We start from the raw sequence: 442500 nt of genomic DNA, 5'->3' as shown, positions 1-442500 counted from the left end.
ATCCATCATCAACTTATCTGGGAGCAGTGGGGTTCTTCACAATCAGGCAAACCAAGAATTCTTCATCCCAAAGGCAGCTCATATTCAGAAGAGAGTGAAAGAGATGGAGATGAGGTGTCATGAATAAATCACTTAGTATCAGTTCAGTCTCCTGAGTGAGGCTAAAACCTCGATGCTCAAGCTGGTGGCATCTCACCTCGGCCAATGAGCTGGATAATTGATGGAACTCGAAATGATTTCATGTAATATCAAACTCCTACGCTCACACGCACAGTCGCCCCTTCCCAAGGCCTCTGAGGACCGGCGCTTTCATTCTTGCAATGGTGTAATTTTCTCTGTAATGCACTGATCGAGCAGCTGACCCAGCTGTAACAAACACTTCTCTGGATTTAAATCAGAATGTGTATTGCACGTCTCAGGGATGTAAAGCTTCGGCACTATGCTCACCTGACTCTCTGTGGCAAATACATAAAAAGCATACGCGCAGTCTCCATAGAACCCAGATGGCTGACAAATAGGGAATCATACGAGCCACACAGATAAACAGAAGAGGGAAAGACAGAGATGGAAGCTACGCACAATAACAAGAGCCGTTTTCTCAGCGGTTGTGTTTACCCTCGCTCAGTCCTCCAGGGGTAATTTGGGGAGAGGAAGAGAGACAGAAAGTTAGACAGAGCACAGAGAGACCAAAACTAGCAAATAACTGTCAGGAGGCAGCTTGTCTCCTTCAATGTTAGGTGTTTGTGCTGACAAACACACAAAAGCAAGTACACAGCGGCACACTGATACATCACTGCACGCAATACTTTTATACTTTCTCTTTCCAGACACGCAATCTCACAGAACAGAAGCTGAGCTTTACGGTATATGAGCACGAGGATTGCTTTGTAGTAGTCGCTTGGCAAAGAGCAGTTAACGATGCACCTTTAAATTTAAGCATCAGTGACAATGTCTCGCTCCCATCCATCTCTCACTGCTGGCTCACAGAACTGAGAACAGATTCTCACCCTCTCCTGGCCTGTTCTTAACCAGCGGGAGGATGAGAAAATACCCAGACCAGGGTCGGCTGCTGGGTCAAGATTCTGTAGCCAACTCGGTCCTATCCCATGTGTGAGCGAGTCAAGGTGACAAGCAGGGGGGAGGTGCTTGTTCTTCGTTTCGACAGAGAGACATTGAGCCCAGGGTCAATATTGACTGTCAACCATCCGTGAACTTGGCTGGACATCGCTTGACTTTTCAGACTTCAGTTCATTAGTTTAACACGGGGAGGAAAAGTCAGGGGAGGCGACTCCAGCGGGGAATAAAACCAGGCTTAAAAGCACACTCACACTGATACACTCTTATACATGCACATGCACAAGGCTCAATCTGCCATCTGGAGAAGACAGGCAGGTATGAGGAGGCTTCATGGTGAACTGTGTGGGAGTTGCAGTGGTTTGGGCAGAGTGACAGATAAGGTGACAGAGAGAGGGAGAAAAGTGAGAGGGAAAAAGAGTGTTGGAAGGGGAGAGGAGGCGGAGGAGGAGGACGAGGAGGAGGAAGAGGAGGAGGAGTAGGGGCAGTGAGATGTAAAATGGGATTATAACAGCATCACTGAGGCCTCTTATATTTGTTTTAACTGGACACGGTCAAACCATCTTGGCTGCCAGTTTGTCTTTTAGGGCGACTTTTAAGCCTGACCTGGCACACATGCACACACACGCACACACACCTACACACACACACACACACACACACACACACACACACACACACACACACACACACACGCACGTGCAAGCACACACGCACACGCACACACACATACACAGCTGAGCAGAGTACTTTCCCCACAGTGTTGTAGTCGGAGCTGAAACCTCTGCGATATGGCCCGTGCTGCTCTCCTCTCACTGGTAGAAAGACAGATGGAGCAGTTCTGGGCCAATAACAACACTACATGAAAACACTAAAGACACCACCTAAAACCAACGCCACTCAAGGGGAACTATGCTATGGCTGCACTGGAATAAAACTGATGAAAGCAAACTGGGGGATTTATAACAAAAACGGACACGGCAACTGGACATCCGCAGCTCTGACCAGAGGGCTTTTCATAAAAGTTGTGGCAGCTCAGACTAAACAAGTGGTCTGCCGACAGCTGATGTGAAGAGTCTCGTGAACTAAAGGCAGAAAGGGATGAAGTCTCATGTCTGGATGATAATCCCTGATTTGCAAACTCTCGCGAGTCGAAGTTAGGCGTTGACCTCGAGTGGTTAAGGTGAGGCAAGATCGTTGGGCAGCAAGTCTCACGAGGGTTTTCACACCTTTTCGCAAATCTAGGTTAACCAGATGAAGCACATGAAGATGAAACAGATGCTACCAGATTGCGTCATTCATGCGCACGTTGCCGTTGAAAAAGGGCCAGAATATCCAGTGTCAAGCTGGTTCCCACAGCTTAATAAACTCCCGTCAAGGCCCTCATGTCTCGTTCATCGCTTTATACCATTTATGAAAGTTGAGTGTGAAGAAAAACAGAAAAAGATAGACGACAGAGAAGGAGGGAGAGTAAGTGGATGATGGAGGATGAGGAGTTACGATCATCTTGGAGAGACTGCTCCTTTGTTCTGTTGCATTAATCTGCTTTTTTCCCCGTTCCCCTGCTCGTTCTTTTGATCCGCTGTTGGATCATCCCCTTGATGATTCACTAACAGCAAAAGAAATTAAATACATCGGATTGACGACCAGCTCCCCCCGTCCCCTCCCTGGCTCGCTCCTCTCTTCGCCGCCACTACCGCCCTCCCTCATCTCCTTCCTCCCCTCTTCTCCCTGAGGCCCTCATTTCTTCAATAGATAAGCAGCGGATCCGTTCTTTATCGCTTCACTCTCCATCTCTATCCTTTTCCCTTCTTTCCCGTCTTCCTCCTTTTCTGTTTTTTCCTCTGCGCTGTGTTTAATCCCAGCCTTGCGGTGGATGCATGTCAGAGATGTAATTCCATTGTTTAACATGCTCCTCTGAGCCCCCACCCCACCCTAAACTCAGTCACTCCTGGGGCCACATGCATATTCATCAGTTATCAAAAACAAAAGGCAGATCACACTGTTTGTCGCGTACCGCAACCGGCGCTATTCAGTTCTCTCCCTTCTTTGCTGCTTCTGGCGGATTAGTGCATGTTAAACATATCTCAGACACACAAATCCTAAGTACTAACATATAGACATTCAATCAGAGAACGATAGACTGTAGTTTTCTTAACATGCAGGCCAAAGCTCCTTAAAGATTCTCTTACGTGAATGTACTGGGAAGTCTGGGAAGAGTGTGGCGCGCAGTGATAGTTGGAGGCAGTAGATGACAAAAGCAAGAAGATCTCAGAGCAATGTAAGAAAACGGGGTCAATTATCCAAAGGGACATGCATGGCTCTGTGAGACTGTAGGCCATTCATCGGGGCATTCCTGCACAGTTGGAGCCGGAGTGAGAGTTGGTCCCCGGGTCCTGCTACAGTCTTCTGGGCGATGTCCAGGCTGCACCGGCGCACAGCTCCTGGTTCCAGGCTCCAGGGCCAGACAGATGTAAACACGGCCTGACCGCACACAGAGGCGCAGTGCCAGCCTGCCCTCACCTTGCACATAAACAGCCAAGGAGGCCACACTGTGGGCCAGGGGACAGACAGCGCTGAACTTGGCTGGAGGGAAAGGGAAGAGAGAGAGAGAGAGAGGAGAGGGGGGGATGGAGCATGGAACAGGGAAGGCAAGAGAGCGAGAGGCAAAGATGTTATGCTTGTTAAAGCAGTTCACTTTTCACAGGGGGGGGAGGGGGGGGGAACTGCGGCATCTCGGCTTACTTGTCTTAACATTGTAAACATTCTATTATTATTATTTGCCATTCCTAATTGCAGTTCATGCCACCAGCGGTGTGTGCATTCGGGTTGATCTGCTTAGATATTTTCTATGACGCCCTGCCTTGACAGATGCGCTGGGCTTCTCAGCGCCTGTTTGATTCATGCGTCAGGACAAATATGGGTCAAAATGAAACATCCAACACGGTGGCTTCTTCTTGCTTGTTCTTCTCTCTTCTTTTTCATTCCCTTTGCACTTTCTTCTTTTCAAAGCTCGGCTCAGCGGGACTGTGTGTCTCTGCTGCACCACTGCCAGGTTGTGTGCGTCTGTGTGTGTGTGTGTGTATGTGTGCGTGTGTGTGTGTGTGTACACGTTTGTGTGATGAGACGTGACAAGCGCCTTCATCCTCCCCTCAGACGCCGCATTCCACAACGCTCCGCCACTCGCTTCGTGTGGCGGGCTTTTCATCTTTCCCCTACCCGCTCCCACCTTATTCTTCTCCTCCTCTCCTTGCTCTTCCTTTCCTCGCTCTCACAGGTGTAAGAAAGGCGCATGGAGGAATGAAAGGGACAAGATTCTAATTAGAGGAGGAGGCTGAGACAAAAGCAGGGGGATAACGAAGGGAAGCAACGATAACACATGTAAAACACAAAGCCTTAATCTTAGAGAGCGTTTGGAGGGATCGCTCATTTCTCTCCCTCCGCAGTGAAGCGAGGCAGGGGGGTTGTGTGCACGGGAACGCGAGGGGATATGATGTGATTATGAGCACAGAGCTGACAGACAGAGAGATTGGCGTGTGTGTGTGTGTGTGTGTGTGTGTGTGTGTGTGTGTGTGTGTGTGTGTGTGTGTGTGTGTGTGTGTGTGTATCCCCACAGGGCCTTTGGTTCCCTCTCTTCATAAGGACCAACTTAAAAAAAAAAACACACAGCCCCAAAACAGCAGGCAGTTGTACTTTTAGCATTGTTTACTTATTTGGAGAAAAGTGCAACAAAGTACCAATTTATTTAACTCCATCTTGATTCAACAAGTTATGTTGCTCTGCTTTATCTACTCTATAAGGTTATTCAAAAAAAAAGGGCAGTAAGGACAAGACATCAAGTCCACAATCCCGATTTTACATTTCATCGCCACCTCCGCTTGGCCAGAAAGAACGGATGGCTGCTTCTCAAACTCTCTCCATCCTTCCAGTTTTGCTCACTGTGCATGTGGATTCTGTCTATTTACTTGTTTCAGTCGCCTCTGAGCTTCTCTGACATGCCGCTGCACCTCCAGGGTCCTTGGGTGATTTTTATAGGGCTCGGGGACTTTGGTTTCCTTGCCACTGCTGTGAAACTCCATTCAGATGATGAAACTGCGGCTCACGGTGGGATGCTGGTGTCTTTGTCGCTCTCTGTGAGGCAAATTCTCACTGATGAAAGAGCTTGCAAATGTGCTCTTTAGCCCGGGCCCATACATCTTCTCGCTGAAAAACCACTGTGACTGTCATCTGCCTCTGTGTGTGTGTGTGTGTGTGTGTGTGTGTGTGTGTGTGTGTGTGTATTTATAACGACTCAAAAGTACACACCGTTCTCTTAAGAGCTTCTATAACTGCGTCACACACAAGTAGCCATTGGTGTTCGGACGCACGTGCACATGGTTAATTCATGTGTGTAGGCATTAGAGTGGAGAACCAGGCTGAACAGTTTGTTAAATTATGTTTCAGTGTACAAGGCACACATGACAGACAGGTGTAGAAAATATTTGTTTGTATCTTTCAAATCGTACCACAAAGTTTGGATCTCGTGAGTCACGGAGAGACTGAAAATAACACAGAAAAGACCTGGCAAAGCACATTTCCAGCCAGTCTTCCCTGAGGTGATGCAAGACTTTAGACAAATGTCTTGTTTGTTCACCACTGAATGGCCATCTTTCATGGGGTGGCATGCCAGCGCACACACACACAGATTTACAGACGGGAGCAGATCATTTTTCTCCCTCATGAAGTAGGTAGAGAGAATATTAGAAATCAAAATCATAATGCATTGCCGGAGGCCAGAGGTCGAACGGCGAGATGCAGCTGTGTAACAGACAGACACACCGACAGGGTATATATGTGCGTGTGTGTGTGTGCGCGTGTGTGTGTGTGTGTGTGTGTGTGTGTGTGTGTGTGTGTGCGCGCGTGCATGTGTGTGTGTGTGTGTGTGTGTGAAAGAGTGACAGCAAAGAGCCTTATCCTCCATTAATAACAGCCACTAATCCCCTGATGTGATTATCCCCCCCCTCCCTTCTACTTTACCCCCTCTCCCTCCATCCCTCCTCACTCTTTCTCCCATTCAACAGCGCCAGCCACTTGTCTTCCATGGCAGAGCTCAGCTGGTCCAATCCCCTGAACAGATCCAAGACTTCCACTGTGTTCAGCTGCCAGGACGATGGAGGTCTTCCAATTTGACGCCTCTCCGTACGAGAACTCGCCTCTGGGCAGGTGTCTAAAAAAGCAAAAGTCAGTGGTGTGGTGCAGAGAAGGAAGCACATTTAAACAGATTAAGACCCGTGCCTCTGTTCAAAGCTCTGACACTTAATGCTGCCTGAATGAGAGGTGACGTGTGATATGAATCGTACAAGATATGGTTTGGGATGTTCAAACGTTTATGGAAATGTCTGTAAGCATTAAGGATTATGGGTGTGCAAAGGGAGGCAACAAGCATGTCACTATAGCTATTTCTGTCCTCAATGACTGGCTGCCAAATTATTTTTTTCAGCATTTGATAAACTGGCTACATCAATACAAAGTCTAGTGTGTTTCTATGGAAACTTAGACCTCCGAGAAGGTTGAAATTTGCCACTTCGCTCAAGATATGCTCAGTAGTAACGTGCTATAACTGCACAATGTTGGAAATAAGATTATATATGCATCATATAAAGACAAATATTGTACAACTTTATGCATCCACAAACATGTTTGTTATAATACCAACAGCAGTCAGTTTAAAGGATAAAAGATGTAGTTTATTACTACATTCATCTTCTTTTCATCTGTTAGACACAAGCCAATGTCAGTTGGATTCTTTTCAGACAACTTTAAAAAGTATTTTGTTCAAAAGTTTTTTAAAGTTTCGTCATGCTGTAATTCTTTATTTAATTTATGAATAATTTCTCCACTTAAAGACTTGAGAGCGGTAAGAAATAATCAGAAAATGAATCTTAATGCCTGTAGATGCTTTAAAAGCACACTACAGAGTGGTAATTGAAAATGACAAATGCTCTTATACTGGACACAAATGAACACACACACACATACACACAGACACACACACACACACACACACACACACACACACACACACACACATGGACTGATGTAGGTCCCTCGGGGGGAGCGACAGTGCAGTACAACATGTACTTGGTGTACTTGGTCTACTTGGTGATGTCTCCATGGTAACTGTTATGTCTGACCTTCAACCGTGTGCGCTGCCGTCCATCTGCTCAGGTCGGCGAATCAGATCACATCAACACACACACAAACGCACCGTCACATCTCATCTTGAATGGAGAGAATATTCGAGTGATTTTTGAGCGTTCTCAACAAGCTTCTTCGCCGTCCCTGTGATATCAGATCTCCCTTCCCAGTTCGTCCGAAACTTGCGGATCCGATTTAAGGATCGCTACTTTGTTTTCCTCCTGACAGGCGTGCTGCAGCTCCAACAAGATGAAAAGTTCCCTTTGAGCTGCAGTAGTTTGGGGTTCGGAAAAGATTTGATTCAATTAGTGTGTCTTTCATCCGCATATGGGCCTTACCCCATAGCGCACGTTCACAAACTGCCCCTTTCATTTCTGTTCAGTTCTATACTCTCATCCGCGCTGCTGTTCACAAATTCATAAGGCCCTCCAGAAGGGCCAACATCTGGCAGCTCCTTAGGCCCAGAACCATGCATCCGTTCTGGAGCGACGAGGCCTGCAGACCAGCCCCTCCTGTTGAGCTCAGCCTTTGGTGTGTGTGGTACCATTCAGGATCTCCACTTCCTGAGTGCTGGTGCCTTGATGTGGCCAGAACCATAGTGCATGATTTATTACAGTACTAACTCTGTCCCCAATGCTAATACTGCCATTATTATGACCATGCACTCCCCCCTTCTTCCTCAATCTCCCACCTGCAGACTCACACTGAAGTCTTTACCAGATCCAGCTGACACAGCTGTGGCTAATGGCTTATATACGGAGCGCAGTTTTGTTGCCTTGATGGATGTTTGGTCTCAGAGGATGTTTGAAAAAGGCCGGGAGGCAGCCACGCTGTGAACAAGGTGACCAAATTGTTGGTCCGATGACACATTGTCAAGCAAGATCAGCCGTTTCCATTTGTCTCCCAACTTGTTGTATTGACTACTGGTTTGTTGCCTTGTGTGGTTTACGGTTGGCCAGCATGGTCCAAGAGAAGTGGGGGTGGAGGTAAACTGGTTTTTGGCCGTGTGGCCAATCAAAGTGACCTCATCAAAGTCACCTAACCATTGCTTCCCACAACCTTCCTTGCCTCTTTTCCTCCGTTAATGCAAGTTCTACACAGTGTAATCAGCAGGGCTTAACCAGACAGGAAGATGGATGAAAGGAGAAGAAGGTGGAGAGATGGAGGAAAGCAGCCAAACAGAAAGGCACCGGTGTTTGTGTTAGCAAAGCCCGAGTGAGGAGGCAAGAAGGGAGAAGGACAGGGGACAGCGGAAGTGAGGCGACCAGAGAGGAGGGATGTGGTGGAGTTTTGTTTACAGGCCACGGTCTCACAGCGCGCTGCGACTTTGTGCGTCAGCAAATTAGAGTTTGTGATGGCTTACCACTGCAAAAGAATAAATCAAGTCATATTTACAACGCTGTAGACAATTAGTCAATTCCTCAGGAAGTGTGACACTTTAGCATGTGAATGCAAAAGCAACAGTTCTTTCATCAGTCGCTTAGTCGTAGGCTTTCTTTAGAAAGAGATATAAACAAGTAGAAAAGCAAGCGGAAGCTCTTTTTCAACATTCATTCATATATACATCAATTCGTCCAGATCCCTATTGTGCCATGTAGTCCCCACTGAGACACAAGCTTGGGTATCCCCCTTATGATCCTCCATTAGTAAGAGACTCCCTCGCAGGCAGCTGCCTCAGAGCCCCACAGAGGTATCGGATCTCCTCCTCTTCCTCATCTCCTTAATTAGGACAATTAAGAGATTTACAGGACAGATGGATGGAAATCCAGCTGGCTGCCGTTCCTGTCTCGGAGGACGAGTCTGCCGCTGATGAGGTGAGATCTCAGAGATCTGAGTGAGCCTGGAGAGTATTCGATCAGCTCACGGGTGGGGCTGTGGCTCCCTCTTGTGGTTATAACTGGGTACTGGTGGACAGTGGTTGTGGGAGTTGTGGGGTTGAAACGGCTGCTTTCATTATTTATCAGACATTGGGGTTTTGTCAAATAACAAGCAGTTTAGTGTTTGGGTTTAAATGAAAGAACAGATTGGTGAACAACGTTAGTTTCTCAGTATTTGTAATATGCAAGTGTGCTGAGTGAAAATTGGACAATATGTTAGTCGTGAAAGGAATTTGTTTTATTTTATTACATATGAAGTCACATCAAAATATTACAAGTGATGTAATGACCTGTTAGCGGTGATTATAATGTAAACTGATACATATTGTTAGAAAGAGAGAAAACAACAACAAAATGACAAACTAACAACAATTGCTGCAACATACAAATATTGGAAATAAAGACAGCTTCTTTACTGGGTGTATACGGGAACAGATTAGTTTTCCTTTTGATTAGTTTGATCAACTCAACACACAGTTCAAGTTTCTTTCCTCAATGACATAACAAACAGAAATATATATGTATAACCTTATTTAGCAAATTATGTAAAATGTAATCCAGCCTTGTACTTATTTCTCTTGTCCTCGACTGAAATGTAACTCATAGTTTTACAGCTCTTGCAGTGACTCGGCGCCTCTGTAACGTAGAACTTCATTGGTCAGCCACCTGCGTGCGAGAAATGTGTTGTTCAATCAAGCAGAGGCAATAACGGTTCTATTTAAATGACTTCTCTATACATGAGTGACAAAAACAACTCACATGTTCAGGTTGCCTTTCTTCTGTTTTATTCCTTTATGAACAGAGAGATTAAAGATCAAATGAAATCCCTTTTCAGACTTGTTGTGTTCAAAACGTCAGTATACTCACGTCGGAGCTGCCACGTGATTACAATGGCAACAACCGTCACCAGCAGCAGCACAGGCACCACGATGGCTGCCAGGTGTCCGCTCTGACTCTCCTCAGTGCTCGCCTAGCAGAGAAGATTCACCAAGTTCAGCAGTGACATATGGTTGCCACTCGAGGGCAGATTACCAAAGCGAGCAGATAAACAGCCTGAAAGTCACCAGATACTGTTGTCTTTTGGCAAATGAGTTATTAAGTAGCGAAAGGAGCATATGATTTAATGTAGAGTCAAATGTCTGGTCATCTCATGAAAGTAATTCCAATATTCCACCTCCTTTAAAACATTGTTAGGCTCTGCATGAGATAAAACGCTCAATGCTCAACTATGTTCAGCAGATAGCTTTGTGGTTCATCACAGCTCTTTTAGAGCAGCTGCCTACAGGGGGTGATGTGCAAAGAAACTATTACTTCTAAAGTACATTTAATCAAGTATACAATTTCAGAGTGAGATTTTTACTTTTACTTGAGTACTTCTTCCACCACTGATGATGAGCGAACCCTCTAACCTTAACTTGCATATGGTTTATTTTTGAAGTCATTGTTTTCATACTTACAGCAGCATGCGTGTCAATAGGTACGGTGGTACGGAAATCAACTCTCTGATGACCTGTCAGACACCCACAAAGGAAAGTAGCTTAGAGGAAGTTTTCAAAGTGTTGCTTCTCAGAAAACTGCTCACGATGCAAAAATATATATGTACAGTACGTTTATGAAAATAACAAATGGGATCACTTGAGGTGTACTTTCTGTTGCCAGAGGAACTGAAATTGTGTTATGAAAGAAGTGGGGTTCATTTGTATTTATGGCTTCCTGGTAAGTGTGAACAAGGGCCACTTCAACTAACGAGCCACATCATCGCAGCAACACTGAAGAGTGCAGCGACAGACATCACTAGTCCTGTTCGGCCTGATGTGCCACAGTTAAAAACAACAGAGACCATGAGAAGAAAAGCAAAGGGACAACAGTAAGAAACACAACACCTGCTTCTCCACTGGTGAAGGTGATGATATTGCTGGCTTTACTGACGCCCACTCTGTTCTTGGCAAACATGCGGATGTTGTACGTTGAGGGATTTATCTCTATTATTGTGGCCTCTGTCTGGTTGGGGCTGAAATCAACAACTGTCTTTGTGTATTCCCACGAGGCTGTGGAGGAGAAGAAAGAGGAAAGAAATGTTAGTTACATTATAGCACCAGATGCCAGACGGATTCCCAATGTCAACGTAATGTCAGCAGTTGAGGTACAGTAAAGTGGCAATCATTTAATTACTCCATTGAAGATGTCTCATACCGTTCACTGCTTTACTCTCCAGGTAATAGCCAGTGATGGGGCTGTCCCCTTCAAACCCAGGAGTCCATGAAAGGGAGATTGTATTGTCTTTGACCTCCTTTAACTCAATCACTGGTGGGTCCGGGAACACTGGAAGACACAGGTCAAAGACATTCAGCAGAGAAAAACATATCTCTGTTTCATTTTGTGATTTTGAACATGTTTTGAACATGCCCAGCAGAAAGACAGATTGTGATGATTATGACAAACTAGAGCTGTGAACAATTCATCTACTTTTACGGGACACTGTCACAGCACAAGTGATCCAACATTTTACGATTCACAGAGACTGTGGAAGATCTGTATTGAAATAAAGTTTATGCTGATGTAAAGTCTAAAATGTTAATTCATGTACCTGATTTGATACTTGCGGTGCTTTCTGCCCAAACAGTGGCAGCAGTAACAGTCTTGATGGTGGTTGTGTGAGCTTGGGACAGGATGCAAAACAAAAAAATAAATATATATACACATTTCCAGTAAAATTGTATCCCTATAGTTCTCAATATGTTAATAAATTATCAGAAATATGATTAATCGACACAGTAGCACATACCGGAAGTTAAACTTGTAGTGCCTCGTATCCAAATTGAGGCCGCAGAGGAAGAAGACTTGAAAGTGGAAGCTGTTGACGTTGTGTGAACTTGAAACAGAAAAAAATCCAACTTCTGTAATTAAATAACAAAATTGAAACTAATGTTTTTCTCATATTTTGCTCATCTTACCCTCATCCAGAGTGGAGCAGAGAGGTGCAGTTGAGGCCGGTCCTACGCCTGCATTAGTTTTGGCCTGTATGATCACGCCGTATTTGGCCGAAGGCTTCAGGTTGTTCAGGATGACGCTCTCCAGTTCCCGCGTGGCCGTCACACTCGCGTGCTGCCACCTTTTGAACTGTCTGCCTGCAGAGTCATACTCTCTGTAGCTAATGCTGTAACTCCGGAGAACCCCATTTCTGTGCTCCAGCTTTGGAGGCTGGTCCAGAGAAAAGACACTCTTATTTGAAAGTATTTGACACTCTTTTTTTCTTGTGAGATATATCATAGAGGATGAACTCCAGACTCAAGGCCAGAATTAAAAAAAAGTGCAATCCATAGCTTTATTTAATATATAATTAAAAAAAAGAATGAGTCTGCAAATTAAGCTTCACAATACTTTACCTTCCAAGTGACTTTGATGCTATGAGAAGTGAGCGCCTCCAGCTGCATATCCAGGGGTGGACCCTCTGGTGCTGCAAGGAAAACACATCTCAATGAAGCCACCCCTCGAAAAATAATGTTCTGCACAGTTCTAATCATTTCCACAACTGTAAACAATGAGGGACAGTACCTGCTTCTTTAGTTGTGACTGTCACAACATTGCTGGCCTCGCTCATGCCCACGCTGTTGATAGCAAACATGCGAATGTTGTAGGGCTTGGCCGGACGCAGATCCACCAAAGTCAGCTGAGTCAGTTCAGGATTTGAGATTTCGGTACTCACTGCAGTATCCCAGAATGCTGTGCAAAAAGGGTGCGTAGATAAGGGCTATACATCATTCTCCAAGTACATTTCAAAATATATAATAAGCTGCCAAATATCCTAATTCTATTGAGATTATTAGGCCAATAATCTACTGTTTACCTTGTTTGTTTTTTAGATCAATCCTGAAGGCTGTAATGGGATTGCCACCGTCGAACACAGGAGTCCAGCGAACAGTGACAGTTCTTTCCTTCACCTCTTTCATCTCAACCTTCAGAGGATTAGGGCGTACTAAAAGAAGAAGAAAAGCTAAGTTAAGTCCTTGATAGTATTGAAACAATTCATCAATTAATAAATCAACAGATAAAACCATGTGCAAATCAAACGTGTGCTTGTTCCAGCATCTCAAATGTAAGAATTTTCAGACATAGTGTTAATTTTTGTCACTGAAAGTGATTACTTTAACTCCTTTTGTTATCAATCTCACCTGCCACTACCGTCAGCGTCAGCTGCTGCTTGTAATCATTGAACAAGCCCGGTATTTCCACACGGCAGCCATACGTCCCAGAGTCTCCCTCCTCGGCCTGCCTGATGGTCAGCGACACATCTCCCACACCAACATCCCCCCTGAGCAGGTACCGCTCCGACACTCTGTTGATCACTGATGTCCCGTCTGACCTGATCACCTCATTGGCACAGCCACTGTTGGGGACGGCTCCCCGACCCCAGCATGCAGCAAGCTTGCCATAGTACTGAGCATCATATTTGCATATCAAAGTAACATCTTCTCCCACTGTGGCTATGATGCTTTCTGCAGACACACCACCTGAAAAGATAGCAAGTCCCGATGGCAAAGGAATATTCAGTACGGTATAATAAATCAAAGCTTTTAAATAGTATTTAAAACATGAAGCAAATCGCATGACTATCTTACCGAGGAGAAGACAAAAGAGGAGATTGCAACCCAGAAGGAGGCGTCTTAGAAAAATCATTTTTCTCTTGTCTCAGGATCAATCAGGATTTCGTCCACCTGCTCAGCGACTCTGAACTAAACCGCAGCGTGGTTTCAGCTTTGGACTCCTTCCAAATCACATGATGCTGTCCTTGATATGCTCACACAAACAACTTATGCTGGCAGAAGTGGAATGTCGAAAAGAGACGTTTCCTTTTCTGTGGTTTTGGTTCCTTATCCTAGAAGTGACACACATGTTGCATTTTGGAGATTAGACAGACAGAATCAAGGTTATCCATACTGCCTTTACCCCTGTTGTTTGTTCTCAGTCCTTGTAGTGACTGAAGGAACTTTGAAAATATCACGCATTGAAACTCTTAACTTTATTCTTGGATGAGGTGCTTTGCATCCACAGAAATTCTGCAGTAAATTGTGTTGCTTTTTTTTTTTAACTGAGCACACACGCTGTGAAATGATTTGTTAAAATATTCAGAATAACTTTAAAAAGACTTTAAAAAACTGGCTGACGGTCACTTAATTTATAACATTTACTGTCAGCATGTGAGCGCAAACATAAGATGGTTGTAGATATAATCTTTATATTCATTTCCAAAAACATGAACTCAATATGTCCTGAAATATACGCTGATAAAAATAGAAAGTCGGGTTTACTCAAGGGCCATAGACTTCTGTGTGTTTCTGCTGAGTAAGCATGTGGGTCTGATGGATGTTTAGCAACCGGCACAGAACTTCCTCTCTGATCACGCCACAAACATGTAGCTGGTACAGCTACTATACTATTATTCATGATTACAACGTTGTCAATGTGTTGTATTGAATGCACTTTAACTTTTGCATTGACAAAATGAGATGACCAACACCCTGGTGGAACACAAAATAAATAAAAGAGAAACAGCAACAATGAGAAAACATATAGACTTTCCGCAATCCAGATGATTTTCTCCCATCTGCAACGTAATCCCTGTAAACACTGTCACAGCCACATGGAGATCATTTCCCTCACTGACTCAGAAAGGACGCCTTCCTCCTGCCTACCAATTCAAATCAGTATTTATGTGAAAAATAGATCAAAATCAAATTTGATTAAAAACAAGAACTGGAACAGAAGCTGTGAAGACATGTGTCTTCAGTGTGAGAACATGGAGTACAATTCTGCATAACAGCTTTCACAGTGAGCTCTAAATGACAAAAAAAACATTAATATTGTTTGTTTAGAACGTTTGAATTGAAAACATGTCCAATAAATCAATTTTGATCATAAACAAAGAGGTGAAAATGGGATTTGCATTGAGCACAACAACAATTCATCATCCATACAGAAAAATGCATAGAAGGAACTGTGGAAATTGATCAGTGTGCACTCCACTCAGAGTCTATTACATTGAAAATCATGTGTGTTGAAAACAGACATGGAAATCCTCATTAGAAAAACACAAAGAAAAACAATGTAAACTGCAGCTGATAATGTAATACCTATACCATATTTATTTAAAAGATTAGAGTTCAAAAGGTTATTAATGAAGTCCTGACAGACGTGTCTTCATTCAGGTGATCTTCACCCTGGACTCATAACTGTTCTCAGCCTGTGACAGGATACTTTCCCCACAGATATTTTCAGACAGAGGCCATTTCTATTGGCTGTTCTCCAAATACAGATGTTTGTACACGTTCCTTCAGTGAAAGCCTAAATTAAAGATGGAAGGTCCTGCAGAAGGAGATGCCGTTCCTGCATTGACAACAGCAGCCTCCACTTCAAAGCAGCCATCACAAGAAACGGCTTATAAGCAACAGAAAAAGTTGTTTATAGCTGAGCCTTCTGTTAACAGTAGTCAAAAGGTCACGGCAGCTCACGGCTATGGTTATCTGAAGGCTAAGCTATCAACAAGATTGTATTCCTGTCTCTGGAGCACTTGGCCGATATCATAGCTCCTTAAATCAGAGGCCTTTGCAGGCTCTCAAGGCTCTCATGTCTGCAATTGACGCAAGCTGTATCGGTATCAAGATCACAATAACGATTGGGGTTAGAATGATGTTTGAAATAAAAGAGCAGTAATTGTAATCATACTCATATGCCCGTGTTTGTCTGGTGGGAGGGGCGTAGGGCAGAGATAGCTGGCATATGTTTGCTCTTTCCAGAAAACTGTCCATCACGGGGTACCACTTGAATTATGCTGAAAGGTTATTACCGATTTTTTGCCAGATACCGGCAAAAATAAAGTGCCTCCTCCAGATTTATGGACACAGTTTTGACTGTTCAATGCCAGCTGTTTATATATTGTTACAAAGTCTTTGTTTATAAATAGGTGAAATATTGAAGTTATGGTAAAATGATGATATATGATTAGCCTGCACTAAAACACTTGGCTATGGTTAGGGGAAGGTTGTGGTTCTTGTAAATGTAGTAAAAAGTCAAAAGAGTACTTGCAATAATCTGATGAAATTACATAGTGCCCTCCACTCAACCATGCCCACTAATGTTGGCATTGGATGTAAATTAAACTGCAGATTCGTCCACTATGTCCTGTGTTCCTAAAATAGATGAAAGAAGGAAGGCCCACGATCTTTTAATGTGTAAAACTAATCTGAACGGCGCATGATTCACAAACTATAATTCATTCCACCCTAATGGAAAATAAGGATGAGGATTATGGTGAAGAAGAAAATAGCTGCCACCCTGTCAATGTTAAAACTTCCAGGCCACTCCTGCAATGAAAATGAACCTTATCAAAAGTCTTATATTTGTGCCATGAATATGTAATATATTCAAATATACATCGTATGTTGAAAACTGTCATATTGCTCTGCACTCTATTTCTTGCTTTTCACATTTACATTAAATAGATCAATTATTTAAAGAGTTGGGAAATCTCTTTTTATCCCAGTGTGAAAGGAAAGCTCAGTGTTTTGGCACTCTTGCCCTTCAGGAAACTGTTGACGGAAGGACAGATGGAATGCCATAAATATATTGAAATAGATGTATACAAAATGTACTATAACTCCTCTAGCCTTAACTCAGCCAGTGGGAGGCCAAGTGGTTTGAGCAAGTCCTTCAACCAGAACGTTGGCTTCAACTGTTTGTCAAGTGTCCTTGAGCGAGACGTTGAACCCCAAGTGCTTCACAGCAGCCCACTGCTCCCATCTGCTTAAGATGGGTTGAAAGCAGAGGCCAATTTGTATTAATGTCTATGATGAGGGTAATAAAGTTAAAAAGAAATGTTGCCAACACGTTTGTTGGTCATTAAAAATTTGTTCTTAATTAATGACTCGCCTGACTAAATAAAGGGTACACTGTTAAAACGTTTATTTAATAACCACACAATGTTGATGATAGATTTCAAAAATAAGAAGAAGACGTTTTAGAAACACAACACAGGAATCAACTGAGATAAGCCCCTTGTTTTTTCAAAAAAGTAAAATGTTTTGTATAAAAGTTTTAAAAATATGCTTAAAACATTAAAGAAAATGAACTCTGTGAGAGCTTAACATCATAATTTTGGCTCGAACACTACGAGTGTTACCAGAACTGTATCCATTATATCCAGACACTGATGTGTCTGCACAAAGTCCAGAGGGTAATGTATGTTTCTTAAAATGCTGAGTAAACATTTGGGTCCAATAGATGTTTAGTAACCCAGCACAGAAACTGACCTCCAAAAACTGGAACGATACGAGTGTTTGAGTGACGTAATATTAAAAATCCTCATGATGACGAGGTCTAAACGGAAAAACAAAATCTCATTCCCCTCAGTAGCAGAGTTTTAATCCAGCGTTTAACTGTGACAGTGAGGCATCGATCATTTTCAGCATTAAATAAATGGACATAAATGTGCTCAAAATGTAATTTTGAGCACATTTATGTCCATTTATGTAATCATATAACAGAACACAAACTGTGTTTTGTAGGTTATTTTTAATTTTACTCTTTGCGGGCCAGTTTTTCAATATATAGTTCCTTTCATCTTTTTTCAAAACAGAGTATATAGACATTGTATTGCTTCACACACAGTGCAGAATGTATTTCATGGTAGAATCTTTTCTAATATTTTGATAATGATACATTAAGTCCAATAGGTGGCATTGTGTCCACAAGTATAAACCATGTACCAGCTTTTAAGGCCTGTGAGATCCATTTCGCTATGAAAAACAGCAAAACAATTAATCTGCAGGATATTTTTGCATCTTTTCATCCGCGTGACACACATTTGCCTTTTTTCAGCGCAATCAGATAGTACAGCCCAGTGAGGTGCTTAAAAAAAGGCTCAAAAGGTTTCCCTCTAAAGCTGCATTGGTGCATCAAGTCAGCAATGGCAAGCAGACACATTCGACAAGCAGTTCCTTATTGATTCTCTTATTCTCATAATGTTGGGACCCTTCATAATTCTTCATAAATGTTTTCAGCAGTCGAGGTGTGGTGATGTTGAAGTGTCTTCTTCAGTAGAAATCTTCTCCCTGTTTTAAAGAAATGCATCAAATGATGTTCTCAGTCTATAAAAGGAAGACGCACTCAGTGAACGCCCACTTTGAATGTTTAAAATTAATTTGAATGATGCTTGAGTCACGAATTATAATCCATTCCACACTTACGGAAAACAAAGATGAGGATTATGATCATGGCGGAGAACAATACAGCTGCCGCCCTACCAATGTTCCCCACTTCAAGGAAGGCTTTGAATTTTTCCTGCAATGAAAATTAATCTTATCATGAGGTACTGGGTCAATTATAAATAGCACATAGTTTGTAATATATGCCATAAATATACATACAAATACATTTTCAATATACTGTATATTCATAGCAATAGTACAACACTGTAATATGTCAGGGTATTATTTCTCAATTCTTAGTCACACACATGCAAAGCAGAGCACCTAAAAAAATCATTATTTTTCAATAAATAATGACATGGGGAAAGCCACACACTTAGAATTGTAATATGTTTCTAGTTATGATTCCAATCATTATTGTTACAAAATGTTCCTGAAGGCCAGATGTGCTTTACTATTGGTTACATACAAATATTGCATGAGAGTTATGAGTGTGCAGCTTTCTTCTTCTGTATTTTAAACTATCATTGTAGACAAATACTACATCTTCCTTCAGTTCTTCATGTGTTTAAGTAAAACAGCTCAGACACTTAATACAATAGGTTTTCAATTAGAAACATTCTTTTTGCATTGTAAAAAGTGTAATTATATGCATACACATTTTTCTAAACAACATATTACATTTCCTCACTTTAGAAAAAAATAAAGTACAATACCGGAGTTCTAACTGCAAACATGTCCAATGTTGGGTCACTAACTTCGACATTATTAGTCACGGGTGTTGTCAATATTTCTGGAAGTTGAAACCATAAGTTATTACCACATGTCAAATAAAGTTTAACCGTAAAAATGAAATAGAATGAACAGTATGTTTTATCAATGAACACAAAACATTGCTAATTGCTTCAAATCAACTTTGATCCACCATTATTCAACATGGCTGCTCACCCTGTCCTGCAGCAAGTGTCCAGTTCTGGGTCACGGGTAATTCAACAGGAGCTGGAAAAACAAAATACCTTCAGGCTGGATCACAAAATTATTATTCAACCTGGGTGATTTTCATGAGTTTCACCTTCCTCCATGACTAGGTGTGTGTTGATCTTCTCATCATTGAACCACCCTGGGATCTCCAGCCTGCAGCCGTACACGCCGGCATCACTCCACTGGGCGTCCAGGATGGTCAGCGACACATCCCCGTCAGTCACGCTGCCCAGCAGCTGGTACCTAAGTGACTCCTCATGGAGCACAGCCCCATCCTGTGAGGAGACGATGGTGTCGGAGCATTTGGACCGGGGCACCATCCCCCGGCCCCAACAGAAACTGAGGACACCGTGAGTTTGGGTGTCATACTTACAGGGCAAAGTGACATTGTGCCCAAAGAAGCCAATGACTTTGAGGTTGCTGCAAGACACTGTGGAGCACAGTAGTCGATTAAACTGGATGGTATGATGCAGATTGTAATTAATAAATGTGAAGCCCACAAACGCATCCACACAGGCACGCACACACATCAGCACGCTCACACCCACAAGCACCCTACAAACACAAGGAAACCAAAAAAGCGCTGAATATTGACTCACCTTGGGTCAGGATTGAGAGGCAAAAATAACAAAGACCACGCATCTGTGTAGGCTATTGTATAACAATGTCCTGAAGTGAGGAGAAGATGAATTTCTCCCCACACACACAAACTCCAGGATGGATGGTGTCATGCATTGAAGTTTCAACTTCTCTTTTATGGAAATCAGGAAGGAAATCAATACTAGTCATGTCTACATTGAAACTTGAAGTCTTGTGATATGCAATGAGCTCACGTCGTATCTGTTGTTATAGACCTCATCTGAGACTATTGTGTCCATCGAAACATCAGCTCTCACCAATCACAAGATAAGGGAGATTCAAACTTTCAACATGCAATCCCACATGTATTCATTGGAGGAGACATTTTCAGGTCATCAGCATGTTTCTTGCAGGATATTTCACACAAAATGTCTCAGTGCAGGAGTTTTATGGCCCTGTCTGGTAGAGTTTTCCCAGCTTCCAGCTTCTATTTTACTAAACCCCATCTGACCCCGTCTTTCATCCATTGTTTAAAAAACCCATTTGCTATCCTTTATGAGTGAACACAATACCCTTAGCCAAATCCTATTAGGTTTAAGAGATTCTACAAAGTGACTAATAAAGTTGAAATGATCCATTTTATTAGTTTAGATCTATAAGATACTGTAGACCACCTTGTTTCCTCTTGTTCTTGTATTTTAGAATGAAGCTCTTTGCCGGTCAGTTTATTTCTAATGGAACTTGGGTTAACACTCTGTGAACAGGCGTAGTTTTGATCTCTGGTTTACTCTACGTTCCCATTTTGATAGAATATGTTTTTCCCAAACTTGATATGATTGTTTACAGCAATACCGATACACTTCACATAAATCAAGTCACGAATCAGTCAACTTTTCAATGTACGGTCAGATAAATAAATCACCATTGAGGGTTCGGGTCTTTGTGTATATGCATGTGTAGACGTATGTGTGAATACTCAAAGGCCATTGTTAAATCACCATTTCTACAGTTAGTATGAAGACTGCAGCCTAAGAAAAACATTTGGTCTTTGCCTGCCTTTATCTGCCCTATGTACACCTCAAACAAGTCCATCTCCACCTCCACTTGTCGACACTGTCAGCCACTATTGAGCCGCTATCGTGCTCCATAGATCACTGCCCTCCCTCAATAATGTGTTCTGTCACTTCTCTCTCGTTTATTTTTGCTGTGACTCGATTCTCAAATTGTCCCAGACTTAGAACTAACATAAAGTAACTAAAACTGTTCAATAGACAGGTGAGATAATACAGAGAAAGAGCTGACTCTTGTTTAAATTAAACAGTAGATATGATAAAAAGCAGTTAAGTGAACCCATAAAACAACTCATTAATATTATTCTCTATTCATTTTTCTTAAGTTACTAAACAACTATACACCACTGTGCCTGCACTATAGCTAGGTCTTGAGGACCACAACTCCCTCCATGAAACTTCTAGCTGCTTGCTCAACTTTGCAATAGGAGTCTTGTTTACTTTGATTTCCTGTTTGGGTTCAGATTCGAGTCATCGTCAATCTTCCGACAGATAAAGGTTTAAAAATTGCCTTTAACATTAAATTACTGGTCTGGTTCAAAGCAAAAAAAAAGAGCCAACACTGAGAAATCTCCGGCTGGACAACCTGCTGATGTCTGATAAAACCATTGGACAAAGAGAAAAGGAGAAGTGAAACGACGGAGGTCAGAGTCTCGGCAGATTTAGACACTGTGAAGGAGGCTGGTCGTTGCTGCATGGTCAGCTTTATTTCTGGAGGAACTGAAGCACAGAACGATTGAGCTTGCCATGTAAAATAAGTGAAGAATTATAGGGGCACTAATTCAATACACACATTGCTTCATTCTTTGTCCACTTGTGGTTTTCTTAAGCGATTCATCATCGCAAGCTTTGATTTGCAATACTGACATCAGAGGATCCATTGGTACCTTTGGAACAAAGATGCTGAGCTGTCAAACAGCTCGATGGTCCGTCGGATGACCTCTACTCCCTAAATAGACAACAACAAGATGTAGGACAACAGCATGCTTGAAGATGCTTTGGCCAATACTGCCCCCTATTATTTTAGTACACCCCCTCACAGAAATTGAACATGTGTTTGTCACGCTGCGTATCAAGGTAACACAACAGGTGTTTAATGTCACTCCTCGGGTATGCATGTGATGGCTGTACCACTTAGTATACATACATGTACCATACATACCGTAAAAAGGTTGTCGATATATGAGTATTACTAACAGAAAAGAACCAAAAAGGTAAATATTTTGACTTAAAATAATGGCAATAGAGGTTGCACTGCAAAAGTCAGCGCAAAATCTATTTATTCATTTACTCGACATTTGATGCCCAGATGAAGACCTTGTGATCGCCATGTTGAACAAATATTGTGGTATGACAGCTAGTCTCTGCCCTCTGCCCGCCTCTAGTGACAGCTTGTTTTTAACTCTACTTGTCAACTCCATCAGTGATAAGATAAAATAAAGAGGCCACAAAGATCACCACTGAGCTCCGAGAGTAAATATGACTTAATATTGTAGGGAGCTTCGCAATATTGAGGTGAGGCCCTTTTGAACACTTCCCCTCTCGGCAATCTTAAAGTGTACTTATAGTTTATAGTGAGTGACTGGGGTCATGGCGTAGCTTTGGATCCTAAGTGTACAAGTGACAAAGCTCTTTAGTTGTGGTTGTAATTATATTGAGAGCTAAAGGAAGAATCTGGTATGAGAATTAAAGAGCAACCAAGTGCATGTATAGAGGGTTGGGATGGATGAGTCAACAGGTCAACAAAACATCAAACTTTTTTCACAGGAGACGGCTGTTTCTTCTCTGTTTCAAACCCACAGTCAACATTGCACCACAATCGTCCCCTCACTTTCACGTATACCGAGACCAACAGTCCAGACACTTTGAATTTTTTGTGCGGGACTCTCTGAGTCAACGGTACGTGGAAATAAAAACACACTATGATAAGAAAGAGAAAAAACTATACATACGTTATAGTGTTTTCATGACTGACCAGAATAGTGACATATTTAGGAAAGAGACACGACTCTGTTGGTACACAGAAGTTAGAGCGTCTTCATCTGCTGTTACCGTTAAAGACGTTTAAAGACTCATCCTGCACACTCAGACTTGGGGTGATATAAGTGGGGATAAACATTTACATTCAGTAAACAATGCTGCACTGAGAAAGGCCGGGCTCTCCTTGTATACATTAACTCAGGGGTATCAAACATACGGCCTGCTAGATATCTGTTGAAATAATTAAAAAAACAAATCAATAAAGTGATAGAATTTTTGCCAACAATGGCCTAAAGAAGAATACTGTGCCGGATAGGATTTCCGATCTTTCAGCATATTAGGATAGCCAAAAGTAGCATAAGGTAAATAAATTTGTATCATTTTTAGTTGGAACCGATGAGAGCAGTGACATTACTAAAGATGTTGCTCCACCGGCCGTATTCATTCGTGGTTTTGAGGAGGGTTTGGCAGTCACCGAGGAGTTCCTGCTGTTGATACCCATGACAGACACCACTGCAGCGGATTACATTTTTAGCACTCTCGTAGAAGCGTTAGACCGGATCAGAGTGGACTGGACCTTTACTGTCAGTGGGGCTACAGACGGTGCACCATCAATAATCGGGAGGAAAACAAATTCAGGGAGAAATTATAAGCTGCAAAAGGAGGACAACGTTTTTGGAGATTTCACTGTATTTTTCGTTACAAAGCGAAGCAATCTGCAGAGGAGAACCCAGGCAGATAAACAGTGCGTTGATGTCTGAATTTTTCGTGTTAATGTTACTAGTTTATTGTAGAAAGACCTTAAAATAGCAATTATCATCCAAAAACCTTCACCAATGATTTTAATATATTATAAATATTGTCATTATTTATGCGTTATTATGCTGTGATTTTACTGGTCTGGCCCACTTGAGATCAAAATGGGCAGCATGTGGCCCCTTCACTAAAATGAGTTTGACACCCCTGCATTAAGTGCAGTCACAGTTCCAGTTGAAAATAAACAAAGTGTCCAATAAATCTCTCATTCGTCCTTCTCCTGACAAGAGCGCAGGTGTGTGTGGAGCCAACAATCCTCCCTAGCTCCGGAGGTTTCTTTGTCCAATATCACGTTATATCATAAATCACGTTTCCTCTGTCGTTTTATTCCTTACTTCAGCTTCAAGAACAAACTCAAATCTGTGTGTGTTTATCTGTGCGCGTGGAATTCATGATGGATTTATGGCCGCCGGTCCCGGCAACTGAAGAGCCATAGCCCTTTCCCCACTTCTTATTTCCCACCCTCAGACCTCCTGGGAGCGTGTCACAATGCCCCCTCCCCTTCTCTTCCCTATTAATATCCCACTAGGGAGACCAGAGCTCATGCAGAGTTTGGGAGCGGAAACGCCTCCAAGCACTCCTGGAAGACACAAAGCCGGGTGAGGGCGAGGAAAACACGGAGCAACACAGATAAAGGCGAGCGAGGAGACAATTTCTGTCTGAATGTGTGACAGAGGATTAGAAAGCATGAGTGAGGAGAGGAAACAGGATGGAAGTGAGAGAAAGAGATGAATTAAGAATTAGCAAGTTGGCAAAGGACAGGAAGTGGAGATCTGTCCCAGATAGAAATACACCTGACAATCACCAGCACAGTTGCCTGTAGGTTTTGTCAGTAAAATAATTAGCATTCACACCATCTTCTTTTAAAAGGACACCGTAATCACTGTAATTTTACATTGAACATTCACAGTGCTCGTTTTCTTCTCTTTTTCCTCCCACCCACAATGTGCTGGGACGCTGCCATGAATCTAGTTCTGTTACTCATTGCAGAATTGTTATGGGATACAGTTGCAAACAGGGTTTCCCACAAATAATCTTTTATTGTGACTTATCAGTGACTTATCACTTGAAGAGCCTTGTCATCAGTATTGTGTAGCAGATAGTGGCCTAAAAATGGACATGAGAAAGGTAGGATGCTGAGATTGTGCCTCCACGGAGACACAGCGTGAGGGAGCGAACCACTGCAGGATATGAGGATACTTAGCCAACAGCATTCTCATGAGTTCAGTCTCCTTCGGCACAATCGAAGAGGAAATATGTGCAAACATAAACATGCCCTTAAAGGAAAGATGATTAGGGATGTACAGAAGAGAAGAAGTTCTCCTGACCCGAGGCTCCAACTCTTTTGCTCCGCTGGGAAACAAAGTCCTCTTTTCATTTCTCACATGGCCTGGCCACCCCTGCAACTAACACAGGACAGGAGGATGCTGAGAAAAGCATTCAAGGACATGAGCAGGGGACCAGTATGGGAAAGATTATCCTAGAGCACAAAGTCCCCTAGTGGTAGCAATCTGAAATGTTTGGAATTTCTTTTCTTTTTTTTAAAGTTTGAAATAGCTAAATCTACAAATTAAAGTTTTTTTAAAGGTCTTCAGTCCACCCCTTCAAGCCATGTCCAAGCTCAAAACAGCGATACAAACTCACATAGGGACCATGTTGTGACACAAGTGCAAGTTAGAGGTTTTGTCAGCTTCTATCAGATTGTTTTTGCCTGTTTTTTTCATCTGAGCAGACAGGACCTGACTCAATACTGTGAATCAACCCAGGACCAAGATTCCTCAGCACTAAGCACAGCAAGAGTCAAGGGTCATGAGAACATTTGTGTTCCATCTCTGTGCAAGTGTTCACGCACACACATTCTTCTTTGCTGTTGTAATAAGATGTAATGTTCAATAATAATAATAATAATAATAATAATAATAATAATAATAATAGTATCATTCTGTTATAGGTTATCATACAATATGATACACCAATATTAAACTGTAATGCTAGCTTGCAGAATCAAAAATGTTCAGTTATCAGTAAGCTTGCTTGCAGTTACCTTGTTAGCAGGTTGCTAGGTCGCTAGCAGATAGTTTGTTGGTATTGCTCAAGATGTTCAGTGCATGTACAAACAAATCTTCGACATCCAATGTTCAAACTGAACGGACCACTTTGTAGTGGCTGAACGTTGATATAATCTCGTAGCTTATAAACTGAACCGGACAAAACTATTTGAATCAGCAAAGTGACCCCCGCTTTGCAAGTCGTAGAAGTCCCTCAAGAGTCACAAAAGAATTTCTACATCATGGTGTCCAGACATAAATATCTTTCCTTTACTTGTCAAATACAATTCAGTTTTGTTTTTTTTTACAATTCACACACAACCATTAGCTAAAATAGAAGCAAACAACAACATCCAAATCAATAGTTACATGACTAAGAGAGATTGCTTCTTTTTTTTTTTCCCAGTTCTCAAATCATTCAGACCAGACCCGTGGGAGTAATTGAGCCATTGTTGAAGACAAAGGGTGGGCTGATTTATTTTAGTATTTCTTTTCCATGTCAGACTTATATGGATGGAAGGTTACTAACAATATCTGCCAGAAGCATAAATCAGCAGGGCCAAAAAGTACCAAGTCCAACTTTACGGTGGGAGACTTTGAAAGAGCTACAGGACACAATTTACTTGCACGTCTTGTCAAAGGTTAAATCCAACCTCAATCCAAAAAATATACAGAAAGTTGTGTTTTTGTGGGATATTTTTAGAGTAAATATTATGATATAAAATATCTCTGATTGAAATGCCTCTCAAACATTGCCACTATTGTTTGTTATGCATATTCTCACATCCCAGATGGTGGTTCCGGCTGCAAAAGAGACGGAATCTGTACTCGGAACAAATGTACCTCCTCGAGGCATTTCAGGAATTTTCACCCTCCCATTTGTTCTTCCTAAAGTTGTCTTGTGAACATCATCCATCTTCAGCAAAAAATCTCTGTTTATTAAATACATACGGGAGAACCGACACAAAGACAGGAAGGAAACACACCGTCTGCATGGGCGGACACAATAGGGAGCTGGGGCAGAGGGCACCGAGTCAGTCGGGAAAAAGTTCACCTGAGGGCAAAGGTGACATTTCCGGCATCAAAGAGAGGATATAGTTTAAAAAAGATGTAAAGATGTTAATGTTATTTCCGGAAAATTTCATTTTGGGGGATTTTGGCGTACACCGCTGTGGAAGAGGTGGAAACTGCTTGGGCATGAAATGTTATATAAGCCACGTTTTTGCAACTGATAAATAGAAATGAACAAAGGAACAGTATGTACGTTTTACTGGCAACTAATAGTTTGTGGCAGGTTGCATCCAAGTAAACCCCTCAGCTCAGCCCCTCCCTTTCCAAGCATGTTGAAAAACGGCATCGGTGTTCAGTTTAGCAGAGTTATCCTTATGATTTTAGTAAGAGCTACTCTTATCAATACTCTGCTCTTCTACATGATTAAATCCTTGTTTTTAAACAAGATATAGATCATTTAAAAAATGATGAATAGAATTAGAAGTTATTCATAATTTTGATATAACTACATATTGTTTTCTACAGCAGCAACATTTATGTTTACAACAACAGAGACAGTATGTAGAGTAATATTGCGCGGCATGTACAGTCACAAGCGTTAACTTCAGTATAAGTATCGTCACCTGCGGTCTATTAGCGTGCGTGCGTGTTTGTGTAGTTGTGTGTATGTAGGTGGAGGAGCTCAGCCCGACTGAAACAGCAGCGCAAATGCTCGCGCAAAAGGCTCTTGCTAGAGCATGTGTTTCTTCTGGTCTGCTGTGAAAACAAGGCGACTCTGTGGAAGATGACCTGCTCCCCGGGTAAATATAAAAAAATGTTTTTTTAAGCTAAGGAAAGGATAATAATTTTCAGATTAAAACATAGTTGTGAATATTATATTCAATATCTTCAGCTCCCAAAACGGTCTTTCAGAGGCTCAGTTTAAAGCTGCAGAGTGAACATATTGGTATCTCGTGGAACTTGATGACCTAAGGCCTGCATTGTTATGATGTCACGCTAGCTTGTTGAGAGGGGTTTGGAAGTTAAGCTAGAAAATAGCAATGGAAAACATGACATGGTCATTTTCAATGGGATCCCTTGACTTCGTAACTCAAGATATCTGAATGAAAATAGGTTCTACGGGTACCCATAAGTCTCCTCTTTACAGACATGGACATTTTGGTGTGAAGTTTGCGGATGACGCCAACGGCATCATCAGATTACAAACCACAACCAGACTTCACAGAGAAAGGATATCAACAATCTTGCAGAGTGGTGATCAGAGAATGACCTAAAGCTCAACGTTAGTAAAACCAAGGAGCGTAAAAGAAAAAAGGAGATAAAGACAAGCTGGCATGGTCGTCACACATCTTTATCCTGGGGAAAAAAACTCACTAAAAGGTTGTTTTCCTTAAAGAAACAACGAAAAAGACAAAATTCCTCTTCCTTTACATTGGAGTGATAGAAATCATCCTGACTTAAAACGTTACAAGCTGTTATGTGATGTTCACGGCTCTACAGCATCTTTGGGACCGATCTACCAAGAATTAGGGATATTGTTGAGAAGAAGCGCCTGAGATGAGCTCAAAGGATATTGAAGGACAAAACGCAACTCAGCCACATCCTGTTCCCCCTGCTGCCTGCCTTCTGGCAAGAGATACATTAAAATCAGTGGCAGTACCACCAGACTACAGAGCAGCTTCTTTCTTTAGGCTGTAAGACTTCGTAATTCTTCCTCCACATATAAAATATTTTTGTTTGTTAGTTTTTCTTCGCAAAATAGGACTAAAATTGTACATTTTTGTACAATTGAAAACAAATTAACCCTGATGCTCATCCAATTCAGTTTGTAGCAAAAACAATAGTTTGTATGCATGCAGTACAACCCTAAACAGTCTTGGAATTGCATGGGTTGAGTATGACTATAAAACCGAGACTCATAGATCTTATGAGCGCTTCTAGTCCCCATTGTGGCCATTTCCATTCAGATAAATTGAAAAGGCTGCTGTATATGAATACAACATGAAAATCAAATTTAAAATGACTTTACATGTTTACATTTCTGTTTACCATAAAATAAAATAGCATGCAACTATTCATACATCTCTGAACCTCTGGAGACTTAAATATTGATCAATTTATTTAGTTACACAATGAGATTCAAAACGTAGTCAAAAGTTAAGGCTACATTGATAAGAGTTTCTAACACTCCATCAGCGCGCGCACACACACACACACACACACACACACACAGTTTCTGCTTCATGTGTTTCTTGTAAAATGTATCAGCATTAGGCCAGACACCAAAAGCCGACGAAAAAGTTACACAATCAACCTCGCGGCTCCCCTGCATTGTGCTGCACCCAGCAGATGGGTTAAAAACATGAAGGCACTTCTTCATAGTCACACTGCAATCACCTTGGAAACACTCTAGCTGCAACTATGCAGCTCCCTTGGCCTCGGGTCTGATGGGAGTTTCTCACAGACGCCTGTGGCATTTCAATTAGGCTATAAAAAATGCTTCTTTTAAAAGCACATTGGCAACTATTTAACACAAAAACAACTGAGTTTCTTGTTTGAGACAGGAAAGTGAGACTTTTTTTCACAGACACAAATGCATTTAGTTTCTTCTCCAACATAAGAACCAAAAGAGAGAGAGCATCACATCACAGTACAAATCTGAATGACGTATCCCTGTAAAGTATCCAGGTTTACTCCACACTCTCCGTTTATGGCTTCACATATTTACAAGTCATTACAAGAAAAGAGATTTGGACACGTTGATGGCCTCTCCTTAACAATTGTATTTTTCTTAGAAGCACAATATCATATTGTGCTAACCATTACTTACATCTATGCTCTTTTTCACCTCCGTTCTCATAATAAACTGCTGCCAATAGGAGCCGAGGGGCAGCGACTGCAAATGAGCGATGATGTTGAATGAGCTTCTATTGTATTGCTGTTTGTTCTGGCAAACGTCTGTGGATTTCAAAAGACAGTTTGTACAAAGAGTCTGCAGTATGTCTGACTCTTTCATCAATGGGGACCATAAACACAGGTCTTATGGTAACATGGTGTATTTCTGCGCGGAACATTTTTGACTCCAGAGTCGACTTAATCGAAAAGCTCTGGAACGTTCTTATGAATAAAAGATTGTACAAAATATCCATTTCACCAGATGGCTTGATAACAAAAAAGGGGTGATGCTTTTTGCATTTTTTACCGGCTTTTATTTTGGTGAAAAATTGTGTAACACTATATATGGCTTTACACAATATCACACAATATAAAATGATTCAGAAACTATTATAAATGTTTAAAAAGTACACTCGTCTGTGCTCATGTTAAAATTATGTATTATAAAAGGACTCATATTTTGAGGGTTGTTTTCGATTAAATACATCAACTATGATCCGATGACCAATGGCCACAAAAATGTACTTTGTTGCCACTTAAAAAGTCCTTTTGTCTGCCACCATCAGCATTAATAAAAGGATAACAAATCATGAAACACCAACTGCAATTTGCTCTGTATAATTGAAGGTAACCCATGCACACAACAAATAGGAAGCCCTAATGTGAAAGCAGTCACATTTTATCTCATTAAAAGATCATCAGAGCTGGAGGCCACTTTACCCAGGAGAGGATTGACGGAAACGTCGATAATGTTGACGCTGAAAATCTGTTTGATATTTTTCTATCACCAACTGGTCTCAAAATCTGGCGTTCCCGAAGTACACCACAGTGTGAAACATGGCTCATGAATCACACAGCTGAGTTGCTGCTGAACAGCTGTCATTTATCTATTTAAAATAGTCTTTTCATGAGATCAGACAGAACATGAAGAAACAATTACATAAAAGACTTCACCAGTGCCATCTATATATGATTTTTGACCATTTAAATTGTCCTAATATGTGTAGTCGTTAATCTTCTACAATTACAGACAATAGACAAGGTTGATTTTTAAAGGCATATTTTGATAGTCATGTATGAAATAGTGTGAAATGAAATTGCCAGTCCGCCTTATTAAGTGAGCCTGCATGGGCCGAAGTTGATAGTTTTCGGGGCTAACCTCCTTCACTTCAAATCAGCAGGCGGCCGCTAGCAAGACATGGGAACTTGGTCTGGGTCTTGAAGAATTGCATCATGTACTCACCGGGAAATATCCCAAACTGTACACACACTGCACTGCTACATTTAGAGCTACAGTACAATGTTACTGCTAACCTTACGCACACAGTTACTCCTTTGAAAGCTTTACTTGTATAAAACATTTAACCAAGCTTGCGTTACGGAAACCCATATGATAGATACCTGTGTTGATAATTAATATATTTCTTTGTCTTTTCTTTTTTCGACAGATTTCATCGGATGCTAATTTTTCTGGCAAACTGCGCCAAAATACTCCCGTGGTTACGGCTACCAAATAACCCCATTTGGTTTGATTGTTGCATGTCCCGCCCTTCTCTCACCTCCTGCCACCTGGAGACCTCTGTACCATCAACTGTCTAATAGACGTGAAAAACTCTTTAAAAGTGATCTCGTAGACAGTTGAGACTGATAATAATATGCTTTTAAAATCAGCCATCAAAATGAGTGATGCGCCAACGGAAAAATAACTGACCAGCTTCAAAATGTGACAAGCCAGCGTAGGCTGTGAAAGCAGCTCCACTGCTTTGAACGCTGGATCTAATCTTCTTGAGAGTACGCTCATGTACACAACTTTCTGGGAAATGACAAAATGTAAAATGTTTGACATTTTTCTTGCTGACAAGCCCTAATGTTTTAAAGCAGATATAGTCCGACTGTGATAACATAATGCTGCAAATCTATGGCCCTATTGCTGTCAAGGCATTGCTCAAAAGTCCTGAATGTGACTGATGATTCAGTGAGGCGCCCAGGCCTGGGAACAGCTTCCCTGAATGCTGTTTTCTGAGGGAAAGAAGTAAAGTGGGAAAAAACAAACGCTTGTCTGCACTCTTTCCTGTAATGACAGTAATTAAAACACAGAGAAGATAGCAGCTCTCTGCTCCCAAATGGCATGCTGGCACATCTGAATGTCCAGTGTGTGTGTGTGTGTGTGTGTGTGTGTGTGTGTGTGTGTGTGTGTGTGTGTGTGTGATGAGTTCCTAATGCAAGGAAGAAAGTAATCGTCCTGAGGTGTTAATTGCTTTGGGATGCAGTGTGAGGACTGTCTGACAAACGAAGAGCAGAAAAATCCCCAAAACAGAATGGTTTCTTTGTCAGTCATTCACACGCACATTTTCTCACCAAAAAATGGGTTTAAAATTTTAAGATCTAATGAAAAACAATCCACAGTTCATTACCCACTAATGTTTCCTCCTAATTTGTTCTATTAAGCACTTCTTTGTGGCGAGCTCATACTCAAGCTCTTGTTGTGCTGTGGACATGGAGATATTTTCCATTATATATTTGTTTGGATGCTGCATTGATTTCACAATAAAAATGAATTCATATAATTGCGTCCGTTGACTTGCTCACTCTTTATGTGGTGAGTGGCCACTTCAGTCAAGAGGATCTGGAAACAGCCCAGCTCATTACATATCAGCCACTCCCATTGGAAATCTGCCATTTCTTTGCTCCCACTTTATTATTAGAGTGTACACATTAGTTTTTAAATTATGATAATAGCCACTAAGCTCCTCAAGCTCTTAACAATGTTTTTGTTTAATTCCATGTTCATATGGAACAGCTATCAGTCACGCACTGACATTCTTGATGGCGTCCGTCATCAGTTTTATTGTGACAACAGAGCTCTTGCCTCTAATGTCTAATATGAAGAATAAATCTATTTGAATGAAGAATTCATTAAACAAAACAGTGTGGACACCCTTAAATCATTGCTAATAATAAGTTTTAGATGATTTTGTACAATTATTTTACTTAACTTTCTTCGACAACATGGTTTATCCTTTCCCCTTTTCTCACACAGCTTTTTAAATCCCGGTACAGGAAGGGACATTTTGTATTTAGTCAAGTAATAATTAGGCCTGTTACCATTACTAATTTTATTGAATTATATATTGTCCTATACATATATATATATATATATATATATATATATATATATATATATATATATATATATATATATATATATATATATATATATATATATATATATATATATATATATATAGCATATAATACCACAAAGACCAACAGGCACATACAAGTGTATAGTGCTGAACCACTACTCCGGAGAAATAAACACACATAGACCAGCAGGTCCATCCTCTCTCCTCTCCTCAGGAAGTACGTTACCTTGTGTAGTCATTTTTACTTCGAGATATTCCGTATCTAATACACAGTATCTGTTTGCGATGCTGTAGTAGAGATGCAAGCCTAAAAGAAAACAGAATAGTGCATGTAAACGTAGTGAGTGATTTTTTTTTAGCCCACATTACTCTCAGTATTTACACGATCAAGTTCACTCCCCTAAAGCTAAATGTGGGCAGAATCAGACAAGACTTGTATAGAACAGGACCAGCTCGGTGTTATGGGTGGCCCCCTGAGGCCCACCCGCCCACTGAGCTGCCGTGCCCACCCAAAGAGTCAGAAGCTTGTGGTGTGCGATTTTGTGCTCTGCAAACTATCAAAATTAGCAGGGAGAGGGCATGTGGCAAGTCTCTCTCTCTCTCTCTCTCTCTCTCTCTCTCTCTCTCTCTCTCTCTCTCTCTCTCTCTCTCTCTCTCTCTCTCTCTCTCTCGTTGGCTGTCCCTTCACTCCCCTAAAGTTCTCTTGTTTTATAAAAGTTCTATTGATAACCAGGAAAAGCAAGCACGCTTGTGCAGCAAAGCTCGCGCGGAGCTGCAGAGATGATTTGTAGAGCTTGCAGTGAAGCACATCCTGAAAAATGTACGTGCCGGGCACCGTGGACGCCGGAGAGGTTTGATTGGACATCAGAGCCGGGAGATGGGTTTTCCTGACAAGTAATTCACATCCGGTTACCACAACAACGACCACCAATACTCATCATTCAACTCTTCCATAGTTTATTTCACAACAATGTAGGCCTGTGTGGTACCTGAAATACAACTAAAAAGGCATTTTTGGTTCAAATTTCAACGATTTTTGTAAACTGTACAATTCATACAAATACCTGCACAGAAAGATAATAGAAGGGTGGTTATGAAGAGCAAAGGAAAAGTGACCTTTTGCACTACATTTAACAATATTGTTCCTTTTTACATTCCAACTCCCTTTTTATTAGTCTTCTAACAATACATTCTTATTTTGGTTTGCTTTAAACATTTGTGTATCAAATAACTTTTCAAAGGAGCTCAGAGAATGGTGTTGATGTCCAAACATAATTTGTCTATTTCAATTGAATTATGTACAACTTTGTATAATTAGCTTTACATTAGTTGTACAGTCACTGTTGAGTTTACATAAAAACAAGAAAAATGTACTGACAAAGGAATTAATCATTTTGTTTAAAAATAGCAAAGTCATGTCTGGAATTTCCCTTTAATCGTTTGTCAACATGGAGTGTTTTTTTTCTGTAAGTTGTGTACATGGTATATCATAGATGGTCTAAATCTCTGACAAGTTTTACTGTCGGTACGCCAAGTAAAACTTAACCTTTGGTGATCTTGGATGACCCTCTGCTCTTAGCAATCCAAAAAAACATAAAGCTTGCATCTTCCTCTTTTAACAGCATCCTTCAGCCCACTGAGTTACTGGTAACGTTAAAGCGTTCTGCTGTATTGATTGGGTGCCTTCCTCAATGCACACAAGACGGTTTATCACATCAACGACAAATGCTGTTTACTCAAAAGGCGCACTCAGTTTGCAACAATATCACTTGAATTGCAACGAAAATGATAAATCTGAATATATATTTTGTTTTATATCTGATCTTCATCTGTATGTTTCTGTGTGCTGGCTGTGCACACAAATATCCCAGTGCGACAAATAAATTGAATCCGATAGACAAACAGTTGGTCTGGAGTATGATGTGCTGTATTACTTCCCACGAATAATAAAACTACACTGATCAGCAAAGAATATAAATACTCACATTTTGAGCCACGTTAATGTTTAGTTATCTTCCTGGAATATATTGTGACTTTACGATATTCTTTTTATATCTTAAACTGTATTTTTCATCCTCAGTTGGCCTCTGTGGAATCTGATGAAGATGGAGGCGTTGTCTTTTATTCACCGTTCACAAGCTTAACTCGGACCGACCAAACTCAGAGCTTCTGATCAGCTCTTCTGAAAGCGAGTTCAGAGTTAGGCTCAGAGTTTTTTAAACTAGCTTTCTGGAACAGGACACCGGATCTACTAAGTCAGTGTTGTCTGTTAATATGAAGGATTCCTAAGGATTATGGCAGCCGCACAAGATGGTAACGACAAATTGATTAAGACAGCTGTGGAAAATCCTGTTTACCGACTTCAAAGATATACTGTAATGACTCAGTTCTTGCTTCAAAGTCTAAGTTTAAACCTCTCTTTGCAGGTACATTCATCACCTCCTCCATTTGTAGTGCAACATAACAACTACAACACAAGAACATGCAGAAGGCGCAAACCAGTGAGTTTGATAGTGTGATGGTAGAAGTTTGTTTCCAGGATTACAAGCTGCAGACATGAAAAACACATTCCAGTGTAGCAAATAAATATACCACATGCTGTGTTATTCTGTGAGAAATGTGCACTGCTGAAACACTGCCTGGCTGTTTAGAAACATTATGATAAATACATATATATATATATAAACATATATACATATATATTGATACACAAACTCTTCTGCATTGTTAGCGAGCAAGACAAACAGAAAAAGCATCAACATTTCACAATCACAATTAACAGGAGAAAAGGCAAAGGTACATAATTACCCGATATTAATCATCAACAAAAATGTTTGATTGTCCTGCTTCACTGGACATAATGAAGTAAATAAATACTGAAAGCTCAGCATTGTTATCTATTGGGAAATACAGTGCTTGACAGTGTGCAAAATACCCAGTGGCAATCAGGGTGTTCCCCTAGCCTAGTGCTCCAGTGTATGCTGAAGTCCACACAGACTCATTGCGCAACAAGATGTGTCAGAGTCAAGCCAAGATAATCAACTAGGCTATCAAGTGTGTTCACAATGAGTCCACTCACACAACTACACAACTACGCTGCAACAGAATCCACACAGCACACTAGGCTGACTCTCTCTCTCTCACACACACACACACACACGAACACGACACACAGACCTTGGCTCGGCTTCCTATCGTTGCCGTCCTGTTTTCCAAGACGAGGAGAGACAACGTCTTGCTCAAATACAGATTTGCACGAGCGGCATTGGATCAAGTGTGTCCTACAGGGTCCGTTTAGGTCCACGCACTGAAGGGAAGACTGGCTCTCTTCGCACAACCCTTTTGCAGCAATGGCTCTTTGTGTCATTTACTATGGAAACTTCTCTGCCACACACACCTTTTGTGAATGCATGTTTTGTAAATTAAATACTGAATACTTCTGGATACAAGTTATCTTTTAAATAAGTGCACATGGCTAATACTTAAAAAAAAAAAATTTAGAGAGTGAATATATTCAGATTATATATTTGGCTAATATATTTGGCAATGAGATTGATTCTCTACTATCCAGTGTAGCTATAGGTTTTGAGCTCTTGAGCAAGAGTGATGTCTCCAGACTCAGAGCCTGGGGAGCTTCAAGCTAACAATTCAGTGACCTTGGTATGCAGACATTTCTGTTTCTGAGATGTATACTTTCACCTCAATACAATGATGGAGATCAGTGGACTTTTGTGTGTGGTGCTCATTGCATTGAAAAACAACATTAAAAAAATCAAGCTCTCTTTGAGGCATCAACATCAGTTTCCATGTTTCTCTGATTAATACACATAAATGTAAAGAGATTAGGTAAAATTACTTTTGGTTCCTTACTGGGGCACTGATGTTGGTCACTTGTCTGTTTCTTAAATATAGTGTGTCAATGCTGTGTACACTACATATCGAATTTCACTCACATTCATTGTATTTGTAAAAGTGAAAAGAGAAACCTAACCCAAATATTACTTTTTTCCAAAGACGGTATACAAATTGAGCTATAATGTATCGGATTTGAATCTAGCTGCATTATGTTTTTAACCAATCGGTGATAAGCCCCGTTCACACCTGGCTTCAGTCTGTGGACAGCTCGTTGTGTGTCACTACAAACCTGGCACTGCAATGTGTCTCCATGTGCGTCTCGAGTGACCACTCAACTCCCCGATCAATAAGTAAACACATGGATCCTTTCCTTTTTATAAAAGGTTGCGGTTTTTAACCCAATTGTGTTTTGATTTATTTGATTTACTGAAGTTCCGAGAGAATGAAACCGTTAGCTTGCTGTGCTACTCGAAGACAACCGACAACTTTTAGTCCTGGAGCGTCTTCAACTTAAAACAGATTGTTGGAGCGGTGTAGTTACAAGAGCGATGTAATTCAGATAAGTGGTCCTGCTCCCCCTGTGTGTGTGTGTGTGTGTGTGTGTGTGTGTGTGTGTGTGTGTGTGTGTGTTCGTGTGTTCGTGTGTGTGTGTCAGACTAACACCAGTTGAGTAGGCGATCCTTTAATGTGGCCAAAAACATATTTGCATACAAGCTAATGTTGCCATATGCGGCCCAGACCAATATTTTTGATGATATGTTTTCCACATTACCTTAAGTTTGAGACAATAGTCTATAGTCTCCAGTAGATTTATGCAGCAGTGATGTGAAACACTTACGACAGAGATTCATGTGGTAGCTGTTTTAAACGTAAAGCTGTCAACACATGAGTTACTATTTGAGATCCTTAGCTCTATGGGAGAGTAGCTGATATGAATTCCCAACTACAGAGGCCCTTGTTGTCTCCTCTGGGCAATAAACTGTGAGAATTTTGTTTTCTAAAAATATGAACGATCTAAAAGAGTGTTATTAGAAGGCTCTCACAATATACAGCTAAACCCACTAGCTTAAATTTGAACTTTGTTGTAAATCAGTTCTTCCAAACCAACCTGAAAAACCACAAAGCTCTTAACTTTCCCCTACATTTGATTAACAGCAACACAGTAACGCTGCACTCAGATAGTAAAAGAGATTAGTGATAAACACACTGTATGGTAATGTCTCCCAAAACAAAAAGGTTTTCCTTCCTGAATGTTTCAACATGGAACCGAAGGGTCAACGCTACATTGTCTGTAGGCCACACACAGTTCTGCATGTTGGTTTAGTTTTGTTGGCCCACATTAATCACTCTTTATGTACGTCCAGCGCACTCTGAGGCGGCCAGGAAACAAAAAACGCCTCCTGCTGTGCTTTGTCCTGATTTCACACAGTTGGTGCCGATGCTCAAAGGTTATATTTCAGCTGGGAGTCGGTGATGGTCAACTGTGATGGCCTCTCTTCAGACCACAAAGCTACACGTGGAGATTACAATGACTGTTGTTCTGCCATCGTTATTGTGACCAACAGCAAAAATAAACCAAAAGAAATCTCTACATAAGTTGTAATTAATGGCTTAATTAATTGTTAATGACTTAGCTTGTAATGCTTTATTGTATATATAGTTATAACCTTTCAATAACAACTGTTTGCCTGATGTTATGTCTGTATTTGCTCTTTATGTCCTCAAAAAGACCCTCCAATGAACAGTTTGACCACTTACATTCTCGTAAAAGCATCGACCTGACAAATTGACTACTCCCTAAAAGTTACTATTGGCAGGCCTCTCAAGGGCCAGGTTACAAGCTTCAATACTTTTATAGCACCGACCAAATTGCTTTAATAAATACAACATTAAAAAATGCTTGGGTTTCAATACCAAACTTCAACAACTAAGGTGTGAATCTCATGACTCAGCATGCTTGAACCAAGATGTGCCAGTGCTGGTGACTGTTTGTTTTACATTACACAGGTGTGAAGGAGGAACACCACGTTAGGCTTAGAGACGGGGCTCACGTGTGTGTTGGTGTTTAAGAACCTTGTCTATAGTTTGTGTCATATATGTGGAAAGGAATGTCTTAAATATGGTTTAAAGTGTGGCTCTATTTCATCAGGTTCAATGCTAATGGTAAAAGACACTGTTGCCAAAAACAGCAACTGAACTTGGACTAAAAAAGCAAAAGGTTGCTCAGTGTTTGATTGCGAGTAGAAGAACAGAGCGCAGTTCCCTTCCGCTCAGCTTTCCAAGGCCGCCAAACGTTTTCAGAGCCTCTTCCAAAATCTCCACCACCCGGAATTCCCCCTCATCCGAGGTAACCGACCAGCACTTGACGTGTAGCAAACAAAAATCCTGCCAACTGGTATAGTTACTGTAATAGTTGTACATTGTGTGTATAATTTCACACGGCAGTAGAAAAAAGCAGAGGTCTCATTAGGCTGAAATTACTAAATTGTTGCTGGCATATTTCCTTAGCTGAAGCTAAATGGCCAAGTTAAAGTTAGCTCCATGAGGTGGTCGAAAACGCTATAACCAGCTGACTTATTTCAAAGCAAAGGCAAGAAGCCAACATCCTTACCAGTTGATGATCCATTTAAAAGGAATAATTGAGCTCGCTAAATAAACACAGAATTTAATTGGATTGAGTCTGTGTTAAATTGTGTGGCAAATGTGGACTAGAGCATTAGGTCAAATTGCAAAATTGTGTAATTGTCTGGTCTTCCCTGTGTTCAAAGTAGTTGTTGCCTTGCCATTTTCCCCACCTAAAAAACACCAGTAGTAGAGCATGGCCTTCTTGGCAAGCCCAGTCAGTTTTCATTTCAGAAGAAAGGGAGAGACAGGAAGCCACAAATGAAAACAGAAGCCGTTTATATGGCCTTGTGCATACCAGACTGTCCATGGACATGCTTGGATTAATCTCAGGGCAAGTGGTCAGATGCCCCAGGGTCATGCACATGTTGTACATGTAAACACAATTCCAAATAATGCACAGACAGCAACCCTGTGTACTCCCAGCAGGTGAAATTAAACTTTGTGGCCTCACAGTACATTTTTACCCAGGGATCCTTCACAGTTTAATCCGCCTGTGTAGTTGTGAAGAAGAAAACGCTCCTGAGTGGCTGACAAAAACATTGGTGGTTCGTTTAAGGGATGAACAGGCTCATGCTGCTGAATGCTTATCTCCTCAAGTATCATGCTGAGGAAACATTATAGTGTGGCAGGGAGTATCTGAGGTGACACTGTTATCTAATCTTCCCTCTCTAAAGCAACATTTTTGTTTTAGAGAGGACAGATTGGTTGTAAACGCTAATCAGTCAAAGCCAAAGAGCATCTTTTATGGCTTAACATACTATTCCCCTGTGATGTGAAGCGTTGCATGCAGCACACGAAGAAGAACACAGAGCTCGCTGCAGTTTTAGGCAGGAGGATGCATTTCTGATTTCTCAGCCTTAGCTGTGAAAAACAAATCAGTTTCATAACGAGAACACAGATGCTTAACAAGCTTAAGAATTTCCGTAGTTTGAGGCCGGATGCTATTCCAGTATATCTTGCTCCTGAGGGAAACCAAGCTGATATATCCCTTGGGGCTGTGCAGCAGCCAAAGAGGTTTAAAGGCCGTTTAAAGTATCTCTGTAAAAATGTACTTCTTGGTGTGGACAGCAACGGATAAAACAGACCAAAACAAGAAAATGTTTAAGATCGTCCCAAAACTCTTGAAAGTTAAAGGGTGGTGAGATAAGAGCCTCCTCTGATGGATCAAGGCCAAAGACATGTGCTGAGATTACGATCCAGTCGGCTAACCTTTAGTAAACTTTAACAAAACAAGCAGAGGATGAAAACCCCAAACAACGAGTCTCAGTGCAGCAGCTGCCATGTCTGGCGAGTTCAGTCCACCGCAGTGGCTGTGGTCTGGAAACAATTACTGCTGGCTCAGACTGACACTGAAATTACAACTATTACTACACTTTGGTCTCGCATAGGGGATATTGAAGGCAATTAAGGTTGCTCGTTTTGATTCATTGAGACCAATTTCAGAAATAAAAGGCAGAGAAGTGACATATTAAGTGTGTATGAACAATCATACAGTCCCCATTACTTATATTTATGTTTTGAATATTGCAAGGCCCCGTGCATTAGAAAACCCTCAAAATACTCACTAATGATATTCGCCAATATAGAAGCTGTTCTCAAGTTCATACAAAGTGTCCAGAAGATGAACTTGGTTCCTCCAAAATAAATATTCTCTCATTTGGCGTATTGATGAGGGTGTTGAAGACAACAACAAATCTCACATATTATATGTTCAGTAAGGTTGAGAGCTGGTGGCAGAAAAATGCAACAGGACAACAAAACAAGCCGTGCCACACATAATATTTAATTTACGTTTTTTTGAATAAAGGCTCAAGGCAAGCGTGTCGCTTTTTTGTTAAATGACTTTTGGTTCAACTCTTCTCTCCTTCCTATCTTGTTCAAGAGCAGGCAAGGAAAGGAATTGAAAATATATAAAATGGGAAAATAAATAGGAAAGGCCCCAGGGAAGACTAATGGAGAGAGAGGGAGCATGTTCTGCACTGAAGAAGATGTCAAGGATGACATGTTTTTTATGCTTAACTTATTATGATGCGTGAATGTAAATGCAATGGGCACAGAATAATACAAATATCAACATATGGTTCTCTTTAAACTTCGCTTTCCTAATGCAACCGCCTGCATCCGGGTACAATCTCCCGGGTAAATGTAGCGTAAGTGGAGGACAGCGAACCCACCAAAGTACCTGCGGAAAACAAAATGCAGTGTGTCCTAGGACAATTTTACTTTTTGTTGTATTCATTAGCCATATCAATGAACGCTATTCCAATACCTCAAGACGTTTCTACAAAGTCTAAAATGAAGCAATATGCAATTAATCCTTTTTCGTTCAAAAATTCATCACTTACACAACGTTAATGAAAATAAATTTCCAGTTATTCAAGCTCACACTGCCAGCTCTCCAAAAACCAATGTTCCTTGAAATTAGCTGTTTGTCATTGCCATCATCCAGGGCATTGATTCATTACCTGAGCTCAAATTGAACACCATTTTTTAACTGTAATTATGAAACAGCTTCATAAACACACATCTGCCGAATGGCAGAAACAGACAATAGAAAAGTAAAGGTGGGGTGCAACTAAGAGAGCGGGAACAGCACAACAAAGAGTGCGGAATGGAAATAAAAATGTCTGAAAGCTCTTTTGTACTCAGGCGTCCATCAAGCAAATATAATTAATTGCTTTTTCTGCATCAATACCTCAAAGTGACTTTTTAACAAGGTATAGAAGAAGTGCTGGCAATAAGTGTGTCCAATATATGTTTTCTTCTAATTTTTTCAAGCCGAAGTTCAATCACGTTTTCGCGACAGAATCTGACCTTTTCCTCAATATATATGTGCTGCATTCAGGTTCACATCCCAAAGTTGATATTTGTTTTTATTGGGTTACACTAATGATGATGTCCTCAAAGGGAAGATGTATCGATTTGTGTGTGAGGAAATGAATGCCTGAATCGGGGATTAAGAATAAATGAATCATGGCCCAAGCACTTTTCCTCACCCCTCACTCCCGGGATGAGGAACAAATCGCAATGAAAGTGATGAATGACTCTAAACCAACCGTGGTTGAGATTTACGTGTGATCACTGGCAAGGAAAAGCACCTGAAGTGAGTTTCCAGTGGGAGCAGAGTTTGGAAACTTTGCTGAATGTCTCACAATTAGGAATCCAGCACACAATGGTCATCCATCTCTGAGCTCTCAGTGGCTTTGAATGGGTCCAGACCTATTTTTTGCTCATCAACAGAAATACTCCAAGTCCCTGGTCCTCCTCGCAGACCGAGGATCTCATGGTCCTCAACCATTCTCAGGATGAAAATATCCCCCTCCTCACAGAGGTTTGGCCATGGCCAATGTCAAGAGAGCTATCTGTTTGGCATTATTTTGGGGCTTATTTACAAACTTCCTCGACAAGTTTATTTTGACTCATGTACTTTTTTTCCCCTTTGGCAAGGCCTCGGAAGAGATTCTGAGATGATCACAATGTCTCACACAAACATGTTTTCTCCTCATGTTGTGTGTTCACATGTCTCTTATATTGTGTAAACTTTTGCGAGCAGTAACGTAGTTACGCAGAAATTATATTTTCCACAGTTTATTGGAACAGATACAAATCACTCACATTATCATCTCAGCTCATGATTACTCTCAGCAGCAAATCCATGCAATCTATTGTCGGTTATCGACTCTGCTGTGAGGAAGCACTTCATCCCGGGAGCAGAGATTTATAAAAGCAGCAAAAACATATGACCCTATAAATATACGTCTACCTTTGGGAATGATAAGTCTTTCCAGCTAGGAGAACATCTCTCTTCTCAGACGTGATGTGATGAGGTCTTCCAGCTGGCGGTTAGCGCACAGCGCAGCGCAGCCTCTTTGCAACAATTCAAGCCTCAAATAATGCTTCCAAAAGATGGACCAGAGCATCCAAGCAACATTTAGAAAGATACTGATTGCCTGAAGGTTATTCACTCAACATGTGAATCATGCTTTCAAACCAGATAATCAATTAAAGGAAAATGATAGTATTTTTTCAACCTAGGTCTTACTCTTTGACCCGGATATAACTCCGGTAATCCTGAACTGTATATCGGGGTCAAGTAAGCTAAATATGATTTAGCTTAAGGCTGTTGGAGCTCTTCGACGGATTGGCTCGGCATGAAACTCTTCTGGTTAGCCATAGAAACTGAGGCTAGGGTTCATGAGGCTAAGGTTCTTGCAGTATTTAGAGGAGACGACAAACGTTATTCCTCAGACACAAAATACTTTGCTGGATTGCGATTGCAGTTGTTGTTTCCAGGCAAAGCTAAGGATCCCCAAAACAAACATTACTCCAAAACGAGCGTATTTCATGTCTGAAGATGGCAAAAAGTCAACATTAACCATCGACACTTTTCAAACTATTAAACACGGCTATTTTTTAATCATGAATTGTTTTTACTTAAACTACCTACTTCCAGGTAAAGAAACATCTGAAAAATGTCCAGAATGGCATACAACAACTTGTTCCTTGTTGATTGTTCCTTTATAGAAAGCATGATTTTAATCTCAACCGTCACTAATTTAACAGCACGCGTCCTACAGTTCAGTTTCTGCTTCTTGGGATGTAAAACTGCTTTAAGAGCAACATCCTTTAACTCAAGTTGAGCCACAGCTGTGTTGTAGATATTTCTCAAAACAATGAAGCCAGCAGCAGCTTTGAAGGGAATCATGTTTGATGAGGAAAAGCACGTTTTATATCGACCTTTTTCCTTTCTACTCAGGGAGCCTGGGGTGACCTCAGTGGCCCCCATACCATTTCATCAGAAACCTCTTGCTGCTTTCAAAGACCCCTTCAAATGCCAGATGTGCCGACTAACCAACTTAACCTTTACTATGAGAACTAGAATCTCTTATAGAAAATGTATCTTCTAATGTTTTCTTTACATGAAAGATCCCAGAGAGAATTATAGCATGTCTTGTTTTTGCTTTTAATTATAATGCTTACATTCCTTTTAAATATATAAAGACATGTCTCTAAGGACCAGGACACTGATGATGTGTTTTAGCATCTCAAAATGAACCAATTCTCCTGAGAAAAGAAAAATGAGTGTGGGAGGAACTCAGTGCACCTAGACCTGAAGAAGGACGATGTGTTCATTCTCTTCACTGAAGAAAATCAATTTTAATAGACATCTTCAGCAGGTCATTGCTCATCTTTATTTACCTCCCTCCCTGCTTCCACAGCAGCCGTTGCTACACTTGTTTGGCTTCATATAGCACTGGCCCAGAGCTGCATTCACTAGTTTTTACAGGATGTTCTTAGCAACTAAGAGCCATTGGCAGAGGCTGACTCACCATCACTTTACACAAGTTCAATAGGTTTTCATTAAGGCCTCAAAGCTGAGGTCATGTGACCCATCTTGGCTCCGTTTTCTTTTGGAGCAATGCACGGAAATGGGTCCGCTCATTTTACTTTGCTAAACAAGTGAAGCTTCACAGCCACTGATGGTATGCATCAACTATACTCACAATATGTGTTTTCACCTTTTTTGCCTGTAAAGAAAACATTGCAAAGGACAAACCTTCCTAGAGGAATTTAAGAGTAACCTATGTCACTCTTACTGGGTAAAACTAATGATGAACAAAGTTTACTTTGCAAATCATTTCCAAAGTGTCCATTTCTGTCTTGCACAATGCTTGACTCTTAATGCATAATCATTGCTTGTGACTTATTTGGTAACAAAGCCCATCACGAGGCATCATGAGTCTTTTCAAACAGTATTACAGATAAGAAGCGGACTGTTGAAAAATTTATACTCAATCCAACGGAGTCAGCCAATTTCTACAAAGATTTATGGCACACATTGGAAGCAGATTACTCTGAAAATGTTGTCCGTCTCAGCCAAAAGCACATCGAGAACATGCCAAACCCTAATACATTTGCTGAAACAGTCGACCATTACAAACCGAAACCCTACAAGCAAACTGCGATCCTGATATTTGCTTATACTCATCTTTTTTATTTAATTTTCATCACCTCAGTTTAGTGTGTTAGCATGCTAACATTTCAGTTTTTAGTGGAAAGACCAGCAGACCAACAGACGTCACGTCGCTAGTGTGGCGAAAAATGCAGAAAAAATACGCACATCGTAAATTTTCATTAATCCATAATATATAACTTGTCAACAATGTATGACTCCATCTTTGTCTTTCTCTTCCTTACTTAACCTCAAGTCTTTTCATGACACTTTGTCTTCACAAGACAAGCGGGACAGCATGAGCATTTCCTTGATATATTGTGAGTGAATAATTTGAATGAGTGGCTTATTCAATTAATTTACCTCAGAAGGCCCTGCGCCAAGTTTAAATTTAGATTGTGGCACAACTTATCATCAACCCATCGATTCAGAAAGGTCTTCATCTTCATTTCTTTTTTCAACCTTTGAATTTGCCAGAGAAACCAGCTGAAGCCGAATATAAGCATCAGATCTGACTGTAACTGTTTGAGTCATATTAAAGATCTAAATGTGTTTTTGTCATAATTTTGATTTGAACGGCATCTGCTTAAGGTTTAGTGTCAAAGAAAGATGAACAAAGAAAGATGGAACACTATAATTTATTGGATTTGTTCTGATTGACAAGTCAAGATTAGTTTGTCAGCTTCATTTGTTCAACCAAGTACCTCTGACAAAAAGCACACACACACACACACACACACACACACACACACACACACCAAAGTACGTGCCACGCACTCCCTAATCACAACCTGTGCCAAAGTGACAATCAATCTTAAGTTATGAGGACACGAGGAGGCACACTCCCTTCTTTGAATGTAGAGAAAAGAATCCTTCTCCAAGCACAAAATACGATATACTTCCAGGTGCAATAAGATGGCATTAAAACAGATTGCTAGTATTCAAATGAGATGATGTGCAGCTCATAGGCTTATCTGTAGAGCCGGAGGTAACTTTCTATTTAAAAACAAAACAATCATGAAGTATCTGCAGAGCTAACGGTCTGTCATTGGGGGTGAAATGATACGTTTTAAGACTGGAAACTCTTTTCTTTGATATTATACGGCAGTCATGTTGCAATTTCATTTACATGCCATCAACCAAACCATCCCCTGAAAGCTTCTCTCGTCTGAGAACACAGCACTATTGGCATTTATAGCACAGTGGTCAGAAAACATGAAGAGTACAGTTTTATGAAGTTCCAAGGATGTTCTGGTGGATCAAAGACTTCATCGGGATCTTGCGGGGGGGGAAAGATTTAACATGACAAGTCCCACTCTTCTCACAAAACCTAAGAGGCAATCACCTAATGGTTGGGGATCACCGCACCGTTGAAGTGTCCACTCAGCAGCACTCTGTATAGAGCCGGGCCTCCTGCCAGGCCGTTTCCTGCTTCAAGCATCATCGGCCAAGAATCTCCTCCGATGAATGCATCTCGTACGACGCACAGTAGAGGTCCAACCACCTCATGCAAAAAAAAAACCTGCCCGGGTCCTGTTTCTTTCTTTGTCCAACCACCTGCACCAACACACTGTTTTTGCTGTCATGGGCGTTTCTGATGGGTTCAGCCGAGGACTATACCAGTCCTTTATCAAATTTAAGTGATGCGGCTCTCCCTTCTGTCAAATAGAAATAGTGCTTATGAAAGTGCTGGACTTGCAGTTTTCTCACTGAGGAGGAAATCACTGCTTTGCCCGCCGTGCGTTTTTCAGCAGTGCAGGTAGCATATAAATGTGTGACGGTAAATGTCCCATTGCATGGTGGGTATAAAGAGCAGTCACTGGGACTGTGTGTGCAGGTATGATACTTCTTCTTGGACGGCGAGTAATGTCGGCAGAATAATGGAGGGAGGGAGAGTTGGGGGCAGACCAAGTGAAAGCCACAGAGAAGCTGAGCTAAAAGATAGTTTAAGAGATAAACTTAAACATGCCGCAGGCTCTTTACAGGCATGAGAAAAGACAATTCATCTTCTGTTTCGGGAAGCCAAACCAGTTTGATCTCATCTGGCAGCTGAGCGGCATTGAGGAAATTTATTCTCTTTTCTTTTCATTACTTTTTAGTGACTGATTTCTGCTGCCGAGCCGCCCCGCAGCTGTGATGTAACCACCAGGATCTTGTTGTCCATAAATTATTGTGCTGCACTGGTCCAAGATCCACAAGTACAAGTATCAAATAGTTTAAGCTACTCCAATTGACATGAGACGAAACGAAATGAACGGATCCGATCAGACCGATAACAGTCATTGTGTCAACAGTCTCGCTGCTGTGGATTTTAAAGTCATAATTACAAAGCAAGTAAGTTCACATTACAATGTTATCAACACAAAACAATAACCAACTGCCAGCCGTAATAGGGCAAACTAATGCTAATGGACATTCATACTGCGTGTCATTATAATAATAATTAATTATTTTAAACGTCGGGGCGTGAAAGGAAAATGAGCCATGGAAGTATATGCAGGATCCTCCTCCTCCTGTGGTTGAGAGCAGTTCCATTTAAAAAACACTCGGGTCTAATGTAAGTATAGTTTATCAACGAGTGACCTGAACGTAATTATTCAACTCACGATTATGATCAGAAAACTCACTCTCATGCTAACGTTTAAAATAATCCATTCTTATCCTCATCATTACTTTCTACCAGCCTTTAACTGATGTTGCAGACGAATCCCAGAAACTGTGAAAATGTAAAAAGTGTGATTTTCCGGTTGCCTGGTTGGTTGCGGTTAACACACATTCCAATATGAATCGTCATGTTTTCTCTTACTATGTCTCTGGTTTGCACTTTTCTGTATGCTGCTGTAATCCTGTAAATGTCCCCGCTGCAGGACGAATAAAGGAACATCTTATCTTATCTTATGAGGTATGCTGGGAAGGTGTAATGCACACATTGTAAAGTCTATTAAATGATAGCTAGTCACGGCTGTGTTATAATATCCATCATCTCTACAGGTATTTCCATTTGCCGCACAGTGCATTTGCAAAGCAGCATAAGCAGATCTGCATTCATAAAACATTAGCAAACTGCTAAAATCAGCAGTTTGACTAATGGGGAGCGAGGGGAGGGACGGTTTCTATTCGTCTCTTCTACATTTGAGCTGAAAAGGGCTTCTTTTACAGCAATCTAGCATTGCTATAGTCGTACCAATGACTCAGTGGTGTGAACCGTCAGGAAGACAGGAAGATAAAGATAAATATATCTGCAAGACTGAAAATAACAACATATAAAAGGTCCTGGATGTTGTGGTTTGATACAAAAGACACCAGAAAGTGAAGTCTGTAAGTGCTCAGTTTTTCTAAATAGTTTTCTGAGATGTCGCCATAATTATACTTCACTGCCTGTCAAATTCATTCCCAGCAAATTCCTGAATAACACTTTGGCTTCACTTCCCATTTCCAGTGACAATCTTTGGAGAATTTGATAGATATGTGGATTTCTTTTCCAAAATATTTCTTATTGTCCCAAATAAGAAATATTCAGCAGCAGCTCCAGATGTCGGTTGTCAGGAAAACCAAAAAATGAAGTCAACTTCTGGCCCTGGTCAGGTTTCTAGGTTGTTATTGGTTTTGGGAAATATGCAACCAGGTGACTCTGCCTGTCACATCCATGAGCTGAAGTGTGAAACCAGATCTCCCTTCCTTCGTCAAGGGACGATAAGATATTGAAAGACAGAAAGAAATGTTATTGTTCAGTCACTGTATGGAGCAACAGAAAATGCAGTGTCAAATTCCTTGTATGCGTACACATACATGGTCAATAAAGTGGATTCTGATTCTGATTCTAATAAGAAATATGACTTGTAATTTAAGATTGTTTCTCTGGTATTCAGGGTTCCTAAAGGAAGACGATAGAAACCAAAATGTATGTTGTGAAATATGTGTAGACCGATGAAAGATTTGTTTTCTTATTTTAATATACATATTTATAAATGCTGAAATAAAACTTCCTCAGTGATAGAGACAAGCTTGTGTTCTTTCATGACTCAGAGCGTCCTGTTATGACTTTGAAGGGCCAAAAATTCACTCCGATAGAGAAAAAAAAAAGTGAGAAAAGTGGAAGCGCTAATCATCTTCTCTATGTTTAAGTCTATTTATGGTCTTTCCAAAATTGTATAACTGATATCACAAAACAGTTATACAACATAAAGTATTTTCTGGGTCTGTGCATATTACACAATGTTACCCATATATGGTGTGGGAAAGACTATACACGGCCAGGCAGCATGAGCCCACTCACTCAGGTGGGCCGCTATAGATTAGCTCTGTGTGTGGGCTTCACTGCCAGCTGGCATCTATCTGCCGACCAATGGGATACAAACATCAAAACAGCTATAAGAGGATTTTGGCCAAAAATAAGAAACTTTGAGTTATATTCAATTTTGCTGATGGTGAACCACTTCCAGACTTATCTTGCTCCTTTGAGTGGTCGGAAGACAAGAAAAGCCTGAAGTCTATTTACCATTTACCGTTGACATTGATGCTAGACGTGTTGTCAGTCAGCAGTCGGTCAACAGCTATGAAAAATAATCATTATTTGACTGTTCAAATAAAGTCTCTATACTTCTTTTGGGTATGTCACAGTACTTAAGTAAAATATTGGGGTACTTTTACTTCTAATCTTCTACATTTCAATATCATACTTTTTACTTTTATCTGTGACAGTTGTAGTTACTTTTCTGATTTAAATATTTAAAATACTTTTGTTACCTCAATAAAGCAGAATCTAGTTGGAGCCTCTTGTCACATGTACAAGTTGTTTCCACCAAAAAGACATTTCACCTCCTTTGAAATCGCTGAAATTGGAATCTCTACCAATAATTAGCCACAGAGTAGTTTTCCTTTAAGTGCATTATGCTGATAATACTTCTATACTTGTAGGACTTTGAGTGCAGGACTTTAAATTGTAATAGAGTATGTCCATGTAAATTTATTGCTACTTTTACTTAAAAATGCGCAGTGTGTATAGGATTTAGTGGCATCTCGTGGTAAAAACACTAAAGGGCCTTTTGAAAGCCAGTGTTTGGTTTGTCCGTTTCAGGCCGCTGTAGAAACATGGCGGTGCAACGTGGCGGACTCAAGAGCCACTAATTCTGTAATAAAGCTAAGCTAATGAAAATGAATGATTCTTTGTTTCAGGTGACTTTACAGCAATGAAAACAGTCCTACACACTAGTTGAGGATTAAATGCAACACTGTTTTGTCATCATCTGTCTCAGACCTCTGACAAGCGTGAACCTGTCTTACTGTTGAACCATTTCTTCTGCACAGTTCATCACAGTGGTCCTAAATCAGTCGTCTGAGATGTAAGGATGTTTGTCTCATGGTGAACTAAACAATGCTCAACTTGTGGCTTCAGGGGCAAAGCGGCTGTGAACAGAGCGGTTTAAACAGAAGCGCAACATCAAACAGAGACGCCAACCTCTCATTTATTCACAGCAGGAAAAGCATTCAACTAAAATCGTTGAACCTGAAAGTGTACTGATAAAAGAACTGTCCAGAAATAAAATTAACTATCATCCCATGTCAAAATAGAAAACTCCTTCAGTCTCCCAAGTTTGACAGAAACCCTTAAAATAGGAATGTTTCAACAGAATAAATAAATCTCTGACATGAAAAAACAAACTATTCTAAATGTGGAAATGTCTTTATCTGCAGTCTAGACAAAACATCTCAGAATCTTAATCTCATTTGATTAATGTGATGGATTGAAATAATGACTAATTACTGTGTAAAACTAGGAGCCATGTTTGTAAAAAGAAATCAAATGCCCCATGTCTTATGTAATTTAAGATTGTGTTTGCCCTGCCAAGAAGAAAAGTTGATCCTCTTGAACGGCAAATCCTCACCACTGAAGCACACAGAAAGAAGGAGGCTGCTCTGGTTGCATGTCAGAGATTTGAATCTTTCTCTCACCCGGAGCTCTTGGCGGCATGTTAAGCAGCAGAAGCTTTTATGTCATGTGAAAGCTCAGTGTATTCAATCAAGTGGAATGGGCAGTTATAAGCACTTTATCCCAGAGCAAAAAGCCGGTTTTAGATATGTAATGATCTAATTCCAAGTGATTCATCTTTTAAGAAAGACAGACGCTAATGATACCAAGGACTCTGGTGTCTGTTGACAGGTTGAAAGGCTGTGTGTTGATGCCTGATCCTCTCTACAGGAAGGCCGGCCCACACTGTATACATGTAGGGGTCCCTTAAGGATTGGGTTATATTTGTTATAGTCTGCTGTGTTTAAATGACTTAAATAACTTAAAACATAATAATAATAATAATAATAATAATAATAATAATAATAATAATAATAATAATAATAATAATAATAATAATAATAATAATAATACATTTTGTTTGTAAGGCACTCTTCATTCGAGAATCTCAGAGTGCCACATAGTTAAAATCAAAGTCATAAAAATTAAGGTCATAAAAGTCATAAAAGTCAACTCAAAGTAAAAACGCCTTCTTGAATAAAAAGGTTTTTAGGCCAGTCTTAAAAGAGTCCAGGGTCTGTCTCTTCACATGAACATGACACCAAGAAGGATAACATGGCATCACTTTGCATTTTAATCACACAAAGATTCTGTAATTTCCGACAGAATCCCTGAAAGTGACAGCGCTTTTATTAGGAGCTGACTTTGACATGAATATTGGAAGAAAAAAAACATGTCTATCCTCTTTTAATGATAGAGCTAATCTACAGCGGGTAGAAGAGTAAAAGAACTGCTGTAAGGAGTAAATGTACTCAGAAGAGTGATGTTGAGTCTAGTAAACTAGGGGGATGATAATGTTAAGATCTATTTTTTTTTATACCACATGTCCTTGTTTACAATAGTGGAACCACATCAAACCACAGAGCAATCTTATCCAAACCAACAATAAACAAACCTGTAAACAAACAACTTTCACAGTGCAGCCATACAAGAAATAACAAGACAAGAAACAAGACACAAACCAAAATGACCGACAATAAACAAAAACAGCTGAGGACACCACGGCTGGTGCAACAAGGTGCCTCGAGCCACATAAATTAATGAATCTGACACTTCTTGTATAATCAACAGAAGAATAAAACATTGCCAAAGCAGAAACACACAGTGCAACTTTAACTTAACCACAGACACACAGGAGAGTTCCACAGCTTCTGCACGACGCGTAGGCGACTGACAAAACACACACACACACACACAACGTCACGTGTCCAGGCAACACGGTGGTTGTTAAAGCAGTGACAGTGAGTTACATTCATGAATCGACTTGTTTTTGCACTCACTTGTCCAAATAGATAGATAAATGTGTACTTTATTTATCCCCAAGGGGAAATTACTTTGTCACAGTAGCAAGCGACTTACAGAGAAGACACAAAAAAGATTCAATACATACAACAAAAAAGTAGAACATATTAGTTCAGGAAATTAAACAATATAGAAAGTACAGAAATGCAAAGTATATGCAGTGTGTATGAAGTGTATATAAGTATGTACAGTGACTAAGACCACAAAAACGGTGCCAGGGCGAGTGATGTTGATGTTGAGTCAATTAATGTAAGATCTGGCCATAAATGAATGTCATTGTCATGTTAGAATGTCAGAAGGTCAGAAGGTCATTCTGGGACTCGTGTGCACCGTGAAGTCCTCCTTAACCTGCTGCAGACTCACCTCTGAGCTGCCTGGTGCCAAACGTGACCTGTGCGCTCAGACTCTCTGGTCCAGCAGCAGAAAAGACGCATACACTGGAGAGTGAGCGTTTAGCTAGTGGGCTAGTTCTGCGGGCTACCTATGAAAGGCCACATCCTGGGTTTGATACCGGTCTCTGTGGCGAGTTCGTCAGTGATGGACAAGATGTGACCACCTTTTTGAAGCCTCGCATTTCTAGCAAATCATAGACTGAGGTCATGCTGAACTAATTCAATCTTGAATATTGGATACATTAATGCAGAATGTGTCGTGACGTCCTGTTCCACACCATTAGTCACAGTGACATTTAATCAATTACATAATGGTATTTGACAGTAACATCATTAATTGACATGTGAACAAATTAGTTGGAATCCAGTTCAAGTTTGTTTCTGACCCGTGCATTTGCTCAGGACAATTGATGTCAAACTGGTCATTAAACATCCACAAATGCCACAACATTAATTGTTAATGGAGGATTTAAATTAGGATATTTGTATATTGTGTAGAGACCAAAAGGATGCGCTGCAACCAAAATCCTCTAGCTGGTGGAAAATTAGTGGAAATGGACTGGAGTGGACTGGAAAAAAAAAGCTTGATAACTCTATGAGAATAGTGAGCAATGCTGTTAAGTCCTCTGAATATGAGGTGGAAGCATTCAAGTTAGAGCTTAGTCGTGAAAGAGCTATTCATGTTCAATTTGATGGCAAACCATCTTTTATTATCCTCTATCATAAGCCACAAGTAGGCACATCTCAAACAACAGCACATGAAGGTGTCATGTGTTTTGCTTCTCTTTAATTTATACCTGGCTAAAGTAGAAACTGAAATTCTGTGAAAGACTATCCAAAGAAACTTTTTTCAATGTGTCCTCCACTGTTACATCATGAGAAGGGAAAACGATCTCAAACAGGAAGAACCTCCGTTTCAGGAATGTGCTTGTGTCTGAACTCTGCCCATTAAATCAGTCACTTCTCACTAACTGCACTCAGATCCAAAGTGAGGTTACTTTCAGGAACTCCTGCGTTTGACCAAAATAGGAAACTTTTTCCAAGACATGTCAGTTACGGCAGGGGAAATATGTGATTTTAGTAACTACTTTTGAACAATTTGATCTCTAAGGCTTAACCTTTAAAGTAGCCTCCCGGAGCATCCTAATGAATTCTCCTGCAAAACAAACTGAGTACATGTTATTCTACTGGTCATTACGAGACACGCTCAAGCAATAAGACTGTATAATAAATCACCCCTGGCCAAATCCTCCATCAATTGAATCATCAACATCAACTCTCAATACACCACTTTCACCGGATATATTATATTTATTTACACACTTCATATACTTTGTATTTTTTATTTAAACAATTAATTTGTTATCTAACTAAGTAACTAAACCAACTAATAGACGAGATCAAGGTTAGGGGGGTTTTGGCACAAATGTATTTCGTTGGTAATTGTCAAGTTAAGCACCCTCCCACGGAGGAAAAACTTCAAGGCAACAAGACACCAAAGTGTCGTCTCTCCCAAAACGCTCACCGGTGATGATGCAAACGTCACCTGTGTTTTGCGTGTTCTGTGCATTACCAGTTCTTCCTGCGATCACGCGCGCTTAAAGGCTCGTGTTTGGGTATATTTGGCCAGGCCTGCATGGGAGCGCTGTGTGTGGTGCAGAGGAGGCAGGGGATCACTGCTGCCCCCCTCACTTCTCCACTGAGCCCGCAGGAGAGCGGAGGGAGGTCTGCATGGGGACTGCGCGCTGCACAGTTAGCGGGTTTTCTCTGAGAAACACCTCAGCAGTGATTGGGAAACAGCATTACAAATACGCGGCGAAGCCATGCAGATTTAGGACATTTGGGCAAGTTGTTGTATGTTCTGTAAAGCTCTTTCGTGAGTTGCCGTTACAAGTGATCTGAAGACTGCTATGGAGGACCTCTTGAGTCAATATGAATCTGAGCACTGACAATGTCACAAACTTGTGGAAAAATGGTTCCTCGGAACTCGGCGGGATTCCGAACGCGTCCTCCCCGATCAACTTCATCAACAGCTCCGGGGGGAATCATACGGAGGTGGACCTCACACGAGCCATCCCGCTCGGCTTGGTGCTGGGGGCTTTCATCGTGTTCGCCATCGCGGGTAATATTCTCGTCATCCTCTCGGTGGTGTGCAACAGGCACCTGCGGACACCGACAAACTACTTCATCATCAACCTGGCCATCGCCGACCTGCTGCTGGGCACTACGGTGCTGCCAGTGTCCGCCACGCTGGAGATCTTAGACTACTGGGTCTTTGGCAGGATCTTCTGTGACATTTGGGCTGCGGTGGACGTGCTCTGCTGCACCGCGTCCATCATGAGTCTGTGCGTAATATCCATCGACCGCTACATCGGAGTGAGTCATCCGCTCCAGTACCCGAGCATCGTGACAGAGAAGCGGGCTCTGCTAGCCATGCTGGGTGTGTGGGTGCTCTCGGTGGTCATCTCCATCGGACCCTTGCTCGGGTGGAAGCAGCCGCCGTCGCCGGACGACACGGTCTGCCCCATCACCGAGGAGCCCTTTTACGCGCTCTTCTCCTCGCTCGGCTCCTTCTACATCCCCCTCATTGTTATTCTGGTCATGTACTGCCGGGTGTATATAGTCGCCAAACGCACCACGAAGAACCTGGAAGCCGGTGTGATGCGCGAGAGGATGAACTCCGGTGAGCTGACCCTCAGGATCCACAAGGGTTCACAGGTGCACGAGGAGCCCATCAATTCAGGCATCGGCAAGGGCCGCGCGAACCAAGCGAGAAGTTCCCTCACCTTAAAACTTCTGAAATTCTCCCGGGAGAAGAAAGCGGCAAAAACGTTGGGAGTTGTGGTCGGCATGTTTACGCTTTGTTGGCTGCCCTTCTTCCTCGCCTTGCCCATAGGTAGGTCCAATAGGTCAATGTGGTCTGTTATAATGGCTACTGTCATGAATGAAACATGTTCCTCACAAACCAATTCAATGAACAAAACACGTTGATTCATTTAATTAATGAGATTTGCAGAAAAGATATTACATGCATCAAAATATCTGTATGCTAAACTGAAGGCTACAGGCCTTGCAAATCACAAAGCTGGTCTCCCTTACTGTCACCAAACCTAAGCATGTTTTGATATACTGTAGAGGTCCTACTGGAATAAGAACATATTACCCTTATATATTATTGAGGCATTCAAGACACTGCAGTGGATCTATAGATATTTCATTACAATGCATCTTATTTTATGATACAGACTTTGAATTGGGGCCACCTTTAAAATTGTCCAACTCTCTATTGCCAAAGCCAACACTGATGTTGCGATTTCTAAACTCAGGGCCTATAATGTGTGATAAAAGATGTTTTTCATAGACTAAGAAGGAATTCATCACAAGCTTATGGAAACATTATTAGTGTAACCCTCACATTACTCCCCGAGTCTCAGTTAATCAGCTGGTGCAACAAATACCTCAAGTGTGTCAAGTGAGGAGTATGTGGCCTCGCTCTGCTCTGGTTGCTGTATCTAAAGGCCTGTGGGCCCTGCAACGGCTCCCTGAGGAGTAGCAAGCATGCAGCACCCTTCTATCATGGCAGTTAATGGACCTGCGGAGAAAATTAAGCAATATGTATTTTGGTGAAATGCTTATGTGGCGGTAGAGTGCCAAAGTAATTAAAACCGTATTTTGTTTAGTGATGGAGGCGCGCTAAATAAGCATGACTGTTGCATTTCGATGAATCCTATATGCCACTTGTTGTATTGCAATGAGCCTGCACATGAACACATTTGCTGTAGTCATAGGGGAACAGGTTTATGCCCCCGGCTTCAAGCTGTGGGTTATCACCTCCTCACATGGAAACAGACATACAGGGAAGACTTGGCCTCGGGAGGTTCTTAGTGAGCATACCAAAAGCCTATAACGTATGTCATTTTCTAGAGTTTGTATTTTCAGATCAGATAGGCTGCAGAGGGCAGATTATGGATGGGGCCTGTTCATGTGCATTAATCAACAAACTGCCAAAAAACCTCCCCAAGGTTCTAGGTTTCCCTATATAGAGGCTGGCGTAGCATACTGATAGAATGTGACATAGGACCATACGGCCTGATGTCGAGCTCCTTTTGAACTGGCCTCACAGATGCATCAAAGAAATCATACAAACAAGTCCATCAGTCTTCTGGTGGGGAGTTCCACACAATGCATATATATATATATATATATATATATATATATATATATATATATATATATATATATATATATATATATATATATATATATATACATATTGTATAATTATAGAGTTAGAGTGGACTTATCTATCCACTATGTCAAGGTTTGAAACTGCATCCTCCGTTTCCTAAAGTGGATTGTGGATTGTGTGTGCCCCTGCTCTATTGTGTGACTCTCGTCTGAACTTAAATGCTTAAAGTGCGATAGGGCCGCGTCTGTCATCATGTTGCGCCCTGAGTATTAATTGCCCTCCACCCACAGATTGGGATTTCCTGCCTCACACTTGTTATTCCCTGAGCTGCTCCTTCCTCTGAATACCGCCATTGATATTTTTGAGGCGGTATGGTTGGTGCTGTATACGCGCTGGCATCAGCAAATGGCATGTGTGTTTTGTTTATGTGTGTGGAGGAATTTTGAAACTGGTATGTGTGTTAATGTGTAACTTTGCCCATGTGTGTTGTGGGGGACTGTGCGAGTAGTGTTGCTGCAGATTCTGAAAAGCCAGTAAAGGTCAAATTAAGGCTGAAAGTTACCAGCGAGACCACTGTGACCTCTGACCCTGATGTCTCAAATTCAGAACATGTGCGGCTTAAGGAAATATGTGAACTATCACCTTCACAACTGATCTGAACTATCTGATCCAAATCCTGTAAACACATTGTTTTTTGTTTTTGCACATAAATGGCAAACAGGCAGCTCCCAGAGTCCTTCCTTTTTCAGGTTCTGAATTATTGTTTCCTTTTCACGCCTTTTACTTAGCGCAAAGTAAGGTGAACAAACTTCAAGAGTATAAACATTACATCAAAGTTTTTATGGAACTGTTGCTTCTGGCAAGTTTCCTTGGACAAAAGGCAGCTCCAAATTACACATATGTCCACTGAGCGCTGTCTAACTTGAAGTGTATGTCAGTAAGGGAGACATATCTCAACTTTTAGAACATATTATTGTATTACATTATTGAAAAAAATGACACTGTAGGTATTTAATTTCACAGCAATAAGCAGAGACTATAGTGCAGAAATGTACCAAAAATGTGGAGGGCCAGACATAACAAAAGCAGCTAAAGTTTCACAAAAAAGCTTGTAGACCTTCTATATCACATTTTTCCAACGCAGATATATTTATTTAACATGTATTTAACATTTCAAGCATGAATACAGATTAGGTTAAGAATACTTCATGTGAACACAACATTGCTGCAAAGAAACAATAAAAAAAGCATGCAACAAGTAAAATAAAAATAAAAATCTGAGTTCGGAGAAAACAGATTTATAGAAAGATACATGCATAGAGTAAACATACAGCTGGAGCTGCTTCTATCTCATTCTTATTGTTCAGTACTTTGCCAGTTGTTTTCTCCATTCATTCATTAATGGTTTGGTGTACAAAATGTCAGGAAATATTTTTTTTAAAGTTTTTTTTTTGTTTGATAAAAGCTGAGGAAAAGAAGCAATCTCGCGTGGAAAATTACAATTGATTGACGATTGATTTATTATCAAAATCATTTCCAACTAATTTTCTGTCGACTGACGAGTCAATTGACTACATACAGGTAAACAAAGACGACAAAGCTAAACCAACGTCAGGAAACATCAGCATGTAAGCATTGAAGACTTTCTATAAAGAGTAAAAACTTCTAAAATATTAAGATTCAGCGGTGGGACTCGGCTACATTCTGGCTGTTTCAATAGGCTGTTTCCTCTTGTTCTCATCTTAGCCGGATAAAAAAACTTCAGTGGATACGTGTTTTATTTTATCACACACATTGTCCCACGGCTCTTTAACACCCAGTGCAGGCACTAATGTGCTGTGAAGGCCTCGCATTGAGCAAACTGTGCAAGCAGTGGGCCCATGTGTGAGCGAAACTAACACTTGGAGGTGTTAACTAATTGTTTCCATGTCGTGTTTTTTGGAAGAGATGCTGTGCATGTGTGCATCTCACACAAACGTGTGTGTGTGTGTGTGTTTGTTGCATGAGCTGGCCAGCCCTTGCACTCAGCCTCTGGGGTAATTGAAAGGGTTTTTGAAGGGGAAAAATAATGAGAGTGCAAAGCGACAAAACATCGGCGTAAGGGGTTGTCAGATCTGAGCTGGAGGGGCCACAGGGCAGCAGGAGGGGGGGGGGGGTGAAAGTCAGGGTCCCTGGGGTGTCAACTCAATTTTCCAAAAATAGCTTCATGCTATGGTTCCATTGAAAGCAATATGCGGGGCAATAACTTCTGTCCTTTCAGATCAAGACATATTAATCACATTTATGGGTGTGTTATGAAACAGGATGTGTGAGTTTTTAGCGGGCAGAGTGAGTGTGTGTGTGTTTCTGCTCAATGTGGCACAGAATAGGCATCACTTCTTCCAATTAGTGAGAATAACAGGATGCCTTGTTTTGTTAACATGTTCCTGTGTTTCATAGTGAGATGTGCTCGTGTGTGTACGTGCCTGTTCTCAGGAAGGAGGTGCAAACATGTCTCTTAACTGAAGAGCCAGCACCAACAAAAAACGTCCCACAGTTATCTCTCTACCATTGTCTCGCATCCTTTGTTGTTTACACCACAGCCTTTCAACATAAACACATTCAAGCTACAAAAATTGAATACCTTTGACCACCAGATTTATTCCAGGGTTTCCGACACTTTCATTCTGCACTTTTGTAGAAAGGAGGCACAGCGTCCCACCTTTTGGTTTCTGCTGTGGCCTCCCAGCTGTGTTTGCCTGTGCAGATGAAACTGTTGTAGCACATATGAGAGGCTTATCAATGAAACGCAGTATGTTTCCTTCTCTTAACTATTGACTAAACCAAGAGAGCCACAAACATTGCTACAGTTCTGCCTTCCCATTTCAAAAACATACATGTTAATCAGTCTGTGATGAAAAAGGGGGGGGGGTGGAAAAAGGTAACCTCAGGTTTTGTAATGTAAAATATATTTAATTCATTGATTCAATAGAAAATGAATCAACTATTTTGATAACTTAATAATCACATCAGTCAATTTGCAAGTAACAAATGCCAAAATATTCTCAGACGAACTCTGGCTCACCCAGGGGAGCGAGAGCCCCATGTGGATGAGGCCCTTTGCTGGATATCATCCCTCTCTCTCCTCCCTTTGCTGTCATTCTCCAGCTGTACTAATAAAGGCAATAAACGGCCATAACCAAACTAAATCTCCACTGTGAAAAGTCATTTTGGGGTTGACTAAATCTTCCCTATTTTTAAACAATACATTGTGAAAAGAACTGTCTGATGAACGTATAATGGGAAAAATACTTAGTTTTAGTTTCCGTGCTAGAACAGAGCCCATACATATTTAATTTTGAGTTAACAAACTGATAGAAAAGACAAGTTGGAACATTTGGGATCTTAGTTTGCTATCATCACACAGATTTCTACTCACAAGCATTGCCATTACAATTACAATTTATTATTCCATAGTAATAGTTGATTAGTTGGTCAATCAATACAATAAGCTTAATGGACTGATGAGTTTAACAATGTTTTAATCATTTATGTAAAAACATAAAACATTTGATGATTATTGCCTTACAAATGTAAACGATTAGCTTGTTTCTTTCATTCTGTACTTGTGATCTGCTCAACCATAATAGAAAATATGTGCAGCCTACTACTTTCAGAGAGAGATAAACAAAGGGAGAGGAGAGAAAACCGGGGAGAGAAATAACAGAAAGACCAAGTTTTAATTCTCATAACTCACATGATTATGTAATGACATTTAAGTGGCTGTCCAGAATCCAAAATAGCATGTGAAATGTGCAGCCACTGAAAAGAGATTCATTCATCTGAAGAACAGGAGGCCAAGACACATTCAGATATCCGTCTCTAGTTTATCCTCACAATCTGGCAACCGGGACACACATATTGTCGTGCTGCCATTTAGGAGCCATAATGAAAGTTTGAAGTGACATTTCCTCATGTTGTTGCACTCATTGCTTTCTTCCAGGGTAACAAATAAACTGGAGCAGGTGTGTGAGTGTGTGTGTGTGTGTGTGTGTGTGTGTGTGTGTGTGTGTGTGTGTGTGTGTGTGTGTGTGTGTGTGTGTGTGTGTGTGTGTGTGTGTGTGTGTGTGTGTCTGTTTGTGTGTGTGTGTGTGCGCGCGCTCATGGGTGTTTTTTTTTAGAGATTTTCAACTTACAAAGTCTGCGCTATCAACTTTAGTTGCACATTTGTGCAGAGGTTTCTGTGGCATCAAACCAAAAACAATGGTGGATTTCTTATTGGTATTTTTAACTCATAAAGTGGAGACAAGCTTTAGGTTTTCAATCATCGCAACCAGTAATATATATGACCCGTTAACTGTGTATTATACATATTTGACCCGTTAACTATGTAATATATAATGTACATTGTACTGCTTAATTCATGAAGAAGCAAGCTGGGGTATCTTACCAGAGCTAATTTCACATTTGAAAGCCTCAGATTATAGTGCATCATTATAGTGCGTCTTCAGTCTCTCCAGGAATGTGATATTAATTTAAAAATGTGGGCTGGTGTAAAGAAACACAATCCACCCACACACAAAGTCTTTGTCTTCTCACACTTGCTGTGTTGTTTATCTTCAGGCTTCCCCCTCTCACCTCATTAGCTTTCTAAGGTAAATCAATGCAACATTGCACAGGACAAATATCATGAGAAAACGTGATGAGCCGGCTTTAGAATATTCTGTATAATTGACCTTTCCATCATTAGGATTGCCGCTCCCTCAAGGAAATGTCTTGTTGAGTCTTACAGAAGGCACACCCCCCCCAAATGCACACTCTCAGAGGAAAAGTGCCATTTAATTTCAACTGGCAGCCCTTTGCTCAAAGCAACGCCAGTCTCCCACAGTGTATTTATCTAAAAGGGGATTCAGGGTCATCTCACTCTCTTTCTTTATCCTTATGAAGGTTCTCCACATGAAGTACAGAGTGGCTGCATTGGTTTTTAAAAAGGGAGCACTTTATCTGTCTCTGAAAGCTTTCATATACAAGGTCTTTCTTTACTGATAAACAACATGTGGAATTGACAGTACTCATTGGTCCTTCACATCCTGTCTGCAGGCGGTGTCCTAATCACTGCTGCCACCTGCTGGGGAAAACACAAACTGCAAGACTCATTGTCAATGTATTATGAGCGAGGATGCGCTGAGCCGATACAGCTCTGATTAAACAGATCAGATAGATCCTTGGATACTTTTAGGTAGCTGTAAGGTTTGCAAAAAACTTTCCAATGAAGTAAACAATAAGATGAGACGCTCGCCATGTGTTTATGGCTGCATCATTCCATCAGTTTAAAACATGTCTCGAAAAGAATTGATCAAAATGTTGCTACATTGTGACAGATACATAGAGGTAGGTGACTTAACCTGTTTCCAACTGAGCCCTGCCTGCAATCAGTTGAAAAACCTCAGATTAAAGCAACAAAAAAAGGTTTCTGTGACCTTCATGAGGTTCATTTGAGGTTTCTGTACAAAGTTATTGAGCCCTAATGAGAGCGTTTCCATTTTCTCTTTCTGTTCACTTCCAGGGTCTTTTAATGTGAACTTGCGCCCACCTGATGTCCTCTTCAAAGTGATCTTCTGGCTGGGCTACTTCAACAGCTGCCTGAACCCCATCATCTACCCCTGCTACAACCGCGAGTTCAAGCTGGCCTTCATCCGCATCCTCCGATGCCAGTGTCACCAGCGTAAGCATCCCGGCTGGAGAGCATACAATTACCGCTCCTCCAACTTCAGCTCCTCCGGACACTCGCGCAAAGGCTCGGCGGATCACAACTCCAGCTGCTTGAACGGCAGCCAGCGTACTCTGCCTTCCTCAGCCAGCCCGAGCCCCAGCTACCTGAGCAAGGGTCTCCCATCTTGCCCTGAAGGGGAAACATTATACATCTGGGGCGGCACTACCCCAACTCCCTCCACACCCAACCTGCTGCCGGGCAGCCCCGCAGACTGCCAGCTAGGAGCTCTGAGAGGGGAGGTAAGAGGAGGAAAACCAGCTGAGGAGACCACTGGTGGTATTTTCTCTTTCTCGTTTGGGAAGAATAGAGACAAGAGAGGGACCAACAAAGACAGCATGGTGCCTGATGACATGGCGTGACTGCTGAGTGTCGCTGAGATGTAACTCCTTCACTCCTAATATTGATTGAAGTCACAGAGCGTGGATGTCTGATTCGACAGGTTTGCTGCCTTCACTGTACATGTTCATTCATCAGTGGATTGTCGCTGTTATTAGTGCTCATTGTAAGGTGATGGTTACTGAGTATTGTCTATGCTGCTGTATCAGAGGTGTTTGTCCGATGAAACTGTGTATGTGGTTGACATAGACAGGAGGGTGTAACGGGTTCAAGACAGTGGATCAAAATCACTGCGTATACCTTTTGGGGCGGAAAGACAGCAGTGCATGCCTTTTGGTCAAACAAACATACATTTTAAGTAAAAAGGAAACATTTTTAGAAACCCAGCAGTCTTCTCTCAGTTAAAGCCCCACATCTGCCCTGTAAAAAGACTGACTATGCTGACTCATGTAAAATGTGTGACAAGACAAATGATCACCTTTCTGTTGCAGTCACTTAATATCTTCATGGATGTTGTGAAAATAAAGTATAACCTGGTTTATCTGCTGTGCGCACAATGATGAGATATAATTGTTTGTATGTTTGATGTTCAAAATGTTCTGAATATCGATATGAGAAATGTGAGTGATACATGAATAAACATAGAATGTTGATCAAATGTTGCTTTGTAGTAAACTCTGTAACTTGCACTCATATCATCATAGATTTATGAAATACTATTTAGAACTACTAGTGTTATAGGAAATATGTATTAAATTAGATTGTAAAATGTAGTTACTGCAACAAACTGTAATTCAAGTAATTGTGAGTGAATGTAATTAGAGATGAAGTCAGCTGGTATATTGATTACCTTCAAAATCAAATAAGTGATTCATTTTCATTGACAATCAAAGAAATTAATCCTACATATTTACACTTCAGTTGTTTCTTTTTACCTGAATTTGTCTTTACCGTCACCTATTATCTAGCTTTTGCTGCTAGATGCTCCACCAGTTAGATGACATCCTTGTCAACCTGCGTTTTGGAAACTGGAGCAGCTGAGAATGTATGCGGAGTAGGTTGACCGCTTTCACGTCATTTCATCCATTGTTAATACAAACTACTTAGTGCAGCTTAGAGCTGATAAAACAACAAAAACATGAATCATGTCTATCTCCTGATATGGCAGTGTGTAATGACTCAGGACACAATGTGTCCGCAATGTAACAATGTGCATAAAAGATTCAAAATAAGTGATATGGTGGAAAAATAGTTTATATAAAAGTAACACACAAAACAATTTACATGTACACAAATACACATTTTACAGGTTATTGGCAACATGCCAGTCATTGTAACAATCACGACCGGCGACAAAGCACAAAGCCTCGTCACAGGAGGAGCACTTCACTGGTGTCTTCTGATGGCAATGCCTGCACCTCAGCCGACCAGCGGTGCTGTCCCCACTGATATGCACCGGCCTGTGATGTGCTCCACGTGGAGCACGAGGCGGATTGGGTTTGGTTGTAGAGGGAGAACCCACCGCTGCCAGCTCCTCAGCGAGGGCCTCTCTGAAAGCCTTATGAGTCATAGGTACCTGTCCTTTACCTTTTGCAAGGTCTTTGTGCAGCAAGTAGGCGTTCACAATCGCAATGTCCATGAAGTGATAAAAGAATGTCTTGTACCACCTCATGGTCTTGTGGAGGACTGTATAGTACCCTATCAGTGCGTCAGAGAGGTCCACTCCACCCATGCACCTAAATGCAGAGACAAAACAGTGAAAAAAATATACCAAAACATAAATATATCAAGCAAATGTTTTCATTTCAAAGGGTATAAAACAGTTGAATCTATAGTACATACCGGTTGTATTCTATCACCGCTGGTGGAACTGGGACGTCCTTAAATGTCCATTGCCCATCGGCACCTTTGACTCTCCTTTGCGTGGTTTCCAGCCCATGGGCCGTGTGGAGTGTTGAACACATGAAGACGTCCCTCGTGTCTCGCCACTGGACAAAGAGAAGGGAGTCCTTCCTGATCCAGCGAATGCTGCCACGGGGGGATTTTGAGACAAGAAGGTTTCTATTTGTTTTCGGGAAACTGCTTGAGTTTGCGCGCAGCGTTCCACATGCCCAGATCCTCTTCTCAAGGAGCATGCGGAAAAGGGTGGCACTTGTATAAAAATTGTCAACAAAGAGCTTGTAGCCAGTGCCTAGCAACTGTGGTTGGATGAGGTCCATCACCGAATCGTAACCAAGTCCATTGCCACTATTTCCCTTGGACTTTCCCTCGTAGACAGAAAAGTCCCACGTATAACCGTTGCTGGAGTCCGCCAGAACGAAGAGTTTGTATCCCCAGCGAACGGGCTTATTTTTCATGTATTGTTTGATTCCAATGCGGGATTTGGTAGCAACCATTCGTTCGTCGATCGAAATTTCTTGGCCGGGGTGATAGTTCCTTTTGCAGGCTTCCTTAATCTCCTCGTACAGCGGTTTGATTTTGGCGAGTTTATCGAAGGCTGCTGTGCCTCTCTTCAGCTCGTTAGCAGCATCCGCCACCATGCTATTGAGGTGAAGAGATCGGACAATCTTGAAGAACTTTTTACCACTCATTACATGTTTTGGAAAGCTCATGCTGTACAGTTTACCCCCTCTCCAGTAATCAGTAAATGAGCGGCATTTTACTATACCAAAGTAGACAACCAAGGACATGAATGAAAACATGTCCTGCAATGTCAAATTAATCCACGGGGCGTAAGGTTTTGAGTGAGCGGAGCCAAAGTCATTTGTGTTTTTAATTATCGTCTGTAAAGTAGAGTTAGTAAAATAGAGTTGGAAAAGCTGCAGGGCTGTGTACGTAGTTGTACATATGAGCTTGGGTCCTGGTGGGTGGGTGGGTCTGAAGGTGGGCAATGGTGGCATTATGTCTTGAACGTCAATATCGTTCCAACTCTCTTCAGTTGTGCTGGTTAACAACCTGGCTTCACTACTTCTCATCCCTCTCCATCCCCGTCCTCTGCCTCTTGGTCTTCTGCTGCTGGCAGAGCCTCTCTGGGTCGTTGGGGGATGGGGCTCCTCTTCTGAAGAGGTATTGTCCTGCTGCTCCGCTCCACGTGGCCTCTTGGTATCCGGCTCCCAATCCTGATCTGAATATGCATCAGATGATATGCTATTATGTGAAAATAAAGAAATGACAGTTAGTCATTTACAAAACGTTCCCATCGTCTCTGCGTTCTACTTTTTGTCCCCATTTTTTTTACCCGCAGGTCAGCAGTTCACACAGAGGGAGAGATGGAAATCTACCAAACGCGTGTTCATAATGCAAAGTGAACCTTTATGTAGAAATACAGCCATTTACAAGTTATATAATATAATGCAATACTTACTAGGAATCAATGGACATTTCGCTATCTTCCTCTGATATTTCGTCTCGAGACATGTCGCTTTCGCGCCGAAGAGACACTATGCCTTCTTCGGTCGAACGTGTTGTTTTCCTCGACGGTTTTCCCATTACTTTGTAGATGCCTTCTGAAGACTGCAGTCGAATAGTAAAACAATGACCTTCTAACGTCTAACTTAGACACTTTTTCTTGACCTGTGTGGAAAACGTCACGGTTTCAATGAAAGACGGCAAAGAGAATGTACGAGGAGTTAAGAAAAGACCACTGTGGTGTTTAGCAAATTCGACTCTACTTTCTAAGTCGCGTAATTATTAGGCCACGGCAGGCGCATGTTAGTGACGTCAGTGTGCGGCGGTAAAATTCCAAGCAAAAAAAAGCACTTTAGATACTTCGTCCTTATTCTTACAGTATTTATTTCATGCAGACGACATGAACAACCCGATTTAAAGTATTACTTTATTAACGAGGCTGGAATAGAAATGGAAATATATATAAAAGTGAAATCATGGGATTGTCACAGCTGAGTACAAAGTTACTATCCTGTCTCATTGTTCAGTTTCAGACATGCTGAATTAAATACGTTATCACACAGAATGTCTCATATCCCTTTATGTTGATCATTGTCTGGTTTATTTTCTGCCATGATCCTACAGGCAGAAATTTGGACTACTAAAGCCAAGCTGGAGCTACAGTCCTGCTTTGCTTCCACGGATTGGAGTGCTTTTTATGATGCTACTATAGACCTGGATGAGCTCAGCTCCCTGACACTGTGACATTGTACATCAGTTTTTGTGAGGAAATGTGTGTGCCAAATAAAACCTTCTGCACATACAACAACAATAAAGCCTGGTTCACTGCAATTTCAGGCAGCTTTGCTGGGCTACAGAGGAGGCCTACAAAGGTGGGAGATCAAGGTAGCTAAGAAGAGCTACACTGAAAAGCTGGAAAAAAAAGATTTCAGCCAACGACCCCTCGTCAGTTTGGAGAGGCCTGGAAGTACTCACGGACCACAGGAGACCATTGTGGAACTATTCCTCTCATATTGAGATTTCTCTGTGTCCATTTATCTTTGTCTGTCTCTCCACAAATGTAATCTCAGTCCTGAATCAACTAGTGCTAACGTCATGACTTTTTTCATTCACCAAGGGAATATTGTTTTAATTCAAACTCTTCCAGATGAAAGAAAGGCAGCTCTCCTGAAAAGGTCAAATGTTGATCCAGCTGGAATTACTTTATTGTTTCATCTAACACCTTTCACACACATGGTCTTCCTTCGTGTCCTTACTTGCACATTTCCGGAGTGAAACTGATTGTGCAATACTGTATATATTTCTGTGCATTATTTTATCTTATACTATTATTATTGTAGCAATGTTTTTTGTTTTCCTAAATCTTAATTTTAATTTTTTTTTTACCTAGAGTTTTGTACGTTATCATTATGAATCATTGCAGAACTTCAAGTAAAGAAGATAAAGAGAATATATGTAAAGCTGAAGTGCACACATGACCTCTTGGTAACATGTATAAGGACAGTGACTTTTTTGTTCTGAGCTTATTCAATGCACCATTACATGTTCAAACTTGCAGTGCTGGGAAAAAAACAGGAGCATATGGACACATGGTGAGGAATGATTGGAGAGGAAGAGGGTGTTATGGCAGTGGTTCAAGAAGAACAGAAAGTCTGTTTAACGGGCCACTCCTTTTTCACTCCTTCCTCATTCGTCTCCTCTCTTCACCACCATGGCTTTTGCAGGGAAATATGAGCTGGAGAGTCAAGACAACTACGAGGATTTTCTGGAAGCAATTGGTAGCAAGGATTTTTTTTAAATGATACATAAGTCACACATACATGGGAGTAGTCATTCATGTACAGTTCTGTATTTTGAATTTTGCCTGCTCTGTCACAGGGCTTCTGCATGCCAAGACAGACCACAAGGTGGTAACGGAGGTGGTTCAGGATGGGAACAACTTCACCTGGACGCAGACCATACCCAACTGGACCTGGGCCAATAAATTCATCGCTGGTCAGCAGTGTGAGCTGGTCACAATGAAGGGCGTCAAATTCACGGTGAGTTAATACCAGGTACTGGAGAAAGTTGCAGTTAAATGATGAACTGCAAATCTTTCACATGTTCACAACTTGTCATGAAGCTGTCATGAAATCAGACTCATTGGACGTTTACCTATGTGACCTTTTGTGACCTATAGGCTCCTGTCACTATGGAAGGAGGCAAGATTTCAATTCCGTTTCCTCAGTACCACTTCACAGCAGAGCTCATTGAGGAAAAGCTAGTAATGGTAAGAGAAGTAACCACTTCACATGTGCTAAAGTAATCAAAACCACTACTCACTGACAAAAGTTATTTTCATCTATTTTTCAACAACCTGTATGGAAATTGCAGTTAGTTATATTTTTGTCCCGGATCATCTTTATCTTTTTGTGTCCTCTAGAATTGCACAACTCCAGGAGAGAAGGGTGTAACATTCAAAAGAATTAGCAAAAGGATCTAATGCTGCCAGATTCAACATGCTTTATTGGAAGAGTCTGGAGGAAAAGCCTGCGGGAAGAAATGTCATGAAAGTGCTCGCAACAATTACTGAAGCAAAAAGAATGAAGTAACCAGAAGCAAGCAGATCTCTTGGCTTTACAGCATTGTATTCAGTTGTTTTAACTTCAGAACTAACCTATTAAAATTGGTGAAACTATGTACAAGTATGCAATAATGTGCCATGATTGATCCAATATAAATCACTGAACATGGCATGATTTGCCGAGCAATAATGGGATTTTTTTTTTAACTGTATCACACTATTGATGTTGTGTTAATAGTCTCTGACAATCTGAGTCTAAAATCAATGTTCTGTGTAACTTGTACACACATTCACCGCAAAGACAAAAAGGTATGTTTATATGTGTATTGTCCTGGGCATTAGATGTATTAAATGGTTAAAGTTTGAATTAATGTGTAGGAAAATAACTGATATTGGTCTATTATTGTTTTTTCCTACATTCTAAAGTTAGTCTGAAGATACGTCCTTTCAGGATTTTTTTTTGACCCACAAAATGTGTGCAGAAGGTGTAAGTTTGAGATGTGGCAACAAGCCACATGTAAACAAACTTGTCATCATACACCTCAGCTGTGTAAACATATTTAGGAAACTAAATATTGAGTTCACCTCCTTCCAAAGTGACCCTGGTCCCCAAATGAAGATGGCAGAACAAGCTGAAAAAAAAGGAAATTACCTTGAATGTCTCACCATCCAAAGTTTTCGGTTCACTCTCCTTCCTAATGAGGAGAGTGTTGCAGGTCTTGTCGATCATAATTTTGTCAACCTGAATTTGTCATTCTGATAGATGTCTGTCATGATGTCTTGGGGTCTTGAATTTCAGCACTAATCAACCCATTTTAATCTAATACTGACATATCTATGTAAGTAAGCAAATGTTTCTTACTGAGAATGAATTCATTGCATTTCTCCTGGCTCCCCAAAACATATTTCCCTGTAAATATTTAAAGAAACCCATCTCTAATTATGAGTCTGCTGTCAGTTTCTTTCCTAGGATACAGTTTCATATGCAAATTGAGTTTCAGCACATAAATCATAGAACACTTGCGTATTCCTGCAGAGAGCAGGATATGTTGAGCTCACGATTAAGATCAGTGTCTTTCCAACATATTCAACACCAAACGCCGCAGTGAAGTATAGAAACGCTGAATCGCAGCTCAGTAATAAGCTCGACTGACTGTCACAGCACAAACAGAACGATCAGCAGCTGCAACTCTAGAGGCCAGAAGCTGTTGGTAGACTCTTGATTAGACGCAGGTCAATTCCTGCTGATACCGGTCACCGAATAGGAAGAGGGAAGCCAAGCCCTACTTGGTCAACACTGGCAGAATTTTACCCATTACATAATATTATCAAAGTATTTAGTAGACACAGTGGGAAATGCAGCTTCTCCTTTTCCTCTACAGTATGAGCATTAGGCTGATTCATTTTTCTGTTTGGTCCCAGGACGTTCAGAGGGAAACAGCACTTAAACTTTGGAATATTTATCCCAAAACTGTTTAAAGGAATTGGATTTTGTTTTAGTTAGTTTAATATAACTATGTAATTAATTAATGTTTATGGTAGAGTCGATTACATAGATTTTACTTGAGCTAGAGAGTTTAGACTTGCTTTCTCTTTCTTTCCTGTATTATATCATTGCTTGAACTCAAAGGAGGCCTTTTTTTTTTAGTTTGTTATGTATCTAGTCTCATTGTTTCCTTTCTCTTGTTGTTTGTCTATCTGATTATGTCAAATGCAAACAAACTAAATTAAACTAAATATCTGCTGGGAATGTCAGTTCCTATATCTAACCAGAAACAAAAATGAACCGCTGCAGGCTCAGGAGCTGAGCACGGCCGGGTCTCAGCTCGGCTCAGGTGGTAGAATTTATTTTAATAGATATTTAAATCATGTCAACTGCCCCTCAGGAGGTGTCTGGTGTTATACACACAATATCACCAACACCTATGCAAACCAATTCAATGCCAGAAAATGATTGCAACCAAATGACTTTGGTGTGGGAGGTTTTTGGAGTATTGACTGCATTGGCAGGCTAAAACCAAATTCACTTTTGATTGTGTCATACAGTCTTATAAAAAGCCATCTGCTTAAGAGCTGAGGTCTCTTTCTGTGGAACTTTCAGCTTCCCTGTCCATGTTGTCAGAAGCAAAGTCATAAATTTCACTTCAGGCATCAGACAAAACAGAGTGTTTCGGGACACCTGCCAAGGAGCGAAAATGTTAATATGTCATTTTTCCAGGTATACTGCACAACAGGCATACTGTAATACCGGTCAAACTAAGTTTTGATTACTAATATATTATGTTCAAGTGAGATTTTCATTGACAAAAAAGCTTGCAAAAATGCTAACTAAATTGCTAGCTTGAATGCTCGCGTCAAAATGGCATCTTGAAAAGCTTGTAAAATTGCCTAAGTCACATTATCTTTTGACTTAGATAAGATAAAATGGCCTGGGTAACATTGTCTTTTGACTTAGGTAAGATAAGATGGCCTGAATCACTTTCTTGACATAGGCTGTTGTACTATAGGGTTGAATCACATGATCTGTTTAACTAAGGATGGAAGCGATTTTATCAGCCGTGGCCAGTATCATGAGGAGATGATTTAGGCAAGAAAATAATGTTTGCCACAAAATGACTTAGGACATTCTTTTAGGTTATTGAAGGTGCAAAAGGATGCAATGACAAACACATAACTGCTTTTTCTCTTTATTTTCGAGACCTGCATACGTCTATCTCCATGACTCTACAGCTGCTGATACTGATATGCATAACAAGTGTTCCAATCAGCTATGTAGTCACATATTATTGCTGTTAAGCATTTCTGACATTGAAGCTGCTCCTAGTGAGGAGCTGCACTTTTACACTGTCTCCACTAAGTGGCGCCCTCATTCCTTAATAAAACACCAGAGGGAGTTAAAAAAAAATAATGGGTTTCTACTTCTTGCAAAATAATTAAAAGATGTTATAAAATAAACAGCCAGACTACATTCACATTTGGAAATTTTTCATTAACTTTGATTGCTAATAATAATCCTATTCCTCTGTTCTACCATAATTTGGGGATACAAATCTTCAATTTCTACTTGTTTAGTAGTCTTTTAATGAAGAAATGCTGTTGCATGGTGGCAGAATGAAGGACACAAAGTCTCCATTTATCAACGTAAGTTGTGTGAAAATAGTAACAGATAGTCTTGTTGATATTCACCCATTCATTTAATATGCTGCATTTCATCATTAAAAAGATCAAATGGAGAAGTTGCTCATCAAAGAATCTCTGGCTTTGCAGCTATTCTATGGCAAAAACCTTCTTATGTTATCATATCACAAGGTTTCAGGTACACGTGTGACATTACACATTGAATGGGAATTTTAGGGGATAAAACTGGATTTGAACTATACGGACCGGATGTTTTCTAAACTGAAAGTCAGAGACCTGTTTTTACTTTGTCACTATCACTGAACCAGAGAGGGGACGGATAAAATAAATGATATATTTACCGAGAATAAAAGAAACATCACCTAAACCATAGAAAGAATTGTGTATCCACTTCAAACAAATTCTACCTCATATAGTATGATGGCCGTTTTCGTCGGACATCAATCTAAATTAAATACATTTTTATTACTGATACTTTGCATAATTATAATCTCTCTATAGCAACAATAAATAAAGATTCATTTTGATCATAGAGCATACACCAAGATTTACTTTAGCATGGAAAGTTTACAGTTTATGAAGTGTCACGGAAACATTGTATTTAGCAAACTTAAGACCACTGTGTTAAAGCAAGGCTGGATAAACCTCCCTAAAGAGCTTTGGGTCTGAAATAAACTGCTCGGTCCCTTTAAACCACCTCCTCTCCTGACTTGCATCTTCAGCCCCCAATAGCTTACAGGAGACTGTGAGAATGCTCCATTATCAACCCGACAGCCCCCTCGGCTCCGCTCCTCCACCTCTCCTTACAGATGGGCCACTTAGCATAAGAGATCTGGAAAGATTCTCTGAAATCTCAACAACACACCAGATGTAAAATACACAAATCATAGAAAGTGTGCCCAATACTGAGTACTCTTTAATCTGTTTGCCAAGTTAATGTTTTGATCGGGCTTATGTGGAGGAACATTGGACATTTTTTCTTTTTTTAATCTTTTGTCAATGTAATGCTAATTAAAGATCTGTGAAATGATGTGATTACGCATTTGGACATGGTTATGTTCCAGACTTGTGACTCAGGCAAAAAACAACAAACTAACTCCTCAATTTTAAGATAAAGAAAAATATTGTTCTGTGTTCTGTGTTTGTGAACGGAGCTGCAGCTAAAAAATGTCCCCAGCCCACTGTGCTGTGTCCAATACAAGGGAGACACTCAATTTGCAAGCATTATTATGGAGTATAATGTCTTGTGTGTGAGACAGACCCATCATTGAATAGATTTCTATAAATCAAAATGCCATAAAACATAGAACGCTCTGAGAGCGCTGTGGAGGCGGAGGTAAGAGGCAGAAGAGACGCTGAACTTGTTTCTCAAATACTATGTAACTACTGTCTGAAGTTGGAAAAGCTGTGCTGCTTATGGATATACGATTCCACTCATGGTTCCCATGAGTTAGGGAATGAGAGATTAAATTATTTGATTTAGTTTTGCCTTCAAATACAAAGTGTGCTTTAGCCAGTGGGGGGTGAAGTATGAACATCTTTGAGTCCAGTAAACATTGCATACAATAACAATAATGCAGGACAAGTAAATGTCCTGCATTCAAAACTTTAGTAAAAGCAGTTATACAAAAAATACACGTTTAAGAGGATACAAATTAAAAGTTGTTTAGTCTTGAGAGAATACTTTTTTTATGTTAAATTTAATCTGAAAACTAACACTACTGTCAGGCTGGGGGCATAAAGAGTATAACATTCTCTTTGAGATGTAGCGGGGAATATGGAAATGGAAGAAAATGGCGACACTTAACACTTGTTTCTTTAAATGAGCTTGAGTAAATGTACTTAGTTACAGTTCACCACTGCTGTCGTGTGGTTTATTGAGACACTATTTAAAGGAATAATGTGTTGCATTGACAGCATGCAGTCCCAGCTGGAGGTTTGTGTGTAAAGCCTGCAGCGCTTATCACTGGAGCTGCTGCATTGTCTTCCCCTTGAAGCACTTGCAGCAATGCAGCGGAACGCGTCACTTTCCTACAAGCTGCAGGCACTTTGGTAACGTTTCCTCAGAAGAAACACGCCCCTCACAAACTCAGTTCACTTGTGTTTATTTGTCCGTGGCACATTATGATAAAATAATTCCTTCCATCATTCGGTGTCACATAAACCAAGACTAGAAATTGGTACAAAAAAATATAAAAATATAAATTGGAAGTTTGTGGTTTCATTACTATCACATTAGACAAGTGTTGTTTGGTGCGAGTGACATCAGCACCTTTCACTGGAGGGAAAAATGCATCTTCTCTAGCTATAAGACAAAAGCATTCAGTAATATCTATCACTCAAAGGTGGTGGCTGCAATATGCAACATATTAATTGTGTTCAGAGCCCACTGCCCTCTAGAGGAGCTCAAGCTACAGCAAGTCAAATCACACAATTGTCAAAAATAAGTTACAAGAGATGAACCAGTGGTGTACACAAGACAGTGATGGCTGTGGTCAGTTTAAACAGAAAAAACAACGTATTGCACCTTTGACACCTCAGTGAGAAGTTGCTCATGAATTATGAGGAAAAGAGCAAGATGAACTCGATAAACAAAAATCTAGTTCACGCCAACGGCATTCATCGGGAGAATCACAAAAAGCTTTCAACTAAAATACACTGAAAAGGAATGTAAAAAATATAACACAACTGTACACAAAAAGTTAAAACAAAAGCATAGTATCTTCGTCCAGATCACTGGAAGGAAAGCAAATGATCATGTCCTCTTCACCGGAGGGAAAAACAAACAGATGTTCCCGCTGTAAAAGGCTTGATGTGATTATAATGGTCTGAGTGTTGCAGGTTCAGAAGGCTTCATGTAGTGTTGACAGAAAAAAAAGTACATTTTACTCTGAATATAAGGTTCACAACTGCTTAGACAAGGCATGACATGGTATCTCTAATGTCCAGAGCAAAAAAGTTTGAAATTTGTCATTATCCCAATTTGGCGTCCACATTAGCGCTGTAAGGATTAGCACTTTTTGATTAGACAATGAGAGAAAAGTGATCAATTTGGTAAAAAAAAAAAAGCTTCAAATTCTCTGGTTCCAGCTACTCACATGTACATTTTTTCTTCATCATAAGTTAAAGTAAACCGAATATTGTTTGGGGGTTTTGGACAGCTAGTTGGATAAAACAATCCTTTTGAATACACTATATTGCGCTTTGGGACCTAGAACAGCCATTTTAAAAAGTATCTTTTTTTCACAAATCAATCAATTCGCAAGATTAAGCAGTAATGAAAATAATTAGTTTTTATGCAATTTAGTCAACATCTTCTCAAAACCTGTGGTCCAGGGTTATTCAAGGCCTCACCATGCTAACCAGTGGGCAACCCATGTGACCGACCCTGGGAATCTGGATGTGTTTAAACGTTAACAGGAAGTGAAAGATTGGAAACTGCAGCTTTAGAAATCTGGGAAGCAATTACCTTTGACTGCCCACAGATGTGTGAAACCAGTGACCACAAGGTTGTTCCACCATGATGCAAACATACGCTTTCATGCCTTCAGTTACTGACTTGTCAGCAGAGCATAGTCCAGTGATGAAGAAGGGAATATTCCAGCCCCATAGATACTGCAATAGCATCCACTTTAAAGCATAATAGCACAGAATAATGGGAAGGCTGCTAGTTTCAGCCTTAAAACCTGAGCCTGAATAAACAGTTTATATCGACGGGTACAAAGAAAACTATAATTAATCAATGGTGTGTTTCTAAGTTGGTATAAAAAGCTATACTATATCAAACAAAAGTGAAAAAAAAAGAAAAAGAAATGAGTCATCATAAATAAAAGCTATGGCATGTTTCAATGGCATCATATTCAAGTAATCTTGTTCAAGTCCCTGATACTTAGTGGTTCATGTAAACATTGGAGTCCTTTACACAGACACAGAACCAACAGTTTATAAGAAGGCAGCAGCAATTTATATGTACAACACACTAATAACATCCACGTCTCCTTCACCATGCTGGTCCAGTTTGTGGTCAATTCTTTGAGTGGTGCTGGAGACACTGAAATTAAAACTTTAAGGAGGACAAAGCCTGCAGCTGCTGGAGAGACAGATTTTCACCCGAGTGGGAGAAGGCTCCGCCACAGGGCTCGACTTTGGAGATGGAAGAGAAGAGATGACGAGGACCGAGAGAGGAGGAAAGAAAAACAACAGCTGCAGACTTTACCTGCTGTGCTCAAAGTTATGAATTCTCCGTCCCTTCTGAGGGTTTACGTGCCGAGGGATCCCCGGAGTGGCCATTAGCTCCAACCCAAACTACAGGAGTTAGATCAATGTTCACTGACACAAACGAGAGTCAGCGACAAGCCTCTATTTCTTCTTCTTTCTCTCTCTCTCTCTCTCTCTCTCAATGGTCGCTCAAGAAAAAACACCTGCCATTTTTTTCCTCTCTAAAATGTTTTTAAATTTTTGGGATTAGAAAGTTAAAAAAATAATTTAAAAAATCATGTCAAGCAGCAAGATATCTGTATCACAGATACTTTGCATTCTGTGTACTTCTAAAATTGGCTCAGCTATCACACGACTGAGAACAGGCACTGAATGAGGTGGGTGTTGGATCACACTGCTGCTTTCATCTCATTCACAGTAATGACAGTCTCATAATAACAGATCTATAAAACCATTTCAGAATGTAGCAATAACATTTTTGCAATGCCGCAGTATTTCAAGGTGGTGGGACATTTGTCACGTCAGTGTGATCACTTCCACTGGGTCTGTCTTGCCTTTAGACCTCTGCTTGCGTTTGAGGCGTCTCTGTGTGAGGGACGGGGGAGTTGGACAAGCTAAAGGTGTCGCGGAGCTGACGGAGAGAGAGAGGAGGTCTGCAAAAGGATATTTTGGGGTAGGGAAGTGAGTCGGGAACATCGCAGTGCAATCCCGCTGAGGTTTGTGCTCCCTCTCCGTCTCCTGGCGTCACCTGTCAAAGCAGCCCGCTGTGAACGAGTGATGAGCCCCCAGGTACCCCCCGCTGTAGGCCATGCTCAGACAGTGGCGCGGCTCTCCAGCGAGCGCCATCTGCACGGAAATGGGACCCTGGAGCGGCAGCGCGCGAGCCCCCGGTTGGAGACCAGAGGTCAAGCTTGGGTAGGAGGGGAACCCAACCCCAGGAGTCATGGAAGCAGCCCCAGTTAGAAGACTCATCCTGTGGCTCTGAAGGAAGTCCTGAGACATGTTCACCACAGACCCCAAAGCCTGGGAGTCAGCTAGAGCCTGCAGCTGAGACAGAGACGGGGAATGCTGGGACAGGTGTGGGAAGCCGTCAGGCTGGAAGAGCAGCTGTGGTGTGGAGGAGGTGGAGGAGGAGGAAGAGGCTGGTCTCTGGATGGCTGAGACTGGAGACAGGTGGGAGGTCTGTGGATGGGACTGCAGAGAGGGCCGGTGAGGAGGAGTGGATTTGGTCTTGTTGGCCTCCTTAACGTCATTGTCATGAGCACTGTGGAGAGGAAAGGTGCACAGGTGAGAAATGATTCAACAAACATGCAGACAATTGAATTAGAGCAAAAATTATGATTGTATTGCAGGGTAGGAGCAAAGTCTGTGCATACCTGAGAGAAAATATTTTTATTACCCCAGAATTAGTGTGAACTATGTAAACAATTACATTAAAAAAAATGCAAACAAATAAAACATACACAGAAATGTAAAATTTAATTACAGAAAATACAGAAAAAAAATTATACATCCTTAGCTAAGATAATGAGATAGACTTTGTCAGATGATACGCACAGCATTAAAAGCCTCGACTGGTTCAAGCAACAGGCATAATGTAATCCAAAACCATGGCAACCAAAAAATATAGAGCAATGAGGGCTTCAATGTCATCTACCTTGAGCAGCCCACTACACTTTAAGAGGCTTGTGTTCCAGCCTCGCTTTCTGTTAAGACCCTGTTTCTCTGTCTGTGCGTGTGTGTGTGCGTGCATGCGTGCGCGTGTGTCTCTTACAGCAGCATGAGCTCAATGCACTGGGTGAGGTGCTCCCAGGTGTAGCCTGTGAGCAGATGCAGAGCGGTCGTCCAGCTCGGGGAAATCTGAAGGCAAATACGAGATGCTGCCACACATGCAGCAGCAACCTGGGACGGTCGGAAACTTAGGAAAGCGTGATCTAGAAGAACCCGGAGACAATAATGTTATCAAATTTTTAATCAAACTTTCCCCAGGAGCTGATGAATTCATATTCAACACTTCTGGAACAAAGTAAACAAAGTCCAGTTCACCTTCTTCCTCATAACCCACCTTGCAGTGAGACTTCCAGGAAGTAGTGAGTGTATTTGTCCATGAACGCCTTGGTCTTGGAGAGGGAAGAAAGGGGCCAGCCGTTGTATAGGTCGCCCTCCTGCACCGAGGCATGAAGGTAGTAGTCAATAAAGTGGGCCGGTGTGGGCATGCACAGATTCCAGCCAAATGTCTCAAGCAGCAGGAGCTCCATTTTGATCAGATCCTTCTTGTTGAGAACCAGGTTCAGGCTGCACATAAAGCCCAGAGAGTTCAGCTGCTCCAGTTTGGGAACCCGGTCCTCCTTTTCCTCAAATTTACCTGGAAAGAAAGGTTGAGATGCAATGAGGTCACCTAACACTGTGTTGTGGAATACATACAGTCTGACAAGATGAGTCACCTCTTATACATAAGCCGACACATACCCATGAACATGTATTTTGCAAAGCGAAAACAATCCAAAAGAAAGATCAGAAAAATAAATACTTGGCTAAAAAAAAGGAAGAAAAAAGTAAAAAGGAACATTTCAAGATGAAATGGCTTCTTGTTCAGAGCCGAAGTTAGAGCCAGTCATCTTGTGAACTGAAGATAATAGAGCTTTCCTTCCTTTCAGTATTACAATGAAAATGATCCTCTGTTGCCACATGGAGCAGCTTTATGGTCACCCATAATGAGTCTTACTCCAGCGTCCACAAAACCTAACAAGTGCCTGCAAAGCATTAGCAATTAAGCTGACTATTACTGCACATCTGGCTATAAAGCTATTGCACTCACAGTGAAACATCACTATAGGCTCGCAGAGTGAGGGGCACTTACTGTAGATTATAGCAGCCTAACACTTTCTATGAAAAAACAGTCAGCTTGATATTTCTGTGCCTCTCTCACTCCAGATCTTAGAAGACATTACAGCGGCATTACGGCGAGCCCCCTCCCAATCCCAACACATCCTCACTTCCATGGCAACAGCACTGAGGCCTCAGGGGTCTGTGTGACCAATGGAGAGGGGTGACTCTGCCTTTAATCCAAGGATCCAACAGGCCTCCTCTGCTCAAATGTAAAGAATGAGGGCGAGGAGGTGTCAGGTTACTTTGATACAGGCTTCCCTCTAAGCATGTGAGAGCTACACAGCTTGAATTGTAGAATTATAGGAAAGATGAAAATTGTAGCTCAGCCATTACTGGATTTTTTTTTAGGCTTATATCAATATTTGAGATGATATTAAGCCAGATGTGCATTTTGTTTTTAGATGAAAACACATCATGATTTTTGACTAGTCAACACTTTAAGTACCTCAATTCAGCATTTAAGTATATAAACATTTAATAAATGATTTATGAAAACATAAAGTAGCAGTAAAGAAATATTATACCACATAATAGTAAAGATGAACTGTGATTTATGTTAAAGACTGTACATCAATAACACAATTTAAAAAAATCACATATCTGCTTAAACCTATCTTTTAGTGTGTTATAAACCATTTCTTCAATAATATTTATTGTTTATGAATTATAATTAGAAGGTAATAAGGTAAAGTGTTAACTTTGACAAAGCTCCATATTTTTAATGATTTTTTATGTTGAGAGTAAATTACCTGAAACATCTTTGTTATTTCTGTGGAGCTACTTCTTGTTATTTATCAGACAATTCATACGCCAATACTCATTTATCTGCAATAAGCAGGTATGACTGATTTAACTATGATTTGTCTAGTTTGAGTGTTTTGTGGAAAGCATTGATGCATAAGTCCAAGTGCTTAAGAAGTTAATTATACTACTCAACCCATATAAACCAGATTACAAAAATACAGCAGAAATGTAGATCCTTCACAATTCATATAAATATATACACACTAGTGTCTACTATTACTTAGTAGCTGTTGCAGAATTAGTTGTCATTATATCCACTTACACAAATTAAAAAATGATGTATTTGTATCCAGTTGGGAATTACAACAACCCTTCTCTGTTGGGGGTAAATCTGAAAACATGGCAACTAAACATTAAAAATAGGGACTTTACTGACTTTTCCTCACTGTAGTAAAAATGCAGATACGTCAGATTTTCCACGCAACAATTGTCTGCAGTGCCTTTCATAAAGACATCATTTACCACTCTATGCCCACGTCTCAGTCAGCGGGACGTCTTCCTACCATAGTGCGAGTTTTACCACTGATGTTGCGACCCGCCATTAAGCAGGGCATCAGAGAAGAAAGAAGGAATGGTTGAGAGAGTATTAGGGGAGGGGTGCGGGGAATCTGCAGCACAACAAGCCAGAGGGGTAATTAGCAGAGAGGCAATAATAGGATATCTCCACCAGAACAGGAAGCATCGTGAAACAGGGCTGATTACACCCACCAGGGCCCGTTACACAGCCCAGTCCACACTTGCCCCATTCTCTTACCCTCATATCCTCTGGATCAGGGCTCTGTCTGCTGCTAGACGGCTATGTCCACACAGACGGGGCCATAAAAAGCCATCAATGCTCCCAATCTCCACACAACTCCAGCCTCTTTGATCTTAAGAGACACAGTACAAGTCAATCTCCTCATTGTGCTGTGATTACTTCTTTGGTTTACTACTGTGGGTGACCGGGCACATGAGACACACGGGATGCCCAAAAGCTTTAATAACAAAAACCCAAAGCAACTTCAGAGGCCTATACAGAAGTACATTATACTTAGAGGCACGAACCGGTTTGACTCCTGCGTGCATCCCAGCCTGGATGACTAAACAGTGTTCTCATTCATTTCAATGAGTTGGCACAGCAGGAGCGCAGCGACAGAGCGCAAAAAAACAAGTCGACTCTGGTTCCACTTCATCTGCAGCACACCCCGACATTAGATACACATGATAATTAGGGCTTTACAACTATTACAAAAGTAATAAGTTAATTATTAAAAGTTTTGCTGATTCATGTTCTATAAATCAACTAAACGACTAATTGTTTCATCTTGTGCCCTTACCTTTAGGTTCCAATAGCCAAATGTTACTGTTCAATACTTGTCTTTACCAAACAGACATTTTAGAAACATGTTGTATATCATGTGACATTGTATGTCATCTTCTTACTGACACCTTGAAGCAACACCACCAATGCAGCCCCTTGTCTAGTTTTAATGTTGTCAGTTTGAATGTGGCCTGAGAGAGATGGTGCATTCCTTTCCTGAGACTTTATCCAACCTGGAATGCAAGCAACTAAATGATCCTATCTTAAGTCAGCAAGCAAAGATGCACTGCAGCAGAAAAAGCAAAAACAGCCTTCCTTTTTATTGACACAACTACCTTTTTTATACATTGCAACTTCATGGCACATATCCCTTCTCATGGCACCCACAGGTGCTGGTGATGTTGAGGCCAAGTCAGCAGGGTGAAGTTAGAGGTCAAGGGTTAGGGGGAGGTAAAGTCCAGATGCAGGGCCTACTTACTCCCAGGTGTGCTGTTTGGGTAGGAGGTTGAGATGGGAGCTGGGAGGGGTTTGAGTGATAGGGGCTGTTGGAAACCTGAGAGCTGTATTCTCACGAAGACAAAGGCCTCCGTTTCTGTTTCTTTTGGCAGACGTCATGCAATTCTGGTCCATTTTAATCAAACCTCAAAATAGTTAAGTTGCGCTAAAAGAAATATAAGGAAACCTCAATAATGTAGATATTTTCATAGTGTTAATTAGCACCCAAAAACACAGGAAATGTTCTCAATGGAAAAACTGACATATATTGACTACAAAATGCACAACTGGAGAAAAAAGTATATCATACAATATTCAAAACAAATCAATCGAATGTGGCAAAAATAAAAGTGATGTATTTTTTAAATGAAAGTGTATTTGATATCCACTGCTCGTATAATATATGTATGTACATATACTGGATTTATGTAGCTATAAAAAGGCTCATCAAGGTGTTGAAAACAACTATTCCTAGTTTAAGGTGATTACAAACTGATGAAAATAGATCTCTCTAAATGCTACACAATGGGCCTTAAATTGAAAAAAACACAAACACTTCAATCTTTTCATTTACTTCCTTCCATATTCTCAACTTCTTTTTCTCCTCGGCTTGACAGCCATGGAGGAATTTCCTCTGCCGTTTAAACTCCTTTTATTTGCTGGTTCATCTTTCATTGAGAGTGTGAAATTGGTCACAGCTCTATCACAGAATCTCCATGTTGCCACCCTTGGCCCCGGCGGCTCTCACAATGTAGACCAGGGCCGACCCTTAACCCCTGATGCTAATGCCTGGGTGACCAAGGAGAATCTTAGAAACCCAGCCTGTGTATTTATGCGTTTGGTGTGTTTTTGGGTGATGAGGGTTGGCAGAGTGTGGACAAACAGAAATGAATAATAATTTAATTCTGACATTGGTATTATAGTGTGTGGATTACAACTACACACAAGAACTCTTATGCACACAAAAGGTAAACTGGTGCTTTGGCAGCATTTGATGGTAATAAATATTTACTTTTTCAAACCCATCTGAATATCTTTACATAATTTCTTTAATTATGATAACCCCAAATGACAATAGTCAAATCAGAATTATTGTCAAACCTGTGACAGGGGGTAAAGGGGGAAATGGGTTCCCTATTAATCTACATTTCAGGGCACCCTGCTGGGTGGTTCAGTTCTAACATGTCCCATTTTGCAGGCCACCACCTCTCCCTCCCTTTCTACCCTGTTTAACATCAACAGCCGACCTGCCTTTGAAGTACCGCTCCACTCGTTTCCCAACCCCCCAGGGATGTGGGGCTGCTTTTAATGGCCGCCCTATCCCAGGCCTCGTTTGCTTAGCCTGTCCCTGACAAGGTGAGTGAACGAAGAGGAAACAGAGCCAGCAGCGAAAAGGTAAAAGGACACCACCAGAGCCCAGTCGGTTAAATGGTCATGTGGCAGTAAAGCTCTAACCTCTTCAATGGGAAATTCACTAACGGATTAAAATTGAATGTGAATCTTTATTAGATTGCAAAAAAATTCATAGGTTCATCACAAGATTGCCGCAGCGACCATCTCCTCATTTAGCAATGTTAGCTTACAGCAAATCTCTACCACACACACACACACACACACACACACACACACACACACACACACACACACACCTCGACCTAGCAGCCTCGGCTCCCCTCCCCCTCTCTGGAAGGGGTCTGGCTGCCTGGCTGGCTGTCCTGCTTGCATTGACTAGCTTTTGTTTGAGGCCTGACTCGGAGAGCATATGGCAGGTGCCCCTCAGCACACAGTTCCTCCCCACCCTCGGGCTGCGAGGCCCATCTTAAGTGCACTGTGTTGTCAATACGACTGAGCTTCTTGTGCGATCCACAAGATGCTCTTTTTGTTGTTGTTAAGAGACCCTTCATTGAATTAGGTTCACTCTGCGAAAATACAATAAATAGTATCAACAATAGAGTATCAACAATAACTTGGTGTAGAAAAATAATAAGTACCCACCGATTATAATCTTGAGCCAAACAAAATTAAACAAAATGTGTAAATAAAGAGTAAGACATTGTGACAACGTATACTAGCTGGCAGCAAAAAGACACGTCTATGATGTCATTTACCATAACAAATAGATGCAATATGCAGAGCTCTGACTTCAGGGACCGGATCTGCCAGAAAGACGGATGTGATCACTGCAGGACTTCAGGGAACACAACACAATAGAAACCTAAGTTTGGGGATGTGGGCTGATTTTAAATGGAAATTTGCAGTGCATTCAAATAGTGAATACTGAAATTTACATTAAATTCCCTTAAGATTTTGGTTTCTTGCAAAAATTCTCTGGAATGAGGTGAGGTCTCTAAATAAGCTCCCAACAGTCAATAAAACTGAAATACTGACCGCAATCTCACTACTGCAAATGAAGAAGAGCTTATCCATGAACAAACACATCCACAAAATACACACAATAGAGTAACAGGATTAAGCATCAACTGCTGAGAGGCACAAAAGAGGTAGCGATTAATTAACAGAGTGCGGAAGCCAGAACATTTTAAAGAAAGACAATGTATGTGCCTGTCAAAGGCAGGCAGTGGGACCTGGGGAGGCCGTTCAATAACTAGGCCAGATTCCAAAGCACCTCAGGACACATAAAAACCCAAGACAACTTTGAATCAAACGCCCTTTCAAGCCTTCATCAATCATGGCTGGGACTCCCTTGAGTCCTGGAGGAGTCAGAGGCAAGAGAGCAGAGAGAAGAGAGCCTGACTAACCGAGAGCCACAATCAAAAGATGCAATAGAAAACCAGATTAATCTATTAGAGAATAGAAGAAACACATTTGTCCAGGTTGGCTTGATAATATTGATATCGCTCCATGCATAAACTCTCAAAAGCTATTCTTGGATTCTCATGAGATTGCTTTTAAATAAAACCTCTTTCAAGTCATATTCAAATTTATCCCCGCACAGAGACTACGCTGATTGCAAAGATGGCCTGTGAGCGACTACTACACACACACGCACACACAGCCCTCCCAAGTGAGCGGGCCCTATTCCAGACTCCCACTTTGACGGCATCATTAGTCTAATTAACCATGATGCCAAAGGCTGCACTAATGTACAGAAAACCTCACAGTCTGTTAATCACAAGACAGACACAGAGACACTAATAACTATCACACAACCTGCACCATGCATCATCAGCAGGGTGGAATGATTACCTGCTTTATACAAAACACATCAGTTTATATTTTCCAGTATATTAGTTACCATTTATCATCCCTGCAGAAACACACAAAAGCAAAGAATATCAACAAGTCATCAGTCTAGGCATATTTAGGAATTTAAATCTAACGCTTTAACTTGATTGCTTTAAATCTGCACAGTGTAATCACCAAGTATGTATTCAGTCACACAGCAATTGAAGGGATAAGGCTGGTAATATATGTTTTCATCCAACCTCATTTCTTTAGTTTGTCTCTAAATAGAATTAACGAAAGACAGTTGCGTGAGTGAGTCCGAATAAACTACAGAGCTTAAACATATTCATCAAAACGACAAAACATGTCGATCAGTAAAATGGTGTGCTGTGGTTACACAGGACATAGGAGTAGGATCAATTCATTTTAGGGTAAAATGATAATCCAACAACTAATACCTAATATCCCGCAAGTCTGAAAAGAGGCTGATTGGGGAGAAGTGCACAGACAAAACAGATTTGTATGAGGATTGTGGGTCTGAAATCCTCTGCAACTAATCGCATGTTTTCAATAATAAGGGGGAAAAAAACAGGAAAAACAAACTGGAGGACGTTTTGACCTTGGCAGGTGTGATACTAGTTCATCACAAACTGACTGGATGGGACTTAAGTAACAGCAGCAGCTCCAGACATGTTATTGAAGCTAGGAACAAGGAAGTTCTGCAGACACAAGCATATTCGCCAACAGTGAACAGTAAAACAGTGACACACTCCTTTCACAACAGAAACCGTGTTGTTTTTTCCAAACCGACATTGTAGCAAATTGTCGACACAGACTATCAGATATGTCTGAAAAGTGGAGTTGGAAGAAGAATACACCAATGGTCTCTAGGGCATAACTCAAATTAGCCTTGTTGCAGGAAGTGTTTCACCTTGTGCCATCTGTGCATAAACTGTACCAGCCTTAATCTTAGCACAGGTTTACAATATAGCGCTTCTGCATTGACAGAAAAAGTCACAGCAAAATGATAAATAAAGTACCTCGGTAGTAGACTGAGGTTGAGATTAAATAGAAAAGAGGGGACATATATTTAATAACCAACTTTTTATCTCGTCAAACTAAAAAACTTTGTGGATAGATATAAGTGACAACATGGAAGGCTGAAAATAGACTTACTGGCTAGGAGCAGACATGACAGGGCAATGACATAGAGCTGCTTGACGGCCACATCATAGTGGTCCATGAACAGGTCCAGCAGGTAGACGGCAAGGTGACGCGCTGTAGGACATAGCTGGTAGCGATTGCTCAGGATGGCCAACAAGTCAGCGAAGTACCGCCGCATGCCAATCTGTGGAGAGTGGGCTCGGTAGACCGGTAGCTTCAGCTCCTGGAGAGGAAGAAGAGAGAAGAAATGAAGAGGTACCAAAACAACATTGGGGAGGAGGTGGGGAGGGGAGGGCGACAACACAGGGGTTGTGAAAAAAAATATGCATAATAGTGAGCCATGTATGTCCCCTGCTGACTGGGTTTAACTACTGTCAGGAGAGCTGCTGTGTCTAAATTACTCAAAGAAAATCTTGATTATGATTCAACCTCGTTTCAATTTAATTTCATTCACCATCGCTGCAGAGAAGAACAGCTAATTTGGGTCATTGCAGGGGTCTCCGAGTAATGGAGGGTGGTCGTGTGAGTGTGTGTGCCTATGGTTGTGGGGGTGGGAGGCACGGCACTTGTAGTAGAGGTTGAGTTGAAGATAGGATTAGGTTTCACCTCTAGCACATCTCCTATTCATGTTCAATTAGCTGCATGTGTTTCAAAGTGGAAGGAAGATACTCAAATGCATTAGCATTCAATCAGCCTCAGGTATCTTTTCAATCAGCGACAGACAACAGGAGAGCAAAAGGCTCCAGTTTCAGAATCTGCCTCAGAGAAGAAACAAACATTTAGTACTGGATGTACAAATTCACATACTTTCCATGTATTTAAGCTCCTTATGTGAACTTGTTTGTGTTTTCTTTCTTCGTTTGCCCTTTGTGAATCCGAATAAAAACGAGGGCTTTTGATTTGGATTTAATAAGAGATTTAGGATTGCTAGATTAATCTTCTTACATTCTAACAGTCTGGGGTCCTAACAGGAGGAGATATACAGAAAACATCTACATCATATCAAAGCTTTTGTTTAGAAACATCTCTGCCTTGAGGATGGCGCAGACAGTCCAAAAGTGGCTTTAGAGCTTCTTATTTTTAAAAGAAAATGCACGCCAGCCAATCCTTAAAATAATACAGTTTACTGTAAGAAACCAACACTGTTATGGTTACGCAATAAGTCAATTATTTATTTTAAGCTGAACTAAGACAACAGTGACTGACACTTGAATGGAATTTAAAAATAAAGAGCACCCCCTCCCAAATCCACATATAGCCACTCAACCCCGGTACCACAACCAACCATACCACCCAAACTCTCCTCCCAGAGTTTCAGCCTCTGGTCCATCTGTCTGTCTGGGGGTACAAGGGCAGCAGGAGAATGGGGGTGGATGTTAAGGGTGGGGGCCTGCTGGAGTCTGGAGAGGCTCCGGGGGGGTCTGTGTGGGGTGGAGAAGGTGCCTTTGTGGGGGACCCGCACCATAATTAAGGATTCCACAGCTGCCTTTGCCTGATTTGCATGTCTGATAATTTGCCACATGCTACACACCACAGCTATCTCCCACATCAGGGCATTACCACTGCAGCAAACGTCATTAAGGCAGGATGAGACTGTGGGGGAGCAGGCGCCACGCAAGAAATCTGAACACTGTGTGAGGGCCTTTAAACACACAGCTCTGATACTCATTTCACCATTCCTTTCACTTGCAAATGTGATAGTGCTTCCAGTTTAACCACATCTGAAAACATCGAGCCATCACAACTTTGTGAAACCTATAAAGCATAATCATCAAAATGTAAAGCAATCTGGTACATTTTGATTAGAGGATGGAAAAACTGACGTTTACATTTTCAATTAATTAGTTCGATGTTTAAATAAATATATTATCTACAAAGTCATCGGAAATTAAAATAATCAGTTACAGAGCAACCAATAAACCAATACCCAGACGTAACAACAATTTACAGTCTTGTAGATGATAGAAATGAAGTAAATATTCTCATTTATGTTCACTTCATAAATACCTCAGTGTTCACTTGCAGGACAATCTGCTGTTATGATGATAAATAAATGTACACTCACTGTTGAGAAAAATCTAGCTTTTTTTCCACTGAGGCGTGAAATGTATCTTGAATACATCGAGTTCCAACAATGAATCAGGAGCATAATGGGCAGATTTATTGATAATGGATATAACGGTTAGTAGCAGCCCCAATCGTAAGTTAGACAATCAAAATATATTGAGTAACTACAAAAAAAAATCATAGTTCTTAAATGGTCTGAAAGAACATCTGAGTTAAAACACAAATGTACACTATGTTGTTTGCTTTGGCGCCCAAAGTAAAAGATATCAACTATTCTTTTAAGTCTCAAGCATTTCTCAATTCATTATATGTAACTTTGCAGTATTGACAATGTGGGCATTGCATGTATATACTGTGGTGAGCCTGTTGCCTGGGATTTCACGAAAATGCTGATATAGGGCAATTTAGACCCAACATTAGACTGACTATCTCTCTCTCATTATAGTATGGGAGCAAAGAGTGGGTGTGTTGTTTAGTTTCCAGCTCTGCGTGCAGATTCTCAGTCTGATTGATGTCTCACTCTGACTCAGACTGTCCGGCATGAGTAAACTGAGAGTAAATGACTGACTCATATATTGTATATAGGGCTCACCAACAATGGATGCCCAATCTGATACACTGCCAATCTCACTCCGCACATGAATACAATATGCGGTACGTTCAGGCACCTGATATCTAAAACCTGATCTGCATTCATCTCCCTAAGCGTGAAGCTGGCAGCAGAGTTCCAGCCCAAAGATGCCAGTCGAGTGACAGATGTCTCTATTAAAGTGACACATGGGAAGAAATATGATCATGCTTCGAGGTTAATTAAGCGATTTTCACTTAATGAGCCTTAAATCCTCCATGTAATCTAATTTAGATCATGTATAAATATACAACAGGACCATGTAATTATAATTTCTTCCAAACTTTCAATACATTGGGAGGTGTATAACATGCTAAAATGCAGTTGTAGTGGAATGTAAACACAGGCCTGCTGGTTTAGCCTGCAAAAAAATATCTTCAATAACCTTTCCAGTTAATTTTCTCAATCAATAATTGTATCCCCTGAAAGTCAGAAAATAGCGTATTTTAGTAATAAATAAATTTGCTGCAAAAACGTTGCAACTATAAATCATTTTAATTATTGACGAATGTACCGATTATATTATTGATTAATCGTTTGGTACTTAAAATGCAATTTTACCCAAATAAACAATTAATCTTTTATAAACATGTTTGCTGATTTATTTTTCTGTTGATAGACGAATAGAAAAGATAGACGTCATGGTGTTGATGTTCTTCAAATTAAATACCAGGATGTTTAAAAATAATAATAAAGTCCCAATGAGACCATGTTTTGCTCAGGAAATTAAAACATTCCCTTCAAAACACGGCTGTGTTCAATAAAAGCTCACCTTGATGCGGAGCGACTGATGGATGTCGGCAGCTAGCTGTCCTTTCCACCATTGCAACTCCCTCTCCATCTTTCCCATCCAGAGGACACTTCAAGAATCAAGTTTTACCTGCTGAGACACGACACGAAACAGAGGTCAAACACTTGTGAGTGGCGACGATATCGTTTTTAAAACCGGATATTTACTGAGAAAACTATCTGGCAAGAAGTTACGTTACATTCTACATTTTCTTATCAAACGGATAACGTGATTCAAATCAACTAGCTGGATGTTTGTACTAAGAGCTAAACTCGTTTCAAAATACAGTGTCGTTGATAAAGTTGTACACCTTGCTAATCCCACACCAGAGATCTATCTCCCCGCATAGGCCATTTTCTCTGCTCGGGCATTTAAATGGCTCAGTTAAATGCCCGCTGGACCACGTTGTCGGTCCTTTGAAGCACAGCAGCGTTTCACTAAAGCAATTCAAGACCTTCATTGACACGGTTGTTCACTTCCAGCAACAAAATAACTCACAAATCTCACTCTTTTGGTTATCGTTAAAGACGCGTCGGCACCACGAGACAGCGGCCAAACAGTGAGGCTACACAAGTTAACTGGCCATCGAGCTCGCGGATACTCGCCTCGTTAACAAAATAAAATATTTTTTAAAAATACACACGCACACAATGCGATACGAGACGTCTCCTCGCGATCACGGTGCGTTTCTGCAGCACGGCATCAAACCGGTGAACTTTTAATGTCGGTGGTTATTACATGTGCCACTCACCGCTCCGACGGGAATGCCCCCCAGACCCCTTTGTCTCAGTCCGACATCCTGAACCAGAGAACTCCTCTTCGGCTCAACTTTGAGAAAGACCTCTTTTTTATCGGCGAAACGACAACGTTCAAATCCGCTGGCAAGTTCATTAAATTGCTGCCGCCGACAAATCCCAGCAACAGGCGCTCCGTTGCGCCGTTTTCCCCTCAACTGTGTGCACTTTTTTCCGAGGTTTCGCTACACCGTTTTCTCCGGTAGCTTCGCTGTAACAAAGTAACGTTCGCCTCGGCTGCACCAGCTGCTGCTGTTGCGGTGCGAGGCTCGTGCGCTCGACGTGCAGGGCCCTCCTCCAGCCTGGGAGTTGTAGTCCTTTAGCCTAGAGGTCAGTGTCGGAACTACAACCCCTCACACGTTGCCGTAACTGTGCTTTTTTTCTTTTTCTTTAATCTTATATTAAAATAAATGGCTGCAGGAAAAAACATTGTGTTCCACAAATATCGTATTTTCATGAATTACTACTAAAATTATACTGCATTGTTGGTATTCTACATGTTGGATGCTGTTTCTGTTGTATGTTTTTTGTTGCTGCCGTTTTTTGATTAAATGCAACATGGAGTAGTTATCACATAACACATACATCATCGTACTTTGATTTACAATTGAAAAACATGGTTAGAGGTGGTCAAAATAAATGTTCCTGACAAAAACATGCTAGCATAAATGTATATTTCAAGACGTAATTCAAAAATGCAATAATGAAGTCCTTGATAATGTAACTATTATCTGATTACACATTTTTTTAAATGTAATCTGAGTTGATGAGTTACTCATTTTTGTATTTTGATTACGTAATATCAAATACATATAATCTGTGACTACCCAACCCTGGCTGAGGTAGTATAATAACCAACGACATTAAGATAATAACAATTAAGACTTGTAAATTATAAACTATCCAAATTATACAAATATCAAAGAAAACATAATATTCAATTTATTCAATGTATTTTAATGAATTGAATGTGTCTGTCATGCAATGCTTCTATAACCATCATTATTATCTAATGAATTTCTAAATAGTTGATACGTCTAATAAGAAAACATTTAAAGCCCCTCTTCACTCAAATATGTTTTGCATATTGTCGAATGTTTGAGTGTAATAACCATGCTGAATGGTGTATGTGTGTTTCACTCTAACATTAATAATGTGGCAATCTTGGAGCTCATTTAAGATGAATAACGAACCATAGGAATGATGATAATTATTATGATTATGGTATATCTAACACATATTTTGTCAGCAAACAAATGGTAATGCAGATAAAACAAGGGGCGTTTGAATGTTAAACAAGTGGTCCCCAACTGTGGTTGGCTTTTCTTTCCTTGTGTGCCCCCTGGTGTCCGATTCTGGTATCAAAAGATTTTGATAAGAAATCCCCCAATATTTAAATATAATAAGATGTTATCAGGATTAACCACCTTCCTGAACATTAGCTTTTCTATCAGCCTTATTTACATAGTTCTGGTCAGCATAGATAAGAAAGCCAGTGAAGGTGCTGTCTGTCCAGAAAGGGTCAAAGAAGAGTCCATTCTGGTCCGAGTAGAAGATCTGCAGCCAGACCTGGTCTGCCTGCTGCAGGTGGAGAACAGTAGAACCAGACGCCACATCATGGTTCCCTGTGTTTGCATCAAATGTCTTGATCTTGTACTGTCCATTGTGGACCAGCCCGATGGCCAGGTGTTTGTTTGCCAGAGTGATATCATATGTGAAATAGTAGACCCCGGGGACAGTGCAGACAAACTTCCCACTGCTGGCGTTGTAGTGGTCTCCCTCATTCAGCAGAATCCGGCTGAAGCGGATGGGCAGTCGCTCTTTAGGGTAGCTCCTTGTCACCGCCACAGAGAAGGCTGATCGGGCCGCACTGCCACAATTACATCCCCCTGGAGCTCCTTGCTGGCCGACATCACCCAGTTCTCCTTTCTGTCCCCGTTTGCCGGCCACCCCTAGTGTTCCTCGTGGTCCCTTCAGTCCTCGAGGTCCAGCCTTGCCGATGACACCTTCACGTCCTTTGACACCTGGCTTACCTGGGTTCCCTGTCCTCCCTGGATCACCTGACAATTCAAGACAGAGCTGTGAAGAGCCTAAAGGAGCTTACTAATCTGATTGTATATCTCAGTTTATCCTTTGTCCAAAAGGATACATAGACTTTATAACTGTCTCTAATCATCAGAATTTATAGTGTTTGAAACTGAGATACAATTCCCAAAAATATACTCCATTCAGGATATATGTTAACATAATACTAATAATAATATAAAATATATAAAAATGTATATAAAATGACATTATAAATTTCATAAACACAAACTTGAAAGACAAGGTAGGCGACACATCAAAATAATATATTTCTTATTTTTCTATAACTCAGGAACTGCAGTTAAATCTTGAAGGGTTCAAAAGGTGGACAAAGAAATTGTCTTTATGGATGTGAAATATCCCTTTTCTTGTTTGTTTTCATAGTATAATATTACATCCATGGCTTCTAACTTAATTGGATGATATGTTTGAATAATAAAAGATTGAATCCTAATGTGTAATTCATAAAATAGATGGTAAGTTGTTTCTTTTGTTATTGAAAACCCAAAATTTTCAGAGATATTTATTTGTGGGAACAGTAATTATACTTCTGTTAACCTTCGTTGTGACGTTTTTTTAAATATTTGGTCACCAGAGAGGTCGAACAATTGACATCCTATTAACAAATAGTTCTAAAACTCCGATAACAGAAATTCAGAAACCTGATAGATTTAGAACAGATGCTAAAAACTACTGTGCACACTAGTCATATTTGTAGAGCATAATGATAATCAATTGTATGTATTGTGTTACAACTGGCGTTTCTAAAAGCCCAAACAGAAGCAATGTGTCGCTGTAGCAGACTCCTAAATATGGCATCAGTTTAAAGCAATTCTCAATAAAAAAATATGTTGTTGCTGTTGCACATTGGGTTGGGATAACCAAAGAAGAGAGTCGATTAATAATTACCTTGGTCTCCCTTTTCTCCCTTCTCTCCATCCATCCCATCTGGGCCATCCTTTCCTGGGGGCCCCATGGGGCCTATGGCCCCTGGTGATCCTGGGGCTCCGGGGTTTCCGCCGGGCCCCGCTGGGCCAGGCAGACTGCAGGCCAGCTGGGAGGAATGGATGGTGATGTTGCGTCCTCTCTTGGACGAAGAATGTGTAGTTTGGGAGAGGACAAGTAACAGCAAACACAACATCTGGAGCATGATGGTCACTGTGGAGCCACAAGACGACAAGGGAAAGTAAATGTTTACAACAATAAATGTATTTTAGTTTTGAGAGTTAGTTGCAATTAGATGACTTTTCACAAAAACATTGCATCTGCCCAAAAGGCTGAAATGGAGAGCGTGTGAGACGAGAGAACAGTGACAATCTTAATGTTGTCGTCAGGTTAATGCCATGACCCATTGCTTAATAAGAAATATGATACATAAAGCTACACTTACAGCATGTTTTTGCAAAGGGAATCACGTCCGACATTTCCAAAACAGAGAGAACTCACCCGTGGAGAAGTTGTGACCCATGGACATTATTCAGTTGGGTCCGAGTGCTTTTTCTGCACGAGATATCACAAGCATGACTTTCCAGTAATCAAGTGAGATAGCATTCTTCAAGAGAAGAGCTGCAGAGAAATGAGAAGTCCACCGAATCATGGTGCACAACATCCGCCCTGTTCAGCAAGTAGGCCGACGCTGCCAACGAATACTTTTACCATGATGTCATTAATTTCAAGTCAGTGCAGCCGAAGTGCACAGCTGAAGTGGTGACGCATCGATTGTTCAGACTCAAAACTGTGGGAAAATAGTTTGTTATACAACACACATTATACAATGCAGAGCAAAGACGTCTAGGTTTTGTATAAAATGTGAATATTACCAGATGTGTGTGTGTGTGTTTATTGCTGTGCTGCAGAACCAAGAGACCAATAAAACATCCCAGCTGCTGGTTGAAGCAGTGCTTTGTGTTTGAGATCTCCTGTTTTCACCATTAACTGGAAGCATGGGAACTGAAATTGTATAATAGGTTAAGTGTTGCAGGTTTCAATGAGATACTATTAGCAATAACAAAAACAGATGATCACAAAACAGCTCATAACACAAAGTACTGGAATCTAGACTTGTGTTCATCTTTATCTATGATAGAATAACTAAAAATAATGTTGGAATGATACTTAAATTGTGTGAATCCATACAACTCACAAGTCAAAGCAAGACATAACTTATAATACAATTATATTATGTTATAATGTAACTATACTTTTTCATATACTTGCCAAATGACCAGTGAAGAGATGAGAAATACTCCATATGGCTTGATGTTTATCAATGTGCATGGACAAATCTTAAACTCTATCCACAAGACAAAGTATTCAGACAAATAAAATGTATGTTTTATTATAAAAACGATGCATTAATCCCACTAAAAGGTAATAACATTGAGGGTATGGGAGGATCCATTTTTTTTTCACATGAACCCAAAAAAAAGTATAGATCATCATTTTCCTACGGCCTATCAACCTGTGGCATGTGTTCAAATTAACAAAAAATGGGTCAAAATTAACAATACACTGTACACAGTTTCATGTTTATAACCAAACAAAAAACTCCTGCTGTAAAATCATAAGACAAAAGTTGAGTTTTATGAGTCTTGGTGATGTTTTTTTTCCACCGAGCAGCAGCTCTGGTAAGAGTCCTTGAGGAGACTTTAGGGGAGCCAGCAGGTTACTGTCCGAGGAAGGAAGCCATGGGGTCATCTTCCCGGCAGCGTTTCATACGGAAGGCCTCCATCTCCTCCTCAGTGGGTGCCTTCACTTCCCCTAAACTGTTGTACGGCCGTTTTCTCTCTTCCACCAGCATTATTGCGTCGATGTGCTTCACCCGCTTGTCTTCGGCTTCTAGTGCCTGGGAGGAAGAAACAGGTTGGAGGTCGGTCTCACACATATCAGGTAAACCACAGATACAAAGAGCTGTTCACAGAACCACCTGTTGCCATCTAAAACAAATATAACTACCTTTCTCAGCTTCTCCTTCTTCTTCTCTTCATCCTCTGAATCACTGTCGTCAGAGCCATGCTTCTTGTTCTTCTTATTCTTCTTTTTCTTCTTCTTGTCTTTCATCATCTTATCTCGATGCATCTGGGAATTAAAACATTGACACAATTAACAATCTACATCTGACAAAAAAAACACTCACATGAGCATTAACGGCCACTGTTACAATATTAACTCTCCAGCGTCACTCACTTCCAGCAGAGTCTTGGGCTCTTCTTCCTCCTCTGGCTCCATCAGTCCCTCTTCAAATGGAACGCATTCTGAGTTGTTCTTCAGGTTACGAAGACAACAAAAACAGAACGTGAGTCACAAAATAAAGCCTATGTATAAAACCTGGTTTGAAACCTTGTAACGCATCGACTTACTATTCCAATTCCACTCTCTCCTGTGCAGTAACTCTGTTTGACCATGGAGTGACAACACTTGTATCCCCAGTGGCCATCTATCCAGAAGGAGCCCCAAATACACTGAACACAAGAGATTTGGTTTTAGTAGAGAAAAAAAACCCGACAAAAATACAGCAAAAATATTTTTCCCAAAGGGTGTTCTGCCATCCTTACAGGGTGGTTATTGATGAGCACATCCTCCTCATACTTGGAGCGAGCCACAGCCTTCTCAAGTCCCTTCAGTACAGCACCGTGACGAGAGTACTCCACGTAGTCTTCTGTCTGGGCCAAGAGCAGCTCCCGTGGCGGTGCATCCAAGTGCTCTTCACCTCCATACTGATTGTCACACACACAAAAACACAAACATCTGTAAACTCTTAAGCCATAAAGACTACTTAAGCCCCATTACACATACAGAGATACTGTAGTGTGATTTAACACAATTTAGGAACAAAAGAAATATAATTCTTGAAGAAAATTGTTACCATCTCAAAACCATTCCCAAACACATTTGGTAGTTGGTTGACATTTCAAAAGTGAATCAATTCATAAACACAAAAGTACAATGTCCCACAGTCAAAACAAAGTCAGCCGGCCATTTACCTTCTCCAGGATGCCGTCCCTCAATTTCTCTTTAAAGTCCTCCTTCTTGACTTTGAAGGACCGATGGAGCAGCTCCAGCTTGGTGGGGTCGGCTTGCAGATGCACCTCTGAGCCTCTCTCATAGGCCTCCCAGGCAAACACTGTCACAAAGGGAAGCATTGGTGATTATGTACAAAATACAGTACAAGTTTGAGAGGAATGTAATGCAAGTGTGTGATGTCTTGTCTTATTTCTTGCACGTTGAAGTAATTACGGGATTTAACTTTAACAATGTAAAAGTAGTAACCACCGGTTGGAGCATGCTTAACCTGAGATATCACTGTAGCCTTCAATCTAAACGTTGCTGATATTACAGTACGTCACTTCAGTTGTTTATAGTCATGACCAATATTTCCTTCTTGATCTCGCTCTAATCAGTTTGGGTGGCAATGTGACTAAAGCATGAGTGGTAGGAGGTGAACACACCCACGTTGAAGAAGCTCCGACAGTAAAAGAACAGGTGATGAAAAATAGTTTTTTCAACATTTTGACTTAGTAGTGAGGTCTTTTCAAGATTACTTTCCTTCACAATGTGACTAAAGCACACAACTGCAACCAAAAAAACACTTGGTTTTCAAGCTAATGTGAAAATGCCACATTGCTAGACAGCACATTTTAATTCAATAGCAGGGAATTTGATGCGACAAGCAGTGCTTTCACATCACCGATGAACCAATAATCGCAGCAGAAACTATACACGTTTGCAATATCATGAAATTATAAAACAGAGTAGAGGGGGTGATGGGCTGACGAGAGATGGAAAATATCTTGGTGACTTACACTGTGTTTGGGCCATGGTGACGGTTGCACCACTATAGCGAGCAAAATTGTCTCCAGCATACCCCACCCTGTCGGACAAAAGAGTTTACAAATCACTTCAATGTAAGCCAATGAGAATGTTTGCCCCATTAAGAAATACAATGACAACTTACTCGTCGGGGTTCATGCCAGTGTTCGAGTACGGGTTCTCTCTCATAGCTCGGGTCTTTGGATCATAGTATGCTGAATCTGGATCTAAATTCCTCAGGTACTGTGAGAAACAGACATGAGAAATTCAGATTATTGGTTGCTCTGCTTTAGTAACATTACCTCACCTCTCACTTAAATCCACAGCTTTTACATTGAACTCGAGAGGCAACCAAACATAGTCCAAGTAACATCTCAGTGAGAAAGCTAAGAGTGAGATAGTAGTTCAGCTTTATGTAATTGAACTGCATTTCCAGATATGTTGCTTACTTTTGCCGTGTCTTCTCTGATACGCAGATTCCTAACAGTGATTCGTCTCTTGGAGTCAAAGTTCTGTCCCGGCATGTCGATATCATCTGCATATTTATCTTCATCCTCATCCTCACTGTCGTGTTCCCGCTCCTGATCCAGTTTTCCAGAGGCCAACTCATCCTGAAGTTTCTGTGCTTTCAGTGTCCTTTTGGCCTGAGAGGCAGAAATAAATACAAAGTTTGATTAATGTAGTGAAAGAAAGTAGACGACAAAGATAAAATGACTTTTTTCATATGGGCAGAGATTTCATGGTGCCACCAAAGTTTGTTTTTCTTCGTCTCAACAAACCAAACAAACACCCCAGAGTTAAACAAAGTTAAATTATCCACTGCTTACCACATCTACTTTGGCGTATTCTTCCACGATGCGATGGTGTTCCTCAGGGTCGTACCCATTCCAGCGATCTCGCTTCCCATCATAGTCCAAGTCGAGCAGTACTTGACTGTGTTCATCTGGAGCTATGCCGTTACCCGTAAACCTCGCTCCGACTCTTCTGGGTCGCTGGTGAGACAAAAGTGAAGTTCAGGTACATTTTATACCAGATATCACATTCTTTTACGACACAGGATTAGAAAAGAAGGGAAAGGTGTTCTCGACTTGATGAAAGATGAGTTATCCATTTTACCTCCAAGCAGTCTTTCTTCTTGTGTGTTATGGCACCACAGTTTTCACAAGCCCCCTTACGAAATTTAGTGTTGACAGAATTCTATTTGGTAAAGAAAAAAAGATTTTTTAACTTCAAAAGTGCATTTGTAATGACAACATAAAAGTAATTCATTGATTCACCCTTACCTCTTGCACTCCTCTTTTGTACCACTCTCCAACAGATGAGTACGGCAATTCAGTCTCTTCCTGTGGTCTCTGATGCTTTAGTGTGGGCCTTTTAGATGGGTCGATGTACCACGGCACCGATGAAATATACTGTGGGATGTGAGGGTTTATGTCCCTGGGAAAAGAAGGAAGCATCACAAGTTGGTCACATTAATATAACAACAGTAGCATCATTGAAATTGTGTCAATAAAAGGGATGTGGTTGTTTTATGTTTTTTGTGCCTTTGTCTGAGAAAATAATGTTAAGCCTTTTAAAATATAAGTTTGTAGTCTCCAAGTTGAGGCTGAGATAATCCTGTGTTACAAATCAGGGTCTTGTGGGCATTCAATTTCCGACAACAGACTTTGGCTTAAACGTTTGTTTCGTTTTTAAACACTTCCATGTTGTGTTATTCAGAACACTATTGATCTAGCCTTAGTCGGACACTGTAAATAACATAAATTCAATGTGACATAAAAGTGCCATTTACCATGCAAGATCTAAAGCAATATACGATCAAATTAAAAGCAATATTCAACCAGTGTTTCATGCAATTCGCACACATTAGGAAGTCAAGTCAGAATATCTCAGAATCTGCTGCACTGATGTTGACCATTGTATTTTTTAAAGTTGTTATTTTAGTTTCAAAACTTTTTGGAAGTGTAATAAAAAAAATCAATCGCTGAGAAAACGTTTATGAAATTGTCTTATTTCTCTTTGCCAACGCTAGTTAGTTTCAAATAGCCAGATGTTAACATGTTGTCAGCTTCTGGACTTACTTCCCCTCCTCGTCCACCTCAGCTGGAGCGTTTCCCAGCTTCCTCTGCTCCTCCAGCTCCTTCTTCTTCCTCCAGTCCTCCCTGGTCATCTTCTTGGGCTCATCCAGGCCCACGATGCCATCCGAGCTGACAACGGTAGACTCCTCCGCCATGGCTGAACCTGCTTTAAGTGTTTGATAGAAATACGTACGTCCTTAATATACTCCGAGACATCCTCTTGATAAAGCTCACCCAGCAGTGAGTGTGTTTTATTCAACATAAAACAACTTCACACAGGTTAACCCAGAAGCTGTCGTCCTTGTAACGTTAGCTGGCTTCACGTTAGTAGCTGTTTACTAGCCGAGTGAATTGAAAGTAAAATAAGTATTTTTGTCTCTTGGGAATTGACTTAACTCGTAACTTTGTTACCTTGTTAGGATCTAACACAGTAGTCGATAGTACACCGTCAATAGCCGGTAGTTTCCTCCGTACACTGCTCTGGGTTTTTGGCTAACAGACGATCGACGCCATTTTACAGCAACAGCAGCTACGTCACGTCGTTTCTTCTTCTGTGGTGTTCAAATCACCGCGATAATGGGACTGCGGGAAAGAGCGACGTCAAGTGGACACGGCTGCTGGCGCTAAGCTTCATCACGTCAAGCCTCTGACCTGCAGTCTGTGCTTCAGCCCCGTGTGGCCTCTGGTCTGGTAATTTATTAAACATCACATATGCCTCACCAAGGCCAAGGTCAACAGTCTTCCCAGACTTGCTAAATATTTCTTTAAATTGTGTATGATGCAAAGTTTATAATGATGAACTATGATGTGCATGTGAGCAGGAGAAAATATATTATAATTAGACCCCCAACTTCAAGTCACAGTAACTATAATCAATAGTCAGCCACACGTAATGTGAATATTCAAGCCCTTTTAGAAATTTAGAAGGAGAAACGTAAAGTGCTCCATCTGCCGACTGCTGATTTTGTTTTGTTTTTACCAATCAAACATGTAAACTTACAAAATCTTTGAGGATGCAGTAACAAACATAAATACAGTCTTGTGATATATTGACTCTTGATTTGATTTGCCAGATGTGACTAAGGGAACAAAATATTGGATACCAAGTGAATACATACTTAGATTAAATTTTCTAACCTGGAGAATTGGACAGAAGTGATGGATGCAAAACAAGCGTTAGTTATATCTTTGATTAATTCATTTAGAAGTTGTTGGGTGTCATGGCGTTACTCTATTTCTGATATTGGACCCAACTATTGATAACAACTGTAAAACACTAAATGAACAGGCTGTTTTTGTAGTGAGAAGAATCATCTAAAGTCTTGATGACTCCAGTGGGTTTATTTTTGCACTCCTCAGAAGCACCAAGCAGGCAATGTTGTGCCCAACTCTAACATGGACCAGTGAGAGCTCTATTTTGATCACTCTTGTAATTAGAAATACAAGGTTAAGACAGTAACAGCAACATAAGATGCCCTTATAATGACAGTTTGGTCAGGTGAGACTTCTCACCTTTTTCTTATATTCCAAACATAAAAAAGGGCAAAACATGTAAACAATGTTGAAAGAACAAACAAAAGAACATAACAGCACCAGACACAAACATATCGACACAAGTATAAAGAGACGGACCGAGTCAGTTCTCGAGACTTAGCACCAGTACGCGTCCCCACTGTTAGTCCAGCAGTCCGGGGACAAGAAGGCAACGTGGTACCAAAGTGAAGGCAGTGTTGCGTTCAAGTAGGTACCAAAATATCAAACTCTCACAGGCTTTTCCTAACTTTTTTTGTCCTTCAAATGTCAGTTGAAAGTTTTTGCTGAGTTGTCATGAAGGAACGGGTGCACTGAGTCATTTGTCATCATCGTCGACATCGTCCTCCACTCTCCCCCACTCCTCTCCCTCCACTTCTCCATCATCATCATCATCATAATCATAATCATCATCGTCCTCAGCATCATCCTCCACATAATCACCCCAAGTGTCATACACGTCCCCTCCTTCTTCCTCCTCTTCGTCGTCATCGCCTTCCTTCAGCAGATCATCTCCATACAGCGGCTCATCCTCCTCGTCTTCCACAATCTCCATCTCCTCCATGTCATCCTCTTCCTCCTCTGCTTCTTCTTCATCTTCATCATCATCATCCTCCTCCTCTTCCTCCTCCTCCTCCATGTCCTCCATGTCTAACCCACACACCTCCCCGTCCTCCACCTCCCCATCCTCCCTTTCGTCCTTGGAGGAGGTGGGAGTGGAAAACCCTTCAGTCCTGAAAGACCTGCTGGAGGGGATGAAGCTTGAGGTAGCAGTCTTTGTGTTGATATAGAGACGGGGAGGAGGCCCCTGCCCGGCCGATGCAACCTGGCCAGGAGGGGAAGTGTTGGGAGCAGAACTGTCTCCTGTGGAGTCTGGGCCCAGCGAGAGCATGACAGGCTCAGACACGGCCCCCGGCCTCATGGAGGTCATGTTGGGCACATATTCACGGATCTCCCCAGGCTCCAGTGGGTCAGGTCCACAGGGGTCGTGTTCACTGCAGGACAGCTTGCCGTCTAGTTTGGAGATGAAGAGCATGCCCTCACGATGCTCCTTACAGTAAGAGCTGGGACACATCTCACAGAACGAAGCCGCCTCTTTACCACAGATGTCACACTGGTGCCATGGACACTCCCATCGCCCTGGAGACAAGAGCACTGTTATTACCAACTGAGGAAAATATGGATTTTTTCAAGGCAAGGTAATAAATCACTATACATTGCACAGCACCAGCTGTCTAATAAAGCTCATAAAGGTATGATCATAATCTTCATTTGAATGACACCAATGACACTCTACCGGATACAACACACTGACCAATCACATGCATGTAAATCCCATCACGTGACGCTACTCGGCCTATCAAATATGCGTAATCGGGTCAGTGTCGCGGCTTGAATGAGAGACAGGAGAGACAGACGAGAGGCGGAACAGTCGATAAAGTTTGCGAGTGAGAAAAAGTTACTTTACATGGCGCTCTCCAAAAAGAGATATGTGGACAGCGAGACCAGTCTTTAACCAGAGTCTTTAACCAGACTCTTCTATGTTCATTCTTCTTAAAGGCAGTTCAAAACTTATATGTCTGATGTGTTGTGGCGATTATTAAAAGCTCAATGTGAAGCTTTGCAGACAAAGCACAACACAAGAATCTAAGAGCCAATATGATCAGAAACAAGTGGTTTAATAACATATATAGTCCCTCACACACATTTTATAAGAGAATAATATAATGTTGTGGCTTTTTTGGTTGGCATCACTAGACACCTGAATTAACTGAATTTAAAGCTACAAGGCAAAGACAATTAAGCTACATTTTGAGTCTTATAATCAGTATATAGCTATATGTAGATTGCGTCCCTGTACTTTGAAATGTTCGAAAAAAGTACCGGTTACAGAAAAAAAAAGTAAATTATTTTAAGATTATTTTTTTTAAACCTTTCAGTAATGTTGTTAAATCCGGACCTTTTTTGCATTTGACATGAGAAGAATACTTAATTTTTATTATAGAGTATTTATAATTCATCCAGTTAAATTTGAAAACTGATAATACATATTGTTGAGATAATATTCCTTTTTTGTTCTTTATTTGATTTTACAGTCAGTTGTTGGCTTCATACAGATGTTGAAAGAACTGCTGGCTACTTCAACACACATGAGACTAAATCATAGCGCAAGTTGGACATTATTGTGATGTACCGGACCTTTGCATGAGGACATTTTCTCAAACTGGACCTTGTTGAACATTAGTTGAATACCCCTGCTTTAGACTATATAGTGTCCCTCTCGTGGAGTGATACGGGCTCCTCATGTAGAAGTCGCAGCCCTCCATCGCTACTTGCCTGCAGGCCTCTTGGCCAGATTGAGACAGTCGGCGTGATAGACCTTCGGGCAACCCGGCTTCTTACAGGACACGATCTGGCCCCCGTCACCACAGCTGAAGCACTCGTCTTCTCTCTCCTTGGTCACTTCTTGCTTCTTCTTCTTCTTCATGGGCATCTTCCGCTTACCTTCCTTCAGTTTCTCAGCTGATGGCTGGTTCTGATCAAGATAAAAAAAGAGCCATTTCAAGGCAGCTCTTCTTTGAAGTTGTCAATTTTGGAAGGGATGTTTTTGTTTTTAAATAAAAGCTTTTACCTTTGGCCTGACCCCCAGGAAACCACTGCAGTTGGGTGCTCCACATTTACAAGCAGTTTTGCCATTGCCGAGACACTCCAGGTTGTAGTTGAAGTTCAGCTCCACACCTAAAGTACACAAGGTCTTAGATCTCCGCTGCGCTTGGACGTGCGGATTGTACATTGACATAATCTGCAGTCTTAATCCTACACAATACAAAACACAAGTGAGAAGCAGGCTGTCACTCAAACCTTTTGGGATGTCTTGTAGAGCAAATAGCCCCACCCTGGTGTCCCCATTCACAGTCCACTTCTGAGTCTCACAGTTTGGCTGGCAGCAGTGGTTCATGAAGCGAGCTTGGTTCCCTTTGGGCCCAGCATCAATGATCCGGTCCTTGAACAACAAAATATCAACTGGTTTGCTAAAAGCATCAGGTCCACATTATGCATCGAGTATTTAGTTGGGCAGTATCACATATACAGGGTTGTGTTTGTGATCAATGGGCCCACAATCACCTTGTTCAGTGTAAGCATGTAGAAGTTACAGATGTCGTTCTCCTGGGCGTGTTTGATCCTGGCTCGGCATTCTTCTTCATCAATCACCTCTCCCACATATTCACTCACAAAGGCCCCCTGAGAAGAAACAGAAAAAGAACGACACAGGTAATGAGTAACAGAGAGATAAATGTATCACAGCCACACACATTGGTTGTTTTCTGCTGACGTACCTTCTTGATGTCCGACAAACCAACTAAACCCCAGCCGCGGGACAGTGTTCTGAAAATCTCCACAGGACTGTACTCGCGCTTTGTGAAGGCCTGGTTCTGACATCGCTCCCCTGCTGCGCACACCTGAGGGTGGCACTCATACATCAGCATGCGGTTAATGCACTCGGAGTCGATGCCGCATGGGTTCTCGTCAGACGCTTTACAGTTGCACCGTGGGATCTCAGATAGGTCAGCCGTAAAGATCTGCACCTTACCAATTGGCCGGTTGACCTAAAAGACAGACACAGGGGAGTGATGGTTTTTTTTTTCCGTATGTCTTAGTGAGCTGCTCTTTAGTCAGGATGGAGAAGTACAAATGAGCATGCAGTACCTTAATGTGTCGGTATGGAGGAGGTTTCTTGTCATTCTTTTTGTCCTCCTGAAGCTGCTTCATCTCCTTTTCTGCCTGGACCTCTTTGAACCGCTCTGCTGCTTCAATCAGGGCTTTAAGAACAAGAAAGTACCCCAACAATTAAAACACAATCTAAATATAAGAAATAACGCTGCATTTTCTTCCTCACAAAAGCAGGAACATATATATATAATATAAAATACAATAATGGCCACAAGTACATACCCTTTTTGTACACGGCATCAGTTCCCTTTCCCATTGTCTCTATGTTGTGAGTGTCCCCCTCCATGTAGGGGAAGACTCTGGCTTGGTACGTCCACACAAAATCTTTGGAGCCAAAGAATAGCACTGGAAACTCTCCCACCTCATGTTTCAACCTCAAGATGTTGTTTGGGACATCTTTGGCCAGACAGACTTCTGCAGGCCACCACCTGAAGAATGAGATCAGGTTTCAGAAACATCCACACAGGTACTTCTAGCTGTTGCTGAGAGACACTGTGTGTATGGGGTAGGCAATGTTGGGACCATACCTGTACCGCCCCCATTTGACCCACAGTATGTCCTTAATACGAGGCCTCTTTCCAGATTTGCAGTCATTGCAGAACCAGCTGCCCTGTGGCATCTCGATTTTTAAACATTCCTGATGGAAAGCAGCAGGACAGGCCTCACAGCACAGCAGACTGCCCCCTACAAAACCACAGCAAAACACTCTGATACGGTTCAGCAACACATTGTCACCGCTTATTGTATTTAATAAACACTCTAAAAACCCAAAGGTCTCCAATTTGTAACATTATGAAACAAACGTGGGAACTTAAGCAAATGTATGTATGAGGCGTAGCCAGTAACTAAATAAGAGTTTTATCTATTATCACACAAGGAGATATGGCAGGGAAATGAAATTAACTCCACTGGGATTGTGCCAATTGTACTTAATCTGTGTTATTAAAGATGGTGTTAAACTCAAAACATGTGCTAATGTAAATAAATATATTCCTTTAAAAGCAGCACTTTGCCAAGAGGGAGCATTTAATTGCCTGATAGGATGGGGCACACACATTAATTTACAGCATATTATGATGTCCTGAAGGAGAATGAGCAATGCATTTTCAAAAGCAGACACTTATGGTTCTCATTAATATTTGACAAATGGAAACAATGAGACGGTTTTCACGTCTCACCACATATTATAATGCGTTCATGATCACGGTAGTAAAGAGGTTTTGATGACAGGTTAAAATGACCATGAAACCAGACTTACCCTCAGAGCACACAAAGCACCAGCTCACGTTGATGTGTTCGTGGTTCTTGCAGCCCTTGCGGGGAGTAAAGTGGTTTGGACAGAGGAAGCTATTGTTTGCCAGCACCAGGCTACCTGCTGCCATACAGTTGTCATTGGCATGATAGGCAACAGGGCAGCGAAGACATCGAGCCAACCGACCTACAATAAAAACACCGAGGAGCAAAGGCATCTTAGTCCATGCACATCTGGACATTTAACTGCAGCTTTGCGACAATACAAGACACATGGCTCTCAGTCAGCTGAACGGAGCGACCGATGCCGAGAGCACTCCATAGTTAAACGTTTCTGAAGACTAAATCCTGTGCAGCAAGTGTTTTATGGTGCCATTTCTAATGACACACGAGGAAATGCGCCTCAGAGTTATCACTTACAGCCACTATATTTTCAAGTACAGCAGCTTTGTTCAACAGCTCACTGCTTTAGACAGTGAGTCACTCATAAAAAATGATTTAATCACCAGAACAATCATGATAGCTATCGTCCGAAAGCTAAAAAGCAATTCAACAGTTAGAAGAGAAGTTTAGAAGAGAAGCTCAATGCTTATCCAAAACATTGAGCACATTAGAGCAACAAAATTAATTGATGGGCTCCAGGAAAGTCAGAGAAGAAGACAGAGATGAAGCCAATTGGCGCATGAACCCTAACAACAGTACACCGTTGCCTCCAGTTCTTCGCTAATAAAGTGTGTAATGTATGACGCTGTGAAATCAGCACGGCTTCAAATCATTTCTAACAAGTCGCATCATGTGGATTAAATCCATAAACAAGAGGGGAACTTACCTTTCGTGCTACAGATGTTGTGAGGGTTGGTGATGTGGCAGGACAGACACACATGCAGAGGGCAGCGGACGCCTTTGTTATGAGGCTGTGTGGCTGTGTATGGCAATATACAGTCGGTGTGGTAGAACTTCCCACACAAGGGTATGATGCAGCGCTTTACCCCGTCACCAGACTTCTTACACACGAAGCACGTGTGGACACCTGAAAGCAACCGCAAAAATGAAAGTGTTTGAGGACACACATTTTATCATCACATTGTAGGATTTGGTCAGACACAAGTACCCACCAGTGTTGCATTCACGGCAGAGGAATTTCCCCTTGGGAGCCACTGACAGGCCGATACACTGCGCGTGAAAGGCTCCATAACAGTGGCCATCACACACCAGCAGGTCGCCTGTCCTCTCACACACCTGCACAAACATCAACACAGATGCACAATAAGGACCATATGGTCATGTGTCAGGAGCAAGGCCGTACAAAGTAAAAGAAGATCTACTGTACTGTCTGGTAGATCATCTCACCTGACAGACATTCTCCTTTAAGGATGTCGCTCCTATTTTTCCTTTTACATCCACTTGAGACGAGAGGCTGTCATTCAAACTAACAGATAGCAGCAGCTAGTGAAATGAGGACAGAGATACTGTTAACACTCATGGATTCAGGGCTGCACATTATGTTCCTCTCCGATTGATGACCAGTGTCCTATTAGCTGATCAATACAACGTGCACACCTCAGGTTTGGCAGTTAGTGTTCCAGTGTGTGCGTTGTGTTTCTCCTCAGTGCTGTAGGCTTCCACCTCGGCCTCCTGCTGGGGCGTCTTGGATCCCTGAGGGCTGGGAGGCCGGTTTTCAGTGAGGACCACGGGGAGGTCTGTGCTTTCTGACTGCTGGGGGGCAGCAGCAGGAGCAGAGGATGCACCGGGTGAAGGTTTCTCTTTCTTCACAGATCCAACCTATCAAATGTGAGATGTCATTGTGTTTAGGATGGTCACCTTTTCATTTATTTATTATTATACTGTTTGGTGGTGTAATAGGATAATTATTACTTTAGAGTTGTGCTTTTGTACCTGAGTTTTCTTGACTAAGTTTTCTTGTCGCTTTGGCTCCTAGACAACAAAGATTGTAAAAATCATTTCACATTTTCTTGTCCAAAACACTAACTATGATACTAACCCCCTACTGCCATCTAAATCCTCACATACCTTCTTCTTTGTATGAGCAACAGACACTTCTTCTATGGTACATTCTAGCACCTTGTGAGACAGCTTTCTTGGCCTCTTTCTGTCTTGCACCAATAACCTTGTATCTAAAGTTAAAAAACAAAAATGCATTATCTATTTTATAAAGAACATTAAATACAAATAAAAAAATCACACAACCAACAACGTTAAATCACAAATCGATAGATTTTAAATAGTGTCTCCAGCAACAGTAGACCATTGAACATCACACAACAAAACTGTGGATTAGACATCATATTGAAAGTGAAACTAATTTACCAGATTCAGGAGGTAGATCAGTTTCTTCTGCTGTCTCTGCGAGGGAGGGTTGTGTTGTAGCTGGAGATAGTGGGGATGCTACGGGAGAAAGCTCATCCGCAAATGGACTCTGTTCCAGCTCTGCCGAAGCCTCGCTGGCCTCAACAGAAGACGAGGCTGAGGTAATTATTCCCTGTGTGGTGCTGAGATCATGGAGTGCCGTCATCCCTGATGTCTGCTGCGTACACAAATGCAAAGTAAGCATCAAGTCCCAATGCTTTTTGATGTTTTCCTGAGATTAAAAGTCTACCAAGTTGCTATTTCTTTTTGCAAAGATCAATTGATAACCGAGCAAGAAGACTTTAAAAGATGCAACGATATGTCTATTAGAGTCTTGTAGTGAGTAATTAAATCAATTATCCCATAAAAATGTATACTTCGGAACAATGAACAATTTACTTCACACTAAAGTTGACACACCGAAAATTCAAGAACCAAGTCAATAAAATAAACTTCATAAATACATCAGTTTGTACATCCAATTGTCAGGTAAGGAAACTCACCGCTGTGGAAGATTCTGAGGTGTGCTTCTTTGATTTCTTTTTTGGGGCAAATATCTGTTCATACTCCTCAGTTGACTCCAGGAGCCTTTTAGTTGGTTTCCGGAGACGCTTGTTCTCTGACTGCCCTGTGTGGACAAACATAAAATACATGTCCATTTACACATTTATTCATTCACTTGGTTGATGCTTTTGTCCAAAGTGAAGAACAAATGAGGTCTAATCCAAGCCAAAGCAGTTTAAGGAGAAGTCTTCTAGAAAATGAGTCTCAACACAACAGGTATAACATGTTCCTACTCCTTTTAGTGAACAAATTAAACAGCAGCAGTTTGCGTCTTACCTGCTGTGCCGCTCGTCTCTGAGAAGACTTCCAGATCAAGATCCGGTGACGCTCTCATGCCGTAAGACCCATTCATCGCAGTGGACGCCTCACTTCTAACTTCACCCCTATTCTCAGCGGCCCCCTCAACCATCTGCCAGCGCTTTTTTGGAGCTACTGTGCACCCTGAGTTCTTATCGAGGTAGCTGGCCGAGGGATCAGCGGCGGCAGGGTGACAAAACCCGGGATCAGCTAAGTCAGCGTGGCCACTAACGAACTCCCTGCCGTAAGCCAGGTCAGCCAAGTCCGAAGAAAGCCCAGGTATGCTGAGATTTAGTTTGGCAGGTAGTTTTTGTTTTCTACGCTGCTTGTCCGAGTTCCCAATCTGAGGGACAATAGGAAAGAGTCCACAATGGTAGGTGTCAGCGGTCATGATAGCTTTAGTCCTATTCTTGCTTCTCCCCGCTGTGCTTTTGGCTGTTGTGGATTTCCCTGACCTCCCATTCTCCGTTTTGATCCCTCTGGTTTTACCATCACAAGAACCCTTCAGGTCTCTTCCTGTAGACGTAGGGATGACCAGGGGTTCCTCCTTGATCACGACTGGCAACGGCGGGAGAGTCAGAGGTTTACCTTCTTGCTCTCTGGTATCATGCATGTCTTTCAGGAGCATCAGGAAGGTGCTGAATTTATAATTGGAATCAGCCTGAAATGCGTTCTGCTCAGAGTCACTGTTGTCCTCCTTCACAAGAGATTTAAACATGAGTTCCTTGACATCCTGGAAAGCATCCATTGGCGACAGCGATGAGGATGGGGAAGTAGAAAATGACAGATCTGGGTTTTCTGTCTTGACCTGAACTGGGTGCACAGTGGGTACACCCGAGTCAACGCACATAGACTTTATCAATGAGCCATTACGAATTTGTTTCTTATCAGGCTTCCTCGCACGCCTTTTTGGAGAACTGTGATTTGTCGAAGGTAAAGCATTGCAGGGCAATTCCCAGTTTGGAGACCTTTCAGTTTTGATGGGTGCATCGGTGAGTGTGTTGTCAAGACAATCATCAGTGTGGACGTCTGTCAAGTTTTGGTTTGTGGTCAGTGCATCTTTGAGATCGGTCTCTTCCTCTGCTCTCAGAGCCCTTGTCATCAGACGACTACTGGCAGGGAGATTCATCGAGTGCTTTTCGGTTGAACTGTACGACAGTTCAGGACAGCTGCCCAAACTCTGTTCAGAATGTGTGTCTTTAGATGGCAATCCTTTTGTTAAAATGCTAGAGGAATCACAGGGATCTGTAGAAGGGTTCACTTTTTCTGTCAACTTTGTCTTAGCTTTTGTTGAACCCTGTTCTTTTCTGACCAATCTGTCTATATTGTGTAATGACGAAACTAAAGTGTGTTTCGGACGATGCAGTATTGGAACTGACTCCAGGTCTGCATAAGGTGAGTCCTTTGGCTCATCTTTCAGTGTGTGAGTTGTTGAATAAAACTGTTCCGCCACGTCTGTGATAGCAGATGAGTCCTTTGATCCACCGACTATATGACCAAATATGTCTGACAAGCATTTCTTTTTCTTCTTACAAGCTTTGCTCTTATTGTATTGAACTGGAGGATACTTTTTGACAAGCTCATGCTCATTTCCATTGGAGGCCACATTGGGTGATGGTGGCCGACCAGTATCCACAGGAACAGAGGCTGCGGCGTCTTGTGGCTTTTCAGTCGGGAGTGGGCTGGGCACACGCTCCTCTTTTCCACGGTCAGATACTGAAAGCACGCTCTCAGTGTTCCTTTGTCGATCTGGGAGCCGACCCTCAGCTTCTTCCACACTGACTTTCCACGCAGTCAGTAGACTTTTGGGTATCTGTCGAGAAACCAAATAACATTAATAAATAAAGTTTACAATAACAATGCATTATATTTCTCAAGTTACGTCATGAATTTACCGTATACTTGTAGTCTTTCTCCTTCTGCTTCCCTCTCCGTCTAAGCACAGGTAGGTCTGCAAACTGATGGCCTCCCTCAAAAGGAAGAATGGCAGTTGCAGGCACCCAAGCAGATTCTGCAATCTCCCCAATCGTTTCCAGGTAATACATCCGACAAGGACGGGGATGGGGAACTGAAACAAAGTAAATCATGTTTAAATGACTCCTTACCTTACGCGCACACAGTGTAATTCCTTTGGTTGGTGTTAACCTGTCAAGTAAAGGTTGAGTTGCGGGAAACAATTTGATTGTTAAATGCATAATCAGATCAAACTTCCGCTCCTTCACTATTTGTTTGAGTGAAACCTCACCTTTCATCTTTGTGTGGATCCCGAGGCCCGGGTCACAGTTAATGTGGCAGGGCCACCAGGGGCGTCTGTTGAATTTAGCCCACACCAAGTCCCCTTTCAGGTATTTCACTACAGGAAGAGGTTTCTTCTTTGGGCTGTTGGACTGACCAGGACAATGAAAATAGTTACAGCAAACATTGGTATTTCATGTCATAATTAAAATGTCAGACATTTTTGAGTAATAACAGATTAAGAGATTAGAGACTCATCCTGTGCATTAATTACCTTTACGTCCTCACATAATATATACAAAGTTTATAATCTGTATTGTGTTAGCACTGATTTTTTAAACTATTTTCTGTTGTTTTGTGTTCATATTTAAAAAATGTTGCTCCCTACACGTACACAAAATATTTATAATTTCTGAAACATCAACTAAATCATACATAGGATGGCATGTTTACAGGGAAAGTGTTTCAGGTAAAATTACATTATACTTAATTAACACTTCAACACAAGAGCATTCTTACTAACTTTCTCAGTGGAATTACGTAACAGAGAAAAGCTTTTACATCCGGTTGGTTGTACAGAGGTACAGACAAAGTAAGTATCCCAAGTGTGTCAGACTCACGTTCGAGTTGGTGCCAGCTGGTGAAATAAGTCTCGGGTCAACAGGGGATGCAAGTTCACCATCACTGTCCGATTCCTCATCGAAGCTCCACCCGTCTCTCATAGTGATTTCTGGCAGTGCGCTGGGGCTTAGTGTAGGGTTGAGTTCAGATATAGTTTTGGACATCAAGTTAAAGACAGTAGGTTTGTATGCTCTTTTATCCACCCCTGAGCTGCTGGTGGTCTTACTGTCAGCCACAGTTCGATCGTGACTCAACCTTGGGGTGTGGTGAAAAGGTGCCATGTCCTCACTACCACTGTCCTCCCCCTCTTCCTTGATGTCACTGCTGTCAAACAGCGTGGATTCAAAATGCAGGTAGCCGTTGGGGATGGGAGAACAGCGCTCCATGCTGTCTGGACTGTGATGGGAGAAGTCCTTTCTGTTCACGTCCTGCAGAGTCTCAAAGGGCTCCATATCATCGTTGCCCGGAGAAGGAGGCAGCTGGACTGATGCTGCCTCAAACTCATCATCATCAACATTATCATCCTCATCATCATCACTGATTGGGCTTGCACAGTGCAAGTGGTTCCTCGGATGGAGGTCCCTCTCTAGGTCAGGCCTGTTGACCACAGTGTTCAGGTCCTGCAGCCTCTTCAGCGGGTTGTAGCAGTGAGATCGGTCTGGCTGGTTGTAGCCCAGTGCAGCTGGCTGTTTGAGGCTGGAGGATGGCAGTTGCACGGCTGATGTTTGGTCGGACCCACGTCTCGCAATGCCGCATTGGTTTCTATAGGAAGTACCCACAAGACCATTGCGGGGCCTCGGCTCTGGCTGGCCAGAGCCAAACACTGAGCCCACCCTAACAGCCGGCCTGTATGACTGGTTCATGTTGTCATGGCTATATCCTGTCAAAGAAAAGAAGAAGAGACAGGTTAGACGAGGGAAATGTACCATTTTAATTTGTCCTTTTACTATAATCTGTGGAGGTTAACAAGCTTTGTATACTGTACATTCAATAAAGCATGCCAACAGAAACATACCGAAAGCGGAAATAGAGCGACAAACACGTAAAGTAAACAGAAACCTATAAAGGAACATATCTGCCACGAATTGTCACTTTGCCCGCACGCGCACACAAACACACAGACGCACACCAATAAGCCGACATTGCGTGGCCTCCATACTAGAGGCCGGTCGGACTGCACAAGACAAAACACAGAGCACCACCGCTGGCCCTCTCCTTTCACACATTTCATTCACAAACTATCAGAAGACAGTCGCCTACCGCTTTGTCTGATGGTTGCGGGTCATGGCGATCGCTGACTAGTACAGTCAATGGAGGAGCGCTGAGGCTGTAGTAGAGGTGGTGACACTGAACCATCACAGGGACACAGTGAGTGGCTCACACAAACAAGCTACAGCCACACACCGACATAGGAAGCTACTATAAACACTCACACACATACACACACGCACAAAAAGGCTGATCGGCACTAAGTTCACAACACTATCAACACGTGGAAAAACGCGAAAAACTCACCATTTGGAGGTCGGTCAACGTGAAGCCACCAGCGGGTGTTGGGTAATGTGGCACGAAGCGAGTATTTTTCTCGGTTTGTGAAAGCGGATCTGCACAATCCCAGCTGCAGCGGCACTAGCAGTAGGCCAAGGCACAGCTCTCATTCTCTGCACTTCATCGCCTGATCGGCGACGGGGCCCCCTACAAAAAAAACTGTCATTTCGTCTACAAAATAACAAGTAAATGTCCAATGCGCTGCAACCTCACACAGCGGCGAAATTCAGTGTGCCCCAACCAGTCCCCGAGCAGCCACAGCAGCTTATTTACTACATGGTTTGTGCCTGCTGTCGAAGTGCCCCCGGTTATGTTAAAACAAGCCCAGACTGACTGTGATGGTGAGCAGCAACCAATCGGCAATGCTACCCAACCCCCCGTCTGCATAGGGCCGTGACACTCACCCTCCTAACACGCACACGCGCGCGCGCGCACATACACGCACGCACGCACACACACGTAAACGTGCGCGCATGCACGTCCAGGTAAAGTTTATAATAGGCATTGGTAGTAAAGCCTTTATTATATGACATAATAATCACTAATGAATGTTTGAGCCATTTGTTCTCGTCGACCCCATTGTTTCCGAGCCAAGAGGCTGACAGGCCTGCGTGCGGCGGAGGGAGATCGAGAATAGAGAAATGATTGCACTGCGCAAACAGTCACACGGCCTCTCCGGTCAAACCAACTCCGCGCGCCATGTTGCCTTTCCACACAGTGCTCTGACATGAGGAAACAGGCCGCTAGGCGCTCAGGAAACGACGACGAAGGAGTCAGTGGGGCAGTACGCGTGCATTAAATCTGGTTCTGCTCCGATATAAAACTCCGAGGATCGCCTCTCTCGGCGTGCCCTGACATAACCCGTATAATCATTTGGTGCGCTCGTGGCAGATCAAACTGATACATATCCATAAACACGGAGACGCAAAGAGCACAATAGGCTCCCAGTCCTTAAAGATCAAACAAAGAGCATTCAGTGTATGCCGACTTGACAGCAGAGGTGCTTAACGTTACCTGTGTGCTGATTTTCTTCTTTTTCTTTTTTTAAACACTGGACTTATAAGGGTCGTTCATTCAAATCGTTGGGTGGTTCATTTCCTTAACCTGTCGAGTGAATGACTCAGTAGAAGCAGCAGATAGATTCGAGATGTAACTTATTCACCCACAATAATGGATCAGCTGTCTGGCGTTTACATTAAAACACGGCCAATTGTCTTTTTAACCAATTCTACGAGCACACTATGGGACAAGACGCCCTAAAAGTAAGACCATGGGTGTCATTACGCCATAATTTAGTGTAATAAGGGATACATTAAGGTGTTATTACAAGGTGAATATATTGTCTGGGTACACGGGCCCTCTGGTGTCCGCAGGGGAGAATTACATGCTTTACATTTGACAGGAAATAGTTGTGTGTAAAAGACCATTTCTTTTATTTTGGTTTCACATATAGCACATTATCATGTATTACTTATATCACAAAGCAGAAAATGTTTTATGGAGACATTTCTTTCCTAATCAACAGCAATAACGACACACATGTAATTCTGGAAGTGGCTATCAAGTGAGTTCGGGGACAAAAACAGGCCGTCACAATACATAGTAAAAACTATACTCACAAAATGCAGAGAATACTGTGTTAAAAGGTTATTATGTAGGCTAAAGATGCAGTGTTCCCATTTTAGGTATGATAATATCACAAAATAAAACACATTGAACTGGACAACACAAAGGACAACTATACATCCACATTTATGCCCAGGAAAAAGCTGATTTTTAACTAAATTTGTAAAAATGAAAAAAAAGTCACAAGAAACCAGCCATAGAAGTGTAAAAGCAGAGAAAAATAATGTCACACATAGGTACAATATGCTTGAGGGGAAAAAAAAAAGTGTCACGCTCTAGTGAAGTTTGAACCACAAACTGCTAAATTTATTATTCTTGACAATACTGATTGGTGTGATTAATTCATATGCATGCATCTCTGCCAAACTGGAATAACTCACTTTTAACTGTAATTTATTGTGAGAGAGGATGAAGACATTGTGAAACACTGTACAAACACTCGTTCAGTAATTTCTAGATGTCAAAAAGTTATTTTCGCCAACATTTGTGAGAAATGTTTTTCCGCATCTTGTTGCTCATACACTGTCAAATGTTTTGAAAGCAATTGCAGATCTATTCGCTGGGTTCATCCACTTTGCCACTGGACTCACAGAGGGGTCTCTTCTCCATCATCGCGTATGGAAAAGTCGGAACACCACAGCCAGTGAAGTCCAGTTTCTTGGGAACACTGCAGGTGTTAAAGTCCAGTTTCTTGGCGCCGTCACAACCAAACTCCAGCTTCTTGAGCCGAGCTAGACTCTTGATGCTGCCGGGTGGCCTTCCAGGACTGACCTTATATCCTGCTGCTTTGGTGGTACCAAGGGGCCTCCCCGGGCTGGTTTTGAACCCAGCTGCTCTAGTTGTCCCAAGTGGACGTCCAGTACTCGTACGATAACCAGCTACCTTTGTGGTCCCTGATGGCCTCCCTCTGCGCCCCGATTTCACTATGCCCTTCTTCTTCTTGGGGCCATCGGACCCTGCAGCCTCACTGCCCCTGATTCTCACTGTCTGAGGCTGGAAGTCGTTCTGGGTGTCTTGGATTTGACATACCATGGTTTTGTGCATGCCCTGTGGTAAAGGGGCTAAGCCGGCAAGGGACAGCTGCAAACCAGGGGTTGTCGGAGAGGGGTAGAATTTGCTGGATTGTGTGCTACATAAATCAAAGTGGCTGGCTGGGTGGCAGTCCTCTGCCAGTCCACTCATACAATAGTCACTGTTGTTGCTAGTCACTTGATGCATCATTTTCTGTTGGGAGGACAGATACATATGCAAATTAGAGAGACAAACTACACGTGTACCCACACAAACACAAAGAACCAACCAAAAGAAGCTTTTTAGTTTACTTTTGGTGGCGCCAACAGGCCTTTTAGCGATGCAACACAACACATAAGTGATGGCAAGACAAAGCGAGCTAAACTCGGCCTACAGTTGGCAACAACAACAACAACAAAAGATTGCATGTGCAAAAATACATTTTATTCAACGCCAATGCTTGCCTATTTCGAGAAGGTAAAATCAATAGTTCGTACCTTTTTTGTTGGTGGATGTTAGATGGAAAGGGTTAATTTCGGATCGCATACATTGTCCTTCTCAACATCTTCGTGAAGACGCCGAACAAACTACGTCCTGGCGTCCATGGCTGTTGCCTCGACGCGGGACCACGATTTCAGTCTCGTATTTAATTTATTTCACGCTCATATAATCCTTAAGCAGAGGTTTAGATCTGAGAGGCAGCCATTTTCGCCTGGAAAAAAAAATTAATAAAACAGGATGCGCCGTACACGCATGCGCACAAAGGCATCCAGGAAACGCTGAGGCCGATCTGTTTTACCCAACGTGGTTTTTCAAACAAAGACGCATCTAAAACGTGGGCCTCTTTTTACAAGCTAAAAATAATAACTTAACCCTACTCCAAAATCTATTGAATTACTGCATTGCCCAGAATATATTTTTTACTGTAAATAAACCATGTGTAAAGATAATCACTGGTAACAGACAGGAAATATGAGCATGCATGTGCAGTATAAACAACAATAATGACAACAAAGACCATTCTCCATTGTTTTGTACGTTTTATTAACATCCATATCAACTTAAGTTTAGAAACTGGATTTTATGTAGCAACTGCAATGCCAGAACAGATAGCAATATACATGAATCAGCGTTTCCCCCCAACGGTCACCTTCGATCTTTCGCTAAATTAAGTCCACAGGACTTAAGTTTCCTTAATGAGCTTAGTCAGCTTCTGAATCTTGGTTTTAGTGGACATGTCCACATACTTGTCTCCGATACTGACAATCATGCCACCCAGGATGGCAGGATCCGACTGTGAAGACAGTTGAAATTACATATTATTCAAAATGATTAGTCAGAGTAGTTTATAAATCCTCTTTTCTTACATATTCAAAAAAAGTCACACCAACTACAAAATGGTTAATTTGTATCATTTTGGCATCATGCATTACTGTACCTTTGTTTGCAGCTTGATAGTTTCACCCTTCTGAAGAAAGCCCTTGAGGGCTACTTTCAGGTCAGCAAGATCAACTTCAGCCAGAGGCTAAAATAGATAAATATGAACTGGTATGAATAGTTAAATATATACAGTTTAAAGAATGCAATTAATTACTTTGAATTGCTTGCTAAAACAAATGGACTGTTATATTTGAGATGACAAGTTCTCTAGTGTAGAAAACCGAACAATGTTGTGGTGAAAGTCCATCCATTTTATACCTGAGCAGTGGTGACAGAGCAGAGGACCTCTCCACGGTGTGCACTCATCATTTTGCCAAAGGCAACGATAACGTCACCAGTTAGAGGCAGACGACCATTGTCAGACAAAACATCTGCAAAACAAAAAGCAGGATATGTTTGAGCCAAGTTGAATACTTTGTTTCTCTGTAGTATCAACTGCCTTAAGGTGCAATGTGTAATGCAAACCTGCTCCAAAGAAATAAAGGGGGGCATTTTACCTCTACTACTGGGTCCACACAATCTAAATTTAGACACCAATTATGATTTTTTTTTTTTTTAATTCAAAGCCAACTACGAGCAGTAGAGCAATAATACATAAAATACAACCAAATTGCAAAAAAAAAAAAAAAAAAAAAAAGTAAAGGTAACACTGCTATTTTATAATATTTTCATGTGTCATAGGCCTATAGATTACAATAGCCAGCTGTTAAGTTTGTACCAATAATCAGGGTTTGTACAGTCTGTGTGCACATTCATGGTTTATTTGACTAAATCCAAAGTGGCAGAAATTAGAAAATGATCAGCATCCTTCATCTAGTTTATCTACACCATACCCAATATATGACTCTGATGTGGACCAAACCATAGGGATTGTGGAGCTTGTAACTGGCCTGAAAAGCCATTTTTATCTCATAATTTGTAGATACATATACTCCTCAGAGCAGAGAAAGACCACCGCTGTAGAATAGTCACAAGGTCTGTGACCTCTATAAAAGGTCAAAGATTTTATTTACATTTTAGTTGGTTCTTTACCCTGTGTCTTCTAACTTTAGAAGACACAAGAGGAAAGGGCTTGTATACACAATATTTAAAAAAATTAAAATGCATATTAAAGTGTACTTGACTTCTGAGACAGAACAAGACTGTATTATGCAATTTGCATGTTGGTTCCTGTTAGCACATTTAATGAAATAAAAATGTGTAAAATATTTACATAACTTTGGTTTCTTTGTAATATTACATCTGGTGTGTGCTGGTGGACTAATTTTATTATTTATGTCACCTCTAATGACTTAAAGAAATAGGCTCACACTTATTTAGTTTTTACTATGATGTATACACAAACACATACATTCAAAGAGTGGACCTAACGTCTACTTCGCTATGATTAGGATGATGCCATGCTTAACTACATGGCAGCGATCAGTGATCACTCACTTATCAGGTTGACAGTGATGGATGAAACCTTGGCCTTTGTAAGAGCATCATTGAAAGTCTTCTGCTTGATGCTGCGCTTAACATGAGGATTCATTACAATAGTGGAAACATTGGGGTCCTTGATCAGGGCCTAAAAAAATAACACACAGTAATTACATGTATGCGCTTGAGTTGGAACAGTATGAATTACTAAACATTGAAAATCATTATCCCAAGGCTTCATTCCTCAGTTATTCGGCACACTTGACTTACAGACAGTTTTCCCATCTCCTGCTCCACTTGGTCCAATTTGTTCTCCTTACTGGCTGCTGAGAACAGAGCCGTGGCATAGCGGCCCTCCACCCCATAGACCTGGATGGGAGACTGCGAGGACATAAACACTGATTAACAAGACAGAACGTTGCGCCTACTAAACGAGCAGTTATGCTTCGTGCAGCCTGACGTTATTTACCTTCATCAGTTTTGATCTGATCACAGACGTGCTGAACTGGCGGACCTAGAAAAGAAAGAATGCACGATGTCAGTACAGAGGAACCAGAAAATTAACTGATTTAACTTTCAGCACGCGTTGTACCATTTACGTTAGTGACAGCTAGCTGGTAAGCTAACACGTTAGCAGTCATTCAAGTGCAATTGCCTGTGTGGATTAGTTGGACATTTAGCGTTAGTTCATGATCTCCAGAAGGAATACACTACAACAGGGGATTATTTTAAGCATAACTATGTCGGTCAACGGTAGCATAAAATGATTAAAATCACCAAAAAGGGTTGAATGTCTTACCTGCTGCCCTAACATGAGTGCTGCCATTTTCTCCTACAGCTGTCCAGAGTAGAACAAGTGACTGCGCATGCGCTCTTCAGAGGGAGGCGTCTAACGAAGCTTGTGGTCAATGTAGTCTTTAAAATGTGGCGCAATCTGATAGGGGGCAAAGGCCTATCGAAATGGAGAATGTTTTATTTATTCAAATATACTCATTCTGTTGAATGGGGAAATTATATAAGGTATATTTAATTTGAAAGCACATGCTTTGTAGCATATAGCATTGAGGTTGTTTAATCTGACCTTTAGAAGATGTGTTTGTCTTTTTATAGTCCGGGTAACTAGACAAATACTTTCATAAAACCTGGTTGAAGGGTATAACATGGGCCAAGGAAGAACCTGTTACATTGTGGAGCAGATTGGCATTGGCAAAGGTCTGCACTTTCCGAATGACCTTCAAGTTCTATATAAAGCATAGTTATACAACTGGTAGTTCATTAGGAATCTCCTACCTTAAAGTATTCACATTTCTGAAAAGCAAATTGATGTTCCTTACAGACTCCAATTGCTCATTTGAGCAGTTTACAGAGTATAACATATTTTGTTTTTTTGTGGAAGATAAGTACACAAATAAAGTATTTAACAAAAAACTGAATTTTAGACATGCACATGTAACTATATTCATTACAAGATATTGACAGTTTTTGTGCTTACACAATTTGAACCACATCAAATGAAACCTCATTCAGATGTAAGTGTACCCTTAGATTGATGTGTGGTAGGCTACCTTAAGACTATCAAGCTAACTTCAAAGACCTAAATTAAGATGACTAACTCACTGAAAAAAAGTAATGTGTCTCTATTACTACAATGTCCCAAAGGAAATAGTTGTGCAGCAGTTGTAGCACAAAGTAGGAAAGTGTGCTTTTCCTCTTAATCTTCCACTAAGCTAGTTAACTAGCTAGTCTTAACAATCTGACTAGTAAGGTCACTAGCTAGTGTTACATAACTGACTAATTTGTTACCAATGTTAGTTATCAAACTTGTTAGTTAACTAGTTGAACCTCCTACTAGCCTTACTTATCGGACTAGTTAGCTAACTATATGTTACCTATCAGACTAGTTGGCTAGTTAACTAGTTAGTGCTCACTATTTGCCTAGTTAGTTAATAAGTTTGTGTTACCTATCTATTGTTTCCTTTCTGCCTACTGATTATTTAGCTAACTAACAAATGTTACATGTATGACTAGTTAGTTTTCTAACTAATGTTTCCTATCTGATTAGTTTGCTAACTAACAAATGTTACCTTTCTACATACTTAGTTAGTTACCTAGTTAGTGCTCACCATTTGACTAGTTAGCTAACAAGTTTATGTTACCTATCTAGTTACCTTTCTGCCTACTTAGTTAGCTAACTAGTTAGTGTTCACTATCTGACTAGTTAGTTAACAAGTTTATGTTACCTATAGTGTTCACTATCTGACTAGTTAGTTTAATTTAAAACTTCCAGACCACAAGCAATAAAATGGTAAATAGCGTAAACAAAATGTTCTCATGGGTTAAACCGTTACATTATCTATTATCTAAAATAAATATAAAATAGGTAACTGCGTGAGTTCAACCGGTTCCCGTTTCCGTCAAGCGGAGGGTAACGTTAGATTAACTGGCAATGTAGTTACATTTCTAAATAACCGATAACCACAAATCCCCGACTCATCGAGAAAAAAAAGAAATAAAAATAAACCCATTAAATTTCAAATAAACGAGACTTTTAAAAATGTTGCATCTCGAGGGACGCGATGACGTAAAGATACTGTGTTGCTCAGCCTCGCTGGACCTGGACCAGTGCAGGGTTGGGTCTACGCGTACTAATATGTCCTAATAGGTTTCTGTATGACCTTGATCGTTTAACAAGGAGACGTCATTGCTGAATGTCATGTGAACGAGACACTTTTCGTCCCCACCAAACTGCAGGGACGCAGAGCCGTTGACGCATTCGTTTTTGCGGAGCGCACACACACACACACACACACACACACACACACACACACACACACACACACACACACACACACACGAGCGCGCGCGAACATACACACATGCGAGCTGCGAATGACCAGAGAGCTTGCTAAGGACGTAGCGTAGCGGGGCCACAAACACCTAATAACGAAACAGCGAGGTGTTTTCAGTAGACATTGTAAAGCTGGTCGGCTCGCTAGCTGACGGCCAACCATGGACGACAAGTCTTTCACCAAGGAGTTGGACGGATGGATTGAACAACTGAACGAGTGTAAACAGCTGAGTGAGAATCAGGTCAAAGTCCTATGTGAAAAGGTAAGGTTTGCGCAGGGAGACAGGCTATTAATACCTGTCATTAGCTTTCTGTTAGCGGACCATTAGCTGTTCGCGTTGCATCTCCGGAATCGTCGCGCTCATAAACATGTTTTGGCGGAACTAACAGCAGCTAATGCATGTGGCCTTGCTCTGGAGCACCATTTGACTGCAGCTGCATGCAGTACATTGCTCAGGGAAGCAACTCGCCAAGAAGATGGAGGAGGATGTCCGCAAATATGTTCCCTCTAGCTACGCCCACTCCTGGTTCTTCACTGGAGTGCACTGGCACTACCACAACAAACTATAATAATATTCTGTATCTTTTACAATATGAAGATTAATGCACATTTTGTGTGACAGAGTAATGATTAGGCTTGTGCAACACACACGTTCATTGTGGACTCCTACATTGCACCATTCTCTGTGTTACCTGTTAATCAGCATCATCTTGTGTTTTTTTGGTCCTCCATTTAAGGCAAAGGAGATCCTTACGAAGGAGTCCAATGTGCAGGAGGTCAGATGTCCGGTGACAGTCTGCGGAGATGTCCATGGTCAGTTTCATGACCTTATGGAGCTGTTTAAGATTGGGGGGAAGTCTCCTGACACCAACTATCTATTCATGGGAGACTATGTTGACAGAGGCTACTATTCTGTCGAGACAGTTTCTCTTCTGGTTTCTCTTAAGGTAATAAATAAATACATAAAATGACACTGATGCTATGCTGAATATGAATTTGGAACTGGGGCAATGGTAATGTTTTATTCTTGCATTTTGATATAAAAACATTTGTCTTTGTAGGTAAGGTTCCGCGAACGAATCACAATCCTCAGAGGGAACCATGAGAGCAGACAGATCACTCAAGTGTACGGCTTCTATGACGAGTGCTTAAGGAAATATGGAAATGCCAATGTTTGGAAGTACTTCACAGATCTGTTTGACTATCTGCCTCTCACTGCGCTGGTAGATAACCAGGTAAGGTTGTGGCGTCAGATGTAGCACGTGACACACAGCAAAGATACAGGGACTCATCATTTATTTTCTGTCTCTTCTTTAAGATTTTCTGCCTCCATGGAGGATTGTCCCCTTCAATAGACACACTGGAACACATCAGAGCGCTGGATCGCTTGCAGGAGGTTCCTCATGAGGTAACTTTGAGGAAACCCTTCTAGATTATGTATTTTTCTGTCATTTACGGTTATAACAGAATGCTACAACATGCATTTTGAGGAGTACGACGGTGCATGTAGAAGCAAGGATGCTCCGTCAATCATATATATATTGCACATACATCACATTTAAATTCAAATTAAGCTGAAACAATTAGATTATCCAACATTCATCAATCCATAGAAAATAAATCAGCAACAATTTGAATTATTTTGTAATAATTTACATGTTGTTAGCAAAACTTCACTGGTTCTGCCTTATTAAATGTGAAATGTGTTGACAATGTTTAAATCAAGCAATAACTAAAGAAAATATTATTGTAGATAATTCATTTTGTTTTAGGTTTAGCCCTCACAAAAGTTTATAGCTTGACACTACCCTACAACTTCAAGACATTGGATGGATTTTGTACTTGCATGTGCAAGAGAAAACCACTCTGATGTTTCCTCCATTTTTCAGGGTCCAATGTGTGACTTGTTATGGTCCGACCCAGATGACCGTGGTGGCTGGGGCATCTCCCCTCGAGGTGCTGGTTACACCTTCGGGCAGGACATATCCGAGACCTTCAACCATGCAAATGGCCTAACTTTGGTCTCAAGAGCCCACCAGCTGGTGATGGAGGTACTTTAAATTTGTTTATCTGCTAAAAGCAATTCTGTTTTTTTCAGTTGGAGAAACTGCAGATGCAGCTTTGATTTCACATCTTGTGGATATAAAAAATATATAACATGCAAGTAATATTGTGATTCAGGGTTACAATTGGTGCCACGACCGCAATGTAGTGACGATCTTCAGTGCACCAAACTATTGTTATCGTTGTGGAAACCAGGCAGCAATCATGGAACTTGATGACACATTGAAATACTCCTTGTAAGTACATTTTGTTACATACATGTGTATTTTTTGTACAAACTGTTGGCCCTTCTTAGAAATTAATTATTATAGACTAATCTTGCCTTTTCTTTGCTTCAGCCTACAGTTCGATCCGGCACCACGCAGAGGGGAGCCCCATGTGACGCGGCGTACGCCAGACTATTTTCTGTAAAGATCCCTGGCGAGGATGGCAAGAGATTACACAGAGAACAGGAAGCATTCTTAACTCATGGACCAAAAAAAAAAGTGTGCCATAATCACAATGAAATGGAAACTATCACATCTAGTTAAAGCCCACCATCCTTTCAACCTTTTCCTCTCTGTGCATGACGTTTTTATTGCTAGAAATGATTGCTACTATGAACAATAAAATCAAAATACCTGCTGGTTTGTCGGGAAACATGAAATGAACTGATGCAGAGAATAACAAGTAAATGTAAGTAATGTTTGTGTTGATAATGAGCAGAGTGTTTCCATATAAAGTATGTAAAGCCGCATCTAACACTTGGCATGGCCTCAAATCAAAAGTTGCAGTAAATATAATGTCAACTCTTTCTTTTTGTAACTGAAGCGCAACAGTTTATTTTGTGAAGTGAAATGATAGGGTTAGACGTCGGAAATGAGTATGTTCTCTTTGCACTTTTGTATTTGATTTTTATCACATGGCACTGACAGACTTTCTTTTTTTATACCCTGTCATAGTGTAAGTAGCCCTCTTTCTGCCCTGCTGTCTCCTATGGGAGTTAATGTAATTCATTTAAGTAGGCAATAGTGGTACCGATTACATCAGTTGTAAAAAAAAATAATAACTCAATGTTTTGCAGCCACCACTATACTAAATAAAGACCGAAGTTGCTTCGTCATGTACTTGATTTAAGCACAGCTTGTGGCATTATTCCCTCCCACCATTCACCACTAGATGGAAACAGACTCCAAGGGAGCTGCTGATGACCGACTGATCATAGTGGTTATCAAGTTTACTGAGAATGTGTGCAGGACATTGGGTACTTATTATGTCTTTATGTATTCTTGGTGTGTGTTATCTGATGATTGTGAAATATGAAAGGGATAAGGCTGCTGGTGTATCACAGAGGACTATTTCAGCGTTTCATTTTGTTTGATGTTTTCCTTGTATTTAAAAGTATATATGAACGAAATACTAATTTGTCTGTTTTCTGGGAATCCTTTCACAAGACTTTAGTGTCGGCCACCAATGTCAGGCTGCTGTAGAGTCGTATGTGGAAATCCAAAGTTTTACCAGTTATTAATTATTTACCGCCTGCGAATCAAGGTCGCGAAAATGTCAGCACTTTACCGGATGTGGTGCTCAGCTCTCTGCTGAAAATAAAAGCCTCATTCAAATGACGACGTGAAATGAAACCTACTTTTCCCACTTGAAGTGTTTATCTGAAACGGTTATACTTTTGCAGAAGAATAGAAAATCACAGTGCATTTTCAAGACTCTGTTGTGTTCTTTCTGTCGTCATTAAGTGTTACGTTTTCCAGTGTGTTTGGATTTTGCCGCTGTGAGGCGGGACCTTTACTTTGTCAGCGCGGGGCTGGCGGCGGGGGGGATGCGCCTCCGTGCGCTCCGAAGCAGAACTGACGCTGCTACACACACACACACACACACACACACACACACACACACAATTAGCTGGCTGCAGTCTTTCAGGGACACCTCTTGCGGACCGCCGGAGCCCACAGTGCAGTAAGTAACCTGTCCGTATTTTTTTGTAAATGGCTCCATCAGGACGTCAGCATCGAAGAGCCTTGCGTGCACATTGTGTCCGAGGTCGGGGGAGACTGTCATGAGACGCGCGGGGCTCCTCGAGCAGCCCGCTGGATGTGTGGATGTGGCAGGCTGATACTAGTTGAATCTGGGGCACACAGCTGGACGGTTATCACGCTGGACAGATGCCGTGGCTAATTAGCCTTTTTAAAATGATGATGATGATACTGTCATTTTTTTTGTTGTTGAAATTTTTGTGCTGGTCTAGTAAAGTCCTGGTCGCTTTGCTCTGATGCAGAAGCACCTCCAGTCGCAGTCCAGATTGGACTGGTCTCCGTCGGGTTTAACAATTAACCGTATCCCGTCACAGACAACGATTACCCTGCGAGCACAGACACGAAGCAGCTATTACAGTGGAATATATGCACAAGCACACGCGAGATGAAGGGTCCACTGTCTGCCATGGGATGCTCTGTCCAGTGATTACATATTTCATTGTAATGTGTGCGAATTGTTAATGTGTAGCCACGCAGGCCGCCGTTGATTGGTTGAGTGTGAGGGCAGAGGCAGCTGAGGGGTTTACAGATCAAAGGCCGTGTCAGTCCAAAGTTCAGTCCTGTGTTACCACCTCCATCAACGGGTCATAAATGAATAATAGTTATGCTATTATCGGGGCCCTGACAGACGGAATTGCTCTGCAACTATTGTTCAAACCAACTCATACAGCGATTGGGTGTTTCATTGGACAATCTGAGAGTGGGGGTGTTTTGTTGTCATCTCGTGAGAATCTCATGCAGTTTAATTCAATTTAAAGAGACAGCACGTCTCCTGTACGCCACAGCCGCCAGCAAACAAGAGTTCTCTGTTTTATTATCAGTCAAGCAGCCATCTTTGGTGCAATTTCAGGTGGAGTTTCATCACGCTGCTGCCCGGTGGCTGCTGCATGTTCTTGCGTGGACTCGCTGCACTTCGGCGTGTCCTTGGTCTCCCAGCAGTTTAGCTGGAGAATGGCACAACTGGTTAAGAACCAGATCAAACTGGGTTATCTGGACACGCACACACTGGGTAGAAGGAGCATGCTGCATGCACATCCACAAAGCTGATGTTTTTGATAGTGCAGGGTCTATTCAATGCCGACCAGTCTGATCTGGTTTTGAATTATAAAATGATGCATGCAATAAACTTACTAAGGTGTTGATTCAAATAATTGCCTAACATATTGCTCTTCGCTTAATTGGCCGTGTTTCAATTTGTACTGATAACAAACAAAAAAATGTGTGCAGCCAATCACAGTTGTTTACAATGCACATGGAGAAAGCTTTGGCACTTTCCAAGGGCGGCTTTTCAGCCACAGTTTGGGGGTTGGTGTGCACCCATAATAGGGCTTTGCGATTTAGTGCTTCACAACCCTTGTGTCAGGTCAGCCATCACCATAGCAACATTATGCTGAATAAGCAGCATGACAATCCAGAGAGGAGCATTATTTTCAGGAGTCCTCTCTCACTGACTTGTGTCTGCAAAGAAAAACACGACGTGAGGGACTGTAACTCGTGGGGTCAGTGCTGGGGCAGGGCCCTGACATCCTGGAACAAGAGCAGTGAACTTCAGCCAAATACGATGCAGTTATGAAACCAAGTTATTCTCGATAACTAATCACCAGACATTGTTGCTGTGCAGATAACTCACTTTCCCCCCCTTCTTTCTGCTATGATCTATTTACTCCAGAAGACTGAACACCCTTGAACCTTGAAGTATCATTCCTGCATACCTTTGTGCCCTACAAATACCAGATATCATTATGGAAACTTTTGTCTTTCTCCAGATAAACATGGCAGCAGAGCTATCCACCTCCATAAACATCAAGGAGCCCCGGTGGGACCAGAGCACGTTTGTAGGTCGGGCGAAGCATTTCTTCACTGTCACGGACCCCAGGAACATTCTCCTCACCAACGAACAACTGGCACATTCACACAAAGTCATCACTGACTACAGGTAAACCAGGTCACAGCTGCAAGAACAGTAGTAGCAGTGCAACTCATTGGAACTTCTTTTAAGACTAAGATAAGCTTCACAAATGTAAGACAATACATATAAAGGATGTGCTCCTCCGAATTGGTTTGCTTTGAATGTGTTTTTTACTGCCTACCAGGAAAGGTATTGTCTCCGAAGGACTGACAGAAGATGAACTCTGGAAAGCGAAATATGTTTTTGATTCGGCTTTCCATCCCGATACCGGGGAGAAGATGATCCTGATTGGCCGCATGTCAGCGCAGGTTCCAATGAACATGACGATCACTGGATGCATGATGACATTTTACAAGTAAGAACATGTAGGATTTTAGATAGATAGATAGATAGATATATAGATAGATAGATAGATAGATAGATAGATAGATAGATAGATAGATAGATAGATAGATAGATAGATAGATAGATAGATAGATAGATAGATATACAAAAAGGTATTGATACGTATAACTTTGCTCTTTGTACATGTACAAAAGATGAATATAAAAGACAAAAAAAGACATTAAGAAAACAGTGAACAGTGGTCCAGGAAGTGCAGATAGTACAGGTGGAAGTGTCTGGTTAATTGTTCAATTGTTCATCAGACTGACGGCCAGATACTTTATTAATCCAGCGTTTATATGTAGACACAAATAAAGCAATGTAACATATAAAAAATGCACAATATATACAAAAAAAAGTTAACTAACAAAACAAAAATACAAAGTACTGTCTGGCTGTGACTGTCAACACCCTGGCTTATAGATTTAAATATCTCACTGACACTTTTCCAGCTCTGTTGCAATGTTACAGGCCTTTTTGAAAGAACACATTGTTTGGTTGGTCATGGTTTAGTGGGACACTAGACCAGAACGGAGAAATACTGTTATTAGTAGCCTGTGTTTTTCCTACTATGACAAGTTGACTTGTTCCTGAATTCAATTACTTCAAATATGATCACTCGGTTCTTTTTCCATACAACTTGCTATTTCTTTGACTGTTTTCAATCTTGCAGGACAACTCCAGCGGTGTTGCTCTGGCAGTGGATCAATCAGTCTTTCAACGCAATAGTCAATTACACCAACAGGAGCGGTGATGCTCCAATCACGGTCAGGTAAGAAAGAGGCATTTTAGCACTGATAACCGGCTCACATTAACCCTTTAATTCAACGGGGTGGACTTTGTGGACAGCTTTTTGTGTGATGTGACTGGTGACTCTTCTGTTTGCAGTCAGCTTGGCACGGCTTATGTGTCTGCCACCACAGGGGCAGTTGCCACCGCTCTCGGACTAAATGCACTAACAAAGGTACCAGTTCATCTAACACCCGCTACACATCTCATTTTAACGTATCGACCTCAGCTGCATGGGTGTGCTGACATGAGTTAGGCACACACAAACAGTCTCTCTGTCATAGAAGAGCTATATCTTTTACAGGGTCATGGTACCAGAATGTTTTCCTGCCAACTTTTAAAAGTGACATACAGACCCTGATTGATATTATTATTATTATTAGGGTTGAAAAGTACATGTACAGCATCTGGAACATACGCTGCAATTACTTGTACTGGTCTGAAAGGTTGAGCTGACCGTGCTGGCAGAGTACAGCAGAGCCAAATGATTCATTTCCTGATTGTATGCCTCCTCTCTGCTGTAGCACATCTCACCTCTGATTGGACGGTTTGTTCCATTTGCTGCTGTTGCTGCTGCTAACTGTATCAACATCCCTCTGATGAGACAAAGGTAAAGAGGACACACAACATTCAGCAAAGTACCTCACGGTTTTGAAGCATGTTTACAATTGAAATACATAATGGCTTTGACGTTGAGAAGACACAGCACTAATTAACAGCGGACATGTCCCCTGTGATAAAAGATCAGATGATCTTGATTTAATTTTCTTTGCTCCTCGTTTTCAGGGAACTTCAACACGGCATTCCCATAACAGATGAGAATGACAACCGGTTAGGAGAGTCGCCGAAAGCTGCACAGCAGGCTATCTCTCAGGTTGTGGTCTCCAGAATCCTCATGGCTTCTCCAGGAATGGGTATGAATATATAAGACACCTGCTGTTAGGTTTGTTATCCTCCCCATGGCTGGCAGCTGACCTTATGTATGAACTTTTTTTTATTATTGAAGTTGCATTGTGCATTGATATTTTATTTGTGTCTTTTCAGCTATCCCCCCATTTTTAATGAACCATTTGGAAAAGAAGGCCTTTCTGAGGGTAGGTGTATTTCTGCTTAGTTGCATGCTTTAAGACACAGTGTAACCTCGAACATCAGCTTCATCGTCCCAGGTTTAATGTGTTAAATGTTGCACGGTGGGGACTTCATGTTCCTTGCTGTGTCGACCACTCTGTTTCCATTTCGTAATCACACATCAGAGGAATGAAAAACACTGAGGACATGAGGCCACTCTAGTATGGGAATTCAACACTGCTTTTGTGCCGCTGATTCGTTTTTCTGCCTGGTCTTTTCAGAAGTTCCCATGGATGAGTGCACCTATTCAAGTCACCCTGGTGGGATTCTGGTGAGTGGTCAGAGATGGTCCACCTGATAAGCAACCATGTCAAATTCCATTAACGTTTCCTCCTATTTCCTTATGAGGATAGGACATTTCAGGAACCCTAAGGTTTATGTCACTTTAAACATTGCTGTTTAAGTTATTGTGAAGTATTTCAAGAGGAATGTGCTCACAAGATTGTTTTGGGATATCATGGTTGATGACATCTCTTGCCTTTTCTTTGCAAGGGCCTCCATCTTTTCAAATGTTAATTATAAAAACAAACGTTATCTCTGCAATTTAGAAGTAAAAATTTTTACAGACATTCGAGGTCACCAGTGGATCAATTCTTTGGCAATTCTTTTGACTTTAGTGATGCTTTAACTTTTCATATCGTGACATCATCATTTCAAAAATACATTTGTGCAATACTTTATTTTATGACCAAATACCTGCAATACTAATGACACTCCCATCAGGCTTAGCTGTCGTTGTGTTTCGTGTTCCTTCTCAAATGTTAACATGCTAACATGCTACACTATTCTATGTCATTGTAATATCCCAAATATACGTGAAACCGATATTTGTACACATGAAACAATGATCACATGATCCCCCTCGCTCTTTTCTATCGGGCGTCTTTTTTTAGTCAATCAGATGAGGTCAGAACAGGAAGCTCTGGCCTGTTTATCCGTGCAGTGTGTTTCATAGAGCTGTGTTTCTTTCTCAGCCTGGTGTTTGCCACTCCACTATGCTGCGCGTTGTTCCCTCAGAAGAGGTGAGTGAAAAGTCCAAACTTCACCCTGAGATGATTGTAACCAGTCTGTCGTAGCCACGCAGCCATGCCCTCCTCTCTCTCTTGTTGAATATATGCAGAGTGTGCAGGGCTCTTCTCTGCCTTAACGGTTGCATAATACGCCTACAGTATATGTGTTTCAGCCATTCACCCCTTTCGTTCCTCCTGTTCCTCCCCCTGAACCAGCTCCATGTCAGTCAGCCGCCTGGAGCCGGAGCTGCAGGAGAAAATCCGGGCCAACCACCCGGGAGTGGAGAGGGTCTACTTCAACAAAGGCCTATGAGTGTGCAGCCCACTCATCCAAACACTGCCATAACACAGCTGCAGGCTCAGTCCTCGCCTCTCTGCCAGCCCTCCTCATTCTGTGTGCCAAAGTTAAGTTTGTGTCCCCTCATTTCCACCATTCAGATGGATATCTGGGGGCTCCCTCTCTTTGTAACGACATGTTTGCTTTTGTCAATGTGATTGTTGATTTTGTTGTAACTGCAAGAGAAGATTTTCTCTGAGTGGGCCGGGTAAAAAGTCTGACCGATGCTGTACAATGGGGCAGTGTAAGATTGGTTGAAGTGGAGATTTCTTTCTGTACGGTACTTGTTTTCTTTTGAAGTTGGTGACTTGATCGTATCTCTCCGCCAAACCATGTCATACTCTCCGATCGGAGGTTGGCGGTCAGCTTATTTCTTACCGGCATAATAAGGAATTCTAATCACATTTCAACATTGATCATACAAAGACCTCTGCAGTTCACGCTTTTGCCAAATTTCTTACACACCTCATCAACGATTACAACCTCCTCCTCATGAGTGTCATGTCAAAGAATGGCGTTCACTTAAACTCACTTTAATTCAGTTTATTTTGCCAAATGAGTGACATCCAGTAAGCCTTGAGGCCTCTGGACATCTAAACATGAATCTGACAACAACTCTCCAGGGACCCACCCTATAAAATGTGATGCTATAATGGCGACAACCATTGATGGGCCAACACGGTGCTATTTTATGTCTTAATAATCAGTTTTTATCATACTATTTATTCTGCTTGCCAAACATGCATGAACAAACCACTCATGTGATTCAACCTCTGTGAAAAATATGTTTCTGTATATTTAGTCACTCCGAGGCGACAATCAGGAGAGCTGAATGGTGGTGACAAAATGTTTAAGTAATGATAAACACACTGGTTCTCAAGGACCAAATCCATAATCTCCAATAGTTAACCAGGATTTGGTGATCATAGTATTTGATATCATCAAAAGTCCATGACTCCTTCATGCCTTTCACATACTTGTATGGTATATATCTTCTGTACCTCAAGGTTTGCTTACTGCACAAAGTGACACATTTTAGATTTAGGTGACAGTTTATCATATTGTTTTTGATGTGTTGTAATACATGTTAGATATGGATGTCTTTATTGGGGGAAAAAAATGCCAAAAACGATTTCAAGGTAGTGTTTTTCAAGGCAAGAATATCAGAGGAATCCATCGAAACAATTTGTTTTAAATGTGACTTTTGCCACTATGAACTCAACCTGCTCTGTGGACTCATCATACAGGATATCTTTAAACCTCAGCCTGGTGAGTTCACAGTTAAAATTGTAATGAAAAAAACCCCCTGCTCATTACATTTTTTCTGTCAAAGTGAGAAATATGCACACCTTAGAAATGACATACAGTGACATCAGCACACACCATCACAGAGATAAAGCAGTCAGACGTTGTAACTTCTGTCCTCCAGTCGTCAGTGTTCAGACGGTAAGGGACTCCGTCGGTGTAGACTGTGCTGTCACGGCCTTTTGATTGCATCTGTTTGCCACATTTACAGGAGATTTATCATCAGACATTAAAATCAGGGATTCGAGTGAAAAAAAGAGTAAGCCACAAAACCAACAAGCAGTATTTAGCAAAGCTATTCTAATTCTGAAACTTTAAGAAGGATTTTGTATTTGAAACACATCAAAGTCTTGTAAACAATGATTTGTTTTCATTGGATCTTTTACTCATCATGATGTGTAATTCCTGTGAGGTGTTTAATGTTTAATATACTGTAAATCTACTTCCATATATTGCTGTAAAAGTGACTTTATTTTAGATCGTCATTGTGTCTGGAGAGATGTGTTGGAGGTGGAGCTGTTCAAAGTGAAGTTTGTTATTTAGTGTTAAAGGTAACTGAATGTAGCATTTTCCAATTTCATCTGTTTTGGTGTGTTAGTCCAGAAAAGCACAATAATTCGACATATTTCAAATGCTGCACAAACGTGTTAAACCTGTTCAGTTTACTGACTGCAATACTTTTCAGTACATCAAAGGAAAGATGATCAAATTTTAAACTTCCCCTTTGTTAGACACTGTCCCTTAACCTCTGACTGCATCTGATGTGAACCAATTCACCTTTAACGTGTTCAAAAATACGAAATTAACTACCTAAAGAAAAAAAAAGTCATGATCTTCTACCTACCAAATGAGATGAAATGTCTCTATAGCCAAAGCGATACAAAGCAACTTGAGGAAGAAGTAATTTACAGTTTAAATTCATAGCAATGCATTTTTCTTTTTAATATAACAAAAAAATATGGTATTTGTTTTGCAGTACACTGGGGTGATGTGATGTTTAGACTAACTGGAAGAAATAAAAGTTGATGAAACCTTGCATCTGGTGTTTGTCGATTATGTTTAACTGCAGCTATGAAGCGCCATCTTCTGGTTCAAAGTGGAAACAGACAAATGACATTACAAAAGTGTTTTATTCAAGGCACATAATCTTCAGAAGAACTATGAAAAACAGCAAACTTGCTTCATTTGACTGCACACAGATCTGAAGCCCTACGACGGACGTCTTTACAAAGCAATGCACGAAACCAATTGCACACGGAGCGCTTTGACAGTTATAACATAATGCATCATGGGAAAGCGGCAGGAGAAACCGCCGGCTCCTTTTATCTGAAATAATTACTAGAGAGGTTCAGACACAAACATTACAGGAATAGCTGGATTGTAGTGATTATCTCCTGAGTGTACACAGTCAATAGTAATGCAGAAGATCTTTGTTATACTTTTACAGGAGAACGAAAGTAGACAGTTTAAAAGTAGCTTCCTACGATTGAAAGATGTCCTCTCAATGATACAACTTGTACTGTATGATTTTAAAGAAAGGCTCAACATTTGTCTCTCAGTAACTTGTTTGGTGGTGCTGAGACACAGCTGTGTGTTTCTGCTCCCCTGGGTTTAAAGATGTTTCATTGATCATGGGCAACAGTGTGATTCACATTTTTAAAAAAAGCACAAAGACTTACACCACTGAAAGATATTCCCGGAAACCATAACATATTGTCTTGTGTGACGGCCGAAAGAAAACAAATGCATTTGCAAAAGGCTTTTTTTACACAGCAGACATTTTTGGCCTTTTATAGTAGGAAAAAAGTCACTTGTGTTAACATTAACTAACAACTGTTCATTCCAAGTGAGCCAGCATGCACAGTATGAAACTAAAACAGCTAAATGTAATCCAGCCTTCATTCATTTGACTATTTGCACCTGTACATTTTCCTACTATGACAAGTCAAAATGTCTTCTGTTAAAAGGGCCCGTTTGGCTTTTTCAGCATCACGACACAAAACCTTCTCTTTGCAACGAGTTAATAAAGTAATTCAAGCACAAACTAAGTCATCCATGTAACAATTTCCATTAAGTGACTGACATCTGGTATCATGAGGCAAAGACGCAGTTACAGAAACATTTGACGAGCCTTCTATCGCTGGCGTCACCATTCTCAGTGTCCGCAGCGATGACCGCTGTGCACTAGTTCCCACTCAGTCCAAGATAACCTCTGTCCAATGCTATCTTTGGAATGTGTTGGACTTTACCAAGGTGGCACTTCAATTGGCACTTGGGTAACATTGACATTTACACTCTATCACTCTATTAGCACTTAGAAATCTGATTTCGGCAAGTTGTAAGACTTCTTTTCACCGACTGAGCTTCTTCGCCTCGCTCAGTAACTACACATTTTGGGAGATTAAAAGTGAAAATTTGCATTTGGATTCAACAACTTCATTTTTTTCACAAAGAATATGATAAATAAAAAGTTAATATAAATACTCTGAAATACATTATACAACAGTGTTATTATATTTTTTCATTGAAAGAAATTAGTTAAAATTTCAGTCAGAAATCAGTAGTGTCCACTCTTATACGGGGCACCACTGTTAAAATGTCTTTGGAGAGGTGGTAAAGATTGTACTGGCAGCGGTGCTCATCATCTTTCTGCTTCCTGGTTGAGGTCGGCTCTGTGGATGCTTCATGCACATGCACACAGAGTGTCAAAGGGCTGGTCAGCGTGTGCCTGAGGGTAGTGACCTCAACAAAAGAGGGACAGAAAGCAACACCCTCGAGCTCTGGAGTGCATGTGATCAGCTGGTTGAGCTAAAATAAAACGAGGGGCATGTAAGTCAACAGCGCTGCCCTAAAGCATCTACAACAGATGGATGGACCGTTGTTCAGTGTGACCCTTTAAGCTCAGCATCTCTAAGCCTTGAATAAATGCATTCATCGTCTACTTCTTCGGCATTTATATAAAAGTCATTGCATGTGAGCCTCATGTATTCAGCAAAAGTCCTCCTCACACAGCGCCTCTCCCACCAGCAGGGAGTGTTTGTCGGGCTCACTGAGCACCAGGCTATTGAGAGAGTGCTTGTCCGAGCGCAGGGAGTTGATGGAGGCGCGACTGTAGTTCACAATGCGGTCCAGCAGGCTGAGTCTCGGGGAGGGACGACGCATGTCGCCCATGCCAATGTGAACGCTGACATCCGACAGGCTTCCCTGCCTTCTGCTGTAACCCAGCCTGGCCTCCAACTGCTCAGCTGTTGGCTTAGTGTAACTAAACAAAGCCGAGGAGAAAGAGAGAGACAAATCAGAAAAGTGATGGGGAAAAATGGTTTTAGATGAAACTTATCAAAAGGGTGAAAAAACAAAGCACAAAGATAGAAAGGCCCCTACAAAGCAGTAAATAACTCATTACCATTTGAGTAGCAGGGAGGACAAAACCACAGAGACAGACGACAGAGCCATGGCAGCAGAGCCCATCCACGGCTGTAACACCAGACCAATGGGAAGAAACACACCTGTGGACGGACACGGTTCAGATTAGCACTGTGAGACTGTCAATGTGATGACGTCAAAAAAAATGTATCTTTTGCAGTCACCTACCAGCAGCAATAGGAATGCCAACCAGGTTGTAGATAAGAGCAAATACAAAGTTGATCCTGATCCTTCTGACAGTCTTTTTAGAAAGATCGATGCTGGCCACCACATCCAGGAGGTTGTTCTGCCGACAAGATTACAAAATAAAGACAAATGAAAAGGGTTGTAATATCAGACAAGTTGTGCATCATAATAAAATTAAAACCACATGCCAAGTAATAACTGCAGAGAGGTTAACAAGAATGTTTGAAACCAGTGGTACAAAATAGAGACAATAATTATTTGGAAAACAGAACCAAACAAACATATTTTACATCGAGAAGCATTATTCTTACTAGCATTATTCTGACTAGCAATATTCAAGCTGCATGACATGAAGAAAATATGCATTATATGACAATGGTGAATACCACAACAACAATGTTCCTCGCGATAAGTAACTGATTAAGTTATTATCCTATTAAAATAATCTTTAAAAAAGGAAATTATTTTGTTGTACAAAGGGAACTGAATACAAAAAGCATTTCAACTGCAGTTTTAAACTGATATTTTATTTCAACCAAGTCAAAAAACAGCAATATTGCTGTCTTTCTTGATAATAATGTGATACAAACTAATGATTAAGACAACTAAAGCTGGGTTTGGATTACAGGATTTTTTTTAAAATTTTAGCCAAAACTGTCGATCAGACACAGAAGGAGAATCTCTTCACAGATGCCCACACTCCAAGATTTAAAAATAATGGCACGTCACACACTACAGGATATTATTAAATGATTGCGCCAACGCAGCACCTCATTAGATAATAACCAACTTTTGTATTCATAAGTTAAAGTACTTCGATAAAGGGAATGTCTCTTTTTTTCTTTTTTGAAGTCACACGAATAATGTGAAATGTCATATGCTGTTGTTTAGCAAAATATAGCATATTGCAGTATCACTTGTATTACACGTTTGGTGTCACGACAGTGTTGCATACGGTGCGTTTTCTGTGACACTTTAATGCCAGATCCTGCATTTCACACTGCCTCTGTGCTGCAGGGCACACATCTTATGTTTGATGTTATGAAACAGCTGGTCTGTAGGCCAGAGACATTGAGCACAAATTCTCACCCTGATCAACACCACATCTGCTGCCTCTATGGCCACATCTGTCCCGGTTCCTATGGCAATGCCCACGTCAGCCATGGCCAGAGCGGGTGAGTCGTTGACCCCGTCACCCACCATGGCTACTCTCTTCCCTGCCTGCTGCAGCTGCTCCACCTTGGCAACCTTGTGGGAGGGCAGCACCTCTGCAAACACCTTCCTGATGCCCACCTGTCGGAGAAGCGGAGTCAAAATAGCTTTCAAAACATTTCTGACTGGGGTATGAAATAAAATAAATTATGGAGCCAGGGGTAATATTCAGAGTGTAAAAAGAAATGTACACATTTGGCAATGTCAGTCATGAAAATACATTAATCATATTAGCATGTATTTATTTATATTCATGAAAGAAAACGCATATGTATCTTTCATGACCGGCGCCTCGCTCAGATCCGTACCATAACAACAATAATTAAAGCGAAACTCAGACGGCAGCTCGTGTAACCACAGTTTTGCGCAATTGTTTATTTTTTTGGAATAATATATTGTTTCTCATAATTTTCCCTGAATATTACCAAAAATGTCTCCAATACACCGTGACAGAGACTTGATATCAATACAAATTTGGTTAACACAATATTGTAGTTTTATATTAACATTAAAAATGCTTTCTTCTCAAACTATATTACTCTTTTCTTCTACAGTATATTAGAAATATGTTTAAAATGTGTATTAAAGCACAGATTCTCACTCTTAATATATTGATTTGTCACATCATCGAGCTCTGTTTCCACTTTCTGTTTATACCTGAGCTGCAATGGCCCGTGCTGTCTTGCTGTTGTCTCCAGTCATCAGCACAACTTCCAGACCCATGCTGATCAGAGTGTGAACCGCCAGCTCAGCCTCCGGCTTCACTGTGTCTGCTATGGCTATCATCGCACACAGCAGGTCTATGCACAAAAGGAAAATACTTTGAAATTAAAATATTGCACTCAGTAATAGGAATGCAAAGAGGTTTATACAATAACGTAACAGTAAGCAGTCAGGAAATGATGGCACATAGATAAAAGAGTGCATTTCATGCTGAACAGCACTACTCACTGTCTACAGCTACTAGAACAGCAGTGCGTCCTCTGCGCTCATGCTCCACCATGGCCTCATCTATATCTGGTCTAACCTGCAGGCAATTCCTTTTCATCCACTCTCTATTGCCAATCAACACAACGTAGTTGGCAGTCTGGACGAGGCCTACACACAAGAGATCATTTGGGTTAGACAACAGCAAGAAAACATAAAGGTGAACAGCATTTACTGAAACGACTAAATTAAAATGTTTGAGTATTTCTATTAAATACACGCTGACAACAACATGTTTCCCAACATACTTAGTGGCTGTGGGTCCATGATGAGTGGGTGGGAGCTGGTGGACATCCTGGTGTCACTGATCTGGACGAGGACGCTGTTGCGCTGGTTGTTGTCCTCGCTATCGCTGTCTGCCTGGTTCAGTAAGCTTTCTGTGTTGCTGACCTGACACCGAATGCCACAGCCGGGGACTGCCTGAAAGTCGGTGCATGCGCCAAGAGACTCTGTGCTGAGCTCCTTCACACCAAAAAGAATGACTGTTTAACAACTGGAGCACATGGATTTGAGATTGTAAAGTGTGGGTGTTAGATTTAGGCTAGCGACCAACCTGTTTGCAGTATTTGGTGATAGCTGCTCCCAGAGGGTGTTCACTGTTGTTCTCCGCTGTACCCACGATGGCCAGCAATCGAGAACGAGGCATCTTGTTCCCCTCCACAACTATCTTGACTTGGATAACCTTTGGAGCGCCATACGTGATGGTCCCAGTCTTATCGAACACCACTGACTGGACCTGCCAATGGAATTTAAATTTAAAAAACATTTTGCATTGAATTGCATTTATATAGCACCTTTCGAGCGTCAAAGCACTGTACACTACATTTTAACATTTACACACTGATGACAGAGGCTGCCATGCGAGGTGCCACCTGCACCTCAGGAATTACCTAATCCGCACACGACCAGCTGTATACAACAAGGCTGCAATTACTATGGAAACATCCACATCTTAAACTAATTCTGCGAAGAAAGCAACGAGTATTAGCCAATCAGAGGCAGATTAGGGTGGGCGTTTGTGGAATGAGGGAGAAGAAAATTAAACCACTATAAAAAACTGCCAATGGCTGTGCAAGAGGTAATTTGGCATGTATATGAGACAGCATGTCAACATTTCCAAAAAACTCTCTTACACAATTGTTTGTGAGCCACCGGTTCAGCTACTACGTACCCAATTTACGTGGTGTGGTTTGTAACCTAGAAAACCAAAGCCATTTCATAATGCGTTTAAATTGACAGTTGGCCTGTTACATAGCTGGCTGACTACATATGAGTGTCAGAATATCATTAACACACCTTATGCGCCATCTCGAGTGGTTCTCCTCCCTTTATCAGGATGCCATTTTGAGCTCCGACCCCTGTGCCCACCATCACAGCTGTCGGGGTTGCCAAGCCAAGAGAACAGGGACACGCGATGCATAACACTGTTATGGAGGCCTGGAAGGCGAAACGAATCACTGCCTCAGCTTTGGAAATGCTCTTGTCGTAACCCTGCAAGGAGGAAATGGAGTGGTTAGATTTGCTTCCAAATGAATTACAAAGCACTTTCACTATCTCTGAAAAAAATGAAGTTTCACAGAATTAAGAAATGATATCCGATGCAGTAACATTTAGTCATGTCGAATGCTTTAAATAGGTTAAAAACATACTAGAAGTAATTTTCTGATGATCTATTTATCGGTACAGATATCAAGATTGAAAAGAAGACTCACAGGAAAGTACTTCTCCACGAGAGAAAAGTCCAGGAACCCAATGACAATCCAGGCGATCAGCGTAAGAACGGATATGCCAACAATGAAGGGGACAAAGTAGCCACTGATCTTATCTGCATACTGCTGGATGGGAGCCTAAAAATGAAAAAGTCAGCCTTTTAACAACTGAGCAATGACCTTCAAAGCATGTGTACACAGTGTGGACCTCAAACCACATAATTCACCTTCGAAGTCTGAGCCTCCTCTACAAGTTTGACAATCTGAGACAGCGTGGTGTCCGTGCCTACATGTGTAGCACTGACGAGCAGAGAGCCATTTTGGTTAATGGAGCCTGCAATCACAATGCTCCCAGGCTTCTTCGTCACTGGCATGGCCTCACCTGGAGTCACAGAGCAACAGCTGGTCAGAAAACACAACAGTCTGAGGCAAAAGAAAAGGTAGCAGGACATCTGTAGCAAATACTGTAGCTCTAGCAGAAACCACCACTCAAAAAATAATCAAAGACTACATGTTCATTATTAGTAATGATGAAGACTATATTTGTTGTAGTAAACTTTGTCATCATTGCACCAGTAGGTAACACAATAAAGGACAAACCGTTAAAAGATACACATTTCAGGAATCAGGACTAAAATACAATTAAAATGTTCCTGGACAACAGATAATTTCCAGTATATTTAGCCACGTTAATACATTTCCAGGTGTTTCCATGACTGGCAAACTACTTTATAAATGTCCAGCTTAACCAATTAATATACAAATAGATACTTGTTTACTCATTCACTGCAACCAACCTGTGATCAGTGACTCGTCGGCCATGGAGTGTCCCTCAATGACCCTGCCATCTACCGGAAATTTCCCTCCAGGAACGACTTTCACCACGTCGCCCCTCTGCACCAGCTCAACATCCACCTGCTCCTCACTGAAACACACAATGTACATTAACTATACAGTGTTGCTACAAGGGTAGACTGATACTACACTATTGATGTAATTATATTTCACAATACAGCAGGAAACTATGCAAAGTTTTACAAGCAGATTTCTTTCAGCGAGATTACCAGATCAAAAAGACATTCCCTGTTTTATTTGTCTTGAAGTAAAGTTCAATGTGATGGATAGACAACAGAGAACTAATTCACACTATGTGTTTTTATTTCACATATTTGCAGTGGGCATTTCTGAATGATCAAATTGACGAGTGAGGTTTTCAGACAATACAAACGATTACAACTGGGATAACATTTTAAATTACACTTTCAATAGAAAAATGTGCCATTCTTACATGTTTATGCAGCCTTTGTTATGTCAAGTTAGACCTTCTACTGACATTTAAATTGCAAACATTAAGATATGCAGTCAAAGCAATTTAAGATATGAAAGTCTAGTGTAAACAAAATGCGGACAAAGAACAAGGAGTACCTGATAAGGGAGTTGTCACTGCCGAGTGTGACCACTGTGGCCTCAGTGGCTTGTAGAGACATCAACTTGGACAAAGCTTCTGATGTCTTGCTCTGGGTGGAGGAAGAAGATTTCCTGTTGACTAACACATTCAATTCAGGTCCAGCATTTCAAGTCATAGATATCAATAATGAGCTAAACCTTGGCTATCTGTTCCAGCCAGCGCCCCAGGGAAATGAAGACAAAGAGCATTGGTGGTGTGTCGAAGAAGGTGATGGGGTTGACTTTCGCCTTCTCCACCATGGCAACTATGAGGATGACCAGTGAGTAGGTGAAGGCTATGGAGGTAGCCAGAACTATTAGCACATCCATGTTTGCAGATCGGTGTTTGACTGCTTTGTAGGCCTGAATGTAGAAGTAGCGACCTCCAATAAACTAAAGAGAGGGATAAACAGAAAATCCATGATTAGTGAAATCACAAACATTTCATTCAGAGTTTCTCACTTCTCCTGAACAAGTGCCTCTTTCAAAAAGAAAAAAATCTGTAAGTGCTGCTGAAATTTTCATATCCCTGTTCCTGGAAGTGCGGTCAATTTCTACCTGTACGGGCACACAAAAGAGGAAGGAGAGAAGGTTCATGACGGAGAGCCCTGGGAGCAGCTGTCTCTCCAGGAACATGGTGGCGTGGTAGTGGTTGCGGTCCTCCACTGTGGCATTGTGTTGATGTGAAACATTCATCTGGTGGTCCATGATAATCATATAGGTCATCATGCCCATCACAGGCACACAGAAAAACAAGCTAACCAGGAAAGATTTCCTCCACCTAAAAGACCAGAGACAGTTGTGTGTTAGAAATTAATTCATTTAATTCATGCATTCAGCATCCCCTGCATATACAGCACATAATGCTGAATAAACAGCCAGTATGTTTGTATATAAAGTATTATGCAGAGAACAAAAATTAAAATCACAACCATCATATTCCCACATTTATTTACATGTTTCAAAAACATCTTTTCCCAACTAGAGTTCTCCAAGTTGACATAAAACTATCCGTGGCCTTAAACAAGGCTGTGTTTAATATTTATAGTTTCACACTATAGCAATAGAGCGCTGTAGCAATGCTAAAACCCAGAAATTTATTCTACGATACAAATACTCCTTTTTCATACATGGTGCTTAATAACAAGTGGCTAAATGAAACTACCTAATGTCATGGCACTTGCGGTTTTTATTTATTCTGATTGCATTTCATGCTAACAATATTGTAAAAGTGGTGTTTCATTGTGAAGATTATCTTGCTGAATCAAACGTTCAAGAACTTGCTGAACCAAACGTTCATTAGCTCTTATTTTTTGCAATAATCCAAAATCTCATTGGCTCTTGGTGAGGGAACTCGTACAATGCCAAATTGCAAGGTTGGCAGCACTATGTATAGAGTTGGGTGTTGTAATAACAGAATCCATTGAGTAATGTTATCTGGGGCAGTTTCCACCCGACCTAAAAACAGAACCGTTTTCTGAGAAAAAACAAAATGAATTCTTGAGTCGTCATAAAAAAAAAAGAACATTCGTAATAAAATGGATTCTAAAATGGATTCTAGCTATATCAGAAACACTTGTGCTGGACAGATGGATTCAAATCAATAAAAAAAAACATAAATGGGGGACATGTTCTTGCAAAAACAAAATGATACTTACTGTCGGATCTCCTTGCTGTGGTCCAGGTGGCTGGCAGTGCGGTCACGCTTCACCAAAGATGCTTCAAACCCCAGATTCTAAAAATAACAAACTAGTGATCAAATGTGCTATCCTTACAATTAAGAAATACCTGAATCAATGGTTCAAAAAACAAAAATACCTCAATCAGCTTGATGACGTCTCGCGGCCCTATAATTTCAGAGTCGTGCTTAATGTGTGCTTTGTTGGTTGCCAAGGCAACAGAGGCATATATAATCCCCTTTTCTCTCATGAGGCTGGATTCAATTTTGTGAACACAAGAGGCGCACGTCATTCCCCTGACCTGAAAGAAAGTGAAGAGGAGCCGTCAAGTAGAGAAAGGGAAACAAAGTGAGGAACTGACAGGATTCATTCCTGAAAAGGAGGTCGATCTCTCTTTTCTCAACTAGGAATGCAAACTTTTTTCAGGGGTTTGATATTGTGGAGATAAATGATTAAGTCGAATGTATCTTTTCTTCCTAATGCAACACAAACCTAATGTCAATGCAACCGTACAGTGACTCACCACTAGTTCAAGGTTTCCATCTGAACCTTCGTAGTTCTCCATAACCGAGGCGGTGAAGCCGAGCTCTTTCACACACTCAGCTACTTTCACAGGGTCAATGAGCTCGGGGTTATAACGCACTTCTGCTTTACTGGCCATGAGTGCTACCAGCACTGAGTAGATACCTGCACAACATTAAAGATGTTTATCTCCTGGGGAAAGCAATGACATACAATTTGTCCTGGTTAATTATTTTTGGTGTTTTTTTACAGACCAGATTCATTCTTGAGGTTTCTCTCGATGTTTGCCACACAGGAAGCACAGGTCATCCCTCCTATCTGGATGTAGCATTTGGAGTGTGTGTCTTTGTCGTGTCCCCGAAAGATTTCTTTGTGTAGGTCACTGTCCAACTCCTTATCTTTCACATGTGAAAGACTCAGAGACTTTGAGAGACTGAGATTTGGTGCAGGCAGCAGAGAGTTGGTCTCTGTGGACAACAAATGTCAGCTTGTAAATGAAAGCTCACAGTTTAACCGCTCCCTTCTGGCAGAGGAGCTTCCAGAGGTAACAAAGATAAATACGTTACGACAGCTTTCTCAAAAACCACACACACTGTCTTACCAGGTAGGAATGCATCAAAGCCCATGTCCTCCACAGCCTCCCTCAGCTCCTCTGGTGTGGTCAGGAGGGGATCATATTCAAAGGTCCCCTTGTGATCAGAGAGGGAGACGTGGGCTGAAATCACCCCCTTCCTTTGGGAAATCATGCCTTCGATGGACTGGACACAGGAGTTGCATGTCATGCCCTCAATGTGAATATTAACTAAAGATGCTAGTGGCTGGGTAAAGCATGGTTGCGAGGCAGCAGGTTTTGCTTGGGTTGCTCGTGTAGGCCGAGGTGGCGATAAGGCAGGCGTGGGCGAAACAGAACAGAGAGGGCTAGAGGAGTCCCAGGTTTGAGTCTTGAAATTCCCCGGAGGCAGCGCCTCAATGGCCTGCTGCAACTGAGTCACAGTGACCTTTAGAGGGTCATAGCAGATGGAAGCCTTCTCCTTCTCCAGAGACACCTCCACAGAGGAGACACCAGGCAGCATAGAGATATTGTCTTGGATATTGATCACACATGAACGGCAGTGCATGCCTTTCACCTTCAGCAGGATAAGTGTCGTGTCTATGAAGATTTCAGTCTCTTCTGACGTCTCCGACGGCGAAGAAACAGTTGGTTTTTGAGAATCAACTAAACGTTCGATTTCACAGAGGGATAGCTGCAAAGGCCGAGGCTTTGACTTGACAAAAGCATTGAAGCCAGCAACAGCAATCTGGTCGGTGATGGTTTGGACAGTGATGAGGTAAGGCAGGTACACGATTGTGGCTTCCTGAGTCTCTAACACAACTGTGGAGAATAAAGACATGTAAAAGTTAAAAATACCAACGCAAAGCACAGAGGACTTTTTAGAAAAGGCAATATTTGACTCAAACAGGAAGTGACTGTGCATAAAAAGATGTTTTGCAACCAATGAAACAGACAAAAAAAAGTCACAAAAACAACATTCATGTCCATATTTGCAAAGATGAAATTGAAGAACATGAAGCGTATCTAGTACCATACAATCCTGTATGTTGGATCCTCGTCTTTTAAACCTTAATACTAAAGAGGACAGCGCTTTTGCGTTCACAGAATATTTAACATATTACTTTAATAGGAATTTGCTGCAATTGCCTGAATGTGTTACTTTGTAACTTGGGTTTTGAAAAGTACTTAAGATTGACATAGTTATCATAAATATATTGTTTTTGTTAAACTCCATTTAGAAACTTAAATTTATGAGAATATCCCTTAACCCAGGTAGGCGTGTTTAATGTTTGTGTGTCGACATTACAACATCAGAGGAGGGATTTCATTTATTGTCATATCTCGCTGAGCAACTTCTCAGTGGTGAACCTACAGTGAGCCAGACACACACAATGACATGACAGACAGTTATACAGATATAAGATGTGTATTCCTGTGTAGTGCAGCAACTGTGTTAGTATATTGATTCTAGCTCAGACAGTGTGACATGGCTCACAGCTAGTAAACAGCTCAAGTACATCACCTTTGATCTTTTCAATCCCTTTCAGTTTTCCAATCTTCCCTTCAATTGTGGTGGTGCAGGAGTGGCAGGTCATTCCTTCAATGTTCAACTTAAGAAGCGCCACCCCGCCTCCCGTGTCGTGAGATGGAGACAAGGCTGGGCCTTTTTGCATTGGACTGCTGGTTGTGGGCTTCTCCAGAGCTGTTAAGATGGTCACCACCTCACTCAGCTGCTGCGCAGAAGTCAGGGAAGGAACAAAGGTAACAGTGATGCCCATCTGGGCTGGGCTCTCTCTGACATCCAACACTCCCTGAAGCTGAGACAGTTTCTCCAAAGCTTCCTGTTGAGCTTCAGGTTTCAGGCTTGAGGTGGGGATCAGCTGGGTATCCGTACAGATGGGTGTAGCTGTGCTGGAGTCTGATAGACTTGATTCAAAGCCCATGTCCTCAATGGCCTCTGACAGAGACTCTGGGCTATGCTGGCTGAGGTCAAATATTACCGTGGCATTCTTCTGCGCTAAAGACACCTACAAAATAAAGGTCAAGGTTAAGCAACGAATTAAGTTATTATAGAAAGTACATTCAGTAAGTGTGAAAGGTATCAGGCTAAAATAAATCAGTTAGGATATAACTATTGACTTGAGTTTTTCATTACTCCCAACAACACGGTTAATAACTAAATTAAAGGTGAAAGCAGCAATAAACAAGCCCTCGCTCCTTCCTGGTTGATACGACCAAGCATAATAAAAAAAGGAACTTTACAGACAAATTTTGACCAACTGTTTACAGGTTGTAAAGGTGCGGGGCTAAATTGTAGGAGGCAGAGATGTCAAAACTGGCCAAAATTGACATTCAAAATTGGTTCTTAAAAATCATCTATATCTGAACTATTTTGAATGTTTAATTTAAGTCCATACAACAGACACCAATGAAACAGAAACATACTGCTGAAAGCAATGATTGTCTCTGACAAACTGTTCCTGGGTTTTGAAAGGAGTAGGGCTAAAATGTATGCCGTTACACGCTGCGAGACCGCCCCGTTAATACAGGTGAAAGAAAACAGTAAACGTTGTTTTTAAAAGATTAAACTCAAACAAATATGAAGAGCATATCAATATATTTTGACTTTTGGACTGAAACAATTACAGAAGCGTCTGTTGCTCATCGTGTGTGTGTGTGTGTGTGAGTGTAAGAGAGAGAGAGAGAGAGAGAGAGAGAGAGAGAGAGAGAGAGAGAAAAAGAGAGAGAGAGAGAGAGAGAGAGAGAGAGAGAGAGAGGAAGCATAATGAAACATAATATTTTGTGATATAGTTGCACCAAGCACAGACACATATTTGTTTGCTAAGGAGTTGCTGCTTGAGGAGTCATTGCCATTAAATGTATTTATATAGAATGTTCACACATTTTTATAAATGTTTATTCGTGTAACTTGCAGAAATCTTAACGGTTTGAATATTTTAAAGCTCCATTAGACACTGAGCCACCTCGCAATGTTGAGTAACCACGGTTGGACGATATGGAAACAGAAACATCCGCCCAACCCTAGCCTTATGTAACCATAGTCACATCCTTCAATTCCATTTGTGTTTTATGGCTTTTTTTCAGCCTAACCATGAATCTGCACAGAGTCAACAGTGGACCTTGTGTGTGTGTGTGTGTGTGTGTGTGTGTGTGTGTGTGTGTGTGTGTGTGTGTGTGTGTGTGTGTGTGTGTGTGTATATAATAATAAGGTAAAGGGAATACATTGCCTAAGCTCACATTATGTTTTGTCAGCATGATGACCCTTAACGCCTCCTCTTTAGCAAGGAGACATGTGACACACTGAATGGATCACTTGACTGAACCATGAGTTACAAACCACAGTAGGGATTTTGTTAAAACGAGTGTGCCTGCCTGTGGGATTAACTTTTATTTTTCTAAGAATGAGAGACGGGGGAGGTGCAAGAAATGAGACAATGACTGTTGCACAAAGAAAAACCTATTCACTCCTCCCACATCATGTCTTTAGAAATAAGCTTAAAATGACCCAGGAACCAAATTCTCTTAAGACATAAATTACATTTACTGTGGGTCACGACTGCATATCGACCTGCTGTCATAGTCCTGCAAAGGGCAGTGCTTAATCTGGAGCACAATATTACATTATCTTCTCATTTACTCCCAGCCTGAGGGGTAAACACACAATAAACAAAACAGCAGACCACAACTATTGCAATTAAGCTGTTCATTGATGTTACTGTGTTGTAAAGCAGACCAGCCTGAGGGAGTTTGACTGTGGGATGTATCAAACTGCATTACCCGAAAATGGGCAGGGACTTTTGGTTAAAATAATAATAGATACATATATGTCTTTTTCAACAAGGTTATAATACTAATTACAGATTATGTGGCACAACATCCAGTCATTTCAGATCAGGGTTTAAACTTTGCCAGCAAGAAATTCAAAGTCAGAATTGTTATGAACTACACCTTATTATAAAAACAAATGCTGTTTGAAGAGAAAAGTATAAAATGTTCTTATATCTTTGCAAAAACTGAATCTACCTTTATATGTATCACTCCAGGAAGCAACCCGATGCGCTGCTCGATAGACTGGACACAGGAGCCGCAAGTCATTCCCACCACTCCAAGGGAAACTGAACACAGATTGACTTTCTGTGTCATGATTGCTTTCTCTAAAAGGACACAAAAAGGATAGAATTTATTGTCTAACATAAAACTGCAAGTCCTTGGCTTTAGAAACAATAACATAGAGGGAATGCATCACAGTGTCTGGACAAACGCTATGAGAGAAACAACAGGCTCTTCTCAGAATAAAAACAACAGGCTACTAAATACATATTATGATAGTCACTTCAGGATCTTGGGGAAAAACATTTAGTTATTTATAGTCGGACGGCACGATGCATTAAGTAATTTATTTTATCCTAATCAAAATCAAAAGAGACATTCATATATTACTGAAAATCGCAGGACACAAAAGCTGTAAGAAGACAATGTGTTTCACTAAATACCTTTGAGCTGTTTATAAGCTTTGCACCAAAACAAGATATGAAAATGTCATAATAATACTTATTTTAATGAAACAGGACATTTCCCCCTATTTCAAATTTGTTTTTCCATTTCTTGGATGTTAAAGTTAAAAATCAACGAATAATCTTATAATGTAGCTATAAAAAAAACACACAACGGAAGATAACTTTCTTGTTTCTCTGTTTGGATGAAATAGTTTTACGTCAGATTAAAGATTTGAACATTATGTCACTTTCATTAAAACTACAATCACCTCTAAATTATTAAAAGACTGGTAACATTACTGTCCTTCAAGACTTATAGTGCCAACCCAGAATTTAGCCACCAAGTCAATGTTTAAATGAAATTTGACAACAGTCAGCTTCTCCTGAGCTTTGAAAGACACCTGCCACAGCAATACAAGGTCATCTTGGTCATATGGAGTACAGGATGTAATCTCAGATATCTAAATAACGAACTGACGAGTCTCAAAGTGTCAAATACTTCGCAGACGTGAGAGTAGTTTACATGAGACACCTGACCTTAATGACGAATTCATTAACGTCAGGTTGACGGATTGATAAAACAAACAGCATTTAGTCAAATCAGTGTCAGAGAAAACAAAAAACATTCACTCCCTATAAACTCTTCGGTTGTTACCAAACCCACATCATAACTATTGTGTCTAAATATAATGTGTAACAAGTGAGTAAAATCCTTAAACTCTTACATTGAATTGAGCTCACGTTAAATCAGCTAACTTTAACCGTAAAATAAGTTAGCTTAACTTAGCAAAAAGAATAAATTCAACTTAACATTAGCTTGTCACTAAACTCACAAAACAATGTATTGTCTCCTTAAAGTCAGCTGAAGTGTTCATAGTAACATTCATCTGTCTATACCACATTAGACGTTAACATTAGTTTTATTATAACGTAAACTCTTACTTACTGAGAGGGAAGAGCCCAGCTAGCTACAGGCTCGTGACGTCGGCTGTCAAACTGCGTGGCTAAGCTAACGAGCTAGCGAGCGTCTTCTCTTCACCCTACGTTACAACAAGCAACAACACGGGCTTGTCGTGGCATCGTGCCGTTAGCGAGGGACAAGGAACAGTGCTGAGTTACTTGTTTTCTTCCCCTGTGATCACTAAAACCAGCCTGTGAAGCAGTTTTTCTTTCTCCTTCTCATGACGACGTAATAGACGTCTGCATCCTGGCACGTCACTGCCAAGGGGCGGAGCCACAGGCGACAATTGAGACCAGACGTGACAATAATTTGGTAACTATTCCCCTAAATTCAGCTCATGAGGTCATTTTCTCCCATGTAGTCATTCACGCCTACAATGATGAGCTATTATATGAGTTGTGTTGAGACTTTATTTGAGTCAATATCTACTTTATAGATACATTAGTTTTTTTGTGAGTGTTTGCTAAACACATAATGAATAAGAAGTGTGAGTCTAACAGGCAAAGCTCTGGGTAAAATCTAGGTTAGAATTGTTTATTTTTTCATGTATTACGTTTTTACTGATAGTAAAACTAGTAATCGTTAACATCATCCATGCACTTTTTATAGTGGATAAAAAGGGGGGGAGAGAAAGAGAGAGAGAGAGAGAGAGAGAGAGAGAGAGAGAGAGAGAGAGAGAGAGAGAGAGAGAGAGAGAGAGAGAGAGAGAGAGAGAGAGAGAGAGAGAGGAAGCATAATGAAACATAATAAAGAGAAAGAAGAGAGAAACCACCAGGGCTTCCAAGTCATTAAAAGAACACGTTTTTACTATAATGACAGTGAGCGCAATTGCTTTATGGGAACTTGCTGTCAAAACGTATAATAAAGCCGGGTCATGATGTTAAGAGTAACAGGAATACAACTGTTATAATGTGCTCATTATTGCAAAACAAGGATATGTTTAAGGCTTTAACTAGCCGCATGAAAGGAAACACATAAATAAGCACCAGTGATCATGCATGTCAAAGCACAATTAATACACACATACAGACATTCCAAATCAGATATTTGTATTGCTTTACTTCTAGTACATAATGCAGCTGTCCTTAATAGGAACTAATTGCATGCAGTATTTGGGACATACTACTCCGCCATAACACTGCACCTTGAATCGTTGACACTCGTTCTCATATATCAAAAAACAGAGGATTGTGGTTCAGATATAGCCAAAAAAAGGATGCTGGCTTGCAAACTGCAAAATGTGACCGGATACAGCAGGACATCCTGTTATTTTTGGCAAACTGTATGTGACATACTAAGTATTGAAAACAAATCTTTACTTAGTACGGTTTGTAAATAGTATATGGTGGTATGGACATTGGAGAACATACATTGATACCTTGCTTTAAAGGTATGAACATTTTTTAATTTCTCCCTCTCACCCACATACACACTTTGACACGGACACACGTGCACACACACAAACACACGTGTAAATAAAAGAGCCAAAGCAAAGGTAATAGGAAAACGCAAGAGCTTTTAATCCCCGTGTTGATGTAGAAATTGCCTCTATTTCTCTGCATGCATGTTGGTGGTGAGAGATGCAGTCGGGCAGATCTATGTTTTCTTCCGCTCACGTGTACCGGCTGCTCAGCAGCGCCTGCCAATCTGTTGCTAAAGCCGTGAAGACAGAGGAGAGCTTATTATGGGAGCTGTTGCTGCTCCTGCTGCACTATATCATGCACACATATCGTTTCTCCAGCCATGGCTCCGAGTGAACGCTGTCTCCTCCAACGGCAGAGCACCACACCGGGAGGGAAGTCTCGTAAGCCACTCATGTAAGTGACGTGTTTTCATGCCGTTTGTTCTGTGTTTATAACTGTATGAGTATTGGGCTCAAAAAATGTCCAAATGTGTGTACCTGATGCCACAAGTGGTACTTATCACTTGAGTTCAGCCCAGTTCAATGAACAGGTTGATAGTCGAATTTAACACAAGCAGTGCAGTATGTATATTCAGTATTGATCATGCCCTTATCGTGCTGTCACCAGAGTATTGAGCTTCAACATATGTTGCACATTGTTATTCATAGGCTGGATCAACAAATCTGTGAGTAGACTTTACAAACAATTTACTGTTGACATCCTGTATCTGAAGCCTTTGAACAGGTCTGGTTTATGAAGGGAAGACATACAATGTATTTAGAAGTCACCACATTGGTGGTTCATGCATGTGTAAAGATTAGATCAAATTATCCTGGGACCCAGTGAAAGATTTTCTACACAAGACTGCAGAACTGTTTTTGTAAAAAGGCTTCAGCATCACTTTTATTTGTCCAAGTGTTTTGCCAAGTGTTTGAGATGAGTTTGCTATTATTCAATACACTGCTATTTGACCACTAATAGAAGCCTCAGATCTCATATCAGCAGATCGTTTTTATTTTTATGCAGGAAAGCTCAATGGAAGAACACATGCAGTGCACTTTGCATTTGTACTGAAATTAGTGTTATATTTATGAAGTATAAACTAACTATCTGATAGAATGAGCAATTCATTTAATAGACTGTCATTAATATTATTATTATGTGACATTGATTTAATATAGAACAGTCAGTGTGTTAAAAAAACACTGGTGAAAGATTGGACATTATTAGTAATGATAGTAGTTCAAATTAAACTGCTTTTGTAAACTACTGACATGGTGTTAAAATCAAAACAAACTTGATTTTAGGTGAAATGAACACAACAAGATTACAATAAACTGATATTTAAGTATATATATATATATACATATATATATATATATATATATATATATATATATATATATATATATATATATACATATATATATATATATATATATATATATATATATATATATATATATATATATATATATATATATACAGATATGATAATGTACATTAATCCTTTTCCTTTTTGCATTTAGACGTTAAATAGTTCCTAACCTCATGATCCCTCTCTTTCAGAATGAAACAAGGAAAGAGAGGTCTCAAATTGAAGTGCCATCGCTTCCCCTCTAATGTCCGGAGGGCCCAAAGACAGAAGCGAGGGACGTCCAGCTTTGCCCTGACTTCAGCAGAAGACTGGGGTAACCTGCCCCACCACGTCATCCTGAAGATCTTCCAGAATCTGTCTCTCGTTGACCGGGCCAGGGCGTCGTTGGTGTGTCGCTACTGGAATGACGTCTTTCACACCCCTGATCTGTGGAGGAGGTTTGAGTTTGAGCTCAATCAGCCAGCCACGTCTTACCTGCGCTCCACTCACCCAGACCTCATTCAGCAGATCATTACGAAGCATGCCCAGCACCTGCAGTATGTCAGCTTCAAGGTGAGAGCCCTTTCCTGCTGTCACACATTTCTCTCTCCTTTCACCTTCTCCTCCATTTTCACAACACAGCTGCCTTAAAAACAAAGTGTGGCCTCCTTAATCCAAACCATCTGTTCCAGAATTGATTATGACGCATCAGCTGCCTAGTTATTAATGGGCTTAACCCATTCAGGGCTGAGATTATTCCAACAGTACACCTTTGTCTTTCCGTTCCTTATTTTTGTGTGCTTTTTTATTTTTACCTAAATGTTGAATCCCTGCTGGTAAATCAGGTGGACAGCTGCACAGAATCTGCAGAGGCGGCCTGTGACATTCTCTCCCAGCTGGTGAACTGTACCATTAAGACCCTGGGGTTGATTTCCACAGCCCGGCCCAGCTTCATGGATGTATCTCAGGTAAGAGACTGCCTGTGTGTCATATAAGCATGTCGACACTTTCACTGCTGCCTTGCTTCTTATATGCTATCATCTATTTTATCCCTCATAAGTAGTTAAAGTAATGAAAACAAATCCTGCACATGTATTTGGTGTAAGACATTCTGGTTTAATCATCATTGCTTGTCCCTCCTCAGGCCCATTTTGTGTCTGCACTGACAGTAGTGTTTGTCAACTCCAAGTCCCTGTCTTCTATCAAGATTGATGACACGCCAGTGGACGACCCATCCCTGGAGGTGCTGGTTGCCAACAACAGCGACACCTTAAAGTTGCTGAAGATGAGCAGTTGTCCTCACGTCTCCCCAGCAGGTCACTGCACATTTTTAAAAATAAATTATTCTTTTTTTTGGTCTGCTTTTTATTAGAGAGTGGGCCAGTAATGAGAAAAGCGAAAAAGGGAGAATAATGTACAACAAATGTGTTGGCCGGGTTTAAAGTACAAGTACATAGTCAGTGTATTCAGTTCCTAGGCCACAAGGATGCGTCATGTCGCTTTGCTTTGTGACTCTCTTACAGGTAAAGATAGATCATATTTCAGTCGGGACCAGAGTGGTGGACTGAATCCCGAGAGTCTCGCTGATTATTTGTTTGATTTGTTGTTTTGTTTCCTTTGAAATGCTATTCTGACTTCTCTTTCTGTTCTCAGGTATCCTGGTTGTAGCAGACAAGTGCCATGGACTCAGGGAGCTGGCGTTAAACTACCATCTCCTGAGTGACGAGCTCCTGCTGGCCCTCTCCTCTGAGAAACACGTCCAATTGGAGCACCTGCGCATTGACGTGGTGAGCAAATACTCCGGGCAGACACACTTTCACACCATCAAAAGAAGCAGCTGGGAGGCTTTGGTCCGACACTCACCCAAGGTCAACATTGTCATGTACTTCTTCGTTTATGAGGAAGAGCTTGAGCCTTTCTTCCGCGAGGAGACTCCCGTCACCCACCTGTACTTTGGCCGGGCAGTTAGCAAAGAGATGCTGAGACGCATCGGACTGAACTGTCCTCGGCTGGTGGAGCTCGTGGTTTGTGTCAACGGCCTTGAGCCCCTGGACGAGGAGCTGATCCTAATCGCCGAACGATGCAAAAGCTTGACTGCCATCGGGCTAAGCGAGTGTGAAGTGACCTGCAGTGGCTTTGTGGAGTTTGTAAAGATGTGCGGTGGCAGGCTGACTCAGCTGTCAATCATGGAGGAGGCGTTGATCCCAGACAGCAGCTACAACATGGAGCAGATCCACAGTGAGGTGTCCAAGCACCTGGGCCGCATCTGGTTCCCCGATATGATGCCCACCTGGTAGGCTGACATGAAGCCAGAGCGCAGGGCTGCAGTGTGATAGGTTCTTTTTGGACAGGAAGTCATTAGTGTTCATGGGTCCATTCTAAAGCTGTCACTTATATTTCTACCTGCAGTAGACTTGATGTAGGACTGAACATGTGTTCTCACTTAAAAACTGTCTTGTGAGCTTTGTCTCTATGCATAGACATTGTGATTCAAAATCTTGCATGTGGTTTGTTATTTTAGTCTGTGAAGGATGGTCACTCACTGCAACCGTTCACCCATTGAGACCCAAGGAGTGGATCTGCCATCTGTTGGCTAGTATTAAAAGCATCACACTAAACAGCATTTCATCATCATCAATGTGTGTCTTTCAGTGAATTCCAGGCTTTTTTTGTGGTGAAATGTTATTCTTCACCTTATTGTTAAGTCTTAAATCACCTCATCTCCTCCTCTTTATGTCAGTTATTTCCTACATTTCCCAGGATACAGTTTGAGGCCGGGTCTGGACTCTGTACAGCCAATTGTTGGTAGAAAGCGGACTAACAATAGTGATACTAATGCAGTACAGAGATAACAGGAGTAAGAGCAAGAGTCACAGCTTGATGTAAAACACAATTGGTCTTTTGTATTCTTGTCTATTTATGTTTGTGTCGGTGGAGTTTAGTATTTGATCCTAAATGACAACATTTCAATTTGAATTTCAGTTGGTAGTTAAAACATCTGAAATAATTTAAAGGCTTTAAATAGTGAAGCCTTTAATATTGTACTCAGCCTTAGACATCTAAACCTACTATTATTCTCTTTTTTACAGATTAAACTGATTTTCATTTGTCATTTCAAGCTCATGTTCTATAAGCAATATATAATATATTACAACCAAACCACAAAAGGACCCCATAATGCAATGAACATCACCTATAGTTGGTAATAATAAAAACAGTGTATGGCGTGGGTGGGGACAAAATAATCATGATATATTCATACTTATTTTACTGAAGAGTTATTTTTACATTTGTATATAACAATTATAGATGGACATCCCTGTTTGTCTAGAAGCACATGCAAAATAGATGAAGGTTTTGACACTGGATGTCTTTACTGTGTTCAAAATTGAGACCTTTGTGCCAAACGTTCATTTCGTTTCATTTATTTTATTTTTGTGGAAACTATTTTGTGCAAATAGTTCTGGTGCATTAAACACAATAGGCCCACAGTATCCAGTGCCACACTTTAACACAATACATCAAAAAAGCCTTGCATTTATTCATTTGTAACATTTGTTTATGTATGTGCAGCAATGACAAAGTTGCTTAGATTTGGAAGATGTCGGATTCATTGAAACTGAGATTTATTTAACTTTTGCTGTCTTTAATTATTAATTAAAATCTGTTTAATTAACTTAAATGTTGCATTATTCTTCTGACTATAATATGATCAAGCTCTGACTGTGTCCCTTTTGACCTTTTTGCAGCTTCCCCTTTCAACACTAGAGAGCAGCAATGGTCTAACTGGAGGCAGTGGGACCTTATATAAGCAAAGCAGCTACTGTATAATGAAGTATGCCAATGATAACTCAGCCATTTTTACAAGTGGATTTGGCTTGTGCACACTCCATTTCCATAAAAAAGGCATCTGACTTTGTAGCTTAGAAGCCTTTTCTTTTGATTCTTCTGAATTTACCTTCTGAACTGTTTAATCTAGTTGCTATATCTGAAATAAGACACAGACACACACACACACACACACACACACACACACACACACACACACGAACACGGACACACACATGCACACATGCACACAAGCACACACACTTGGGGTGAACACAATTTAAATGTTCTTGTGTGTATTTTCACAGCAAATTAAACAGAAAAAATACACCCAACAAGTCACAGGCCCAGCCTACAGTATGAAAACATTCATTTTTCTAAACAGGTGGAATCTGTAAAGCACACACATGTGTTCGCCCCAGTGGCGGGATACATTGTGACTGTTTAGGGTATCTAGGTGAGAGGAATATATTAAACCAGCTAAGCATTTTGTTCTGGAAAAGTGCCATGTTTTGGAGGGGTGGGTGGCATGACTAAGTGGGTTACCACTGTGCTCTGAAAACCCATCAGGAAAGTAACAGGCTTATGTGTTCACTATGGCAGCTTGTTATGAGGAGGGTAAGGAGGAGAGGGCCTACATACTTTTCCTCAGTCATCACCCCAATCGATGATTTGTCACAAGTCAAAAAAGAACAGTGTTTCCCCAAGAATGAAAACATACTGTGATATGTCCAATCATGAGGACTATTTACAATTGTCTGAATAAATAATCATCTTAGTCCTTCCTGTTGCCAACAAGTCTGTTTCTCAATTGTGTATAGGCCTCTGAGAGTTTCCTGTGATGACGTTCAGTGTGAATTCATCCTCCATGACATCAGAGGGGATGACAGACTGGGGGTAAATATCCGCAGGGGTCTCCATGGTGGGAGATGGAGGGGTAGACAACCTGGAGCGTTTGACCTGGCTCGTGCTCCTGAAGCCCCTCCATTCCTTCATCCACTCGTCCCGCGTAGAGGGGTCCAGCCGGTCCAGATGCCTGGCTTGCACAAGCGGGGAGGGGGCGATAGAGTTCTTCAGCACATGAAACATGTACCTGGGGGAGAGAGTGTGGTGGTGAGAAAGTAGGCCAGTGAAAAATATGCGGCTCTTTGATGTAAATCAGAGCATTCCCTCTAAATATCAGCACTTTCAGACGCATCAGCAACCAGGAGGAAAGACCGAGCCGTGGTGCAGATCATTCCTGGACTTCACAATTAACATTATTTAATTACAAATCTGTCGAGACAACAACCTTGCAATGACATAGTAGTTCATGATCTGCGCGAGTCAAATACAAATTCCAAAATTACACTTACATAATATAATTATGAGGTTGATTAGTTTTTAACAGGAGTGGAAGGACTGTAACGGTGGTTTCTGACCTTGTTGATTTGGCAAGGATTTGTAACTCTTACAAATGAGAAATGTCCCTCGTGATTTTAGCGTTACAATTCATAGTGAGAGTTTGTGTGTTGGACAGTTGATCAGACAAAACACAACATTTGAAGCGGTGCCTTGGGCTCGAGGTGTGTGTGGGTCTTTTTAATCATTAAGTAACCAATTGATGTAAAACAAAGAAGAGGATTAGCCCTATTTAGACCTGTATTTCTTCATAACACATTGTCTTATGAAGAAAAAAGAGTTTAACATTCCCCTGATTGTAAATTGCCAGCGTTCCTGTAGAAAATGGTTAGCATTTACCCTAATACATACATATAACAGGAGATCAAAGTAGAAAAATAGGAGAACTAAACAATCTGCTGCTTATATGCTCTTCAGAGGTCTGCAGTAGAGCAAGGCAGAATCTATTCAAATAAGTACAGTGAAAAATCGATTCAGTCACAATGACGTGGGCACATTAAATGAATCGTACCTGGGCATCAGAGCCACTACAGTGGTGATGATGCAGATAAGGTAAAACATGGGGTCGGCCATCTGGCTCTGGAGAATCCAGTACGGGTTGGATGGAGGGTTACAGGTGACACAGATGGCGCTGTAGGCAAGCGTCACAATGAAGTACAATGCCACACTGCCCAGCATGATTACCCAATGAACCACTGTCTGCAAGACAGATGCACAAAACTGCAATTACATATTTTCAAAAACAGCAATTACATATTTAGAAAACAACCCCATTCGTCATAAACTCTCTGTTAAGGATTTTTTAAATTACATTCATGTATTTAAAAATGCACTGGATTAATGTAAATAATGTTGCACATTCATGTATAAAATAAACATATTGTTGTTGTCGTCATCATCATATTAGTATAAAATGCAGACCAGACTGAAAGTATTTATTTCTGAGTGTTTTGGCTCACGGTGTATTCACAGTATACTGTACATCGTGATTGTATATCAGTTCAGCACTCACCCAGGCTTTGATCTCTATTGACAGGTGCAAAAGGATAGTAAATAACGAAATTGTGTTCAAAGGAGTTCCAAAAGTAAAAACATCAATGTCTGAATCCTGGTAAGCCTGGAGGGGAGAAAATACACGGTCACATTTTAGGCAAAAAGCACTAAACCGGTCAAATAATGTGTAACTCATCACAACAGAAAAACAACTTTGCACAATATATTATCGAAGACACAGAATAAATATATTTTTCTCTCACCAAATATGGAATAAAGAAGCACACCAGGCTCTGATAGAAGGCATCGAGCATGGAGACCCAGAAAGTTAAAAAGGTGTATTCCTAAACAAGCACACACACACACAGACACACATACATTTTAATACTTACATTTAATAACATAGTCTGTGTATTTCAATCACGACCCAACTCTATAAACACGTCGATACTGTTGCGACTGACCCCTGCACCCTGTCCGGTTCTGTACAGTTCAGGAACACCAAGCAGCATCTCTGCAGAAACATCTCTGTCCATAATCCCAAACATGATGGGCGGTACCGAGGTGAAAAAAAGGTTAAAGAAAATCATCAGCCAGATGTCGATCATGACAGCGCCGGAGAAGCCGCAGAAGAACTGATACCAGAACAGCAGATTCACGTAGGCCTGGAGCACATTAAAGTGTGGATGATTACATGAGAAATCCAGGCAAGATGTTGATTCAGACAGCAGAGCGCTCTAACGTAGACTCGACACTCACCACGTTCTTATAAAAGAAGTAAATGATCATGTTGGCAAGTCGAGTGTAGCACCAGTGTCCGTGAACCAGGAGAAGTTTTTTCAGGTGTTTGAAGCGAGATAGAGCAAAATCACTCGCCATGGCTGCCTGCAGATGAGAGAGAGTTTTGGACAGTGAGACCAGTCAAAGAAACAAATAACATCTTGGAAGCCAAAGACCTCAGTTCAGACCTGCATGCCCTCCTGACCGGATAGCCCGATGCCGATATCAGCTGCCTGGATCATGTTGACATCATTTGCACCATCGCCTGAAACCACGAAGTGAAACCACAGAGTGAATATCAGTAAAGAAGAAAATGGATCAAGACCCACTGACTTGATGGGTCTTAATACATTAATACAAATAAAATGCATTCATTTTGTAATTTCATGTGAGTTTCATGCAAAATACCCTTCTTTGTGATATCTTGACGATATACATTTGTCACGACATGAATTAATTCAAATTTACATCCTTATAAAAGCAAGTGAAGGGACTATGTGTCTTAGCAGGATGCCATTTTAAAACGTTAAGTCAGTAGTTTTATTCAATAGTTAGGTATGAATTTGTTTTTATTCAATGTAGATGAGACTTTCTTGTCTAATGTCCAACAATACATTTCTCAGAAGGTTCAATGACTCACTGATAACATCAAGAGTCTTAGAAAACCTGAAAGAATTGGCTTTCCTTTACCCTGCAACACTTATTGCACTCACACAAAACCATTTATCTCCCATAATAATGCTTTTTGCTTTCCTTCTCAAAGGTGACTTGTCATAGTAGGAAGAGCACAAGTTTTTACTAATAACATTAACTCGGTGTCCCAGCATGCCGTGACAGTGTGACACTGAGCCAGCTCGCACAAAACCAAGACCAAGAAACTGAAGCAGTGAAATGGAATTCAGACACAATTTATTGGTTTAGTTTGACATCTAAATGTCCTCCGTTAAAAAAAGGAAAAACATATAACAATAACCCTGCAGTATATAATCATAATCAATTCATTGATTTTTTTTGTTGTTGTTGAAAATTGTAATCTTAAAGTTCTATATAAGTTATATTTGGTGTGGCCATTAAGCTCAAACAAAGACTTGCAAAAAGACCGTATTTGTTTTTCACTTTAATTTGATAGTTTATTGTTTCTTCTGTTTTTCATTAACAGGTCCCAGATTAATGTATTAGGAATTGCATGAAAAGCTAAAAAAAAAAAGTTCTTACCAACAGCAAGGGTCATGACCTTGAGTTTCTCCCTGACGACCTTCACCACTCTGCTCTTCTGTAACGGCGTGACTCTACAGCAGAGCACGGAGCGGCAGCGCTTCGCCAGGTCCACAAAGCGGTCCTGCAGGTCTGACGACAGAGCCATGGTCAGGGTGCGTCCGTCGATCACCAGAGAGATGTTTTGGGTTGTATCCACATTGCGAGGGTCCTCGCTGTACCTCCTCATCTCTTCCAGTGTGCAGTCTAAGATGGTTGTGCACGCCAACTGCAAAACAACATCTGGCTAGTTTGCTGTGTTTTCAGTATTATGAAGCTTTTCAAACTGGAGTTGAAACAATTAGTTGTGGTGAAATAACCACCAACAATTTTGAAAATCAATTCAGCATTTAAATCCCTTTGAAATAAAAATGCAAAATCTTGCTAGTTTCAGCATCTCAGATGGGAATATTTTCTTTTTTTTAAATATGTTCTTTTAATGTTTTCTGCAATAGTAAACTAAATCACTTTGGTTTTGAACAGTTTTATGGACAAAATAAAGTATGTAAAAATATCATCTTTGCATAAAGATAGTCTTCTTTTTATGTAGAATACTGTATGCTGTTGAGTCATGCTCATGATGTCTGAAGCAATTATGAGGCTGTGGTCCCATCAGGCTCATCATTGTTGTCTGTAAATAACTCCAGCCTCTTAGCCAAAAGGAAAAGAGACATGGTGAAAAAGAAATTGGGTCACATCATGTTTTTAGATCATCTATCTAGTGCCAGTTAAATTTCATTAGGTGTGATTGGGAGATGACGGTGGGAATGCCTCCCTCAGGTGGTCATCGAGTTACAGCGGTAAACAAAAACAAAAAAAGTTCATTACCAATATGAGCAAAGGGGTATTTCCCCTGGGGGTTGAAAATTAGACTACTAATTAGATATGAAAGCAGTAGATATTGTATTGGGGGGTATCTTCCTCCATTCATCATCAATGACTGGTCCCATCTGAGAAGAGCGCAGCAGTGCCTTTGTTTCAAAGAGCTCCCCATGTATCCGTTAGAGCCGACGGGTAATTTCAGTCTATTTGAGGCCAGGGATGATTAAGACATGGTCAGGTTGTTATGGAGGGTCTTTAATGACGTCAGAGGAGCAGGGCCCACACCTTATCTTTCTCCGATGAAAATGTGAGGGTTTGACCTTTAGTTAAATATAAAAGTGATCAAAAAGGTCTGGCCATTTAAATTGGGGGGAGACGTACTCTGAGATAAAACCTGAACTTACTGCTTGGAAGACAAAAGATTTATCCTAAATGACTATTAAATACAGTCAATGCTGCTATAAGTGAAATATAAATCACCTCATATTGAGAGGCTAAACTATTCAGGCATGCATGAAAGCAATAAGAATATATTTTGAAGATTAAAAAACAAGTGCTAAATGAACCTGTAATTTAAGATGGAATGCGATATTCTTACAGCACTAATAATCTTATATCATGATAATTCTTCTCGTCAGGTTTGCCCTCCCCCCAATTTATTTACTTCATCGTGAATCTATCACAGTCCATAACTCACCCCATATAGTCCATAACTCACCCCACATATATATATGTATATATATATATATATATATATATATATATATATATATATATATATATATATATATATATATATATATATATAATATATATATCTGTCTGTGGAGCCGCAAAAGCTGAGTTTAGATATTGTTTGAAAACACAAATCAACTGTGAAATGTATATATATATATATATATATATATATATATATATATATATATATATATATATATATATATATATATATATGTATATATGTATATATATATATATATATATATATATATATATATATATATATATATATATATATATATATATATATACCTACATTTGTGAAAAGATCTCAATAAGAGTGCAGTGAATGTCTGGTAGACTGGTTCGTTCTGAAGCTTCCTTACAGTTACAAATATATGTATATATATATATATATATATATATATATATATATATATATATATATATATATATATATATATATATATATATATATGTATATCTTATTAACTTATTTAGAAGATTCCTTCCACATTACTATCGGCTTTGATATTATTTGACAAGTAAGATCTCATAATGTAAGATTTAACTACCCCCAAATAAAATCTGATATTTCAGATATAATGCCAAAGGTCATAAAGAGATGCAAGTTTTGTCTATTAAAGAGAAGGTTTTCCACTCTCACCTCAGTGGTAAGACCCCATAAGTAGCGATTACTTTGCTTAAAGCTTAGAAACAGTTACCCTGGCTCTGTACAAAGGTAACACATTTGACCTCCAAGCACCTCTAAGACTTATTCATTAATTGTATTGCGTTTGTCGAATGTGTAAAAACGAGGCCGACTATCTCTTTGACTGTTAACCTCCCGGTTTCTCTGCTTGTTGCCTGGCAACTACTAGTGGGCAGATTGTGTTACCTGTGGACTGAGCCAGCAAACTGTTTCCCATTGGTTTCCATCATTGTGCTAAGCTAACCTAAATGTTGCTTTACACACATTAACATTTTCATACCGCGTTTGATTTTTCCAAAACAAATTCTAATTGTGGTGTAAAAAAAAAAAAATCAGAGTTGTCCCATCATGCATCACTCAATCAGCAAAGAAAAGCAGTTCTGAGTCAAACAACCAACCTTCAGTGAGGCAGACAGCGGCCTCCTCACCTTGTTTTTGCAGCTCATGTTAATCACCAGGTCTTCCTCTTCCAGTAGCCTGCAGGCATAGCCGATGTTGACAGCTGTCTCCGGCTTGTCACCAGTCAGCACCCACACCTGGATCCCTGCCTCCCGCAGTGCCACAATGGTGTCTGGGACGCTGTCCTGAAGACGGTCCTCGATGCCCGTCGCCCCTGCAGGAGGATGTATATCCAAAGTCAGGCATTATTCAAACACAGAGCTTGTCACACAGATACACAGTATGTTTTATAAGCGTGTATTATGAATGATGTGTGTTGGGCTGATGTATGTTACCCAGCAGGGAGAGGCCTGTCTCTAGCTGCACTGCAGTGTCCATAACCAGCTCCTCTCGATTGTCTATAGCAGCCAGAGCTCTCTGTCTGTTCACGGACCAGCCTTTATACTCCTTGTCACTCACAACCTGCAGCACATGCAGAAAGAAGATGAACAGAGCTCATCTAGTTTGGACAAAATGATGCTGGTAAATATCAACAAATTAGATCATGCACCTTCTTTGTAAAGCAAAGTGTACGTAGACCATCTTTAGCATAGCAGTCGATGTGATGCTGAGTACCTGCTGCTATATTCTTCTGCTTCCCACTGAGATGTTCTGGAAATAATATGACGTTATTTAATTCACAGTGAATTATGAAATGCCCCAGGGTATCTCCGTATTGACAAATAAATGTAAATAATTTAATAATTGTGCGTTACTATTGTGTACCAAGTAGCTCCATGATGGCGTAGTCTGCTCCTTTAGTATACAGCACATATTCTCTGGTGATTGGGTGTTGCACCAAAACAGACATTCTCTTTCTGTTGGAGTCAAAGGCCAAGATGTCCAGCACCTCGAACACCAGCTCCTCCCCAGACGGGAGCCTGAGCGTCACACTGTCAGGGGTGCGGTTCAGCAGAGTGAAGCCATATGCCTTGGCTGCGTACACCAGGGCGGCCTCATCTGGACTCTCTGCCTCGTAGCTCAGATTATCTGAGGTGTTGTCGGATGGAGCATGCAGTGAACACATTTGGAGCCCAGTGGTATCTTCAGACTCCTCTTCTTTTACAGGGTTACAATGGTCCTCCTCTACAACTGAGTCCTCTAATATTGTGTGACTTCTCTTGGGCGTGCGCTGCCAGGAGGTGAAAATATGGAGAACAGAGACAGACTTTGTATCTGAAGTATCCAGTGAGTTGTTTGCCTGACCAGAGCGTGAAAATCCTCTCACCTGAAAAAGTGAAGCAAAGAAAACTGAAATTTGGATGTAACCATTTTGCACATACACCCATATGGTGATAACACAAAACACTCTTAAAACCATGTCATCCATTTCCACTTCGTTTCTTTTTGCGCTTTTACCTTTAATTACAAACTCAAGGGAAAACCCACATATCTCCCCCATCTGCCAGACTTGAGAACAGCACAGTCAAGAGGAGTGAGCACTAAAATTAATAAAGACAACCCTGATTGCCCCTGCGAATCTCCCTTTATACGTGGCTAATTTAGCGAGGACTCAGAATCTTTACAACTGGGGCTTTGAAGATGAAAGAAAATTAGCACTGACCACTGATGAACGAACAGAAACTTAGAGCTAAACAATTGAAGAGAACTTTCAAAATTAAACTAATTGTTTAAGGTTAATAGGAATAATTTTAACTTAAATGTTGTGTGTTACTAATTAAATTATGGGGATTTTGCTACATGTCCGGACACCAGGTTTAAAGATAATTAATAGATTCTTCACGAAGTTTTCTAGGAGAAAAGTTTGCAATTTTTTAAACATGTTTGCATACTGGGAGTTCCAAGAGAACAAATCCTACGTCCGTCTTTTTCATCTCCTGACTGTGCCCTCCATCTCTCGTTCCCGTCACAGCGGCAGTAAACAAAAACGCTCACCCTCTGTCTCTGAGCTGTCGCCATGGAAACCGTCACCGTGTTGCAAATGGCGAGACCCAGAAAAAAGTCCAGGTGAAGATCTGTCTTCCGGCTGCCGCTGCAGCTCCCCGCACTGCTAATCTGCTGAAGCAGCTTCCTGTCTGGAATCACCTCAGTTTCCTGTTGGAGTAATTGAAAGCTCATAAACTGTTTACTGCTGAAATTCTTTCAGCTTTCACTGTTCTGATGTGACAGGGTTGGAACAAAGTTTGAGGCTTTTAAACGTTTCATCCAATTTGGTTTGCTAATGTAACGACAAGAAACTGTTGCAGGAAGGACAAAAGGAATGGAGGACGTTTTCTTTCATACAAACATCCTGCTCTGAGACACAGAGTGAGGGAAACCAAAGACGGGCTTTGTACCGCCTTGCTGGAATAAACACAGTCTTCTCTTTGCCGTGTGGACAAGAATAGACACAGTGCTACAATACTGTACATCGAGACTACTATGACTAATCTATAGTGCACGTTTATCATTTATGTGACATCACTGTGCCGAATGGTGCCCAGCATGACCATATGTCCCGTCACAGACACGGGGGCAACTTTACGCCAAAATGGATGCGCTTATCACTGATACCTAACAGCTCGGCCATCTGCGGCGGGGGGGAACCATGTGGCCTTTTGACACGAGGATGGATGAGATTTTGGTAAACAAATCACATATTGAGGTCTTTTGAGTGGGGTTGTACTTCAAAAATCATATTTTGAATCAGGTCATGGGTTAAATTTTTTTTTCAATTTTCTTGATCTTAGAAACACACATGACATTTACATTTATGTATCATTACTAATACCAATAAGACCACGCATCTAATGAAAAGAAGCAGAAAATACTATTTATATTACTTTTGTATACTAATGTAATAATGACCTAAATTGAATCCGCAAAATAAATATGATTACTTTTTATTAAAATGATCACGTGAGGGACCAGCAGCCTGTCCAGTATGCTTCCTGCCCCTCGCATAAGCCATACTAAAAAAGGCTCCTCGCGAGCAGGGTAGCCAGTAAATGGATGGATGGATAAAGTTACATATCCATTCAGATAAATGCATTCTTAATACTGTTTTTTATGGTAACACAGCAGCATAAACTCAATAAAGATGTTATGATTCATTTTCCTTTCCATAATAGTGGTAATACAAGATGTGCCGGTAGCTGCTCCAGATCCCTCCATTAGGTTGATAGTATTGGGTTCACAATAAATGCACTGTCATGTTTGATTTTGAGCCATTTATTTGTGCTACTCAGACATGATTACAACTGCAAGGACACTTGTTAATCAAGAGGAATGAGTCTAATTTGTGGGCCCCCCTGGGTGGCCTTGAGTCCACCTGATGACGACACCTCCTGCATGAGCAAACACAATGCTGATCACCGTTCGCCCCACGTTGGCTTTCTGTAATCCTACATTAGAACATCAAGCCGTACCAAACTTATAAGCTGACCCCGCTCTGACTTAAATATCTGCCTTTTCTTCCTGACTAGGCGATTTTCTTACCAGTGGACTGCTGAAGGCCACATCGCTCTGGGCATTTCCCTTGACCTTGGTCTTGTGTCGGTTGTCTTGTTGATATTGTGTGCAGTCAGGGGTGGTGCCCTCAGTGTCCAGAGACCATCCACTCAGGGGGGGTCGTGGCCGCTGGTCGAAGATGACATCCTCCCCTGACTCTGGTTCATCGAGGACAGCAAGGCGGATGGCTGTAAATCCCCAAAAAACAAGTTGATACATACAAGATGTATCTTATACCATATGGACTATATGTCCGGTCAAGAAATGTTCAAATGCGGAGCGCTCGACTACAAATGCAGTGTCAAAAGACTTTAAAGATATGGATTAAACAATAATTATTCTAAAAGTAGCATGATACTAACACTAGCCACTAGCTTCCTAATACCACTTTGTTATTAAAATGTTACACAGGAGGAGCCTCTGTCGGAAATCTTTTTAGGTTGAGGCAACAAAATCTACATTGTTAGGTTTAGAAAAAGATCATGGTTCGGGTTTAAAAATAAACCCTTTCTGAGAGAAAGCCCTGAAGGCAGAATTCTCCCATGATCAAAATGAACCAAAAAGTCGAAGCAACATGGAGGCCAACTGCCTAGTAGCCAGTCACAGCACAGGAGGTCCGGACGAGGTGGAACGTGAAACTCTTGGGGGGAAAAAATAATGATTCCAGCTAGCATGCTAGCATGCGGGCCAGTCCTATCTTGCTCTGTGCTGTGTGAGCATTAGTCAAAGTGTAATTCAGTAATACGTAATTCAAATGTTTCACAAGTAGAAAGTAGGTTCATCCAGACCTTTTTAAGCTAATGACCAAAGATAACTAAAGACAAGTAATCTAATGACCTTTAGGATACATGTATGAATATGTTTATTTTTTGTATGAGCGTATATATAAATAAATAGCTATTTTTGGTTAAATAAAATGTCAACATGAGGTTTACCATTTTCTTTGTGTGGGTATTCGGTACCCATGATGGAGCATCTGCGAAACACCATCTTGTTCTCAGTGAGGGTGCCCGTCTTGTCGGAGAAGATGTATTCAATCTGTCCCAGGTCCTCTGTGATGTTCAGGGTCTTACACTGCACACGTCTGTCGGTCTCATCATTGTGCAGATCGATGTCATTAGTAATGAAGTAGATCTGTCCGATCTTTACCAACTCAATGGATACATAAAGAGAGATAGGAATCAGGATCTGCAAGTGAGGAGACGAGGGGAGGGGAGAGAAAAATAAGAAAAGCAAAGAAGAGGAGAGGAGAAAGGTGAAATATATAGAAGACACAGGAGAGAGCGAGAAAGAAGTGAGCAGAGAAAGGGAAGAAATGTAGGTGATGTTACAAGTGTAAAGATGAGAGTAGACAACACACGGTGGAAAGAGAAGATGTGAGAAGAAATGAGGGGGAAGGAAACAAAAAAGGAAATTAAGACATTAAGAAGAAAAGAAAGAAAGAATTTCTTTCGTACACAGTCTGACTCCTCTACCTGCAGCAGGATGATCATAGTGAAGAACATGTAGAAGCCAGACAGACTGGGACTGTCCAGGTGACCGTTGCTGTCGGGGACAAGGTAAGGGGGCCCACTGGGCAGTGCCTGCAGCCATAAGAAGTGACCTGCATGTGTGAGGACAGGGGAATTAATCACACAGACTGTCGCGCAGGGAGGATAGCTATTTTTGGCACCGCACCTTTCCCTATCTCCTCTCTTTTTTTCTGTACTGGAAATGAAATGTCTCCTCATCAATGTAAAATCATTAATCCTGATCCAGTCGGTGTTGTGAATGTATGGTTAAGTTATGTAATTCATCACTGACCTAGTGCTCCAACAAGACACATGCTGAGGAGGAGAATGACGCAGAAGATGACGTCTATGTTCAGCTTCCGCTCTAATTTGCTGCGCTTGTATCTTGGCCCGTTGTTGTTGAGCATGGACTTGGTTTCATGGCCTTAAAGATGGGATCACAAGGTCCAAATGGTCAGTGAACACCAAGGGAAATTGATTATTATATTTTAAAACATGCTTATTCTGGGTCAGCGAATGTAAAGACAAAAAACAGGACATTCAAACACTGAGGTCATGTTTTTTGTAATGTTTCAGTGAATTTGTGGGTTAACTATTACACTTAAAACGTGTTTTCTGAGACTGACTGATATTTTCAACCATGGATCTAAGCATTGCAATGTCAGTCTGTCTGCCATTTGGTTGGTCCACCCCTTTGATCCAGACGCGATCTAAACAGCTATTAGATGAATTGCCATCTGTGGTCCCTCGAGGATGAATTCTACTGCCTTTGATGATCCTTTGACTTTTTCCTTTAACAACCACAGAAAGTCAAACTTCTCATGTGCCCTGTGATATATCAGCCATTAAACAGCTACTCAATATGTTTACTTTGATTTTCCCAGATGGTGCATCCTTGTATTCACTTTGGTGATCCTTCATATAACATCTGCGAAACGAAGACAGTGAATATGCAAGTACACTGTGCCAGCTAAATATGTTACCATGCTTCGTCTCTCAACATGTCGACGGTCAAGGCGGCTCACATCTAAGAGCACTAGCATTAGCAAACACGTCAACAAAGTAAGGATAAGCGTGCATGCATGACAACACACACAGAGGATGAGCAGCTTTATTCTCTGCTTAGTTTGACATTAATTCACTTTATCTTTACGTAACAAACAGTTGTTTGCTGATTGGCCCTTTTCACAGTAGCCCTTTTGTCAAGCAAGGTAAACACAAGTGTAATTGACATAATGAAAAATGGTCCATTGGTCCATCTATTTAATGTGTCACAAGGATCAGGGCCATAATTAATCTTATTAATTACACCTATGCTTACCCTACAATGACATGTCGACATGGCTGTTATGACAAAGGCCTTTTACAGCCTCATAGATCCACAAGCATTCACATTGGAATCAAAGGAAGTATTCTGCACCATAATAACTAACTCTTGCAATGTAAGGCGACAAAATGTACAGAAAGTATGACTGGACATTTGAAAGGATGAATATGCAAAAATACTTTAAATTAGAATGTTTTACAGAGTTTGGTCGACAAAGAGATAAAGAATGTTTTAGGTATGGTTGTGATGGGATAATGTGAGCTCTTGACTTTCTAAAGTTGTGGCTATGGCCCTGGGCAAAAACACTAAAAGCTCAAGGTCAAAGCGGTAAAACAGCTGAGAAAATGGAGAATATACCTGCATACACAACAAAGCCAACAGCGTGGTCCGTGTTTCTCATTTTGCAGCCTCGCAGCAGCAGACTCTCTATTCCAGCACCCACCTTGTCCTTATCAGGTTTCTCTCTGCACAGGAGAAAGGGAGAAACCTCTTTTGTACTGTCAGATCTTGTTAGATATTCATTACTGCTTATATATTCCCCATTAGCAATTCCCCTTCTTTATGGCCATAGCTGGACAGCATGGTCGACCAGCTGTAAGAGCTGTGGTGCCTGAGGAAATCGATTATAGTCTATTACAGCCACAATAATGCCTCTGGTGGCATCAGAAAGTGCAGCAAGTGGGTTGGAATTAGTTTTGCTCGGCTTCTCTGAAATGCTTAAAGGCCCTGTTTGGGGAATCCATGTGATCTGTGTAGTTGATACTCACACATAACACTTGAAATGATTTAGATTGTTGTTGGGCTTTTCACACACCACAACAGTGTTGAAGCTTTCAGGTTCGAATTCAGGATCCTGGGAAATGAGGGAGGTATAAAGTCACTTCAGCATGAATGTAAACTTTCTTAAGGTAACTCAATCTGTTCTAACAAATTTTATACACAGTTGTGGTATAATATATAGAAAGGTGGTGCAGCACAGAGAGAATGGAGATGGAAGATTAGAGGAAAAACAGGAGAGAAATTAAACTTAGAAATGGTAGCTATTCCTTACTGAGACGCAGACGCCAGACATTGCCCTCCTCTGCTTTAGGTTGGTCTCTCCATCCAGGTTGGATGTCTCTATGTGACACACACCATTGGGGTCTGATGTATGCAGGAGCAGCAGGTCTGCAGGGACGATCTCATTGCAAACCACCTTCACAAAATCACCCACACGCACATCCTGCCAACGGCTCTCTGTGAACCTTTTATCCTTCCTGAAATCATACATGTCAGACACCAACAGTTATTACAGATGATTTCATAAAGATACACAGTCCCTGGGTGGCTTTTATATTGATTTTTTTTACACATTTATTAACAATATTGGCAAAGGGGCCGTATTTTGTCTATGTTTGCGCAATCAAACTAAATATTGACTCACTCTGTAAGGATTAAATAATCACAGCCGCTGCTTAAGTTAGGGAATAAACAATACAGCCAAATGAAAAATCGATACTGTTGTTTTTGGACAGCGGCCGAGGTGTGTTTATGTGTTTTGGAATAAGGAAACTTTCAGAGAAAGACAGTACACATTGTAAGCCGAGGCTGTTCCCAGAGTTTGAGGCTTTCCATAGAGCCACATGGTTTGACCCTGAATGTCAAGCTGGCTAATTAACAATGACAGAGAGCTACAGGCACGCTGCCCTGCATGTAGGACCTGATCGGGCGGTTGCCACACAACACCACACCTCGCCTTAAACAAAGCCAGGGGGGGGTGTTATGTATTTTTAGTATGTTGTGGTTAGCAGGTTGCACAAATATATTCTCTCTTGTCAGAATAGCTGCATGTACATCTTCAGTTATGGGAAGTTAATTTATCAAAAGTGTCTATTGTCACATTGCATATAGTACATTTCCTTAAAGACATAATCAGAACGTTTTTCAAATGTTTGCCAAGGAGTGTTCACCTACACACTTTGGAAATATGTTATTTGCTTTTATTAAACTTCTCAGCAAACTTCAATCTGATCTCACATTGCCAAAATAATGTCTTTGTCTAATTATAAAATGTAGCTGCTCTTGTGAATGTGGCTACATGATGTGTCTCCTTAAAATGTAATCATTTTTGGAGAAGACAAATCTCAAGAATTATAGTGACACTGCAGATACCCTGTTTGGTTTGATAGTATGATAAAAGTCACATTCATACAACATGTGCTGGAGATGAAATTAAATCTTAAGGCTCCTAAACCACAGATAGGAACAGTCTGCTAGGCGTGATGACTGCATGTTCTGTGGAGAGCAGACGATACAATTTGAGATATTTAACAATACAATTACATGTGTTAAGAGTCAATCACCGTGATTAACAGCTGGCATGTTCAGTAGAGCAGGGGGGTTGACAAGAGTTTGAGATAGAGACAAGATTGATAGAATGACCCTAAAGATAAGGCACTCATGGTCAAACAGACACACTACACACCTCTTTGAAAACAACATGCGGGTGAAAGGTGATTGGAAATAAAGACGTGCATCTGAGAAGGTCTGGTGAATTACAGTTAAATCCCTCTCATCTGAAAACATTCCACGTGGATCTTAACATGCACCGCAACGATGTGTGTTCCTCGAACTGTCAGATGGATAAACTTCACCTAGATAGAGAAAACAAGGTGTGTGGAAGCCTAAAATGTATTCTTGAGCTTCTTCTAGAAACATTTGTGTGCTTCAAAGAAATCCCAGCATATCGATTCTGTTCTAATCTTCACAAGCCCAAAAATGGAGCTTAAGCATCCCCACCCAGCAAGCAATAAGAGACCCACGAGAGCCTGCTCGCCACGGCTCAACTGCTGTTTATATGAGGTGAAGATGACTAGTGCCCGCTAAGGGGCCCAGAGGGACCGGTGCGTTCTCTGAAGGGTCCGAGATGCTACAACTGGGTCTGCACTTGGACTCTATCGCCACACACACACACACACATGAGATACAGGGGTTTCCCCCAGCCGAGGCTGCGCTTACCAACGATGGGACATCAGCAAAGCAAGCTGCTAATTAACGATAAACCCTTCCAGAGGTTGAATGTGTGAGGATTCATCATTTTAGTGGCCTCTATTCTCACATCACATCCAAAAGGAGATCCACATCCAAAATCCCATCAGAGAAATGTTTTGAAATGACAGTGTTCATCCTCATTTGTGAATTATTCATCCTTCACCAGCAATTCAAAAATAGATAACCGCTAACCTTACTGTCTTTGCTGACGCAACATCCAGTTGAGTATTTCATCAAATTTGCACATTGCGATGGTACGATATATTGTTGTGAGGCTCTTCAAAAGAGGAATAATCTCCCACACATTTTCCATTTCAAGTCAAAAATTCTCACGGGGTGCTGAAATGCAGAGGAGGTGAAACACACACAATCACACAGATCTACACACTCTCACAGACATCGACATGCTGGATGATAAGCATCATTAGGCACCATGAGTGTTTCCACTCGCTACATCATGCACGAACCGCGCAACTGCACAGTTTCTATATTCAGGACATGATTGTCTTTGAGTCCGTTACCTGCTGTAGACAAAGCACGGCGTGTTGTTGAGCTTTCTGTCCGACTGGTACCTCCTGAAGTCCTCCCAGGCGGCCTTCAGGGCCGTCAGACACAGGATGACACAGATGGGGATCAGAGCTACCTCTGGCTGAAAGGCGTTCACTACGGGGACAAAGTTCAGAATAGCCAGGCCCACAAAGTAGATGTTAGCTAGACGGTGGAACTGCTCGAAGAGGTTCATGGGGATGAAGAGGAGAAGGGTGTATTTGGTGGTCTTGATGGCGTTGCCAGGGAAGTAGCGGTTGGGTTGCTTCTCCTTCCCCAAGCCCTCATAAGGCAGATTGGACACCAAGTTGCGGATGTCCTTCTCCCGTGCTCTCTGACCTCTCAGAGCATCTCTGACCCGGTCCAGAGGACTCTTCAACAACATAGCTGCTCCGTGTGTTTTTCTTTTCCTCTTCTTACCAACTTTTCCTCCCCATTTTCTGTATACTTTTATAAAGCTCCTTTAAGGTAAAATGACACTCTGCAGGCTCTCCTTGAATGAGTCTCCGAGTATGTTTGTGTGTACCAGATTGAAACAAATGACAGCACACACCTGGTCCTCCTCTGAGTCCGCCCTTTGCATTGACTGGTGTGTTTGCATTCCTTGCACTGGAGCGGTTCAAGCCTCACATAGAGACTTGAACAGTCAGACATTTAGCAGAAGATTATCCAGTGACTCAGCTGATTTGAACTTTGCTGTCAATATTCTCATTCCAGTAAAAAACAGTTTTCAAGTCTTTGAAGTCATCCACACGGCACAATTATGAGTCAGTGACCTGCAGAGTAAAGTAATCTTTATTACCATTAATACTTTACACATTGATGTTGTCCTAGAAAATTAAACCCAAAAAAAATAAATAATAATAATAGGGAATGCACAGCTGACAATCTAATATTCGCAGAGCAGAAAATTGGTTCAGTGGGTCATAAAGAGATTTGAACTGACAACACAACACCGAGCAGAGCGCAATGAACGCTCGGGGCAAACATCATATATGAAGAATCTGTAGAGTGTGAATGAACACAGCAGAGATAACTTAAACACCCCATTCAGAAGCCTACGAATGGAGAAGACAGTCCATAGTGTTTAATGATGCAGAAAACCTCTTTAATGCTCTTAATAAGACAGAAGATAATATTTAGCATGAGTCTTTATTGGTGCATGTAAAATCATTTTATGTTTACTTTCCCTTCATTTACTGAGAGGTCAAAGGACAAAAGATGAAAGATGTCTGGCCAATAAAAGGAACTTTAACAGAAAGTTTGATCATGATCATACAGGATACAAGGAATTAATCAGTGTGCATGTGTGTGAGACTCTGATGTATTATGAACTACAACAAAGTATCTTCTTGCACAGATGGCATGCATGTAGGATGCCTTCCACTTCCTCATGTTGACATATGTTTTCTTTTCCAGAGCAGGCTCCAGAACCTGTTTAATTAGGCCAAATTTGCAATGGGTCACTCATTTATTGAACTTGAAATTAAATTTCAGACACAGTTACAGCCATCGAAATGAAACTTCATGTCTCTGGTTAATACTTTGATACACAGCATATAGAGGCGGTATTGGAAAGTTGCCTCCAAATGGAGATAGATGAGCTTTTATTGTCTTTTTTTAACGGGAGCCATGTGCGACCTTGCAGGTGATTTATTATCAATCAAAAAATGTTAATGGCCTTCTGTTTTGTCCTTGAACAGCTGACACAGGCGGGTTCATCTCTGCTGGGTAGCTCAGCATGTTTTTCCCATCCGCTTGGTAGCAGGAGAGTGGCGTGATGCGAGTGTGCCACGCTCACCCTCTCACCCGTCCCAGTTAGTTCTGGCTGGGTTTGGCTTGGCTGGCACGCCCAGTCAACAGTGGCGCAGCTGTGAGTCCACACTCCGCACACAGACACACACAGGAACAAAACACACTCTTGGAAACAAAACACACACGATTCCACAGAGCAGAGGTCTGTGCATTCCTAATTACTCCAGTGACATGGAAACACTACAAAGTAGAAAGCATCTGCCTTGTCCCCCTTCTCTTACATGTCAACACTAATGCCCTTTTGGAAAATAGGAAAAGCGAGAGCGATGGAGAGCGCAGGCCAATTTAGCACAAACCATCTGTCTACTGTAGTGAGATAATACATCTGTTAGTCAGGGGGAACAGAATCGTGGAGACAATTTTTACCAATGCATGGACGAACCTGGAACAAGGTTACATGTCGCATCAGTTTTTTCACCATTTGGTATTTTTTACGTAGTTTTCACACACACACACACACACACACACACACACACAAACACACACACTCACACACACATACACACACACGCACACACGCGCACACGGGCACACGGGCGCACCATGTGTCTCATTTGGGTCTCTTCTGTTATCTCAAAAACAAACTCCAGCCATAAAATCCTCAAACATGATTCTCTTTGTCTTTAAAGCTGGACTGAACCATTTAACCAACTCAAAATCCTCACGTCCTGCTTTCATCCTTACTTCTGATTCATAATGTTCATCAGACATCTTCCTCAGTTAAAACATCCTCCCTCTGTTTTTCTCTCATTGTGTTCTTCTGGTCCTATTAAGTTCAAAATCAAACATTAGCGACACATTAGGCCATGCTAGAACAAAATCTTTTTAAATATTAAATATTCAGTGTTTTGCGGCATCAAAAATTCAATAGCATCCATTTAAGAGCTGTAACAGTGGTCAGGACAAGGAGAAAGTGCAGTGCAGAGTGCAGTGGATTTGCTGGATGAGGGGAGGGTGCAGGGAGAAGTCGAGACATGGATGGACTGGCTCTTCTTGCCTTCTTATTTTCTCTCTCTTCCTGTCTTTTTTGGTAACAGGCGCTCTGGCCCTCGCAGCCAGCGGGCAACAGTTGAGTCCACAGAGTGCCTCCATATTTATGGTTCTCTGCGTTAATGTCCCTTGAGGCCGGCGCTCGGCCCTGCTCAGACCCCGGCCGAGCCCATCTCAGCCCAAGACCACCACCGCGGCCTCTCGCTCCGACTCCTCTGCCTCTCCATCCATTATGCAGCCAATAGTCCCCAGATGCAGCCATCACATCTCTCTTTTCACCCCTACATGTTCTCACTCTGTGAGTGTACGAGCACTTGTTCACGCTCTCATTCAGACACTCAATCAGCCGTGAGCCCGACAGTCAGTCATCGGGAGCCGCACATTTATCCGGGACACATAAAACCGGCACACGTGTACTCTGTTATTGAAGTGATAGACTGAATTGAGTTTTAATTGAATTTAGATACATCTTCATAATTGCTGACAATCAAATTACACAAGATATTTACAGTCATTATGAAATATTACAATTGGAATTTACAGAAACTTTGTACAAAATATGCCTGACTTCAATGCCTGGATAGTGGGGTCCTTGTTTAGTCATCTCTGGAGAACAAAACGTTGACCCAAAAGTCACTGGTGTCTGGAAGTGCTTTAGTTTCAGCAAGTAGATGCTTTTAGAGTCCATTAAAAAGAAAGTAAAGAGAGAAAAGTCCAAAAAGTACAGAGTCAGCAAAGTTGTGAATTGTGTTTTTCTTTTTCCTCAGTTAAATTGCTCTTTTCTTTTTTTTTGACTGAATGGAACATTTGATCTGTAATTCAACTGCAAAAACAACAACAGAGACCCATTTAAATAGAATAAATCCATAATATTTACACAATATTGTGAGTATTGATTTATAAAAATGAATCATCTCTTTTTCTTTAAATATGATTTATGTTTATCTACAGTTTTTCAAAACAGAAACCTAATCACAATGAAACGCATCATACTTCTATCATTCAAATCTACTGTTAATGATGATTGTGGATTGCCATATTTATGCAGCAACTCTGGTTGCAATGAAACTCAGCTCATTCATCAGCAAAGTTCTTACACCAGCTTCAGTCGTGTTTAAGCCATTCTCCGCCTCTGAAGCTCCTCACACGATAACAGATAGTATGGAGGAGTCAAATGTTCCCTTTAAAAAAATAACACGTGGTGAAATGAGCTTGATTCTGTCAGCACAGCAAAAGCAAAACAAAAACTTGGCCAAAGCATCAGTGTCCCACAGTCCCGCTTCTTCACCGGATAACATGAGCCCTTCAACATAACCGAGGCAGCGTCTTCTGTTCAGCGTGGGCACCATAAAGCCCCACAGGGATGTCCAGAGAGAAGAGCGCCCCCTGCTGTTCACCTGTTGTCATCCAGCGATGCTCAAACCATCCACCCAGGTGGGCCCTCCAAAGCAAAAGTTGCAAAAATAGTAACTGACAGACTAACATCCATTAGTGAAACTAAAATGCTTTGCGCTCCATCGTCATCATGACTGAGATGCAAATGAAATCAAACATAAGCATGCTTTAAAAGGATGTTTTTGATATACAGTAATTATAGGAAAATAGACTATCAAGGAGGACTCCTTTAAAATCATTTATAAAGCTTTCCTGGATGCAGACAGCTCGGCTACGAAGTAAATAGATACTAAACAAAACAAATCCTTAAAGTATATGCAAACACAAGCATAAATATTTGATCCACAGAGAGTAAGCTACGAATGACAAATATTAGTGATATATTGAAATTCTGGAACAGGCACCATTTCTGTCCTTTTAAAATTCGCTCTTCTTTTCCGAGTGTTTGTCAGTCGTTTAAAGGTGTTTCCCAAATCCTAAAAGAGTCACTGCTGACTGAAGTGTTGGGTGCTGCTGCAGTCCATCCGAAAGTCTTTGCTTTCTCTTCACTTTTTCTAAAATGAACCAGCTAAAAGAAGTTGGTGCACTGTTTATCTCTCATTCTCATCCCCCCCTCCCCCCACTCTCTCTCATTCTCTCTCTCTCTCACTCCCTCTCTCTCTCTCTCTCTCTCTCTCTTGATTTATTCCATCTACTCTAAATCCCCCCCCCCCCCTCTTCTTTTCAAGCTGGCCACTGTTTGCCGCCGGGCTTAATGGACGTAGTAGAGCCAGTAGACGACGTTGAAGAAGGAGAAGACGGTGGGGAAGATCATCCTAGACCACTTATCAATAGAGTTCACATCGGACAGGTCTGGGATGTTCACCTTGAGCTGGGAAGCTCGTCTCCGTAGGCGCGACTTCTTCTGGGCGTGGCGCTCCAAGGCGCTGTGGCCATAGTTCTGGCGAGCCATGGCTGCCCTGCGGTACTGCAGCGTCGAGCTATCATAGGCCAGCATGGCGTTGCGGGGGTCTCCGGGTGCTCCCAGGCCCCGGGACAGATCCCCGCCACCACCCATCTCATTCTTCATCTCCAGGGTGCTGAACAGGATGTTGTCGTCAGGAGTCATCTGTGTGAGGGTGTAAGAACAGGTGGAGCCATGAGAGGTTACTGCCTAGGGGAAATCTAAAAGTGTTTATCAGGTCTAGTAAAGTTATGCATAGCTATGATGATCATTAAGTCATTCACTGTGTAAAAAATACTGATGAGGTGCTAGAATGGGTAATGCAGATGAGTTAAAAATTGTATTACTCACAGTGAAGACACATTTTAAGCACTTTAAATTATTACTACTATCATTGATCATCTGCCAATCAATATCTGAGTGAAAATACGACCACATGACTATGAGATAACAGTCCTGGAAGAGCACAACGCACTCCACAAACTAATTATCATGGAGAAATCTTCATTGCCATCTCAGAATTTCAACCAGAGTGGTTAAAATTCTGTCGATTCACAAGACAAACTGAATAACAAAAGAGAAAGCAAAGGAAAAAAATGTGACAGGAGAAGGTTGAGAGAAATAGTAAGGACTTTGCAATGATGGAGGAGAGGCTGAAAAGGTTTGGGGGCAGGTCAGGAAAGACGTTGTGGGAAGTGAATTCGGATCAACATTTCTTCATCCATAGCCTGACTTCTGAGGAAAAACGTCCCTATAATCCAATGCTGTCCCGCTGTAAATGGAGCTTGTTGTATTTTGTTGTTTTTGTGTAAGTCACTTTGAAAGCGAAGCCACTTATCTGGCACTATTCATCAAACTGCAAATTATCTCTTTCTCTTGTATGACCATCCGTGTTTTTCAATTGCTTCACTTAGTCGTAAGAGAGTTATCAATCTCCTCTGAGATTGTACAGTATTTGTATCTAAATGATGTTATCTAAAGAGAAGAGACTGATGTTTTTTTCTCTTGCCATATTTCTTATTTCCCATCAATTTACATGTACAGCCCAGGTAACGATTACATTAATGCCTAAGGAAATCAAACTGCTAAGCCATGTTTGTCAGGAAAATGCATGAAGAGCAAACCAAGAGAGGGAAAAAACACAATGGTGGGAGTGATGATCAAAGTTGCCTTAAAAATCTATAGAAATCAAAGAAATGCACAAAAACTACAGCATTTTCCTCTGATCTGGATTGATTCAGATTGATGACATTGTTAGTTTTGACTTTCAAAACCTCCAGTACCTTATTTCTTTGCTCGCCTAGTCCTAATGCGGCATCGTCCACAAAGATGGGATCCCACATCGAGTCATATGCGTCAATTTCCCTCTGTTTCATTCTGGCATACAGAGCATCATCTCTCTGAACTACATTTCCCACCAGCCACTGCAAGCATACAAAATCAGCACTGTTACTTAGGGGAAATCGTTGCTTGCCACACTCAGAAGGAAAGGGTGTTTTATTTTTTATGTTGCTGTTGTTCCTGCTAACTTTAGCAGCTGAATAAAATCTAAAGAGAAGGCTTTGGCACCACAGCCAGTGATTTTTCCAAGGCGCCTTGCCCTTTGAGAGACACAGACATGGGGAGATAAAGTATAAGCCAATCATTGCTTCTGCATTCACTCTTTCAGATCCTAGTATGAGTAATATAGTTGATACACAAGGCTAAACCAGTGAGAAATGGAGAGCTAGAGTAGGAGTAAAGAGTGCTGGTAAAGGACATCAAGCATTGATCACAGCATCACATTGACCTTGAGAGGAGAAGCACTCATTTGCTCCCACAGAAACACACACACACACACACACACACACACACACACACACACACACACACACACACACACACACACACACACACACACACACACACACACACATTAACCGACAGCACAGATACCTCAAGAGGAAGTTCGGCTGCACATATACCTTGTTGGGGTCGGGTCTCAGCTTCTCGTTATTGGCCGTGGCTGCTTTCTCAGCCGCCTTCTTCTGCCGCTGAGGGCCCTGGCCGAAGAAGATGTAGTTGACGAAGGCATACTCCAGCAGGGCCAGGAACACAAACACAAAGCACCCCATCAGGTACATGTCAATAGCCTTCACGTAGGGGATCTTTGGGAGCGTCTCTCGCAAGTGGGTGTTGATGGTGGTCATGGTCAGCACCGTAGTGATCCCTGGATACCACAGGTCACATGGTTAGAAAGAAAGTGAAGTCTTTAGTGATCGAAAGACATTTGTTTTAATATTATCTGTACAGCAAAAGAAAATAAGACTGTTATTTTGACTGAAAGTCATAATTTTAATAATTTTAGTGGCACGGCTTGAGGAATGTCAATGTCCGTCCGTTGGTCCAACACTTCGATCCAGATTGAAATATATCAACAACCACTGGATGGATTGAGATGACACATGATACAGACATTCCTGGTCCCCAGAGAACGGATCATATTGACTTTGGTGATCCTCTTATGCTGCCTTGCAGGTTAACATTTTTAAGTGTTAGTTGGATGGCCATGAGATTTAGTACAAACCTTTCACGAGACATTCAGGATGAATACATTTACCAAATACCTGGAAAAGTAGTGACATTCCCATCAGCCTTATATTTACTGTAGTAGTAAATAGTTTACTTCAGCCATAGTTTACCATTCAGTAAACTATGTGTGTCCACATACTATGAGTGTCCACTATATAGGAAGTAATGAATGAACAAGGGTGACTTCTTTGAATTTGGCAGACATCAAAATTACAACAATCAGCTTTTCAAATGATTTCAGTTGTGCTTGTGGACACAATAATTCATGTTGATCCCATATATTGTTGAGCATTTATGTGTAGCAATCCTGAAATAATGTGAACCCATATGGATAAAAAGATCCCTCGAAACCTCCTGAGACCGAAATTGTGTGTGTGTGTGTGTGTGTGTGTGTGTGTGTGTGTGTGTGTGTGTGTGTGTGTGTGTGTGTATCAGGAGGTTTGCATTCAATCATGTATTTAAATAGACACGGAACAAACTGCAGGCTATATAAAAGCACGTTGTAAACATCTGCTATTAGTCACAGCACAATTCACCTGTTTTTTTTTTGACATACACACACTGTGTTTGATACATTAGTCATCTGCATGCACAATCTGCATTTGGTCAGATTCACACGTATTATAAATAACCCAGCAGTGCTGCTGTAGCATGGATTCTCTTCCCTCATTGGCTGTGCTCACTCGCTGCACGTTCTCAGGACGCTGAGCACAGACAGATCTTTAAATCACGTTACCCTCTGAATGTACCGTCTGGGGCTCCAACACGCATGTGTCCCACTCCAGAAAGAAATGGTGTGTGACAATAACGACACACATGGAGCTCAAAGGCGCTTCCTCTGCTTCTCCGACCTGTCATGACCGCGTTTAACACTAAAGGGAGCTTTCATTTCAGTATCGGTGCCATTTTGACGTTTGCCATTTTGCCATTTATAAAAACAGTCAAATGTGTAATATGCATTTATGCAAATGTTGCCGCTGTAATTTAGCTGTGATCTGGCTCTGATTAGCTGGGATCTTCGACCAATGAGAGGCTGCGACAGAAAGACAGGCAGAGAGAAAGACAGCACGCTTCAAGGTCGAGCTGCAGCGCATCTCGCTCTGTATGAGTCATGCATATAGTCATCTCTGAACAACAGACATTTAGCCAGGCAGCCTATCACACACTGCTATCACTCACATGCTTAGAGCTAATGAGAAAAAAAAGTAAATGCCGGAAAAATAATGAGTCAAAACAGAGATCAGGCAGACACAATAATGTATAGATCTAAAACAAGTCTCGGTGTGTGTTAAATGGCTCTATTTATGCTCTGTTATCATTTAGCTTTGGGTTATTTCTCAGGGTCACTGTTCAGCGGTGGCAAGGCGATCCTACCCAGGGCCACTCTGGCAGCTGAGGCGTCGTAGTTGATCCAGAAGGAGACCCAGGAGAGAATGGTAATCAGGATGGAAGGCATGTATGTCTGCAGAATGAAGTAACCAATGTTCCTCTTCAGTTTGAAGCTGAGGGACAGGCGGGGGTAGGAACCTGAAGGAGGCACAGGGAGAGAGGAAGTGGGATGGAAATAGATTTTTGTCAATGGTGCTCACTAAAAACTATATTTTCTTTGACACCCGGGAGCCTGCTCCATATTTTGTGTGCATTTGGAGTTTAATATTTAAAATATAACTATGGAATGTTTTAATGTATTCTACATTATTCCTAATAACCTGTTCTCAGTGCACTGAAAACCTGCTGCTACAAAGTGAAGTACCGAAGACAAAGTTGACTGTACCTGTCGAGAAGACCACATTTTTAGAGATGAGTTTATAGTCAACAATATCGAACTGTGGCAGCTCTATTCTGTTGACCCCGGATACGGCGCCATCGCCACCTCGCCAGTAAAACTCAATATCATCCGTGGTGTAGCCATCTGCAGAGGAGAAACCGAAAAGAAACATTAACATAGCCCAACAATGGTCTACAATACATCTTAATGTAGTCAATGTCAGATGTCAATTGTCAATGTTTTCTAGAGCAGAAGTTCAAACCTGAGGGTCGAGACCCCACAAGGGGTCATAAAGTACATTTGAGGGATCACAAGATGATTCATATTTTGTCTACATCAAATTATAGTTTACTTTTTAGGATATTTTCTGTATCTTTTAAAATATTTGTTTTATAGAACAGTTCTATCATTTCAGCCTCTAAATGTTTTTTAAGAAATATGACAACTTTAAAGAGGTGTCACAAGCCAAATAAGTTTGGGAAATCCCCGTTATAAAGCAGACACACACTCAAAGATGGTACACTATGAAAACCAACATGACTTGACACTTACTCTCAATTTGTAACTGATCAAGAAAACATTTAGCTAACTTTATTTTCTTTGTTTGTCAGAAATAAACTATAAAAACAATTTTAAAATGCTTTCTTAGTGGTTCAAGTGCTCGCTGGAAGCTCTAGAAACATCACTCGCTTGATTGTCAAACCAAAGTTTTTCAATGCAAATAACAAAGAAAAGAATGTTGTCTTATTTGTGTTTTCTATCTTTAATCTTCCAACAACATAGCTAATTAAAACAAGAATGTGCAACAAAGTCTCAAAGATTGTACGTTGCAGCTTCCTTGATCAAACCAACACAGGAGAGTTTTCTACAAAGGCCTCTCCAATAAAAACAAGTGACAAATAAATGTTGCTCCATCTTAACCGTGATGGATTACCATCTCCAGCAGGTATGTTTTCATAACATACAACTGCAAGGTTGGTTGATTTTATAATGTAAATGTAATTTTTTTTTATAAATTTTAATTCATGTAAACAACATTACATTTTTTATTGATGGATTGTGAGTCACTTAAAAACAAAAAGCTTCAATGTGCATCCAATTTCGAATGCACATACATGGGGATCTACTAGGTGTTTATCATGGAGAAAAAGAATCAACTCTGATGCATTTAAAAGACTAAGAGGAGAGCAATGTTGGGAGCAAAGCATCTTGCATTGGCCATTCATGCTATTTTAAAGCTACATAACACAGCAGAGATATGAAGCTTGATATGTTTGTTGCACACGGATGCAAAGCGTTGCAGTTGCATTTGGGGAAATCAAATATTGCAGACTGTCTCTGACAACAGTGACGCAGGCGAACAAGCAAACATGGAGCAGCCATCTCTATTCTACTTTACTTTATTCTCACACTTAAAATAGAGGGAATGACCTCTTCAGATGTGATCAATCATTAAAGTGCTACGCTTTGACTTAACAAACTTAACACACAATTATTTTTGCTGTGGCTCTGACATTCAAGGTAAAGTTAATCATGGTGCTCGTGTTGGGCTGTTATTGGTTGGACCACAGTTGACTTCAAGAGGCCTTTTTCACAGTAGACATTTTGACATGTCAAAGTAAGCATAGGTGAAACAAACAATATCAACAATAACTGTGTTCGACATGAACCTGCTCGCACAACACCACAACATAATGAAACGGAAGACTGAAGAGCCTTTACTAAGCATACTGTTTACACCAGTGTATTTCGCTCCCTCATATCAATGTGTCTGTCGTGAACAAGTTATGGTTGCCGTTATTATGTTTCCAACAAATCCCATAAAAAACAAAAACAACAACATGTGTTTTCCCTTCTCTTCACAAATTCAGACTGACTAATTCTGCTTCAGTTTATAGAATATTTAAATCAGGAAAAACAGGTCACAGATATAGAGAAAAAATGGTAAATAATTTTCTAAAATAGCTGAGCACTGCAACTTTTAGCTATTTTTTTTTAACTTGAGTAAATGCTGTACTATCGGACAGTGTATGTGAGATCAAAATTAATGTGTGTGTGTGTGTGTTCATGAAGGAACATCAACTATGGATGTGTATGTGCACAGAAGAATAATCTAGACTTACACAAACAAAACTTGTTAGTAGGATCAATTCATTGTAGGTTATGGTCTTTTCATGGTATTTTTGATAATAACGAAAATATAGATTATTGCCAGCCTCATTCTTTAACTGTGGCTCCAATGAAAAGAAACACAGAACACATTGAACACACTGTGGTGCAGCTGAGAAGCATAATGTGGCTGACGTTGAAATTGTACATCAGCAGATACACTAAGCTCTCCCTCCACGCCTGCATTATCATCATCCCAGCCTTGTGCAACCCCACATCACCCCAATTAGGGCCAAGTCCACCGTACTGCGGTTTTGATGTGCAGCTCAGTTCAGTTCTGATCAGCCGTGACTGGTTGCCATCAGGAGGGTGTCGAGGAGTTTGGGAAAGGGGAGGTTTTGGCACGAGGAATGTCGTAAGGGAGCATTTTATGGCTCGTACATAACTGGTCAGTCAGTTTGTAGCTCCATTAGTTCTGGACCATTGTCTCCGTTTGGAAAGATGTATTCATCCTGGGCTGTCATGTGAGAGAGACGATGCAGTATGAGCTCTAAGATATGCATACATATGTGGGTGTGTATTAGCATGCGCTACAAAAGATCTTTCGTGTTGGAGAGGTATAAATCAATTAGTGCTCAGTCCTGTCCAGAATGTGAGACCAGTGGTCTGAGCCACAGCAGTGAGCTGCTGATGTATCACAGGATCTGGGATTTTAAGACTTGTGTCTGTTAAAAATGCATCAAGTTTATCAAGGGAAGTGAGAGTTCTCTGGGCTCATTAGTCTGAATAAAATAGCATGCGCTGGCATGAAGCGATTCCAACGTTAAAACCATTGCCAGTTAATCCATATGAGAGCAGATACTGCCTGGTGATCAAACTGGGGCTGTGTGTGTGTATGTGTATGTGTGTGTGTGTGTGTGTGTGTGTGTGTGTGTGTGTGTGTGTGTGTGTGTGTGTTGGGCTGCCTGAGAGAGGAGGAGGAGGAGGACGAGAAAAAAAAAGAGCATGAGTGATGGAGAAAGAGATACAAAAAAAAAGGACTGGGAGGAAAAAAAAAGCCGAGGATGAGACTGTGCATAAAAGGAGATGAGAAACGGAAAGAGAGAAAGATGGCGAGCATAATGGGAGAAGAGCAGCGAGAGGCGGTTCTGACCCGAGCTGTTTTTGTGCTGCTCAACGCTGCTGGCAATAGCGTGATCAAACCCGGAAAGACTGAGCCCTACACCACATCCCAGCCCCATAATCCTTTTCTCCGGGGACCCAGATAAAACACGCAGAGGACCTCGTCTTTCCTTCTCATGTTCCTCTCCGCTCCCTCGACTCGAGAACGCCTGATCACGTACAATTACAAACTCCATGTGAAATGAGCTCTTTGTACTGTACAAACATGGAGGCAGTTTCGGGAAGAAGCTCCACATAACATCCATTATCAGCACACCCTTGAAACACTGGACCTAATCAGGCTCCTCCACGCCTTAGGAAGCCACTGCAGTTGGAGTTGAATTAATTAGGCTGGATGTTATCAGTCAGTGAGCCATTAGTGATGTTCCTCTTCTTGATGCGTATCTCTTGATATCTCATCAGCCTTTCTCAGCATTTTACATGCAGTCCTATCAGCCTTCCTTTTACTTTGCTGCCGCCAAGCCTGACAGACTGGTTCACAACCAGATTTCAGAGCTGCATGTGTACGTGGGATCTGTTTAATTCTACGTCTACGTGTGGGCGTGAGAGCTGGTTGTCAGGGACAACAGTACTTACAGCTTTCAATCTCCAGGGTGCAGTTTTGCTCATCGAGAGGGTAGCGGCGCAGGTCCATCATGCAGGCTGCCGTCGTGGTGATCCTACACACAGAGTGGGATAGAAAATACAGGCTTTGTCAAAGAGCCGACTCAGGCAGTCCAGCTAATTTCGTTTGACCTTCAACGCAGAAGTCCTCATAACTGAGATATAGAACTATTCCTCCAAAAACAACAGGGTCAAATGGAAAATGTAATCAAAGAGGGGAATCCAAATCAACTCATAATCAAATGCTGTTTGCCAAGTCTGAGAAAGTCCTCCGAACGGAGGTTTGTTGAATTAAAATGTACTTGTAAATAAAATGATCGGCCATAGCTCTGCTCTCTCTCTGCCCCTTTAATATGTATTTACTGTTTTTGGTCTTTAAAGAAACCTCCTTCACGCAATGCTTCACCTTCCCCTATTTATACTTTGGTATGTTTTCACTACTTTCACCCTGGTGCTGGCCCACAAAGCCACAGAAGGTTTATTATTGGTTTGATGCCCTTAGACCATTTCATCCTAATATTTTATTTGCAGTTCTGCATGTTTTATGTTTATCTTGATGTTAGATTTTGTGTACGAAGGGTGTCGGTGCAAAAAAAGAGTAAACTGCTCTCATTGGATCGCCCAATATAAATATAGGTTCAATGAATAAATTAATACATAGCAAATGATTTACTGAGTGACAACAACACTTTTCTTCTTCAGATGTCTCCAGACACCCAGGGATCCTGTACTGTGATGTGACTTTATAGCTCTTTAACACTTTAACACCTTTTACCACTAAAAACTAGTTAAAGCAGGTTTTAAGTAAACATTGTGTTCACACTGGAAAAGCAACAAAAATAAGTGAACTAAAAAAGCCCTGCGGTTGTACACCATTGTCTCACAATGCAATGCAAAGAGAAAAGGGACTATCGAATCAGTTCTTTTGAATTTCATTGTAAAAATGTATTGTCTTCCATTAGTGCACTTATTGCATCATAACCTGTTAGTACAACATGGTACAGAAAGTACATGTGCTTCTTCATAGTGAAATGAGAACATGTACACAAGTAGTACTGAATGTAATATGGAATTGGGACACAACATTGATTTTACTTTTAAAACAAGAAGAGTGCAACCTCTGGTCACACAATCCTGTAATAAAGTCTCGCTGAGTGCCAGCCAGCTGCACCCGACAGGTTCACTCAGAGCGACTTACTTCCTGTTTTACACACGACAAGTTGGCCAGAGCTGAGACGGGCTGGCACTCGGCCGTGCCAAACTCCTGAGGCTGTCTGAGAGACTGGACACACAATTTAACTCTAGGGACTAAATCTAGCATCCTAGACTAGTAGTATAGCCAGGAGATTATACATTCGCCTGTGAGTGTGTGCGCATCTCTATGTCTGTCCCCGGCTAATACTACCCCCATACTACTGACACATCATGTATATATATATACATGATGTATATAATGTATATATACAAATTCTACTTCTGATGCGGACTACAGCCTTGTGTAGCCTACATTGCAAACCTAGCAGAGTTGATTTGCTCCAAACCATATGATGGAAACAAATTTACTTTTCTGTTTCTGCAACATTTAAAATATTTGTTCAAAATGTACTTGACAATTGAATGGAAGCATGCATGACTGCTGACTCCGAAAGACCGGTCAGTAAGATCCCTGGTCTCATATCTCTGAAACAGAACAGGAAAAGGAAACACTTTCCTTTATGTTTTGATGGTTTGGTGGAGTGTCACGACATGAACAAATAACCACAAACGTTCACTAAGAAATACAAAATGAACACATTCATTCACATCCTGGTATGTGCAGTATATATGTGTGTGTGTGTGTGTGTGTGTGTGTGTGTGTGTGTGTGTGTGTGTGTGTGTGTGTGTGTGTGTGTATATATATATATATATATATATATATATATATACATATATATATATATATATACACAAACATGTATATTCAAACATTTATACATACGTATTTATCAATACAACCAGAAGATATTAAAGGGATGAATGTTGTGATGTAAAAAGTTAAAATGTATGTTGTGTATCATCATGTCACCTCCAATCCTACTTGGTGAGATGGAGGTTTGTTTAATTTATAAAATGAAGAAGAAGACAAAATCTACTGAAAGTGTCCACTTTTGAGCCAGTCTAAAAAACATTTGGAATTGTTCCACATTTTAGGAACATTTTAGAGATCTTCCTTGTTCAGCATAAAGGCATGCACTAGAATACACTGTTGTGCCATGGAGTAAAGGGATACTAGCAGTAAAAACTAAATCACAACATCTTTCCTCCTTAACTTCATCATAACTACAAACTTATCTTGAAGAGTGCTTTGTCTTTAATAATTAAGAGCAGAAGTTTATTTGAAATCTGTCTACATAAGACTTGGAGCTCCCCTGGGCCCAGCCTGGCAAGTTTAGAATTTCATTTTTTGAGATGTAGAGACGCACAGTCTCTCTCTCTCTCACACACTCAGGCTCTCTGTCTCGCTCTCTCTGCCTCCTTTTCCTTGCTCTCTGGGCTCTTATGTAAGAGCCAGTTAGCAGGGCCATGGTGCACTGGGGGATTAACACAGGAGTCTTATATCTGTCCTAGTTTTACCCCTTTTATTGCTACAACTTACTGGGATGGTGTGCTCACCAGCCAGCCCGTCATCACTCACCATCACCACCACTAACTCATCACGGTAGCAGAGGTATAGCACAGGGGAAAAGCGGAAATGAGGCCAAAATGGCAGGGGTAAAAATAACAAGCTATTTATAGCCCACCTACATCATCAGCAGAAGTCTCGAAGCTTTTTTGTCTGAGACTCTGCATCACTGATCAAGAGCTGCTTCTGCATCCACTGGCCAAGCTAGCATGTCCAATATTCTCGCTAACAATTTATAAACAGCTAATAACGAAGGAGGAGGAGGAGAGAGAGATGAGGATTTCTCTGCAGGATTCCCTCCCTGTCTTCTCCTCTCTTCCTCCTCCTCCTCTTCTTTCTCCTCCTCCTCCTCCTCCTCGTCATCTCCGCTGCAGTGAGAGTAGGCCGTGGACCTCTGTGGCAGCAGCAGCAGCAGCACTCATGAAGCACAGGCTTGTTTGCTCTTCATCAACATCAGGGCCGGTCCCTCCCTCTCATCCCAACCTGCCGGAGGAGAGGCCACGCTCTAACAGATCACGCAGATTCAATCACGCTACATTTGCTCTGCGTCGGAGCTAATAGGAGATGGAGCTCTAAAAAAAGGCTGTATTTTTTTCTTCATCTGTGCATGTTCCGTCACAGTTCAGCCAGTGTGTGTGTGTGTGTGTGTGTGTGTTTGTTTGTGTGTGTGTGTGTGTGTGTGTGTGTGTGTGCGCTTGGACCCCCCCTAAGGCAGCCTGTGCACCTTTATTTCAGATGACCTTGTTTACGGACACAACACAACCACCACAAATTCCCAGACAGAATCTCATTTCGAGGGAGCATCACAGCAGAGGCCGAGCGTAGAAAGATTTTTGCAAGCAGGTTACAAACCTGAGTACCGTTAATCAAACTGACAAATTATATTACATGGACATTGTAATGAAGTGAGACGTTAAATTAAGATGGAGAAGCTTCCTCCATTTTGGATAGAGAGCCTGTGTTGAGCTGAGGAAACATAGCATGCAGGATCGTCTCTCTGCTCAGACACTGTTGCCAAATTTGAAAATAAAATGTCTGCAGTGGCAACAAAAAGAGTCGAGCGTGTGCCAAAGCATGCCAAATCATAGGAGAGGTTTTCTTAATTTCAAAGTACAGGCACATCTGAACATGTACGACATACAAAGCACCCTGTGTGATCAATAGTTTGAGAGAGAGAGATGGATAGCTTTAAAGGCGATGTTAAGCTTATATTGAAGGTATTGACAGAAGGAAAAGGTTTATTTAAATCCCTCTCTTCCACCACTCCGCAGCTTTCTCCTCCCTGGCCATGCGATGTCATCTATTGAGCTGCGAAGTGGAACACTCCTTGCCCAGACAAAAGAGAACGCCAGTCTCCATAGCACAAGGATATGTCCTCTCACAAAAGGAGTTACAATATTCACAGAGAGAGAGAGAGGGAGGAGGGCGGGGGAGACAGGAAAGTGAGGGAAAATCCTAATAATTTCTCCATTTTGAATGAAGTCTGACCTTCATTTCTCTTTCTTTCTTTCTGGCTCTCCCTCTTTTCTCAATCCCGCTCTGTGAATTCCGAGTGACATGCATCAAGAGTCGTGCACCGAATCTTTTCCCTTCTTTCCTGCATAAAATGAAAGGCTAAGTGGAAGTTTTTTTTGTTGTGTGTGTGTGTGTGTGTGTGTGTGTGTGTGTGTGTGTGTTTCTTTTCTCGCAGCCTGGGCGGTATCTGTGTTATTGGCTGAGCCTTTTCAGAGGCTGGATAATTAGATCAGACTGCCTCTCCCCGAGAGTGAACTGAGCTCTAAAGTGACAGTTGGGAGCACTGTTGTAATTTTCTGCTCCTCCTGGTAATTGAAGACCAGGATTTGGCAGTATTGGGATGCATATATCCAGGGAATAAAGAGTAAACAACACATTCCCGTCCTCCTCAGCACGCACCCCAACAATAACACTCGCCTACTCGTACACAGACAGCAACTCACCCACAGACACAGAACCTACACACACAAAAACATCTAATGCATCCTGCAAACTACATAACACTCTAATCTATTGCAGTCTTCCCCCGGTGCGTTGTAAGACAATTTCGGTTAGTTTGCACAAATCCACGTTCACCATTGAGGCTGATAATATGTTTACTTTTACCCCTTATTATTCAATGATTTTGTGAGACATTGCAGCTTATTTGTGAGAGTTTGAGGTTAAGGAAGTGAACCAGCTAGGCAATTGTGCTGAAGACTATAATAAATGTGTTGTTAGTGTGTAATTTCAATAGTTGGTACATTTTTAATACACAGTTTGATTGGCTGGGTTTTGGGGTGCACAAGGTGTTGATATTGTGTAGAGTTGGATCAGAATATATAAGTCCTTATTCAGAATTTCCTGTATTTTTCAGCACGTATAAAAGACCAAGCTATGGCTAAATATGCTACAAATATGTCCACACTGGATACCAGTATAACACTCCCATTAAGATAATTATACACAAAACAGACAACTTTCCAGAAGAAATGGTCAAAACTGCAGAGATTGACACATCCTGACTCTAGTAGTAAAGATCTAAAAACACTTGCTCCTACATTTCCCATGATGCAACTGGATGCCCTCTTTTTATTAGACTTTTCATACTGAATGGAAAAGATAAATGTGCAAAAGTGGATCTTTAAAACAGAGATATCCTAACACTTCAATTAAAAGTACAATTGGAATTTAAACTGACCTTCAGCGGTGGAAAGTTACATTTATTCTAAAACTGAACTTCTTTATCATTTTCAAGAACTTCTACTCTACCTTCTATTTTGTGTTACTTTTCCCTCCACTACATTTCAGAGGGAAATATTGTGCTCTTTACTCCACTATGGTTACTTTACAAATAACATTATCACAAACAAAGAAACACATGATCAATCAAATGTGATGCAATTTTATAGATATTGAATGTAAACTGGATTACTTAGCACGACATTGACCAAACACACCAATACAAAGTTGCATACATGTGTATGCATTAGTTATAACAATTCAATTGGAGCATACGCAATAATATAAACATGATGACATGCTGGACTTCTAGTTGTAACAGACTATTTTTACATTATAGCATTGCTACTTTTGCTTAAATGGATGATCTAATTACTCCTTCCACCTTTACACTTACAATAAGGAGTGATATGAATGCATAACCAAACAGATAATAACACAGACATGACGTGTGTTCACATACAACCTGTTTTCTCGCTGAGGACTCTGCGTCTTCTCTCAGTTAGCCGTCCCCTCCACATCCACCAAAGCCTGCTGTCGTAACCAGCCGGCCCGTCTCTACAGGTATGTGTCAGCGTGCTCACAGCACAAAGGCATCTGGCCGGGCTGACTCTGACAGAAGCTTGTGTCTGGACTTGCTAGCATCAAATAAAACCTGGACCAAACCCACAAACCAAAAAATGGACTAGCCGGGAGGCACCGGCACTGACAAGGACAACGTATCCGAGGTAACAACCACATCTCTCCGCTGCACGCACACCCTCCAATTCACAACAACCCTTCCCTAGCCTCCATCGCTTTGAGACTGTTATGTGTTTGGGCTTATAATATTGTATCAGAGAGTTATAAATGATATTTCTTAACTGTTAAAACAAAATGTAGCGATGTATAAGCTGATGCAGTGCAGATACTTACATTTTGTAAGCAGTCTGTGCGCAAGAAGCACATCTGTTTCGAGAGAGAATGACTGAATGCTGCAACATCTTGAATTAGCAACAATAATCTCATCTTTTAAACACGGACACTAATCTGCGATCATTTGCGCACGCACACACACACACACACGCACTCACACACACACACACACACACACACACACATATGCACACTCATACACTCACACACACACATATGAAGAGGAGGCGACAGATCAGAGGAGGCAGCAGCTCAGTGATGGACGGGCTGTGCTAGCTTGTGAAATAAAATATGCAGCATCAGTACAAATACAAATTCAGTGTTTGTATTGAACTACTACATTATTGATTATGAGTTATCTATTATGGATGTGAGTATACTCAGAGGCATCACAGTCCAATACCACAAAGAGACACCTTGTAGATGGGTTAAAATCCTCCTGCACAATCAGACTGAGTTTGGCTGTTTCAACCACTCTGCTTTATTATTGATCACACAAAATCAATTATTGATATTGATGATCATCAAGGGATGTAGCAGGCTAAAACATGGAGGCATAGTGCTCCTCCTACACATAGTTGTTAAAGGGTGATTTGTCTTTCTTATATTTTAAGTCTTATTTTCATAGTTGTGACCATACATTCTAACAGATATGAAAACACTGAAGTACAGGATGAGATCTGAAAACATGGCGACAATCAGAATAAAAGATTATCAGGCAGTTTAACCAAATTATCCAAACCACTGGTTTCCAACCATTCTGTTTTGAGACAACATGGAAACCACACAGTCACAGTCTCAAGTGTCTATGTGCTGTAACTTCAATTCCAATACTTTGAATTTTCATGTATTTTTTGCGCAAAAGAATTAATTGCATTGCTGTTGAAAGGTGCAACACAAATAAACCCACGTGCCTTGTTGTATCTTCTCACCAATCACGTTAATCATGTCAGTAGCAGTCGCAGTCCCCACACCCATCGCAAACCCAAGATCTTAAAACACCAAGAGAAGTCTATAATTGTCTCTCATTGCACAGGAAGATTGTTTGTGTTTGCAACTATAGTATGAAGTTCATATAGTTGGCCAGTTACTTAACTGTGACGGCTTATTACAACATAGAGTTTGAGTATTACTTTTGCCATTTAGCTAACTTGGTGAACTGTTTTATCTTCATTTGACTTCTTGTGTTCTTGCCCGATCTGTAATGTTGCTGGGTTCCAAGATATTGTGTAGAATATTATTAATATCAAAAAACAAAAAGATAAGTTGTAAAACAAAATCCTTTCACTGTACGTCACTGTGTGTTGTGTTACGCTGATCAGGAAATTGAACAACCACAATAGTTTAATTCAAAGTTGGACTTGTGTGCTACAATCACAATTACTTCATTATGCAACGTTATTAATCCATTAATAGTCAAGACACGATAGGAAGGCAGTTGTAAAAGGCTTACCTGAGTCCATAAAGCACCGTGCCGTCAGGGTGGAGACGGATCATTCTGTTCTTGACGGTGACGCCGTGAACGAAGGACTTCTTGTCGTTCAGGAAGTAGGTGTCGGGGACCCACAGCGAATCCGCCACTCGGTTATCCAGAGTCAGGTTGTATGCAATCTCAGAGTAGGAGAGACGCTTGTCCCGCCATGCTTGCTGGAAGTACATCGTCAAAGTGTAGTCCTGGGGGAAAGAAGAGGGGGGGGAGAGTCAATTTAATGAAGCCAGTGCAGCACTTCAAAGACAAGCTCATCGTGAGAATCAATATTGCTGACGTTGATTTCACGATGGAGCCAGTAAACACTTTCAACTGAATGTACCGACTAGATCTTTCAGATGGTATCCGATTATGTTTACGTTCAACAAGCATCTTAACATGGGGACATGTCAAGCACCAACAGCATGTCACCTCAGCTTATATGTAAAAAATAATTACAAAGATATGTCACAGCATGTTGTATGCACTCTGCATAGTGAGAAGGTCAGGCAAAAGGTCATTGGGGGTCTGAAAGGCCACGGCCTATCCCAGGGGCCATGGTGGCCGGGGCCGGGGGGTTAATATTCAACTTTCCTCACATACTATTGGGACAATAACCAGAGGGGGACTATTTCAGCTGGCTGATTATTGTCTCAAGCAAAAACTGCTTAGACTTGAAACAAATTACGCCACTTACTGGTTTACGGAGACAATACCACTACTACGCAAATGGGTCTCCATCCTCCTCCCTTTTTTGCTTGGTTTTTCTTCTAATTCTGTATAATATATCACTAAACTACTGAGATTTAGGGGAGTTTTTCAGAAAGGAAAACAAGCATTTATACTATACAGCTTGTTATTACACATGCTGTAGCGATAAACTATATTTCCTCCTCTCTCTCTCTCTCTCTCTCTCTCTCTCTCTCTCTCTCTCTCTCTCTCTCTCTCTCTCTCTCTCTCTATCTCTCTCTCTTTCTCTCTCTCTCTCCTTTGCTTCTCACTCTTAAAAAAGACTTACACCCACACAGCCACAGTAAAACACAGCACTGCAGTTGGATTTGCTCTGTTGCAGTGTATTGCAGTGCAATCGATGAGTAGGAAAACAAATGTAAAAATACAGCCGGTGAAACGAGGCCCTTGAGCATTTACTCCAAGCAGCCATCATCATTACTTATCGTGCTTCTATGTTTCTAAGCCTTTTTTTTTATCATCACACATTGGTGTGCCACTGCGAAGCCACTTCTGCTCCTAAACTCTTATTGTTCATTATATGCAGTGTGCACGACAAAAGCACTGCGTAAAAAGGGCATCTAAAAATACACAAGCTACTGCCATGTTGATTTTTTCAGGAGTGGAAAGTCAAGCGAGGACGGCTGCATCCTTATCCTGTTGTACCAGAGTTCCCACTGAACCCTCCTCTCACACTTGCTCCCTCTCTGTCTCATTATCAGCCTGTCAATCGGATATCTCTATCACCTTTGGGATTGTTAGCTGCTGCCTGCAGTCTCAGTGTACATCACCCACTGAGGCAGCATATCCTTAAAAACCCGCCTTTCTTCTTGACTACCATCCTTCGCCATATTGATGAATGAACAGAAACACAAGCAGCTAGAAACCTCTAAGAGGAAGAAGTTAATAGCAGCTAAACCTCTCTCTGTCTAAATTAGAAAACTGAAGCTAATAATATTAACTGGAGCCCTGTGGTAACAATCTGAGCAACATGAAGCAGAGATCCGTTATTTAAAGGGTGTCACAGAGTTTCAGAAACAAGCTTTCTCTGTTATTTTTGTTACAACTGGAGTAAAATGTAACTTCACATTTTGTTAGTAACTGGTAACAAGGGAGTGAGAGTGGTGTGTCACACTTTTGCATTCATAGATCTTCATAAGGATTAATTCATTATTATAATTTAGAGTGCAGCTTGCGATAATTATCTTAAATCTTTTAGTCTTTAAGATCTCTGAAAACTGGAAAATGTCATTCTTAATCATCCAACAAAGGTTTATCAAAATAGCATGTTTTGTCCAACCAACAATTAAAAATCCCAGAATAATCCAATCACACTGATGTAAAACAGACAAACAGACAAACCCCCAAAACTAAAAAGCTGAAACCAAAAAAACTGTCTGCTTAATAAATGACTTCCTCTTATGAATAACTGTCAAAACAGTATGTTACTTATCCTATGATTGACGCAATGGACTAATGATTTTAGCACTAAAAGGAGTTTTGCTAATAGGTTAAGTTGAAAATGACTTCCTTATTCACTCAATAGTCAAGTAAATTCTAATTCATACAGCCTAACATCACAATTCACAAATTTGCCAGGGAAATTTAACAGGGAACCACCAAACAGCTGGTGTTAAAGCCATGAACAGTAAACATTGTCCTTGATCAGATAGGAAAAGAATACCTGAACCGGGAGAAATGGAAGGAAGCTCAGAAGAGAGATCATCAAGCACAAGATGTCATGTGTACTGAATGGACCAAAATAGCAAAATTATAGAATGGAAAAACCCATCACTACCCCAATATGATTTCATATTTTACACTGGTCAGTAGGATTACATTTTTGACACTTGTTATTTATCTGGTCATATAAAATGCTGAACGGTGGATTGTAGGATTGTTAGCAGAAAGTCGGTCACTACATTGTTTTTAACATAATGAATATGGGCATTGCAAAATTTGTCTCTTGAATGAATACAACACATAACTGGTTAACGCCCAGTCTAGACACTCATGGGCAATAAGGCGTCACAATCCACACTTCAGTCAATAAAACGAGCAGCAATGTATTGAGGCAACAGACTCAAAGCCATCATATAACACACGTCACACAATCTAGGCAAAAAAACACAATCAAATTCACCGAGCTGTCTGCCCGTGTAGCAGTGGCAGCAATATACTCACCAACGTGTGAACCGGTAGTTCCTTCAGCTAAAACAATAAACACGCTGAGTAGTGCCTGGGGGTCGGCGATGCAGTTGCCAATTAAGATTAGTGAGTGAGGAGTCAGTAGGCAGTCAATTGCAGCATGAAACAGGCAATACAAGCAGTTTCGATAAAATGTGAGTCACTGCAATGGCGAGAGGTCCTTGAGCATGTCGCCATCACTGGCCGCACAAAATTTTCCACAGTTTGCTTCAGCAGAATGTGAGATTAGCCTTGGACAGACACAGTGGCACACACTCAGTCACAGACGCACACAAAATGGATGATATGATCCTCGTGGCAGAGATAATGAGTGATTCTGGACACGGCCCCGTGCCGTCTTCACAGCAGACATGGCGACGTGTCATCATTAGAAAAGCACAGGTGCTATTCAAGTGTCCCACAAGTCATGACGGTGTGACTGTGAGCCGCAATATGCACAATAACGGAACTGCTCTTGTTTGTTTTTTTCCCCTGTGTGTGCATTTATGTATGGACTGCCCTGTTGTGTACATTTGAAGGGTTAGAAAGTATAGCGATGCACAGCTCCAGTACAGAGAACACCTGGGTCTGCACGCTGCCTCCTGCACGCTGCCTCCTGCACGCTGCCTCCTGCACGCTGCCTCCTGCACGCTGCCTCCTGCACGCTGCCTCCTGCACGCTGCCTCCTGCACGCTGCCTCCTGCACGCTGCCTCCTGCACGCTGCCTCCTGCACGCTGCCTCCTGCACGCTGCCTCCTGCACGCTGCCTCCTGGCCTCGCTGTAAAATGGCAGCATAATTACGACCACACAGATGGTGCCGTTTACCTTCACTTGGACATCACATGAGCTCAGAGAGGGACCCAAAATACAGCTGCACCCCCCCGCCTCCCTCCTCTCTCTCTTTGTACAGTCATAGTTATTACACAAAGACAGTTCTGCAACGTAAAGTACTGTACTGCCAGCGAGTATATTTTGTTCTGTGACAAGTGAAAGAGTTTGTACTATTCTGGTGAAACGCAAAGCAGAACAATCATGTTGCTTTCAGGAAAACAAGGCAAAGCATGTTCATGCTTTCACTTTTATTTTTTTAACTGCAAATGAAGAAATCTGCACATGTAATTCACACAACATTAAGCACAACTTTGTGCCACACAGAGCCCTGAGTCTAAACATGAGAGATTAAGATTGGGGAGTCTTATTTGAATTAGCGTTTTAGTCTCCCTGTCTTTCTGAGTATTACACTAGACATTTGTGTGATGAGAAGGAGAAGCAGGTGAGGAGGATTTCACAGCACGCGGGTCCATAAAAAGCAGCAGAAGTGAGAGACAGACCGTCCCGTGCCAGAGTGTCGGTCTCCAGAGCGACCTTCAGTCTCCTTGTCACAAGCACTCCTCAGAAAGTCCATTAACATCACACAGGCGGACCACTGAGCATCAGTGAGGGAGACATCTTGTGGAGAGCAACAACATTTAGAAAGAAAAAAAAAGAACTGACAGTAGTGGATATATAAAGACGCTAAAGATACAAACAAGGGCCGGTTAACTTAAAACACATCAAAGCCAGTTGCACAGTGACAGTGCCTCACTACAGATATGTTTCTCGGCTCACAAACTCCCATTAAGTGACAAGGAGTACATTTGTGTTTCCCTGATGAATCTGACAGGCTGCCGTTGTTACAAGACCTCCATTACAACCATTACAAGACTTCAATTCCCTCACTTTCTTACTGGAATGTAACCATCACGTCAGTTTCACGAGTCCTTTTTGTGTCCACCAATAATTATCCTCATTATTTGTATTGCATTTAGATATTTCTGTACCAACAGGATGTGCACACTTTGTCTTCTCCCGTCCTCTTGTAAAAGCTCAGAAAACAGGCCTAACATTGTTTTATTAGTGTGACACTTTCCTGAAAACATGATATTAACATATTTCTGACTGTTTGGGGTCTCCAGCTTTAAAACACAATTAAATAAAATGTATTTTCACATGCCCTTAATCTGTGATTGGTGTTGACAGGACGACTACAACTATGAAACACAAACAGTGAATTAGGAGTTGTATTGTAATAGTAGTTTTATACAACTTTGTTTCTTATGGTGAGGGATACCTCTTTGGGGTCAAATTGACCCTCAACATTAGAAACATCATGACAACATGCACATTTGACTAAATAAATACATATTTATTTCCGTCCATACACATCCTAAGCATCAAAATGTTAACTTTGTATAATTTATTTAACAGCTGATGAAAAAATTATGTAAATACACCTGCATGTATGTACATTAATAAATGTATAAATACAGTTTTTGCTTCATGGTCATTTCTGGTCGTCATATTAGGTTTTTATTAAATAAGGTTAAAAGAAAGGAAAACATAACTAATTGAAAAAAAATTGCAAAATGTTGCGTTTCTTTTTTTTTTAACTGATACAACATTGTTGTGTGTGGTGGAAAGTAAATCCAACTTCAACAAACAAAAGGGTTGAAAAACATAATACTCATGATCTGATGGCATGACTGCGGTCTGTGTGCTTCTCTCTCTTCTCTGCAGATTCATGGGACAAGACAGACGTCCACCATATTGCTTCTCGCTTTCCTCTGCTCCGTCCCGCTGCAGAGGGCTCCAGCGGTCTGCTGATAATGACAATGTCTACTGTGCAGCTACGGGGGGACGACTCGACGTTTGGGCAATAACAAGCTCGTCTGCAGACATCTCAGCCTCTTGTCTGTTTGCTCTCCGTCTACAAGCGGGAGGAGACGCCACAGCACATCAACTGGTCAAGCATAGCGTATTCATGTGTTGTGCTCTCTATGTCCAGTTAAGTATAAGCTTCAAATTGAATATTAGGGGTCAAGGAGGGAGTGAGCGGATTCTGAATGAGTTCCCCGCGATACACATCCTGAGGGAAGTGACAACATGGATGCCTTTATGACTCCCCTTCCAATGGGTCATTTTTCAGCTACTTAGCTTCAGTGGAGAAAGTGCCTGACAGAATCATTAAGGGAGTCATCAGCACATTAAAGGCTTTTAATGGAGCTGGCTAACTTACTCCCTGTTTTGAGACACGCAGCTTTTTTTTGTTCACTGTGCCAGCCATTACGGAAGACTGTTACGCCCAATTTAAACTTTGCTCTTGCAGTGGGACTCTGCAAGGGTAAGTTTTGATGATTAAATAATAATAATAATTAAAGCAAATGACAAACCAGCATGAAACAGCTATGAACATATGTACAACCTTTCATTTAAGTTGAATGGATTCATTTTGATGAAGCGCATTTTGGAAAGCCATCATTCGATTTACAAAAGAAAGAAAGTCAATAAGGATTTCACAAACATACACATTTTAAAATAGAACACTAACTTCCTAATGTTTAAAACATTAATTTTACAATGAATAATGTTATATTTTATGTGTCACAAACCTTTCTTTATTAGGTTTAGCTTTCAGATATATTGTAGTTATCTTTTCTTCAGCTCACGGTCTCCTCTGACGTCTCTGTGGACTAAACATTAAACAGAGCAGCTGCAGGATTAAGTGTTGTTCTAGCTGTAATTATGCTGCTGACCATATTAATCTGTTACTTTGTGTGTCCACTCAGCATAACTAATGACATTGTTCTGGACAACCTGCAATTTGGTCTTAAGCTTTTTGGAGAGCTCAGCAGCTCAAACAGCGCAGACAGGATGAAGCTACAAGACGAACAAGGAGACACTATCTGGGAGTATATCTGTAAAATAATGTGCAGGCTTGTAGTTTTGATCAAAACAATCGCAGCAACCTCAGAAGAGTCACAGAGAAGATGTGACAAATAATTCATATTTCATCATATTTCTAATGTAATTCTGATAATCAAGTTAATCCTGATTAATTATTTCTTCTATCGTGCAAAAATGTCAACTCATTTTTTTTCTGTGTTTTATATATTTGTGAACGAAATATTTTTCTGTTTATGATGATTGTTGTGTGTCTCTGGTAAACTGTGATAAGCATTTGAATTGTCAACAAATCAATCATTAAAATAATCGTTACGCTGCATTCGCACCAAACGTGGTGCAGTTATTCGCGACATATCAAAGGGGGCGTGGCTTATCTACGTTGCTTTTCTCTGTGAAAAGAGGTTTCATTATCGCTATCGACCATGGAAGAAATAATCACATTTTCTGCGTTATACTTGTTGTTGAAGTCCCAAAAACGTTGAAACCTCCGACGCTCGCGTGGGTTCATAACACCTTCTGTAGCCGCACACAGCTCGATGAATTTCACCGACTGCTCCTGGAACTGCATCTGGCTTATCTCCGTAAAACAGTTATTGTTCCTGCCATCCACCATGGAAATAACCACAAGTTCGTGTCTGGGTTCATAATATTATTAGTCGTCCCACAACAGCGTCTGAATGACGGCCGCCACCAGCGCTACTTCAGGCGGACCAGCAGCAGTTTGATTTAGCAACGGCGGGACGGCGGCGATGATGGACAGAGCTTCCCAACACGATTTTTTGGAAAGAGTTAGAAAAACGTAATTTCCGCCTGAAATGGGTCAGGGAAGAAAATTTGCTTTTTCGCAACCTATCGCGTCTGTGCATTGACTTTGCATGTAATCTGGTCACTTGTGAAATTTGCACCGTGTTTGGTGTGTACACTGCATTAGTTGCTGCCCTATTTAAGAGACTACAAACATTGATACCAATGAACATCGCTGTATCATATAGCAAATGTTAAAAAAAAAGGCCAAATATCAACAAAATGCAAAAACAACAAAAATCCTTTATCTTCACAACCAGAACAACCTTCACATAGATTACGAATGTTTAAAAACCTGGAAAAAGTCCCTGCAAAGAGGCCTTATTTGCTTTCCCTCGACTTCTCTAGATCCACACAAAAAAGAAGAAGAAGAAAAAAAAAAAAAGAGGCTGCGTTGTCATGGCAACACTGAGTAAAAATAACACAAGCTTATTTTCCACAAGCTGAAAATAAAATGGAACAGGATCAGTTTGGACAAACAAGATCAAAATGGTTGCTAATTCACAGACACAAGAAGCTGCATCCTTCACAAGGATTAAGCGCGCCGTCGAGGCCGCGTCGCGTTCCCTCTGGTCATCGGCTCGCCGTTATCTGGCGGCCAGATCCCCGCACTCATGTAAAGAAACCAGCGCTTGTCAGGATAATGATCGTAATAAAAGGAACACTCACGCCCCACTAATTCCTCCATCCCAGAAGCCTCCACAGCTGGTTTGTTTAAATCTTTTAATTCACAGCCAGCTAATTAACATTCAGAGAACAGTATTATAGTTCTGGCAGCGCCTCTTAACAACCATCAACCTTAGGTATTTTACATGCAATTAACAAGCGGGATGAAGAAAAGACGAGGAGGGAAAATATTTATTCACCTCCATCCTTATTCCTACCTTGGAGTGCATATTGTGCTGTACTCAACATATGGATGGCATGCTGAAGACACTATTATGTATCGCCGATGCATTGCCGAGACAACAGACTCAACTTGTATTTAATCAGCTGCACTGGCTGTGTGCTGAACACTTTTTAATGCACCGTAACCAGGGTTTGGTTCCTGGATCTGTGATTTCAGCAAAAACAAACAGCATTATGCAAATGAATTTTCAGCGAAGTGAGGGAGATGAGTGATGGAGCGGGATGCCAGCCCTGAATAGACAGACAGAGACAAACAGGGAGGTGGAGGACGAGGCGGGGTCTCGGCCATGATATCATATTTGGGCCATATTTTTGCCCTAACCCCTGTGAGTCAGCACAGCCCACCCAGCGAGGATGTGTGGTCACGCCTCGGACTCGGAGGACACTTCCCTCTCAAAATAGCACATTTGTAATGTCATGCAGGCAAGGCTGCTACCCAACGCTGACTGACCTGCACTTTTTTGTGGCCCGACAACACAGCTGACCTTTGAGCTTGAACAGGCCATCGTTGAGGCTCACAAGGAAATGCCCCAAAAAAGTGACTCCACTCAGGCAAGTACACGTGTGAACCAACCTCTTGCATGTGCACAAAAAGGAGCATCTCGCACTCCAACACCACCTCAACCACCGCCCTGCCCTTCATGTCAGCTTCGGAAGAAAAATAATGCCACAATGGCTTCAATCAGCCCCGACCGAAATGCAGAGTTCATTCTGCACCAGAGGCATTTTTATCTTTAATTAGAGGAGTGAGCAGCTGTCTACAACCCAAACCTGCTCACAAACACTGATTTCAAACCCAATCATATTCTTTCATTACTGACAGCAAATGACTCCATTTTGCTTCGGGCTTATATTGTAGAGGCAGAATTCAGTGTAACTGCAACAGTCTTATCACATGCAGGTTCAGTTATCTGCAATTCAAAACATTTTAACCAATGTTCCAACTTTTCATCTTGCTCTGGCTAAAGAGCGTAATTATGACAAGTATGTTTTTTACTTTTCAAGTTTCACTGGATTTACACATATGAAACTGACTCAGCACTTCATTCTTATTTTTAATCGGTTGAGGTAACTCTCGATGAAATAAATGGAAAATGTACTGATTTTCAGGTTTTTTTCAAAAGATCAAGGGTTCTGGATAGCCGACTGGACAAGACGCTTAGAAACATGGTCTCTATGAACTTATAATTGACATGTCAACATTTTTGTTGACACTTGTAAGATGAAACAAATGAAAAGTGAATAATTACTTGCAGCATTAGATTAAACAATCACAGTGTCATTCCTTCAATCAACGCCGAAGCACTTCTGGGCCAGTCATTACAAACTCCTGCAGGGCAATCAAATATTCTTAATTATTTAAAATGATTATGGCATCACAACGCTTCCGAAGATACCAAATATTTCAAGCTTAAATTTGAGGAAAATGTATTTCAAATGACGCAGAGAAGATCTAGAATACCTATTTGATGATGGAATAGCTGGAGCATGCTGCTAAAGAATCAACATGTGATTGAGTCAGGCAATGTAACTTTAAAGTCACTTACTCAGAAGGGTAAACTACATGTTGAGGTGTTACTGAAGCACTGGCTGCAGCTGTTTTGTGGTAACACAGGGTCTGACATAACTTTTCCTGGGCCAGTGAAACTGATCACAGTAACCTTCACCTCTCTCCCACCCTGTTCTCCTCCACCTTCACCGGTTTCATCCTCGTCTCCGTGTTGTTTTCCCTCTCAACACTTTAATCTTAAAAGCGACTACACCTGATGAGGACGATCAAAGCAGCACGGCACTGAGCACGGGTCACCAACTCCATCCTTGTGATCACGGTGCTGGGTGATATTATTGATTCCTCTGAGATCAATCTTGTCAGCTGCTGTTACCCTCTATTGTACCAAAGAGAGCTGGATATGAAGAAAGGAGGAGGAGGAGGAGGAGAACCCTGTTATGTAAGTCGCAGGAAGGATTTTTCACAAGGTGACAACGTGTGGAACACAAGACCGCTGAGGTCTTGGATGTTTTGTATTTTAACTTTTCGTCTAAATTTGTCTGGAGAGTCAGAGGGACGCCTGTGCGGATCTGGCAGGGGGAGCTTTTCTGAGAAACGAGCGAGATGAACGCTCTCTCATAGCCACAGGGAGTTGCATGACGTCAGCCGCCATTCACTGTTTGAGCACAGTTTTGTGCTTTGCTACACACTCACGCGGATGTATGAAGCTGTGTTTTTTTCCAGATGAATGCTCGCATAGATGCCTAGTTCTTAAGTAAGATAACCCTTTGGAGCAAGGCAGAGGTGGATTACATGGCTGCTGAGCCCAGAGTCACAGCCAGGGATCCAGTCAAAGTGGTGGGAGGGGACGGATGGAGGAGGGAGTGGGAGAAAGAGAGAAGCCAAAGCGAGTGAGGGGTTTCTATTTCAAATCTCCCTGGACCCCCAAGGCACTTCCGTTCTGGCTGCATCCTCAACCAAAATAAATAATTTCCATCAAAGGAAAAGCTCTGACCATACTCAGTGCTTTTCCTCTACCCGGGCAAACTCACTATTTATGTGCTAAAAACTCATCCAGTGCCGCCTAAAATGGCCACACAAATTTGACAGGCTGCCAAATCAAACTTAAAAATGGTTCACTTAATAATAGAGAACACATCTCTTTCAATTCCTAGTGGCTAACTTGTTTTTCATGCTCTTATATAACGTCTCTATTATGTTGCTCAATGGAGAGGCTGCTTTGTAAATGATCTTTTCTTTCACTCTGAATTCTCTGCAAAGACTGGCCTTAACGTCTATCTCAATGCATTCCAAATTCCCACGAGAAAAAAAAACAATTGTTCTCAACTAGAAATTGATATATTTAATGAAGCGGAGCTACACTGAAGTAGTTCAAATTGTCGTCAGGTTGCGGTCTGTCTGTCTGTCTGTCTGTCTGTCTGTCTGTCTGTCTGTCTGTCTGTCTGTCTGTCTGTCACACGGATCAATAGGTGGTGCTCTTGTATGGGCTGCTGAACTTTCCCCCTGTCCCCTCCAAAGTGGCAGATAACGTTCATCTTTGTGCACCAAAGCTCAAGCCGTTGACGTTGTTTTTTGCAATGCTACAAATGTTGGAAATGTATTATTAACAAATTGCTTACGTCATCTGACAAGTAAGGGGGAAGATCATTTACGTAGACGGTGATGATGTGATTGGTCGCCCGAATTAAAAGAATCAAAAGCCCCCAAAACACCAAATGATGTTAAATTGGTGAGGATGATGTGTTGTTGTTTTTTGTATTTTTGTATTTTGTAGGTAACTGCATGGAGAGGGGCGGAGGGGAGTGCGTGTCAACAAAATTACACCACCGAGGCTTGACAATGTGAAGCATTCAGAGCACACACACACGCAGACACGCACACACACACACACACACACACACACACACACACACACACACACACACACACACACACACACACACACAGCGCTCCGCGCGCGCAGCCGGGGCTGTGCGTCCGAGTGCGCCAGTGAGTGTGTGTTTTGAATTCAAATGCAGCAACACACCATAGCTGCAAATGCAGAGGCTGAGAGGAGAATGGCGATGATGTGTGGCAACGGAAGCCTTTTACGATTTATTTTTTTTACCCGAGTAAAAAATGTATTCACAAGATGCTCTCATTATCCCGGCTTGTCTCTCGCACAGTCACACACACATACCCGTGATAAGTAGCCCACTTCAGGGGTATTCCAACCGTGCCGTGCAATTGTCAACATTAAGCGGGGTAATAATCATGAAGATGCACCTACCATATTGACTTCAGAGACCATGTCTATGCTGGCTATGTCTATATTCATTCCCACAGCCACCGGCGCACCTGTGAAGGAATAGAGGCTTTAATAAAAAAGACATGCGAATAATTCTCTCATCATGTAAATTTAACAAATTCGTGACGCGAGCTCAGGTTCCTCTCTGCTCTCCTCCACCTACAGGAGACGTGTGCATCATCAGCCCGAGAGAAGAAAAAAAATCTCATGTTTAACACGCAGGTGCGCTTAAATGCGGTTAATTTAATCTTTTTAGTGGGATAATCAAACATTAATGAGCGGGATCGATCACGGTAAAAAGCCCCGTCTTATCTCGTCCATCATATGAAATATTCACATCATTTCTCATAGCCTAATTGGAAAGGCCTATTTGGTTGTGAAGGGGTGATTACGTAAATTAAAGGAGATTTTGTGATTCATTAAACATGTATTGCACGTCAGGAGGGCGAGAAAACATGACATTCCGTTTTCAATTTGCTCGTTACCTCCGAAATCTGGCCTCAACCGAATGTCGTATCCTTTCATCAGTCTGTCCACTGTTTCCTTTACCAGAGGCATATTGCTCGGATCTTTGAGATCCTTGACGCTGTTGGAGAAAAGGGTGGTGTAATGCAAAACAGCTTATTAATATCACACGCCATGCATGCTTATATCGATGCTACATGGCATCCAAGACAAGGGACGAAACATAGGAAACGAGATTACCTTTGAGCGCAGACAAAAGTCATGAGTAAAGAAAAAGTAAAAATCCCAAAGTGGTTTTTCCTGATCCTCCCCATCGCAACAGTTTTTGAGGCGGTTTCGGGATGCGACTGAGGAGAGCACACATCCAACTTACTCCAGACAGCGCAGAGGAGCCAATGAGAGGCGCATGCGTGCAGCCAGCCCAAGATCAAAGAGTGGAGACTGATGATGGTGGATGAGCAGTTTCCATTGCAGAGAAAAATATTAAAGGGACAAGTGGGTTGTGCGTAATGAAGAAGCAAGCAGTTGTGCCAGGAGTGAAATGAACGACATGCAGTGTTCATTTCAGAATTGTTTTATTCTTATATTTATCACTCGACAGATGAGTTGGTATCCCGACAAGGTCAAACAATGGGATGCACTGGAGGGTTAAAGCGGCCAAAATGTCAACTTAAGATCAAGTTTATTTGCTCACCTTTCATGTTATGGGACATATTAAATGGCTTAAAAATAGAATAACACTCCAGCCATTTCGGGTTGATACTTTATATGCAAACATCTGTGCTCAACAATCATGCAGCATCCGTACAAAAATAGAAAATGAATGTCATCAACACCCATGGGTATTACATCCTACTCTTCCCTGCAATGTTTTCAGAGGACCTGCAGTCGATCTGCAAATGCAGAAGGAGCACCAGAGCACCAGAAAGGTGGGATGGAAAACACAATCCCACAATTCATTTTCTCAGGTTTGAGTACATTTTTGAAGCCGCAGGGAGGGATGCAAGCCTCTTCTAAATTGCCTTTGATCTTGTTGTAGTGGGAGCTGTGCTTCTGTAGAGGGCAGGCTTCTGAAAGCATTGGTTCACTGTTGCATCACCGCCAGTTACAGCCATCATAGATTATATCATGCACTTCTTTTTGATGTGTTTCTAAGTGTGTGTCTGAGAGTCATGCATGCTGTATGTGTGTGGCGTCTGTCTCGGTCCGGGGCCCGAGATGTTGTCGTGTGTACGTGGCAGGCTTTAAAGTGATTGAGGCCCGTGAAGGGCAGCTCTTCAGCTACTGATCAGGACACAAGTGGGCAGTGGTCACAGCCTGTGAAATGAGTAGATGTGCGGCAGGAGAATAAATGAGTTTCTGATTCATTTCCTCTGTCAGATGAGAGCAGACTGACTGCTGAACGCTTGTTCACACACACACAAGAGAGAGAGAGAGAGAGAGAGAGAGAGAGAGAGAGAGAGAGAGAGAGAGAGAGAGAGAGAGAGAGAGAGAGAGAGAGAGGTGATGCTGGCTGGATGCTGAAGGTCTCTCCGGCTGCACGTGCCCTTTTCCAAGTCCTCTTAGTTTTTAAGAACCACGTCCCTGCAAGAGCAGAAGACGGCAGAGCATTACATGTGAGAGGAGAATACAGAAACCTTTCTCTTCCTCTATCTATCTGTAGTGTACGGCACAGCCCAAACTGTTACTGTGCTCCCTGTCCTCTCAGAGCCTTCTTCAAAAGTAGAGAATGAGGGACGTGGAGAAAATATGTAAAAGGAATAGATGTGATGCAGCTGTTCTCGTGCACTCCATCTTGTCTCTCTCATTATTCTGCAGAGCGTTATCAACAAAACAACCATAAAAATTATGTGACAGGAACATGAGAAGCATGATGAGCAGATTTGCACTCCCCAGTGTTGCATAACACATCTCGCCCTCCACCAACTCTCTTTTTGCACTGTATCCCTCGCTTTCTTTCTTGGACATGGAGCTTTGTGTTCTATAAGTGGCTCACTTATAAGCGGGAAAGTGAATCGTGTCTTTTTCATGTACATAGTGCAAGCTTAGGTTTCTTAAGGGACCTCCATGGGGAGCACATGGAGAAACAGTGTCGTCATTAAAACAGCTGGTTTTGCCAGCCCTCAGGTGAACCTTGTATAAAAGAGGAGAAAGCTTGATGCATATTTTACTTCTTGAATTAACTTTTATATCTTAAATCTATGATGATAAAAGCCACAGTGATGGCGTCAATGCAGCAATGACGGGACGGGACTTTTTTTTTCTCCCCGACTACAACTCCGGGGGCTGTTTCAGCATTAGAAATTATTGATGTCTGTACTGCCTGGATAAAAATCTTTGACAAAAACTGTGGGTAGTTATTGTTCTAGTGAAGCTACCATTAGATCAGAGTGAGACAGATTTGTAATTATTGAAATACAAAGTAAATATGGATAAATATCCTTTGTCCATTGTCTGATTCTGTTTCCTTTTCAACTCATGTCTCTACTATTTTTATTATTTTGCAGGAGAGGCTTTCTGGATATACTGCCTTGTCACACAAAACTTAAAAGGTTAAACTCCAAAAAGGAAGCTTTCTATAAGATGCGATCATAGATAAAAACAATAGTGTGTATGTTTATGTCAGTGGCTCGATATAGTAAAGGGCGAGGACCTCCCCAATGGGTCACAACATAAATCTCATGCTTTGCAAAAAATAAATGAACCCAAAATGATAGCTCTTTTTTAGTCTTTTCTCAAATCTTACTTTTCCTGTGAAATACAAGATACCTTTCCCCCTACAGTCCTCCAAGTATTATTCAGATTCAGAAGAGATACTCATCATCACTCTTTCCATAACTAGTTCACACATTAAACCTTTATATGAGGTTGCTGGTAGATATTGCTTTGTTTAAAGGGGGCACAAGCCAAAATGGTTGGGACTAACTTTATGCAATCGCCCTTTCCTACAGCAGAAGAACATTTACAGTTACAGGGCTGATGATAGTCTATGTTTTTCCAGTCCAACTAATATCAGAAAACAGCTGGACACTGCACTATGTTAATCTGACGGGAGGAAAGTGTTTAAATTTGTTTTGGATTGTATTTTCAGGAGTGGATTAATTATTTACATTTCGTGTTCAAGTGAGTAGTTATGGAACCAGGACATTGTAACCATGTGTGTGAAAAATTAGTACAATCGTTAGTACAATCAACTCATCATTGGATTGGGGTTTGTTGATAATACGAAATATTGTTATTGTGAGGCCCTTAGCAGTACTAAGACAGATGTAACTGTAACAAGCTAATTTAATTGACTGATTGGCTGATGTACCTGGCACTCTCCATGTTGTCATAGGCCAAGTAGATGTACCAGTAGAATAGGTTGAAGAGGGCGAAGGCCAGGGGAAAGAGGATGCGGGCATACTTGTCGATGGGGCTAGTGCCGGCCAACTGCGGGATTTGAGGAAAAGCTGAGCCCTGCTGGAGGAAAATGGGCAGCGGCGGAGCTTCTCCTGCCTCACTGCGACACACTGAGTGGTTCCTCCTCTTCAAGCCTTCCTGAGGGCTGCTGTCCGACTGGTGGTGGGGGTGATGTGGAGGAAGAACAGGAAGAGATGAGATGGAGTTGGTATGGGTTTTCTGCTCAGTGAGAGAAAAGGGGTTGGTGTAAAGAAAAACAAACTAGGAATTTCTAGGCAGCAAGAACATGTATGGTGATTTTAACATGCTGGAGTCGTGTAAACGAGGCTGGAAGTTATGTTGGTTCCCACGGGAGCTTTCTCTCAATGGCATGCCAACATCTCTATAGAACGCAGCAGGTAGTTTGCTGGATGCCCATAGGATGGTTAAGAGATTATGCAGGGAGGAGTGCTGGAGTGAGTCTCTGTTCTCACACTGAGGCTATTTTTAAAACATCTAACCATGAGCCCTGCACGTGAGACAGATCCCAGGAGGACGCTGTGGTGGCTTACTGTATTAGCATAAAGCATATAGCTCTAGATGAGAGCACTACAACAGCACGTATTACTATTTAATGTGTGGTGTGCCCTGAATTAAGGGAATGAAACAGGCATGGTGACTACTTAGAAATGCATAGAAAAAGACCAATCTTTAGCATGATTTCTTACTCTCTGCGTTTCTGAGTGGTGGGCTGCCGGCTCCCTGTTCATAATGACCATAATGGTATTATCACACTCAGTGAGCAGACCCTAATACCGCCACTCACCATTATTAGCTATGTAAATGCGTTTGAGATATCACGGTATATGATTTTTGCTGAACTGGTTTCTTTCATACTAAGATTGAGAACAAAACCTGCTGTAGCCTACTTAAATCAGTTCTCATGGTCGGCAATCAGGTTTTAATAACACATACAGTATATGGATGGTATGCTTAAGAGATACATTTCTAACATCAATTTTCTTCCATTCTGAGGAGATAAGTTAGTTTAGCATTTTAGGAAATGCACTTGCTTTCTTTCTAAGGATTATATGATGACTCGATACCATTCTGCTGTCTGTACACTGAACATGTTGTTTGACAGCCGGTGAACAGCCGGTGAACTTTGTTTAGCATTAAGACTGATTGTATAGTCCATATCTTGTTTTTATGTCTTGTTTTACTTAAGATTAAATATCACATGTTCCCCTGACAAACATGGAGGTTCCCTAACATCCTGTTAGCGTACGTTAGCAGTACCTCTTGAACCCGACCGCCCCCTGTAATGTTACGCAACAAACACCTGAAAAGCTCATGTTAAACATGTAGTGTCAGTAACTTATTCATCACGCAATAAACACACGCAACGGCTATAGTAATTATCTATTATCTATCTATCTATCGAAACCATAACTATGTCTATCCAAACAGAACACAAAGCTAACACCGAGGAAATAAATGAGCACAAGGCAAAGCTAAATGTGCACATGCGTTAAGTCCGTGCGTCAAGCATTTGGTCTAAATGTCAGGTTTAGGCTAATGGTATTTCTGTAACTCAAGCAAGAACTTATTGTCAGTCTGCAACTTGTTTATAGAGAATTGTGGATGAATCATTGTCACAGTTTTAACAGTATTATTTTTGAGCTAATTACATTAGGTTGCTAACACATAGCCGACAGTAGCTTTCTAACGGCTTGCTAACTTGTCCCATGATCAATTTAGTTAACAACCGCACCCATACTGCCAAATAAATCCTTTGAGTTAAAAAATAGTGCTAACGACAGACATTTCAGCCATATTTTCCTCCGGTGGTCCTGGTTTTCACAGCATGACGCGTTGCGTTGTGTCTCCACACAAACCACATGTCATTATTAAAAACTGATCCCTTTACCCCGAATGCTCACTAAAAAAACAACTTCTCTTTACACAGCCATAACCTTTTGTCACCATGTTTTTTTTGTGATCTAAATTTGTGTTTAAGGGTATTTATATATGTACACTGCTCATGGTTGCACTTATTTCATCCTCATCCTTCCACGTGAAGACTAGGCCTATTTCTCTTTGTGGTGAATGCATCATGGTACTGCACTCATCCTAAAGGTATTAGCCTTCAAAACAGGCCAAGCTCAGTAGCTTGAAGTTAGCAGGGCTTTGTTGGATAAATATGACGCAGCACCAATCACAGTTTTTTTTTTTTTTTAGATTTAGATTTAGATTTGAATCGAAATGTATTGAGATGTTTCTTTTTTCATGTCACATTCCTGATGTTAATGTCAGTCGAATGTGATCAAACCACACCCACACAGTCCAAAGAGAGCAATTTGCGGAGATTTGGACTGCTGAATGCAAGTTGTTGACTTAAATTGCTTTCTATTTAGTGATCACGTTTTGATGATGACAGTAACATAAAGATATGTCGATTCTCACCGTAGCGTTCTCATCATCGCTGCCGGTAGCCAGCACCTCAAGCTTGTCTTGTCGAGCTTTATGCTTCTTCAGGCGGTTGGCCTGGAGGGTGGCGAAATAGTTTACCGCCGCAAACTCGACAAGAGCCGACGCCACAAAGGCAAAGCACACAGCAATGAACCAATCCATAGCGGTGGCATATGCTACTTTGGGAAGTGACTCACGGGCACTGATGCTCAAGGTGGTCATGGTCAGCACTGTGGTGATGCCTGGAAGACAAGCATTTAAGAAACACACATGGGGAAGGATGAGAATATCAAACAGGAGTAAACAGTAAGTGGTGGGAAGAGGGGCTTACCAGCAACTGTGCGTGCTGGAACAGATTCTTTGTTGATCCAAAAAGAGACTTGTGACAGCACAACAACCATTATAAGAGGGATGTAAGTCTGAATGAGGTAGTAGCCCAGCTTCCTCTGGAGGTGGAAATGGACCACCATCACAGAGTAGTGACCTGCAAGATCAAGAGCACGTGTGAAGAGAGCAACCCAGAGGGGCCGATTAGGGTAGCACAGAACAGATGACCTTGCCTGCCCTTGAAACAGAGTAGCTGCTGAGAGAAACATATAGATTTATTGTTGCATGCTGTTAAGGCTGGAATAGCCTGCTAACTATAAGATAGCATTCAAGAGACAAGAGAAGGAACGAGAGGAAGGACCAAATAGGAGGAGGGAAGAAGGAGGCAGCACAGCAGACATTTATTTAGAAATGGGATGAAGTCAAGAGGAAGGAGCGTGTGAGGAAGGGGGCAGCAGAAGAGCATGCAGTGTCACTATGCATAACTGCCCTGCTCCATCTGATCACATGCATGTAGACATTCAAAGACCAAAAACACGCTGCATGCACACACTCACATACAGAGATTTCTCTCTCTCTTTCTGTTTTCTAAATGGGTATCATTGCTACGTCTTTTGAGTCTGCCTCATCCTTTTCCTCTCTATTCCAGGAATCTGCTGGATTCACAGCAGGGGAGCACTTCTCCTGCTTCTGGTGAGTAAAAGAGAAACAAACACACACACACACACACACACACACACACACACACACACACACACACACACACACACACACACACACACACATATACTACTCCATCCTTCCTCCTCTCTGTGTCAGAGCATTCATTTGGCTTTCAATCCATAGTTCTTTTTAAAGGGACACCGTACGCATTGGGCCTGACCACTTAAACATCTTACACTAGATGGCTGCTAAAGGAAGTCTTTGCTTTTATATCGTCCCTACTCTGGGCGGCTAATGGACACCAGTGCAGAGTTTAAAGAAACTAGTCTGACCTTTCTCTGCTCATCATCTTCATCAGCAAAATAAAAATGCTTTTAGGTGCGGGTAGGACAGCAATCGCGTGCTCATGGAAGAGCAATGTGATCGTTGACAGTAAGTGTTACCTGTGTTTGATTTGAATATCTCAGTAGACAAAGTCTGTCCCACCAGGTCATACTGCAGAAGACTCATGGACTCAGCGGGACAATCGACGGACGCTATTGGTCCCTTCCTCCAAGTGAAAAGGATTTCACTGCTTGTGTAGGCATCTAAAAAATGCGACGGCAATTATAAAAAAAAACTCAAAGTCAAAGGTTTGATACGTTCGTGAATCTGGATATTATTATTCCTTCTGTGTACGAGTACATCTGTTATACTTACAACTTCCGAACCTGAGAGCACAGGCGTGGCCGTCCATGGGGAAGTTCATGAGCCTCATTGGACATTCTGCAGTGACTGTCAGTCTAACGGCACGAGAACACGCACACAGACACATGTTATCTTTTCTTATCAACCTCATGTCCAAAAAAGACCTCATTGACTAAACAATAAGTGTTCAATGTAGAATCACCTCATTGTGTAGAGGACAGTCCCGTTCTGCATGATGCGGAAGAGTTTGTTCGGTGTGGTCATGTTATGAGAAATGGACTTCTTGGAGTTTCGGAAAAAAGAGTCTGGCGTCCAGATCTTGTCCACCATGCGGTTGTTCAGCCGCAGGATTTCGGAGGGGCCTTCAAACTTTAGCCGCTCGTCAACCCACATCTGACGGAAGAACATGTCCATGGTGTACTCCTGATACATAAACATAGCATGTCAGTAGGCGTAAGACAAAACTAACTTTAAATCCAAGCTTTTATGTTCAATCTTTATCTCTGACATATGCATAATACTGGGGAGACATTTCAACTTGGAGTGGAAGGTGCGGAGAGATGATGAAGCAATGATGGATGCCACTCATCCCAGATAATCATTAATCAATCCATTCAGCCATTCCCTCTTTCTGATGTGTTGTCATATTGATTTAGAGGCCATCAATAATGGAGTTATAAGGCTGGTCAAACAGATTAAAGCTCATTAGATCGTCTCATGGCAAATTGCCCATAAGGAAGAAATTCCCTGGCCACTGAAGCGCTGTTATCTCCCTGAGTCAGCACATATATGTCTCCTTACAACACTTACCATCTCAACATCTGATACCGGTCCAAAGCTGGTGACAAAGATGTCTGTTTTCACCTCTGTAATACCACCTATAAAAGTGATAAACAACTGTACAATGCACACAATAACACAAGATGCACACAAGTGGTCTAGCACAATCTTCTTAATTTATGAAATTATATATATTTATATGTGTGTGTGTGTGTGTGTGTGTGTGTGTGTGTGTGTGTGTGTGTGTGTGTGTGTGTGTGTGTGTGTGTGTGTGTGTGTGTGTACAAGCAAGGCTTTAGGATTTAAAGTATGAATTACCTCCAGATCCAGGTCGCAATCTGTTGTCATAACCATCCAAAAGACGATCCAAAATGAGAGTTATGTTGTCCGAGTAAATTTTCTCACCCCCATGTACACTACCAAAACTGCAAAGAAAAAAAGGTTAAACTTGCATGCTCATTGTGCTTTGACCCATGATTAAGCAGAGAGGGAAGACTTACGTTATCCAGCTGACAAAAGTAACAAAAGTCAATATCAGAATGGCCATCCTGGGCAGCATTTATCACCAAATATGCAGTCAACTCTCGGAGCAACTCATACTTAATAAAATTGCATGTGAGCAGACTTAATAAACAGAACTAGAGTCCTTGTCGGTGTTGCTAAAGTGACTGGATGGTATGCATAAGGACACTAGAGACACTAAGTCAAGAACAGTAATCTAATTAACAGATTAGTAAATCCACTCCATTTTTAGACAAACTGTGGATTCTCTTAGTTTTATTTAATGGTCTGCAAAATAAATGATTTAAAACAAAAATAAAGAAAGATTTATGTAAATGCAATCACTTTAATGACAATAAAGCACCGATAAAAGTCTAACATGTATCTCACAAAATTACTCTTTCTCGCTGCGGTTCTTTTCATGAGACAGCAGGTGGCGCTGCGGCAACAATGTTGTTCACAACCGGAACTGAAATCCTCACAGAAGAAGAAGAAGAAGAAGCGGAAGAAGTGTCGGGAAACAGTCTATAGGGGCACAACACAGGATAACTATTGAATACTAAAATCACTTAATTTGAGATGTTGACAACAACATTCCTGTGAAGCAAAGTAAAGAGGGGTGAAGATCAATCGCTGAGCAAACTGAGAGCACTTCTTCTTCCGCAGCATGTCGGTGCACTTCGAGGAGAGGAGCGGCGTTGTCCCCTGCAAGACACCCTGGGGCTCCTGGTACCAGACCATGGAGGAGGTTTTCATCGAAGTCGATGTCCCTCATGGGACGTCTGGTAAGGAGGTCAAGTGTCATTTGGGATCCAGAGACATCGAACTGAAAGTGAAAGGGAAGGAAATGTTTAAGGTAACGTTAAACTCCCAGTCAGCATACTTTCAACTGAGAGAAATAATATGTTTTCAGTTGTTGAGATCTCTACAGATCTCTACAATTTTATATATATATATATATATATATATATATATATATATATATATATATATATATATATATATATATATATATATATATATATATATATAACATAAAGAAGACTTATAAACAAGAGCTTTTTTAAACAGACTGACTAAAAAAATGAATACAAATAAAATCTCTATCTGACGTAAGCTGTCTAAAAGCCAAACATTCTAAACAGAATCCCTGCTCCGAGTGTATTCATACAACGGATTATCCATATGCAGCTGTACTTTCATTAAACTAAGGCCATACATAGGATCGAATGGACTTTGTTTGCCACCATAAACAAAGACATGCATGATACAGGGACAAAGATTCAAACACAATATATGCAAAGAATCAAACACACAATAGTAATAAACACCAGGCTGGGCCACTGAAGGGAAGGACAGAGTTGCATTGCAATTGGAGGACCAGGATAAGTACATGTCATTAAGTTAGATCAAAAACTAAATCATAGATACATAAATTATACTTTATGACCAGTACTGAAATCAAAACACTCGTGAAAAGTTTGACTTTAATCTGAACACCCATATGAACTTCACAAACTCTTCTTTTACATTTTTTCAGGGAAAGTTGTTTGACACAACCATGTCTGACGAGGCTACATGGACACTAGGTAGGTTGCCTCAGTAACACAATCATGAACTTAGACTCTCGTGGACAATAGTCATCTCTCTCCTTTTTCTGCTTTAGAGGACAAGTGTCTGATCCGGATCATTCTGATGAAGACCAACAGAGAGGCAGGGAACTGCTGGTCCTCCCTGCTGGAGGGGGAGTACTGTGCGAATGCCTGGGTCCAGGACCAGATGCAGAGGAAGCTCACACTGGAGCGGTTCCAGCGGGAGGTTAGTTTAATTTAGTGCCACCTGAATGGTCATGGAGTGTGTTGCCAAGACTGTATTACAAGTTATCAGATGCACACCTGTCTGCTTCTACACATGGCCACACAAGGGTAACGTATTTAGCCATATACCTCGTTTTATTAAGCAACCTCAAATGAGGGGTTATAAGTATTGACTAATGGCTTTATTGTTGAGAAAATGATTAACTAATGCTTTACAATCAGTTTTTGGGTTCCAGGTTGTGCAAATCTGGAATAAATTAAATATATTAAATATAAACAGTTATAAATGTGAATATGCCATTTATAACTGCTCATGGACTTCTCACATAATAAAGCTGTGTCTGTTTATTAAAAGATGCTAATATATTTATTTTTCATTTCTAAAAATAAGTGTTTAAACAGTCTAGCCAGTCAAAGGAGGTTTTCCAAACCAAAAGGTTGTTTTTATTAACTATTCTATGAAGCATCAGAAAAGGATCTCTTGACAATTAATAAAGCCATTTTTAATTAAAAGCCTGATAGTGTGCTTTATTAGAAAGTAGTACTGCCACGTAGAAGCTGGATTATATCACTTTGCTACAAAATCAAGAGTAGATATAAAATCATCCTCAGAGCATCACATCTATCAAATTATGTGTGGATTTGTAAAATTAATGAAAATGTTTGCTAGCATTGAACGGCAGCAACATGGCGACTGCTCATGAAACATGTGCACTCCTCTTTACTAGAATCCTGGATTTGACTTCAGCGGTGCAGAGATATCTGGGAATTTTGCTGGTGGTGGTCCGGACTTTTCCAGTTTACAGAAGTGACCAGTCACGATGCCAAAAACCTGCCACTTGCTGGAGATGACGCCTGTTTAAGGATCACTACTAAGGACATCCATTGGATGAAGAACAGAGGATTGATCAGAGCGCCTACGATGAAAAATCCAAAGGGCTTTGCCTTCAGCACTCAAATACTGGGCACCGGGCGGTCGATAAGATTTAACTGTTTGACGAAGATAAACTTTTCACAGCAGCCTTTTATCTGGCTTATTTGAGCCCGCTTTGGCCATTTGCAAGGCTCATTATACAGGCACAGCAACAGTTGATGGAAACAGTTGTATTTGGGTGTAGGAAGCCTGCGTGATGTGTTGTCTTTAAATAATGAGAATGCACAAACAATAGCTTTTCAATAAAGTTTTATTGAAAGGTACAAGGACGTAGGTTAACGAGATGGTGTATTTTATTAGCCATTTTAAATTTGGGAACACATTTTATTTTTCGCACTAAAAGAAACTTTTGCTAGACAGGGAAACTGACAAAGAAAATGCAAACCAAATTGCAATCCACATTTCCACTGCAACAAGCACTTTTTTTTTGCTGTATAATTGACAACCAAACTCAATTATTGTGTGTAGGTACTTTACTCTGTGTAAAAAAATTCTGAATTGGTGAAAACAACTCATCTGTAACCACTGGCATTTCAGCTCAAACAGTATAGTCAGCCATACATGACAGGATCGTCAACAGCCTCACTCAACTGGAGAAAACCTGAGCTCCATTGCCGTATCAAAACAAAAACAAAAAAAATCATCACCTTGGGTAGGAGTGTGCAATCAGGACAGTTCAGCAACCTAGGGTGAGAGTTAAGGATTTTGGGCCCGATTTCTTGGTTTCATTTTTGTATTTCACAAAATCCTTCTCCCTCCTCTTCCACATAGTGGACTGAGGACCTAGGTGGTTATATACTTATTAGCTTAAAACTAGCAACCCGTACCAGGAAATACCAAACACCATGGTACGGATTTTAACAAGATCATACTGTACACTTGTGCAAGCCACTCAGCCAGGAAAGTAAAACTTAGCAGGATGGCAGCAGATAAACCTTACTGACGAAGCATTACTCCTCGTCATAAGAGCAGATGAAAGAGTGTGTTTGATCAAAGCATGATGGAAAACAAAGTAAATCAAAAAGGGTTTTTTGGGGGCGGGGAGAATTTTCCTTAAAGATATCCATCATCACCAATGAAGATCTGTAAGGAAAATAACTGGAGCTGGTCGTGGGTAACCACACTGCAGGAAATTCACCCAAAAGTTGCATTCAATAAGAGAACAAAGACAATTCAGGGACAGTTGTAATTTCTCCATGCATGTAAGGTCACCCCTTCGAACCCCCAGAATTAACAAGCCGACTCAGGTATGGTGGGAAGATGAGTGATCTTGTAGTAGCTGGGCTTCAGCTGACGTGCAGTTCTTCCCGAAATAGTCCAGCGAAGCCTCTGAGTGTTGGGCCTGGAGCACCTGGTGGTGGCGTATTCAGCCAGGCATTTTCCAACAAACTCCCGCACACAAACCAGGTCCCCATCTCTGATCTGAACAGAAGAAACAATGTGTGAGGTGGAAAAAAATAATTGTTAATAGTATCGTAATTTCCACTATTTCTAACATTAAGCAATCTTGGGGTTCGACCAAACAAAGCTACACAAAAGATATGAACCGTTACTTACATTTAGCTGCTGCTGCAAACCTTTCAAGGCCTCTGCTATTTTGTCAGTGTACTCGGGGTCGTGCTCTTCCTGGGCCTCATAACACAGGAGGGCCATAGCAAGCAGAGATGGCTGCAGAGAAACAGATGATAGGTACCTCATTGCAATACAACTGGTTAATGTATTTTTTTTGGTGGAGAAAATGTGACCTTTTGAAAAATGACTATGCTCAAAACAGATGGACTACTCGAAACAGGTACTACCACTACAAATAAAAACTTTTTTTACTTAAAAAAAAACGCTGCATGCCACTTAAACATGAGGAAATAGTAGAATACAATATTATTTAAAAAAGGAAATAAACCAGCATTAAAATGTTGACGAACAGGTTATTTTGGCCTACCTTTAACTTGGAGAAGACAAATGAGCAGTGACAGGCTTTCAGCTGAGCCTCCAGTCTTTCAAGGCTCAGTATCTTCTGACTGTGAAAATGCAAACAGAAAAGGCTTTTAGTGTCAATATTGCACCTTATGTCAGAGGCAGAGCTCAATCAACGTTCCCACAACAATTTATTAAAGAGGGAAAAAAATACGAAATGCATTTAAACATTTTAAGAACATATTGTCACTGATAATTTTTTGAACAGATTTTCACATTTGTTTTTGAACAATGTCCGTTTAACGTGTCTATAAATCTAAATGATTTCACATAGGACAGTGTCTGTTAGCTTTAAAACATTTTGCCTATTCTCTTAAAAGCCAAATAGGAGAAGACACATTTTAGTAGAGTAAATATAATCGTGTTGAGTCATGGTCCAGCCCTGCAGGTTGATGTGACCGTCTGTCCTTACCTCTCAGCGTCGAGCTGCTTCTGGATGTGGCTGTGAAAAAGGCGAAGAAAGCGGAGGGCTGTGGGGGCCTTCACCTTCCAGTAGAGCTTCTCCATGATGATCTTCTCCATCCTCATCATGTCAGACACTGTAAAGCGATTCTGACTGATGCGGATCAGTTCGTTGGCCAGGGGCACGTTCTTCTCCTCTTCTGCAGACTTAACAGCAATGTAGAAGCAGGACAGGCCTACGCAGGACAGGTGCTTTGGTTGAATCTGAGGACAGGCAAAGGAATTAAGAATATAAAACGGCCGTTGCTATTATTGAACAGCCAGCTCAGTGTACGTTTCAGGCATTATTGTAACTCAAACCTTCATCACGGAGAGGAATCGATCCAGCAAGCTGATGGCCAGTGAGAAGGTCTCGGAGCTGAAGCCAAAGAACCTGGTCAGAGAGAGCAGGTCCTTCACCTCCAGCTCCCTCAGTCTGCTGGTCATCCTGAGACCATTGTCCTGGGAGCTCTCGATGAGCCTCAAGCCGCTCAACTTTGGTTGGTATCGGCCCTCCAGATCAGTCAGGGCCTTCAGCTGAACTGCAAAGGGCTGTGCCCCGGGTCCGGTCACTGTGTCGATCATCTGTGCAGATAGGGAAATGGAGCTGAAGACACCGACTAAATCCAACTTAAACACAATATTTGTGACTACAAGTCTCAGTACTGATAATGTGATGAGATTTTGTGTATGTCTTTACAAATATGTAAAATTAAGGTATGACTATAACTACATATATTAGAGTGGAAATGATTAGCTGATCAATTGCATTTTAGCCAAATAAATACACACACACTGTTCTAAAATTGCCATCCCTTCCATTTTATATTTATAATATGATGATGAAAAAATAACACTGAATACGCTGGCAAGCAGGTACACATATTGGTTCACTCTGCACTAACACTTAAATGTTACTAATTTGCATCTGTAAACTCAGATCAGAAAGTGACAGCGTTATTAATAATAAGGAAAAACTATGTATACCATAGCCAATCAGTAGAACAAATATATAAAACAATTAACGTTATATATTAAATGGAAAGGATGGCTATTTTAGAACACTCGTTCAGCGAGAAACGGGTAAACACACCTATACAAATACGGGAGTTTACGAATAACAGGTCTGGATTAGGGATATGTATTGCTCAAGAGTAACAGACATGGGTGTTTCCAAATTTGTAAGTTATCCAGTAACACGCCATCCCCGAGCAGCTGTCATTGAACTGGACTCAACTGGAATAGGCAAAGGGTGGGGGTGGAAACCTAAAACCTGTTTAACGTTACATAACAGGGACAAGCCAAACGGAGTCCTTCACAATTTGAAATAGTATATTATCACGGTTAATACAACTATCACGAGAACTACCCATCCCAGAGACATGTATGATAGTTTGGGCACATGACTGGGCTTTGCATCCAAAGGACCAGGCCACGCGCGTCACAGGGAGTTGTGTCCCGACATGTCCCCGCGGCACCAGCGCAGAGCTAACGCTAAGCCGATGACAACTAACAAGTGAGAGAACAGCATTTAAACCCCAAAACTGCGGCTTAAACTATAAGACTCCGCACAATGGACGTTACATACATTTATAATTGCCTTCGTGACAGTGAAGGAGACCTATTGACAAACTACTCTGACGTCAATCACGTAACGTCGACTGTTAGCTCACTCACGGACAACCGCTAACGCTAACAACAGTTTATAATGCTCATAGCTTTAGTTTCTGCTTTTTTCACCGCAAAGTGACGTATTTTACAGATTTGTATGCCCATTCACGCCTCAAAAACATATAGATATGCTGAGTAAACACGATTTAGAAGGAAGGTTGGTTAACTTACCTTGGGTGAAGTTTCGTTGCTTTTAATATAATAAAAAATGGGGCGAAAAATGACTCGACGCGCTTTCAATCAGCGAGTGAAAAGATATTTTAAAGATTAAAAAAAGTATGAGTATGAACTTTCATTAAAGAAAGTTTTAAGCGTTGTTTAATTTCTGCCTATGCACACCCCCTACCCTTGGAGTAAAGGCGATGGGGAAAGGACAGCCTGGGTATCAAAGCAGGGCTAAAGCCGGACCCCATGATCAAACACGGGGAGCTTTCATTGGTCGTCAATGGACGACGTTCCTGGTTCAATGTTTCAATTGGATACATTTCCAGCCTTTCACAATTAAGTCCCACCATCTACATACTAGTGGCCAATCGCAGACGGGGAGGCGGGACATGACTGAAAATGTACAACCATTACAGGAGAGGGTAAAATCAGAAAATATCAAAATTGTTGGTGAATATTTTGGAAAACTGTGCAGGATTTCTCAAAATGTCATATATTTTTGTTTGTCACCATAAGCCAACCATTATCACCACATGCTGCCTTTCTGCTATGTTTTTTTTTTTAATTTAAAGGGCACTCTCTGGAAGGTTTCTGGAACAGTCTGGAGGAAAACCTGAACCCGATGAGACTACACTTTACTGTCCACAACTTGGGGACCCATATATTCCATCTTAAATAGCAATTATGGAGAGAATGAGGCATGTTTTTAAAGGTTTTTATTACATCAGGATATACAAATCTGCAAGTGGTCCCACACAAACCCACCTTATAGATCTACTGACATAAATAGATTTAATCCTGAATTTATATACATCCAGGTTGAATGAAATCCTTCTAAATAGATATTTTTGACACAAAATAACGGTTGATATGTTTGCATGATAGGACACCATTTAAGATGATTAAATATAAGGTAATATTTGTATCATGACTGATTTAAAGTGCTTATAAATGATAATATAATGTATAATCCGTACAACATTTAACAGCAATATCATGTCACTTTATAATATATATGTCACAGTGTAAATTGTCATCAGTCAAAAACTACAAGCATAACATGGCGGATAAATGAAGGTAGCACATTTAGTACAAAAATTGGAGAGTTTGGCAATGCTCTTTTAATACTTTTGGGAATGAAGGTTAGGAGCCATGCAGAGACCATGCTACACCGCTTAGAAGGCTTAAGGGAGGTTAGTAGACATGGAAGACTTCAGGCTGAATAGCTTCCAGGGATGTTAAGTGCATTTCTATAAAATTGTTATTTCACATTGTAAAAATAATACACTTGATTGCTAATCTGTGATCTTTTGATGTTGTAGAAAGTCTTCTAATTCAAATTCCTTCCTGAGGTTAAGGAGCACGCAGATGGAAGACTAAAGAAGCTATGAAAAGGAAAGAAAAACCATGTTATTTATCTGAACAAACAACTCTTATTCATTAAAGTCATAAGAGAAACCTCAACAAGATGAGAAAGATTAAAGTTTAGTGCAAATGGTAATTAGGCTTTGAATTAAATGGATAATGCTTTTGGAGAAACACTAAAAACCAAACCGTTTTGGTACATCATGACTATTACAAGTGAAAAATGAGAGGGATGGTTCAGCTGACAAACACAGGAGTTGATGCTGTGTTTGGTTTTCTATTGACATTATTTATTTGAATATAAAAAATGGCAACATATTTTCTCATTTTCAGACTCACTGTAAATTAACTCAATTATTTTCTTCATAACTTTGCATAAAGTGGTGTTAGACAATTACATTATCTTAATACTGTTTACTATCTCAGACTACAAACAATTAAAAAAAACAAGTATCAATCATATGTACATTATTAGAAATTCAGGGCTAAAAAACATTTAGGAGACCATTAAACTTGTGAATTATTGCCAATGTTAAAACACAACATAACTCACAGTCATCGGTTCAATTCAGTCAGTAACTAGAAGTCTCATGTTCTAAAACTGGACATGAACACACATTCATGGCGAGACCATAAAACTACACAAGCTACATGTTATGAAAACAGTCCAGGGAGTGTGTGTCTAGCAGAGTCAGCATGACAGACAAATTAAATACACTGAGCAAAGCTACCATTTCAATCCATAAATATACAGTGGCTCTGAGCCATCGCATATTTCAGGCTGCAGAGTCACTGAATGGTCCACACATACAGTGTCAGTCAGTAATGTCAGATATGACATTACTGACTGACACGCTCACTCTCTCTCTCTTCCAATGTAGATGGCAGACACAATCCTGGTTCCCTGGATGTTTGATCCATAAATCAACTGAAAGGGGAAAAGAAATGACAGAATATGGGAAAAAGAAAAAATGAAGGTTTTGAGGAATGATGAATCAGGGGGAAAGAATAAATGAAATGGGTATGCAACAGTAATTTGGTTGGAACTTCTTTTACCATCCACTTCTTTATATAGACCAACATTTAAGGCTGTGTTAGGAGTTCAGTCCCGTTTTTGACATTTTACATTGAAATCACATTGTGCAAAGCAATTTCTTCAAGTGAGATTCAGGTCATATTCGTAGAGGAAGTCAGAAACTGAATTTGTAGAAATTATTCTCAATCTGATTCCTCAAATCAAGAGTTTAAGTCTCTTTGAGGTCATATCCAACACAACACACACAGCACTGACACCATTTCATAGCGCAGCTAACCAACTGTGTGTTCACCACCAACAATGATTGCTTATTCAATTTTTTTTTCCTGTTTTTTTATCCCATCACTAATGCTGTCTCGTGAAACAGCGAAGAGAACATCAGCTTACGGTTTTGTTTGCTTCCTGGTAGAAAACACCACGCCTTTTTTAACCACAGCAACCAAAGCAGATACATTAATCAGACCTTTCACTTGCAATTTGAAAAACAAATCAGGTACTCTGAGCATAGCCTCACCTTCAAAGTTTAACTTCCCTAGATCTTTTTTTAACACCTGAAAGCATTTCCTCATAATTTCCTCAACTTCCTCTATATGACAAATCAAAAGCACTAAACTGGCTTATAAATCATAGCCAGAAGAATCAATAGCAACAGTACACTAGAGATGAAACAGAAATCACACTGTTGAAATCACACCTTGTGTGGCATGACACAGACATATTGCCTTTGTTACTTTTTAAATTATATTTTCTAAATGAATACTTTCTATGCTGTACATATCTTTCATCCCAGCTATTTTTATATATATATATATATATATATATATATATATATATATATATATATATATATATATATATATATATATATATATATATATATCACTGTTATTTTTTTTATTTTATTTTGTGTCTGTAGGCTGCTACTCCAACAACAAATCTCCCTTGGGATTAATAAAGTATATATATTCATTTATTCATTGACCGGTATGATATTAAAGCCGGTACAAACTGCTATTAACATGTAAAATCTTTAAAAGGAACTAGGCTTTCTTTTTTTATTTATGCATTTGTATTTTACTAATCACCACGACAGCTTTGTGATTGAGGATTTTCAAGGATCATCTTGAGCTTTAAGCTGTGTATGTAAGTTTTGAGCGCACATAATTGATCCTGACATAATGTTTCCACCTGCAGAAATGATTACCCCTTCATGTGGGATGTCTAAGTCTCATCAATGCTGCGCATGGTGTGAGCATCGGTGAGACCAGTCGGTTGTAAACAGAAGTGCCCCTGCCTGAGATACAGTCTGGCAGGTCAGCCTGCAGAGACATAAGCATCAGACTGTGTCATGCAAGCTGTGACCCTTTCCGCTATGTCTGGGCACACAGTGTCAGTCTGAATCTGTCCCTGTATCCGTTTCTGAGCCAACATGGCTTCTGGGAAAATAACAGTATCTCATTAATCACATTGCACACCTCCCCCCTCTGTCAGATGAACTCTACATTGGCTAGATTGGCTGAGAGAGAATACATGTTTGTGGCTTGTAAATTTAATATATGTGTGACATTTCAAAAATGATTCATGAATTGGCAGAAAGATTGCTTGATGCTTGGACAACAATGGTATACGAAAGGAACCACTTGAGCGGCGCTACAAATCATATAGACACAGGAAATTTGACTTACTTTTTCTTGTCCTTGTCCTTCTTGAAAGGTTGTGAGCAGCCCTGGAGCGCCTGTCCCATCAGCGTCTCAGCTGCAACCTTTCTTCTATTGAAGGCATTCATTTCCTCCTCCAGGTTTCGCCTCTTCTCCTCCAGGTTCTTCTTTTCTTCCTGGTGCATCCGCTTGAGCTGCTCAAACCTCTCGTGAAGCTAGAGATGATGATGATGATGATGATGATGATGATGATAAGACAAGGCACAATATGAGACAGACCCAATGTGGTATATTTTGAATTAGTAGTTATTTTATGATAATGACAATCCTCACCTCTTTTTCCTTTTCTTTCAGCTCAGCTTCTGTCTCCTTCACTTTGTTGACAAACATCTGTCTCATTTCTTCCTCTTTGCGCTGCAGGTCCACAAGGAACTCCTTCCTCTTGGCTTCATATGTGTCCTGAAGACTGAAGGTCAGAGTAAAAGCAATGTTAAGTCCAATGTCTTAGTTCTGGGGCTGGTTAATAAAGCTAGCAGATTACCCGTTGAGATTGAAGAGAACAAGAGATAATAAGGTCAACATCTGACCTTACACTTGCTTAAAAGGCTGTTTCATACCTACATTCCGACCAGGTTTAATATATCACTTGGTAAAAACCTAATTTTAATCTGGAGGTCATTTTACACTTGGTGATGACTTCCTGTGTACAATGTAGATTGGTTTTGAGTTGACTGCACAGCACTACAGATGTTCCCAGATTAACACATTACTTAAATCTTCAATAGCTATGACATTCCTTCAATTTAATTGGTGCAACCTGATTTAGAGAATAACTAGTTAGTACTTAAGTTAGTAGTCACTAACAACTTACAAGTGACTTTTCAAACAAACAGGTTTATAAATAGCTAGTTTATCCTTATCCTGAACTGCATCTAACAATTAACATACCATTTAATATTTCATCCAGGAACTGTAGTTACTGTAGTTTATCACCTATACTAGGGAGATGAGATCTCTGGATGAATTCATGAAGGCACTAAACAGATCAGATGAGTTAAAAATACATCCAAATACAATACATTATTTATCATGATAGTTAAATAATTAAACTGGAGTCTAAATTTACATATAATGCTCCTATTGGTTGAGGAAAAGGGAAAAATCATCCTATTCTAAATCATATAAACATAGATTTGAATGTGCTGTTCATCAACCAAGTATTTTATCAGCACATTTTTTATATCATAAGAAAACAGTATTTTTGCAGTCCCACTGAAGCAAGTTGTCCAGATGCATTAAATCACTGCTACCCCTAATTTCACCTGAACGACTGGCTGTCCGGGTCTGTGTCCTTGAAGCCCATCTCTTCTAGCTTGCAGCGACGGTAGAGCTCATAGTGTCGAGCGTGTGTTTGCTCCCGGAGATCCTCCATGTTCACACGCAGTAGCATTTCCCTCAGCTTCACAAAATCACAATGGTTTTCATTCTCCACTTTGGAAAAAAAAAAGAAGCTTGGTCATTTTGCACATACTGAAAATCTGAAAGGAAAACTTGTGCTTATAATAACTGAGAATCATGTTTATATCTCAATAGTTCAGCAGCAGGCAACTGGCTTAAACACTTGCTCCTGTTTGGGATACTTGTAAGATCAATTCAGCCAACTCACCCTGTACTGATCCCCACGGGTACAGCCTTGCTTTCACCATCTTATTTCCCACTTTAATGTCTTCTAAACTCCCAACCACAGCAAAGGGAAGATGAGTCTGTAATACATAGTAGTGAAATTGTTACAATATTGGAGGCTTGGAAGCTTAAGAATACAGTGGTGGAGAAAGTGAGAATGCATATTATCTTGTGAAAAACATTGTATTATGTCTTTTTGTTTCTGGGACTCACATTCATAGAGGTGTTTATCTCTGCAACAGCCTCATCCTCTGTGGGAAACTGATAAATCTGTACTCCATTACTGACCAGCTCACTCATAATCTTGATCTTCAATTTGTCCAGTTCGCTCTTGGAAACCGTGTCTGCCTTTGCAATAACTGGGATGATGTTCACCTGCATAGAATAATCATAATAAGGGTGTCAGACGGAGGAACTAGTGACATTAACTGCTAAAATACACAGTGAAAGAGTCTGCAGTCACCTTGCTGTCGAGTTTCTTCATTGTGACGAGATCAAGAGACTTCAGGGAGTGTCCAGTGGGAGCGATGAAATACAGGCAGATGTGGATTCTTGTGTCATGGCAGTTAAATAAGGAGCGTTTTATTTTTAGCTCCTCCTCAAGATACCTTTCGAACTGGGCATCAATATACTCAAGAATGGGTTTGTGGCTGCACAGAGAGACAGCACAAGACAACAAATTAGCATCATTATTGTAACCTTACATGTGTGGACAATAAACTGTACATTGCTTTCATGTTTAAAGACATGTCAGTATCCGGGCTACAAACTCTGCAACTACAGCCTTGCAGCCAAGAATACCCGCTTTTCCTACTCCCTGGTGTTGAAGCACTCAAATGTCTGTTAAGATTGCATTAGTTCTACCAGTCATTCCCATTTTTCTTTTCTTCCCACACATTCCCATGCCAGAAACAGGCCAGATCTCTTTCTCAAGTCCATAGACTTGCCAGAGCAAGAGTGGGAATGATTAATAGCTGGTGCTGAATTAACCAAAATGTCTCTGAATTTTTAAAAGTTCAGTATTAAAACAGTACTATAAACGCCTGTAAAAAGTTTTCTATAACATTTGAACAACATTCTATATTTTTTTCCATTGTGCAGGACAGTCTCTCTCTCTCTCTGGAAAGCATTTAGTAGAACCAAAAGTCAAATAAACATCTCCAAGAATCTGTACCTTTCCTCTTTGTTGATCTGGTCTCCAAACCCGACAGTTTGCACAATGGTCAGCTTGAGATTGACATTACTCTCCTGCAGATCATAGGTTTGTGGGCGCATCTGTACCTCAGTCTGATAGTGGCTGGCTTCCTCGTTTTCAAATGTTGTATTGAAAAGAGTGTTCATCAATGTTGATTTGCCGATCCCTGTCTCACCTTTAATGAACAGGAAATGACATGTGGTAAACAGAGATGAGGGAAAGACTATGTTAGGCAATACTGCTCCATTCCAAAGGAATGCATGTCACGTTCAGAGCAATAACCTTGGATCATGACCACCTCATGGGTTCAGACATACCTACGCAGAGGATATTGAAGCAGAATCCATGTGCAACGGATTTACTGACCAACTGATCCGGAAGACTGTCAAACCCCACATGACCTCCGAGCTCCAGGTTTCGCTTTTCTTCATGCTGAGGTATTCGGAAAAACAGGCAGGATATAGAATCAATTAAAAATAAATAACATTGCATTTTAGCAATACTTTATCATATCCACAACAATAACAACAATATATACAGTGAAATGACAAGGTTAAAGAGCTCCTTCTGATAGACTCCATTCCCACATTCGGCTGTCAAGCTGAAAAGCATTCTTTGCTAATGAGATCATCTCTCGCTTCCACTTAACACACTGAACAGTCCGACCTATAAAAAGGTCATGTCTCAATTTTACAAACCAATTTCCTCCTTTAGATTCCAACTAATGTGAAAAGAAAACTAAAAGCTCTGAGAATTATAGTTGTGCAGCACAGATGTCATTCTTTACTTGGTGTGTCTTGTGTCTGTTTATGAAGATTTCGTACCAACGGAATAGTTTGTGATTATATATAGAGATGAAACTTATTTATTACAAATAGTTTCAGCATTGGTTAATCATGTTGGTCAACAGATTTATAATTTACGCTAATAAATGTAACAGAATGGCCGAACCCAGAGTACCTCTTCCGATTGCTTGTTTAGCTTAGAACTAACGATATTTTGAGAAACCAAAAAAATGTGCCTTTGCTTTCAAAATTGTTGCTGGTTATTTTTTTCTATTAACTAATTAGGTTAACAATTGACAGCACGACTTTTACTTGTTTGAAGACTTGATTCAATAAAGAACTCACTGCACACATTTTTCAACCATCACTTTGTCTACACGTTCCAAGTTCATTAATATAACACTATTATAACACTATGCATCACAGCATTTGAACATAGTATCACATGTGGAGTGTATTCTGCTCTGGCAGTAAGCTGAGAGGCATTTATTCCTCCATCCTGGTTTACTGGCACCTTGCAAAAGGCTCAACATGACCAGGATGTGTTCAATACCACAATCATCCATGCTCTCTCTCTCTCTCTCTCTCTCTCTCTCTCTCTCTCTCTCTCTCTCTCTCTCTCTCTCACAAACAAATAAACAAAGAGCTCTTTATCTAGATGTTGGGTTGGGAGGACATCCAAGCTGCTGGCTGCCCTGGTACCCATAACTCCCCTTCAAGCTCTCTTATCCCCCATCCTCCTCCTCCTCCTCCTCCTCCTCTTCTCTCCCCCTCTCTCTCTCCACACACACACACACACACACACACACACACACACACACACACACACACACACACACACACACACACACACACACGGCACCTTAACTTCACAAAGACTATAATTTCCAATGCAACATGTGAACGTCAGCCCTCGAACAAGGCGTGTAAGCCACGATGGCTTTTTTTTAATAAACACATTTCCACGAATTACACGTTTGGCTAATACTACATCATTTTGAGGAGCTAGCTGCCACTTTAGGAGGCTGCTACTTATGTTCATCCTCTTAACTTCGTGTCGTGCTGCCTGCTGTCCTGTGTCTCATTGCACTGCTCGCTCCCGACTTCAGCACCTATGTGCACCTGTCACAGAGTCGACGTGGTACAAGACAATGTTTTGACGGTTTTAACGCTGCACAGTTGGATGCCGAGGTGCGCTCTTCCTGCACGGCTCCACAGATTGCACGCATCATTCGGGGCGACGACGCACCGTTTCTACTGAATCAGCCGAGGCTGAAACTCCGTCTTTATCCCGTGTCATTAGACACAACGAGCCTCCCCAACACCGCAGCGGACCTCATCCTATGACCATCACCTTGCTCTCTTGCTCTCACATGCACCTGAATGTCGTGCCATGTTCAATGTCTCCTCTGACGACACCGCACCGTGACTCACTGCAGGCCCGCAGACGGCAGATCGTTATACTTACTGCGAAAACGTCTCCATCGTTGGCCGCCATCGTCAGAAGTGGCTGCGTGCAGGAATTATCCGTCTTTAGCCACAACCTGCTCTCCCCATGAAACACGGACGGACTCGCACTGCTTTCAATGTGGCCGCTTGGAGGCAACACCCCCTCGGTGTTGGAGGGCGACACTACAGCAGCTGAAGCCTTTATTGTCACTGCGAGAGCTATCTTTGCTATCTTTGTATGTCTGTCAGATTATAGCTTCCGGCAAGGAAAGAGAAGTTATTACGTAAATGGTCGGCTGAGCTGCAGTGAGAGTCTACTTTGTCACAGAATGTGTCCAATTTAATATGTTCTGCGCTGCTATTTTATTTATTGTATACAGTATATTGAGTATTTTCATACTTAATATGTTTATATTTACTCTGTAACGTGTTTGCCGCTGCTTCAAACAAATTCCCCCCTGGGGATGAATAAAGAATCTATATCTCTCATATTCAGTTCAGAATTTAATGTAATTTTTGTATGTGTCTTCTGTTGTGTTTTTAACTGAACAATAAGCCATGCAGGGTTTTTACAACGCAACACATTAAACACAATTTAAAAAAAAAAAAAATGAAATTCACATCAGCGTCCAAGTTCATTCAACAACTTCACACTTGGACATCAGCTGTCTCCTAGCAACACACATCCGGGGACAAAGGAACTCCAGTCTTTCTGTGGTGAAAATTTACTCTATTGATTGCACTTTACAATATTGGGCTTAAAGGGAATAGACCATATGTCCTGCTCCATACATGTATTTGACAATTAGTAATTCATTTTGAAGATGAAGGTGCTCCTGTCCACGGGCAGGAGCATCTTGTTGGGATCCATTTTGCTATCACATATAAACATGTCACTGCTGTGTTGTTGTTTGCATGAAGATCAATACGTAGCAGGTCGCTTTATAAAGCAAACTGCTATGTTAACCATTCAATATTTATGCCTGCATATTTTCACCATTTAACTACTGTACTATGTTTATGGTTTCCAGCAACAGTCTGATTTATAGACATTGCCAAGTTGCTTATTTATGTGTTGTTATAGTCTTCTATCACCGATTTATATTAGCATATTTAGTTTTGCTTTGATGTCGTTTTTTAGATTCATGTGCAAGTAATTATTAGTTAAAGCAAAAAAAAACATACAAAACAAAAAAATCAAACTCCTTCCATGTGTACTTAAAAAAAGGAATTCGTACTGTTTTGGAAAACATTATTTATTTATCTTGGGAACATATAATTGAATAAAGTGAAGCGCTATGAAGGCTAAATGACAACATTGTGAAAATAAAACGTGTATATGCATTACAAAAAAATGAATTGTCTGTGTTAAACTAAATTCGACACATGCTAAACAAATATACAAATATAGCTCTATTGAGTATAATTCTATCACATTAGATTTTTTTCACATGACCATTTTGAATAAATATACAAACAAAAATACAATAACAAATGTAAAATTCGTCTTTAGTCTTTCTTTTTTTTTTTAATCGGCTGTGATATTGCTCCACTGCGCGTTTAGGAAACCATAACCCCCCCCTCCCCTCATCTCCCCCACCCAATCAAAAAAAAAGGGTGGCTTTTTTTTTTTGGCGAGCCGCCGGAAGCAGCAGGTTGGTGGAGTACAACAGAGGGGGGCAGCACGGACAGCGCGCAGAGTATTTATCCTCCGGGCGTTATCTAAAATATCTGGGATATATTTTAAGGTTTGTAACTCTTCCGGACAAAATGGCTTTGACCCAAGAGTCTCTTTTGTCTTTTCTACTGGAGCACGGAGGCAAAGTGAAGAACTCGGAGCTGGTTAACAACTTCAGGAGGCAAATCAACGGCAGTGATCCCGCGGAAAAGCAGCACAATAGGGACCTTTTCAAGAAGTTGGTGAACAGCGTCGCTGTGGTCAAACAGATCGACGAGGTGAAGTTTGTGGTGGTGAAGAAAAGGTATCAGGACTTTGTCAAAGAGGCGGCGCAGGATGCCTCGCAGGAGCCGCAGATGGATGACAGTGTCTCGAGCCAAAACGCGAGCTTTTCGTACACATCTCCTCACCGAGCCGAGTCAGCCAGGATTATTTACTCTGACATTGAGAACAACAACATGTGCTGTCCCTCAAGCACGACCGGCAACTATTGCAGTAATACAAGCACCGTTAAAGTTCTAAACATCCGCGGAGATCAGGCGAGCAGCGCGAGGAAATCTGGCGCTGTGTTCGCTGTCATTGCAGTGAAATCCCCCCCGAGAGACCCTGCACTAGGTACGCGGGATGAACGCACACATTCCCGAGCGCATCCGGATTTAACGTCGGACAAACTCACGTTGGGAAACAAAGTTTCTCCGCCATCAGTGCCCACTCTGAATCCTATCTTTCCATCTTGCAAGGAGTCACTAAGGGACTCCCAATGTTGGAGAAACAAACCGACAGAGGACGTGAGCCGCCCCGCTGCTCCCCTGGTGAGGCCCTCAAGCAAGAGAGATGACGCAAAGGAGTCAGAGTCTGTGCCTTTGGAGCCATTAGCGCATGAGTGGTTGGTAAAGTGTGCTGCCGGGTTGTGGGGACAGATCTACGGTCTGCTGCTGCAGGACACGCGGTTAGCGCACAAGAAAGACTTCATGTCAGGTTTCACAGCTCTGCACTGGGCGGCGAAGAACGGCAACTGCGAGATGATACACCAGCTCATGGATATCTCTGGGAAAAGTGGCACTTATGTTAACATCAACTGCAAAGCACATGGAGGATACACGCCTTTACACGTCGCGGCCATGCACAGGCACAGTGACGTTATGGTTTTGCTTGTGCATATTTATGGGGCAAATGTAAATGAGAGAGATAATGATGGCAAGAAGGCCGTCCACTACCTTGGCAATGGGGTGTCAGCTGAGGTCAGAGCACTTATGGGAGGGTTGCAGCAGAGCAAGTATGGGGAGAAGACAGAAGATGATGAATACAAAGAGCACTCAAAGGGATTCAACACCATTAGTAAATTGTTCCAGCCTCACAAAAAGCAAAAGAAAGACCATAACCATAATTAAATTTGCTCATGACAGGTGAGAATCACATGGATTACAAGAGATGCTGAGAGATGACCAATATACAAATTGTGGTATAACTGACTTGGTTTGTGTATTGTAATGCAACAACAAAAACCTTTTTTTTTATTGTTTAGTCATGTCAAGTATAAAATGAAATTACTTATGCTTATCGCACCTCTCTTTTGAAACGTTTCACTGCTGGGTATACATGTTATTGTTTTGTAATCTTTTCTTTCTGTATTAACAATGAATATTACCTTGACCTACTTTAATTTAATGTTCTTACTAATAACACAAACAATCAGTGATATTCACAAATATCTTCCTCACCTAATGTGTAATACATATGTAGACTTTATCTCTTAATTTGTAACTTCAAGGTTAAGGAAATATAAAAACCTAACACACCTGATACAAGTGATCAACACTGATGTGAATCCTGTCAATGTGTGTTGCTTTTGTGCAGAGCAGATCATGTGATAAAGTTCTTGCAAACCAGGTGCAAATCAAATATTGGATATTTTTTAGAGAAAACTAAATAGTGGTAAAATGTTGAAATATATATCTATCTCTTTACTTCTCAACTTAAGTAAAGCAAAAAAAGAACCTTTGTGGGGGCCACTAATGCAAAGCAGGCGACTGACTGGGTGGTGGAACGTCTCCTTCATCAATCTCTTTGTGAACTTGGATGAAAAAGGCCTCCCTTTGTGGAACAACATGGGTTTCATTCTGTGAGCAAATATTGTAAAACAAATTATATAAATAGGTCATTCTAAACTATGCATAAAATACATTATTGTAATCAATCATATATTGATTAGACAATATTCTGCCAAATATAGGTTATTACATGAATTTCCATTAACTGAAAAAGAAAAGCCAAAGATTCAATTGTATTGTTTTATTAATTATAAATAAATAAACTTGAAGGGGAAAACTAACAAACCCATTGACCATATTGTATCGGTTAAGTTCCCAGATCAGAAACAGTAATCTGCTTCTTTTTTGTATTGCGTGTCCTTAACTGACCCAGAGACAGACATTCCCAGATGACATAAAAAGTGTCGGAGCTCAGACAATGAAGCCATGAGCAAAACTGCCAGAACAATGTCCTTTGTCTTGTTATCTTGAAAGGACGCCACTTGCATAATGATCCTGACAAAGGACAGCTGCACTCACACCAACAATTCAACATAGTAGACTGCATTGTGTTAAATCCCACTATAAAAACTTTGCAAGGCAAAGTATCCTGAATGTGTATCTCCGTCTTCCTGTTGTCTGTTCTTTAATATCTCGGACAAAAATGTCAAACTTTAAAGATTGTCCAACAATAGTGTCGCGAGGTTCAAGGCTCTTTCATTTCCTGTCAGTACAAAACGGAAAAGTACATAATTTGTTAGCAGGAATATAAAGATTTGTATATCTTTTAGTAGTAGTTTATGGAACTGAGACACAGCTGCAACCTCAGTTTAAAGCCCAGCTGTTGGTCCCAGAGGATACAATTAACCTTCATATTATAAAAGACCATTAACTCAAAGGTCATCCTATCCACCCCTAACCCAACCGCAGTACAAACAACATATGATGATGAGACTGGAACTTCACTGTGTGTCTTAAAAAAACAAGGCATGCAGCAAAGTCACGATAGTAAACATTAACACTGTCTGCATCTAACCAGTGGCCACACTATGAGGGCCAATTACAGCTATTTCCACCACTTAACACAAGCATTGCTTTATCTGACACAATGTTTTCATCATACGTCTTCATTTTGAGTCATTAATTCATCACAATACATGTTATTGTATATACATCTGAGATGATGGACACTTTTGTGTCTTTATTTCTTCTTCAGGCCAGTAGGGGGCAGGCTTGCTAATATTATCATTTATAGTTTAATTGGTCACTGTTATGCAAATAGGATTTTCATAGAATTGAGAAAAAAATGCAAGTGGTTAGAAAGCCTATATTGATCAATTTAGTTCTAACTTGTCTATTGAAAAGGTAAAAGTGTTTCAAATTACAAAAGTTTACAGTTTAAGTAAGATAAAAGGGTAAATGTAATGTCTGTCCTTGAGTAGTCAGCGGCTTTACAATAGTTATGCTTCTGTCATTTTTCAGGAATGAACAATGTTCAGTAAATTTTCTTTCTGAATTAAGACTTATAATGTTGTGAGCACATTTGGTCTGAAATCATTACACTCGGACAATTAATATTCCATTAGCAGGCCACACATCTATGTTCCATAAACTGTAAGTTAATTAAACATTCACTCTTATGGGTTTACATTTTCAAATCAGTTAAAGTGAATTTACATTGGCATATTATTATAGCTTCTTAGGGTTGAGTAACACAAAACTAGTCACTAAAGAAAAAACATAAATACAAAATATAATATTTATGAACTAAATATATAATATGAGGTATAGATGATGTCAGTGAGGTTCAAGTTTAGATATATTTACGTTATTTGTAAACTAGTTAGCAAGGTTAGATAGCTAATCCCAACAAACTCAATGTTTCTTTTCTTTTACATCAAAAGGTCATTGATATTTCTAAACGTTATCTCTAAAATAACTAAACAGGTTTCTTTAAAATATTAGCGTTGGTGCTTGGGGAAAAAAAGTGTGTTTAAAAGTAACTTTTAGAGATGTTGCTGTTTAAATCGTAATGTTTAATCTTATTATTTAGAGTTTCATTTAGAGTTTTACATTAAAATACAGTTATTTGGCTCCAGGATAGACGACAGAAGTGTTAAAACCAGCCTCCTCCTGAATGTGATATCGTGACTGAATCTGAACAAGTTATAAATTCTGCCTCTTACCTGGGGAAGGAATATGAGCGTTGATTGCAAACACCTGCGCATGTTGATCAGCAGCAGCACGTGCTTGCAGTCCTGTTTACCTCGAGCTCTCAGCGGAGAGCCTCTCTGCGTTTGCCCTGGTTTCGTTATTTATCATGGAAATACAAACGCTGACGTCAGCTGTCCTTGGCTCTCTCCGCACGGCTTTCTTTCTGCTGCTGCTCACCTGCACCGGCCCGCTGGTGAGAACTTCTCCGGCTGCCTCTAATGCGCTGCATACGCTGGGTGGCTTCACCTACCCGTACGGCAGTATCTTCTCCCCGCTGCTCAAGGCCCTCTCGGAGCACGGAGGGTCGCGGTGGAAGCAAGGACTGAAGAGAAAGATTAAACCCGAGCACAGGTACATGACATATCTCAAGGAGGTTTACAAGAAGGTCTCCAGAGTGCAGAGGAGTTTGGACGGGGATACGACCTACAACACAGTCCGACTAATCAAGCCACAGGATGAGTGTCTTGCGCAAAGTCATACAGGTGAGCAAGATAAACGGCACCGCTGACCTCACACGTTGTATTGCACACAACATAACTGGGCTGTGTCTGGAACGCACATTGTCGGGTTAACATTATCAATCCTCTAGAAATGAACTAAAAAACATACATTTTCAATTTCAAGATTTGTTGTTGTTGCAATAAATAAAGGAAAGGGAAATATTTATAAATTGTGAATCTATGTATTTGTGAAAATCACTTTCTCTAGTGATGAAGAAACACTATTTAGAAATAAAACATTGTAAAACTTGATTGCAATATATGAAGTCCTAAGTAGATACTTCTGGTATTGAATCCATTATCGGTTTTATGCAGTTTTGTGTTAGTCACGCTTTTGAACTTGTGAAAACAGTTGAGTGCAAATTTCTCTAAATTGACCAATTTCATTAAAGTTGGCATTTGTACCTCCCTTAAAACTCATGCAACATGTTGTAAAGAAATTGGTGACATTGTGCACTTAAATTGGCTTATGTATAAAATGGACATGTTTTATCTGGATTAGTTAAATAGTGTATTCGTGAGCACTTAGACATTTGTGTGACTGACCTGGTGACACGGTGCCTTTTTTTAAAAGTTCTTATTTTCTCCTTCAGGGAATTTTATGCAGGATCTTTCCTACAGCCTTGATCAAGTAAGAATAAAAGAACAGCTTACGCAGTCGGCCCTGCTGTACAATTTTGACCATGCAGCACCTGTCAACTCTGTATGCTACCTGAGTCTTGGGGCGCAGGAGCACTCAAACCAGTGTCCGCTGTGTACTGGGGTCCATCACACTGTGAACTTTACAATCAACACAGATCCAAAGAGCAAGAGGAACTGGGTGGAGCTGGACGTCACCTCGTTTCTCCAGCCTCTCTTAGAGTTTCAGAAGAAGAATGTACACCTGCTCATCAATGTCACCTGCCCAGAGGAACAAAGAGCCAGTGGTGATTGGCGCAAAGCCCCGCTGAAGTTCACCTTGCAGTCCCCTCTTCTGCTGCTTTATCTCTACGACACCAGTAAAATTGCCCACCAGAAGTTTAATGCTAAAGCAGATCGAATGCCAGCCACTGCAGTGAACACATTTCAGAAGCAGATGGTCTTCAAACCAGAGCAGAGGATTGGCCAATTAAAGAGATGGAAGAGGGAATCCCCAAAAAGCAAGCGAGGCGATAAAGGTCTGGCGAGCCACCACCTGCCGGAGCTCCTTTCAAGCACTGACTACCCGACAAGCGACTGTGCCTTGTATAATTTCTCGGTGCGTTTCAGCCAGCTCAAACTGGATCACTGGATTGTTTACCCACCAAAGTACAATCCCAGGTACTGCAGAGGCATCTGCCCGAGGACCATAAGCTACATCTATGGCTCACCTGTCCACACCATGGTGCAAAACATAATCTATGACAAGCTAAACTCGCCTGTGCCCAGGCCCTCGTGCGTTCCTTCCCATTACAGCCGCCTGAGTGTCATGATGTTTGAAGAGGATGGCTCCTATGCCTACAAGGAGTTTGAAGATATGATTGCCACCAGATGCACATGTCGCTAAGTCAGCTACCAACAAGGCTGTGTGTTTTCTTCCTCCCCTCCTTCTTTTTGACAGGCTGAATAGAACATCACCACAAACCTCAACAGTCATCACATGTGGACTCTATCCAAGTATTGGATATTCTGACCAGCCTCAGGGATTTCATGAATTTATCAAATATTTGTGCATAAAGTTTGATCTGGAGCAGGGGTGTTTACTTAATCAAGTGTGTTTACTTAAACAAGAAGTATTTTATCCTAGTGAACAATGTGGAAAGGTGGCATTTATTTCCTTTTTGTTAAGGTGTGACAAGAAGAGGATGCCAATGCATCCTATTTTTTCAACTTACTGTTTGCAACATTGTATTGAATGGCATACTTGAAGAAAAATTTGTGTTGTATTTTTTTTAAGTTATATTTTTGCTAACTTATTTTGGGTGGCTGGCCTGTCATTATTCTTTAGTTTAACACAATTGACAAGTTTTTAAATAGCCCTGTTCCGGACAAAATATGGAGAAAAAAAAAAGCAGTCAAACTTTTGTCAAACCTTTTACATGTTTTATTCTTGGAGATCAGAGACAACTGTCTGAATGGCAGCTAGCTTCATAATGTCCAGAATGAAAGTTCTTCAAGGTTTCAGTGTATTTATTACTTCTGGTGACTGTAGGTATGAATTGAGTACATACTAATGAATTTGTACTTGTTGAATGGTACTAAATGCCTGTCATGTCTATTTATATAAATGTAATGAATTCACTGTCTTTCTGTGCTCAGTTTAGGTGTATTCAAAAAAGCAAACATGTAGCCTGTCTAAAAAGTTGGAAAATAAACATAACGTGCAAAAATGTATTCTGCGTACACCTGTAAATGTAGAAATGAGGACATAATTGCAATAAGAAGAGGAGAAGAGTGAGTCTTAATAGTCCTGCTAAATACACACTATTCACAGACTCCACCACACTGGGCAGAAAAGAAAGAAATGCTTGCCAGACCTTTTTGAAGATCCTTTTGGGGAGGGGGGGGGGGGGGGGGGCTTGTATCAGATGAAAGGTCATGTTTTCATTCATGGTCAAGACCATAAAGTGAACCTGGATGTCAGTTCAGGAGATCTTTAAGCTCAACCTCAGACTTGTAAAGTTGGCTGTAAAGTTTTTGGTATTATAATCTAGATCTCCGTGACCAATGGTAACTCAATAACATTATGGCAACAAAGTGACAATATAATTAAAAAGTATTGAATAGATTAATTAAATCTGAACATTAAAATGTGTTTAATTTAGTAATCAAGCACCAAATGATGAGTTATGTAGACCAAATATATTTAGTAAATACTAATACATTTCACAATGAAAATGACTTTGTTAACTTTTCAGTAGCACAAAAGAACATTCAACTGCTGCAACAACTTGGTTATAATTTGTTCGTTAACTAACAATAATTAAACAGGTCTTACCTTGGGAAAACGGCAGCCCCCCTTCAACACGTGTCAGAAGATGTTCATGTGCTGCAGAATGCGTGAGGCGGAAGTGTATGTTGATTCAAAACAGAGACCTCCAAATTAGTAAAATTCATCAATTTCCTGCAGCTTTGACTTTACTAATGGAATATAATTAAAGTCTACTCAGTAACTCATAGCTGATTTTATTCACTCCAAATTAAGTAAAATGTAATTAATAATTAATAAACATTTCTTGAATTCAGCTCAATGTAATTCAAAACAGTACATAGTCTTTTTTATTATGTAAAGGTTACTATTATTTATTTAGTATATATTAATTAATGCAAATCCCAGTTTTTACAGTGCAGGCTTCCTGTGGCCTGAGGCATTCCTGCAGTATAATTTACCTTTTCATTGTCATCAACCCCTGATTGTGGTTCTTGAAGATGGTCATTGGCATAATGACTATCAACAATAACCACAACCACTGTAGATTAAACGGGTCTCCGGCAGGAATATTAAAAGACCTGTGAATAAATCCTTGGTGGAGCCATTATCCATAGCGTGAGCAAACTCCAGTCCGCCAGGAGGCAGCAAGGCCCTCTGTGTTAGCAACCGACCGACGCCTGAATAAAGCGGAAGGACACCGGAAGTGTGCCAGTAGACACTGTTTTTCAGACGACACGGTAAGCTCCAATGTCACGATTCTAGCGGTGTAGTTTTGCCTCCGTTAGCTTTTATCGCCGTGATTGTGTGGGATTTATCTGTTTTTTTGTACTAAGTTTCACCAACGTTTGCGTTGCCCTGTCGGCTAGAATGCTACGTTAACGTGCCAGACTAGGAAGCGGGTCAAGGACCTTAGCAGCTAACTGGTGCTCGGTCTGGTCTCTAACGTATACAGCTCATTTTGGATTGTGCAATCATGTAGTTAGTTAACGTTAAACGGGTTCCTAAATCGGGCTTTTCCATGGAAGATTTAATTAACAAAATACGAGGGTTTTAGTAACGTTACGGATTAACTCTGATGTCAACTAACATCTGTAAAACATGTTTTAAATGACTAAGAAAAAGGTGAGATTAAATTAACTCATACACGTATGATTACATAATATCCAGCAAGTCGTGCTAATAAAAGTACCAAAAGATAGCCAAAGGATCATCATTAAAAAGCCAACGTTAAAGAAGGTCACACTCGGACTCTGCAGTAACATTAGATATATTAGCTCGTTGTATTTCCTGAATTATTACAGCAGCTGATTAGTTCTGGATAGAAAACAGACGGTGAACCCCATGTTTGTGTTCTAAAGTTGTTTATCAGTCCTAATAGTTCAGCTGCAAATGAAGTGTTTTTTATTAAACAGTTACACTATAATCACAGGGTGGTTTAATAGAGATACACAGACAATAGTTGTGCCTCATTCTATCAAGAGGCACAGAGTGGAGAATGTCATGATGCATTATCAATGATATTATCAATGATAATTTATTGTCATTATGCAACACAGGGACACGCATTGGGAAACATTACCCAAACAAAAACAGTAATGCATTCCTGTGGTACAATTTTCAAATTTGCATCATAAGAATGTAAACCGCTGCAAAATAAAGTCATTTGGGCAGATAACATGGCCATCATCTTAACATTAAATAATTCAACGTCAGGAAAACATTGGCCATCATTTTTGATGTTTGAGCATCATGGTGTAAACACAGACTTTTTTGCATTGAATACACTGTTATGTAAATGTCCTACTGTCATTTCAGGTCAGCTCTTTTGTAAACATGGGACGCCACTTTGGAGGCTTGGCCAGGATCAGGCATGTGGTTACATATAGTCTGTCCCCCTTTGAGCAGAAGGCCTTCCCCAACTACTTCTCCCAGGGAATCCCCAATGTGTGGAGAAGGTTCACAACCTCTGTCTTCAAAATTGTCCCTCGTGAGTTTTACATTTCTATTCAATATTCTACATGCACTGCAAGGTAGTGATACACTTTAGAATTGTTTATTTAAATATATTTTTCCTGATGTCAACAAGACACTAACTAAAAAAAAAAGATATTTCAAGCATACTTTTGTTTTATGTTCATTATTTACAATAATATTTAGATTAAATTAAATTGCAAGAACTATGCACACCACCTTGTCAGCAGTTACTATTTTGCTAAACTACTAAACATGTGAGACTAAAACGGGGTTGTATACATAAAATAGCAAAGGTAATTTGGGATTTCAGGTAGAAGTGGATGATATGAATAAAATGTTTGTGTTATGCTGTGTATTCACATAACATTTGTTTTAGTTGTTGACTCTAGCAGAAATATGTATTTCCAACAATGTTTTTTTCTTATGTAAATGGTGTGTCTGTTTTGATAGGGTGATTGAATTACATTTGAAAAATGTGATTAAAAATCCTCTTTTTTTTTAGGATCTCTGCAGAGATTAGATGGATTGATGGATAAGAGAAATTCTCCTGGTGCTAATTTGTTTTATAATCTTTCTGTTGCAGCAATGGTCATGCTGTACCTGTCATACAACTGGGCCCAGGCTGAATATGAACGGGAGAAGAGGAAGAAGCCAGCTGACTATGAGAATGACAAATAAACTCACCTTAATGAAAGCTACCCTGTGTTATTAATCCCAGCTGTATGTTTCACCAATAAAGACAACAAATACTTATGTGAAAGCAGTCTTGATTAATTCAATTCCGCCTTTTTGTGATTGGATTAATGTGTGTGTCAAATTAGTGTTGTTTTTTTACACTTTATGATACACATTTAGTGATAGTCAATCATCAAAATTAGGAATACTGCAATTTGCATTGTTAGTCAGTCATTTATCAAGCAAACATGCCAATGATTTATGTAACATCTCCAGTGTGATAATTTTCTTCTTTTCTAATGTTTATTTGTGTGAATTTAATATTGTCTGATTTTGGACTGTGGGTGGAATGAATTAGTGGTCCTCAACCATTTTTCAGTGATTTCTTTTTTTTCCTCCTGTGGAATTTGTTTTCCGTCATTCTTTGTAATACACAGCGCTGTGCCATCAGTGTCTGATTCAATATAGAATATATACGATTCAGTTCAAGAACGTACACTGAAATTACTGAATATTTATTAAATAACCCTTTTAAAGGATTTTTGAATTGATGCTAATTAATCTCAAGTACCCCCTGGGGTACATATTTGAGAACTAATGGGGACTTGGAATCTATTTTCTGACATGTCAAAGACAATACTGTATACATTGTTGTGGTTTCGGCACTTAAATGGAGCAAATATTTTAACGGTGAGAGACTGTCAGGTATCCAATGAATTACATTTAAGACAACCAGGAGGCATGTGCCAATACGCATTTGCAGTTATCTGCACTGGTTAGAATAATCGTAGTGAGGGAAATTGATATAGCAACTTTGCGATTGGAATTCCCAGCCGCTAGGGGGCGCGTGGTCGCAGCGTCTCGTGCTCCGCAGTTGGACGCTATTGGTCGGTGGCACAGAGAAAATTCCTGAACGCTCTCACGCATCAGCCGGCGCACCGCATGCTGCTACCCAGCTTCATGGAACAAGAACACGGGTGTCTCACCGTCCGTTGACTGAAAACCCACCGTAGCTGCTGCTGTCACATTTAGCGCCCACCCACATTCCCGTTCTCCCGTGTAATCGCTGTACTTTACGCCGGTTCGTTAGCGCGTGAAGATGTCAGTTGTCGGGTTTGACGTCGGGTTCCTGAACTGCTATGTCGCGGTAGCCAGAGCCGGGGGGATAGAAACGGTCGCTAATGAATACAGCGATCGATGTACACCGTAAGTACGATGGGATACATTATTATGTGTGTTTTCTGTTCTATTGTCTGCGGATAAGAATGTAAAAAAGAATGTAAAAAAGCCCCTCTTTCATCCCCCATCATCATATGTGGTGTAGCTACCATGCTACATAGCTAGCTAGCTCGCTAGCTTGCTAACGGATTTCGAAACAGGAAACGGCATGTGAGTGCTAAAGCTAACGCTAGCTGAGACCACACCGTTGTGAGTAGAAAGAAACCCATGTACCACGTGATGTAGTCGTTTTGTGGTGTCTTATTACAATAATGTCATGGAGGTCGTCTGAAGAATAATAATTTACCTGTTCAGTCAGGTGATGGATGTTTTTTTTTGTACTGCAGGCATGAATGAGCGCGTGATGGGAGGAGGCCGGATCTTGCCTGTGAAACGGCTCGGTCAATTACTTTAATTTTCAGACTCTTAACCCGCAGAATAAATATATAAAGAAACTTAGACTACCTATTCACAAACATTAATTACATTATGACTCGAACTCTCCATCACAGTCACGTGCCATTGTGTTACCGGGTGAACCAACCCGATACGAAGCTGCATCATTGTGAAACAAAAAAAATGTGGTTTTAAACCGAGCTGAATTGTGTGTTCTCTTTTTAGAGCATGCGTTTCCTTTGGACCAAGGAATCGATCCATCGGTGCTGCTGCTAAAAGCCAGGTATGTTTCGATGAGAGGGTGTGGGACTATGGATATCTAATCATTAATCTGACAAAAGAACCTGTTATTTCTACTGTGTGAAGTTTGAGCATGAACAACTGGAAGCACTGGTACAGCACACAATCAAATACAGCACCAACAGACAGCAAGTTTTCAAGTCAGAAATGCATCATTTGTTTACACATACATGTGTTTTTTTAATAGAGTTGTTTGTCCTTTCTTTCGCCAACAGGTCGTTACAAACTGCAAGAACACAGTCCAAGGGTTCAAGAGGTTTCATGGCCGGGCGTTTTCGGATCCCTTTGTGCAGCGCCTCAAAAACAGTTTGGTCTATGATATTGCACAAATGCCCACAGGATCGGCTGGCATCAAGGTAAGAAAAGAATGGGGAACATTCACAGTTTCATTTATGTGATAGAATGTTTAGTAACGGCCCAGAAACATTGGATATACTTCCAAATAGTCGTCCTATGATATCATTTTATATTCACTCTAAGAGACTTATAATGATTCCTATATCTTTTTTTTTTTTTATCAGTAGGCCAGGAACACAGGTAATTATCAACCTGCCAAATACAGTTTTGAAGAATATAAATACTCTTCAGGCACTCTGAGATGTTTGTTTATTTGGTTTATAACAATAACTAATTTCTACTTCACAGTGACTCAATGGAGCACCGATAATAAAGAGTGATAATCTATGAAGAGAGTACACCTGCCCTTTTTTCTGATCTTGTAGATGATCAACACTTTATTGCACCCATGACGCAACATGTGTGTTTCTTGAAGTTGTGAAATATCTCACTAGCTCACCAAAGAAAGTTTGAAATGTAGCCATGATGATTCAGGAGAAGTATAATGGATTCATTTTTACTTTTGGCCTTTCATTCAGTCACTTGCTGTACAGAATACTCTGTTTGAGTTGACATAGTAAGAATCATCTGGAGCAATGTAATAATGTCCTCACGTCTGCCCATTTTTAAAGGTGAATTACATGGAGGAGGAGAAGGTGTTCAGCATTGAACAGGTCACTGCCATGCTGCTGACCAAGCTGAAGGAGACTGCAGAGCAGGCACTCAAGAAGCCTGTGGCCGACTGTGTTGTGTCTGTAAGTTTTCCATATCAAGGCACAGTTATGGATGCTGTCTTTGATCTTGAGTAGACGGGTGGAATATGTAGTCCTCGTCAGCATAAACGCTTAAATACTCCACCCACACAGGTGTTTTTACTTGCATGGCTGGTCATGTCATTCTGAGGTCAAATCAGGCGGTTAGTTGAAAACACGTACATTTAAAAAAATATGTCTATTTCAAATGCTTTTCTATTATGACCAGGTTCCCTGCTACTACACGGATACTGAGAGGAGATCGGTAGTAGATGCTGCTCAGATTGCCGGTCTCAACTGCCTGAGGCTTATGAATGAGACGACTGCAGGTTTGCACTAGTTTGTTTGGGGCAGGGCATGGGCAAGGATGAGCATGTTACTGAATGTTGACTGCAGTTGCCAGAATGCACACTTTGACATTGATTCCAGTAGAGTGCATTAATAATGTAACAAATTTTCTTCCAGTTGCACTGGCGTATGGAATCTATAAACAGGATCTCCCTGCTCCAGAGGAGAAGGCCAGGAATGTGGTGTTTGTGGACCTGGGCCATTCTGGATACCAGACATCAGTGTGTGCCTTTAACAAGGGCAAAGTCAAGGTGTGTATCTAAAGCAACAAGCTAAACATTCATTGTCAACCAGAGGCTTTGTCTCATCCGGACTCTCTTGGCTTCTTCTCTTCCTCCTCCTCCTCTCAGGTCCTTGCTACAGCTTGTGATGCAGAGCTTGGAGGAAGGGACTTTGATGAGATGTTGGTGAGGCACTTCTGTGAGGAATTCAGCAAGAAGTACAAGATTGATGCCAAGACAAAGCCCAGGGCTCTGGTCAGGCTTTACCAGGAGTGTGAAAAATTGAAGAGAGTGATGAGCGCCAACTCCTCTGACCTGCCGCTTAACATTGAGTGCTTCATGAATGACATTGATGTCTCTGGAAAACTAAACAGGTCAAACCATACATAATTTGTTGCCTTTTTGTAACGATATCAATGGTTCTCAACTACTGCTTAGTTTTAAAGTTATCGGTTTTAAAGTTATGTTCACCTTTTCTGTTGCACAAGGGGTCAGTTTGAAGAGATGTGTGCTGCTATTCTTGCCCGAGTTGAGCCTCCACTGCAGAGTCTGCTGGAACAAGCCAGTATGTATCGTTTTCTCCTTTCTTGCTCAATCAGTTTTAGAACTTTATTGTGTTGTGTTGGATATGTTTGCATGATAATACTGTATTTTTGTTCCATTAGAACTGAAAAAGGAAGACATCTATGCGGTAGAGATGGTGGGAGGAGCTTCCAGGATCCCATCCGTCAAAGAGAGGATCAGCAAATACTTTGGGAAGGAGTTGAACACTACTCTGAATGCTGATGAAGCTGTGGCCAGAGGGTGTGCCCTGCAGGTATGTGATACTTTCATTTTGAACCTGGTCTCCACCTTTCTCATTGCTCACTAGAAAGTTGCCACATCACACTTCAATAAGCATCAATTGGCATAAAATGGCTGTTTTTTTATTCTTTCCACTCAAAAGAATAAAGATGTTTTGTGATTGACCCCTGGGTGTGTTTCCACAGTGTGCCATCCTGTCACCTGCTTTCAAAGTGCGTGAGTTCTCCATCACAGATGTTGTTACCTATCCCATCTCTTTGAAGTGGCATTCTGCTGCAGAAGAAGGTCTGAGGTAAAAAATAAAATCTTTTTTTCCCCACCATTTTTATTTTTTCCTTCCTTGTCTTAATTATTTATTTTGTTTAATTATTATAACATTAATTTGTTGCAGTGATTGCGAGGTATTTCCTATGAACCACGCGGCACCTTTCTCCAAAGTGCTGACCTTCTACCGGAAAGAGCCATTTTCTTTGGAGGCCTACTACAATCGGGCTAATGAGCTGCCCTACCCCGATCCTACTATTGGTAAGCGGCTAAACGGCCCTAAGTGATGTCGTACAGTGGAAAGAAAGACTTTAAAACAAACATCCTGTTCTGTTTCTGTCGAATATTCACTCCCCTTTTTAAAGCTGGTTTGCGACCCAAACTCCTGAGGAAAAAAAATTAAAGTTGATAAAGATGTGATCAAACTAATGAGCAAAAGCCAATTACTAACCTCATCTCCCAATACTAATGGCATCAAGAGATGAATCCGTTTTGTCTGACACATTTTTGTTATTGCCTTTTTCCTTCCCTTCAGGTCAGTTCATGATCCAGAAGGTTGTCCCGCAGGCATCCGGAGAGAGCTCAAAGGTCAAAGTCAAAGTGCGGGTAAACATCCACGGTATCTTCAGTGTGTCCAGTGCCTCCCTGGTTGAAGTGCTGAAGTCTGATGAGACAGAGGAACCTATGGAAACGGAACAGGCCAATGACAAAGATGGAGAGGTACTAAGTGTATGAGCATCAGTGAACTATTTGTACTGTCTTGAGACAAAAACCAACAAGTCAAGTTTTTTTTTTTTTTTCCTATCCTCTGCAGAGCAAGATGCAGACCGATCAGGATGAGCAGGCGGTTCAGGGAGATGGTCAGAAAGAAGCGGAAGAAAAGACTCGTGAGAATGAGGAGATGGACGTAAGATGCTCCGCTTTTGTTATGGAGATGTCTTTACAATGAGATACAATTGCCCATAAATTCTGTCTTTGAGAAACTTATAATGGTCAACTTCTTATCCGTGTCTATGTGTAATTGGTGCGAGACATTTGCAAGACTATATACAGAATAATACAATGTTTGTCATTGCGTCCTAAAAAATAATTGACGGTGTAAAAAAACCTCAACTTTGATTTAACGCACTGAATTTCATGAAATTGTACAGATGTTCTAATGAACAGCTGTTGCGTGTCTTGACTCATTTTGAATGTCAATGCTTATTCTTTTACTCTTTTTAGACTGCCACAGAGGAAGGCAAAGGGGAGAAGAAGTCTGACCAGCCCCCACAAGCCAAAAAGCCCAAAGTCAAAACAAAAGTGATTGAGCTTCCGATTGACAACAGTCCACAGTGGCAACTCGCTGATGACATGCTCAATCTTTTTGTAGAAAATGAGGTAACTAAACTTTCAGTCATCACGTACAGGCATTACGAAATCCACTTGTGCTTAATGACTTGATCTATTTCTAAGTATTTAGCTATTAAAGTCACTGTTTGGAATCTCTTCAGGGTAAGATGATCATGCAGGACAAGCTGGAGAAGGAGAGAAACGACGCTAAGAATTATGTTGAGGAGTATGTGTATGAAATGAGGGACAAGCTGCACGGGATGCTGGAGAAGTTTGCCAGCGACTCTGTGAGTAATTAGATAAAAATTAGAAAAAAAATTTGATAAAAGGTAGCATCTTTAGAATCGCTGCCCAAAAGATTTGTCTTTCATTTTCATAATAGGACATTTATATTTTCAGGACCGAGGTGCCCTGTCATTAAAGCTGGAGGATACTGAAAACTGGCTGTATGAAGATGGAGAGGACCAACCCAAACAGGTGTACATTGACAAACTGACGGAGTTAAAGGTAATTGTTTCTATAGTAATAGCTTTTTGTCCTACATTGTTAGGTTGATATATCGACTTCTTTAACTGACATTGGTGTTACGTTTGCTATAGAAACTTGGCCAGCCCATCAAGGAGAGGTATTCAGAGGCCGAAGAGAGACCTAAAGCATTTGAGGAGTTGGGAAAACAAGTCCAGCAGTACATGAAATTTGTGGAAGCATACAAAATGAAGGTAAATCTTTGTTTTTAAGGATGCTGGCATTTTTATTACAAATAAAAGTAATGACGCCTACGGTAAATATATTTTTATATATATATATATATACATTTTTGACTTCCAGGATGAGCAGTACGACCATTTAGACGAGGCAGATGTCAAGAAAGTGGACAAACAGACTGGTGATGCAATGATGTGGATGAACAGCGCCATGAACCAGCAAAGCAAACAGAAGTTGACGATGGATCCCTCCGTCAAGGTTAAAGATATTCAAGCAAAAACAAGGGTAAGCGTCTACTCCATCAGAAGACCATAATACAAAGTACTGATAAAAGTGACTAGAATGCAGGGCATGTAAAATAATGATGCAAGTTGCTAAAGACCACTGGATTTGCCCAATACATAGGCATTAGAGCAACTGTTAAAGCTAAAGTGAACATATTAGATGGTAAACTTGACTTGTATAGCTTGCATACATTCATTATACCCTATGTGTAATTTTCTAGGAATTGTTCTCCGCTTGTAACTTCATTGTGACCAAGCCCAAGCCCAAGGTGGAGCTTCCCAAGGAGGACACTCCTGAAGAGCAGAATGGGCCTGTCAACGGACAGGAGAAACCCCAGGAAGAATCTGCCGACAAGGGAACAGCCGAGAACACGGGCAACCCCAGCTCAGAAACCACAGGAACCAAGCCTGACATGGACCTTGATTAATTAAAGCAGCCCAACGGCCCCGCTTAGCAAAGCTAAACGGGAGCTGGTTGTTTCAGATTGAGATGCAGCCTCGGTGTATATCAGAGCAGGTAAAATGTTTCAGAAACTGCACTACACAGTGAAAAGCAGGCAGGGTGATTAGCACACTGAGCCCAGCTCCTGTGGTAACTGTCTGATGACATAGCATGCCCTCTCTCTTTCTGGATAACATAAATCAAAAGCCAGCCGCAATAAGCCTGTTTTGACAATGAGCGCTGTACACATAATGGTATTTATTTCTGTTGTGTGCCCTGTAAGTGTTCTGGTCTGTGTCACAATATGGTTTTAATAAAGTTATTGAAAATCACTTGTTTCATCTTTCTTACTTTGGACAAATATTCCCACAGCTTCACAAAGGCATAGCTTCTGTCCCACTTCCATTGAGGATAAAGGGGTCATGTCCGTGGTCATATTTCTGGGAATTTGAGGGTTTAGATGTCCTAAGCAGGAATTTACATTTCGCAGAAAATGTGTTTAATGACTGATTTCTGATGTGTCTTTAGTCTCCAAGTCTATACAATTGTGCTTTTTGGCAAACATAGGTGACAATACAACTCTTGGTTTTTGTCAGTTAAATTAATTAAAATCTCAATTGATTAATGTAAATGATTTTGAAATGATGTAACGCTTGATCATGGGCAAAATATAAAACTGATCAGTTGATGAGGTTGAGTTGGAATCTAAAATTGTTAAATGTTAGGTTAACATGTTGTGTAGCAACCGCAGTTAATCATCTGCTAGTTTAATTTTTGTCATTAAAAACTAGGTTGAATGTAATTCTCTCTCATCATACTTTGTTCTTTATAGTTCCTCAACAATTTTACAAAATACATGTATACTAACATGCCTGAGGAGCAACCACAGAATAGAAAAAACAATTAGATAAATAGGGGACACTAAGGCATAAACTGATTGTATAATTACAAACGTATATCATTGTCATTGCATGCTTTTACTGTTATCCTGGCCTTTTTGTTGGACCAGCATTTATGAATTTTAAGATTTCAAACTCTTTGTAAAAAAAAAAAAACGCACAAAATGGGTCTTGTAACTTGCACATGAATATAGAATTTGGCAACAAAAAAAAACAATATTTTTATGCTATACGCACTTTCTTCAAAATGTTCCATAATCGCTAAATAATCCAAATATGTTCATCGAGTAATGCAAAAATCATTGTACATCGCTAATAGATTTTGAGACTAATAGATTTTGTTCACATGACTTGCTTAATCATACATGTTGCTCAGAGCGCTGCGGGACGAGTCTCTATGAAGAAAAGGACTTTGAGCTCATTTCTCAACTTAAAGGATCCTTATCGAGCTCCGAGCTAACGAGCCGATGTTCAGTCGACGTCACCTCCGCAGTGGACGCGCTGCATCCTCCACCAGGAGTCACATGATTCCGTCCGCCGCCAGTAAAAGACACAGATACTAAAGGTAAAGTGTAAACGATGAGCATTTTCTCATTTTGATCGGGTGTTGTTGTTGTTATTGTTTCAGTAAAAGTTAGTTTTTGTCACAGTCGTCAAAGAGGACTTTTTGGCCGCTTGTCGATCAACCTCTCTGCATTCTGGGCGACTTCGTTTTTACTGTCGCCGGATGGTATGATTACCTTGATGAGTCTAAAGTCTGATTGAGGCGCGTTTCATCCAGCGTTACTTCGGTGTTGAACTCCAGACGAGCGAGCCCTTCCTCTGCTCTTGTGTTTCTCTCCAGGAAGATGAAGCTGATCATCCTCAATGACTACGACCAGGCCAGCGAGTGGGCTGCCAAGTACATACGAAACAAGATTTTATTGTTCAGTCCTGGCCCGGACAGATATCTCACCCTGGGGCTTCCTACAGGTGAGTCGGATCTGGCAACCCCCGCACAGCTGGTCTTATTTGTTCTTAATGTACTTCACTTGGAAAGATGGAAAAGTGTATTATTAAAATGAGTCATGAGTCTTGCAGAAAGTTAAGCTAGTGTTGCATGAACCTGTAAGCATTGTCTAAATGTTTTAGTTTGTCTTCTCCATGCACATTTAATAGTAGTTTATAATCAAACAATATATATTATGTTGTAACATTATATGCTCAGCAAATACACTTTAAATATTGCAAAAAGCCACTACAGCCGCATTAATCTGGTGAATAACAACATCGGAGTGTAGGTAGAGGAAACTGAAAGAATGAAGTACGCGTGCCTACGTAAGTACGGTACTTTTTTACTGTTACTTTTGCCTGTCCTCAGGAAGCACCCCCATGGGTTGTTACAAGAAACTAATTGAGTACTACAAGATGGGCCAGATCTCATTCCAGTACGTCAAAACTTTCAACATGGATGAATATGTAGGTAAGTCTTTATCGTTATTTCTCCACACATACATTGAGGAATTATTTAAAGCTGTGATCTTGCATAAGAAACCGCCATCAAATCCTGTCTAGGACTTCCCAGAGATCACCCGGAGAGCTACCACTCCTTCATGTGGAACCACTTCTTCAAGCACATCGACATAAAAGCAGAGAACACGCACATCCTAGATGGCAACGCTGCTGACCTGCAAGCAGAATGTGCAGCTTTTGAGGAAAAGATAACAGCTGCTGGGGGGATCGAGCTCTTTGTCGGAGGTCAGCCGGTCACAGTGGTGATCATGAATGTGGCATCACCAACTGCACACTTCTGGTTTCACATTCTGGTATCAAATGACTTTTTGGCCATTGTTAAAGTATAGCGACAGAAATTCAAAATACTCCTCCTGTCCCATCAGGTATTGGACCCGATGGCCACATTGCCTTTAATGAGCCTGGTTCCAGCCTGGTGTCCAGGACCAGGGTGAAGACCCTGGCAAAGGACACTATCATGGCTAATGCTCGATTCTTTGATGGAGATCTGTCAAAGGTGCCCACTATGGCGCTGACTGTGGGAGTAGGCACAGTCATGGAGGCAAAAGAGGTTAGAAGCTTTGATGGTTTTACATACCATTTGTTATGAACGGTCTTTTTCTACCCACATTTTGAGTTTGCAATTACAGTGCATTGCTCAACAACATTGTTATCTTACTCATGAGAATGAAAAAAAACATAAATTGCAAGTTGATCTTGCTCAATCACATAGGTCACAGGTCACATTTTCAATTTCTTCTCAGGTCATGATTCTCATCACTGGAGCACACAAGGCATTTGCTTTATACAAAGCTATAGAGGAAGGGGTGAATCACATGTGGACAGTGTCTGCTTTCCAGCAGCACCCGCAGACAGTTTTTGTCTGCGATGAAGACGCCACCCTGGAACTGCGGGTCAAAACTGTAAAGTACTTCAAAGGTGAGACTAAATCACAAAGCCACAGTAGGTTGCAATTCATTTAAAGTGTAATATAGGAGTTTAAGCCGTTTGCATTAAGGCTGAATATTGGCAATAAAGGCACTAATCCCAGAAATATTCTAATTCTTGCTCTTTCATTAGGGATGATGCATGTTCACAACAAGCTGGTGGAGCCACCTCCCTCCTTGTCAAAGAAAATCTGAGGATATCGTGTCAAAAACTTTGTTGATTCATGAGGCATTCTTTTCAAAACTTAAAAGGGACAGTCTAGCTCAAATTAAAAAATATGTATTTCCCTTCTTTTCTTTAGCTGCACTATTTATTAATAGTTCCAACATGAATTATATTGAGTAACCGGGTCACGATTTCTGGAATGAGACCATTTTGCATGCTTTGAGCATCAAAAACCGAGTGTCATATGGTCCAAAACTAGGCAACTCACAACAAAACAATTTAGATTGATAAGTAGCACATCAGGTAATAGAAAATGGGTGTTTTTGATTTTGGCATATACTGTCCCTGTAACACTTTAATGATTCATTTTTTCTTCTGATGGTGATGGTGAACATCAAGCAGTGCTTGGAGTTGACCTCAACTAAATCTGTGAAATAATCAAGTTTATTGTGATAGGATATTCAGGTTTTCTTGTGATTGTTCATACAGCTTTGCTTCTCATTGGCTCTTTTTTATTAAAGTGCATTTGATTGTTAATCTTTGTGTCTCTGCTATTGTGGATAGTGTGGTATTCAGTCTGTTTCTCATGTCAGATGACAATACGAAACAACTAGTGTAGCCTTTAAGTGCTCCTTGAACATGTTCATTTCCAGAGCAGTACTAGAAGCGATGGCCCTTTAAATTAAAACTAAGTACATTTACTCAGACAAGTATTATACCTATGTACAATTTCAAGGTTTTTCTTTTCATTGGAGCATTATAATTTTCTTCTTCTTTCGGCTGTCCAAGCCCACAGTATTGTCCCACTACATTTCAGAGGCAAATGCTGTTTTTACTCTACAAAAATTATCGTTAGAGATTACTTGACTGTGAAATATTTTTTAAACAAATCATGTGATCATCTCATACAATACAAATACAATTCATTGTTCATTAATGAATTACCGAATAATAAATATATTTCTACACAAGCTACAGTGAGTTCTTACTTTTTTATACTTGAAGTACCTGGTCCGGACAAATGTCTTACACTGAAGTACATTCATTGAACAATAATAACACAATATTACAATATACAAAATAATTATATATTAGAGTACCTTAAATATTCCGACAGCACCTGAAGGCAACATCAGACAAATATGGCGAAGACATAACCCGCCCTCCTCTGACTCTGATTGGCTTACCCTGATATTTTTACCCTAATCTTCACCAATCACACGTCTCATTCAATAACCTAACCAACAAAAGCAACGAGTAATTGTTGCTATCCAATCAGAAGCCGAGTAGGGCGGGTCCTGACTTCGCCATGGTAGCAACGTCCGGGCTTCAAGATCAGAGGGGATAAGGAAGGAGATGGCCGACTAGGAGGCAACCCTATCATTGCTACTGAATTGGCGAGGTTCATTGCACTCAACACATCTTCACAGTTGAAGTAGGACGAGGACGTTTCAAACATTTTGCTCCTCTTCTACAATGGCAGAACAAAACGGCAACGTTAGATATCAAGAGGTACGTAACAGTTTGCTTGCACCGTAAAATGCAGTTAGCTCGCAGCTAACGCTAACGGCTGCCCTGTTAGCTAACAGTAACGTTAGCTAGTCAACATTAGTCACCGACAGAAAAACAACCAGCTCAACCGAGATTTGTGAAGGGGCGGGCCCGAGTTAACCATACATATCTTCAGATTATATGAAAACAGTTTCTCACACTGAAATAAACTATAAAGTGACTAATTTCTACACAAATAATGGGATGCCAATGTGCCGCTTATTAAGTTCATGTTAGCTAACTCAACGTTAGCAAGTATTGGTTGTCAAAATCACGATTGCTGTGGAGTGTCACTTTGTCGAGCCTTGCGTTAGACCATATTAACCGTTCACTCCACCTGACTGTGCCGTGTCACCAGCTCATACTCCAAACACAAGTACGGAACCTGCTCTTCTATTGACGTATACTAATGTTCAAATAATGTGTGAGATCATGAGTGCACAGCTCATAAAAGCTGTGTAGTTCTGATGATTGAACAGAGATTACTGTGTCACTGATAGAAAGAATAAGGTGCACTGTTCTATTTGGAGAAAACAATAATGTTTGAACACATGTTTATTATAATCACTTGTTCTACACAGCATATTAAACACGTGCAGCATCAAATATACTGGTTACTTTCAAACTCGTAGAGCAGCTGGAACAGTTTTAGGCTGTTTCTTTTTGTGTGCTTGTTCAGTACCGGTCTTAAGTAGACATGGGGTGTGCAAACAAGAGGTACATTGAGGTAGAGTTGGGCAATATGTATATAATCATCTTGTTACATTGTTATACAGGCAACTGCAATTTATAATGTGACTGTTTACATATCAAACAACAGGATGGAATATCCTCACATTGATGATGCGCTTCTGCTCATTGACTTGCAACATTGTCTGTAATGCCTAATAAAATAAAATCTAACAAGGATAGCTACCACGGTACAAACGATATGGCATCAGTCTAACAAATGTCTGTTTCTTTGTCATATCCAACAATAACAGTTTTCCTAGATCTTGCCATTTAAGTTGTGTTGTAATTTATTGTTTCTTCAGCTGGTGAATGAAGAAGAACCGTCCCTACCATCCCAGGAGGGTCCTGCCCAGGACGCACCTCCACCCTACAGCAGTATTGCTGCAGCAAATGCAGGTTAGGAACCTTCACATCTCCATTGCACTTGACCGATTAACTCAGAACAAACACAATTTAGAAGTGGGAGTTATATTGAAATCTATTAATACCCTTGCCACTACATACTAACTCTAAGTCTTGCATTTAAAAGTAACTATAAGAGTATGGAAGCAGTTTCAGTTAAATGTGTCTCAGAAACAAAAGCAAACACCAGAATAGTTCTTTCCACATTCATATTATTTTCCAAAAATATGAGCCTTCATCAATAGTTATGGTTTGCATTTGAGCAGAATAGAGGCAAATCCTATAGGATCAAAGCCTCAACCTGTATGGAGTATTTTAATGTTTCAACAACTGCTTCTGACTACTCCTATAACCCGGCCCCACATAATATGTGTTTTGCATCCGGAATCTTGTTGTGTAAAGTAAAAACAGCCAGCAGATAAATGTGCAAACAAGGGTAAATATACAGTATTCACCATTAAAGTCTCACAAATGAATGAAGGTACCAATGCTTCATAACTTGTGTACTGAAGTACAGTGCTGAATACATGCACATAGTTGGTTCAATCTTCTGCTCTCGCTTGTCAAGCACTGTCGGCCTTGAAATGAATAATGTAGAGGTGGGAAAAGCTTTTGTGCAAGGCCTTTTAGAAAGGACGGATAGTTGTAATCTCACTTCTTAAGAGGGCAAAGGTCGACGCATTGCATAAGTGGGGGTAGCTTTAAGCTCTTCTTGGGTGAGTATATTGATCTCGTTCAATGCGGTCTGTGTTTGAACAACCCAAAGTTGAATTCTGGGTATCTGCCAAATGACCCAGATAAAAGTCTTGGCTCGAATGGGACAGAACATAAACAGTAATGGATACAGATACAGATACTACCAATGACTTTCTTCCTGCTGTAACTCATCCATGGTCTGGTTTCATACTTCTCTGCTGCTGCTTTTTAAACTAGATTTTTGTCTGTTAACAGATGTCACGAAGGTTTGATTGCTGACACTGTCAATGTTGTCTGAAATTCAGCCTTGTAGTGAGGTTGATGAAACTAGCATTTCACACTTGCTGTGGTTGATGTCGGTGTTATCAAAACTCTAAAATCAGGGTCATCACATTTAACAGATAAAATGCCATCTAACTGTAATACATATGAATTATTCATGTAACTTGTCAGTTGATTACATTTCCTCCTAATATTGTTACTAATTAGATGAAACGACTTTACAAAAACAATGTAGTGTTGTTCTAAGTGTAAAAAGTGTATGCTCAGGATTTTATTAATCATTTAAAAAATGTTTTAAGAAGATTGTTTTGATAAAAGACCTGTATCTGGATGTAATGTCATTTGTTGTTACCCCCACAGCTTTCTTTGAATACAAGGAAGATGGAGGAAGATTTCCAAATCCTCCATCTTACAGTGTGGCCACCACTTTGCCCTCCTATGATGAAGCTGAGAGAAGCAAAGAAGAGGCAGTCATCCCCCTGGTCGCTGGAAGAGTCACGGTAGGTTGATAATTCTCTATGTGTAAAAATATTCCTTTTCCTGTTCAAATACAATCAAAACATCAAAACAAACTGACGCTAAAGAAGAATTATTGCAATATATCTACACATTTCTTGCTGTTTGGGCAGGAGGACGACTTTGTGGCCAGGGATGACTTTGACGACGCTGACCAGCTGCGAATAGGAAATGACGGCATCTTCATGCTCACTTTCTTCAGTAAGAACTTGTTCAGTGTTTCAGCAGTTGACCTGTGCACTGTCTTCTTTCTAAAAGAGTAAACTGACTTTCACAGAGCCATCTTGTAATGAGACTAGTTATGTCTACATCTGTAGAAATGAAACGCATCCACTCTAGAACTGCATTCAACATTTGTTGTGAAGTTACTCTTGAATCAAGGCCCTGGGATAACTTTCTAAATTGAATTCGGCATATTTGCCAAGGCTGTCACATGATCCGCTGCAGGCAAATCCCAGTACACCCGTTGAATTAATTTGTTTTCCAGCAAAGTATGACGGAGCAGAAGTGTGCCAGCCAGTTGGATGACTTCAAAAAACTAAAGACTTCTTGGATTAAAAATCTCCCAGTTTCTATTGGTCATACTTTTAAAAATATCTTGTTGATCATATTTTATCACCAGTGGCATTCCTCTTCAACTGGATCGGCTTCTTCTTGTCGTTCTGTTTGACCACATCAGCCGCTGGCCGATATGGGGCCATCTCCGGCTTCGGTTTGTCCCTCATCAAATGGGTTCTCATAGTCAGGGTAAGAGCTATTTAGTGGATATTCACCGAAAAGCAGTTTAGCTACGAGCTGTTTGATGTTGTGAAGGTGCAGAATTACTAGGTATTTTCTGTATTACTGTACAAAAAGTCTTGAACTCCGAAAATGGTCTTGGATCACGTCTTGTGGGTTTGGTGCACAGCTTCTAACAGTTTGTTCTTCTTGAATGTCTTCCAGTTTTCCACCTACTTCCCTGGTTACTTTGATGGACAGTACTGGTTGTGGTGGGTGTTCCTGGCTGTAGGTAAGTAAGGGGCATTACTTAATTTGTATTTCCCACGATTAACTTTTATGTAATTGTTTTATGTGGCATTATATCTTTTATCTGCAGGCTTCATGCTGTTCATCAGAGGCTTTGTTAACTACTCTCGAGTGCGTAAACTGGCTGATCCCACCTATGCCACTCTTCCCCGAACGAGGGTGCTCTTCATTTATTAGAGGTAAAGTGTTATTTGTTTGCCCACACTCGTCGTGGTTTGTCTTGAGACATTAATGCCACATTTATACGTCCGGATATTACAGCTGGATATTTACGGAAACGAATATTTCTGGCCCTCCGTTTTCAAAAATAACGTCGTACACACATGATCGTTTTCCAAAAAAGTTTCTGTTTACATAAAACCACATGAATACGCCACCGAGCGCCTGATCAGTAAGCAAACTGTAAACCGAGGACGCTCATATATGATGTGATGCATTTATAGTCGCGTACGGTGACGTTTGAGGACCTAAAACTCGTGTCAAATGCCATAAACTCTTTCTTTAGTAAATAAACCAGTCAGGCCATACGTCACTCAAATTTCTAATGGAAGATTAGGCCTTTTGGTTTTTTTGTTTGTTTTATTCAGTCAATCATTATAATACAATATTATTCTATATAATGTACAAAAACAGAGACTGAAAAGGTATAGGTAGATGCAAAAAATTCTTACATATTCCTATCCAAAATTATTATCAATTAAATCAGAAATTAAATGTGTGTAGAAGCGAGTTCTACAGTATAAATATTTTTCTCTTTTCTTCAATCTGATGTTAAAATGAAGAATTGATCAGTTTGTTGGCCTGTTTTTTTTATACTGTTATATATTTTATAAAGAAACATTTAAAAACATGTTTGTTGATATTTCTGGAAAATTTTAGCCAATACTAATAATTCTTCACAGGAAAATGACTCTGTTTACCTAGTAGTGGAAGAACCTGATGTTATGTGAACACATGATATCATCATCATGACTTAAGTAGATAAATATGGCATTAAATCTGTCTGTATTTCCTTTCTTTTGTCAGTCTGATAAAACCGGACAACCCAAAACCACAGACATCACACAACCTTGAATATTAAAGCATTACTTGAGAAGTCCATTTCTAGAGCTGATTTGTTCATTTTTGTCTGTCCTTAATCCAGGTTATCGGATGTGGCAGAACTGGATGTGACCAACACGAGCAGTAACTCTGTGAAGACTTTCAAATTTGACGTGAAGGCACTAAACCAGCAGTCAGCCAGACCAGTTGTAGATGAAGATGACTCTCAATAAGATATTCAGGAATTATATCACTTGTTTTATTTTCTTTTGAAACTTTATTAATGGAAAACGGTTAACAGTAATATTCCCTTGATGTACTCATTAGTGGCGAATGTTAAGTGCTATTTACATCTGTCTATATTGTATGAGTAATGCCTTATATCATTTGATGGTAGCGTACGAGCATGCATCTGCCCTTAAAAAAATAGGGAGCGTCTCATGTTGGTGACACTTTAAGCCAACAGGAGTCAATACAACAGGTAGGTTTGCCACAGCATGCAACACTCTTTATAATCTGCACTACTCATAGTTTTATTGTGACTACTATAGGCTGTATTTAGATACCACATACAATTAAAAAAGCAAGCTGTCATTGGGCTGTAAATGCTGTTATACCACATATTTCACTCACCTGTTGGCTTTAAGTCGTGTTGCTTTTTTCTTTTCTTCCAAAAGGGGGCAGTGTTTGCTGCTTTTAACTCGTGAGAACCGGTTCATTAAGGGCACGGTCATAATAAAACATACACGCTTGTGATTCAAACAGTGTCTGTAGAGCACATTAAAATAGCATCCATGTATTAGAACTCATGATTTGCCTGTTTAGATATTTTGTTGTACATTACATCAGGTAATCTACCATCCCTGGAAATGTAATTTAGGGCACAAATATGATTTTTAGAGGATCCAATGTGAGCTTTTCATAATAAACAAGCCAGAAACCCGATGACCGCAAATGACAAACCCTGCAGCCTGAAGGGATGCAGAGTTTTTGGACGGCGGCAACCAAGAGGATTTTTCTTCTGGCTGTGTGAGCACGTTTTGTGGTTCTTGTCCTCAAAAAGCTCAGTTAGATGTAACTGCCTGACCTTTCCATGGCTCTTCAGTGAGTCGGTGGTGTCTGCGTCTCATTCATTGTCGGTGGAAAAGCTCTAACTTGGTCAGCTGGGTTTCTGCTGTTAATGATCTCACACAGACGTTTGGATCAAATTATCTAAGAGCATAAAATTGACTCAAGTTCCATTTTCAGGTAGGTTTTTGCCTTGAGATTTAATTGATAGATGAGAAAGGGATGTTTTTTTTTCTTCTTTTTTTGAAAATGATTTATACAGTGTAAGTTGTTAGCTATCTTGTGAGTATTAAAACTATCAAAGAATGTTGTATGCCGGTGCACTTTTAGAAACATAGCCAATAAAAACCCAGAGGATGTTCCCATCACTGTTCTAAGTTACAGACACAAAACAAGGAACAACTGGCGCAGTGCTTTGTTTTGTATTGTAGAGAAAATGACATGTGAGGATAACAGTTTTTCATGATTTAACAACTGCTATTAATGGACGCAGTTGATGTGGATTATAGTCTTGTCTAATCAGTTAACTTCATTTTCCTTCCATGGCTTTGATAAACACCCATTATGCTTATTTCTATGTGATGTAGAGCTACAACCTTGAGGTTTTGTGGTTATGAAACTGTACAGAAAACATTTAGTGTTAAATAAATGTCACTTTTAATGCGTCATTTGATTTTTTTTGGGGGGGGGGGGGTTGTATTGCATACAGGGTTATATTATTTACAGATCGGTATTGTGGAGTTAATTTATTTGATATGAAAAAGTCATGAAGATTAAAATGTGTGGCTCAAGATTGACTGCTTTTGCACTGGGTCGTTTTACACATTGGTGAAAGAAAAGTGGAACTGCTGCTGGAAATATGGAGTAACAGTTGTCTCACCTTCACCTGTGACACCTTGTATAGAGAGGTGAACAGCTCAAGAGCCGTATAGTTTATATAGTTAATAATGTCTCCGGCGAATGGAATATTTGATGAAAAAATTAAACATTTAAAATAAACAAGTTACTTGTTCGTGCCCCTGGTCTTGGCAACTTTAATAACAATGTAGGTCCCTAAACATGTATTACCTAATCATCCATCATCATGCCCCTCAGTCCGAGAACCACTATTTCAGACAATTGGTAAAAATTAGTACCTCCAGTTTATTATACCGTTTCTTGTTAGCACTTTTTCTTCTGTGCAACAAGAAGACCTGTTTCCAGCTCCTATGGGATGCTGCGCTCGGGCTAAAACATGACACTTTATGTAGCTCTGATGGAAGCTGGTCCTTGCCTGAAGTATGCATTAGATTAACCTTAAAACAACTCTGCAGTTTCTCCTCCTTATCGTCGCCAGTGCCTCATCCAACCGTTTTTACACAACTTCTTTACTGTGTGATGAGCCAATCGTCTTCACTCTCTGGAGTCACTCAGCTGTCGGGGCAGAAAGAAGATGGCCTTCTGCCCGATGTGAGTTCTTGGACCCGGTTTAGGTCTCCCGTTCTTTTTCAGCGCTACATACCAGTTCCTGTCCTGGTATTTCTGACTTGCATATGTGTTGTAGTGGTTCTCCTCGAGCTTCTCCAGGAAGTAACATTCATCGGTCACTGTGGGCTGAGATGTGAACACACAAAATAATACAATATAAGAACAGCTGATAGTATTTTGGGAGGGTTTAAGTTGTTTGGTTTGAGATAAATACTGAAAGAATTGTTGCCAAAGAGGGCTGAATCATTAACATCATGGAGCATTTGCCTGCATGGTTGAGCTGAATGTATTGATTTACTCTCATGTGACATCAGGTCTGATACTCACTGAACTGTGCAATCGACCCTCGTCGCTCATGGCCAAATATCGTCCGGCTTCTGTTCCGTGGATGACCACTACGCCTCTATCCACCGCTTTTAGCTTTAATACAGCTGAAAGAATATATACAACATTGTGAAAATTAATAACACAGCAACTCCCCTCTACAATTATACCTCACAAAATGGCAGCTTCAAATCTGAGGCATCTGTGTCAGTTTTCTCATAGTCTTGGTGAGCTGACGGACATTTAAACCTTAAACGACCAAGATGAGCTAATTAGTGCATAAACATGCACATTTTCAGGCTTTTCTCTCTTTTTGAAAACAATCATTCATACATTATCAGTATTTATTTGGACCTTTAAAGCCAACAATGGTACTACAAGTCTTCAAATGGTTTGGATAGAACATTTGAGCATTTAGGTCCTTTTCCCAGCAGTCATTTTGATGCATATAGCAGGGTCAACGTAGATGAAATTGACCTGATTCATTATGGTCCCATTCTATGTCGGGTGTCACAGACATTCCAGTGAGCCAGCAGGCACAATACCAGGGCTGTAATCAAGGTGATTAATTACACCTGTGTTTACTCTGAATGCTGCTGTGTAAAGGGCCAGTTACACCAGTTGTGGCCTCCCTGTATTGTGCTGCAGTAATGAGTCCTAAGACACAGAAATTAATCAGCATGTTTGCTCTCCCTCATCTCAAAGTCAATGTTTTTATTTTTATATTTTATATATCAGTATATAGTCCCTCTTAATTTGGAATCTATTAAGTTTGGCAAAAAAAAAATGCTTTCAAGAAAAGTGACATTTTATTGGCCACAAGCTTTTTTTCTGTGAGACTCCCAATACAAAAAGACTTTTGGCTTTTTGTTGAGGGAACCTATGCAACGCTTACTTCTGTGGATGGTCAAGGAACATGCATCATGCCTGCAGCCCCGATTGTCCAAAGAGTGAAAAAGAGCCCGTTTCTATTGTTCCCATTCTGATGGAATAACCTCCTTATGTCTGGTTCTGTCTCATCTGTGCGGTCATTGTCCTTTTCTGTACGTTGTTCTATTGACAACTTCTGCGTACTTTCAGTAAAACAAATTATTAAAATGTCAGAACCTTGGGCTTTTATTGAACTTTTTCACAATATCACAATAAATAATGCCAAGTAACAAATCCTAACTAGTATCCTATGTTGTCATGTTTGTGGCATGACCTTTAATATATTGTTTAAAGGCCATGCCACAAACCCATTATTGAGAAGGCCCATATTTTGATCTCTTTTCTTTGGACTATTTACCAATCAAGAGCAGAACGATTGCCCTTCTAGAAATGCATATTCACAAATTGGCTTATACCTATGAATTAACGCGCACCGTATGTCCTATAGTTCTGTATATAGTATGTGTTATACCATAGCAGTTTCTACGTGCATAGTTTATTCAGCTGTCAGTCCCAGTTTCCATATTCCCCCTACAATAAGTTACAGGAAACGCGTCTCTCTGCATGTGGCACTCCCGCAGTAGCCCAAAGGAAGTGCGCGCATCATGCTGCAGTCTTACTGTGAGCGTCCCCGTCATCCCTCTGGCCCCGCACGGTTCCGTCGGGGAGGATCTGGAGGTGATGTCCGCCATTCATGCAGTACAGCCGAGTCCGCCGCCTGAAGTCCCCCAGCGGGCCGCCGTCCACCGCCTGCTCCTCAGATACCAACGTCTCCTCGTCCGTCATGCCGCTCAGAGGCCGCACAGCTGTGTCACCTACAGGAAGGTTTCTGGAGGATTGTTTACAAAGGAGAACCAGCGGGCTCGGTCTCCTGCAGTGGTCAGGTGTTTACATGCTCGTGAACGAGCGCAGAGATCACAGAGGCAGCGAGATGCGCGTGCCCGACTCCTGCACTCAACCTCCATGGGACAACAATGGCACGAAGCCGTCAGACCTCACGTCTAACTTTTTAAAACAGTAGTAACGTTGTACTTTGTTTTCTCTATTTATTAGCTTCTAATGGATTTGTTAATGCACCATGGAGGCAGTAAGAACACCGTTGATGATGACGAATAGGGCATACAATTATAGTAGAGGTGGAGAAAGTACTCTGATACTGTTGCAATGCGATACTATGAATATGGTTGGGTAGTTTTATCTATGAAAAATACATATATAAACTATTTGACATAAAAAAAATAGATTTACCTGAGATAAATGAAGTTGTATACAACATTTAACCTGACTATGGCATGAGTAGGACTCTAAGCAGCACAACACGTAGAAACAAAGACCTCGCATTTGCATCCAGTTCTTGCGCTGACCTCTCGTAGTGATGGGACTGGAGGGGCTTCATCTCGTTGAACGTAAAGATTGATTGTCAGTAAAACTCAAAGTCTTCTTCAACAGTCAATGAACCAGTTGTCATCATGGAAAAGCGCATTTATTCGATGAAGTGTTTGCTATGATAATGAAAAGTGTCATACAACGAGCTTACCGTTTCGGTATCATCGATCACAGCAAACATCAACATACAGTTCCTGGTTTCGAGAAGTACCAAACGAAGATGTACAGTTTGACCTTTAATCAATGGAGGTTAAGATCAACAGGAATCACACTACAGAGGAGAAATAATACAGAGGGCTAGGTATAGAAAAACTATTATTTGGAGACAAATACACCACATTTTCTTTACAATGGATTATATATACATATTCAAATTTTTTTAAGCAAAACCTTTTTTTTTTTTGAGAAAGCACATGCCAGTAAAACATGATCTGCCCTTGATAATTCAGAAAAGTTATGTCTGCATATGCTTTATACAAAATAGATTTTCAAACAATATTTGGGTAGTGCAAATCTTTTTTTTTTTTTTTTTTTTTTTTTTTAGATTCAAGCTGGTTGATTACTTTCACAAACAGTTTGTGTGTGAAAAAGACTGACTCCTATCCTATTCACAGTATTAAACAATTTGACCAAAGCCGTCACATTAGAGTAAAAAAAATGTGTCTAAAATCAAAACAAATAACTGTACATTTTTCTTCCAGGAGCTACTTAGTTTACACTGACACGTTTAATTTGTCTGTGCTTGCTTTGGTCACCTTGTAGTCAAACATAAAATAGTTTTTTTTCTGTGCAGTCTATGGAGACTGATTACTGACGATGTGTATCTTTTCCTGAAAATCTGGCCTGCAGAGATATGCTAAGTGTGAATCTCCTGTATGCAAATAGCTTATACTGGAAAAAGACTGAAAAAAGGAAGCTACCACATCTTGTTATGTGATGGTGACAGAAAATCTGTCGATTCTATTGCATATTCAGTTGTCCTCCTCAAAAATATACAAGTAAGCAAGGATACATTTTTGAGCGAGAAGAGGCAAGTGTGCAAGTATGTGTTTTTGAGTGTGTGTATGTATGTATGTATGTATGTATGTATGTATGTATGTATGTATGTATGTATGTATGTATGTATGTATGTATGTATGTATGTATATATATATATATATATATATATATATATATATATATGAACAGCAGCAGAGATTTGGATACACTGAATGTGAAAGTAACCCATGGGTAACCCTTATGCAGTTAAATGAGGATGGTTTTCAACTATTTTGAAATAACATTTAAAAACAAAAATAAAGGTATGTTTCTGAGCCTGGGTAACAATGAATGACGACGGTGACAGCACATTATTAAAACAATCCTAATCCTGACAGAAAAATACACCATAAATTACAGAAGCAGACACATTCGGGGAATCCAAACTGACCATTTTTGGTTTTTAGAGTCAGGACATACATTTAAACAACCTAAACATGGGAAACGGTTCAAAATGTGTAAGAGCTTTTATATTTGTAGTTATGATTTAGCAAGAGCAAAACAATTTTCCATATTTAAATTGAAGTACTTTGTAGTCACTCGCTTGACATTTATCCAATTATTTTTAAACTGGCATCTTTAAATCCGTCAAAAGCATTTTCTTTTTCATTAAATTAATTTGTCTAAGGTTAACATTCACATCAAAACCTGGATTATATTGTGCTTTAAACACATGCATCATGACAAACCGAGCTGACACCTGATGAAAATGTTGCAGCACATTTCATATCCCCACTCACTTACAAAACACACAGAGAGGCATACTGACAGACCTCTATGACTCTGTGTGGTTACACAACACATCTGTGCCTTGTGTTACAAATACAGCTCATTAATAATGACCTCAATCCAGCCGACTGAAGCTCACATAATTGGGACAAATTTATAAGCTTCAATACTGGAACTAGTTTCCCTCTACTGATGCAAACACTGATTGACTTTCAGCATCACTGAAAACAGACAAAACTGGAGTTTGGCACTGAAATAGTTCCCAGAGAATAAAAAGGATCCATTTTGCCTGCCTCCCCAGTCAGTGACGCTAATATGACTCCATGAGGTGACTGATGCGAAGTGCGTCTAAACATCGGGGCTTAACTACCTAACAGACAGAGAGACAGACATGTAAACGTACTAAAGACAGACATTTGGACAAGGTCCCTACAGGACGTTAAAAGAGCAGAAGGCTTACAGAGGGTCAAAGGTTATCAGCAGCTGTGGGAGGTTTTATGGGTAATTAATCTGCCAACGTCTGATCCAAAAAGCGGTCCATCATAAAAATCTTCCATTTTAAAAGGAATAGATGAGACATTATGGGAAATGTGTTTTTCCCCCCACTGTCTTGCTTAGAAAACTGACACCACTCATAAGTATACGCTGCAGCCAGGAGCCGGTTAGCTTAGCTTTAGCTTAGCATAAAGACTGAAACCGAGGGGAAGCCCCCGGCCTGGCTCAACCGGAGGGGAACATAATCGGCTTATTAGCTCAGCAATACACATTATATCTTGTTTGATCAACAATAGCTCGTTATAACCAGCTATAACGTGCACCACTGAGCTTTAGAGGTGCGAGAAAGCTAAATGTTACGAGTCAGTAAGTTCTTTATTACCAGTCTTTACGCAAAGCTGAACTAACTGGCTGTTGACCCAGCTGTATATTTACCGTTCAGACATTACAGAGTGGGTTCAATATTCTCGGCAATAAATCAAGTAAATGCATTTCCCAGAATGTTAAAACGATTCCTTTTACAAATACAGCAGCGAAGCAACAATGCAAAGGCTTTAAATAACCAAATATCTAAAGTCAGATGCTTTTTTGCGAGCATGACTATACTGTCGATAAAAGGATCATCAGTGGCAGAATAATGACTGCATGTTTGTCAGTTTAACAAACGAGACTGTAAAAAAAACATAAAAATGAAGGACGGTTATTTTCCAACCAATTTGAGCAATGTTAAAAACACAGAAACTAGTCTTCTGGATGAATCAAACATGACATAATCTTGCAAACACAACAAAATAGGCCCTCTCTGATTGGTAGACGCAGGTAATTAACACATTCCATTCTTAGACTATTTGGGGGCAGAAGTGTGGGCTGAAATAAATATCAACGCCAACTATTTCCTATAGAAAAGGTTGTATGACTTCCATCTAAAGTCATTTCATAAAAGACTGGTACAGCATAACAGTCTTTCTTCACAGTCCTTTAAAGCCTTTAGGAGGGTACAAAGTGCTCTAATCGCAATTAAGGAGTTGAGTGTGCGGATAGCGCATAAAAGAGAGCAGGCTTTGAATATTCACTTCTCCACATCGAGGATGGGCCGAGCTGCCACTTCTACCGATAAACACAGCCATTGTACAAAAAAAAGAGGAAAACTTGCAACTGCATGTTACATATAAAGTACAATCAACATACGATGAAGGTATACCATGGTGGGTTTAAGAGAGCACGCCTTGAACAGGAAGGAAGAAATGGCTACGATGAGATTTGAAGCAAAAAAGGCACATATTCGTTTCCCTTTTCTATTGACTTGTGTAAACCTGTAAGAGGTCAGCTTGTGTGAGAAATCGCCCTTTTAACGAAGCACGTCCAAAAATAATAATTCAACAGAATGGTTTTGATTGACAGAAGAGTCTCTTCTTATTTCTTACAACCTCCTATAAAAAACTAAATGAGCAACATACAGTCTAAAAGCCTACTTAAGAGCATGTCATATTAATTAAGCTTAGTTACCTTCCCAGGTAACGACCTGGAAAATTGTATAAACTGTTACAATTTGAAAATGTAGAAAATACTATCAGAACCTGTAAATAGATATTTGTTTATCTATTGTAGATATTGTTCTGGATTTGAAGGTATGAAACCTGAGACAACATGGATGTTAGCCTATATCTCTTTGTGATTATCTTACAAACATTTCCTACTTGTTATACACATCTGCTCAACAAAACAAAACCTCTGTGCTCGCTGTCTCGTTTCTACACAAACGTCTCCAGTCTCTCCGCGCTCTCCCTCCAGACCCGTGAGCATTACACAAAGTTGCATACTCGCTCTCACAAACATCATTCGCTCCTCGCCTCGCATCCTCATTCCTTTTATCGTTGCTCCTCTGGGGGGTGGGATGGAGGGTACGGGGGGATGGGATTGGTGAGGTGATGTGATGTGGTGGGATTTTAAGGCATTGTGTCCATTACGGGGGACAGTCATCTCTGGTGGAAGAGCAGAGGTTTGACGCTCCCAGCCTTGAATTTTGGTAACTGGTTGCTGATGATCTCCGCAAGCATCTCTGGGAACTCTACACTCAGGGATTTATTCACGAAGGTGTAGAAGCAGAAGCTGAGCAGTCCACCGACCATCTGCAGACACACGGAGCAGAGCGCATTAGCCGACAATATCACCAAAACACAAATCAACAAATTGATATACAAAATAGCTGGTGTACAGTGAGTGTACAACTTTAAACTTTCTGGTGGCTCCCTGTACCTCATGCATGGAGTCGAGCAGCTTGGTCAGCTGATAGAAACGCTGCCAGTTCTGGCTGGAGTTCTCCTCGCGCTTCACGATGGCTTTCCCCAGCTCCTTAATGTACGACATCCGAATATCGTCGAACACCGCCTGGCTCTTCAGGCCGTCCTTTGGCACTGCGGGAGAAACTAAAGGTCAACAACCTGGGACAGAGCTTCGGATGATGTACTGTAAATCACAAAAGGACGACGGGCACCCTTTACATTTTAAATGATCACGTCCAAACCGTGAAGGGCGAAAAAGGGCAACTGATTAATATACATACGGGTCATTTTCAGAGTGCAATCCCGGTAATATTTAGCAGCACAGAGCAGTTACGTGTGCGAGAACAAAGCTACACACACGAAAGGGTGTGTGTGAACTCATTTAAATACGTTTTTTTATCGGTTTAATTGTGGAGTTTTTGTTTACAATCTTCAATTGTCCTGCAGTCGATTTCCTTCAAGATAACAGGAAGTGGATTTATGAATCTCGTGGAGAAATTGTGTGTGCATTTTTCTGAATTAAACCAGATAGCACTGTGAAGACTTATTTGTAATCACTGCAGGTCAGTGAGTCGGTAAAGTGCTGTGATGTCCTGCATACATCAATATTATCTTTTAGCCACTGTAGACAGTATTGGATTGGAGTAAAAGCTTCGGCCATGATTGCTTTAACACAGCAGTACGTTCAACATGTGATGGTTCAGCTGCTCCAAGGAAAGAAGTCTGACCTGTGCTGAGCAGCAGCAGGACCTTCATGCACAAATACTCGTCATGGGAAACCTGCAGCCGGACAAACTCGCTGGAAATCTTCAGCATCTGCTCGCACTGGTCGGCCATGTAGGGCAGCTTCATCCGCTCGCTGGTGGAATTAGACAGCAACGGTTAAACAGTGCGGCTCCTTAAGTCACAAAAGATTTATAAGGGAGGTTTGAGCAACCTCAATCCAGGAGATGGAGCTCTTTAATATCCCTGTAGATTAAAATGTCCAAGGTCTTGCTACAAACAATTTGGTGGCTCCCATTTTAAATCATTCTTCCAGATAATGCATATTTCAGATGAATGAGTGTCATGTCAGTGATGAAGTAATATTGAGGGTGAGAGAGAACGTGGGGAAAAACTTGTGCAATATGGCTTGAAATGTATGCTTAGGGGTTGCTTTTTCATTCCATCTAATCTGAGTCACAGTAAACAGAAAATCCATTAAGAAATTTGCATCACTAAACAAGCATTAAGCATTATTCATATGAAACCACCTTAAAATGAAATTGCCAAAAGGCTTTCACCAAACTGAAAAAGATTTCAAGTCTGTCATAATCAAATGCAAATATAACAATCGGAAAAAAGATGTAGTTAAATTTAGTTTGGAAGCGGACGGTCAAATAGAGAAAAAACATCATCAGATATTAATTATGATCACATTAACTTTCAGCTTGTGATTAAGGAAAAAATCAAAAGGCCCGTTACAGCCGTAAGCATGAACGCTGTGCCAACTGCTCACTCTGAGCGCTGTTTATAAACAGAATTTAATCTAAATATGTTACTGTGGATGGATTAATACTGAGACTGAAAATATACTGATACATACTCATTGATGACGAGGTCTGGTGCAAAGCAGAGCATGTTGCCGTTGCACTGCTGGTAAGATCTCCAGCCCAGACCGAAAGACATGAGGAAAAGCCAGGAGCACTGCAGCAGAGTCATCTGGTCGTCCAGGTGCAGGTTCCTAAAACCTGAGGGCAGGGACGTGGAAATACTTCAATGTGTGAGAAGGTGAAAGTGACAATGAAGAGTGAGATGTGCTCTACAAATGTTATTTTTAGCAGGTGATACTTTGTATTGGAAAAAAAAGCATATATTTAGCAAAATCAGAATTGGTACATTTTTCTAATGTGTTGTCAATTATAAAATGTGTTTAGCACACACTGGCTGCATTTTGGGGTGTGCGTGGTGTCACACATCACCTCTCTGCAGCATTGAATTTTTTTCTGGTGTATGAAGGGCAACACTTAAATAATGGAGTTTACATGTACTTAGATGTCATTACAAAAAGAGAAGACGTACTAATATGACACATCTATGTTAGAACAAAAGACACGTAAACAGTTTCCTTTCAAAACTTGTTCTAGCTGCAAATTTACACCAATCTCTGCAAATGTACCAAAATAAACTACTTTAATCTCCATGTACACAGTCTCGGCCCACTGCGATGGACACGTTTACGCTCCTACTGGCAGAGTAAGTGACTGACCTGGCAGAGCCTTGGCCCACTTGACAGCAGAGATGACCTGCCGGCCGCCCAGCCTGTTGAGGGTGGTCATGAGGCGGGTGGAGGTGTCGGGCAGGGTGCCGTCATAGCCGGCATAGATGGTGTCAGGCTCGATGGCCTTCAGCAGGGAGATCATCGTGGGAATGAGTTGAGGCATGCACTTGGGTAAAAGGGAGCGAGGCTCAACTGGTGGAGAAGGAGTCAGTTCGGGCGCGTTGGGCGTCTTTGAACGGTTCAACTTCTTGGTTTTTCGCGCTACAGAGGAGAAAACAGGGATGAACACGGAGGGAAGAGTGAAGTGAAACAAAGCGAACCGGTGATGAGGGGACAGAAGCAATATTAACAACTAAATGGTACACCGCTTTGGCGTTATCGGTGTGGTTAATACATACCCTCGAGGTTCATGCCTGCCATCAGGCACTTTCGAAAGCGGCAGGCTGGACAGTTCTTTCTTCTGATCTTGTCTATTATGCAGTCGTTCCTCCCAGCACACAGGTAATTATGTTGCCCTGAGGCACACAGAGGAAGAAGATGGATCTGTTGTTTACCGTCACTGCTGTGGCAACACTCCAGGGAGAAATACTAATTAGCTGTATCCCAGTCCTTTGCTTTGTAACAATCATGCCTCCATCTTAAAGTCATAATGACTCCAGCATTTGAGCAAACTTATGTGATGGGTCAGTGATGAATAACTTTATCACAGGCGATGAATAAATCAAGAAAATACCGATGTCTCATAGATTTGTACCTTCCACTGCTCTCTTGAAGAAGACCTTGCAGCTGCCACAGGTGAGAACGCCGTAATGGCAGCCTGAAGCCTCGTCAGAGCACACCAAGCAGATTTTACGAGTCCCGCTCTTTCCCGGTATTGTCGATGTAGCGGCGATCACTTCCTGTCTGGAGTTAGGACTGGAAGGGGGCGGAGACAGAGAACAGAAATGTAAAGGATAGCCAGTCCCTCTCAAAAGTTCCCTGCTGAGTGTTTGACCTCTAGTAATGCTATAGAGCTGGTTTTCTATGAGTGGGTCCACACTTTATTAGTCTTGTGCTCAACGACGCACACGCACATTGAGGTAGTGAACCGTACACATTCCTGTCGCTGGTTTCACATTATTCTACTGATGGGGGTGATCCCAGTGATGCAGGACAGCTATGGCAAGCGCAGGAAAGAAAAAGAAAAAGGGCTCCTAGTAATTATAGATTAAAGCAATGCAGCTTCCAAACTTTAAAAGGGAAACTCAGCCTTATAAGTGTTTTAAGAGAATGGAAAAGCATTTATCATTTTTGCTAAACAGAAATTAGTTTTGGTGAGTAACACTGAACGTTAAAATAACTTGTTTGCAAGAAAACACATGGAACCTTTAACCAAAAAAACATACTGTACATTTTACCCAGACAAAACAAAACCTCAACTTCCACTGTCTCTGAGAAAGTATGACATTATCTTAAATTTCTGTGCAATAATTTTGTGATACTTAAGTCCAATCTATATCTGACAAATACTGTATGTCCACAGTATGCTTATTTTACTGCCCACCCCCACTCCTGAAAGCATCTTCTCAGTTTTGAGAGTTCAGCTATAGTTCATATTAACAACCCTGTACCAAAACTTTAAATACATAAACTACACAGAAATACTACACATACTCCCGTCAGACTCAATGTGGTCCTTGTGCTCAATTTGGCTTTCATTGCCAACATGACGGGCAAGAGAAGTGAGACCAGTTGTGCTAGTTGGGCCTTTAAAGCCAAAATGATCTGACTGTCTATGGTCACATCCGAAATCCTGTGGTTGTCATAAAACAGCTCCTCTTCTTTTAATTTAACCTCAAACATTTCTGAACCCAGCCAACAGCGGTTTGAAATGCACTTTTTCAAAACTGCCACTAGAGGATGTCAGGCTTTGCAGTGTCCATGCAGAGGACGTTCACACCCCCTTTCTAACACAGTCGCCACCGCAAATACAACGCCCACACCGAGAATAGTGAGCCGGAACAAACAACCGTGTCGGTCGGTCTGTCTGTCAACATGTCTGCAACCCCAATGACAACAAGCTGTTGTATTTGATATGGACTGCTCTGAACCGTCCTTGCGCATGAACACATTTATGATTTGATCCAGGGAGCCAAGTTCACCCGTAGTTATACAACATGAGGGTATTGGCATGGAAGCAGGGCAGGCCCAGCCGTGAGTGAGCAGAGAGGGGTGTGAAAACCTGAGTGAAACATCAAGTCCAGAAGCATATAGCAACCAAGATTTAAAATTTAAAAAAAACATCAGGGACAAACCTCAGAGGAGGCCGTCTAGCCAAGACGGGGCTGAGGGCTTTGAAAGCGCCACTGAAGACACACTGTGGTCAATATGTCTGTGCATTTACCTCTTATAGCTTGAATTTAAGTCTGGTGTGTGTATGTTGATATTTAGTGAGTTTCCGTTTCCTGAGAGTCTCTGACTCCACTCTGAATTTCAGCTGTACAAAACAATGCAAACCCCCAAAACTTTGGGTTGGTTTTGGGAGAAGAGATCACCACTAAGTAGGGCGCTCACGGAGCTCTCAGTGCAGCTGTGAAACATGGGGCAGATTGAATCGAGAACACAGTGAAGGCCAGGGAACTAGATTTCTCAAATACATCTGAGTGCCTGCTATTTAAAAGAATAAATACAATAAAATTCCATTTTGCGAAGACACTATGCCAAATTTTATTTCGTTATCTTTGGTCCGAGAAAAAGTTGTTATAGGGTGGTCACAGAATAATAAACAATGAATCTAAAAACCTAAAATTGAAAAATAAAGTTGCACCATGTTGTGCGTGATTAACAACAGCAATTAGAATTAATTTTAAGAACACTATTTGCCCTGGAAAGTATCTGAATGATTTGAGTTTTTAAATATGTAATAAAGATATGCATTTCCTGAGTGCATGTGCCTTCTGTAAGTAGTGCTATGATGTTGGATGTAACAGGGCCTGTAATAAATGCCAATGTAGATCCAAATACTGTCATTGTGTAGAAAAAATACTTTTTTTAAACTCTGATTTTAAGCATACGATGGTTTGTTCTTTAAAAAAAATGATCGTTATCCTTTTTAAATTGGCAAAACAGCACTACTTACAGTATCGGAATATATTGAATCATAAGCCTTGTATCATTATTAATATGATGCCACCAGATCTTGGCAAATGCACAGCCCTCGTCTGAATTACTGCTGTTTGGGTTACAGCCAAAACACGGCGTGGGTGAAGGGTCACACAATATATAGAATTCATTCAAAAGCTGTATCACTGCAATGATGTAACCAGCATGCCATCTGTCTCACACACAGATATGTGTGGTTTCCTAACAGACTCCTATGCGAGCAAGCGAGTGAGCAAGCGAGTGAGCAAGCGAGTGAGCAAGCGAGCACACACACACGCCCCCCACCCTTTAGGCTCCAAAAGAAGCACTTTCTAACAACCAGAATGGGTGGAGGAGGCTAATTGGTCTAGAGTGATGATGATGTCAGAGGGTGTGAAGGGGTAACCAGTTTATCCTTCATTGGTCCACTGGGATGGAACCATCAAAACAGCTTTAGCAGAAGGCTGCAGGCTACTGGTTCAAATCCAATTACTGCAGCGTCTATACGTTTCCAACAGCAAACTAAGCTTGAAGTGATGTCACTCATTTTCAGTGAGTCTCAAAACTCAATTTGGAGTCGGTCAATGATATTAAACGGAGCCATAGAACAAGTTATAAATCAGTTTTTGTGGCTTGTCAGACATCATCCAATCAAAGCTGCACAACAGTGCGGGGAGACCATATTTCCTCTTTCTGAAACCATCTGTTGAAGTGAGTGCATGCCATCGACAGGAAGTTCTCGCATTCCCTCAGAGTTTACTATCGGCCAGAGCACAGTTACAGCTCAGAGGCAGAGGCACCCGGAGATGGGCCTCGACTTCCACAAGCAGAACGCTGAGAAAGTTAACCGCTTACGTCTGTAAGGAGTGTGATCAATCAGCCCGGGTTTAAACGAGGCAAGCCACTTCACGCACTTACGATGCTGCCGATGGCCCAGTGCCCTGCTTAACAATTCATAATCTCCTTTTAGCCTCGAGTGTCACGAGTAGCTCGGCAGATTCCTGCTCCGCCTCTTTGTCAGTTCAGATGAGAAGCTGTGAAGCTATATCAGTGCAATGCCCAGCTACTTCTTCTTAGGCAAGGTCAATCATGTTGTGTTTGTGCATTTACCGTATCCCACACATCAGTCTACATCATCCTAGCACTTTTAAAGAGTTATTTCAGATAAAAATATGAACTATCATTTTTGTTCAAATGGTTGTCTTGAAATAATAGAATATGATATTTACATGAAAATCTGTTTGGGTGGCTGCAGGTTTTAAAACTTATTTGTGAGTTACTGTGAAGATTATCACTGCTACTGATGTGGTTGAACGTTGCATGAACATCTCATCTTCATCAAAACTCTGTGAGCATGAAGAAAGCAGAAGGAAGTGCTCCTTCCCCGAGGGGAGGGCCACCAAAATAGAACGGGAACTGGTCTATACGCTCTGAATCATTCTAGCATGCAGAACAACAACACAGCTTCTATGAGGGGAGTGGAGGGACTGGGTTTGTTTGGCCAAAGACTGGACTTATCTTAAAGATCTGCCTCCTCTATCCTCTGATAACAACATACATTATGTCTTTAGAAAAACTTGACAGTGGAACATATTCAGTTATTCACCATGCTGCCACAGAAATGTCATTTAGTGATTTTATGGCCATTGCTTTGGTTCGTGAAACAAGCCATCAGTGAGATATTCTTCCATGTGACATATTCTCAGAGTCACTGTTTGCAAGGAGCCACTGTCTCCCCTTCCATGCTGTATTGAACATAATGTGTACTTTCCATTTACGGCTATATTTTGTAGCCAAGTGCAGCAAAGACCGTTTGGCTTCAAGCATAAACACAAGCACAAGAAAAACAAGCCCTAAGGATTTGAGATTCCATATTAGTTTCCATAATTGGAGCTGTAGGTGACTATATGTGTAGGTGGGAGGAGGCTTTTTAAACTCTAAAAATGAATTTGAGGCTTGCAGGCGCTACTGTGTGCATAACCATAATACCTTTTGCTGGAACCCACTCCCAAAGTTCAGCTTTGCTGACTTGACAACTGCACACCAGTGAGAAGAAGCCACAAACAACTCAGACTTAGCTACATCCTCTTAACCTCAATGTAGGGACTTTCTATAAGCCTATTCAGTGTCAAAACAGTACAAAAACTAAATACAGAAAACCGTGGTAGCAGGAGAATGTGGTAATAACGCTAAAGTGACTGGAATGGTTGGCATTTGATCTGCTGCGTTAACTCGGCGCCAGCTGTGGGCAGGACGGAGGGAAAGTAGGTCAGGAGAGTGAGAGCTTCACGGCAGTCCTCTGTGGTCCGCCTGCATGCCACAGCACTCATGACGACCCACCCACATGCGCACACATCTGTGCGCATATGCACAACACACACAGGCAACATCATGAAAGGTGATTTACAGTAGCTGAAAGTTTCCGCTGACAGTCAAAGTCCCTGCCCTTGGATGCAGGAAGCAAAGACATGGGATTGAGGGAGGAGAGGGAGAGAAAGAAAGAAAGGACAGATGAGTGAGGCAGAGAAGTGAAAGGTGTTCGCGGGAAAGAGTATTTACAAAATAAAATAAAAATGTCAAACTTTTTCAACACTCTTTCCTCCATTGGTCTCTAAACAGTATACACAAACAATTGACACATTGTCAAAAGGATCGCAAAGTCATATAAAAATAAAACAAATAGCCTCTTAAAAACCATAGCCATAATGAAAACGGCCCCGCACATGAATTCCAGCAAAGTATTGCCAAAGATGTTGCCATAGAAAGTTGTGGAGCTTTGCATTTTAAGTATGGTATTTCTTCATCTCATGCAGGATGCAAGTAAACCAACATGGGTAAAGAGTAAAAGTGTTTTCTGTGATAAAGAAAAAAAGTCAGAAAACTGCTTTAACAAAAGTTTCCAAATGTGTTTTTTTTCTCCCTCTGAGCTTTATTCAGGAGCGAGTAAGTAATTTAGCAAGTTGACTCAATATTCCCACATGTGAAATTCTCTGGAGTTTTAACACCTTAGCCCATACATTGCCGGATGTATTTCTCAACCTATCCTTGCCGTACTCAGCCAGGACTAAGTTACCGCGGATATGAGCCTATGAATTATCATCAGTCACTCAGACCACTTTAAAGCCACACGCCAGTTTTAGATTTGTTTTGTACGATCAACGGTCTAAAATCCAAATGTATAATTTTTTTTCCCGTAACATAAAATTAAGAAAAGCTGTGACCTTCACATTTACTGTAATATTAAGCATTTTTGCTTTGAGAAATTGACAATAGAAAAGTAGTTGCTGATTCATTCTCTGTTAATTGATTACTTGACTAATAGTTTTAGCCCTCTTTGATATTCATCAGATTGAATGAAATGAGAAAATGAAAAACTAAACTTGGGTTACGATGACTTGAGTGAAAACTTGAATAAATGAAAACCTGAACCTTACATTTCTCCAACATGCACATGAAGGGAACACCAGCTGTTGAAACTGCACAACATTGCTCTGTCTAAATATGAGACGTAAGAGCAGCTCTATTCAGTGAGCCAGTTGTAGTACTCCTACAGACTACTTCCTCAATTTCACACAATCTAGCCAAAAGTCTTCAAGAAATTCCAGGAACACACTGTGGGCTTTATAAATAGCGTAACCAAAAGTCAGGAGCAGGATTAACGGTGAAGTCATTACATCTCACCAAAAAAAAAAAGGCGGAGGAGGAAATAAAAACAAAAGCTACAGAACACAAGCCTACTAAATGGGCTCTGTGATTATCTGTCAGAGGAATTATATTGGTGAATGTTTAACGAATGCACTTCCTTTCAGTGCAACCAAAAATTAATAAGGTCATGCTTCATTAAACCATTTATCATATTATGAGGGTGTGTATTTTCCAAAATAGCAACAACCCTGGAGCAGTACTCAAGGTGGCGCATTCTTCACTATGTGAGAACTAGTTGTTTATAAATCAGACCGAGTCAGATCGTAAAACCGAGGACTAAAATTAACCACTAAGTTATGGGAAATGTAAGCACTGGTGAACTGGTGATGTTACAAGTGACCTGCACAGTGCAAAACAGCAAACTGTGCAGCCATAGCAAGCCAGGTACTCCGTGCCATGCCGCACCCTCAGCAGGAAGTAGCAGCACCATCGCGTGAGAAGCTGGTGGAGATGGTGACCTGATGCCAACTGCCTGATCACAGAGCCTCTGCAGCCACTTTCAGCCAATATCAAGCCACTAAATGTCACCCAGGTTATGGCTACCAGGCACGGCACAAAAACCAACTCGCCAGAAAGACCTACACATACAAATGCTAAGGTCTCGCGCAGAAAAGCCAATACACATCAGCCCCACATATATACACACACACACACACACACACACACACACACACACACACACACACACACACACACACACACACACGAACAAAAAGACAGGGAAATTAAAGCCACGTGTGAAATGAAGATTAGGTGTGTCTCTCGTGTCCATACCATCTGTTCTGGGTCACCGGGCATTAGGGGGACCGTGAGTCAGACATGAAGATGTTACCAATATTGGTGTAACAAACCCCTGTCGACCCTTGATATGTGAACCGCGGATTGCAATTAGATCATCAGGATTTATGGTTTCTAGTCACCGATCTTTAAAAATGTTACATTGTAAACAACCAATCTGTGGTAGGAGAGCTGGTACCCACGGCAGCGCCATTAATGGTAAAAAAAAAAAAAAAGGCTGTTTGGTTACATTATGATGCTTTCAGGCTCTGTTCAGTAAAAATGAGAATTGTGCAAAGGTAAACTATAACCTTATCATGACGTGTTCACATGCAATCTTGTAAAAAATGTAGTGTTGGACACTTGTCTAAATCCAGTTGTTTGAAGGATATATTTTAAATAGATATTAGAGATGAATTATGACATGTTTATAATACCTCCACGCATCCAATAATACCTCATTACAACTATCAAATGACAAGAATTGTTTTGATACATAAAAATATAATATTTGATGTGATTATCTTTTGAAAAAAAACCATTTAGAATTGTAGACGTTTCCCACTGACTTTAGTGCGATTGAAATGATTTTTGGGACAGAGGGAGCCTTGTCGACCAGCTGCTATGAACAAACAACAAAAGGGTCTGTATCTGTCAATATGAATCAATGATCAGCAATTAGTATCAGCGGCAAAAAGATCGTGATCATGGATCTCAAAGTTATATTTGCTGCCTTTTTTATTTTGTGCTGATCCAATCCGCGATCCAATCCAAACCGTGAATTTTATGATCCGCTGCACCGCTAGTTACCACGCGTAATTATCACAAACAATAAAAACACATTGCTCCCCTTGTTGGCACGACGCAATTCTGCTGATCACTCTGCATCAGATGATGTAAATCAGACCGCGTGAATGTAGAAACACAAACAAAGGGGCCTTTAAGACACGTGACTCTGCCACACTACTGTTGGTGAAGAATTTCTATTCAGCCACTTTACGACTGGATCTCAAAGCCACATTCACAGCTTAACCCATTCAATTCAACAGGGCGATAGAGTAATAACTATACAAAAGACACTTTGTTGGGCTGCGTTGATAAAATACTGTGACTCTTTACATCATATTCAGCTAAAATGTGAACTCAAAGGAAATAAATTAAGGTGAAGCGAAAATCACATGAGCAAGTCAGTGAAACATGTAATGTTTTTTTTTTTACTTTTCTCTGCTACAGAATTCCCTTCTTACTGTTGAGGCCTAACTACTCTGCAATGGCCACAACTCATTCACCCCTAATGTTGCATGAGCTGTCGGCGCTGTTCCTCAGGGACACATCTGCTTCAAGTGAAGACAGTGCACGTCTCAGGCATTTTGGCAAAATGCAACTGAAGAGATCTGCCCAAAACAACCCCATGAACTCCCATTGAGTGGATACGTCTGTAAGAGGCCGAGTAAAGCCAATTGTAAAACTGAGAATCAAAAGAGAGTTAACTATAATTTAAAAAAAAGAGTTCTGATTTGAAAGGAAAAATAGTCATAGATAGCAACTAGTTTTACCATAAACACATACTGATACAAATATCTGACATTCTGGAGTTCCCCTTTTTAGCAGCACATCTTTTCTCCAGACCTCAGTGCTCAATACTGCAGCCACGTCCTGTGTACATGAGCCCACCGTCTCACAAAGCAGGATTAGCGAGGTAAATAACTAACTAAGGGTTAACACAGGCATTTCTGTGTCAGGACGATGGCTGGATTTTGAAATGAGCTCTGTTGCTATGGTAACCAACACCGTAAACCAAACCTGTGAGGAGAGGCTTTTGTTCAGGCTGATCAAAACATAAAAATACTAAGATGTCCACCTCCTCCTCCATCAACTGTGGGGGAAAATTAGGTCTTGAACACAGTAGAAGTTTGTTTCCCTTTGGCTATGAAACTGTGTAGGTCTCTACAGATGCTTCTGCCAGTAACACAACATTTATTTAATAAAAAACAAGTACACAATAATTGTGCTGAAATTACTGTATAATGCTCACAGTGCAATTCAATGCACAAGAGGCTCCTTGATGAAATCTATAACTATAAGAGAAATGACACCATCCAAGAAATAAGGAGTTTTCCCACAGTGCTCTAACAAAGTGTATTAATCTATCTTTTAATTACAAATAAGGAACTTCATCTTCACACTAACAAATAGCTAATGTATGTGCACTCAAGGTGTGTGATGCGCACCATTTTTTCTTAAAGCCTCTATATTTATATATATAAACTCTATATATAAACCCCTGAATACACTGCATTTAATTCAATTTCAGTTTGCATTTAATTTATCCTCCGAGTACACTGCTGTGTTTTACTTGTTGTGTATGTTTTGCACATGTGTATGTGTATATGTATGCATGTATGTGTACATGTATGTATGTGTACATGTATGTATGTATATGTGTGTATATATATATATATATATGTGTGTGTGTGTGTGTATATATGTATGTGTGTGGGCCACGGGTAGGTGTGTATGTGTATGTATGTGTATATGTATGTATGTGTATATGTATGTATGTATATATGTATATGTAGATATGTATGTATGTGTGTATGTATATGTGTACGTATATGTGTATATATATATATATATATATATATATATATATATATATATATATATATATATATATATATATATATATATATATATGTTTATACTTATTTCTTACTTATGTATATATCTGTTACCCCTGTTCCTGTTATTATTTATTTTATTTTATCATCTGTGTGTTTAGCTTAGCTTATGGCATTGGGATGCTGCTAGTATGACAAAAAAAATTCTCCTTGGAGATTAATAAAATACTTTTCATTCATTCATTCATTCATTCATTTACACATGTCTGTTATTTCTTTTACTCCAAACTCATCTTGGTAAAATAAAATGGTATTTAATGACTCTTTCTACTATTTGTCCCTTTTTCTTGTCGTAGTCATTAAAATGTACAGATTTTATTTTGTTGACTTTATAAAACTGCAATGTCCCAATTTTCAATAATCCCAACATGCGTTAGATCCCTTGTGTTTTATCTGATGATGCTGCATGGGACTGGCTGTTTGCTAGAAAGCCAAAACTCCAAAATGGAAAATGCTGGACCAACGCCACCAGCTGATAACCAGCTCTGTGAGAGATGTAATCCAGGATCACCAATGTTTCATTGTGAAACCAGATAACAGAGCATGGCTAAGTTGAACTGTAAACAACTAAAGTAGAGCTGGAGAAAATAAATATTCTGCATTGATTAATACTTTTGTCAATTGCATGTCAGAACTAATTATGATGCTGATCACAAGTTACTAAAGCCCTAGTACTGTCTCTAAATTAGAGGCTGACAGAGGTACTAATTAAATAGATTGGAGCAGGGTACAAGAAGCCTCATGTCTTTCTGATCCGTTGTGTACTGCACTGTTAATCACACCTCATTTATAACAAATCATTTCCTAACACACGTTATAAGCACATCCACCATAAAGCAGCATAGAGAAACGATCATCAGCCTGGTGTTTTAATTTGAAGTCAGTGACCCAAAACACTATTCTCAGGTGAACTACTCCTCCAAAAAGATAGGAGACTCAAAAGTTGGATTGACTTTACTTATTGTAATATAAGCCTTCTTTGGGCAAAATGTGCACTGTGCAGATGCATTATGGGTGAGGGGATGTAAATATCAAATGAGACAGATATCCAACATGAAGGAAGTTACTGGATCTTAGGGCCAAAACAACTTGCAACAAGAATGATTGGGGTTTCCCAACTTTAAATTGATTTTGTTGCACTGCCAAAAAAAAGTATCTTGTTTGCAATGATATGTGGATTGAATAGATAATTACATTTAAGAAGCAGTAATAAACAGCTATTTTTGACATATAATTCAGATTAACAATCTGTTACCCACATTGTCATAAATGTATTATTTGTTGACCATCTAAATAAATAGTTAAGACAAAGGCTAATCATTTTAGCACAGAGATTCAAGAAGCTCAAATATTCTGGAGGTCACAACTCTGGTCTTGAGCAAATAATATTAAACGTCTGATGATGCAGGGTAAGATAAAATAACATAAATATAATAGATTGAGTTAGTTAGTAAGACCAAAACCAAAGGTTGGGTCAGACCACACTCTGCCTACAGTTCTTACCTAGCAAAAATGGTTGGGTAAGTGGGAGAGCTTGAGAAAGCTTCGCTGGCCCGGAGCATTGCAGCGCTGTTCCCGACACCTTGGTTTCGGTTCCAGGCCCTGCCGATTGTAGTCACCGGGAGAAACAGGCTGGACACTGGCTTCTGATCCTTCTGCTGCTGAGCTTCATTGCTGCTGGTGTTGACTCCAAAGTGGTAGCTCGGTCCTCCGGAAGTGCTGACCCCGCAGATGGAGATGGAGTTAGAGCTGGGCACGTCTGTAGCGGAGGTGCTGCTCATTTGGCAATAACTCTGGCCCGCAGATGACTTCTCCTGTTTGATCACACCTTGAGTGCAGAGCTGAATGAAGCCAGAATCATTTTCTTTCTTCACCAATGCAGACAAAGTGGTTGTAGGAATTAAGGAGGCAGTTGAGCATATGCTAGAGCTGGACTGTTCAGGACTTGACATAATACTGCCATTGAGAGCTACTGTCCCGCTGCTGTTGATGCTCTCAACCACAACAACAGGCTTTACGTCCCTTTCCGAGCTAACGTCCCCAAGCAGAGAATCATCCGCTAGAGTGGACAGGAAGGCATCGTCCCCAACATAAAAATCTGAGGGGGACCCAGTGAGCTCAAAGTCTTGGAGCAGGTCCAAAGTGTTGTCATTGAAAAATTTCTGGTTCACGTCCACATCTTTCCCAATGTGATCAAATGCGTTATCAAGGTCAATGGGATCTTGCTCTCCTTTATCCATGGAGAAATCCCCCGTTTTCGTGTGGAAGAAATTGGGATCTGATCCCCCAATAAGTGAATCCATGCAGGACTGCGAAATGTCTGCTGTACTTGCCTCCAACTGGGGCAAATTTCCCCTCAAAGTTTGACGACCAAACGTAGTAGAAGTCTGCGTCTGGAGTAACTGCTGCTGAAGCTTCTGGTCTTTGCTCAGCAACCTGGACTCTCGGTCTTCCAACAATGGGCTGGTGGTGGTAGTGAGCTCCTCTGGAAGGGGGCTGTTGCTGAGGCCGTATGGCACCTGTCCTGGCTGCATCAACGGGCTGGATGGAAGGACGACACAGGGGATGGACAGAGCACTGTGAGGAGCCACTTTCAACAGACCTCCCTTCTCAGGGCTTTCAGTGTAGACCAACTTGCTCAAATGATCATCTCTTCTATATGTTATCTTCTTCACGCCACCATTGTCCATCTTGTTTGTATTGTTGTTTTTGTGGGGTGGAGGGAGGGCAACACACAGAGAGCGTTAAGGCCAAACACAGAGCATAGCAACAACCTTAAAACACAGTAAAAATGGCTCACCAGACGCGCACGATACTGCTCAACTGTATTGATACGTAAAATGGCTTCAGGTCGTGCACATGCAGCGAGCAAGTAACAGACGTGAGGTCAAAGTAAAACTGGGGAAAGTTGTCAAGCATGCCCGCCCCCCCGCGCGCCCTTGGTAGCTAACGAAGCTACAGACAGCTAATGGCGTTAGCTGTCCCATTAGTAACACGTCAACACGAGCGCACATGCAGCCACGTCCCCCCTCACACACGCCGGACTGAGACTCAAAGTCCACACACTTGACATGTGTTCGACCACGAAGAGCACAAAGCAGACGGACACGAAGTTGACCCAAGTGTGAAGTCTGCTAGCTGCTAGCTCCCCGCTAACTGTAGCAATGAGCTAACCGTCCCTCTCTCTCCCCCGTTGACAGCCACGTTAGCCTGCTGTCTTCAACACAGACCCCATAACTGCACATTAGCGTCAACAATGAACGCGCTGCGGTTCCGCGTTTTGTCTGAAGCTGACATCTGTCAACTCAAATGAGAACAAAATGCTCATATTTACCGTTCAGATGATCTGCTGTTGTTGTGTGTCCACAGGTCGTCTGTCAACATTGTTTTGGTTGAAAGTGTCCACAACACGCAACACTGACTCAGTGTTTGTGAACGTTAACTGTTCCTCCCCTCGCGTATCGATACATGCCTTGATAAAAAGGACACGAGCGACACGAGATGTGTGTGCGTGTGTTTGTGCGAGTTTGCGATCTTCCTGTTCGACCTTAGCTGTTAATTGTCATGCAAACTGCGTTGAAGTGACTGAGCTGGGGAGAGTCGCAGCTAGCCATTAGGAAAGTAGGCGCTAACCTCCAAGAAAAACATACAAAATGGAGATCTGAGCGAGCCAACCCCATGACCTGTGTACAACGTGCAGCGCCACCTGCTGCCCGCGCAGGGTAACCGCAGCTTGTTATGCGTTGCAGCTGGAGCTCAGACTCTCAGGACGACTTTAAAGGAGTCCAAATTAAAATAAAAGAGTTCACTCCAGTGGCATTAAATATCGCTCTCTGTTTTACAGGGAAGTATCAGGACCTTGGCAACAAAGTGTTGCCTCTACAAGAGAGTTTGAAGTGCAGAGAGGCCCGAGGCTAAGGTGGTGAACAAATTTATGGTGCTCATCAAAACGTCACAATTTCTCTCCTCTTACATGATTGTTCACGCAGCTGCCCTCCGTGGGGGCCCACTGTCTTGCAGCTGTTAACGGAGCTGACAGAGACACAGACAGACAGGCAGATGGACATCTGAGGCAGAAGACAGTGAGCGCTTATGAAAGGACATTGTAGTGACAATGATCCGATGATGAAATGACATACATTTTGTATTTATTCTTGTGAAAAATACCAAAAAAGTAGTTTTCTACAGATCTGAGTTTTCATTGGAAGAAAGATCCACAAATAAATATGTGTTGAGATAATTATGGTGAGGCCTGAATGCACTGCTGCATCTAAAAGACGCAACATTTTTTTTTTTATTTCTTAAATCCAGTTTAGATTTTGACCAGACAACAGTGTAATACATGGTGTTTCTTAAGACATGCCAGTTCCTACTTATGCCTCTTTCATCTGGAAGTATGAGTGGTTGAAAAGTGCCTGGACGAAGAGGAAGTAGGATACGGCAGGCTATTACTGCCTGCAAAGGGATAATAACACTGCAAAGTGGTTTGGGTCTGTTAGTTGTTGCTTTCAAGGCTGCACGACAGTGCATTGAATATTTTCAAAGACAGTAAATTCACTGGCTTGTTTGCAAAATTACACACCACAGAAACAAATGTGTGTATACTAGAATTGTAAAGTTATCAATGAACATTTCATTATAAATCACGTGATTTGTTAAGATTTCCGAAATTTTAAACAAATGCATTTTTGCACATGCAACACAACCTGACCATTCTCAAAATGTCTTCATTTACTACGCCACACACTACAGAATATAATGCAAGAGCTTGCAAAATCCACAATTGTCAATTTAATGTTACGGCACATATAGATTTTCTTACTTTACGCTCAGCTAGGACCCATATAGTCTTACATTATTCATGCTGAAATTGCATGAAATTTAACCCTCTCCAAAAGATAGAATCTAACCGCACGAAGAGGAAATAAAGTGAAGACAGGAGGCTGGGAAATTGGCTCTAATGGGAGGATGAGTGAGATGAATAAGAAACAGGGTTTATAGCCCATATGGGAAGATAATTATCCCCAAGCAAGGGACAGGGAATGAACTTATGTCATACAAGTTCAACACCAGAGATACACACTATTTACATGTGTTTATTAAACTAAAGCAGCACATCAACCCCAATAAAATAATCTATATAGTCAACATTTAATTATAGTTTCCCCTGTCTACACTGCACTGTTAAGGTCACATAATCCACAACATATTATCAAATTATGTATGTGAGCAGTGCAACCTCATATCAGAGAAACAGAGATCAGTGGTATGCTCACTGTAGCTCTAAATCCCCACTGTTTGAATCCCACTCAGTCCCCTGTGGCTGCTTAGCAACCCCTCTCCAGCACAATATACTCTGAATTAACAGGGTAAAGCGTGACCGCTGCCTCCTCACAAACCACGAGTCAAGGGTGCGCTCCCATCATCAACGCCTTCTTTCAGCACTGCAGCAATACAAGTCTCTGATTTATTACAGCATGGCATCAAAAACACACACAAAACAACAAATAATCTGAAAAGCAAACATGAGATAGACAGTCACAGATCAGTGTGAGTGCTACCCGTGATAGCTGCTGGACCGGAGGGACCCACTTCATATATGAAACAAACAAAAGGTTATCATGCACCTTTGAATGTCTATTGTGAGCCAGACATCCAACTGTATCCTTTACATTCATTATATGAACACTTGCATGTGATATATATATATATATATATATATATATATATATATATATATATATATATATATATATATATATATATATATATATATATATATATATATAAAGATATATATATATGTATATATATATATATATATATATATATATATATATATATATATATATATATATATATATATATATATGTGTGTGTGTGTGTGTGTGTGTGTGTGTGTGTGTGTGTGTGTGTGTGTGTGTGTGTGTGTATATATAACAGCATATATAGATGATGACAACCATTGTCAAGCCTTAAATCCGGCCCTGCATCTCATTTCATCCAAACTGGATTTTCCGCCCAATGGCTTCACTGTGGAGTAAACTGATGGCTAAATTCACTGAGCAGGACCTATAAGCAATAACATCTTGGGACGTATGTTACTACTTAGGTCCTGCTGCTGCTCAGTAATGAGGGTTCACATTTCACCCCCCCCCCCCTCCTCCACCAGTCCCATTACTGAGAAAACTGCAAGGAACATGCACTTTATGGGGGAAATGGACCTCATATTGATGCATTGCGTTCACCTATAGCATTAACATGCACATATTTATTCAATGCATTGTTTTCCTTCTAATTGTTTGAGATTACGGAGCATCAAGCGGCTGAGACTTGGAGATCTGTCCGTGGTCCTGAAATAGAAATTCACTCGGTCAAATCGATAAGGAAGGGATCAATTTTCATATTCTGTCACATTGTTCTGGGTGTTGGAAGTGATACTGCTGCCTGAAGGTTCAATCTGAGTCAGAGAAGTGAAACTGACATTTAGATTTGTTGGGTTTATTTTCATATTTGAGCTATTATCTGAAGTGGGATATAGGAAATGAGTTAAAAAGTGAATAGTGAGTAATTCACCAGCTCTATTCAAGTCTGTCACTGCCAAAGAGTCTCCGAGCAAGATGCGACCTAACCCCTCACCCGTCTCTCGGGATAAACGCGTCAGCTAAAAGCGTTAAATGTAAACGCGAAAGCCTCTGCGAAGACTCAGGAGAAGGGATTAAAATCCGCAACGCTGGATGTTACAATCGACTGCGCGCCGCCCATAGCTTGATCATAATTTCAAGAAAAACCGCACGGATACTTCCACATCAGTCCATTTTATGTCGATCGTCTGCAAATGTAATTTTCCTTTAAGATGATGTAAGACATTACTTCATGGGACGATTCTCTCTCTCTCTCTCTCTCTCTCTCTCTCTCTCTCTCTCTCTCTCTCTCTCTCTCTCTCTCTCTCTCTCTCTCTCTCTCTCTCTGGCTTGGAGCAACATTAGGTTTTCTTTACGCTTCTGCCGGACCAAACGTTCCGGCACTCAGCAGTTTGGAGAGATGGGTGCGCACCAGAGTCGCACCTTCACCCTACTCTCTGTGAGCAACCTCGGAGCATCTTTTAGCGACCCTCAGTAGCAGAGTGATGGGATACACGCACATTCTTCAAATGATTTTGAGCTGATTAAAGCAGAAGCCAAGACGCAAGACGCCGAACCTTTCCACAGAAAACTTTAAAAACTAAACAAATAACAAAAACAGGTTTTTACTTTTTTGGGAAATTTCAGAGTGAAGTGAGAATTGCATTTCTTTAAAATCAAAGCAATGACCTAACGCGGTGGATGGTAACATGATGCGCTCACTGGTTATGATACTCGAGTCTGTTCAAAACGGATGCACTGTGAGCTGGCACACTTACGCATGGAGTTAAAGGATATACTGTAAGCACACCTTGGGAGTGTTTGTCATGAGACACTGGATACAAGGACTGCAGCTTGAATCAAGACTATACTTTGGGTCTGAGGGCGTCAACACCATGCAGCTACACCCCACACCCTGAACTTCTGAGACATTTGCGCTCCGTGATCGACAGTCAGATTTCGTGCAAGATCTGGAAAAAAAATGGCACTGAGCGAAAACTGCAAAACGCAAACTGCAAAAGAGCAAGGGTCGGTGGAAAACCCTCCATCGGATGTCATTGAGCTAAACGTGGGTGGGCAGGTGTATTACACTCGCCATGCCACATTGACAAGCTTTCCAAATTCCTTACTTGGCAAGCTGTTCTCTCACAAGAAGGGGTCTTCAAATGACTTGTCCCGGGACTTCAGAGGACGTTATTTTATTGACAGGGATGGCTTTCTGTTTCGGTATGTATTAGATTATCTTAGAGACAAGCAAGTTGTCCTTCCTGACCACTTTCCCGAGAGAGGAAGGTTGAAAAGAGAGGCGGAATACTTCCAGCTCCCAGATTTGGCCAAACTTTTGTCGTCCGAGGATTCAAAACTATTTCCAGACGACTTATGCAGTGATTTGGATGATGCGTCGCAGGGCAGCGACCAGAGATTTTACCCCTCTTACTCCTTGGACCGGAGGTATGGCTACATCACGGTCGCGTTCAAAGGCGCGTGCGCTGGGGGAGGCAGAGAAAGTCAACTTGATAATAAGGCAAAAAAGTTACCGCGGATCTTCATCAGCAGTCGGATTGGCTTGGCGAAAGAGGTATTTGGAGACGCCCTGAATGAGAACAGGGACTCGGACAGACCACCGGACCGTTACACCTGCAGGTTTTACCTCAAGTTCAGACACCTGGAGAGAGCTTTTGACATGCTGTCAGAGAGCGGCTTTCACATTGTAGCCTGCAATTCGGCCCTGACTGCGTCCTCCATCGGTCATTACGCGGATGACAAGGTCTGGTCCAATTACGCACAGTACATCTTCTACCGTGAGTGGAGATTTATTCCTACTTCGTATACTTTCAGAACCGATGAGAGATACACTGGTGGCTTTGACCTCCAGAAATAATTACAATGCAAAAAAAACGCTAGTTTAATACAAACAACACTCTTATGCCCTTCCCTCCTCCTTATAACCACATCCAGGCAGGTATATTGCATGATGTTAATGTGTAAAAAAGTTTAATCACACATATTTCCAGATGAAAATCCCATGCAATTGATTTCCAATGGTCTAGAATTAGAGATGATTTGCAGAAATTGGTGTGGTGCGCTCACACCAGGAGTTTTGGTCGGGTTTCAGCACATCCTTCTAAAAATACTTGCATCCCTTGCAGTGGCTGACTTTAAACGTCTGTTTTGGGGCCGAGATAAGAGGCAAACTTGCCCACAGGCCTCAGGGGAGTTGAGTCACATTGCTGCTACACTTCAAGTACACATGCGTCATGCGTAAACATGGGTTATAGCTCAGCTACTGATGGGTTATGAATAATATAGCACCGGTGGGCTGCACACAATTCACATGAATGCTGCTGTATTCTCTTGAATCAGTTTTGCGTTTCGCTCGGTGACGAGTTCGTTCATCAGCAAATGCCTTAATTAGCTGCAAATATGGTTCATTCCACTCTCTGCAGAGAGAGAGAGGAGTGGGACCATATGGCCAGTTAAAAAGCACTTTGTTCATTACTCTGAATGGCTCCCTTTGGAAGAGCTGAAGAAAACCCCAGTTAGTGGGTCAAGGTTGGAGGTGCAGGATGGTGGGCTGAGGAAGACATGACATATGGTTTGCTAATGATTTAGCAATAGTGCTGTTAATAAGGGCTAATTAGAACAGAGGGGTCTGCCTTGACTTGCTCAAACATCCAGCCAGATTGGATTTTTTCTGAGTCATTCAAGTTTCTGAGCAAAGGTGTTCATCTCCTTCTCCATTAACAGACACTGTCCTAGGCCAAAGACAGGGGCAGTGGGAGGAGGATGAGAAGAAGGTGAGGGACGGAGGACAAACAACACTCAATGCAGATTCAGAAAAGCCCAGAAACCAAAAGAGGGAATTTAAGGACGCTGAAGGGAAGTGAAGAAGAGAGGCGGCCAGATGGAGGGGAGAGCGGCTGAGGAGGAGAGATGAGGGAGTAAAAGTTGCATGAGACCTGGCCATGGGGAGAAAGAACTGAGGCAGAAAGAAGAGAGAGGGAGCGAGGTGCAAAAATAGATTAAAGTAAGTATCCGACATGGAAAGTTCATCGGGTCTGAGGGAGCGGAGAGAGAGAAAAAAGTGTTTGGTAGTGAGACACGGAAGAAGAGGGAGATATTGGGTTTTTATTAAAAGAGAGACAACAAGGTGAGCGTGAAAGGAAACACACAATTAGATAGCAAGCTTTGGGAGACAAAGGCCTAGTCAGGATGATGGATAGACACATCAGGGGCAGACATGCGTGAGAGCCCTTGGTTCACAGCAGCATAGCCCGCATCCACTTTCAAGACAAATACTGTAACCTGATTCTGAATGTGGGACACTGGCTGGCCTAGGGCAGGTAGTCCGAATCTATGTAGACAAATGCACCTTTGAAGCAGTTAACAGATGTGCTTTATTGTTGTTTTCAGCAAAACATTTGACTGCTCTCCTGTTACCCCCTCCTCCCATCTAACCACAGGCCCATATGGAGTGAAATGGGGAGTCTGGGTTTGTTTAGAGACTAAAAAGAGCAATCCGACGCAGTAAATAAATTGAGACTTTCTTCCAGCCCGTCAGTTCCTTGGCGTCATTATTGTTGCTCTTCTTGTTAAATGCGTCAGTTGTTTTCTACAGGCTTCACTGACTCTTCCTAATAGTGTGGACTCCAGTCAAAATGCCAACAGTTTAGATATTCATCATTTTGCTGCGTGGTATCATCTGTATTAAAAGTCAAGGGACACATTACCTCAAAAAGTTGAGACACTGTACTCTCAATTATTGTCATCCCCTCCTGCTCAGTTGGATGTACGCCATTGGTTTCTCCACAGACTAAAACAAATGATTCTTTCAAGAAAAGGGCACTCTCCCCACGCAGGAGGCCACAGAGCACGAGCATTCATCACGAACAAGAGTTTTTGATCCTGATGGCCATGATGAATGATTCACGTCTATACCCGGGAATGACTTTGAAAAAAAACCAGCACACATGAAAGTGTATGGGACAGAGAGTAGAAGCCGGTTTGTCAACTAGCTGGTTGCAGCATGTTGCATTGTATTGCATTCACTGAAGGAATATGTGTGAAAGCCCGAAAATAGATAGAAAAAAGTCAAAAATATGAGAGCCAAAAGTATAATTTAACTTAAGCAGATATGCAGGTTGATTAGCATGATGGAGACATTCAGTGTTTTTCAGTTGGCAGGGACATTAGTTCCGTAATTATTTACAACTGTAACCTCTCTGTTGGCGTTTGTGATTTGTCTCCTTATTGCTTATCATCTCTGGGGAAAGAGGAGCTCGTTGGTTAATTAAAAAGCAATCTGTGATCCCAAAATATTCCCAGTGTCTGCAGCCATGTGGGATGAGGATACAATTCAGCAGGATGAACCCTAACCTATTTTCAAGGCAACTTGAAACACAAGTCATGTTTCAATACATGGAAATTATCTGTCGTCATGGACACAATATCATCATAACCTACTTTGACATTACCTCTTCCACGTCACAGAGGCAGAGCAAGTCATCAGTAAACAATATGATTACAGTTTCCATCTTTCCACATCTTTCCACATCTGAAAGGGCTGTACAGAAGTGCCTTGACTTAATCCGAGACATAAACAGTAAAGATGGAGAATGCCAGGTGTGCTTTGTTAATATAAGTGTGCCGTCTTCATTTGGGCTGTGAACAAGATGATGTGTGGCCATAATTGCTCCTGAACAATGGCCTCGAGGCAGCCGGGAGAAAGTCGGGGGGAAAGTAATCAATTGCTTGGGTATAATGGAGGAAAAGATTGGGCCGTCCCCGAGCTCCCAGGGAGCCTGTTGGAGTGTGGATGGATTGGCAGTGCCTGCAAGAGATGGATGGTGCTCCCATGGATAACTCCTACCTCTGAAAGAGCACTGGGGCCAGAGGACGGTCAGAAGTAAGGAGGGGGTGTGTGCTTGTGCCATTTTTTCTCACAATAGTTGCAGCACCTTGTGCATTACATCAGGTCAAGCTTGATCACCTCGGGAATAAATCTGAACTTATTTATTGAAAAATTGCAGATGCAAAATTAAAATATATATATATTAAACTAATCATTCATTGAAGCCTTATGTACTGCATTTAAATAAAGGACCACCTGTCTCACATTTTAGGTAATTGACTCTAAAAAGTACTCTTCAGATTATTGCTCATTTTTCTCTAACTCTGATGTTGACATAAGATCATTCTGAACATTTAATTGTCTTTTTTTGTTGTCAAAGTAATGTGCACACTGTCGCAAACTGTATTTTCCAACAATATGAGGACTGCTGTGTCCAAATTCACAGATGTTGGGAGTGCCCTTGAACGCACCAACAAGCAGAGTGTTCAAAATAGTTCCTGCTATAACTTCATTCCCAAGTGATGATAATGCAATTTTGACAAATAAAATGACTGAACGTAGACTTTGATGGATTACCCACATTAAGGGATGTGCAGTTCCCATATTGAGAAGAGTGGAAGCAAAGATAAGACATCAATCTAAATGTAAAACACTTGCCATCTCCAGTCTGTTACTTTAAAATACTATAGTTAGAACATAGTTATTTAAAGTTTTTAGAAATCATTTTATCCCTGGCTCTGCCAATTCTGTGCTCTCTCGTTGTTGGAAAACGGTTATAACAGCTCTTGCCATAAGACATCCAACACCTTAATGATCCCCCCAGAGACATTTAATGGCTACTTGGATGGTGGAGCTCACATTGTGGGCAAAACTAAGTGTTTCCTGAAGACAGGGGATCCCGTGTGTTGGCATGTGGGAAGTTGTAAGGCAGTGTGGTATGGCGTTGGGGCTCGACTGTTCACAATGAGGTCATGAAATGAGAGGAGTTTGTCCAAAAGAATCATTCTATTTTGAGTCAGTGATGGTGACATGAAAAGAAGATCAGACGCTAGAGCTTCGAGTTATTTTCTTCATTGCTTTCCTTCATATTATCTAATTGACAGAGGGAGGGACCAGCACCGCCCCTCGTCTTTCCTGCAGCAGTGGCTTCATTTAGGTGATGCCAGGAGCTCGGTAAAAACTCAGGACACCTGTCTCCCCGTCTCATCTTGCATCATCAGGGTTTGTGCACTGGAGGGGTGTGGCTCTGGGTCAGGGGACAGGCCCACAGGGAGCGGCTGTTATAGACATTTCAATCTGTCTAAGTTGCTTGTTCATCTCCCTGTCAGGGACCCACTCGGCAGGCAGCCACACTGTGACTCTTGGAGGGGACAGCACCCTCTTGTCATTAGCAATCACCCAATGAAGCTTTCACTCTCCTCATGGAGAGCAGATAATTTGGGACGGAGCAGTCATGGGTCTATGCGAGAGTAAGAGTGTCCTTGAATTATCATGTAAAGCTTGTTGGGTCACCCGGACTATTTTCATCACATCACTGCTGCTGGCTGGTTGCAGGTAATTAATATTGACAAATTCAATTGTATGCAGATATTACAGACATTATTATACCAGGCAAGAGGATGGCTTAGGCTGGACACAAACTGCTGAAGTGATACTTTTTTAGCAAATAGGGCTATCTCTGTGAAATGGATTTCCCTCACCCTGTAAGGACGGTCACTGCCTTTGCAAGACAAGCCTTTTTTTTTTTTACTGCTGCAAGGACACGCTGGCCTAATTTGTGAGCGAACAAGCATGTAAACCACACTCCTCCTGAGGCGGGTGCAGAGTAGAAAATATTTGTGAGAGCTGGGGAATATAATAATCTAAGATAGATATATATCATTTTTTTCACCAAATCATCAAAGCTGACACTTTGATATGTTTCCTCCCTACTTTGTCTTTTTCAAAATGAGCCCTCATAGTGACATCTAGGTGGGGGGGGAATAATCGAAGATTGAAAAAATAAAAATACTTTTGCGAGATCTCTCAAGACTTTTTTAATTTAGGTTAAAAGGAAAGATTATTAGGTCAACATACTTCCAGGTGAGTTTGTCACCATTGGAACAACCACAACGACGGAGCCACAACAATGCAGTGAGGCTCCTCCGACTCATTCCCTGCCCATATGGTGACAACAACTTCACAGGGATGAGAACAGACAGCAACTCAAGTAACAGACCTTCAGTTAGCTGCTGTGAATAGCAACTGGACTCGGACCGGATCAGCAAACTAAATGTTGCTGCCGTCACATGTGTTAGCCTGCTGTGACCCCTGCTGATGAGGTTTGAGCTGGCTGAATTCCAGTTGCTACAGTCGCTGACTGAAGGTTAGTCTCTGGAGCAGCCTGTCCTCATCCAGGTGGGTTGTGAGGAGGACAAATTCTTCAATTGTTGTCTGATAAACAGTCATTTCCATTTCCTAAGCTACCTAGTGTAGCTGTTAAAGAGATCCTAAATGGGACCTTTTTTCCACAACCTTTGATTGTTACCTCCTTCCTCACACTTTTAGGCCCGATAATATTATATTATATTGCACTAAAACCAAGCAGCAACTGAAGCATTTGAAGATGCCTCGCAACCCCTCAGCATTGCTTATATTAGTTGTGTTTGGAAGGAGGAAGCAAGTATGTTTATCTGAGAAATGTAAAGGTCAAGTGATTTATTTTGTCTGACTCCGACAGCTTGTATATAAAGAGCTGCGTTGAGTTGAAAACTTATTGATTTAGATTGAGGGCATGGTTCACATCTCTGCTGAGACTCAAATTTGAAGTGCAAATCTGAAACACGTCGCGTTATGGCCGTCTGGTCATGTCCAATACCAACATGAAATTGCTGAGTAATTGAGTCTTTCTTGTTCTTCACTATTTCTTTTTTTTGCCTCCCAGCTTACATGACTGGAGCACAAAGCTGCGCCACCGTCAGAGAAATAATCATCCCACATCCATGATGAGTCTGTTTAGAGGCACAGATAAAAACAAACCCACTAATGTCTGGCAAGTAAGTTGCTGACATTTGAATCTGTGCTCGTAAGAGCCCTCTGTCCTCAGCCTCCATCATGCTCTACTTTTCTGCCATTTAAAAACCTCTCAATGGAAAAAAAAAGTGTAATTCTAATCCAATATCCAGGCAGTATTTCACTAATACTCTGACCTCTCACAGGCACGAGGACAAACATCCCTGCTTTCATTAGACATGGAGTGGAGTTTGAGGATACCCCTTGTGACATGCCTGCATACCTCTGTGCCGAACTCGACTCCCTCACTCTGTGTTATTTATGAGAAGTGCAGCCTGACTCTGGTCTGAGGACCAGCCCCACTCTTTTAATGTGGTTGGAATATGATCTCTTAGACAGGCTATATGGCTCTGAGAAACCCAATGCAATCAATGGCTTCCCTGAAGAGATACCAAAGGGTATTGCACACACCCACTTGTTTAAAAGTACTCGAGAATGACTGTGTTTCCTGACAAGGCTCTTAGTAGTTTCCTGTTTTGGCTCTGAAGGGGACAAGCAAGACACAACACCACTTTTATCCAAAACATGCAGTTTGTGGTTGCAATCTGATTGTGTCCACGCTTCATTGAGAAATTCCTTTGTATAAAACAACATGCAAGCCCAGATCCTTCTCAGCCTCATCAGTGGCTTCACAAGTCATTCTCCTGCACGGCCTAAAAATTTGATGATGCTATTATTGGGTGTTGGCTAGTTTCCTAAATGGGTGGCCCCTCTGGAATACAGCATCCATCCATTTAGAAACAATGCTCAGCCTGATCCTCTGCACTAAAACGCCTGCATCCATTTGCCTGGTGCTGCTCTACTGCTGGATTCAGCTGGATTCATTTTCTGCGGCGGGAAACTAGTGCACTGATTGGCCCCTTTACTCATGGATTGGCCATTAAAAAACTGTTAGTGACTCTCTCACTATCAGCTCAATGCAATCATCGCACTAGAGATAAGGTCATTATTACAGTGGGCGCAGAGAGGTTGAAATCCCAATTCAACTGTTTAGTATAAATTGGTGCCAGCTCTGAAAGGAGGTAATGGACAAAGTATTACTTGCTCTGAGATATCATTGCCATTGAGTCTGTATCATCAGATTGGAAAAATCCATTAAGAGGTATTAAGGGCCTGTGTGCACCAGTTTATTTATCATATTATGTTGTTCATATTGCATAGAGCACAGCAACTTTTAACGCAGCACATATACTACCTGTTAATACATCGAAATGAGACCATAGTTCAGCAATATTTCTGGAAATGAAAGATCGCTACCGTGTTTCCCGTCTTTACTTGAACACTTACAGCACATGTATTTCTGGTTCTTAATTAGAAATGTAGGAGAATGTGAGACGATTTAAGTGGTAGAAGAGGCAGAATGATCACTAAAATATTCTGCTACCTAGTTTAGTGTCTGTTTAAACTTCATGACAGGAGGTCAGGACATCTGCAGGTACTCTTCACTGACCCAGTTCTGTTACCACCTCAGATAAATTATACTTCATTTACATGATTTTTCTACTTTGCTGCCTCATGAAGATAAAAAGTACCTTGTCGAGTTATTTGACAGAGTGATCTGAAAACACAAAATAATACCCCACTGTTTTAATACAAGGTAGTCAGGTAACAGTTCTCATAAGAACCTACCATGGCAAAGCAAATAGTTTTGGATCTGAGACAAGCTTTGCCTTGGGAAATGGGAAAGGTCTTTTGGGTAGCTGTACTGAACCGCACTGAGCTCTGGGGCCTCTCCTTATCAGAGGAAGCAATATGCACAGCCCACAAGCTCTTTCAAATTTAGCAATTAAATGTCAAAGCCAATGCATGTTCTTACATCTGTACCCCCCTAAATACCCACCCCCACCCTCCTCCCACACACACACACACACACACACACACACACACACACACACACACACACACACATACACACACACACACGTACACACACACAAACACATCTGATGTTCGTTTAAATATATGTGTATGACATTGAAACTGCTGTGTTGGCATTTGTCAGCGTTTGCTTGATCAGTGCAACTGTTTCTTTTGATTACAGCTTGAATCTGTCACCATGCAGACAGCTAGGACATTAGTTTACAGTGTGTTACTGCATGAAAGAGTGTGTTGCTGCAAGATAAATTGTACTGCATGTAGTCAAAACAGGAGACACATGTGTTTCTGTGTTTTGTTTTCTAGGTGGGTCCTCAAGGTGGTTGTCCTCTCACGGTGACTGCTGCTGCAAGAGCCACAAAAGCGAGCGTGAAGGCGAGAGCGGCACTTCCTTCAACGAGCTCTCCACTTCCTGTTCTGAGACCCAGTCGGAGGCCAGCTCCCCTCAAGGAACCGTGATCCGTGGCCCCGTGAGCCGGCGCGCCAACATCCAGACGCTGGACCGTCCCATGCCCAAAGCGTCAGTTCACATGATGCAGCAGGCAGAGATGCGCCGCAAGACTGACATGCTCCGTGTGAGAACCTTCGGGGTCCGAGATCGGGAGGCGGCAAAGAGGAAAGCCAACAAGGGGAAGATGACCCCAGAGCAGGAGATGGAGAAATGCATCCAAGACTTCCGGCGCATCAGGATTCCTGATCGCTTTCCGGAGAGGAAGTACATGTGGCAATCAGAGCTCTTGCAAAAGTACCGTCTCTAAAATAAGTGTTAAAATGACAGAGATGGTCGTCACATGTCACCATCAATGAAGAGTATTAACTGCATAGGCAATAGACTGCACCCTCTAAGGCACATACTGTATTAGAAAAGAAACAAAAAACTATGAACATGACTAGCTGAGCACACACAGTACAAAGCAGTGAGAGTCATTGATTTGTTAAGTATGCACAGTGTTGTGTATAATATGCACATGTGTGAATCAGGTTACTTCTGTTGGGGCTTACATCACTAACCCTGTTCTTACTTCAGAGAGCGGCTACTTTATCACTATTCAAGCAACAAAGCAACCTCAGGGGCAACATCGTTTCAATTCATCAACCTATCACATACTGTATGTGCAATTGCCCACAGTAGCTGATTTAAAAAAAAAATGGATGTACCCATATGGTGCTGTGAGTTAGCAATGGAATATTACTATACTCCACTGATAACACATATACTCATTGTAGGCTTTGATATCGGCACTGCATGTCATTTCACCCTTAGCATAATTATGCAACGTCAAACAAACTTTAAATTCACTGTTTTGTGTGATGGGTAAAAATGGTGCGTTACGACTGGGGCTAACTTAAAGGAAGCACTGCCTATAGATCTGTTTGCCATTGTAAAACCTTTGTCCAATGTTGTCATTATGTGTTGGATAGATGATGTTGTGTAGGTAGAGTAAATAATGCTCATGGTTATTTTACTTGATTGTAAGTGTGCAAAAAAGCTAATAAATGGGTTCTAATTGTATTTATTCTTAGTAAACCTGCAATCTTTGTAGACCTTGTAATCTTCAGTAGCCTACAAATAGACTGAACATGGAAATTCCAGGTTTTCTTAACCTGGGCACTATTTTGTCTGATCAACAAACCTCTCTCCGTAACTCAACGTTAAGCGCCATGAAGCATTAAATGATTTAACGCAACATTTGTCACATTAGAAAATGGAAACCTTAAAAAGTCAACCGGTGATTCAACTGACTCGTGGTGCAAATGTTAGTTTAACATATATAACTCTCTGGATTCATAGCACAGGCATAAATAATCAAATCTGTGATGGATAAATTGTAATTTTGATAATATGAGCATTGGCACTCTGGTCATATTTCTGTAAAATTTCAACTTATTTGCCAGATATACACAGTATGTTAAAGTTGCATTTCTCAAATCTCTAAAATGGAGGTGGTGGGTGCAAAGTTGGCATGAAGTATTAGTTAAAATGGCCACAATTATGAGAACAAGGTTGAAAATTTCCCACGTTTTCCTTAAGGTGACAGGATTTGTCATGTTAGCACAATCATTTGGATGAGATTATTTGTATTTTACAGACTCTTTGCTGAAAACAGAAGCATTTTACTTTTGTGTTGTACCCACCAACACCACCCCGAGCCAAGCAACCCTACACAAAACTGGCTTCATTGACCAAGTGAAACAGATCCCTCATTGTTGACATTTCAATGTGTGCCTCATCCTTTTGGGAGGATCTAAAGAAAGCAGGAAGAGAACCATAACTGTGCATCACAAGCCCCATTTACAGAGGGCACTATTTTTAACAAACAGATTTCTGCAGCGTAGCCACATTGCATCCATAAGGAGCGAAGCTTGGAGACCGTATTGCTGCAACCCCAAAACCAGCCTGTGTGATGATAGATGAAGAGCTGCTTCTCTCTTGGGATAGACAGTGTCCTCCAACACAAGTTCCAAAGAAAAAGCTTCGTAATGGCTCTGTGATTTTGCTCCATGTGCAGAAATGCATATGACAGTAACCAGATTGTGAGACATAGTAGCCCCTCTACCTTTGTCACTTAAGGCATGAATGCAAACTGAAACCTATAAGCCTGGTCAGAAAAGACAGTAACCCATATGTTACAAAAAAGACAAAGAGAAATGGGTTGGTTGTGAATGGACTTCCAAAAACTCTGCATAAAAAACGACATTAGATTCTTAATACTCCAGCAGAGAATAGAATAGCAGAACTGGGAAGAGGAAGGTGACATAATGAATTAGTAAGGGATATGGTGGCCTCTGCTCCACTCTGCACCCAAAACCCATATATCTTCCTCTTAGCCACCATTCAATAGGGACACAGCATGAAATCTCTCAGTTTAAAGCCCATGGCCTCTTTCCCCGTCTTTGAAAACCAGTTATGCTTCGCCTCGCACTTAGCACGTGCTGAATCCTAACGCTCCAATGAAAAATCAATGAATCTGGTTTTGCACATCAAATACACACAACATCACGGCGTAGCCTGACCTGCTCCGGCTCAGGTGACCTTGCTGGCCTATCCCACAGAACCACCTGAACGCTGCCATTGACACTCTGCTTTCCTTTACAAATCAATAGCCTCAGATCCTGCCCTGTCTTTACAGACGGTCGATAAGCAACATCCTCCTCTAAGATGCAAAGTAACATTAAATCTTCAATCAAAAACATCACTGCCACCGTTAACCACCCTCAATTATCCGGCAGGGTTGCCTGCAGGCCTTACATTTCCCACAGCAGCTTTGTTTAGCATGAGACAGGTCTGACAGCATAATTACAGCACTTGTATTAGAAAATTACTGCAAAGCCTGAGAGTGGGAGAATTACCCTGCTTATCAGATATTAGGCGACCAGAAAAGACTGTTATTCACACAAAGAATAATAGAGGCATGATGTAAAGGCAAGCAAACAGGATTTTATTTTTCAAACATTTAATTTAAGGATTATAATCTGTATTATGCAAGGTTTAGAGGAGACTGTAATTCACTTCTGCTTTTAATGTCATAAATCCGAGGTGATAACTGGTGGGATTGTTGAATGTGGAAGATGTCTGGAGCTACACATCAAGGTAGGCACAGGATCATTTCTGCTGAGCCTTACGTCTGGAATAGAAGGCTCGCAATGTATCTCTTTCCTCTAAAAAAAACTTTCACTAGCAGAGGTCATGTTGCCTGCAGCACTTCTCCACAAATATCTGAGACCAACATGTTTTTCTTCTCACTCATCTAATTTTGGATGACTGACATTTCAGGAAGTGAATGGAAATGTGACGGACTAACTGAGAGTCTTAAGGTCTGTCTCCCAGGGTTCACAACTGCGTCATTTGCATATTTGTTCGCCATTATGGCATAACAAGGGTATTCCCGTGCTGCAATTTTCACGAGAAAGGACAGATGACGATCGTGTGCAAATGTTTTTGGCTCACCGAAAATCTTAGAGTGGCTCAAACTGGTTTTCCCAGTGGATACTTTTTTCAAATGGGTAGACAGCACAGTCACAGCAAAACATTTACATTCTTGTGTCTTAATCCTGTGGCCCAGTTTTACCATTTGTGTCACTTCATTTATTTAATTGTTAAAAACGTACTGAATAGACTTGTATGACTGTTAACAGGGTCAATCCCTCCTTTTTAAGCCACATTGTGCTCAGATGTGTGGGTTTTACTAAACCGACTTTGTGCTCTTTCATTAGGAGCCTGCAGGGAAGTAGTTAGAGAAATGCGAGCCAATTTACAGACTTAGAGTACATTTGAGGTCTTACCCTGTCCCGATTCTGCCAAGTCCAATGTGTAGAAATACTGATGGAACATATTACAAATGAGTCCAGGGGAATAAATGACAAAATCACAATGAATGTCATTACCTCACGCCCTGCAGAAAATTGGAAGTGATATCCTGCATGGTGGGAAGACACACACACACACACACACACACACGCACACACACACACACGCACACACACACACACACACACACACACACACACACACACACACACACACACACACAACACAGGCTTGCAGGGAGGTACAAACATGCACATTAAATCTCTTCATCTCAGTCCCACATTTATCTGCCTTTCACAACACATCATAATCAGTTATTGGACGCATTCCTTCAAGAAAGTTTAGCTTTTAAATTGAAAGTTTTTTATTTGAAAGTACCATTACCATACTGTTCTTAACTTTAATTTAACTCTGAGGGAAGAAATACACAAAATTAAAATGATGGTTTCACCCAAACTACAAAAAAAGGAAACACATTTCTGATTGATCTCTGGTCTTATCAAGATATGCATGAGTTGTTCCAATTTTGAGATGTGTGTCTCTAAGATTTCTTCTGCCATACCAGTACAAAAGAAGTGAATACACTTATGTTTGTGAAATATGTGTTTAAAAATGCAACAAACCATCTCTTTCATCAAACTGTGTCCTAGTTAATCTGGAAAATATTTCTCAGGTTTCTTTGGTACTACTTTCTACTGAAAAAATAGTTCCCTTAAAAATGTCTGACTGTCAGTTTTGCAGATTATTCAGGTTAACACGGGACTGACTTCTGCCGTGACAGGTGTCAGTCAATAGTGCTGACTTCAGCAGACATTGAGTCCACAGTGAGTCTATCTTTTGCACTCCTTTGGTGCCGTATCTCAGCTATCAGCTCACTGCTCTGGCGCCAGCACTGAGGCACAACAGCAAACACACAATCATTTATCTCTGTCAACATCCGGTGTCAGCATTGCAGTTAGTTATATGTTGTCTTATCTGTGCAGCTCTACGCATTCTTCTGGGATCCATCCAGCATTTCTGTCAAAAAAAAAGAGAAAAATGAGGGTGCAGTGGAGAGGCCAAGCCACTGCCTTGTCATGAGGTCAGTCAAGTGAACTTGAAGCTCCATAGCATTTGCCCAGGTGTACTTAATGTATTTTTTTTTTAAAGCGTTTCCTCTTGTCAGCTGTAAAGAGGCTGATTTACAGCCAAAGTGTCTTCCACTCGTCATTTTCCCCCTCATTACCTTATCCCTTTCTCAAGGACTGCTCTGGAGAATATACAGGCTCAATTAAGCTGTTCTGACCGGAAATCCCATTGCTCATAAATCACTACTGGGCTACTGATCAGCACTGCTACACCACAGCGTAAACGAGCTCAGCGGTGTGTGCTACTAGGGAAGCAGCTATTATAAATCAAAGGTAGAGTACAGAGTATATTGCAGAGGATAAAATATTGTACAACACTGTATCGTAAATCTGGAAAATAATCACTGATAGTCTGTGAACTGTGATATCAGACAATGAATACAGCGGGACAGGTAAACAGTTATGATGCTATGGGACAATGGACAAGGTCTTACACCAACCATTTTATGTCTGTTTGGGGCCTGAAATTATGGGCAAGAGCTTTTTATACTTTGCATTTTATGATGAGTTTGTTATACAGGAGATTTCACTTTTCTATTGAGCCAGATTTTGTACGGTCAAAATGTGCTGTGCTCAGCTAATTTGTCGGCCTATTAAATAATCAGAAGGGGAACATTGTCTTAATTCCTTCCAACATTTTCCACACACTGTGCAATGAGAATTGCATGCCCAAACCATACCTTGAGGTGTCGTTGCTTTTAAAACATCTTCAAATAGCTTAAGAGCACCAACCCATTTTACCATATATAAGCGAGATAAAGACTGTTAATTTATTTCATGCCTTTTAACGAGGACCGAGGGAGAAACCCTGTCCTGAATGCATTACAGGGCTATAACTGTTTAAGCAAATAATCAGTGATTACTTAATTTGACTGCGAGGCAAAAGTGGGGTTTCAGGTTTAATAAAATAAATCAGAGTATAAAATAACCTTAACGAACAAAAATCTTTGTTGGAGATTTGGTCTGCTGATTTTTCTGTAATTGAAATGAGTATATTAGAGCGTTTCAGTCATCTCAGCTGAAGGTGACGGTCATGCGACAGGCAGTGAGGAATATTCAGTCTCTCTGTCACAATTCTTTGAGTGTAATCCAATCCATTTTCAGCGATAATCTGTTGTTTTAAAAAGAGGGGGAAGGGTGCTGCACTGCATAACAGAAGCTGCTATTAATGCCAAATACACATATTGTCCACACTCAGTAAACAACATTCTATTGGAGACGTAATTGTTTCATTGTCACCTTCTAGTGCAGGACTGCAGGATGTTTTGTAGGGGTAACATTGTTTTTTCTTTTCAAAACTGAGTGCATCATGAATCTAAGAAACCCCTGATGTTACACATGATAAACCAGATTAATCCTCACAGAGATTAAATGTAGCACACAGATGGTGTACATGTTGCATCCACATCAGCTGACTTGCTAGCATTGCACTGTGATTATCAAAAGTGCACTAAACATATCGGCACAGATTACTTAAAAGCACATCAGGCTGGAAAACAGGAAATTCAGGGAACAAAAACTGCACATGAATATGTTAGTGTTCGCTGCGGTGGGTTGAAATAAAACTTTAATGTTCTCAGGTCAGTTTATGTCAAAAACAACAATAAACACACTCAAATAAAGTTATAGTGCCTAAACTAGAAACAGCCTGTGGAGAGAAAGAAATATGACTATTGTAGGGATCAAGTGTGCACACATCCAGACAAAGATACCAGGTGCAAGATCAAAAATACTGCGGGGCACAAAGGAGGTCTGCACTCGAATAAATAGTTTATTTCAGCATTTCTCTTTTTTGAAGCCAATGTTTCAAGACGATTTTATTGATTAAAACGTTGCCTTGAAAAGAGAAAAAGATTAACGACTCTTGCAAACCATTGCTTTTTAGAGGTAATCCTCCTTACACTTACACTTGGAGGATATTTAACATACTGTTTTCAGTATTGCTAGACTCAGTTTATTTAAATTTGAAGCCCAAAAAAAAAGAGTCAGTATTCCCCGGTCAGTTTGGACAGGAAAAAACATCTAAACTCTCTAATAGGGAAATGCAATGTACTTAAGATATAATAAAATACTGAACTAAAAGAAGACGATGAGTCTCCAGCCATGCTAGCAGCTCTGTGAGACTACTGTACAGTGGTGCTTCAAATGCATGCAGTACCATTGTTTTCTCAATGATAATGTGCTGATGTTTAGCAGATATGATGTTCACCATCTTATTTTAGCACGTATACTACATATTAGCACCATTAGCTAAATAGCAAGAAAAACAATGTACAGATGATGTCAATGGAAATATTTTGGTCATCAACCAAATATTGGAAAAAATGAACTGTTGCCCTGATGATGATGCCAAAGAAAAGTGGAAGGTGAACATGGTTTGCACTAATATTGCGAGTATAAATGTTGTGTTGCTGGTGGCAGAATGGGAAAGGTCATGGGATCACTAAAATCAGTTGGATTTATCCTTTGGAGACCATGCATGTCATAAAATAATACTCATGAACTACAAGTATTTCTAAAATAATCTGAGTATCATCAGTACTCTCATTCATTGTGCGAAAAGTAAATGGCTGTTTGTGAGTGTAAAGTAAACAACACGAGGCCGAGCAGATGTTGTTTCTGTAGTAGCAGTGAAAGTGTTAAGACCCCTGTGCTCTCATTAATCTCTATTGGCCTGTGTCACCACTCAGAAGGAAAGGCAAGATTACTCCCACCCCCGAACTCAGACTCTCATTTAGCCGCATACTTCAAGTCATTATTTAGCCATCACAGGAAAGCCACAAAACAAATGGTATTTGCCTCAAAAGCCATATTACCTGGGGGTTTGGGGGGAGTTCCTGGAAAAAGAAGTGCGGTATAAACAAGAGTTTGAAACTCATCATGGAGCTGCAGCACGCTCTCTTCCTCTGCGAGTGTCAGGCTGTCATCAGTCATCTGAGAACATAACAAATGGCTGAAATGAGCTTGAGAAGGATTTGACACAGATGTCTGACATCACCATCTAATCCTTCACATGCACGCTGGAAACACCACGATGGCATGGATTTGATTGCTATGGCACAAACTCAAAAATAATCCTGCAGACCCTGAAAGCCCGGGTGATTGGTTTTGATTTTGATTGTTGCATTAAATCACGGTCTGCTTCTACACCAAAGAATGGCTGATTTCCAAATTAGGGCAGTGTTGATTAGTCACCGTCAGTCTATCACAGTCCATCACACAATCAAAGAGCTTACTCGTGTGGTTTTAACCTCCAAGCTTCTTACACAGCTGAACCAAAGCCTCAATAGTAATACTGATTAAATCTGCTCTGTCTATCATTTGTTTTAATGCCTGAAGTCTCATTTTGCTGGGTGAAATATCAACATCTGGAGAGCTGTGTTTTTAAGTTACAAGAGGTCGTGTTCAAGTAAGAGAAGTCAAGGTGAGAGAGGAGTAAAGTCAAGTGTGTGAAGGCAGGGTGCAGACGCAGCGTGATACTGAGCTGCCTGTGTGTGTGTGTGTGTGTGTGTGTGTGTGTGTGTGTGTGTGTGTGTGTGTGTGTGTGTGTGTGTGTGTGTGTGTGTGTGTATGTGTGTGTGTGTGTGATATAAATCCACAGTTTGGGTGCCAGCCATGAGTCAGGGACACAGGTCTGCTGAGTGATTAACTTTAGATAAAGGAGACTACAGACCTGGCCAAGCAGGAGCCGAGATCCTTGAGAAAATAGAGACGAGACTTCCATCCAGAATGAAGAACACCTCACTCTCTCCACAGGATTTTCTTTTGGTAAATATCACACCCCGTGTTTAGAAATCTGTGTGTCAGTCTCATGCCAAGCTACTTTGCAGAACTGTTGCTAAAACACTCAAACCATGACAGAAAGTGAGCATGACTAAATAGTATTCAGTTACTATTGCTGAATCTGTGAGTGAGTGTGTGCGAGAGAGAGAGAGAGAGAGAGAGAGAGAGAGAGAGAGAGAGAGAGAGAGAGAGAAAGATCCTGGAGCACATATGCAAAGCCCTCGAAGGGACAAGTGACATTTCTTGGTTTTGTGCGCCATACTGATTATGTCCACGGTTTAACAGAAGTCGTGATCTGGCGTTTTGATGGCATTCACCTTAATCGCTTCTGACACAGTTTTCATTGCTGCCATGACCGCGACATCCAATCTCTATCGAATCGAATGATGTCACAGGAAAGTGACACTTGACTGACTGAAGAGCTTGTATTTCAATATTTCCAACTTAAGTTTTCACACATATATATATATATATATATATATATATATATATATATATATATATATATATATATATATATATATATATATATATATATATTTATATATATATATATATATATATATATTCACCTTTTCTGGCATCTTTAACCATCATTTCTCCAAACATCAGTTGTACATCGGCCCAACAGGTAATTTCCTAAACAATGTAAATTTGCTTGAGCGCTGTATCGCGGCTGTGTTTTGGTAATGGATGTGCATGAATAATGATGAGACAGAGAGAAAAAGAAAAAAGGTTGCATAACCTATTTATAATGCTCCGAGTCTTTCTCCAAAATTGATACCATGCAAACAGTGTGACACATGTATCTGCCTACTGAATGGGAATTAGACACACACAAAAGCACATCAAAGGGTGATTGAGGGGGTTTGTTCCACAGGAGATGAGTGAAAGAAACTCGGCCAGTCATTTCAGATGTGAATTACTTTCATCATCCGCACACATGCGGCAGGCCATAATAATCATGTTACTCCGTTTACTTTGTGAAAGAGAATTTTCTTGTTCACAGAGTCTGGAGGGACGATAAATAGAGGCCACTTTCTTATTCATAGGCCATGCAGCATACATGCGCCTGCTTGATTTTTTGTCCTTCATGGATAAGAGCCAAATCTTTGTCTGCAGTGCTGTTTCACCTTTGAGTTGATGCTCTGCAGAATAACAATTTTAAAAGCCTTTTGGGGTGTTGCTCGAGACCCCGAGACAAAACCAATAAAAAACAAAGTTCATCTCTTGATACTTACTAGGGCACTCATTAGTTCCTACTGTTATAACTTTTTTTAAATAAGTAACAAATATGTTGTTTATTTATTAAAAAAAAAAGGTTTAGTGATTTCCTAAAACAGCTGGCTATTTTTTTTAATCAAATGTTCCTCAAACAAAAACAAAGTAATATATTTGCAGGGGACTATTTTTCGCTGTGGATTAATACACATTTGGTGCTTATGGAAAAAAAAAACACAAAGCTTATTTTCTTCAAAATTAAGGAACCAGCATAGTATCCAAATATGTTACATTTACATTGGACGATTCTGCACCTCACAATTCACTTCCAACATTCAGTACCAACGCAGGAAACGGTGTTCCCTTTTATGAAGCGAGGCAAAAAGGTGTTGCTAGTCCTAACTATACCATAAACCAGATTAAATTAACCATAACCATAGTCTTCTCCTAACATTAAACCACATTGTATTTGCAATGCAGAGGTTTCTATCAGCCAGACTTTAAAAAAGATTATTTATAAAATCTGGGGTTTCGCAGAATCATCCATCATGGACGTTCTTGTTTGGTGATTGAAGGGACATGTCACCAATTCAATTCAACAATGGTCAGTAGTTTTTGGACAACAGCGAAAAAAAGCTTAGTCTTTAGATACTCTCTCTCTCTCTCTCTCTCTCTCTCTCTCTCTCTCTCTCTGTGTCTCTGTCTCTCTCTCTCTCTCTCTCTCTCTCTCTCTCTCTCTCTCTCTCTCTCTCTCTCTCCCTCTCTCTCTCTCTCTCTCTCTCTCTCTCTCTCTCTCTCTCTCTTTCTCTCTCTCTATCTTTCTTTTACAGTGTTTTGCCAAGATATTAGATTCACAATGCCAAAAATGACCATTGTCAGATGTCAGATGAAAAGTCTTTCCGTCTGGAATGAAGCTTTTTTTTTATTCTTGAATTGGAAACGGGTACAAATGGCTCCAACTCTATCAACTCAAGGCATGCTTGAAGTCCCTCCAACCGTGGACCACAAATATGTTTGGGATTTTTTTCCCAGGATCCTTTTCGAATTGATATTAATATCCTTTTTTTACCACCATACCTTAGTTATTTGGAATGGATATAAACGTCTGTGTTCTTCCCAAATAATTGGATCCAAGACTTGTGGGACAGAAACTTTCTCAATCCTGTGCCACAGTGTTTTCCATCAGGTTGGATAATGGACCATAGTGAACAGGAACGGTATCCCGTTTCAGACACAGAAGGCCTGACTCAGACACTAAGAAAAGTAGGAGAATAGAGAGAGAGTGGTAACAACAGCCTTTGTGAAAGGGAGGAGAGCACAGGCCTGAAAGAGGAGAGAGGGGAGACGCGAAGGTAGTCCCAAAGGAGTGAAGAGGCAGCTGGCTTAGAGGTGTGCGCGTCCTATTTTTAGTTTCCCTCATGCACATCTCCAACTCAAACAGCTGCTGGAGCATTTGCACACCAAAAGACTTCAGCACAATTGCTCCTGCAGACAAACAAAAAGCCCCCATGCAACAGAAAAGCTCAAACTTTACTCTGGCTCAGGTGTTCCAACTCAAAGCCAAGGGCCCGCCCCGCAGCACTACTTTTCTCAGGTTGTTTTTAGTCATGCTGAGTTACTTTTACACACGATCACACAGGTGAGGTCTGGCGTGGCGTCACATGACCCAGAGTGCTGCTGACGCACACTGCCTGAGGACTGACAGGTATAGCTGTAAATAGCGTTGGTCCCATGTGGGTAATGGGACTGACCACGCTGAGAGAGCAGTCAAAGGAGGTCATTAATGACATCATGGGCAAAGATGTCACATTGATGTCTTCTGAAAAACGTATAAATGCACCTTATTTATTTTGGAGGCTTTGGGGCAAAGACAGGATAGCGTGTCTGTTTCCTGAAGAAACACTGAGACACTTTGACACTGTACAAAATATTTAATACAGGAAATTCTTCACACAGTCCTAAAATATACCTTGATAATGGCTCCAGACTGAACAAGATCATCTACTATTTAAAAATACATATTTTAAAATACATATTTTATTGGTGCGAGCAGAAGGGATGCATTTAATTCGTAGGGAAAATGTTCCGGAGCCAAACCGGATTTAGCAATGACTGAAACGATGTCAGAACCGAGTTAATAAGCGCCTGCATACATAGAGGAGCACCTTAGTGCGTTACACAGAAGTAAGAAAAGAGGTTGTTTCATTTATTTATCAAATATGAAATATTTATAGGTTTCAATCTGCTAGCAGAAGAGGGCCAGGCAGAACAAACTGTGGTGGAAGGATCTCAAAGTTGCTTTATGGGTGGATGCTAATGACATCTTCTGGTGGAGGCCGCGTGCTCCTGTGAGTCACATTACCAGACTTTCAACCAGTCATGACTGAAACAGTTCTCATGCCTACAAACACACTGCAGGCCATTAACATACCACTCTTTTGTGAGCTGGACTTTGTCTTTGAGATACTGGAAGTGGACGCCTCCCCTTCCTGAAAGGTGAAGCGGCTGCATGTAAATGTATGAGGTTGTCCAAAAAACTGCAGATGTTCCGGTTTAGCCGGTTTGACTGGAATAATGTGTTTTCCCTCCAATCAGTCAGCCTCACCTCACGTGTTTATATTGTGGGAAAAAGCTGGCTTTTATTGAAGCTATTCAACACATACTGCATTTCAGACAAGAATGAGGAACAACAGTGATGTGTCACCTAATCAGCACCTGGAAACTGCTGCTACGATGACAGCAACTACGTTTTGGGTGACGGATTAGTTTCTCTCTGAAAAAGAGAAGTTAATTACGTGGCTTTGATGCACCTAAAGTGCTGTTCGATTTTTGGTTAATCCTCATCAAACTGCTGCACAAGGATTATGCTTCTCGACTGACACCTTGTTTAAATTAAACTGCTGAAACACATACTTGTGCACTTTGAAGCACATCTGCACTTATACCAAATTATCAAGCAGACAGAGGGAGAGAGAGAGAGAAAGAAATCAAAAGAAGAGGGAAAGGCAATGTTGAGACAGATCACATTCAATGAGTTAGCAGCCCTCTCTGAGTAAGACAGTATTTTAAATAAAACATGAAAGCTGGAGAAGAAGGCACTCCTCCCGATCCAGCAACTTGTGACAAGCCATGATATTCTGAGAGACAGCACATGAAGCTAAGAGGCATCCCTGGGGAGGCCCTTCCCTCCCCATCAGATAGACTATGTATCGGAACCATCAAACACGGGCCCTCGTCCCACAACATCCGAGGCTCCTCGTTGGAAGCCAGACTGACCGTCAGGCAGTAAGATGCTGATGAGCACTTATGCACTGACTTCCTCTGTGCACTCCCTCCTCTGTATCTCTGATTAGGCGACAGAAGATCCATCTCACTCACAGGCGGGAGCTCTACAGCATAAAGAAATGAACTTCCAATCCAGAAATAAAAAACATTACCCAGACAGAACTAAAATCAGTTCCTGTTTAGGCTCATTTTCTCAGTCAGAGCCATTAAACTGAGAGGCTTGAGAGGAAGGGCCTATAACAACATCGATATGAACATGTAAATAAGTCATGGTCTCTCTCTCTCTCTCTCTCTTTCTCTCTCTCTCTCTCTCTCTCTCTCTCTCTCTCTCTCTCTCTCTCTCTCTCTCTCTCTCTCTCTCTCTCTGTCTCTCTCTCTGTCTCTCTTTTTCTCTATCTCTCCATGTAAAAGCCCTATGCACATTTTTAGAATTCCCAGAGTTCTGCTGACGTGAAGAAAGAGATGAAAGATTCATGCTTGTTTAAAAAATTCAAACAGATGTCCTGAACTTTCGGTACATAGCCAATATGGATACATTATTTAGTCTTGGGATGCCAGAAAGGGAATGTGGGGTTTGGACGTGCACATGAAATCTAAACAATCCAAACATCCAAGCAATAATAAAGCAAATGGATAAACCCAGTGGTTAGTAAAACAATGAATAACTGTGACTGCTTTGTATCTCCAGCAAAGAATAATACGATATAACATTCATGTTTATTTTTTCTTTTCGTTTGCTCAGTAGTTCCCAGTAGGCTTGACGTGAACTGTGCTGACAGTTGCAGGTGAAATTGCAGAGCTGGTCAGGGATGCACCAGCAGAGGGAGACCATGTCACATGACAGTGCTGTAAACACCGCTGCGCGTGTAATGTCCCTTTTTCTGCACATTTTAAATAATAAAAACGGTACTCACTGAACAATTCTATAAATAGTGGGATGTATAAATACACCTAAAGTATCAGGCTAAGACTGAATAATGTAGGGGTTTTGACCTCTTTAATAAAACAGCCCTTCAAAACTTTTTATAATTATCATTATTTAAAATATATCTTAGCAATTTATAAACTGTTGTCTTGACATATAGACGAGTTTCATAATTATTTTAATGATCATTGTTATAGTTTTTGTGTTTGTTAAAGTAAAATGTGTTTACTTTAAATGTAATAGCTGATCAACTGTTAAGGGTTAAACTGAGTCGGACATGACACTGAAATCTGATTCAGCCGGATGAATTAGCCTGCTTGCGGTCGAGATCTTGTTGGGAGTTTGTTTTAAATCGAAATTTCACAGGTGGTTTTCGTGTCGTCATACATTTGAGGTCGGTGAATGTAAAGCTCACGCGCCTGTCCTTGAGTCTGAGGCGTAGTGTCCCGTCTTCAACGCGCTGCGTCATGGCGACAGCGGCGGAAAAGTTACGCATTTACTAACCGGAGTGTTCGGAGTATTGATGTGCAGGTCCGCAGACACATGTGTAAGTACTTCATGTTTCTATTCTCTGTCTTATCGGGACACATGTGGGGGTATTTCTTCCTCCGCGGATATTTCCTGTTCCTGGCTTACCTGTGCAGCCAGGTGAGCTAACACCTGTAAGCGAGCAGCGTCAAGTGTTTACTACAAAGCGCCTTATCTATAGTACTTCTACTTTATCAAACGTTTGAAATCATGATACGGTCTTTCATTGTTATTGCCCTGTATACAGTAAAGAAAGACTGCAATGTTGAAACTCATTCATTGTCGACTTTCTGACATTAACTTTTCACATCGTCACTATTCTCCCCCTCAGCATGGTGGATTACAGTGTTTCAGAGGCAGCAACAGGAGCCCAGCTCCCAAAAAGAGGTGGTCCTTTTAAAATGGAGGAGCTGGCACTCAGGGACTTGCTGGAATGCCCACTTTGTTATGAGCCACTGGATGTGTCAGCCAAGGTCCTGCCCTGCCAGCACACTTTCTGTGTGTCCTGCCTGCAGAGGCAGGAGGTGGCCCACTCCCAGCTGCTCTGCCCAGAGTGTGGAGCTCCTGTCCCAGCCAGAACGGTGGAGGAGCTTCCTGCAAACTTCCTGCTCGTAAGGATCCTGGAAGGGCTCCGGGGGTCATTGGGGCCCAGCGGGGACAGACAGACAGCCCGCTACGCGGTGCCCTTTGTCAGGGGTGGCTCGACAGCCAGGGAGGGTCAGCAGCAGCTTGAGAGTCAACACAGAGAGAAGCAAGGGCACAATGAGGTCAGTAAAACGACCCCGGCCGAATCTTCTGCATATACAACAACAACTCTGGGTGACAACTTTATCTGACAAATGATATGATGAGATTATGTTTCTATTTCAGTAATTATACAATGTTTTGATGGCCATGCCCGACTGTAATGGCCCTATTTATTTACTGTAAGAAAGTACACAGTGTTAAACACTTGTTATTTAAACATTGCATGCTGCCCATTTTCCAAAGCCCAACATTTAATCATCTTTACTTTGGATTTTAAACATGACCTCCAAGAGTATCCCAAGGTGTATTTATGTATATTTACCGTCATTTCCATTCACAATATGCTGTATTGTGAAAACACCACACATGAATGTTTTGGCTAATCCAGTGAATTAAATAACAGTTAGATATTATTCTATCAAAAAAATAGCAAAAAAAATATAATGAATATTGCCATAGAGAAATCCTTCTCATTGATTTGCAACATTGCCTACAATGTCCTAATACGCCCACATGTTAAAGACACAGCTAGCTCTGTGCAGACATTGTGGTGAAATCTCTACTCAGACAGTTGAGAAATGAATATTTCCTCATTATTGTCTTAATTCTTTCCCATTTATTCCTTTAATCTTATTGAACAAGACTGTGTGTCTCATCTCTGACCTTTTTAATGACAAACTTTAATGGTATTCTGCAGCTGAGATAATAAGAGCTGGAGTGTGATCTGACCAACCAGGACCTAGTTTGTGTCTGACGAAGTTTGAGTCGGTGTTCCTTCGGGCATGAATTGAGGAGATCTCCTGAAACCTGTATGAGTGAGGAAAATGTATTTCTGGCATCATACCCCTGATGCTTTCCTTCCTCAGATATGACCTAACTGAGGAGAGCTCTGTTATAACATTTAACAACTACTATACAGGGCAGTAGGTATATGCCATACATTAGTATTGCAAACAAATTGCAACATTTATGACATATAGGACTAATTGTAGCTCATTAATCACAGACTACATTTTAACTTATTTGTCATTCGAGTAATGATTTGAATCATAGCATATCTTAATGCTTATTATTGTTCAGTATAATGTTAAACAGGTGTATAATATTGTCAGAACAAATGTTAGAATAAGACTTTTTTTGGTGCAGGTTTCACATCATTTATTCGTATAAATCAAATCTGTGCAACTCATTTTGTCACCGAATTCAAACTCAACAGAGATCAAAGGATTTTAAAGGTAATTCACAGTCAGTAAATCATTTTGCAGTTTTTATTTAATGCCAATGTTTTAGTCTCTGAGGTGATGAGAAACACAGAAACCTGCCTTCTCTGTAGTCTCATGGTATCAACTGCTGCGAGCGTTAAAGCGTTTACTTGTAAATCATATCTTGAGTTCAGCCAGAGTTTATGAGGGTGAGTTTGAATCATTCTGCTGTTTAAATGTGTACTTCAGAATCCTCCAGTGCAAAACCGAATACTGTAATTTCCTCAACCTCATTCTTTCACTAAGTCCAGGTATCAGTGTGGTTACCGCAAAAGAAATGTGTAGTCGGGAGATACATTTATGGGGAGGAGCCTGATAGAAAAGCTGAGGATTTCCTGCATCTTCAGTTCACATGCGAGCCTGGTAAAATGTGGGAAGAAATTACATTATAATAAAGTTTGTGAAGTGTTGTATCAATTTTAAACTATATTATATACCGTATTATAATAGTTCCAAAAGATATTATCTTTGGGCATCCCTATGCTGTTTTCGTTCAATGTCACTGAAAATGTGTTAAGACATTATCAGTAAAGCTTGAGTCAATGCGTGACTGTCTGTTAAGAACATGCAGAGGTTTGTCACCCAGCCTCTTGTGAATAAAAATGAAACCTGATTATCATACTGACTGAGAGCCTCTAATGTCTCAACTGCAGCATTTTACATATATTTTAACCTGTTTTTTCTCTTTTAGAAAAAGGATCTCAGCAAAGTCCCTGATTGCTCTTTGACAAAATAGATAGAAAGATGTATTAGAAAGGAAATATTTCGTAATCTTTCAAAGAAATCGCAGCGTAGACTGTCTGTACACGGAAACAGCTTTAAAATTTAAGTAATTTGAACATATTCAGAAAAGTATATCAAGTTGAATAAATTCACCACTTCATTTGAGCATACTGTAGCTGATCTGTGATTTTTCTCGTCCGTTTTCCAGCTTGCTCTCAGAGCTTTGATGCGTAACCAACGAGGTGATTCGTCAGGAGAGCTGGTGCTCGCATCTGGTAACGGTATCACCCAGAAACACAAGGTGGATGAGAGCTGGCACCACGGGAACGGTGGTGACAGTAGCGGAGCGTCTGTCACTGCCAGCGCGCTGCAGGTCGTCAGTCTGATGCCTCAGCTGCAGCCCCTCCAGCAGTCCCAACCTCAGGCTCTCTGCAGGGCGCTGCACGACTTTAACCCCGAAGAGAGCAATCTGGAAGACAGCAAATATGGTCTCGGCTTCCTCAAGGTCTGACTCTCAAACAGCTCACTTAACACAGCAGGAAAACATACTCACTGTCAAAGGGCCTTGTATAACTTGATCTTTTTAGAATACTCGCAGAGTTTCCTTCTTCTTACTGAATGCTCAAAGACAGGTATTAGACATAAGTTAAACCTTCAGGAAGATAGCAAAGGTGCTATCTCACCTTTACTATGCTGTATGAGTGTTCATGAGTGAATGATCTGAAGACGAGATCCATCAGGATCTGGTAACCACTTCTGCTGTACCATTATCTCGGAAAACCCTAGAAAAAACACTAAATATTTTTTGATGTACTGGTTTTATTGATTAATCGTTTGGTCAATAAGCAATCGTTGGGTTTAGAAGTGAGCAAAGATGACGCCTTCAAAGACGTTTTGTCTGGAGAACAGTCCAAAACCCAAAGATATTAAATTTACTATCATGGAAAATTAAGAAAATCTGAAAATACTTACATGTGGGAGACTATCTTTGCTTAAAAAAGATTATTTGATCATCAAAATTGTGGCAGAATAAATTTCCTTTCATCAACTTGATCAACTAATCGTTAAATTAATCGTTTTCCTGATAGTTAATAGATACTAAAATTAGCTTGACTCTTTTTTGGGTTGAGGGCAGAGTGCGGGGGGTGTAATATCAATGTTTTTTTTATTATTTACGCTGCTTTGAGAGACTAGTAGAGCTGGAGGCTTAGACCTCTGCTGCAGTGGTAGTTACTAACCCTGAAGGATTTCTGTGGCAGTTATATAAGGGCCACTTGTGTGCTCTCCATTAAAACACACTTGCGCTCTCTCTTTTTTTTCCAGCTTTAATGCAGATGGTCAAATCTCTTTTAGAGGGAGGCCGGCCTCAGAAAGGACCGGCAGACACAAAGGCAGAGGATGTCACATGCTGCAGGAGAGATGTAGTGCTGGGAGAGATTCTGAGTGCCCAGTCTCCGGGGGCCAGCACACGCTGTTATAAGCACCTGGCACCCTGTTTGCTTTTTTAGTTTGTTGTTCCAGCAGTTTCTCTAGCGCTCACCTTTTCACTACTTCCTCTCAGTCCAGTTGTGTGTCTCTTACTTCTGGTTTACAGGGAGACATCCTTACTGTCATCAGGCGGGTGGATGAACACTGGATTGAAGCCAAACTCGGGGAGAAAGTTGGAATTTGCCCTCTGCAATATATAGAGGTGAGTTTGCCTTAGTTCTCTCTCTCGCTCTCTCTTTCTCCCTTCCTTCATTTTTTTGAATGTCGGTCATGGCCTTTTCCCCGTGATCAAGGGTGACACCTGCCGTTTGGCACTTTGGTCTGATGGTGTAACTCTTGTAATGAATTGGACCATAGACGTCGTCGCTGGATGTCATTAATTCCAGGTCACTGGCAGGGCGCTACCTTGATTTTCATTCAAATCTTTGATTCATCCGTAAATGTCACTCCTCGCTGCAAAGTGCTGAGGCAGAGAGATAATCTGTGAAGCCGTGCTGTGTCTGCAGCTGCTCATTAGTGTGTGACTATGTGGCTTACTCAGGTTGGCAGCGCTTGCTTAGCTCACTGACTGTCATTTGTTTTCCTCTGTACTTTCTGCCTCCAGGAATTAACTTCATCCGTGCCGGGGAAAATTGTAATTGTTGCTTCAGTGAGGATAATGTGCTGTCTTTAATCAGTTTTAGTTTACTTCCCTCACTTGTCATCAGTTTTTGCTTGAGGTTTCCTTAATATTTAGATTCTCTTCCCCTTCTTTTATTCGTCTTCTCCTCCTCAAACGCCTTCTTCGTCCCCTATCCACTCATGTCTTCTGCTAAAGCCCCACCTCAGTGGTGCTCTTCATCTTCTTCTACCTCTGTACTCTATTCTTCCATCCTCCTCTCCTCTCCCATCTCCTTTCTGAGCCTCTTTTCCTGTCGCGCAGCCAGGCATGAAGACACAGTAAAGCTTTCTTTGCTCGGGTGGCATAACAGCACATCACTGTGGGGAGTGAAAGCATTAACCCTGCCATGCCTGTCTGTCTGCCTGCCTGTCTGTGCAGCTTCTCTCTCGGCACCCGTCAACCCTCCTTGGCTTATTGGTTGGTACTTATGCTCCAGCCTGCCTGTCCGCCTGTCCAACAAGTTGTAGGGGTGAGTGGACTAGAGATAAGTGGGTGTTTTTTAGACAGCCGTTTCACTGATCAGCAGGAGCAGAGGTTGACAGGCGCCGGTCGCAGGTAGGAGCAAGCCGGAGAGAATTTCCTTGACTGAGGATAGACTGTTCTCTGTTAGGATTCATCCCGTTTTACACTGTGGTTGCTTTTTATGTGTTCATCTCTCTCAGACAAACTTAGTGGCTGCCAAACTGCTCGAAGGAAAGAATCGGAGGGGGAGTGACTCAGCAGACTTTCACCATCGGACTGGCAGTGGGGGCAAAGACAAGGCCACTGACGGATCCAATAGGACCACCCATTACGGAGTCCCTCAATTCCCTGCAAAGACGTCCATCACCAATGCTTTGTCCCTCTCCAACCAGCAGAAACAGCCCGCATCCAGCAGCATCCGATTCAACCCAGCTACCAAAGGAGAGACGACCAACATCAGCACCTTCAACAACTTCAGCCGTCAGGAGCGGCCACACCAACACCAAATCTCTGCATCTCTTGCTACCCGGGGCCACTCTCATCCCTCCAGAGTGAACTCTCAGCGAATTAGACGCCACTCTGACTCGACACACAGACATCAACAGGTGAGTCGTGTGCCAACATATCTGCCTTTATTCATGCTATAGTGATGATGTGATAACGTTTCATCAGATTCCTCTTTGAGCTAAACTGTATTTGGCTTTGTTTGGTTTGCGGTGATTGGTTTTAACAGAGAACATGTGGCTGGCAAAAGGCATCACAGCTTTCTGTGAGATAATAGAGGTTGTTATTTAAGTCACTGAAGTTGTCCTCAGGGATGCAAAGAGGGAGCCATGACATTAAGCTTCAGGAATGAATGAGAGGGAGACATCGCCCATATGTTGTCAGCTACATAATTAAGACAACACAGATGTGGAAAAGGGCTAGATATGAAGGGAGTAAAGACTGGAGGTGAGTGGACCGAAACTCTAAAAAGTTCTTTAATCAAAAGTTCTGGGACATACGCCAGAGGTTCCCCACAGAGATGAATATCGGTCGAAAAGGGTGTGTGTCCTTTGTTTTTCATCAGCACAGGAATATATAGTTCTTGAGGGAGGATGTGAACTTGTCTTACTGTGTCTGAAAGCTCATTTGACTTGACTGTTTCATAGAATGATGAGTGTTGACTGTTTCATAGAATGATGAGTGTTTGAGTCTTCCAATAACTTCAAAGACGAACAACAGCATTGAACAACAGAGCCTTAACTGCTATCATGTCGTCTGAATTACTCACAAGAAGAGTGTGTGAGACTCTATTGCTCTTGAGGGGCCACCTTTGGCATCAATGAAACCTCTGATTATAAATTTAGAAAAAATAAAATCTCAAGCTGTTGTGATGAGTTGCTCAGCTACTCTTTTCAAGTGACCAACATCATGCCTGCTGCCTAATTTATACAGCCTGTGTCGCATGGCAGCATGATGAACATCTCCATGAGAACATTTGGTGGGCTTTTTATTTGTGTTGAGATGACCAGCAAAAGCAACATGATAGAAACACTGTGAAATGGCTTGCTGTGAAAGTTTTGATGAATACATTTTATACAAACAATTATATGTGTGCTGCTGGACACATTCATTTATTAAGTCATAGCCTGAGTGTCTGAGTACAACATAAAAGCCTCTGCAAGGCTTATTAATGTAACCTGGTGCCAATTGCCCTGCGATAAGGATTTTGTTTGATACAGTTGAGAATTTCTTCCCTGCAATCATACTTGTCAGAGCACAAAAATGTTCCTGCAGGTTGGCAAAAAAACAGGAGAGGATGGGAGGGGGAAGAAACTGGAGAACAAGATAACAAAAAAGTAGGAAATGGGAGCAATAGCACATTAAGAGCAAAAGGTGAGAGGAAATTCTGAACTTAAGATGCCACAGAGCTGGCAAGAGAAATAGAAAACAAAATGTGTGTGCTGCAAAAGGAAAAATTCAAGAAGTAGGAGGAGGGGAAATAAAAGATAGATGTTGGGAGTGGGAGGCTTGGAGAGTCCCTCAGTGTGTCTGCTTATCTCTCTCATGCTGATGATGATGAGTCACTGGTGAAGTTGGTTACATAACAGACTCCTCTATCCCCGGCCTTCAAACTTCTTCCTCTTCACTAAGCAGGTAACACTCACTCTCACATCAGTGGGCCGGTAATGGCAGACAAGCCGCGCACCCTTTTTAAAGGAGCCGAGGGCTCTGTCCCTCAAGCCGAGGCTGAGCTCCCCACTGACCAAGCCAGCGTGTGTGCTATTTTTAGAGCTGCATCCCATCAGCTCTCACCTCTGGCTCCACTGTTTCACAGAGAGATGTTTCTTCCCACAGACTGTGGCTGAAAAGATGCGTATTAGTGTGAATATTGGCACGATTATGTAAGTGCAAGCTTTCATCTGGAAATGAAACAAAAGCAAAAATTACCCTTTAAACCTTTTAAATTTTAAAGATTTTTTTTGAAGAATAATAAAAAACACCTTTAAATTAAAAATATTGAAGTTAACTTATAAACACAATGCTTCAGTGGCGCGCCCAAACACCTGGTATTATTGAAACAAAAGCTTATTTGTTATTAGTTCCTCTTGAAGCCTGTTAGATATTAAGTCCTAACCAGAGGACCTTAAAGACCAACTGGCCAATTGGTGCATGACCATGCAGAGCTTTAATAATCACAATGATCACAATACTCTTTAATGTTTCTTAATTTGATCAGGAGCCAATGCAGATAAATAGAGTTTGGTGTCACAGAATCTGGTCAAAGGCTCACCAGCAGCATTTGAGATGGAATGAAATAAAAGCATAGATTAATGTTTTTTCAAGCAAATTCTCTCGTTCCTGCTTCTTGCTTGTTGACCGTTGTGGCTGGCAAGAGGACATTAATATTCTGTTTCATTTATTTATTGATGGCAGCAGTTTTTCTGGCTGCAGGTATATGCCAACCATTTATACCAAATGAGACTATATTAACTGCATTACCATGGCAGAATTACTCTCTCTATGTAAATGAAGTTGCTGTCACTGCAGCTGGCCATTGCGTGACTGCAGCTTAACTGAACCACCATCGGGAAAAAATCAAAACAAAATTGAGAAAAGACAGCAGAAAGACAGTAATGACAAGAATTAAATTATTTAATGCATGAAAAAAATACTTAATGGGCATTTTTCTTTTAAAACTATGGCCGTGCTTTGCTGTTAAAAGATAGTGATTAGGTAAAGATGTCTTCTGCTTTCTGCCCTTCTTGCTGCTTCAGCAAAGACAGGATGTTATCTTTTCTTCAGGTTGCTTTTAGTGTAAATGTCCTGTGTGTCACAAAAGACTCGCAGACAAAACAACTTTCGACGACAGTAATGCTCATCCATATGCTCCGCTGTATATGAGGGAAGGCTGGTATGTCTTCGGGACATTATATCATAAGTTTATCTCGCTTTACTTCTTGCCTCACAGCACTGGCTTTGATAAGTGAGGCTGAGCTTAAAGCAATGGCTGCCCCTTGATTAGGACTTCTTTTGTGCTTCTTTGAGGTAGAGTGTGAATACAGCTCAATGGTGGCAGAGCTGCAGGATCCAGGCACATGCTTTATAGAGGGAACCCCTTGGCCCACAGGCCAGCATTAATGCTTTAAGCAGTAGTTGAGTGGTAGTGCTAAAATTAGTACAACCCTCTGTAGACGTCACTGTGTGGATAATAGCATTCGGAAAGTTATCTACGCCTTTTTGTATTGGTAACAAAAGAAACATAATGTGTGGGGTTTTGTTTTTAGTCAGACGACAAAATAAAACATACAATTGAGATGTCACTAACATGCCCCTTTTTAGGATGGCAATTAAATTGTTAGGGATTAAGTTTCAGACTGTGTTGTGAGACACACCTTAGTGTCCCTCCCTGCTGACTTTGTCATGTCTGACTCACAGATTACAGACTTCAAGTCTGTCAGAGTTTCCCAGCTTTAAAAAGGGAAGCTCAGATGACAATGCAATGCAAAAAAGGTCTGCCGGGCCATGATATATATATATATTTACTGTATTTTAATTCAAATATATCCATCATCTTACTCCATAGGGTGGCCGGGCTCAGCCTTAGAAATAGGGTAAGGAGCTCGGACATCAGGGGGGAACTTGGGGTTGAGCTGCTACTCCTTTGTGTCAAAAGGAGTCAGCTGAGGTGGTTTGAGCCTCCTGGACGCCTCCCATTAGCGGTTATCTAGGCACCTTCAACTGGTAGGAGGCCTCGGGGAAGACCCAGGACACGCCTGGAGGGATTATATCCCCTAGTTTCCCTGGGAATGCCTCTGGATCTTCCAGAATGAGCTGGAAAGTTTCGGGGTGAGAGAGAAGCCTGGGTCAGCCTGCTTGACGTATTGCCAACGTGACCCGACCTCGGATAAGCGGATGGAAATGAATGAATAAATGGACATCATCTTTGCTGTATGAATGAAGTTGGAGCTTAAATTAAGCAGAAGACTAGCAGTCACTGAATAGTTGATGAGCTAGAAAATTACGTAAAATCATATGTGTCACCATGTCTCAACCCAATTAAACATCTATGTGAGTTAGACAGTTTCTCCACTGCCATCATTAAAACACCAATGTTTGGTCAAAGATGGGTTTATGTCATTGTCTCAAATCCTCCTCAATTATTCAGCTATGAGGAGATTTTTTCTCGATATAATATCAATGGAAGCGATGTGGGAAAAAATCCACAAAACTGGTTCTGTGCTGAAATATATTCAATATATAAGTGGATCTTCAATTACTATGAGGCTGTAGATAGTTACTGTCTTTGTAGCACAGACTTCTCTGGTCAGTCCATCACTGTGCTCCATTTTGAGACGCTGGATGCTAGTAGCTTTGCTGATTTCCTGAATTTTCCTCTAGCGTCATCAGCAGTTTGACAATTTGGGCTTTTAGTTAAACATCTCGACAACTATTGGACATTGCCAAACATTGTGGTAATATCCTACACATTGATGGAATTACGGTAAACAGTATACCTGTTAAACATCAATATGTTAGCCTAGTCACTGTGAGCATGTTAGCACGATGATGTCTAAAGCACAGCTTTGCCAAATTATTGCATTTAATTCAAAATACTTTATTCATACCTTAAGGGGCAATTTGGGACATTTAAGTTTGCAAACAGAAATAAAAGACACTCTTGAATAATGTGCCGTGCAAAACCATTTGAAATCCATTTGATAATGAATTTAAATCTCTCCCTAAACAGAGTGAGAAGAAGATGACCAGTGACACTCCACCCGCCATCTCTATGGCTCTAGTGAACCCCCAAATGTCCTCGACCTCTACAGACAGCAAAAACTCCTCCACTCAGCAGCTCTCCATCAGTGTGTGAGTCACTGTTTTAAACATCATATTATGATATGATAATGTCAGATCTCAAGATATGAATAGAAAGAGAAATAATACACACTCAATTACCTTTAAAAACATGCATATTGTAGAAAGTGGGGTTGTCACATTGACAAACCCCCTGTATGACTCCTCAGGTGTGCCGTCTTGTACTCCTACAAACCACGACGGCCTGAGGAGCTGGAGCTGAGGAAAGGAGAGATGGTGGGAGTTTACGGAAAGTTCAAGGAAGGCTGGCTGCGTGGGTTATCACTCAAAACGGGCAAAGTTGGCATTCTGCCCAGCAACTACATCACGCCTGTGCTCAGGTGAGAGGCTGTGATCCCTGACTGCTGAGAGTGGGAGCTGAACGCCATGTGGATTCAGACAGTGATTTAGTGTGGGCAGGATGATATGTTTTCATGCACATTTTAATGAAACATTAAACTAAAATAAAGCACGGAGGCTGGTGCAAAGAAACTTTAACTACAGTAGCGCAAGTAATGTTTAGTGAGTACTTCACTATGTACTAAGTGTCTCATTGCCTCACTACAGGACCTCGGCCAGACTCCTTGAGACCAAAGCAGCTAACACGTTCTCACAGTACAACACATTAGCCGGAAAGAAACCCACTGCTGCCAAGAATCCTGCTGTGGTCCTTGCTCTTGATAGGGTAAACTCTGATGGAGCGATATACTCAACCGGACAGGTCCCATCTGTGCCAAATGGAGCGCAGCGCGCAACGCCGTCCACTGGCGCAGGAAAACCGTCTCTCTGTGGGGGTTCGCAAGGTTGGGATGCTGTGAGGCGCATCTTTAACCCTTATAGAGGTGAGTGAGAAACAACCACAGCTCTTTTCTAATTGCTTGATTTAAATGAGATATTTCGACAGATTGTCACTAAAGGACTATTACATATTTTTTTTCAGGGTCAAACTATTTCTCCCATACCAATCTGAGTGGCCCATCGAAGTCACAGCACTTTTCACAAGTTCAGGCGTCCGGCTACTCGCCCGCCCTGCAGAGGAAGAAAAACGGCATCCTCCTGTCGCACGCTGGCAGACCTCGAGTCAGGATGACTGAGACTGCAGCGCCCTCTGGTGCTGCAATCTTTAAGGAAAGGGACTTCACTGCTTCACATGCGCATGACAGACAGCCTTCCAATTGGCCCCACTCAATTCTAGTCCGACCCAATTCACACAAGAATTCTGCAGACAAGGTAACGTTATTCTGATGATTTATTGCAGGAGGCATGAGCATGCATTTGTCTGACATTAAGTACTCTCTTCGCATCGGTCTTATACAATTGCTTTGTTTGAAATATATGATCACTGTTCTGCATGTGCCTTACAGTAAATATTGTTCTGTCCTAGCAGGCAAAGTCAGTGCGGTTCTCGACAGATGAAGACTCCCCTCCTCCGAGACAACGGACCTCCTCCTGGTCGCCAGGAAATCACGTTCCCTCCAACTGCGGCCCTGGCCCCCCACCGTTAGAAGTATGGGCCCCCTCGCTCACGCTGGGAAGAGATGGACCGGGGATAATTCTCAAAGAAGGAAAAGCTCCTATTCTCAGGAAAGGCCTAGAAAATGCCATCTCGGATCTAAATTATAACCCTCAAAAAACTATATTGTCACCACCGTTGTTGTCAGCCGTGCCCTCTCAGTTCAGCCCCAGCAGGTACATTGAATCTGTCTTTGTCCTTGAAAATAAAAAGCGTATTGATTAACAGACAGACAAGGTAGCCTTTAAAGTTTTTCATCGATTTGACTTACTGGACTGAAACCTCTTCCAACTTTTGCTTTTTTTCCTCAGACACAGAGTGACAACAACGCATTTAGCCCAGACGGACTCAGAGCTCAGTCTGCTTCAAGGCGATTTCGTCCTCGTCCACAGACCTCGACCTGATGGACGAGTTCTGGTTACTCAAGAGAGCAGTGGGCAGACAGGTTTATTCCACAGCATTGTTTTTCAAGCCCTTGAGAGGCTTAGCTGACTGTGTAGTACTGTAGTTATGTATATGTCTATATTTCATGCGTTCAGCTGCCAAATGACTTGACTGACCTGAACAACAAGTTGCGGGTTGAGGTCCAAGGGTTAATACTGCCAATGACAATCCTTTTGAAGGAGGTGTTTATTTTTGTCCTGAGTGCACAGGAGAGTGTGCTTAAGTCCTCCAGAGATATATTGTGTGTTCTTAAACATATGTGCATGTTTGTTACACATGTACCAAATCCCACCTAATGACTCCTTATTCAAAACCCTTGTTACACATATTGGTGAGTGCCTTTGTCAAAACTCACAAAGAAACAAACTATATTTAAATATATTTAGAGAAATTATGAAGTACAATATATGCACTGCTTATATGATAATAAACTATACTTCCAGAACTTTTGTCTTTTGGTGTCTTACTTCAGATGTAAGCTACCATTTTAGTATTGCAGTTGAGTAAACCACTCCCTGAATATCTGCAACCTGAGGGGCCACACTAGTTCACTGTGTTAACTCGTTTGTGGTAATGTAAAGACGTAAAATAGTGATTGACAATGTGTGCCTCTAAAGCACAACTTTAGTTAAGATAATAAGGGGCTTACGTTGGGTCCTACCTAATGTTGTCTTGAAGAGGATCCCATTGTCAAAATTAGAGTCAGATATTGGCATTACATTTACAATATAATATAAAATAAAGTGCACAGACCAAGTGTAATGTTAAAGTGACATGTGTATGTAAATATGAAGTAAAAATGGATGAGCAATATTATTGTTAGTGATTATGACATTTCTTTAAAGTACTGTTTACCCATGGAAAACACCTTTTTTGCGTGACTACAATTTTGTTATTGAAGAATTTGTACTGGTTGGGACATATTGCAGTCGAAACAATTAACTTGATTATCTGATGTCTTCATTGCTGTCAGGAAGACACTGCTCCTTCTGAGATGTATTTCCTGTAATTAGTTGATAGCCCTTGATCTGACGACATATACAGTACAAAACACTGATTTAGCTGCAATCGGCTAATATTGGACTGCCTCAATTAATTTTTTTATCAGCCTAATGCTAGTTAAAATCTAGTATCAACACCTTCAATATTTCAGTATTGTGCTCATTGACTATGTGCCATAATAAATCTGTGTCCATGCACAAATGAACTCACACTAAATTTGAGGCCAGGCAGAATTCTATCATAGGAATGTCATACAATGCACAGAGTGGGAGTAGTGGGGGGGTCAATGTGCCTATCAACACATTTTTTTAGTTTTGTACCTATACTTTTATTTCGTTGCACTGAATTGAATCGCCTGTATCGACAGTAAATGTATGTTGAAACTCCCCACCTTTTGTCCATGTGTGTCCCTGATATATTACACGTATGAACACTACGATTTAGTATCCTACAATGCAGCCGTTACTTTAACCATTCAACTGAAGACCCGTTCCCTTCTTCCGCCTTTAACGCATGCGCAGTAGGACAGACCTGACAACAAGCTATCGGATGTGAGCCTCTGATATGGGCACTGCGCTGGACATTATTTGGATAACAAATAACACATGAACAAAACCTTACAAACGTTTAATTGTCATTATACATGCACTAATTTCCCTTCTGCATTTCAACTATGCCGGTAAGTCGACGCGAAGCGCCTGTTTGCATTTTTCTTGTTTTGTTTGCAGAGGGGCTCCTCCCTTCCTCCCTTGACCGCACTGATGTGATGCTAACCGGTTAGCATCGTTATTTTTTTTACCAGTTTTCAACATGGACAGTGGACACTCCGTGAGGTTTTCTTTTGTGGCAATCACCTCAAATCAAATAGCACAAATGTTGACAGCGCGGATGAATTGCTAAAACAAAATGCTCTGGTCCATGTTTGTGGTAGTCAGGTAATGTCAGGTAACGTCAGGTAACTGGCGTTCTCGTCAACGTCAGTAAATGCCGACCAACACACGACGGCGAGACACTAACATTAGCTAGCTTTGTTTTGACTGGGCCGTTTAAGCTAGCTAATCGGCTCAAAGGGTCGCTAGTTAGCTAGCTAATTGTTACATACTATTGCATGAGCTGCCTCTCATTGTGGCCTGTTTTCTTTCAGAGCAATAAGCTTGAGAAGCAGGAGGTCGATAACGTCAAGGTGGTGGTAAGATGTCGTCCTTTCAACCAGAAAGAGAAGATGATGAGTCACAAACAGGCCGTCATTGTGGACGAAATCCGTGGGACCATAACAGTCAACAAACTGGAGACTCCCCACGAGCCTCCTAAGACCTTCACATTTGACACCGTATTTGGACCAGACAGCAAACAGCTGGATGTCTACAATCTCACTGCCCGCCCCATCGTTGACTCAGTATTAGAGGGATACAATGGTACGTTTAATGTAACACAAGTTATTTGTTTTGTTAATAATAAACCATTGCTGTAGAATGTGCATCATCAGTAATGACTACTGTTCAATCAGCTGTTAGAGGCATTTTAATACACACACTCAAACATACACTGTTTCCTCTATTACATCTAATCCTCAAATGTGTGCTTTAATTGTTGACCAATATGATAAATAATAATATGAAGTTTGTCTTAAATCTTCATATTCTACATTATAAATGGAACTGGGATTTTTTTGCTCTGCTATCCGTTTTAGGCACCATTTTTGCATACGGGCAAACTGGCACAGGAAAAACCTTCACCATGGAGGGTGTGAGAGCAGTGCCAGAACTCAGAGGGATAATCCCAAACTCCTTTGCTCATGTTTTTGGTCACATTGCCAAGGCAGAAGGTGACACAAGGTAAGAAAGCAACCAATCTGGCAAACATTTATTAAAATAAGCTACAAATATATTGTCTACACACATAATTAGTCTTTCTGATTATTTCCAGTGTGTAATTCAGTGTCAATATAAGTGAAAACTTTGGTATCTTGTTCAGTTTTATTATATGCAGACCAACAAGCAATATTTGTAAATAAAGTGATCTTTGGACAGAGCTTGATACTATTATTGGTAAACTGCCTTGGTTTTGTTCTAAAGCAAGAGTTTCGTGGGAATGAGTCTTAATGAATTAACAAAAGGCAAGCCTTTTGATTAAGTAAAAAAATCAATCAGGTTTTTGGTTTTACAGGCAGAATAAAAAGATCCACAGAAACATTTTTTCCATTTGCAACTTTACATTTCTGCATTTATCTGACTTAAAAAACACACACACTTAACTTCCACAGGTTTTTGGTTCGTGTTTCGTACCTGGAGATTTACAATGAAGAAGTGCGAGACTTGTTGGGCAAGGACCAACTGCAGAGGCTGGAGGTAAAATTAAACTTAAAACTAACACTAAATCATAGACTTCAATGATTCATATCAATAAGGTCTTGGAAGATCTGTCATAAAGGACACAACAGTCATATTTCCAAACAGGAAGCTTGCAGAAGAGGGCTAAATAGATTTGCTTGTATTAACTGTTTGATGCCGACAACAGTTTTTTTATGGTAAAGTTGACATTTTTCATCCCAGGTGAAAGAAAGACCAGATGTTGGTGTGTATATCAAAGACCTCTCTGGTTACGTTGTGAACAATGCTGACGACATGGACAGGATTATGACGATGGGCCACAAAAACCGTAAGCGGAATAACTGACAGACAGAAAATGATATCCCCAAAATCAAGATCATTGTTGTATCTGTATATATCAGTCCCCTTTGCACAAGTTCTATATTTATTTAAGACAGCACAGGCCTTTGTGACATTTTTTAGTAGCTTTCTTTTTTCACTTACAGTACATGTGTTTGCATCCGTGTACACAATATTGTGTGAATTTAGCTAATTGATGTACATAGATTTACTGTATTTTTTTTTTATTTTATCAGCCTTTGATTTAAAATGCAAAGTGTTCAAACTGATAAGCAATGGGATTCTGTGCTAAGACTACTTGTGCATACTTGTGCTTTAAATTGTAAAAAAAAAATGCTTAAATGGAAATGTTATAATGTTCAGAGAAAAGTTGAAATTCAGACCAGATATTAAAGTTCCTGAGTTAGTTATCACACATACAGTCATGTTGTTTAATTAAATTATATTTCACTGTGTGAAGGGTCTGTCGGAGCAACAAACATGAATGAACACAGCTCCCGTTCTCACGCTATCTTCACCATCACCATTGAATGCAGTGAGAAGGGTGTGGATGGAAACCAGCATGTTCGCATGGGAAAGCTTCATCTGGTTGATCTTGCAGTATGTATTTCTGAGTAAAAACTAAACTACTTTCTTGAAAATGAAATGATGCGTATGTGACTACAATATATGCATCTGTCTTTTCTTCCATAATCCACCTGACCATCACCAATTAACCTGCAACCCTACCTTTACAGGGCTCGGAAAGACAAGGCAAGACTGGAGCCACAGGTCAGCGTTTAAAGGAAGCAACAAAGATCAACCTCTCTCTCTCCACACTGGGCAACGTCATCTCTGCCCTGGTTGACGGCAAGAGCACTCACGTGCCCTACAGGAACTCTAAACTAACCCGTCTGCTGCAGGATTCATTGGGAGGAAACTCCAAGACCATGATGGTAGAGTGGAGCGTTTTGTTTTGAGCAACAAATACATAATTTCAGACGGCAATAAATGTGCAGAACAACATTTTCTCAGCATTTGGAAATCCCAAGCATTTTACCATACCCAACTTTGACATCTTCGACTCACTTTTACATGACATACTTCTTTCCTCCAGTGTGCAAATATAGGTCCTGCAGATTATAACTACGATGAAACCATCAGTACCCTACGCTATGCTAATAGGGCTAAAAACATCAAGAACAAAGCCAGGATCAATGAGGATCCTAAGGATGCCCTATTGCGCCAGTTTCAGAAGGAGATTGAGGAGCTAAAGAAGAAACTGGTGGAAGGTAGTAAATATAATCATGCTGTTTGGATTACATCTTTTTTTCCCCAAGACTGTCTTTTTACAGGTTTTGTGTGATTTTAGGTGAAGAGATCTCTGGCTCAGAGGGCAGTGGATCAGAAGAGATGGATGAAGGTGATGATGAAGGAGGGGTGGCAGGAGAAGGCCGCAGGAAAAAGAGAGGTAAGAATTCGTTATTTGTGCACACATGGAGTTGTGTGCATCAGAGCAAATTACTGAACATTTGTTGATGCAATCTTTACGTGCTTGCAGCCAGAGTTTGTTTTTTTTGTTCAGTGGTTTCTGTTTTTGGTAAACGGTCGGATAAAAATCTGTAACATTTGGAGATATCTTTTTCAATCTCTTAATTGTATTGAGTCAGCATTCAGTTCCTCAGATAATTATCATGCTAAAGTTGCCTTTATCTCACCATTTAGCCTTTACTCTCTTCACAGGCTTTGATATGCGTAACACTCTTTTCATTTTGGAATTTCCCTTTCCTCACCTTTTGCCCATTTCTGTTTTAAAGTGGAAACTAAACTAGTCATTCCCTTGTGTTGCAATACTGACACAATGTTCCGGTGTTTTATACTTAGATCTCTAGATTTCCTAGTTGTCATTATTTTGAATGAATAATAACCGATACATTCATCTTTTGTGAGTACGGTGTTCTGCTGTATCTGCAGTTTGCATGTGTGTACCTGCAGCTGCCTCATTTGTTGGACTGTCGTATAGCACGTATTTGCTTTTCGCCTCGCAAACTGAGCGGGGGCTTCCTCTGCTTCTCTTCCAGACAGTAGCAACGGCAGCAATAGTTTAGAATTTGCCTGATCCTCCTCAGTGCCACCGTTCACTGAGGATGATCCTCAGAATAGTGAGTTGGCGCAGCACTCTGCTTTACCAACCCACCTGTCTACAAACTTGAGCCTTTTTCACACATGGATCCTGTAAAATTTGCTGGTTTTGAATATAGATGTAAGGCAGGGAGGTACGCACTACCACTGACCTCATGAAAAAAAATTCACGTTAAGTCGGGTCAGTATTGACTAATTGAATTTTTTTTCATACCATGATGGAATCACTGCCAGAGGACATGAAGTTGCAGAATAATGACATCAAGGATTCAGATTAATCCGTTCTCATACTGTGCAGGCTGTTTAACTGATCAAACCATATTTTGAAGCTGAGTGGCTTTTTATCTTTTATTTGATTGCTGACCAGAGGCAGTGCTTTGGGTTGCTTGTCACTGCTTAAGTATCTCTAATGGTTGTCAAAACAATCTGTAGCTTCGCTTGATAAATGTTCCATATCAATGTCATCATAAATTAAAAATGACCAGATTGCTTTACTTATAAATGGAAAAGAAAAAAATGTGTTTTTTTTAAATCTTTAATTCCTTATTGGCTTGCATGCATGATGTTTTTAGCTTCAACAGGCTTTCTCAACCAATGTCTGTTACCAGGATATTTTTTGTTGGCATAAATGAAAGTTGAAAATTGAGAGCAACTCGATAGATGTGTTGATAATTAGAAGGGAAAAAAAAGTGAGTTTGCCGTGTGTGTATCTATGTAGGCGGTTTTTGTAATGGGTTTTCTTCGGTTCAGTCATTCGTAGTATTTCCTCTTAAAAGTAGTTGTGAGGTTATTAACCTTATCAAGATGGGTGCACATGATATTCCTAATGCAGAAGGCCTGCATGAAACGTTAATTTAATTAAATAAATGAAAGCCTTTTTTTACGCTTTGTTGAGATTAGCTATTCATGCCAAAAACTTGCAAAACACCTTTATTATTTAATATTTATTTGTTTTTTTGCAGCGCACTCTGCTCAGAATCTGACTTAATGCCATGCAATACATTTGCTTTGGTATAATTGGTGCATCATATAAACTGAGCCTAAAGTTTTTCACTCATTCACTACTTCCTAGCCATACTCACTGTAGAGGTAGTTCGATGCAGAAAACTAAATTGTTACCTTGTGGACAAAAAGAAATAACCCTTTTTGGACAGTAGTTTTTCCACGCCGTTAATTACATCTTTTGTTGTTTAATATGGACCAGATCATTGAGGCTGGTGAATTCTTGATGCATACAGACATGCATTTTTTGTGGTAAATACATAATGTTATTTCGTTTGTTTCTCGCGAAATGGTCTGAGTGAATTTCAGTTTTCTCTGGTAAGCAGTGATGCAGCGCACACTGTATGTAAAGGGTTTCATTGTGAGAGGTAAAAACAAAAGGAGTAAAGCAGTTTGTGTTGGGATCTGTGTCTCTGACCATATCAAATATTATTTTTGCTCCATAACTCATTGATTTGTCTCAGTCGCGCTGCTCTCTCTCCTCTGGTCCTTGGATAAAAGCAACACGCCCCCTATTAAAGGATGTCCATACATCTTTTCTTTTTATCATATGTATCCCGTAATGGCCACTATTTGTATATTGAGAATCAAATCAAAATGCAAATTAAAATTGCTACGTATTTTCGATCAAATAAAAAACTGCATGTGTGAAAAAGGGCTTAATACGTTCCTGTGTCTGTACCACTCATGTTTTCCCACAGCCTGGATCCCCCCACTCTTCCTGACCATGTCCCAAATATTTTTTAAGTGATTGCAAAGGTTCTCAGTGTTTTGATAAAGATGTCTTGGGACAGATCCATTAATTTAACTGGGTCTGTTGGACAGTTCAATTGAATATTACAATCTAATGTCGACTTTCTTCTACTTTTCTCCAAGCATAACCTAAATAAACACAGTTTCGACATTCTAGACTGGTTCTGCATGCGGATTTCCTGTCCCCAGTTTCATGTTACACCTCTGCCACGCTGCATTGTGTAATCTGTAACTTCTGTACCTCAAACGCTTATTTCATCCACATCGTGTTTCAAAAGCGATGTTTCATATATTGTTTTGCCTCATGTCCATCCACTGTCACTACTTCTTTTTAATTATTATTATTGTTATCATTACTGAGACTTCTCGTTTTTTTGTTTGACTTACTCCCACTCCTGGTCCCTTATGTGGTGTTCGACTCGTGTGGTGTCGTCATACGACTTTTAGGATCACTCTGTAATGTGTTGCTCTCTGTCTCTCTCTCTCTCCTCCTCCTGGTGCAAATGCCGCCTGTCTGACTTGCTATACACCTCTTAATTCAAGAGGAAAGAGGTTGGTGTAAGAATCTACATAGTGCTGTTGTCCTGTAGCAATGGTGTCCCTACTCGCACAACTTATCACGATGGCGGCCGTGTGTTTCAGTAGCTTTTTCACTAACTCTGACTAACTGGATAACAGGTTTATTGTATGATGATCGCTGTTTGTCCATATATGACTACCATCCATGTGTCTCTTCCTTTTCATAGCCACCATGTTGTTAGAAGAATCTTGCACTTTATGTAGTTTCCCTTATTTTCACATTTTGCTTACACTAACAATTATTTAATTCTGTGCATTAGCAAGACAGAACTTTGGCAGCTGCCTCTCACTGGCACCCACTCTTCATTCATTTTAAGTATATGTGTAATCTTAAACCAAATATATTAAATAACCCAAATGCTGATTAAAAAACACAAGATATAATTAACCTGCATTTATATTATTTAACCTTTACACTGACAAGTAAAATAGTATAAGAAGATGCATACATTGAAAACAACCCGTATATTAACGTGACCATGGTTCCCTGTGTGTCTCACAAGGGAGGAAGAAGGTTTCCCCAGACAAGATGGTGGAGATGCAGGCAAAGATTGAAGAGGAAAGAAAGGCCTTGGAGGCCAAGCTGGACATGGAGGAAGAGGAGAGGAACAAAGCAAGAGCAGAGCTGGAGAAGAGGGAGAAGGACCTTCTTAAAGCCCAGTGAGTCCGGGAACTTTATTAAACATGATGATACAAATCAAATAATCTACAATGTCCTCTTTAGTTGGTACTGGATGTGGTGATATAGTATTCACTCATTCACTACCTGATCCTCCTCTTACCTACCCCTTAGGCAGGAGCATCACCTTCTGCTGGATAAATTGTCAGCCTTAGAGAAGAAAGTCATTGTGGGTGGTGTGGACCTCTTGGCCAAAGCTGAGGAGCAGGAGAAGCTTTTGCAGGAGTCCAACAATGAACTGGAAGAACGTCGCAGGAGAGCAGAAAAGCTGCGGAGGGAGCTGGAGGAGAAAGAGGTATGGATAAATGTCCCACAATAGATCCAGCTGTCTACAAACAGCTGTCTACAACCAAAATATGACATCAGATACCTCATAGTCTCAGTCATAAGGTATCAATCTAACCGCCAGCCGATTCTCACTGAAACAACTGCATCTTTGTGGTTGGAAGATATGGTTAGAAGCTCATTGGTACTTTCTCACTTGCTTGGTGTTCAGATAAATGCAAATGGGACTTGTGTCCGTTCTGTTTTGATATGATCCAGGATTTCATACTCATGACCGCAGACTACAGCTTACTTACTTGCGCATGATCACTGATCCCTTTCCTTCTTAAACAGCAAGAACGTCTGGACATAGAAGAGAAGTACACCAGTCTCCAAGAGGAGGCTCAAGGAAAGACCAAGAAGCTGAAGAAAGTATGGACCATGCTGATGGCTGCCAAATCAGAAGTAAGCATAACTTAAAAGAGCAGCACCGAGAGAAATCGTACCGTCAGGGCAGCAGGGCGGTAAAAATGTTATGAAATACTTTTTCAATCAAAGCTTTAATTGATAAGTTATGAAACTCAAGCCATGGTTGAAGTTAGACTTAATTGATCAGGGGAACAAAACAAGTTAATTCACTGTTGTTGTGTTTTGTTAGATGGCAGATCTACAGCAAGAGCACCACAGAGAGATCGAGGGCCTCCTGGAGAACATTCGCCAGCTGAGTCGAGAGCTGCGACTCCAAATGCTTATCATCGACAACTTTATTCCACAGGAATACCAGGTCTGATTGTGTATTTGTATTCATAGCTTTATAACTCTTTGACTTTGCTAAATACCCATGACTTGGATTGTTCCCTGACATCAGTAAACACATCGCCCACAACCCCTATAGAACGACTAAACCATGAATATGTAGCAGGCTGCACACATTGTACACCAGTGGACTTCCTCCAGAGGAAAAGATGATGCACAGTCACACAGAACATGATATTAGCTGATTTAATCAGTGGCAATGTCTTTCCTTGCCTCTCGTTTTTTATATTTTCTTATGGGTTTTTTTGTATAGGAGATGATAGAAAATTACGTGCACTGGAATGAAGACATTGGAGAATGGCAGCTGGTGAGCTTACTTTTCGTATTTCATGCGTACACCGTTGTTAGCAGTTCGACGGAAATACATTTAAAGGTGCAAACTCTGAGTTAAGGACTACTTCTCAGTACATGTGTGTCTTTGAACTGTACCATATGTCTTTCAGAAATGTGTGGCATACACTGGCAACAATATGAGAAAACAAACCCCTGCTCCAGACAAAAAAGAAAAAGATGTGAGTTCTTTGCACATCAGTAACTAATGTTCCTGAAATTTTTTTCGTCCGTCCTTGACAATGTATAGTTGATCTCTCTCTCTCTCTCTCTCTCTCTCTCTCTCTCTCTCTCTCTCTTCTTATGCCCCCGCATTCCACAGCCATTTGAGGTGGATCTGTCCCATGTGTATCTGGCCTACACAGAGGAAAGCATGCGGCAGTCACTGATGAAACTAGAGAGACCCAGAACCTCTAAAAGTGGCAAAAGTGGCCGACCCAAGACTGGCCGAAGGTAATCTACTTTTTACAAATAAATGCGACAAAGGCCTTTTAGCCTTCTGTTACTGTGTGTGCACCAGATAATTGGGGTGGTCGGCAACTTAAGTTCATAGTCAACATTTAGGCCCCACAAATTCATCAAAATCGAAGAGTTATTGGTTATGGATGTTCAGCCACTGTGTATCTTTAGTTAATTATAGAATGTGGATAAGAAGCTTTAGCATGATGGTCTTTGCCGTTATCACGATATTCTGTTTTTCTGAGAAATAAGAATGCTGAAAACTCTCTAAAGTGGTTGATAATGCTTACCATGTACCTATCTCTGCACAGGAAAAGATCTGCAAAGCCAGAAGCTGTGATCGAATCTCTTCTGCAATAAAGGCAGTATTGCAGAGAGCCTTGTTTCACCGTATCTATACTTACCTTGTTACTTTAGGAAAAGAAGTCATGAGTTAAGTCTGAAGAATTAATTGTTGAACATTATTTAAAAGAGTAACTGAATACACTGTATAGGTGATATGGTTTTAAATGTGACGGAGTTGCACCTGTGACAGGAGTAAGACCTCTTATTATCCTCTGTTATCTGTATTATAGTGGAAGACTTCTTTGTGGATGTCCAACATTTTGATGTAGCTTTGGAAACACATTTTGTTGGCAGCAGCTTCTGTTCAAATACAGCTCTTTTACCTAAGCACCTCTATAACACCAAAGAGGTATTTCCAATAACCATGTTTCACACAACACATTTGTTTTTTATAATGACCAACCCTCTGAAAGAAGTTGTTAAAAACAGAGTTGTGGACATGAACTATAAACTGAATTCATACCCTTTGAAACGTGTTTTGTGTTTCAACGAATACCACATTATTTAAGTCGTAACTTCTTTATTACAGATTTCCTGCTAAGTAGAAACAGCCCATGCTCATAGGAATGCTTTGTAATTGAATTCTGATTTAGGGTGTTAATTCACTTGCACAGGGTATGTAGCATCAAGTATGTAACTATAAAGTGCATTATAGCATTTTTTTTCTTCTTGAGGTCAGAAGCATAGGGGCATGCATGCCAGCCAGCTCTTATGTTCGTGCCATTTGCTAATCGAAGCAAGTCATCTTTTTTATTTATTTTCAAAAGTCTGAACACTTTGTGTAATATTGATATACATCATACATACTGTTGGCCTTAGTTTAATGCACTAGTATAAGGTTTTTGTGGAGATCTTTATTTTCTGACGTTCTGTAGATGCTAACTAACTTTTATTTTGTATCATGATGTATGTCAGATGTTTACATGCACCAAACCCCTGGATATTTTATTTATTAAATTATTTTACACGTTTTATCTCATATTCTTGTTTCTCTTGGTCAGTTTCATTATTAAATCAGCCATATTTATATGTTCTTATTGTTTCTTTTTTTTCTTCTTTAATGTTAGATGTACACATAACGGCAATCACCACGATAAATTCTATAGCACTTCCAACTGTTGGAAAGTCTGTAAACCTTAAAGTGAGGCCCAATGTCTTAAAAGGTTGTTCTTCTGCATAAAACTGCTGGTTACCCAGAGAGTTCTACTTAAATACACAGAATGGATCACTGATAGCCAAGCAGACATGCTGTGAAACATATTGACTTTAACAACAAACCACTGTGCCATTATAATTTATTGATGTATAAATACAAATACTACAAAAATAAGATATGTAGGAAAATAAATATGTCACAATAAATAGAAATAACTTATACTTTAAATGGTATTCATCTCAAATGCAGTTTTTTGGAACATTCCATGATCTCCTTAAAAAAACTTGGTAGGTTGTATTGATCGCTTGACTCAAGGACGCACTCTCGGTTAGCCTGAAACAAAATCATTATGACCATTTTAGTTTTAAGTGCACAAAGATCTAGCTGAACTCTAAATGAAGAACATGTTTGACATTAAAGAGCAGATTAATTGTTAAAACAGATGCTATTTCATCTTGATTTTATGAATTCTGGCTAAAGACATGTTCAATCACATTGAATTCATCTTTACCGTGAAGTTCGTGAACAGTTGCAACTGACGGTTGAGCTTTGTTGCATTGACTTTTATGAGCACTGATTCCATCCCCAGAATCTTGCAAGCAAGACAAAAGAAGTTTTTCTGTGAAAAGAAATGCACAATTAGTACATTAGCAGTATTTAACACGTCTGAGTAGCCACAACTCAATCTAAAGAAACCAGCAAAGCATCTCAAACAGTTGTTCAAGTTCCATGCAAGTGTACATTTACTGTGTTAGACAAGCGTCACATGTACAATAATCCCAATAATTAGAAAAGCTTTTGAACATACCACACATGTTGGGCTTGGACCTGATGATATCTTTCTGATAAAGTCATACTGCGCCTTCAATGACAATATATATATATATATATAAATCAGTATAATATAAAATAAACAAACCAGCCATGTGTAGTTTTGTAGTTTTCTTACCACTTTCATGGACTCATTCTTCATGTGCTCTGCCTCGCGGTGAATTTCTTCCAGCACCACTTCTACAGTATCATTGTAGTGTAATCGTGACCAGGGTACTGCGCAGACCATTGTCACCATCATCATCAATGTAAGACTTTGAATGTTCTTCATGTCTTTGAAAGAGACCGTGGTACAGCGCTGGGAGGTTGTGCAGAGAAGTTGAATACCTACACACTCCGATTTGCCACTTATATATTGACATCCTAACACTAAGACCACAGTATACACGTCAGAGGAAGTCACCAAATAAGGGCCAACGGATGATTTGTATCTGTTATGTTCCACATGGAGCATGGCGTTAATACTTACCTGCTAATCCCTTATCAACAACACTCACCATGCTCGTCATCACCGTGTCTTGACATTTTATGAAGATTTTTCTAATGTCTAAGGGTGTGATATAATTTACGTTTTATTTTAAGTGGTCGACAGTGAGCCAGAAGGCAGACATTATTGATGTTAATATTTTTAGGTACACATGGGCTTTTTCTGTGGTGACAAGTCAAAATGACGGATAGGAAGGTAAAAGGATATATTTTGAGTCAAGCGTCTTGCTGTCTCCCACACATCAGAAATAGGAAACGGTGACTGACAGAGACAATTCCAGTCCTGCTTCAGTTTCCTTTTTACTCTCATTCTTATATTACGAAGATTTATTGTGTTATTGTTGAAATAAAATGAACAAAAAATATATTTAATTGATCGAATTAATGTTACTTAAAATAATTTCAGTAAAATATTGCTAGTGATAGCTGCCAACAATCATACCAATAATTTGAAAGACAGACCAGTCGAGCACCTAATTGATCACTGATAGCCTTTGTAGAGGAGCCCCATCTTCAGGTGATTTTGTAACTTTTCAAAATCACACAAGTGCAGTTTGTTAAAAGAGGATCTAAAGTCAGAACAGTCAGGAATGCTTCAAATAATCATCCTATTTAATTGCCATGTTTTATATGCCTATGAGTTGTTCGTAGTCCCACTAAAAGAGACATGCTGCCTCTAAACTCTCTGTTTTCAGGTAAATAGTGGTTTGAGGCACAACGGTTTTAAGTCACCCTGCATTTCACGGAGAAATAAAAGACAGAGGAAACTCTTCTCCTCTTACTCCATTAAACATATCAGATGTGTTGTGTGACCCTTTGGAAGAACACTGCGCCAAAAGCAGTTGAAAGTAATTCAACCAGCTACCAGTAAAATGCTGCTAACTAGTGGAGGAAGAAGTACTTAGATATTTTACACAAGTAAAAGTAGCAATACAATAAAATAATTTGTAAAAGTTCTGAATCCAAATTTGGACTGAAATAAAAAGACAAGTTTTAGCATTAAAATATACTAGATGTAAAAAAAATAAATAAATAAAAAGGAAAAGTGCTCATTCTGCAGACTGGTATGCATTTTGGAAAAAATAAAATAACTTTATTGTGACGATTATATACACTGCTGGGTTGCAGTCGAGTCTTATCTTTATCCATAATAATACATTAAATGTATGTTAATTGTGTTTCATATTATTTATCAGAATCTGCAATGTATCAATGCAGAATATGGAAATACTCAAGTTAAGTACAAGTACCTCACATTGGCACAGTACTTGAGTAAATCAACCACTACTGCGCACACTGATAGATCAGTATTATTAATCTAATGATTGCATATGAATTTAGGCCTATATTGTTGTATTCCTTGTCTTTCCGTACTTTATTTGAATACTTCTTCAAACCACAAGTTATTTATGTTTTTTTTAAATTTTGCAATATCATGTTGAGAAACTATAGTAAAGTGGCAACTGACCAACGATGCTTAAAGAAACTAGAATATCTACCTTTGAATATTGTTTTAGAGCTTGGACAATAGGACAATTCTGCCCCAGAACAATACTACACACAGGAACTACAATGATTATAATCTTTCGAGATGCTTTTATGTTTTTTTTAATTTTTATTTTTTTTTTTAAAGATATACGTTTTGGTAAACCACATGACGACTCTAAGTATTTTCATGCTATTAACGTTGATGTGGCCACATTTCACGTATTTGTTAATAATGTGGGAAAAGCCCATATATATATATATATATATATATATATATATATATATATATATATATATATATATATATATATATATATATATATATATATATATATATACATATACATACATACATACATATATATATATATATATATATATATATATATATATATATATATACATACATACATATATATATAATATTTAATGTAAAACATAACAATAAATAACAATGGCCTAAGAATAACTATTACACACTTTAAAGGTGCGGTATTAGATACAGCACTTCAACTTAAATAAATATTTTTGTTTAATTTTCAAATATTACAACATGTAAAAGACAATGATTCGCTGGAATTTCCCCAAAACAAAACAGCGCGCCTTTTACTGTATCAACAAATGAATTCAGCCAGCAGTATTTTACTTCCCACAGAAAATCTTCCCCTCGTCGCCTAAACGAATCAATAAGCTCCGGTGAGCGCGAACCAATCAGAGTACGAGAGCACCAGACGCGGTTAGCCAATAGGCAGCCGCACAAGATTTAGGCTAGTGCGCCATTTTGCTGCGTCCACAGCCATCCGGCAAGATGGTCCCCTTGCTTTGTCTCCCCTGATCGGAGTTGTTTCGGTATTCTGAGGCAATTATTGCTTCTGCAGCATCATACGTCTGCAAATTAGATTGAACTTGCTTCCTGTATCACCAGCGAAACGTGTCTGTATCAGTCAAGACATGACGACGGCAAAAAGCAGGTAGGAAAATTGTTAAGCCTGTTTGTTTAGACGAGTCATTTGTGCATCGATTTAACGCGAGCCGGGCCATTGGTGCCTCCTGCTAGTTAGCGAGCTACGCTAGTTGAGTTGGGGCTATTAGCTGCGCAGCCGGCAAGCTTTAAATTCGATCACGCGCCGATTCTGACGTGTGACGTTATGTGTGTTACATAATATTGGTGAAAGTAAACGACCTTTTACTCTCTTTGTGTCGCAGCTAGCTATGTGTTAGTGCTACTTTGGAGGCTCCTCGATAACGGTTAGCGCGCTGATTTGTGCCTTGGTGTCGTCAGAAGGAGGCCTGCGCGTGCGTTTTCCGTTGCATGCACATGCATTTGAGCTTTTAATACACTGTTGAGGTTGCAGTTTATCAGGGCAATGTTGGGCAGTGAAAATAAGTAGTTGTGAATTAACGGTGGCCGCTAAACATGCTAATGATAGCCAGCCTAAACTTGGCGTTGATAGTCAGGAGTTCCTGTGTTGTCAAAACATGGAGGCTGCGTTGAGGATAAAGGAACAGAACAGAGCTACCAAATGCAGTAGGGCGCGCTGCTTGCAAGGCGAGTGGACTCCTTTTTTTTTTTTTTTTCCTTTTCCCGACTGACACTGGATTTTGGATACATTTAGGGCTGGTTGTTGCTGCCAGGACTCAGTGAGCTCAGCACAGCGGATAGCCACCAAATCAGCACATTATGATGACGCCAAACTGCACAATAAACAGCGATGCCGCTGTCTCCAAATACACGCGCGTAAAAGCACGTCACATTAGGTAATGCATATGTTTAATTGTATGAACATACAATCATACATATGCTGTAATCGGTCTGTCGCCAATATTAACTGTTTAATAGCTGTACAAAGTAAAGTTTTAATTTTTTTTCCTCACCCCTAATATACAACAACCAAAACAACCTTTGACTTAACCGGAGAAAACTTGTCGTGTTTGTAAATATAAAAATAGGTGTGTGGATTTTTGGTAATTTCATCCTCTACTGCTTTTATCCTCTTACATTTGTATCGGTGTCTTACACAATATGTGAGTAATTCCTGCTGCTTGTTTTAGTCAAATAATGGAATCTTGTGTAAGGCAGCCTGAAGAAAAGAATACTGTTATCAAATGTACTTATACAAGTTCAGCTGCTTTGAAATACGCAAATGGTGGAACCTTAAACACATAATATGGTCATACAGAAATTATGGAATTGTAATAATCAGTACCTAGATTGTAATAACACAGTTTGCTTGTATATGATCACTGTAAAAATTGAAATGTGTTTACCAACTTTAAATCTCTGTAATTCAGAGACAACATTGTAGACATCTTGATTTACCGTTGTGTTCATATGGAAACAAATTTCTAAATGTCTCCCCCAGGTAAAATGAGTTTGGCTTCTTCTGATTTGCACCAAGACCTAATGTCAGAAAAGGCAGACGAGGTAAGTCTGCAGCTTTTTGGGTTGTGAAACAATGTGTTTTGACCTATGTATATTTTTTGTATACCCACCACCATACAAAAAAATGCTTTAGGACAAATGTTCAGTGTTTTTGTTCATAACAGTCAAGCTATTTATGTCTTGAATTCTCAGCCTGGAAGCTCAACAGAAACTATGAAGCCCTCTTCTCGTAACAAGAGGTGAGCACCTGTATTCTTAAATGTGTCTGTTTTTGTTTTGTTTGCAGTCTCATGTTCTCAAAAGAGTTCTCACAGTCACAGCTTGCATTATTAAAGCTTTGTGTCAACTGATTTTTAGGAAGCCTACTACTGTATCTAAGCACACTGGACTAAAAGAATCTGATGCCTCAGCTGAGAGTGAAAATGAAGGTGCCACTTCTGACAATCCTTCAGACAATAATACAAGCAGTGTATCAAAAGGTATGAACTATGGAGGTACTTTTTGTTCTTAATCATGATATTGTTGATGCTGATTTGAGGCTTTAATGCTTTTGCTTCTTCCTAGGCACTTTAGTCATAAGGCCAGCTGGGAATGATAATAAAGGTGCCATGAAGCTCAGAGTAGATTTCAAACCGAAACATACAGGTGACTTTATTTAATTATTTGGAAACTATTCATTTTTATTATGTAGATATTCACAATAGAACATGCATATGCTATTTAAGTGCATTACCTGGATATCCTGAAAGTAATCACTAAATTAGGGAGTGTTAAAAAAGTTACAGGAAGAAAGTAACAATTACTGATTTATATCTCCAAATCCTAGATGATACCCTGCAGAAGAAGGTAAACTGCACTGCCTGTGGTAAACAAGTAGTAAACCAGTTTGTTCGCAACTCTGTATACGAACATCCTGCACTCAAAGTACTCATTTGCAAGGTAGGACAGTTCAAATATACATTCCATTTATTTTTAAAGCTATTATAGGGAAGGTCCACACCGATATCTTTTCAATCTTTCCATTCTTGACGTCTCATCAAATTATTTTCTCTCCCTCTAGTCATGTTACAAGTATTACACAAGTGATGACATCAACCGGGACTCTGATGGGATGGATGAGCAGTGCAGGTAAGGCATTTTTCACATGTTTTATTGTAAAGTAATAAGAAGCACAATCGATGTACATGTATGAAGACTTAACATTGTAGGCTAGCCTAGGGATCTCAAAAGAACAAGACTTTGCATTATGTTTCCATGATGATTTAAGTTTGACATGGAATTTACTAGGGCTGCACAATCATGGCTGAAATCATAATCACAATTTATTTTTGATTAATAATGAGATAAAATAGTATTAACACTTTTTTAAAGATTTTTCAATTGGTTGAACCGGTTAGTTGTATCGCTATGCGGCGCAGACACAACTCTAACGCATCATGCACATCATTTGGCCTTGGTTAACATCACTCGCCCTAAATCCAAAAAACTTCGCCTTCTGCTTTGATTTACCTTTCACATGACACTCTGCTCTGTGTTCTGTCTCTCTACTCTTCTACTACCGCTGCCATTGCAGGGTACGCGCATGACGCCTCATCTTGTTCTCCCCCTGGTGGTTAGCTGACTGTTAGTTGACGAAGCGCTTGATTTGATATGTAGCATAGCACACATTTTGAACATCAGTTTCACTGACTATCGTGCTCATTTAATTGTGGCAGACAAAATTGTGTTCAGGATTAACATTCGATTCATTTTGCAGCCCTAGAATTTACACAAGCTTGTTTTTTGTTCAAAGTGTATAACATTTTATACACATTGGCTTGGTCCTTATCCAAGTGCCAATAGTTTTTTTTTAAAACAATAATAAATTCGAAAACCTCAATTGCTTCATGCCCTAAAGTTGTTCAACTTTTCCTACCCAGGTGGTGTGCTGAAGGTGGCAAACTCATCTGCTGTGACTACTGCAACAATGCCTTCTGCAAGAAGTGCATCCTGCGCAATTTGGGGAGGAAGGAGCTGTCTGTCATTACTGATGAGAATTCAAAATGGCACTGCTATGTCTGCAGGTCAGAGCCACTCCAGGTTCTGGTCTCCAAATGCCACAGCATCATGGAAAAACAAGAACTCAAGGACCGAAAACCAGAAAAAAGCGAAGAACGTGAGACCAAGAGGCACAAGAACAAAGCAGTTAAAGAGCACAAAACCATTGTAAATGGGAAAGAACACACCGAAGGCTCAGGGACCATGACATTCTCCTACAAAAAACTGCAGGTGCCCAAAGAACTTATAAAGAAAGCAAAAAAGCTTGTTGAAACTACAACTGGTCTGAACAATACATTCATCCAGTTCATCCAACAGGCAGCTGAGGAGCAAGGAGATAAGTCTATCAGGTATCGGCATTTGAAAGCTTTCAGGGCTGTGCTTGCTGATTTGAAAAAAGCCCACAGTGCTTTGGAGGTGGCTTTGGGGCCTGAATTCAAAAACGTGGAGTTACAGAATGGTAATGAAGGGCAACATATTGTGAAAAAGAGCACTTATGTTGTGTCCCCTCTAGAAAACGACATGGATAATATGACTGATTCAGTGGAGAAGGCTGACGACCTAGCGGAGGATGAGGCGGATGACGATCAAGCAGAGGAGGATGAGGCGGCGGATGACGACCAAGCAGAGGAGGATGAGGCCGAAGACGACTTAGCAGAGGAGAAGGTTGACGACCTAGCTGCAGTGGAGAAGGATGGCGGCCTGGAGGAGGCGGATGACGACCTGGAGGAGGAGGAGGTGGAGGCGGACGACCTACCGGAGGTGAAGGCGGACGACCTAGTGGACGAGGCCGATGATGACCTGGAGGAGGAGGAGGAGGCGGACGATGATCTACCAGAGGAGGAGGCTGACGACGATGATGACTTGGAGGAAGAGGGGGCCGTTGATGACCTCACGGCGGTAGAGGAGGCAGCTGACAACGTAGCAGTTAAGAAAACCAATGTTCCGGTGGAGCAGGTTCATGGCATAGTGGCAAAGGACGCTGATAACCTAGAAGCAAAGGAAGATAAGAAGACTGGTCATGCACCAGTAGAGGAGGCTGTGGGGGAGGCTAGCCATGCAGCAGTGGAGGAGGCAGACATGGGGCAGCGTAATGACCAGAAAGTGTCTGACACTAGAAGGAAAGACAACCAAACAGCAACTGATGTAACCAAAAAGACAATTAAAACTGAAGCATGTGATGATGGGTTAGGTTCAGCTGGTGAAATGTCTCTCGATCAGGATATTATGTCTGTGCCCCCTTCGGTTCCCGAAGAGCTTTTTCAGATGGTGGAGAGTCTTGCAGATTCCACCATGCTCTCACAGTCTGACACTGATTTGGTCACAGATGCTGTTAAAAGGTCAAGTGGAAACTCAAAACACTCTCAACCTCCCCAGCCCAAGGTGAAGAACCTCATAGTTAAACTGACTCCAGTGCCAGTTGTGACGACACGCGGGTCAAGGTCCTCCTCGTCCAAAAATAAGGAAAAACCTGGAGAGATGCAAAAAAAGTGTGTAGAAGATCATGGGAAGGAGAAAGACGATGCTTCTAAAGCAGAGGTAGATGGAAAGGCCAGCCCACCACCCAGCCGTCGCTCAAGTAGATTGAAGACCACACCCCTGAGAAAGCAGGCTGAGAAGAAGGGTAAGGAAGAATCCTCAGAGTCAGATGAAGATCGTAAGCGCAAGGTAAACTCCTCCAAAAATCCCAGTAAAAACGACAAAGGGACCGCAAAGGAGACAAAGGATCCAGAAAAGAAGTCAATGGATTCTGACTCGGATGAAATTCCTAACATATTGCTGGAGAAAGCGGCAGCAGGCCGCAGCACAGATGAGGAACAAGAAAGTACAAGTGCTAAAAAGTGTTTATTCAAACTAAAAAACACATCCACACAGGATACAGACAAAGCGTCAAAACGCAAAAGGAAGTCTGAAAGCTCTGACTCTGACTTGGGGATCAAAAGTAAAAAGACGTCAAAGAAGAAGAAACAGACTGGCTCAGACTCAACCAACTCTGACTCGGACCAGGAGAAGGAGTCTAAGAGTAAAGCAGCCACAGTAAAGAGGAGATCTAGCCGTGTAAAGAAGCAAGATGAAGCCAAAGAAGAAGAAAAAAGCTCACCTGAGAGGAAGGCAGCCAAGAGGAGAAGGTCTTATGAAGTTAAGCGCAAGGGCAGAAGCCCCAAAGCGGCCTCCAAGCTGCAGTTATCCTCCAGTGAGGAGGAAGAGGAGGAGCAGGCTGAAGGCGATTCCGGAGAGGACAGTGACGAGCAAAAACTTAAGCCAATTGTGGAGGATAACGTGGTTGGAGGAAGCGGACCGTTCCATCAGTCCTCAGGTAATTTGTTCAAGAAGAGTTTGGTCGTAAGTTAAACATTTTGGGACCCCTGCTTATTCTCCTCGCTGAGAGTTTTGAGAAGAAGCTTCGAAGCATTCTTATGCCTCTAGGTAAATATGTAGCTGGAGCCATCTGGCAGTTAGCTTAGCTTGACATAAAGTTAGCTTGGCTTTGTTCAAAGGTAACGAAGTCTGCCTACCAGCAGTTCTAAAATCACTGAACATCTAATTTGTTGAAGGCACACAACTGCAGTGTATTAGGTAACTTCCTAGTGTCTTGTGTAGAAGAAAAATGTATGAATACTATGGCTGTTTTATGTACAGCTTTTGCACTATGCAGTGGGGACCAAAATTGACAACAAAGCTGTAGATTTCTCAGACCAGAGTGAGTTTATAGCCAGGATTAAATGCTGGGTTCCAAAAAAAATATCAGACTAAAGAAAAGTTGTAGGCTGGACTAAGCTAATCTTCTGAGAAATAAACGAGGACATTCAAACCAGCCCCAAGATGTATGTTCTTTGTTTGAGGATATTTACATACTACCGAAATGACCAATAGATGATAGTGGGAGGTGTGACTTGTGATGTAATACCATGCGCGTTTGTCCTGCCTGTTGTCATTTGCGCTAGTGTTCACAAATGATATTTTCTGGACTTCGGAATCTGTCTGGGAGTATAAAATCTGGACTTTCGTTGTTTAGTGTGTGCTTGGTTTTAGCCGTGTGCGTCCAAGGCCACATTGGTTTACGGCCTACCCCACTAATGTGTGTTTTCTGCAGACAATTAAATATATATATATTTTTTTTTAATGAACTATTTTCTTCTCCACATGACACACGAGAAAGCAAATTGGCATTATCTAAAAATATAAAATTATTCCTCCCAGTAACAAAATGTATGCTATTTGCTTGTATAGGGGACGAAGAGGATGATAAAGTGAGAGACCCTCAGGTTTGTGACGATGATGACGACGATGATCCTGAAAACAGGTACTTGCAAAACAACAAATTGTAAAGATAAAGGCATTCAATAGATCAAACAACATCAAACCTAATATTTTGGCTAAGCTGTGACAGCATATTGCAATATGTAACTCGCCAGTATAGGATATGAGGGCTCACATCCTGTACTTCACTGAAAAGTGTTGTGTATCTCCAGGAGAAATTTATATCACATTCTCTTTATTTTCCCTTTGTAAATGTCTGTTTTAGTAAAGTGCAGAAAAGCCTTTACTTTATGTGTTTTCTTATAAGTAAATATAATTTAATTATCTAGAAGCTCATTTTATGTAATGTTTTTATTTTATTTTCTCCTGAAGAATTGCAAAGAAAATGCTTCTCGCCCAAATAAAGTCAAACTATTCTTCTGGAGCAGAGAGCTCCTCTGATAATGAAGGAGCAGATAAGGATGACAAGTCCTCAAGGAAAGTTAAAAAGGAGGATGATGATGATGAAGATGACGATGATGAAGCGCAACAAGGTAGTTGACCTGAACTAGACATACCTAGTTTTGATAAATAAGCCTTTTTTTGTGCATTATCTCAAGCTATTACTTTCTCTCTCTGAAGATGAGGATTCAGAAGACTCTGAAGTGGAAGTGAAGAAGCGTGCAGGACGCCATAAATTACTTCGTCATAAACTCTCGCTGAGTGAGGGTGAGGGTGACTCGGGAGAGGAGAAAGCTGCCAGTAAAGAGAAGAAGGCGGGCAAGAAGAAGTCAGGGAAAAAAGGTAATCAATTGAGTGTTTAATTTGTCATTTCCAACAGCTTGAACACAGATATGCTGATGCCATCGAGTGACTTTTGTTTCAATGTCTTTTATTTGTCTGTCAGTTCACAGCACTGACTCTTCAGACTCCGACTCCGACTTTGAGAAGTCAGAGTCCAGTGAAGCATCAGGGATAAGCGAGGAGCTTAGTGAATCAGAGAACGAAGGAAAACGTCGAAAGACCAGGTGAGAAGCGACAACTTCAACCAATCAATATTACTTTCACCAGATCTGAATTGATCTGTTGCTCTTTCTTACATTGATTCTTTTTTGTGTCTGTAGATCTTCTAAGAAGAAGGATGAAGCAAAACAGAGGAGTTACAAGCAGCAGAAGAAGAAGCGACGCAGGATCAAAGTTCAGGATTCCTCTTCCAGTAATGAAAAGGTGTTTAAAATACGGAGCACTTGGTGTTAATTTTTTTTCGCCAGCATTTGCCAAGTGGACGAAATGGACCCACTTAATGTTTTCTAGTCAAGTCATGCATGACAAATAAAATGTTATTTGAACTTACCCCTGGAGTGTGTTGGAAGGAATATTAAGTTCACAAATTAATCATGGGGTTGCTGGGCTCCTATTCATAGGCAGTAGATGTGTTTCCCCTTAAGGGCTGAAGATCAGAGGGCTGACTTTAATGCTTATTTCCACAGAGTGGAAAGGAAGGTGACGATGATGATGATGACCAGAAAGGACGCAAAAAGATCCGCAAAATCCTGAAGGACGACAAGCTGCGGACAGAGACGAGAGATGCACTGAAAGAAGAGGAGGATAGGAGGAAACGTATAGCTGAGAGAGAGGAACTCAGGGAGAAACTTCGAGAGGTAATACTGAAAAGTTGTCTTATTCTGAAGTGCCGGCTTTGTCTCCAGAGAGCTGTTACCTTCCCATTAGATGCATGGATCAGCCTTGAGGGGTGGATCAGATTTATATTTCACAATGCTTCTTTTTGTGTCTCTTTTACATGTGTGCTGCATGATGTTTTTGACGTACAGCAGAACAGATTGTTAAATCACAGCCATGTGTGTTTCCATAGCAACAAAAAAGAGGATATTATAGAAGGAATTATGACCTGTTTAACATACTAGAATTGGCTCTAAGCAGTTTATAATGTATGTATTCAAATTACTAATGCTAAGATGTTTTGTTTTTTAAACGCATATTTACATTAATTTATTAATACAATAGTTTGTTTTTTAAGCATATGAATTGTGTGTTTAATTTCACGGTTTGCTAGACTTGTAAAAACAAATAATTTTAAAACAGCCCTGAGACGGTGGTTACCATTAGTCTGTAGCTTAGCTGTCACTAATAGTTCTTTGAAATAAAATTGTAATGAGCAGGTCAGACTTTAAAAATATCTAAATATGTTGATTAGACAAAAAAAGGGCAATCGGTGCATTTCCAATATAAACGTGTCTGGCAAGATGGATATGTCTGATAATGAGCCCTCCGAGGTGACGGTCTTAACAGGTCTTACTGTGGTAAATGGTGCTGCTTTTTTTTCAATAATTATGATACCCTTAATGTTTATTCCCACAGTAAATGGTTGTCGTAAACACTGCATTTTAAGATGAATTTGCTCAAAATACAGTGACATGTTTGCTGTTAATTTCTGTGTATAATAGTGGTACTGCTAATAGTGTAAGTTGTACAAGCAAAGTAATACTATGTCACTTAACATGCATGCATTTAGCTCTAGTTGTGGTGCTTTAAATAATAACATTTCTTCTTAATGATATTGTGTTTTGTTAGGAGAGTTAATCATATACAGTATATCATGCACTTTTTTAAATAGTGGCTGTGATGTACTGATGACTCATCAATGGATGTTTGTAAGAAGTTATTGGAATGATGATGGGTGTTATTATGAGACATGAATAATTAAATATTTACAGTTGTATGTTAGTATATCTCAGGATATGGAAAATGCTTGTTGAAAAGTTGTAACATATCTTTCTTTCAAGTAATATTCTATTGACTTTTTTTGTGTGTGACTCCTCTATGGTTTATCCTTCTTCAGGTGATTTTGGTGGACGAATCTGCCCATGTGCCCTGTCCCTGTCCCATCACAACCAAATTGGTGCTTGATGAGCAGGAAGAGACCAAGGAGCCGCTGGTGCAGGTGCACAGGAACCTTGTCACAAAACTCAAACCTCACCAGGTTGATGGTAAGAACAAAGAGAATTTGGTCAACATCAAATTTCATAATTCTGTCTGTTTTCTGCATCACGGAAATCATAGGGTCCTATATTACCCAACATAAGCCTGCATGGGAAACACAGAGAACTCTGGACTAATGCCAACCCCCTCTATTTTTGTGTTTCATTTTAGGGGTGCAGTTCATGTGGGACTGTTGCTGTGAATCTGTAAAAAAAATTGAGAAGTCTCCTGGCTCCGGTTGCATTCTCGCCCATTGCATGGGTCTGGGGAAAACTCTGCAGGTACAGAGGAGAGCGCAGCATGCACTAAAACTGTAAAAAATACATATGACAACACATCAATCTTAATCTGTTTTGATATGTAAAAAACAACACTAGACATTGTATCTCTCTCACAATTTGGCACTGAATTAAGAACTGAATGCCAAGTTACTAAGCTTAGGTTAGCTGCGTTTACTTTCTATCACTATTCGTTTACGAACTATGGCATTTGAAGCCTGATGCAACATCTTCTGGATTTCACAAACCAGCGATACTTCATGAAATTGTTTATGTAAACTACCAACTTGAGTCTGTTAAACCCTGATTAGTTAATCAGTGTTTGCAAATCAGTGTTTGCAGACTTGTGTGCTTTAACAGCAGGCCAAATGTAACCGTAGTTCTGTTTTTGCCCTGTAGGTGGTGACGTTACTTCACACGTTGCTGCTTTGTGAAAAGCTCGACTTCACCACGGCACTGGTGGTTTGTCCCCTGAACACTGTCCTTAATTGGCTCAATGAGTTTGAGAAGTGGCAAGTAGGATTGAAGGATGATGAGAGTTTAGAGGTAAGGAGTTGCCATGGTAACCTTCTAAAATAGTTACTATTGGACAGCGCTGACGTTTGTTAATGTGCATTTATTGCACCTGATTTATGGTTTCTATGTCTATTTTGTGTTTCCCAGGTGATTGAGCTGGCCACAGTAAAGAGGCCACAGGAGAGAGCATATGCCCTCCAGCGGTGGCAAGAATCTGGTGGGGTGATGATCATTGGCTACGAGATGTACAGAAACTTGACGCAGGGCAAGAACACCAAGAGCAAGAAACTCAAAGAGATCTTTCAGAAGACACTGGTAGATCCAGGTACAGTGCTGTTTAAACTGCAAGTTTAAGAAGCGTACGTTTAAAACGTTATGTATAAGGGTGTTTTGCACGAAAAAACAGAAAACCAATGTAATCCTATTTAGTCTCAGTCTGAACACTCCCATCTTTAATCAATGCAACTTTAATCACACCAGGGTTACTTTCATTCCAGTTCCTTGCTTGTTGGTTCAGCATACAAAATATTGGTGGTGCTGGTAGAAAAGATTTATTGAAGTATTTCGTTTTCATTTCTGGCAACTTCTCAGCACCTATTATACATTAATATGGCATTGGACAAATTAGTTTCCATTTGGTATGTTTGCTTCATCTGCATGCACTGGCTAGAGAAAATTACATTATTGTTGTTGGTCCATGTGTGTGTCAGTTCAGGAGCGTGATGTTTTCCGAGTGTTATAGTTTGTCCTTGTTAGAATTAGCGTAACATCTTGGCATTAACTATTCAAGGAAGCCATCGCAGAGCAGCTAAAACTGAACTAATGTGCCTTCCCTTGGTTCTGGCTAATTGACGGGCTAAAGTATTTATTTATTTTGTTCACAGGGCCAATAAAAAGTACGTTACTCTATTTGGCTTAAAATAACAGCATGAATCAGTTCTTGAACATCTTTTCGATGTGTATCAATGATTGTACGCTCAGTGGGTTGAGTAGGTGATCCTCTAACCACAAGGTTTGTGGTTTGATTCTAGTGTCCTTGTGTCAAATTGCCCTTAGTGAGCCACTGAGCCCCATGTTGCTCCACTGGTGCTTTACAGCAGCCCACTACTATTAAAAGCTTCAGATGATGAAATGTGGAAGTCATATTTCATGTATGTATGACCATTAAAAGAAAGGCAAAAGTAAAAACTTGTATCACACTCTAAGGTTGAAAAATAGTTTGTCAGTGTGATAATGTTGAAGCTTAGAACTGATCTAAGATAAGATTTCAGATGTAATCTAGTGCAATTCCCCAGATTAGTAATTGTATTTCTCTTTTTTGTTTAAGACCCAACATTTTTTTTTGTTTTTAAATTGTGTCTTAAGCTGCACTTCCACCTGTGATCCATGTTTTTTTTTCTCCTTTCACTCCCTCAAGGTCCAGACATTGTGATCTGTGATGAAGGTCACATCTTGAAGAATGAGGCGTCTGCTGTGTCCAAAGCAATGAATTCTATCAGGACGAGGAGGAGGATTGTCCTGACTGGAACACCTCTGCAAAATAACCTTGTTGAATGTAAGACTGCCTGGTTATGTATAGATCAGTGCTTCTCACCCTTTTTAACTATTATATTTTATTAAATAAATATTTGTAAAGTATATTTTTTTAATGGATGCCAATTATAAATATCTTCTGTAAAATAAAAATAAATTTTCGCGTAACCCCATTTAAGGACCACTGATATAGATGTCAGACCAACATTTCATCGGGTGGTGTGGATGTATCTTAAACTTGGGATCTTTCTCTCTTTACCAGAAGAATTTACTTTAAAATCCTGCTGCTAGTTTATAAAGCACTAAATGGTTTAGGGCCTAAGTATGTTTGTGATCTGCTGCTACCTTATGAACCATCCCGACCCCTTGGGTCATCTGGTTCTGGTCTACTTTCTGATCCAAGAGTCAGAACTAAACATGGAGAAGCAGCGTTCAGCTTTTCTGCTCCCCTTATCTGGAACAAGGTCCCTGCATGCTGCAGGTCTGCTGAAACCCTCAGCTCCTTTAAATCCAGATTGAAGACTTTTCTGTTTGCTGCTGCCTTTTAATTGAACCAGATTCAAGGATATCAATTTGTGCATCTCACTACTGCATTTTATTTCTTAAACTGCACCGCAAGTTTTATTCTATTTTTTTTTGGCTTTTTGACTGTATTTTTAAATGTTTTAAAATAAATGTTAGGAACTTTTTTATTGTTTTCTTCTGCATTATTTTTTGATGGTTTTATGTGAAGCACTTTGAATCGCCTTGTTGTTGAAATGTGCTATACAAATAAACTTGCCTTGCCTTACCAGACCACTGCATGGTGAACTTCATCAAGGAGAACTTGCTTGGATCTGTTAAGGAGTTCAGGAATCGCTTCATAAACCCCATTCAGAATGGTCAGTGTGCTGACTCCACCTTACAAGATGTCCGGATCATGAAGAAGAGGGCTCACATCCTCTATGAGATGCTGGCTGGCTGTGTCCAGGTAATTAAAAATAATGTCTTGATAAATTGACTTTTGCTCTCTTTGACCTCCCTCTGCATCCTAAAAAATATATTTGTCTTCTTTCCACAGAGGAAAGATTACACAGCGCTCACTAAGTTCTTGCCACCTAAACACGAGTATGTGTTGTCGGTCAGAGTGACTCCAATTCAGTGTAAACTCTACCGGTACTACCTGGAGCATTTCACAGGTGAGATTCACGCACTTATGAACAGGAATACATGGCATTCTCATTCCCCATTTTTGTGTCTGCTTGTCTCTTTTTGTAAATACATTTTCAAACTCCATTGTGTTGAGAAGGGCAGTGCCACTTGCTTTCCTGGTTCAAACTACTCTGCTCTTTTTGGGTGTTGGGAGCAGCAGGGCCTCCAGGGGCTGCGGGCAGGGTTTTTACGGTGTCATTTCTAATTGCCCAGACAGGAATTTAACCAAGTCTCAGACTAGAAAGAAATTCAATTGAGAATTCCACTAGAAAACCTGTGTAGTTTAGGATGAGGCTGAATCTATCTGCAGGAGTCTTGTTTCTCTTAAAAGTGGTCTCTTGACTGGCTGTCTTTTACTCAGACAAGAGTTTTAGATAAATGGAAGGCTTTTCTGATCTCACTTTTTCAGGCGGCATTGTTAAGTCGTTTAGTGGACTTTCCTCTCAGAATGCATGTGTGTGAGAGGGAGAGAGTGGCAGCTGGCAGAGTGCCGCAGGCAGGGTTTAAGCCCAGTTTCCCACGTCTCCCTAATGAAGAGCTCTGGGAAAGAGGGAACAGAGGGTTGGGGGGAATGTGGGGGCATAAAGGAAAGAAGTTTAGAACGAAGGGGTTAGAGGTTTTACACCAAAAGCGAAAACAAAGAACAGGAGAGCTGGTATTTATGAAGAGGAGTGATTTGGGAGGGGGTTGTGCTATGTGCTGTGACTCATTGGGCCAGGTTGTCCATAAGGCAAAGTGCCAAAGTTGTGACTCTGGACCTCTACAGTGTTGGTGTTTTTGGACCCAGACAACCAATCAGTCCGCAGGAAGGGAATAGCCACGGTTGTTCCCTCCTTTTGCTGCTGCTTATGTAAATCTACTGTAAGTTCTGACCCTGATGGGTCAATGCAGGGCACAGTTACAACATTAACACTTCAGCAGCTGCCACTTAGTTAAATTCATAAATCTGCTGATTGAACGGATCAGATTAGACTGTTTTGTAGTTCTGTCTGGTTGTAGTTGCTGTCAAAATATTGACTGACTATGATTTGAATGCATGGGTACATTATAGACTTAACTCCAGTTTGTCCGTAGTCAGGTGTTTAAGCAGACATCAATGTTCCTGTTTTATTACATTACATTTTCCACACAACTGAATGCTAAAATAGATTGAGGGCAGACTGTCAAGTTCATAACGCAAACATGTATCCATCTTCCACCTCACACTCTTCCCTTATGTGCAGGTGTAGGGAATGCTATGGAGGGGGGCCGGGGCCGCGCAGGGACCAAACTCTTCCAGGATTTCCAGGTGCTCAGCAGAATCTGGACCCATCCCTGGTGCCTTCAGCTGGACTACATCAGTAAAGAAAACAGGGTAGGGTTCGGGAAGACGACAAGACCAAACCACACTAGCGCAAAAACTGGGAATACATTAGCGCAAATCAGACACAGCGGGAAAACAATAGAAATGTGGTGCTGACAGGTCATGCAGCAGTGTAGAACGACACACTTAATGCCACTGGATCAAAAATTTTCCCTAATGCATAATTTAAGGGCTTGGTTGACATATCGTCTCAGACTCATGCGTGCACTCTCTTGCAGGGTTTCTTTGACGAGGACAGTATGGACGAGTTCATCGCTTCAGAAACAGAAGAATCTTCCATGAGTATGACCTCTGAGGATGAGAAGGCCAAAAAGTAAAATAAGATTTTGCTTCCATTTCCCCTTTGTGTACATTTATACAGAGATGACTTAATTTATCCACCCTTCTCTTTTGCATCTGTCACTCATTGACCCCTGTCTCTTACACCACTCTTCCTTCCTAATAGGAAAAAGAAAGGGAAGGGAAAAAAGAGAGGCTCTGATGACTCGGACAGTGATGAAGTGGAGGTCATCAAGGAGTGGAACACCTGCACTCGGGGCAAAAATGGAGAGAGTCGAAGCAGACCAGAGCTTGTAGAAGAACGTGAGTTCTTCACAGCCGCTTTGTGTACAGGAATATTTTGGGTGTTTTGCCTCTCGGAATAATTGCTCATGAACACATAGACTATAGGCAGCCAGAAATATGCAAAGTTCAGTGTCTTGTTTTGTAATCTGTCAAACAGTGTAATATTTTAATGTCTATTCAGTTTCTGTGGCTCTGGCCAGTTAAAGGTGATTCAGTCAACTGTAAAGCAATTTTGGTCCACTTTCCTACTGACTCATTCGATCCAAGCAACTCAAAAATAAAAGGCAAAAAGCCTTTTTGATTGTGGCCTAAAGAAAAACAACCATGGTAAAACCAAACATTTGACCTGGCTTTGTGCTGCTTTAAAGGTCAACGTATCATATAGTAAGCCATGTGTCATTACATCTGTCATTTTATAATGCATAATAAATTCACTGCAAAGTTCACAAAAGTCGAGACGGCGAGTTTTAGGAAGAAAATTAAAAATTTAGGAAGAAAATTAAAAATTTAATTGATGACATTGTTTTGGCTACTCACATCTGCACACACTGCAACTGTTGCATAGCAGTGGAACATGTAATAGTACATATCTCTATTGTCGGCTTGATGTTTTAAAACAGCTTGTTGTGAGACTATACTGACTGCATGAAGACTAACTAATCTGTACATCACAAACAGCCCGGACCATTAGCTCAACACCAGGTAGTCCCACTCATGACTGGCACAAGGAGTTTGTTGTTGATGCTGACAGCGAGATCCTGGAGCACTCTGGGAAGATGATGCTCCTGTTTGAGATCCTGCGCATGGCAGAGGAAGTGGATGAAAAAGTGTAAGTGTGTCTGAATTTTAATCTCAAATGAAATTCCTTTTATCTTATGTGGTTTGTTTGCAGTGTTACTGGCACATGTTTGGGTTAGTCACAGTGACCTGTGGTGAAGTGACACTAGTGCATCTTCTGTCCTCTTTCGACATCAGGCTTGTGTTCAGTCAGTCTCTCATCTCTCTGGACCTAATCGAGGATTTCCTGGAGCTTGCTTGCAGAGCTAAAGATGATGAAAAGGTTTCTCCATACAAAGGTACATTTCTTTGGGGTTGTCTATTCAAGAGGTTCTAATTGTACACATGTCTGCCAATGTGTTAACCGTACTCTATTAAATGATCCTCTAGTTGCTTTCTTCTTTAATGTTATGATTTTGAAGGGTTGCTTTTTGGTTCATGATGTGCTAAAATCATAGAACAAGTTCTAATATTATAAGCCAGCTTCTGACTTAAGGAGCTTGTGGAGCCCAGTTGTCTGTCTCAAGGTTCACTTTAGTGGCTTTACGCTGTCTTTGAACTGACTCAACTGTGTGAGGTATAAAGCTTTGGAGAAAGCTGAAGTATTTTCATATGGAGATGCAGGTTTCACACTCGTAAGAGAAACCGCATGCAACATGTATTTTTATACACGCTGGTGTGCTTATTACCCTTAAACACACACAGACACACACACCGCCGCTGGTGTAAGGTCATGTTCCTAATTAAACTCCAGCAGCTGTTTTTACTTTCATTTTGAAAATGATTAGACCTTGACTTTTTATTCTCCAAAAAAATGTTTGCTCAAGGGTTTGTAATTTGTAATGAAAAGATCACAGTGCCGTAATTGGAAACATACTGAAATGTTGGTTATGAAGGCTGGTAGGGGGTTGGCCGTCTTGAAAGCTAAACACGGCTGGCCTATAACCAACACAACCATCTATCTGCTGTCTGCTAATACCCAAAAATCTTTTTGACAAGCAAAAGGCCATGTTGATGGTGACGTGTGCTTTTTAAGGGGTTTGTTGAACGTAGATGTTAAATAGTCATATCAGATTTCTTAACTGTAATGTATCTGTGAAGGTGAAGGCAAGTGGTTCAGGAATATTGACTACTATCGTCTGGATGGCTCCACCAATGCCCTCACCAGAAAGAAGTGGGCCGAAGAGTTTAATGACACCAGTAATATAAGGTATTATACTTGTAGACACGGAGCAATAAGACCAAGTTCCCAAACATTTGAAATTTCAGTGATGCTTAAAATGAAAATGGTTTAATAGAGCATTTAAAAGCACTAACTCTTTGCTCTCTTTTCCCAGAGGTCGTTTGTTCCTAATTTCAACACGAGCCGGCTCTCTTGGTATCAACCTGGTGGCAGCCAACAGGGTAATCATCTTCGACGCCTCCTGGAACCCCTCTTATGATGTCCAGAGTATCTTCAGGGTTTACCGTTTTGGCCAGACTAGGACCGTTTATGTGTACAGGTTTCTGGCTCAGGTGAGCTTCTCAAACTGTTTTAGTTTTTTTTTTATCAAAATATAAAGCTGTAATTTTTAACTCTTGGCTGTCTTCTCATTGCCTCCTCTTCTTCCAGGGTACAATGGAGGCAAAGATTTATGACCGTCAGGTAACCAAACAGTCTCTAGCGTTCCGGGTAGTGGACCAGCAGCAGATTGAGAGGCACTTTACAGGTGTAGAGCTGGCGGAGCTCTACACCTTTGAGCCGGAAATGTTGGATGATCCCTCCGCGAAGAAGAGCAAGAAAGCCACACCTGTGCTCCCCAAGGTAAACATGGAATTTGCTTTAATTTGAACCAAACATATTTAAACAATTACATTTTGAATAAATCTTACATCTTATTGGGCTTTGATAAACCATTGACTGAGATTTCATGGTTTTCTTTCGGCTGATCCCTCAAGGAAATGCAGGAGAGCAGGCTGAAACCTATTAACAGTAGTAAAATAGTCTTTCTTTTTTTTTTCCTTCAGCAAACATGGCATAGACTGCCAGTTTAAATGCCAACCTTGTTTTTCCAAATTTGAACCAAGTAGTATGTTTTTCCTTTTTGAAGTTTAGCACTTCAGGGATAAACACAATGCCAGCTTGTATCCAACTTGACCTTTCCGGGATCTTTCTATTGTTTCCTTTTATAATCCAGCGCTCACCTTTCCTCCGCTTAATGCAGGTGCTGTGTCACTATTTGGGCCCCCTGGGGTTTAATAAGAACACACAGCCCTTACATGGGCCATCCAACCCCGCACAGCTGCACAGATTTGTGTGTTTACTGCTATTTACTAAATAGTCTTCTCATTGCAACACTGCTTCTGCCCCGTTATAAACCTGCACTCTTTTTTTTCATCAATTCCCTGCTGTCTTTTACTTCTTTGTTGATCTTTGAATTACTCTCATCCTTTCCCACTTTTTCCTTTTTATGCATTCCCTGGCCTTATGCAGATCATCTTATATGGGTTCAACGCTTTGCTTCGGTTTGACCTGGGTAACTGCAGAAATCTGTAAAGAGGAAGGATCAAAGAAACACTGTATCAAGCTCTCTTGCTCTTTCAGTGGACAGTCGAGAGGCCTTTCGGTGCACCTTGATGGAAAATCTGTTTTCCATTTATACTGTCAAAGATCTTTACCGCTATTCTCATCTTGGGCATTAACAGGTAGAAGTGCTACATGAATCCACTTAGCCGGCAACCGATATCATTGCTCTCACCTTCGATATTCCAAAACCAGGAGTAGCCTACTTGCTGTGCAGCGGAGCACAGTATGAGAGTTCAAGAGGAAAGATGTGTTCATTGAGCCGCGGCCTGTTAGATGTGTATGATCTTTTAATGAGCCCAGTGACATTTATGTGACACAGTATTAAAGACGGAGAGGCTGACAAGCTCTTTAACAAGCTGACCTGTTTTGGCCAGGGGGTTAACTATGATGTGGCAGCAAGACTGTAGTATTACGGAAGGAATTTGCCGTCTGGAATGATGTGAAGATGAGTCAGACACCCTCCATCACTTTAAGCCAACAACGCTCTGCTCAGAAGTAGAGTGATTGCAGCCACAGCAGAGGAAATTTTGTACGTATTCTTCTAAACTCTTCTCATTGAGAAGCTCTGTTTTCTTATGCCCCGCACAACTGGGCATATTACTTTTAAAGCTCAAGTCATACAGGCCGCAGAGGCAGTTTTTGATATTCGTGCTTAAGAAGCACTTACTTTTGGTCCCATCTATTGCGTGTTTAAAGCCTGTTGGTAAGGAAAAACAATTCTCAAATATTCCCATCTTCCTCCTCTTCGGTTCAGTTCCGCCTTTATGTCTGTTACCTGCCAATATCCAGCCATTGTTATTTATTTGCCTCTCTCCACCTTCCTCCCCATAGTCCTCACTGATCTCACTCTCATCCCCCATCTCCCATTACGCCACCCTGTTTTTTGCCATCTTCATGACCATCTGTTGGCCTGACTTGCCACACTCTCAGAATGTTCAAAGCAAACTCTGTAAAGTTTTTTTTTTTTTTTCTTCCTCTGGCCTAGCCAGCATGATGAAAGGTCATTATTTAAACCCCTCTCTTAAAGATGTCTCTGCGCTCTTCAGAGAAACTAATTGGAGACAAAGGAAGCGGGAGCACTTCCTCCTAATGACAAAGAAGGCCCTTTCAGCCCAGACGTGAGATTTTGACTCGCCACCCATCCTGAGCCCCCCTCACCAATTTCTTGTTAATCACACTTGTCCCTTCCATCTAGCATGCGACCACTTGTAAAATGAGTAAAGCTTTGGACCAATTTTGAAACTACTGCAAATCTTGCTGCATTCTGCTTTTTTGTAGGTCAAGCTGGCCGGCTGTGGGCATACCTTCAGTGTATGTGCTCTCAGCAGGTGATGGCTGCAGTGGTCATTAGGCTCTGTCAGGTACACTAAGGGGCTGTGGGGAGGCTGCACTCAAACCCCAGTATAGACAGGAGCAGACTGGAGCAATAAGCCACACCATGCTTGTCTCATTAGGGGTAGGAAGTCACTTTGGCCTGAAAAGAAAACCCCCCCTTGAATACTCTGAGCTTTATATATCACCAGTTAGTGATGTTCAGTGGATCATAGGGTTTATTTGTGCTGAAAGTTTTATAAATTTAGTTTTTCTGGTGTATCCACCCTCAGTTTGTCATGGCCTGCTTTCTGGTCTGAGACTATTGCCTGTGGAGATATTAGTGTCTTTGACTTGTATAGGATGATTATCTGTATAGTAGTTGAACTTCATCATGTAAAGTGGTGGTTCTTTGTTTGACTTTTCCAGTGAGCAGAAAAAATTGGAACGCATCACCAGATAATAAAACGGGCTTATAACTGCACAGAACATGGAAAATGCTTGTTTTGAGACTGTTGTAGAACTGAAGCCATACGAAGATGCCTACATTTTGCTGGGTCATAAGGCAGCATTATACTCATTCAGATTTGTGTCTGATAAGCGCACGTTTTCTGAAATGCCCTCACCCCATACCTTTCCATTATTGAAATTGGGTTTCTTTGTCGAAGTGACCGTGGTTACATGCATTCAAATTAATGGCTTAATTGGACTGAAATAGAATTATCCCTTACATGTAAACACCTTTGTTCGAATAATTGCGGTCCAACTGCGATCTAATTAACACCCCTGGATAACTTGATCCGACTCGGTTGCTAATTCGGACATTGCGGCATGTAAACGTTGAATTGGATAAGGAACTGGATTTTGCGTCTTTGCGCGTGCTTGAGATCCCACCCTCCTCCCTTCCTCTCAGGTTGTGACCCGGAAGTCAAAAAAGACGATAAGTTGTCACTGCCGGGAGCCGGCCGGCAGAAACAAACGTAAACGTCGGGTTACAAGCCTATACTACCTTCAGTGGGTGTCCTCCCTAGTTCCCAACCACTAAAGGTAGCGGGGTTCTCTTCATTATGAAGAGTGAAGAGGTCAAGCGGAGATGGCTGTATCGCCATTAGTTGTAATAAAAACATCGTCACCTATCGTATCAGATATGACATGCTTTCGGCCAAGGATTTGATTTATTCACTGCTATGTATATTAGGATAATAGCAGTTGCCCTAAAAGAATGCATAGTCAGACTAAAGCAAAATTTAAATTGATACCATCATGGAAACACACTGACTGATATCTGAATCCTCTCTAAATCAACAATTTGACATTTACACCCACTTTGCACATTAATTGTCCAGCTGTGCGGGTGTGAGAATGGGCCCTTAATTTGTAGTACATCTCCTGAGAAACAGCCGAACCTGACAACTATAAGCCTGGTCAGTCAATTGGGAACAGCACTTTATATCTAGTTTGAACTATGCAACACGTCGGCACCTCCCCACTCCCACCCTTTGCAATCAGCCTGCGTCTTACTTAAGCTTTATTCAGAAAGCGATTTCCTTTTTCCTTTTCTTTTTTTGCCTCCCAGTAAAGTTCCTCAATTATACTCCAATGGACTCTTTGTGAATCCCTCCTGACTTGCTCGTCCAGCTCCATCTGGCAGGTCCTTGTAGTGAGTTCTTGTAGAAATACACCCCCTATTGCTGCTAGCTGAGGCTTGTTTTTATAGGAATGTGCTATGTTTATTGTCTTTTGTTTAGCCCTTTGTGACATGCATGATTTTGTTTCTTTGTTAATTGACTGACAGCTAGATAAACCCACTGACTTGTGTGCAAGTCCTGGAGGGTGTAAAGACAACGTGGTCCTGAAGTTAGGGTTGGCCTCCTGATGTCAGGCGCCTGTAGTTCAGTGCGTTTCTACTAAGAAACGGTTAAGAGCAGTGGGGTTATGTGTATCATTTGTGTCCTTCTGTGGGAGGAGAGTTTTGACATGCTATGTTTAGGTATAACAAATATCTCAGCCACTCACATTCCTGCTGTCCGGATCCTATTTTGGCCCCCACTGTTGCCATGTTTGATGCACACGTGTGTCAAATGTGGTTTTTGACAGACAAACACTTGGATTCATTGAATAACTCCTGGACAACTGGAGTAACTAGTTGGTATAGTCTGACAAGTGGGGATCTCTGTCCCTTTTCAGGTGTTTCAGGTTTATTATTGTGACAATGACAGAAATAAACTAGAAACATGGTAACCTTTTTAAAGCAGTCCCTACAAAATAAGTGGCCGTTTAAGTGTGAGAAATTAAGTTTATTTAAAAATGTTCTCGGTGCGAGAAAATAACTGATAACGAGGCCAAAAAAATCATAGCTTTAATTGCATCAGACCTTTTACAGTTAAGCGTCACCTAAAGTCTAATGCTAGAGTACACGTTGGTGCACGTGCCAAGTTGTAAAGTCTACATGAGGCCCACTTTTGTCGACTCCCAAATTCACATCTTTTTGATGTGAGAGCTGCTGTGTTTGAAAACTGCTTTACATCATTTATGGACTGCTGGCGGTTTAGCCATTTTTATAATGTATACAAAAATTTGGCTTGAAGAGGGACTCAATTGTTCTCTCAATGGAAAGGATTTCATAATGTGGTAAATGTCATGGGTGCTACATGCTTTGTGTAGTTGGTATACTAATTTTAAGTAGTTTTCTTTCTCTGCGCTCACTTTTTTTGCTTTATTTAGCAGTCAGTTGAAGCCAAGTCTTGTAGCTTAGAGCTTCTTTTACATTAATGGCACATTTGTGGACAGCCTTTGTGGAATAAAGGCATTTCTTTGCACAAAAATGCTGTTTTAGAGTCAAAACAGCAGGTTATCAGGCTTGATTGAGACTGAAGCTGCTTAGATTCTTAGGTCTAAACTGCAAGTTTAGAGCTTATCCTCTATAGTCACTCCATTATTAAATCTTAACATACCCACGCATTGTGATTTCAAATAACAAAATGATTTCCCAATTCCCCCCATAAATAATTGCACTGCTACCCTTTTTTCTTTTTAAGAGGGGTAAAAAATAAATTGAATAGGGTAATTTACCGCTTTCTGTCAGGATCTGCCCACCCAGCATCTCTGACTTTCTCTCCTCTCCTGCGGGAAAGTGATAGGCTTCCCCATGTCGCCTCATAAGGGTGACAATAGCCCAGGTCAGTTTACCTTCAATCATTAGTGCTGCTTCAGCAAACACGCACACGCACTGGGAATGGAGATGGACCAGACTAGACCACCCCAGAGCCATTGCTGGTGGGGGATTACCCGGATATCCCAGAATGCACTGGCATCATCTATACTGTCATTTGACCTGCAGCTCCAATGACCCGTTGCCGGGTCGACAGTCAAAAGTGCTCCTCTTTCATGCATTTGAATAAAAACTGCACACATTGGCTCAACCGATGCCGTACATATTACAAAGATTATACAGCTTTTAATTTTCAAGCAATGGAAATTTCTTATTGCGTGATGCAGGAGACTTTTAGTTTTTTGTGTCATAGTCAGAAGTACCTATCAACCCTCTTCTCGTACAGACCAGACAGCCGTCCAGTCGCAAGGCAGAAAAGTGAAAATGTACAGATGTGTTATCTTTTCTGGGCAACTGACAAATTCTCTTTCACAGTTGAACCTATGGGTGGCCACCGGGCTATCGTTATTATCAGGACTCAGTCAGAGTTGGACTTTGTCACACGATGTGATCATAACGGTGCATGCCGTTTCCTGTGCTGCCATCTACGTTGGCCTTTATTTGACCTTGTGCTCACCTATGTTGGCAGAAAGAAAAAAAACATGGTTGATTCCAACAGGCTATTGTGTGCCTTTTTTTTACATCCTAACTAGAGAGCAAAATAGCAGTTAAATTGCTTGCTGTGCTGCTGCTTAAAATGTCTGGTTGTTCAGGGGTGGCCTGGTTTAGTCCTGATTGAGTGTGATGGCAGTGAAACGTAAACATGTGTCATTGAGGAGCAGAATCAGGTTCAGGGCCCAAGTTTTGGATGTCTGTAGGTGTGAATCTCTGTGGCCCTGTCTGCTCCTGCCTGATTTAACCACCATATCTGTCACACTGTTGTTGTAAGACCTAAAAAATAAGATCTATTTTTTTGTGTGTGCAGTTAACCCCCCCCTCACACACACACAGTTTCTGGCCGTCTGGTCTGATGTTTATTTTCAGTGTATTCAATAGAGGTCTGCAATCACTGCTTAATTTTATAGTTTGGAGTTTACTTCGATGATTCATATAGTTAACAACTTCACACTAATTTTCAAAGTGAGATGTCGAGAAGGACAAGGCAGAAAAGCAAAGCTCCTCTGTGAATTGGCCCGTCTTGAGGTTAATGATGCGACTTCATATGACGTCGTTTCCAGATTGCGAAGTTTCAGCTTAATGTAAGGCCGAGTCAAGACAAAGAAAAGCAAACGTGCTGCAGGGAGAGAAATGTAAGCCATGTTTGTGTGAGCAGAGCCTGGTCTGGCTCTCTTAATTTTACTCTGTATTGGTTTTCAATGACACAGCCATGAAAAGGACTTATTTATTTATTTTAGTATGGTTGATTTGTCGGGTCCTTCTAATCCTCTGACCAGGGAAGTCTGAGTTGTTGTTTTTTTCCCTTCTCTAAAATCCAAACATTAAAAACAAGTTGAGGTTGGATTTGTGTATTTGGGCCTTGTTTACCTATTTGTATTGTTTGCTATGGTAACAATGCAGGTGTACACATTAACTGGTGCCTACTTCTTTCAATATGACCATGAAACTGCTACATGCAGGACGGATACAGAATTGAAATCTTCTTCCTCCTCAGACCAAAGCATCAGTGCTTCAAACAGATGCTCGTGCTCGCTACACTGAAGAGACCATTTATTTGGGTATTGATGGCCCAGTTGTTAAGACACATACACTGCGATTGCAACATCCACAGTTTGATTTGGGGATCTTTGTTGTATGTCATTTTCCTTCTTTCCCTCATTTCCTGCCATCTCTCTACTCTTGACGACTAATGATTTTTTTGTATTTATAAATGAATCCAATTTAAATTCTTGAAAAGGAAATACTGAGGCACACATCGTCGTTGGATTTGAGTTGGGTTTCAATCCACCTATGTATTAAGCTAAAATCTGTTTTCCACCTAAAAGTTTATGAGCGTCTCAGGTAGGGCTGTCGCAGCGTTGGTTGAGTCTGGTTGCTATGATACAGAATATCCGGGGCAGTAAAAAACGTTGGCACACGGTAGATAGATTACTTGCTCTGGAGGAAGGGAGGCTAAAACATGTAGGGAGAGAGGGCGTACCCTGCCGATCTGTTTCCGAATTTCTGTAATTTTGTTTTTCAGCGCTTTTATATGCAGGATGTGACTGTTGTTCTTTGTGGCATTTCGCCCATGTAAAAAGGTGCAGTTTTACCCAAGACTGTTTCAACAATTCATGAAATGTTGGCCTTTCAATTAAAGTGATTAGGGAAAACCTATCCTTAAATTGCAAAATATACAGTAACCTCCATTATTCAGATGTCAAATGTAGTCTTCTTCAGCTCCTTTAGAGCTATATGTCCCTGTCCTATCAATGAGGATTTTAGACCAGCTTAAGGGCCGACTAACTGCAATGGACAGGTCGTTGTCTCTACCAGCACTGTATACTACGGGCTGGAATCTCGAGGTTTACATTTCGATCATTGCCAAGAAATAAAATTGTTACTGTACAAGCAGCATTGTGGTAAAAACAGAATTCAGCATATTCTTACTCAATTGACATCATAAGCTGCCCCTTTTCACAGATAAATAATATAAACTCCTCTTCAAATAAATTAGCATCCAGCTCTTGTACAAAAATAATGTTTGAGTTCAGCCACCTTGACAAACTCTGCTAGTATTTATCCTACTTTAGAAAGTAAGCAAAATGCACGTGTATTTAGTCTGTGTTCAGAGGCAGCGGTTAAGAATACACAGAATGGTCACAGGCAAAACCCAATGTTGATCATTTAGTTTGTAATACAGTACATCTAAAGGCTGATTTATACTCTGGTTTTACGCAGAGAGGCAAGACATGCATGCCCCATCTTGCGTGGTCAAATTGGCCATTTTGCGCGCTTGCGTCACCCAAAATTTCTGACTATCCATTAAAGCTACGTGAGCCGTACGCAGCCCGCAAGGCTGCGATTGGTCCGCTAACCACACCCTTTCTGAGTCTCGCATTTCCGGTTTCATAGCATAATACCGCTGTTTTTAAAAGCCATAGCAGAAACACGAACAATGGATCCCGTTTAAATACATTTGGCTGAAGAGGTCCGCAAATGTGAGTATTTATTTAACCCGTCTGACGGAGTGTAAGGACACGCAGATGGCGGTGAATTCCTGGAGGGAGATATCGGTGAACGTCGGTGTGCAGGTCAACTCTACAGTCGTTGTGCCACCTACTGTTCTGGAGTAACCAAAACGAGTTTGTCGATTTAACTGCGTGGCCAGCCGCAGTTGTAGTTGCAAGAGTATAATTTGCCCTTAAGAATACATCTCCCACTTCTCCCCCATGTCACTCCACCGCATTCCAACTAAGGTAGCGTTGCAAAAAACAAGATTGCGATGATGATGTAAGTTGGGATTTTAAAACAGTAGTCTACAAACCAAAGGGTGACGTTGGGAATAATTGGATCGCTGTAAAATGCCCGGTGTTATTTTTTTGTTCAATTAAAAAATGATCTGTTTACATCCACTTCTTACTTGCATTATGATTTAAACACAGTGACCCTTTCTATCTTTTTGTCGTCCTTCCTGCTGTAGGATCCCTTCCTGGCCGAGATGCTGAAGAATAATAAGGACCAGATTGTGTGTTATCATGAACATGACTCCCTGCTGGACCACAAGGAGGAAGAAGCCTTGAGCGAGGAGGATCGCAAGGCTGCCTGGACAGAGTATGAAGCAGAGAAAAAGGTAGGCAAAACAGACTTATGCATCTTCTACACACTGCCAAATTCACCACTTCCTAAACCAAAGGCACACACATGCAGCACTTAGCCCATTTGTCCATCATTCTCCAAATCATTGACATCAAAGTGCAAGGTGAATTAAGTGAGGCCCCACCATTATTTGTCAAGATGTGTTAGTTTTGGATCTGTTCAATCCTTTCATCACTTGGAGTAAGCAGATGGCAGGGCTAACTCCTCTACTACTATGATCGTCATTTTAATCACCATCAAACTAGAGATCTGCCATACCCTGAGAGGTTGTCCGTTCTACTGCAAGTCGGTCCACCGAGGGTTTGGGACTTTTCTGTCCTTTTCCATCTCTCCCATTGTCCTCTTCTCCAACCTCTGCTTTCTTGTGGGATAAATCAATAGGCAATTAGTGGGGTTTATTTGGAGACGTGTATAAGGGGGTTGATGTCAGACAAGTAGCAGTTCTCTTCTCCCCCTCCGTGTAATCCTAGATTCTAATTCACTCTAATGATTAATTTTCCAACACACTCTCCCTCCTCTGCCCTCTGTGTGCCTTAAGCAGCTTTCCCCTCATAACTCCTCTGCTTTTTAAGAGAACCAAGGTTTCCCAGTCACCATAGGAGAAACGGTGGCGGTGAGGTCTAATATGAGAATTTCAAATGCATTCACATCACTGAAATGTGTAAATTTTCTAAAGATGCACAAGTCAACATTTTCACCCATGAGCGGCTGTTCAGCATCACGGTGTATACTGAGCTTTGTATCAAACAACTGGAAAGTAACCCGGCCTTTGCTAATGTTTTCACAACTTAAGGGTTGGCCGGCATTGGCCAGGAAAAGCTATGTGTATGAATATCAGATTTGCATCTCCGGAAATGGTAAAAACTGTGAGAACATGATCAGGCGCCCGAAACTAAACTGAACCCAGAAGCCCTTGTCCTCACTCGGATGACTTCAGCTTGGTACAAAGCTTAGAGAGGCTCAAGTCATACATTTTGGGTTCTGGAAATTAAGTTAAGTCTAGATTTTGTGTCTGTTTGAAGATGTATGAAGTCTGCCAAGCATCTGAGAATGCAGCTGAGGTTCAAGAGTGGCTGCTTGTTTATAGCAAACTCAAAAGTGAGTGCGAAAAAAAAAAAGTGTGTGTCTGCGCATGTTGTGCTTTTGGGGTTGTTTTGTACTGTTTAGTCCTGCACATCTGTCTATCTGACCAGGTACAAAGATCCCCCAACACACACACACACCTACATACCGGATGGCCAGATTACAGGGCACAGGAAAACCATCTGCAGCAAAGGCTCAATTACACACAAACATCGGTATCCTGCTGGCCTTTACTGGGACAAGACTGTTTACTTTTGATAGTTGAAGTAAACTATCTTCTCAGGTCATACACAGTGATGGCATACAGTCTCTCACATCATGCCCTTGGTGGTGCTTAACACCTGCCCAATTAAAATGTACTAATCCTGCTCTTCTCTTGGATTCCCCCTCTGTCTCTGTCTTTCATCTCCAAGGGTGTGTTCGTGAGGAACAACCAGTCAGCATACAACCAGATGGACATGGGCAACTCCAACTACTTCTCCTTCAACATGGCGGCTTTGGCCTCCATGACCAACCAGCAGCTGGAGGTAAGTAATGAGCTCCACATGCCCCTCTCCTGCTTCACACTCCTCCCTCTTCTTCCCCCCCGGCATGGCGCCCCAAATTCCTCCGTCCCTACTGCTAATTGTGACAACAGTCTCAGAGCTGTGGTTCCCAGCTCTGCCCCGCTCTTCCAACCAATAGTTCGTAATACCACATGTCTGGGGCGACAGCTATTTACATACTATGGCACGTCTAAATGATGGAAATAATGAGTCCAAGAACTTATGTTTCAATAAGGATGTTGAAATGTAGAAATACTGTATGCTGGCTTCAATTCTTGTAGTCTTGAGAGCAATTATGTAGTTGCAGCTGTATCTTTGAAAGTAGACTGACTTCTCCAATGTTTTACAAGCTTAAAATCATAAAACGTACTGATGGAGCTACAGCTACCACCATATTAACCTTCGCCTCGAGCACCCTGAGAACGTGAATCGCTACACCTAAGACATCCTCCGTCCCAGGGTCTAGTCTCGGAAATAGGATCAATAGTGTCGAATGCAGCATTAAGGTCTTTAGTCCTTTTGTCTGCAACGAGAAGGTCATTAGAAATTGTCACCAGTGCTGTCTCTGATGCTCTCTAAACCTTGACAGAAAATCCTCATAGCACAAATAAAATACTATTGTCTTGAAAGTCACTTAACTGATTTGCGACTGCTTTCTCAATCATCTTAGAGCGGAAGGGAGATGGCATTGGAAAGGAGATGGCATTGTCGAGTGTCTTATCTTCTTTTTTAAACTCTTTCCAAACTATCCGAGATCCTTGTAAATTGGGGGAATGACATATTTTGTGATGTTCGCTTTAAATGGCAGGTCTGAGGGTTATATACCATGGAGTGAACTTCCTTTTGTTTAATTTTCTTTTTTAGAGGGACTATAGAGTCTAGTGTCATTATCAGTGAGCCTGTAGCACCATCGACAAGATGATCAATATGGATCGGACGGAAGTTAGAACAGGAGTTCTCTGTTAAATGGAGACATGGTATTGAATCAAATGCAGATGGAATCACTTGTATAAATTTATCGACAGCACTATCGGATAGACATCTTGTGTAAAAACTTTTGCCTAACGGCGTACACCCCAGTAGTGAAGTATGAACTCAAACGTTATTAGGTAATGGTCTGATAAAAGAAGGTTCTGTGGAAAGACTATTAAATGTTCCATGTTAATGCCATATGCAAGAACAAGGTCATGGGTGTGGTTAAAGCAGTGAGTCAGTTTCTGTACTCTGACAGAAGCCAATCAAATCTAATAATATAAACTCTGCACTAAGGCTATCATTATCGACATCCACGTGAATAGTAAAATCACTAATAATAATAATGATGACCACCTTATCAGTTTTAAGGACTAAACTTCACCTCTGAAAACCTCTGAAAATTCAGATAAATTGGCTGCAGTTTTCCTGGTTAGATGTGAAAGACTGAACTTAAACTACTACCTGACATATTATTCACGACTGCTGGGTTTCAGTAAGACAAATAAATCAATATAATTGTCTATTAAATGATTTACTAATACAGCTTTAGATGACAGAGATATGATGTTTAGTCTTTGAATTATCCTATTTTGTTCCACTGTTGCATTAGTGGTGTTAACCATAGAGAGGTTATTTTGTATAACTCTTCTGGTTACTTTTGATTTAATTAATTTAAGTAGCTATAGGACAGACGGTTTATAGAGTTTTGGGTGAGTAACTGCGCTAATGGAAGTGCAGAGAAGGATGTAAGACTACAACTCTGCTTCCAATAAATGCCTGAAACCAGTACCCGGCAATGTCGGGTATCAAGTAATCAAGGTTTTTATTTTAAATTGTTATCTTTGGTTTTCCTAAATGTCATTCCAAGTGGCAATTAATTAAAAAATATGTATTTATTTATTTATTTAAACAAAAGAACATTTATTCTGGAAACACTGGGCATTTTTGCAACTTCAGCATGTAGGATTGTGATGTTCATTGTAACTTCATCATGTTTTGACATTTGTGACCACAGTGGAGAACCAGAGTAGCACATTTTAAAATGTATTCATTTTACAACAATAGGCTTTGAAAAGAGAAAACAGATTTTAAACAAATATTAAATGGTGGAACCAATAATTGTCCAGACGGATAATCTGTCAACCCCCAGTAAATGTTTGTCTTTGTATCCACAGCTTTTGGTAAAAAACGAGAAAAGCTAACCAGCCTTCCTCTTTGTCTTAACTTAAGGACCTTATAAACCAGGGACGACAGAAAGTCATTGACGCAACAAATTCACTTAAGACTGTAGCACGGGAGTCACTGGAAGATGCCATCGCCAGACTGGTGAGTGTCTAAATCCTTCTCAGTCAATTAAGATATAAATCATACCTTTTTCTAGAGATGAATCTTTTATTTGTCCCAAAACAGTGCTTTTAATATAGTTTCAATTCTGTCACAGCTCTACATGTGGAATGATTTTTGTTGCGACGGCGGTTGAGGTTAATGTGTGTGGGCTTTCCTCTGTACCCGCAGTGGAAGGAGAACCCGGCACTCACAGAGACTCAGGTCCAGTCTATGGCTCTAGGTCAACAGGCCAATCTGGAGCTGGAGATCAAGCGCAGGGAAGCTGTGTACCGGGACGTCCTCACCAGGCAGCAGACGGTAAGAACTGCTCTGTGCAGTAGAAGCTCACGGCTAAAAGACTGCCACCATTTTATTAGCAAACAAGGTTATTAAGATGTGAAAACTAAATGGCAGCAGGTACAACTGGCTATTTTGACAAATTTTGTTTTATAATTTAATGTTTAATTTATGCCACTTAAAGGACATATGTATATGTTACAAAATCTGATTCTATGATTGTTTGTTCTATAAACACCTTGGTGAAGCCAATGTCATTTGTTCGGTCACTCTTTAAGAACAGTTTGGTGGTTGGTGGTTATTTGAACTGTTTCTCCGTTTGTGTCTGCCCAGCTGATGATGTACGTGCAGAAGCTGATCACCAACAGGAAGGTGCAGGAGCAGCAGATGGCCATGGCTAACCAGGCCAGCTACCTGAACCAGCTGGCCATGCAGAATGGCATGATGGGAGGTGGCGGGCTCAGTCAAATGGACCTGGTGGGGCTTTACCAGCAGCTCCACGGCCTGGGCTCTCATCCAGGCATGGGCAAGAATCCTGGGCCCTCAAAGGGCCTGTAGGTCAGAGGGACTCTTCCTCAACACCCCCCTACCCCCACCCCTGCCCCACCCACTCCCAGTGGGCCAGTCCAAGAGAGGCCCAGTTCTCTGTGACAAACGCACTGTGACATCACCGCGCCGAGCTCAAAGCAATCTGGTGCACCACGCAGAGGGTGGAGTAGTTTTGAGACTAGGCTGCTGTCCACTGGGACTTCAAGTGGGATAGACTCTCAGTTCTTTATTCTGTAGTTCCCTGAGAGAGGTGGAATATAGTGTATAAGTGACTGTGTGAAAGGGGTCAATTAGGCATTTCAACAGGAAATAAATGTATATACCGCCTTAATGTTATTCAAGTTCTATATCTTCATTTTTCATGTATTTAAAGACAAACATATTTTAACCCCCAATGCTTTTAAGCATTGTACTGTTTTTCTCTTAAAAGAGGTTGTCCTTATCGTTTAACTTCAGTTTTTTATACTGTTTTAAATGCCGAAGTAAACCGGAGTGGGACCAGTGTCGTTGGTGACAGGACTCTGATGTAAAGCTCTACGTGATTATTACCCCCAGTAGATTCCTTCACCGATATCTAACAAAGCAGACCGCTCATGGTGCTGCTACGTCCTGCTCTTTTTGGGGTTTAGAAGAAATTGATAAGTCAACAAAAACAGGAAGAAAAAAATATGGCCTTATATTCATTTACTAAAATAAGCTCTGTAAAGATTTGAGATTTGTTGAGAATCTTTTCTATTTTGCTTTTAAGTGTTTACATTAGTTGTCACTGAACATGGTAATGGAATGCTTGTGTTGTTCAAAACTGCCTGCCCGATTCCTATGACCTTTTTGTAACATCACTCTCATTGTCACGTGTTGTCTAGCATAGCACTGTGCGTCCTGTTCATTGTTTATGTTCCACTTGTGTTGATCCCAAGTTTGGGTGAGTGACTGGGTCTCACAAAGCACAACCAGTTCAGCCAGATATCACAGGGCCCAAATCTTTTCCCTTTACATTGTCTGTCAAAGTCGTAATTATGTTTTTACGGTGGATTTGACGGAGTAAAGAAGGAAATCTTATTATGTGTCTGGTTGATTTGTCTCTTGCTTTGTGAGAAATGCCGTCTGGACGCTCGTCTCAGCAGGCATACACCCAGACTATCTGTATTCTACTTTGGCACATTTTTGCTTATAAATGCTTAAACTGGTGTAGCTGTTAATCGAGAGGAATATGTACATTTCTCACAAAGAGATGTTGTCTCTAGTTGGCTCCTGTGTTTGCACAAGATGTATTTCATAAATGTAAAGAAACCTTTTTGCCCTCCTCTAAGAATGTTTTTGTGTTTAGCAAATACACCAACATAATTTGCCATGAATCTGATCTGCTATTATCTTGATAAGTATTTAATATAACATTTAATAAAGTGACCAAAAGGATGAGCAGCTCTTGTGTTTGAGTCATTTGTATTTAAGGACGGAAGTACGAGCCGCTGTTTGTCCATTCATTCCTTTGCACTGACTGAATTTATGAAGGGGAATGTTGGACGGAGATTGTGTTCTGGTTAGCAACACAAATGTTTGCATACACCTGTATGACTACATATCTGAAGCCTGACACATGGTGGATTTTAAGGTTTATACAAGTAGAACAAAAATATTGTATGTCTTTTATTAGACTGATGGATGAAGAGAAGAGCTCTGGTGAATGATACGCAGCAAAAGTAACTCGCCAGACTTTTACCCGGGATGTTGTATTTTGTCGGCCTTTTAAATCTTCTGGTCATGGACACACTTCATGTTCTTTGTCCGATTAATTTGATTATTTTAAAAACAAGACGTCATGAGCAGGAAATTTGGACAGTAAAATGGAACTTTCAGTGCTCGGAGTAGGACAAAACAAGATGGACTGCTTGGTTTGACCCTTCAACAGAGCAAGATGAGCAGTTTCCTCCCGCTTCCAGTCTTTATGTTAAACTAAGCGAACTGTCTCCCCGGCTTTATATTTACACATGAGTGGTATTTATATTCTCTAATTCCCTACCTCAAAGCATACTTCCAAAAATCTAGAGCTCTTCCATTTATTAGTTGGAAAGCAGATAGCTGACACATCCTGAGGCAGTGTCCCTGTATTTCACACCCTCCCACAGCACTAAGTGCCTTTTGTCTCACTCGCTTCTCCCTTCAATCTTTCATCTATTTTTCCCTCTCCTGGTATTGTTTTCATTTCTCAGTCTGCCAGGGTTTTCCCCTGCATGTCTTTGACTTTTCCATTCCCTCCCCCAGGGGAGCTTGCTCTCACAGCTTACAGATATCTGCCAGTGGAGAAACATTACAACTATTGCAGATGTTGAAATGTTGATCCCATCCCCTCTCAGCCCCAGATTACCACCACTCCAGGTTTGCGGCACATCCCTGCTGATTCTCTGTGCAGCAGGCAGCTGTTTCTGTCCATTGAACATTCTGTGGACTACACCATGGTGGTGTTGGTGAGGCCCCTGCTATGAGCAACCAATCACTGCTCTAAATCCATGCTGATGTGTAAAGCCAATTAGGAGCCGGGATCCAGTTGCATAAGGAATCTGATTTGGTACGGTGGATGTAGGCGGACTAAGACCTTACGGAGACAGAGAGGGCCTGTGCACAGGACTTGCTAAAGGGTTTATGAGGGCATGGGATTGTATCGTATTCTCTGGGAAAATAATCTGCTGTATCTTTTTACCTCCATCTTTCAGACAGCAGGACAAAATGTCATGCACTTAATGCTTTTTAAGATATTACGTTCTAGGTATATTAATAACGTTTAGCATGCAGCCTAACAATGGTCTTGTATCAAGTTATCATAAAACTAATAAGCGAAGACAATCATTTTCGACCAGACAAAGGAAACCTATTAGCTAAACTGGGTCGTTTCATTATCAAGTGAAAACCACAAATGTTGCTTGGGAACAAGTAAAAGGATCAAAGAGCTCATATAGATTTGTCTTTTTGGGGCCGAAAGAAGTTAAAATATTTCCGTCTGGACCAAAACCAACATCGTCATCCTGCGAGCCATTCTGAAAACCAAAGTAAAGAAATGCAACATTCACATAGATTCTATATCTGGTTTTAATTGTTACATCAGATTTGTATCCAAGCAAAAATAGTCTCTCACAATGAGTTCTCAATAGCAGGACAATTTTATTGTCATGTTCTTTGCATTTCTTTTTGTGTGTAATTTCAGTAGAATCTACAGTCCAGATAATTTCAAGTTCATTACAAAATAAAGTCTTTGCAATAAATAAATATATAGATTTATATTCATACTTTATATGTGGAAAATAAATATATTGTACATCTCATAAATAGGATCGCCCATATGTACACCTCAGCTGCTTGCATTTTTAGTAATGTTCCTGATAACATCACAAGTCACCACCCTTTTAAAAAGCTCATCACTTTTCTCTACCACCACATTGTAAAGAGAAGTGCTTTTGTCCCGAGCTAATCGCTTGTTCTGCATACAATTCCTACACAACGCCGCTTGATACTTTTATTTAAATGTGATGAATGAGATCGTTAGACTCTGATGATTACAAGGGAGACCAAGTGAGCCTCCAGCTGGGACCAGGGATGTGCAGTAAGTGCTCTTTCATCTCTTGCACACTCTTCTCCGAGATTTTATTTACCGCTTTCATCTTTGACTTTGGAGTCGACTTAATAAAACTCCAGTTCGACTTGTACCAGTTTGTTCTGTATCACAGACATTCTTCTCCTTTAGTGTTGATCTATCCCGACCTGCCATTCAACATGCATGTGAATCACAGAGTATTCTCCTCTCTATCTCTGCGTATGTGGAATGTGCACTTTCTTACAAATAACTGTACAGTGCGTGGCAAATGCACAATGTGAAATCTGCAGCGCTCCCCATCATTTTGGTCTCATAAAAGTCCCTTCTTTGTGTCCTCACATTCAGCCGTTCCCCTCCACCCTCCACCCCCCCCCCCCCCCCCCCACCCACCAGCTTACTGCTACTGAAACCCATTTGTCATCGCATGTCGCTTCAGTATCGACACATTTAACTCCAAAAAGTGGTTATTGAGAAAACATAGCACCTGATTTTGATCACCCCGCAGCAGGGCGAGCATAGCATACAGGCCTCCTCCGTCCATGCAGTGGTTTTACAAGATAATCCCCCCCCCCCCACTCTTGATATCCAGGAACATGCACAATGTTTATGTCAGTGCTTGGCAGTGGGCCGAGGCGCAAACAGAGTGACCTCAGGAGGAGCTAAGGGTAAACAGTTATGTACCACGTCCAAAATATCCACAACAACCCCCCACCCACCTCCTCTTTTTTATTTTATTTCTGTTTCTCTGAATGTAACCGGTTCTCCAACTGTAGGCACTGGTCACCTGTACAGGAAAAGGTCCCGGTACGCTTGAGGGATCTTTTCAATCTCCACTGGCCTGGGTAAGAAGTGGGTAAGTTTCTGGTGTTTTTTAGTCCTGTTGCCCTCCCTGGGCGAGCCGTCCTTGTTTAGGGCCACGTAGTAGAAGCGTCCCGTGTCTGTGTGCTTGTACAGAGTTGAAGCGTAGGTGTTGTACCAGTTCTCCTCAAACTGCTCCCTGAACACGCACTCTGCTGTCAGCTTCTTCTGCGGGAGAGAAAACAACACATCTGTCATTTGCTGAAGCTCTGCTCACTCAGAAAAGAAGACAATTTGCAACAGAACCATGATTTGACAGACACAAAATGCAGCTGAGAATGAAGTGAATGATGTCGCCTTGCATGCAGACTCTTCTCTATCCTGACGCGCTCGCTTGTGCATTTTCATTACATTTCACCTGAAAGCTGAAATGAACCCGTAGAAACTCGTTAAGGCAGCTGCTCATTATGACAAAAGAGTGGAAGTCATAATGAGCCGCTTTCCACTTTACGCCCCACACTCATTCCTCAGACCTGTTAACCTCTCATTGTGCATGGAGAACCATTCCCCCTCCTGTGATGCAACTAGAACAGTGAGCAGGCTCTCTCTCTCTCTCTCTCTCTCTCTCTCTCTCTCTCTCTCTCTCTCTCTCTCTCTCTCTCTCTCTCTCTCTCTCTCTCTCTCTCTCTCTCTCTCTCTCTCTCTCTCTCTCTCTCTCTCTCTCTCACACAGCAGCTTTCAAAGCCTCGGCCTTCATTGACAGAGCAGCATGAGCTATGGCTGCGGGTTCAGTAGTTGAGAGTGTGCTGGCTGAGTGAGTGTGTGAGAACAATAAGAGACAGCAGTGCTTAGAGCTGCTCTCCTGCCAAGACCAGTCAGTCATGCAGTACGAGGGTTGAACCTCAGTTGAGTCGGAGGTATCACCCAGGACCGAAGGCCACATGTGAACCTCTGTCGAGGGTGTCGCTATCTTCCGTTCTCCCTCTTCAACGCGAGGACTAATTTCTTTGGTTAGCAGGATGTGGCTACTCGAGACGGCACGAGAATGTTTATGATCAGTCTCTGCTGCTAGCACACGGTTACAGTTCGAGCAAGTGTTTGTGCAAAAGTCTTGTTTTTTTTAATTTCGGCACCAATTTTGTTGATAAGCTGTCAGGCTCTGCTTGGCTGCGGCTATGTGGGGAAGCTGTTGTCTGTAAACACAGCCCCGAGAGCACATGACTGGGCCAGCTCCATCCTAAAACACACACACACACACACACACACACACACACACACACACACACACACACACACACACACACACACACCTCATCAAAAGCTTGTCAAGGTCTGGCAGTTATGGGACGGAAGCACTCTTCTACCTGTTCCCCTCCCCCTTCCACCTCCTGGCCTCTCAGCTCCAGACAGACATGTCTGGAGTTCCCTCTGTCAGTCAGGTGACTCAGTCAGGTGTGCAATTACCCCCACCCCCACAAATCACTGACTCCCACCACCACCCGGTCCCCCTCCCCCCAGGGTCAAAGCACCAGGATGCCAGACTCTGATAGCGCGCGGTAACAATATCTGCACTTTCAACATAATGGCCGTGCTTAAAAGTAGCCTCTGTTCGAAATGTTCAGAGCCAGGGGGAGTCTGGGCCTTGAGAGGCCCTCAGGTATTGCCCTGGGACACCTGATACAGGTAACCCTCACATACTTCCCCTTCATTGTCTTTATCTCTTCCCTTTCCTCTCTCGCGTCTCCAGATACTAACCACGGATGACAGAAAGTCAGACAGGATGACATGAACCTGAATGATCTGAATCTAGACACTAGATTTTCTCTGGAAAAGCACAGGATATTCTTCTATACTTAACACTGCAGCGCAAACTTGAGTCCAGCTGTGCACTGAGAGGTAATCTCCACTAGATTCCCCCACAGCACACATCCAGAGTGACTCCAAACATTCCCGTCTCCACTTTTAGGAAATATGTAAATATTTCTGCATATCAGTAAATGAAGAGGTTGGGTTTCTCTCTAAATCTGCAAAATCTACTTTTCCTGTTTTTGGTCATCATTGGGTCTATTCTCTTTATTAATTTCCCCGTACGGAATGAAACCCGCAAGAGAGGAAAGGATGTGACAGAGAGTGTGAGACTGTGAAAGAAACATACTTGTTTTGTCTCACTGTGGTTTTCCCATCTGCCACCTACGGGAACCTTGATAACAAGCAGACTCTCAGATTGCTCCTGAAAACTTATGTTTGATAGCTCAGTACTGACGTGTATTGTAAGAAGAAAAAAAAAGTTAGATTTTCTGAGAGTGGCTGTGAAACAAGTCGCATGTGTCGAGTACCAGACTTGTTGTGAATGAGACCCTGGGCTGCATGATGAGGGCGGGGTTGTGCATGAGAGGAGGAGGGTTTTTTTGACTCACCGACCCAAAGAGCTCTCCTTTCTCATTCATGCCGAGGTAAAGTCCAACGTCCACCCCTCTGATGCTGACCAGACCCACTGCCAGACTGATGAACTCCAGGATACCTGAGGTCAAACACACACAATACCAAAAAAAAAAGTCAGCAACAAGTGGCCTCCATTTCTGACAGCAGAGCAGTCACAGTATACATCAGTTGACTGCTTTTGGGAGCTTTATTTTTACTTTGCTGATCATTAATCAAAAAAATGATCATCAAAAAACTGCTTGCATCGTCATTGTACAATTGAAAATAGCTGTTTTAAGACCACTACATAACTTCATTTTCATCGGTTACAGTAGAAAAGACATCCGAGGAAGATTTATTTGATTTCCGCCTGCTCTTTAATAAACGTTGGTCTTCAGAACATACATCAATCATAAAAAGGTTGCGGTGCTTGTAAATTTCTGCAACCTGTCTTTGGGACTTCCCAGTGGCTACTTATACAGACTGAGAAGCAACTTTATGAAGCTGAGATGTGGGTTCGTTGTTTAGTGGGCTGCTGACTCACTGGAAGTTACAGTAAAGTGAACATGTACTTCAAAGGCCGGGAAACAAGCAGTCAAATTAAAAGCTATTGGCTGTTGTGATGCAGAGGTTAGTCAGAGGATCCAGCTGGCTGTGCTGGCAGAGGCCACTTTACAGCCACCTGGTCCCCATCTCCACGACCTCATGTGATGCCAGAGGATGACAGAGAAGATCCCTCTAATTTTTTTGTGGGGTGAAGAGTGTGTTTCATATCCCTCTAATCAAAGCCATGGCTTCCTTGCAGCTCTGACAAAGACCTTGCATTTGAAAACTAAGTGAAGCCAGAAACAAACACGCGGACCACCCATCCCTGTAAACCGGCTTGTTTTGGCTGAAGTCTGAACATTAAACCTTCCCTGAATTCCGCAGTGGTCATGCTTTAATTTAGGGTTATTCGGCTCTTTCCGCCGGCCTGCACCTGCGAGATGACTGCATGGATATGAGGCGCGAGACATGTGCGTATCTGCCCCCTGACCTCATGTTGTTTATCGTTCTCCCGCGAGCCGCACCTCGCTCCATTTACATTAATGTTACCAAATCTTCAGAGCTGAGCGCGCGCACTGTAGTTGTTGCTGTGACCGCGAGACGCGCACGCGCGGCTTGTTTGCGCCTTAGTAGCGAGACACCTGCGCCCACGCGCAACGGGGATTGTCAGGCAAAGGTGTGTGGCGCCCGCTTTGCTGCGCGCCAGGTGACAGTGACGCACGAATGAGTATCCACTCGGGATGTGCGACAGGAAAAATCCTCTTAATTAAACTCACTTCACACACTATACATGAAGTCAGCCGAAAATCATTTAAATAATTACATTTTGTAAATTGATAATGGTTTTTTATCGAGATTACTTGATGCCTCTAACAATACTTGCAATAAGTCGTTGATGGTTAGTTTATGAAAAGAAAAAAAAGTCAGTGGAGACGGACAAATGATGTGGCATCTCTTTCACAAACTTAAAACTAAAGTTAAATGCTCAAGAAATCGCCTCACCAAATCTGCTGTGGTCTTGCCTTGTCCCGTGCACCGTCCCATTGGGGAATATCTCCAGCTGAAAGCCGGTTCTGCAGTAGAGCTGCCGTCGCCTCAGGATCCCTTTGAGGTGCCCGAAATCCGTCGGCGACCCCCGCTGCAGCCTCCCTTCAATCTGCCCCAGCCGCTCATTCAAGCCCACTGGAGCTTCCGGTGCAGGCATATTTCCGAGTGAAGGAAAGCTTTGTAAATCCAAGTCGAGTGTCCCCAGAAAACTCCCGACCTCTGCCATCGTGTGCACAGCTGTCAAATTAAGCGACAGCATTTAAAATTGTTCGGTGGTTCAAGCAGGGAGAAAAGTTTACACAAGTCCAAAGCGTACCCAGCGCGCCGTGCTCCTCCAAAATAAGCAGCGTCCTTTCAGTTTATTGGACGTCCTTTGCTATAATCAGCAGTTTGATATCTCTGTTTATCAGATGGAAAGGCTCTATTATATACATACTCCCCACGCATTCTCACATTGGATATTCAAACACAAGCCACGCCTGGCTGGCATCCCTTCTTACGCGCATCAGTTTCTTCACTGAATGTGTACTTTCAGACCAACTTTTCACCAGTGATGACGCGTCTGTCTGTACTGTCTTGTCGCTGCTCACGCAGAAAGCTCTTTCTATCTTCCGACTAAGCAAATCCAAGTCCAGCAGTTTGCGGTCCGAGGCTGTCTGATAAAAACGACATCGCCCATCCTCTCGCAGGAAACTCTGGGAACAGTTTGTGGTGCACTAAAATGCGACACAGATGCAGAAGCAAATATGAACACAAATGGCAGTCTGACACAATGCCGAAAAGTTACATTTATGATAATGTTTAACAACGCCTCCACCACAAAGGCAATCCATAATTTACTCGGACTTTTGGTCACACCATATCCTCTGCTGGAAACAAAAAGAAAGAAAGAAAACCACAAAGCATCAGGCTAACGTTTTAGCCCACAAGATTATCAAAATAACCTGTGCATATTCTCAGAGCAATCCAACCTCCTGCACACGTATCAGTGCCAACCACTGGACGTTTTCATGAGAGCATTTTCTCCACCTCCTCGCTGGAAGCAGGTGCTTCCTCGCCCCTCTGCACAACGTTTGCAATGTGCTCCAGCAAACCAGCAGCTTAACCACTTGTACTACTGGCAAGGAAGGGAAAAAAAAGGAAAATCCGAATGTTGATGACGTGTAGTGTCAAATCTGACTGCTGCTGAGACTGTATGCACTTTTGGAGTCATCCTGAGGTTATTGGATATGTTTACATCTCAAATCATGTTGATTTACTCTGCTTAAATTGTGCTAATGGGAGAGAAAGCACTGTAAAAAAAATAAACAATATTCTATATATGTGTATATATTTTACTACTTTACTCTCATAAGTCACAACAAATGTTCCCATGAATTAGCAGTAGTGGCAGAGGAGGACGTATTCACATACTTTATTTGAGTAAAAGTACCAATGTTGCATTGTAAGAATGCTATAGTGAAATATTCAATATTTTTCGAAAAAAATGAGCATGACTGAGGTGCTGATCATCTTAACATGGATTTCTTTTAAATGTTTTCAATGGACTTTCAACACATTCTAGATAGATATATACTTTATTTATCCCCAAGGGGAAATGTGTTTGTCACATTAGCAAGATACAAAAAAAAAAAAAAAAAACAGGAATGAAAGATGCTGAATATATACAACAAAACTCAATATATACAACAAAACAGCAGAGTGTATTAATTTGGGAAGATAAACAAAAATAATAATAAGGAAAGTGCAAAAATGCAAAGTATATGTAATGTATATGAAGTTCTTATTATGCCTAATATTACACCAAACTGTTTGCAATGGAAAGATATAGTGGAAAAAATGTCTTCCTGAGCAGAGAACGACGTTGTTCTTCCCTCTGCCTATAATAATCAGAGTTTCTCTGTACTGTGTTTACATAGCCGGGACCACGATATTGCGGATCATCTTACTCTGATATTCATACCCTAACCCTAACTAATCTCATGCAACGTGCCTAAACCTAAACAATCCCACCAATCAAGGTAATGAGGTCCAGCCAATCAGAGGCAAAACAGGGCGGTCGTTCCTTCTTTTGAGCAGAATTTCAATTTATTTGTCAGAATGGTCATGTTCAGTGCACGCTAGAGCGGGCGAGCGTCACCCAATGGCGAGCATTTAGGGGCCCCTGAGCTCTGCTCCCACATGACAGGAAGTGTGGCCCACCCTCCGGTGCCTGCTCGGGTGAACACTGTTAGCTGTCAGCACCGTTGTAGCGCTGTTAGCACCGTCAGCCATGTTGAGAGCCGTTGAGAGGCAATATCCCTGCTCTCAATTTATTGGTACGTAAAAAAACATAATCCAAAAAGTAACTAGCAACTACTTTAAACTTGAAAAGGGCCATGACGCTCGAATAGTTACTTAAAGTAGAAGTAGCCTGAGTTGTAGGCTAACACATGAAGCACATTGCTTGATTAAATGTGGGCTGATTTCAGGTGCACAGTGTGTTGTGCCGCCATGCACACGAGAGGCAACGCAGAGAAAGCCACAACAGGAATAATGGATAATAGGTGTAATTTATCATCAAATGGGGATTTTGCATCTCTTCTGTGCACAGTGGGGCAACAGGTCCCAACTTGTGGCTTTGAGGGGGGAAAGAAAAAACGCAGCTGTTTAGTGAAGACTTTATTTCTGTGTGAAGAGCGAAATGAAAACAAACTCCGGGAGTGTTTTAATTAGTTCACTGTTCTTGAGATATCAGTGACAGCAGGACGGGTGGGAGGGGAGGGCATGATTACATCAATAACACCGTTTAACTATTAGGCATGTTATTTTAGACCTCCTTCAAGCTGTTTCAGAAACCCCCGTCTTGAGGGGAGTTCTCTCCGCAGAGCCGCTCATCACGAGCAGCAGCAGCTTCCCTGTCGAGCAATGGGAGTTATGACAGTGTCTCCCTTCCATTAATGGTGACAAATAGTATGTTAAAATTACCCAATGTCTGTATGAGTGTTTTGAAGTCACTGTGAGGCTTTGATGAATTCCCCAGCGTCTTGTTTTTGGCTAATTCATCAACTTTTGTGGTGGCTCGCTCTATGCATCTATTTAGAAGCAGATGTGACTTTCTTTGAGATCTCCTCTGAGTGGGATACAATATTATTGACCCTCCAAAGCATGCAGGCCTTTTTTTTTTTTTTTTTACTGCTACTAATTATGCCACTATAAATCTTACGGGTGTGTCATGGCAGCATTGAAGTCAGAGGAGGGACAGTGGCTTTCAGCTGGTGCGGGATATGAAAGGTGGTGGGGCTGATGGATGCCCGTGGGCCTCAGCTTGATGAATTGGGCAAGGGGTTGACGAGGAGTCAGGGATGGTCAGGCTTTGTGCGAACAGACATCAGGGCCCTCGTAGCAAGAGAGGATGAAAGGAGGATTCGTCTCAGCGAAGGCTGGAAGGAGAGGGATTTAAGAAAAGAGAGAAGCGGAGAAAGAGAGAAAGGGGTCGAGCAAGTGAACGAGAGTAATAGAAAATTAAAAGGAAACACCCAACCCCCTTTTCTTTGCCCCGCTTGAGCATGTTCGTATTTTTGCTCACTGTCCATCTCCTGCGTTCAAAACCGAAATCAATCTTAAAGGTTATTAAGTGTTAAAATAAAAATCTAGAAGTGGTACATTTTGATTTAATTTCTTTCTTTTTTGTGTGCTAGCTATTAGAGCGACATCTGTTGCTGGTCAGTTATATTTTATAGTTGACATGGCAGATTTATGGCTACAGACAAAAAAGAAATCCAGAGTTAAAATGTTCCCATATGCCGAGAACTTGCAGAGGATATAGAAATAAAGATAATGACCTCAAGTGCACGGCTGCAGCTTTGAAGTTGCTCTCCCACGAGTCACAGCCAGAGAGTCAAAATTGAAAATGAAGTTACACTTGCAGTGGGAATTGAGGGCTAATAAGTGCCTCACCTGTTTATTTTGATTAGATAAACTTCATGTGTCCTCTTCAGAGGGTTGATCAAAGGTCGCTACGATGCACAGACTGAGGTGTGTTTGATTTGATTATGGAGCATGCACGCTGGAGGTGCTTGTGTGTATTTGACAGACTCATTGTTGAAGAAATAGTTTTGAGGGACATATGCTGTTTATACCGAGAGTTAAATGAGAAGATTGATACAAATATAAAGCTACAGCCAGCAGCCGGTTAGCCTAGCATAAAAACTGGAAATAGCTCACGTGGTTCAGTCCAAAGGTAACAAAATACAGAAAGTCATATTTCTAGTAGGTGCTTTTAGTTTTTTGTACAGATTTGGTACATTTTCTGAGCTTCAGTTGTGCTGGTAGATGTATTTTGTTTTTGCTGCTGGCTGTAGCGTCATGAGAGTGGTATCGAAACCACTTGGCAAGAAAGCAAGTACATGTATTTCACAAAATGTAAAAAAAATAGATACTCAGATACTCAAAAATGTTACCTTCCGCATATAATGTGAAAGTCTTGAAACAAAGAGACCCCTCATCTCATTCTGGTTACGGTGGAGACTCCCTCTCCTATGATGGATGCCCAGTTTAGAAGAAGGCCTCCTGCTGCTCCCGACGGCTCTCACATAATCATCAGATCTGGGATCAGGTTCCTCAACCCTCTTAACCTCAGCCAAGTGAAGGCATGAAAAAACGACTGACTCGATGTCAGCGGTTATTAGGAATGAGACCTCGTATCTCATACCACCCGGCTAACAAGGCGACTAAAGGGGGCGAGACCAGCTGGCAAAGCGGCACAACAATGTGTAAGGTCGGTTGAGTGGAGCTGCAGAGCACCGAGCGGGAGGAAAGAGAGGACATCATCTGTTCTTATTTTACCTTTTGTCAAGCAGCATGTGGAAAATGATCTTCACTGTGAGTTATTTGCAGAGCTGGATTCCGTGTTATTTCATTCCCTCGCAGAGACATAACAGAGAGGGTCTCTTCTTTCACGCAGGTGGTCCTTCGGCCTTGTTCAAGGGCGCTGTGCACGCTGGGGCGGGGGTGGGAGGGTGTGCAGAAGGGGGGGAGGGAGGGTGGACACAGACAGATGCATGCGAATTTAGGTAATGGTGTAACATTTCAGCGCCTGCTTTCCTTGGCCACCCCATGTAAAGATAGTGTTAATTAATTTGTTTGCTTTGCTTTCAAGCACTAACGAATGGAGCCCTGCAGGTTTTGAGAAGCCACTCGTATGCAAGGAACACAGTCTAAAACCAACATTTGTTGTACAAATTGCTTGCATATGTTCTTGGGAGAGGGAAAAAGATCCTTGTCATGACACACCAACAGCGATGTCTCACTGATTTTCTACTCAATGGGGAAAACATTCGTTGGACTATTTTAAGTTTTTTCTCAAACATTTTGGTTCAGCAGTTAATTCACATAGTCCAAATTAGTCGGCTGACCTATAATATAAACTGGACCACTAAATGCTGTATTCATGGTGTAAACTTCCTATTTAACCATTAGATAAATAACTCTTCATACTTTTTTTCACAGCCACTGATTTGTGAATACATTTACATCTTTCGGATTGTTCAGCCTAATGAGTCTAATTCATTGCAGCCTCACATTAGTCGCCTCCTGCTTCATAAATGACCAGCTGAAAGGAGCCTTCACTGTCTGAGCGATGTTCCACCTGTCCGTCCCCTGTGATGACTGAGGTGCGGTGTAATAACATCAATAACAGCCCGAGTTGTGTTTCTCAGCTCTGCAGGGCTGCGGTCTGATGTTAGAGAGTGTATATGCGCGATCATGATCCTCTCTGATGAGGGAACAGGCTCTCAGAGCGAGACTATTATTCTTACAACAACACAGAGCAGGAATCTACCCTCAAACAGATGTTAGGAGCCCTTTGTAGAGCCTTTGGCATGGAGCCCAACCCTACCTATCTGCACAGCTATTTACATGGCAATCCAGCTGCTCGGTCTCCTTTTCTTCTTCTCTCGCTTTCTTTCACCCCTCCCTTGCCCTCTCACTCTGCCTGTGTCTTTACATTTACATTCCCCCTCTCACTCTTCCTCCCTTTTTCGCTCCCCTCACTGTTCTGAAATCAAATACTCCCTCTCGTGTAAACTTTGATCAATCAAATGCACTAATTTGTTTAGCTGAGGAGACAGTGACATACTGATGCAGGTTCAGTTACACAGAGATGAAAAAGGCCAGGCGCGTCGTACCTCAGAATATCTTGGTCCTGACGTAAAGCTTTACCCCACACTTTATATTTAGTCATTCCTTATAACAGAAAAGCAAAATATATCCCGAAATGTCTACCTGCTATGGTGACTTATTGTCCCCTCTAGTCCAAGCAGATGTGGGAGGGAAGGATTTATAATGATAACCAGAGTTTATATTTGCCTGCTCACTAATCTTGTGAGTTGATATAAAATGCTTTGCACTTCTATTAAAGCCGTAATGGCCTTTGATGTGTGCATAGATGGCGGGAAGTCATTTGTAAAGGTCATTTATTGAATTTGATTTCACTCATCTATCAAGTGCAGAGAACCTCAGGGACTGTACAGGAATATTTGGACTGGGTGGAGGCTGAATGTTTCCCTTTATAAAAAAGAACCACTCTCCTCATTGTTACACATCTTTCTTTTGACCTTCCTCTTGAGTAAGAGGACAAATTACAACAAATTATATAAACTACCCTCCATGAAAATACATAACCCTCCCCCTTTTCTGACCCCGTCCCTCCCTCTAATATTTTACACCGTCCCCAACAGCAAGAGCCACATTGTGGTTGTTTGAAACAGTGAAAGAAGTGAACATAGACTATACTGAGGCACTTACTTACTTAGGCACTCCTAAATGTGTAGTTGTTGTGTGGTTCTGACCCTTTTTGTTGACTTTAATGTAATGTTCATAATCCTTAGACTGTAATAACAGTCACAATGACTTAAATTATGCAAAACAGCACCAAGCTTTCTAGCTCAGAGGAAGGATCTGGTACTCATTAGCAGGGAGCTCAGTGGAAGCATTATCATAAGACGATAATTAGACAAGCAACCTTCATGTGAACGTAAGGAAAGTAAATCAAAGTCCGCTGGGGCCCTGAAGCTGGCCGGCTCGTCAGTAGAGGGTGCTGATGTTTTCTCCTTTCATAGCCCAGCCAACATCTCAGATTGCCTCAGAATCATGCAATGTCACGCTATGACAAATGGAGATGCATTAGTTAATTACAGAGGGGAGTTCAGAGCGGGGGGACGCAGGTTGTCCCTATTTTTTGTTTTTTGCATTCATTCCTAAACATTCCTCCGTGTCACGATACGAAGGCAGAGTCCAACTCGCTGACTCTCTTGGCGTGATTGGATGAGTTCTTTCTCAGTTTCTGCAATCAAGGCCGCCTCAGCTTCTGACGTAGTTTTGCTGTTATTCTCCCCTCAGTTGACTCAAGTGAACACACACAGATCTGCTTTATTAGTGGAGGTAATTTACTGTCTACAGTGATTTACAGTTTGGGGTGACGATGTGGGCCTGCATGTGAATGCTTAAAACTTGTTTACCAAATAGGATTAACAGAAGGCATGTCTTTGGTGTGCACATTGACATTAAACAGCTCCTTCACCAGAGACATTTTAATTGACTTAAAGTGATTTTTGGCAAATGAGTACCCAAACGAACTAATGGGGGCAGTGGGTTTATTTTTGTGATTTGTTTTGGGAGGCTAAAAGGGAAAAGAAAGCACAGAAACCCACTGTTTTCATCTGAAGTCTTCAACTTCTCCGTCTTTGATGTCATGTGGGCGTATAGTTGTTCGGTTGAGACAGTATCTCCGCTGCCAGAAACGAGGCTGGATGCTGAGACAGGTGCACGGCGTTCATCACATCCTGATGGAGGACGTTGAGGGCCAAGATGTTGTTCTCAACATATTGGAAGTGTTTGTTAACAGATGGAGACATGTGCTGGCAAACGTTCCCTCACTTTGTCCAGAATGAGGGGAGAGAAAAATTCTGGGTGGAAAGCAACGTTTAATTTACAATGGCACGAAGGACATCGAGATAGAGAGCGAAAGAGAGTGATAAGAGGGAAATCAATCAAGATTGTATCTTAATATTTGTAAATGCTATACAATATATCGTATACTAGTAAGAGCAACCACATAAACCTATTTATGCACTTGTCAAGTACTCTCTAGACTTTGTTTATTCCCAGGTTTCGACTACAATATCCAACTGCAAATTATGCAAAACCACAAGCAGGTTAAGGATTTTCCTTCAGGAAATCTTTTTTTATCCAATGTCTGTCATACATCTCAAGCACGTCTAGTCACATATGTTCCCCCCTGTCCACTCCCCTATCTGTGTTTGTATCACGGCTTTATTTCTCTTGTAAGGTCATGCAGCTACAGCTGGCATCAATATGGCAGGCTTTTTTTTTTCTGTCTGAGTCCAGCGCTGGAAAGTTATATTCATAGGGCTAATCAGTTTAAAAGATAATGAAAACAGAGATTGTTTACAGAGATTAGGCCCTTGGAAATGGAGTAATCAGTGCTTTGAAAGGGCACTGACAGCGGTGGGCTGGATTACTGTCCGTAGAAAGTGAGCAACGCCGCTCTAACTCTCCATCACTAACAAGCTCTCAAAGCCCTGATGTCATCACAGATAGAAGATAGAGTACCTTATCCTCCACTCCTCTCCATTTGCTCCTCTTTGCTGGAATGAAATTACTCAACGTTTAACAGACGGGGCACCTGTCAGCCAGATGTGTTTGAGAAATGAACAAAGTGTAGGATGAAGTAAGCGTTTTGACAAAAAAGTTCGCAGAAAAATTAATCATGGGCTTAATTTCCTTTCAACTCACATTGTTTAATATGCTTTATGATTTATGGGATTATAGATTGATTTATTTCAAAGCGGAGATGCTGGATTACTGTAAGAAAGTCACCAATTCAAGCCTTTTTTTCTCCACGCTTTCATCAACACATGAATGATGTACTTTGATAAAGCATTAATAAAGGACAGTTATTGTGTTCCCTCCTGAGGGCAGGTTATAATTTGTGTGGTTTACATAGTGTTGTTTGTTGGCCGAGCTTTTCAATCCAGTTCCCATTTTATTGATTGGACAGACATGGGCCCCCAGTTTAATTGGGGAGGGGTTCCCTCATAAGAGCTTACCCCAGAAAAGCCATGAAAGTGATTATCAGTATTTCAGATCTCCTCCATATGTTTAGGATTTGGATTTATTCAGAGTTGCCCCGTTCACCAGCCAAACACGACTTGTGTGTTTTCACAAACTGGGCGCGCAGTGCAAGTACGTACGTAGCAACATGTCTTCTGACAGAGAAAAGATCTGGCAGAAAGATAGATGCAGGGTTTGTGTCCAAGAAGATAGTGCGGGTGATGTGCCAGGATAAGAGGTAGAGAAGCTTGTTTTTGATTTGACTCAACGTTTGGCGGCTCTTGAGGCTTGCTTCTTGTCATCGAGGGGAAGAAAACCAAAACCAAAGGGTACTCGGTGGCTTTGTTCGCCCCATGACTGATCAGGCAGACTTTAAGGAAGGGATCCTTCTGGAGGGAAGAGAATGGGTGTGAATCTTTTGGCGAGGAAGCGCTGTCAGTTGAGCAGCCTAGTGAGGCTAACCCCCGGCCTCCGCCTCTGACCAATGGCTCTGGCATCCACGGCTCTGGCACTTCAACGTCCTGGGGGAATCTTTATTCTGATCAGAATACAGGGCAGAAACCTCCTATAAAGTCCCACAATAAAGTGAAACAGAGACTTCACTGGAGAGGCGAAGGGGACAGATCTCCATACAAATGTAATTTATCATCCCGGGCTTCTACTTTTACTGATCAAACTGTCCTATTTTTCCGACGAGATACCTTTCTGTACCTCAACAAAGGCCGAGGGATTGACTGTTTTCTTTCGGTTGGTGCTGCTGCTGTCACGTTTTCTTGCCATCTTAAGACTGATGTACAGTTTGGGTTTGAAAAGCACTGCGTGTATTCCAGAGGTATCCATTAGTGTAATGGCGCTGTTTAGGAAATCTGGCTGTTTGATTGCGAAGGAGACCCTGACAGTGTACTTGACAAACAGTCGGCTGATCTATTTCCTTCCCAAAGGAGAATGACAGGGGGGCTGCCTTTGCTGCGAGCGGCCCCACTGTGCGCCCATAAGAGCCGAGAGTTGGGTGGTCTGTCCATCAACGGCAGATTTTGGGTTAGGCCTGAGAAAAGCAGCTCACCCATATCAGTTTCAAAGAGTGAAACCCTAAGCGCTGGTCGCTCTCTGCCCGCCGCAGCCTTATATGCACAAAGACACCTGTTGTTCGGCTCTCATACAAAGGCTTCATCAATCTAGGTGTTTGCAGCCAAACAAACTCTGCCGTCTTTAATTCAGTTTAAGTTTCATGAGATTAAAAAAAACTGTATATGCTTGTGTTTTGCTTTTGGCCTGTTGCAGCGATTGCATAACATTGCCAAAGCACTGATCACACACAATTTATAACATCGGGCCTTATAATGTTGTGAAGCTATTTAAAGAAGATATGATTTTTCATTCACCATCAGTCTGCAGCACACATCTGACACCAATGCAGTGCGAAGCTGGAGGTCGCTCATAGGGAGGTAATACTGTACGTATTCTGAGCAGGAGGAAACTTGAGGATGCACTCGCTGTCCTCAAACTCACAGCGGCTTTGTGCAACTCCCAAAGAAAAGGAGTCTTCCAAAACTATCTGGCTGCTCCGTCCCTGTGGGCCACCCTGAACAAGCGTGTCAAAATGAAGAATGATAACCACTTCAAAAATGTCCAGCTATTGCAGGCATTTTGATTCATGCTTAAAAGACCTGCTGGACACCCTATTTGTCAGAGATGTATTTTTCCCTTGTGACACTCCAGATAATTCATTTTGTAGTCAGCAAGCGAAGCCAAGCTGAGATGATGTTTGCTTGTTGCTATTGCAAAGACACCCTGGTGCTTGGTTCATGGCTACTCGCCCCCCACTTACTTCTTACTTATGAGAAATGGCATATGCTGTAATTTCATTGATTATCTTTGGACAACGTTGGTTGATTCTGTTTCTACTTTGGGGGAAAGCAGCAAATAGGCTTCGCCCGCTCATGAAGGCCAACAATGACATTTTTATGCAAGCTTATGTGCAAGTTCAACAAACATAACCCACATTTAATAATGTTTGGTTAAAAACTCAAACAGGATTAAATACATACATAAAGACATCAGTTTGTGGCATCTTTTAATATTTTTTATACTCAATACTAGACAGGCAGAAGTTTGCCTTTAGAGCATTGTTCTCCTTTTCCTTCAAAACATTTATCTCAATAAAATGGATTAAAAATCTACAATTAAACTGAGTGCCTTCCTCTGGCTGGTGGAAACAAGTTTAATATAGCACAACTGCAAAACAACAGTGATGGGAATTGGATAGTAATGTATGGAGCAATGAAGACAAAAAGAGACAAAAGGATAAAGACTGTCAAGAAGAAGTTATTTTTAATAGTTAGTTAACATTCAGGAAGCCTCATCTCACTTCCACTGGCTGTACAGCTGATGCTATTTAATCCAGCAGGTAAACAGTGGACAATTAAGAGAGACTGAAGATTGTTCAGGATAGATCGGATTGGGTTCTACCTAAATCCTTCAAGTAGAGGGGAGGCAGATATGAATAGCTGTGGTAATTTGATGAGGCGCTGCCTCTCTTTGGGATCACACACTGAAGAAGGCCTTGTATATGTGCCAAATGGATTTATGGAATCAAATAGGAGTTTTTTTATTTCCTTGTTTGAGTCAATGTGCAGAGGATTAAGGAAGGGGAAAATTTGGGCAAAGATAAAAGCAGTTATTAGACACACTGCGGTGGAACAAAGGCTCTTTGGTTTACCTGCAGGTTGTTCTGGTTTTCCATTTAGCTTTGAATAGTGTCTTTATTCTGCATTATTGGTTTAGTTGAGAGTTCAGGAAGGTTAGATTTTTCATGGAATTTAGGATCAAGCCATGCTTAACTGTGAAAAAGTTTAATTTAGTTTATGTATTTGCTCATGTTGCTGGATGTTTGTAGGAAATTGTGGGAAAAGTGGAAAAAGACACCAGGTATTTCCTTTGACAAGTCGCCCAGTCTAATTTAAGGCACAGAGATTAAGTAGACTACACGTGCTTTTTCTGCTTTTTGCATGCTTGCGATTATGTCCACATATTTGTTTTCCAATCTTTAAAAGGACACTTAAATTCACAAATGGTTTTGTCGCTTCGCCCTTTTTACAGAAAGTCTGACAGCATCCCTCTTAAATCCTCTGATATCATCGATCTCGTGAGATGTTTTCACAAAGTTAGAACAAATCAAAATCGGAGTGGCCTACGCACCAACTCGCTGTCAGCCACACCAGATTGGATATGCTGGCTGTCGCTGACCAAAACAACAACTTCATGGATGAAATATGGAACTACTTGTCATGACATTGTTTGTATTTTGACTTTAAACATGCTCTTATTGGCTTGCAAGCGTTTGAGGCACAAGTGAGGGTTATTAATTTTCACAGTCTCTGAGCTCTAGTAAAGGCAACAGCTGCATTTCATAGAGGACTTACAGGCAACTTTGTATATAAAGAGAGAGACAAAAATAGACCGTTGCGCCTCAGAGTGATGTGTTTCCCACAAACTGCTGAAGGGCTGAGAGAAAAAGGGACAATCGTTGTTGATGAAGCACCTGATTGATTAACTTTTACTTACTTTTACTACACTTTTAGAAATTGTGCAGAACTTGTTTCCCTACCTCCCTGTGCTGCAACCCTAACCCTAAACTTTATGTAGATGTATGCGCGATGATATCACCAACATGCAAATAGTGGTGAGCCGTCATCTGGTGACTTTTTGAGCTATTGTTGTACTGTACTATTAGAAAAGCGTTGGAAACACTGCATCCAGCACCATCATAAGTACGATGAGGCGATGCTTCTCCGTGGATGTGCTCGTCATGAGCTGGATTTTCTGTTTTGCATAACATAACCTGTGACCCGTAAAATCACCTGGTTAGTCACCTTGTTAGGATGTGCTCATTGATCTTGGAAGTAACGGCTGTGAGTGCTACTGTAGGTTTGCTAGTCTCGCTTAGCCAGAACTAACTAAACGGTGTTGTGTCAGCATTGGAGAAGGGTCTGGCTCCAAACATTATTATTCTGGTATTGGGAGAAAAATACGCCCTGGCACAAAATTGTCATGAATCACAATCTCCCGGGAATAGCGCCAAGCTGCAACGAGCCAAACAGATAGCGTGAATAGCGGAAGAGTGGAGGAATGCCCTGTGGAAGCACAGTTATACCTACAGTCTACATCTGGAGAGAAAATATAGACTTGTTTTAACGTACTGTTATCTGTTTGTTTACCATATGTATTTTTAAATTATGTCTTGATTATTGCATTGTTTATTATTATGCACCTTCCACCTCGTCAAATTCCTTGTATGTGCAATGCACTTGGCAATAAATTATTCTGATTCTGACCGCTGGACATGCCAACAATTGCGGCTTACATTAGAGCAGATCAACACACCATTTAATGAATATGTTTTGTCCTTGTGTTTCCTCTAATATAAGAACACCATACCCTCAGAAACCCTTCAGATGTCAGATATTGTATAACAATTGTGGAGAAATCCAAAGCCTGACAAACCTGCCATGCCCAGCTACAGTTGCTAAGATTTAAATGACAAATTCTGATTGTGCGAGGAGATTCATGGTAAGTTGGGCAGCAACAAAAAGAAGTACTGATAGAGGGTGACCTTAATTTGTTGTGGAAAACAGAGAAGAGACACTATTGGCTTGGTGGTAATAACTACATTTTCTTCTGAGGAATTCAGTATATGGATAATGGAGACCACACACACACACACACACACACACACACACACACACACACACACATAGCTGCAGCTTCTTCGGAAGATATGAGCATAACCTTTGAAGTGACTGGTGACAGTAGTTCATATATCTGCCGATGGTTTTGTCAGGTGGACTGCCGTCTATAAACACATTCCAGAGGTCCAGACATAAGTCATTTTCCAGAGAAGGTGGAGAGCAGCGATGTTAAAATCACAGGCTTGTTTAGGTTTTGAGGAGTGATCACTGCATTATGAAACTTTACATCTCTGACCCCGGGGTCTGGAAATGCCCACGTTGACACATGGATTTTTCATTGTCCTCACAAAGCCCGTCTATTGTCTGCCTCCTCTCTCTGTGTCTCAATCAGAGACTCTGACGCTGCTCTGCGGATGCACCTGGCCCATAAGGTTTCACTCATACGTCCTCCGCCTCGGAATATTAAAACGCTGACAAAAAGTTAAACTGAGTGGTGCTGTCGTCTTTTTGCAGACTGCTTTGTGGTGCAATATTAGGTGCTTTTGTCCCGACAGGGTGACCCAGCCAGTAAGATTTAAAAACAGCATGGTCTTTATTGGGGGATATCATGTTTTGGGGGGATGAATGCAGGATTATTTGAACTGGATGGGCTGGATTGAGGGGGCGAGGTGTGGAAGAAGTCTGAAGGTGGCTCTGACTTTTGCATTTCGTCTCAGCTCCAGCGTTGGGGCACGGACTCGGTGTGGATCGGCCCAGTCATGATTCTAACAGATGTGGCCGTCTCTCTGTTCCTCTTCCAGGCACTCAGTTATTCTCTGTCAGAGCTTCAGTCCAGAGTGCACAGGTTTGGGCCTCGCGTGCGCCCTCCCTAGTGTTTACCCTTCGTCCTGTCAGCAAGGCTGGATACTTGGCTAAAACCAGCAGGCAGCTGATGATGTCCAGGACTGATAGAGGTATCTGCTTTCATTAGGGAAGACTCTATTAGCCAATAGTGTGAATTTAACGTTTGTTCTCAGAGGCCAAGCCTCAAATAAATGGAAGGTTATCTATAGCTCTCTAATTGAAACCACCTTGACGTTTGTTTCTTTCTCTTGCTTCGTCCTTCCCCGCCTCTCTCGTGTGTGATTTCATGACTTTTGTCCGTTGGCGTCACAAGAAACAGATGTGGGCGAGATTCTTGCTGGTTTCTGTTTCCGATCGAAAACCTGGTAGATGGTCGGATTGATGACATTTTGTTTGCCTGTGAACATGTTCTTCATTGGATTTATGGACCGTGTCTCCACTTTTAAAACACCTGCCACGCTGTGGCAGATGGACAATCGAAGTCCATACTCTCACGCCTCTGACATCGCCAAACGAAGGAAAAATAAATAACGGGAAAATATCTCTTGGTTGACACATGATTTGTGAATATTTTGTTATGCTTATAAAGCAGATAAATGGATGCCATAGAGGCTATGCATTCATCATTAATGTAAGCCTCAAAGTATTATGGTGATGAATTATACTCTTTTTCAGCACAGTATGCTCAAGGGGAAAATATCACCAATAAGTCTTGTTGCTTTAAATGCTTTCAGCTCGGAAGAATGGTGTACTTTCGCCTCCTTACGATTTAACATGAAGTGTTACGACCATAAAATGAGTTAAAACAGAGAGATCTGTGCACCAAGTAGCTCCTATTAGAAGGATTTTTTATTGCAGTGTCACGTTTTGAGCACTAGGGTCGTTTGATTCATTTATTAATTAAGATTTCTTTGTTTCCAGCACTCATCATATCCGACTCTAGACATGTGTATCCTTTTTTTCCGTTCCTTATTCAATACTTTAAACATTTTACACAGTTGAGGATATACAATAACATTTTTTTTTTACTTGTGAAAGTATTTATCAAAGAAGCGCAGTGGCCATTTAATAAATTGCAGTTGAACTTGTCAAGTATAAAAGCAATTAATGCTGGATGTAAGTGTTTTCTCTGATTTGTGTTTAACTTGTGGTTAACCTGATAACTCTTAGAGCAGCTCTGGAAAGTCCAATGATCCTCTATTCGTTCCCCGGCTTCTGAGGCGCTGTCACTTCACATTAGCGCTAACAATCAGCTGCACCGCAGCCTCCTCTGTCTGGCAATCAGCCTGAGAGTCTGAAACACCTGCTCATGTGAGGCAGTTTCCATGGAATAATGCCGTAATTCCAGCAGGAATTGATTGGGATGGGGGAGGGGAGAGAAAAAGCAGGAAAAGGGAAAACAAATATGCGCCTGCACATACAGTAGACTCGATTGGAAAGAATGCCACTGTTTGTTTTTTCAAGCTAAGGAAAAACCTCTCCACTCTGACCACAGAAGATCAGAGAGGTTTTGTTATGCGAGATGGTCTGCATGCGCCGCTTCCATGTGAATTACGTCCCCCTGTACCACGGTGCCGTCTGCCGCCCCCTTTGATAATTGTGAAGGAAATATGAGCTGTTATATCTGCTTTGCCATGAGTACATTTCTTTATTCATGGTAAATATGTCAAAGTTCAGGCTTAACTCTGTATTGAGACACAAAAAAAGAAAAAACATACTTGCTTTTTTATAATTCTCTGAATATCCAAGAACATTAAATCAAGAAGCAGAGCAAATTATACATGAAGCCTCTCAGCTCCTCACACAACTTTATGTCTTTGCGGTATTTCCTGTTAGCTGTTCTTGGAAGACAAGAGACTCTTTTAATTCGTCCCAAAGCCCAAAGAACTCCCTCCTCTTTCAGACACTTTTACAATCCATCACGTTACTTCAGACACCAACTGTTTTTCATCAGCGGTATCTTTATTGATGCATTTGCTCATACAGTTCAGTCATCCACACGGTTTTAGCTGTTGCAGGAGTGGTTCTTCAAGACTGCACCACAGATCTGTGGGAATCTCTCTCTAATTCTCTCTCCAGCTTCCATGTTTCCACCATTTTGACAAATGCAAGTATTCCCACTCCTTCCAGAGGGGAGGATAAGTGTTGCAGTACTTGCCAGGCTCCAACACGATGCATGGAAGACATGATATCAAAGGGCTGGGGAGGATTTGGAGAGTGTGGAAGCCCACCTCTTGGGCCCTGGAAAAACACCACTTTTCACACATCCATCATCCCACAAGAGCACCATTAACATCGGTATTCTTCCCCCAGTGGAGGACAGAGCACGTTGCTCAAGCTGGATTTCTCTTTCCGAACAGGCAATCTGAATTCCTTCATTCCTTTCAGAGCATCCCTCTCATAACCTCGTCCTTGGGCGTGTGCTATTTGTTTTCAAATTGTACCTCAGAGCAAACTACGGCTTCTAGTGGTGACCAAAGAATTGTGACTGTGATTAGAAAGATTAAAGAAGCGGTGTGTCTATTCAGCAATTATGTGTGGAAAAAACAAGTTTTTCCATTGCATTGTTATTTGATTTGCAGTTTCCATGCTATTCATCTTCTATATCAATGGGCCTCGTAGTGACTGAGATTTTGATCTTTTCTGATAGCAATCTAGATTAACTGATGGAAAACGATGTGTGTGCGGTGAAACTTTCCGCCTGATCTCGGAACAGATTGTCATGTTACTTGCTGTTTACTTTGTCTCCTCAACCTGCTAAGACATGAGATATTGTCTCCCCACTCGCAGGTATTCTGTGAGCTGTCTCCCCTGAGCCTACACACACACACACACACACACACACACACACACGCACACGCACAAGCACATGCGCGCGTGCATGGACAATTTCCCCCTGCGTTGATGGGTGTGCGAAAAAAACATTCCTCAGCCAGGAGATTGAGGTGCCCTGAAGGATTGTGTGTGTGTGTGTGTGTGTGTGTGTGTGTGTGTGTGTGTGTGTGAGAGTGTGTGTGTGTGTGTGTGTGAGGGAAGAGTAAGACAAAGGAATCATTTCACTGCAGTACCTTTCCTCCAAAGACAGTGAGCACAATCAGCTGTAATCCCTCCTGTTGCAGTGTGGGACACAGACTCACACACACTCACACACACACGGGCAACAAAGACTGGTGGTGCGGAGCGAGGCCAGGTGGATTACATCAGGTGATGGGTATTACTTCAGGTGATGCCTTGTCATCTGTAGGGTGTTGGTGTCGTACATGGACATATGCAGCGAACTCCAGGGAGAGGCATTTGGTCGAGGCAAAGGCAAAACAGCAAAGAAATAAACATGTTGTCAAGGCAATATCAAGCATGTTCCCTCACGCCTGTGACTGGCGGAGGCAGTAGGCCTATTGCCGCTGTTTCTCTACTTAAACACCTGTGACACACGATATGAGCAAAGCCTGGGAAAAGCATGGTTGTGGTTCCCTTGGGGTAGTTGGGGGGGACGAGGGTGGGGATGTGTGTGAGGCCTGAAGAAGTGTGTGTTCCTGGGGTGTTTGCCATACAGCCAAGTGCGCTGAGTTTAGGGCTGCTGGTGTGTGTTCAGCTGGACCTGCAGGATGTTTTTATAAGGGAGGCGAATAATACTGACACACACACGCGCGCGCACCCGTACACACACACATACCCCCCCCCCCCCCCCCACACACACACACACACACACAGGTGCTTACAGGCTTTAGCTCTGGCTGCGCAGGGTTACGTGGTCAGCGCGCCATGCGTCACTGCGCAATATGTTCGGTATGCAGCGCAGGTCGTGGCGGGGCCTTTCCTGTAGCGTCTGTCTGCTTCATGGCAGCCAGGCTCAAACGCCTTCTCCTCTTTGCTGTCCGTCTGTCAGAAGGTTGTTTAAAAATGTGGGGGTTTGGTCTGGCCCGCCAGGCCTCAGAGGGACCCCCACTTGCATGTTTCCCACAGGCAGCAGCAGCAGCAGCAGGAGGAGGAGGCCTGACGCTTGCAGCCAGTTTTGTGCAGTTACAGTAAGTGCCCGGCTATTCACCGCCAGGAGGAATAAATAAATAAATAAATAAAGGGAACTCCGATTCATAACATTTTAATTGGCTTTGGGGGCTTAGCTGTGGCTCGCCTGTGGTTACCGCGGTCAGGCAAGTATGGAGCGCAGCAGCCACTGGATGTTTTAAGCTCCCAACCACACGAATGCTCTCTGGGAAACACACACACACACTGAGCAACTACACTCTCTGTCTCTCATTCTCTAAAGGCCAAGAGTGCTGTACTACAGAGGTTGGCATTTACTTTGATGAAACCACACATCGAAATCCAACTCCCTCATTAAACCGTGTTAGAATTGCTGAACACTGCGGCGCAACATCCCGGTGAACCTTCCAAAAGGCCAAACCTCTCTTCCAAACAAGTCAAATCAGACTGTAAACACACTGAGCTTGTTTCTGTTCGGCCTCCCGCTCTGCTGCCTGTGTGTGCGCTGAGTGTTTTGATGTGTTTTGACTTGAGGCTTTTGCGGTGTGTGTGGTTCCCATACCATGTGGAGCTGCACTGGATGGGATCCTGTCAGCATGCTCTGCCTCGCTGTGATGAAATGTGCATCTGATGATGTCACTACCTGTCGAAGCTTATGGAGATGTTTTTGTGCACCTTTATATGCGCATGCAGTGTGTGCATTCCTTATGTTTGCCTATAATAGGGATTAAGTTTAAAGTGGCCCCTCAGTTCAGATGAGTCGATATGAAGGTCCTGACAGGAAGGTGCACGTGGTTCTCCTGCGTGAACGTATCCTGGTTCCCTCTGATTGATAGAAAAGTCTCCAATCAGAGGCTGAGTTCATGTGGCACATCTGCTGATCCCATCCACCCAGCTCCAGGAGTTTCCTACCTATTTATGAGAAAGCCATCCATCCGCCTTCACGCCTCCTAATCCCTCAGCCTCCATTATTCCTGGGAAGCTCACTGTCACCATAGAAATCAAGAACGAGAAACAGAAAAACAAAACAACTATAATCGGGGGGGAAAATGTTGAAGAAGAAAACAGAGAGTGAGGCAGGAAACAGTTGTGAAAATCCTCCAAAGGTCAAAGCCCTGTGAAAATATATTTACAGAAAAAGAGAGCGGAATGAAGAAAGAGAAAAGAATCAGCCATGAAAGTGTCAATGTGGAGTTTGTGACGCATTGTCGGTGCGGGGTTTGCCTGCTCAGGCGAATGGTTCTCAGGGGCTCTTTATTTTCGAAGCTTGACTGCAATTTGGATAAGAGAGCCCGAGGTCCCAGGGAAGGAGCCGCCAACCCTGACAAGCTGCTGGAGGAGCCCTGCACGGGGTCACCGAGTGAACCGCATCCATTTTAGACGATACGCACACATACTCCTTGTGCACTCACACATGCGTTTTGGTGCAGACTATCAGGATGGCGCACACTTACAGTACATATCTCCGTATTGTGCAGAGGCTCATCAGTGTGTTACTGTTTACTGTTTCTTCTTTCCACCATTGTTGGCAGTCTCTACTCTCCCTTCTGTCCTCTTCACTCCACCTTAAAAGAAAGCAAGACACTCACTCGCCTTATTACTCTGACAAGAAATGTCTCAAATAATCTGTGGCCATAGAAACCATGAATAATATAGACAGCAGAGAGCTGTGAACAAATTCAATCTTGCAAGACGACGTCAAATTTCCTGACTATTATCCTGTTCAAGTACATTCAGATACACGTGAATTGTTCTCCTTCTACCGGTCTATGCATGTGCTAATTTGTCAGACTGGTGCTTGCTGTAACATAATAAGGACAGCGAGTGTGAGACAAAGAGTGATGAACCTGTCATGTTCCTGTTTTGATCGGGAGATTCCCTTATTATGGCAAAGGTTAAGCCTCCAGAAGGTTGCTGACTGCTGACTTGACTATGGGATTAGAGAATCCATAATTGTTCAACAGTCACATGTGTCATAAAAAGGGAAACCAAACCCTTTGTAATGAGCGTTAGCTATCTTTTCCATGGATTCATTTCTCTGTTGTGTGACACAATGGTGTGTTTTGGTGCTCTCTGAGAGACTGTGTCGCTCCTATCCCGACTGTCTTGGTCTGATTGCACACATGGACCAACTACCTTGTCTTTCCATTGTGCACGCTGAGATTTTTACTGGTCAGTGTGGACACAGAGCACCATTGGCCAAAACCCATAAAAATAGAACAAGCATGTTTCATTGCACTACAAGGTGTGAACTAATAGAGTCTTAGTGTTTGGCAGCAGAGCAGACTGGAAGTGAACCCCCTGGACCTTGACTAACCTCAGCAGATAATCGTCTGTTGTTTTTGCATTGACTTGGGAGGAATTGGAGTGCTTTATGAAACCTTCCTGTTCAGGTATTTTGTGTGCTGGACTGATGAAGGCCATTGGCATAGTCTTCATTTAGATTTCTGTGTGAAGCTGTTTATTGTTTCAATATATTAATTGACTTTAAGCGCCCCTACAGGCACAATAAAGTCAGAAGAAATAGCCACAGTCCTCCATCAGAAGGTAAATTATAAGATAGCAGTAAATTCATGTGAGATTGATATTTTCAAACATTGCTGTTTTTGGCACCACTTACAAATATGGTCCTCTTTACAAAGAGATAACTTTAACACTGATTAAAAGGTAATTCACTAATGCTATTTTGACTCTTGGGTTGCCAGGTTGCTAACCCTTAAGTCCATCAACAAGTCCCTTAAATGGAGTGTTTGAACACTAAAAACGCATCTAAAAAAACATCAGTTCACAAGTTGTTCATGTATTAAATCAATTCAAGGGTGTTTACTTATTGAGATGAAGGAGACAACAAAAATAAAACAAGTGTGCTGGATCAGGATTTTATATGACCTGGCAACACCAAAAGCGTTCTTCTTCATACCTGCTCTATAGCATTAGTGGTTGGATGTATTATGCAGTTCATTCTCGGTAAGGCAATAAATCAGAATTGCCTGGACAGAATTTCCTCAAATCTGGCACAAATGTCTGCCTGGACTCAAGGATGAACCGATGATAATTTGGTGGTCAAAGGTGACTGTGACCTCACGCCTGTCCCATTCTCGTAAATGTAATATCTCAGGAAAACCGTGAGTAAATTTCTTCAAATTTGGCACAAAATCAACTTTGACTCCAGACAGATTGATACATTTAACACAATGATGGCAATTTCACTCAAACATTTAATAGGATCAAATGAGGAAGCGATGACATTTTGGACAGACATGGATTATAAAGCTACAGAGGACACACACACACACACACACACACACACACACACACACACACACACACACACACACACACACACACACACACACACACACACTGAACTCGGCCCCTGGGTGCCAGTCAGCATCTTTCTGTCGCTGTAACCCCGGCCCTTCTGTTCGATGTTGTTGTTGATTGATTTTCCCATTTCATTGCTTTCCTTCTTTTCTACTTTTGCTGCAAATTTACAAAGTTGGTCTCCATCTGCTCACACAATCACATTTGATTCTAGATGTGTGTCTGTGTTTGGAACAAACCTCTGCTGAGTGTAAATGCAAAGTGATCACTGGAGCATGCTCTGAATAAGGTTTGGCTGTGGCGATGGGAAACATTTAGTCTTGTGCTGCACAGCAAACTTCAGAAACTGCATTAAACATTACTGTCACATTGTAATTTTACAGCCTGTTTCAGTATTGCTCATGACTCTAATGTAGGAGTGATCAGAGCACGTGAAGCTCAGGAATCTAAATGAACTTCCAAGTGCACATTTGTGTGATGAATTTTCTTGCACGCCAGGCAGTTAAATTGTGGGAACTGGTGGATAGAGCGAGTCCACGCGGCCCATCAAGCTGTCTGAGGTGTTTGCAGGCTGAGCTGTTAGCCTGCTCAGATCTGACTGCGGCTATGTGGACTGTGTGTACTGGAGCTACAGCGGTCATGGAAAAGTGTGTCACTGGTCACAAAACAGTGTTGACAGTCAAAGCAGTCGGTTCCCTGAACAACCTTGTTCCTCATTGTCACACGGAACTGAATAAATAATGCCTCATACTCTTCTTTATGTATCAGGTCTGTTCTGTCTTTGATTCTGTTCGCGTTTGGACGCCGTCTGTGTTTTGTGAGAAACAAACAGAAAAAACTGTGAGTGTGTGCGGTCCTGCTAGTGTACTTCTTCAACACCCTGAACAGCGTAAAATGGCCCTCAGTGGAGCGAGCCTTTACACTGCCTATCACTCCATTACCAGCCGCGCCGCTTGACTCAGGCCAATGTGCAAAACATCTGTGGAAAAGGCCTCATGCCTTTTCTTTAATAGAGTGTCCCCTTAGAAATGTTTTCCTACTCCCCATTTTTATCAGAAGCACAGAAATACCCACCCACTTCTGTCATGTAAGATTGGTTCGCCTCCAAGTATGACATGATGGAGCTCATCTGGATCGAGTTAGGGTGGGGCACCCTGTGGAGATAGAGTGGACAGGAATGTCATTACTAAATTGATAAAACCTCGTTAGCAGCTCAAACACTCGACTTTTAGGATGCAGTCCCTATGTTCAGAGGGAGCCTCTGTACCATGACGGTGCACCATTTTGCTTTAGGGAAACGTCTGTCTGCCCCCACAGCCCCACCCCAGCTCCTGTTTCTGGTATGTTACTTGTGCACCACATGTTGTGCAAATTTCAGCACCATAAAAAGTGTTTTCTGCTGCCATTCGGGCTGTAATTACCAGATAGTGGGAAACTACAGCTTGGTTGTTCAGTCCAGGATTTGGGGTGATGCAGGATGTAAAAGTATGAACTACGTGTACTGATTTAACTTTCCTTCAAAAATAATTTAATATCTTTACTTAGTTACTTAGCCATGAACATGTACAGTGACTTCATACAGTCCCCACCTCCCCGGTCTGCCTCTGTTCACCCACTGAACATGTTCTTTAGCCTCATTTAATAGAAACAGCTCACGAGAAATGAGCTGCAGCTTGTGTGCTAAGGTAATTCAATGTAATTGGTTGCACATTACATAAGCAAAATCTCTGATGAGAGTTTCTGTGAAATCATGTCAAGTAATGGAAAGTAACAGAGATCAGTAAACAACATTTTAGTGATGCATGTACATTCATTTAGTCATGACAGAAGGCCACCCACTAGCAGTGTGTACATTTTTCAAATTTAGGAATAAAAGAGCACCAGTATTGGATTGCACTTGTTTTCTGCAGGCGAGTTGAGGTTGGAGGATTTAGTATCAGGATGGAAAAGGTTGGATGTGCACATACCTAATTTTGCACAAATAAGAGCAGAAGCGTTATGATCATAAAATCAGTTATCACGGCCGTATCATAGCTATCCAGAGGCGTCAAATCATGTTATGTCTTTTCTCAGTTTGTTAAAAATACTTTTTATAATATTCATACTCCTTGATGCCTTTTTAACTGGATGGATGAGGAAATGGATTCACAGAAGGGAAGGTGTACTTGTTTATCCTCAAGTCAGTCCTGTGGCTGAGGAAGTATTTGTGTGGGTGATTGTGTTTTGTAGGACAGTCTTTTCCTGGTTCAAACACCTTGTTTCCTTGTGTCCTTGTGATGCTGCGTCTGTAAATCCCTGTTAAATAACATTTTGCTTTTTGAGGGACTTAAATTTCCTCATTAGGGATTCAAGTATGAAAAGATTTCCATTTTCCATTTCAATCTTCCCAACCACATCCAATCAATCATAGTGAATTTGTGTTTGCGTAATAAAAGGCGATGTGTGAGGACTACTCATCCCTCTACCTCTGTGCCTCGACAACGCTCATATCTCCACACCACGGTTGCTGTCTATGGCAAATTATAGTCCTTGTAACCATTTATGCAAGCATACGTAAAAGCATAGTTGAAATAGCTCACATTTTCCTGAAGTCTTTTTTGATTACATGAGAAGGGTACTAATGAGAGAAATCAAGCCTGCTTTCCAATCCTTCTTGTGCATGTCGAACACTCAGCCCGGCACCTATCAGGCCCGACCTCCCAGCCGGTCTTTGATGCCAGCGAAGAGCAATCAGACTAATTGGCCATGGCAACATTGGTAAAAGAAATTACCAAGGAGAGGAGGAGAACAACACAGGCTTGGAAATCTGAATCAATATCATTAATCACAGGCAGGAATCTGCTAATAATGGTGTCTGTTTTCTATTAGGGGCCAAACACAGACGTTAACCGTTTGTGGGGATGGGGATTATCTAGCCGAGGCTGTGTTCCCGGCTGTCCTCAGCACGACCAGACACAAAAGTTCACAGTGGAGTGTGCAGCAGAGTTCACAGTTCTCATCGCCCCCAACACAAAACAATAAACCACATCTCTATCTATCAAGGTCACAGTGATGGTACAACACACATCTGCAGGTGCATGTAAAACTGAGAACTTGCATAACAGAGAGATAGAAGATGGAATTTCATCGCTGTATGATATGTATCAGAAGGAGGTGTGTGTGTGTGTGTGTGTGTGTGTCTTTATTTGCTTTAGACATAGCAGAAGAGTTGTCTTCGAAGGGCAGACGATACAAGTGTCTGTCAGATGCAAAACAGGCCTAATCGTCCTTTCTTTGAGCAAGGCTGTCTGAACAGCTGTGAGTGTTGCTCTTCTATTTATCTTTGTCAACCAGGTCATTTTAAGTCTCAACACTTAGTTTCACTTTATTTAGGCAGCATTTACAACAAATCAGGCTATGCATCCTAATCATCAGTAGAACGTGGGTTGTGCGCTGAGCCCACGCCAGAGAAACACAACGGCCTGCGGTGAAAAGTTGAAACAGAATCAGCTTTTAGAGAAATACAAGCTGACGTCAAACTGTGCTTCTAGCTCTGGCTTTGGACTCCACCGAACCAAAAAATATCTGACTTTTTTGCCCCTAAAAGCTCAACCAAGTCCACCAGCTGGTTGCTAACTTGATCTTTTGTTGGTTCTGGTCTCGGTGGCAGCAAGGTGTTTATCGGAGCTTTTTTGTTAAAAATGGGACTTGTTCTGTACTGTTAACTCTGTACAACTGAGGAGGACAACACATATTCTGTAGTTCTGTCACTGTGAGTCACCTACTTTCTACATACAAGAAGTCAAATAATTATTTGTAAAATGTAATTCATTGCACTCACACCGAGAGTAGGTAATTAACGATGTACCAGGTTTTGTGTAAGAGCATGGAAAGAGTGTAAAAAAACAAGTCTCCACTCAGCACTGCACTGAGCCAGCTTTTATGAAACATGAAAGGCCCTTCACAAGCTGCTCGGGACTTTATGAGTCCAGTAAGGCACACTGGCCTCCAGTGGCAAATGCGGACCGTAGTGGCTGTCCCATCAGTAGATGTCCACCGACATTCCTCAAAGACTCTGCCTCACCCAACTATGAGAAAACTACCTCAAGTGGAACGTTTGATAAGCTAAGATTGTGATGGACTGCAGTGAGAAGTGTTGAGCAAGAAGGGTGTATGGCTGCAGAGTCAAAATTGTTAGGTTTCCGACCCAGCTCAAAGCCTCAGCATTGGTGCAGTGAGGCAGTTACTTGCCAGAGGGTGGCAATAGGGAGTGGGGCACACAGGAGCAGTGTGAACTGTACTCCTCCTCTCTCTGTGTCGCTTTCCCTTTCCCTCTCCCTCTCCTCCCTGACTTTGATGTAGCGCTGCTGGCGATGCCATATTTTTCTTGGCTATTGAATCCGAATGGAAAATACAATGTAACAAAGTCCTCGTTGCTGCCCAAGTGCATAGATTTCACTTTTTATGTGACTTTAAAAGATGGAGGAACTATTTGGAGGTGACACTGGTACTCTAATTCCCCCCTAATCCCTAACTCAACACAGAGCTCTTTTGCGAATGAGAAGTCTCTTCCACACTCTATTTAATGCTGGAGCTCCCCTTTGTGTGGAGATAGTGACATCATCACTACAAGACATGTGCATTATCAGCCACCTGATGACATGTGGGCAAGTTTAATTTGTTGTTAAGGAGACGGAAACACTGCTGTATATACAATGCATATCTCTTTCTGCAGGCCAACAGCATCCACTGGCAATTTGATTTTACATTTGTACCCCTCTTGCACTGTGAATTTTGCACAAATGCATATATTCTACATCTGGTAATTTAACTCCAACACTGAAACAGGTGACAATCATCTCCTGAAGATTAGGTTAAGCAAAACATCAGTAGTGCCATTTTTATTAGTTTGAATTAAATCCAAGCCAGACATTCAAAAGTTGCTCATAATATTAACCTTACATGCCTTTCCAAGAGAAACTTGTTTCTACTCGTTCAGTTACTGTTTCCTATCAATGAACCACACACACACACACACACACACACACACACACACACACACACACACACACACACACACACACACATTAGAAAGTATTTGTGTTTGCAGTTTTTTGACAGTGATTGCTTGTGTTGTCAAATTTATAATAGCCTCTGGAATGGCATGCCATAGTACACGGTGGGGTCACTAGAGGTGTAATCTGCAGTCAGACGGAGTAAATGTATCGACTGAGAGCATCACAGACGATGAGGATTTACAGTCACGCTGAGACCCAAAGGACCCCGATTAAGGTTCTGTTTGGACCATCGAGAATCTCTTTCCAGGCAGCTGTCAGCCTGGCTAGTGGCTCCGGTCGGACTGTAACGCTGGATCCAATGCAGGGGAGACAAAGTCAGCTGCCAGGGTTTACATGACACTGCCAATGGAAAGATAGAGCGTTTAAAATACATCAGTGAAGGCTTTCAATGAAACCAGCTTTCGCCATACTGATAAAAGAAGCTTTTGTCAAAAAAAGTCCCTACTGTCCTGCGATGTTAATCAAAGCGGTGGAAGGTTTTCACTCACAATTTTAGATTTATTATAATATAAAAATCTTACTTAATAAACACTTTTGCCATAACCCATTTTTACACAAAATGTCAGCCATTAAGTCCATCACTTTGATCCAGATTGAAATAGCTGTTGGATGGATTGCCATGACATTTTGCACATTCATGATCCCCAGAGGATGAATCCTGCTGACTTTGGTGATCCTCTGACTTTTCCTCAAGCACCATAAAGTCAATGATGTCTCCATCTGGATAAATTGTATTAACTTCAGTATTTCCGCAGGTTTTCCAATAGCGCCATAATCAGGTCAAAATGGAAATACCTGCTAAACAAATTCAGCCTTCACTTTACTTTGTTTAGTGCTAATTAGCAAATGTTAGCATGCAAGTGCACTAACCTTAGATGGTGAACACGGCAAACATTATACCTGCTGAACACCAGAACGTTGGCATTGTCTCTGTGACTGAATCCACCTGAATGTCTGCACTATTTGCCAGGGAAAAAAGTCCCAAGATTCAGAAACAGCCCTGTTTATAATGGCAACAGACACACCTTTGTTGGTGTTCATTTCTCTTATCGCGACTGATTACACAGTGTGAACCCTCAGGCATGATGCAGAGTTGTACAAATCAGGGAGGGAGGGGGGGGATTTCTTTGCAGTATGACTAACAACTTGCAACACATGGTTTATGTATTATTTTCTATTTATAAGCAATGCTAGATAATGAAGTGTTCCTGCTGGCATCGGCAGAGATTTGAACGGATTTATTCGTCTAACTGTCTGTCTGTCATTCTGTACTTCAAAGGCTTGTATGTATCAGATACAGCGGCCAGTCCAGGTTTCTTGGGTGTGCAGACAAGGTCAACAACATGTGCTATGACTACCAACCAGCCCCCTGCGGCTCCAGACTGCATCTGTTACATTCCTCGCAAAACAGAACAAAACACGGTCACCCTGTTTGTTTTGGTAACCCGGAGCATGAAAACACATCAGAGCGTACATCAGGGGGCTTTAAATGCACAGGTTGAGGTTATTTAATGTGGTTTACAACTCTGTCCCACCTTTGGCTGCTGTCTCTCACAGAGCTTGGTGCTCTGACTGCATTACTAACTTAATAAGCCCCCTTCCACCTCCATACTCTTTCTATTTGCACTTTATACCTGGATCTTTCACTGCAGCACCCCCCACATCCATGTATCTTCTTAATCTCTTCTACCTATGCTTTGTTTACCCTCCTGTCTGCTCCTCGCTCTCATTACTCCTCAGCCATCCCGGCCTTTTCTCCGTCTCCTCCCACATTCATCTCTCTGTTCTATTTATTCTACTCTCGCTGTCTGTCTCTCTGCCCCTGTGTGTTAGATTGGAGCATGGAAAACGATTCCCTTAAGTACCTGCTCAGGAATCTTCTCCACGATGATAACTCCAGACCCTTTCCATGCAGAACTGGGAAAACAGTCAACCCAAACTCACATTTTCAGACGGGGGGGAAAAAAAAGGAAAAACAGAGAAAGCCATTAAAGGGGTTTTGCAACCTTTGAAATGTAAATTATTGTCACTGATGGGGTCACCTCTTTACTCAAGGCACGCATCCGAATATTTATGAGCATGTAATCTTGGAAAGCATTCATTTGAGTATGGTTCAAATGGGGTGCTCATAAATTACAGTAAACTAACATAGCAGGAGACAGATGAGCTGTTGTCACCCAGATTTTCTTTATGCCACATTACTGCTCTGTCAGAGCTCAATTCTTCGTGTGAACTGGCTCTCATAGAGTTGCGCACATCTGGCACCAGAGTGCTGACACTTGAGTAAACCTCTGTTCTCTCACACAACCAGGTCCATGTCCTCAAATGAGTGTAAACTGCAATGTGCTAAGGTAGGAACGGTCATCAAAGGAAGGACAGTAGAAAAAAAAATTGTTCACCTGGATTTTTCATTACCACTGTTCATACAGTCAGCAATAAGTCTTCAAGTGTATGTATGTCTAAATAGTTCCACATAATTAATCCTGAGAGTGACTGACTGATAGATCATGCCAATCTTGTACGTGTGTATATAGGCACAGAGGTGTGTATTCAGAAGATGAGGGATGGACACCCATGTTGGAAGAAGAAGACTGATTTGGTCCCATGTGAACCTCACATGGTTGCGTCAGCCGGACTGGATCATCAGAAGCCAATGAGGCCTTCCACTGTCTAACTGCAACTGAGTAATCTGTTTTCTGCAGTTTGGGACGAAAGCGATGTCAGCATATTCCTTTTGTGCTTACTGCTGTTCTCAATACCTGCTCTGTCTTGACAAGGTTTAATACAACAAATTCGTATCCTGCAGCAAAACATCCTGAGGGGGGCGTGACGGTTGGTACATTTTTCCTTGCGTGTGAGTTGTGTATGTTGTGAATGTGTAAAGCTAAGCGTCCTTGGGGGACACCAAAGGCTGACGTATAACACAAGCATGTGAACCTGTGAGATGATAGACTTTTCAGCTGCCCTCTGTGTCCAGTTGTTGCAGTCTTTTTTTACCCCAGCCTCTGTTTGTATCTCACCAATGGCACTTAACAACCACTTCCTTTTCACTCAGCCAAATAACACATATTGATACAACCAAATCGTATTTAAGTCAGCTCGGGGTGATGAAAATGAGTCTAAGTGAAAGGATTTCCTTTTGTTCTCACTATCTGCTTTTCCAGATCAAATTTTCCATGAGGTACTTTACTGGGGAAGAGGTGGGTAAGTTTAGAAAGAGCACAGACGGTGATTTAGCTTTCAAAAGAGTCCTTTAAAGTGACAAAGCTGCTACAATTGCCCTTTGATGTTCCACAAATATCATCATGTGGTTAGACACAATGTTATTTTATCACTTGGCAAAATGCAATTAATCTGTTTGATGACAAGCGCAGAGATCCAGAACAATGATCTTGATGAAAAATGTTTCCAGCATCAGGGTAATGGAAAGCGCTCCACACAGGTTTTCAAGGCAGCACGTGATTAGAAATCGCCCATGAGTGCGTGACAAGCACACGGCGTAACGAAATGCCTTTATTAAAACGCTTATAGCTCTCCTTCACGGCGTGGCCATTGAAATTTCCATGATTGTCGAAGACACACAGGTCTCCACCCTTGAGCAGATTTATTTTCACACATGCTGGGTGAGGTGTCTGCAATTCCTCCCCACCCTGTCATTGTTTGTTCTGCTGTTAAGTGTGAATATGAGCAGAGGCCAGGCAGAAATATAGCCTTGTTTAAGGGCTTCTCCTGCTCCGCTGAGTGCCGTTTGCTGATGTCACACTAACCCAGCAGCTTTCCAGACGTCTGTGGTCCGCCTTGTCCATCAGTGGGGTGAGAAGCAGACCTTGAGGATCTGCAGCCGCCCTCATAGTCAGAACATTTGGCTGTATGATGTGAAACAAAATTTAGAAAAGCATGCATTATTCTCCCTGATTCCAACAGGACTGATTCATACATGCATAATTCATCAAAACAAGTTTCTCTACAGGTCTCAGGGCAATGCATTGGTGTTAATAAGTTAATGGGAGAAGGCATTAAGTCTTATTCTGTGTTGTGTTCAGCTAAATTGCAAACGACTTGTGTGACTGTGTTCTGTGAAGTCATAGTTGTGTTTTCTTGTACTGTTCTGTCTCTCTAACTACTCCTGGGCTCATGTCTGATTTTTGCACACATACCTTTTGTATGAATGTGGGCAACTGAAAACGACTCTTGATCACCTGGACGCACACCAATGACAATATGTTAAGATGAATGCAGACTTTCCAATATATGCTCCGTATTGACTTCAAACGGATGTGCACACGATGAATTCCCTGTCCAGACACTGAAGCATGCAGGGAATGAAATGGAAATCCTATCAAACACGGCACTGCATCATATTGCGGTGTTGCACAAAAAAGTAAATCAAATTAGGAAAAAAATCCAGTCTACAAAACAAATAACACATCCTCTTCCTCTCTCTCTCTCTCTCTCTCTCTCTCTCTCTCTCTCTCTCTCTCTCTCTCTCTCTCTCTCTCTCTCTCGCTCTCTCTCACACACACACACACCTCCCAAATGAATCACCCTCCCAAGTGCTTAGCATCATCAGCATTCCCTGAACCAGCTGTGACTGCAGAGCACAACTGCATGACATGAAAGTTTCAGGGGTCAAATGAAATGCACACTCTAAGTGCCACTTCATCTTCAAGGCATAACAGTGAGCAGCGGCTCAAGAGCAAACTCAAATAACACCACATTGTGTCGGCCATTGTACTCCTCTCAGCGGTTATTACGGCTCCATGGCGGTACATTGTGAAGCAAAGTTCTCTTGCACTTTTCTGCAACCACGCATGACTTCTCTCCGAACGGGCTCTCCTCCAGCCCCGACTGTCTGTTTACGTAGACTACCACCAGGGCAGCATGGAATGCACCTCCACCAGGCTTCGCTCACACACACGCACGCACGCACGCACGCACGCACGCACGCACGCACGCACGCACGCACGCACGCACGCACGCACGCACACACACACACACACAGACAGACGAGGAGTCTGCCTCAACCTGCTGATATGAGCTGTTTGTGTCTTACTTTAACGCACTGGTAAATGTTTTGATTAAAAGGCCGTTACTATTTTGCTAGTCACAATGGCTTTGTAGTGGAGAGGTTTGCTGCCGTGCTGAAGGATGGACGGCCGCTCCCTGCCTCCAGTGAGCGGTTGAATGAGAGCGGAGCTGTCACCACCCAGCTGCCGACACCGTCGTCTGAAGAGAGAAGAAGACAGAAGGGGTTTGGAGAGGGGGGAGGGGAGGGGAGGGGGGTCAAGAGAGCGGGAATTTGATGGAGAGCCAGGGATGGACGATGTGTTGAAGTGGGAGAAGATGTCCGGGAAAGGAACAGGCCTTACGAATGAGAGGAAAGAACATGTGTGATGGGGGAAAGGAGGTCCGCATTGGGCGCAGCTCACCTCACACCCCTGTCCCAGAAGGCACTGCAGAGATGGAGTCTGCATTACGTAAAGGGGGGAGAGCAGGTGGGACTGTGAAGCACACAAAGCCTCTCTACGACGCCTGTGATCAGTCCTGCTGGTTAACTGCTCCGGTCACTCTGGGGTCCCATGACATGATGACAAGTTTCAGAGCGTTCAGTAATGGGGAGACTATTACGCTGGTTGTTACGCATTGTGTTAGACGGCCACGTCAAAGGATGACGGCATGTCGTAAATGTTCCGAACAAAAGGAAGCATCATCCATCCAAAGGGATGAAGGAGGGATGCGCGGGGCATATTAAAGATGAGTTTGCACACTCATGGACAGAGATCAGTGCTGATACAGCGCTTTAGATCAGTTGGTTTCCCTGCTGTTTTTTTGTTGTTTTTTTCCAACTGTGAATCATGAAAACCCAAATCTATGTTCAAACAAGTCTAACTACTTGTCTAATTGAACACTTTGCTCTTCACACAAAGCCTCAACATGCTTTGATGCAGATTTCAAAGCTCATATAGTGGGATGAACACTGCTATTGAGCTCACGGTACACTCAGATTTGACTGTAATGTTATTTGAATCTAAATCTGAGATTCTCTAATGGTCGCTTGGTAAAAGGTGTTTCCTGAGCTCCTTAGATGATGTCTGTGGCAGCAAAAATTGCAAGTTATTTGTCTCACAGTGCCTCCCATTGGTGACTGCTGCAAAGTGCATGTCTTTTTTTCATAACAGTAACAGTAAAATTGCACTTTGAGCATTGTTGAGCATTGCACATTGTTAACTTTGGTGTTTAGGGGAGGCAGCATCGAGACATGCTTGGCAGACTGGATAAACAAAGGTGTGGAAAGGCTGGCCGCCATAGGGTTAAACCTGATCTGTGGAGACTTGAACACACAATCCTTTTTACCTACTTGGGGAGGAACTAATACATGAAGAACCTACAGTGTCCACTTTATACCTCGCAGGTGTGATAACTTACAGAACATTCTGACCTATACACTCACTCTAAAAAGCAGCTACACACAGTACACAACACAAGTGAGCTAAACTACCTCTGAGTCAGACTGTACTGCAGTATATGACACAGCTTATACATAGTATATGACATCTTGTCACCCATTAATGTCAAAATACTGCACATTAAGACAATGCCACATATTCTTTCTCCTAATTAGATGTGAAACAATCCTCCAATATTCAACACATAACTCTCACACTGCATTTGTCATTACATGTGTGCATTTGCTGCCACTTATAAAAGTACTGTTATTTTTGTCATCGTTACTGGAAATCCAGAATAATTCCATGATATAAACAACATGTTGAATTACTGGGTTTGTAACTACTCACTTGTGTTCTTTTTTCTTTTAATATTTTTCCCTTTGATACATCTCATTATTATGTGTTGGTGCAATACACAAATTGACCCCCAGGTATCATTTAATTTAATCCCGTCAAATCTAAAAGTTAGATTAAATTTATATTAAATTAAATGATACCTGATGAGAAATTGGGGTAAGGTAATGATGAAAGCAATTCGATGCAGTATTATCACATTAAATCCGATGAGAAACAACCCAAGATGATGTAACTCACAGAATGTTTGAATGGAGAAGGTGAACATCAGTATGTTAAAAGTAAATGAACAGCAGCAGTTTTCATTGCTTAAACTCAAAGAATGTTGATCCAATTTTCTCTCTTGGGAGGCAAAACAATAAGGTTTTCTTGTGTATGTGTATGGGGTGCGCGCGTGTGCATGCGTGCGTGTGCGTGTGTGTGTGTGTGTGTGGCCTGTAGAGCTATTGACAAGAATCCAGCTGGTTGTGCAACCTGTGAAGAACACAGGACTAAACAATTACCAAGACACAACAATGGGTAAGTGTGGTGCAATTATTGAAACCACTGATGTAGCTGGTTGACCAGATAAACAAAGCAAACTGTCTGCTTTACTGCTGAACCTCCCAAACACAATCACAAAAAAATGTGACACATCATTCTAAAACTAAAATCCAGTGTGTTATTTGCTAAACACCCATTAGAATATCACACTCAATTATCAATCACCTGGAATTCAGAATACACTTGTGAAAACACCTGTAACCACTTAGAAATCGCAATAAATACTCTAATGTGCGCCACAAGGGAGGGACATTTTGGAGCCAGTGTTAGAGGAAACAAACTGCAACCATATGCAATGTAATGTATGTTGTTTACAGTACAATAAAGTAACTATGTTCATGTCATGTTGAGTTAAATAATTTATGTGTAGGATTGAGAAAAAATGCATTGTAATTGTGTTCATAGTCTATATTTACCGCATGCCATTAATGAAAAGGCCAAAGGCTCTAGATAATAGTGTTTCGGTTGGCATGTGGAGAGAACTATTTATTTGGTGTTGTTGTGATGCAATAATGTGTTCATGTTTTGGGATTTTGTTTGTAGAGTTTCGACAAAGACTATACTTTCAGAAACTGTGTTTTAGTAATCCCCAGTTCATGTCCATCTGGGGCATATGTTATCCTTCATCCCTCAACCTCATAATGTGTCTCTGCTGTCCACTTTATAAAGTGAATCTTGTGAAAACAAAGTGGGGAGAGGTCTGCTTTGTCATGCTCGATAGAACTTTTGTGGAAATAAATTGGCTGATAGAGCTTTGGTGGACAGAGCGAGTTGTCCAGTATTTGTTTGGTTGGTGTTTAAATGCCCAGCAAAGTAATTCTGAGAAAGACACTAAATCTCAAACTGATCCCAATGTATAGCATGAATCTGTGGGAATAAAATAGCATTGTACGAAAAGAGTCCGCTAAAGGAGTGTAAGGTATTGCCTTATAGCCCCACTGAACATGATACACATTTTGAAAAAGTGTCAATAGGATTGCTTTTCTTGTTTTTTCAGAGACAACAATACCAGAGCTGATATAGCAAACATACATTCGTAGTATAGGTATACATATTTTGTGTATGCTGCTGGTGCCACACCCTTTAATATCGAAGGCAAAGTTTAACACTGATTCTTACCCAGAATGCAGACAATGTAGTGCTTTGACTTTCACCAAAGTGAGATTGGTTTTATTTGTGCTTTCATTTGTTGACTTATACAACAGTTTGCAAGGTGTACAACATGTAACATGTCAAGTTGTATTTCCATAATACTCTAATAAATTAAAATATTTCGCGATCCGGCTGCCAGACGCAGGTCTGCCGTCTGGTTTTGCGGTGAATCGCTCGCCGATGTCACTGATGGATGAATCCCAGGGCTGCTTGTCGAGCGCCGATCAGATCAGAGGTGAGGGAGATATGGCTCTCTCCAGAGGTTTGCGGTGCTGTCAAAGGGTTTTCTCCTGGATACCTGTTCTTATAATAACCTGCGTGGTGTTGTGGTCATACTACGCATACGTATTTGAGCTATGTCTTTGTAAGTATGAGACACTGTGTCCTTTTGTTTTGATTTTCACCGTTTTAATTGCAGACATCGCAGGTTGCCGCACAGCAGTGTTGACAACAATATCGAGTAAAACATAGCAGGAGCTAGCAACACAGGCGGAAGTGGTTGAGGGTGTGTGCTTTTATGAAGTTAATAGGACATTTAGCTATTTTTAAAATGACCGGTAATTAAATGTTTCATTACCACGACGAGGTTAGTGTTCATTTATATGCTATTGTTGTGTCTTCTACAGTTAGCTACAGTCTGTCTGGCTCGTCGTGTTAGCCGGTCGATGTTGTCCTTCTTTTGAAAAATCAAACCAGAGACAGTGGGAACACATGCTGCACTGTGCCTAGTCTGTGACACCCGGTTTGTGTTTTTATTATGCCATATTCTTGTTTTTACAGTTACACTCACCAACACACTGGAAAAGGGTGAGTTGCCCACACATGTTTGTGCTGTAAGCAGGTTGCAATATAGTGTGCTGTATCGTCCATTACTTTTGTTGTCTGGTTGTTTAGTAAATGAATGCACTTGATTTGTGTGCTTGCAGTGGCCTATCTACTGGTCTTTCATGTTTGCTTTGTGATGTTCTCCTGGACATACTGGAAGTCCATATTTACCCCTCCTGCATCACCATGCAAAAAGGTATCCTGAACTGTTAAAGATCACAGGCTGAACACCATGTTCTTGATTTATTGTACCATACAACAAGTCTATAATGTATAAAGTTGATATGCCTTTGATCAAGATGCATGTTTGTTGCTCTAGTTCCAGCTGTCATACTCAGACAAGCAGAGATACGAGATGGAAGAGCGGCCAGATGCTCAGAAACAGGTCCTGGTTGAGATTGCAAAGAAACTGCCCATCTTTAGTCGAGCTCAATCTGGAGGTAAATGATCCTCTTAAGTAATTTATATTTTTCCTAAGCAAGGATATTATTTAAGATGGAATTATACACTCACTTGCCAAATCTCAAAGTTAGAGGAGTAACAAGGCAGGTAGATTAGCCACAGTCCGTCATCTCGCACATAATCCGTGATTGTTAAAAAGAAGTAGGCAAGAACAATAGGCCTTGTGTGTGCTCCTGAGCATCCCCCATCCAGAGTATTTTAGCCAATGCATCTCTTTCATTAGTGTTAATTGCTAGGACTAAGTTCGAGACTAGATCAAGTAAGCTCAGCTCAAATGACGCTCATTCATCTGACGATCCTGTTGTCTCCAGCTATCAGGTTCTGCGACCGATGCCAGGTATTGAAGCCTGACCGCTGTCACCACTGCTCGGTTTGTGAAACGTAAGTTACTTTTTCTTTCCCAATCCATTCATATAAAGGCATCGCTCAAGACAAGGAGATTTTGGTTGACCTGGGACTGTTGTGATGATAAAAAGTATCTCCCAGAGAATATCCTAAGAAACAATCAGAGCAGATGTTTACCACAAATAATTACATAACACCTTTTATCACATGACATGTACAGAAAGTTGTAAAAAAGAGTGGGATATTTATGATATACAATGTGGTATTAAAGTATTTACTGCTATAATATAGCTGCTGTACTGTAAACATGACCTACAGAAACAAAATATGTTTTTCCTTGAAGGTGTGTCTTGAAGATGGACCACCACTGTCCCTGGTAAGTCACTCAGCTTGTCATTGTTTTAAGGAATTTATGCATTAATTATGTGTTGCTAGCTGACTGTATTTTTCTTTTAGGGTGAACAACTGTGTGGGCTTTGCGAACTACAAGTTTTTCCTGCTTTTCCTCTCCTACTCCATGGTGTATTGTGTATTCATTGCAGCAACAGTCTTTCAGTATTTCCTCAAATTCTGGGTGGTGAGTGTCATTCGTGTAAATGATCACTCATGCCTAACATCATGATGAAGTCATATGACAAGATTTAGTTGCACATAGTCAGCACTATTGCAGTTGCACAAGAACAGATAACTAAACCCTGTGTCATGAGTTATACCTTTCTTTTGAAGCCAACAATTTCCTCAAGTTTCTTGTTCTCCTGTTTCTCTTTACCAGGGTGACTTGCCAAATGGGCCCGCAAAGTTCCATGTCCTCTTCCTCATGTTTGTGGCGCTCATGTTTTTTGTCAGTCTCATGTTTCTCTTTGGCTACCACTGTTGGTTGGTTGCCAAGAACCGATCAACTTTAGGTGAGGATTTACATATTTATCGGAGAACCCCTAAGATTCTAAACCTCTCTCACTACCTTGGGAATATAGGTCCTTTGTAAAAGTAAATGCGGAGAATTAACATCATATTCTAATTATTTTTCCTTTTCTAGAGGCCTTCTCAGCTCCAGTTTTTGTCAGTGGACCAGACAGAAATGGCTTTAATGTCGGCACACGCAGAAACCTGCAGCAGGTATTTGGAGAGGATCGGAGGTTGTGGTTCATCCCTGTTTTCACAAGGTGAGTTTGGATCCATAAAAAAACAATTCCCATCTTGCTCATTCATTCAGTAATGCTGCTCATTTTTCATTAGCATTCGTTAAATATTAATATAAAAGTTTTGCAACCAGTAATTGTAATTACATTTTATATATATATATATATATATATATATATATATATATATATATATATATATATAATTAATTAGTAATCCAATAACATAAAAGGGGATATGGATAGCTGATAGGATGGGCGATATATAGTTGACTGTTTGCAGAATACAGCGATGTTTTAAATGCAGCCGTATTGGAGCTAATGAACAAAACGTGGAAATAGGAATTGGATCAGTGGAGGGGACGTGGTAATGGTCATGGTTCCTTAACTAACTTCTATCTTCTTTTATGCACTGGACACGTCAGCCAAGGGAATGGCCACTACTTCCCATTAAAGAATCGGAGTTCTGAGTCCCACAACCCCTTATTAGCTAATGAGGACATGTGGGAGGAGTCAGACGATGGGTCTGAGGAAGGAAGCTTGGGTGAGTCACTTTAATTTTGTCATATGCATATTTATACGTCTATACGCTATTTGTAGTTCCTCAAATACAAACTGCAGATCAGTGTATTGAAACTGAAATAATTGAATATATTTTGTGCAAGTTTAAAAAAATCACCTGATAAACTGGACCAAGATTTTTTTCAATAGATGAGTCTTACGAGTATGTCTTAACCTCAATAAATTGGCCACTACAATGAATACATTTTTTGATTACTGTTTGAGTTTATTTTTTATTTTTTTGACTTTGTGCCTGCATTTGCAAGCAAAGGCCTCCCAAAACTATCATGATGTTTAAATGCTATGAAAGTTTTCCTTAAATTGAGTTGAATCTGAAGGCTTGAAAGTACATCTCTTAACAATCTCTTAACTCTTAACGAGAATCATTATTATAACTCACTTGTTTTCTGTAATTGCATAATAACAATACTTAAAGCAGTTGATCTGGATCCATCTTAATTTCCCAAACATTCCATAACTCACTTTTGTATTGTCACAGACTGTACTGGACACCTCAAAACCAATAAATAAGTTGTGTCTGTAGAAAGTCACTTGAAGCAGTTACACAACACACTTTGTCACTGCAAAGTAAAAAATACTTCCGGCACTGAAACAAACCCCAAATACAGACGTGTTTGCCTTCAAATTCAGTAATCTGAAGGCACTGATCTCACCCTGCACAACAGTTTGGTTCTCACTGTACTATTCTGCTGCCACTTAGTGGTCATATGTGACATAACGTTAGAATCTGGAAGAGCTGAAACAGTTTTAACAATCACTGAAATGAAATAACGCATGCTGAAATGTCTCTGTTTTTGTCTTTCTTTCCAGTTGAGGACCAAGACCCCTCTGTTACAATAGAGATGGAAGAATAGTAATTTAATTTAAGGACAATCTTCACTCGTACAGAGGACATAGATTAGCATTACAGACATGTTTTTACCACAAGGCAAACGCATTCCAGATCATGTGGATGGGGGCCAAACTTGTGGATTAAAACCTGCAATTGGATTGCCTTTGCCACTTTTACCCCTGTTACCCATGTTTTACATACTTATGAATAGAGTTACTCAATGGACAACCTCATCCTCTCATGGATAACAGTATCAGTTTGATCCGGACAGAAAAATTGTCAAATATTACCATGCATACAATAACATAAACATACATACACTGTATACCCCTCTGGTTGTTCATCTCAAGGCTCTGGCCTCTGTGATATTATATATTACTGTTAATTGGGAAGCTTTAATTTTATACGCCTCTGTTTCATTGTTGGACTGTGAGTTTACAGTGTTGCACCTTCAACCCCTACTATCTGTGAAGGGTGATGTATCTAAATTGACACACGTAATGCTCCAGAGATCTCTTGTAGTGAATTAGTTTTCTGAACTCTTTACGTTTTAAGTCTTTCATCATATTAACATAGGACTTTACTTTTTTCAACAACCATAAGCATATTGTAATACCTGACTTAACCTCCGCCTTATTAATATATTTATTCTTGTCTTTGGGAGTCCATTTCTCCTGAGAATGTATGCAGCACCCTGCTTGCGAATAGATGGTGCCAACATTCTGGGCACTTATTAAGGAAGGAACCTCTCGTATTATGCTTTAACAGAGTATTTTAGAATTAATATTGAGCTCCGATGCTATTACCTATGTCTCATCAGACTGGTGAAGGTACAAACAAAATCAGCATTTATTTGAAGCTCACTATGTTTGCAAATAAAACCTGGAATCTCAATCAGAGTATTATAACAAGATTAAAGGTATACTATGCAGGAACCTCCTAAAAAAAACTGTGTATAGACTCATAAAGTAATCTCTTTTAAGCATCACTTATGATTACCATATTATTATGTTAGAAGTGTCTGTTTCTGCAGAGACACTGCTCTCTACCTGTAACTTATTTTGCTGTGTTTGTTTCTGGGTGTCAGCTTTTGGGCAGCAGGTGTTTACCACCCAACCGATAACACCGTACAGGTGAGGTCGGGACTAGTATCAAAACATAGTGCGCATTTTAAATTGCTGTCCCCTCTCTTTCTGTGACATGAATGTATAAAGAGCTTCAGGTCTGTTTGACCGAGACCGGGGGTTTCTCTCTCACACACACACACACACACACACACACACACACACACACCTCTCTTCCCTCAAGAGTTGTGGGTGTATTTGTTTGTGCTTTAGAACACAACCGCAGTGAAACAATCAGGAAATAACAATGTATTTCTGTTTCACGCCACTCCTCCCTCTTCATTCACGCTCGCTCGACCACCGCTGCTCTCTCTCTCTCTCTCTTTGTCTCTCTCTCTTTCTCTCCTTCCCTCTCCCTCTCTTTCTCGGCTCACTGAGCTGAAGTGGCCCATTTTGAATGTTGTGTTTACAAACCGTAAGCGAGACTTGCTGCATAGTATACCCTTTTAATATAAGTTAATCACATTTTGTTGGAGTCATATCCTGAATATACTGTATAACTTGACATCATAAAATGATGTTGACTAAATATTGCTTCCTAAAATCAACGCAGTGGAAAAGTTTGATTTTACGGTCTGGGATGAGTATACGAGACAAACTGTTATAGACATTATTTTAAATATTTATCACAATTTTGTTTTCTATCATGTCAGCCATTCCGAGAACGGTACCACTTGGATGCAAAGTGAAATGAGCTTTTATCATAAGGGCACAAATTAATCCATAGAAGAGGACATACTGTAGGTTATTCTACGCCGTCCTTTTAAACATGCAGATAACTATAAATAATGACTTGACACTCGTCCACTGGTTGGTAGAAGTCAGCAATATTATGTTTTCTTGTATTTTTTTTCTACCTGTGTTTGTTTTGTGACATTTTTAATACCAATGAAGCAGATTCTTAACGAGTGTTTGGTTGGTAGACGTGTATTTAGCCAGTGTACTTAGTTTAAAACCTTGTCTTTAATGGAGTACACATATTTATTTCGTATCAGTAAACGGTTAGGCCTTTTATCAAACCGTTATGCCGTTTGAGCTTGACACATTAACTTTCCTCATCAGATCTGTTTTTCTATGATGTTGGGAAAGCAAAACCAAATGCTGCGCAAGTCAGAAATACACAACATAAGCAATAGTTGATTCAAAATATTGCTTTTATCTTAGGTATGGTTTATCATTTGAAGGCATGTATAAAACATTAGGAAAGATGTGGATGTTGAGTGTTTCATGTTTTCTTACGTTTATTTATTGTTGTAATCTTCAGCTTTGTTTTCCTGCGTATTGAGTTTACTGATTCATAACTGCTGCAGGCGGTGTCTGTATATTTTGCTCTATTAAGTTGGACGGTTGAAGCGATGTGCTTTTATCAAATAATAGGATATTTATAACATGAAAGATGACTAATTATACTCAGTTTTCAGACTGGAGTTCAATATTGCGCGAGCACATACAGTATGGTCCCTTTTGAATTGTCTTTGGAGTATGTTGTGATTGTGGCGCTTCCCTTTTACAAAACTCTCTGAACCATCAAAAGTACTGATACTGTTTCATTCTGTCTTTTAACAAATATAAATTCTTTATTTTCCACCAGTTGTAACATGCAAATAAAATGATCCAAGTTGAAATCTCTATATGATTCAGTGTTGTCTTCTTTCCTTTGCATGAGAATACACAGCAAAACAAACAAACAATAAATAAAATCAATCAGATTTATCATTTTGTATCAAGTTAAGGAACTTTGCAGAGATAAAGTAGCAGTATTTGGCACAACAATGAGAACATGATACATTTAAAGTAACAAGACAAAATATACTCAAAACAATTCCATGTTCCTCAGGTTGTCCTTCCTTCAGTCGGTGCCGAAGTACCTCTGACCAAAATGTGTTGGAGCCACTGGATGAACCTCTGTAGTCAAGATGGTGATATCAGGGAACTCCTGGATTATAGATTTGGCTCCTAGGAGAAAAGTAAAAGGTATTACACTTTATATGAAATTGTTACATGTAACCTATACAGCAACACTTCTGCTGTTAGTAATTAGTACAGATTGTATCTGAAAGTGATACAAAAGCAAACTTAAAAACACCAAAATCCATGAGGTGGCCATTCCATTTATTTGTCACCAGAGAATGAATCCTGACTTCTGTGTTCAAAGATTTTCATTTGTTTTGGCATAAATTAAAATAATCTTGATTGAGGGTGTGCTGCATTATCCTCTCAACATGTTAAGAGCCTTAACCCACCCTTGAGATTTCAATATTTATTGTGTTAAAGTGTACATTTTGGTTCAAGGGTGGCCCTAGAAGCAAGGAGTTAAAAAAATGGAACTTCTCTTGAAAACCATGAAATACTAGCCAGATTGGCTGGTAATTGACAGAGAGAAAACCACTACAGGATAATGCTATTTCTGGTCCAACATAAAAAGACTTTGCTGCTTTGTTTACTCTCATAAAACCATTGTTGATTGAACTGCTGAGCAGGATCAGCATTGTGATTACCAGCAGAACAATGTAAGTAGACAATGATACATCAGGAACAAGAGTGGAGAAGAGATTGGAGACATTGTGTGTAATCTGGTGGATAAACAAAGGTAAATGGGTGATGAGCTTGCTGTGGCGTCTACCATGAGGTGTGGAAAAGAGGCTGAGGAGGATAATGTGTTTGGGCTGGACTCCGTGCTCTATCAACACTCTCACCGCCTCAATCACAGTGTTCCCAGTACCTGCAGACACAGAAAAGTTAAGGTTGGACACAAATGTGTTAAATTAAAACTTTCACACTCCCTTTTAGTATTAATTCCTATTTTTTTTCTCCAAGATTTTAAAAAGATCACAATTAGACACTTTGCACATAACTGATGCATCTAAAAAAATAAAAATATACTGGAGCCATGTGCTGATCGATCTTCCCGTGAGTCAAAGCGTTTGGCAGGCTTTCATTTCTGAAGCTTTTAACATGCATCAGTGTAACCATATGTTCCATCACTCTGACATGATAAAGCATGCCTTCAAACCGGCTTGGTCCCGTCATATTTTTTTTCAAAAACAGAGCAGAAAAATGCTGCTTTGTGAAACTGGGAAACCAGGGCTATTAAGATGCTATTCAGCAGCTTGGTGGCCATCTCCCCGGAACTGTATAATTTCCCCGATGAGAGCTATAATTATCAGAATAGTGTGAATAGGCCGGTATAATGTGGAAACGCAGTACTGCCGGTGAAGGTCAATTCAAGGGAGATTTCTCAAAACGAAGAAAGACATGAAACCGTTTTTACATTTGCACAAAAATGGACATATCTTGATATTTTCATGCTATCCAGGGCAGTAAACTGGACTCATCAGGAAGATAAACTGTGCTCAGCCCTGTGTTACTTACTAAGGATGGGGTACATGAGTAGCACTTTTCTCCTGTACACATCTGGAGGGAACTTGGCATAGTAGACCTTGGCTTTCTGCGTCTCCTCATCACTCTGGATGAGGATTTTGCCAATGCGGATAGAGCGGCAGCAGTCCCGGAGACCCTGCTCCATGGCCTCACCTGTGAGGAGACAGGGGGAACATAGCATCAATCAAAACTTGTATATTTAAGCACAACTGTTGTTTTTGAGCCAGTGAGACAGCATTACTTTTTCCAGTCATGTTATATTCTCTGCCCTAGCATTACTGTCAAAAGAGGATAATATAGGGTTAGCAATAACTGCATTCGGTTTAGTAATTGACAGCGATAAAAGTCTAATTAAATCCGACGAACAAAGAAAGTAAGAGTTGCTGACTGCTATGCCTTCAGAGAATATGTTCTGCAAAGTACAGAATTGCACCATTATGAATGGTTTTAAAGTCTCAAACAAAGTTCACTGACAGAAACGAACTGCCTGCTGATAGAAACCGAATAATCCAGAGCACACAAAAGCCTGACCTGATGATTATGTGCATAAAAGAATGTACAGCACGAGTGCAGTCGTCACTGTAAGCGCCATGATGCTTGCCCTTACAAAGGAGACTCATTTGGTAGGTGCGTTACACAGCAGGTTTAACTTACCACTCCTCATTATGCTGACTCCACAGTTGCCTCTTTCAAACTTGACACCTTCATACTTGTACCCTGCGGGGACAAAATAACTATGAACACTCACAAATGTAGCTGTCCTGAAACACTGATCATTAATGCTAGAGGGTAAAACACTGGTTGGGAGCCCGTGCCTAAAGTTTTATTTTTGTTAATATAATCTGTGAGCTATTAAATAGATCTTGAATGCTTGAGCTCAGTTCTGTGTCCAACCTTTAAACCTAAAGGGTAACTTGATTAATTGAGAAAGAGACCCTCACCTGTTGGTGTGGTTACAGTGCACTCTGAGTACGGGAGCTGATTCAAACCCTCTTCAACTACTAATCTGATCTGTTGTTGGAGAAATAAAAAAGCTTACAACTTGTAGTTTATAACAAACATGTACAGTGTGTAGTATTAAGTATCGATCTTACCAGTCGATCAGCACAAAACACAAAGTCTCCTCTGCTGGTTGTCCTGAAAAAATGAATATGAACATAGGTCAGAATGTACTTTTCACGAGGGATGTACCAAACGCTCCTTTTGTCTCCGGTTATTATACATACATTTATGGTATTGGTACTAGGCAGTGATCCAAAGTTTGACTTTACCTCACAGTGTGGCGCCAATTGGGAACATTGCTCTATGTGTAAGGTAAAGGAAAATGGAGATGGAACTACACAAAACATTATCTTGATGCTTTGTTTATTATTTCATTCTAGAGGGTTTTTAAAATTATTGCTTAAAAAATTATTTAATTTGACAGTGACCAAGAAAGCGTATGTCAGCTCTTATCATCCAGTTACTTTTTGCCTTTAAATGGCTTTAAGGTTAGAACATAATTTTATGCCACACTGTCTTGACAGTATCACAAATATTGTATACCCTTCTTCAGCTAGTTCCAGATCTTTATATATGATGTTTGGCTGCGAATTTGGCTATTCGCCTGGCAAGATAGTTATATTAAATGTTAATATCCGTAATATACACTACATTAGACCAACCAACAGAACTATGTGTTGTTATTATATTCAAAGTTAGGGCCACTCTAGTTTGACACAGTTTAATGAGACTAGTTATGTTCCTGTTGCCTTTTTCTGGAATTAAAGGCTGAATACAAATGAAGTATAATAAGCTGCTCTATGTGAGCATCTAACATTTTGTTTTGAAACTTAACTAGAAGTATGGTGTCTCGTATACAACTTTAATCTGAACCACAACCATCCTATTTGCTGTGATGCAAAGATAGAAGAGTAGGGACTCACTTGTCTCTGATTATGGTCTGCAATTCACGGATCTGGTCGTTCAGAGGGAGCAGTTTAAGCTGAGGTCCCAGGTTATCTTGGCTGTCAGTCTGTTTGGTGGCATCAGTTGGGTCAGAGTTGGACAGCACTGCAGGCACGCTGCTGCTGCTGCTGCTGCTGCTGCTGCTGCTGCTACTGCTGCTACTGTTGCTGTTGTTGTTGTTGTTTGCAAACCGTACCTGCTTCATTGGAAGCTCTTGGCCACTGTTCACACTGTTCAGTTGTTGATTGTGGCATGGCATCCTGAGGGCGAGATCAATGGGTTTCTCTTAATACTGTGCTGAAGTCAGAACCGGGGTGAGTCAGTTCAACTGCTGTCTGACAAAGAAGACAACGTGTACTTGCTTTAGCTTCGACTGCTGTTTTAGAAGTGAGCTTCTCCGAGCCACGCAGATCCCGCACAGAGAAAGCCCCCCGGCAACACGTTCACCAACCTGTCGAGGCTCAAGCCCGTCGTGTGGAAATCAAACTAGCGGCTGATATATCGTCAAAAATGTGGCGAGAAGTCAAGCAGCCCGTTTGCTAGCTTTGACACTGACAGCGTTGGCTGGCAAAGACCGGATATGACGTAACCGGCGCGCCAATCGCCTTCTTCCTCCGACAACATGGCGCTGATGTTGCTGCCGCCGAAATGCGGCATACACTTCCAAAGACGCAAATCAGCACTTCTCTTTCGACAGGCGACCTCGTATCACAGTTGGAATAAAAGTCGCCGTGAAAATGGGACTGACGGTAAACGCCAAAGTACATATCTGGTGAGTGAAAGAGGGGTCGACTGACTGGAGAGGACACAGTGTTTTTGATGTGACAGTCACCGTGCAAGGGCATAGACGGAAAGTTCTCGTGACTAACTTTAATGGAAGTTAGACAAGATGATTTGGCCTGTTTGTTTGCGAGAGCTGTGCATGTCACCTCAATATAATGTCAGTCAACCGACTGCTAACTTTGAGCGTTTGAACGCTAGCTAACGCTAGCTAGCTGGCTAACTTAACTAGTATGAACTAGTAGCGTTACACTCAACGTCACAGTTGGGTCTGCTCTTTGCCCCCTAGTCAAAGTGCATAATAGCGAAGGTCCCACTGAAACTGTCACTGTCACCCAGGTTATTGGTGCAGCTCGTCAGTGGCTGCAGTCACGTGCTGTCGTGTCAGTGGACGTTAGATAAGACCACTTGGGGAACCTAACTGATGCTATTCGCCGGTGTCAGCCCTCTGTTATTGATGTTATTGACTGACAACTCTACTCTTAAACAAGTCGATTGCATAAATCCGTCTTGCTTAATCTGATTTAGCCTAAAGTTACAGTCATGCCTTACATTCAGTTATCATTTGAGTTCAGTTTACAAACAAATCACATATTTACATGTATATGAAACAATGTGTTGGACATTGGTACAAGTAGCTAAGTTAATATGTAAACTTACTGTCTCATAAGAAAGTATGCTTTTTTCAAATTTGTAGTATTTGATCACATAATGTGCTCAATCATCATAGTTCAGAAGTTGCATTGCACAGTGTCCTTGTGGAAATGTATATCATATTTGCTCTTGCCAATAAAGGTGTCTTTGTATGAATGCATGTTCAAACAGGGGCAGTGTGAGCTCAGTGTGCGATCTTAAACCACCCACAACAACTTGCATGACCAAGCACTTAGCCGTTGTAGTCACATTTGTAGCACAGTGTTTTTGAGTTTAGTTTTACAGGCTCACGAAAGAAAACTATTTCTGAACATCATGTCACTAATTCTGAACTTGTATTGCTTCAATTGCTTTCGTGTTGGTTACAATAAGTTGTATAAAGGACAAATATTCATGGTAAAAAACAATGACCAACTCCTGCTTTGATCTTATATCGGTTCAGAATGTCCTCAACTCTTGTGTAATCCTTAAATCCTGCTTTTGGGGATTTTTATCTGTGAGATACATGCATGTTTTAAGTGTTTTTTAAAAAAAAATTGGAATTAAATGTGTTTGCAGTTTATTATACCTTCTCTTGTGTTTCATCAGTTCTGTTGTTCCTGGTTGTGTTTCAGAGTGTGTCTGAATATTAAAACATCCATGAAAATGAATCAGCAGAAATTGAAACAAGACTCCTATATTTCTCATATGTTTCAGCTGAGTTCCCCATCACACCTTAGGACAGCAACATGGAGTACAAACAGGAGTGAAAACAGTCAAATTTTAAAGGCGGTAAAAGTAAGTATGTTTGAGAAATAACCGTGAATCATGTGTGTTATTAAAGTAAAAGGAGAATAACAATGCATGATGTTTCCACAGCATTTGCAAATTACAGACAAAAGAACATGTTGGCATGGAAGTGCAGGAGGAAGGCTAAATGCAGATCCCAAAAATGTGGTGAGTACAGTACCTTCTTCTCACAGCTCACCGGTTTCGTTCATTTAGGCTGGTGTGACAGCTGTCTATCAAACCCTGCAGGGGACTAAACCACTGAACCAAGACCGATTAAAAAGGTTGGTCTTGGTCCACTTTTAAGCGAACAGTTTGTTTGTGGTGTAAAAGCAAAAAGATCCCCATAGAATTGTATGATTTGACTTCAGCATAATTTCAAAAGCTAAACTCCTAAATCCTTCTGCTGATCTTGAAATCTACTCAAGAAACAATCTTATGATTGTTACGAGACCATGTCATTTGTTAACTGTGGTAACACCTATGCACCTTAGCGCGGGTATTTTCCCTGATTATTGAGTCAAAAGTTGTTAAAAATGCTGTGCTTGAATTCGACTCTGTGTCGTTAAGTTAATTAAAAAGTGTGTGACAAAAATCTCACAGTAATAAGCCCGAATCTTTACTCTACATGACACCTCCTTTTTGTCCCGTCTGCCAGTTAGTCATTATACATTACATGGGGTCTATTTGAAATCTAATAATACTTAATCACTTTTTTTTTTTTGTGAGCTCATAATGACACCAACAACCTAAATATAAACATCAGCAGCAGTATTGTGCTGCATAAACTTAAGTCATCTATGCATCTATTCTATACACAGGACTTCGATTTACCCATGTGGGCCCTGATGATGCATGACAGTCTGCAAAGGATTTACCTGTCAGTCTGTATAACTTCATGTTTACTCTTGGTTTGCATGTACAATTCATTGCAAACAGGAACTGGTCCAGAACTAAAATGCCCCTAATAGTCTTTGGTCATTGACACTTATAGCGCTGCTATTTTGAAGGACCAATTTCACATTTTTCCACGAACCAAAACTCACACGTCAATTGAAAATAATTGATTTGTGTGTTTTTATCTTCTCAAAAATTCTAGACTGTGTGTGTTTGTGTGGGTGTGGGCTGGACATGTTACTGCGTTAAAAATTTGTTAACGTAGCAATCCTTTAACACCTGACAATTATTTGATTATGCATTTAATGCATTTATTTTTTTTGTTGCATTGGAAGGGTCTTATCACTGTTGCAAACAGGTGCTGCACTGTAAATCTCTCCCAGACGGCGTAGTTCAGACCGTGGCATCTTACGTCCCGCGGGCTCTCCCAGTCTGGCCCGTGTGAATTAAATAAGAAAAGAAAGAAATATGATGCACGGCATAAATGCAATACAATGGCACTGATTCTAATTTGAAGGCGATTTACGTATGTGTGCACGCGCTCTCACGCGGCAGGCAGTGTTGCCAACAGACTGACGTGAAAAGCACGTATTGTTCTGCAGTTTGTTCTCAACAAGCAGCGGGTGCTGCTGCAAGCCGCTCCGCCTCACAAAGCGCTCACAGGCAGTCAGTCTCACAGGAGCCTCGTGCTGCTGGCTCCAAGTCCAGATTGAAAATTAATTGCGCATGCACAAAGCTGCCGATGATCCTGCACTTGTTCAAGCCAAAACAGACTAGACTTTTCTCACTGATTTAAAAAAAAAAAAAAAAAACTGAACTAGAAAACATAAAGGCACTCATAGCGTTTCTATAAAGTTAATCAATTGCTGGTCTTTAACATACATCTTTAAAAGGTAAGCAACACACTGAACGTGAACAAAAGAAGGAGTCCCTAACAGGGACCCTTACTACTGAACAGACTGTTTATGTTGTTTCCTGATAAAAGACTAATGTTTCTAATAATCATTAAAAAAAAAAGAAAACTGTGCCTGCTATATTGTTCTGATAACATTATTTTAAAATAAAGGTGGGCAATACATAGTTTTTACTTATGCACTTAGGCATACGTTCTTTAGTTAGACATGAACTGGTCTCCACATGTACTACATGGACCTTAGTTGTGTACTCAACTGTTAATGTTAATCCTCCCTTTGCAGTGTCACGTACTGCTTTATTGTATTTGATTAAAAGCAGGTGTTGGGCACAATCTCACTGTAATTTGCTTGGAGGCTCTGCCATACAGCAGAGCTGTAACACGGTGCCACCATATTGAGTGGATTAGAGGAATTACTGCATATTCTTTGGCCCATGGAGAGTCCCTGTGGCAGGTGTGCGGTGGAGCGTGTGTAAACAGCCATGTTGGCACCAGTGGGCTCTCAAACTCAGCTGGGATGACAGCCCAGGTGTCTCCTGGGACCTGTAGTGTCAGACTGGACCCCCAGGTCCACCTGGAGACTCTGCTGTTGTTGTTGCTCCCAGATCTCCCAATAGACTCTCATTGACATTTGATGTTCCATGTGTCTGCCCAGAGAGCCAACTTGAGGTTATTATGATTGTCACATAACAATCAAAAAGTTAGGCGCAAACATTAGGTTGGTATGGGAAAATTAACATTTTGGTTTAGTTTTTATTGTTTTGATCCGTATACAGACAAGACTCTGAGGGTAACTAAGGTTATTGGGATCTAAGAAGAGGCTTTGCTTGTGTTTTCTTCTAAACAGCTGAACGAAGTGAATTCAACCCAGATCCTTTCTGCAATGCTGTCGTATGTGTGGCCAAAGGATAGACCAGACCTGCGGGCCCGTGTTGCAATCTCGCTGGGCCTGCTTGCTGGAGCCAAGGTAAGTTTACAGATAATGTCATGGGTATTAAAGAGGGGTTAAATCCTACTTTACTTACATAACGCTAATTTGATCTGTATCCTCTGCAATAAGCAGTGTTATTAATGTATACCCTACAATTGAACGTTGATCCAAAGTCCAGCTACCTAAATTTGAGGACGAGGCTCCAGTCCCTCTCATATTTAGTGACACTTAGTCTTACTTTGGCTTTCTTCTTCCTGGTCCTGTTAGGTCCTGTTTTCTCTCAGATACAACTTGTTCAAGCTGAAGATATACTCGATTAAAAGGTCACTGTTTCTAAAGTCGATCATGCAATTTGAGTGCCAGCAATATTCTGCATCTCATAACATGATCAAAGCAGTGATTAAGAACAATGATATCCCACCAAAAATGTTGCTTGTTTCCTTTAAGTCACAGTAAGACATTTCTCACACCTGACTGTGTCTATGCCACTGACAATGTTGCTGATGCTTTTGTCGGTGTTACAAGTATATATAAGTATATAAAAAAAGTACTGTGTGAAATGATTGTGGACAGTGCTGCCGTTAGCTAAGTTGATGCAATGTAGGTCATCACTATCTTTATGGTAACTTGAATAACATACTCTTCACACTCTCCAGACTTCACTCATCGTCTGCTTCCACAGTTTTAGAGTCCTTATTGCATGCTGTTACTCATTTGGTTCTCTTTTTGTAAGAAAGTGTAGAAGTAATGGGCCATAGACAATTGGAAATGTGAACTAGTGATTAATTATATTTTCATTAGTAAAATATATTGAAATCCAGAGATGGAGGCTTACAGTGAAGCAGTGAGTAACAATTCAAGGTTACTGCTGACGTCAGTTGAACCCACAGTATTATCAAGTGTCAGAAATCAATCTTTTAACTGAATTGAAATGTGTGAGGAAGAATTATTATAATATAAGTTATTATTATATATTATATTATCAATACATTATTATAATATAATAATGTCCTAAACGCTAAATGATGTTTTCAGAAAAGAATCACTCTGGTGTAGTTAAACCTGTTTCACAGCGAAATGGTGCACTACTAGTGCAATTTAGGCAAACATCATGTCTGCTTTTGTTATTTGTCAATGGCACATCGTTGCAGTTTGCCACTGAGAGGGGCTTGATTTGAAAAGCCTGGCCGTGTGCTGGGTTCGCACTCTGGTAAGAAGCTCTGTCCTTCAGCTGAGAGTTGGCTGCTCATAAATCATTGCATTTGTGACCTACAGTATTAATGTCGGTGGAAAACAAACCCCGAAGGAAAAAACAAAAACAAGGATATTTGTGAAAATAAAGGGTAATGTCTTACTATTTTGCATGCGGTCACACAGTTTAAGACTACATACAGCATATTTTTGAATATTTCATCCTCTGTCTTTTATTAATATAATAAATAGTGGATGGTACATTTAAGGTTGCCACTCGTCACAACACCAATCAGTCACCTGGTCTTCCAACGTTTGCATAAATGTTTACCTCTATTTTCAACAGCTTTGTCCTATTTCTAAGCATGACATTTCAAACACTCACCTTCCAAAATGAGTTTTGGAAATATAGCTCATGCGAATAAATGTCAACTGCCAATTTATTCATGTAGGTTTGGATTTGTGATTATTGCTCATAGAAGGCCTAAATATAAATATCTGATTGCTTCAGGAGCATAGCTGGTGTTTTTAGTTTGCCAAACCACATTAAAGCATGGCTCTAATTTGTTAAAATATTTGCAATCAGAAATGTATCCTTACTAAATCAAACCACGGTGTAAAGAATCTGTGTAAAACTAAAAACAGTGCACTTTCAAAATAACTAATTGCAAGCATCAATCAGTGTGGGATATATTTCCTCTTTGTATGTTGATGGTCTGTAATTTACACCCTGGAAAACAATCACAAATTCACAGCTCCTAAATAGGCATGTACTGCTGCCGCTCAGCACGTCTGAGTGAGTGTGCTGAGGAGGAGAGAACTCACACATGCAATCCAATATCCTTCTCCCATTTTCCTGCTTGGCTGGAGTTAGCCTCGGTTTCTGTAGTTTGTATGTTTGAACTGAAGCCCACCAGCAGTGTGGAGACAATTTTTAAATCAACTGAATAATTATGTGGTTCCAGTAAATCACACCTCTGCACTCCACAGTATCAGTGACATTTTCATTTAAAATAACAGATTTATATATAAGCTCTTGTTTTCCCTGTCCTCAAATGAAGCCTTCTTGCTTCTGCGTGTCATTCTATAAGCTTATGTTAATTATAGATAGCCTAACGCCTTTTCTCCACTACTTGACACAATACCTCTATTATGAGATGACATCGGCAGGTACAGATTGACATAGTGTTGATTTAATCTCCAACTGGCCTTTAATGGATTAAAAGAGCACATCCAACCTTATCATGTATTAGTGGTAAAATTGAGGGCATGTTTTGGCCCTGTGATAAAAGACCCAAGCTTTTTTGTGTGTGTGTCCTATTTTGTTGTCTTGATAGAAAAGATATTGTTTTTCCTTGTGAGGGTCAGAGGACTCCTATTTTTGAGTATAATACCAAAGTGTCTAAAGCAAGATCCCCCGCGGGGATGGAGCTTTTTAAAGTGCATTATTAGCTGTGCTTAATACTCTGTTTTTATATAATTGCTATTACGTTTATTTCATCAAATTTATATCCAGAGTAAATTTTACAGGAGTAAAGGAACATAAAGAAAAATGCCCTCCCCCGTGTTAGAGGTTGAGATTAAATTAAATGGGTTTCATATAAAAAAGAACTGCTGTGTTCTATGGCTGCCCTAATGTGTAGCGGGCTGCCTTGCCTGAGTCACACAGCTGTCCCGTGCTCTTAATTAGCCCTAATAACCGTGTCTATTCCATTAGCAGGAAGCACCAGCTACCTCAGCAGCACGAAGAATACACACTTAGACGGCATACAAAATGAAATGCATGCATACTTTTATATCCATGAATGCACTCTGACGGATAATGTTTGATTTACTGCCTAATAAGATAACCTAAAATGGAAATCTGTCTTTCGAAGTACATGGGGAGCACCCATACACAAACACACGGGAACTACAGAGAACTAGCAACATGTCAGAAGACTACACTGAGCATATGTCTGTCTAATAGGTTGTGTGAAACACTGTTATTATTCTCCTCACAGAACGTTTTCCCCCTCCCTCTCTGCCTTCCCAGATGACCAATGTGACGGTGCCCTTCATGTTGAAGTATGCAGTGGACGAGCTTAACCAGATGTCTGGACAGATGATGCACCTGAATGACGCGCCAAGCACTGTGGCTACCATGGCAACGGCCATGCTGATTGGCTGTGAGTCCCAGACTTGTATTGCAGTGGCAGGTGCTGCTGCGCTCATCAGAGAAGACTGTGGGACTGCCTATTATCTGCAGGCTGACCTTTCCAAACACATTCATATCAATGGTGCTCTGCAACCCCCGCCTCTCCCTCATTATTTACATTACGTGGTCCATTCTGCGTCTGAGTTCACTTCTGTCGTTCCTCGCGGCCCTCTCGTGAGCTGACGCTGTTGCAGTGTGATGCCTGTGTGCTGCCCAGGCATATGGAGCTGGATACATTTCTTAAGCTGGAGGGCAGAAATTGCCAATGTCCTTTTTTAAAGTGGTTGGATATTTTTTAGTGGTATGCAAAGGCCAAGGATGTTGCTTTCATTTCAATCCTTGATAGCAGTCTTTTTTTTTCTTCTCTTTTCTCCAACATGAATACAAGAGGGGTCAAATAGGTGAAATGTAACGTGAATGTGAAGTTCATTCCTGCTTAGCAGATTTGTTTTTCTGTGAGCTGCTGATGAAGAGCCAAATTCAATAAATATTGCGAACCTGATACCGACTGAATGTCACTCCGGCCTTGAGTGAGATCTGCTTGGATGCAATGTACACTTAGCCCTGTAGCCACTTACTTTAATGAGTCCACTTAGGTCTTGCACACTAATGCTGCCTGTTGAATAATTGGAGCACATGAACAGGACTCAAGACAGGACGAATTAAGATGACGAGGAAGAATGAAGGAGATGCTCTTAAAGAAAGGAATTGTATTTTTTGTTCCCTCTTTTCAACACTCGAGGCCCGGTACTTGAAGCATGCAGTGACGGCTGTAATTTGGCTGAAAAGGTGCCCAGTGCTCATCCTACCTTGTCAGATGTGGACATGTTCATTAGATGAGCATTCCTATTAAACGCCACATTACAGCCTCATGAAAACCGGCAGACAGAGCGATTATTACCCTGACTTTGGTCTCGGCAGACAAATCGTGTATTCACACAAGTCGGTGAAATCGCCACAGGAAGGCCACGTGCCATTCAAACACAGACTATTAATTTGTGACAGTCACGCCAGCCATCTGCTTGTATAACAGTTTATGAGAAGCTTAGGGATCAAATAATTGACTTCCTTGGAATTTGATTGGTGGATTTATTGAACTCAAACTCTAATGGAACTACTTATATTTTTGCTGCACATTAGGTAGCTTCCTTTAAAAAAAAAAAGAAGAAAAAAAAATACATTTATATATTTTAACAATACAAATAAAACAAACTTGAAGAGATGATATGTTGCTTGCATCCACTCTCGTCACACAGATCAGACGGACAAATAGTCTAGACTCAGACAATAGTGAAATTAAGCCTGTTCATCAACTCAACTCATGGTCACAGCTTTCTGTCCCCCTCTTCTATTATTCTGCTCACACACTGAACACACTTGTGTACACTCACCCCCCCCTAAGTCTGCAGTGTGTTGGCCTGCCATGGTAGTGAGGCTTCAGACAGCATCCTGCTCTGTAATTACAGAGGCTTGGGGAGGCTGCTGTTGTAGCCTTGCAGTACTTTGCAGACCAGAAATGATGTGGAAAAAAACCTGCCCCCTGTCACCTTCATTTTAGAGCAGTTGACAAGTCTCTAGCCTCAACTGTCTCAATACTGCATTCCACCTAACAAGACAGGAAAGGTAGGGGTTGCATTCTTGTTTTGCTGCCTCATCTCGTTTTAGAGCTACAGAACAGTCCTCAGTGCTTAGGATGACTTGATAGCTCTGTTTAAACCTCACAGGTTTTCACAGCAGTTGTGCTAAACTCTCCGTCTCCTCCGCTATCCCAGATGGCGCGTCACGGGCTTGTGCTGCCGCCTTCAACGAGCTGAGGAACACTGTGTTTGGCAAGGTGGCCCAGAGCTCTATCCGACGCATCGCGAAGAACGTCTTCCTCCACCTGCACAATCTAGATCTGGGTTTCCATCTCAGCCGCCAGACGGGAGCGCTGTCCAAGGCCATCGACCGCGGTACGCGGGGCATCTCATTTGTCCTCAGTGCAATCGTCTTCAATCTAGGACCCACGATCTTCGAGATGGGCCTCGTCAGTGCCATTTTGGTGAGTCTTATGGTGACATGTCCACGCATCACAGACACTATTGTTGGTAATCAGAGGCTTCAGCATTATTGTAGAATGCTACCGCAAACATTGCTTACAATTTTCTGGCTTTGATTTCTTCTTGCTGTTAGCACAGGACCTTCCATCGCCTTGACACTGTTCACAGCAGATTGTCTATTAATTAATTTTGGGGATATTGTCTCGTTTACTTTCTAAATGGAATATGAATCCCCATGAACTTTTGGTGGCAATGCATCGCCCATTAGTGTCAATGACGAATCCCAAAGCTTTGCAGCAGCTTAATGTCCTCCTGTGGAGTATGCCCTGAACAGATTCCCCCCTCCTTGGCCACCACTGAAAGAACGGCTTTTCTGTACCATTGTGCTATTATTCCACTCTTGACCAAAATGTCAGCTAGCCTGTAATGAGTGCAGACTCCATTGCCCTAATAGCTAAAGCATTAGCATGATTAGTTCTTCTAGATTCCCCTCCATTTGTAACACTCAATTTCATAGTGGAATGGTCAAAAACAGTATGTTCGCAAAATGCCTTGTGGCGCTGACGTTGGAGTCCGGTGGTCTGACGTGGTTGCTTGACTTCCTCACAAAGCTGTTCAGCTGAAGCATGTAAAGGATTTTTTGCTTTGTCTGTGCTTTTTTTCTTCTGCAGTATTACAAGTGTGGTGGACAGTTTGCAGCAGTGTCCTTGGGTACCTTATCAGCTTACACCCTCTTCACCGTGCTCGTCACTCAGTGGAGGTAACATTGAGGATGTTTGTACTAGTCCTCTGTCTGACTGTGTTTCACTTGCTGGTTTTATTGGTAAAGTTTGTTGTGACGTGAAAAGGATTCAATCCATCGTTCTGTGACTCTGTGTTGACAGTAACCATGTTCACTTGTAGACTGAAATATGTGCTTGAGAAAGTGCTTACGTCATTCTGCATGTGTCTCTGCACACAGGACTCGTTTCCGGATAGAAATGAACAAAGCAGACAATGACGCCGGCAACGCAGCTATTGACTCCCTCCTTAACTATGAGACCGTTAAGGTGAGATTCAAACACACACACACACATACAGGCATACACACCGACCATACACTCTTCTTTTAGCTCCCCGTCCCCTCCCCCCACCTTTCCTTTCTTCCCTTTTATCTCCTCCTTTCTAGTCTTTTTCTTCTATTCACCGAAGCGAGGCACATTGACGGGAACTAATATTTACTTGTCTTTGATAATAGTGTTTCTCTTTCAGGATTGCCACTGTCAGAATTTACCTTTTTAATCAAAAAATAGCTCTCTCTAACTCTTTGCCTCTGTCTTTGTCTTTGTGCACGACTAATGCACACAAACTTCTTTTCATAACAAGATAAAAGTCAAGTTTACTTTTCTGAGTAGACTGTATGACTGAAAGGATGGAAAGTCACTTCCAAGCTCAGCTATAGGTTTACGTGAAGGTTATCATATTCTCTCTAGTTATTACAGGGCAGTGTTGCACCAACATAAGCCCACAGAGTGCGGTCGTGGAGATTTCAAATGTTCTTGTGCTATAATATTGTTCACGTCAGTCGATCAACAATAATATTGACTTTAAATATTCTACTGACATATGCTCTAAGATGAACCTCATAGCTAGTAAAAGGATTGCAAACATACCTCATTTTAGAGCTGCACAATTAATCCAATTTTCATTGAAATCCCAGTTTGACCGACGACCATTTTCAAATGTTCAAATTTTCAAAATTTAAATAATAATGTAAAAAAGGATCATTCTCTCCAATATTAAAAACAATTACAATATCAGTCAAAATATTCACAATTAATTATTAAGATATTTAAAAAA

At 41.1% G+C, this 442500-nt stretch overlaps 37 protein-coding genes across 55 annotated transcripts in view; 18 read left to right on the top strand and 19 right to left on the bottom strand.

Moving 5' to 3' along the window:
• Positions 1-9344: 9344 nt before the first annotated feature.
• Positions 9345-36149, bottom strand: LOC137792425 (cell adhesion molecule DSCAM-like). Of its 2 annotated transcripts, XM_068588096.1 has the most exons (15): positions 36035-36149; positions 13748-14004; positions 13301-13639; positions 12976-13104; positions 12684-12851; positions 12515-12585; positions 12083-12329; positions 11914-12000; positions 11716-11787; positions 11322-11450; positions 11012-11176; positions 10586-10638; positions 9996-10098; positions 9888-9918; positions 9345-9794 (listed from the first exon to the last, which is right to left on the bottom strand). In XM_068588096.1, the coding sequence occupies exons 2-15, from the start codon at positions 13803-13805 to the stop codon at positions 9737-9739; spliced, it is 1710 nt and encodes a 569-aa protein (XP_068444197.1). In that variant the 5' UTR covers positions 13806-14004; positions 36035-36149; the 3' UTR covers positions 9345-9736. The 2 variants fall into 2 exon arrangements, with proteins under 2 accessions (XP_068444197.1, XP_068444206.1); XM_068588105.1 differs by lacking the exon at positions 36035-36149 and having other exon boundaries at positions 13748-14216.
• On the bottom strand, positions 17162-20233 carry LOC137793958 (hepatitis A virus cellular receptor 1 homolog). 2 transcript variants are annotated; one of them, XM_068590450.1, is made up of 6 exons: positions 19912-20233; positions 19404-19742; positions 19280-19330; positions 19048-19124; positions 18371-18464; positions 17162-18235 (listed from the first exon to the last, which is right to left on the bottom strand). In XM_068590450.1, the coding sequence occupies exons 1-6, from the start codon at positions 19952-19954 to the stop codon at positions 18159-18161; spliced, it is 681 nt and encodes a 226-aa protein (XP_068446551.1). In that variant the 5' UTR covers positions 19955-20233; the 3' UTR covers positions 17162-18158. The 2 variants fall into 2 exon arrangements, with proteins under 2 accessions (XP_068446551.1, XP_068446542.1); XM_068590441.1 differs by having other exon boundaries at positions 19404-20233.
• An 18415-nt stretch (positions 36150-54564) lies between the features above and the next one.
• On the top strand, positions 54565-63913 carry LOC137797371 (alpha-1A adrenergic receptor-like). The gene is made up of 2 exons (XM_068595359.1): positions 54565-55908; positions 62747-63913. The coding sequence occupies exons 1-2, from the start codon at positions 54945-54947 to the stop codon at positions 63310-63312; spliced, it is 1530 nt and encodes a 509-aa protein (XP_068451460.1). The 5' UTR covers positions 54565-54944; the 3' UTR covers positions 63313-63913.
• Positions 63914-64564: 651 nt separating this feature from the next.
• LOC137797355 (piggyBac transposable element-derived protein 4) lies at positions 64565-66952 on the bottom strand. The gene is made up of 3 exons (XM_068595358.1): positions 66654-66952; positions 65132-66436; positions 64565-65025 (listed from the first exon to the last, which is right to left on the bottom strand). Exons 1-3 carry the CDS (start codon positions 66776-66778, stop codon positions 64593-64595), a joined length of 1863 nt encoding a protein of 620 aa, XP_068451459.1. The 5' UTR covers positions 66779-66952; the 3' UTR covers positions 64565-64592.
• A 1441-nt stretch (positions 66953-68393) lies between these two features.
• On the top strand, positions 68394-71010 carry LOC137793291 (gastrotropin-like). Its single transcript, XM_068589377.1, has 4 exons — positions 68394-68475; positions 68576-68736; positions 68877-68966; positions 69120-71010. Exons 1-4 carry the CDS (start codon positions 68409-68411, stop codon positions 69177-69179), a joined length of 378 nt encoding a protein of 125 aa, XP_068445478.1. The 5' UTR covers positions 68394-68408; the 3' UTR covers positions 69180-71010.
• Positions 71011-76339: 5329 nt separating this feature from the next.
• ccnjl (cyclin J-like) lies at positions 76340-90997 on the bottom strand. 6 transcript variants are annotated; one of them, XM_068595227.1, is made up of 6 exons: positions 90691-90997; positions 89922-90032; positions 86467-86677; positions 78682-78981; positions 78391-78550; positions 76340-77880 (listed from the first exon to the last, which is right to left on the bottom strand). In XM_068595227.1, exons 2-6 carry the CDS (start codon positions 89997-89999, stop codon positions 77361-77363), a joined length of 1269 nt encoding a protein of 422 aa, XP_068451328.1. In that variant the 5' UTR covers positions 90000-90032; positions 90691-90997; the 3' UTR covers positions 76340-77360. The 6 variants fall into 6 exon arrangements, with proteins under 6 accessions (XP_068451328.1, XP_068451337.1, XP_068451344.1 ...); XM_068595236.1 differs by having other exon boundaries at positions 89922-90029; XM_068595243.1 differs by having other exon boundaries at positions 90587-90692.
• A 712-nt stretch (positions 90998-91709) lies between these two features.
• On the bottom strand, positions 91710-94435 carry c1qtnf2 (C1q and TNF related 2). The gene is made up of 3 exons (XM_068585855.1): positions 94265-94435; positions 93728-93976; positions 91710-92793 (listed from the first exon to the last, which is right to left on the bottom strand). Exons 1-3 carry the CDS (start codon positions 94290-94292, stop codon positions 92153-92155), a joined length of 918 nt encoding a protein of 305 aa, XP_068441956.1. The 5' UTR covers positions 94293-94435; the 3' UTR covers positions 91710-92152.
• A 695-nt stretch (positions 94436-95130) lies between these two features.
• slu7 (SLU7 homolog, splicing factor) lies at positions 95131-100247 on the bottom strand. The gene is made up of 14 exons (XM_068583982.1): positions 100117-100247; positions 99709-99871; positions 98911-99064; positions 98744-98824; positions 98455-98619; positions 98077-98271; positions 97773-97870; positions 97621-97688; positions 96802-96941; positions 96373-96534; positions 96178-96279; positions 96005-96082; positions 95774-95896; positions 95131-95663 (listed from the first exon to the last, which is right to left on the bottom strand). The coding sequence occupies exons 2-14, from the start codon at positions 99858-99860 to the stop codon at positions 95484-95486; spliced, it is 1698 nt and encodes a 565-aa protein (XP_068440083.1). The 5' UTR covers positions 99861-99871; positions 100117-100247; the 3' UTR covers positions 95131-95483.
• A 750-nt stretch (positions 100248-100997) lies between these two features.
• Positions 100998-114167, bottom strand: nsd1a (nuclear receptor binding SET domain protein 1a). The gene is made up of 24 exons (XM_068585794.1): positions 113818-114167; positions 113563-113649; positions 112302-113182; positions 111692-111833; positions 111342-111514; positions 109426-111259; positions 109089-109213; positions 108547-108763; positions 108250-108353; positions 108115-108153; positions 107779-108000; positions 107569-107664; positions 107334-107457; positions 107048-107248; positions 106226-106405; positions 105495-105651; positions 105190-105395; positions 104944-105056; positions 104574-104843; positions 104362-104478; positions 104098-104239; positions 103868-103974; positions 103573-103771; positions 100998-102375 (listed from the first exon to the last, which is right to left on the bottom strand). Exons 3-24 carry the CDS (start codon positions 113163-113165, stop codon positions 101555-101557), a joined length of 6453 nt encoding a protein of 2150 aa, XP_068441895.1. The 5' UTR covers positions 113166-113182; positions 113563-113649; positions 113818-114167; the 3' UTR covers positions 100998-101554.
• A 1092-nt stretch (positions 114168-115259) lies between these two features.
• Positions 115260-117205, bottom strand: si:ch1073-44g3.1 (uncharacterized protein LOC797133 homolog). Its single transcript, XM_068588166.1, has 2 exons — positions 116985-117205; positions 115260-116700 (listed from the first exon to the last, which is right to left on the bottom strand). The coding sequence occupies exon 2, from the start codon at positions 116695-116697 to the stop codon at positions 116029-116031; it is 669 nt and encodes a 222-aa protein (XP_068444267.1). The 5' UTR covers positions 116698-116700; positions 116985-117205; the 3' UTR covers positions 115260-116028.
• Positions 117206-117514: 309 nt separating this feature from the next.
• Positions 117515-120203, bottom strand: atp5po (ATP synthase peripheral stalk subunit OSCP). The gene is made up of 7 exons (XM_068584674.1): positions 120146-120203; positions 119816-119860; positions 119617-119727; positions 119365-119494; positions 118186-118298; positions 117926-118012; positions 117515-117781 (listed from the first exon to the last, which is right to left on the bottom strand). The coding sequence occupies exons 1-7, from the start codon at positions 120170-120172 to the stop codon at positions 117671-117673; spliced, it is 624 nt and encodes a 207-aa protein (XP_068440775.1). The 5' UTR covers positions 120173-120203; the 3' UTR covers positions 117515-117670.
• Positions 120204-121955: 1752 nt separating this feature from the next.
• Positions 121956-125370, top strand: LOC137791075 (serine/threonine-protein phosphatase 2A catalytic subunit alpha isoform-like). Its single transcript, XM_068585783.1, has 7 exons — positions 121956-122457; positions 122933-123142; positions 123257-123430; positions 123514-123603; positions 124085-124246; positions 124377-124495; positions 124598-125370. Exons 1-7 carry the CDS (start codon positions 122356-122358, stop codon positions 124668-124670), a joined length of 930 nt encoding a protein of 309 aa, XP_068441884.1. The 5' UTR covers positions 121956-122355; the 3' UTR covers positions 124671-125370.
• A 759-nt stretch (positions 125371-126129) lies between these two features.
• sfxn1 (sideroflexin 1) lies at positions 126130-131945 on the top strand. The gene is made up of 11 exons (XM_068594495.1): positions 126130-126209; positions 128053-128222; positions 128380-128550; positions 129253-129351; positions 129468-129543; positions 129893-129978; positions 130155-130282; positions 130413-130462; positions 130718-130767; positions 131471-131518; positions 131723-131945. Exons 2-11 carry the CDS (start codon positions 128059-128061, stop codon positions 131817-131819), a joined length of 969 nt encoding a protein of 322 aa, XP_068450596.1. The 5' UTR covers positions 126130-126209; positions 128053-128058; the 3' UTR covers positions 131820-131945.
• Positions 131946-134695: 2750 nt separating this feature from the next.
• On the bottom strand, positions 134696-150583 carry atp7a (ATPase copper transporting alpha). Its single transcript, XM_068585771.1, has 23 exons — positions 150329-150583; positions 148910-149040; positions 146388-146892; positions 144914-145684; positions 144567-144779; positions 144314-144477; positions 143930-144091; positions 143770-143846; positions 142670-142892; positions 142271-142504; positions 142091-142182; positions 141463-141590; positions 140893-141047; positions 140669-140803; positions 140253-140447; positions 139510-139692; positions 139205-139418; positions 138921-139067; positions 138627-138769; positions 137847-138050; positions 136740-136857; positions 136552-136654; positions 134696-136410 (listed from the first exon to the last, which is right to left on the bottom strand). The coding sequence occupies exons 2-23, from the start codon at positions 149027-149029 to the stop codon at positions 136137-136139; spliced, it is 4560 nt and encodes a 1519-aa protein (XP_068441872.1). The 5' UTR covers positions 149030-149040; positions 150329-150583; the 3' UTR covers positions 134696-136136.
• Positions 150584-153316: 2733 nt separating this feature from the next.
• fbxl3l (F-box and leucine-rich repeat protein 3, like) lies at positions 153317-155400 on the top strand. Its single transcript, XM_068593498.1, has 4 exons — positions 153317-153676; positions 153949-154071; positions 154248-154419; positions 154757-155400. The coding sequence occupies exons 1-4, from the start codon at positions 153317-153319 to the stop codon at positions 155398-155400; spliced, it is 1299 nt and encodes a 432-aa protein (XP_068449599.1).
• Positions 155401-156514: 1114 nt separating this feature from the next.
• Positions 156515-174300, bottom strand: atp10b (ATPase phospholipid transporting 10B). Its single transcript, XM_068585730.1, has 21 exons — positions 173891-174300; positions 171391-171595; positions 171107-171192; positions 170697-170803; positions 169305-169436; positions 168977-169104; positions 168437-168689; positions 167490-167689; positions 165948-166106; positions 164768-165279; positions 164563-164668; positions 164348-164474; positions 164042-164226; positions 161321-161588; positions 160294-160370; positions 160085-160210; positions 159790-159990; positions 159589-159669; positions 159345-159449; positions 158844-159031; positions 156515-158024 (listed from the first exon to the last, which is right to left on the bottom strand). The coding sequence occupies exons 1-21, from the start codon at positions 174298-174300 to the stop codon at positions 157739-157741; spliced, it is 3942 nt and encodes a 1313-aa protein (XP_068441831.1). The 3' UTR covers positions 156515-157738.
• A 2659-nt stretch (positions 174301-176959) lies between these two features.
• gabrb2a (gamma-aminobutyric acid type A receptor subunit beta2a) lies at positions 176960-208093 on the bottom strand. Of its 2 annotated transcripts, XM_068585750.1 has the most exons (10): positions 207928-208093; positions 207708-207808; positions 207205-207272; positions 195058-195278; positions 187265-187347; positions 183404-183541; positions 183004-183156; positions 181023-181267; positions 180342-180482; positions 176962-179223 (listed from the first exon to the last, which is right to left on the bottom strand). In XM_068585750.1, the coding sequence occupies exons 1-10, from the start codon at positions 207999-208001 to the stop codon at positions 178867-178869; spliced, it is 1581 nt and encodes a 526-aa protein (XP_068441851.1). In that variant the 5' UTR covers positions 208002-208093; the 3' UTR covers positions 176962-178866. The 2 variants fall into 2 exon arrangements, with proteins under 2 accessions (XP_068441843.1, XP_068441851.1); XM_068585742.1 differs by lacking the exon at positions 180342-180482 and having other exon boundaries at positions 176960-179223; positions 207928-208091.
• A 2882-nt stretch (positions 208094-210975) lies between these two features.
• On the bottom strand, positions 210976-216556 carry gabra6a (gamma-aminobutyric acid type A receptor subunit alpha6a). The gene is made up of 9 exons (XM_068590929.1): positions 216498-216556; positions 216316-216422; positions 216028-216095; positions 215420-215640; positions 215230-215312; positions 214974-215117; positions 213872-214024; positions 213535-213782; positions 210976-211245 (listed from the first exon to the last, which is right to left on the bottom strand). Exons 1-9 carry the CDS (start codon positions 216554-216556, stop codon positions 210976-210978), a joined length of 1353 nt encoding a protein of 450 aa, XP_068447030.1.
• A 440-nt stretch (positions 216557-216996) lies between these two features.
• Positions 216997-219793, top strand: nudcd2 (NudC domain containing 2). Its single transcript, XM_068585719.1, has 4 exons — positions 216997-217354; positions 218039-218087; positions 218165-218316; positions 219044-219793. The coding sequence occupies exons 1-4, from the start codon at positions 217166-217168 to the stop codon at positions 219125-219127; spliced, it is 474 nt and encodes a 157-aa protein (XP_068441820.1). The 5' UTR covers positions 216997-217165; the 3' UTR covers positions 219128-219793.
• Positions 219482-223718, bottom strand: ccng1 (cyclin G1). Its single transcript, XM_068585707.1, has 6 exons — positions 223507-223718; positions 221986-222249; positions 221636-221889; positions 221189-221267; positions 220807-220917; positions 219482-220671 (listed from the first exon to the last, which is right to left on the bottom strand). Exons 2-6 carry the CDS (start codon positions 222247-222249, stop codon positions 220480-220482), a joined length of 900 nt encoding a protein of 299 aa, XP_068441808.1. The 5' UTR covers positions 223507-223718; the 3' UTR covers positions 219482-220479.
• A 483-nt stretch (positions 223719-224201) lies between these two features.
• Positions 224202-232892, bottom strand: LOC137790971 (septin-8-A-like). 2 transcript variants are annotated; one of them, XM_068585611.1, is made up of 10 exons: positions 232691-232891; positions 230755-230869; positions 230417-230612; positions 229706-229892; positions 229456-229617; positions 229226-229322; positions 228882-229050; positions 227893-228025; positions 227587-227774; positions 224202-224885 (listed from the first exon to the last, which is right to left on the bottom strand). In XM_068585611.1, the coding sequence occupies exons 1-10, from the start codon at positions 232718-232720 to the stop codon at positions 224831-224833; spliced, it is 1332 nt and encodes a 443-aa protein (XP_068441712.1). In that variant the 5' UTR covers positions 232721-232891; the 3' UTR covers positions 224202-224830. The 2 variants fall into 2 exon arrangements, with proteins under 2 accessions (XP_068441712.1, XP_068441721.1); XM_068585620.1 differs by lacking the exon at positions 224202-224885 and adding an exon at positions 224896-225793 and having other exon boundaries at positions 232691-232892.
• Positions 232893-234344: 1452 nt separating this feature from the next.
• sowahab (sosondowah ankyrin repeat domain family member Ab) lies at positions 234345-235998 on the top strand. The gene has a single exon (XM_068585635.1). It carries the CDS (start codon positions 234442-234444, stop codon positions 235738-235740), a length of 1299 nt encoding a protein of 432 aa, XP_068441736.1. The 5' UTR covers positions 234345-234441; the 3' UTR covers positions 235741-235998.
• Positions 235999-238699: 2701 nt separating this feature from the next.
• gdf9 (growth differentiation factor 9) lies at positions 238700-240705 on the top strand. Its single transcript, XM_068585648.1, has 2 exons — positions 238700-239075; positions 239687-240705. Exons 1-2 carry the CDS (start codon positions 238700-238702, stop codon positions 240616-240618), a joined length of 1308 nt encoding a protein of 435 aa, XP_068441749.1. The 3' UTR covers positions 240619-240705.
• A 1861-nt stretch (positions 240706-242566) lies between these two features.
• uqcrq (ubiquinol-cytochrome c reductase, complex III subunit VII) lies at positions 242567-244717 on the top strand. Its single transcript, XM_068588620.1, has 3 exons — positions 242567-242720; positions 243799-243970; positions 244541-244717. The coding sequence occupies exons 2-3, from the start codon at positions 243817-243819 to the stop codon at positions 244633-244635; spliced, it is 249 nt and encodes an 82-aa protein (XP_068444721.1). The 5' UTR covers positions 242567-242720; positions 243799-243816; the 3' UTR covers positions 244636-244717.
• Positions 244718-245525: 808 nt separating this feature from the next.
• On the top strand, positions 245526-252366 carry hspa4b (heat shock protein 4b). The gene is made up of 19 exons (XM_068585599.1): positions 245526-245838; positions 246472-246529; positions 246762-246902; positions 247515-247637; positions 247864-247963; positions 248100-248233; positions 248333-248577; positions 248692-248768; positions 248869-249020; positions 249193-249299; positions 249399-249532; positions 249807-249991; positions 250086-250178; positions 250496-250651; positions 250765-250890; positions 251003-251110; positions 251203-251322; positions 251432-251593; positions 251814-252366. Exons 1-19 carry the CDS (start codon positions 245732-245734, stop codon positions 252018-252020), a joined length of 2535 nt encoding a protein of 844 aa, XP_068441700.1. The 5' UTR covers positions 245526-245731; the 3' UTR covers positions 252021-252366.
• Positions 252367-253376: 1010 nt separating this feature from the next.
• gnpda1 (glucosamine-6-phosphate deaminase 1) lies at positions 253377-256491 on the top strand. 2 transcript variants are annotated; one of them, XM_068583495.1, is made up of 8 exons: positions 253483-253498; positions 253584-253663; positions 253778-253905; positions 254294-254395; positions 254488-254670; positions 254811-254995; positions 255189-255363; positions 255505-256491. In XM_068583495.1, the coding sequence occupies exons 3-8, from the start codon at positions 253782-253784 to the stop codon at positions 255564-255566; spliced, it is 831 nt and encodes a 276-aa protein (XP_068439596.1). In that variant the 5' UTR covers positions 253483-253498; positions 253584-253663; positions 253778-253781; the 3' UTR covers positions 255567-256491. The 2 variants fall into 2 exon arrangements, with proteins under 2 accessions (XP_068439587.1, XP_068439596.1); XM_068583486.1 differs by lacking the exon at positions 253584-253663 and having other exon boundaries at positions 253377-253498.
• Positions 256492-256843: 352 nt separating this feature from the next.
• On the top strand, positions 256844-263517 carry ndfip1 (Nedd4 family interacting protein 1). The gene is made up of 8 exons (XM_068585574.1): positions 256844-257049; positions 258123-258216; positions 259561-259700; positions 259830-259917; positions 260339-260463; positions 260659-260725; positions 260813-260921; positions 261887-263517. The coding sequence occupies exons 1-7, from the start codon at positions 257014-257016 to the stop codon at positions 260917-260919; spliced, it is 657 nt and encodes a 218-aa protein (XP_068441675.1). The 5' UTR covers positions 256844-257013; the 3' UTR covers positions 260920-260921; positions 261887-263517.
• Positions 263107-266471, bottom strand: fgf1a (fibroblast growth factor 1a). The gene is made up of 3 exons (XM_068585586.1): positions 266193-266471; positions 264646-264749; positions 263107-264444 (listed from the first exon to the last, which is right to left on the bottom strand). Exons 1-3 carry the CDS (start codon positions 266356-266358, stop codon positions 264244-264246), a joined length of 471 nt encoding a protein of 156 aa, XP_068441687.1. The 5' UTR covers positions 266359-266471; the 3' UTR covers positions 263107-264243.
• A 1678-nt stretch (positions 266472-268149) lies between these two features.
• nr3c1 (nuclear receptor subfamily 3, group C, member 1 (glucocorticoid receptor)) lies at positions 268150-304870 on the bottom strand. 4 transcript variants are annotated; one of them, XM_068585554.1, is made up of 9 exons: positions 304833-304870; positions 285549-286586; positions 274517-274677; positions 274161-274277; positions 273751-274023; positions 273088-273232; positions 272231-272361; positions 271477-271634; positions 268150-271349 (listed from the first exon to the last, which is right to left on the bottom strand). In XM_068585554.1, the coding sequence occupies exons 1-9, from the start codon at positions 304868-304870 to the stop codon at positions 271197-271199; spliced, it is 2214 nt and encodes a 737-aa protein (XP_068441655.1). In that variant the 3' UTR covers positions 268150-271196. The 4 variants fall into 4 exon arrangements, with proteins under 4 accessions (XP_068441655.1, XP_068441637.1, XP_068441646.1 ...); XM_068585536.1 differs by lacking the exon at positions 304833-304870 and adding an exon at positions 287380-287672 and having other exon boundaries at positions 285549-286735; XM_068585545.1 differs by lacking the exon at positions 304833-304870 and adding an exon at positions 287380-287672.
• kctd16a (potassium channel tetramerization domain containing 16a) lies at positions 291066-301933 on the top strand. The gene is made up of 2 exons (XM_068585269.1): positions 291066-292470; positions 300753-301933. The coding sequence occupies exons 1-2, from the start codon at positions 291651-291653 to the stop codon at positions 301202-301204; spliced, it is 1272 nt and encodes a 423-aa protein (XP_068441370.1). The 5' UTR covers positions 291066-291650; the 3' UTR covers positions 301205-301933.
• A 10513-nt stretch (positions 304871-315383) lies between the features above and the next one.
• Positions 315384-328696, top strand: sh3rf2 (SH3 domain containing ring finger 2). 3 transcript variants are annotated; one of them, XM_068585509.1, is made up of 11 exons: positions 315384-315643; positions 316140-316391; positions 318565-318861; positions 319951-320046; positions 321168-321572; positions 326201-326322; positions 326481-326651; positions 326878-327152; positions 327251-327540; positions 327695-327999; positions 328135-328696. In XM_068585509.1, the coding sequence occupies exons 1-11, from the start codon at positions 315620-315622 to the stop codon at positions 328313-328315; spliced, it is 2418 nt and encodes an 805-aa protein (XP_068441610.1). In that variant the 5' UTR covers positions 315384-315619; the 3' UTR covers positions 328316-328696. The 3 variants fall into 3 exon arrangements, with proteins under 3 accessions (XP_068441610.1, XP_068441602.1, XP_068441593.1); XM_068585501.1 differs by having other exon boundaries at positions 315956-316391; positions 327698-327999; XM_068585492.1 differs by having other exon boundaries at positions 315956-316391.
• Positions 328697-329795: 1099 nt separating this feature from the next.
• kif3a (kinesin family member 3A) lies at positions 329796-340265 on the top strand. Its single transcript, XM_068585522.1, has 17 exons — positions 329796-329948; positions 330414-330684; positions 330960-331104; positions 331533-331617; positions 331822-331927; positions 332399-332538; positions 332676-332873; positions 333035-333209; positions 333290-333388; positions 336897-337053; positions 337187-337367; positions 337691-337801; positions 337995-338120; positions 338406-338459; positions 338596-338664; positions 338805-338935; positions 339253-340265. Exons 1-17 carry the CDS (start codon positions 329943-329945, stop codon positions 339299-339301), a joined length of 2103 nt encoding a protein of 700 aa, XP_068441623.1. The 5' UTR covers positions 329796-329942; the 3' UTR covers positions 339302-340265.
• A 3635-nt stretch (positions 340266-343900) lies between these two features.
• On the top strand, positions 343901-377164 carry atrx (ATRX chromatin remodeler). 2 transcript variants are annotated; one of them, XM_068585459.1, is made up of 34 exons: positions 343901-344218; positions 345611-345672; positions 345823-345869; positions 345988-346109; positions 346195-346275; positions 346457-346569; positions 346691-346758; positions 347550-349984; positions 350899-350971; positions 351301-351461; positions 351550-351711; positions 351815-351935; positions 352032-352134; positions 352398-352568; positions 353768-353915; positions 354079-354188; positions 354585-354731; positions 354849-355026; positions 356119-356256; positions 357029-357204; positions 357295-357412; positions 358649-358779; positions 359007-359101; positions 359234-359370; positions 360031-360181; positions 360328-360428; positions 361231-361339; positions 361467-361644; positions 361742-361933; positions 370798-370947; positions 372470-372583; positions 374807-374902; positions 375092-375220; positions 375533-377164. In XM_068585459.1, the coding sequence occupies exons 2-34, from the start codon at positions 345616-345618 to the stop codon at positions 375755-375757; spliced, it is 6537 nt and encodes a 2178-aa protein (XP_068441560.1). In that variant the 5' UTR covers positions 343901-344218; positions 345611-345615; the 3' UTR covers positions 375758-377164. The 2 variants fall into 2 exon arrangements, with proteins under 2 accessions (XP_068441560.1, XP_068441568.1); XM_068585467.1 differs by lacking the exons at positions 343901-344218; positions 345611-345672; positions 345823-345869; ... (2 more) ...; positions 346457-346569; positions 346691-346758 and having other exon boundaries at positions 347886-348017; positions 348182-349984.
• Positions 377165-380101: 2937 nt separating this feature from the next.
• fgf16 (fibroblast growth factor 16) lies at positions 380102-384405 on the bottom strand. The gene is made up of 3 exons (XM_068592023.1): positions 384102-384405; positions 382550-382653; positions 380102-380360 (listed from the first exon to the last, which is right to left on the bottom strand). The coding sequence occupies exons 1-3, from the start codon at positions 384403-384405 to the stop codon at positions 380115-380117; spliced, it is 654 nt and encodes a 217-aa protein (XP_068448124.1). The 3' UTR covers positions 380102-380114.
• Positions 384406-419899: 35494 nt separating this feature from the next.
• On the top strand, positions 419900-426586 carry zdhhc15b (zinc finger DHHC-type palmitoyltransferase 15b). Its single transcript, XM_068585418.1, has 11 exons — positions 419900-420018; positions 420435-420461; positions 420581-420675; positions 420799-420919; positions 421253-421322; positions 421630-421662; positions 421743-421863; positions 422059-422191; positions 422323-422449; positions 422851-422969; positions 423818-426586. Exons 1-11 carry the CDS (start codon positions 419901-419903, stop codon positions 423859-423861), a joined length of 1008 nt encoding a protein of 335 aa, XP_068441519.1. The 5' UTR covers position 419900; the 3' UTR covers positions 423862-426586.
• A 72-nt stretch (positions 426587-426658) lies between these two features.
• Positions 426659-430863, bottom strand: uprt (uracil phosphoribosyltransferase (FUR1) homolog (S. cerevisiae)). 3 transcript variants are annotated; one of them, XM_068585449.1, is made up of 9 exons: positions 430654-430863; positions 430488-430551; positions 430270-430358; positions 429439-429481; positions 429286-429355; positions 428999-429061; positions 428336-428497; positions 427587-427685; positions 426659-426919 (listed from the first exon to the last, which is right to left on the bottom strand). In XM_068585449.1, exons 2-9 carry the CDS (start codon positions 430548-430550, stop codon positions 426813-426815), a joined length of 696 nt encoding a protein of 231 aa, XP_068441550.1. In that variant the 5' UTR covers position 430551; positions 430654-430863; the 3' UTR covers positions 426659-426812. The 3 variants fall into 3 exon arrangements, with proteins under 3 accessions (XP_068441550.1, XP_068441532.1, XP_068441539.1); XM_068585431.1 differs by having other exon boundaries at positions 430270-430551; XM_068585438.1 differs by having other exon boundaries at positions 430270-430551; positions 430743-430863.
• Positions 430560-442500, top strand: part of abcb7 (ATP-binding cassette, sub-family B (MDR/TAP), member 7) — a 24443-nt gene continuing 12502 nt past the window's right edge. Inside the window, exons 1-8 of the mRNA XM_068585406.1 lie at positions 430560-431063; positions 432422-432502; positions 432584-432661; positions 435151-435270; positions 438461-438593; positions 440395-440663; positions 441333-441421; positions 441623-441710. Coding sequence (XP_068441507.1) covers positions 430914-431063; positions 432422-432502; positions 432584-432661; positions 435151-435270; positions 438461-438593; positions 440395-440663; positions 441333-441421; positions 441623-441710 — 1008 coding nt within the window. The 5' untranslated portion in view covers positions 430560-430913. The remainder of the gene's footprint in view (positions 431064-432421; positions 432503-432583; positions 432662-435150; positions 435271-438460; positions 438594-440394; positions 440664-441332; positions 441422-441622; positions 441711-442500) is intronic.

Source organism: Clinocottus analis, unplaced genomic scaffold (assembly GCF_023055335.1).
Source record: "Clinocottus analis isolate CAN_PGR_092001 unplaced genomic scaffold, fCliAna1.0.p SCAF_10, whole genome shotgun sequence".
Taxonomy (NCBI): domain Eukaryota; kingdom Metazoa; phylum Chordata; class Actinopteri; order Perciformes; family Cottidae; genus Clinocottus; species Clinocottus analis.
The sequence above is the reverse complement of the archived record's forward strand: the minus strand, read 5'-3'. Positions and strand labels throughout refer to the sequence as shown.

Bases quoted from the DNA above. Each gene is read 5' to 3' on its own strand.
- nsd1a (XM_068585794.1), bottom strand. From the start codon at position 113,165: ATGAACCAGTCATACAGGCCGGCTGTTAGGGTGGGCTCAGTGTTTGGC. The intron at 111,260-111,341 runs GTAAATTCATGA...GTTTCTCGACAG, and splicing joins AGAAAGACTACAAGTATACG to ATACCCAAAAGTCTACTGAC. The intron at 103,975-104,097 runs GTTTGAGTGACA...TGTGTACTTTAG, and splicing joins TCTACAAGACATCCCAAAAG to GTGTGGAGCTGAACTTCAAC.
- LOC137797371 (XM_068595359.1), top strand. From the start codon at position 54,945: ATGAATCTGAGCACTGACAATGTCACAAACTTGTGGAAAAATGGTTCC. The intron at 55,909-62,746 runs GTAGGTCCAATA...GTTCACTTCCAG, and splicing joins CTTCCTCGCCTTGCCCATAG to GGTCTTTTAATGTGAACTTG.
- LOC137797355 (XM_068595358.1), bottom strand. From the start codon at position 66,778: ATGGGAAAACCGTCGAGGAAAACAACACGTTCGACCGAAGAAGGCATA. The intron at 66,437-66,653 runs GTAAGTATTGCA...TTCACATAATAG, and splicing joins GAAATGTCCATTGATTCCTA to CATATCATCTGATGCATATT. The intron at 65,026-65,131 runs GTATGTACTATA...CTCTGCATTTAG, and splicing joins GCGGTGATAGAATACAACCG to GTGCATGGGTGGAGTGGACC.
- atp10b (XM_068585730.1), bottom strand. From the start codon at position 174,300: ATGTTGTTGAAGAGTCCTCTGGACCGGGTCAGAGATGCTCTGAGAGGT. The intron at 169,437-170,696 runs GTATATTCTCCA...CCCATCTTTAAG, and splicing joins TGGCTTTGTTGTGTATGCAG to GCCATGAAACCAAGTCCATG. The intron at 159,991-160,084 runs GTGAGTGTCGAG...AATGTGCTCCAG, and splicing joins ACTTCTTTTATAAGAACGTG to GCCTACGTGAATCTGCTGTT.
- sowahab (XM_068585635.1), top strand. From the start codon at position 234,442: ATGGCTTTGACCCAAGAGTCTCTTTTGTCTTTTCTACTGGAGCACGGA.
- atp5po (XM_068584674.1), bottom strand. From the start codon at position 120,172: ATGGCAGCACTCATGTTAGGGCAGCAG. The intron at 118,013-118,185 runs GTATAAAATGGA...TATCTATTTTAG, and splicing joins GCTCTGTCACCACTGCTCAG to CCTCTGGCTGAAGTTGATCT. The intron at 117,782-117,925 runs GTACAGTAATGC...CTGTCTTCACAG, and splicing joins CTATCAAGCTGCAAACAAAG to TCGGATCCTGCCATCCTGGG.
- gabrb2a (XM_068585750.1), bottom strand. From the start codon at position 208,001: ATGGGGAGGATCAGGAAAAACCACTTTGGGATTTTTACTTTTTCTTTA. The intron at 183,157-183,403 runs GTACAGTCAACT...TGCCTCCTTCAG, and splicing joins AAATGTGGTCTTCTCGACAG to GTTCCTACCCCCGCCTGTCC. The intron at 180,483-181,022 runs GTATATGTGCAG...GTATGCTTGCAG, and splicing joins TGAGACCCGACCCCAACAAG to TGGCTGGTGGGAAATGTAGT.
- ccnjl (XM_068595227.1), bottom strand. From the start codon at position 89,999: ATGGGAAAGATGGAGAGGGAGTTGCAATGGTGGAAAGGACAGCTAGCT. The intron at 78,982-86,466 runs GTAAGTCTATTT...CTTTCTTTCCAG, and splicing joins GTCATGTCTGCTCCTAGCCA to GTAAATTTGAGGAAAAGGAG. The intron at 78,551-78,681 runs GTGGGTTATGAG...GGGTTCTTCTAG, and splicing joins CCTGGAAGTCTCACTGCAAG to ATCACGCTTTCCTAAGTTTC.
- LOC137793291 (XM_068589377.1), top strand. From the start codon at position 68,409: ATGGCTTTTGCAGGGAAATATGAGCTGGAGAGTCAAGACAACTACGAG. The intron at 68,476-68,575 runs GTAGCAAGGATT...GCTCTGTCACAG, and splicing joins GGATTTTCTGGAAGCAATTG to GGCTTCTGCATGCCAAGACA. The intron at 68,967-69,119 runs GTAAGAGAAGTA...TGTGTCCTCTAG, and splicing joins TTGAGGAAAAGCTAGTAATG to AATTGCACAACTCCAGGAGA.
- c1qtnf2 (XM_068585855.1), bottom strand. From the start codon at position 94,292: ATGTCCATGGGTCACAACTTCTCCACGG. The intron at 93,977-94,264 runs GTGAGTTCTCTC...GTGGCTCCACAG, and splicing joins GGGTCACAACTTCTCCACGG to TGACCATCATGCTCCAGATG. The intron at 92,794-93,727 runs GTAATTATTAAT...TTGAATTGTCAG, and splicing joins GGGAGAAAAGGGAGACCAAG to GTGATCCAGGGAGGACAGGG.
- ccng1 (XM_068585707.1), bottom strand. From the start codon at position 222,249: ATGATCGACACAGTGACCGGACCCGGGGCACAGCCCTTTGCAGTTCAG. The intron at 221,890-221,985 runs GTTTGAGTTACA...GCCTGTCCTCAG, and splicing joins GATTCCTCTCCGTGATGAAG to ATTCAACCAAAGCACCTGTC. The intron at 220,672-220,806 runs GTAAGTAACGGT...TCTTCTGTTCAG, and splicing joins GTTTGCAGCAGCAGCTAAAT to ATCAGAGATGGGGACCTGGT.
- hspa4b (XM_068585599.1), top strand. From the start codon at position 245,732: ATGTCAGTTGTCGGGTTTGACGTCGGGTTCCTGAACTGCTATGTCGCG. The intron at 247,638-247,863 runs GTAAGTTTTCCA...TATTATGACCAG, and splicing joins TGGCCGACTGTGTTGTGTCT to GTTCCCTGCTACTACACGGA. The intron at 251,323-251,431 runs GTAAATCTTTGT...TTTGACTTCCAG, and splicing joins TGGAAGCATACAAAATGAAG to GATGAGCAGTACGACCATTT.
- sh3rf2 (XM_068585492.1), top strand. From the start codon at position 315,957: ATGGTGGATTACAGTGTTTCAGAGGCAGCAACAGGAGCCCAGCTCCCA. The intron at 326,652-326,877 runs GTGAGAGGCTGT...GCCTCACTACAG, and splicing joins TACATCACGCCTGTGCTCAG to GACCTCGGCCAGACTCCTTG. The intron at 327,153-327,250 runs GTGAGTGAGAAA...ATTTTTTTTCAG, and splicing joins CATCTTTAACCCTTATAGAG to GGTCAAACTATTTCTCCCAT.
- kif3a (XM_068585522.1), top strand. The intron at 338,460-338,595 runs GTGAGCTTACTT...TATGTCTTTCAG, and splicing joins ACATTGGAGAATGGCAGCTG to AAATGTGTGGCATACACTGG. The intron at 338,936-339,252 runs GTAATCTACTTT...ATCTCTGCACAG, and splicing joins CGACCCAAGACTGGCCGAAG to GAAAAGATCTGCAAAGCCAG.
- uprt (XM_068585431.1), bottom strand. From the start codon at position 430,550: ATGCCATGCCACAATCAACAACTGAACAGTGTGAACAGTGGCCAAGAG. The intron at 428,498-428,998 runs GTAAGTTAAACC...GTCTCCTCACAG, and splicing joins AGTCAGCATAATGAGGAGTG to GTGAGGCCATGGAGCAGGGT. The intron at 427,686-428,335 runs GTAAGTAACACA...CTGTGTCTGCAG, and splicing joins ACTCATGTACCCCATCCTTA to GTACTGGGAACACTGTGATT.
- nr3c1 (XM_068585536.1), bottom strand. From the start codon at position 286,735: ATGGACAATGGTGGCGTGAAGAAGATAACATATAGAAGAGATGATCAT. The intron at 274,678-285,548 runs GTAAGAACTGTA...GCCCCCTTCCAG, and splicing joins TACCCAACCATTTTTGCTAG to TCCTAACTCCAGACAGGAAG. The intron at 274,278-274,516 runs GTACAAATCTAT...TGTGTGCCTCAG, and splicing joins CTTCAAGAGAGCAGTGGAAG to GGCAACATAATTACCTGTGT.
- LOC137791075 (XM_068585783.1), top strand. From the start codon at position 122,356: ATGGACGACAAGTCTTTCACCAAGGAGTTGGACGGATGGATTGAACAA. The intron at 123,431-123,513 runs GTAAGGTTGTGG...CTCTTCTTTAAG, and splicing joins CTGCGCTGGTAGATAACCAG to ATTTTCTGCCTCCATGGAGG. The intron at 124,496-124,597 runs GTAAGTACATTT...TCTTTGCTTCAG, and splicing joins GACACATTGAAATACTCCTT to CCTACAGTTCGATCCGGCAC.
- atp7a (XM_068585771.1), bottom strand. From the start codon at position 149,029: ATGACACAGAAAGTCAATCTGTGTTCAGTTTCCCTTGGAGTGGTGGGA. The intron at 141,048-141,462 runs GTTGGTTGCAGT...CTGTGACTCCAG, and splicing joins CGACGAGTCACTGATCACAG to GTGAGGCCATGCCAGTGACG. The intron at 139,068-139,204 runs GTATGTTGGGAA...TCTTGTGTGTAG, and splicing joins CATGGACCCACAGCCACTAA to GCCTCGTCCAGACTGCCAAC.
- nudcd2 (XM_068585719.1), top strand. From the start codon at position 217,166: ATGTCGGTGCACTTCGAGGAGAGGAGCGGCGTTGTCCCCTGCAAGACA. The intron at 218,088-218,164 runs GTAGGTTGCCTC...TTTCTGCTTTAG, and splicing joins CGAGGCTACATGGACACTAG to AGGACAAGTGTCTGATCCGG. The intron at 218,317-219,043 runs GTTAGTTTAATT...CCTCTTTACTAG, and splicing joins TGGAGCGGTTCCAGCGGGAG to AATCCTGGATTTGACTTCAG.
- kctd16a (XM_068585269.1), top strand. From the start codon at position 291,651: ATGGCACTGAGCGAAAACTGCAAAACGCAAACTGCAAAAGAGCAAGGG. The intron at 292,471-300,752 runs GTGAGTGGAGAT...TTTGTTTTCTAG, and splicing joins CGCACAGTACATCTTCTACC to GTGGGTCCTCAAGGTGGTTG.
- si:ch1073-44g3.1 (XM_068588166.1), bottom strand. From the start codon at position 116,697: ATGATGCATCAAGTGACTAGCAACAACAGTGACTATTGTATGAGTGGA.
- gabra6a (XM_068590929.1), bottom strand. From the start codon at position 216,556: ATGCTGCCCAGGATGGCCATTCTGATATTGACTTTTGTTACTTTTGTC. The intron at 216,423-216,497 runs GTAAGTCTTCCC...TTTTCTTTGCAG, and splicing joins ACTTTTGTCAGCTGGATAAC to TTTTGGTAGTGTACATGGGG. The intron at 214,025-214,973 runs GTAACACTTACT...TTGATCTTGCAG, and splicing joins GATATTCAAATCAAACACAG to GTCACTACTCTGTGATGGTG.
- ndfip1 (XM_068585574.1), top strand. From the start codon at position 257,014: ATGGCAGAACAAAACGGCAACGTTAGATATCAAGAG. The intron at 258,217-259,560 runs GTTAGGAACCTT...TTACCCCCACAG, and splicing joins TATTGCTGCAGCAAATGCAG to CTTTCTTTGAATACAAGGAA. The intron at 259,918-260,338 runs GTAAGAACTTGT...TTTTATCACCAG, and splicing joins CTTCATGCTCACTTTCTTCA to TGGCATTCCTCTTCAACTGG.
- uqcrq (XM_068588620.1), top strand. From the start codon at position 243,817: ATGGGACGCCACTTTGGAGGCTTGGCCAGGATCAGGCATGTGGTTACA. The intron at 243,971-244,540 runs GTGAGTTTTACA...TTTCTGTTGCAG, and splicing joins TGTCTTCAAAATTGTCCCTC to CAATGGTCATGCTGTACCTG.
- slu7 (XM_068583982.1), bottom strand. From the start codon at position 99,860: ATGGCGGAGGAGTCTACCGTTGTCAGCTCGGATGGCATCGTGGGCCTG. The intron at 98,272-98,454 runs GTAAGCAGTGGA...TCTGCCTCTCAG, and splicing joins AATACGCCAAAGTAGATGTG to GCCAAAAGGACACTGAAAGC. The intron at 96,280-96,372 runs GTAAGGATGGCA...TCTTGTGTTCAG, and splicing joins TGCTCATCAATAACCACCCT to TGTATTTGGGGCTCCTTCTG.
- LOC137792425 (XM_068588096.1), bottom strand. From the start codon at position 13,805: ATGATTTTTCTAAGACGCCTCCTTCTGGGTTGCAATCTCCTCTTTTGT. The intron at 12,586-12,683 runs GTACTGTCCCTC...TTTTCCTTGCAG, and splicing joins AGTCACAACTAAAGAAGCAG to CACCAGAGGGTCCACCCCTG. The intron at 11,788-11,913 runs GTATGTGCTACT...TCCTGTCCCAAG, and splicing joins CACTACAAGTTTAACTTCCG to CTCACACAACCACCATCAAG.
- LOC137790971 (XM_068585611.1), bottom strand. From the start codon at position 232,720: ATGGCGGCCAACGATGGAGACGTTTTCGCA. The intron at 229,618-229,705 runs GTGACTGCAGAC...TATTCTATGCAG, and splicing joins TGAAGAAACTCGACAGCAAG to GTGAACATCATCCCAGTTAT. The intron at 229,323-229,455 runs GTGAGTCCCAGA...TATGTATTACAG, and splicing joins AGATAAACACCTCTATGAAT to ACTCATCTTCCCTTTGCTGT.
- fgf1a (XM_068585586.1), bottom strand. From the start codon at position 266,358: ATGACGGACGAGGAGACGTTGGTATCTGAGGAGCAGGCGGTGGACGGC. The intron at 264,750-266,192 runs GTAAGACTGCAG...ATATTCTTTCAG, and splicing joins GGATGACGGGGACGCTCACA to CTGTATTAAAGCTAAAAGCG. The intron at 264,445-264,645 runs GTGAGTATCAGA...TTCACATCTCAG, and splicing joins AGGGTCGATTGCACAGTTCA to CCCACAGTGACCGATGAATG.
- atrx (XM_068585459.1), top strand. From the start codon at position 345,616: ATGAGTTTGGCTTCTTCTGATTTGCACCAAGACCTAATGTCAGAAAAG. The intron at 354,189-354,584 runs GTACAGAGGAGA...TTTGCCCTGTAG, and splicing joins GTCTGGGGAAAACTCTGCAG to GTGGTGACGTTACTTCACAC. The intron at 370,948-372,469 runs GTAGGCAAAACA...TTCATCTCCAAG, and splicing joins AGTATGAAGCAGAGAAAAAG to GGTGTGTTCGTGAGGAACAA.
- gnpda1 (XM_068583486.1), top strand. From the start codon at position 253,782: ATGAAGCTGATCATCCTCAATGACTACGACCAGGCCAGCGAGTGGGCT. The intron at 254,671-254,810 runs GTCAGCCGGTCA...CTGTCCCATCAG, and splicing joins GATCGAGCTCTTTGTCGGAG to GTATTGGACCCGATGGCCAC. The intron at 254,996-255,188 runs GTTAGAAGCTTT...ATTTCTTCTCAG, and splicing joins CAGTCATGGAGGCAAAAGAG to GTCATGATTCTCATCACTGG.
- LOC137793958 (XM_068590441.1), bottom strand. From the start codon at position 19,842: ATGTGTGTGCGTGCCTGTGTGGATGCGTTTGTGGGCTTCACATTTATT. The intron at 19,125-19,279 runs GTGAGCAGCCAT...TTCAACTTCCAG, and splicing joins GACACTTGCTGCAGGACAGG to AAATATTGACAACACCCGTG. The intron at 18,465-19,047 runs GTATTGTACTTT...TTTTCATTGCAG, and splicing joins TGTTTGCAGTTAGAACTCCG to GAAAAATTCAAAGCCTTCCT.
- gdf9 (XM_068585648.1), top strand. From the start codon at position 238,700: ATGGAAATACAAACGCTGACGTCAGCTGTCCTTGGCTCTCTCCGCACG. The intron at 239,076-239,686 runs GTGAGCAAGATA...TTTCTCCTTCAG, and splicing joins TCTTGCGCAAAGTCATACAG to GGAATTTTATGCAGGATCTT.
- zdhhc15b (XM_068585418.1), top strand. From the start codon at position 419,901: ATGGCTCTCTCCAGAGGTTTGCGGTGCTGTCAAAGGGTTTTCTCCTGG. The intron at 420,462-420,580 runs GTGAGTTGCCCA...GTGTGCTTGCAG, and splicing joins CACCAACACACTGGAAAAGG to TGGCCTATCTACTGGTCTTT. The intron at 420,920-421,252 runs GTAAATGATCCT...TGTTGTCTCCAG, and splicing joins TAGTCGAGCTCAATCTGGAG to CTATCAGGTTCTGCGACCGA.
- fgf16 (XM_068592023.1), bottom strand. From the start codon at position 384,405: ATGCTGTCGCTTAATTTGACAGCTGTGCACACGATGGCAGAGGTCGGG. The intron at 382,654-384,101 runs GTGAGGCGATTT...GTTTGACCTCAG, and splicing joins GCAAGACCACAGCAGATTTG to GTATCCTGGAGTTCATCAGT. The intron at 380,361-382,549 runs GTGAGTCAAAAA...TCTCTCCCGCAG, and splicing joins AAGGAGAGCTCTTTGGGTCG to AAGAAGCTGACAGCAGAGTG.
- fbxl3l (XM_068593498.1), top strand. From the start codon at position 153,317: ATGAAACAAGGAAAGAGAGGTCTCAAATTGAAGTGCCATCGCTTCCCC. The intron at 153,677-153,948 runs GTGAGAGCCCTT...CTGGTAAATCAG, and splicing joins TGCAGTATGTCAGCTTCAAG to GTGGACAGCTGCACAGAATC. The intron at 154,072-154,247 runs GTAAGAGACTGC...GTCCCTCCTCAG, and splicing joins GCTTCATGGATGTATCTCAG to GCCCATTTTGTGTCTGCACT.
- sfxn1 (XM_068594495.1), top strand. From the start codon at position 128,059: ATGGCAGCAGAGCTATCCACCTCCATAAACATCAAGGAGCCCCGGTGG. The intron at 130,768-131,470 runs GTGAGTGGTCAG...TTTCTTTCTCAG, and splicing joins GTCACCCTGGTGGGATTCTG to CCTGGTGTTTGCCACTCCAC. The intron at 131,519-131,722 runs GTGAGTGAAAAG...CCCCTGAACCAG, and splicing joins GCGTTGTTCCCTCAGAAGAG to CTCCATGTCAGTCAGCCGCC.